The sequence below is a fragment of the Rhodnius prolixus genome, unplaced genomic scaffold (assembly GCF_049639745.1).
Source record: "Rhodnius prolixus isolate KJV_2025 unplaced genomic scaffold, Rpr scaffold_2, whole genome shotgun sequence".
NCBI lineage: Eukaryota > Metazoa > Arthropoda > Insecta > Hemiptera > Reduviidae > Rhodnius > Rhodnius prolixus.
This window is the reverse complement of record NW_027411592.1, coordinates 30,403,801-30,980,516: the sequence shown is the minus strand read 5'-3', so window position 1 is coordinate 30,980,516 and position 576,716 is coordinate 30,403,801. Positions and strand designations below refer to the sequence as shown.

The 576,716-nt window shown below is 34.9% G+C and overlaps 5 protein-coding genes and 1 long non-coding RNA gene across 12 annotated transcripts in view; 2 read left to right on the top strand and 4 right to left on the bottom strand.

Annotated features, from left to right (window-relative positions):
- Positions 1-180,382, top strand: part of Pxn (Peroxidasin) — a 215,810-nt gene extending 35,428 nt beyond the window's left edge. Inside the window, exons 1-28 of one of the 3 annotated variants that reach the window (XM_074118933.1) lie at positions 42,115-42,368; positions 43,216-43,329; positions 43,856-43,964; positions 160,049-160,120; positions 160,759-160,830; positions 160,908-160,979; positions 161,068-161,139; positions 161,230-161,301; positions 161,377-161,540; positions 162,277-162,394; positions 162,465-162,631; positions 164,307-164,582; positions 166,262-166,423; positions 167,215-167,485; positions 173,585-173,709; positions 174,381-174,525; positions 175,288-175,400; positions 175,753-175,983; positions 176,257-176,498; positions 176,712-176,867; positions 176,939-177,139; positions 177,224-177,407; positions 177,979-178,130; positions 178,327-178,672; positions 179,010-179,127; positions 179,220-179,428; positions 179,779-180,014; positions 180,094-180,382. In XM_074118933.1, the coding sequence (XP_073975034.1) occupies positions 43,954-43,964; positions 160,049-160,120; positions 160,759-160,830; positions 160,908-160,979; positions 161,068-161,139; positions 161,230-161,301; positions 161,377-161,540; positions 162,277-162,394; positions 162,465-162,631; positions 164,307-164,582; positions 166,262-166,423; positions 167,215-167,485; positions 173,585-173,709; positions 174,381-174,525; positions 175,288-175,400; positions 175,753-175,983; positions 176,257-176,498; positions 176,712-176,867; positions 176,939-177,139; positions 177,224-177,407; positions 177,979-178,130; positions 178,327-178,672; positions 179,010-179,127; positions 179,220-179,428; positions 179,779-180,014; positions 180,094-180,189 (4,083 nt within the window). In that variant the 5' untranslated portion in view covers positions 42,115-42,368; positions 43,216-43,329; positions 43,856-43,953 and the 3' untranslated portion in view covers positions 180,190-180,382. Of the gene's footprint in view, positions 1-42,114; positions 42,369-43,215; positions 43,330-43,855; positions 43,965-160,048; positions 160,121-160,758; positions 160,831-160,907; positions 160,980-161,067; positions 161,140-161,229; positions 161,302-161,376; positions 161,541-162,276; positions 162,395-162,464; positions 162,632-164,306; positions 164,583-166,261; positions 166,424-167,214; positions 167,486-173,584; positions 173,710-174,380; positions 174,526-175,287; positions 175,401-175,752; positions 175,984-176,256; positions 176,499-176,711; positions 176,868-176,938; positions 177,140-177,223; positions 177,408-177,978; positions 178,131-178,326; positions 178,673-179,009; positions 179,128-179,219; positions 179,429-179,778; positions 180,015-180,093 lie in introns of those variants that run through there. The other 2 variants (XM_074118934.1, XM_074118932.1) reach the window with 2 other exon arrangements.
- Positions 8,657-9,250, bottom strand: LOC141449462 (NADH dehydrogenase [ubiquinone] 1 alpha subcomplex subunit 5-like). Its single transcript, XM_074118942.1, has one exon. The coding sequence runs from the start codon at positions 9,169-9,171 to the stop codon at positions 8,788-8,790; it is 384 nt and encodes a 127-aa protein (XP_073975043.1). The 5' UTR covers positions 9,172-9,250; the 3' UTR covers positions 8,657-8,787.
- Dhc1 (dynein axonemal heavy chain 1) lies at positions 180,179-230,833 on the bottom strand. The gene is made up of 78 exons (XM_074118931.1): positions 230,723-230,833; positions 230,530-230,631; positions 230,268-230,438; positions 229,746-229,935; positions 229,376-229,536; positions 229,178-229,303; positions 228,941-229,105; positions 228,762-228,869; positions 227,618-227,924; positions 227,517-227,534; positions 225,992-226,215; positions 225,397-225,544; positions 224,886-225,067; positions 224,537-224,743; positions 224,240-224,436; positions 223,075-223,219; positions 221,560-221,686; positions 219,127-219,260; positions 218,904-219,027; positions 216,028-216,203; positions 215,448-215,624; positions 214,946-215,144; positions 214,182-214,417; positions 214,049-214,108; positions 213,754-213,975; positions 213,393-213,659; positions 211,873-212,085; positions 211,598-211,797; positions 211,197-211,514; positions 210,911-211,118; positions 210,666-210,827; positions 209,525-209,749; positions 209,264-209,436; positions 208,623-208,801; positions 207,332-207,519; positions 207,061-207,255; positions 206,831-206,969; positions 206,522-206,679; positions 205,999-206,117; positions 205,436-205,563; positions 204,970-205,166; positions 204,713-204,898; positions 204,284-204,384; positions 204,008-204,195; positions 203,634-203,911; positions 203,316-203,556; positions 201,862-202,067; positions 201,388-201,551; positions 201,197-201,319; positions 200,557-200,749; positions 200,349-200,479; positions 200,093-200,241; positions 199,846-200,015; positions 199,086-199,312; positions 198,738-199,014; positions 198,415-198,559; positions 197,373-197,518; positions 197,085-197,300; positions 196,412-196,677; positions 193,947-194,115; positions 193,716-193,871; positions 192,794-192,949; positions 191,598-191,754; positions 191,080-191,210; positions 190,209-190,462; positions 189,925-190,115; positions 189,500-189,621; positions 188,147-188,315; positions 187,776-187,928; positions 187,477-187,703; positions 186,717-186,794; positions 185,719-185,913; positions 185,533-185,634; positions 182,600-182,760; positions 182,382-182,538; positions 182,092-182,304; positions 181,373-181,525; positions 180,179-180,945 (listed from the first exon to the last, which is right to left on the bottom strand). The coding sequence occupies exons 1-78, from the start codon at positions 230,816-230,818 to the stop codon at positions 180,559-180,561; spliced, it is 13,809 nt and encodes a 4,602-aa protein (XP_073975032.1). The 5' UTR covers positions 230,819-230,833; the 3' UTR covers positions 180,179-180,558.
- LOC141449464 (uncharacterized) lies at positions 228,715-249,588 on the top strand. The gene is made up of 4 exons (XR_012455523.1): positions 228,715-229,021; positions 233,010-233,107; positions 238,929-239,058; positions 249,454-249,588. It is a non-coding gene; the product is annotated as an uncharacterized lncRNA (long non-coding RNA).
- LOC141449461 (uncharacterized) lies at positions 243,759-263,767 on the bottom strand. Of its 2 annotated transcripts, XM_074118941.1 has the most exons (7): positions 263,733-263,756; positions 260,582-260,654; positions 259,665-259,757; positions 256,123-256,147; positions 255,622-255,648; positions 254,610-254,756; positions 243,759-249,650 (listed from the first exon to the last, which is right to left on the bottom strand). In XM_074118941.1, exons 3-7 carry the CDS (start codon positions 259,749-259,751, stop codon positions 249,460-249,462), a joined length of 477 nt encoding a protein of 158 aa, XP_073975042.1. In that variant the 5' UTR covers positions 259,752-259,757; positions 260,582-260,654; positions 263,733-263,756; the 3' UTR covers positions 243,759-249,459. The 2 variants fall into 2 exon arrangements, with proteins under 2 accessions (XP_073975042.1, XP_073975041.1); XM_074118940.1 differs by lacking the exon at positions 256,123-256,147 and having other exon boundaries at positions 263,729-263,767.
- Positions 263,768-281,468: 17,701 nt separating this feature from the next.
- Positions 281,469-571,580, bottom strand: LOC141449460 (uncharacterized). Of its 4 annotated transcripts, none has more exons than XM_074118937.1 (10): positions 571,421-571,580; positions 570,389-570,453; positions 562,017-562,300; positions 559,776-560,277; positions 544,081-544,221; positions 511,542-511,580; positions 511,360-511,461; positions 374,829-374,840; positions 282,129-282,218; positions 281,469-281,575 (listed from the first exon to the last, which is right to left on the bottom strand). In XM_074118937.1, the coding sequence occupies exons 1-10, from the start codon at positions 571,545-571,547 to the stop codon at positions 281,504-281,506; spliced, it is 1,434 nt and encodes a 477-aa protein (XP_073975038.1). In that variant the 5' UTR covers positions 571,548-571,580; the 3' UTR covers positions 281,469-281,503. The 4 variants fall into 4 exon arrangements, with proteins under 4 accessions (XP_073975038.1, XP_073975037.1, XP_073975040.1 ...); XM_074118936.1 differs by having other exon boundaries at positions 281,473-281,575; positions 559,776-560,280; positions 571,421-571,579; XM_074118939.1 differs by lacking the exons at positions 281,469-281,575; positions 282,129-282,218; positions 374,829-374,840 and adding an exon at positions 429,648-429,772 and having other exon boundaries at positions 559,776-560,280; positions 571,421-571,579.
- Between the last annotated feature and the right edge of the window lie 5,136 nt (positions 571,581-576,716).

The window sequence follows — 576,716 nt, the reverse complement described above, 5'->3', positions numbered from 1 at the left end:
TTTGATTTGGTCCCACCAGGAGATCGTAACGTAATGATTGGATTTTTCAACTTTTTTGTAAAATGACTACTCAAATTCTACTCGTGGTGGTCTACGACATTTACCATACGATCGTCTCTAAACACCGTTTGTAGTACATTCTCGCAGTTCTTTGTCTTTTATTTGAATCATTTTATTTGGAAAATTTGTTTTAGGACATTCTGAACTGGGAAGAATTACATTTGTTTTAAAATTCAAATTATGAAAATAAAAATGTGTAAGTTAGCATCTCAAGAATCATCGTTGGATCACCATATTTTTTTGTTATGCAAAATTCACGTAAGATGGTCAACTATTGGCGGCTGTTGTAATGTGTGTAATACGCTTGATTCTAGATGTATTTTAGTATTTTGACTGAATGAATTAAGAGTTATTTTGGCCGCAAATTTCCGCATTTAAGGGTGTAGCCTGAGGTGATAAAGAAAGGTATTTAGCGGGCCTGAAGCAGCGTCGAGCGTAAATGTAGGAGCTGTTGTGCCCTAGCGCAGCGTACTGTAGGGCAGTAGCGATGTAAAAAGAATACACACTTACGCTGGTACTTAACGCTGCACGCTCTGCTCCAAACACTTGTTTTCAGGACACTCATATTAATTAGAAAGGAGAAAGGTAATTACGCTCTAGTTCCGTCTCACAAAATGTTTACCACTGCAAGTTGTGTGCATGGGCCTTTGAAAAATTTAAATTTAGTGTTGCACATATATTTTTTTAAATATAGAAAATGTAGGACATTTTTAAGCACAACTTCTTTCATTTTCGCCAAAAATTCGACTTATACATTCACTCATATTTGCCTACTTACATTCCTATTTCTTTCCCTGTAATCTCAAGAAGAATAAAAAATGATTCTATTTCCTGAATTTATAAATAAATGCAATTTCTTCATAATTCAAGGGTACTTATCGTAACTTATTTATTATTAATGCAATAATTATTGCAGTACAACCGACTGAGCGGTGGGCTGGTTGAGTCAGAGACTCCTAAATAGCTCCTTAAATGGCATTATTACGACATTGCGACATTTCTCTCAGAGTCACCTTGGCCTTGTTAACTGTTATATACATTATTTACAAGATCTTTTACAGAAACGTTATATTCGTAGCAGAAATATTTTACTTGTTGATTTACATAGAGCTTTGTCTGTTCATTTAAAAAAAGGCTCAATTATTGAACAGTAATTTTTCTAGAACACTAAGGCGCATCAACATTTTTACAGACATCACCGGCAGTGAGCAGTAAGATAGGAAGAGGGATAAACATGCAAAACTTGCAGTAATATCCGGCACCTCTTATCAGGGATATATTTTAGGCGTAACGTTACAGACTTAAATTAAATTAGGCGAAGAATATTGGTCGTACTTGGAACGCATTAAATCTACCAACCTCCCTTCATGTTGAGAGTTGTGCAACCAAGGTTACCGTACCGTTTTACCATCAAATATAACAAAACAATGTCCATAAAAAGTGTTTTCAATTTATAATTAATGTCACTAGTTTACACACTTTTAAACTTTAAAATTATGAGAAAAATGCAGACAAAAAAAATTAGCAGTTTGTATACATTGGCAATCATCAAATATAAATAAAATAATACAATTGCAAAATGTATTATTTTATTAATGAGTCATCTAAAATATCAAGTAACATTACTTTCAAAATCAATCCCTATTTCGCTAAGTTCAAACTGCTGCCATGACAGCTCGAAAACTAACGAAATTCTTCGACTCCCACCTATTTTCCTTTGCTGTAGCCAATAAGTCATATTCACTAAACTAATAACGTTGAGCGAAAAATTTAATTTTGGATGTGGCTGACCTTCGAGTTTGCCTACACATCCGAGTATGAATTCATTTTTAAGACAAATTAATTCTATTCAGCTGTCTGGAAGATCTCGCTTTGCGTTTATCAGACCAATATCGTAATCAGATGATAAATGTTTAGGATAATTAACTGTTTCCGCGCTCTCTTTTTTAACTTATAATTTATCTGCTTTTTAGCATAATATTGATTTGTTTGTGGCATTAAAATCAAATCGCTCTTTTGAATTACCTTACGATCTTGTTAAATTTTCAAATTTGGTTTTTCCTTTTAGGGAAGATATTTTTTTGTAAATAGCTATATTTTTCGCTGTTTTCAGATTTGTTTTGTAAAACGAAACAAATATTAAATTTAATAACTGTACTTTAAGGCGATCATCATTCCTAAGTGGATGATTGGTGGTTTAGATTTCTATCTGATTTGTGGCGTTTTATCCACTAGTCTACTGATATGTGTTTCCGATGACCTTTATGTCCGACGATGGAATCTACTTTTTTATCAAGTTTTAGTCATATTTCCGGTAGAAATGATTAAATTCGTTTAACACTGTTGCGATTTCTTTTCTTTTTTAAAAAAGCCCCAAATATCTCGCATCATCCGACATTGAGTATTCTCGTAGATCGTATACATTTTTTTTATAGCTTTACTCAGACTTTAGATATACTTGTTTAACAACGTATTTCCAATATTTTTGGGTAGTTTTGTGTTCTGTGTTTTCAAAGATGCACCTCGTGAATAAACTGCGCATCTGAGAAGATGAGAAGCAGAGAATATATCTGCTTTCTTTCACTTTGAGTGAATAAATAGAAATATTTGACTTCCAATTATCTTTTTGAACCAGACGGTTTAATGAGACCAAGATATCTGTTAAGAGGAAACATAAATCTCATTGAAGTACTGCCATTAATGTCTTCATTTGGCAGTTAATTAAACCGACAATAGTAAATAAATTTTGTTTACGATGTTTCAAATATATCTTAGGAAATATTAAGATTGTAGAGAAATAGTTATTTGCATGAATAATTAAAAAATTAAGTAAAGTAATGCCTATTTTTTCAGGCGGGCTTTACGCCCAACTACCAAATAGGTGTCGTTATCGGAGGCGACTAGCAAAACATACTTTTCTGTAAATCTCTTTTATTAACCATTAGATAAAATCCAAAGCCTAGATCGGGAATCGAACCCAGTACCACAATACGTATTAGCTTTATAGGTCTCACCTCTAACCGCTCGGCTACCGTGGCGCCTCGCTAGGATCTTGGCCTTCCTACAGGTAGCCCAGTTTATCTGCAACTACGTATTTGGTTTTTTGCGAACCCACAGGCAAACTTGAGCTTTCCACCACACACATACTCACCTTCAACCTAACATTCTCTCTTTACAGACGATTACACACACTGGACAAGCACTCATTGCGAATCGGGGGTTTGAATATCAATCCCTCGTGCTTGCTCTGGGGCAAGGGTGGAAAAAAGGTACCACAGGTTTTGTTTTGTTTTTTTTGGGGAGGGGGGAAATATAGAAAGAAATTTGGGGTTTGGCCAGGCTAGATTTTTAAAGAAATGATTGGTAATGTGCTATTACTGTTTTAATCCTAAATAATTCCACTCTCAACTTGAGGAAAATAACTGTCTAGGATTGGTTCGTTGTGATTGCTGTGGCTAAATTAGAGATAGTACAATAATTAGTAATTTCTATCATTAATGGAAAGCATATGAACCTAAATATCTCATTAATATTTCATTTTACGAAACTTAATGTGAACAAATATTCCTGTTGATACAATAAAGTTGTATTAATCATTTAATGATTATTTTTCGAAGCTAGCTCTCAGCAGTCTTTGTTTTATACTTAATTTACATATGTGGGTCCATAATTCATTTAGATGTCTTTCAACGCCTAAAGGACTCTTGCATAAGAGCTAAGGATTATTCCTAATGGGGAAGGTGGAACCAGACAAATTTATATATTGGCATTCTGCTAGTGTCTGTAACATAATTGAAACTTTTCTTTGGCTTCAGCCGGGGCTCTTAACTTTGATGTTTACATTCTCTTACTGTTGCTGATCAGGCAAATTTTAGATTTTGAAGGCTCGCCGGAAGTATCAGTTTTGCGGATCTAGGTAAGAGTGTGTGCTAAGTAAAAATTTCAAAATAAATTTCAGCTGAAAAACGCTGTAATATCAAATTTCATATTTCAAATTAATGCTAACATTTGGTACCATAATTAGTTAAGGACAAAATTAGCAAACCAGAAGTGTGCCTCTTTATAGAATCGATGCCTCAGTTTTTGGAGTTTTTATTTGGTATTTTACACTATAAAAATGGGGGATTAAATGTCTTGCTGAAATTCAGAGTTGGTACCAAGACCCAAAGTACCCCTTTACTGAAGCTTTTTTTCACTTTACGTACTTAAGAGCAAAAGGTTTTGGGCATTATGAGCTTCAAGTTAATATGTTTCTGCAAGTCAACAACTTAAAACAGATTCTTTTTTTTTAGTCCTAATTTTTGCGGGGAAAAGGCCTAACTTTTTGTCAGCGCCTTAAGCCTGAACCAACCGCTAATCTGTCTCTACACTATTGTACAAGTAGATAATGCATTTTTGAAATTCTTCAAAAATATATACTGGTTTTGTAATACATTCATCCAATGTTAACTATCTTTATTACTTGCACACTGCTTAGTAGTTTTACTGCTTATCAGATTTGTTAAACTTATCTTTTAAAAAAAAAAATGTAATAGCTAAGTGAGAGTAAATAAAGGAATAAGTATTTAGTAATTTATTATTAACTTTTAGATAGCGCTACTAAAGCTAAACCTATTTTACTATCTAAAACAAATAAAAAATAATACTTCCTTAACGCTGTTGCAGTTATACACCAATATAAAAAATATCTTTTACGTATAAGTATATATGTATTTACTGAGTGTATTTAGATTGTTTCTTTGGTTACGTTAATTTTTTTCTGCCATGCGTTTACTGACAATTGAATATAATTTAGATTTTCTGCATTCCCGCCGTCCTTAGCATCTAAAACATCTGGTAGACTGGGGCACTGTTAAAATGTACAGTTGTTGAGGTAGCCCGGATCTGGCATATTGTGCCGGCGTCCAAGTTTCGGATTTTTCATTTCTCTTTCAGGACTTCTCATTGCTGCTTGCATTCCGCTATTCTCCTCTGTTCCGCAATTAGATTCCTATGTATCGCTGTATTTTATTAGCAGAGGAATATGGAAATCCCACCTGGAAAAGTAGACTTTCTGTACCTCTGTTCACAAAAATTGTAGAAAATCATTCGGACCGTTTTCGTTTAGAATTCTATTGGGTTGTCCGGAAAATAATGCAGGATTTTATATTTTTCTTTAAAATACTACTCCAAATAGTAAACTGTTTATGTTTGTTGTACTTTTGACTTTTATAAATGCAAACACTTATTAATCCTCTTTCAAACAAAAATGTTTGTTCACCTCTGTACCATTTTGCTAACATACTTGGAAATAATTCAGTCTTTACTAAGATGTCAAAGCGTGATTTTCACATAATTTTGTGTTACGAGTTCAAACTCGGACGGAATGGGGCCCAAACGGCCATAAATATCAACGATGTCTGGGGCGAAGGCAGTATAAGTGAGTGCACTGTTCAACGGTGGTTACAGAGATTTCGAGAGGGAGACTTAAGTCTTGAAGACAAAGAAGGCCGTGGAAGAAGTTCTGCCCTTGATGACGATGTTCTTCGAGCTTTGGTGGAAGAATATCCCAGAACAACTGTTCGAGAACTGGCAGGGAAACTCGAATTCAGCAAATCAACCGTCGATGACCATCTCAAGGCATTTGGGAAGGTGAAAAAGCTTGAAAGTTGGGTTCCTCACACATTAAACGACCGCCAAAAAGATCAGCGGTATGAAATTTGTGCTGCACTTCTTTGCCGAAACAGCAGCGATCCTTTTCTGTCCAGAATTGTGACTTGCGATGAAAACTGGATCCTCAACGACAACAGCAGACGCTCTGGATAGTGGCTTGACAAAGGAGTAGCAGCCCGACATTTTCCAAAGCCCCCAAATCATCAAAAAAAAAAAAAAGGTGATGGTTACTGTTTGGTGGGCTTCATTTGGTCAGATTCATTCTTCACAGTTTCTTGAATCCTGGCGAAACCATCAATGCCAAATCGTATTGTAACCAAATTGACGTAATGCATCAGAAATTGGCAATAATGAAACCATCTTTAGTCAATCGAAAGGGGCCCATTTTGTTGCCATATATCTCACGTTTAACTTCCCGAAGATTCTTGGAGCTTGGCTATAAGACTCTGCCATACCCGCCCTACTCACCGGACCTCTCGCCTGCTGATTACCATGTTTTTTAGATACCTGGACCGCTATTTACGTAATAAAAAATTTATTGACCAAAGAACATTAGAAAATGCGTTTTCTGAATTTATAAATTCTAAGGATTCCAAATTCTGTTCAGAGGTTATGGAAAAGTTACCCACACGTTGGCAGAAATGTATACAAAGTAATGGAGACTATTTTGATTAATAAAAACAGTTATAATTAATTAATTTTTATTTGTTTCTTTTAAAACCATAATCCTGCATTATTTTCCGGACAACCCAATAAAATACAAAATTTGTCTCTATGTAGTTTCACTTCCAGGTGCCTTTATGTTTGAATAATGTCTAAAACCTTGATATTGGGAACAACACTATTACAGAAACAAAATATTAAGTTTATGCTTTCTGCGTCTAATGTATATGTGAATATTTTATATTATTATTACTCTTAGTATATATTCGTGAAGGAACAAATAGATACGAAACATTCCAAATATAGTTTGCTATACATATAATACTCGTAGCGCTCGATACCTGCGGCAAATATCCTAACTCGAAGTTAGAGAAACATAATTCACTTTATAAATGTCAATTTTTTTTTATCTAATGGCAGATTTAAATGGTGAAATAACTTGTTTGATTATAGGCATTATGTAAATTTGTTTACAAATTAGAAAACACTCCAGCAGACAAGGCGCTGGTTCTCTGAAAAATGATTATTTTTCTTTCTCTTTTTTGTACAAGCTACATTCTCTGTTCTGGAGGTGACTTGATGTCAACCATTTAGAACGTTTTGTGTTAATACATCGCGTGTTTGTTAGTTATTTTTCATTTTGAAACAAATGATATATTACTTTATCAATAAAACCTAATTTTTGTCGATGAGGGGGCGCAAATTTTTTAGTTAATTGCGCTCTTTATTTATTGAAGTTATTTATTTGATATGGCCGGCCAACTGGAGACTTATTAATATGTATTAGGCTACTTGCTGGGAGCAGCAGTCTTCTATGTGGCCGTCAATCATTACGACAAGAGCCGGATTGAAAATTGATGGTCATTTCGCAAAACAGAAATAGCCCTGCCTCATAAATTATTAGACTCAAATTTTAATATTAATATTTTAAAATATGTAAATATGAATTTTTCGAAGAGGAAGGATTAATTAATTAATTGTAAGACTTCTTAAAGTATTTTAAAAAGTAGTTAATTACGCATAGATTTAAATATTTAATAAACCATCCACCTAAAATATTTCAAATATCTTTGTAAGGGGAATAACATTTTGGAACTACTCAAAACAAGTGACTTATTTAAAGGAAAAATTGTATTGCGCAATGGTGATAATTCCTCTTACACACTCAACTGTCAATTCGCATTATCTCAAATTATTTCAACCAATCAGGATCGTTTTGCTGCTATAATTCAGCTTTAACCAGTACATTTTCTAATCAGCTGGTACCAATAATATTACCAACTGCCATATATACAATATAATTATTGTATTCACGAAATTATACAATTAAGCACTATTCTTTCCGTCGTAATACGCATATTTCTTTTGTCCTAGTTCGGTTTCGGACTTTTGTCACCAACCGGGCAGTATTAACAATACAATGACGCTATTACCTACAAGAAAGAAGGGTAGACTTATGGACATCTTAAAAAACCCATTTATGCCAAAAAAATATGAACGGTCAAACTAACTTTTAACTCGGATTCACTCTTTTAAGTCAGTCATTCCGTAACCAAACACACGAATAGCTGGGCAAACTTCAAGTACACAAAACATTACACATACACTAAACGCACAGAACTCTTAAATAATTATTATATTATATAATTATTATAATAAACTAGGTTTCTTTAATTTTTATTTCGTTATTTTTAAAAAATGTTTTACGATTCATTAACATTTTGAATAACATACTTATAGTTACAAAATGTATCCTCCCTCTTAGTCAGTCAGCTCGTGTAGTGCGAGATGGTAAAGTAACTGAAGTCTAAATCTCTACACCAAACTGATTAAAATACCTCTGATGATGGTTGCAAATCCAAAACCGGTAAGAGATACAATAACATGCGTGCTACAACAGATAAAATCGAAGATATCCAGCACTGCCAACCTAACCAAATTTTCAATAAATACCAATCTTATATGCATTTTTCTTCTGTAATTTTGAGTAGATTTTCCGACTCTTGCCTTGTTTCTAATTGATTATTGCATTCGTGCGTTTCGAGCACTCTGGTAATTATCATAGAATCAATAATTGCGGTTTTTACCTATGGTAAACAATTTCCCCCATGCTCATAAGGCAACTGGTTTCAGTTTTATTTTGTATACTTAAACATTACGTTATTTTTGTTAATGCACTGGGACATATTTTATACATTATTCCAAACCCATTTTCGCAATCACTCTTAAATATTTATATACAGATATACTAGCTGATAGTATAAAATAATATATAAAAAACTTTTATAATAAAAATAAATTATTTATTCACGTTTTGAATTAAATATAATAGATATATGTATTATATGTGCATTAATAATTAAATTTACACCCATTCATTTGCACCTAGTATTTTGTTGAAAGTACAGATTCTTAAGTTTTCATGGGCCACTTCCATTGATCCGGCGGTGCTTCCTCAATTAACGGTTCCCAAGGTTTCCAGTGTAACATCTTTCTTGCTAAAGCCAGTTCATTTTCAGCTTGAATAATTAGCTCCTCTACTTGCCCACAGTCGATTTGTTCTTCCACTTCTTCTGGTGTTTTAGCGTTTTTAACAATATTTAATCTCCAGGTAATAATCTCTTCAGTATGGCATTTGTATGCTGAATCTTCTGGTAACTTATTTAATGCTCTTAAAGTCTTGCCGTATAAAAACGTAAGGATATGCTTTGGCCTTGTACATACCTTAAGTCCTGCTAATCCAGTGGACCTCTTGCAAACTACTTCTTGTAAAAGTGCTCTGCTTAGAAAAACCATGCTCGATTGCGTGCACAAATTAAAATTGCCACGGTTGCTAATTTTATTTGTAACTATCCATTTAAATATCCATATGTTTGTTATTAGAATCACACGGATTTTGGTAAATACATGTGGAATTGTTAGACTGAATTCTACTATATGTACAAAAAATTGATTTTTTTTTAAAGTTTGGAGGAACTTTTGGTTAACAATAATAATAATAATAATAATAATAATTAAAACTAGGTAGGACAGTTGTATAAGGGTTGACCATCAAAAACTGCACGAAAAAGCGTAACGTTGATAAACACCCAACTTTGACAATTTTTTTCTCTTTTTCTATAAAAGATAAAATTCCCTAATTTTCTTTAAATCTTACTCCAAACCCTCCTTTATAACTGTAATTTTTTTGCAACCACCCAGATCTAATAGGTTTCGAGAAAAAAGTTGCCGAAAATGAGCAAAAACGGCTTTTTCAAAAAATGTTCTTGTTCTTGTTCTTCTTGTTGTTGTTGTTGTTCTTGTTGTTACCTTTTTTGTAAACAAGTAGCGCCTAAACGCGTGAACCGATTTTCATGAATGAGGTGTCATTCGATTCAATATTTTATGTAGATGTGCCTTTTGGGGGTCCCGACGCTGTACATCGAATGGGAGAGGAGTTAGCCCCCTTTATGTAAGGCCCCCTCTAAAATTATTATTACTAATTACTCTGTAAATCTTGGCCCGAGTTTGATAAAATTTGGTAGGATGATAGGGTTAGGGCTCCCCTACGTAACATTAAAGCGGCGATCAGCTCTTACACTTGTTAAGGGGAAGTATAGCAATCGTTTCAAATTATCGACACGTGAACCGATTTTTATGAATGAAGTGTCATTCGAATCGAAATTTTATACAGATTTGCACTTTAAAAGTCTCGGCACCGTGCCTCATAAGGAGGGGAGTTTGCCCCCCCCCAAATAAGGCCCTTTCTAAAACTATTATTACCAATATTTCTATAACGCTTAGTCCGATTTTGATAAAATTCAGCTCGAATAAGTGGTTAAAGCTCCTCTACGTTGCTGATTCTCTTGCTCCTACTAAGAGGAAGTACTGCAATCGTTTAAATTATCAATGAGTGAACCGATTTAAATCAATGAATTGTTCGATTAAAAAATCTTTGCCTCTTTGCCTTTTAGGGAGAAGTACTGCAATCCTAGTTTATTTTTCTTACTCCTCTTAAAAGGAAGTACTGAAATCGCAGTTTAATTTTGCTATTTACGTACAAATACCTTCCTATGTTATTCAAAACGCTTTCTCAAAAAAATTGTTATTGAGGATGGTTTGGGAGCCGCAACTACAATCATTCTTTAAAAAGATCTCTCCAGTGGTAGTTAACACCTTATCAGGTTATAATGATAGAATTGCTTATTCCAAATTTTAAAAAAAATCTGTAAAGCAGATATGTAACTTTGTAAAATAGACAAAAAGGAAAATCTATCCAAAAGGTACAAAAATCTCCTTAACAAAAACTTACAGTTTAAAATGTTAAGTATAAGGGTTGATTAAACGCCAAAAGGTACACAAATCAGCGAGTACCTAACATTTCATTAATACTTCATTAATATTTAAGTAATTCTACTGCATTAATTTTCATTAATAAGTTATTTTTTAGAATTTATTAGATATCACAGACCCTTATGCTGGCCACTTCATTTATATTATTTTTTTGTTATAATTATGATTAATCACATATATGTACATGCATGTTAAAGTAAAGATAAAGTCAGAGTCGGCTACTGTCTTGAATTCGTCTTACCGAAATATTCGTGAGCACAATTAACACACAGTTAATAACAAGTAGATTATTAAACAATAATTATTCATTTCTCTATTGTAATTTAATTTAGTCCCCCTAATTTTACTTATAGTAAAATACTGGAATAATTAGCTGTCCTAAATATATGCATATCTTATTTACTTTATATTACATATATACAACATTGTGGGATGAATACCTAGATTGAGAATGTAATTGAAGAAAACTATATTATTTGCGATAAAGCCAGATAATTATTACCTATTACTATAAACGTTTGACTCCTACATAAAATAACAATCACTTTAATCGAAGAATGAACTTAAACCGACGATTTTTATTTAAGAAAGAAAAATAAATAAATAAAATAAACAAAATCATTGATGTATGTTGGTGTAAGCATTTTTTTAAACAAGGTTTTGAATTTGTTAGCCTCATATTTTTATTTTATTTTTTATAACGTTTTTCTTTTTAACCTGTAATTAATAGTTTGATTATTATAAATAACTAGATATTACAGTCAATCTACAGTGCTACTTGAACATATATTTTGTAGACGAAAATGGCCAGCATAAGGGTCTGTGACATCTAATAAATTCTAAAAAATAACTTATTAATGAAAATTAATGCAGTAGAATTACTTAAATATTAATGAAGTATTAATGAAATGTTGGGTACTCGCTGATTTGTGTACCTTTTGGCGTTTAATCAACCCTTATACTTAACATTTTAAACTGTAAGTTTTTGTTAAGGAGTAATAATAATGTTTATTAATGAATTTGTGAATAAACTTACATCCGGCTGGATATTTTCATTGAGAGTAAGGATATCTCTTCGGTCAGTCAGTAGCTCATAGTTCACTTCTTGTCTACTTATGTGCAAATCTGATTACTCGCATCCGCAAAAGGCACATCAGTTAGATGAGGGAGGCTCGGCCATTCTACTTCCGCCTAATTGTTCATAATCACTTTAGGCAGTTAAGAGTTAACTTTGGAGTAGCAAACGCCGCACATCTTTAAGAACTGGTTAAGATTTTACAGTTCGATTCTGCAATCAGAACGAGCGCTTTGCCTACTGTGCAGTACAGGATCTCCACCATGCATTTCTGCCACCTCATCAAAATAATTTTTAGAGCAAGATGAATGTTATTTTCCTAAAAGTTAAATAGTGACTTTAAAGTATTGACACCTATGACATTTAATGAGCTCATAGTGGTAGCAAATAAAGATTAAACAACTGGCTCAGCAGGTTATACGGAATTAAGTTATTTAGATACCTGTTATCTGCCAATAAGATAGATGTGTCCAGAAAATAGACAATCAATTAATGTAGTAATTGCAGCACGCGACTGATCTACAATGTTTGAATTATAATAAAACAAATAGACATCTTTGTAGAGAGTTAAAAGAAACAGAATACTTTACAAACGTACTTTTGCAACAGAGATATATTGAAACATCTTGACTTAATTTTAACATTTCATTCTAGTGCGACCGGCAATAAAACTTGTCAAAGTGAACCTAATTGCGTCTGATTTGATTTTCAGTTATTACAATTCTTTATTGACATTAATTTAACATTGTTCGTTCAATAATTATAGTTTCTATTCTAAAATAATGATAGTGTAGCACACTATTGTGTGTCCATAAATAAGTGAATTCCAAACTTTATTTAACAAGCTGTTCTTCTTGTTTACAATAGATTGTCGCATTTTTCTAACAGTGTTATTTTATTTTATTTTTAATTTTTTTTTTCAATTGCTTTACGTGCGGCTCTCAGAGACTGGATCTGGAGAGAGATAAAAAGAGCTAGGTGACGCTTCCTGGGGTCAAACATGTCAAGAGTATTATGCCTTTGCTGTGTAAACAAAGAACCAGAGAGATTCTGCGCCTGGGCAGAAATCCGATTACTCTGATCTCAGGCCTATTCACAGGGCACGGCAGGTTCAGGAAGCACCTGCTTAACAGCTCGGAACCGTTGTGCAGATTTTTGTCATGAAGAGGAGGAAATGGCCTCTCACTGGCTGTTCGATTGCGTTGCAACCGAGCGGTTCAGCTATGATACCTTCGGAACTTTAAGACCAAAGGAGATTGTAGCGCAAAAGGAACTGGTAGGGAAAGCTCTCAACCTTTTCAGATGGGAAGATTTCGACTACTAGACTCGAAAAGGGGAATGCCTAATCAGCCTCTTTTGGCTGCGGTGCTGTGGGGCGTAGGTCCCGTCCCATTTTTCTATTCTATTCCATCCTAATTTTTTCAAGGTTATAGTGTAATAGTTATTTTAGGATGCTGGAATTATCAGTATCTTCAACATCCTTTGCTTATTTTATGGCCTAATGAGGTAGCTAAAATAATATCTAATAATTTGGTGGCTTGTTTGTACTTGAAAGAAGCTACTTCTGATAACAATGCACCCCTTTCTCCCAGAGAATGCACTTCTAGGTTCAAACCTCTGCCATAAATTATCTCCATAATTTATAATTGATGTTCGACATCAATCTATAGTAGATTCATTTTTGCTGACTTCAATTGATTGTATATAACTATGTGTGAATTAGGACAGCGATTCTCAAATTGAAAAGTAACTGTTGAATTGAGGTAAAGTTGGACAAAATTTAATTATGATTAAGTAGCTCTATGGAGATGCTGCGTCATCTCACCTTAAGCAAATAGACAAACTGCAAATACAAAGCCTTGAGAGCATGTCTGGGTGCCCTGACTTCTACGCCAACTAATGCGCTCCTAGCAAAGACCAAGCAACAACCCTTGGCAGTCAGAAGGAAGTTGTTAGCTTCACGCTTTATCATTGAAAGGTTCTGTATTAAAAGACAACCCTGCATCCAAAAGATAAACAGAATAGCAGCCCGAGTTTTTACCGATAAGTTCTGGCACAAGAAGAAGAGCCCGATATTAGTAAACCAATTCAGCCAACTATCTCACTTCTCCTTAGAAATAAAACGCTATGATTTGCTCCCTGTGTTCAGTTTTGAGCTGTTGGTTTCTATGGAAACTAGTAAGAACATTCATACAAACTTTTTCCAATGCAACGAAAACAATTCAAATTCTTGCAACAATGCGCTGCTTCTTAACAAATTACATCGCTACTTTCCCAAGGGATATCAGTTGGTCACAGATGGCTCTAAGAATCAGGAAGGGGTGGGATGTGCAATGATTGATCTTTCCGCTGACGTCACCTTACAATTCAAATTAAATAAGTTCGCTTCCATATTCACAGCCGAATTATTTGCAGTATATCAATATTTAAAGCAGGTAGATACAGTAGACCAATCCCTTGTTTTAATTCTCACCGACAGCAAAAGTGTTCTCCAAAAACTACAAAATTCCAGAAATAATGCAGCCGCTTTAATCTTAGAAACTTCCCAATTATTAAATAATATTCTAAGAAAAGGCAAAGCGGTACATTTAATCTGGATTAAGGGATTAAGAGCGGTTATACAATTTGTCAAAGGCGAGAAAAGGCCAATTTTATACATCCATCCAAACTAGGGTCCCCAAAAGACCATGGTTTTTCAGATATAATAACTACAGGAGGAAGTTTTTATTAGCACACTTATTAGAATGCGAGTTAATCACAATTATTCACCGCACCATCTAGCCAGGATTGGGGCGGAAACAACACACAAGTGCTCGTGTACTTCTGGAATAATAGCAGATGCCAACCATCTAATAATCCTGGAATGTGCTAATAATAAGAACGATTATGGAAGACTGTTCTAGCAATTGGATGCCCCTTACCTGCCAATCTAAACATTATACTTGCATCTGAAGATGGCAACATTTACATATAACTCTTTGAATTCATAAAACACAAAAGAATAACGCTGTAATTAATCAAATTTCTAAAGACGCTCATCATGTATAGGATTTGTAGACTAGAGAACTAAGAAAGCAAAAACCAAAACTCAAAATAACTTAAACCATGGATGTTAAGAAGACAAAAAAGTGAACATTTATAAGAAGGTAATCATTGATTTTATTTTGGATATATTAACACTCATAATTTAAGTGCAAGAGGCTGTAGGGGTTGTGAACCCCCCACAACTCATCCACTCTAGCGTAGGGGTAGTGAAACCCCACCACTCATCCACTCTAGCCAGAGGGAGAGGTTCAGCCCCCTTGGCACACAGAGAAGGGAGGCTCGACGAAGATATATAAGAACAAGAGGAAATTCAAAGAGGAGATTCAACTGGGATTCAATTCAGTGGTAGATCATATTGATATTGCGTTACATATTCAGTTCGAAGTTTCTGCTCAAAGTCTTAGACTTCAGTTGTACACATCGTTTAGCCACGTCAGTCAGTCTGTTCGGTTCTTGTGTAAAGTATACAGTCCTTGGCAGTCAGTCACATACAAATATAATATCTTATACCGATACTAAAAGTGTTATTTAACAAGCAACATCATCAACCAACATCTCTCTCCTCAACCATTACAAGGCCAAAAACCAAGGAGGGAAAAAATAGCTATTTCTAATGACTAAATTAGTCGTAGGCCGATTATGTATGACGATTAATTTATTGTTTCTGTCGCCGGACGATAGTTGATTAATTTAAATTAATCACAAATCATGATAGACGACTAATTTAGTCGTTAGTCTTAAGTGTTTAATCGCTTGGTCATTTGTCTTAATCATAGATTTTAAAAATCTCATATTATCAGCGTGGTACCTCATTACAAGTAGATTGCATATATAACCCTAATTAAAAATTGTAATAAAAAGTAGAACTTATAACCTCAAGTGAAACGAAATTCTAACTGAGAAATACTTAAAATAGTCATTGGGTTTTCATTAGAAATTGTTACAGATAAAAGTGAATGGGTAGGACATATTGGTTTATCTTTATTAACTAGATACCGATGGTGTTATTTTAGAAATTATGTAAAAAACATTCTGTAAAGACGATCTCCCAGTTAAACAATAAAGCTATCTTGTCCTGGAGTGGCAAATGTTAATTCCAACAAAGTATAAAAAGTTTATATCATTGGAATGTTTTTCATTTTAGATAATAGATTTGTCCAGACAACTAATAAATATTGAAAGCGCACGCAGTTGTTATTTAAGTGTGGTGTTATCTGGAAGGAAACAAATATAAATGGCATCACAATTCATGAGAAGTTAGAAAGTGGATTGGTTTTCTTTTTTTGTAATAATTAGATTCACGATTCTCATTTATTTTGGCAGAGAAAAAGTTTATAGGTGAGATCGTAATTTTTAATAGAATGACAAGGTTGGCTTTTAGTATCCGACCTTCTCAAACAAGTTCGCCTGGTAAGCAACATTTGGTATGTTTTAAAATGTACCTCGTCATTATAAAATGTTTTAGTACATTTCTCTACACTTTTTTATGATGATAAATGTTTTTATTGCTTACCATTTCCTGTTGTTTTTGATTTTTTTTTTGTTGCTTTAATTTTACTTCTATTATTTACGTGCAAGTTCTCTCTACTTAATTCTGTACTTAGTGCTTTCACTATTAAATGCTTAAATTGTCCTAGGATACAGGTCTGAACGTGTATTGTTAAGTGGGAGATCTCCAGTTCAAATCCATTGTGTAGCTACTTTATATTTGTTAAAACAAAACAAAAATATTAGTGTGTTTTCGCCGACATATCTTATGTCTTAGAGCAGCGTTTCCCAACCTTTTATGGCTCGCATACCACTTGGTAATACATCATGCTAAATTGTACCACATCGTAAAAATGATTGTATTTCGTGAAAATTGTTATTCCGAGTGTGTTATTTTACTATTATTATCTTTATTTGTATAGAGATACAATGTATCTGTTACAAAGGAGTTCAAGTTCATGTTCACTTTATAAACTTTGTAAAGTGTAAGATCTTAGTTTTAAAACTTTTTTTAAATTAAATTTAATGTTGCTTGGATAGAGCTTACTCATTACAATCAGTCTCTTTAAGCAGATCTTTACATAGTTATCATTTAAGTTCTGTTACATGATAATTCTGTTAAATTTTCTTTATCTTTTATTGATAATGACGTAGCTTTTCATAAATTTTCTTTATAGAAGGGGTTTGAAATCCAAATATCATTTGTGTTTTCGGGTTTTGGAAAATACTCCATTAAAGACAATTTAAATCTTGTTAAATGTGCTATTATATTTTCTCGTATAACTTGAGATAGACTAATCTTAATCCTGTGCTTATTAACAACTTTACTGTATAATATTTAATTAAAATAATTTTTATGAATTAGGAAAAAACGTATTTATGATACTTTTATGATTTAATTGTTTATGTCCGCCATTATTGATTATTTTTCGCGTAGCACCAACCAGCAACTCGCGTACCAAAGGTTGGGAAACGCTGTCTTAGAAGAAATATTACCGCGTATATTCCTTTAATTGGTTCGCGGAGCAGCTTGTACGGAGAGGTGAATTCTCGCCAAAGTATCATTCTGATCAATAAACGTTCTAATACCTGCGTGATACTGTAAAAATATTATTATGTGTTGCCGCAATCCCAAGTATGAAGAATCAATGTCTCGAAGTACACTTCTCCCAGCTTTTTTTTCAGGTGATTTTCTCGACAAAAGCTCTAATAATTTTCGTTTACTTTGTATAAACACTTCGCATGTAATCAATAATTTGAAAAATTAATTTTAGCTGGTTCTAAGGATGCAGCGAGAGCAAAACGATTGAATAACTCACACCAGATTTTTTGTAGTTATAACTTCATTCTAGATTTCCTATTTTGGTTCCCACCCATCTATTTGGGGAACATAATTATAATTTATTTCTTTATACAGAACCAGATCGTCTAAACTGGTGTGCAAAGGCGTCAACCAAGCTTTATTCTAAATTGAAATAACAATGGACTGGAGTTTCAAGCTTTTTGTTTTTACGATTCTAGTCCTGAACTTGTGTGGCCCGTTGCGTGGGTTCATTCCAGCTTTCTCCCAGTTAGACATTAGTTTCAGTTTAAATTATCTTCTCATCAATATAAAACTTTTATTTAGTAACTTTTTAGTTGTAGCTTTTAAGTCTTAAGAACATTTGTCAAGAAACTTTAAAGTAAAACTATACCTAATAAGAAAACGATATTTAAACTTTATATTTATTTAAAAACAGATTCTCTATCTGCTATAAACATGATGTCTCAGATCACGGCTTGAAGTCACTCTACACCTTGTTTACTTCTGGGCGCCTTATTTTAGTCAGAAGTTGTTTCCACAAAACACTTTGTCTTCTCCTTTCAAACAAAGCATTAGCCTTCTGCCGCCACAAGAACATTAAGTTTAATGTGCTCTTCTTCAGTTATGATTATTTCATTCTTTTCATTTCTTTCTTTTCGCTTTAAAATTGTTTAACATGACCCTGAAGCAGATATTGCTTTTACTGAATTCAGTGTTTACTGTTTGAAGTTCAGCTAAAGTGGTTTAAACCTGTGTTGCACAACTCTAGGGGTCAGAATTTGTACGCAAGTCTTAAATAAGGATTACCTCGTCTTTCAATGACCTAAGAATAAGTAAATTATTAATTCAAAATAATTTATATAATACGTAACTGATGTCGGTTACTGTGAATCTGGTGAGAAATATTTTCTCTTTACTCGGACCTCCACACAACTTTTTCGAACGGTAATTCAAATAGGAAGTACAACTCAAAATGGAAGAATCATAAGTGAGTCGTTTTTCTAGTTTGATTACTGGTGTATTGTTTATTAAATTCAGCTATTAACGCTGTCTTAATCCTTGTTTTAAAAGTAAGAAGTTCAAATCTACGGAACCGCCGCTACTTAATCTGTTTCTCCTGAAGTATATTTAAACCATGTTTCACGTTGTTACCTAATGGGAAAGTAGAAGTTATAAATCTTCATTGGTTTGCAACTCTAAGAGTGTTGTTGGTACAGAATCACCTCTGCGTACTCCCCTTTGTCCATTAATCCTACTTTAGGATTGCTATATAAAGAAAAAGTGTCTCCTGAGCTAAAACTATCCTGATAATTACGTCTATTATTCTTCTTACTTCCTCTTAAGACAAAGTACTAGAACTTAAAAAAGACTTACGTGCCATCTTATTCTTAGTTTGATATAAATCTTAATTTTGCCGAAGTACACAGTTCTACTAGTTCTCAGTGGTTTACATTGCTCTTTTACCTACCGTCACACGAGGCGGGTACCTTTATAGGGCGTGCAGACTACTAGTTGTTTGGTTCTCTCCATCTTTTACATATTCTATTCTTTCTCAAGCACTAATATGATAAAACATATTGATTATGGACGAAATTATCTTTGATGACAAACTTTTGAGATCTTCCTTTACGATCGCTATAATTTCTCCATAATCTTGGCATACATTTCTCCAAAGTACACCATATCCGCTTAACTATTCTCACGACAATGTTGAGTTTAGAAGACTACAGTCTCTTCTTTTACGCGCCCGGGTTCCTTCATACCTTTCCTTTTCGTCTCCTAGCCACGGAAAACTCCATCCAAGCTACCTTCCTATCAGAAACTCCAATTATGTTTTTTCCTGCTTTAGAATATTTTTTTTTATCTTTCTTAAATTGGTCGAGTAATTTAAGTTAGTTAATGTAAATTAATTTTGAATAAAGACGTGTTCAGTCAAATTTAAACTATAAAAAGATTGACCAAAGCCATTTTGGTAAACTAGGGAAAAAACAAGTTGGGCACACAACAACTTGATAATCAGAAGGAATGACTAATTTCTAAAGTTAGTGAATGTAATTCAGTTTCACGGTTACGACCTGTTGATAGGGCGTGCTTCAGTAATTAAAACAAAAACTGTTGAAGTTGTTTCGTTCAGATAATGAGCTCTTGTTGCTGGCATTAACTATCGCATAAATCTTTGATCTGTTAACACGTAGATGTTTGATGCTAACACTTAGTACTTGTTTGTACTTGCTTTTGTTTTGGTCTGTTGAATGTGAAGTCATACTAACTACTCCGCAAATGATTACGGAAGTAAAGGAGTCTACCAAACTGCCCACAGTGCACCCATTATACACGTGAGTCCGTAGGCGGCGCCGAACTCAGGCGCACCTCACCCCGTCTTCCGTCATAACCTTGTTACCTGCCACCAACTCTTTCTCACCGATCTGCAAGTTGCGACTCTCTGAGTAGGTCTCAGTTATACCTTCTACACTTAATTGTCGACTACTTGGAAAGAATTCCATTGTTCATATCAAAATTATGCACCTATGCGCTTAAAGTTTAAATAATTCACAATTTACAGGATATCTTAAATTTATGAATACAGTTTAAATTATGGAATCCTTCAAAACAATCTTTGAAGCGTTTAACTTGGAAAAAAATAATTAATTTACACATCCAGATGCTTGTCAGGGTACGAAGCACAGTTCGCTTAAATGGTGCTCAAGTATTTGGGGATACGCCTTGAATAAATCTCTTCCTAGGAGAAGATCAGGCACATCTCCGGGGAAGCCATTTAGGATAACTGATATGATAGCAAATGTGATGAAGCCTAATGTCGAGTAAACGGCGGCACTGAGAAACGATACACTGTTTGCATGGGTGCCAAATTTGAGGTGACGCTCTCAAAAAAGGAAAGATTTCTGTAATAGACGGCATCATTCTGAAGAAAAGGTGTCCTCAGGATAATATATTTCCCCGCACGGTCTCGGAGCCCGCGGCTACAGTTGCAAGTGTGGCTCTCGCTCTTTTTGAACTATTGCTTTTAGGAAAGAAAACATCTTATCCGAAGAGAAGTTTTATTTGTGGGCGGGAGTTTGTCACGCTCAGGAGTGCCGCCTGAAAGTGCAAGCTTAGTCAGTTAAAAATAAATCATATTTGATTTTTTCCCTATAATTAGAATTATAAAAAGCGCTTCAATCATCAGAAGTGCCCGAAGTTTTTTTCCTTTTACTGCTGGCCTTCCGACAGTCTCTCTCGTCCGGAAGAGAGAGCTTTTAGAGATTCTAATGAAAAGAAAAATTTAAGATCAAGCTGGACTCGAACTCGGGATCTCCGCCAAGAGCTCCGTGAGAGTCCGATGCACTAATCACTCAGCTAACCCCTTCCCTATTATTATATATTATTTTTTAAACCATAAATAAAATCTGCACTGACAAACTGCCTACGGCCACTGATTATGGTGGGAAAATTTTAATTTGAAAATAAATTATTTTATTTTTATTTATTTTGAATAAATTATATTTGAGTTACGATTAAATAAAAACAAAGATATATAATGTAATGATTTGATGTATTTGGTCGAAATTTTGAAATATACATCATTTATTAATTATTATTAAATACGATATATTATTAGGTAAATAATATACAGGGTGTTCATTTTAAGACGGCTCAAATGCATTTCATGCTTAAACGGTTAATCTGAGCGAAAAATGGTAGAGGAAAAATTTGTTGCCCGTCACCTCTAGTTTCAGAATATGCGACTTGATTTTCGATTCCTGCCCGCATACGCGACTGACGCGCGACCAAAAGTGAGGGTTTGCAGTTGACCCCCATTTTCATATACACCGTTTTAAAAAGTATAAAAAGTTATGAAAGAAACCGGAAACCGCAATTCGATATCTTCAAAATTACGAGGGTCGTTTGAAAAGTCCGTGCAAAGTGAGAGAGATAGCACCACTGGCGCGTATCGAGGTTATGTTTAGTTAGTAGCATCTCTTGGAAGAACACACACCAAGTTTCAGCCAGATCGGTCTATTTCTTTGTGTTTGGCATTCGTTTGAATCGAGGAAGTCGAGTGATTTTCAAAAAATGGACGAAAAAGAATTTCGTGTGTTGATTAAACACTACTTTATGAAAGGCAAAACGCCTCAGAAGACTAAAGAGAAGCTTGATAAACATTATGGTGACTCTGCACCTTCGATTAGAACAGTTTATAAGTGGTTTCAAAATTTTCGGTGAGGCCATATGGGCACAAGTGACGCTGAACGTTCTGGACGCCCTGTTGAGGTTACTACTCCAGTAATCATTGATAAAATCCATGATATGGTGATGGATGACAGAAGAGTGAAGGTGCGTGAGATTGCTAGTGCTGTGGGCATCTCGAATGAACGGGTACTAATATTTTGCATCAACATTTGGACATGATAAAGCTATCCGCAAGATGGGTGCCGCGATTGCTCACGCTTGACCAAAAACAAAATCGTGTGAAGTGTTGCAAGGACGGTTTGCAGCTGTTCCAGAAGAATCTGCAGGACTTTAAGCGTCGTTTCGTCACTGTGGATGAAACATGGATACATCACTACACTCCTGAGACCAAAGAACAATGTAAGCACGTAAAGGTGCTAGACCATTTTAAAAACTGATATTTTGAATCATATTTTAATTTTTTAACTTGTTATCAAAGAGAAAGAAGAGCACGCGATAGGTCATTTTTATGTATTTTTTCATCCCCTTTCTACTAAAAATATTGCCAACGCAGTAAAGCTAGTATTTTTCTTAATATCGGGAAATAAGTCGGTTTCCGAGTGATTTTTCTATGAAAAATCAAATGTTAGGAACTTTAGAAGTTCTCAAGCATACACAAAATGGCTAAAAATTAATTTTACATCTGTTACAAACAAGAAGGTTAAATAATTATTTAGTAATTTTGGGAGAGTTGCGTTTAATTACCAAAAAAATTGGAAACCTCCTGCCACATATTTAAGTGATCAATATCTTTCATGTAAAGGATCAAACTTATTCCTTAATTTATCAAGTATTGCACTTTACTTAACTTGTGAAGCATGTACTGTGCCTTCAAAGGTGCCTCCTCAGATACAGAGAACAGTTGATAACCTCCAGGCTAACCTGGCTTGCGAGGCAGTGAAGGCTCCTTTGAAGGCACACTACATGCTTCAGAAGTTGTGTAAAGTGCATTATTTGATAAATTAAGGAATAAGTTTGATCCTTTACATGAAAGATATTGATCACTTAAATATGTGGCAGGAGGTTTCCAATTTTTTTTGGTAATTAAACGCAACTCTCCCAAAATTGCCAAATAATTATTAAACCTTCTTGTTTGTAACAGATGTAAAATTAATTTTTAGCCATTTTGTGTATGCTTGAGAACATTTAAAGCTCTTAACATTTGATTTTTCTTAGAAAAATCACTCGGAAAACGACTTATTTCCCGATATTAAGAAAAATACTAGCTTTACTGCCGTGACAATATTTTTAGTAGAAAGGGGATGAAAAAATACATAAAAATGACCTATCGCGTGCTCTTTTTTCTCTTTAATAACAAGTTAAAAAATTAAAATATGATTAATAAATACCAGATTTTCAAATGGCCTAGCACCTTTAATTTTGAAGATATCGAATTGTGGTTTCCGCTTTCTTTCATAACTTTTTATACTCTTTAAAACGGTGTATATGAAAATGGGGGTCAACTGCAAACCCTCACTTTTGGTCGCGCGTCAGTCGCGTGTGCGGGCAGGAATCAAAAATCAAGTCACATATTCTGAAACTAGAAGTGACGGGCAACAAATTTTTCCTCTACCATTTTTCGCTCAGAACAACCGTTTAAGCATGAAATGCATTTGAGCCGTCTTAAAATGAACACCCTGTATATTATTAAATATACTCGTACATTTATTCATTAATTCATGTGTCCTAAAAGGTTAATTATCTGAGATTTACAAGATTTTTTAGGAAGTGGTTTCCAAGGTCTCAATCAGCGGAGAAAGTGCTACTTTTTTTTTTTTTTAAACAAAAACATCTTTCCGGAAAAAATGTCATTAGAGCGTCATAGACTTTGTGAGAATAGTTTAAGTTGAAGCTTTTGTGGTGTAACATTTTTAAGTTATAATTGTTGTGGTAAACTAAAGACAGTGTCCCATAGTTGTATTCAATTAAAATCAATGCGAATACCCATCTCCAAAGACCAAGAAGTATAGCCTATGAACCAATTTTCTGCTTGCTACTCTAAACAAAATCTTATAATTTGAAAGATTTTCAAAGAAAAATGAACATCGCGGTATGCTATTTTGCGTAAAGAAAGATACCCCAATTCAAGTCAAGCGAAGTTTATACATTTTGTTCAAAGAAAAGTTAATTTATTTATTTATTTAATTTTTTTAAGAGTTTTTTGAATTTATTCAGATTTATTTAATTTTTTCATCACCCGCTAAAAGATATTTGACATTTGCCTAAAAAAAGAAATTCCTCCAAGTGAGATGAGATAAGAGGAATTTACAAAACTGGTAGAACTGGTGACAAAGTGAAATTCTTTATCTAAAAAATAATTTAAGAATTTTAGGCACTTTACTTGATCTTTTGTTGCGCTAAATGTTTAATGTTTGAAATGCTAGAAAATTTAATTAGTTCACCTGCAATTGTCTATTTGTATTTCTCGTTGAAAAAAGAAGTAATAAATTAGCAAAGTAGTATTTTGTTTTAAGTCCACATCATTAAACCCATATTTGACTATTAACTACAAAAATGCTCCGCTTTCCAAGTGTGAAATGAAAAGAAATATAATTTATTTACAATTTAAAAATATAGTTACAAATCGCATAAAAAAAAATGTTTTAGGCTGCAGTGCCTATACACGCTCTACAAGTTTACTGTTTACCTTGATAAATATGACTTACCTTTATGCGGATATATAGATAATAAATTAGTTTTTTATTAAGATAATTGGTGCTAGATTGCGGTTAAAGAGAGAAAATAGACTGCACATAATGGCTATTGCTTTGACTCAGACTGTACGAGATGTGTCTATTAAATAACGAGACTGATGAATTAAGGAACGGATTTTTATGTATTTAAAAATGCCAAATATTTAATTAAAATATGCATTTATTTTCGTCAATTATGTGGAAAATATGTGATTTTCTTAAAATATTTTCTGGAATATTTAAGTAAAATGGACATTTTTTTTATGAAAATGGAATTTTTTTTGGGGGGGGCAAGTTATAATTAGTTATACAAGAAAAGAACATTTTTACAATTTATAATAATTTATTAGGAACAAAATAATTTGTTTTTACAAGTTATAATGATTTATACAACAAAGAACATTTTTACTATTTATAAAAAGATGTGTTAAATTTTCAATTTTGAAAACTTCACTCTTCGAAATTGTTTGCAACCACATGAAATTTCAAATGTTGGAACGTAAAGTGACGACGATCTGGGCGTAAGATGAATTTGTAACGACTAAAATCCTTTGAAATGAGGATTTTTAAGTTTGTGGAAAGGGATATCTGCTCTAACCAAAGCCCGACACAGATCTGTACTCAGTGTAGACTTACTTGATGATGGAGATGTAAGGAAGGCTTGATAGGACGTCCTCTCTTTCTTTCTGTTTTTATTCTCTATGTGCGATCCGGTGGCAATATGTTGGGTGACTTGGGAACGTTGAGAGCAAGAAACGCGCTTGTCACAAGCTATGCAGTACTAAATGTCTCCATCACTTCGAAAAAGTTCTGCCGGAAACTCGCGAAGATATTTAGCAACCAGTTGTTTGTTTGAGGCCGATGTTCGTGGCATTTCACCCAAAAAAGAATACACTAAGTGACCGAACGAAATGAATTGGACACTTCAACGAACGAGCTGAAAGAACAGACAACTTCAAAGAACTAACAAGTGCCCGTCACTGTTTAGCAGCATTCTGTGTAAATTACAATAACCATTGTACCCACTGTGATTTACAGCCCTACAGTCTGTGGTTCACAGTTCCTGTCAACCACCTCCCAATTATGAAAATATGCCCAAAATGGGAAATATGTACATATTTTGATTAAATATGTAGAAATATTTATTTATTTTAATCAAATATGTATAAATATGCGATAACATCCAAATATGTGGAAATATGTGAAATAAAAGTAGACTCAAACGGCTTAAAAAGTGTCAGTATGAATACTTCTAGTTGAAAAACGTCTGTAAATTGCCTAGAAAAAAATATGTAAATACATACGAATCCGTTCCCTACGTGATGATGCTACAGAAGAACTATGCACGCGCCAAATCTTAACGATCGGCAGCTGTGCAGCGTAAAGCCTTCTCTTTCGATTGCAGCGTCTCACGTGTTTGAAGAGAAATCTGTCTGATTGAGACCGTCGTTTGTGTAAGAGGTGTTAGTTTCGTTTTGCCGAAAACATGATACTACATAACGAATTGTCGCGAAATTTCACATGAAACTTGGTAAAACCGCTACTGAAACTTATCTTTTATTAACATAAAGAAGTTTATGGCGATGAATGTTAATCACGTGCGCGAGTTTTTGAGTGGTTCAAGCGTTTCCAAGATGGCCGAGAAGACGTCGAAGATGATGACCGCCCGGGTCGCCCTTCCACGTCCAAAACGGATGAAAATATCGATTATAATTAATCAACATTACTACCGTGAGGTGCTTGCTCAACTTTTTCGTTAGGAAAAAACGACCCGATTTGTGAAAGAAAAAGTCATGGGTTCTCCATCAAGACTACCCGCCAGCTCACACTGCATTCTCTATCAAGACGTTTCTAGCCAAGTACAACATCCCAGTTTTAGGCCATTCGCCTTATTCGCCTGACCTAGTCCCATGTGACTTTTATCTGTTCCCCAAAGTCAAATCTGTATTAAAAGGAGCACGATTTCAGTCCGTTAAAGCTGTGAAAGAAAAAGCGGCACGCGTAGTTTTGAGTCTAACACCAACCCTAGGTATTTAACTTCCTTACTCCACAGAAGGGAGTTAATTTCCAAGTGTTAATGAATACTCACAGTACGTACATTATATTCTGGAAAATCTGTTTCTTATCTAGTGAATTAACAGCTAATCAAAGAGTAGAAAGGAGTTAAACTTATTTTGCAATTAGGACTAAGCTTGGATTAAGTGCCGGTAGCAAGTACTTTGCACGCAGTACTTCCGAACTGAAACGTAACATTTTTTTTTTTAGACGCTAGATTTTAGATCACCTTTCATAATTGTACAAATTTTCTGTAGCAATAACAATTTTACAACTAATAAGTAAATTGATTTAATTATTAATATTGCTGCGTTCTTATATAGAGATAGCCCGAAGTTAAATTCGCCTGTCAATTATTCTGTCGTAAAAAATGAAATACTAAAGGAATTCGTTTCGTATCTGTGTTCATGCGTAGTTCATTTCATTAATCTATTTTCCCCTTCCATTTTTAATTACCCATTCATGCATTTTGCTTTCATTCTATATTTCACTTCATTAACTAAATCAAGATAAATTAGTGATTATATATTATATAAATAGCTGAAGATAAAATCAACTCATTAGCGGTAAAACTTTTTATTCTCGTATTTAATACTCTTATTAATTTCAGCTTCCGATTTTCATTTTGAAGGAAGTTCATACTTTATTGCATGCAACTTATAATCACCGGTTTCAAACCAAGAAGATGCAACATTGGCGCTTAATCAGCTAGTTTTATTTCCTACATTAATCACAGTCGCTGAAATCATAATATTTGAACAGAAGTTTCAAACTGCATCCAAAACTACTTAGCCTGGATTTGATTTACTCACTTATAAGACTCTATTACGACCTATATGGCCATTTAAAGAAGCTGAAGTGTGGTATGCAAGCAAACAATGCAGTTCCGAACCCCTACAAATAACGCAATCTAAGAGATACTATGAAACCTCTGAATGCACCACCATATTACGTTTCAAACCTTGCTATTATTCACTGCTACTTTTACTTCCCTTTTGTCACGGATCTTATAAGATCCCGTTACCACAAGAGTCACAGTCTACTTCTAGCCCTTCATCCAGTTCTCTGGTTGCTCTCTCTTCATATCATCTTCCAGACAATCCGCCTTGTTGCTTGAATGGTTTAGATAACTTTTGATCAAAATAATCATAACTCACTGTGAAGTAGTTTTTCCAGTGCTTGATTTCTCTAACTTGCTAATCAAGTGAAGAAGTACCTCACCCTAGTTCATCGCATTTACTTGTTTCAGCTTTATTATATTAATTGTAAATGTATCCATTAAAGAGACAGGAGGTGACAGAGAATCATACAGCAATATGATATACATCAAATTGAATAATAAATTCACTGTTAACGAATAAAAGTTTAAATTTAAGATTATAAATACAATAAATGTTATTTGCAACTTTTAGTATCCCTGATCAGTAACCTTGGAGAAACCATTCTAGTACAACTTCCCTATTTAGTGATTACTTTTTTTTGAAATTACTCCCCTGAAATTAAATCGATTGGAGGAAACTGTCAGGTATCTTCCTTAATTCTTTGCTAAGTACCAAGGTAATAGTTTCAACAGCAGATTCCAGCCATTCCAGTTCTTGAAGTAATTCTAAACAAAATAAAGAATAATTCTGCCTGCTCTTAGAGGTTTTTTTTCTAAACTTTAGCGCGCATGTCATGAGGCAGGACCGTTCTTTCTCTCGGTTTGCACCCTTCCAACACGTGTGCCACCACCGACTCTCCCTTGACCATCTGTCACACGTGTAAGACCTATCATTATATTTTGCACATTGACAAGATGTCTTTGTTTTTCTTCTACACCTCAACACTCTCCTGGTAACAGGACTTTAATATAGAACTTACTTCCAGAAAACGAACTAAAATGGTCATCTGTTTGTGAATGAGGGACTTGTTGATGTCACATTTCCGATGAGGGACTATGTATAAATATTTCATTAAAAAGTTTAATAATATTTTTATATTTATTCCATTTTTTCGTTAACAATAGCTTGCATTTATTTCCATTTCTGCATTTACGGATAAAAAACTATACTCTTAATATAGTATGTATCATTTGCCCTATTATTAAACGCTACTAAACTAACATATTTTAGTATTTAGTATATCTCAAATTATTTACTGCTGATAAAAGCCAGTTTCGAAAATCAGATCATATCTAACAAACAGTAAGCAAAAATAGAAGTGACAAATTAGGAAGTTGTTATTGAGAAATGCAAATCAGTTATTAATTGAATTTAATATTTAATAATAATGAATTCGCTAGATTTGGACCAGTTAGAAATGAGGAACAATAATGGACGAGAATGTTGTGGTCACCAAGATGCCAGACTGGAGACTCCAGTAGCTACCAAGGTCAAACTGTTGAGATATTTGACATACCTCCACACTTCTCCACAATTAGTTTATCCAGTAATATTTAAAATACTTCTCTAATTTGTAATGCCCGAAATTTCTGCAACTTTACCTCCCTATTTTTCTTATAAATTTTTGAGATCGCTTTTTAAGTAGTTAGTCTCAATGAGTGTGTAATATAATAATTTAAAGGATTAACAATAAATTATATTTCTAATTTGAAAATTAAATAACCTATGTATTTAATTTTGATTAATATTATGCGGTAATGAGGCCGCGTATTATACTTAAAAGACTTTTAGAGGGCAATCTTAATCCACTTCCAGCCGAACTGCCTTTAGAAGCACTTTCTGTGATAATGTTTCAAGTAGAAGTTGGTGATGTTCATGCATTCTTCAGGTCAAATTCGAAAAAAATCCAAAACATAATTTTTAAAACAATTTTTGTAATAAAAAATAAAACATATTCTGTAATTAATTTAATAGTTAATATTTATTCATTGTTACTTACTTATAATTTACAATTGTAGCATGGGGTTGACCTGTGCGTTTACAGGTGTAATACATGAAAAAAAGGAAAAAAAGAGAACAAAGACAAAAATAAATTCACTTTTAGAAATAAAACTAAAAACCTATTAAATTAATGAAAACAAATTTCTAATTTTTATAGAATTAATTACAAAAAAATACATATATTTTACTTTATTTACCGACTCGAAACATAACAGGTTCTCTAACACAATTTCAGGTTGAATACAGGAAGAAAAGTTAATGTTTTGCATAATGTAGATACTTGGATCGTAAGATATCTAAACATTGGGCAGATAACTAAGAAATGAAGTACGAGGGTCGTTTGAAAAGTCCGTGCAAAGTGAGAGAGATAGCACCACTGGCGCGTATCGAGGTTATGTTTAGTTAGTAGCATCTCTTGGAAGAACACACACCAAGTTTCAGACAGATCGGTTTATTTCTTTGTGTTTGGCATTCGTTTGAATCGAGGAAGTCGAGTGATTTTCAAAAAAATGGACGAAAAAAAATTTCGTGTGTTGATTAAACACTACTTTATGAAAGGCAAAACGCCTCAGGAGACTAAAGAGAAGCTTGATAAACATTATGGTGACTCTGCACCTTCAATTAGAACAGTTTATAAGTGGTTTCAAAATTTTCGGAGTGACCATATGGGCACAAGTGACGCTGAACGTTCTGGACGCCCTGTTGAGGTTACTACTCCAGAAATCATTGATAAAATCCATGATATGGTGATGGATGACAGAAGAGTGAAGGTGCGTGAGATTGCTAGTGCTGTGGGCATCTCGAATGAACGGGTACATAATATTTTGCATCAACATTTGGACATGACAAAGCTATCCGCAAATGGGTGCCGCGATTGCTCACGCTTGACCAAAAACGAAATCGTGTGAAGTGTTGCAAGGACGGTTTGCAGCTGTTCCAGAAGAATCCGCAGGACTTTAAGCGTCGTTTCGTCACTGTGGATGAAACATGGATACATCACTACACTCCTGAGACCAAAGAACAATCTAAACAATGGGTTACCAAGGGGGAATCTGCGCCAAAAAAGGCGAAGACCGTTCCTTCGGCCGGCAAGACTATGGCGACTGTCTTTTGTGATTCGCAAGGAATAATCCTCATCGACTATCTGGAAAAGGGTAAAACTATTACAGGTGCATATTATTCATCGTTATTGGACCGTTTGAAAACCGAGCTGCAAGAAAAACGCCCACGATTGGCCCACAAAAAAGTCCTTTTCCATCACGACAACGCACCAGCTCACACCTCAGCAGTTGTGGTCGCAAAATTAATGGAAATAGGGTTCCAACTCGTTTCACATCCCCCCTATTCTCCAGACTTGGCTCCCTCGGACTACTATTTCTTCCCCAATATGAAGAAATGGCTGGCGGGAAAAAGATTTTATTCAAACGAGGAGGTGATTGCAGAAACGAATGGCTATTTTTCAGACTTGGACAAATCCTATTATTCGGAAGGGATCAACAAACTAGAGCAGCGTTGGACGAAGTGTATAAGCCTAAAAGGAGACTATGTTGAAAAATAAAAAAGGTTTACCCCAAAAAATTAAGTAGTTTTTATTTTTGCACGGACTTTCAAACGACCCTCGTAGGCCATCTTTATTGTTCCCACATAGCGGGCAAGGGGAATCAGTATTAAACTTGTAAACCCTACTGAGGATGTAGAGTTGAGGCTTCTTCTCAGACATTAATCTAAGTTGACTGGCAACTCTGATCATATCAATGCGACATTTAAAGTGAATGTAATGTTCATCCAATCCAAAAAAACTGCTAATATTTCTAAGTAAAGTGTTAAATATGGCGTTTAACAGAGATTCAACATCCTTACTAATGAGATTATTGTTAAATCTTGCCATGATATCAGTCAGTTTACCATCGGGTTTGTACTGTTTTTCCCAGACATCATCGGACTTAATAATCTCAAATAGATTTCGCAAATCAGCGGTCCAGTTAAAAGGGATGCTAAGGCTATCAATGTTGTCAAGCAGCGCAGCATAACAGATAAGTGGCAATCTATTTTCAGGCATGGCTAAAATTTTCTGCCATAATGAGACTATTTATTTGAAAAGTTTTGAAATTATATGAGTATCTCCAACCTCCAACCTGACAAATGCATCTGGAGTATTCCTAGATAATAATAAAACATATTCTAATTCGTTTAAATTAGTTCGGTACGAATATTCTGGGCGCAACTTTTCTGCCGAGATAATGGGTTTACATTTTTTGTGTCTCTGTTCGAGATTGTCTCTAAATTGGTTCTACAGGTAAAAGTGAATATCTGTAAGAACAGGTATAAAGGATTTTGAAGGTCGCCTCCAAATAAAAGAGCAAAACTCTTAGTGAAGTTTTACCTTAATTTATTACCCCCTCAAGTGTAAATTAAGGAACTTTTTTTGGACTAATTTATCTACCCAAACTTAAAAAACCAAAGAAAAAATGATAAAAGCAGCAGACATTTCTACCAGTTAAGAATATTTTTTCGAATAGGTTATCTTATATTGAACTTTGAAATTTATAAAAGTTCTACATGTTCTAATCGTGCCCAAAAACACATTTCATTCTCATGGAGATTATCATTCAAATATGTGGCACACATTGTTTGAATCTTGTTGTTATCTTGAATTTATTTGCAACAGTTTTTCATTTCTCTAACGTTTTATAAGATGAAGCTGTATTTTGGTGCACATCTTCGATCTTACTACTTTCGAAATACTCTTTTATTTTCAGATTTGTCTACTTTTTTTTTGTCGAGAACTGTGCTGAAGCTAATTGAATTGAGTATCAAATATTCACTTTGTACTCATACAGTTGCGCATCACACTTATTCATTCATTCACAGCTGAGTCAAAATTCGAAAATTGGTATCCTCTGAGTGCAGATAATGTTAAATAGATTTTCATTTCCGTTTAAATCCTTACTAACATAATAATCCTCATATTGTTTTAATTTATTTATTAAAACTGTCAGTTTTGCAAAAAATAATTGAAGGACTAAGCGGGTCGACCTCAGTAAGCATTAGAAATTCAGTTTTCAAAGCTTTCAGTTGGAAGCCACCCTAAATATATTCGGATACTCCCCATCACAAAATCATAAAGTACATAAAAGCCAAATTTGGTCTGTTTGGTTCGCTTCTGATACCATTTCGCCAAAAAGAAGTGCCATATTATTGAGTGATTTTTCAAAATTGTTTTTCGATTTTATCTCAAAAAGTGGTCTTCCGTTTTTAATTAATTATAACACTAAAAGTCCTCAGACAAGTAACTAAAATTTAATTGAAACATTTAAATTATCTTAAGCGAATTGTAAGGGAGATGTGATTTTAATGGTGCCTCCAAAATAAACATGCAAAATTTTAAGGGTTCATTGTAATTTGGAATGTAGGAAGGTTGGAAATAAATAGTGACGTGCGGTTACTCTCAAATTATATTTTTGTTGATATTAAAGACTGAAATTTAATATAAAATGCTATCAAATCTAGAGAGTTGGCCTAATATTATAATTGGAAATTCAAGTGAACAATCCACACCATTGCGTATGTATATTTGTTTTTAATTTGGTCTACATTTGCTTTCTTTATCTTAGTCTAAAAAAAGTATGTTTAATTTGTACTTATATTTATTTGCAATATAGCCAGCTCTGATTAGATTGTGTTTGTTACAGAATGTTCACTTCCTGCATAAATGCAAATCTCAGCAAACTTACAATGTTTTAATTTTTGTTTATAGAACATTGAATTCACTTGCTGACTGATGCACTCTTGTTGCACAGGCTATCTGAACTCTCTACATACGTAAAGGGAGATTTTTTCTCTTGTGAAAATTTAAATCGAAGATAATCTATGTTCGTTTCAAATTCTTTACTGTTTATTCTCTCAGAAATGAGTTGTTTAGATAGAAGATCGTGATCACATAAATAGTTCGCAGAAATTGTTTTTCCACAACTTCTATGAAGTGCGATTACTTTGATCCAAACTAATGATGGCATTATAGAGAGTAAGACCATCTGTTGTTATTGTGCGGCTATTTTAAGTGTATTCCAGTGTTAGGCGGCTTAACAGTTCGCGTGGTGCTATTGTCCTAACTGACCATACTAGCGCACAGTGTGTATAACTTGAAGATTCGTTTAAATCAAACGAACTAGTGTCTAGAACAAAAACAAGAACGTATTCGGTGTTCGTTTCGTGTAAACGTATCAGTGAAACTTAGAACGTTCTTGCTGCGTTTACTCTTTCGATTGCATCGTGTAAACTTAAATAACGTTTTTATATCTAATTCAGCCTAGTCTCACCCCTGCTTCATAAGCTGGGCGATCACGGAATAACGTTCTTAGAACACCTGTTTGTATTGTAACTATATAGGGAAGGGATTAGCTAAGTGGTTAGCGAATACGTGATTCCAACTCGGAGATCCTTGTTTCGAATCCAGTTGCTGGCCCTTAGATTTTCTCGTCCTAGGAGCTGCTTAAAATTCACTGTCCGATGATGGACAGTGTTGTCTGCATCTATAGAACACTGTCCGGAAGCCGGCTGTGCACTAAAAAAACTCCAATCACCTCAGATGTTGACGTGCCTTAAAAACTGTTTTCATCAACCGAGCGAACAATACAATTCAATTTCACCAAGGTTTGGTGTGAAGGCAGAAGTTCAGACTGTGGTTTTTGGTTGGGTTAGAACTCGCCCGCGCGCTCCGTGTAAACACATACAAATTATCTCTTTATCAGTCCAAACTTCTCCCTCATTTCACTTGATCCCACTGTTCATGGAAAACAACACTCGCGGTTCCTCCAGTAACTGTTCGAGAACCAGGATGAGTGTTCTACAAACCGAAAACATCTCCAAACTGGAGGACTCGGCAACTCAATTGTGACGTTTGGAAGAAACGGTCGTGAAAGAGGTTGTATATATGTTCTTCTCCCGAAAATCGGAGTTCCTCTTCTACAGGGTTCTATTTTAGATGCAGAGCCAAAGAAATAGGATCAACCCCAACACCGAATCCTAATCTTAATCGTAAGGAGTGTATCCAGCTGTTCTGAACATATCTTTTATTTTCCCAGCGTCAGTTTTAAATCCGACGGCTGCCTTAGCAACACCATTTGGTTTAACCTCTGCTTTTAATCCTATGTGTCCAGTAAGGCGGCCCCTCATTCCCTCTAAGCCTCTAATTCCCTGAAATCCCAGGTATCCATTTAGACTAAGAATGAGATGGCATCCTTACTACGTTTGCACATTCCGGTCGAATACGTGTGATGTATAAATGATACTAGTGCAATTACACTTGTAATTGTTTTTCATAGGGTCCTCGACTTTTTGAAGTCCCGTCTTTGGACGTTATTCATAATTTTGATAATTTAGAGGATAAATAAATGAAAAGATAAAAATTCTTTTCAAAAAGCGGAAGCGCTAGAGGATGAATATAATAAGCAAGTCAAAATAGAATAATAAATAGAGATTAAGTAGTAATTTCATTTCTAGGCGAGATAATTTTAGGTTATTAATAAAACAGAATAAACTGGGCACGAATCTTTTTCATCTTTAGTATTTAGTATAATGATAAGGTTTAAAGTTGTTTAGTTGTAATCAAAATGAGAGAATTATAGTAGTTTCTTGAGCAATAAAATGGTTTGCCCTCTTCTTTTTCTGTCTCTCTAGTTCTGTGTTCTAAAACAAACCAGAGTTTTGTTTGAATAAATCAACTGATTTGAATATTCAGTATTCATAATTTATGTTGATTACTAAGATATTTATTAGATCCCTTTACTACTTTTTTAAAATTATCTTTCTAAATTGTACATTGTATAGGACGTTTTAACAATCGTAAATACTACATAGCATGAAAATATATTTACTTTTTTAATGTTTATTAATAATTAATTTCCCAACATATTTATTTATAAAAAAACTAACTATTTAATCCTTGAAAGAGGACTAGGTCACTTCTCCAGAAATCTTGGCGACCCTGTGGGTATCCCAGTCTAATAATATTTATATTTATATTATGCAACACCCAATACTACATACTAAACACTCTCACTTAAACACAATTCCTGCAGAATAGTTGATGTATCTAACTAGTGAGGCTTAGGGTACCCTCAGGCAAACTTTAGCTCATTATCACACACACACCTCTTACTACACGTACACATTTTAAACCCTTTATAGGCAGACGCCCTAATTCTATGGACTTTAGGGAGCCCCAATAGATCTTTTAAGGTACAGCAGATCTAACATACATCTATTTGTTGAATTCCCACAACTTTATTGAAAAATAAAATTTATGTATAGTTTTTAAATGCTATAATTCGCTAAAGAACTCCTCCTTAGTGCTTTTTGGTAATCTTACTTTTTGATTTTTAACAGAAATTGTATAAAATTAGTGAAATTTTGTGAAATGAAAAAGATAGACTGTTCTTTTTTGACAATGTTTATAATATGTACTTAAATGTAGATACATACGTGTCTCAGCTTAAGATTTACCCTTTACCAGGACATTGCACAAAATGTGTATTTTATTGATCTTTGTAGTGTTCTTTGGGCGATTCAAAATGCTGTTTCGATCTTTAGGCAGTGACTGTATCCTTCGCAGGCAGGCATCTTTCAGGTTAGATTACTTGCTGGGCATTGTGGATTCACTACACATCTTTTCGGTACAGCTCATACTCGATCTTTTTTCGTTAAGTTTATGAAGAAAAAGAGGCCAAACGCACAGATCTTTGACTGCTACACACGTGTGAAAATCAAAATTGCAATGGGTACTACTGAAATGTTAAAGCTTTGCAGCTCAAAAATAGTTTTTAACTGTAAGAACTCATTTGTATATATTGTTTGTTTTCCTATTTTTCGAAAATGGTTCCAATAACTGCCATTTGAAACTATTCCGGAAAAATGGATTTCTTGAGTTTTTTGTAATAGATGAGAAGGTGGTAATACGGGACAGTCTTTTTTTACCTAGCATATTTTGAACACTACTGAATTTAAAGTCCACTCTGAAGTAAATTCCAAGACAGTATTTGTCTTTGTAAATTTGGAATCCTAAGTGGATTACAGCAAAGAGTTTGGAGTTACTCTAAAAAAGTCTGTTGTGGTGCCATATTTAGTTTTCAGAAAGTGTGGTGGTAATATGGGACACACATAATAATTATAGTTAATGTTCTCGTTTCTCCATGAATTGTAAAAATAAGGCTTAAGTATGCCTCAAAACTATATTTTACACAATTATCGTACATTAAGGTTAAAAATTAGGGTGTAATCAGTTTTCTTAGAGAAATGTCAAGAAATCTTTGAAATGATCTTTTTAGGCCCTTTATAGCACCCTGTAGAAAAAAAATATTTATAAGACACTAGTTTCGTCCTCAGTGCCACTTTTCACACTTGTTTGACAGACGATTAACAAGGTTGTTATATGGGACAACGCTGTCCCATAATACTACCTTAGACCGCGTACAATATAACCTCATTTTTTTTTCCAATATTCATTCATATTTGAAATCCATAATAGTGGCATTTAAAACTCTTTACTTTCTACATTTTTAATGTCTAAGGAAGATTATTCTAACTTTCCTCGGTATTAACCAAAAGCAGAGGAAAATCAACCTTAAGAAAACTTCTTAGCACTGACAAAATCAACACGGTCCTCTCTTGGACAAAGCTGCCACTCGATTGACATTAAAGGCGCTGCCTTCTACAGCAGACAAAGCCTACCCCCAAAGAGTAGTAAGCTTACCAGCTTACTTAAGTAGCCTACCCCCAAAGAGTAGTAAGCTTACTTACAAAAACTAACTGGTTTCACAAAAACAGGGGTGTCCCAAATTCCAACCCCGATCCATATTACCACTTTCTCCACTACGCAACCTTAAGCTGCTTCTAATGTGACTCTTCTAAACAATTTACTGTAATCGCCTATTTTTCAGGCGAGGCTTAGTGTCCAATTGATGAACAATTAACTGCTGTGCGCCAATAAAATGCTTAAAAATTTCTAAAAAAATATTAAAAGCACTGCCAGAAGTTTGAGAAAAACTGCTGAAAATCGTCTTAAAAACTGTTTTCTTTGATTTTTTTTTTTAAAAACCTGCTCTCTATAGTTTTCCTTCTTTTTTTTTTTATTAATCGGAGCTGGTGGCAGTGCTTTGAAAAAGGCTCCGAGCTCTGATGTTAAAGCAAATAAAAAAATACTGTTGATGATTAAGAGCTCTAATGGCTTTAGATGTCGATGCGTACAAAAGGGAAAAAAAACATGTATTCTTAACCATTTTTTATTATTTGTAAACATTCTTCTTCTTCGCATTCACTCATTTTTAAATTAAAACAAAAATTCAGTTCCAAAACTTCGAAATAAAACTATTTCATTTAAACATTTCTAATTATAGATTTCACATTATTTATTTCTTTAGTTGTAACTATCTCCTTCACCTTGAGAAAAATCGTGATTAGTGATTGCTTAATGCAGTTAACCGAGCTACTATTAAACTCCGCTCGTAGAAACATTTATTGTTATTGTTAGTTTATATCTTTATTTTACCAAGTCAGCTGTTCATCTAATCCCAACAAGTATTCATGTCCAAGCTGACACAGCTGTTTCCTGAAAGAATGTTTTTATTAGTTAAAGCTCACTCATAAATTAAGGTTGATTCTAACTCAGTTTCAGAAGTTAATAAGATCTTTTGATACAGTTTTAATGATCTGAAATATGTATAGTTATGATAGTAACTATTTTTGTTAAGAATCAGTTCAAATTAAAGAAAACTAATTTAAAAAAAAAAATGTCTCCAGTGGTGGGATAATATCGTTGATTTATTCGTCTTAGTCCAGCAGATTCTAAGCTGGGTGGCGCCAAAGCTTAGCAGGAAAGACGCGGTAGCTTTCTCAAGAACATGTTACGATTGAAAATTTATATTCCTCCACTAACTTATTTCTGTTTTAATAAATTTTAGTGGACCCAAGATGACTTGTATCATTAATGAGATACATTAGCTTTAGAAACAAGACCGAAGCTAACACGCAGAAAGCTTTCTACATGCTAAAAAGTATGAATTATATTCTGAGTATTCTAATCAATGTTTAAGGAAGTAAAATTTAAAAAGAAGCACTCGTAAGATGGTGAGCTAATTTTTATGTAGCTAATTTGTCGTTTCGTAATTTTTGTACTGGATAGTTAAAGAATCATATTAACCCTAAAACGACAAGGCTGAGTCGTGAGGCAAATTTAGCAAGTAGGTGTACAATGTATGACAGACATCTACCTCAACTTTTTCATCTTTTCAACACTAATGACTTTATTCATCCATTTATTTGGTTTAGAAGTACATATATCTCATGTGAATAAGTAAATGTGATATAAGTAAATGATATGACAAACCAAAAAGAAGTGTATGAAACAAAAGTTATTTGCCAAAACGCATACAAAAACAAAAGAAAAAAAAGAAAGCAGATAAAAATGTACTACAATCAAAAAGGTATCCAAATTAGAATTAAAAAATGGAATTACTGTAATCAGTCACACAATGATGGAAATGTAGCAATTATTAGCTGGATGAATCCTGATTCTCGAAGCTCTCAGGATAACCGTAGTAACTAATGTGTTTACCGCAGATACTTCTTTGACACTTACAGCAATGTCGGGGTACCTCTTCGATTTTTCTTATAATCACAAAAAATGCACACTTCCCTGGTTTGCCTTACGACACAGGTACTACTGTAGGCTGTTGAAAATCATCCATTTTCTTCCCCAAGACGTTTGCTATTTCAACACGAAGGAATCTGATTTTGATTGAATTGTAAGACCATTACATGGATTAGGAGAAACTGAACTAGAAGTGTAAGGAAAAACCGAAAGAAGTAGGTATTTTAATCAGGAGTTCAGAAGCTATATTCGCATCATGCTTTAATCTAGTCCAGTCTCAAAGGCCTTCCTATATTTTTCAACTCCTTAAGTTTAAATCCTCCATCCATTCCCGTAATACTAGATCTCGCTCATCTGATCTCTATATTCCCTCTCACCGTACCTCATCCTTTGACAAGTCCTTCCTAATACGTGCTACCTCTCTCTGGAACTCCTTGCCATCATCTGTCCGCCATGCTCCTACCCTATCTATCTTTAAATCCATTCTATTCAGTTATCTCCTTTCTATTCAGCTTCCTCCGAAATTCTAATTGTTTTAATTTATTTCCTTAATTTCTGCTGTTACTTTTAATTTTCACTTTTTGTAAATACTTATTTATTTATTTATTTTCTGTTTAATCACAGGCCAAACTATTAAGGCCTCTATTTGTTCCTGTATTTATTTTTAGGGGACAATTGTCCCAGAATAATAAATTTCTTTTCTATTTCTATTTCTAATCTTCTTTTTTCGCTGTTATTCACAGTTCTGGTGCGAATAGTACTGCAGTCTGTAAGTGGGTTATTTCTCAAGCGTACGGACTGACTTTGAAGAGTGTCTTAGTTAATTTGGTCGTTTATTTTGACTTTTTTTTTTTGAATTGCTTAGTGTTTGTATATTTCTATTCTTTCTGCCCATACTTCATCCTCTCCTTCCTGTATGTACACTGGGCCAAAAAAGTCTGTGAACACTAACCTAAATTTTATTACTTTTATTATTATCTTATTAGAAACTTTTTTTATTTTCAAATGAAATATACTATTCGATAGACAGAAACCAGAGTTTTTCATTTTATATTCAATCTTTTATTTTTGTTCAGCAGGAATATCACAATTAAATGTTTAACAAAACAACACCCCAAACGAATGCAAAAAAAGTCTGTGAACAGCTGTATAAATATGTAAAAACATTAAGATAACAAACAGAAAAACGATTGAATAAAGTTTCAAAGTTCTCTATTGTATTGTAGAAACCACTACAGTCAGTTTTGTGAATAAATAATCTACTTAGTACATATTTAACCACTAATATGGAAGTTCCCAGACAAATTCGAGAACTTATTGTGACGTTGCGAAATGAAAGAAAAAGTATTCGAGAAATAGGGAAGATAGTTCAAAAAAACCCTTCAACGGTGCATAATATAATTAAAAAGTACGGAAATGTGATTAGTAGGCCACGCAGTGGACGGCCACCAAAACTTAATTCCTTTCATAAACGGCAAATTCTGAAGTCTGTTCGAGAAGAACCTAGGACAAGCGCTCAAAAAATCAGTCAAGAATTATCAAGTGGTTATGTGTAAGCGTAACACCACAGACAATTAGAAATAAATTACATGAATACGATTATTGCGGTCGAGTCCCGAGGAAAAAACCTTTAATCAATAAAATAAATAGTAACCGCCGATTGGATTTCGCGAAAGAATATGTTTCTAAGCTTTCTAGTTTCTGGGAAACCGTAATCTTTTCAGATGAGTCGAAATTCAATGTATGTGGGTCTGATTGACGACAAAAAGTGTGGCGAAAAAGAAATGAAGCTATGAAAATGAAAAATATGAAGCCTACTTTTAAGCATGGGGGAGGCAACATTCTGGTGTGGGGTGCATGAGTGCTAAAGGAGTGGGCAAGTTAGATCTAATTAATGGTATGATGGACCAATATGTGTATGTGGATATATTAAGACGCAATTTAAAAGAAAATTCAAAAAAATTAGGGTTGGAGGGAACGTTTGTCTTCCAACAAGACAATGACCCGAAACATACCGCACTAAAAACTCGGGAATGGCTTTTAAATAATACACTCTGGCGCCTAAACACCCCTCCACAATTGCCAGACCTTAACCCAATAGAACATTTGTGGGATGAAATCATGCCGCGAAATAAATAAACGAGGAATAAGAAACCGTGAACAACTAAAAAACGCTATTTTAGAAGAGTGGGATAAAATTCCAACATTGACGACCACAAAATTATTAGGATCGATGAAAGCTCGCTTGTTGGAAGTGATTAGGAACATAGGAGGTCCTACAAGTTTTTAAAATTTATAATTCACGTACAATGTGTAAGAATGATTTATTTCTGCAAAGTGTTCACAGACTTTTTTTGCATTCGTTTGGGGTGTTGTTTTGTTAAACATTTAATTGTGATATTCCTGTTGAACAAAAATAAAAGATTGAATATAAAATGAAAAATTCTGGTTTCTCTCTATCGAATAGTATATTTCATTTGAAAATAAAAGAAGTTTCTAATAAGATAATAATAAAAGTAATAAAATTTAGGTTAGTGTTCACAGACTTTTTTGGCCCAGTGTAGCAGCGTCACAGTTAGATGATACGATTAGTGTCTCTGCTCGACACGTTGGTTTGGATAAGTTGCTATCAGTTTTCTTGTCAAGAACAGAGATGTGTTCTTTGTGCATGTCTAAGATTTTTCTTTTTCTCTGGCTGATATAAGTACTATAACATCCTCACAGACTTGTTTGTAAATTCTACTGTTGTTGTAAAGGTTGCTAGTTTCGGTTTGTGCATTTAACCTGTTTTCCAGTCAGATGTTGGCCCTAAACGTCTACTTTTTTTGAACAAGGTAATTAACTTAAAAATACAAAAACATCGAAAAGAAATTAGTAAATTTCTTAAAAGTTATATCTCAGTTAATTTAAATATAAACCCTTTTTATTCGCTAATGCCCGAGCAAAATTTACACAAAAAACCATGTTTTGTTTTAACGCATGCGCATTAAACTTGCAACATCGTAACTATGTATCTACGGCACAATCGATTCCATTATTGAGTGGTTTTGTGATAGAAACACCCTTTTAGAATCATTCGACATCTTAGGTAGTGCTTATTTTACTCGTTTTAATCACTAATAAAAGGTTTAAAGTGAAATAAAGTGCCTCTAATGTCGTGAAAGGAAATCTGAGCCCATTGTCTTACGTCACTTCAGCTCACTTAGTGATTTAGGCAAGGTTATAGAATGGCTCCGACCAATTGGTAAGTTGATTATTAGTTATTTATCTTAATGATTTCATTTAGATATACTTGACTGTTCCAAGTGAATTTAAAAATCCAGCACTGTGGGAACAAACCGAGTAGTTTTGTGTGGGCAAGAACCAGAACAATGAAATTAAAAATTAGTCTTGGGCCAGACTATGAAAAAGGCTTCCAACTGCCTGTTGGTAATCACATACAACTATAATAACAAATCCTCGGGTTTGTTCGGCTTATAAAAATAATAAAATGCTACAAGATTTGTTTTATGCTTGACTACCCGAGTTAATTCTTCTATTAAGATTGTAATCGACTCCAGTTCAAGTAAGGTGCTTATCAGTTTTTATAATTTTTTTTTTTTTAATTCTTACGTTTATTTCCAGTTTCTTTATTGTATTTCAAGTTTTTCAGGGCCTAACTTCATAAATCCGAACATCATTTGTCAACCCTGTAAGCGACTTAAAATAAATCAACTTTCTGATCTAGAAAGTTCTTTATTCTAGAAAATTAATAGCATATGTTAATCCCGGTGTTATCAGACTTCCTTCGAAAGTTCATTAGACAAACTTGAACGAAAATGACATATTGGCCTTTTAACACTTCTATTTGGATTGTATCGACAAATTCTGAGTTGACGACACTACTAAATTTGGCCTTTTAATTTTAAGTTGAGTGTCTAGTATTTTGTTAATTAAGACTATTACTTGTAGGCAATTACTAAATTTTATTTCAAACTACTGATTTATTGTGATTCTCATTCTAGAGGGAAATATTAATATGGAATATTACCAAATTGATATTTTTTTTTCACGTTGATAACTTGATTTCAGATTTTTTGTTTCTGTTTTAGAGGATTTCCAACATTAGAGGTTAATGAAAGCGCCCGGATACTTTTCAGCTACCGAATATTGTCCTTTATTAACACTAACAATGACCTTTATGAGTCTAGATTGAAGAGAAAACGGTATGTAGCTAGATTCGAACCCTGGATATCCTATTTGGGAATCCATATGCCAATTACTTAGCCAATCTTTTCCTTTTAAGATTATTTGATATAAATTTGGGAATTAGTAATTCTATTCTAAAACATACATCATTACTGTTATTAAGGGTTAGTAAAAACCCAAATATGAAAACTAATCAACAAATACTATTTTTAGATTAAACAATCTCTTTTTCATTGCATTGCTTAATAAATTATAAATAACGTAAAATAAAAAAGAACTACGTTAATTATAGCAGGTTTTTTTGGTAATTAACTAATTCTTTGTCAACTATATAATTACCTACTATCATTCATTATTTTCGTTTTTTTTTTATAAATCAGAAGTGGTTGAATTAGTAAACTATAAATTTACATGTCCAAACGTCCTCCATTAATTTTTTTATAAGATAATTTAAAAAATTGTAATAAATTATTAATTGTCAAGATAAGAAAATTATTTTATTTAAAAATAATTTAAATAATAAAGAATATTTATCGTTTTTAGAATGTCCAAATTGGATTTTTATGTGAATAATAATGTCTTTCCCCACGTTGAAAGTGAGGGAAACCGACTTTTGGAAGCGAAGGGCCTTAGTCAAATGAATGAGAAAATTGTAAGTAATTTACCAATAAATACAGTTAGTTATTAACGACGTTTTTTAATTAATATCTCTACAAAATGTCCCCATATTTTTGAAAAACTTCTAAATAATTCTTGTCAACTTTTTTAACAACTTTAATTTGACCTCTTGACGGGATACAAGAAGAAATTATCTTTTTGCAGTTTTTCTAATTAAGTTTTTTTTTTTTGAAAACGAGAACTTTTGAGCGCCCGAACATATAGTACTAGAAAATAGTAAAAATTTGTGAAATTTGGATGTTTTTCAACTTTGCGCCTTTTCATGCAGTTTTTTTTGACGATCAGCCTTTTTTATGCAACTGTCCAAACGGACAGTTTTAATTTGTTATAGAATTTGTAGATGTCTTTGTTTTTGGCGTCTTAAATTATAGACAATTAGAGGTTATTTGCTTCCTTAGATTTTTGAGGGTATGAACTCAGTTATACTTTATAAACGAAAATTTGTAGGAGACGGGAAAAAAGTTATGTGCTAGTTCTAAATCGGATGGTTGTTTTAGGTTACCGTGTTCATATGTGAGAAACAAACGAATTTATGATTTCTAAAAGTAACCTGATTATAGGTACATAAAAGTTTATATTTATTTATTACGATAAAAAAACATGTCTAAATTCAGCGAGAGGTCGAAGTCCCTCAAAATGGCGAAGTCTGTTACAGCTTGTTGAAGCACCTGTTTGTCAAAGAATGCTACCTTCTCCTCCATTAATTATTTATAAGTAAATAACGACCATACAATCACTTATATGGCTGTCTGACTAAAATTACCACTACCTTGTAGAAATCAAATATTTTTTAGCTTATTTGCAACACGCTGCTTTTTTGTAGTTTGTCCAGCCTTTTGCCCTCTCCAATCGACTTGGATTTCTTTATGATGTCATTAGTTTTGTTTTATTAGCATTCTATGAAATTATTGGACATAAATTAATATTCTCTGTGACGTCAGCTTTATTTCCTAGTTAATGGCCTTGTCAGTTGGAAGCTAAGTTGGTCTTTTCACTTTATATACGAGTATTATTTTGTTTGTATTTTTAATAATTAGGAATCAGCCCTCATTGCTTCAATCATTAGATTCTTTGCGAGCAGATCTCCTCTCGCATTGATTAAATCGGTTGATCCTCAGCAGCACCTCTAGTATTGCTATCTAAGGATTCTGTCAGAATTTTATTTTGTCTAAATTATAGACCCTGGATTGCAGACTTTTTTTCCTAATTTTCTTTGTTACGTTTTTATTCGATGTTCTTTCATGTGGAATCCTCTTTCCAATGAATATTTCAAACAGATTCTTAAATATCCTTAGGAGATTTTCCACTTCGTTTCTAAGTAGTTCGGCTGGAATTTTCGCTTGGCCCTGGATTCACTTCTAGCTTCTAGAGAGATGTTTTCGTTGCTCTTCATGAGAAACCTTTTAATTTCCAGCTTCTGAGGATTGAAACCACCAACAAACAAATAATACTGTTCTATTTTGATTAAATTTGATTTAAAGTTGTACATTTATATACAGTAAAAGCTCCTTATTCGCGCTTCCTTCATTCGCGTTTTCACTATTCGCGGATTAAAAAAATGCGACCCAATTCCTATATTCGCGTAAGTACACTATGATAATAAAAGGATTCCAATAGGTATCCAACCCAATATCCTTTGTAAATGCCGTCAAATGGACTAATAAAAAAAGGAAAAATAGATCTTAGTATTACAACTTTGCCTAAAGTATGTTGTTAAATGATATCGCCGAGGACTTTGGCATAAGCCGCCTTCGCCGCGATCGGTGTTTTTGAGAATGTAAACGCACAGAATGAAAGCAATTGTCCGTGATCCAGCAATAGAAAAAATGGAAGTGGCGTTGTCATTATGGATCGAAGATCGCATCCAAAAAAAGGGTGCCCCTGAGTGGTCCAATGGTCCGGGAGAAGGCAAAGTATCTTTACGCTCATTTTAAAGAACCTGATGGTAGTTGTAGTGGCAAGTTCAAACTTTGACTGCAAACAAAAGCTTTTAAAAACTGTCAAGCAAGAGAAAATTACAAAATTCTTCAAACCATTGCCTAAGCCTTAAGATAATTAATCAAAATGTTCAAAAACTTCAATTAAATTGATTTTTTTATATATTAGTTTTTTTTTATTTTGTCACCTAGGAACGTATCCCCTATAATCCCTTATAAATTACCATTCCGTATTCACGGTTTCTGTATTCGCGGCAAAAAAAGCACCATTTTTTAAATAATTTTTTCCCCATTGGCAGGAAAGAGCATGTCTATGCAACTCTAATGGTGGAGGACATTTGGAGCATGATCTGTAATATTAATGAGGAGTAAAATTTATAATAAAATAGTACTTTTCTTCTTATTCAATCAAAAAACTGTTATAATATTATCATTTTGAAATTTCTTATAAGAATCATGTTTTCATTCATAACTTGTAAAATATCGCTCACAGAAAGAAACCGTTAGAGTAAATTTTTCTTAATCTATTTCTGAAATAAAAAACCACACCTCCCCATTTGAAAAAAATGAAGTTGGTGCCTGTATCTCGCTTCTGGAAGCACCGAAAAAAATTTACAAATTAAATTTGAATTTCTAACAAAAAACTAATGGGACACGTATTTTTTAGTTTTTTTCTAACTATCTTAGTTTCCGAGAAAAAGTCGTTATCCATATAGCATGGGACACCCTGTATATAGCATGGGACACCCTGTATATAGTTTGGGACACCCTGTATATAGCTTGGGACACCCTGTATATAGCATGGGACACCCTGTATATAGCATGGGACACCCTGTATATAGTTTGGGACACCCTGTATATAGCTTGGGACACCCTGTATATTAGTTTTTTTTTTTTTTTTTTAATGATTTAAGGCGCGTCAACATCTATGGTTATTGGCGCCCGGAGCTTTTTTCAGTGCACTGCCGGCCTCCGGACAGTGTTCTTTCGTTACAGACAACACTGTCCATCACCGGACAGTGAGCTGTAAGAAGCTCCTAGGAAGAGAAAATCTAAGGGGTCAGCAGCTGGATTCGAACCCGGGACCTCCGCGTGGGAGTCCAGCTCGCTAACCACTCAGCTAATCCCTTCCCTCCCTGTATATTAGTAAAATTAAGTAAAGAAAAAGTATTGCATCATTTAATTTACTAAAGAGAATAACCTCATGAACATAAGTAAGAACAAAATTAGAAAGAGATATAGAAGAACAAATCTTAATTAAAGACAATCAGCTGAATGGTTTATTGCAGTAACGAAATTAATCTGTTTAATATAAAGTAATGTATTCAACAGAATGGTAATTTTATTAGTATTAGAACTACCGGGGTGATGAAGTACATGCTGATGATGTACGAGGGTCGTTTGAAAAGTCCGTGCAAAAAAAAAAACTACTTAATTTTTTGGGGTAAACCTTTTTTATTTTTCAACATAGTCTCCTTTTAGGCTTATACACTTCGTCCAACGCTGCTCTAGTTTGTTGATCCCTTCCGAATAATAGGATTTGTCCAAGTCTGAAAAATAGCCATTCGTTTCTGCAATCACCTCCTCGTTTGAATAAAATCTTTTTCCCGCCAGCCATTTCTTCATATTGGGGAACAAATAGTAGTCCGAGGGAGCCAAGTCTGGAGAATAGGGGGGATGTGAAACGAGTTGGAACCCTATTTCCATTAATTTTGCGACAACAACTGCTGAGGTGTGAGCTGGTGCGTTGTCGTGATGGAAAAGGACTTTTTTGTGGGCCAATCGTGGGCGTTTTTCTTGCAGCTCGGTTTTCAAACGGTCCAATAACGATGAATAATATGCACCTGTAATAGTTTTACCCTTTTCCAGATAGTCGGTGAGGATTATTCCTTGCGAATCCCAAAAGACAGTCGCCATAATCTTTCCGGCCGAAGGAACGGTCTTCGCCTTTTTTGGCGCAGATTCCCCCTTGGTAACCCATTGTTTTGATTGTTCTTTGGTCTCAGGAGTGTAGTGATGTATCCATGTTTCATCCACAGTGACGAAACGACGCTTAAAGTCCTGCGGATTCTTCTGGAACAGCTGCAAACCGTCCTTGCATCACTTCACACGATTTCGTTTTTGGTCAAGCGTGAGCAATCGCGGCACCCATCTTGCGGATAGCTGAAACTTGATGTGTGTTCTTCCAAGAGATGCTACTAACTAAACATAACCTCGATACGCGCCAGTGGTGCTATCTCTCTGACTTTGCACGGACTTTTCAAACGACCCTCGTAGATGTTTCTGTATAGGGTTGAGTACCGGAGAACCTATCGATTTTTATCAGCTACCTCAAATATGTACGTATAGTGTATCTACAGTTTATCACAGCATTTCTGGTTTTTTTTTGCAACTGTGAATTTAAGCTTTCTTTTAAAGTGCAATTTTAAAACATTTTACGTTCGACACGTCGTTGTAAATTATAAGTTCGGAGTTTAAGTAAATGTCTAGTTAAGGTTTTTTTTTTTTTTTCTTTTATCTACGCCACCCGTAAGTCACGGCAGTTCTGCCATCCGACGTCGGGTTTCCCAGTACACAAATGCTTTTTTTTTTGTAGATATCGTCCGATAAAATAGGATTATGTCTTCGATAGAAGGGCACACGTCAAGGTGTTCAGAGGACATGTCCTCTCTTCCACACAGAGTGCAGGTCGGGTCCGCCACCAACCCAACGCGATATAGGTGGGCCTGCAAATAATCATGACTCGTGAGACAGTCTGAAACAGGCCACGCCGTCCTTTCTTTTCAGATTAGGTGGAACTCGTCCACCTGGTTCAACCAATACTTGCAACCGTTTTCCATCCGCTTTTGCTTTTTTGTCTGCACTTCACTTCTGATCGAAGAAAGGCAGCAGTTATCCTTTTAAAAGCATGCATGGAGATTGGTTGCACAGGTTGATCCATTTGCGCACCTCTTTTTGCCAATTCATCGGCCCTCTCGTTTCCCAGCTGCCCACAGTGCCCCGGAATCCATTGGAGTGTTATAGTCTTATTGCTTTCATTGGCAGCCTCAATCGCAGTTGAGGTAGTAAAACTATTGTTTCCGAAACCAAGTTTGAAAGAGTGAGGGTAAACCTAAATTTAAATTGCCATATTTTCCGCAAATTACGACTGGAACATTTGAAAAAATGTTAGTTTTTATAGATGTGCTCGTCTTTCGCGTTCTACTAATATGTAAAATTAAATCATAATGATCAGTACCACTTATAGACGAGTGTTACAATGTTTCCTATTAATATAAAATGATTGAAATAACTGGGAAATACGAAAGTTATACAATAACGCCTTTTTAGTTATCATCTAGATAGACATCCATATCATAAATATAAAAAGACTGAATACCAATACATTAGAACGTGCCGAACTCGCCCTAAACATATTACAGGAATATATGATGTCATTTCCTTACTGTTTTTACTTATTTCAGATGGCAATGTGATCTCACATGTTGTATAGATAATTTTAGTCTTCATATTTGTGTTGCGCAACGCTATTGTATTCCATATTTACCGTCCATATGTTCACTCGTGTTTACAACGAAGTTTTCTATTCGGTTTGCTTGTTCTGACAACCTAATTAATCATTTGCGATCTGATTCATTCATAGCTCCTAGATCTTTATTTATAGATATTAATTCTATTATTTTAATGAAGGTCTTACTATTAATAGATTGCAGAGATATTTATTTAGTAAAGAATAAAGTTCAATAATTACTTTCATCAAGGAAAGACAATTTTTTGTTTGCTTTTAATTTAGGATGATAACTCATTTCCAGACGATAGATAGTTTGTCACCAGATAATTCAGATAATTACCAGTAGAGTAGATGAAATCAGCATTCAGTCGAAGTTCATGTTTGATTAATAGTTGCTAACATTTCTTACATTTACGTCAATTTCTAAAATTTTAATTTGTTTGTGGAATAAACTTAAGCTACGAGGGTCGTTTGAAAAGTCCGTGCAAAGTGAGAGAGATAGCACTACTGGCGCGTATCGAGGTTATGTTTAGTTAGTAGCATCTCTTGGAAGAACACACACGAAGTTTCAGCCAGATCGGTCTATTTCTTTGTGTTTGGCATTCGTTTGAATCGAGGAAGTCGAGTGATTTTCAAAAAATGGACGAAAAAGAATTTCGTGTGTTGATTAAACACTACTTTATGAAAGGCAAAACGCCTCAGGAGACTAAAGAGAAGCTTGATAAACATTATGGTGACTCTGCACCTTCGATTAGAACAGTTTATAAGTGGTTTCAAAATTTTCGGAGTGGCCATATGGCCACAAGTGACGCTGAACGTTCTGGACGCCCTGTTGAGGTTACTACTCCAGAAATCATTGATAAAATCCATGATATGGTGATGGATGACAGAAGAGTGAAGGTGCGTGAGATTGCTAGTGCTGTGTGCATCTCAAATGAACGGGTACATAATATTTTGCATCAACATTTGGACATGACAAAGCTATCCGCAAGATGGGTGCCGCGATTGCTCACGCTTGACCAAAAACGAAATCGTGTGAAGTGTTGCAAGGACGGTTTGCAGCTGTTCCAGAAGAATCCGCAGGACTTTAAGCGTCGTTTCATCACTGTGGATGAAACATGGATACATCATTACACTCCTGAGACCAAAGAAGAATCTAAACAATGGGTTACCAAGGGGGAATCTGCGCCAAAAAAAGCGAAGACCGTTCCTTCGGCCGGAAAGATTATGGCGACTGTCTTTTGGGATTCGCAAGGAATAATCCTCATCGACTATCTAGAAAAGGGTAAAACTATTACAGGTGCATATTATTCATCGTTATTGGACCGTTTGAAAACCGAGCTGCTAGAAAAACGCCCACGATTGGCCCACAAAAATGTCCTTTTCCATCACGACAACGCACCAGCTCACACCTCAGCAGTTGTGGTCGCAAAATTAATGGAAATAGGGTTCCAACTCGTTTCACATCCCCCCTATTCTCCAGACTTGGCTCCCTCGGACTACTATTTGTTCCCCAATATGAAGAAATGGCTGGCGGGAAAAAGATTTTATTCAAACGAGGAGGTGATTGCAGAAACGAATGGCTATTTTTCAGACTTGGACAAATCCTATTATTCGGAAGGGATCAACAAACTAGAGCAGCGTTGGACGAAGTGTATAAGCCTAAAAGGAGACTATGTTGAAAAATAAAAAAGGTTTACCCCAAAAAATTAAGTAGTTTTTATTCTTGCACGGACTTTTCAAACGACCCTCGTATATACTCAAATTAAAACAACTCGGTGCTCAGTCCAATGCTTGAGCAAAATTGTGAGATAAATTTAGAAATATATTTCTTTTTGGAATCACCAAGAAATGGCTCCTTATTTTACATTTAATAATTCCCTATTTAAAATAAAAAATAAACATTCCGTATTCAATCACTACAATGTGAACTATTGTGTGTGCTTAATTAAAAAGTTTCATTTTAACATAATTATAGATAATAATAATCGGAGTGCTAGTTGCTTTAAACAAAAATGCTTATTTTGTAGTGTTTGGTTCGAAAATTGTTCAGATTCAGGTCAAAAATATAAATCACTGGGAGAAACATTAAAAATCTTACTATCGCCATGATGTTCAATTAAATTGTTTTGCCAAATTTGTGTGCGTTATTTTTAATCAGCTATTATGTAATAAAGAGGTTTAATTGGATCAGTGTGGTATCAGAGTTCTATATTGGAGGATAATATAAAAAATAATTAATACATAAATCACTTCTGTAAAATTCAATACTATCTTTGGCAATATTATCGATTTGAAATGTTTACGTAACATGACCAAGGGCGTACACAAGTTTTCAAGTTTTTGTTTTTAGATCAATGTAATTATCAACATAATGAGCAACTAGTATTTTATTGATCTCTTGTGAGGTATAAACCATGGTTCAAAAAAGTAAAAAGTAAATTGTTTTAATTAAGGATAAGATTCCTAAACGCTGAAAATTGAATGTTGAATATAGGATGAAAAAGTTACTGCCAATTTGTCTTATTTTATTGGGTCGGCAACTAAGTGATTGCGGATTTTAAATAAGAAAGAAAATTCAAAATTTTTGCTTAAAAATATAACTTTAATCAATTTGGCATTTTTCATTTTTGTCGATGACCTTTTGCCACCTTTCAGGCAGTGTCCATAATTCCAAGTTCATAAAACGACTGATTATTGCCAGCAAAAAACGAATTAATTGTGATTTTACATCATCAGCATCATTAACAATTTTATGATTTAAGGAGATCTGCATGGAACGAAATAAATGGTAATCTGAAGGCGCAAGGTCAGGGATATATGGTGGATGTGACAACGCATCCCAACCTAGTTCCAATAATTTTTGGTGAGTGACCAAAAATGTGTGAGGCTTTGCGTTATCATGCTGGAAAACAACACCCTTACGATTTGCCGATTCTGGCCGCTTTTCTTGAACTGCATCGCTCAGTTTGGCGAGCTGTTGAACGTAGACGCTTGAATTAATCGTTGGTTCTTTGGTTAAAGTTCAAAGTGCAGAATTCCTTTATAATCCCAACAAACTGACAGCATAATCTTTTTTTTAGTGGATCTCAGCTTTTGGTGACGTCTGTGCTGGTTCATTTTGCATCATGCAAGATCTTTTCCGATTAAACTTGTTGTAAACTAATCACTTTTCGTCGCCAGTTATCAGCCGTTTCAGAAATGGATCAATTTCGTTGCGTTTCAGAAGCGAATCGCAGATGCTAATGAGTCAAATGAATTTCCTTAAGCTTATGAGGGATCCGTAAATCGTGTTTCTTGACATAGCCAAGTGGTTTTATTTTATTTTTTTTTTAACGCATTTACGCGATACATTTAGCTTCTCTGCAATCTCACGAGTTGTGCTATGACGATCTGAATCGATAATTACCTTGATATGGGACTCATCTTCTTCAACTGGACAGCCAGATCGTTGCGCAATTTTCAGTGAAAAATCACCAGAAAGAAATTAGGCAAACCAATTTTGACACTGCCTTTCTTTCAAGGCTTCATGCACATTTATGGCACATAACTTGCGATGCGTTCTAGCCTTTTCGGAAATAATATAATAAAATATGTCTGAAATGCGCGTCTTGTTCTTCCATTTTTAAATTGGATAAAAACGAAACTAAAGGACTTATCGATAAATTTTTTTTTACTAAATTAAAGGCGGAAGTCCTAACAACAAGAAAACAATCTAGCTTAGATGCCTTGCTCACGTAAACAAACAAAAGAGTGTGTTAAAACCATCTATTGACAAAATCCGCAATGACTTAGTTGCCAACCCAATATTATGCCGAGCTTTCGACTTAGGGACTAGGTCAACTTCAGGGCTTTGGAACATAATTACAGTGTGTTAACGCTATTTTTGTTATATATAATATAATTATTGTTAACTTACCGTTAATATGTTCCACAGCCCTGAAGATTTCCTGGTTCCAAACTCGAAAACTCGGCGTAATTATAAAAAAAAATCTAAATGTGACTGAAATTGGCAGTAATTTTTTCATCTTATTGAAACCATGAATCAGTCACCAAAAATAATGAACAGTAATTTAATGTTGAGATTAAACTATAACTAAGGGAAGGGATTAGCTATGAGGTTAGCATACTGGACTCCCACGCGGAGGTCCCGGGTTCGAATCCAGCAGCTGACCCTTAGATTTTCTCTTCCTAGGAGCTTCTTACAGCTCACTGTCCGGTGATGGACAGTGTTGTCTGTAACGAGAGAACACTGTCCGGAGGCCGGCAGTGCACTGGAAAAAGCTCCGGGCGCTAATGACCTCAGCTGTTGATGCGCCAAAAAAAAAAAAAAAAAAAAAAAAAAAAAATAATAATAATAAGGGAAGGGAGGGAAGGGATTAGCTATGAGGTTAGCATACTGGACTCCCACGCGGAGGTCCCGGGTTCGAATCCAGCAGCTGACCCTTAGATTTTCTCTTCCTAGGAGCTTCTTACAGCTCACTGTCCGGTGATGGACAGTGTTGTCTGTAACGAGAGAACACTGTCCGGAGGCCGGCAGTGCACTGGAAAAAGCTCCGGGCGCTAATGACCTCAGCTGTTGATGCGCCAAAAAAAAAAAAAAAAAAAAAAAAAAAAAAAAAAAAAAAAAAAAACTATAACTGGGAGAAAAGGAAGTTAGCCTTTTCTGTTTTTCCATAATTTCGATTAAAAATTTTAGAAAAGTTTGCCTAAATTAATTATCGATTAGCTTGTATTTATCTACTTTAGAATTGCCACAAAAATTGTGAAAAATTATCCGACGATCAACATTCATTTAAGGTACAATATAATCTTTGCAAGTTTATTGATTTAAGCGCGGAATTTAAATTTGTAACACAAATAAGGGTTTTCTGCACCCTTTATAAAGTATTAAAGACAGATTTTCCTTTCTATCTTAGTAAAAAATAAATAAATATTTGGTATGTTTGAAAAAAAAGAAAAAAACGGAAAGAATCGAGCAAATAGTACTGGAAAGAAATGCTCATGGATCGTTCGAAACTCAGAAGCAAATAATAACTCGAGTAATCAGATCTAGTACCTGCTATATTATATGCACCAATTGCGCATTTTACTCAGTTTATCGTTTGGCAATCTTTTCGATAAAGTGAAGGTGTGTGGAACGCTTAAGGCTGGAAACATAGTGGAGCGGCGAGCAAAGCGGCGATGATAGCGAAGAGCAAAGCGGAACACTGTGGAACATAGTATTTGCGAAGCTACAATAGTTTTTAACAATTAATAATTAATAGTTAAAATTAATTAACAAGTAGTTAATGGAGAATTCAGGTAATATTTGCTACATTTAATTGGTTTTCAATCCCTTAATGCTAACTTTCATCTAAATACTAGGCAAAATTAAATTACATTTTCACGTCCTACTACTTCTGATCAGAACGAATTCTCCAATCCTTCTGTAGCGTCGTACTACTCCAGTTTTTCAGATGAACAACATTAATTTACGACAAATCATGGTGTAGTGATTTAATAAAATTATTGTGTTTTTTTAATTGACTAATTTCTTTTTATCTGCATATATTTCTATTTTTTTATTTATTCTTTTCTAACCTTAAAGTAACTGCTAGGATTAATGGAGTTACACAGATTTGTATTTAGTTAATAATTTAGTTAATTTTTCTATATTGTGCCTAACTTTTGTTGTGAGTTGTATTATTCAAAAACAATAAAATTTGATTTTGATTAATGGGGTTACACTGGGCTAGTATGTAATCAAATGTTGATAAGACATTCGAAAATACGAATGAAACTTGCCAGGTTGTTCCCGAAGTTGTTGGTACAAGTGATGAAATTTACCAAGTTCATTTCTAGACTTATTTATGTCATGAACACTGCAGCTCCTACTACTAAGCTGCTGCAAATACCAAAGTTTCAACGAAGAATTTTCATATAAAAATAGTTCCTCCATCTTGTTTTGTCAAAAGGAGAACGCGACTAAGCTCGTCACTATGTGCATGCGAATCTTTGCTCGCTGCTCGTCGCTCTCTTTGATTTGAAGCAGCTATCATCGCCGCTTTGCTCGCCGCTCCACTATGTTTCCAGCCTAAGGGTACGTTTACAACGGAGCTGTGAGTATAGATGATAGCAGAGATGATAACTGATAGAGTAAAATATAATCGCTGATTAGTGTGCACAACGGAGCTGTGATACATGCAACATGTCGAGTAGTGAAGAAGAGTTTTTATGTTCACCAGCAACGAAATGGTATATTTAAAAAAAAAAAGATGTAGAAAATATCATGTACATACCATAAATAAAAAAACGAAGTACTTTGGGCGAATTTCACTATTTATATAAGGAACTTAGAAATTATCCGGATCGTTTTTTTGAATATGTGAGGATGGGTCCAACCACATTTGACTAAATTTTAGAAAAAATAAGGTCAAAATTAAGAAAAAGTAGGAAAAATTGTCATGGAAATCCTATAACTATAGAAGAAAAACTAGTGATAACTCTGAGGTAAGGTTATATTGAGGAAAAACAAATAAATACACATAAAAATAAATGTAAGCACGATTTAAAAAACAAAATATTGTTTAAAAGTAAATAATAAAATAATAACCAAAAATAATGAGTAAAGACAGCACTAATTAATTTTTCTACCTCCATTTTGAAGCTCCGATACTGGAGTTCAGCTAGCAGAAAAATGAAAAATTCAATTCTATCATCTATGCTCGTTTATACCAGCGAGTATGAGTCACTAGTCGAAGCTTCGTTGTGCACGCTCACATAAGAATGTACTAGGTTATTCTATAAGCGCTGATGCATCACTGCTATCATCTCCGCTATCATCTATGCTCACAGCTCCGTTGTGAACGTACCCTAAGGCAGCTCTGAGGATATAAAGTGAAGTTAAGTTTACCTCTAAAATGGCCACCTAAGTGTAATATACAGCCTCGTTGCCCATGTAATAATGACAATTGAATATGAAAATCAAATTCAAAATTTGATGAAAATTGGTTTGCTAGTATGCCACTTCTCTAAATAAATTTTGTTGCATTTTTTTTAAGTAGGATTAAAATACATGACAAGATCATTTATGTATTAATATAATCAGATTTTAACATACTTATATCTTATTGCAACTGATTCGCTTTCAAAAGAAGTACTAAGTTATATCTTAAAATTTTGTAAACTGAAGAAACAAAAAAAATACATTTGGTAATGTTACAAAGATATTTTTTCTTGAGTCAGTATTTTGTTTAGGTAAAAAGTTGCTGCGTGATTATTAAGTCAAAGAAGAAAGATAACTGCTTTCGATCAACATTAATTATTACTTATTAATATTGTAAACTGACAGTGCAGTTTACTTTATTGCAGGGAAAGCCGCACTGGCTAGATAAAGCTGGCGAGATTGTAGAGTAGCCTAATATAAACCGTGCCTATATTTCTATTCCTTTTTTTTAAAAAACATTCATCATAGGCTATCGGCGGCAATCGATCAGTTGGGCTGTTCTTAAACCAGAAATACACACCCAACCCAACGAGTGCTCGATTACAAGCCGCTTGGAGGCGGCTCATTCTTCATCTCCTTTTTCTTAACACGAATCCTTATACCGAGAACTTATCGGCATCACTAGAGAACTAGATGTGAAAGCTCTTAGATGTTGAATAAAAAAATATGAGATGATGGTGTATTTTTTTTAGCGCAATAATATTGTCTTAAAAAAAATTTGTTCTTGATCTCTCAAAGGGAATTGGAAGCTATTTGATTGGAATAATAAGACGAAGCTTCTGGCAGGCATGTTTTACTCTGAACATACAATCATCATTTATCAACAACATTTATGTTATTTGTCGTTGAAAACAATCTGGTGTGAACGATCACACTGTTTTCTCTACATTTTTTTAAACATATTTATTAAAATTACTAAACTAAATTACTACAAAATGACAGAATTTTGATGGAAAAATTAGTCTACATGTTTGTTATGCACCATTGAAGTATATTTATTAGAATTCCTTCAGAGTGATACTATCGGTTGTGGAATATTCTTCATACTCGGTATTTCAGGAACTCATCCCTAGTTTATATGTTCGTAGGATCGTATATTGAAACCTGAAAAGGTTTAGTAAATTGAAAGGATTTGAAAGGATTCATGATTTGTAACAACTAAATGAAGTGTAGTAGAGGAAAGCCTACGAATCTACTCATTAAGAACCTTGGTTCAAATGGTTTTGTTTCAGGTACAGGTTGTTGTTTAACATGACCATAATAATTGTACAGTTATACAGTTTTTTTTTTTTGGCATTGGCTTCCGCCATACAGCCAGCACCGTCTAGGTGCTTATCACTAGAATATCACTCACTCTCCATTCTTACTTATAAATACATTCGCTTCACACATTCATCATTCTACTATATTTTCTGAAAATGCCCTTTTTTGCTCATTTTCAGCAACTTTTTTCTCAAAATCTATTAGATCTGGATTGTTGCAAAAAAAATTACAGTTATAAAAGAGGGTTTGCCCTATATTTTAAAGAAAATTCGGGAATTTTATCTTTTATAGAAAAAGAAAAACAAATTGTCAAAGTTGGGTGTTTTTCAACGTTACGCTTTTTCGTGCACTTTTTGACGATCTCAACCCTTAAACAACTATTTACATAAACAACAACTAATGGATGGATAAGTACTCTGTGCTCCTGCCATCCTTATAGCTTAACCGAAATTAAAATCACGTAATCCTTCTCTAATCATTTTCTTCCATTCATTCTAATCGGCTATAACTTTTAAATACATTCATATTTCATTGCTAGCTCTGCTATAGATTTAAGCACATAGATGTTGGTGGAGAATACTATGTCTTCGTAGCGAAATGGTGCATCTAAATACCTATATATGACGTCAAACATTCGTTTCCTTTCTACTACCTAACGTGGACAGATCATTATTATATGTTTGAAATACTCCTCCTCATTGCTATCTACGCAAAGAGGAGGAGGACCTTTTGTTGATCGTGTGAAGATACGAAGTTAAAAAACAAAGAATCACGAAAACTATGTACTAGAAAATTTCAAAAAGCTGAAAATCTATTCAGTGATACTTCGGATTGTTCAATATCTTTCGAACTCAGAATTATAACACATTGAATATTCATTAATCTGAGAGTTGCTACCTGTCCGCCGACCTGTGCAGACGTATTTGTTTGAGCTCTGTCTTATTTTTCATTTTTAATTAGTAAATGTTAATAGTTTTGAACAGTTTTTTGTTAGTTTGTTCGTTTGTTTTTTGTTCTTTATTTTGACTATTTAGTTTATAAAAGTGCTACTCTGATACTATGGATAATATCGTGAATAAATTATTTTAATTTGCAAAGTTACAGTGAAAGATTGAATTTGTTTGCTGTAGTTGTCAGGGAGGGGATAGTTATCTACTTGGAGAAGAGGAGTGGTGGAGTAAGTAGAGGCCTAAAGTTTATCTGCGTGGATCTGTGTTTACTAAAACTTTATGTTGAATGAAATTTAACTAAACATTGGTCATACTGTTCATGTATATTCCAGCATTTGTCGTTTTGTTACAATAATTTTTCTGTTTGTTTGTTTGCAAGTATAAGGGTTTTATTTGTAAATTTATAAAATTACTGGTTACTTAATGAGCAGGAAGGAAACTAAATTAGAAAGTTATTTTTCACCAACAACAAGTAAAATTGTTAAAAGAAGGCGCTCTAAGAGCTCACCGGAAGAAATAAATACGGAAAAAGTGCGTAAAAAAGAGAATATGGCGTTGAGCTTGGAAAGTTTAAGTGACTTATTAGATAAAAAGTTTGCTACGTTTAGCGCTACTGTCAGAGATGACTTCAAAATGTTAGAGAATAAAATAGATAGTAAAGGAAAATCAGAGTTTGAAAAATGATATTTTAGAAATGAAAATTAGAGAAAATAAGATGGAAGATGCAATTGAACAGCTAGTGAATAGAAATAAGATGAGAAATCTGGTTTTTAGAGGTTTAGGAAAGGATAAGAATCTAAACACAGTAAATTCTGTAAAAGAAATTTGTCAAACTGTACTTGGATTGGAGAACATTCAGGTGAATAAAGCAAGAGATATAAATAAGAATCATCCGAAAAATATAATTATTGCAGAATTTAAAACGGAAGAAATGACTTTCGATATTTTAACGGAAACTAAGAAGTTAAAAGGTAGTGGCATAATTATTCACAGAGATATCTCCGGAAGAACTAGAAGAAGAAAAAGATGTTTACTACAAGCGAGGAAGATATTGCTCGAGTTAGACAATCAAGCTAGAATTCGAATGAGGGACTCTTTCTTCCTTTTCAATGAACACAGATTCACGTGGGACTTTGAGGAGGGCTTAAAATGTGATGGGAAAAATGGCTTAGCAGTACTCAAAAATCTGTATGGAACTGGCGTTACTGAGGAAGTGGAAAGGAGTTTTCAGACAATAGTTAAAACGGATAGGAAATTTGGGACTACTAGAGATGTGCGAGATGTTAGTAAATCATCCTGAAGCAATGTTGTCTGTCGAGGACATAGGGAGAACGACACGGCGAGTAAAAGGAAAGCGGAAACAAGAATTGAAAGCTTATTTAATGAACTGGTTGATAACATTGAAATTTCAATTTTATCGTATAATATTGCGGGTTTAAAAAATAAAGTAGATTCATTTGTGTTTTTTAATTTTATAAAAAAGTTTGATGTTATTTTTTTGCTTGAGACGCATTTAGAACAGAAAGATTTGTATTTATATGAACATTTGTTTAAAGATTTTCATATTTCGTTTGTTGCAGCCTCAAGGTATTTCAAATATGGTAGAGCTGTAGGGGGTTGTATTTATGGTTATAAGAAAAATAAATCCATTGCAAGTATTTGTAGTTTTATCCAAATAAATAATAATTTTTGTATTAGAATTAATCAAAAAGATGATCATATTCTTTTAATACCGACTTATATTAACTGTACTAATTGGGCTAGTGATTTTGAGCAATTAAATTGTCTGTTAAATGAAATTAATGTTAGTAAATGTATAATTATGGGTGATTGCAATGCCAGAATTGGGGATGCTCAAATTATTCAATCCGGAATTGCCTATTTTAATACTAATGTCAGTTTAGAGCGGAAGTCAAAAGATAAATGCATAAATGCTAGAGGTAAGCAATGGCTGGAACTTTGCGACAATAATGACCTCGTGGTTTTGAATGGCAGGGTGGAGGGTGACAGGGAGGGAAACTTTAGTTTCATTTCTTCCTGGGCCTCGTCTGTGCTTGACTTGTGCTGTGTGAATTTCTCATTGTTGTCTGCTATATCTAAGTTTACTGTAATTCCGGAAGTATTCTCAGATCACTGCCCAATAGTTTTAAATATTAAACTGCTAACAAAAGTGGTAAATAATGTTTCTGCGATTCCACTTCTTCCAAAACTTGTCTGGTTAAATGATCGTGAAAAGTATAAAAGTAATTTAGATTACCAGTTATCTGTCCATGGTAATTCAGATGGTGATTCCCAGACGGAGCTAGCAACACTTGTCAATATGATAAAACAAGCAAGTGGGGTGCAAAAGTCACTGCAGAAACCACTAAATAGAAAACAGGAATGGTTTGATTGGCAGTGTGTTAAAGAGAGGAACAAAACATTTCGTTTGTTAAATATTTATAGGAAATCAAATTCTTTAGTCATTAGGAGAAATTACTTAACTTGTAAACAAAAGTATAAGCAGCTTTGTAAAACGAAAAAAGGGGAATTTGCAAATAGTTTAATTGATAAGATAAGTGCTGCCAGGGATTCAAAAGATTTTTGGAATATTATTAAGAAATATAAAAAACAATCGTTTATGTGTAATGATAGCCTAGGTGTATGCCAGTTTAAAGAATACTTCGAAAAATTATATAATCCAAGTGTTGAACAAATAGTAATAATGTATGCAGAACCGTACTTGTGTGATGTTACTTTAGATAATAAGTTTTCCTTGCAAGAATTGAAATTGGTGCTGGATAAGGCTAAATGTGGCAAAGCGCCAGGCTTGAATAGGGTGCCATATGAATTTTTTAAAAATGCTTCAGCAAATTTCCTTTTAAGATTACTGGCACTCTTTAATAAAATTTATGATTCTGGAGTTGTACCTTCTAATTTTAAAGATGCCATTGCATTTCCATTACATAAGAAGGGTGATTTAAATGATGTAAAAAATTATAGAGCTATTTCCTTCATAGATGTTGAAGCAAAGTTATTTTCTGGGCTACTCTTGAACAGACTGTGTTGTTGGCTCGATAACCATAGTATAATTAATGAATTTCAGGCAGGATTCAGAGCAGGATATGGCACAGTGGATAATGTCTTCAATCTTGTCAATATAGTACAGTGGAAACTTAAAATCGATAAGCAGAAAAAAGTCTATCTTTTTTTTGTGGATTTTAAGTCAGCTTTTGACTTGGTGCCAAGAAACTTGTTGTTTTATAAGTTATCGATGTTAGGCTTGTCCAATAAGTTTATTAATATTATCAGAAGGTTGTATGAAGGCAATCGGGTGGCAGTCTGGGGTAGAGATAATATCTCCGAGTTCTTTCCCTCATCGTCAGGGGTAAAACAAGGATGTCTACTTTCACCGACCCTTTTCTCTATTTATCTTAATGATTTGTGTCAGGAAATCGGAGGTGGCATACATTTTGGCAATATAAATGTTCCCGTGCTGAAATATGCCGATGATATTGTGCTGCTGGCTGATGACCCTGTAGTATTACAGAATATGATCAACGCACTAAACAACTACTGCAAAATGTGGGGTCTGGTAGTCAACCTGGACAAATCCAAAATAATGATTTGTAGGGGAAGGGGTGGTAGACATTCCAAGTTGGAAAAGTGGAATTATGAGGGGGTGGATATTGAAATTGTTGGTAGCTATAAATATCTGGGTGTCAACTTAACACCATCCCTGGCGTTTGATTTACATTTAAAAGAAAAATTGAGTACGGCGAAATTTGCGATCAATTGCAACTGGAATAAGTTGTTTAATAACTCAAAAATCTCCTTCCAGCCAAAATTAAAAGTGTTTTATGCGACGGCGCGCACAGTAATGTGCTATGCTGCTCAGATTTGGGGATATAAACGATATGACACGTTGGAGAAGTTACAGAGGTTTTTTTTATAAAAAAGTTATTCAGACTACCTGGTAATACATCAAATTACACCATTAACTTAGAGTCAGGTTTACATACAATGTTTATTTTCACGCTAAAATTACATCTGAAATATATTTTGAAAGTTCTCAAACTCCCGGATCACAGACTTCCCAAAATAATAGCCAAACAAGTGATTGCCAATAAAGTTCTATGGTGGGAAGAATGTGTAAAAATAGGCTCCCAATTGCAGACACCGTACTCCCAAATGGAAAAGTTGCTAACTGGGGAAACCTCGTTGGATACTTTTATTTCGGTAGTACAACAACAAGAGAAAGAGAACATGGTGTCGCGTGCTAGAATGGGACAATTTCATAAACTGTATCCCAGACTGCTATACGAGGTAGATTATGTCCGTACAGGACATTTTCTGAGGCACAACTTCTCATGCAGGCCAGATCTGAATCGCTGTACCTTAACTACAGGCCTTTAAGTACAGAGTCTGGGCAAGAGTGTACCCTATGCAATTTGTCTGAGATGGAAGACATTTTCCACTTTATTGGGATATGCCCCATCCTGGCTCCTTATAGATTACAATATCTGGGAGGGAAGAAGTAACACAGGAAGACGTTATTCTTTTTCTTAATGGAAAAAATTGGGACCACTTAGTTAAATATTTAAAGGCAGCTTTACTGTATAGAAGACTGATTATGGAGGAATTCCAATGAATGGTTAATTTATTTTTTGGTTATGTTTATAAATTACTTTACTGTAACTTAGTACCGAGGATGAATTATTTCGTTGTAGCAACTCGGCAGACGGATTTTTATCCATGCTGAAAAGTGTTATTTCTTTTATTTATTTTTTTTTCACTTCATTTAAATCTTTGTATTATTTGATGTAAATAAATAAAACACTATTATTATTATTATTATTATTATTCATTAATCTTATAGGACACAATACCGAACAGACATTATACTAAAATTGGAATTCAAGAATGGCAAATTTATTTTAAAATGCGTACAATTTAAATTTGTATTATTATTAGTTTAAAAGAATTTTGTGAGCCGCCTTAGACTTTACAAATACATCCAACTAATTGGAAAATGGACGCGTAAATAAAGTAAATTTATTAAAACGTAAATAAATAGTTAGAAAAAATATTATGAATACACATGCAGTAAGCGTATCGTGCGTAAATAATTGGTTATTAACATTCACCGACGTAAACGGATCTAAGCACACATTATTATAAACTTCATTATGAAGGTGAAGTTAATTTCAAGTATGGATTTTTGTGTGGGTGTGTAAGAAAGAGGGGGAATTGAGAGAGTGTGAGTGATTGTGGAAGAGAGAGATTTTTTTTTTTTAGCGCATCATGCTAGTTCTTACCCCCAACTTATTCAACCTCAACTCTGATTATTAATTGCATCTTTAATAGTTACTTATATTGAATACAAATTAGTTACTTATCTACCAAATGTATGCTGTAAAGGATGTATACTGTATTGTCAAATTTGTTCCCAAGCTGTAGATTTAGCAAAAAGTATTAACATTAAATTCTGTTGTAAACCAATCACATTTCTTTCCCGTATTAAAATTCTCGAGTTGTCTTTTAGGAATATTTTATCTTATACATCAAATTGCCCAAAACGAAACTTGACCAAAAATGCACGCGGTACTTCCGTTAGATTTGGAATTTTCTTGGACTAAGAATTTGATCGAGACAATTAACAGCCCTTTATATTGAAAAACATGCAGAGAACATTTCCACAAAGGTTCGTTATCTAGGGCTCTACCTAGACAACCGTCTAACCTGGAACCCTCACACAAGACTTAAAAGACAAGAACTGACCAGACGCTATGGACTAAGGAGACTCCTTGGACCGAAATCCTCCATGAACGTACAAAACAAACTTACACTTTTTCAAAAAACTATTACGACCAATATGGACATATGGAGCAGTATAGTAGGGGCTCCGCCAAACCATCCAACATCCAACCTATCCAATCTTTCCTCCGCCGAATCGTTAACGCGCCATTCTTCGTCTCCGACCGCACCCTTCATCATGATCTCAATATTCCGTATGTAAAGGAGTTAATCCACATACCCGATTCCTAAATTTCCACAGCAAACTCTCTGATCACCCCCAAATCCTCTGGCTTAATCACTATCCACATCGTCCCATCCTGACAATCCTCCACGTCGTCTAAAGCGGCGTTGGGCCACGTGACCTCATTGCTTCCTAAACCCCAATAAGTTCCTAGAGAGTTCCAGCGCTGGCTGGTTTCTCTCATCCTGTCATCCTGGTTGTGGCACTAAGCCAGCTCTGTGGCACAATCAAATGTTTCTTTGTACTACACTTTTGCTAGATGTATATTTAGTACAGTTGCAAATAAATAAATAAAAAATCTAATCGTACTGAACAAATATTTCAAAGGAAGGTTGTAGATCAACACTAGTGGAACTTCCCCAAACAATTTAAAATTCTGAACAGTAATTGGTACTAGCGATTAAGGGATTTAGGCCGCTAAATTGCAGTCAGGAGGTTCTCTAATACATTCCAAACTAAATATTAAGTTTCAGCTTCTTGTGGTTTTTAGTTTTCATATTCTTTATTAATTATGTTTAGATTAGAGGTAGTTAAGAAACAATAAACCACAAAAAGCTCGTAATTTTGGATTTATTATTATTATGTCAGTAATTGTCCTATTTCCTGGAACCCTCACACAAGACTTAAAAGACAAGAACTGACCAGACGCTATGGACTAAGGAGACTCCGTGGACCGAAATCCTCCATGAACGTACAAAACACACTTTTTCAAAAAACTATTACGACCAATATGGACATATGGAGCAGAATAGTATGGGCTCCGCCAAACCATCCAACATCCAGAGTCCTGTTTTTTTATTATTTACAGTTAGAATTGATAATCTACCCTGAATGTTTTGGTTTAAGCATACGAGGGTTGTTTGAAAAGGCCATCGGCGCCTCTGTCTGCGAGGTGGATTTGACGGGAGATTATTGCTGGACAAGTTGCTGATCAAGAGATTATTGTGTAGGTAAAGTATGGAGTCGTTAGTGTTAGCGTCAACAAATATTTATACATGAATAATAATGTAAACTAGTAGTCTGAGCTTTAAACTGACAAAATGAGTAATGAGCTACACAAAACCACTTTATTGGACTCAGGGGATTGCAGAACTGACATTTACGAGGGTCGTTTGAAAAGTCCGTGCAAAGTCACTTGAGATAGCACCACTGGCGCGTATCGAGGTTATGTTTAGTTAGTAGCATCACTTGGAAGAACACACACCAAGTTTCAGCCAGATCGGTCTATTTCTTTGTGTTTGGCATTCGTTTGAATCGAGGAAGTTGAGTGACTTTCAAAAAATGTAAGGAAAAGAATTTCGTGTGTTGATTAAACACTACTTTATGAAAGGCAAAACGCCTCAGGAGACTAAAGAGAAGCTTGATAAACATTATGGTGACTCTGCACCTTCGATTAGAACAGTTTATAAGTGGTTTCAAAATTTTCGGAGTGGCCATATGGGCACAAGTGACGCTGAACGTTCTGGACGCCCTGTTGAGGTTACTACTCCAGAAATCATTGATAAAATCCATGATATGGTGATGGATGACAGAAGAGTGAAGGTGCGTGAGATTGCTAGTGCTGTGGGCATCTCGAATGAACGGGTACATAATATTTTGCATCAACATTTGGACATGACAAAGCTATCCGCAAGATGGGTACCGCGATTGCTCACGCTTGACCAAAAACGAAATCGTGTGAAGTGTTGCAAGGACGGTTTGCAGCTGTTCCAGAAGAATCCGCAGGACTTTAAGCGTCGTTTCGTCACTGTGGATGAAACATGGATACATCACTACACTCCTGAGACCAAAGAACAATCTAAACAATGGGTTACCAAGGGGGAATCTGCGCCAAAAAAGGCGAAGACCGTTCCTTCGGCCGGAAAGATTACGGCGACTGTCTTTTGGGATTCGCAAGGAATAATCCTCATCGACTATCTGGAAAAGGGTAAAACTATTACAGGTGCATATTATTCATCGTTAATGGACCGTTTGAAAACCGAGCTGCAAGAAAAACGCCCACGATTGGCCCACAAAAAAGTCCTTTTCCATCACGACAACGCACCAGCTCACACCTCAGCAGTTGTGGTCGCAAAATTAATGGAAATAGGGTTCCAACTCGTTTCACATTCCCCCTATTCTCCAGACTTGGCTCCCTCGGACTACTATTTGTTCCCCAATATGAAGAAATGGCTGGCGGGAAAAAGATTTTATTCAAACGAGGAGGTGATTGCAGAAACGAATGGCTATTTTTCAGACTTGGACAAATCCTATTATTCGGAAGGGATCAACAAACTAGAGCAGTGTTGGACGAAGTGTATAAGCCTAAAAGGAGACTATGTTGAAAAATAAAAAAGGTTTACCCCAAAAAATTAAATAGTTTTTATTTTTGCACGGACTTTTCAAACGACCCTCGTATTCATTAGGCATTTTGTTATGAATATTCTTTCACTAGATTCTTTCCTGTTCTGTAATCCATCGTATTAATTTGACTTGTTTGAGAAATTGTTTGGGATAGTTCCACTAGTGTTGACCTACAACTTTCCTTTGAAATATCTGTTCAGTACAATTAGATTAAAATTGTAATTAAGAGATTGTGGCTATTCTTTCTTCTCTTTAATTACCATTTCTGCATAAAATGTTCTCTGTGTTACATTGCAATGTATCATAAATGTATAATTAATTGTAGCGCCCCAATACAGGGCACTTCTTCCTCTGGAACCTGTTAGTGGATTGGTGCTTACTGCCGATGACTGTCACTAGTGGGCTAAGGCGGATGGGCCATCGTTAATAGAATTTGGATTTAAATGGAAGGCTTAATGAGTTAGCAAAGACATGCCCTTACACAGGTAAGGGTTGTTTCTCTACTAATATAGTCCGGGAGGTAATCTAGAGCTGTCTCCAGTGCTCTAGATCCAGACAAATGCACACATGTTGCTTGATGTGAATACTCCCGGATTTTCGGTCACTATCGGACAGGTGGACTTGGTTCCTCTGCGAGGGATTCCAATGCACTAAATGTTGAGGTGAACTCTGCTCTACAGAATTTGTATTTTGGATTACAAAAAAAAAAAGATTAATTTAAAAATAATGATTTCTCTCGAAGTTCTTTTTGTTTAACCCCTTAACGTGCACGCTCGAGTTAACTCGCGCGCGCTAAATTGGCCAAACTGTGCACACTCGAGATAATTCGAGCGACGTTGTACTTTATGCTGCTATAATTTTTCACACTCGAATATAATCGAGAATTGAAAATAATGTGAAAGCAAAGAAAAACAATCGTTTTATTGATATTTATCAATTACATGGGATTGCAAGCTGTAACACTTACTTAATCGTATAAAATATAGCGGTTTTTTTCAAAAATACTGTGCATTAAGGGGTTAAAATAAAAATAAATGACAAATAGTGAAGTAAGTAAAAAACAAAGTAAAGTTATTGCCTATTTTTTCAGGCGGGGCTTAACGTCCAACTAGCATTTACTAGGTGACGTGGACGGAGGCGACTAGCAAACGTACTTTACTATTTCTCATTTAACCATTAAATAAAATCCAAGGCCTAAGACCCAGTACCACAATGCATAACTTTGCAGGTCTCGCCTCTTAACCCGCTCGGCTACCGTGGCGCCTAAAAAATGATAAATAGTATCTTGGTAGCAAATCTTAATAGGTACTTTCTGGTTCGGAGATTGTACCAAGTAATAGACACCATCAGAACCGTTATTAAAAAAAAACAATGGGTTTTAAAATGCCTTAATCCAAGCCTTTCAAGACCTCGTTTAACTGGGACGCTGCAACAAAGAGGCTTAGTTGTAGATTGCGATGAAATTTTACATGATGTCAATCTTAACTTACTAATTGAAAGTAGAAAACATTTGAGGCATATTTCTTTAATGTTTCTGACATTTTCTCTTTAAATATTGATTGTTCACTACCTGAATTAGAGTGAGTGGAAGAGAATTAAACATGAAATCATTAATCACTCTAATCAAATCTTAAGTACTCTAATCAAAAATTTCAGATGCAGTATCGAGCAACTAACTATCAACTCAAGAAAGAAATTTTATGACTCAGGGGCAAAAACCTACTTCAGTAGGGATTCAAACAGTGAACGTTCTGTTTAATCAATGTTACTAATGTTACAGTGTTAATCAATGATGTCATAAAAATATAGATTGATTGAGCTCTGACTCAGAAAGAAACACGATTAATTATCAGAGACATAGTTCTAGTTACAGCAATGTTATTTATTTGGTTCACATAATTCATTAAAAGTACATAAAGTACTTTTGAATCGGTAAATAAAGCTCTATACTTATGGCATTTTGTTGTTATATTCAACTGTCGCTTTCAATTTGATACTATTGTGAAGAAGTATGGTAGATATGGCTGTCCGAGGTTTCGAATAATATTTTTATTTACTATCGTCAAAACAAATAATAAATGACCGTTTTGTGAAGCATCTGCTAGGCGAGAGACAATTAATTTAAATATATTTATCATTAATGAACACTTTAAAATGGAGAACAGAATTGATCACGCTGAAAGTATTAAAATGCCATAATTAACAATTTAAATAATTAAGAACATATATTTGTGTGCGCGCGCGTTTGGAGGGCGACATCACGGTTTTGGCTAAATTGATCATCCGGAAGTTGATTTAGGGCGAGGGGATACGGCCGTGCACTGTGGCTCTTAATTATCAATCGATTTGAACTCGCTGTGAAAGAAAAGCCACAAGCAGTGTATCCTAAGCTGTTTAATTAAATAATGGGGAACCCACAAGGTAGTTGTAGGGTCTTTAATCCAGCAAGCATTGGAGATCATTATACTTAATGAATAGACTAATACTTAGCAGAATGAAAGCAGCCTGTCTTCTGCTAGGCGAATCCCTACAGCTCCCCACTAGTCTCAGATGTCGAAGAAATGCTGGGTCTTAGTACTTTCGCAGGTCTGAATTCTTCCTTGACTCAGTCAGTTAGGAGGCGTCTTTGAGCCTCCTTCAACTCGCCACAAAATCTATGAATACCATCCTACAAGATCCAACTTTTTCTGGTGCCCTCGGAGTCGATAAAAGCCCCGTGAGGAAACCAGTCTGGTAACAGAATTCATCTTACTTCAGGCACAGATCTGTAATAGATCTTCGCCTGTCTCAGACCAAGAAGGCCGGTCCACAGCAGACCTCTTTCTCCTTCACCCGACTAAACTGCTCACGGTAATAATTATCGCGTACACCGTACAAGCGTTCAGGTTCCATGAAGCGGGTTCAGGTTTCTTCCCTGACCAGGACGTCAGTTATTGCCCCTCCAAAAATATTACTGAATAAATGAACTTTTTGGTATTTTAAAAGTCTTTCCTAAGAGTCTATGATTGCTGGCTTTAAACATCATACAATTGTGGCACATATCTGTAGATGTTTCTCTTATTTGAAACAGTTCCCTAGAAATAGTCATTTTAGGCAAGAGGGCTCAAATTTCAGGAGAAGAACTGGGAGGTTAAGCTTGGCTCTTAAATGCTATTGTAGTGAATTATAGGTTGCATTATAATAAATTGGGAATCAAATTCTGAGTTAAAGAGATCGCGTGACTTAAAGTGGAATTTCCTGAAGAGTTTTTAAAGTTTCTCGAAAACCATTACAGCTGATTTCTTTAGTATTAGTATTTGCTATACTGGCTATACTATAAGGTGAATCATCAGATTCTTTATCTTCACCAACAGCCATAACTAATGGAGCGGGAAGTTTGTTGGAGGTGTATTTTTTATTTCACGAATCGACTTGTTATAGCAGGCAGATATGTTATTTGGGTCTTTCATTTGGCGCGTTTTTAACATCTTTTTGAAATTATATAAAGATATATAACAGTAATAGTAATATATGATGCATTGAAGTGTAAGTAGTTGTCTTCTTTTACACACATTTTCATTACCAATATATAAATTAAAATAATTATTAGAAAATAATAACATTTTTTGAAAAGATTATTAATAGCAAACCGCTTTAATTACTTAAACAAAAATTCAAAAAACCGAGACCGAGATATTTCGACGAGACCGAGACCGAGACTTGAGCGACCGAGACCGAGATCGAGACTGCTTAAAGTTTCGCCTCGTCTCGGTCTCGTGCAGCACTAGAGATCATTATACTTAATGTATAGACTAATACTTAGCAGAATGAAAGCAGCCTGTCTTCTGCTAGGCGAATCCCTACAGCTCCCCACTAGTCTCAGATGTCGAAGAAATGCTGGGCCTCAGTAGTTTCGCAGGCCTGAATTCTTCCTTGGCTCAGTCAGTTAGGAGGTGTATTTGAGCCTCCTCCAACTCGCCACAAAATCTATGAATACCATCTACAAGATCCAGCTTTTTCTGGTGCCTTCGGAGTCGATAGTGTCCCGTGAGGAAACCAATCTGGTAACAGAATTTATCTGACTCAGACCAAGAAGGCCGGTCCACAGCAGACCATTTCTTCCCTCATCCAACTAAACTGCTCACGGTAATAATTATCGCTTACACTATACAAGCGTTCAGGTTCCATGAAGAGGGTTTTGGTTTCTTCCTTGACTAGGACGTCATTTATTGCATGCCCATCCAAAAATATTACTTAATAAATGAATTTTTTGGTATTTTAAAAGTCTTTCCTAAGAGTCTATGATTGCTGGCTTTAAACATCATACAATTGTGGCACATATCTGTAGATGTTTCTCTTATTTGAAACAGTTCCCTAGAAATAGTCATTTTAGGCAAGAGGGCTCAAATTTCAGGAGAAGAACTGGGAGGTTAAGCTTGGCTCTAAATGCTATTGTAGTGAATTATAGGTTTTGAATTATAGGTTGCATTATAATAAATTGGGAATCAAATTCTGAGTTAAAGAGATCGCATGACTTAAAGTGGAATTTCCTGAAGAGTTTTTAAAGTTTCTCGAAAACCATTACAGCTGATTTCTTTAGTATTAGTATTTGCTATACTGAATAAATGGTCGGTACCACTCCGTTCGAAGTCTGAAATCTTTGTTTAAAATTATTTCTTTGAAAATTTCTTTTCATACCAGGGAATACTTAGAAGTTACCTAAAATGTAATTTCATTGAATTGTTCTACTTTTTTTTTTAATTAATTACTTGTGAATATGAAATATGTGGCAAATATCAGGGATGAAGAGATTCTCAAAGAGGATTAGAGAAACTTAATTTTAAGGGGAGTTCTGGCAAGTTGTAACGTCTCACTTCCATTATAAAGCAAAGGTTTTGTGTAGCGGCCAAATTAAAAAGAACGAATCTATGAAGAAGAACCTGTGGAATTTTGTTGGCATTAAAATATAATATTAATGGTTGAATGAATGACTTATAAAATGTATTTCCTAGCTTTCTTTTTGTTAATAACACACGTATTTATCCAATAATTTTGAATAAAGGCAAAGTGAATTAAATTTCACGTTCGCTTTATTTCGATCACCAGTAGTTTCTAAAAACAGTTTAATTCAAATATAATGCTGTACTTCGAACCACTTACTTTCCTATTCTCTACAAATTCTCTTCTGTAACAATGATCCCCAAACCAAATAAACCTTCTCATATCCCAAGCTCTTACCGACCAATCAGCCTTCTACCCATCCTGGGGAAAGTTCTTGAAAAACTCCTACTATTCCGCCTTCAAACTGAAATAGCACCATTAAATATAATTCCTGACCATCAGTTCGGTTTTCGGAGTTGCCACTCGACTGTTCTCCAAGCACATCGAGTGGTGGATGTAATCGCTACTTCCCTTGAATTAAAGCAGTATTGCCCGGGTGTCTTCCTTGACATATCTCAGGCATTCGACAGGGTATGGCACACGGGACTGCTTTATAAAACTCAAACGCCTACTGTCTTCTACCTTTTACCTCATTCTTAAATCTTATCTCTCCGACCGTTTCTTCCTAGTCAAACAAGGTTCTTCTTCTTCTCTTATCCTTCCAATACTCGCTGGAGTTCCTCAAGGAAGCATTCTAGCCCCCTTACTTTATATTCTCTATACTGCTGACTTACCAACTCACCCGACTACAATTACTTTCACATTCGCTGACGACACTGCAATTCTTTCTCCTCATCTAGATCCTGTTATAGCATGCCGTGCACTCCAAACTCACCTCAATCTACTCGAACCTTGGCTGCAAAAGTGGAGAATCAAAGTGAACGAATTGAAATCTAAATACATAGTATTCACTCTAAACAAGAAAACTCTCCCTCCTCTCTCCTTCCACAATACTTCTATACCAATCACTAACCAAGTACGATATCTCGGACTACATCTTGACAAACGACTAACGTGGTACCCCCACACGAGACTCAAACGAACTGACCTCAATCTGAGGTATAAAATGTTGAAAAGACTACTTGACAAACGATCAAAACTGACCCTGACGAACAAACGAACACTATATACCGCTCTACTTGCCCCAATATGGACGTACGGAATACAGCTCTACGGAAGCGCCAAAAAATCTAACATCTACCGTCTCCAAACCTTACAGTCTAAAATCCTGAGAACAATAGTTAACGCTCCCTTCTACGTCTCCAATCATACTATACACTCTGATCTCAACATTCCTCTCGTTTCTGAAATAGCCCAAACTCGATACACAAAACTCCATTCAAATCTACACGATCACTACAACCCTCTGATCCACAACATGTCTACCACAACACTTCCTTCTAATCCACAGCGCAGACTAAAGCGGCGGTGGCCACGCGACCATCTCAACACAACGTCGACCTCCTAGGATGGTTGCTGTGTAAGCTTGCCAATCTGGCGAACTAACGGCTTCGCCATTGGCGCACATGCATGTGCGCGTATATGTATGGATTGTATGTATGCGTGCATGTGTATTTGTGCTATCCTATCATTCATCTCTTTTGCTTATTGTTCTACCTACAGTTGCAAAATAAATAAACTAATAAAAAAAAAAAAAAAATCAAATTCGACGTTTGAAGCAAGTTTTTAGATTAAAAAAGAAGTAGTTTTACTAAAAGAAATCAATTATTTCCTAAGCATTAATTATAGCTTTTTTATCTTTGAATCTTAAAAATTGTTTAATTGATGTCCATGTTTAATGTAGACAGATAACGGAAGTAATAAACAATAAATAAACAATAGCTGTTGAAATAATTAATTTAAAGGGGAAGTTTAGTAATTAATTGTAAATATTTACATACTGCATCCTGCTTCTTGCTGTAGTGCCCGGAACACATATAAGTTAATGGGATTACAAAGCAGTAGTCTAGTTTTAGAACTAAGGCCATACCGAAGTAATCCACACCTCGCTCTACAGCCAGCCCTATTTCCTGTGAACCGTCTGTACATCGCCATGTAAACTATTTTAATGGTCAATGCGCTTACAGATTTGTTTTTGTTTTCTACTTTCTCTTTTAGTTTTTATGGTTGGTTATCTCATTGTGTACTTCTGCAAAGCAATCTATTTTTAAGAGTACTCCTTCTTAGATTTAATAGTTGATGAAATCACGATTTCAAGATTTGTAATCTTGTAACCTACGTGAATTTTAGATAACTTCCGTTCACAAGTAATTTAAATGGATGTAAGCTTAACTAATTATACATTGCTTGACCAAGATTTTAATGTGACTAACAAGCTTGTGAATATTAACTCTTACGTAACATTATCCAGGTGATTTTTATTTTTATCAGTTCCATCTTCAAAGATTCAGAGATTAAAATTGTGACGTAACGTCGAAAAATAGGCTAATCAGTCAAAAATGGTCACAATAATAATAAATTTAATAATAATGATAATAAGAGTGTTAATAATAATAATAATAACAAAGAAGAGCAAGAAGAGCTTCAAACAAGTGCAGTGGTGGGAATGTGGTAGTGGCGAGAGGGGTAATGCAGTCGGAGAGGGGTGTGGAGCAGTCTGGAGTACGTCAGTGCTGGAGGGAGAGTGAGACAGAGAGCGTCTTAGCTGCGGAAAAGAGCAGAACTAATTGAGCTAATCGGCCGACCCGCTTCTTCTAAACGTTCCACTCTACACCGAGAGACAGAAACCGCTGGCTCGAGCCACGAATTACCAGGAACCATCGGCAGAACCAGGTGACCGTGCCGCCCCACGTTGGGCGCCAATTTGTGACACTACCAATGGTAGGGTCGTCTAGTAGACGCGGTTCCGCTGATGTGGTCAGATTAGGGCAAGGAACTTCCGAGAACACCGAATAATCACAATAACAATAATTACAATGAGGGGAATAAATAACAAGTCTAGGATGTGTACAACCTTATTTTTACTTTACAAACAAAGATTAGAATAATATTAAACAAAAATAAAAGGATCCTTCACCTAATTTACCTAAAATATATATACATTGATCTGTTTTGTTAATAACTGAAATAAAATATTTATTCTTAATATGTAATATACGAAACACAAAATAATCTAGTGCACGGGGGGGGGTTAGGTTAATAATTGTTCGGGTTTGGCGATTAATTTGCCCTGCCAGTCCTGGTGGCTTGACGAGGAGGGAGGAACCACACCACACTCAGTACCTGTTGGGGGCGGCACGGTCACCTGGTTCTGCCGATGGTTCCTGGTAATTCGTGGCTCGAGCCAGCGGTTTCTGTCTCTCGGTGTAGAGTGGAACGTTTAGAAGAAGCGGGTCGGCCGATTGGCTCAATTAGTTCTGCTCTTTTCCGCAGCTAAGACGCTCTCTGTCTCACTCTCCCTCCAGCACTGACGTACTCCAGACTGCTCCACACCCCTCTCCGACTGCATTACCCCTCTCGCCACTACCACATTCCCACCACTGCACTTGTTTGAAGCTCTTCTTGCTCTTCTTTGTTATTATTATTATTATTAACACTCTTATTATCATTATTATTAAATTTATTATTATTGTGACCATTTTTGACTGATTAGCCTATTTTTCGACGTTACGTCACAAAATCACTGAAGATGATGTAATTTTTTTTTTGTGTTCTTTTTAAAGGTGCTCAACATCTAAGGTCCTTCGCACCTGACAATGTTGCTGAATGACACTACACTAGTTCATTCTAAACTAACACAATCATTCTAGTAAAAAACACTCGTGCATATAAATACATTAATCCAAATAAATACAATCACACTCATTAAATCTACCTAAAATGCATTTTCTCGTTTACTAATCGCGATTTGTGATGGAGTACTTGATATTGCTCGCATACATTAATAACCTAATCTAAGATAAATAAAAACTACTTACATAGTTATTTACACCACATTCATACGACCACTCACAATTATGTTGGGGAGCCAATCACGACATATACCCACCCTTCAGAATACAGTGGCTCCTGAAATAAGTGGAGAAGTCTCTCCCCCGAAGACCGGAAGTTTGCCACCCCTGCTCCGGGATTGACTTCATCCGCACCACAATCACACATCCTATCTGCTAACTAATCACTAAACGAACCATAACTATTTACAAAGATGGCTCAGAAACAAGACCAGCATAGTGTCATATTAGATTATATAAATTTAAATCTTTAAGGTATTGGCAAAGCTTTCCTTGCATTGTCTTCATTATCGTCCAGTACCTCTTTCACACTGTTACCCATGTGTAAATACCGCCTAGACGTTATATATTTGGTACATTCCACGAAAATATTATGGGCGGATAGTATTACATTGCAGGTCCCACAAATGGGTTGCCGCTCACCTCTAAAAATATAGCCATGGGCTAGCATCGTATGGCCTATTCCTAATCTTGCAAGTATGACTTCTTCGTGACGGGACTTCCTACTTGAAGTCATCCATTTCATTGGTGTGGATTTAATATTTTTTAACTTATTCGTTAATGGAAGTGTTTCTCAGTCCCGTTTCCATTGCAGAAAGGCTTGAGTGCTCAGATAAGCCCTCCAATCCAGCGGCAGAACATTTTCATCTGAGTTATGTACGAGGGTCGTTTGAAAAGTCCGTGCAAAAATAAAAACTACTTAATTTTTGGGGGTAAACCTTTTTTATTTTTCAACATAGTCTCCTTTTAGGCTTATACACTTCGTCCAACGCTGCTCTAGTTTGTTGATCCCTTCCGAATAATAGGATTTGTCCAAGTCTGAAAAATAGCCATTCGTTTCTGCAATCACCTCCTCGTTTGAATAAAATCTTTTTCCCGCCAGCCATTTCTTCATATTGGGGAAGAAATAGTAGTCCGAGGGAGCCAAGTCTGGAGAATAGGGGGGATGTGAAACGAGTTGGAACCCTATTTCCATTAATTTTGCGACCACAACTGCTGAGGTGTGAGCTGGTGCGTTGTCGTGATGGAAAAGGACTTTTTTGTGGGCCAATCGTGGGCGTTTTTCTTGCAGCTCGGTTTTCAAACGGTCCAATAACGATGAATAATATGCACCTGTAATAGTTTTACCCTTTTCCATATAGTCGATGAGGATTATTCCTTGCGAATCCCAAAGGCAGTCGCCATAATCTTTCCGGCCGAAGGAACGGACTTCGCCTTTTTTGGCGCAGATTCCTCCTTGGTAACCCATTGTTTAGATTGTTCTTTGGTCTCAGGAGTGTAGTGATGTATCCATGTTTCATCTACAGTGACGAAACGACGCTTAAAGTCCTGCGGATTCTTCTGGAACAGCTGCAAACCGTCCTTGCAACACTTCACACGATTTCGTTTTTGGTCAAGCGTGAGCAATCGCGGCACCCATCTTGCGGATAGCTTTGTCATGTCCAAATGTTGATGCAAAATATTATGTACCCGTTCATTCGAGATGCCCACAGCACTAGCAATCTCACGCACCTTCACTCTTCTGTCATCCATCACCATATCATGGATTTTATCAATGATTTCTGGAGTAGTAACCTCAACAGGGCGTCCAGAACGTTCAGCGTCACTTGTGGCCATATGGCCACTCCGAAAATTTTGAAACCACTTATAAACTGTTCTAATCGAAGGTGCAGAGTCACCATAATGTTTATCAAGCTTCTCTTTAGTCTCCTGAGGCGTTTTGCCTTTCATAAAGTAGTGTTTAATCAACACACGAAATTCTTTTTCGTCCATTTTTTGAAAATCACTCGACTTCCTCGATTCAAACGAATGCCAAACACAAAGAAATAGACCGATCTGGCTGAAACTTGGTGTGTGTTCTTCCAAGAGATGCTACTAACTAAACATAACCTCGATACGCGCCAGTGGTGCTATCTCTCTGACTTTGCACGGATTTTTCAAACGACCCTCGTAAATATGAGCTTTATAGAATTATTGAATATAGGCTTTCTATGATTAATACAATGAAGTAAGATCTAATAATATTTTTCTAAATGTTATACATCTCTCGCCTGTTTTGTAAACAAATAATGCCTTTACTCAGCGAAATGCAGTGACGGAAAAGAGTCCTACTTATTTTAAGTTCCAAAAAAGGAAAAGTATTCAACAAAATTATTATTTGTTAAAGTTTGTCAGTTTAAGGTGGTTAAGAAGTTGAGCAGTATACAATCGAAAAGCATTCTTAAAGTTATTCTTGAAAAGAATAACAAATACGTCAAGAAATCATTTAACAATTTGAGACCATAAAAGTAATATGAATAAGAAGGAACACTGATGGCTAGGTTGTAAGAAGATGGAGATGAGTTAGGAGTGGAACGTAGAACTGATGAAGCGTAGGTCCTTTGAGCAAAGCAATGTTATGGAAGAAGAAGATTAATTGAACGGGGAAGATTCCTCGATTTGACAATAAAGAAACCACCTTCTTGACCCAGATATGCCATCTTTCACTAGCCAAATTAAACTGTCGCAAATGCAGACTTTATCATAAATCAGAAACGAAGACTGTAGCAAAAATATCACAGTTTGTTGATGAAGTTTTTGTTCTTCTTTTTCCAAAAGTACTTTAGAAGTCTTGAGTTGCCCCGTTTGATGACATCATAATTAACACATGATGTTAATTTCTTAGATTAAAGAGCTTTCTTGAATCAGAAAGCTGATTTATATTAAGTAGCTCACACGGTTGACAAATAGATGTACGGATTTATGTGGTTAGGTCCTGTAAAGTTTGACAGCCTAATTTAATGATCTCGTTGCTGTGATTAAACTACAGTTTAGTTCCCACAATACTGGTTTTTAAAATTTACTTGGTGTATCTCTAATTTAAGTCATTAAGATAAATAATTACTTATCAATTAACAAATTGTTGGAGCCAAATCATTGTAGTGATGAAATGACGTAAACAAGATGGAGTTGGCTCTTGATAATCAATATTATTATTTATTGAACGCTATTTATCTTTCATCTTTATTGTTAAGAGGTTTCCAAATTTCTCTTGGAAAACAGCCCACCTTAATAAAATGTTTAACACTAGAGATAAGATTAGTGGTTAATGAAGTGGATTTCGATTCAGGGCTTTTGAACAAGCCTTTGTAATAATTTTATTCCATCTAAATAACTTGCACCTGCAATAAATAGGCTACTGGCAGAATGACATGTGAGGATTTACCATCAATGAGTCTGTTATTGATTTCCTCCACCAAGCAATAAGACTTACATTAATTTTGATTCTTTTGCAGAGATTCTAAAAACTCTCTTCTTAATTTATTTTTTTTAAAATGACATTTTGAAGATTAGTTTGAAGAACAAAGTTGATTCGTGACTGGTTTGGCAGCTCAGCTACAAAACTTGTCATATTAATTCAATCCCGTTTCCAATTTTTTTGCATTGTTGAGAGAGTAGGGACAGAATTATAATAAAAATTTTGAATAATCTTTAAAATATTCCAACTAAGAAGAAGGCGCATGAAATTCTGTATTCAGTTTTTTTACAGCTTGACTCTATTTTTGTCACTAGTATTCTTAAATCATCGCCTGTAACAGAATGCAACAATCCAGTATTATTCAAATTGTTACCTTCCAAACAATTATAGGCCTAATTATAGGCTATCCTTTACTAAACCTATGTTATTACTACGTCTTTATTTGTTGAAGAAGTATGTGCATAAACTTTAGAAATAATACACCTTGTAGGAAATCTCTGCTAATTGCTATTCTAACTTCTATCTCTCATTATATTAACAAAATTACAGAAAATTTAGTTTGATGTTGCCCCAAATGGTCATTGTTAGTTCATACATTCTCAACTTTCTTATAAATGTATTGTCAACTTGTGGTAGCGATTACGTCATTACAAACATGTAGAAACATGTTGGCCTTTATTTATTTGCAAAATAAGAAACAATAATCCAGTTTCAAAAAAAAAAAAAATGGAAATTCTTTCATTATTAGTTAATACACGCAAGACAATAATAATAGAAGTGAATTCAAACAATAAATTTTATGTTTGAAAATAAAATTTTTGCATTACAATATAAAATTAAACGATTAATGATAGTTTTTTAACTGCAGAAATCATGCAAAATTTACTGCATAAAATAAGGTTCTGCTCTTACAATTATTCCAGCTTCTAGCCAAGCCTTAGGGAGCAGCTCAATCCTACCAAAGGGTCTGCAAAACCCTGCTCTATTCGACACCGTTTTATTATTATTACCATATTATTCTTATATTAACATAATTTATTTTAGTTTTAATTGTTCGGCTCGATATTGTTATTAAGTGTTGTACAGTCCTGTTCAATTTAAACCAGCCCTACCCATCAACTTTTCCATTCTTAACATCTAGATATTTCTCCATCATTGTTCGCTTCCCTATTTCTAATAGTTCTTTTAGACCTAACTAAGCTCAAACTGGAAAAGTGGCGATCAAGGAGGCACCATTCTGAACACAGGAGTGGGAATTGGTACTGGATGTGTGGGAAAAAAGGATATTTCTAATGCATTAAAGAACATTGAAGACTATCGCTTAGGGATCGAGCAACCTGATGAGAAACGCGAGATCCAGGTGTTTCTTAAGAGCGATAGATCGCGGCATAGATCGTAGAGCAGCTAAATGCATTTGATAAGATAGATCTTCGTTACATTATAACAGATTGTTGTAGAACTGCACATAACACCTAAATGATAATTTTATCTCCCCTCCTGTTTCATGGTGCCTTTAGACAAATATCGCTAGGGAAAATTGTCCAAATAAACTTGTCCTTCTGCGTACACCAGCAGTTTAGGGAAAATCGGAACATTTTTGGAAAATGTTCCCCAGAAAGTTTAAAATTCATTGGTTTTGGATTCTCTTTGGAACCTGCCCTTTTTTTTTTTGAAGAGTTACACTTCAGCTGTAACATGAGTTTATACCGAAGCCTCCCAGCTCTTCCTTCACGCAGAAGTTCTATTAATTGCATTTTCTGGCAAACGTTTCAAACAAGTTGTAGGCCCTAAACTAATGAACGAGGTCTGAAGAGATCGTGGAGTTTTGATCGCAAAGTCACGACGAGTTCGCTTGGAAGAAATAAAATCAAATTATAAAATTGCAATTGACATAATATGTTTCCTATTTTTTGAACTGTTTTGTAAGCACCATCAGAGTATTTTTTTAAATCTATTTTATTACTAAGAGAAACTATTACTTTCATTTTTGGCTCTGTGAGCAAAAAAAGTAGTTGAAGGACAGATGAAAATAATTTTTTTTAAATTAATTATCTATTTTAAAGATGAAAAAAGTTAAGTAATCGCCTATTTTTTCAGGCGAGGTTTAACATCCATCTAAATACCATTTACGTGAACGGGGGGCGGAAGCTCATACTTCACATTAACATTTTTTTCTAACAAAAAAAACGCGGAAATCGAACTGGGGATCTCCCACTTACAAAGCCACGCTCTTGACCACTAGACCAACCGCCACTCTATTTTATACATATTGTTGGGTGTGACAACTAGGAAATGAAAAGTTATTTATTTTCAGTCTGCTACGTGGGCGTATGAATTTCCTAAGTTATTTCAATTTCCTTTTGAGTGACCACAAGTAGTTTGGAGAAGTTGGCAACAATTTCACTTAGAACTGAGCTACAGTTGCCAGCATTATATCATACAGTTTACTACGTTGATGTTATGATATTCTAGAATAGTACATTTATCTCATGTTCTTAACATCTTTAAGTAAAGTTAGTTTGGCGTCGCGACATTTATGTCATTCTACAATCATAAATGCATTTTGCTGTTTTCATTTTTTCATTTACGATTTATATGTTTTCAAAACACAAAGTTGGATATATGTCTCTACTGGTTTACGACCCCGACGTTTTATGCTCTCTTTTGCATTGGTGGTAATCTTTACTTTGACAAGAACTGACACATGTTTGTCCAGTAAAATATGTTTGATCTATTTGTTTCTATTTACAGTTTATTGCTTTACTGCACTATATCGTAATTAAAAACGAATTCTAGATCATCCCTGCATACCCTCAATTATGCATTTACTATAAAAGAGCCGTTTTAGTATACAGTCGAACCTCGCTTAACGAGCATAATTCGTTCCAGAACCTTACTCGTTAAGCGAAACAATTTTTTTCATTTAAATTAAAATAAAAGGGGATAATTGGTTCCATGCAAAAAAAATATTGATAAAAATTTTTTTTATAACATTTATTTCGAAAAAATTATATACATATGTACATATGATGTAATATAATATAAATTACATATATTAATTGAGATAAATATGTACATTCATAATTAATCCTTTTTAATTATAAATTTGTCCAATGTTCCTTGTTTCTGCCGTCGCTTCAAAATGTCTTCAAAATGTGACACAGCATTATCATTAAATAAATTTATAGATCGCATAGCCACAGCCTTATTCGGGTGATAGTTTTCTACGTGTGTTGCAACAGTTTCCCATGCTTTCAACATTTCTCTTATTGCGCTGGAAGATTGTTGTTCCTCTGATATTTTCTCCTCTTTGTCTAATAAATTCTCTTCCACCAATTCTTGTTGTGAAATGTGTTGCAACTCAACAAGTTCCTCTGTGGATAGCTCTTGACTATGATCTGCTACAAGCTCATCAATATCATCTTTATCAACTGTCAATCCCATATCCGTGGCCAAAGACACAATTTCATTATCTAGAGATTCCACAGGTTCGGATTCAATCGCCTCAAAACCAGATTCGACGAGGATTTCAGGCCAGAGCTTCTTCCATGCAGAAATTAGAGTTTTTTTGGTAACCCCGTCCCACGCCTTGTCGATTATCTTGAGGGATGTAACAATATGGAAGTGGTATTTCCAAAATTCTCGCAAAGTAAGGTTTGTCTCTTCAGTCACCTCAAAACAATGTTCGAAGAGACCTTTAGTGTACAGTTTCTTAAAGTTGGAAATTACTTGTTGATCCATAGGCTGAAGTAACGGTGTAGTATTAGGAGGCAGATATTGAATTTTGATAAATTGAAATTCGTCAAGATCATTTTGTAGTCTTGGAGGATGAGCGGGAGCATTGTCCAGTACAAGCAATCTAAGCCTTTCTTCTCTGCCCAGGTCAACTTCGTTACAATATTTAAACACAAATGTCACTATATGGACTTTCCTTATACACCACTCATTCGGTGAAGTTCGGTTTCGACTGTATCAGTGCATTAGATACGTGGAGAATATGAAACGCATATGCGTAAACAGGAATGACTAATCGAAGAATGCGCAGTTTTCGATGAGTCAGCGAAAACTGCGCAGTCAGCGAAATGTCATTAGAAAACTATCGTTATGCGAAACATCGCTCGCTATAAGAATCAATTTGTTTTACTCGTTATGCGAATTACTCGTTAAGCGAGGTGCTCGTTATGCGAGGTTCCACTGTATACGAAATATAAGCAAATATATTTTGTTCCAAATATTGGTAAAATTAAGGCTTTAATATTTTATTTATTTGTTAATCTTCAAGATTTAGCTCATGATTTTGCACAAAATTGCTGTTATTATTATTATTATTTTTTAATGATTTTAGACGTTTCAACATCTAAGGTTATTGGCGCCCGGAGCTTTTTTCAGCGCACTGCCGGCCTCCGGACAGTGTTCTCCCGTTACAGACAACACTGTCCATCACCGGGCAGCGAGCTGTAAGAAGCACCTAGGAAGAGAAAATCTAAGGGTCAGCAGCTGGATTCGAACCCGGGACCTCCAGTGGGAGTCCAGTACGCTAACCGTATAGCTAATCCCTTCCCTTCGCTATATTATTATTTTTTTTTTATTTTTTTTTTAGCGCATCAACAGCTGAGGTTATTAGCGCTCGGAGCTTTTTTCAGTGCACTGCCGGCCTCCGGACAGTGTTCTCTCGTTAGGCTGGAAACATAGTGGAGCGGCGAGCAAAGCGGCGATGATAGCGAAGAGCAAAGCGGCGAAATCAAACACAAGTTAACATATGGGACCGCGCATAGTGGCGAGCGAAGCGAAGATAGAGCAACGCTATCTCTAGAGAGTAGAGCAAAGCAAGCGTTATGACATGTTTGATTTCTTCGCTCTTATTTATTAGTTTAGTTAGTTTTAAGAAACCTCTGTAGGACCATAATATTTGCGAAGTTACAATAGTTTTTAACAATTAATAATTAATAGTTAAAATTATTTAACAATTAGTAATTAATGGAGAATTTAGGTAATTTTTGCTACATTTAATTTGGTTCTCAATACCTTAATGCTAACTTTCACGTCCTACTACTTCTGATCAGAACGAATTCTCCAATCCTTCTTCTGTAGCGTCGTACTACTCCAGTTTTTCAGATGAACAACATTAACCCCTTAATGCACAGTTTTTTTGAAAAAACCGCTATATTTTATATTTGATTAAGTAATTGTTAGAGCTTACAGTCCCATGTAAATGATAAATATCTATAAAACGATTGCTTTTCTTTGCTTTCACATTATTTTCAATTCTCGATTATATTTGAGTGTGAAAAATTATAGTAGCATAAAGTGCAACGCCGCTCGAATTATCTCGAGTGTGAACAGTTTGGCCAGTTTAGCGCGCTCGAGTTAACTCGAGTGTGCACGTTAAGGGGTTAATTTACGACAAATCATGGAGTAGTGATTTAATAAAATTGTTTTTTTTTAATTGACTAATTTCTTTTTATCTGTATATATTTCTATTTTTTTATTTATTCTTTTCTAACCTTAAAGTAACTGCTAGGATTAATGGGGTTACACAGATTTGTATTTAGTTAATAATTTAGTTAATTTTTCTATATTGTGCCTAACTTTTGTTGTGAGGTGTATTATTCAAAAACAATAAAATGTGATTTTTATTAATGGGGTTACACTGGGCTAGTGTGTAATCAAATGTTGATATAGACATTCGAAAATACGCATGAAACTTGCCAGGATGCTCCCGAAGTTGTTGGTACAAGTGATGAAATTCACCAAGTTTATTTCTAAATTTATTTGTCATGAACACTGCAGCTCCTACTACTAAGCTGCTGCAAATACCAAAGTTTCAACGAAGAATTTTCATTTAAAAATAGTTCCTCCATCTTGTTTTGTCAAAAGGAGAACGCGACTAAACTCGTCACTATGTACATGCGAATCGTTGCTCGCTGCTCGTCGCTCTCTTTGATTTGAAGCAGCTATCATCGCCGCTTTGCTCGCCGCTCCACTATGTTTCCAGCCTTACAGACAACACTGTCTATCACCAGACAGTGAGCTGTAAGAAGCTCCTAGGAAGAGAAAATCTAAGGGTCAGCTGCTGGATTCGAACCCGGGACCTTCGCGTGGGAGTCCAGTATGCTAATGTTATTATTATTTTTTTTTTTGGCGCATCAACAGCTGAGGTCATTAGCGCCCGGAGCTTTTTCCAGTGCACTGCCGGCCTCCGGACAGTGTTCTCTCGTTACAGACAACACTGTCCATCACCGGACAGTGAGCTGTAAGAAGCTCCTAGGAAGAGAAAATCTAAGGGTCAGCTGCTGGATTCGAACCCGGGACCTCCGCGTGGGAGTCCAGTATGCTAACCTCATAGCTAATCCCTTCCCTCCCTTCCCTTATTATTATTTTTTTTTTTTTTTTTTTTTTTGGCGCATCAACAGCTGAGGTCATTAGCGCCCGGAGCTTTTTCCAGTGCACTGCCGGCCTCCGGACAGTGTTCTCTCGTTACAGACAACACTGTCCATCACCGGACAGTGAGCTGTAAGAAGCTCCTAGGAAGAGAAAATCTAAGGGTCAGCTGCTGGATTCGAACCCGGGACCTCCGCGTGGGAGTCCAGTATGCTAACCTCATAGCTAATCCCTTCCCTCCCTTCCCTTATTATTATTATTTTTTTTTTTTTTTTTTTTTTTTTTTTTTTTGGCGCATCAACAGCTGAGGTCATTAGCGCCCGGAGCTTTTTCCAGTGCACTGCCGGCCTCCGGACAGTGTTCTCTCGTTACAGACAACACTGTCCATCACCGGACAGTGAGCTGTAAGAAGCTCCTAGGAAGAGAAAATCTAAGGGTCAGCTGCTGGATTCGAACCCGGGACCTCCGCGTGGGAGTCCAGTATGCTAACCTCATAGCTAATCCCTTCCCTCCTTATTATTATTATTATTATTATTATTATTATTATTATTATTATTATTATTATTATTATTTGACCGATAGTGCTTATTGTCTCATATTTTTAACTTTATGAAGGACTCATTTCAAACTCAAATTGTTACAAATACTAAGCATACTATGTGTTACATATTCTTTTTGTTTTGTTTTGCAAAGCAAAGTCCTTGCAGCAGCAATATTGATTAAACTATTTACAATCATATAATATGTTTTTTTGAACTTAATGGAATTTTTTATTTTATTTTTTAATTTTCTAGGTATTAAAAAAAAAGAACCTTCCAAATTTTTGGTTTATTAAAAATCCTCACTATTTGAGCTTACTACTCTCAAATGATGCTCAGTCAACTTAAATCCACGATAACAAATGAACAAGCTCGTGTTACAAGAATCAGGTGATAAGTGTGATGATAAGTGCATTGATAAAAAAAACAAACTTATCTTCAATAAGATCTAATTCGAAGGTCTCAGCAGAAAAACCTCCTCAGTTAAAGCTTCATCCAAAACAATCTACATTTTCTTAATATTATTATATCGCTTCATTGTCTGTGACTTACTTTCCTAAAAATAACTTCAGGAGACTGAGGTCTCACTTTCAATTAGATTTTCATTGTATATTAATTTTTATTTTTATTTTTACAGGTAAGTTGAATGTCCCTCATTGCAATAATCTAGCAGCATTATTTTCATCTGAACAAGTTTTTATTTTCTACTTCACTTGTACACGTAAGTATATTTTTAAAATAACTTCATTTTCAATGTTATATCAAAGTAAAAACAATCCATTGGGCTAAACATTACATCTAAGACAGCTAATCTTTAGTTGAAATCAATAACTGTAGGTTTGATATAACATAACTGTAGGTTTTACAGAACAAAAACTATGAACGTCTAATCACTGTAATTGTATATACTGAGACTATCAACTATTTTTGGCGATCTATTTAAATACTTATCAACATAAATAAATAATTTTCGCTATATTATTAACAGCTGATAGTTTTAACAGACTTCGTTATTATCTTTGATTTTTATTCTGGGTTTAAAGTTAGAAGATTATTTATTACTTTGATGTTATCTGCGATTATTAATGATCTAATAATGGTATTTTAGATAACCTACTTAATATTTTGTCTGCTGATAGATTTGAGAAAGTGATGACATAATTGTTGTGTCACACATAGAGAACCGTCGCTTCTTTCACTCAGTGTGATTATTTTTAACTTAAAAAAATTAATTCCTAGGCTATAGGGCGGTTTGTTATCATCTCATTTTGGCCACTTATTGTGTTAATCGATTTTTTCCCCTAACTGCATTTGTTTTCTTCCTAACAGAGTTGTTCTGTACGTTGTTAAGTTTTTATCTGCATCTCTAACAGATTTGTTCAAAGGCAGGCTGTACTGAAGTTACAGAAGCAGACTTGATCAGATTTTACTCCTTTATTTCAAAACTACCTACCTAATGACGATAAATAATTTTTGGTATTTTTTAAGCAGTACAGTTCACAGGGGCGGCTCTAGCTCGTGTAGCGCCCGTATGCAATGAAACCCTGGCGCCCCCTAGGCCTGACCCCCCCGCGGCTATAACTATTAACTAAGTTATCGCGTTTGATAACTGCCGCCACCGCGCTGGCTGGCCGCTTCTGTCATATCATTGTTGTACCATGATGGTCCAAGACGATGCTCTTAGCTGTCTCAGAGAGCGCCGCGGCGCCCCCTGAGACGGCGGCGCCCGTGTGCATTGCACACCCTGCACTATAGGTTAAGCCGCCCCTGACAGTTCAACTTGTTTGAAATTTGTATTCAAATAATAATAATAATTCTTATGCGCTAGTGTGTTAGCTGAACGGTTAGAATGAGAACTACAAAGCTAAGGCGACTTGTAGTGGTTTGTTTCCTGGTATTAACCTCAGAAAGTGGCTAAGGGTTAGTTACGGCTGCCTGAAATAACAAGACATTAGTTTCATTCCTGAAAAAATAAACTAAAAAAAATTCAAGTGGTTCACTTAAATTAACGGAGGTTTTAGTCCGTACTGAAGTGTGTCCATTGAGAGCGGCCATAGTTTTACTAGCGTTTATGCACTTGTTCTGTTCTAGTAACTCGTTGCAGCTCCATAGTAATAAAATAAAGAAATCTCAGTCTTTGAAAACCGTGATAGACATCGCCAGTGAGTTGGCTATTTGCAAAATTAGTTTAAAGAAGGCAGAAAAGAGCAACAAGCCTTCTTTTTTGTTATTGTTTCAGTTTTGCTACAGCGAGATTATCAAGTTCACGATTTAACAAAAAAGTAAAATAAAAAACACTTAATTTGTGAATATATTATCCTTCCTTAACGAGAAGAGCCAGACTTGTAAGCTCAAATATTTACTAGGGAATTCAGTCTCATTGTGAGTTAAAAGAATATTGACCAAATTGAACAAACGTTTTGTACTTTATCAGGGAAGGGTTTTCTATAACCAAGTATTGAAAACTTACTGCACATTCCAGCAAAGACTCTTCAAATTAGATTTTTTTTTAAAGATCAGAACAGTCAAGAGATAATTTTAGCCTCGAAATGAAGACCACTTTTACAAATTGCCTTATTTTCTTAATGTCTTCTGTAGGTAACTCTCACTGTAACTACGTTCGCTAATTATTTACTTTAGTAATTTAAACATCAACTCGTCAGATTGCCTTGTTCAGTTCAGACACCTAGACTAAATCATTATACATACTAAACTAAAACACTAGCAATTTCCGTGGCTAGTTAATAGGTGTCAGTCTGACTCGTTCAGTCCACTGCAGATCACAACATACAGGCCAGCCTGTCTTCATTAGCTGTCATCCCTCCAGTTTGATACATCCTTTAGCAGACTACTAGTTCGTTTAACCAAGTCTCTTATTAACATATATTTAACATTTACACTGCCACCATGTTGTTTTACTTGTTAACCTGTTCCCATTATTATATATTCTCTTCTAATAAAGTTGATAAATAATATTTATTTAGTTTCTAACCTTAATTAATTTATATTCTTGCCTTACTTGTCTTGTCAATATTTTCCAATCTTTATAGTGGATCGTTTTGTTTTCTTGTCAGTTGTCTTTAAAATTCCATTTTATTAATAGATTCAATCAATGAAACAACAAATTTATGCTTAAAAATTTCTGCTTATGAAAGGATTGCTTCTCACGGTCATGCAGGAAGGCGCTCTTTGCTATACTTCTTTGCCTCATGGACTTATAAAATATTTGGTACCCACTAATTGTGTTGTACTTCTCTTCTCTCTTTAAGTACAGGAGATTATTTCAATGGGATAATTATTTTTAAAATTTACTTATTTAAGACGCGTCAAAATTTGAGATCATTGTCACTTGGGTTTTTTTCAGTGCTCTGCGGGCATCCGGGCAGTATTTTCCGGACAGAAAATACTATCCGTCACCAGACAGTGAGCTGTAAGCAGCTCTCGGGAAGAGAAAATTCAAGGGCCTATAGCTAGATTTGAATCCGGATCTCCGCGTAAGAATCTAGTGCGCTAACCACAGAGGTAATCCCGTCCCTTGCGATTTTATAATATTATGCCAGCTATAACGATATCATTAACAGAAGATAATAAATCTCCTTTTAGTTTTAGAGGGTTTAATCAAAGAACTGCTAAGTAAAGTTTCATTGCAAAGCTGCTTTTTTGCTTTGTCCAATTTATCTATATTTATCTTGTATCCATTTTAACATTAACAAATCAAGCTAGTCTTTTAAATTTAGAGTCTAACAAATTTTAATCATCAGCTACGTAAAGTTTCAAATAAGACTAATCGCGAAACTACAGAATTGGGTGTCTCCGAAAAAAACTAGATGCGGGTCCCAAACTGGATTACCCCCTTAACAGTCCAAGCTCATTACCATTACAACAATCTAACTCTTACTTTTTATCAGTCACCGAGCCATAATTATATTGATCACTGCTCTTTTTGCGATTTGGGCAAGTCTAAGAGTGTTTATAATATTTCGTGAGAATGCTCTATTCTAACCTCTTTTCATTACTTCGACTTGAAACTGTCTCAGGAGACACGTTGAACTATCCTTAATAATGAGAATTGCCACCTCGAGTTCTTATTCTGTCTCACATCTCATAAAAAATCCCTTATCTATTTATTTAAATTTCAGCTAAATAACACTTGATTCATAATTGATCATAATTTAATTTGAATGAATTGATTTTTTTAGTTTTCTTCTTTTTTGCTTGTAGCTTCACTAAGATCAGTTTTCTGTTATCTCCTAATTGGTTTATTTATATTACCTGCAGTTCATCCTCTTCCTCTTACAGGATTCATTTGCTGATTTGATTTTAGAGAATTTTTATAATAATTCCAATTATTTACTATCAAGCTCGGAATCTCATGAAGTCATAGTTTTACTTACCTCTGTTTGAAATATAAATTTTAGATAATTATTATTTGCGACAATGACTCACACATTCAAGTGCCATAAATTATAGAAATATAAAAATTACTAAATTGATGCAGAATGGTTTCCATGAAGGCCAAGCTGTAAACTTTCCAGTCGAAGAGCTAAATTAATAATGCTCTTTAACACAGAAATTTGCATTGAAAGCCTAACGATGAGTTATGATGACTCCTAATGCCTTGGAATGAACATTAAGAAATCTGTGGAGGTTGTAGGCTGTGTTTTGTGCTACGATTGTTCCACACCAGACTTTCTAATAAAAAACAAAACAAAAATAAATAATTAGTAAAGAAATACAATAATAGAAAGGTGAACATTCAGTTTCAAACTCTAAAGCTAATTATAGCACTGATAATCTACCTCTGATTAGGGGTGTAAGTTCGAAACAGGACAGGGATTCAATAAACATGCGTATAAAGATGAATAAAATCTAAGAAATTTTCCTAGCACTGCAGACCTAACCACGTAGGTAATATTTAAAATTACACTAAATTAATTAGAAAATGTTACACAAAATTATTAATTAGAAAGTACGTAGTGACTGGAGCGTAAAATTTGAAAACTTTTGCACCGCGACCCACCAAAATTTTATCTACGTCCTAAACAATGTGTCACAACTATTTACAAGGCGATCCATGCTTGAGGAACCACTTGGTTATTGTACTAAATGTCTTAACCTACCTTTCATATTAGATCATTTTACCTCATCAAATATCGATTACTATCAATGATTTAAAAAACTTCTGTAGCTACAATCTTTTAGAAGTGAGAATGAGGATTGCAATAGGAAGAGAAATCACCTCTGTTCTTATTGGTTTATTTTCTCGTTAATTTCAGAAAAACTTCTGTAAGCCATTGTACTTTTAATGTAAATAATAATGCTTTTGAGTTTTGTTTGACATAAACCAATGGCAACATTTTGGACAGTTGCCATACATTTACAAGGCGTTGTGACAAAAATTCTAACAGACTAACCTTGTACTTTTCTCTCTTATATCATTGAATAATTAATACAAGTATGTACAATTCGTTTAAATAAAAATAACATTCTCAAAATAAGTTTTGTCCGTTAGTAGACGGTTTGGAATAGAGTGTCTACTAATGTATCAGAGGAGATTAATTTTCTAAAGATAGCTTGTGCTGAGGAGCGCTTGTCATAGCAAAGAACCCTCTGTGTAATAATTATGATGTATTGGAAAAGGTAACGTAATACTTGTTTTTCTCGCCACAACTTTACAAACATATTAATGATCATATCTCACAATACCACTTAATGAAACTAATAATCTAAGAAATTATATTAATAGATTATCTAGATCGAGTAGTGTAAATGATCTTTTTCTATATTTTGTTGATTGAAGCTGTAAAAAAAACTTCTAGTAGCTTGTTTTCAGAAAAATGGATTCCAAAATTTGGTTTGGATTTCCATCACACCTCAAAGCAATAATAACTTTTGCACTACTTAAAAATGAGCGATATGAATTTGAAGAAATGTTAAACAATGAACTAATTTAATCGACCCAACTCTATCTAGTAATTGAGATTCAGGAAATAGTCATATCGATAGGTTGGAACCTTCTTCATTAATTTTTTTTTATTTCATTAATTTGGTGATGGACCGAACTGTCCTGGCAGCTTGTTCTTCACAAAGACACGCAAACTTCCAATAAAGGGATGGACAGATAATTGGATGGGTCACTGGCCGAAGCCTTTAATCTAATTATTGGAAACATTTCCTTTCGTTTAATCCCACAATGCTTTTTGTTTTTACTTCTACAGTAACTTTGATTAGGTAATAAATTAGATTATCATGATTTAGATCATTTATATGATGAAATTTAGATTAAATGGAAGAATGTTAATCAATTTTACCACTAGTCAAAATTAGTTTGGCTCTTAACTTCAGGAGTCATTATTTTGGTTTGTAGTACTCTGGACCAGAATCGAGTAAATTCACACAATTTCAGAATTTTTCGGAAAGAGTTTTTGGATAAATAAAACTTGATGTGAAAGTACTAAACTTAGCGAAAAGTGGTGTTTTCTAGTTACTCCAATATCTACACTAAATTAGCCATAAAGTAGTTCATGTTTTGGCATTGAATAAATATTGACCTATTAATCACTAAAAACAACATTCATATGTAGTTCAGTCATTGTATCAATAGATAGCGGAGTAAATAGATAGAGATGGCATGTTGAACAAATGTTTTTATGGTAATAAAAAGGTTTGTATCATTAAACAGCAATCGTTTGTTTTGTAAAGAAAATCCATAATGTAAGTAGTAAGTAACTATTATTTATTAAGTTACAAAGAATATATACAAGTTTAATAATCAAGGTTATGAAATTTTATATCGAAAATATTATACAAGGAACTTGTTAGCACTAAGGACAAATAAATGTTGCACAAATGTATCGTTACTAATTTTTTTGTAAAATCTGGATTACTCGGGTCAGTTCCATGACAAAAATACTTATATTTCTATTAGATCAGTATTTCGTAACTAAAATATCCGCTTATTCGAGTTGGAAATTATAAAATTAACAAATAAAGGAGATTGATAATTAAGTGGATAAAATAGTAGGTGTAAGAAGTACAAAGTAAATCGTTGGAGTTAGAGCCTGGTGAGCACACTAGAGCATGATTCTCTCTCTTACAACATTCTAACTCACAAATTCTCATCTAACTCCGAACGTCATTGATTCATATTTCATACTTATCGCTTTAGAAGTAATCTTACCACCTTTCTCTCAGAAATACCCTAATCGAATGTACGGTAAAAAGTGTTTTGTATAAAGATTGCAGATTTAGGTGTTCCTAATCACTATACTTAAGCTTAAATAAAATGTAAGAGCGAATTTAAATAATCTTAACAATATTAATGAAAATTTAGTTTACAAAATTCTTAAATGGTATCAATTGTTATAAAATTTGAATAAAACTCTAAACAATAAAACAATAAAACTTTTTTGAACGTTTTCTAATGGGTGAAACTACGAAATTACGGGCGGAAGTATGAATGAAATGTTTGGTACTTGCTGATTTCTGTAGCTTTTGGCGTTTATTCAATCCTTATACTTAACTTTTTCAAACTATAAGTTTTTGTTAAGGAGAATAAAACTGTCCGGTAGGACAGTTGTATGAGGGATGTACGACAAAAAGTGCACAAAAAAGCGTAACGTTGAAAAACACCTAACTTGGACAATTTTTGTCTCTTTTCTTTTAAAAGATAAAATTCCCAAATTTTCTTAAAAATGTAGGGCAAATCCTGCTTTACAACTGTCATTTTTTGGAAACAATCCAGATTAATTACTATACAAAGTTTAAATAAAATGTTAGAGAATAATTAAATTAATAGATTTTTGAGAAAAAAGTTGCTGAAAATGAGAAAAAAGGGCATTTTCTGAAAATATTTTTGTTCTTGTTGTTACTGTTACCTTTTGTGTAAACAACGTAGCGCCTACACTCGGGAACCGTTTTTCTTGAATAATGTGTCATTCGATTCAGAATTAAATATAGATGCGTATTTTAGGGGTCTCGGCGCTGTACATCGAATTGGCGAGGAGTTAGCTCCATGAATGTGAATCCCCCTCCAAAATTATTATTACTATTAACTCTGTAAAACTTGAACCGATTTTGATAAAATTTAGCAGGATGAAAGAGATAGGGCTCCCCTAAATAACTTTAGAGCAACGTTCTGCTCTTACTTCTATTATGGGGAAGTATCAATCAACCAATCGTTACAAATGATCGACGAGTGAACCGATTTTCATGAATGAAGGATCATTCGAATCAAAATTTTGTATAGATTTGCATTTTAGAAGTCTCCACGCTGTGCCTCTTAAGGAGGGGAGTTTGCCTACATTAAAATGATTATTACTAATATTTCTACAACGCTTTGTCGGATTTTGACAAAATTTAGCACGAAGAAGTGGTTAAAGCTTACCTACGTGACTCTAAAGCGCCATCACGCTCTTACCCTACTAAAGGGAAAAGAAAAGTTTGCTTTGTAAATGGTATAAATTGCAATGTTCTAGTGATTATAGTTGATGAGAAACTGAAGGTTATAAACTGCTCCACAAAAAAAGTGGCGCACTTTGAAAAAAGCGTTTATTTTTTGTTTTATCACATTTTGGGCAAAGATTATTAGTTTTAATTATTTTCATAAACTGTCAGGGAACAATTAATCGAATCAAGGCCCAAAGTTTCTTGTAAATAGAGAAGCAATTCCTCGTTTAATCCCCTTCGGTCTTTTTGTGTAAACAACAACATGAACTTTACCTCAACAGTAAATAAATTTATTGACCTCTACAGTTGCGTTTCGACTTTTTTCAAGCTGAAAGCATTGCAAACTCTGAATTACAGCAGAGCAAGTGGCCCGTATTATTGCATTAGTTGAGGATGGACAGAGTCAGCGGTACGCAGCTCGAACGTTAGGGTTGCCTGAGACCACCGTCCGTAGAGCCATCCATTGTTACCAGGAGACAGGCCTCTGCACTCGCAGACAAGGTTCGGGTCGACCAAGAGCCACAGAAGCACTTGATGACCGATTTATCAGAATTCACACTCTTAGAAATCGTACATCAACTGCTTCTGAAACAGCTCAAACACTGCTTACTGTTCGTGGAGTTTCACTCAGTGCCGAAACCGTATGAAGAAGGTTTGCTGAAATGAATTTACGCTCTAGGAAGCAAGCCACGGGACCATTGCTCACCGTAGACCATCGGAGAGCCCGTCTAGAGTTCGCTAGGGAACACCGCAACAGGTCTGAGAACGATTGGAGAAACGTTCTCACTTCAGACGAGTCCCGTTTTGCTCTCTATGCACCTGATGGGTTTACCCAGTTTACCGAAGGCCTGGGGAGCGCTACGCTCCGTGCAATATTTCTGGTAGACTACCATTCGGAGGTGGTTCAGTGCTGGTGATGGCTGGGATTTCTATGGAGGCTAAGTCTGAGCTCCACGTGTTCAACAGGGCAATCTTGAATGCAGATTTGTATGTGAGGGAAATTTTGCAGCAATATGTGATACCCTATGCACCATTTATTGGGGAGAATTTTATTTTTATGCGAGATAATGCCCGACCACACACTGCCGCCTGTGTTGTTCAATATCTACAGGACACTAGCATTCGTGTTTTGAGGTGGCCAGCACGCAGCCCGGATTTAAATCCAATTGAACATCTTTGGGATGAGCTGGGTAGGCGATTAAGATGGAGAAATAATCCTCCCAGGAGCTTAGAAGAGTTGCGAGGTGCTCTGGTGGAGATATGGGAGGAATTAACACAAGATTTCGTGAGAAATTTAATAAGGAGTATGCCGAGGAGATTGGATGCAGTAAGCCGAGCAATACACGTTACTAAAATTCTTTTTCTCTTTTTTAATCGGAAGAAATACATTTTTTTTTCAAACTCATTTTTTGCCGAGAAGTACTTTTTTGTTAAATTAAAGGTTTTCATTTCTTTTAGATCATTTTTTATTTTATTTTAGCCCTCCCGTAACTTTATACTTCTTATATTTGCTAACTAAAATAAAATGTAGAACAAAAAAGTTACAGAGAAAAAAAAATAACGCATTTTTAAAGTGCGCCACTTTTTTTGTGGAGCAGTGTATTTCGGAAATTTCAAATACGTCGAAATTTCAAACATTTGTATCTCTCTTCATAATGTTCAGATTTCAATGAATTCTTTACCGAATTGTAGAGACTAGTTGGGCCTATAACTGGTATCAACTGGCAATGATTTAGTGATAATAGTAGCCCGTGAGACCGTTAAAGAATGTTTTTCTGGAAAGATGTGACAGAACCCACTCAACTTACTTCCTTGGCAGAGTGAAAGATGAGCTGAAGTGAAGATTTCTGGACTTGAGGTGGCCAGCACGCAGCCCGGATTTAAATCCAATTGAACATCTTTGGGATGAGCTGGGTAGGCGATTAAGATGGAGAAATAATCCTCCCAGGAGCTTAGAAGAGTTGCGAGGTGCTCTGGTGGAGATATGGGAGGAATTAACACAAGATTTCGTGAGAAATTTAATAAGGAGTATGCCGAGGAGATTGGATGCAGTAATGCGAGCAATACACGTTACTAAAATTCTTTTTCTCTTTTTAATCGGAAGAAATACATTTTTTTTCAAACTAATATTTTGCCGAGAAGATACGGTTTCGGTACTGAGTGAAACTCCACGAACAGTAAGCAGTGTTTGAGCTGTTTCAGAATAGGGCATTCCCTTGAACCATCCACATAGACTGGAACTAGTTTGCTGAACTGCTGTGTGGCCAGAGGGATGAAACTCCATTTCCATCTCCTTGGAGGATGCGTGCGTTATGGTCGCAAACGATTCCTAATGTTGGGTGCCTGTAATTCGGAGCCGAAGAAGTTTTTGCTTGCCTTTGCCCTCGAGTTTTTGATTAATACAGGGCTGATGTAAGATATTTTTTATTGGGACCCAAATGGTCTCAAAGTGCACTTACTTCCTTATGAAGCTCTGATTTTAGATTAGATAAGAAGGTGTTACACCTCTAGGTCACTGTTGTCTGTGGGAAACAAATTACCTCAATCCAAGAACAATGTGTTCGCATTAAAAGCAAAACAAGCTGTTTTATTTTCGAAGCAAAGCAAATAAACTGAACGGAGATTGCTTTGCGAGTGAATACATTGTAGCTGTTTGTAAATAGTAAATTTATGTTAATTCAATAGTTAAGATTGTTGAATCTGTAAACAAATTAACATTACCACACCAAGCTATACATTCAACATATAAACTTTTACGCCACTACTTGTTTTATTCCACAATTACAAAATAACGTAATCATTTCCACTCACCCCTTTTTCTATGTTTTAAAATGCACTTCTATGAATTTCAGTTGTACTTACCATCAAAGAAATTGTTTTTTAGTGATTTCAATGTTATATTTATGTTTTTTTAAACAAACTACATTCCTTGTGTTTTACATTCATTCGTTTGAGTTAAGGAATAAGTTTTTAAAAAATTTTCTTTTTATAGGTCATATTTTTTAGCCAGAAACTCTAAAAAAGAGAGCTTATTTTTTTGGAAGCTCATCAAAATTTTGATTTACATTATATCAGTTAACGTAAATGTAAGCGAATAAATAAATTAAATTGTTTTTGCAATGCGTTAAGTGCGGCTTGCAATAAATTGTACATTTTTCCAGATGGAATTACAAAGTTCATCAAATCTTCTATTTCCTATATTTTTAAAGCCTGATTCACAATTCAGTAATTTTCTGCCGGAAAGAGAGCTTCCAATTAAAGAGTTCAATTTAATTATTGTAATAACAAAGTCTGAGAAGTTGGTCGTTGAGATGAGTGATTACTACGTGAATTGAAGAGACTGAAGATCTTGAACTTCAGGGAAAGCCTCATCATCAGGGAGCTTTAAAGTTAAAAATAATTGGATCTTAATCCAATTCTCAATCCAACTCTTAAGTTGCATTCTAACCTACAGAGACCATAAAGCACTAATTCCGAAAAAACAAAATAAAAAAATAACTAAATAATTGTAATATAATGCAATTTAGGGCAAAACTTAAAGAGGACCCAGTCTCTGAAAGTTCAGAATTGTCTGCAATTTTTCGTTTTTAAGTTACACAGAATACGCACTGACAGTCAGACCAATTTTTTAGAAATCTCAATTTCATATTGACGATCTGCACAATTCTAATTCATACTTCTTATTAGTAGAAAGAGAATGCGGAAAACATTGTGAATAATATAATGCAAAACAAATTATTTGTGTGTAAAGTAGACTTTGTGTTGAAGTTAAGCTTTTAGCACCATTTGTAAAATGTTCAGTAGACACACGTTAACCTTAAAACTCTGATATGGTTGTAAATTAAGAAAAATTGGAGAGTGAAATTGATGGTGACATTCTTTTAACAAATTTGACCTTAATCTTAAAATAAAACTGACCATATAAATACCTACCTACAACATTAGAATAATCCTTGGAAATAAAAATTTTTGCAAATGTTATTTTATTCTTATTTTATTGTTACATAAAGTGTGGAAAAGGAAACTTGTAGTGAATATTTAGAATAACAGGTTGGATATTATAATAAATATATTCATATTAATGTAAAAAAATATTTTTAGCATTCCACATCCACTGATATTAGCTATAAAATTAGTGATTCTGAGGTTCAAGAATATTAGCAACCTAAGTGTGAACTACAGTCTAAGAAGAACATGAAATCCCTCGCAGTCCGTCATAAATTTGATGGAAGTCATCATAAACTCTTCATAGGAAATGTAATCCAAACTAAAAGTGAATTACTTAAGTTAAAAATACATTTTCAAAGGGAAAAGCGAGCTAATTACAATATGCTTAGATTACAAATAATTTCTGACTAAAAGTTCTTGTAATTGTATCGATGCAACACGATTCCTTACTAATTATCGCACACAGTATTTTTCGCACCTTTTTGCTCAAGAAGGCATAAATTTGAAAATTTAAAAACCAAAACACCTCTCTGATTAGATTTTTCCAAAAATACTTTCTAAGATTTTTTCTTCGTGTTTATTTTAACCTTTACCTAAATAATTTGTTTATGATTTGTGATTAATATTATTATTTTGAGGAAGCTTCTGTTTTACAGTCGAATATGGTTAATGGAAAGTGAAAAGTTTTAAAAATTCATAGCTAAAAAAATGTACTTATAAGTTAGAATGTCACCAATTGTAGTTTTAAGAGAATAACGTGTGAGTCTTATTACCAGATTTCTAATTTCCAACAGAAAGGTTACATTTTGAGTTGGCGAAGAAAGATGGTGTCAAGCAGCAATATCATTAAAAATCTTACAAGGAACTTTGTAAAATTCTTTAATGATAATAACGAACAAAATAAAATTATTAAAACTTATAATGTGATAAATTGTAGATTAAGTGGACATGTTTATAAATAACTGTTAACAAAAAAGAAAAAGAAAAAAAAAACTACTTGTACTTGTTACAGAGAAGTGTGCGTGTTCAGTGGAGAAGTAATTACAGAAATGAGTGCTTACGCCGAGGTGGTGTCGATCGGTAATTTTAATTTGTAATGTTACTCTTGTTTCCAACCAACCGGACCGCCTACTTCAGTTTAAACACGCTCTAGTACTAGAAGAACATCTGTGATTTGTTTTAGTTTGCTCTACTATAATATCTTGTATGACTGGTTTTTAATTGTGGAATTACTCGAAGAAGAAAATATCAAAGTGGCAATAAAAGAAAGAATGTGTACAAAAATGATAGCAGACGAAAGAGTGTATTAGTTGTCAATATCAATGAACTTTAAGCGGATTGTCCACTAGCTTATTTAAAAATATCTGAACTCAGGATGAAGAAGACTGATTCCAAACAAGACATATTAACCTTCCAAAGTCCTTATAATGTTGCAGGTCTTTCAAGAGGGCTCCATATATATAATATAGGTAGTAAGGGATTCAAAATCTTTTGGCTCTTGGTGAAATCCCCCAATGAAACCTATATCCCAACTACAAAAAATAGCTCCACTCCATTTGAAGAACTTGAGATATGAAGAAAACCTCGAGTAGGGGATAGAAATGTCTGATCGTGCCAGGTTCTTCAGCAGCAAGTTTTACTTAATACCTTACTTGTATTGCTGAATGGGAGGATTCATTATTCGAAAATCCGAACGCAAATATTTGATAGAAGTTAGGTTTGTAGTACCTAAATCTTTCTTCAGGAGAAGAAATAAGAGAAAAATGTTTTCCTTGATTTAAAATTTGCATTTTATTTGTGTATCTGGCAAACGAAAATTGATGCTTTAGTAAATTGAATAATAGCATTTGCGTTGCTGGATATTTTTATCCGTATTAGCTGCAGCCGGGTAATTTTATATCAGAACTTCTAACGACTGTGACGTGGTTATGAAATACTGGCCAAGGGTACATGTTAGGTGATGCATAATTTTAGAGGAACTCATACAATTTTAATTTAGCAGAACAATTTTTTTTTTATCTGATAACTTAATTGAATATATAATTGCAGATGTCTGCATCAAGTAAATCAGATGACTGGACATGTTACATGAGAGAAGTTTCCGCCCTATCGGTTACATAGTTACACAACTATCAGCTTAAGATTTTGTATTCAGTCAAGAAAGACAAAGGTTCTAACAAAGACAAAGACAAAGTCAAGAAAGACAAAGGTTCACTTGATAAAGTAGTTCATTTGAACCTGGACTAAACCGTAGCCTACCTAACTGTTGGAAATCTTTTTCTCAGGGAATTTATTGTGGTTCTGAAAGTATTTTATTACAAAATATAATTATTTTTTCTGCAACCATGTAGGGAAGTTCTCATTACTCAATTAAAATCAGCTATGTAATGCCCAACTTCCCACACTAGTGGGGGGGAAATTCCCATTAGTGTCACTTTCCTCACTAGTGAGTGGAAAAACTTTATTGTGCTTCCTTGATATAAGAAGTTTTGTTATTAACATAAATATTTTCTGTAAAACTTTAATAAGCTTATTTAACGTAACTAAATAATTAAAAAACGAATATTAAACAATAAAAAAAAAATTGAAAGGAATATAGAAATAAAAATAATACTTTAATAAATGATTAGATATTTTTAATTATAACAGTTAAAAAGGTTATAGTGTTACCTTATAGAAATTTAAAATGGATTCTAGTGATTCCTGTTTAGAAAACACTCCTCCATCAATAAAAGAAACAGCAGAAAATGTAATAAGTAATGTAAATACGTAAGTAATGCCAATAATTGTAATATAACAATAAATGTTTATAATAAATAAATTACTTTTTGTAGACTGTAAAAATGAAATTTTTAATTTTTTTAGTTAATAAATCTAATGGTTGCAGAAAAAATATAGTATTTAACTCGAGTGTCAAGTATTTTCCTCACACTCGGCAATTTGCACTTGCACTCGCCTCGCTTCGCTCGTTCGTGCGTGCAAACCCTGCCTCGCGTGAGGAAAAGTACTACTTTCCACACTTGTTAAATAAATAACTATTACTATATCTTTCTTGGGCGAATTCTAGTTTCAAAAAAATTCAAATAGAATTACAGATACTTTTCCAACATTCAAATTACCAATTACATGGATTATTTTTTTTTATTCTGCACAAATTTTTCTTTTTAGCGAATTCTTTAAAAAGGGAAATTGTTTTCTGTTAATGTCAATGTTTTAATGTTAATGGCTCTTAAGTTTCAGTTCTATATTTATAAAGGAAAAGTAGTCTCTCTGTTTATTTTTGTTTATTTTTTGTTTTTATTTTAAATTTTGGTTATTGGTCAGGATGGAATGGTAATTATTAGTACAAACGTGCAACTCAAGCAGACGGACGAGAAGTCCATGCTTAAATGTTAAAAATGTGAAAATTACTTTTATGTGTATATTTTGAAATGCCAATAAACAATTTATTTTATTTTTTTTTTTTTTTGGCGCATCAACAGCTGAGGTTATTAGCGCCCGGAGCTTTTTCCATGCACTGCCGGCCTCCGGACAGTGTTCTCTCGTTACAGACAACACTGTCCATCACCGGACAGTGAGCTGTAAGAAGCTCCTAGGGGTGCGTTCCACTTGGCGACCACAACGACCACGACCACGACCGCGATTTTGGCCGTTCCACTTGCTTGTGGGCGTTGCGATCGAAAACCCAAGTGGAACGGCCTGTGGGCGTTTTAACCGTTCATGTAAACATTGCATATGGCGGCCTCGAAAATAAGTTAGAAGCTTGAAGAGGTTGTTTTTTAATTTAAACCCCATTTATAAACAGTTATAATAAACTTTATTAATTATATTGGTGAAGTTGACTTATATTAAAGATATGTATATATAATTCAATTTTTTATATTACTTTTTAGTGGTGCATTATAACGTTTACGTTTAAATAAAATTAAAATGTCTTTGGAAGCAACAATTGGATATTTTTTATTGCAACGTAATAATGCTATAGAAAGTTCTACATCTAGTTCCGATGAAGAGTGGGATACAATTTTACAAAATTGCATTAGTGAAAAGCGAAAAATCAGGCCGCGTATTATTAATTATCAAAGTGTAATTGAATTCAGATGAATTCAAAAGCCATTTCAGGTAAATGATTTTGTTATTCACTGATTTAGTATGTAAAGGGGCAAGTAATTTTTTTTTTTTTTAGACTTTCGAGAAACACGTTCAATTACTTACATGAGCTAGTACAAGAAGATTTAGTTCGACGAGTTCCTGGATGCCCTACCATTCCTTCTCATCAACAATTAATGATAGCTCTATGGAAAATGGCTACAACAGATTCTTATAGGTTTCAATTTTATAAAAAAGAACAACTTTTGTGTGATGTAAATGTAATATGATTCAGAAGTATGTACCTAATATATGCAATTTTTTTATTTTAATTTCTGTTGTAGATCAGTTTGTGACAGATTTAACGTAGGGCGTGCTACTGCTGTGAGAGCTGTACGTCGAGTTTGTCATGCTTTATTTATAAGAGCCTCAAAATTTATACAATGGCCCACTGAAGATTACGCTCTTGAAGTGATGCGTGGATTTGAAAGATCAAGTGGCTTTCCTAAAACAATAGGAGCTATTGATGGGACTCACATTCGTATAAATGCTCCAAAACAAAATCCAGCCGATTATATCAATCGAAAAGGATATCATTCCATTCAGTTACAGGTATCCAATAATTGGTATTTATAGGAATAGTTTAAATTGCGATAAGTAATAAAAACTAAGTTACATATCGATAAAATTTCTTTGCAGGTCGTATGTGATCATAGGACTCTAATAACACATTGTTATGTCGGACATCCTGGATCTGTTCATGATCAAAGAGTTTTTCGCATATCAGAAGTTGCAGATTACCTCAACAATGATGATGCATTCCCAGAAAACAGTCATATTCTAGGCGATGCTGCATATGAAATACATCAGCATTTACTCACTCTTTATCGGGATAATGGGCATTTAAGTGAAAAACAAAAAAGATATAATTATCGTCATTCAGCTGCTCGAGTGACTGTTGAAAGATGTATCGGATTGTTAAAAGGACGAATGAGGAGTTTATTGCATTGTCTACCAATGGCCAGGGTAGATTTAATGGCAGAATACATTGTTGCATGCTGCGTAATTCATAATATTTGTATTTTGCGAGAAGATGAAATAATTGTTATCACTATACCAGAATGTAATCGAGAAAATAATGGAAACTGTTCGCGTGACGTAAGGCGAAATGCAGGAATTCTCAAAAGAGACGTTATTATGAACTCCATGTAAAAATGATAAAAAACGACAAATCCTGTTAATCAGAATAGGTTCCTAGCACCTAAAAACGTCGGAATCTGGCGACAACATGATTCTCGAAAATTTCACCGAAAACAATAATTTCACAAATATATGTAAATTTCTAATTTTCCAGAAAAATGTTCAATTATTAATAATTTCGCAAAAAAAAATTGTATTATAAAAATTCTAAATATTCACATAAATTTGATTTTGCATTAATTTTTATTGTATATCATAAAGTGTATTTTTTGACTTCAATAAAAGTAATGGCTCTTGGACCAAGTCCGATGAAGAGAAAACCAACTTATTTGCAACCCACCTTACAAATATATTCTTGCCACATATCGACATACTAGACCAGCGACATGCCGCAGACGTTAACAACAGACTGGACATCCCCCTCCAACTCAGCCTACCACCAAAACCTTTTACACCTGCAGACGTAATGAACGAAATTCGCCGACTACCTAAAAAATCACCTGGCTACGATCTCATAACCTCAACCATCTTAAACGAACTTCCAAAAAAAGCCATACTATTCCTCACACTGCTTTACAACTCTGTCCTCAGAACGACGCACTTTCCTAATCTGTGGAAATTCTCAATCATCAAAATGATACCAAAACCGACGAAACCCATCACTAGTATTACTTCCTACCGACCAATCTGCTTACTACCACTTCTTTCCAAAATCCTCGAAAAGCTACTTCTTAAAAGACTTTATCCTCTAGTGTCAGAACAAAATATGATTCCGGATCATCAATTCGGATTTCGGAGACATCACTCAACTTCTCACCAGGTGCTTCGCTTTGTAGACACTATTGCTACCTCCCTCGAGCGAAAGCAGTATTGCCCGAGTGTTTTCCTTGACGTCGCTCAGGCGTTCGACAGGGTGTGGCACGAGGGACTACTGTTTAAGCTGAGGGAGATTCTTCCTCATACTTACTACCTCATCCTCAAATCTTACCTAAAAGATCGATATTTCAGAGTCAACTGTGGAGCAGCAGACTCTGATATCCGTCTAGCTCGAGCTGGTGTTCCTCAGGGCAGTGTCCTAGGTCCTATTCTTTACTCCTTGTATACAGCAGACATACCTCAACATCCAAATACTATCCTCTCCACCTTTGCTGACGATACTGCTATCTTATCTCCACATTCCGATCCTCTTATCGCTACACGAACTCTACAAACACACATCAACCACTTACAGGACTGGCTTTTCAAATGGAGAATCAAAACCAACGTTACGAAGTCTAAGTTTATAGTATTTACTCTCAGACGGAAAATCCTACCTCCTGTCATCTTGAAGCAAACTCCTATACCAGCTGTGGACAAAGTACGCTACCTTGGACTGCACCTAGACAAACGGTTAACATGGAATCCCCATACTAGACTGAAAAAACAAGAAACTAACCAACGCTACAAACTTCTCGCCAGACTACTTGACAAACGTTCGAAACTTAATCTACGTAACAAAAGACTCTTATATCTAATGTTACTGCGACCCATTTGGTCATACGGCATCGAAGTATGGGGATCGACTAAGCGTTCCAACTCACTACGCCTCCAGACATTACAGTCAAAAATACTTCGAAAACTTCTTAACGCTCCGTTCTATGTATCTAAACCTCACTATCCATAATGACCTCAAAATTCCTTTCATTACAGATCTTGCTAACACTCGTTTCTTCAAATTTCATTCCTCTACAGCAGCTCATCCTAACCCTCTCATAGATCACCTATCTTCCTCCACATTACCAGGTAATCCTCTAAGGAGATTGAAGAGAAGATGGCCTCGTGATCTTCTCTTATCTTAAGCACGTTACTGGAGTGGCACCACTGGGTGCCTTCTCCAATCATGATTTCCCGTTATTTCTTTTCCCTTTCACCGTATTTGCTTGTTGCAATGGTAAATTGCAATAAAAGATTTTAAAAAAAATAAATAAATAAAAGTAATATTTAATTGTTTTAAAACTTGTATTTATTAATACTTAACATTTTGAGATATTGTTTATTATTATTATATTATTATTATATATTATTGTTGTGCCATTATTATTATTATTAATTATATTGTTATTATTAAATTATTTTTCTGTCAGTTTTTGCAAAACTGCTAAAAACTTTTGATCCATTTCCATCCTTTCTTTATGTCTTTTTATTTTTTGTAGTTCATGTTCCTCTCTTTGTTTAATTCTTTTGCCCAGCAAAGAAGTAAGTGATGCCTTAGTACATTCTGAAATGAAAATTAATTTTTCATTATTTTAGTTACAAATAAAACTATCTCACATAATCAACTCACTTGAAGAGCATCCGCTATCAGATTCCTCTACACTGTTGTCACTATTGTCAGTATTCCTCGTTAATAGACCAGTAGATGATGCTACTGCCACTGGTTTACACCAAGCTTTTTTGGCAAAAATTTCCTCCATTATCTAGAGAAAAAAACAATATGATGCATTGAGACTATTATACAAAGTAAAGCTTATAAAGTAGAATATTTAAAAATTGAAACAAACTTCGAAAAATTGCCAGTTTCTCTTGTCATTTCCAGATTTATTATTGTGGTCCTTGACGGATTTGTAGGTTTTTTGTAAGCTGCGAAGTTTAGCAGCGCATTGCGGCCCCGTTACGTTATATCCTTTTTCTGTTACTTTTTTTGCTATTACTTCCCACACTTATTTTTTTTTGTCATTTTTCCGCTTTTAAGGGTTTCTTCCTTCGCCTTATAGGTTTCTAGTAAGAGTAACACACTAGGTGTACTCCATCTATATAAAGAAACTGAAATATGCAAGTATATAACTCACATCCTCGCACACTAAACATTAAAAGAAGGATGATTATGGAATTAATTATTTCTAATGTACCAGCATCTTCTTCAATTTCACGGTTCACACCTACGTCTTCATCAACAGTCGTAAAATTATCATTACTATCTTCATCTTGAAGACTGCATACCTCACAAGTACTACTACTGGCAGTAGTCGGTTGTGATATTTTTTCTACCGCACTGTTTAATAATTCAGTGGCGAAGGTTACGTCTACAAACAAAACAAATTTTCCATTAAAGAAAAAGTATGGTAATGAATACTGGTTAGGCTATGTTATGTTATCTATTGATAACTGTTAGATATATACTAAAAATTAGTTAGTAAATTTGATACAGTTTCCGCCCTTAAGGGCATCAATGTCCTCATCTTGGTATTCTGTGATTACGTTGAATAATACCTTGGTCCTGTTAACAATCCTTTATTCTGTTCAAGTATGGGGTGTACTGTATGCTAATGACTTGGAGCGAATTTATTTGCAGTTTTTTAAACGTTTGTTTCACCTTAATAGGTCTGCCCCTTTTTTTCTACTTCGTTTGGAATTTGGTCTTTTCCATGTTAAGTTAAAAATTCTAAAATTAATTCTTAAATGGTTAGTGAAGGTTATTGAAATGGAGGATCATAGACTTCCCAAAATATGTCTGTTGAAATTAAGAGATTTATAATTCGAAAACAAGTTAAATAATAAAGCCATAAATGACAAATACAATTGGTTTGCTCAATTGGCTGATACATCCAAGGAATTAGTAAATAACATTTCTTCCGTTTTAAACAATTACCAGTTTTATCTAAAAAGCACGGACTTAAATCAATTGTTTACTTATATCTACAATCTATATTATTACTTTGACCTAACTTAATCTAAATAAAAATTTCTACTAAAAATATATACTCGTAATTTATCAGTTTTAGTTTTTTATGATACAATTTTTATTTCTTTTTAATTTCTTTATAAGTCTATTGTTAACAGGAAAGTTATTTTAATTAATTTTAATTTTGTACTATAATTTGGAACTTTAATAATTGTGTTTGCAAATGTAAATATGGGCCAATCCCTTGTCACATATCATATATTTGTATCAAAAGAGTGTTAAATAAATAATAGTAAATTTGATACAGCTATATTTTACCTGTGGTCACACGTTCAGCATCTTCAGGAGAAACATAAACATCTACTACAATACCTCTTTCAGAATCAAAAAGAGTAATTTTTTCCGTCGCCATATTTTGGTTTAAAAATTGCGCCAATTCTGAAAGCCCACTTCGACCCAGCTCTATAGATGGGGCGTTGTGGTCGTTGTGTGGGCGAAAATAGTGACGTCATTAGTGACGTTTTCGCCACGACCACAACGACCGCGGTCGCCAAGTGGAACGCCTGAAAGTATGTTTTGGTCGTTGTGGTCGCCAAGTGGAACGCACCCTAGGAAGAGAAAATCTAAGGGTCAGCTGCTGGATTCGAACCCGGGACCTCCGCGTGGGAGGTCATTCATTCCCCATAAAAGGAACTTTTTCATGCTAATTTGTTTCACTAGCAATTCTTTGAGTTCAGAGACCGACTAAAAGAAAGTCCAATTTTTGTAACAGCACTTAGTAGCACATTCACATTCTGAGCTCCTGCTCTGGTTCATCTTTCCTCATACTTACTTTATTGTTGTCTCCCCTTTTTAAAAGATTATTGGCAAACCTACCACCTTCCTTCGCTGAAGAAATCGCCATTCTGTCTTGATTACTTGTACAAGAAAAGACTCATAATCTTCTTACCATTCCTCCTGCATAAAATTCTTCACTCGACATAAACTCAGCGATTTTCGTTTCCCAAATTTAATCCTCTTATATAAAAGTCGCTTTGTAAGAAGATCGAAAATCTTATTTCTTTCTCTAAAAATGAGTCCACAATCTTACATCATCCCACAAGCAGCCGGCGAATGAAAAGATTCCGATTTTATTTTCGTTTTTTTTTTTTTGTTTCTTCTTTGAAGCACTTCACAAATTTTCTTAATTTTTCGATCATTCTTTCATTTTTTTGATTATTTAACGCAAAAATATTGCTAAGAATTTGGCGCTCTTGGTAAGGAAAATCCAATGAGGACACACTTAACATTTTATTAATTAATATTTTTTATTATTAAGCAATTTTATAAATTTGTAGCATATGATTGTACATCAGCAATACAAAACTTCACCGTTTACCACGCTGATAGTTCGGGGCCTGTAGGTTGAAGAACTTTAAAAGTTGCCTAATTTTGTGATTCACGTTTTAATTAGGATTTTCCTCGACTTATGACTCTCGGGTGCTTCAAACACCTGTTTGCGTGGTTTCGAACTGTTATGTTTGCAAAGCGCTAAAGTTGCCACCGTTTTATTATGTGCTGCCTTCGGCGTGCATAAAATATATCCTTGACCTACCAACTTGAACAAATTACTCTTTAATTTGTAGAAAAGCTGCAGCGGCAATGCAGTTTTAAATTTTAATTATAAATTATTTCAAATTTAGTGATTCTATCAATTTTATAGTTAGAATTCAAATCACAATTAATTACGTTCTCTTTAAGTTAATTTATTTTTTAATTATATTTAAATATGTATTTAAAATAAAAAAATATGAATAAAAGCGGAAAATTTGTTCGTCGACCTCCAAAGTAGACAACTTGTAGGCTATCGACCCTTTTCTAAAACCATCGACCCCCTTGGGGTGCCCGCCCATTGGAAATCCCTGGTTTTATTATACTTTTAAGGGCAGCTCAAGAATTAGCAAGTTATATTTTTCACATGTCAAGACTGTTTTTGTAACTGGCTTTTTATCAATCTATTCTACGAGTATAACATCCGTAGCGTTTAACTAACAAATTCATCATTTATTACCGACTAAACAATAGAAACAAAATACCGATAACAATTTCTTATAGAACTGAACGTTTCGAGGAGAGACCATGAATGAATTTTAACTTAAGTTCGTTGTTACTAACCATTTAAGTACTCTACTTCCGTCTCGGTGCAGCAACTTTTGGAGGACAGAGCTTCTTATTCTTTTATTTATTTTAATGACATAAGAAATTGGTTCGACATCTAATGGTATCAACACTGATTTTAGTCACCACATACACTAACTCTGTACACTACAGGGATGACGCGAACTACAAGGCCGCAGAACTCAACTTCAATTCACCAATTTATTCAAGGGCGTACAAGAGGATGCTTTACTATGCGAAAAGAAAACTTATTTATTTACTTTGAAAACATAGATTTGTTAAATATTCATGCAAAATAAAGAATGTATTAACAATCTTATTTTATTAATAGGAATGTTTGATAATATAATAAAAATTGTTACCTTGTAAATGTTTAGAATGTAAATACAGAATGAACAAGTTTAAGTGACATTCAACTTAATGGGCGATAAAGTATTGTAATTTATAAAGTACATATTCTATTTTATTTTTTAACAGCAGTATACAAAGTAGAAATAGTGGCCGTATGTAGGAGGCGCTTTCTGGGCGTGGGATTGCACTAATCTTGCCCTTACATTCCGACGCTGGTCAAACGGATCTTGCGCTTCGATTTATTATCTCCTGCTTTATCTGTGATGTTGCAACAATTCAACATAATACAAAAATACTAAAGAAATAAAACCTAGTGAGGATGTTTACAGCAGAGACACTCTTATCGCAATTTACATAATTTGATTTTCTTGTATCTTGAAAATTTGGGCGAATAAAATGTTGAAATTCTCAAAATTTACCCAGAAATTTGGCCATTCCTCTCTGCGGCTATTCTTTAAATTCTGAAATTTGCTCGCTTATTCATTTCATTTAGTGAAATTGATACCATTCATTACTCTTGAATGGCCCTGGGATTTTAATAAAACTTATCTCTATCTTATCTTCTTAAAACTAAGATAAGAAAACTTATCTTCCCCTAGATCTGCCTTGAGAAGGATATTCCTAGGAAAATCCTTCAAACAGAAGTTATAGATCGACATACGCAATGGGTTTTAAAGGATCAACATACGTGCAATGGTTTCAAAGTTTAAAGAAAATCATAAGTGCCGTTTTAGACAATGAATTAAAATAAATTACTTCTGGAGATAAGTGTTGCAGTTATTGTGTATCGCAGATGCCTTACTTTTGGGCATAAATGAATAAAAAGTACCACTTTATTTATGAAAATGAAAAATTTCTGTGAATAGTAAATAAATTTATCGAAATATAAATAATATTTTAACCTATTAAGTCACTTATTTGACAAACTGTAAAGATATTTAGATCCGTATCAATTGTGTATTATTATTATTTTGGAAGCTAAAAACCGCATTGTTTTGTCGTTATTAATGAATTGTTTTCTCAAAATATCTTTGCGAGTATAGCGTATTAAGTAAATTGCAGTTAACAGTAGCGCAATGAGTGAATAAAACGGGCCACCCAGCGAGTGTTGCAATAGCGTGGGACTGTTACAGTGTTCACTTCCGACTGGCTGGAACCACATCTGCTTCTTTAATCTGCTGGGTGTCCGTAAAAGTAGCAAGCTCGTTAGCGCCGCTGCCTTCTAAATAACTGCTAGTTAAACATAAATGTCAAACGTTTGGTTTGTTCTATCAGTATTTAAAAAAAAAAATTATCTATGAAGCTTTGGGTAGGTTGGGGACGGAAGCGTAATTTACGAGAATTTGATCATTAGTGATCGCTCATAAGTAACGAAATTCATCAACTTCGTTGTCACTAATCTCAAATATTATAACAAAAATGAGTGTTGTTCAATTGCTATTAATAATTTTCAGGTGAGTAACATATCCATAAACACTCTCACGACCTCATGCAGTATTAGAGGTCATTTTTAAGTCACAATAAACCTTCTTTCAACGACATGTACCTCATTATAGGCAGTAAGACCACTTTTATATCACTTTAAACCTTTAGTTACTTACTTTAGAGCGCTACCGTCCTGTAAGAACCTTGGCCTCCTTCAGCACAGCATCCCACTCGTCCCCGTCCAAAGCACTGAGTCTTCATCGACTGACTCCTAGCCTTCTGATGTCGGTTTCGACATCGTCCAGCCATCTCAAGCGAGGACGTGCTCCTTTTTCATCTTCCTACCTGTTCCATATAACAGTTTTTTTGGGTATATTTGTTTCGGGCATCCTTTCTACGTGCCCTAACCATCTTAATCAGGCGGCTTTAACGATACTGACCAGTTCGGGTTCGCCTTATAAGTCACGAAGCTCATTGTAAGTTCTGATCTTCCAAATATTATTTACCTTTACGGGACCAAATATCCTTCTTAACATCTTACTTCCCAAATATTTAGAAGACGCTCATTACCCTTGGTCAAATCCTTGATCAATACCCTTGCTTTACAGCCATAGGTAACTACCGGGCGGATAATGGTTTTGTAAACTAGCAACTTAGCTCTTCGCGACATCATTTTTGACAAGATGGTTTTCCGTAGAGAGAAACAGCATCTACTTCCTGCAGCAATCCTATCCTTTATATCTTCTTCAATTTCATTTTTTTTTAACCTTTATTTAACGGAAATTAACTTCATTGTAGACAGTATGTCCACTTTTATGTAATAATTTTTATAAGAGGAAGTCATGTGGAAATCAGACGCCATAGTTTCATGTTTTTTCCTGAACAAACTATAAAAAAATAAATTATTTCAACTTAATTTTGACTGGGGAATGTTGCTTACGTTTACTAGAAGACTGCGCTTGCAATTCTCTCGCATTGATATCTGATCTGCTGGTATGTGACGATTAGCAGTCCAAGTGCCATTTGTGGAAACTTGTCTTCATCCTATTCATCTTGACTTCAATTGTTTCAATTGCTGCACGCTTTCGAAGAATGTGATTGGATCGCTGATTGTAAGGAAAATCTTCTGTAAATATGGCTGCTCCAAAGGAGGGGTAATATCCTTTAATTTCTTTTGTCTTCCCTTTTTTTTAAGAAAGCTGCTTTGTCGTTTTTTTCCTTTATTGATTAATCCACAACTGCGTAATACATAGACGCAACAAGAAACAAGAAATGTGACGAACGTAAAATAGATCATAAATTTGAAATAAAACAAAGTAAAAAGTAAAGTAAAAACAAAATAATACAAAATAAAATAAATAATGTAAATAAAATAAATCACAGGAAGGGCCTGAATGAAGGCCAGCTAACGATGACCATCATAAGTCGGTTGATATAAAATACCGAATGAATTGTTGAATACGAAGGATGCCTTGTTTATCTCTCGACCAGGGGATCGCGAGGCCATCGGCGCCTCTGTCTGCGAGGTAGATTTGACGGGAGATTACTGCTGGACAAGTTACTGATCAAGAGATTATTGTGTAGGTGAAGTTTGGAGTCGTTAGTGTTAGTGTCAACAAATATTTATACATGAATAATAATGTAAGCTAGTAGTCTGAGCTTTAAACTGACAAAATGAGTAATGAGCTACAGAAAACCACTTTATTGGACTCAGGGGATTGCAGAACTGACATTTATGGTGAAAAATCTAAATGCCAAAATTAGACATCGAAATATTTTCGTCACCAACTAAGTGAAAGAAGGTTGCAACTACTGAGTAAATGATTGATTCAATTGCCAATGTTAACGGGAGCACCATGTGCTCATTTAAGGAAAAGGGGGAATCATTGAACAAATTTTGTGAAACTGCAAAGATCGGGTGCGACTTCCTTTTAGGCACTAGGTTTATTCAGTGCACTGGGCGATTGAGTCGCCATGCTCCCTAGTGTCCTGTTACTACTTTATTAGTTCATTGTTTTGGCATCTGGCCGCCTTTAGCCGGATTTGTTGTTTTAAAGCCCCGGTATCTCTTATGAAGTGAGGGGTGGGCGGGGAACAATGGGCATTTTGGATTGCCTGCGTTCCTTCCCCTTTATGGTGGAACCGCCCTTCTAATACAATCTACACTACAATCTACAATCCTTTTAGGCACTCTCCACGAGTATTTGTTAATGTTGTATTAGTTTAGGGAATATATAATATTGTAAAGTTTTTCTTATCCTTTTACTAAGAAAACTTTACTTACACAACTAATGCCTGCCACTAGTTAATTTAAATAATATGTGGGTTTGATAAATAATAAAACTCGCTAAATTTGTAAGTAATAACCTGATTTATTAGCACATTAACATTACTCACATTAACATTTACTAACAACTAACGCTATTCATTACAGTTACCAGTTACAACAGTCCCAACAGTTTACTGTTACTTACTCACTACGTAACGCCACAAAACTGTTCCACGACTGACCACTGGTCCGCACTGCCCCGAATTGCACTAGTCTCAGCTGCACTAACACAGCTCTACTCACTAACTGACTAACCGCCTAACTAGCTAACACTGAAGCACTCCGCAACACTGACTCTCTCAAACTGTTCCTTCCAAAGTCTCTCCAAAACTGTCTCTCAAAGACTAACTCAAAACTTGACTAAAAACTCTGTCTAAAAACTGACTTCTCCAGCTGTGTCTGCCTCCCTTTAACTGCGACTGCCCCACTCCGTCTGCTCACGCCCACCGGCCGCTCACTGGCTGAGGAAAACACATGCTGCCACCACCCCAACTAGGGCCGCCTCCTCCAATTCTCGGTCTCTCTCCAACTTCGTCTGTCTCACTCTCACCTGTCAATCACTGGCCGGGGAAAACACATACTGCCACCACTCAACTGGGGGCCTTTCTCTTAGCTGGCTTTTACACAGCGGTGGACCGTTACAGGCTACGGCCAATAAACTCCTTGAACAATCTAGCCCCTTTCTTCTTCGGCTCAGGTAGAGACCGGCCTTTTGTTCACACAGTGGTGGCATGTTACCGACTTTGATCGCTCAACCCCTAGAACAATCTAGGCCTTTCTTTTCTCCCCAGGTCAACTTCGTTACAATATATATAACATATAAGCCGTTCAGAGCACAACTTATTCAATTCTATAAAACAAAAAAAGTGGAGAAATGTGATGAAATAATGTACATTGTTTTTTTATAATATAAATTCAAATAAATTTGTCATTAACATTCAGCGCCTGCTACTGAATTTGAGTTGAATTGTTGCGACGATTTATATTAGAGCGCGGAGTTAATCAAAATGGCTTCTTAAATAAATTATTATTCAGTGGCCTAACAATTTTTGTTGTTTAATGGTGTTAATCTTTATTATTTGTGAGCTTTATTATAAATATAAAAAGCCATGGACTGAATCAAGTGCTTTAGAAACATGAAATTTAAGATACATATTCCAAAAAGTGGAGTTAATCGATTTGTACAGTGAACGGCTCAAATATGTATACTTACTAATTAAACTTTACATATCAATAGAAATGTAACAAAATAAAAGAAATCGATTTAGCATTTACTTGTTATCACTAAACAGGAGAAGACAAAATACTTTTTAAACAATTGATATATTTTTAAAGTGACCCAATTATTCTAGTTTCTTTAACGTCGTTAAGTAATTAAAAAGAGATGTGCATGTTTGTTATTCATGCCGAACATGCAATTCATTTATCTGTCCTTTTTTTCTGATAGTAAATGCAAAGATGGATTCTGTGTCACCACCATCACTAATATGTGAATGAATCATCCCAAACTCCATTATTAGCAGCGGCGGCGGTAACTATTTAAAAACATACTAAAATAAATATGAAAACATAAGGCAAACAAAAAAAAAATTGAACAAGCGAGATGTAATAAAATTTTCTTAATAGCTTTATATTTCATTTAACATTTTTACGACTGCCCTCTATATTTCGAGAATGGATATTGTTACTATTTAGTATGACGCATAACTATATATGTAAAACTTTTGAAGGCTGCCCACAAAGAAGTCTCACGCAGCCCTACAGTTTCTTGAAGAGCTATCAACGTTATTATTGTTAGAAAACATTCTGGTATGAATCAGTATCAATATTTACTTAACTCATACTCACTACTTTTGAGAGAACACTCTCTTATTAGGGTATTTTTTAAAGGTAATTTTAAGTGGCTAGAATACCACTATACCTTTTAAATATACCCTCTAAATAAGGTTTTCGATACGGGTGGTGGTGAATTCAGTCACGAAAATACGAGGTGTGGCTATTAAATAAAGAGACTGATGATGCTATAAAAGAACTATGCATGCGCCAAATCTTAACGATCGACAGTTGTGCAGCGTAAAGCCTTCTCTTTCGATTGCAGCGTCTCACGTGTTTGTAGAGAAATCTGTCTGACCGGAACCGTCGTTTTTGTAAGAGGTGTTGATTTTGTTTTGCCGAAAACATGATACTATACGAGGTGTGTTCAAAAAATAAGGTGAATTTTCATTTTTCTTAAAAAATATTTATTTATTCATCGATTTTTATTTTGTCTCCTTCAAAGTAGTCCCCCTCAGATATAATACATATGTGCCAGCGTTTTTTCCAATCCTCGGAACAGTTCTGATATGCTCTTTTTGGTATGTCCTTGAGCTCTCTCAGCGATTCGGTTTTTATCTCCTCAATCGTCGCAAATCGCCGTCCTTTCATGGGTCTCTTCAATCATGGGAACAGGAAAAAGTCGCAGGGCGCCAAATCTGGTGAATACGGTGGTTGAGACATGATAATGTCATTCAACAATTCCTGAGCGATGCTCATGCGACGGTTTTTTTGATCAAAATTCAGCAATTTTGGAACGAACTTCGCTACTACACGCTTCATGCCCAAAATTTCCGAAAAAAATTGCAGGACATGTGCCAACTGATATGCCGACAACCTCAGCAACTTCTCTAATTGTGATTCGACGATTCTTCTCAACATTTTCATCGGTTGTTGATGTGCTGGGGCGTCCAGGGCGAGCGTCGTCATTCACATCTTCTCGACCTTCTGTGAAAAGCTTGTACCACTTTAAACATTTTTTTGACACAGAGTACTCTCACCGTACGCCACTCTCAACATTTCAAGTGTTTTTTAACACTTAATTCCATTTTTTACACAAAATTTGATGCAAATTCGTAGATCCATTTTTTTCGACAGAAGAAAATCGCCGAACTCGCAAAACACTTGTCTTATTTATGCCTCTAACATACAAACTAAACATGCTATATAGCTACAACTTTGAAAATATGTTCGAGACAAGTGTACCAACATAAAAAAAAAGACAATCGAAATTCGAATGTACGTAGCCCGCGAAATTTGAAAATTCACCTTATTTTTTGAACATACCTCGTACATGTAGTAGAGCAACGAATTGTCGTGAAATTCCACATGAAACTTGGTAAAACCGCTACTGAAACTTATCTTTTATTAAAAGAAGTTTATGGCGATGAATACTAATCACGAGCGCGAGTTTTTGAGTGGTTCAAGCGTTTCCAAGATGGCCAAAAAGACGTCGCAGATGATGACCGCCCGGGTCGCCCTTCCACGTCCAAAACGGATGAAAATATCGATTATAATTAATCAACATTACTACCGGTGAGGTGCTTGCTCAACTTCGTGAAAGAGTAAGGAAAAAACGACCCGTTTTGTAGAAGAACAAGTCATGGGTTCTCCATCAAGACTTCGCGCCAGCTCACACTGCATTGTCTGTCAAGACGTTTCTAGCCAAGTACAACATCCCAGTTTTAGGCCATTCGCCTTATTCGCCTAGCCTGGCCCCATGTGACTTTAATGTGTTCCCCAAAGTCAAATCTGCATTAAAAGAAACACGATTTCAGTCCGTTGAAGCTGTAAAAGAAAAAGCGGCACGCGTCATGCAGGAGCTCACAGAAAAAGACTTCCAACACTGTATCGAACAATGGTAAATTCGCATGGAGCGTTGTAGTGATTGGGGTGTGGCATATATTGAAGGTGATAATAACTAAATATGTATAAATTTAAAATAAAATGTTTTACAGCAATAGTCTCGTTATTTAATAGCCACACCTCGTAGATAGCAGACTGATTTATAATGAGCCTTGCAATGGGTAGAGTATTCATTTTCTTGATTAGTCACAGAAAACTATAGTGAAGACCTTTGTTTAAACAAGAATCTAAAGATAAAGATAAAATTAGAACTGCTTACATTGATGAATCAACAGTCCATGCGACAGTGTATCTTTAGCAACCTTATCCAATTATTAGTAAAGTATGACATTTTTACTGGGAGTAATCATGTTGAAGTGCACCAAGGTGGTTATTTGGATGCAATGAGCGCTTGGAAAACGAAGATGCTTTTTGGTAGCGGACAAGAAATTATAACTTCTCGCCACGCAGATTAATAAGTGATGTAAGTAGCTATTTCTGCAAATAACTTTTAAGTGAATAAACGTGGCAATACAGTTTTGCTATGCAAGCAGTTGGCTTAGAGTCAAAACAGTATACAAGCATTGCCCCACTACCAAGCACCAAACTGCATGCTTGCACACGTACGTAATAGGTATTGTGACAAAACCTTTGGGGTCATTCACAGCAAAAAAGGCTGCAAATTCAATCCTTTTAAATTATTTTTTCTTTTTCAGTTAAATTGAATTTCTTTCTCAACAAAATCAGTTATTGAGTGAGTGCACTACACTGCAGCACTACAGCTATGAATTTTCTGTAAGATAAGATGAATACAAGCAATGGAGCACTGTGGTTATTTTATCTGGGTAGGCCAGGGTGAGTCTTCAATTATACAGGGTGATCCATTTAAAACGCACCAATCGCTAATAACTTTTTAGGAAAGCAGAATTTCGAAAAAATCCACGAAGTAAACTATATGTCTTTTTTTTGTTTAGTTTTCAAATTTTCCACCCCCGATGCTGTATCTTTATTTTTGGCGGGGTTACGGTTAAAAATCCGATCGGGGTTTCATAAGGACCACTGGTTTTGACAATGATTATGAAAACTACATAAAAAAATGTGAAAAATGACGTTGACCCCGTTTCGATATCCCTAATATTAGTCGAGATATTTAAGATCAAATTTACTATTTTATCTATTCGTGAACGGTTTTCAATATTAATTTTACACCAGAGGTTCTCTGACTGCAAAAAATATTATTTGAGACTCAAAGAACAAAAATAATAAGAACTGAAGATTTTAAAACATGTAGTGTAATGTAATGGATATGGGTGAGTCAGAATAAATTTGTATTATCATCAAATAAAAGCAATCATCACATCATTTTAATGCACCCAGTATGCAAGCCTTCTTGACCTATGATTACGGTGAGAATATCTTGCCAGGGTGTTGGTCTAGTGCATGTGTTGGACAAGAGCGTGGCTTTGTAAGTGGGAGATCCCCAGTTCGAATCCCGCGTATGCAGTCATTCTTATTAATTAAAGAATCATAATACTTCTTTTTATAAAGTGTAGTCATACGCAGGATTCGAACTGGGGATCTCCCACTTACAAAGCCACGCTCTTGACCACTAGACAGACATCCGCCCCTCCCTGGCAAGATATTCTTACAGTAATCATAAACCAAGAAGTCTTGCATACTAGGGCATTAAAATGATGTGATGATTGCTTTTATTTGCAGATAAAACAAATTTATCCTGATTCAACCATTACATTACACTACATATTTTAAAATCTTCACTTATTATTATTTTTGTTCTTTGCGTCACAAATAACATTTTTTGTAGTCAGAGGACCTCCCAAAACGTGTAGTTCAGGTGGAAAATTAATATCGAAAACTGTTCACGAATAGATAAAATAGTAACTTTGATCTTAAATATCTCAACTAACATTAGGGATATCGAAACGGGGTCAACGTCATTTTTCACAGTTTTTTATGTAGTTTTCATAATCATTGTCAAAACCAGTGGTCCTTATATAACCTCAATCGGGTTTTTGGCCGTAACTCCGCTAAAAATAAAGATACAGCATCGGGGGTGGAAAATTTGAAAACTAGACCGAAAAAAACATATAGTTTACTTCAAGGGTTTTTTCGAAATTCCGCGTTCTTAAAAAGTTATTAGCGATTGGTGCGTTTTAAGTGGATCACCCTGTATATCAGACAGAACTCTCCTAACCTCCGAATAACGCCTCATCTGTACCGTGTTCATAAACTGTAGGTAATGAGGGCAAGATATCCTGCTTTATTCAGGAACTCGCAGTGAAATGTTCATTTAGCTTCTAAATAACATTTTTCAATTTCCTGTAAAACTTTTTTTTGTGAGGGGAGCGGATAAATGAGGGGTAATTTCCTATCAAAGGGATATTGTAGGAAGATCTTATAATTTTTTCAGATAACCCTTTCCACAGACCGACATTACACTGGGAAAAGCTCTAAATTTTAACCTTCTGTATCTCAATAAATATCATCACTAAAGCATTGCAATTTATACCAGTTATAGAGCAGGTCCCTTGTTTCAAGTATTTGGGAGTACAAATAGATGAGCGAGGAAAGTTGAGAGAGGAAATTAATGCAAGAATGGCCGCTGCAAGAAGATTGTTCTCTGCGATAAACAGAAAATTTTTGAGTAAAAGAGAAGTGGCCAAGGAAACGAAAATGTTTACAAGGAAACAGTTTACCGCTCAACTTAAGTACTAACGCTGAAGTGTGGCAGCGAATCCTGGGCCCTGAAGCAGTCGGACCGAAGCCACCTTCAGGCTATGGAAATGAGATTCCTGAGAAAGATTGAGAGAAAAACAAGGAGAGACAGGATTCGAAATACAACCATACGAACAGTAATTAAAAGTGAACCCTTCGTACAACGAGAGGATAGCTAGGATGGTACGGTCATGTGAATAGATTGGATGACACCAGGAAACCTAAAAGAATTATGGAGGCAAGAGTGGTGGGAAGAAGACCTCGAGGAAGAAGAAGAGTTACCTGGGTGGACAATATCGAAAGTGCCTTGGGAAATAGGGGACTGGAGATGTCTGTGGCCAAAAGAAGCCACTGTGTAAAGCCTCTACACCTGACGGTAGATGATGAGTATGTAAGTAAGTAAGTATAGAGCTAACTATTCTCTACAATTCGGTATAGAATTTATTAAAATCTGAACAATAGGAAGAGAGATACAACGGTTTGAAATTTCAACGAATTTGAAAACCTCCAAAATTTGACCTTTTCTGTCTCAATAACTATTATCACTAAAGCATTGCAATTTATACCAGTTTTAGAGCTTACTATTCTTTACAATTCCTTAGTCGTTAAAGCCCCTTAAATCATTTTTTAAAAAAAATGGAACATAAATGAAAGTATTTAATGGCTCACTCGCTCTTTGCAACCTCACAATTTCTATTGTTTGCACATTCCATGTTTCTATTATTTACCATCATGGACCCCTTGAAATTGATGTCTGAGGACCCATGCTTTAAATATACATCTTCATCACTTTATTGACGCCTCTTTCTAACAAGCACAAACATTTGAAGGAGTTACAATAGGTGTTTGAAGTTACAGTTGATTTGTGATTCACAGCTGTTCCCTTAACAATCTATTCTAATGCTAAGTAATTTGTGTACTGAAGTGTTTTATTGAAATTTATGTTTATTCAATTTGAGTAGAAAATTGTCTGGACAAAGAGTTCGCTGTTTTTTAATGTGGCATATGGAGGACTAGAAAGAAAGTCAACGCTTAGAAATTTAAGAATATAAATAAACAATCTTATTCTTGGCTTGCCAATTCTTCAACAGGACACTTGTATAAGTCAGCAGACTGGTTAATCACGAAGTGCTCCGCCAGACAAGTGACCGTTAATGGACATGAGAAAAATATACAACAGGCTGAATGACACAGAAACATGCAGAGAAAAAAAATCTATTGAATGTTTAAAAAAAGGACACAAAGAGCGAGCATATGTGGACTTGTTTGTATCAAGGATGGATATAAATTAATTTGCTTTATTGGCCTGTCGTTTTTTTTGTTAATAATTTTTTTTATTTATTAAAGGGGCAAGTACATACACTGAAAGATGCCCTCATTTTTATATAGCCTTTTTTTCCACTTCCTAAACTCCGAACTATCTCATGTCAGAAAACAACATTCTTGGCGGAAGAGGCGTGGTTGGTACACATGTTCCACACTCTCCCCAACACCCCACAAATCATGCCGTGAATACAGTGCTTTGCACATTGGTCCACAGAGATTCTGTGCTTAATTCAGTTAGTGTAACATTTGGAAGCTCGCAAATTGTAGTGTTTATAAATAGATTCAGAATTTGGCCATAATATATCTATAAACAATTAAGTTTCATTTGCATTTTATTAGCCTTCTGAAAATGAATCAATGCGCACAAAGCTAACTCGACTCTTAAGTCCTCCAAGAAAACTGCGAGCCAAAATAATTGCCCCGCCCAGGAGTAAAATTATAGTTCGAATCTTCCCGAGCCATGGGAAAAAAACTGAAAAGAAGTTTAATGTTAAGTTAGAGGAATGGTTAATTATGCATTCTCTAACATGACGGGACTACAAAGAAGTTGAACGGTGCCGTCATTTGATATCTCGTCTTAGGCTTGCTGAAAGTTCACCTAAGTTGAGGTAACAGAAACTTGGAAGCTCATCGAAGTAGTTTTCTGAATGAAGGGAAAGGTTGAATGGAAAATCACCTCACTTCAAATCATCACGTATCTAAGAAGAAGAACTAGCTGGTCTACATTAAATTTTCTACTGGTCTTGTAGTACAGAGTTTGTGTGAAAAATGATGTCGAGCATTTCTTGTTGGACAATGGTTGCAAAATACCTAGAGTATCAAAAAACTGGTGCTAAGTGTTTTTGTCGAGTATAAAAACACAATTGATCTGTCTTTTGCATAAAACATCAGTGGTTACCTGAACACAAAGCCTACATTTCATGCCGTAGTAACTGATGATTCTGAACGCTTCTACGTCCTGAAACTTAATCTCCTTACCTTAATCTATGATCATTTTGTCAAAAAAACAAAAACGGAACTCGTTACCAAATATAATCTCAGATATTGTGATCAATTCGTCATAGGTTATGTGGATCCTCTGGTTTACATTCTGATGCCTTTCTTAGAACCGTCGGAGACCCGCTGGTTTTTGAAGTCGTGTTTAATGGTAGCCTTCCAAATGAACGGTAAGAATGAAGAACATACCTGCACACTAAGGAGAACTGTTCACAATGCTTTGGACAAACTTTGTTCAAATCGTTTGTCTAATCCCATCTAATATTCCAGGACATTACTGTTTCTGCTGTTGGGGGAAGACGATGACATCCAGAACGCGACGAAGGATGAAACCTCTTAAAACTCATTTGTTTGAACACGAGGGATTACTTTCTTCTTACTACAACGACCCTGCTTAAAGCCTTTCTCATTCCTAGATCTCCAAGCTCAAAATGCAGGAGAAAGTTACGGTCGAAACGTCGAACAATTTACAAGGCGCATTCATGCTTCTTGCATTTTAACAATTCTTACCTTTCTTCAACGTCGGTTGACTTTTATTAGATATCTTCAAGCGGTACTGGGAACATTGCAACTTTAACGCTCTATTTATGTTTACGTCGGCTTGTATTCTACAGTTGCAGACATAGAATGGAGTTTTTACTACAGTTCTTACAGTTCTTAGAATTCTGGAATGGAGAGTTTGAATTCGAAGGAGATTGGACCATTTAGCTAACCTGTTCAAGTCAATTCGAGTCCGTCTGTTGGATGTTTCTGATGGCTGTGACAGAATTTATTTTGGGGGACAAAATGGCGATGTCATAGGTAACTATGCTAGGATTGATAGGTAGGTCAGCCGTAAAAACAGAGCAACTATGCACCTCTGCGGGACTCCGAAAGAATTAGAAGAGGAAACGGTTTTTACTGAGACTTGGAAGTAGCGATTAGAGAAAGATATGATCTAAGGATAAGTTAATGAGCAGATGATGGTAGGATATCCTTGAGCTTGTGTAGCAGTCCCAGGTGATATACCCTATCATAAGCCTGGCTGATGTCTAGGAATATTCCAGGACATTACTGTTTCTGCTGAAGGGGGAAAACGATGACATCCAGAACGCGATGAGCTTGCTGGATTGTCGAATGGCAACTTCTAAAGGATACTACTTCTAAACAAACAGAATAATTTCTTTCTCAAAACCAGTGAGAAAACTCTACATGATAGTGGTGAACTCCACGAGTGGCGAGAAAGTAAGAAGTCAGTAAGTAGGAACAGCAAGAAAGGAAAGAAGTAGATGCAGAGTTGAGAATCTTTAAAGCTGAAAAGGATACATTTTTTTTGGAATATGGTTATACAGGGTTGTGGGGAAACAGAGTATTCATCAAAGTGCTGCTTAATCCAATGAGTCTACATTTACTTATGTAGGCAGGCGCTCTGCGGTAGCCGAGCGGTTAGAGGCGAGACCTGCTTAGCTAATATGTATTGTGGTATTGGGTTCGATTCCCGGCCTTAGGCCTTTGATTTTATTTAATGGTTAATAAAAGAAATTTATAGTCAAGTATGTTTGCTAGTCGCCTCCGTCCAGGACACCTAATTGGTAGTTGGACGTTCAGCCCTGCCTGAAAAAATAGGCGATTACTTTACTTTTACTTTTACTTGTGTAGGCTGCAAGAATGTATGATCAGTCATCTGGAAGTTGGCCTTCGGTGAATGCATTACTGTTATTTTTGTTTTTTATAAGAAATATTTTACGACCTTTGTTAAGTTAGGTGGTATTCTTTTATTCAAAGATTTTTTAAAAAACATTAATTTTATGGTTAATTTTAACTTGCGCACTATTTGTGGGAATAAAAGAATCTCCAGACTATATATGGTGGGCTTTAGTGGGCTATTCTATTGTGATTCAAGTTGAAAAGGACACCTTGGGAAGGTGTAGGCAGGCAGATCTCTTAATGAGTTGTAAATAGTTGCTCATTGAATTCTGATTACTTCATTAGTCACGGTAGATTCAAAAAGAAAAACTTCTTTTGTGTTTGAATGTTCTACAGATGTCTGGGCCAAATTATTTCAGTTCAAGTGAGTTCAAATATAGGCTGAATAAGTAATAACAAGGCACGTGTTTGTGACAATTAACACTCAACATATAGATATCGCTAATCTCAACAAGGTCAGCAGTTGTAAATATAAAATATCTGCAGTTATTGAGGGCAGTCATATTAATCTGTATTTTATCTTATTTTGAGAATTCACCTAATAATTTTTTCGACAATACTCGCACGTCTTTAAGCTTGCAATGTAACCTAACTTCTGAAACTGCCCTAAAAACGTATTTTTCTTGAAAAATGTTTAAATAAATGTACGCGTATGTAAGTAGTTTAAGTGAAATCATAGAAACCATCTTTGAGAAAATCTAAAACAAATTGTACACCACCCATTGTTTAAAGACCTACTTTAGGTTGAGAAATTTTTTCTCAAACATAGAAACTTAGTTAAACATTTAGTAACCCTTCTAGAACTGCACAGATGGTGGGTCATACTTGATGTACTTCGCGAACATTCAGACTTCGTTTTTTTCGCTAAATTTATGTAACAGAGAGAGCTGTTTTGCGAGAACAAAAAAACTTCTAAAAATACTCGCATTATCCATTTTGTTTTCAAAAAAATACTTTGGGAGAGCTCAGATTTGGAAGCTAAGTCACTTGAAACAACTTATGTTATAGATTCTGTGCCGAAATCTAGTCTTTTAATGTTAGCATTTTCGTACATTTATAAGTTAAGATAATAATTCAGCGAACAAGATAGCATTTACTACAAAAATTGTATGACTAAGTTTTGTTCGTCGTTCTGAGAGTTCATAAACTAGCGTTGAAGGAAGAGGATAGAGAGGAAAGAATTGTACGAGATTATTCAGGTGACTGGTACACATTTTTGAAACAGGATAGAATAATTGTGACAAAGTAAACACAGGTCAAGATGTGTGGAAAACGAGAGATAATGCGATGACGGTTCGCCGAAGATTTAAATATCCTATCCAATATCTCATTGTGTTTCATTTACACTTTTTTAAATAAATTTATTCGAAAGTTAAGATGGGCTGGAAAGGGAACGATTGTAAGTGCATTCGTGGTTTGAATATTAATTTATCTCCGTTTGTGTCCTTGAGGTTATTCTAAGGGAAATAAGGAAATTTGTTTACAATCTGCAAATAGCTTCTTCCCTGAAATAAACGTTTATAGAATTCTTATTATTTACTTATTCAAAAAAGGTTTATGAAGAAAGATTGTAAATGTCCTTAAAGAGCGTGCGATTTATAAAAAATTGTATATAAATTCATCTTTTCTAATATGAATTATTAAGAGAAGTAGAAACTATCTTTATTTAATAAATATTTACACATAATACTTTTCTGGTTTGATGATTGCAAATAAAGTTGCACTTTTCTGCAATAAAGAGATAAAAATAATAATCATGAAGATGCTAATTGAAACTCACGCCATTCTTGATGAACCTTTCTTTAGGAGGGGCCAAAATCCGATCTCTACCTCCTTTTGTTGCCTCCTGGACAACTGCCCCTAGTAGCGGCCAATAGAAACGATATGAGCATCGCTCCACAGCCGGGAATGGGTAATCTTTAATCTAACACCTCCGATAAAGAGAAAGAGAGCTTACTAAGAAGCAAGATATTCCAGACTCCTTCTTTACTGGCACTTCTCTAGGGTATCCTGGGCTTAAGCGTCGAGTAACAAAGAATACCTAGTTATCGCTGGCTTGGGAGCGCATTTGACCTCCCAGAAGACCTTTGTAAATGTCTGAAGAAGGTTTTTCTCCTTTTTAGGGGGTTTGGATTTTAAGGCTTTTTATGATATCTGGGATTTTCCTAGAATGCTTTGACGGTTGGATTCAAGGGATGCTTGTCCTTTTCAGAACGCTTCCTATCATGTAATTTAGGGAAAATTTTTGGAATATCTGCTAGGGTTTTGCGGGAATACCCCCGGAAAACCAGGAAGATTATACCTGAATACCGACTCCCCTGTCTTTTTAGTCCTTTCTCGGAGAGCTTGGTTTCCTTTTCCAGAGAAAAGTCATCATTAGAACATCTGGAAAGCGTCGGGAGCGTGGACATGGGTTGGAAAATTTTCACGCTTCTTGTAAAACATAGAATTTTTTTAGGAGAGTTTTCCCATAAAATATTTAGCTTGGGAAAAGGTGGAGGGTTAGTTGGGCTGAACCAAACGCTGTTTTGGAGAAGCACATTAACTTTGCCAAGAATTACTATCATTAGCTAATAAAAAAAAAAAGTATCTAGATTAGGTAAGAAAAATTACTCAATCATTGCAAACAGACAGGGCTATCCAATTTGCTGCCAAAACTCTTTGCTTCTGGCCGCATTAAAACTTTCCTTAATACCAAACATGAATCATTCACATAAATCGCATTATTCATGTTCTAATTAGATACTCATAACCCGTTGACTGAATCAAAGTGTACTAGTTTGAGGCAGCTATTCAGACAGTTGACCCCTGTCTATGTCCCTTTTACAGAAGTTGATCTTTGATTAAAATTAACGTGAACTATCAACTTATCAGTAAAGATATTGCATAACTCAATAAATAAAAATCTAACATAAGTAAAAGATTAGGATAATAGACTTAAGTGACCAATTTCATTGATATTACGAATATAAATAATATTTCATTTTGAAAATTAGAACAACATTTTAAGTTTCTCAACTATTGAGAGTAAAGGTCATTGATGACGAAAGAGTTACTCTTGTTAGTTCCATGAGTAAACTCGCAGACAATAATTTAAAAGTAATTCAAACATGACATTTAGGTTGTCTGCTCCCCTAAAGAAATATGATGTATAGATTACCAGACTTATTAAAAGTTATTCGAGTTAATAAGAGTTATAATTTAACGTTATTCACATTCTAAATTAATCAATACTAAGATTTGCCAAGTTAATAAAAAATGTGTTCAATCAGATGATGGATCAATGCCAAAACTTCAAAATCATTGAATTCCGAAAGTGTAAATAATTTCTATTTTAGTTTGTCTTTACAGCCGAACTTAGTGCTGTGTTTCCACTTCTGAAGGGACTTGTCCAACATAGTATGATCTGGCGATCGCCCTCCTTCACGATGTCTTCATGTATAGTGAGATATCATGGATTGTGTTTAGCACATCAGAATACACACAGATTGTAATTTTTCTCCCATATCACCCTATTTATCAAGGCATATCAAGATATTTCGAAGTACGGCTAAAAAAAAAATAAATTCTTTGGAATTCTAGAGCCCAATGTTAACGTAGTTCGTATCTTTTGTTTGACTATTTTAATTATTATATTGTTTTCATTAGGCTGGTATAACCGATTGGCAACAGTATCTGCAAGTAGATTTTGGATGGTAGCATAATTAATGCCTAATATCATCCGTCTAATATTACAGAGCTCTATAATAAAAAGCATCATGATGATTAAGTCACGTTTGACGACAAGTAGTCAATAATAAAATGTTGAGGTATTATGTATTATTTTTCATTATTACCAAGGATTGTAATACCCTTGCGTTTCTTTTTGATGATAATAATTGATGATGATAATTTGATGATAAAATAATTATTTGACAAGATGATTCCTTGCATGGCCATTTATGCTCGGGTCACATTCTCGAGAAAATTCTGCATCCAATGGTGCTTATCGCATCAATATCCATCCAGCCGAATTAATTTTCAAGTGTTACAAAAAAAGTTACAAAGTAGTTTACTTTTAGTTAACATACTTTATTAGTTTAGTTTTTGATAAGTATATCTATTTAGAGAACAGATATTTTAATTTCTGTACTTATCTTTCGAATTTTTTTTTTTTTTAATTTATTTTGTAATTTACAATCTGTATAAATATATACAATAAGTAAATAGGTAGACAAGATGGACTGGTGCGGGAAGAGCAGGAGGAGAGAAGCTACCCTACGATAGCACTCTCTACAGGAGAGAGGAGAATGTGAGGAGAAGAGTGTGAGGAGGAGAGAGGAGAGATAGGAGAATAATTACGTTTAGTTCTTAGACAGTAAAGAAGTCGCGGGGCCACTGGCGATTCAGTCGGCGAGGAGTATTGTTAGGGATGTCAGAGGAGGCGAGAGACTGTACAAGAGGATTTGAGCAAGTAGAGAGAGGAGTTTGGAATTTTCGATATTTTGTCTTAGCGTGTTGGTCTATGAAGGGAATGTTGAGGTCGGTGTGAAGGGTGAGGTTAGTCACCGTAGAAAGGAGCGTCACAGCTATCTGTCGGAGTAGTTTTGATTGAAATGTTTGAACCGTCCGTAGGTTGGTTGGTTTGGCTGAACCCCACAGCTCTTGTCCGTAAGTCCACATAGGTTTGAGAATAGTATTGTATAGTAATCGTTTGTAGTCTGTAAAGCAGTTTCGCACGTTTCGTCATTGCTTGTCTTTTAAGTCTAGTATGTGGGTTCCACGTGAGTCTTTTGTCTATGTAGAGCCCAAGGTAGCGCACCAGACAAGGAAGAGGATTGCTGTTGAAGAGGACAGGTGGACAGGAGCCCCGCCGGAGAGTAAACATGGCATTTCTGTGGGTTCATTTTAATCATCCACTTTTTTGCCCAGGATTTCGAAAAAATAATTTTAAATTTTGAACAACATGCTAAAGTTATTCCCTAAAAGAAACTCACCTCATTCCCCGCCAAAACTTCCTTAAGGAGGATTTTCCCGCAAAATAAACAAAAAATTAGAGAACTACACACATGCAATGAGCATGCGGAAATTGGAAATCTGCACTGTTGCAATCCTTCTTTTTACTAATTGTAAGAACTGCTGAAAATTAATTTATGTAATATGTTTATCATTAAAATAGCAATATCTGCAATTGCACAGTAATTGCATTAGCTTATAAATGAGGCGGTAAACATGAAGGGCCTCCATTGACGACACTCCGTGGTTAATTGATACTTAGATACCAAGGTTATACCCTGGACTTCCTTTTCAGTCTTCTTGTAGTGTTGTGCGGTAAATGTCGGTGTGCTTAAATGTGTTTTATGGGTCTTTTATTTTGTTTTTTAACCAGAGTCGGCGACAAATGATGTCCTTCGAACGTCACAACCGTACAGTCAGTCATAAAGGACTTGAACATTATTAAGATGTTTATCAATCAATAGCTATGGATCACTTTGAAGTACCACTTCATTGCAGTTTATGGCATCATCTTTACAATATTAATAAAACGTATTAATCTATGTATTGTAGTTAAAATTACCCTTCGCAAACAATAATGGCTAATGTATAAACACAACCAAAAACCCAATAAATAAATAAAACAGTAAAAATAACAAATTTGAAGTAAATTAGTTGAGGGAAAGGCTCATTTAATGAAAAAATTCTGAGCTTTTAGGCGATTTTGTTTCCAACCAATTCTTAAATATTTAACAAAAGTACTAACTTGAACTTTAAAGCTCAAATGTTGGTGTTATCTTTGCTCTTAAAACTTGAAAAATAAATAATAAAACAGCCTTCAAAAATTACTTTAAAGAAAAAGGGTCTAAAGAGTAAAATTGAAGCGATGTTCAAAACTTGAGTCACAGGTTTAGTTTTAAATTCTGTTCTCTGTTTCTGTTTCAGAATCAGGTATGAGCATTTACAAAACATTCTCTTATTGCAGATTCTCATCTTCTCTTGCTCAGCTCTACAGCCCATCAATGAGCCTTGGTCTCCTCGATCCGCTTCCGCCAGTCCTCTCTGTTTCTGTTTCAGAATCAGGTATGAGCATTTACAAAACAATCTCTTATTGCAGATTCTCATCTTCTCTTGCTCAGCTCTACAGCCCATCAATGAGCCTTGGTCTCCTCGATCCGCTTCCGCCAGTCCTCTCTGTTTCTGTTTCAGAATCAGGTATGAGCATTTACAAAACATTCTCTTATTGCAGATTCTCATCTTCTCTTGCTCAGCTCTACAGCCCATCAATGAGCCTTGGTCTCCTCGATTCGCTTCCGCCAGTCCTCTCTGTTTCTGTTTCAGAATCAGGTATGAGCATTTACAAAACATTCTCTTATTGCAGATTCTCATCTTCTCTTGCTCAGCTCTACAGCCCATCAATGAGCCTTGGTCTCCTCGATTCCCTTCCGCCAGTCCTCTCTGTTTAATGCGGCAGCTTTCCTATTGCGGCTGTTCAACCATCAACCCGACGTAACTAAGGAGCGTCCAACTCTTCTTGTGCGTTGCACATTTTTCTCCATTACCTTTCTGGGCATCTCGTTATCCGCCTTTCTAATTACTTGGCCCAGCCCAACGCAACCTACTTAATTTAACGATGTCCGGGGGCTTGGAATAGGTGTATCAGCTTCGCATTAGAGCGCCTTCTCCAGGTTTTCCCCTCTCTAGTAAGTCCACCGAAGAATCTTTCTTCTAAACTTAATAACAGTTTTTCATCGGCTTTCGTTACTACCCAGGCTTCTGGACCTTATGTGAAGCCGAAAGAGCGTCTTGTAGAGGGTTACTTTCGTATTCCAAGATACAAGTTTCCTCTTTATGTGTGGGCCGATCCCGACAGAACATTTGTTTCCTGGGCCACTCTCTTCTTGACATCATTGGATACATCGTTATCTATTGTAACGATGGTGCCTAAGAAGGAAAAGGAGTTCACTTTTTCAATCCTAAAGAATCCTATATTCAAACGATCAGTAAGCTCTTCTGGTCCTCCTGCATGCTTATATTCTGTTTTGGCCTCATTGACTTCTAACTTAATGCAGATTACATAATTAAATTTTCTAGAATCTTAAATTGTACTAAAAAATAGTTGACTTCAACGCTAAATATAATATGTTCATTTTAGAAGTTACAATTTAAGGGCAAACTCATTTCAGTCAGTGAAAGGCGTTTCATGTCTGCCAACTTTCTTGAACTTTGTAAATTTGTTTACAAATTTCATCTTTATACTAATATCCGATGTTAGTTATTACAAGGAAAAAGCACTTTAGAGGAAAGCCTAACTTTTCGCCAAGTAATCCCTTAATCGAATTACTTCCGGAGATACGAAGCAAATAATAATTATAGATCTACTTGGGGGCAATGAGTGTACGTTTTTGATGCGTCGAAGACGTTTTTAAATTTGAATTTTCTAGGATTTATACGGTCAGCGAGTTATACTGAGTATACACTTTACAGACAGATAGACAGGCGGACAAAAACACCACACTCTCACAGATGCTAATTTGAAAAATTAATTTTTTGGATTCAGGAAACCTCCAAATAGATATTTATGGTTATAACTCGATTTTGAAAATTTGACATGATTGCAGTACATCCCAGTGTAGTAAGTAACCATACCTCATACCAAATATCATTTGTGGAAAGTAAAAATAAACTAAAGCCGTCTTCAATTAGTGAACAACTTCTAAACTTGGATTAATTTGTACAGAGTTCTGTTAGTGAGCAGTTTAAAAATGTGTTCAATTTCGTCACTACTGCACCTACCTATATTTAACGTTGTATGCGAGGTAGATTAGTACGGATGCATTTATATTTCCACTAATTGGTGACAATTGTCCTTTATTATCAATTTACTATACAATTAAGTAGTAATTGTCGTACATGTTATTTTCAGGCTGCAACTAGCTGATGCATTTCCTAGTTTTGTTTTTTGCCATCAACTTTGTTAGTTATAGTTTTATTACTTCGTCTCAAAACTCTTTCATACCTAAATTTATCTGTTTAAGATATGGTTAATATATTAAATATTAGACAGCACTTCTAGTTCAAGATTGCAGAAGGTCAAACCTACGTTAACCAGAGCTTTAAATTCTCCCTGTCTGAAGAAATGTCCCCCCCGTTAAGGAGACCAATGACCCCTGCAAGTCTCCCACGTTATTATGTAAAATTTATAACTGGTTATTTTTATCCTTAGAAATGTTTTAAAAAGTTTTTTTTTAAATGAAATCTAATCTTTAAAATTTAACAATTGAAAAACTAATCCTAAAATATTAAATTTTATTTTCTCTTATCATAGAATTGATGACTATGACAGTTTAGTTAGTTATTATTTTTATAATTCTTGTTATTACTGTTAGTTTTTGTATAACAATGTTCCGATGTGGATCTTTGCTTGATTTTCTGTTGATGCGATGGTGCTCCAATGTGGCAGATTAGTGAGAATCTAGCTACAGGTTATTCGTATGGTACGCCACCTTCTTATTCCTCGATCTGGACCTCGCAATAAGCCTCCGGCGATAACGTTGGCCTGTGATAATAAGATTACTGGTGATAACGTTCTGTTCCATTCAATCTTGATATGTATGGTTAAAGCTGCATTGAACAACGAGCTAACCTTCCAATGGGTGACATTAAAGACAGTAGCGTCCTTTATGGTGTGTAAACGATGATAAAGAAGGTGGGAGACACTTCTAAGGTTCTTGGGAATTGTTTCACCCAAATGAGGGCTTCCACTTAGTTGGAATTAGAATTAGGCAAAAGCTTATTACTTAAAGTCAAGTTCGAGATATCTTGGACTTGGCAGAAATTAGAGGGTGCACCAAGGAAGAGGAGCACAGCCCTCTTTCAGCACTTAGTTGACTAAGATGACTAAACCTTCTGCGGATTGTGGCATCACAGTAAGGTTCTGGAGTGTCCTCCATCCCTTCAAAAAAATCTGTAGGTCTTATGTTAGTTTCAAAATTTTTACATTGAGTCTTTACTTAAAGTAAAAATTTCAAGTTCCAAGACTAATAGTCTTTTAGATAGCATCAATAGCCGACAACGGAAATAAAAAAAAAAACACAGGAAATTGCGGTACAGGCAACTGACTGTAATAGCCTTTTTGAATACTTTTAGCTTTTGTGGTTTTCTTGGGGAAGGTTGTTACGATTTCCTTTAATAAAATGTGACTCGACGTGAATATTCATTATTTCAAAAATCCAACCTTTTGATGATCACCTTCGCTGAGAGGATCTGAATCTGCCCTAGAAAGGAACAGGCGGAAGTGACCCCTTGGGCAATAGAAGAGAGGATACATGATGTGACTTACACCAAAAACGAAATGTATTATCGCACAGGCATTTAAATTGCAAGAATTTCCATTAATAAATTTATCACCGCATGTTACACCATAATAGAGAAGGTTAGCGTATTTAAATAAGTTGCCATGTCTTATGAATATGTAAATAAGGCTATCTATTTATAAAATTGAACGTGCGAAGATGGAAAGTGTAAAATGATAAAACTACTTGAGATAATAAGTGTTTTTTAAAGAATAGAGTGGGGGAAGTGCTATGCTGTGGGTTTACTAGCTGACAGCTAGAGTTGACTGTAATTTATTTAAAAGAAGATTTTATTTGGCTATTTTATTAAATGTACGTTTAAAATCAATTACGTAGTATCATTTGCAGAATAAAGAATTCAATTATTAAAGTAACTACCTACTCTTTATAATTAAGTTTAAATGATTACTAAAAATTTATTCAGTAAATATCAATATTTAGATAATGTATTATACTACATATAACTTTATTTTGAAATAAAGAAAGACTAATCTCGTTGGCCTAAACTAACCATTATTTCTAATTTAGATTGAACATAAATTTAGATTACCCAGGCGTTTCAATGTAAATCCCAATTTAGAAGAATTAATCGCTGGCAGTTTGTTTTCTTTTAATTAAAGACTTCCATTGATGATTAAGGCTAGAGTTAGCAATTCTAAAAGTCTTTATCTTGCGGTATTTAAATAGGATAGATCCTGAAGTTCTAATTAATGTTACCTAAATAAAGAAAATAGTAATTATTTTCACATTAGAGATCTTCACAGTTTCCACCATAATTAAATCTTATCACAAAAAAGAAAAAGATTCTGTATTAACAACGTAATCAACTACTGCCGCCTCCGAATAATAATAATAATAATAATTAGGGAACGGATTCGTATGTATTTACATATTTTTTTCTAGGCAATTTACAGACGTTTTTCAACTAGAAGTATTCATACTGACACTTTTTAAGCCGTTTGAGTCTACTTTTATTTCACATATTTGGATGTTATCGCATATTTACACATATTTGATTAAAATAAATAAATATTTCTACATATTTAATCAAAATATGTACATATTTTTTCATATTTTTCATTTTGGGCATATTTTCATAATTGGGAAGTGGTTGACAGGAACTGTGAACCACAGACTGTAGGGCTGTGAATCACAGTGGGTACAATGGTTATTGTAATTTACACAGAATGCTGCTAAACAGTGACGGGCACTTGTTAGTTCTTTGAAGTTGTCTGTTCTTTCAGCTCGTTCGTTGAAGTGTCCAATTCATTTCGTTCGGTCACTTAGTGTATTCTTTTTTGGGTGAAATGCCACGAACATCGGCCTCAAACAAACAACTGGTTGCTAAATATCTTCGCGAGTTTCCAGCAGAACTTTTTCGAAGTGATGAAGACATTTTGTACTGCACAGCTTGTGACAAGCGCGTTTCTTGCTCTCAACGTTCCCAAGTCACCCAACATATTGCCACCGGATCGCATATTCGCAATTGCGTATTTCTTGCACAAGCCATTACCCAACTTGAGTCCCAAAATGTTCGACTGACAGAAAACGTGTCCAACGTGTCCGAAAAAGTCATCGAAAAGGTGGAAGGAATACCTGGGAGTAAGGGAGATCTGATCAGATCAAAACTGGTAGAAGTACTGAGCAAGAACAAAGGGTGGGAGACCATCTGCCAGATTTCTGTTATTATCAGTGGAACAGAAGTCACCTCAGAACATCGTGTACCCTTTACAACCAACGAGATAACTTCTTTCAGCAAGGCACCTATAACATCTGTAGATGTTGAACGATCTTTTAGTCGTTACAAGTCTATCTTACGCCTAGATCGTCGTCACTTTACGTTCCAACATTTGAAATTTCATGTGGTTGCAAACAATTTCGAAGAGTGAAGTTTTCAAAATTAAAAATTTAACACATTTTTTTATAAATAGTAAAAATGTTCCTTGTTGTATAAATCATTATAACTTGTAAAAACAAATTATTTTGTTCCTAATAAATTATTATAAATTGTAAAAATGTTCTTTTCTTTTATAAATAATTATAACTTGCCCCCCCCAAAATTCCATTTTCATAAAAAAAATGTCCATTTTACTTAAATATTCCAGAAAATATTTTAAGAAAATCACATATTTTCCACATAATTGACGAAAATAAATGCATATTTTAATTAAATATTTGGCATTTTTAAATACATAAAAATCCGTTCCTTAATAATAATAGTGTTTATTCAGGAACTTAAAACATACAAAAAACAAAATATTTATCCTAACTACTATAAGCAAAATAATCTAAAATTTCTTTTTTTCAAAACAAAACACACTTCGAGCATGGACTTAGTCCGTCTGCCGAGTTGACTCTAATTTATTAATAAATAAACCATACTAAATATATGAATAAATATATAATAAAACATTAGCTAAACTTCGCAACTAAACATATTTCAATATTAAAAATTAAAATGATTTATTAAAAATTGTCTATAACTCCAAGCGGATATTGTGTACTTATACGAGGGTCGTTTGAAAAGTCCGGGCAAAAATAAAAACTACTTAATTTTTTGGGGTAAACCTTTTTTATTTTTCAACATAGTCTCCTTTTAGGCTTATACACTTCGTCCAACGCTGCTCTAGTTTGTCGATTCCTTCCGAATAATAGGATTTGTCCAAGTCTGAAAAATTGCCATTCGTTTCTGCAATCACCTCCTCGTTTGAATAAAATCTTTTTCCCGCCAGCCATTTCTTCATATTGGGGAACAAATTGTAGTCCGAGGGAGCCAAGTCTGGAGAATAGGGGGGATGTGAAACGAGTTGGAACCCTATTTCCATTAATTTTGCGACCACAACTGCTGAGGTGTGAGCTGGTGCGTTGTCGTGATGGAAAAGGACTTTTTTGTGGTCCAATCGTGGGCGTTTTTCTTGCAGCTCGGTTTTCAATCGGTCCAATAACGATGAATAATATGCACCTGTAATAGTTTTACCCTGATAGTCGATGAGGACTATTCCTTGCGAATCCCAAAAGACAGTCGCCATAATCTTTCCGGCCGAAGGAACGGTCTTCGCCTTTTTGGGCGCAGATTCCCCATTGTTTAGATTGTTCTTTGGTCTCAGGAGTGTAGTGATGTATCCATGTTTCATCCACAGTGACGAAACGACGCTTAAAGTCCTGCGGATTCTTCTGGAACAGCTGCAAACCGTCCTTGCAACACTTCACACGATTTCGTTTTCGGTCAAGCGTGAGCAATCGCGGCACCCATCTTGCGGATAGCTTTGTCATGTCCAAATGTTGATGCAAAATATTATGTACCCGTTCATTCGAGATGCCCACAGCACTAGCAATCTCACGCACCTTCACTCTTCTGTCATCCATCACCATATCATGGATTTTATCAATGATTTCTGGAGTAGTAAACTCAACAGGGCGTCCAGAACGTTCAGCGTCACTTGTGCCCATATGGCCACTCCGAAAATTTTGAAACCACTTATAAACTGTTCTAATCGAAGGTGCAGAGTCACCATAATGTTTATTAAACTTCTCTTTAGTCTCCTGAGGCGTTTTGCCTTTCATAAAGTAGTGTTTAATCAACACACGAAATTCTTTTTCGTCCATTTTTTGAAAATCACTCGACCCTCTCGATTCAAACGAATGCCAAACACAAAGAAATAGACCGATCTGGCTGAAACTTGGTGTGTGTTCTTCCAAGAGATGTTACTAACTAAACATAACCTCGATACGCGCCAGTGGTGTTATCTCTTTGACTTTGCATGGACTTTTCAAACGACCCTCGTACAGCTTGCACCAATCAAGGCCATTCGAATAAAGAATAATTTCACTTTTCTTGAGTTTTCTATTTCCCAAGTACTGTACCCTGAACTCCTGTAAAATCGGACATTCCCCAATGAAATGGATGATATCTTCTACCGCTCCAAGATTGCACAGAGAACAATAGTGTCTATTTTCATCCCTGTTTACACTAAAATTTAAGTTAAATAGTGTGCCTCCCAGTTTCATTATTACACTAATTAACTTCATACTGTTTTTATCATGAATATATCCGTTTTCCCCTAAATCCAACTCTAATTCTTTGGTATTATTAATACTCTAAATACTAATGGTATTTAGCGCAATTTGCTTTCCGTATCAGACTACCTTTAAATTCTGATTTTATTTTTGACATCAATTCATTATTAGACAATTTGATTTCATTTGCCTCCGAATACTGATCTGTGTTTCAGGAATTCCGATGAAGCTCTCAGGAAGAGGAAAACAAACGGTAGCCTAGCTGGAATCGAATCGGGAGATCCACGTGTCAGTAGGAGTAAGTTTCATCAAGGGCTTACACTTAACAAGTTTTTGTCACATATTTCGCCGAATGGTTCACAATTAGAGAAGAAAAGTACGCATAGAATCACGATATGTCTTATACATTAATTATCTAAGCTAGAGTTTCAGACCCAGGGAGGAAGAAACGGTCTTCCAGATAAGCCCACTGCGCTCTCCTAATTTATCTCTTTCAACTTTGCACCAAACATCACATAATCTCAATGAACACTCGAAATTTTCATCAAAGCACTAAGCTTTTTTTGAACATAATTAGTGAATAGTTAGTTAGCTTTACTTGTACATCTTTAGACATTGTATCTCCTGAATATGACTGCATTTACCATGATGCTATCATTTTAATTCCTAATAACTAATAGAGTTAGAGGCACGACAGATGGCACAGATTCCTAGAAGTGCCCATAAAATGGATTATTTCGAAAAAGATCTAACTGAAAGTGCATCAAAGACATTTTTATTTCAAATAGTGTAAGCTCATATTTGGATTACATGAATATATCGTCGATGATTCTTATTATTTCTGATGTCTATTTATGTTTATGTAGATGAGGATCATTTATGAGAAGATGCCAGAAATTCTTAGTATAAAGGTGATTGAATTCATTGCCTTAGTTCTTCCTGTACCACTTAGTCTTTTTATGCATCTATTATCTAAACGTTTCGTCCTTCTGAAGGTCTTCATCAGTGTAATTAACTTATCTTTATCTCCAGCATGGAATCAACATTATTAGTTTTTGTTTTTCCAAGTGCCTGGAGTCAAATTTATATTTTTAATTCCTATTACTTACTAAGTTATTTAGGCGCCACGGTAGCCGAGCGGTTAGAGACGAGACCTGCAAAGCTAAAATGTATTGTGGTACTGGGTTCGATTCCCGGTCTTTAGGCCTTAGATTTTATTTAATGGTTCATAAAAGAAATTTACAGCAAAGTGCGTTTGCTAGCCTCCTCCGTCCACAACACCTAATTGGTAGTTGGACGTAAAGCCCGCCTGAAAGAATTGGCAATTACTTTACTTTTTTTTTTAATGATTTAATGCGCGTCAACATCTATTGGCGCCCGGAGCTTTTTTCAGTGCACTGCCGGCCTCCGGAGAGTGTTCTCTCGTTACAGACAACATTACCATTACCGGACAGTGAGCTGTAAGAAGCTCCTAGGGAGAGAAAATCTAAGGACTTTACTTTTACTAAGTTATTTGTTTTGTTTTTTTCATGTAAATGTTTTTTTTCATTAACTTTTTTGTTTGAAGATTTGATTTTAAATTCTTTTTTCACATTAATTTTTTATGGTACAATATTTCTTATAAAGTGGTACAGGAAATTCAATTATCATAACGCTTCGTTAAACTTAGCCTAAGACAGAAATACAAATTTCACAGGCTCAATTCTTTACAATGCTAGTTAAAAATTCTTACTTAATTCTCATAATTACGAGGGTCGTTTGAAAAGTATGTGCAAAAATAAAAACTACTTAATTTTTTGGGGTAAACCTTTTTTATTTTTCAACATAGTCTCCTTTTAGGCTTATACACTTCGTCCAACGCTGCTCTAGTTTGTTGATCCCTTCCGAATAATAGGATTTGTCCAAGTCTGAAAAATAGCCATTCGTTTCTGCAATCACCTCCTCGTTTGAATAAAATCTTTTTCCCGCCAGCCATTTCTTCATATTGGGGAACAAATAGTAGTCCGAGGGAGCCAAGTCTGGAGAATAGGGGGGATGTGAAACGAGTTGGAACCCTATTTCCATTAATTTTGCGACCACAACTTCTGAGGTGTGAGCTGGTGCGTTTTCGTGATGGACTTTTTTGTGGGCCAATCGTGGGCGTTTTTCTTGCAGCTCGGTTTTCAAACGGTCCAATAACAATGAATAGTATGCACCTGTAATAGTTTTACCCTTTTCCAGATAGTCGATGAGGATTATTCCTTGCGAATCCCAAAAGACAGTCGCCATAATCTTTCCGGCCGAAGGAACGGTCTTCGCCTTTTTTGGCGCAGATTCCCCCTTGGTAATCCATTGTTTAGATTGTTCTTTGGTCTCAGGAGTGTAGTGATGTATCCATGTTTCATCCACAGTGACGAAACGACGCTTAAAGTCCTGCGGATTCTTCTGGAACAGCTGCAAACCGTCGTTGCAACACTTCACACGATTTCGTTTTTGGTCAAGCGTGAGCAATCGCGGCACCCATCTTGCGGATAGCTTTGTCATGTCCAAATGTTGATGCAAAATATTATGTACCCGTTTATTCGAGATGCCCACAGCACTAGCAATCTCACGCACCTTCACTCTTCTGTCATCCATCACCATATCATGGATTTTATCAATGATTTCTGGAGTAGTAACCTCAACAGGGCGTCCAGAACGTTCAGCGTCCCTTGTGCCCATATGGCCACTCCGAAAATTTTGAAACCACTTATAAACTGTTCTAATCGAAGGTGCAGAGTCACCATAATGTTTATCAAGCTTCTCTTTAGTCTCCTGAGGCGTTTTGCCTTTCATAAAGTAGTGTTTAATCAACACACGAAATTCTTTTTCGTCCATTTTCTGAAAATCACTCGACTTCCTCGATTCAAACGAATGCCAAACACAAAGAAATAGACCGATCTGGCTGAAACGTGGTGTGTGTTCTTCCAAGAGATGCTACTAACTAAACATAACCTCGATACGCGCCAGCAGTGCTATCTCTCTGACTTTGCACGGACTTTTCAAACGACCCTCGTAGTTTCAGTTATTTTATCTTCTTCAACCAACCTTGGTAGCAATCCTTTGTTAGACCTTGGATTCAAAATAGTTAAGTTTCAACTGCTTTGTTCCCTCAAATCCTAAAAATTCAATTTCACAATAGAGTCTTAAATAAGGCTATTGAAAATGTGGTTAGGTCCGCAGTGTTGGATTATATAGTAAGCAGGTTTATTGACCTACATTGGAAATTCATCCATCAGCAGAGATTCAATCTACTCATTAATCTACCTTACTTTTGTTGCTCACTTTAGTTGTAGCAATAACATACAGAAGAGACCTGTCTTGGGCACTGACTGAACCTTTCTCTATAATTGCACTTCCTTGCAGAAATGCAGATATTTTCACTGCAGTTGCACTGCGAATACAAAATTATGGTTATCAAAGAAGAAGAAGGTGTAGGCATTTCTGTAGCGAAAAAGTGGAACAAATAAGAGTTAAAAATAGTTCTTATTCTAGCGTTTATTAATTCAGAGTTACGTAACCCTATTCTTTGTCCAGATGTCATTTGATCATATCTTAATGTCTTTATAATAGCTTTGTTCTTTCTTGGTTTGTGTAAGTTTAAGGAAATTGACTTTTTTTTTAATTGATTCTGTTTCAATTAACTGATATATTTATAATTCAAATTTAAGTTTTACTACTCGTAAATATTTTCAAATAACCAGATCATGAAACTCTGATAGATTGGTTACCAATAATTTACCTTAGTTGGACGGATAAGGCGAGATTCTGAAAATTTCCTGGTGGCAATATATGAGACCGGAAGGGGTTTTTCTTTTTTTAATTTTCCCTTGTTCTAAAGTGAGAGGAAAAATTGCGAATTGGCCAAATTTATGATATCGAGTATTCTCTACAAGAGAATTTTGGAGCCATAGGAGCCTATCAAAGGTGGTTTTTAAAACTGTTTATGCATGTGAACACTCTAAAAAGAGAAACGGCAAAACGCAGTAAGTTCATACACTAACTAGGCCTTCTGGTGTCCATAAAAACATAAAGATAAGAACAGAATTAACAACACCTTTAACTTAAATAATCTGTTAAAGCACACTTTTCTGTAAGCCGCCCTCTGAAATTTGGCATCTGAAGTGGCCGCAGATTTTACGCGAGGAATTTACCCGGCTCTGCTCGCATCCTGCCATTAGGAAACCCTATCAAGCCAGTATTTTACCAGATTGCCGAGTTTATTTTATTCAAGGAGGATAATTAGAAAAGGAATGATGTCCTGAACTACGAGTATGTTTAGGCTAGCAATCTAATTTTGGAAGATCAAACCATTGAGGAATTCGTAGTAGCCCATTTTTGACTTCCTTCAGTAACAGTATGGTACTGATGTTGCACTGAAATAATTTACAGTTTAATTCATTTCAGTTTTCGATACTTGTAAGCTTTGGACAAACTTAAATACCGTTTAACATTTTATTATTCGTCTCACTTATTCGTGCAGCGACAGTAACTGATACCTACAGTTTATTTCGGCAATCAAGTATGCACGGGAAGTTTGTTTAAGAAAAAATATTTTTTAAATAAATTACTATAATATATTATTACGGAGACCAAACCAAGATTGGAGATAAAAACTTGTTGGTATCAGAATAATTTTGTGTTCAAAGCAAGCTTTATTTATTATCTTCCTGATCGAATTTCTTTACTTTTTTAAAGTAACAACTTTTACGTTTGATTAAATTAACAAATATTTTAGTAAAGCAGTATTTTTTGAAGTATGAAATTTTTTCTATCTCGTTTTCACTGTAATACGATCTGTAATTATGAATTAAATTTTTTAGATTTTTTTTAGGGGTAGGGGAGGCATTTATTTTAGTTTATTTTTGAGAAAAAGAAGAAATTAGGGTTTCCTCAATGAATAATTGTTGAGTATTTTTCGGTTTTTCACTCAATCTAATTCTGAGAATGAAATGCTAAATTCGATTCTAAAGAAGTAGATTTTTTGGGGGGAATTCCGAATTTACTAAACTATTCTTAATTTTACCGTGGGTTTTCTCATGTGTTTGGTATTTCTTTTACGTTCAGATCGACAGCTTTGGTCAATAGTGCCTCTCATCCTTTCAACACCAAATAACAGAATCCTCTTGAACTGCGATGGCGGCTCTATGGTGTCCCACCTGATTGGCATGTTACACAACATCTTGTCCAGCAATGTATCGTGGAACGCCAAGTGACTGAAAAGGTGCTACTCATAGGCCATCGCTCCGGTCCACAGGCAGGAGTATAGACGATGTATTATTGTACAACGGTATTAGTGAAAAATTTGCTATCGTAAGGACTCGCTAATTTTTTATTTTCATTTATTACCAGAGGCAATTTGCATACATTAGTATAATATTGCTTCTTCTGCAATCTGTAATAAGCCTAAATCTGTTGTCCTAATTTTCGCTATAATTGAGTTATTTGGTTAATATAACTGCAAGGTATCTCACAGTTAGTTAATATTATATTAAAGGGGATAAATCAAAGCTTTCCCGTTTCTCAGCTTAAGACGAGAATATAAATTAATATATTTAACCACAATAATAGATCTATTATTAAAGTAAGGCTAATACATGTGGACTGACTTGTTGGATACACTCCAGGCGAGACTTGGATTTAACAATGTTCCCTGGATTATACAGTCTACCACATTTGAGAATGTTCCAGTTTGAACAACTATATATAATAATATATTTAAGCAAATCCAGACCCTTGAACTTGTGACACAATAGTAGCGACAGAAACGATCAAGTTAACCGTGATTATGTTAACGATAAATATTATCTTTGATTTTATCTGCCGTAGAGTCATCCCTGGCCGGCCTCGAACTTCCATCCATTGTCAGAGTTAGATTAATGACTTTAATGTAGAGATTTTGACTTCACTCACTTCACCATCTCGCCCCTACACTTGTTGGCCATTTCTGTAGAAGTAAATTTTACTGAATTGATGTTTTACTTAAGTTCTGTGAAAACAGCCCCAATGCTACTTCGTTATTCTTTAATTGCAAACATATTGCATCTATAACTTTTATGTGAAATATTTTTCAATTCAAGAGAATTTAAATTGAAATGAGGTTAAGGAAAGCTTCTTTCTAAAGATCAATTTCAGTGTAACTTTAAAAATACGAATGGGAATTAAATTTTAGCTAAAATTCGAAATTTGGAAAAATAAGTATTGCGGAAGTTGTATCTACAAAAAAAAGATTTGTCTTTAGCCAACTTTTCCAATTTTTGTTTTTCAGATACTAACTAACTAAAAATGTATGTTTGATTTTTCATTGTATACGAAAAATTTTTCTGCGATTTTCAGTGAGGGAGAATTTAAGCTTCTCTATAAATTTCAATGTACTAAAGAAAAGTTTACCCAAAATGACGATTTGGAAGAAGTGCTGTCTGTAACGAAAGAACTTTGTCCGGAGGCCAGCAGTACCCTGAAAAAAGCTCCGCGTGCTAATAGGAGTGCCAATAATCTCAGATGTTATCGCGCCTTAAATCATTTACAAAAAATAAATAATAATAGTAATAAGAAAATAAGGTAACTAACTAATATAATTTAAGATTAATAGAATATAGCTAAACAGTATAACTAGGGAGTTCGACTCGCAATGAAGTGTCGTTCTATGAGTGCTAGAATAGAATGTTAATTGGCGTGCTAGTAGAGTATAATGTCCAGTTCATAGGGAGGCCCTCTTCTTGCAGCGTTAGAATGAGATCTCTCACTAATCTCTTCGATCCTTTCCTAAATTTTGGCCATACCACTATACCAATTAATTCCCCGCTTTTCCTGGCAGTACAGAGCTTAGTTCATCCAATTCCGAGTCATCTCGGAAGTGTGCCAAGATTATAACGAATTGATAAAGGTACATGGAGGTTCATTAAAGTTATTTTGCACACAGCCAGCGTCTGCACCTAACTTCATGATTTCAATGCTGAATCAAATTTCCTCTACGCGTGAAACTTCATTATGAAAGTTCTTTGCATACAAACCTCAACATTCTAAACTTCATGTACAACACTGTACGCTAAATTATCAAACACAATGCTTTCTGGTACAGACAGTGGAAGTATAATTTAGAATTAGATATTTCCCTCGGTCGGGAAAACATACTTTTCCGATTTATATGCTAAAATTAACTCATCTTTCTCGAAGTGAATATGTGTTATCAGCCAAGTCTTGTTCTAGTATTTGTTGTGTAAGGAAGTAGTCTGTAATGTATTCACATTTTAATTTAAATTCTGAGTCACCTGATTCCCTAATATGTTCTCTAAACAACTCTAAAGATAGATGAGTTATTTTCCATTTTGTGGCTCAGTCTTTATTTTAACATTCTGCTTCTCTAACATCATTCCCTTATCAAATCACTTTGTATTTTCTTATTATTATATTGTATTTCATATTATTATTACCTTTTATTTTAAATGTATATCCTCCGTTAGACAAGGGATAGAGAGATATGGCGTGGAATTCTTGAGCAGACCAGGACTCAGCAATCGGTTGTAACGTCAAAGAGTTACTTAGTAGTATTCTTGGTCCGTACAAATATTTTCTCTGCAGTGGGCGCACAAATATTAATTTTCTTAAGAAAAATGTTGTAGAGCAAATGCTTAAAGTGATAACAGTAAAGTCTCCTTTGGCCAAAACCTCTGTCCAATCTCTTAGCCAATAGGATGAAAAAATAATTGCCATTTCAGTCGTGATACATTTATTCTGCCGAGCTTTCGACTTAGGGACTAGGTCAGGGCTGTGGAACATATTTACAGATTGTTAACAATAATTCTATTAAAATGAATATGTATAATGTAACGAAATTTACAAAAATTATTTACCTAGTTTAGAAAGTAATACTTTTACATTACAGGGTTGGTGTGTCTTCTGTCTTGTCTGTTCATGGACTGAGTGTGATCGGTTTGTGTGTGATATGTGTTAGGTTGTGTGAAAGTCAAGTATTTTGCAGTAAGTTTGCGTATATGTTGTTTAAATTGTTCGTGTCTGTTTTGAAATTTAAACTGTTTTCTGTCTTAGATATGTATATCAATTCTAGCACTTTTCTTTTTTGTGTGTTGGTTTCTGATTTAAGTATCTTTGTGTTTGGGCAATCAAAAGTGTGATGATTTTCTGTGCTGTGTTATGAACAGCATCTCTTAGCCAATGTAAGATTAATGTGAACTTGCTGAACATTTCACGGGAATTTGTTTTTCTCTCATTATATTCGGTAGTAAAGTCTTTTGATTGTACATTACCAGTAAACAAAGCTAGTTATGTTAAAAATGAAATAAAATAGTAGAACAATCTAGTCAGTAACTGTTTCGCTAAGCGGCTACATTTGGATTGGAAGAATGCAATTTAATTTTAGAAATATTTAGTATCATAAATAACAAAAATATTACGAGTTTGTATTCAGGAATTTGGTAAATTATGGTTTGTACAATACGTGGGTTTGCCTGAGGGTTGCTCCCATAAATAATCGTTCCACCTAAAAACAAACCAAAACAAAAACAAGTTTGCTTCCTGCAAAGAAGAAAAATATGGTTTACGATTATATGATCACGAAATGCAATAGAGCCAGTAAGAAGTCCTAACTAGTCACGAATCTTTTTAAAAGTAATCAATCAAAATGTGTAAAAGAGTAAATAGTTCAGCTCGAATGAGTTCAATTGCAAAGAAGACTTAAATATTATGTATTATTCTGAGGGAAATACCACTAATATTTTGACAGGTAGTGCTGTTTTTGGTGTTAATGGCGTTTTCTACATTTATCTATTTACATCAAATGGGCATCTTAGTAATTGTGTACAGAACTAGCGTTGGAAATCAGTGTTGGCTCAAATATATGTGCTTGGTTGAAATCTGTTCCTCGGAGAGTTGCTAAAATTAGTTCTTACTGAGATTTATGTACAACAGAGAGCTTGGCTTGAATTGAAAATGAATATTCAACAGATACTTTAATAGAATTTCCGTCTGTCTTCGCTCACTAAAAAAGAATTACCCGTAATCTCTCTTTAAGGATGCTTGATGGACCATTTGCACGTCATTTCCATAAACAGTTTCACAAGTGTTAATACCATGAAACTGAAAAATGTGATTTAGAATTTCTATTATTAAAAACTTAGGAGTTCCTTTATTGAGAGGCTTCTTCCAACATGTTCTGTTGAGCTGTACGAGGTGTGTTCAAAAAGTAACGGGAATTTTCGTTTTTTGAAAAAAATATTTATTTATTCATCTACATTAATATTGTCGCCTTCAAAGTAGTCCCCTTCGCATTCAATACACTTGTGCCAGCGCTTTTTCCAATCCTCGAAACACTTCTGAAACTCGATCTTTGTGATAGCTTTCAGCGATTCGCTTTTAATGTCATCTATGCTTGTAAAACGACGGCCTTTTAATGTTCTCTTTATGTTTGGAAATAGAAAAAAGTCACATGGAGCCATGTCTGGCGAATATGGAGGTTGGGGCATCGTTAAATTTTTGTTTTTGGCCAAAAATTCACGAACAAGCAATGAAGTGTGAGCAGGTGCATTATCGTGGTGCAAAATCCATGAATTGTTTTGCCACAAATCCGGGCGTTTTTTTCGGATTGCTTCACGCAAACGGCGTTGAACTTGTAGGTAGTACTCCTTATTGATTGTTTGACCTTGTGGCAAGAATTCATGATGCACTATGCCATTAAAATCGAAGAACACAGTGAGCATAACCTTCACATTGACCGCACTTGTCGAGCCTTTTTCGGTCTTGGCAATCCAGAATGCCTCCACTGGGACGATTGAGCCTTAGTTTCGACATCATATCCGTAAACCCATGTTTCGTCACCTGTTATAACACGTTTCAGTAGATCCGCATCGTTGTCGACTTCATTGAGTGACTCTTGAGCAACTTCCATTCTCCGCTGTTTTTGTTCGAAATTCAACAATTTTGGAACAAATTTTGCTGCCACACGTTTCATACCCAAAACATCCGAAAAAATTTCATGGCATGAGCCAATTGATATGTTTTTTACAATCAGACTCTCCAAACCCGCGAAATTTAAAAATTCCCGTTACTTTTTGAACACACCTCGTATTTTATGACTACAATCGTTACAGATAATTTCGATGTTCGGAGGAGTTGGTTAGGAGAAGTTTAACTGATATAGAATCGAAGATTCGCTACGCTACTGCCTACCCGGGTAAAAAATAATACTACGCAACGTAAACGAGAGTCGTGTTAGTTGAATGAGGATAAGGTAGGAGGAGGAATTTTAATAATTCATAACCAATCCACGTATAAATCTCCATTGTAGCTTTAATTCAGTAAAATGCATTTTAAGCAGCAACGTCATCTAAAAGATGGCAAATAAACTGTTGATCAGTTCTTTTCTGTAGCATTGTCTGTCTTGCTCTCTTCCCTTTGTGAACCGGTTAGTTTGAAACGGGTTTAAATATAGTGCTTGTAATTTATTTATTCTTCGCAGAAATTATAGAAAAAAAGAAATTTAAGAGGAGAGAGAAATGTTGGCTAATATAATTGAATGTTTGGAAATAGAAGGTAGAGTGGCCAGGTTTTGGGAATGTCTGATAAATGGTGCACTTTAATGGGATATAATGGATTGAACTGCAGCCATGTTAACCCAACACTAGTCTATAATGGATAGCTATATTCATGTGTAAATCATCAAAATAATTCTGCAGTTTCTTCCGCTTCTCCAGGATTGTAAGGCCTGGAGACTGGTCGTATTAACCTTGACTTTTTTGATTAGACATTTTGGTTTTTACAAGTTAAAATATCAGTAACTGTATTTCAACATTTTTTTTTTTAGTAGAAAATTTGACTGGGTTCGCAGCGCATGATAAAATCATGGATATTTTTTAATTTATGCCATTTGCGGTCACTTTTTCGTTTGCCTTTAGATTGTATTTTCGATAAAGTTTGTTTATTTCTGTGCAATATAATAAACAAAAAAAATTATATACAATAATAACTATTTCACTTTTTGTTTTTGTTTTAATTATGCAAACTACTTTTTCTTACCGCAATTTTCTTAATTAAAAGTTTTTAAAACTACTTAGAGTGCAAAATCGCTAAAAACCTACAAAATTTATTCAGATCATAGAACTTCCACTCAACGATTTCCGGAAAATATACAAATTTTATTAGTTTTATAAAGGTAAGGAGTCTTTACTTAAATGAGCATTCCACGTAGTCTTTTTAAGACACTGCTGTTAATATGTTTTATAAAGTAAATATTATTCAATAAAATTATTCTTTTTCTTTTTATTATCGTTTAAATTACAGTCCTTTGTCTTTAACTATTGGTAGCAATTCCTTGAGTTTAGAGGATAAAAATCTCCTGCACTCCAGATTTAAGAAGTAATTAAATTTCCGCAGTTTGCCACAGATCGAAAGAAATGGACATCGGGTGAACGTATGTCTGTCTATATCTAAAGTTTGTTTTAAAAAGTGAAGTAGCGATGCCGTCAAGTTCTTTAACTTGCTCTTCAATCTGACGACAGTCATAAAGTCCAACGTCAACATTGCTGGAACAAAACATTTTGCTTTTTATAAATCGGAATAATGCTAAGCCATTTTAAAAACATTCTATCTTGAAATGAAATGTTGAATTCATGTGAAGTCCAAGGAAAATGAGTTTAATCGATGAATTAAAATTACAAAATATTATTTTCAGTAGATACTTGTTTTTCTGAAATTTGACGATTCGCGATACTTGTTTCTAAAGACACAATAGAAAATAAAAAACAGTTACTCAAATAGAAATCTTTTGTTACACATATAAACCAATTATCTAATTGCAAATACAAATTATAAATATTCATTACTGTCTGTCATCCAATAGTACTTTAAAATAAGAACACATCAAATAAGAACATTATTATTCTCATTGTATGCGACCAACTTGAAAAATATCGAAGGAGAATACAAATTTAAGAATCTAACTAGTGATCGCTGTAAACTAGCCAAAAATTATATCAGTTATTGTCTCGATAACTATCCTTGGCAATAACATAACACCTTGTCTTTGCAATTAGGCAATGCCAGAAGGCTAGGAATCTCATCTACTTGTCCGCGCTGATCAATGGATGTCATTTTCACATTTAACCAAAATAAAAGAAAGTAACTCTGCATGAATATGAAGGTAATTCAGTTTCGAGTAAGTTGTTGGCAACCAAGTTGTCTGGATCAGTTATCTGAGACTCGAAATCACTCTGAGAATATTTCAAAAAAGAAAAATGTTAAAAATAAGAGTGATTACGCTATAAGCATTCCTATTGAAAAAGCGATTTTCCAGCTGTTTTTGAGAAAATTTCAAACAACTCCGAAATTTTAAGGAATCAGAAAAACTCATGAGTAACAATGTGACATTTCCGGATAACCTATTCTGTCTTGCACTCTATCCGTGCTTTACAACTACATAATGAAAGCTTAATACAATATCACATATGATAATAAAACCGTAGGTGGGGCAGGTGTTGGTCCTTTGGTCAAGAACGTGGCTTTGTAAGAGGGAGATCCCCAGTTCGAATCCAGCGTATGACTACCTACCATTTGTTTGTTAGATAAAATTGTTTATAGTAAAGTATGAGCTTCCGTACCCGTCTACGTCACCTAATTGGTAGGTGGACGTTAAGCCCTGTCTGAAAAAATAGGCGATTACTTTACTTTAGAACCATACGCTGTTCTAATACTGTACTGTACAGGAAAGCTAATGGTAAACTCCTCCACCCAAAGTTGCAGAAATGCTACAAAATAAATTCTAAAGCATTAATGTGTAGAAATGGGTTTGAACCTACGTGGAGTAACGAGAGACAGTAGTCAATGAATAGTTCCAGTTAGAAATTACTCCACTTTGAAATTGTTTTTATAACCATTTAAAGAAGTTAAGATTAGCAGCAATGGTGCAGAAGACGTGGAAGTTCCTTCCTGCTCCAATTCATCATTTTAAGAATGTTCTTAGGATTAGCTTGCGGTGTAAATCACTTCGACTGGTCCCAAGAAATCAGTCTACGCCATCCTAACATATTTCCATTTCTTTTAATTCCTCTCTTTGATTCCAATAGCTGCCACCAAAGATGGGCACTTCCTGGGTCTACGAAAAGTTCAGAAGATTGCAATATCAAACATTAAACCTAACACCAAGAAGTTGGAAAAACTAAGGCAGAGTTAATTTTCTCATTAACACTGCCATACTTTGATTGTGCAATGAAAAGTTTTCTTTAGGGACAGTAACAGTGGAATAATTTCAACAGAATTCACGTATGTGTACGAGAACTTGCAGAAAAAGGTTTCTCTTGCAGATAAAGGACAAGAACAGACAATGACCTTCATTAGCGCTAATTAACTCTTCTAATTAGCGCTATCTGATTTCTAATTATCTTTTTTCACTTACAATATTCTTATTAATTATATCCTCGGTACAGCTACTTAGTGGAAACTGTCACCTATTTGCCTCCAGCCAATTGCAGTATCCATCACATTTATGTATTTATATTTCAAGTTCATTTAAGTGAGTGTTCAAAGAAACAAAAACAAAACAAAAACCAAAAAATAGAAGAATTTAGTGGCATTGAACTTCTACACCTACGCCAAGTCTAGACTTGGCTCCATTCGTTTTGATGTATAGGAGACGGCGGAAATAAAAATAATTGAATAAATTCTGAAAACTAAAATAGTTTTCTTATTCCAAACTTCGGGAGTGATATCAACACGGTAACCATTCTGTCAGACGTTAGTCGTAATGCGATAAATTATTAACATTAATTGATACAATTAACAAAAACGGTTACATTTTTTTTAATCGACAAAGTGTCCTTTTTTTCAGCTCACTTTAAAAACGGTTACACTTCCATTTGCCTATAGTAACAGTAAAAAAAAGAACTATGTGGCGCTAATGACCGTATCAATCGATGCGCCTTCCTGTTAAAAAAGAAAACTGGACATCTATATCACCTACAAAACATGTATTCAAACGAGTTTTTTAATATCCTAGAAAATTAATTCCTTGTACTATTGCTAATCCCGTCATGGGGATTTAAAACGGGTTCACGCACATTCGACTGCATAGGTTCCTTTCTGTTTATTAATTAACAATACAATCGAAAACAGTTAACACTTCCTTTGGCTTAGATACTAAATCATCAAGTAATAATTTAGAAGAGGTGTTTTTTAATGTGTTAGATCTGATAGCCGATTCAGGAAAAATTTTTATTTTTTAATCATTTATGGATAATTTTTGTTTTAAAGTTTTAAAAATATAGTTTAACTACTCTAAAAATGATCACTTAAAATGTATAATTGCAAGAGATAATAATTTAGTAATTCTGGCCAAGATTACAATCAAAAATTGGTTTCCGTATTATTTATTATTATTCCGCAGTATAATAAAACTATGATTTATTAATTTTAATTACATTCTCTTGTATAGTGTTACAGAAGTTACATAAAAATCGTGAAGGTTTCAACAGTTGCAAAATTATCTCCTCAATAATAATAATTAATTAATGATAAATAATCATTTCTTCTATTATGATTATAATTCAAGTCAACTGTAAAAATGGTTATTTTTTGTAATTTAATGTTTCCAAGAAATATTTAAAACCGTTAGAAATTTAAATAATGAAGAAATTTAACTTTTTCAGCAGGTCTAACATAAATTTTTACCATCAAAATAATGACATAAGATCATTTAAATTATTACCAATCTGATTAATACATTTTCTTTCTAATGATGAATTTTGTTGAACGAGTTTTAGCTGCAACTTATCTAAGAAAATCTTTGGGCCTACCGTAAATTATTTGCATAGAAATATTTGTGTGCATGTTACCATTACCTACTAGCGCCATCATCAAATTTAGAAGCATAATTTCATTTTGCATCAATCATCCCCTCACTTAGGCTGGAACCATAGTGGAGCGGCGAGCAAAGCGAAGATAGAGCAACGCTATCTCTAGAGAGTAGGGCTGGAAACATAGTGGAGCGGTGAGCAAAGCGGCGATGATAGCTGCTTCAAATCAAAGAGAGCGACGAGCAGCGTGCAAAGAGTCGCATGCACATAGTGACGAGTTTAGTCGCGTTCTCCTTTTGACAAAACAAGATGGAGGAACTATTTTTATATGAAAATTCTTCGTTGAAACTTTGGTATTTGCAGCAGCTTAGTAGTAGGAGCTGCAGTGTACATGACATAAATAAGTTTAGAAATGAACTTGGTGAATTTCATCACTTGTACCAACAACTTCGGGAGCATCCTGGCAAGTTTCATGCGTATTTTCGAATGTCTTTATCAACATTTGATTACATACTAGCCCAATGTAACCCCATTAATCAAAATCAAATTTTATTGTTTTTGTATAATACAACTCACAACAAAAGTTAGGCACAATATAGAAAAATTAACTAAATTATTAACTAAATACAAATCTGTTTAACCCCATTAATCCTAGCAGTTACTTTAAGGTTAGAAAAGAATAAATAAAAACAAAATAGAAAAGTATGCAGATAAAAAGAAATTAGTCAATTAAAAAAAAACAATAATTTTATTAAATCACTTTATTATTACTAATAATTATTAAATCAGTCGTAAATTAATGTTGTTCATCTGAAAAACTGGAGTAGTACGACGCTACAGAAGAAGGATTGGAGAATTCGTTCTGATCAGAAGTAGTAGGACGTGAAAATTTAATTTAATTTTGCCTAGTATTTAGATGAAAGTTAGCATTAAGGAAATGAGAACCAAATTAAATGTAGCAAAAATTACCTGAATTCTCCATTAACTACTAATTGTTAATTAATTTTAACGATTAATTATTAAAAACTATTGTAGCTTCGCAAATATTATGGTCCCACAGAGGTTTCTATAAACAAACTAAACCAATAAATGTATCAATATCCATAACCTTTGAAAAATAACCTTTACAAATTGAGCGCGATGAGAGCGAAGAAATCAAACATGTCATAACGCTTTGCTCCACTCTTTACAGATAGCGTTGCTCTATCTTCGCTTTGCTCGCCACTATGCGCGGTCCCATATGTTTACTTGTGTTTGATTTCGCCGCTTTGCTCTTCGCTATCATCGCCGCTTTGCTCGCCGCTCCACTATGGTTCCAGCCTAGAGCAAAGTGTTATGACATGTTTGATTTCTTCGCTCTCATCGTGCTCAATTTGTAAAGGTTATTTTTCAAAGGTTATGGATATTGATACATTATTGGTTTAGTTTGTTTAAAGAAACCTCTGTGGGGCCATAGTATTTGTGAAGCTACAATAGTTTTTAATAATTAATAGTTTAAATTAATTAACAATTAGTAGTTAATGGAGAATTCAGGTAATTTTTGCTACATTTAATTTGGTTCTCAATCCCTTAATGCTAACTTTCATCTAAATACTAGGCAAAATTAAATTACATTTTCACGTCCTACTACTTCTGATCAGGACGAATTCTCCAATCCTTCTTCTGTAGCGTCGTACTACTCCAGTTTTTCAGATGAACAACAATTTTACGACAAATCATGGTGTAGTGATTTAATAAAATTATTGTGTTTTTTTAATTGACTAATTTCTTTTTATCTGCATATATTTCTATTTTATTTTTATTTATTTTGATTTTCTTATCTTAAAGTAACTGCTAGGATTAATGGGGTTACACAGATTTTTATTCAGTTAATAATTTAGTTAATTTTTCTATATTGTGCCTCTCGTGTTATGAGTTGTATTACTCAAAAACAATAAAATTTGATTTTGATTAATGGGGTTACACTGGGCTAGTATGTAATCAAATGTTGATATAGACATTCGAAAATACGCATGAAACTTGCCAGGATGCTCCCGAAGTTGTTGGTACAAGTGATGAAATTCACCAAGTTCATTTCTAAACTTATTTATGTCATGTACACTGCAGCTCCTACTACTAAACTGCTGCAAATACCAAAGTTTCAACGAAGAATTTTCATATAAAAATAGTTCCTCCATCTTGTTTTGTCAAAAGGAGAACGCGACTAAGCTCGTCACTATGTGCATGCGAATCGTTGCTCGCTGCTCGTCGCTCTCTTTGAACTGAAGCAGCTATCATCGCCGCTTTGCCCGCCGCTCCACTATGTTTCCAGCCTTAGAGAGATTCTGAAATAATATTTTCTGGAGAAAAAAAATTGAAATAAAAGTGATGATAGTTAATGTTCAAGTAGTGGAGATGCAGCCAAAGAAAATTCCAAAAAATTTATTTTGTATCACAATCAATTCTGTTCAATATTGATTTCTTGAGCAATGTTCTTTCGGATAGTATCTCTATTTTTCTATTAAGAAAACTTGAGTGAAGATGATCCTTTGGAATTACTGCGATTAGCCTATTTTGCGCTATTCCATTCAACAATGAGCTACGGAGTAGAGCAATTCTGCAGCAGCTGTAGTTTTCAAACTGTACAAAATAAAATGTCTTCAGATCTTATATACGAAATCTGAAGATACTTAAATCAGAAACCAACACACAAAAAAGAAAAGTGCTAGAAATGATATACATATCTAAGACAGAAAACAGTTTAAATTTCAAAACAGACACGGAACAATTTAAACAACATATACGCAAACTTACTACAAAATACTTGACAATTGGCAACACTGACTTCCACACAACCTAACATATATCACACACAGACCGATCACATGCAGTCCATGAACAGACAAGACAGAAGACACACCAACCCTAAAATGTAAAAGTATTACTTTCTAAACTAGGTAAATAATTTTTGTAAATTTCGTTACATTATACATATTCATTTTAATAGAATCATTGTTAACAATCTGTAAATATGTTCCACAGCCCTGAAGATGACCTATAGTCCCTAGGTCGAAAGCTCGGCAAAATAAATTTTACTAGACTGAAATGGCAATTATTTTTTCATCTTATTGAAACTATAAATCAGTCACCAAAAAGAATGAACAACTATTTAAATAATGTTATTGTCCTGCAATTCTTACAAGCAATAAACATAGAAATAGTTTTTGTGTGACTCCTGGTCTACAAATTATTCTACTTAGTGTTTTAAAAGAGAATAAATCTGCATGGTTTTGAAGAAGAAAGCGGAGAGGAGTGGATTATGAATAAGAGCGCCTTTGACCAGTCATTTAAAGTTCTTAAATTGTTTCTTATCTTAATCTTTGAGCAGTTATTTTGTGCGATGAACTTGATGATTATAAAATTACTATAATAAAACACAAATGGTCTTTTTTTTCAGCATGCTGCAATCCAGCTACCAAATAAACATAACTCTGGCGACAATGTTCCGTCAGTACGTAGACTGGAAGTTAATAAAAATTAAACGGGAGGAAAAAAATCGATTATTATAATAACTGCTTGTATATTGTTTAATTGAAATAAATTGTTAAAAGGCAGGTCATTTTTTTTTTTTTTTTTTTACAATTACTATGTTCTGTTTTGCTATCTATTATTTAGGACCGCTATTACTTTTGGGCTGTAAACCTAGGCTTTTGGCGAGTCAGACAATGGGAAGGTTGTTGTGGTAAAGAACCATAAAGCCTGCAGAGAGTGTCCTCTAGATACAATGTCCATCACAGGACAGTGCTGAAAGAAGTTCTTAGGAAGAGAAACTCTAATGGCGAGCAGCTGAATTCAAACGCCTCGTGAGAATCCTATATACCCTAACTACTGAGCTAGAGTTCTAACATCATTTTAAATTGTTGATCTGCGACTTTTATTTAAATTTCTTTTACACTGAATAAAGTGTTTTCTTTTAAATATGTGAACAAATCTCTATCCGAAACTATTTTATTCCTCGAACCCTTTTTTGGTTTCTTTAAAAAGGTTTCCAAAAAAGGTATCTTTGTATTACATATTAAATTTCTAGTTGGCATATTGCGAAATACTCCATTTTAATTTTAATTAATGAACGAGTGTTATGCCAAGCCGTGCGTTGAAATAGTGAAGTATTTCCTCTCACTTCGCTCCGGATTATCTGGAGGAAATTAGAACGTATTTGAACCAAATATTTATACCGCGTTTTAATCGATGATGAAGAATTCAAAAAATAAGTAACTCTTCATGCAGTCAAAGATCTGTAAAATAAACTTCAGCATTTAAGCTAATAAACATACGTGTACCAATAATAATAATTTAAAAAAAACAATCAACAACAGAAGCGCAATCTCTGGGCAAAGATGATAAACTTTCACCTTGCTCTAGTAGATTATTATATAATAAATAGCATTCCATTCTATTCTATGTAGAAAACTAGAACAGAAACCTACAAATATTGGATTTACCTTCAAAAATTGGCCTGTATTTTTATTTACTAGGCGAATATTTTCAGTTCGGCGAATAAACACGCTTTACACCCATGTGTATATCTATATCCACCAGCACTGGCAAACTTTGGTTTTTTAAAACATTTAAACAAATATTTACATGGCGCTGGCAGTGCGTTTGGCCTACATTGTATACAACGTAAACTACGTTGTTTATTACCATCTGTTTGTCTTTATACTTCTCTGCATTATTAGACAAGTTTTCGTATTCAAGCAAATTTTATCAAATTCGTAACAAACTTTTGTTGATTTTTCTCCTACTAAACAAACTAATATTTGCCACTTTTAGAACAAATTTCGCATTAGCTCAAATTTTATCAAACTTGAACCTTGTAATATACATATATGTTTATTTGCTTTAGGCAACTAAAAATATATATTTGTTTATTTATTACTTTTGTTATTTTAACTGATCTAGGCTGAAGTTATTGTATGTAACAATATGATCGTACGATACATATTTTCAATCTCTTAATTCATTTATTCATTAAAAACGGCTACGGAATTTGAAGAGGTGATTGAGGATTTCAAAAATCCACATTCAGTAAACGGTGAGAAAAAGTGGCGTAAAATAATACTATTGAAGTAAGAAGATGGTTGAAAACAATCTGGAGTGAACCTCACAAGCCTTTCTCTTACGTAATTACATTTTTTGAAACTTACAATTTTTACTAGAAAGATAGTTCTCTTTAATATCGTTCATGATCACTTCGAAGATTCCATTTCAAAAAAATAAAAAATAAAATAAAAACAAAATCTATTTCGTGAATAACACTCCCGGTCAGCCAATTTTTTAAAATTTGAAAATTTTTTCTTATTAATATTTACGTGACAAATCTATTCATTTCCCTTCGCTCTGAATGTCCGTAATAAAAATTTTCCGGTTCAAGTTTTCTGATAAATATATTTCCAAATCAAATGAATGATATCGAAATATACGAAGACCACGATGGCCGAGCGATTAAATTAATTCTAAGGATGTTCTGTTGGTTAGTTGGTTCAATTCTAGGTCTAGGCCTTGGTTTTTTATTTTATAGTTAATATGAGAAATTTATAGTAAAGTATGTTTCCTATCCACTTCCGCCCACGACACCTAATAGGTAGTTGGGCGTAAAAGCCGTCTGAAAAAAAAAGCATTACTTTAAACGAGAAAAACGTTAAAACAATTTTCAAGGAAACCTTAGACAATAGAAAAATTGACTTTGTAAGGGAACCCTTCCGATTGGATGGCATTGTCCAACATTCTCGGCTGCGATGGCCCAACGTAAACCAGATATCGTATTTGAACTTCCTGCGATAGATGTTTGTAAAAAATGAACTCAAGAGACGATAATTTCCGCTGGAAACTTCTTAAATCCTACTCCCCCTTAGAAAATAAAAAAAGAGAAGGTATTCGACTACAACGGGACAAGGAATGAATTGTGTGAGACAATCTTGCTGTAAAAGGTAAGGGGGAAGTAGCCTAATTGATTTAAATGATCCCCTCAAAAAGGAAGCTAACTTAAATTTAAAATAAAATTGCTTAAATAAAAGCAATAAACATAGTCTAAGTGGATCATACGTAGCTTTAAAAGAGAAATTTTAAGGTAACAGTAAGAAATTTACACTGTCAGCAACAACCCTGAGAAGGGGAGGTAATGGTGGTTTTATCCTTCTACAGGAGAAGAGGAAAAAAGAGAAATCAAAAGCACACTTGAGTTTGAGTTGAGGTTACATTTATCACATACAAGGAGCAGTAGCAATTTATACACGACTCCTCAAATTTTATTTTGTACACTATATTCTTATTTGTATAAAACTTAAATCAGCGAATAACTAGCGAGGAAATGTCTGTTTCAGTCAAACTGGAACTCTAAATCAAGTAGAAATGTTAGTGTGTTCTGCAAGTAAGATTATATCTGCTATTTGCTGCGCTTGTTCTAACTTTGTTATGATTACTGAACTGTGACCGCTTCTGGGTTACTAAACAATTTTTTTTTATTCACTGGTTCTGATATTAAAAGACCGAAAGAAGTATTAAGCATTTCTTTACTTCATATACGTAAGTTTATAGTCATCGGGTTCGTTCATCCCTTACTTACATCGGATCTGAAAGAAATAATTAATAGTGGCGACATAGCCTTAGACTATCGCAGGAAGTCCAAAAAGCTTTTAGATATAGTGACTTAATTTATTTCCCATTCTAAATTTTTAAACAGCTGAGATGCAGCGTTTATTTAAGAGTGTTGCAATTGGAACAGTAGGTAAATGATGTCGGTGAAGCACTGGTTTGCAATATTTGATTGGAGTTTATTATAAAATAAAAAATTGTTAAGAGTCAATGACCTTTGTTTGGATACAGTATTACTTAGAAATATCATGTTTGTGTAGAATCAAGGAAAGTTTCGAATGACCTTTGCTAAATAAAGGGAATAGAGGAAGCACTCCACTAACCTAAATGTTATATACCACTAAATATTGTTTGTGGCAAGCCGCAATAGTTCAAAGGAATTATATATAGCGATGATTTAGTGTTAAGTAAAGTTCCTCTACACCAAGGGTCCACAACCTTTTGAAGTCTAAGGGCCAGAATTTGTACACAAGTTTTGATGAAGGGCCACTCTAATCCGACCTCAATGTCACCATACAAGCCTACGTCTCGTAAATCATTTATTACTAGAGAAAACATTATTTGTTTATAAATAATTGAAATAATTTCTTACAAATTAAGGACTGATGTCGGTTTTTTATTCAGGTAGCAATACAATTGAGAGACAGTTATGAGATGTTAAAAGGCAAATCTACCATCCCCTCTTCCAGAAGTGTTGTTCATTGAATTTTCCGGGAGAAATGTTTCAAATAAAATTTATAGAATTACACAAATGCATCTAATTGCCATCTTAAGTCAATGGAACCGTTTTTACGAAAATTCTAAACGAAAAAATGGTGATAGATGATCAATTTCGACCTACTATATAGTGGCATTCCCTTAGTAGAGGGTCAAATTTGAATTTTTTGCAGTTTTAAATTTTTTGAGTCACAAGATTACAGTACTTTCTCTTATTTGTCTTATATAGAGTTGGATAGATTTAAAATATAAGTAAAACGTTTTAACCCAGAGATCTGAGACGACCGAAAGAAGGTAATTTCTTTTGGTGGTCTAGATGTATCTAAATTTAAAAAAAGGAAAGAAAACAAATCAATTAAGACTTTCATACTTTAATTAATAAATTTATATTTAGATTTAATTCAAATTATATAAATATTTATCTTTCAAATTATTTATACAAAATAACTTATGAATTTAATTTTTTTCTTTCAGAGACTTGAGGTTCAATAAAATACGGACAGTTGGTACAGGAGTTTTCAGCAAATTGAAAAATCTGCATACATTGTGAGTACATCTGTTATGTTTTACTTTATTTTTTAAAAATTATGTTTATGGTTAAAATGAAACATTTGGTTTCTGTTGTCGACCTTGACTTGAAAAGAGAGAAGCTTAAAAAAGACTGTTCGCTGAGCAAAAAAGCTTATTTGATATGAGCAATAAGTTCATTTATGTCATATTTTTATCAATATTCAGGGCGTTATCATTACATTTCAATATTAGAACTGAAAAGAGTAAACTTTCTGGAGATTCTCTTCAGATTTCGCGTTGTTCTTTCTTCTTTCACAATATTTTTTAAATATTTTTTATGGCACTAAAAGAAAAGAAGAACTTTGATGTAAAGAACTTTAAATATGAATTATCTAATAAAAAGAAAGCTCGTTGTATCAGATCCTCTAATAATCTTTCTACAGAATTACCCTTTTTAAATATATATTAGCTAACAATTTCTTGAAAAATGAACTGAACTTGTGTATATTATTTCATATTTTGTTTTAAGAGGATTGAAGTGGTATGTGATATGTACCAGCTTTTTCTGAAGACTTGGGTGCTGTGAATGTTTACACAAAGATCTGTACCCCCATAATTATGAAGGCGTTGTGTGATTATACAATTTGTTTATTTGTACAAAATTTATTTTCCAGACTATTGAACGACAATCTAATAAGCTCTGTAAAAGATGGAACATTCAAAGGACTAAACCAGTTAAAGCATTTGTAAGTTATTTTTTGTACATATTCTGAAAAATCTTGGGACTTGTTTCAATAAGATCTTTGGTTTACATTTTCTACAGATATTTATACAAGAACAAAATAAAAGAAATTGAAGAAACAGCATTTGATGGCATGCCAAAACTTGAGCAATTGTAAGATGACCAAAAACAATTTATTTTTGCTTAACTCTGTAAACTTAATTCTATAAATAACGTTACTTGCTTTCATCATTACATTCAGGTACTTGCATTACAATAAGATTGAGAAATTGCATCCCAAAGTTTTTAGTAAATTGCTTAATCTACAGCGGTTGTAAGTAATAAATTTGCTACTTTATTTAAAAAATATTTACTATACGAATTTCTTTCTTCTTAATTTAAAAAAAAAAATAATTTTTTACAGGTTTTTGCATGAAAATAAAATCCAGCATCTTATTCCTGAAACGTTTCGTAATTTGAAATCATTAACAAGACTGTAAGTAGTTAGTTATATTTTATATCCTCTTTTTTCATTACTTTCAAAATATAAATATTCATTTAATGCCTTTAGGAGATTAGATGGTAATGCACTTGTATGCGATTGTGGTATTATGTGGTTTAAAAAGCTAATGAGTGAAGAAATGAAAGATACATATCTAGCTGCAACATGCCAATATCCAGAAAACATGCAAGGAAAATCCATTTCAGAAATGTCCTCGAATGACGTGTCGTGCAGTAAGCATAACTATACCATTTATTTAATTAACAAAATACTTTTAAAACTTAATTAAAGTCAACACATTCACATTATTTATTCAGTAACGAATACAATTAAGTTATTTAATTAAATATTTTAGTACATGTGTCGACACACGGGATTAAATTATAGCAAAAGGTAAATTAAATAGACTTCATCTTTTTGGAAACTAATCTGAATAATTAAATTTTTCTGAGTGCTTTTTGTACATTAACCAGAACTTCTCAAAAACGAATATCACAATTTCAATTGACCGTTCTGCAAACGCCGACTGATTTATTTTATGGTGTTTGTTTCAAGCTTGTTCTCAATATTGTCTTCAAAATTTGCTACTTGAAACTTCAAATACAGTACACTTCTTGTAGTAGTTCTAGAGCTGTGACCTTACTCTTCGTTAAGTATGCGACTTAGGTTAGAACATGTGCCCAAAAATAGTGGTAGGTACTCTTGACGGTTTCTGTTTACTACTATATATTAAGTAATTCTGTATTAATTTTGAATGAAATCTCTATTCTCTGTATGAATGTCATTCATTGAATGAAACATTACAATTTGGAACAATTTCATAAAAGGTACATAAGCACTAGGTATACTGACTTATTACTTAATTTTTTTCTTATTGCTATCATTATCCTAGAGCATGTAATAATTAATCGATTGAAAGTTTGTAACGTATTGCTCTAAGATGTTAAAATGTAAATAATGCTATTTTAGATGAGCCACGCATAATTGAGGGTCCACACGATGTCGAAGTAGATTTTGGAAGTTCAGCTATTTTTACTTGCAAAGTGGATGGTGACCCTCAGCCAAACATTTCTTGGATGTTAAATAGGTAAAAAAGTTGAACATTATATTTTCATAATTATTTATACGAAACAAAAGTGTATTATTATTATTTTTAGCAACGAAATCGACTCTTCTAATCCTAAGTATACAGTTCAAGATGATGGTACGCTGGTTGTTTCATCTACTTCTGAGGCAGATTTGGGAATTTATGAATGTATGGCTAAATCACCATTTGGTATTACAAGATCAAAACCTGCAAAAATCGTCCCTGTTGTGAGAAAAGGTAAGAGGATTTGTTTTTGTTTTTTCCACCCATTTATCAGAAGAACGTTCACTATTTTTTGACTCGATAGTTATTATGACCTCACACAATTCATGGCTTCATATCCTGATGATTTTTGAAATGTATTTTTGTTGGTTTAGTTTGAATTAGTTAAGAAATAAAATTATCTATCATATCGTATTATGGCGTAAAAAACACCGAAGACACAAAGAATAGTCTACAAGATCAAGTCGAACTTCAGAAGTTGTTCTTATCTCAATATTCTCAGTTGAGTAAAGTTATTAAATTTATTAATAAGAAAAGGTGAATCAGGGCAAAATATACAGGGTGTTCATTTTAAGACGGCTCAAATGCATTTCATGCTTAAACGGTTGTTCTGAGCGAAAAATGGTAGAGGAAAAATTTGTTGTCCGTCACCTCTAGTTTCCGAATATGTGACTTGATTTTAGATTCCTGCCCGCATACGCGGCTGACGCGCGACCAAAAGTGAGGGTTCGCAGTTGACCCCCATTTTCATATACACAGTTTTAAAGAGTATCAAAAGTAATGAAAGAAACCGGAAACAGCAATTCGATATTTTCAAAATTAAAGGTGCTAGGCCATTATTTGATAAATTAAGGAATAGGTTTGATCCTTTACATGAAAGATATTGATCACTTAAATATGTGGTAGGAGGTTTCCAATCTTTTTGGTAATTAAACGCAACTCTCCCAAAATTACCAAATAGTTATTAAACCTTCTTGTTTGTAACAGATGTAAAATTAATTTTTAGCCATTTTGTGTATGCTTGAGAACATCTAAAGCTCTTAACATTTGATATTTCTTAGAACAATCACTCGGAAAACTACTTATTTCCCGATATTAAGAAAAATGCTAGCTTTACAGCCTTGGCAATATTTTTAGTAGAAAGGGGATGAAAAAATACATAAAAATGACCTATCGCGTGCTCTTTTTTCTCTTTAATAACAAGTTAAAAAATTGAAATATGATTAATAAATACCAGATTTTGAAAAGGCCTAGCACCTCTAATTTTGAAGATATCAAATTGCGGTTTCCGGTTGCTTTCATAACTTTTTATACTCTTTAAAACGGTGTATATGAAAGTGGGGATCAACTGCGAACCCTCACTTTTAGTCGCGCGTCAGCCGCGTATGCGGGCAGGAATCTAAAATCAAGTCACATATTCTGAAACTAGAGGTGATTGGCAACAAATTTTTCCTCTACCATTTGTTGCTCAGATCCACCGTTTAAGCATGAAATGCATTTGAGCCGTCTTAAAATGAACACCCTGTGATAGAATAATTCTATTTTTAAATAGATGGAGCTTGTTTGGGTGGATAGAATGGATAAAGTGAGGATGCTACTTTTTTTTATTGTCGGCCGAATAGTGTTTGACAATTGTTAGCACTATCGTAGTGGCTAAATGGTGTTCAACATGATCTTTTAGCGATCTCAACTAGATTAGAATTGATTTCTTTACGCGCATTGCTCAACAACCATTTAATCTGGCCTATAGATGGTTTTTATAATTCCAGCTTCAAAGGCAGAAGCATCTTTTCCCCATCATCCAGCTAATTTACAATGAATAAATCTTATTTTCCTGATATTCATACTATTTGTATTTGAGTTTATCTATGAATCTGACTCATAATGTCATGCTTGTTCGGTTTAACAGGCAAACCAGAATTTAGACGTAAACCTAGGGACCAAGTGGCAAGAGAGGGAGACACTGTGCAACTCGAATGTGAAACTTCACTTAACGAACTCCAACCTTTACCAACCATCACTTGGACTAAAGATGATCTCAAACTTCATAGTAATAAAACTAGAATATCACCTGAAGGTACATTAACAATATCTTCTGTAAGTATAGAAGATTCAGCCAAGTATCGATGTATTGTGGAATCGGAAAATGGAAGAATTTCTGCTCAAGCTTATCTAACTGTCAACGGTAAGTTTATGTGTTTGTTTTCTCCTGAAAACTATATTATAAATATTCCTATATTTCACTGTTTTTTTTTTGTTTTTTTTAATTGGATACAAAAATGAATGAATAAATAAATAAACTGTAAGACGTTTCCGAGGTCTATTGTCAGGTATCAGTCCGTTATTGTTTTGTTCTCTTTGAGGTTTCATAATCATGAGAATTTAAGGCGTGTGGTTGATTAGCTTTCAGCGCCCGAGTCTGGTGGAGGGTCTGCCTCCTTGGAACCTCCAGACTTGCTCCCCCATCAGGGGATATTTCCTAGGGAAGGTAGCCCTAGGATGTGTAAGATATGGTTTTCGTATGGGTGTGAATGTAATGTAAGTGTGGTCTGTAAATGTGTTTAGGTGTAGATGCACCTTTTTAGTCGCCTCTAACGACCAGCAGGGAGTACTGAAGATGTATTCTAAATCCCTATCTACAAGGATTTTTTAATTAGATACAATAAATAAATAAAACAGGATAAATAGTTTGAAAAAACACATAGAAAAATCTAATGTCCTTCAACGGCAGCTATTATTATTGTCAGGCAAGGATTAACATCCAATTTTTTTTTTTTTAAATTGCCATAAATTGTTCAAGATTGCAAAACTTTCACTTCAGAAACGGAGGAATTCTTAAATGCTTTTAAGAGGATTTGATAGCCATTGACAACTCAGTCATTACTCATCCAACCTTTGTATTTATTATTATTAAAATGCAACAAAAAGTAGACATGAACATGTATGTAATATAAAATATGTTATTTAATATGAATTTGCATTATCTTTTAGTGACCGTAGAACTGTTAATAATTAGGATTGTACTAGAGAGGATTCGGTCAAAATAAAAGAACAACTCCGTCTTTGTGCCAACGTTTCGACAAATTTATTGTCTTCCTCAGGGCTTGGTTATATGAGTTGGTTGAGTTAAAGGTTTACAAAGTAGATGTTCCAGAGAATTAAAATTATTTGGAAGTGGTAATATTCTGTGATGAAAAAGATTCTACCCTTCTTAATTTAGGTTCCGTGGATTTAGAAATCAATATATTTATTACATCTTTATTTTAAGTGATGAGAGCAGATTCATTAAAGCCACCATATTACTTTGAAGAAAGGCTTAAAAAACGTATTTTAATGGTTTAACTAATTTAAAAATAAGTTTTATCTCAATTAGGAAAAAAGAACATTCAGTAATGCGACAAAGATAAGATACTTTAGATTCTAATAAGGCAGCCTTTAAGGCCTACGCCACTGCGACCCCTTTGGATCTATTGTGGCTCCCCCACTCTACAGCTCGCCCTCCAGACCAGTCCGTTTAATCAGATTCTTAATTCTGGAGAGCTACTCTTGGATAAAGCTCTCAGGCCTTGGTTTTTCCTCCCAAAAATCCTTAGTAATATCCTTAGCCACACAAGCCCCTCAAACTGACACGTGCAGTGCCGTTTCCTCCTCTTCCTGACAGAACCTACAAAGGCTATCATCTGCCAGGCCAATGCGACAAGGACAATAACATCTAAAAAAAAACGAAAAAAAAAACGTTATCCCCAGACTACCATCTGAAATACTATCTTACGTTCCTAAAATTGTCTTTTAATTAATAGTAAAAAGAAGTATAGTATTTTATAACCTTTATTGTTTATCTAATAAACAAATTTTGTTCAACAGCTCCGCCAAGAATTATTATCCCACCTGAAAGGCACTACGCAAAGAGTGGCGATAGAGTGGAGATGAGATGCGAGGCTTATGGGAATCCAACACCAATCATAACTTGGTTTAAGAATGGAAGCAGCATTCAACCAACTAACAAGATTGAGTTACAGTCACAAAGTATGAGACAACCATCATGAATTAAATCAATAAGAAAGTAAAAACAGTCATTACTTTTTCTAACAATTGGCTTAAATGCTATTTCTAATAGCTCATTCATTTCTAATAGCTCTACCCCTAGCAATAATAATTGAAACCAAGAATATGTTTATAAAGAAAGTTAAATCTAATTTTAATCATTTATGTATGTATAAGTTATAATTTAGTACCAAAGAATGTCTGAGTAACATAACTGAATTCAATTTTTTTGTATGTTTGCTGAGAATTTGTTTACATAATTTGAAGCTAAATTTTCTTTAATAATGTTAATAAATAAATAAATAAATAAATATCAATTTTAAATAAATTTTTAGCTAGGATTCTTCCTGTGAAAATTGAAGATATAAAATCTTTCCTGTCGCAGTACCATCTCTTACTAGTAATAAAAGAAAGTAAAATTAGAAGTAATTTCAGCACATCTTAGAATTCCATCTGATCGATCATCCTTTTAAAATTTATGTTGCCGTTAAAACGTGTAAAACGAACGAATGAGTCATGGAGTGATATTCATATACATATAAGACTTAAAAAAAATTAAAATTATATAAATATATGATTTTTAAAAAATTTTAAAAAGTGAAAACATTAATATGGTCGAATTAGTATCGACATTCTTACTTGCACTTCATCCCTTAGTGCAATTTTTTGATTTTCAAAAACCAAAGAGTCGCCCTGTAAAAGAGTTGATTAATATTTTTACTAGCCTAACATTAAAAAAAAAAAAATACTAAAAAAATATTTTTGCATTTCAGACAGCGTGCTAGTAATCAATCCTGTAGACGTAAGCGACATAGGTCTGTACACTTGCCTTGCACAGAGCATTCATGGAACTGCTGAAAGTAATGGAGAAATTAGAGTAAGGCCAGATGGTCCTAGGCCCCCCGCATTTACTAACCGACCTTATCCTGTCATCGCTCCTGTTGGTTCTTCTGTTGAATTTCCCTGTCAAGCACAAGGTGATCCTCATCCTACTCTAGAATGGACTAAAGATGGAGAAGCGCTAGTATATGATTCTAGACACAAGTATGTATTTCTGGCATGAATAATTTATTAAATCAAACTTTATTTTTTTTTGTTTGTGAAATTGACCTAACAAGTCAACCATAAAGAGCTACCTTCGCTTGAAAATCTGCTTCCAGATCATTTGTTTTTTTCTCTGTAGTATAGTTTGAACTTCTTCGTTGATACGTTGGAGGAATTCCCTTAGATTTAGTTTCCTAAATGCTTTTACTTCCAAGCTCTACTTTCAATCTCTAGGGAGTTGGCCTTGGTCAGTTGCAGTGAACAGACGTACTTGTTAGTGCTCTATGTTTTTTGTGTTTTTCCTATGTTTAGTCAATAGTTTTGAACTTAATTTCGGTGAAAAAATAAGTGCTTTGATTTGTTTTTCTTTTTCATTGATTATCTAAAAGTAAATTATTAATTTAAAATAACAAAATAAAGAAAAAACTTTATAATTAAGCTTATATTGGTTTGGTGTGTGTTTACTTGATCTTCGAACTATGAGTTTAGACAAAGATAATGTCTCTGGTGTTAGTGGTAGTGGAATTGATATAAACAACTTGATTCTTGCAAAGTTAGATTCGCTGTCAACAGATATCGCTACTGTTAGAAAAGAGCAAAATGCTCTGTCTGCAGATGTAAAAAAAATTAAAACAGATTTTAAAAAACTAGCAGCTAATTTGGAAAAAGATTTAAAGGTTTGTAAGAACAAAATTTCCTTCTTGATAGAAGAAAATAAATTACTACGGAATGAAATTAATAATTTAAGTAAAGAAGTGTTACATTGTTCTCAGTCCGTTTACCAAAATTATGTTAAAATAGATAATGTTCATATAAATGAAAATGATAGTTTGTTTGATGTTCTCAAACATATCGGCAGTTTGATAGACTTGGAGTTGAGAGAAGATATGATTGATTACATTTATAAACGAAAGTTTGGAAATCAAAATGTTTCATCTATTATATGCAAATTCGTATACACTTCACTGAAAAATAAATTCGTAATAGAGGCAAAGAAAAATAAGGCGAAGCTAAAATCGGGGACGGGGCAGAATATTTATGTTAATGAATATCTTTCATCATTCACTTATAAGCTACTAAAGCAGGCTAGAGATTTGAAAGTGCAAGGAAGGCTAGTCTCAGTTTGGCATAGAAATGGCTCCATACTAGTGAAACAAGGAACGAACGATAAACCGAAAGTCATTCGGAATACTCAAGATTTGCTGTTTTTTACTCAGTCAGAAATACGTCAGTTACCAGGCAATGCTTCTGATGAAGAGGAAAATGGTGCTTACGATTCAGATATTTCATCCGTCTCTAACATCTCCAAAAGGAAACGAAAGGAAAAACTGCAACCGACAACTGCTTCAATTACTGATTTTTTATACAAGAAACCAAAATAACTTCATACAGTAGCGTTTCTGTGATCTCAAGCAGCCAGCCAAACACTGATAAAAAATCCAAAATAGTCAGGTATGTTTGTAATGATCATAATTTTATTAAATTTTTATTGTGGAATGTACACGGTTACAACAATTTTCTTACACACTGTAATGAATTCACTGGTTATGATGTAATATGCTTGAATGAGACATGGCTTACTTCCTCTTTGATCAATCCTCCTGTTTGTTTCAATGGTTTCACTGTATTTTCGTCTCGAGCAATTAAAGAAAAGAGTCGAGGGCGTGCAAGTGGAGGAAACTTGGTTTTAGTTAAAAATAGTTTAGGCCCGGCTGAGATAATTGAAATAACTGAATGGTGGATTTTTTTTAGGGTTGTTTTGACCATGAGCTCACTAGTAATCGGAGTAATATATTGTAAGCCTAATTTGTCAATAAGTGAATGGCTGGTTTGGATTCCACCTTATATGATATAAAAGATAGATTTACTAATTCTATTATTCTAATCTGTGGGGATTTTAATTCAAGAATGGGTTTGTTAGACCAATGTATTCAAGATTTTACTGTATATACAAATTTATCTGAAAATAGATCTAGTTTAGATATAAATTATAATTCGAAAGGAAGTCAGTTAATGAATTTTATGGATGAAAGATCGTTTGTATTATTGAATGGTCGAACGGTATCGGACAATCCTAGTCAGTTTACTTGTGTGACACCTCTCGGTAGGTCAGTCATTGATTTGGTTTGGATGGATGTTTGCAGCCTGTCATGCTTTCGTGACTTAAAGGTTCTTGATTTTGTTTCGCAATCGGACCATTTTCCTCTACAGTTTAGTTTAAATCTGGGGATACAAAAAGAAGTTGAATTGCCTGCAGAAAAAGCAACTTTGATACATGAATCGGTAATCAAATGGAAATCGAATTTGGTTGAGCGCTATATAAATGTCATGATGTTAAGCGGTAATTTAGCTATTAATTTTGGGGATAAAACTGTTGAGGACATCCATTGTAATTTAATTTCTACAATTAGGGAAACAGCAAAAGTGTTGGGAATGGTACGGAATAAAGTATCTAGTTCTACCGGTACTTCGGTTTATAAAATTAAAAGAAAAAATCCCTGGTATGACTATGACTGTGCCAGATCAAAGAAAGAAGTTAAGAAACTACTACTTTTATGTAAGAAAAGAAATTTCAACGATGAAGTAACAAAACGTTATCTTAATGAAAAGAAAGTTTATAGGTCACTTGTAAAATTCAAGAAATCCGAATTTTTTAATACTATTTCTAATCAACTTAGTAATTGTAAAGATATTGCCCAGTTCTGGAAAATTGTAAATAATATGAAAATAAAAAATAAAGATTGTAATAAGAATTCAATAAACGCGAATTCATGGGAGGCGTATTTACTTGCAAAATTAAGTCCAACTAATGTAAATCGTGAAATTTTTTTTGATCCTGCAAATGAAATTTTAGATAGATATATTACATCTGATGATATTTTACGTTCACTTAAAAAATGTAGGGAAAATAAGGCCGCTGGAGTTGATCAATTATCATATGAATTTTTCAAATACTTGCCTGGCAATTGGCTGCTTTATATTGAGGTATTTTTTAATAAAATCTTAGAAGCCGAACAACTGCCAGATGATTGGCAACATACTATTTTATATATGCTATTTAAAAAAGGAGATAGAAATTTGCCGGATAATTATAGATCAATAGGTTTAGTTAATTGTATTACAAAAATTTTCACACAAGTAATTTTATTTAGATTGGAAGAGTTGGATCAAATTTACAATATTATCCCACAGAGCCAAAGTGGCTTTAGGAAAAATAGGGGTTGTATTGACAACATTTTTATATTAAATTCAGTTATACAAATTCACTTTGGAATAAAAAATAAGCAATTCTACTGTCTTTTTATTGATTTTGAAAAGGCTTTTGACTCCATACCTCACGATCTACTTTGGAAAAAATTACGTTCCATAGGCTTATATGGGAAAATGTTTAGAATAATGCAGTGTCTTTATGAAAATATGAGGGTAAGCATAAGGGGCAATACGTTCAGAACTGGAGAGATGGTCCTTTCCAGAGGTGTCATACAGGGCGAGATATTAAGTCCGATGCTTTTCAACTTATATTTGGTGGATATTGAGACTTTTTTCAGAGAAAAGAACGTTGGTGGAATTAGAATAAATAACCAATCGGATGTAATATTGTTATCATACGCAGATGATTTGGTAATTTTTGGTGATAGTTTCACTGACTTACAACAAAAAATTAAGATTTTAGAGGAATATTGTTCTATTAATAGGCTTGTTGTGAATGTAAATAAATCGAAAATATTAAAGTTTGGTAAAGGTAGAAGTCCGGCCAGACATAGACAGTTTTATTATAATAATACTAAAATAGAATTGGTAAATCGGTTTACATATCTTGGTATACCATTTTTTAAATCTGCTTTGTACAATCAAACTTCTCAGGCGTTTATTTGTAAGTGTAACGCAGTAACCAGTGTAGTAATGCAAATATTATGTAGAGGTAAATGCAAATCGTGGGATTCCCAGGTGTATCTGTTTGACTCTCTGGTGAGAAATACATTGATATATTGTTCACCGGTATGGGCACTCAGGCATTTAGAGGACTTGGAAAGGGTGCAATTAAATTTTTATAAAAGACTATTCCAAATTCCTCGTAACACACCAGGTTATCTTGTTCGTTTGGAGACTGGACGGTTAAAGATTCATTATGCTATAGTTAAATCTGCTCTTAATCTGTTGTTAAAAATTGTAAACCTTAATACTCAGAACTATTCTAAATTGTGTCTTTCTCAGTTAGTTTTATTTAACGATAAATCTAATAATAAACTAAAGTATAATTGGTATTCGCAACTGTCAAATTTATTGCTGAATGTACTCGTAAATCTAGAAAATGTAAACGATTTGGTATCCTTTATAAAAGATAAGTCCCATGTTCGCACGCTGTTAGAGAAGTATAAAGAAAGTTTAATTTCCATGGACTATGACAAAATGATAAATTCTAGTTTTCTTACTTTTACTAAAAACTCTTATCTTAATAAACAAATAATACAACCATATCTTAATAACAAATTATCATTTCATATTATTAAATTATTCTTTCAATTCAGAATGTCAGGACCTTATGTACTGAAGTTTACTGTCAAAAATATTATATATACAATAGATTCAAATAAATTTTGTATGGTTTGTAATGGAGGTCAGCGTGAAAATATCGCTCATTTGTTTTTAGAATGTCCTGCATATAGCATTTATAGGCAAAGTTTAAACCTTGATAACAACAATTTAGCGAGAGAAATGGAAATATTAGCGAATGATTATTCTCAATCAAACATTCACAACGTGTACAAATATGTTAAAAATATACTAATGTTACGGTCATTTCTGTTGAATGAGTAAAGTTTGAATTTAGTTGTATGTTAGATTCTTATTATTTCGTTTGTATTTTTTGTACCAAGTTGTATTCATTGTTGTTAAGGATAAAACCAACTCCTTTTGTTACAGGTTTATAACCTATAAAACAAATAAAATGAAATAATAAAATACTTTCAATCTCTATCCAATTTGCAACTCCTTAACACCATTAATTTAAAGAACCATTGATTACAGTTCACCTGCTACTTCCCTTCGTTAAGATTTTTCTAACAAAATGTTTTTTTTAAAATATTATTACAATTATTGTGAAACCACACATTACAATGAAATGTGACCCTTCTGAAAGCTTACGCTAACCCCTCCACGAAACTGTCTTAGAACTATTTTTTGTAGAAAAAAAAAAGAAGAAGTTATAAATCTAGGAGTATGAAATGTATTTCCTGCCTTGCCTGTCATTTTTGAGAAAGGCAACGATTGAGTAAAGAGGTTGTACCGATTGATTTTCTCCAAACTCGATTTAAACATACCATTTAAACAACTCCCTTAAACAGTAAACAAGAAGTAATGACTGTACCTTACACGACAATGGCTCTTTACAGGGAATTAGTCCACATGTTAGCCGAGCGGTTAGTGGGTTCTATTTCCGGTCTAGACCTTGTATTTTATGTAATGTTTAATACAAAAATTCATTGTAAAGTATGTTTGCTTGTCGCCTCCGTCCACGACACTTAATTCGGTAGCCCGACGTAAAGCCTGTCTGAAAAAGATACTTTATTCATTCTTTTTTACTTTTTTACCCCTCTAGAAGTACCCTTCATTAAATGTTTTAAATATCAGTTTCTACGTAAACATTTGTAATCATTATATGGTTTTTAAATAAATCCGTTGGAACCTTCTTCAATGAAATTCAAAATACCGAAAATGCAACAAAGTGTCATTTCCAGGCAGTCAATTTCATTCAAATTATAAACTTAGTTCAGAGTTTGGTTACTAAATAAGTAACAAGGCAATAAAATAAACAATAATTGCACTTTAGAGAAAAGTCTAGCCCTCTCTCTCATAAAAACTCAATAGAATTTTTCTGAAAATGTTTCTAATAAAAGTGATTGATCTAAATTTATAAAATTTTAGACCAAGTTTAAGGCAAATTCCTGAAGCCGTTTTCGAGAACATCATGGTTAATAAAATCAATCAAATGCTGAGCGTTAAACGTTATTTTTTTTATTCACCATGATGCCATTCATGATAAATAACTACATCAATTACAACTTCTACAAAATTATGATTTGGTACTTTTTTTTTCAGAGTCTTTCCTATTGGTAGTTTAAGATTATACAACATATCTCGTTCTGATAAAGGAACTTATCAATGCAAAGCTGCCAATGAATTTGGTGAAGTCATCGCAGCTGCTCCTCTTATTGTAGAAGATGGTAACTAACTTCCATATGTTGTTTAGATGAATTTTTCACTTTCATCTGTCCATCAAGAGAAAAGAAAAATCTCCCATTAGCGTCAATCTTCAAATTTTTCCTATTTTCAGCTTTAGAAACAACAATTTAATATCTAAAAATTTCACTTTCAATTTACTTCCATCTAACTTCCTCGCACATGCCACCATACGATATTTCGTACTTTAAATGGGCAAGTGTTTACATTAGAACTCTTACACGGTTTAAAGATTCTACTTACATGGGTTCTTGACTGGCAAACAAAAGTGATTTAAACAATAAAGTTCTTGTACATAAACGTTACTAAAACCGATTTTGGACTTATAGACTCGTACAGCGCGATTCAGCCAAGCACATCTACTTTTTTCGAGAGTAATGGTACTGAAAAGATGACAGAAACTATGTTGTATAACAAGAAGTCAAAATTCTTTTCACAAAACTGATGCACCATTCTTTAAAGGTGGGTGAAAATCTAAAAGCCGGTCAGAGTTTTCATAGAACTAGTGCGCCAAAACGGGTAAAATCTTTGATACTTCCTTTTTTTTTTTGAGGCTAACCTTTGAAAAACTATGAACTCCCCCTAACAAACTAGAAATCCAACCAAAACTTTACTCATAAATAAAAGGATCTGATAATTGGAATCTAATTCGCAGGTGAATATAACGTAGATGATAATACAATTCTAAGAGCAGTAGAAAGAGCTGAGGCCAACGTTGACAGAGCTATAAACTCAACTATATCAACATTATTCTCTAAAAAGCAGGCTAAGACACCGTCTGCATTAATGAGACTTTTCAGGTGAATTATTGCTTATTATTCGAAAAAATTCTAATCTTTATTCGGTAAGTAATGAAATGAATTTAGTTTACATACGCAAGAAACCTTCACATTCCCATTTAAACGCTTTTCCTACTACCTTCTAAGAGTTACATTTTGAAGAAAGCTATTTTAGAGAGAAGCTCTCTTACCATTAATTGCATATTTCATTTGTAAAATATTTTATTAAGTCATTATTAAAAAAAAAATATTTATATTCATGGTCAGTCAACAAATTAAACATAACTAAAAAATATTTTAGCATAAATTAAATTTATTCTTAGCTGTCTCATTGCTGTGCTCCTAAATCTTCATATGTTTATATTTCAAATCGACCTAGTATGATTCAAACTCCTTCGTACTGATGTCACAGTTACTCTTAGTTAATTTATTCTTTGTATATTGAAGAAGGATTGATTAATTAAGTCATATCCTTTGTGACCTAAAAGATTGTTGTGGTAGGTGTCAATGTACACACAATGTACATTATCTAGATGTGATTGATTGTAAGTTTCATTGTGCCTGTTCAAACTATTTGATTATAGCTGAAAAATTAATTTTCATTGCAAAACACTAGGAATCTGCATAATATATTAAAAGAATATGGAATATAATGAAAAGAATTCCATTTGATAATTTTATTGAAATGATCGTAAAATAATAGTTTCGATACGATTTCAATATATTTATATTGTGATAAATTTTACAAAAACCATAACTTTTTGAATTTTTTGTATTCTTTAGATATCCAGACGAAATTGCTAGATCGGCAGTTAGAGCTGCAGACATTTATGAGAATACCTTACTAAATATAAGGAAACATATTGCGAGTGGAATACAAGTCAATTCGACCGATGGTAAACTTATATACTATTGACTGATTAAAAAAGTTTGATTGTTGCTTCGTTGAAATTATTTATTGATTACAAATTTTAATAATTTCCTTTCTTTTAATTTCTTATTCCGCTCAAAATTGTAAATAATTTTAAGTCTAAACTAGCAAATCTGGAACATTTTAAAGAGTATGCTCAATTAATTTTTTTTCTTTCTCTGCTTCTCATGACTGAGAAGAAGCTAAGAAAACATATCTCGTATAATGGATAGAATTATAGTAAGACAAAGAAGTAAGAGATTTTGTCAAAAACCCAGTTCTCATTTGAAAAGTGAATTGTTGAAAAGTTTAATGTTCTAAATAATTTTTTTTTGCAGATTTCTTTTATGAAGACCTTCTGACACCAGATCAACTACAATTAATTGCTAGATTATCGGGTTGTATGGAACATCAAAGTTTTAATTGTACTGATATGTGTTTCCATACAAAATACCGTACAATAGAAGGTACCTGTAACAACTTAGAACATCCCTATTGGGGAGCTTCTCACATTGGATTTAGAAGAATGTTACGTCCCATTTATGAAAATGGTTTCAGTCAGCCAGTAGGTTTGTGTAAAAATCATCAAAGCTATATTAATTTACTGCATGGCTAATAATAATTGTTGGATAAATTCTTAAAAGAGTGAAATGTCTTCAAATTTGCATTAAAGAAAGAACATATTAATAGAATCAGAAATTCAGTTCATTAATTGTTTCAAAATTCTGTTAAAATTCTCTGAAAGTGTAAAAGAATTTAATTTAAAAGAGTATTTTTTTCGCTTCAGCCAGAAATATTTGCAATACCTAACTCAGAATAATAAATCTTTATTTTATTTTAAGGTTGGAATAAGAACAGAAAATATAACGGATTTTCGCTTCCGTCTGCTCGTTTGGTTTCAACAACTTTAATAAGAACTGAAACTATAACTCAAGATGAAGAAATTACTCATATGGTCATGCAGTGGGGTCAGTTTCTGGACCATGATTTGGATCATGCAATTCCTTCTACTACTGCAGAAAGCTGGGAAGGACTTGATTGCAAAAAGAGCTGTGATTTTTCCCCACCGTGCTTTCCGATGGAGGTTTAATTTATCTGCTTTATTGTAATTTAGTTTTCCGTCACTCATCACGCTTAATTTTTTTCTAACAAAATTGCAAAACTCTTCTGTTTCTGGATTCAAGAATCCGGAAATAATTTTTTATTTTAATTAAAAATTAATTTTAACAATTTTACTTTATCAACCGTGTATCTTTGTTTTATTGTGGGCATTGAAATATTTTTTTATAAAACGTAGGTTCCTCATGGTGATTCACGCGTATGGAACAGGCGATGCATGGATTTTATTAGATCTAGTGCAATTTGTGGATCAGGGGTTACATCAGTATTTTTTAATAAAATTCAACCTAGAGAACAAATAAATCAGTTGACTGCATTTATTGATGGATCTCAAGTTAGTATTAATCAATATTTATAACGGTTGAGTGCTTTATGTATATAGTATATTTAGAATGTGACTTGTAGGTTTATGGCTTTACCACCAACAGAAGTATTTTACTTCGAGATTATTCACTGGATTCAGGACTCCTAAGAACTGGTATTCAACCACCAGGTTCTAAACCTTTATTACCAACTGCAGGTGCACAGGAAGTCGATTGTAGAAGAGATCCATCGGAAAGTGATATTGGCTGTTTTTTGGCTGGTGATATTAGAGTCAATGAACAGGTTTTTAATTTCTAAACAATTATTTTTTTCGATATGCTAAAATTAATTCGAAATAATAATATTTACAATATATTATCTCTGAAGGTGAGCTTAGTGGCTATACATACAATCTGGATGAGAGAACATAATCGAATTGCTGAAAAATTAAAAGAAATAAATCCTCATTGGACTGGGGAAATCATTTTCAACGAGGCTCGTAAAATAGTTGGTGCTCAAATGCAGCATATTACCTACAAACATTGGCTTCCACATATTTTGGGGAAAAAAGGTACTCACATCTCGTAAATTATTTTAAAATCGCTTTAGTCACTTATAAAAAGTTAAATTTTAAAAGTTGTTACGCACCCGATCATTGTTCGTATTCTCACTGTACTCCTAATACTTATAGTATGTGTAAATGTACAACCTTACATATATTCACCTATTGTATAAATATAATGAAATTAAGTATAATTCAAGTAAATTTATTGTAATATTTACATTCTTCTCTTACAACACTTTTATGCCACTTAATAAATATTAAATAATTAACAACACTAAATAATTCTTGAGAAAATGTCATTTAAAAACAGATTGAATCTAAGTACAGGAGTCGCTCTCTAGAATTAAGAGTCTGATTAAATGGACGGGTCTGGAGGGCGAGCTCTAAAGTTGGGGAACCACAATAGATCCAAAGGGGTCCCAAAGGGAATCTAATCTAAGTATTCTTGGGGCTTCAGGAGCTGAGGCATCCCTCCAATATTTAAAATTGTTCTTTCGCTCTTTTCCTTTTCTACGCATTTTCTTGCTAATTGAAAAATAGTTAACAACTTCTATTATCTATTTTAATTATCTTTTAGGAATCGAACTATTAGGTAAATATGATGGGTACAACCCAAATATTGATCCTGGTATATCTAACGAATTCGCCACTGCAGCTCTAAGGTTTGGCCATTCGTTGATAAATCCAACCCTTACACGTTTGGACAGTAATTACGAATCAATTCCGGAGGTAAAGTTGAACATAATGTTTAATTTTCATTGTTGCTTTTCAAACTAATAAATATTGAATATCCGTATTTTTGTTTGTTTACAATTTGTTGTAGGAAATGGAGTATCAGTTTGTAATTTTTTTTTTTTATTGGAAGTGATGTCATTAAATTTTAATTACAGTCAGTGATATTCTCTAACTTGATCTTTTGATACAGGGCGAGCTGCCTTTAGGAAAAGCATTTTTTGCTCCTTGGCGTATTGTTGATGAAGGTGGAGTTGATGCTTTAATGAGAGGAATGATTGCAACTCCAGCAAAAAAGAAAATGCCCCAAGAAAATCTGAATATGGAACTTACTGAACGCCTTTTTACTTCATTTCATGCTGTATCATTAGATCTAGCATCCATGAACATCCAGAGGTCTAGAGACCATGGAATACCATTTTACAATGAATACAGAAAATATTGCAACCTTACTGAAGCTGAAACATTTGATGATCTCAGTAAAGAAATTACCGATCCTGAAGTTAGAGATAAACTGCAACAACTATATGGCCATCCAGGTAGATTATAAGATTGAAGTTATGAATTGTTAATGTTTAACCTTTTTTCTAATGTAGTCATTTAATATTTGATAAATCATGAGGAAAGCTGTTTATTCTAGATAGATAACAGCTATCCTTGGGAGACAATTAATTTTTATTATTACTATAATTTAAAATTATTGATTAAAATTATTTATTAAAATTATTTTTATCTTCATGAAGCAACCTCAAAAAAATTGTAACATGAGGTTCTAGAAATTAGCTGGGACTGCCTTGATTTCGTTTTTTCGCTAGTTTTTACATGTAATTTCTAGTGCTAGTAATTAGTTTTGAAATAAATTTTGTTTTCCATTAGGAAATATCGATATTTGGGTTGGAGGAATATTAGAAGATCAGGTGAAAGGCGCAAGAGTTGGGCCTCTATTTAGATGCATACTTATAGATCAGTTCAAACGAATTCGAGATGGGGATAGGTGAGTAAAACAACTTTTAAGGTTTGGCTGACATTTCAGTTTTTTGCTCACATTGATTCATTAAAATTTAATAATGACACATAATTTCGTAGATTTTGGTATGAATATCCTTCAACTTTCAAACCATCACAGTTGACTCAGATCAAACAGAGTTCATTAGCCAAGGTACTCTGCGATAATGGCGATAATATTACTCATATTTCACGAGATGTTTTCATTTTACCGCGACTCCAGAACCCTTCTCTGGTCAAATGTGAAGATGTTCCTGGTATAGATCTCAGATTTTGGTATGAATGTGAAGGTAATTACACAATTTTATATCATTTAAACGACTAGGTAAGTTATTCTGCTATAAATTACTATATTTATATATTTATTGTAGAAGACATTATATGGTTAGATGTTACACTCGAATGTGAGTGAGATGGCAAGTTCTGGTGAATACCAGATGACAAAAAAGCGTTTAAAAGTTTTTTAATTAGTTTCTTATTACATAAGAGCTCTTCAGACATTCTTTTGAATGTTTCAGTGCTCTTTATTCATATCCTGAGAGTCAAGATAATGCGATTAGTGAATTAAAACTGGAGCAAAAATTATCGTAATAAATCATGGAATTACGTTTACAATATTTTTAGAATTGTTTGTTTTCAGATTGTGAAAATAGTCTCATTCCGAGAGAAAGTAATAATGGACTTCATTTTAATGAAGAAGCCATGGAAGAGAGGGTAGAAGGATTGGAAGGAATAGTGGCGGAATTGCAAAAAACTGTTAAAAATTTAAAAAGGAGAATGAAAATAATGTCTGGTATTTGTAAAGACCACAGAGGGAAACTAAGGAAAGACGGGGATGGCTGGCAACAAGATGATTGTACATACTGTGAATGTCAGGTAAATTTTTATTTTTCTTAAATATTAATCACATCATTATCTTTCAAATTTTATTAGATTATAATTGTTATTATTTTAGGAAACAACTGTTAAATGTACGGTGCTAACTTGTCCTAAATTAACATGCGAGATAAAGCGCTACGAAAAAGGAAAGTGTTGCCCGGTCTGTAAATAAAATACTAAATAACAGAAATGTAAGACTTGTTTTTCATGTTTAATGTTTCAAAGGTTAAAATTTTCAAGTTAGCCGTATCTTTAAGAAACTGCCATTACTTTATACAAATGTAAATATTAAATTAATAAGTGATGTGTGATTTTGTATTTTTTTTTCTATAAGTATTAAGATGTGTTGTTTATTTTGAATGCTTGCTATGTTGTAATATAATTCTACAAATCGGTCTTGTAATGTATTTTTAAATATCTAGTGATTTAAATTTGTATTTATTATTGTGATAATAAAAATATTTCGTTTGAAAAAAAGGAAATTACTATTACAAATGTTTCAGAAAAATAAAATGTTATTAAGTTTTAAATAAAACCTAATTTATTTAATATCACATAACAAAGCAACACCTCTCAGTGTCCAATGCCTTGGATTGTTATCAGTTTCGAAATCTATAGAACCGACGTACTTATTATCGGTTCTCTGTGGTTTTCGATATATTGGACATTCATACAGTTTAGGATCTTTCCCAGCTGTTGTATTAATTGCATACATATATATAACTGGCATCTGTTCATATAATACTTTGGGTTTGCTTTCAATAAGTTTGCTAGTACGCCGATCTAAGCTTGCTCCTTCCAAAAATAGACCATGCACATAAACTCCTTCAGGTGGAGATTCATTCAGTTCTTCCTTGTTATGGCGAGTAATTAGATTTTGTAAAACCACTGAATCCAAAGCCCAACCTTTATGGGCGCGAGTTACTTCCTAAAAGACAAAGTGTACAATATTCAGACTGAAAAGATAAAAGATTCATTAAAAAAATTTTTTACAAATAATATTTCTTTGGTAAAAGAAACAATTGGAAAATATTTTCAGAAAATTCGTTATGCTGAACATTTATCCCTACAGAACCTATTAATCTATACAGAAGCCTTACTTGCAACCTCTAAATCGAGATGGTTTCAGCATGGACCTCCACACAGTTGTGTGATCCACAGATCTAGAAATTTAGTAGGAAATTAAGATTAAACTAATTTGATGAATTGTCAAGTACAATATGTGTTCATCCTTCGTAGGTAACTATTCTATTAAGGAGTAAACAATACCAAATTGTAAGAATAAGCGTAACCACAAATGCACTTGATTACAAGTGAAAGTACCCAGTGGGAATTTCATTAAAAAGCTTGCTTACCTGTCTCATAGCTGTGAGAAATCCTTGTGGGTTAAAGAATCCTGTCATCCAGAAAACATTTGGCCTACCATTCTGCAGCCACTTACGAAACTGAATTTCCCTCTCAAGGAGTTCGGTGTACCAAAAACCTAGTGTTGCAGATTCCCATGATATCTATGAAAAATGGTAAGTCAAAATTTATTTAGATAACCTATAATAACTAAATGATTTCTTAATTTGTTATAATTATGACCTAATCAGATTTAGTATAACAATAGTTTTTTAAGAAAGTTTAGTTTTTGAGAGTTTGATTCTTCTTGAGTAGAGACAGACTGAGTTGGTTGTATTTCTTTGTAATCTTAGCCTAATTATGCGTATACTTTTACATCGCCACTCATAACATTCACTTAAACGGCATTCTGATGGTTGATGTCTAAATTCCATGATCAAATTCTGGCAACCAATAGATCTTTAGATTGCTGATATTTCAACTTTACATTCACTTCCTGTGCACACTCTCATCTAGATTTTTGTAGGGATTGATTACAAATCTAATTCAAGATTTCTTATATCAGTAATCGTACACGATTGTAGGCGTTAGAATAATAAAATGTGAGATGTTGTTCTGATGTCAGACTAGTTTCTTAGCAACCATATGCAGAGATTCTTGAAGATATGGCTAGTTCATTTCCCCCGAAGGGATTTCTTAACATATGTTATTCAGTAAATGAATAAATTACCTTTTGCCAAGACAGGGGTATTCTCGCATCGTACATTGCATCCAATGCTTCACGTAAAGCATGAGACATCACTATCGTTCCATCAATTGCTAACTTTACATTTAATAAAGTTCTACTCACTTCAACTAGAACTTTTTGCAATCGGTCAATTTCTTGTCTCAAAAATATATTCATTGGCAATAACGCACCAAAACGCTGTAACGCATCTTTAACCTTAAACAATTGTACAACTTTAATAACACGAACGGTACCTTTGATTCAGTTTGCTTTCAACCACTAAACAATTTTACCTCAAAACTATTGTATAGGGCTGGAAGTTTTTGAAGCATGTCATTTGCTAATCTGTAAACCACGTTTTCTCTGCTTTCTCCACCTTGACTTCCACCTTCCTTTGGTTGAACGCTCAAAATTGTGTCCAGAATGCAATTTGCAGTATTTATTTGATACCTGTAAATTACTTCATTTACGAAAGACCTAAAAATATTTTTTACATCTAATAAAAACTTACGTAATATCTGCATTAGAATGAAGTCCAAACACTTCAGGAGTATCTGTTAAAGGAAGGCTGTTAATATAATCAAGGTAACCTTGAATATTTCTTGTAATAGGCACTTTGTAACCGTGAAAAAATTCAAACCCAGGTCTCAACAAAACGTCACAAAACCAAACCTAAACAAAATAAAAAAACGCATTACAATCACTTTTATCAATTACAATTATTATTATAAATATTTTTTTCATGACCCAGGGCTTCCTTCCGAAGAAGAAATGTATTTCCTTTCTACATGACGCTAATTGGGGATAACACAATTGGTAATTTGGAAGAGTCCCCAGAAGTTATGGTCAAGCTGCGAAATAAGCAGGTGTTGCTTGTCGAGAAAGTAGTCACGGAATTGGAGTCTTTCAAAAGGGAGAAACTCGAAAGTCTATGTGAAAAATTTTGCAACCAAATAAATTGCGGTAACAAGTTACCATCTCTTTACGCAAAGAATGAAAACCGGCACGACAGAAGAGAGAAAATGTTGTTGGGTTTTAACAAGTTTATATAACGCCTCATCTGCCTATTCACTACTAATTAAATTTATGACTGTAAGTCTTTTTATTTTATTATTTATTTGATTTTTAGCACATTAACACACCTTTTTTCAACCATTAAGACCTTAGAGCAATCAATATAGGCTAAATACAAATCCTTTTGCAACCGCTCGATCTACACGTCACCACCCTATTAATTGTAAGTTGCTCCTAACAACTCAGACAGCCGTACACACAACCTGTTTGCTCAGCGGCCAATAATGCTTGACGTTCAAGCAGTTCACATTGCTTCTTACTAACAGGCAGAAAGGAGCTTGTATACTACAGGAAAGTATGTAATGGGTCGTAACCCTGCAGAAGGATCAAACCAATAAAAAAAATGCATAATTCCAGCATATACATCTTCCGACAAAACAAGAGTTTTGCGGTTTTAACAGGAGTATTGCAAAAGCTCTCTCAAGGGCTTCGGAATTTTCTTAGCTCATAATTCCGTTGTTCATCCGGACCGGGAGTTTTCCAGTTATCGGGAAATTAGTCAGAGGGCTTTTAAAAAAGGTATAGGAGAAGGGTTATTAATATACGAATGATAGTTTAAATTAAAAATCATTTGGAATCTTGTCCCCTCATGCCCTATCACAGGATTAGGATCAAGGAGAACCCTTGATTTCTGCACAACAGTACACCCACTTCTTTCTAGAAATAGTTGTATCATCCAAAGAAATTAGTGTGATAGGAAAATAGCAAGCTCTATTTCAACAAGCTGTAACAAGTCAGATTGGAGTGTTTGGTATTCCTCACATAAAATGCAATTCTTCAGTCACGGAGCCTAGGTCGAACAGCCGTCAAACAAGAATTCACACGTTATCAAGTTTTACAGTCCACACACATTCGTTATGCAATCTGAATATTTAATCAAATGGTTTTTATAAATTCGTTTTTGTTTGTCACATCATCAGCGGGCAATTCACTAGCCTAATCACATCGGTTCAGTTCAGTTCGCGAATTAGCTCATAGCATTGAATAGTAATATTCAATAATCAATTTAATTCATTCATTTCTATACAAGCATTATTTACCATCAATAATTAACATTCAAGAAACTATAGTGTTTTTATTGAAACTAGTGCTCCTTCAAACATACTTTACTACAATGTGCTTACGAGGGTCGTTTGAAAAGTCTGTAATGAATAGTGTTAGTTGTTAGTAAATGTTAATGTGAGTAATGTTAATGTGCTAATACTCGTAAATCAGGTTATACTTACAAATTTAGCGAGTTTTATTATTTATCAAACCCACATATTATTTAAATTAACTAGTGGCAGGCACTAGTTGTGTAAGTAAAGTTTTCTTAGTAAAAGGACAAGAAAAACTTTACAATATTATATATTCCCTAAACTAATACAACATTAACAAATACTCGTGGAGAGTGCCTAAAAGGATTGTAGATTGTAGTGTAGATTGTATTAGAAGGGCGGTTCCACCATAAAGGGGAAGGAACGCAGGCAATCCAAAATGCCCATTGTTCCCCGCCCACCCCTCTCTTCATAAGAGATACCGGGGCTTTAAAACAACAAATCCGGCTAAAGGTTGCCAGATGCCAATACAATAAACTAATAAAGTAGTAACAGGACACTAGGGAGCATGGCGACTCAATCGCCCAGGGCACTGAATAAACCTAGTGCCTAAAAGGAAGTCGCACCCGATCTTTGCAGCTTCACAAAATTTGTTCAATGATTCCCCCTTTTCCTTAAGTGAGCACATGGTGCTCCCGTTACCATTGGCAATTGAATCAATCATTTACTCAGTACTTGCAACCTTCTTCCACTTGGTTGGTGACGAAAATATTTCGATGTCTAATTTTGGCATTTAGATTTTTCACCATACGTAGATAATATGAATGATGTTCTGAAATCGCATAATAAAAGCATTTTACAAAAACTATACATTTAGATAATGAAGAAATTATGAACTGGTTACCAAAGATCGTTAGATCTTAAATCATGAGAAGTTTTTCTTTATGATGATCTGAAGAAAGTCTTTTGTAAGAAACTTTATTGAAGCTCTGCTTATCGTGCCTTATCGGCATCCATCAGAAGCTATGTCCTAACAACTCTTTACTCTAAAGAAGGTTCTGATAAAGGAACTCTCCCGAGAGAAAAGGCTTTCCCGAGCCACTGCCGAAAAAATCTCACGCTAAAAAGTAAAAGTTGAAACTTTGGAGGATGTCCCTTTAATAGAATTTATATTTTAACCAAAATAGATTTTGTCATCGAAGTGCTTCAAAAAATAAAATTTACCACAAAATGATGTGATCCCCCCAAATAATGGTAACATGCAAGTGAAGAAACGTTAGTGCCACGTGTGTTGATCTACATTTTAAGCGAATTAAGTTATAAATAAATGTACTTGGGTAAAAGTTGTTAGAAGACGTTTGTCAAAATCGTCTGTAACTCTGCCACCATATTGAACTTCTCCAAGCATATAACAAACGGTGGCCCAGGATACTCCCTGTAATCAATGCAATCAAGAGCATTGGACAATAAAAATAACAACCTTAACTTACATATAAATTTCTCCATTTAGTTTAGAGACCTTTTTGGGATCTATATCGTCCAAATGATTTTGTACAAATTGTACACTTGCTGCGAAATCAGCGTGATTGAATTCATACGGTATATTCCATCCTAATGGACCAAATTTTCTTCTTTCTTGAACTATGGTGTGAAGAAAAGCTACAGCGTACAAAAGTGGCGGCCATTGAGCTTGAGCTGAATAATCCAAAGTATCCTGCAAAATATACATGTAAAATTAGGAATTATTAAAATGCAACTCGGTAGCTAACATTAGGCAATTCGTAAGAGCTATGTAAGTTTTTTGAACAAAAATTGACCTAAACTTAGTATAATAATCGATAAACAAATCACCTGATACTATAAAAACATTATCTCCGTCACTGAGATTTCCTTAGTCAGCCTGGACTAACCATCAGGTTGGAGAAGGTAAAACTTCCAACATTTTAATTTGGGCCGTTTTTTCAACATCTGGGGGAAGGCAGAAAAAAGGTACAATGGAGCAAGGGAGATAATAACTGACTAATCGCTTCCCTCGCTTCCAGGGTCTTTCCTAAAAATGTTGGCGCCTTGGCTTAGGTGGAGAGCCCCAACGCTTACTGATCCTGGGTAGCCCCAAAGTGGTGGCGGCAAGTATTTCCTTCCTAGTATTTTCCATGTGGAGTTTTCTTAAGAATATTTAGGGCGGCAATAGGAAGGGTGATGGTTCCAGGGAGTGCTCTCTTACTACCGGTACCGAACTGTAGTACTCTTGAACTTCCTAAAAGTGCTGGGTAAGTGGTGTCATCACTGGGAATGTAGGGTACCAGCGGGGCACTAGTGGACAGAAATAATCTATTTGAAGCTGGCAGTGCAGAGCAATCTGACTAAACTAAATAAATAAATAGTTAATATCTAATTCGCCTTTTATTTCTGAAGTTCTATTTTTAATTTTGTATTTACTAGAATATATTTCGAATATATTAATTGATTTTATAATAAATATACATTCCAATACAAGAAGTAGTTTTGTACACTTACCTGAGTAATGTTTTGATACGTCCTCTTCATGCTGGCTCGAATACCTTGAGGCGGTTCATTCGTAAATTTGATTGCCATCTTCGAACAAACGAAAAGAATAAATAAAATAAACACAAGACCAAAACATTTGCTTTGATCATAGAGTTCGCTTTGAGTCAAATATCTCACTCAAAATGTTTAACTTAATGTTTTTTATGGCAGTTACGAGTAAGTCTTGATTTCATGTCAACTTTATTAATGCTAAAAACCAAAAATTTGCCCTTATTGGTTAATGATTTATTTTAAAATAATTGCTTTAATTACTTAAAATGTGAACATGCAGCAAACATATTTTTTATTTCAAAATCCTTAAAGAATTCTTACTGTAACGAAAGTGTATACAAACAAAATGAAAAACTTTTCAGCATTCAAATTTTTCAGGTTTACTTTTTGTGTTACAACATGTAATATTTGTTCAGTCAAACAATCTATTAAAACTGCTCTCTCAGTTTATAAACAGCATTAATTTACTCGTGAATTGGAAAAAAAAATTCGCAGTCAACTTATACCTCAGTTTGAATCTTTATCTAGGTCGGATTTTAATAATAGCTTGAACAATTATTCAAGAATTTTTTACGATAAACATTGCGAAGAGTAAATATAATTAGGCAATTTATATAATTAAATTAAAGTATATAATTAAAGAAAAAGCCGCATATAACCATGTTCAATTCTTTGTTTCTTCTTGGAAGATACGAACGATACTTAATGATTAATTTACCTGCAAAAGACCGATTGGAAATTGTGGATGAACTTCTGTGGTAAGCCATAATCTAAAACTTCTGTCGATAGTATCTGCATCAGCTAGAAAATCCATAACTTCTGAACAAAATGGAAGAGATAAGTGTATATTTTGAAGAAGCACCCATCCACCTCCATTCATTGCATCGTTTATGAGTTGTCTTGCAGTAATTTCTTGCCCTTGGCCCATAGATACAGACCTTAAAACTGAGTACGAAAATTATTTTTAATAAATGGCATATTATTGAGAGTTATATAAATTAATCTAATAACGCTTACAGATATCTCTGGATTTTGCAAGAGCAGATATTTGCGGAGAAGGATCAGAACCAATAGATAATATGCAAATTAAGGGTGTTCTCGGTTCTGATTCTAGCCATGTGGACTCCAAGTCCAATATGGTTGCTTCTCCATACTCCTCTCCCAGCGAATCTAATATTAATCATTAAGAATTTATATTTTTTTACTTAATTAAACAGAAAGGGTAGTTTCAAAAAGAGTGTTAATTTAGATTAGAAGATACCAAATGATAATTGGTATATTCACATACAAAAAAAGGAATTTCTACTCTCGAAAAATAATGTTGAAGAGGATCATAGCTGATAGAGATCTCTTACTAAAAAATAACAGAGCTAAAATGGATTAAGCACCTATAACATATTTCTGGGCTTGAGAGAGCGTGCGATCAGGACTCCATGATCTTATGAGTAACAATTTTCTAAACACATCGAGAGACTTCTGGTAACCACAAGGTATTTCAGCTTCCTCTGGTTTTTCTTTTTCATACCACACTCTCCATTCTTTCTCATTTTGTTTAATCTAAAAACAGATGTAGCTTGTAATACACTTAGTTTCTTATTCAGCAAAGAACAGTCTGCAATGTTTTAAATTTTACAAGTAGTGTTTACAATAGAAATGCTTGGTGAAATGAATTCAAGATAGTTATTGACTACAAGTTCCATTTGTTGTTAAGCCATCTCGCTCAGAATGTATTTACCTATTAATTTGGTCCGCAAGAAGTTCAGATATTTCGAGATCAGATGAAGTGGGTTGTTCAAGGCTTGCATGGAGAATACTATTTTGGGCGCATCGACTACTGGATAGTGTTTTGTCAGATTCTTCTTTGTTTGTGATCAGCTGAAGTATATGTAGTAGAATATGGCCATATATTTGAGATCTTAGGTCAGTGTAAGTTTAGTTTGTTGCTTGTAAATACAAAACATTCAATAGAAGAGTTCATTTGTCCTTCTATTCAGAAATATGGCTCAATTTTGTTGATACTCTTGTATGTGTCTAACTTGTGACGCCTTAAAAGTATCCCAATTAGCTTTAAGAGGGATGATTCCAGCGCAGAATTTTTCCTAAACAAACAGTATCTAGAAAGGGGTGTAGATCTGAGTCAAGTTCTATTAGAGTAGAGAAGTGTGTTGGAGTTTCAAATAAGACATAAGTCAGTGTATGTGAAGAGTAATTACTCCGGCATGGAAATAATGTTGCTTGCGAAATCGGAGGTCACTTCCAAAATACGACTACAAGCGGATTAATCGTCCAACTACCAAATTAGCTACCCACATTTTCGTTTTTCAAGTAGGATATTCACTCAAACAATACAATCAACTTAAAATACCTATTTACTGTGAATGCTTAATTCCTGAAATGTTAATAAAATAATAATATTTTCTATTATTAACAAGAAATAATCAAAATATCTTGCTATATTTAAAAAAAAATCATATTTTATTGATTATTAATAGCGTTACAACAATACATCCTTTAGTCGTAATACACCTATTTACGCTCTTGCAATTTCGGAACACATTCAATTTATGAAATAAATAAAAATATCGCAATAGACTTCAGTAAGTTTCTTAATGAAGTATGTACCTACTTCTCTGTAAGCCGTATCGACCAGATCTGTTTATCCAAGTATATTTTGTAATTTTGTACAAAAAATATTATTTTAGAGTAAGAAAAAAAGACCCTATAACACATAAATTTCTTACCTTTGTCAAAATAGAAGAAAAGACAGGTAACTTGCTGATTTCTACCAAATTCAGCCAGGTGATATCTAATATCCACTTAAATGGTTTTGGAGTAACTGCGTTTAGATCAAGCGATGCGCCACCTAAATGAAAATAAAAATTCACTTATATACCTTAACTATAAACCTTAACGATATTATCCAGTACTGAGGTCCTAATCACAATTTCCTACATAATTCTTTGATCGGAGTTAATTTGATGTACACGATCTATTTTATTTCTATCAATGGTTGACATTTCTTATCTAAGATACTTATTTTCTAGTTCTGTAAAGCTAATTTTGCCATTTGATATCAAATTTTTATGTGGTTTTAATATAGTCATAATAATCTACTCAAGTAACAAAAAGAGGAAATAAATCATCTAGATAAAGAAACATTTAGTACCTTTTATAAATGCTAGAAACTCATCGTGCGCTATTGTTCCTTTATGACAATCTATCTTCATTGCTAGCATCAACGTAAACAACTGCTTGTGTTTCTCATAGAGACTTCTAAGAGTATAAGTCCACACTTGGTAAGTCAAATAGACTAGAATATTATTTATTCTCTCCGCACTGTCTTTACTTTTTGGAGACCTAAATGAGAATAATTTAAATAGATTGTACCTTATATATCTTAAAACAATTAATCAAATAATCAATACAGAAAAATAGCTTTTCATAAATTACTTTGTAATAGAATTATCAAATATATTCAAAAACTGTTTCAGAGAATTTTGATACATGGCGTTAACATTGCTCATTTCTACAATTAAGAAGTACAAAATAGATCCTCTTCCTGCTACAGCGCGGAATTCCTCTCTTGCTTTCATTATCTTTTGTTCTGTTTCTTCAGATACGATTAACTTCGCATTCACCTCTTCAGAAGTGGCTTTGGTTACTTGTAAAACATCTATTAAAGCTTCATCATCAACTAATGAACCCTAAACAATAGTATACCAAACTAATCAAAATCAGAATAATAAAAGAACTAAATAAATTAATGATTAATAATTTATTGTAGGAATCAGAGAAGAGTGGTCAAAATAAAAATTTAAAAAAAAGAGAGAAAAAGTTCCTAATATAAAATTATATCTTTTTTATTTTGCTAACCGATTCAAAATAATAATAATAAGTATAAGATAAACAAAAATAAGAATAAAGTAAATGTGTTAATACTAAATTTTTCTTTGACTAATTGTTAAAATTTTCTTTACTACTTCTACATTTTGTTTTATTTTTGTTTAGAGAATTCCTATTGCTTGGAAAAATTTGTTAATTTAAATTTCAAAGAGATGTACACGTCTACCTTCTTTAAAAAGATGTTTCAGTCATACCGGCTGATTTGAGCTAATTGAGCTTATATTAAATCTGTCCAGTAGGACAGTTGTATAAGGGTTAATCGTCAAAAACTGGGCGAAAAATTTACCATTAATTGTACTGCTTATTTATTTTATTGTAGGCAAAAGATTGCTACTTTAATAAAGAGTACGTTTGTTGGTTTCTCATAAAAAAAAATGTTAACTTTTATCTAAAGGAAGTAAAAAAAAATCTGAAGTACCTCAGACGACGTTAATCTGTGTAGTAGATTACTTTCTAATTCTTTCATTCGTCGTTGATTCTTTATTACTGATTCAAAAAGAGCAACTCGTTCACTTTCGAGTTCTGACTTTTCCATTAATATAACTCTACCTACAAACAAGAATTATTTCCTCATTTATTAAATTAAAATTTACCTTAAGCATGAAATATATTTCCTATTTTCTTTTTGAAAATTACGAAGATTTTAATGTAGTGTGCTGCTATAGACTTAAGACCAATAAACAATAAATAAAATTAATGTGATCTATAAAGGTTGGGAAGGCTTTTCAGCTTACCAACTACCTACTCCATATCAACTATATTCCAACCTACACTTATATTAATGTAGCCTTCATAATAAGTGCAGCTATCAGAATATATTTCACACATGATTTGTAAGCAGGATAAACAGTTCAGGCGCGTCATAAATGAACTCCTTCATTGACATATTAACGCATTTTAGATCAATCTAAACCCCACAAAATGTACAATATTTACCAAGTAGCTGATCTTCCAGGCCTTGCATAGTTACTGTGAAATCAATAATGGCTGTTTTAGCACTAATTTCAGGTGAATACGCCGGATTTGGTAATTTGGTTGTGATGTACAACATAAATCCTGGCATGACATCTGTTTCCTTATCTCCCACAACAACCTAAACGATTAGAAAAAAGGAATACATAGTATGGGATTTAAGTGCTTATACAATAGCGCAATAAAACAATTCTCTGATAGCTAGGTCTTATAAGGAAATGGCCCAGGGCTAACTGTGGGAATTAAACTATAATTGAACGCTGGAATACACTTCCTAAGCTGGTTCTCAATTCACGCGTTCATTTAATCTCTAGTGTGAAAAGCAATTATTATGATTATTAATTACTATAGATCTGGTATTATTACAATAAATAATTGAAAAAAAATCTAAAAATATTACTTATTATTTCAGGAAAAAAGTTGCCAAAAGTATGAAAAAACCGGCATTTTAATTTTTTTTTTTTTTTACTTGTTGCTGCTACCTTTTTTGTAAACAACATAGCACCTAAACGCGTCAATCAATTTTTATGAATGAGGTGTCATTCGATTCAAAATTTGATTTTGGGGTTTCAAAGCTGTCAATGCAAGGAGTTACCCCCATGGATGTAAGGCACCTTCTAAAATAACTCTGTTACTATGTATCTGATTTTGATAAACATTTAGCAGGATGAGAGGGTTAGGGCCCTCCTAAGAAACATTAAAGTACCGTCCTGGTCTTACACCTACTAAGGGAAGTAATGCAGTAGTTTCAAAATATCGACGCGTGAACCGACTTTCATGAATGAAGTATCATTAGAATTGATATTTTATGTAATATGGATATAATATTAATTACCCTTAAATATGTGGGTCAAATTCCGTGTTTGAGAAAAATGAATTACCTGAAGGTTAATTTTCTTAATTTTTTTTTTAGTTTTTTAAAAGATTAACAAGTTAAACTTTTTTTACACATAAATACTCTAATAGTGCTAAGGTTTTGTTAGTTTTGTTAGTAACTTTGTTTGGGGAAATTTATTTTATGAGGGTTTCTGCAGAAAGAATTTTTGAGGATTCCCTAAAAAGTGCCATTTTTGTATATAATTATTTGCAAACTGTAATGTTTTACAGAAGAATTTATAGTTTTTAATATCTGTAAGACAATTAATATTTCAAATACTTACTTTTTCCATAGACCCAGACTTAATAAAATTTTTCTCCAGGACATTATCAATTACCGGATCCAATTCTTCTCCCACATCTTCAATTAGAAGAGGTCTTCCTAATGAAAGACAATCTTCCAAATGTGTACGAAAATATTTGTGATTTAGAGATGTGATCTAGATTTAAAAATGTAACAATTAACACAAAACTGCTTGCAAAGGTATATTGGAACTGTAAAAATTGATTTTTATTGTTAACCAAGTTTATCTAATAATTAAAGAAGTCAAGTAAAATATTTCAATTCAACTAAATTTCCCAAAACCTAAATGAATTAAAAATACTGTTCTTAGATCTAGAGAAAGATACATCAGCATCTGTAATGATTGGAGCTCGGAGTCTTTTAGTGCAATGCCTGCCTCTGGACACTTCTCTTTCGTAAGACAAAACCTCCAAACAAGTATAAAACTTCTAGGAATACTAAAGTAGACTGGACTCGAACACAGAATCTCTGCTTCGCAGTCGAATATAGTAATATCCGTATAAGCGGAGAATCTATTGGAGAATCAGTGGAATCTAGCGAAGTGCTAGTCTGCGTGTATAACAATGAATACACAATCAACATTTGAACAACAATCTTGGAGAAAGAAAGCCATTTAAAACTCATAAAGACTAATAGAATTTTAAGTTAAAAGCACTAAAATGCTCTCAGAATTACTTCATTTAATCATCTAAACTGGTTAAAAAGTAAATAAAATATTTAATGCAAGTAGTAAATAAAAACCAATACAGATAATCTAAAAGAAGAAGAAAAATCGCAAATAAATCGAGCTAAAATATATAAAAATGAAATAACTCCAGCCACAACGTTTTTGCTCAGTAACATGAATAAAAAAATTAATTTTTGCATCATAATGAAATTATTCAAAAGCCATTATCACATACCTGAAGCTCATTGTTATTTTCCTTATTCTTTATCCACATCTTTGCTTGATTTTGAGGATCAATAAGAAGTGGATAGGAACTGGACTTCGTTACAATCAACGCATTTTGGATTGATAACTCATCATTTGGTAATCCTTGCAATGTCCATTCAGATACCTAATTATAATTAAACTCTCCATTAATTCCAGAATAATAGTTAAATAAATGTATTTATAATTTTTAAATTAATACCGTTGAAGATTCAACTAGCATGCTAATGATGTTCAAATTTAAAGTAAACGGGATTTCTCGACTTTTTAATATTTCAATCCATTGATCAATCAAACTGGCACGAAATTCTTGGTTGTAAGGACCACAGTAAGATAAAAATGCAGTTGCTAACAGAATGTCTCCTACTAATCTGTGAATTTTAACGTTGTATTAACATTAATTTATATTTGAGAATTACGCCTTGTCATGATAAAAGATTTATTTTCTATGCCGCATTGGTCTGAGGCATAAAAAGTATAATGCTAAAGGCTAGAAAAAAAAGAAAAAGAAAAATCTTAAAATCACCCCCAAATAATTACAAAATACTCTCAGTAAACTACCAGCATCAGGACAGTTTTCTCTCGTTAAATTCGACAATGCCCATCACTGTTAAGGCTACTAGGGCAGGCTATATAGGATCTCCGCGAGGGAGGCCCAAAAGCGTACTATTAACCGTCAAAAGATTTTAAATCTAACCCCAAACAATCCTCATTGAAATATTGTAAATTGCCTGTTCAACTCATAAATTCTACAAAGGGAATCTGGTATGTTTTATTGTACTACATTTCTAATTAAATCGCCGTGTAAGAGATCCTACCAGATATCTGTGACATACGACAAGCACTACAATTCATACATGGTTTGAATTCTGAGGGTCCTTTAAACAAATCCGATGTTGAAAAGACTATTTGCTGACCTGCAGTTATTTGTTAACGGAAATAAACGATATGCTGCCTTGGAACGTTTCACAGAGAGGAATCATTTTCGGCAAGTCAAACACAAGAGTAATAAAAAGTGGAAACTAGAGTTATTTCATTCCACATATTTCTAAGGACATATTTTGATTTTTTTGTTATTTTCTATAAACGTCCTTCCCCATAAAAAACACTTTCTTTAATCAAAAAACAACCTTAAGGTTTGTTTAGTATGTTTACATTATACAAATATACAAAAACCTATAAAGAAATTTCGTATGCATTTAAACTCAACTTAATAAGTAAAGATATAAATTTTGTTTTGAACTCCACTTTTAATCCCCATTACAGGCTACTGAGTAACTTTCACTGATACAATATATAGCAGTCTGAATTGTTCGATTGATAAATTAAGAGTATTAGCTCAATTAAGAATGGCCTCAAATAAAGTAACTAGAGTTATTATTGGAGCTGAAAGATTTCAATTTAATGCCAGTGATGACTGCAAAATCTGCCACTCTTCCGACAAGGACACTTTAACTCACTTCTTAATTTGTTGTAGTGCCTTGGACCACCTGAGATCTAAATTCATAAATAAATATTTACCTCTTTTAAAACATGAAAATTGTATTATAGAAGCTCTTTTGAGCGATATAAACCAAAATAAACTAAATGACATATACTTTTTTGTTAGAAAAAGCCTAAATTGCAGACAAACCATTCTCAATAAATACACAGCTAGCTTGGTAGTGGGAAGGGAACGAAAATTGGAAAAAGAAAAAAAAAAATGAATAAATAAATGGATAAGACGAAACTATTGTAAAATGCCGTGATTTTATAGTTACTTACCAAAAATTAAGTCTAAAGTTTGTGTTCATTTGTTTATGTTTACCTGCTTATTGTAAAAGTGTCCATTTATCTTTTAGTTCATATTACTCTTTTTATTATTTTAAATAAAACTCAAAAGAAAATTGTTTATTTTGAAATATTCTCTATTTGTCAGTGATGATTAAAGCTAATTTTTTTCATTATGAGAGTTTATAGCACATGTGCATGTATTAATGTTTTTATTATTTCTTTTTCTCTGGTTGTATATCTTTATTTTTTGTTGTTGTCACAGCAGAGTTAATTCTAAGCACGTTATTACCTGGACTCCTTAGCTATGAAATGTATTTTCTATAAGCTAATAAAAAAAAAAAAAAAAAAAAAAAAAAATTATACAAATATACAAACATACAATATTCAAAGATACAAAAGTAAATTTACAATATACAAATTATATATAATTTGTTTAAACGACATTTTTATATTTCCTTCGTTAGCCAGGAGTTTTTATTGTGGGTGAAACATGAGAATCGGCCCAACCAACAGCGCTCGCTGAAATAACATATTCAGTTCACTTCAATTAATGAACTCTTGGAGTTACGGTTTACATAAAAGTAAGTTATGTTATACTCGTAGTTAGAAGGACTGCATCCAGTCTTGACATAACTTTACTTCCGCATTGTGGACGATTATGTGGGTCGAAAATCCTATTATGACATTTAGCTCGAGCCGATGTTTACAAACTTTTTTTTTATAGTATTGATTTTGTTTTATTCGGAGCAGTCATAATTAACCCAGAAATCCCCGATCACTACTCTTTATGTGCAGTTTTAAAAATCATCTCACTAATTCTATACACTGACAAAGTAATCTGCAGAGCTTAGGATTACTAATGGAAAAAACAATAAATTTTTTAAAAAAACCTACCTCCCAAGCTGTTCTTTAAAATCTTTGCTCTGTTCTGTCCATCTAATTTTTTCGCCTCCTAACCCGTTGATAAGTGCAGTAGCAGCAGTCATCTTGCGCAAACAATTGTTAGCTGCATCTGTAAGTCGCTGTTTTTCACCAACAGCATTGTTATATTGAGCTTTCACATCTTCTAGAGCTTGTTCTCTGGAAGCTAATTCTTGCTCTGCGGCAGCTAAATCATCCATAGCTACTTTCAATCTTGCTTCTTGTAGAGCTAAATTGGCCTGAAATAAACTCAATACTATTTTAACAAAATGCATGGAGTACAGCTAGAAAGAATCATAATACAGATTTACTGTAAATTTAAGGAAATATTAAGCCATGAAATTCACAATTGTTACTCAAAAATTTATGTTCGTATAATCATTGGATGTGGTGGTTTTTCTAGTCCACGTGCGATGACCCGCACGACCAGTTAACGCACAGTGAACAAAACCTACAGACAGGGATAATAGCCACTATTTCAAAACACATTCAGGACTTGAGTAATCTTCTAAAAATAGAAGGCCAGTTCATTGTAGAATGGAAACAAAAATCATTAATTTGTTTTACTTGAAAGACTTGAAAAGATTTCCGAAGAACGACATAATACACCATAAACTCCATAGTGGAAAAGAAATAGTTAAAATACCTTGAGAGGAAGAACTTCTTTGTTTACACTGTGAAAGAATGCCATGGCTTTAGTCCAAGAAAGGAGACCAGCTACATCGCCACAAACTCTCTTAGCCGTCTCCATATTATAATCTTCCATGTTGAAATAAGGTTGTAATAAATCAATCATTTCATTAGTGATATTATCCTTTGGATAGTTTTGTAATTGAAGAAGAAATGTAGTACTAGCCATCATCTAAAAATAATTTTTAATTTCATAGTTCTTACGATTTAGTTTAGGTAAAGTTAATACATTAAACATTCGCACCTTTAAGGATTCAGCCCATGAAGGTTTTGGACATGGAGCCGCGCTGTCAGCAATTACTGGGTGAAGTTTTCTTTGAAAAAGTATTAATACACAATCCATAATTCTCATAATTAAATGTGGTGGTCTTCCAAGTTTTCTCACGGTTGCTGGGTAAAAAAAAGAAAAGAGAAATGAATTAAACCATTTAAATCAAAAAATAGAAATAAAAAGTGGGATCCGGTTTTGCATCATCATCGTACATAATTGAATAATATTAACCATATAATCGGAATATTAGATACCCTGGCAAAAAACAATATTTTAAAGGATGACTTAAGAGAAATAGATATTAATTTTTACTTTCTCTAAGTGCTTTCATTGTGTAGCATATCATTGGAAGTATCGCAGAAATGGTGAATGTCACAAATTCACCGAATTACTTGTTTCAATAGTAGATCTCCTAAACCCAGAATTAACATATGTGTTTATATCTTTGTTAACTAAATATTTCAAAACTAAACATTTATGGTTTTAAAGAAGCTTTTCCTTGTATCGCAATTTTCTCAAAAATCGTTCCAACGATGTTCTTTAAACAGCATATTTCTACAGACTAACGTTTTCTTTAGAAAAAACAAAAAACATTAGCAGATTAACACTTTGATAAATTTCTACTATAGAAAGCATCTTTATGCACTAATATGCTCCTTCAATATACTCATTCATCAACCAAATAAAATCAATTAGCAGTAAGGCTGATAAATTATGTTAAGTCTATTATCAGTGATAATTCATACTAACTGAAATTCGATTACAGCATTTGGCAGGAAATTCTATTTTAAAAGAAAAATCTACGTTTTTTGGAATTTTTTTGAAATAGATTCCTTTAACTTCGTGGCCCTCTAAATGCCTGTTCTAATTATTATTTTACCAGCGAGGTGAACCTCTTTACCACCACTTCATGCATACAAAAACGTTAATAATTTTCTTTTTTCCTTTTACAACTGCAAGAGTTGGTGAAAGAGAAACTCGCGTATGTGATTCAAATCAGATTGTTTGTATGTACCGATATGGGCAGGCTTAATAGTGTTTAGTGCTGCCTCAGCCTCTTCAAGAGCGGGTTTTGCTGCATCAAGTTTCCGTTCGGCCATCGCTTTCTCCTTAGCAATCACTTGTACTAAAGCTTCAGCTTTCTCTTTGACCACCATCACCTAGTTATCAAATACATACAGAATTATTTATGTATTAATATTACAGTAGCAAGCTGAAAATTACTTAGGGCTCTAATTCCGTAGAGAAACTAATTTAAAAAATATATACAAATCTGCATCATTTTCAGTAATAATTCACACTGCAAGCAATAAAATTAAGAAAGAAGGAAAATTTAACCTGGTTTTTAACAGTTTCTGCTTGACTAGCTCTTTCGGTGACTTCTAAAAGTACATCTTCAGCCTTTTTTGATGCTAAAGCTAATTCTTTTTCCATGTTTGCCAACTCATTTTTTAAAATTGCAACACAGGCAGAAGCTTCCTCTAGTTTCTTAAGACCAGTATCCATCCTTACAGCACCTTCTCCCAACTCTTTTTGCTTTTCTACATAAATCTTTTTATATGCTCCGATAAAATTAAGGTATGATTTTGGAGTAACATGGGTAGCTCGTCGAAATCTAAAACAATTTTGTCCGTATGTGAAGTTATAGAGTATTATTAATTGATAAGAAAGTGTAAATCTTCTTACCTTTGGAAATATTCCACGGAAGTACTTGAAACAATATCTTGGATGAAACCTAGAGCGTCAACTAGTTCAGTTTTAACTTGATCTGTGCATTCTATCTTGAAATCGGTTAAGAAATGCGAAGAAACAGATACCAGCGCATCTCTTGGCCAAGGCTGGAACCAGTCAATGGTACATCCCGAGACTAACGCTGGAAATCTCATTGCTCGATTCCGAAATTTTTCACCAACCTTCACAATAATTTTATGATTGTTTTGAAACAAATAGCAGAAATATACTATAATAAAGCGCGCATTAGAACTTATCATATTTTTATACTCAGTTTTTTTTTTAACCGAGAATTGAGTTAAAACTTTTCTTAGTAAAATTCCATCAGCATTTTTAACTTAGATGTAGAATACAGCTGTAGGCGCCCACATAATATGCATAAATATATTTTTATAGTATAGTTTTGATATTTTTCTTTTTTACTAGAAACCTAAGGAACCACTAAGCGTTCTAATTAGAACCGAAGCCAAATCAACCTACCGAAATTAATTATTAAGCTCTGTTCTGTGCACCCAACCTCACTCTCATGAATAAAACACTTTCTATACATCAAAGTTTACAACAAAAATCTATACCAATAACAATTTCGAATATTCTCTTTATGTGCTTCGTACAAGATTTTAGTGGGTTATAGTTATTTCATTAAGTTTCCATGTTCAGAACAATAATTTTTTGTTAAATGTTATGTGTTGTTAATGCGCACAAAAATACTTACTGGTGAGAAGCAAAATACAACATGCAGATTTTGGCAAGTCCTTTGTATAAAATATTCCATAACAATTTCCGTATTGAGAGTTCTTTTTTGGTTTTCTCGTTTCATTATGGGACTTAATTCAGAAATGATTTCCTGCTGTTCATCCCGATTGAATAAATTTGATATTACTCCTTTAATTAAAATATAAAAATATGTAAACAATGTATTTTCAAAGACAAAAAATTACCCATAGAAATTTACCACTTACCAGAAGATAATATGTTATTCAAATATTCTAAAAATATTTCTTCTTTAATATCTAAGTCCGTAAATATGAATGTAGTCCCTTTACCCTGGACTCCACAGCTGCGGTACAAAAATTTCAAATCCTCCAAAAAGTTAGCTACATTGTAAGACCTGAATTAATCAATAAACAATTAAGTGTCAGGTGCTAATTTAAATGTATGGTTTAAGGTAGTTATTCACTTTTTAACCTTTTCTTTAGAATAATTTAAAGGTTCTACCTTGAAAGTGAAATTTGAAAAGTTTTATATCCAGCAATAAATGATGCTAATTTAGTGAGTGATTGTTTTCCAGAACCACCAACTCCAATTAACATAACATTTCCTCTAGGATGTCTAATCACTCTAGACACCTAATCAAATTTAAAACATTGAAGTATTCAATAACATAAAACTCTTGTTACTTCAGAAGTAAATTATATTTGTTTACTTTAACTAAATGAAGCATTGCGTCTGGAAAGAAAACTAGATCCATGCCAGCCCCTCGTACCATTTCATTAAACTGCGAAAGAAACATCTCCAATCTTTCTTGAAGTTCGTGAATATCCCAAACAGGTTCATAAACTTTTGGTAATTCCATGTCTGTATCTTCACCTTCTTCACCCGTTGGTTCTGGAGCATCCCTAAGTAAAAGTTGTTCTATCTAAGTATCACATCACGAGAGAAACAATAATTTTGCTTAATTTACTTCGTTTTCACTTATTAGATTTTTATATTTTTGAACATTTTGTACCGTTTTTTAAATTATTGGCCCTACAAATATTATAGATCTTAGAGGAACAGGCTATATTGTGTCTAGACAATGCTGGAATGTTCTACTTTCGCAATATGTTTGTTTGTATTTTTTTCTAGAACGTTCTACAAAGATCTAAATTGTTCCAGAAACTCTATGAACATTAAAGTTTAAAAAATTTAAGACCACCGAAGTCTATAATTTTCTTTTTACAATTCACGTTTTAGACAGACACACTTTACAGAATAACTAGAGACAATAAAAGTAAAACTGCTATAATGTGAAATAAGTTTGTCCCCAAAAACATTTTATTTACCAATAACATAATAAAAAATACCTCATGAAATCAACGAAGGGTGGATTAAGATCTGACATTTCCTTATACTGCACTCCCAGATTTTCTACAATAACTTCCAACAATTTGTTATCAAACCATTCTTTGTCTTTGATAAGAGTAAATCTGATAACAAAATCAACTTTAAATACTTTCAGAAAATATACTTAATTAACATAATTGTAATTTATTACCTATCAGAAAACACTCTTGTACACTCATTTTTCCAAAGTAACATTAAAGCACGTTCTGATTCAATTACATTTGACAATGTTCCTATCATACCTTGCCATATTCGTGAAAGGTCCCGAAGACTAAAAACATAATGGAATTTCGCTGGCGTTGGTAACAGTTGCAACTGAAATTAGAATGAAATCGTCCATTAACTTAGTTTTCAAATTCATTAATTCTACAATACTCATTTTAAAAATAAAATTAAAACTAAACAAACTTATTAAATATACATATCTAATCAAGAAATTAATGTATTTTCAAAAATCATTGACATTTCTTTGTATTATCAATTATAGTTAGAAATGATATTACACAGAACATGTATCAAACTGAATGTATTCTTTCATACAAAAATTTAGAAATCACTGATGAAAATTTTAATTCACATTTTATAACTGTTAAAACAATGAAAATATATATGACTTGTGTATTACCCTTGTTGCTAGCCACAATTTTCTCGTCAGAGGCACCAATTTCTTTACTAATTGTCTAACTTCTAAAGCAAACCCTCGTTTCAGATTATAATGTCCTTCGCCAACTATACGAAATATTTTGTCAATGGAAGTGTCTGAGGGCAAGGTACAGTTGAAAATGCAAAACTGTCGCTTTAATCTGGATGGAATATCATTTCTTCCACCGCCTGTATTTAAAATAATGGAATTATATTTGTGTTCATTATATAATAATAATCGTAAAAATATCTCGTAAAAATTCAAAAATAACATCACAATATGACGAAAAATAATTACATATCCGTCGTAGGAAAAACATTTCCACAAAATACTCTTTCACTCTCAAAATAACTGATGTGACCGATCATTGTATTTACTTAACTTCACTCTCCTAAATACGGCATTAGGCTGTACTTTAAAGGCGATAAAGATATTTTTGAGAATTATGGTATTTACTCATTGTGTAACAGATCATTTTAAAACATTTGGATCATTTTTATTTTAGACGTCCACTTTATACTCATTATATTCATTATTAATTGCATACATAGGAATCCTATACTTACTATCCAACGTTTGTTACAAATATACTCCATTAATGAATTAAATAGTTTTGTCTACTAAACTACTGGTGCTGTAAAATGACTTTTATGGTCTAGAAATGATTTAAAATGTTTAATTTTTTTAAAGATATTTACAACATTAAAAAAGTAATTTCGGTAATTAAAAATGTCAGAACATTTTTTTCATTTGTTTATTTATTTTGCGACTGTAATTCATGTTAGTTAAAAATAATAAAGGAAATTAATAATCTAATGTGTGTAAATTGCAGTAGTATTTATCACTGTTTTGGTAGAACTTTAATATAAAAAGATTATTGCAGATTTTCTAATTCAATTTTGGGTGCCATTTTTAATATACGAGATAAACTTTACGAGGCAATTGTCTCTGTAAAGGTAAATCTTTAATTTGTCTGAAGCAAGAGTATTTCTTTTTCAAAAACCCTTAAAACACGTAACTTAAGGGAAGATTTTATTAATATGTAAAATTATATACACTAGACTCTCTGAAATAAGTTTTAATCTAAATACATGCATGTATAATGAATTGAATTGGAGAGATGACAATCTATCAGTAGAAATATCTCTGGACCATCCTGACAGATGGTCATGTTTAAAGTAAATAAGAAGGTTTTCCTTCTTGCAAACAACAATAAAGTTGTTCTCTAATAGGGAGAATTTGGAGAATATTTGAAGGCAAGAAGCGTGAATAAGCGGAAAAGCGAATGCCTCTTTAAAATTCTGCGCATTTTTCAAAGTTATCAGGACTTTTTCTTCCGAAAACAAGTGAAAGAAAAAAAAAACTTGTAATCATTCCTTCATCCACAGGATCAGGAGCCAAATAGGAAGCTACGCTAATTAAGATTATTGGAATACCAGGTTGCCCCATTGCAGCTACAAACTGCATGTCAGTGATGGTTGTAAATTCTCCGGGCTTTTCGAGACTGTAAAATCCATTCATGTCCATTGTTTGTCTAACAATTTCATTTGTCACTTGGTCACCCCATTCATTTATTTCTGGTAAATTTATATCATCAATAAATACTATCATTTTTTTCCCACCAGCAGGACCAAATGTGCTGCCCAATCTTTTTTCAATGTAACTTTCAATTGTTTTCTGAAAATATTAGGTATAAATATGTATATTAAAATTTGTGTAAACAGTAAGAGCATGAAATAAGAACAGTTTATAACCTGGAACTGATATGGACTAGTAGCAGAAGAAAAATTAAACGCTCTGTTTAAATATCTGCTAGGGCTTAATTTTTTGATGAACGACTTCATCATAACAGTTTTAGCTGATCCTTGTTCTCCTATTAGCAATACAGCTTTTCCTTGTTTTGCTATACAATTTATTAGAAAATCGGTTCTAACATTTTCCAAAATTGGTATTAAAATAGCGTTAAAATCAGGTGTACTGGTGTCAGGATATGAATAATTAGGAACCATTTTACTCCAAGGTTCCCATTTTCCTAAAATAATTAAATTAATAATATAATAATTATTCCTGAATTACATAACTCAAAGCTATATTTATGCCGACTCATATATGAAAACTTTTCACAGACCATCTTTTGATATTCCACAATCAAACGGTGTGTACTCCACATCTAGGTTTGGAGGCGGCAAATTAAGAAATGACAGAGAACTTTTGATAAAATCACTTATCTTCTCCCTATCTTCATTACCAAGAAATGCTCCAAAAGACCACACAATAGAAAATAAATATGTTCGAGATAAAAAGTCATTAGTTAATCTGTATAAAAAAAAAAATTATAAATTCTTGTATTATAAATTTTTATATAACATATTGTTCAAATTAGTTAGTAGGTATAATAAATTACTGAATAGAGGGAGCCGAAGCGATTTCCTCTTTGCCTTCATGTTGTTCCAGGTCTTCCGGCTGTTCATCTGATGACGTTAATCCTTGCATTATATATATCATCTAGAAGATGAGGAATTTCGTGAAATTGATTTTTGTATTTCAATAAAATGTGTAAGAATAGTAAACTTTAAAAAATAACAATTTGCTCTCTTCCTAAAACACAGAAAGTATCTAAGGGAAAATTTAATACGTTTACCAAAGACAATTTTCAAATTTTCATTTTTTGGATGTTGCAGAATTTTTTTAGACCATGAAAACGCCACTTTTTAAGAAAAAAAAATTATATTCACAAAATAATGAAAATGAGAAGGCAAGGCTGTTGTACTACATTTAGCGGATGAACTTATATGTTGTAAAAGACAGTTTTAATACTAGCAAAATGGCAAACCTGCTGAATAATATTGCATTGAAGAACCTTCATTTTGAACTTAAGAGTTTGAGTTGACCAGGTGTATATTAGATTAAAGGTTTGGTCGAATAATCGTCTAAATACTTCCTGTTCTATTGGTGATCTAGTTTTCAGCCAAGCTTCAATTATTGGCTCCCAATCAAGTCCTGATGAGCTCATATATACCTATTTTGAATTCATTTCATGAATAAAATATTTAAAATAATAATAAAAGAACAATGTTGGTGCTTTCTAACCATTCCATTTCGAGAAACTGTAGCGGGAGAGGCATTGTCAATGTTATGTGGTTCAAAAATTATCTTACATGTGGGAGCCATATTCAATCGATCTCCATTAGCTAATGTTAATGTTTTATTATCATCCAACACTGAATTCAGGTTTTCAATCCAAATACTGTCGACAGGTCCATCAAGTACTAACCACACATGTTCGCCTATTAAGGAAATGATTTAATTTGTTTTCTTTTGTTGTTTGTTTAATATTAAATTTTTGCTTAAACTAAAGTAATGCCTATTTTACAGGCGGGCTTTATGTCCAATTACCGATCATTTTTTCGTGGACGGAGGTGGATAGCAAATTATAAATTCCTATGAACCATTAAATAAATTCCAAGGTCTAAACCGGTAATGAAACTCAACTTTGCTGGCCCGCCTCAGACGCTCGGCTATCGTGGGGCCCAAAATTTGTAATTAAATTCATTACCTTTTTTCAGCTTCAAGGTTTTCCTCCATAATGCCGAAAAAATGCCGTCAGTCCAATCATTGGTCGCCACATCCAACCTTCCGAACATTTGGGCAGCTGTTATGGCTTTTGGATTCATGCGCAATTCTCTTTAAAAAGAGAAAGGATTATGAACATTTTTGAAAGAAAAAGTGATTCAAGAATTGTTATTACTACTTTAGAGATTGTGCAAAGTAAAATTAAATGCTTTAACTTTTTAACTATTGTATTTTTCGCACAAGAGGCAAATGAAGTTGTTCATTACGATATGTTTATTATTATTGCTGAAATAATTATTAAGGTTTTATCGTATTTCTGGTAAATAGATTCACATATTCAAGTAAAACTTTTTTGCCCAAAAGAGATATAATCAATTTCACGGGATTCTTAATTTTTTATATTTAGTGATATCTTAAGGGTCCAGATTCGCCAATCTTTTTCAGAACAAATTTATGAAATAAGTGATTAAAAAAATAAATTTCTAACAGTTCGTAAACGAACAATTTAGAATACAAGTCGATTACATTTAAAAACACTTAAAATACCTGTGAAAATCCCCACATTTTGTTAAGGCTGCCATAAGTGTGTGAATGCATGTTGTCTTTCCCGCACCTTCTGGCCCGAGAGTCATTATGCCGTGACGTACTCGTTGGGTCTCATAAAGCTAATAATGATGTACATTTTACAAAGACATATTATGCAGTTTTTACAGACACATCTTAATAGTTCGCCAGAGGGATGTAACTTTATCTAGGATTATTTCTGAGTAAGCATGTTTATTTATTTTTTTGGTTCAGACAAAATACGGGTTTGCAATAATTTTCAAAATGATTAATTAGATCACACTAAATATAATATTATTACGTCATTTAGTATCCTTGTTTGTTTTTATAATTCTACAGAATCTCATTTGACGAAACTCTGAATAGTTCAATGTTCCAAACTGATAACAATCAAGAAAAACAAAAAATATACGACGAAAATAATCTTAGATAAAATTACCAAAATAATTAGGTTCTATAAATTTAACCTACATCTTAACAATTCTAGATTTATCAATAAAGGCACCTGAATGATTTTCAGCACCCAAGGAGGATGGAAAACAAGGCCAGTTTCCATAAGATGTTCGGTAACTGCCTCTTCCAGTTCAACATAAGAAGTTTTTTCCAAAGCTTGATTTGGAAACAAATCTGCTACCAATGATATAAATAATGGTTCATCTTCATCTAAAGATTGTGCAACATATTACTATTAGTTTTGAGGTTTTCTCATTTTAATTATTTGACTTTTTCATTTTTGAATTAAGAAAAATAATTCTAGAAAAAAAAATATGTTATTAAATTTTTTAAGTGGGTTTTATGTAAGCTCATAATATACCTATCAATTTAGACAGATTCATGTCCCTTAAGACTCTCATTACAATAGTACTTTCAGAATCTTTAGAATTAACTTTTTTTGCTGCTCCAAGAGATCTAAGAACTGATAAAATATTTCTCAATCCGAAGTCATAATGCACCTAATGCAAGTAGACAAAAAGTTTTCACTTAGATTGCAACACAATTAACATAATAATTGAGGAGAAAAAAAAATTGAAGAATTAAGATCACCTGTTTCGTAAGCTGTTCTTCACAAAGTTTATATAATGTATAAAATTTTCTGGCAAGAGTAATATTTTCTAGGAATCCACAGCTAGCAAGCTTAACTCTTATAATTATCTGCCGATCTGGTACCATCATAGCAACAGTTCTGAATTGGATCTTTAAGTTTTCAGGAAGTTCTTTTCTACCAGCATAGCCAGGATTCTGCAGGAAACATGCAGGTACAGAAGACTGGTCAACTATATATATATATGTGGAGGAATCAAAACATTAAATTTACCATTGTTATAAAAATTCCAAATTCTGGACAAAGTTCAATCACGTCACCATCAGTAAATGTAAATGTCTTCTTCTTTTCTTTCTTTGCAGCCAGGACGACTGAAATTTGTTGTGCAGCTACTGATAGCACTGGCAATTCAATGCGATTAAATTCATCAAAACATCCCCAAGAACCAGATTGAGCTAGACCTAGAAAGCGATAAAAAATATATATTTCTTATATAAATTTTTGTCCTAGAACACTGATAAATATTGAAATAATTTTCTAGACTCTAACAACGAAAAGTACTAAGTTCCAGTATACATGGTTTCTGAAGTAAGTGTCATAACTAGTTTCGCAGTAGTATATTATTTGGCTGTATAAAGATTTCGTACAAACAAAGAAGAAGAAACTCAGTACAGCCCTTCCTAGGTAAGGCCTCAGAAGGGATCCAAATAATTTTCCAAGTATAACTGTACCGCTGTGTATCTGCAGTTAATAGATTATATTTCACATGTGTACTAAATTGTCGATCTATTAAAATAGTTTTTCCTGACTAGAGTGCTCAGCTTATAACATAAAAAGGTATCCGAGTATTCAGACTCAACTTCTCTCTCACTCCATGATATCGTCTTCTATAAAGTTGACGCAGATGTCAGGTTATGGACTTGTTTAGTATTTTTAATACTCTTAAATAATTGTAAGTCTTATCTAATCAGCCTACAATATTAGATATATAGTTTATTTTGCTTGTGCACTTTTTTTTATAAATAAAAAGGCACGTTAATACAAATTAATAACACTAAAATTAGTAATTTTAGCCGAGAAGTAAACTTTAGTTAAACAGTAAATACTTTATAAATACAAGTTCATTCTAGTTCAATGTGTGATTCTTTCCAGTTTTGATTTAAGAATTCATTTAGATTATAGAAACTGTTTTGTAATAAAAACAATGTTTTTAAAAAGTCTAAGTTTCTAATTCCTAATTACTGCAATTTTATTGTATATTTTACTAGCCATGTGAGGGATAAAATTATTTTTTATTCCATTGGAACTATTGCTATTGGACCATAATTCTCGATTATTAAGATTAAATTAAATTTGAACAATGATCACGATACGCGCTACTTGCAAAGTTACAGGAAGGCATTAGATTAAATTTTTCGGAGTTGCTCTGCAAACATATTGTAGAATACAGACAGAGTTGCTGGAAGCAGTGATTATGCTTGAAGTCGGTATGTTCTGAAAAACTTCCGTGCGATAAATCAAAACACAAATAATGTTTGATCTATATAGAAATAAAGTACTATACCTTTGTAAATTCTTCCTAGTCCTCTGTAGTCCATTTGGTCAGAACAGTTGAAGACAACAACATATTTGCCAAGTGTTTTGCCCATGTCTTTAACAGTTTCAGTTTTACCAGTTCCTGCTGGACCACAAGGTGCACCGCCCATGCTCATGGTAAGTGCTTGAGCCAGAGTAATGTAACACCTAAAAAAAAGAAGCGAATTCTCAAAGTCAAATTGTTGACAAGAAATTTTAAAGAAATATTTTGATGGTAACTAAACCAATTGTCTGAAAAAATCTGCATGAATTGCATAGTCTCTTTCTCATGACAAGTAAGAGCAATTAAAAAACGAGTAATTACATTGGCACTTTTTTGTAACACAAACAGGGCTGTTAATACTTAAGATGTTTAACTAATTTGCACGATGTGGGCAAATCCTAACTTGTTGCTATATTCATTTACTTAGTACATTTTTTTTTTAACATTGCAATGTAAAAATACTGGCCCAAAAACCATAATGGATCTATGAATCAGCTATTTCCTCCGTAATATAAACTTTAATTACTTTGTAGTTCGTCTCTATGGAAGAATGGTGTCAAGAAGGACAATCTTAGAAGTAAAATAACACGTATTAATCAAGAATCCACATCTCTATAATGAAATACCTGTCAGTTAATGGAGTAATGACAAGTCGTTCAGTGCATCCAAGATATTCATTTTGATATGAAAAAGTAACGTCTGTTATTGCAATCCATGTTTTATCTATATCTTCTTTAAAATAAAAGCGACATTGCTTCAACCATTCGAAGTCGTTAACCGATCTAATGTTAAGTCTAACCTACATTAAAAAAATAAAAAATAATAATAATCAAATTAATTTTTAGTAAAGTAACTATTTAAGCTAAAAATAATCATAATTAATTTACCAAATTATCAAATATGTCTCTCTGATGCACATGGATTGTAATCAATGTTTCGAATTTCGTTCGTTCTAATTTAGATAATTCTCTAGTTGTCTGATCAATCAATGTATTTAAAAGTTCTAAAAATTTATTGTTGGTCTCTGGCATTAATTTCTTATCGCTTCTTGCTTGTTGCAGGGCACTTTCCGCATCTCTGGTCCAAATCATTTGGATACCCAAAATTCCCACCTTATAAAAACAATTTTGATTTATTCGTATATTGAACATTCTTTTCTATTTAAGCAATGGTGTTGCAAAAATTATTACTAAAATATTTTTAATTTAACATACACTCCCGAGATCTCGTTACATTAAATTCAATGACCTCACATCCTGATCCGCTATTATCCCAACTTACTGCATTGCCTGGAAATACTCCAAGAAATGCCGGTGGCCACGCGATCTTCTAAATGAAGTGCACAATAGTGAACTGTTCTTCTTTGGGAGTTGCACCAATGGGTGAACGTTCCCCTCACGTTACTCATGTTTATAATAAGTATCTTGTTGTATCAGCTTCACTTATAGCAGAAATATACTGCAGTTGAGAAAATAAGAAAAAATATTCGCTAAGCAGGGCCGACTTTGATATGCAAAAGCACGAAAAATTTATAGACCTACAGTACAGTACTTCAGGATGATTTTTGAACCATTTTTTAAAAAAAAATTCTAATTGGTACGTGTTACCTCTTGTTTTAAACAGTAAGAGCATTTTTGGGTAGGTATAAGGAAAAATAGCGATTAGCATTGAATCTTGGCTTTTCGCTTCATGCATCTAAAAAATACGCATAAAATGAATTATTTGAAATTAAAACGCTGTAAGAAAAGTATTTATGGTACAATACACAAAACGTATTTATGATGATATGCATTATTTACAAAAGATTCAGCCTGCTTAGTTCATTTTCAGCAACTTTTTTTGCGCTGAATTTGATCTCTGTTTCAGCATTCTTGAATGGTACTCAGCAAATGTAAAAAGTTCGAACAGAAGACAGTTAATGAGATAGTAAAATTTTAATTACTAATAATAATGGATACTTTCTTCTAAGTTCAATGAGATTGACATATACCATTAATTCGTTTACACATTATATTTTCAAACAAATACCTGGGCTGGAATTTTGTCCAAGAATGACAATATGTTGAAATTTGCATCATTGGTCATGGTATGAGTATTTCGAATGATGCCATGCAGCGATTGTTGTGACGACTGTAGTAGTGACATAAGCCAAGTTTCTACGCTTCCTTCTGCTCGAACAGGTCTCTCAAGCTTTAAGAAAATAAGTGAATTGCAAAAAAAAAAAAACAAAATGGAGTATATCTCACATTTAATTTTTATAAAACTTAAAATACTGGAATAGATTCCCCTTCTGATGATATTATGGCCATCATTTTGTTGTATTCAATGTCGTGAAATTTAACGTAACGTGTGTTGTCAAAAATAGAGAGTAAATGATTCTGTATAGTATGAGAATCTGAGGCTTGCCCAAGAATTTCTAGCAATGCAGGATCTGATACGAAGAAGAATCTCGGAAACATCATTCTTTTCTTTTCTAAATACCTAAAAATCAAGGATTGATTAAAGTTTATTTTATTGACAGCCATTATACTGATAATTTTAGCTAGTAACTATTTGTACCCGCTGAGAGATTTTTGGCACAACTCTAACTGTTCCTGGAGATGAGGCAATAACTGTTTCAACATATCATCACCAACGCAGCAAGACACAACTCCTGGGGTTTCGTGAGCACGTTGCATAATTTTTTGCCAAGATTTATCAATTTTACTGAAACGTTTGGCCTCTTTTGGAAGTTGTTTCGCGATATCTCCACCAACAAACACCGCTTCTAAGTATACCCATAAATTCTGCACTAATAACCAACGTTCCAGAATTTCATTTGTATTACTGAGATCAGAAACCCACTGTTGAATTTGTTTTCTAAATGGCGCGTTATATCTGTAAATACAATTTGAGATTACTAAACATTATTATGCTAGTAAAAGATTTATAAATTTGATACCAACAGAAGAAACTCATACCTATTGGATAACAATGATCCCAAAACCATAAGACTATCTTCCAGCTGGCCAATGGTTTCTGCAGTGGTATCGCCTCGCAAAAGCAGCTCTCCACGATTGTTAAATGTCATGAAAGTAAGCTCATGTACAGACCACTCATTTGTTACTTGGCGTAATTTGGCTTCTATATCTTTTTCTTTCATAGCGGAGATACATATATCCTAAATTGATTTTTTGTAACAATTTTTTAAAAACTCGAACTATGACAAATACTTATATAAGTAAGTTAAGTATACCTCAATATCTTCTTTATATTTTAAAAGTGGAGCTGCAAGGATATTCTTCAAGCAAAAACCTTCGCTTTCCAAATCGAACGTGTGTTTAGTTACTTCCATAATGCGCTGCCAATGTCTAGGTTTCATAGCTTTATTTGCCATTAACTCAAGTAATGGACACATGTCATTAAAGTCATCAATAGTTCGTTTCAGTGTATAAAATGCAGGCCATTCCTAAGTAAATAACATTTAAAAAAAAGTATTCAAATGCGTTTTAAATACTGTTATTTAAGAGTACGGAAAATTACAATATTATAAGATCTAAAATCGGCCAGAACTAAAGAACATATTTCTCCTTTTAACAGACAAAAATTAACGAAATAAACCACGAAAAATTAAAATAAAATACACTTTTGATATTAAAAATGAAAGCAGAAAAACCCCCGGGGATTTTCCCTTTCTGGTGAACTATCTTCTAGATTAAGAACTTGAAACTTTTGGAGTATTCCAAGATCATATTCCTTACCTGCAACAATTCTGTATGCCATTCTATAAGTTCACTGAAGTGAGTTTATCTTAGATATTTTTCTTTATTTTACTTCCTTCCAAAAGTTTTATTCAGTTTAAACTCTAAATTACGAAAGAATTAATAAACTTAAAAACAACCTTCTCATGGTGTAAACGACCAATTCCCGTTGAGTTTATTGAGTTGGGCAACTCTTTCCCTTTTCTTGTAAATTGTTAAATCACTATCTCTTAGATCTTTTTATCAAGCCGTCGATGCCAAAATATGAGGCAAGAAAACTGAAGTAAGTGAGTGGTTTTGAAAAACTGAGTTGGACACAGTAGGTTCAAACTGTGAAATAGTTCGAATTAGGCCTCATTCGAATTCTTACACGTTTACTTCTTAGCGCGAATTCTTCAAGTTGTGGAGGAAAGAAGTTTTGGTGGTTGAGGGTTCAAATTCCTCTAGAATTGCCTTTTTCTCTTTGAGGATTCAAGTTCCCTCAAAGGTTATTGATCTCTTTTGCTCGCACTCTGCTCTGAACAGGAAGGTCAGAATTGAGAAGAACGGAAATGAATGATAACTCAGACTATAGGCTTCAGACTAATATTATTCTTTGATCAAAAAAGACAGAAGAAAAGCTGGGTATGATACTGATTAACCACTAAGGAACGACTCACTCATCCAAATCAACCTGTATACATTTGAAAATCGTGTGAGCAACTTCAGGTAAATAGGATAGGATACGTCCTAGATGTTTCTTTGATGATGAGGAAGCCTTTGCAGTGCCGTCGGAAATTCTAGAAGATTACTTCGAAAGAAAGGAAAAGGTGTTCTTTAACTGGTGATTGGATAAGTTTCTATTTAAAGAAAGCAGGTGCACAGATTTTTATATACAAACGCGCCATGGCGATACAAACAAGGAGAGGACGCTCTCAAGATGGATTCCTCTACCCTGTGCTGGGTGTACTGATAAAAAAGATGAATTCATCGGGATTTTATATACAAATTTACATATTTTGGGAAATGCATTTACCTTCAGGCCTTTTGGTAATTTACGACATCTGTTTTGGAATTCCATTAGTTCATTGTTTATTTCCTCAATGTTTACTTCTCCCCATGGTATATCATAGTAACTGCTAACTCTGTCAATAACATCGTTATATAACTTGTATAGTTTCTGGAGAAGATTTAGTTCTTTCCTTATTTGAGCCAATTCAGGATAATCTGTAGTAGGCAAGCCGAACAACTCTTCTCCACTCTGGTAAGCCTGTAGTTTTCTCCACATGCCGTCAAATCTATTCTGTTGGTTCAAATTGTGACACAGGAAAATAAAGTTTGAGAAAGTTGAACTTAAAATAATTTGATAAAAATTTAATCTTTAAAGATTTGCTTACTTGAAACATAATCAGTCTGTCACTTGCTTCACGAGGCGATAAGCCTGGGCTCATAGGTCCACAAGTCTTATACTGGCATATATATTCTTCACTATCAACTCTGAATTTCTCAAGATTAGCCTGTAGCTCTTCTTGGAAGTGGGGTTGCATAGCTAAAAGAAGTGTGTTCACTTCCATCGAACGTCCCAACAATTGTTGCCACGTATAACGCAAATTGTCAACCTATTAAAAAATTTAATTATGTTTTGCGATTAAAAAGCTTGTAAAGTTATGCATGATAAATGTAACCGGGTACCTGTTCCAAGATTTCTCTGTCCACCGGAAGCTCAAATCTTGTTAGAATATTGAAAGCCTCCTAAATTTAAAGGAACTATTACCTTACATTTAGTAATAAAGATAATTTTTTTAGTAAATATTATCTTTATAACCTCAATAGGTTCTATACGAAGTTCCATATCGACTTCTTGTTCCCTTATTTTTTTTAGCGTTTCCATAATCATACGGACGTCATCTAAATCTCTTATGGGACGATCTAATTTTCTTTCCATTTCGCTCATTACAGCGTAAACGTAGTCCATTTCACGATGGTATTTTTTACGAACAATCTGGCCAATTTTATGTGTACTTGTTTTTATTTCCATCGTTAAACCTAGTTTCAACTGCCCTACAAAAATTTTAAAGTCAATTCAAATTATAATAAAATAACGTAAAGCACTCTTTCCCTCTCTCCTTTTTTTCTGCGCTTCTATAAACTCAATTAGCAAACTTTTTTCAAACTCAGAACCATGCAAAACACAATTAATTTCCCGTACGGGTGAACAAATTGAACTCAATACTTGGATATGCGAAGTTGGACGTAAATCCCGCCTGAAAAAATAGGTATTTGCAAAAATATTCTTTTATAGATTTAAAAAAATGTAAATACATGTAATTTTAGATTTATGTTAGAATTAAATACAATGAATCATTCCCAAAAATTATCAACAGATCGAAATAAATATACCATTTGGTATTCCACAAGCAAATTCTGATGTGCAAAAATTACTTTATTCTTTTTCGAATTCCTTCAAACGAAACACAAATGGTGAATTTCTTTTTGCTACAGGATTAGAATTTATTATTATTTTGTACAGAACGTTAACTTGAGAAAATATTTTAATAAGCAATAAAATTAAAGTTCTAAGTACTTTACCAGTGTAAATAGCAATAGTATCTGCTAATGTAATTCTGTCTGCTTCTAGCTCTAGATTACTGTCCAGTTCAACATGTCTTAGAAGTGATAGCTCGCAGTCCAAAAGACTGATCTTATTTACATCTTTAATCGTAGCAATGCTATCTGAACTCCACAACATCTTGTATGGTTTCCATTTGTCTATGTAATTTTGTAACTCCTTAAATGAATAAAAATCAATTGCTGTATATGTAACAACCTTTTAAGAGGACAGCTCAAATGAGTGAATAATAAATTATTTAAAATAATATAGATATTTGGAACAAAATAGTTTTCGTCCTATAATTTTACTATAATGTACATCCTATAATGATTCTATCCTATAATGATTAGTGAGTGCTAATCTGCTGAGGTGGAATTGAAATTTTCCTTTTTAATAATTGACAAAGCAAAGCCGAGTAATTTTCAATAAGGATTTATTGTTTTATTTTTTAATTCAGTAAGAGATAATTAAAATTCATACCACTTTTATGGGATGCACGCACGTCGATAATAGTGACAGCGTTTTGACAACTTCTTTGTTTTCCATAATATGTGAATGAAAATTGCGTCCTTGATGTGGAAATGGAGGTTTTGTGTTTGAAGCAAGTCTGTAGAGACGACGACGTCTTGTTTTAGCATCTTCTTTGCTGGGTTCACTCTGATCTAGCCGAGATACAAAGTTAGCCAAAGCTTTGTTTCCACCTGATTTCCCAGGCACACCCAATCGCCTCCAACCTTCTCCTTTCTACTTGGATTTTTTTTTTACAGAGGGTATGGAAGGCGACAAAGGACAAGACAAAGCACAAAAAACAAGCAAAACAGAAAAGAGGCAAGGTGTTTGAGAAGGATGAATATAATAAACGGAAAGTGATTAAACAAATAAGATAACATAAAAATATACAAATCACAAACATTAGACATGACACAAAAGAAGAAACAAAAGAAGCAATTATTAGTAGATTAATGGCGAATTCAAACATTTACTGCAATTTAGCTTAAAGATTCAGTAAAAGAAAATAATAAATTAACAAATGATTTCCACAAAGTAATCCATTACTCACGGTCTGTGGTTTGCCACCTGTCCACTGTGACACACCTCTAGCAACATTGGTTATGGTTTTTCCAATGGTAACCAAGCATTCTTGGACATCCTCTAGGCTTGGTCTTACGACCACATTGGGTATCATTAAAGTGGCATTTATTATAAGTACAGGAAGCTCATCTCCACACACTATCTCTAAAAAAACAATACAATCGTTTTAATTAAAACTGTCCGGTAGGACAGTTGTATAAGGGTTGATCGTCAAAAAGTGCACGAAAAAGCGTAACGCTGAAAAACACCCAACTTTGACAATTTTTTTCTCTTTTTCTACTAAAGATAAAATTCCCAAATTTTCTTTAAAATATGGGGCAAACCCTCCTTTATAGCCGTAATTTTTTTGCAACAACCCAGATCTAATAGGTTTCGAGAAAAAGTTGCCGAAAATGAGCAAAAACGGCTTTTTCAAAAAATGTTCTTGTTGTTGTTGTTGTTGTTGTTGTTGTTGTTGTTGTTGTTGTTCTTGTTACCTTTTTTGTAAACAACGTACAGCCTAAACGCGCGAACCGATTTTCATGAATGAGGTGTCATTCGATTCGGAATTTTATGTAGATGTGCCTTTTGGGGGTCTCGACCCTGTACATCGAATGGGAGAGGAGTTAGCCCCCTTTATGTAAGGCCCCCTCCAAAATTATTATTACTAATTACTCTGTAAATCTTGGCCCGATTTTGATAAAATTTGGTAGGATGATAGGGTTAGGGCTCCCCTACGTAACATTAAAGCGGCGATCAGCTCTTACACTTGTTAAGGGGAAGTATAGGAATCGTTTCAAATTATCGACACGTGAACCGATTTTCATGAATGAAATGTCATTCGAATCGAAATTTTGTACAGATTTGCACTTTAAAAGTCTCGACGCCGTGCCTCATAAGGAGGGGAGTTTGCCCCACCCAAATAAGGCCCTTTCTAAAACTATTATTACCAATATTTCTATAACGCTTAGTCCGATTTTGATAAAATTCAGCTCGAATAAGTGGTTAAAGCTCCTCTACATTGCTGATGCTCTTGCACCTACTAAGAGGAAGTACTGCAATCGTTTAAATTATCAATGAGTGAACCAATTTAAATCAATGAATTGTCGTTCGATTAAAAAATCTTTGCCTCTTTGCCTAGAAGTACTGCAATCGCAGTTTATTTTTCTTACTCCTCTTAAAAGGAAGTAATGAAATCGCAGTTTAATTTTGCTATTTACGCACAAATACCTTCCTATGTTATTCCAAACGCTTTTTCAAAAAAAGTTGTTACTGAGGATGGTTTGGGGGACCTTAACGATAATCATTCTTTAAAAAGATCTCTCTAGTGGTAGTTACGGTTCCGACTTACCATCTTATCAGGTTATAATGATAGAATTGCTTATTCCAAATTTAAAAAAATCTGTAAAGCAGATATGTAACTTTGTAAAATAGACAAAAAGGAAAATCTATCCAAAAGGTACAAAAATCTCTTTAACAAAAACTTACAGTTTAAAATGTTAAGTATAAGGGTTGATTAAACGCCAAAAGGTACACAAATCAGCAAGCACCCAACATTTCATTAATTCTTCATTAATATTTAAGTAATTTTACTGCATTAATATTCATTAATATTTTTTAGAATTTATTAGATGTCACAGACCCTTATGCTGGCCACTTCATTTATAATATTTTTTTGTTATAATTATGATAAATCACACATATGTACATGCATGTTAAAGTAGAAAAAGACAAAGTTAGAGTAGGCTACTGTCTTGAATTCGTCTTACCGAAATATTCGTGAGCATAAATAACACACAGTTAATAACAAGTAGATTATTCAAGAACAATTATTGATTTCTCAATTGTAATTTAATTTAGTCTCCCTAATTTTACTTATAGTAAAATACTGGAATAATTAGCTGTCCTAAAAATATACATATCTTATTTACTTTATATTACATATTACATTTTTTTTTATAAAAAAAAGTTTTGAATTTTTTAGCCTCATAATTTTTTTTTATTTTTTTTATAACGTTTTTCTTTTTAACCTGTATTTAATAGTTTGATTATTATAAATAACTAGATATTACAGTCAATCTACAGTGCTACTTGAACAAATATTTTGTAGACGAAAATGGCCAGCATATCTAATAACATCCAAATCATTGAAATTTTATATTACATATATATAACATTGTGGGAAGAACACCTAGATTGAGAATGTAATTGAAGAAAACTATATTATTTGCGATAAAGCCAGATTATTTATTACTTATTATTACAAACGTTTGACTACAACATAAAATAACAATTACTTTAATCAAAGAATGAACTTAAACCAATGATTTTTATTTAAAAATAAAAATAAATGCATAAAATCATTGATGTAAAAAAAGTTTATGAATTTTTTAGCCTCTTATTTTTTTTATATTTTTTATAACGTTTTCTTTTTCACCTGTGATTAATAGTTTGATTATTATAGATAAATAGATATTACAGTCAATCTAAGTTAAATGGTGTGCTACTAGAGTAAATATTTTGTAGACGAAAATGGCCAGCATAAGGGTCTGTGACATCTAATAAATTCTAAAAAATATTAATGAATATTAATGCAGTAAAATTACTTAAATATTAATGAAGAATTAATGAAATGTTGGGTGCTTGCTGATTTGTGTACCTTTTGGCGTTTAATCAACCCTTATACTTAACATTTTAAACTGTAAGTTTTTGTTAAAGATATTTAATGTAAACTGTTAAATTATTTTATGTAATGCAGAATATTTAAGTATTACTACTACAAAAATTATAATTCAAGAAGTTGCTTTTCGTCTATTGGCAGAAAATGTATTTTTGAAAGCAATTGAAAACTACTTGATCACTCACCCTCGTGTATAACAAATCTTTTTCGTACGGTTTCAAGTGCTTGTCGAGTAATTTTTATGAGAACATCTACAACTTTTCTGCTGTAATATCTTCTCATTTCATTCACTGCATTACGGACCATATCCTTAAAAACAAGTAAATTGAAGTTTATACTTATTTGCTGAAGGACACTATCAGATATTGTGTTGTGCCAAAATTTATTTTAGCTTATAACCAATCTTACTTGCATTGGTTTAGATAATCCGCTTCCACTTTTTAATAATTGTTGGGGAGATTCAAAACATTCACACACCAGCGACCAGTCCTGCTGCTGTTGGGTGGCTTCAGCATCCCTGTCCCGTACATCTTCGTCAGGTCCTTTGAAAAAAAAAAAAAAGGTTTCTTTCATAAAATAGAAAAATTAAATTTTAATCCTTCCTTTCTTTCTCAAGCTTTTCTTTGTTTTTTCATAAATTAAAACCAAAGCAACAATATATAGTAAACTGCATTTAATTTCTAAAATTAATGCCAAATTAATTTAGTTTTTCTATTATTTTACCTAATTAGCACGAAAATAATGGAAACCGCCGAAGGAACAGAGAATTCGGGTTTGAACAATAAACGACTACGTCGCTTCCGTCACGTAAAAAAAAAAGAAAACATGCAACGGTGATGGGTAGGGCAGTTTTTTAGAAAATGAAATAATGAAGTTACATGTAAAAAACGATTGAGTGAGGATCACCTTCACTAATACAAGTACAAAATTAGGGTACGAGAAGATCTGATTCCCTATAAAGCTGTGCTCAGGCAGAGAGAGCTCGTTGTCCCCATCTGCTCAATATGTTGTTTGTAGGAATTGACTACTAGGAAAATCTCCTTTAAAGAGGTCCCACCATAGTACATGTTGTATACGGTTGGCAAATAAGTTCGTTCGGTTTTTGAGGGTGGAATCGTAAATATCAATTTTTTTGATACACATAATAAATTTTAATCAATTATACATTGACCATTCTTATTGATAACTTCTTGCCGTCTTTCCACCAACTTCATTATACCACGTTCGTAGAACGTCTGTGGCTTATCGTCGAAAAACCAATCAAAATGTTTTTTGACAGTCTTTTCTTTATCAAAAGTTTTTCTGTTCATGGAGTTCTGCAACTATCAGAGTAAATGATAATCAGAAGGTGCCAGGTCCGGTGAATACGGAGGATGAGAAAAAACATCCCAGCAGTTTATTCCGAGTGGTCAATGACGCATGCGTTCTGGCGTCGTCGTGGTGGGAGACGACACCTTTGCGATTTGCCAATTCTGGACGTTTTGTGCGGATTGCATGGTCCAGTTTGGTTAACTGCTAGCAGTTAATGCAGTAGAATCAATTGTTTTGCATGACGGTAACAGCTCGTAATAGATGATACCTTTATAATCCCACCATACGAAGAGTATAATCTTCTTCGGATGCAATTCCGCCTTCGAGCTTGTTTGCGGCGGCTCACTGCAGTGCTTCCATGATCTTTTGCGCACTACATTATCGTAGATGATCCATTTTTCATCTCCCGTTACCATCCGCTTTAAAAATGGGTATTTTTTTGACGTTACCGCAACGAATCGCAAATGGATATGCGAGTGGCTAAGTTGGCCTCGGTTAATTCATGCAGTACCCAAACATTGAGCCGAGAAACGTATCCCAGCCGGCGCAAATGATTTTCGGCGCTTGTATGGAATACATTAAGTGCTGTTGCTATCTCTCTCACCGATTGGCATGGATCTTTATCGATTACGCCCTTGTCATCATCTGAATTAATCTCGGTCGGGTGACCGGAGCGGGGCGCATCATTAATGTCAAAAACACCAGGACAGAAATTGACAAACCACTTTTGGCACACGCGTTCTGTTAGGGCATCATCACCAAAAACACAACATATCTTTTTATGAGCCTCTGCAGCTCGTTTGCCCTTTTTAAAATGATAGAGCAAAATATGACGAAAATGCACTTTATTTTCTTCCATCTTTACAGCTACGCAGCAAGCGCAATAGTAATGTTTGTTAAACCGAAATCCATAGAAAGGTTAAGCTTAACATAATCTTTCAAATGAACAATCGAGTTGTGCGCTTGCGCCGAAAATAAAAAAAGAAAATCGAAATGAATCTGTACCAAAATAAAAACTGAACGAACTTATTTGCCAACCCGATACATTACAGGAGGAAGTGGGCTGCTTGAAAGATCCTGCTTAAACTGGCTGAAGAATGCTCGATAATGTTAGGCAATGGCATAGAGTGTGTGATCGAGATGCCTGGATTACTTTGTAGAAGGAATCAAAATTCTTAATGGAATTTAAGGACAACTATCTTAACAAAAATCATTATTGTATCGTTTTTCCACTATCCCGTCCTAGTCAATAAGCTGTGGGCAACTCTGAATATTAGCTTGGAGACTCAAACGCTAAATCTAGACCTTAGAAAAGCTAAATTATGTTTTCACGAACAATTCTTTAAATCAGATAAAATCAAAATACAAAAATTTTAATTTAAATCTTTTTCTACTTCTCTAATTTTATTTATTCATTTTTTTTAGAGCAGGAAGCGACAGTGTAATCTTGATGCGAGATGATGCATTCAATGCCCAATATGGCCTTTTTTTATTTTTTACCTTTCTGTAAGACACTTTTATTTAAATTACCTCCTTCTATCATATATTCCACATCCTCGTTTGCCTGAATAGTCTTAAATTCCTCGGCTGCTTTTCGAACTAGTTCTAATATTTCTTCGACAGCTTCTTCTACCATTAAACTCTTTCTGTTCAACTCCTAAAATTTAATCAATCATTCTTTAAAAATAATGTTTCTTTGTTCAGCTATTAGGAATTGAAATATACAATTAAATGAACCATGAAAATGTGAAACCTGTATTTAAATTCTTAATGTAATATTGAATTTATTTTTTGTGCTGAGTACTGTTCAATAAAACTCTTAGAAATACGATGTGTTTTATTTTAATATTAATTACTAACTAATTTAGTATGAGGACTCTTTTCTTCATGTTCTTCTGTTTGAATATGACTGCTCTTCAGCGAAATAATCCAAGAATTAAAGTTGTTAATTCTAGGATTTTGATTCCGACTAATTTCTAAGAGCTCACAAATGAGAAGCGAGAATCTAGTTTGAAAAAGCAGTCAATGATAAATTAGCTAAATGTCTCTCCATAATAGAGTTTAAATTTTATTCAGAAACGAAAATTCTCTTTTTGAAATATTCTTTAAATAACTTAAATCTGGTGAGGGTGAGGGCAACCGTGCCGAAACGAAGGGCACCTAAAGAAAGACGAGTTTCAAAGAGCTATACCCAACAAGTTATATCTAAAAGTACATTTAAAATTGTTATAGAAATAAGATATGAAGTAAAATTTTGTTGAAATATTAAAACAAATAGCTCCTTCACTTAAGCTTGCACAGCATATAATTGGCTGCAAAAGTGGAAGCTACTTTTATCGCCAATAGAAGTCGCAAAATTGGCTAGAAGCGCTCAGGATACATACTATGACTTTTTAATGTAACATTTTAGTGGTAACTAGGTATTAGTTTGAACGAGGAGGAATAATTATTTAAAATAATACAATGTGCTTCAAGAGTCACTATTTTATTATTTATTCGATCCGCAATACAAGAGGGGCTGAGCCACAAAATTCTCTCCAGGCCACTAAATGTTAAGAAGACTCGCAAATATTCAGATTAGGTAATATATTCTATTTGCTCTTTTAGCAGAGACAATCTTTACCGTTCCATGGCAATATCTGGTCCAAACGGCACGAAGAGGTGGATGTCTTCTACAGGATCATTCCTAATAGCCAATATTTTGAAAGGAAACTTAGACATAATTGGAGTCACTATCATCAGAGATTAGATTGTTTGATACCATGTGAAAAACTTTATATGCAAAAGACCTATTTCCCTAATAGACCTATTAAGACTATTCTAACATCTTTCTTTAACAGGGTATTCCGCACTGCGACAAATAGACCAATTGCACTCCTTTAAGCAATGACGGATAGAACTTATATAGTCCAGCATTTCAAATCCAACAATACGTAAAACGTATTCATTCCTAGAAATTCTGCATTCATTGTGAATGATTAACAACTTCTTAGAAAGATAAGATATTTCAGAGTAAAAAGTTATAAAACTTATTAAAACACTTACTGTTGCAGCTTTTCTGCAGTTCTCATCTGTTTTATCAACAAATTCTTCAATAGTCCATGGCTCTTCAGTTGGTAAAATATGCAAACAGACATTCTGAATACTGTCTAAAACAAACAGTATTCTGTTTTCGTAAACATCATGTACACTGAAAAGAATTACTTTAATTCGGTAAAATTAACTTTGGGAAACAATATTATGTATTCTACACTGCGACCAAATGAATCTATGAGCCAAAGAATTCTACTATAATAAAAAACTAGGATATTGTCCTCAGTTCCATTGCCATGTAAAGTATTGCTACTTTGTAAAGTATTGATATTTTAATTAATTTTCTTTCTTCTTCCATTACCCGACCGCCCTTAAAAGTACTGATGATTCCGCCCTTTTTAAGTTCGTGTAAGTATGGTGCTTAGAAGAACCCAAGATAATATACAATTTGAGTTCAGACCTTAGAAAATAGATGTCCTCTTTCCTTAAAGCGATGCGATTTCTGACTGGTAAATATTCGCTACTGGAAGTTGTTGCAAACTTATCGCGTTAATACTGAAATAATGAGAACAATTCCGTCCGTTTGGTAAGAATCTCGCTTAATCCGATAACATATTCTCAATCGGTAAGTATTTATTATCACTATCAGAAAATAGCTTCTCATATCGGTATCCTTCTCTAAAAACTTCTTGATTTAGAGCCATGTGCTTTGACAACACTTCAAATTCACTAAATCATAATTGTCAGCTTAACTTCTTGGGAATCGCAAACGACCTTATTATGCGTTACCTCAGTCACAGATCCAGGAAGACATACTCGTATTACAGTTAGTTACTCACAATGCTTTCTAGGATTAAATGTGGGGGTATGAAGTGAAGCTTTCTTCTGACGAAACCACTAAACCCGTGGAACTTACTCTTCGCTTAAGAGGACAATTATTCCTCAGTTTAGTATGCCTCCCATAGATCGGGCAATTTACAGCTGCCTACATTTTACAGGCCTATTTTCGTGCCTAAATATCTCGCAAAAGCTGTATACTTTTTCCACCGTTTGTCGCACTTCAGCAGTTCATCTAATGTATTGATAATATTTGAACCTAGGATTTGACTATCTAAACAGATTTTTTTTAAAGTAAATACTTTCGTAAAAAATCATTTTAGTAAATAATTTCAATTACCGAGTAATTAAAATTTCAAAATGTTGAATCGCCTCAAGCGTTCTTGCTACGAATACTTTCCATTCGGAATCTGTCCAGTCCAATTCAGTGAGCGCTGGATTGAGCATAGCCGCTAGACGGACTAACTGCGGTAAAAATAATGGACGAACCTCATGTTTCACAGTTTGAACTGTAGTAGAAAATTTGTCCAGTAAATCCTGTTGTTTAAACAAGCAAAACAAGTGGTCAACGCCAATGATTTTATATTAAATCAACTTAACTTTAATAATAAACTCATGTATTAAAATCCTTTTGTACCCTCAGAGAATCCTGAATTTCCATAAAATAATCGTGTTTGAAAAATAATCCCATGGTGAGTGAAGGAACGGGTAAATTCATTTTAGCCATACATTCTGCTTCTCTTATCATGATTCGTAATCTTTGATCAAAATTTATTTCTAAATCACCCGTTTTTTCATTTAGAGTTAAAAGTTTTTTCTTTAAACATGTCTCTGCTACCCAAACCTGTAAGGGATATTATGAAAGTAGCAAGAATAATGATTAAAAATAGTATTAATGTAAAACATGTTGATCTATATTAAGAAAGACACCTTCTCGAAACCAAATATTATGGAAAGTAAAACTAAAGAAAAATATGGAATATTACGTTATGACTCATCCAAGTGTCCACAATGGCTTCTTCATATTGGTCAATCATTCTAGAAAAATAATTGAATTTCTTTTGTAATTCTGCCGTTTCAGGCAACGGTTTGAGCGAAGGATGAGCAGCTGCAGCTGATATTAATTCTTTAAGGTTTTCTTTTAATGACCTACTCCAACAGATCTTACCTAAAACATTATTTTTATTATTCAGAAGTAAAATAAGTAATTATTCAAGCTGAAGTATTTCATTCTTGTGAAATTTGAGAAGGTGTGTAAGGTTTGATAGAGCAGTGGGAGCTCTTATAAAAACATGAAAACTTTAGTCGCGAGAAACTATAAATTTAGGTGTTAGATTTGTTAGCTCACATTATTCATAAACTAGATTTATGACCAGAGTATAATGATAAAAAAAAAGCTTTACCAAAGAATTTATAGTAAGATGAAGTTTTAAAAGAATACTTTTTCTATATTCGCTCATAATTCTAGAAAAACAGCACAAAAGATAGTGTAATTACCTGATAAAGGGGGAAAATTTCTCGCTATTGGCGGTCTATGTTTCTGCTTTTTGAAAACTTTCATGACTTTGTCTAATTGTCTGTCACAAAACTTTAATATCCTTGTATACTTTTCAGACATTTGGGTTAATGGAATTTTTAAACTAATCTGGAAAATAGATTAAGGTAATTCATAAAACAGAATTCAATAATTTAAAATGAATCATCAATTTATATAGTTATTTTAAAGTATCCAAATCTATTATGAAAGCCACTCGTTAGTTTACATACCTAAACACAAGCACAGTTTACATAAAGCCTTCAAAGGTATGTAGTTAAATGGTACCAAAAAAAAAAAAATACACCTGAGCTCACCTTACTTAATACTTTATGTACTGATAATTTTTCTCGGAGGAAAAATTCTGTTTTATTACTTACGTTGCCATTCCGTGAAAGTGTAACTTTTTTTGAAGAATAAGTTGGTTGTTTGGCCGTCGTTACAATATAAACTTCAATGGTTGAAGAATATTTATTAACTTTGGCTTAAGACAACCATTAAACTTTATATTGAAATATTTTTCATTTTAATTAATTTTTTAAAAAAGTCGCTATTCACCTTTTCAAAACGATTCAGAAATTTAATACCAAGCAACGTCTCCCAGATTCCTTTGTAATTTTCTTCAATTGTTGAAGCTATATTTTCTTTCAGTGTATTTGTATTTTGTATAAACATTTCATAGTCTGTATCAAATTCAGTGTTCCTTTGATCCAAATAATCATAATTTTTAGAAATAATACCATTTTTAATTTCATTAAAATTTTTTATAACATCATCTAGTTCTGGAAAAGATAAAACCTGTTACTATCTGACATTTGCAGGATGATTAAAATTCAAACCTGTGTTACGATTAAAAATAATAAATTGCATTAATTAATTTATATTTACAAAGAATAAGTCCAACTTTTGCTGATTTTTTTCAAAGTAACCAGTATGTTTTTTAAACAAAGGTTTCCTAATTTGATTTTTGAATTATTGTTTTGTCCTGTTTGCTAACATGTTTAGGAATTTGTGGGGTTCATTCTAAGTTTTCCTAAAAATAGCAACTGGAATCCTTATAAATCTTTATGATTTGTTTGTAAGACCCAAGAAGAATCTTATTTATATGAATCTTATTACTTCAATACATGGCGTCTTTAGGAAACGATGTGCTGCCACTCTCAGTGTCAACTGATCCCAATAGCAAAAGTGTTCAAAAGAGCATTCTGGATTGTGATGTTATGAATGTTATGTTACTTATAAAATAAAATTTGTAAATGTGATGTGGCCCACGCGAATCTTGCCTATAGCGTCAAATAGCTCGTGTTTTGATTGAGTTTGACACCGCTGGTATAGATTTCAACTCTTTCTGCCTTTGTCACTAGGTTTTAAGGCCAGGGCTAAAATAAAACTTATTTTAGTGGCCTTCATTTGGAAAATGAAAGGTAAAATACAAAGGAACATCGAATTGGCTTCTAGTTCGTGTAGATTTCTACTTTTTCAGTTTCTGCCATCTGCTTTTATGGCCCAGGGCTAAAAAATACATAATGGGTGGCCTTCATTTGGAAAATGAAAGGTAAAATACAAGGGACAAACACCGTATTGGATTTCAATTATCTAGATTTCTACTTTTTCAGTTTTTGTCACCTTTCCGAGTAAAAATAAGTTAAATAGTTACTTTTTAAGTTTAGTGGAAGTATTTTACTTAAATATAAACTTATGAGGCCGCGTTTTCAAAGTAAGATCATATTGAAAATTTAAACTTTATTAAGCACATAAGTGTTATAATATAAGGTACGATTTATAAGTACCGAAATTAAGAAAGGCTTATATAAGAAATCGTCTTTTCCCTTACGGGCCTGTTAAGATATTCGGGTGATAAAACAGCCGAGGCGGAATCAGTTAAAATATTTAAGTAAAACTCGGAAAAGTACCGACAAAATAACCCCTGGTGATGATGTATTGATGCAATGTACACTCCATTTTAGCACACAACTTCCATAGGCTATAACTTTCCTTTAGCAGCTTCAAAGATAGACTCAACTTTAAAATGCACCTACTTTTAAAATAAGTGAAATTCAGAGCAAGATTTATGACAAATTACCTTCACCCAGTAACAGGCCTGCAAAAAAGTAAATAAACTGATAGATATTTACAAATCCTTTCCCTTTTTGTAAGATTTGAAATATTTTTTGTAGTAATTACCTTCCATTCTGCAGTCAAAGAGGCAATTATAGTCATCCATTAAATCAAACATTTTAATAATTTTTGCAAGTCTGCGACAAAATGTATCAAATTTGCCAAAAACGTAATTTTCGGAAAATTGAAGCGGAGGTTGATCAGGTATATAATTATGTTCCTTTACATGTAAGTAAGAATCATGATAAGCTTTGTTTAAACGAACACAATTAACTAATTTTTCTCGTACAGCATTGCGATCTTGGGACCATATATTTTCTTTCCCATGACACGTTATGTAATCTTTACAGCTTCTAATCATTTGATTTGTTATCTAAAAATAATACCATTTTAATATTTCTTTCGCAAGTTGTAGTACTAGTACACTTGAAATTCCTGTTTTTGTCAGCATTGATATTAATCAAATTCTGCATTATCACGAATCCTTCCAACAGAAAATAAACTACACTTATTACATACCTTAAAGAAGTCATCATGTTTTCTCTAAAATCTAATAATACCAATCCCTCTTATGAAAATGTAATATTCAAAAGTTACAGGGAACTCTTTGATAAGAACATTGAATAAAATTCAATTATTTTTAAGAATTAAATTATTTTAATTTAACCAATTATATTTAAGAACTTGTTAATAATAAAAACTTTTTAGTTCTCATTAATAGACCAAGTATTATTTTACTAGTAGTTTGAAAAACCTTTTAGAAGCATCTCTCGAAAAATTGAAATTTTTATTTATTCAAGTTTGAACAGAATTAATCCTCCAGGCCGCTAGCAAAAGCTGAGTGAGCTTAAAGTAAAAAAAAAACTGAGTTTGAAGAGAAAATTGTGTTGGAGAGCAATATGGATTTGAATATGAATTTTGTGTGAAAAAAATTAGAATTTTGAATATTAAATATTGTCTGATACCAACCGCGCGAGGGCTCAACTCAGATCAAAAAATGCTTTGCGTATTTTCTCAGGATCGATTAAGAATCACCTATCGGATCGATTGTTATAACTCCCAAAAAATTGTGCTCCTTGAGAATCAGTTTCTGAACTACGGAAAACGTCTTACTTTACCAAAAATTGTGTTTGGACAGAGAAAGGCCGTATAATTGCTTACAATAGCAGACCGAGAGATATTATTAACTGTCATAAACATTAGTTCTTACCTTGACCATCAACGAAGATGTCCTCTCTGATGTATTGTAATACTGCGATACACTGTGTATTAGTCTTACTGTTTGTAACAGTCTTAAAATGGATCCTTTCATTCTCACCTGTGAACAAATATATTTTTCAATTAAACATTATAAAAGTAACAATTATTAAACCAATTTTTGCTACTTACAGGGTCGTATAAATAAAGTGCGTGGCAAGATTTTTCTATTGCTTGAACGTATTTAGCATTATCTCTTGCTTCATTATAGCAGTAAGTAATTCTCATATCTGCATCTTTCCACTGTCTCATTAGTTTAGATCTCACCAAAATTAAACATTGTATTGTCGTGATTACCTTTTTTGTGAAAAGAAATTTATTGATGTGATATTGATTTTAAATTTAAAAATGCCATAAATCTATACATACTTCATGTGCCTGCAACTGAGTGACTATCTGCGAAAACTGAGCATCTCTTTTTTTCCAATACTCCAGTTCATCCTGAGGGCCACTTGTATCATTTTCTTTTCTTAATTGTTCACTTTCCATTATAACCTGTCCATTTTTTATTTTATATGCTAGATTCTCTCAAATTTATTAATAACAAAGAACGATCAATCAGGTTACCTCGTGTATCCTTTTTAGCCATAATTTCATCCTTTCTTCAAGGATGCGCAAATTGTCTGGTTGCAATATGTAATCTTTAGCTTCTTCAAAGTTAGTTATATTTTCCATAAGCGTCTGCCCATCATCGAATATATTTTTCTCTTTGCATACTTCTTCGCAAACTAATAAAAATTATTTTAAGAAAATACAATTTTCAAAATTATTTGAAATGGTTTCCTTTGAGAGGAGGAGAGTGCAAGAACAAGTAAGGATCAGTGAACTTCTAGAGAAACACATTTTGGTAGTGGTTGAAGGAAATCAATAAATAAAGAAAACTTCTTAGAAAATAAATCTCATTTCAAGAGATCTGAAAATTAAAAAAAAAAAATACCTTTAAGAGCACTACAAAATGATCTCAAACCAGGCAGAAGCTGATCTCTAACAATTGAACCCCCTACTTCTTCATCGTCATTTTCCTGAGATGGTTGAGACAGCGCTTTCATAAATACATATTCCATCACCCTTTGGACAGTAGTTACTAAACCAACGTTAACTGAATTTATTACTCCACAAAATAAATCCTGGAAAGGAATTGTTATAACTGAACAGTTATTATCCATATGCAATTTATTAATGCTTAAAAATAGATTAATTTTTATAATTTGTCAACAACATAATGTCAAAGACTTAAAGATATTACTAGAATACAAGAAATCTGAATAAAATTGAATCAGAAACTCATTTGACAATATTAGTCCAATCTTATGGTTCAAGTATGACAGATATTTCTGTTACGGAGATAATATTTATATATATATGTCACCAAAGAAAGCTGTTAATTAGTAGCCGACTTTGCAATAGAATACTTCTTATCACTAAAACCGATTTCTGTTCAATTAACAAAAAACATTACTTTTTGAAATCCTTCCTCCGGCAGCTGTTTGGTTGTGTTTAGCCGAAACATATAAATACATATTCCTGTTAAGGATATATCCCATCCATTCGTTAGAAACAGTTTTCGTTTTACAGAAGCGGTTTGAGTTGGTTTCGTAACTTGCAGACCTCTTATGCCGCCAGCTTTTCCCTGACATTTTTGAATTACATAAAATATATATATTAACAATATACAAACTAAAAAGTACAATGATATTAATTACAATCACTAAAATGCTTACACTTTCTTGAACCGGAGGCGGAGAAACTTCTTCTACATCTTGATAAAACCATATCAATTTATTTCTCATGTGTGGAAGAAAAAGTTCGTTAATTTCATCCAACTGAACAGTTGAAAAAGTAAGAAAATTATAGTAGTAAATTTTATACTTTCAGATGATCTATTAAAACAGAAATACATATTGCATTACTGACCATGTTTCCATCAAATACATTGTCCATTATATCTGACCGTGGGAGTCCAGTTGCGTCAATCAAGAGTTGGAATGTGAACTCCAGTCGGGGGTCCATTTCCCCTCGCCTCGCCTTTCTTTCGCATTCTTCGCGCCTTTTCTGTTTTAAAAATGTATATATGTATATATATTTTTTCATTAATATTTAAAAAACATTAACCACAATCTGTAAATTAAATACCCGTTAATACTTCTAATAAAGCGATATTAACATTTTTCATAGTGTCTTTTATGTTCTCATCACAAGCATACAAAACCAGACTTTAATTTAATAGAATAGTCAGGGAAACTTAGCCACATTGCTCAAGAGTATGGCAAGAAACACGGGTTATTAAAAAAGTATTATTAAAACGAGAGATCCAATTTGACACACATTAATATCCTCGAATCATACTCTTTTGAATCGAGTACCTCCCCTTTCACAAATAAATATTAACAATAGTGGCTTTCTATTATTAATTTCCACTATTAATATACAAAAGGAGGTAGAAACTCATAAAAATTAACAACTTTCAGAAGATTGAATCAAATTGCAAATGTCGCTATTGACGATTTTTTTAATAGCCATTTTTATGTAAGAACAAAAGAAAATCAAAGCCGAATGAAGAATTCCTTTAACGTGCATTTCAGTTAAAAATTGAGAGAAGAAAAACGGAAGAAATGAAAGTAAAAGAAATTATTCACTTGAACCATCAACTTCAAGTGTATTCAAGGCCAGGGTTCCTGCTTCTAAACTCACTCTAAAAACTGTTTTAATCTCAAAATCTCGGATCTAATCTCCTCAATGTGGGAGCAATCACACATAATTAGATGGAAGAATGGATAAGAAGAAATAGCGCAGGAAAACTGGCCACAGATATCCTGACATAGCTTTTTATATTACATTTGTGCTGCTGATTAGTAAGAGAAGAATAATCATTTCCAAAGTTATAATTTTCTTAGCCATCCAGGTGGTTCTATTGGCTATAAAGTTCTATGGAGTTAGTTCAAGACAATGTAGGACTTTCTGGATGGACATTCTCTTAACTAAATATTGTTTAGATGCCCGGGCTAATGAGATGGTTGTAGCATGCTTATCCAGGTAAGAATGTCATACTTAGAGAACCAGAGCCAATTTCGGCGCAGTAAAATGCCGCAGTAGAGTAGCGAACAATCTGCCGACGCACATACAGTCAAAGCGATGGTAAAAGTTTATAATTAGCTTAAGTTTACTATGGCATCACTCCAAAAAGTCGGCTGGACATTTGGAAATTGTACGCCTCTTAAAGAGCACAGCAAAGTGAGTGCCGTATTGTCCGGTCAACGGACAGCCTTGTTGGTTTGAGAGAAAGGAATAAGAAACGGCACCACACGGATTGAACATTTCCTGTCTGTGTGAAGGCCTGTTTGACTTTTAGAGTTCGGCCTTTTGAATAACAAAAACTTCAGCCAGGATTCTCTCTCCAGATTCTTAAGTCTGGAATGTGCCAAACGTACACGCCTGGAGGGCCAAAACGAAGCTTTTAATCCATTGCTTTCACCAAATTTTTGAAAAGCCATAGCTATATGAAGAGGAGGTAGAAGAATGTTGTCAGGGTTGGACTTAGACTGCAGACTCGTGGGAGCACAAGTCGCAGGCATGTTGGAGATTCCAGTCAGGAACCGGAGTTCATGGTTAACTTAACATTTAAGTTCATAGTATGTATGCAGGCTAAAAATAATGACTTTTAAACAAAAATTATGTTAGAGTTAGTCCCGCCTAGTAATCATTAAGGACATTCTTATTCAATCTGAGTACAAGTTAGTACAAAAGAGAGTATCAATATTGTTTTATGTTATAGTGTTCTTTAGTTATAATGTTAATGAGTCCATCTAAAAGTGTTCAACAAAAACTAGACCTGCAATAGGCTGACATTGCTCTCGTCTTCACTACTGGAATCATCATCCTTCGCATGGTTTATAGTAGACACGAACATGGTTAGTGTCTGGAACAGACTGAGCGCTCTTTGGTATCTTTTACCACTCACAGATACCTCTTGCCTAGTTGTTTCAATCAGCTCAGTACTGTCCACCGACACGCTAACCAGTCGGATAGATAGTAATTCCGAGAAACATCACACCAACTACTCTATCCAGGGTACCCTTCATACTTAGGTAAATAGTTTTTTTAAATTTATTAGTTTATCACTTATTTTTCATTCTACACTTAAATATTAACTAATTATATATGTATGCATAGATAATTTCAAAATGGAAATTTTCTATTTTAGATTTTATGCTAGAAGAAGTAAAGGAATTTTGAAAAAATGTCAATTTAACTTAATTTTCTCAAATTGACGTCCAGCTGCATTTTTTCACTCTTCTGTTTGTAAGTAAATATTCAGAAATTTTATTTTCAATTTATTTCAACCAAATTATCAATTCATTTCAATAAAATGAAATTTAAACAATACTATTGTTGGAATAAAATATTTTGTTACAAAATACTAAGTAGAAATAATTCTAATATTTAATAGCTTTTTTGAATTTTATAGAAAAGTCTGGTATCAATATTCCACACCAGAATTCCTATTATTTTTAGTTATAGAAGGTTTTAACTTTTTAGATAATATATTTAGCATATTTTGTTTAGTATTAGTATAAGTTAGAAGATTCTAACTTAAAAATTTCTCCACCAAAAGTAGCATTTTACTGTAGTAGTTTTTCACTTGTTTAATACAAAAAAAAAAGTCATTTAATAAAAAACTGCGTCATTTTTCGTTAATAGCTTTTTCTCTAATGATTTTCTTTAAGTTTAAGTTAAAGATTTAAGTTTTCCTGTGGAGTTTTATTTCAGGGTATAATTAATGTTTTACATACATTTGTATGAACAAAGAAAATGTATAAGTTAGAACCGGAGTGTACTTATGAAACGGGAGTCTTTCTCTTACTTTATATAATGAGATGTGAGGTAACCGTGCAGATTTTCTATTTTGAATTTTCACTTGTTTTGATCAAAATTGGCCAACCCTGAAATTTCACTTTTCAGTATCCAAGAATATTTTCAAAAATGGCTTCTACGATTTCCTATAATTTTAAACTGCTAATTGAATATACATAAATCTGTAACTTTGATTTTGAACATTTTTCAATAAAGATTTTTCTTCTGAAAGAGATGTGTGCTTAGACTTGTCTCTAAAGTGCAATTACAGTTGTTTACCACCTGTTTAATATTAATAACAATCAAATATGAGACAGAATTTCCAAATTTGGTGAAAATTAGCTGATCAAAAGGGCCACTTTATCGAACAGAATTGTCCATATTTGTCACAATCAGCTCCTACGAATTTATTTAAACTTTGTAGATGCGATTACACATACATAAATCCATCCACATCTTTTACTGGAAACATTTTTGCCCGAAAAGTCGATTAAGGGTGGATAGATTCCTTCTAAAGCGATAAGAATTAAATATGAGTCAAAAGTTAGCATTTAGAAGTTCGATAATTAATGTAAATGTTCATACCAGATTATTTTCTAATTAAATTGATAAGCACTAAAAATTAATTCTACCCAAAAATAATTTGTAGCAGTTGTTAGTTTACACAAAAATAAATATATTACGTAAAATTTCACTTAAAAGAGGAAATATTAATCATTTACAGCTCAAGATGAATATTGGTTTCAGATTTTTGAAACTGTATTTTGACGAAATAACGAAAAAGAAGTTCTAACAATCTATATTTCCATATAGATATTTTTGCCATGATTTTGATACAAATATTACATTATTTGAACTTTCTTCCAATGGCTGTGATCTTTCTTTACTCTAGAAAAAATTATTAGTACATTTAAGTATACTTTTATCCAGAGTAATCATAACCAAAACACCCTCTTAATTTTTAAAGTGAAATAAAAATTCATGAAGTGCAATAAGAAAGGTCATGACTACATGAGAAAGAGAAATTATTTTCGGAAATTCTGAGAAGTTAGAATGATTTCGTCTTTACTGTTAACGTGAAATAGGGACCTTAAAGTGCTGAATGTGGAGAACTGGAAGAGAAGGGCCATGTGTTGAGAGGTCTGGTGGAGCATTGTTGGGGAAGCCAAGGCTCACTATGGGCTGTACAGCTGCTTAGTTAGTTAGTTAGTTAGTGTTAGCGTGAAATGAACAGTTCCACAATTATATGGGAGCCAATAGTAGAACTAATTATTTACATAATTCATTTTTTCAAAAACATATTTCAATAAAACTCGTGCAAATTACATTAGAAAAGCTGATATTAATTGTTTGAATGTATTGATGTTGTATGTATTGATTTAATTTTTTTTTTTTTTTTTTTAACTAGAACGTTGTTTAAAAATATTCTGTAATTAATTCATTTTTAATAGGAGGAAAAAGAAAAGCAATTATTAAACGAATCTACTGCAAGTCAAAGCTATAAAGAATTACACGCGATAGTCAAAATAGAAAAGATCTAACTCTTAATAAGTTGTGATAGTAGCACGCTATAACAGTCAGATTGTATAGATACATATATGAGATAATGTTACCTAAGTTTATATGATTTATCGATTTAATAAGGGATCATTTTGCCTCAATAATTTCTACCCAACGGGTTTTCTTTTCGTGAATTGCTCCTGAATCTATCGCACATCGTCGTAAAGACTTGTTTTTTGGCTTCAGTTACTCAGAGTAGCAAATATTCAAAATAAATAATTAAAAACAACTTTTTTGATAAAAAAGCTAAATGTAAAAAACGGTTTACAGTTGCCAAATCAAAAAATTGTATATATATTTTAAGAAAAAAAGTTGCAGGATCCGCGAAAAGTCTCAACGTGTACGCTATTTAGTGTTAACTGCAGAAAAGTATTTTTTGACATCAAGTAGACTTCAACTACCAAAAATGGGACACTCAGTGGGTTTATTAATAAATAATACAGCTGCAAACTGTTAATAAAGTTCGCTAATTGAGGAAGAATTGAAGTGTTAATTTTTCTCTTAATTGATAAAAAGAACAAATCCATACAGCTTTTATTACTTTCAATTTTGTTCACTTTTTATTAAAAGTTACAGTCTCATCAGGCAATACTAAGAGCCCTGATAAGGCGGGACATCATGAAATCAGGTTTCGGAATACTCTTGACGGACAGCATTGCTTTTTTTCTTGTAGTACAATGAGGAGCTTTTGCAGAGTGGTTAAAATGAGTAAAATGTTTCTTAAGCTAGCCCCTTGTAGAAATCATGTACAAATCACAAAATTAATTTCCTCTAAGAGGCAAGAGACAATTTTATGTATGTATAGCTGTTCTGGAGTCACCTTACATTAGCGTGACACTGTCCCTTGTTTATGGAGCAAACGGTGTGTCTACCACTTGAAGACCTTCTACGCGACATGTCTATGTCTAGCAGCATTATTGAATTTCCAATAAAATTAACGCGGTACCAGCCACCAAACTTTCTCATCTCACATCTTTTCTTTTTCTTATTCTCAAAAAGTGGAGTCTTCCGCTAGCAGAACGTTAAATGAAGCGGTCTCTCAGCCTCTCTGTATTTGGCGGGATTCTATCTTCATGAGAGAGAAAACAATAAAAGCCCTAAAAGTCCAACGAAGATGCCGACAGGCCGAAACTACCCTGTTCAAAAGATATTTCTTTATTGTACTGGACCTCATAGTGGACTACCAGATAGATATAACATCTACTTCTCGCGATCGTTTCCATACAATTTCAGAGCTCACAGTGACTTCTAAAAACTTATAAAAAGTTATTAAATTCTATAGATGTGTTCAACTGCTTAGAAGTAAACGAAATATGTCTTTTCATCCAGATTTGACATTCCTACGACCACTTCCACTTCTGAATCTTATTAAAACTTCGCTGGTCATCAAAACTAATACGATTCAACGATAAATTGCAGAAAATGACGTCTTAACATTTTGCAACTTATAGTAAATACGCTTTCATCCCCCGCAAGACAGCATTCTCAAAACAAGGCCCTTATCTGTTAATGAATAACGACAGAATGAAACATAAAGAGGATTTTTTTCTTCTTTTTTTTAACTAATACTGTTTATTTTTTAACAACACTATTCAAACAACTTTTTTTTTCAACAAAACTTGTGCCTCTCCCTGACTATAATTAATTACTACTGTTTTTAAATTTTATTCTGAAGAGAATTGAAATTTTCGTGATTGAAGTATTTGTAAAAGTAACACTAAAGCAGAGCTAATACAAAGCTGAGAGTTATGTTTGAAATAGAAAAACATGTGGCCCATTTTTTTGTGGTTCAGTGCCTTTTTTTAAATTAAAGTTGAAGCTCTTTCGTAAAGATAAGTATTGAAACTGTCATACTTTTAATAAAGGATATACCAAATAATTTATTAATAATTATTATTTAAAGAGTAGTTCAGCTGTAGTTTCACGTAGGCGTGGGAAAAGCTACACAAACGCTGCAATCTACTCGTTAGGTGCTGATATGTGCAACTCTAGATTAAACCTAAAACAATCGCAGACCCACTGAGGAAGCCCTTTGTTCATCCTGAATATTTATTTGTCTTTATTAAGTACAACAAGCATTAAGATTCACGTAGATCTCAGTTACTGATGATTTCTTAATTTAGCCATTTCCGCCTAATGAGTTCAATTACTTTGAGCATTATTGTAAACACAGGATAATTCAAATTACTTCTTGCGTGTAGATAAAAAGGCAATTCAATTAAATTTACTTCAATTAGATAAGAATGATTTTTTATGAGAGAAAATAGGAAAATCTCTATAAAAATTCGAATATCGATTCAGTGTCTTTGTATATTGCGGAATTCGGTAAATACCATATTAGATCTTTCCACTAGGTATAAGTAAATTATTAAGTTATCCTAAAATTTGGTTCTGCTTTGATTGTAATTAAAAACATTATAAGAGATACAGTGCACCGACCGATACAGTGCATATCCGGATGTTCGCAGGTATGGATAGAAGACTTGAAGAAATCGTTTAGTAGGAAAGTCAAGTATAGTTGCTTGGCATTTTTTTGCGTTTTTTTAATATTAATTTATTTACTTTATATATTTTTTCTTTTTTCACCTCATGGAAATCGGCTAGAAAAAGAGTGTCGCTGCGTACCTTGATCATGTATTTTTCTCATCACTACCATTATCCTTAACTCTTCTACCGCTTGAGGGCGGTGGTGTATGTTTTTTTTTTAAGGCGGATCAAGACATCTGAGGTCAAGACGCCCAGAAACTCCCAGATCACTGGATGCTCCTAAGAATAAAAATCTAAGGATAGCCAGCTGCACTCAAACCTAAACCTACACAGAGCAATAATTCTTTCCCATAACCTGTTCAAGGATATGAAGATTGCTATTAACTAATAAACTATTTTTTTTTTCTTATGTTTTGATAAGTTTTAATCTTCCGTAGAACGAAATTCAACAAACCATCTAAACAAATAATACGATGGAAAGAGAAATGCTCATTTAAATATGAGAACTCAGAACTGACAGTTGCGATAAACAGACTTTAGCTAATAGCGTGATATGTATACCCTGGATGGCATGCTAACACTGTTAAGGCAATTGACAAGAAACTAAGTGACAGTCACTAGATTATTTTCAAGTAACTACGTCAAATATCTGTTCCTCGTTTCTGTGAAGTCAGTTCATATTGACTAATTTTTTTTTTGTCCTTCGTTATTTAATGTATTTATTGATATAGCAATATATGATAAAAATAATAATTATAATAATCACAATAAAATAATATCTATTGCAAGACGATGAAGAATTAGATATTTATTATTGATAAATCTTTTATAGCAAATATTTTTAAGTATTTTGTAGCGATATTTGACCTAAGAGACCGTACACAGTTTTTGAGAATCACGGTACTTTCTCTTATAAAAGTTAAAGGAAATATACGTTTGAAACAATCATCTTTGTATATAATTTCCTGATTTAAAAATAAGACAACTCATTCATGGAATTAAAAACTACAGACAATGATGACCATTTTTTGGGGTGCGCTTTAAACTCAACGACGAAGGCCAATAATAACCTTTTTTTTTTATTTTACATTAAATACAGTTAAATCTGTGCTTTGATTGATTTTATGATCGATCCAGGATTCTTAATATTTACAAATAATATTTAATTAGATATTTAGTTCCTTTTTTGAAGTTTAAATGCTACCACTGCTTTTTGTTATAGAATATTTAGACTAAATGCAAAAGAAATGCAACATTGAGGGTGAGTATAATGTTACCTTGACTTCACTTAAAGCAGACTCTCTATCACGTGGATGACCTGACCAAATCTGACTAAAGGAAAGGAACATGCTGTGAGTTCAACGAAGTCTCTCAAGGGAGTGCCATTTATAAGCACAACTTGGCTAATTTGCAATAATCTTGCATGTACATTTATTCAAATGCACTTAAGTAGATGTCATTAATTACTCTAACCATATAAACTTTGATTACATGAACATGCAATTATTTATGTAAAATGCTAATTTGTTCTTTATCTATTTCTCTTAATTTTAAATTATTTTCAGTCAACTAAGCAGTATTTTCGAAGAGCTGTCAAATCTAGGTTAGGACAAATCATGCCAATACGTGCCAAAACAAAAATGTATTGGTCTAACTTTTGGCCACCTCCAACCTAGAATTATTGCACTTCTAAACACTCCTAAATAATATTTGAAATGAATGTAAAAGGTATAAACTAGAAAGAGGTAGGTACGATTGTTATTGCAAATCATACATAGTTTGGAGCATAAGGCAAATAGAATAACCTACTAAAACGTTTAAACCTTTCCAGTGATTCGTAATTCTGTCAGCCTTATAATGGCCTAAAGAGCGTGAAACAATATCAAACAGTGTTTTGTTTTCTCAGAAGAAACATCAATGTCTGGTGCAAAAAAAAAAATTAATAAATAAATAAAAATCTAAAGTCCTAATTTTGCAGCTGACGTTCTGTCCTTTAAATATCAAAGTCACGAGCAAGGTGGGAACTGAGAGGCCCAGTTAAATCATTATTTATTAAACAGCAGGTGACTCTTCATTTGGACCGATGGAAGCAAAAGGTTGCTGCCGAACCCGCTGCAAGAGATTTGCAAAAGCCGAGTTGAGAAGGTAGGAAGCAGTCTTAATTAAAAAGAACTGAAAGTTTATCTGGGTGCAGCCTGTCCACACATGACCGAGACGTCAACAGGATAAAGGATGTCGAGAAATGAATGAGACACTTTCAAGGTTATCTCGCGGAACTTGCAACTAGAGTGGCTCTACGTTTGAAATCTTCAGAACTACTGGCTCAAGAATTTAAAGTGTTTATTTACAGTTATTTTTTGTTTACTGAAATGATACGTAATAATGGGCTACCCAACATGAAGGCTTCAGGAAACAATTATTAGATACCTAAAAGAAGAGGGTGAGCTATTAGATTACAGACCAATAACTTCTGTGGTTGCAACTAAAATTAAAAATCACCTGCACTCCAATATGCCATGGTTTTAGAGCAGGGGTGGCCAACCCTAATGATCTTGAGGGCAATTCATTATAAGCCTGTGGGCCGCTTATAAAATTAAATGAATATCTTTTGGATTAGACCCACTACAAAAACTTCTTGCAGTAAAAAATCAAAACAGAATGAATTATTATTGTTAGTATTATTATTCATCAAACATACAAACATAAATTATATAATGACAATTATGAGATGCTTGAATAATATTTAATTTATTCAATTAGTGAGATTTTTGTTTCTCAACTCTTTCCGTTAAATCTAGCAAGTCTATCTCAATGCGCGTATTACTCAATGCACAACTTAATTGATGTTAAGTTCGAGCATTTGTCTATTTTATTTTATTTTAAATAAAGAAACGGATCAATAATCCAATTTTATAATTTACAAAAATAACAATAATACAAATAGTTTAAAAAAATTGTTGACATCTAGCTTTATTTACTAATTTTTGTACATCAGTGCCAAAGAAATCGAAGTCAAAATAATTGGCTGTCCGCTTCATACAAAAGATAGGGGAGTAAAAAACGTAATTATGTTTGTACGGTACATTGAACGGAGAAGAATTTCGTGTAGTATGGGATGAGATATTAAAAGAAAAATGTAAGGACAGTCTATTTGAGAATGAATTGGAGATTGCAGAGAAAAGAGAGGTCGTAATAAATTCTTCTGGTAAGTGGTTCTGGCAAGTGGAGGAATATTGAGAGTGAGCTGTAGATCGGAATAGATAACGTTTTCTTTAGGGATTTTCAAGCGACAAGCCAGCAAACCACCGAAAGAACTTGCTTGCCTCAATAGAACTCCAAATTATTGAACCATATTCAAGTTGGGTCTTACAAGGGTTTATATACTGTGATGTAAGAACGGCTGACAGAGAAATTCCTCGTGTTCCTAAATACAAACCCAAGCATTGGTACAGATTTGCTTCTGATCCTATTCATGTACTCCATAAAATCCATTAGAGTTGAATGTGATGCCCAAATCCTTTACTGACGATACCCTAACCAGCAAAGAATCGTTCAGCGTATAGTCATAAGCTGCCTAATGAAGGAAATTACACAACACTTGGACAAGTTCAGATCTAAACAGTTCTCAAGGCACCACGAAATAAGGAATTCAATGCCTTTTGTAAGTTTCGACATTCATGCGGGGATGAGATTGACAAAAATAGTTTAAGGTCGTCCGCAAATAACAAAAAAGAAGAATCATGGAGATTGTGCTAGATGTCATTAATAAATAAGTTAAACAGAAGTGTTCCCAGATGAGTACCCTGAGAAACCCCAGATAGGACAAGAAAAGGAAGTGATTTAAAAGATTTTAGATTAACTATTTGTGTTCTTCCAATCAAATAACCCGAATCCAAAGAAGAAGTTTGCCATGAATGCCATAAACAGAAGCTTTTTCTGAGATAGAAATCTTCGCGAGCAAAATACAATGATTAACATGATCAAAAGCCTTGGCAAAGTCAGTGTAAACGGAGTCAAAAATGGGCGTTATTAACAAAAGAGTCAAAAGTGTATTTTTGATACGTGAGTAGAATAGTAACAGTAGAACGACCTGACAGAAAGCCATATTGTTCAGATATTAATACAGATTTTACATCAAATGAAAGATAAATATTAACTATAATTTCAAAAATTTTTGGAAAGAATGATTGAATAGAAATAGGTCGGTATTCTTTATATCATGTTTATCACCAGATTTGAAGATTGGAGTAACATGGGATAGTTTCTTCATTACCGGAAAACAACCGATTCTCAGAGACTGGTTGAAAATTATATGGAGAAGTTTCAGAAGGGGATAGACACAATTTTTTTTATATGTATTGGAGGTAGTAATGAGGGTATTTTGGATTATTACATAATCGGCCTTTTTTGTTGGGTAAATTTCATTTTCGAAAAAAGCATTCGCAGGTGAAAGTAGATCCAAAAGCGCTTACATTTTGTGCCAGATTTCTCAAATTATAAAATTTCTCTTTTGTGACGTAGGTATTAAAAAAAAATTTTGATTTTCAAAGAAATACTTCAATTCGAAATATGAAGGAAATGTAAAGCTCCCAAACTTTATCACCTTATACCTGTATTTCATTCAAAAATACAGCTAGAAATTTGCAATTTAAGTATGCAATATGTAAATTATTTTCTTAACTAAAAAGTTACCCTAATTCTACTTCCATTAGTGTTTCTTATGAGCATATCCAATGTTATAAATGTTATAAGCGCGATTGCACATGTCCTAATTACTTTCTCTTACTCTACTAATTAACAGAATGTATTGCCAACGAGCAGATTTTCGATATTTTTTTCATTTGAGATAACTAAACATCTCTTAAATAAGACATTAATTAGGAAATTACTTAATTTAATTAGACTTCCTCATTGTGAACAAAACTAATGGAAAATAGGAGAAGACTGTGATTGAGGAGAACTTGTTTTGTTTTTTTATCATTTTATAAAATACCACTAAAATATTTGGTGCAATAATACGAGTAACTTATTCTTACAACAACATTTGGAGGACTACCGTTAAAAAACTGTTATTGTTAAAATAAAACTTATTTGAAATAGAATAAACTAGTTATACTAGTTTTGACTTTTGGCTGTGATTTACTTGTAAGGTAGGAAAAGAATTATTTGGACTATCCAGTTGCTATTCATGTTTTTTAATAACGACTAAAAATTCATTTCTTAGCATTTGTAATAAAACATTTAGGGCTATTGCTTTATACAAACTTCTTATTTTTATTCTTAAACTACAAATCAAGAAATAGTAAACTTTGTACATAGAAGTCTATAGAAGTACATAGAATGATTTTGCGAAGATAGTAAGTTTTGCCTTTCTCTGAAATATGAATTACAAGGTTTATCCTTCTCTTTTTTATTTTTCTAATATGAAATAATAGTAATAAAAAAAATTAAATTCTTTATGAGCTGATTTTATAAAGCGTTCATATATATAAATATATATAAAACTCTATTAAATATAAATTCAATTACTGAATGTCTGTCACTCAAAATAATCACATGTATATCATAAACATTAAATAATAATTTCACTAGCTTTAATTTAAAGAATTAGTACGAGAAGCAATTTATATTTGTTTTTATTTGCAATATGTCGACAGAAACTGGCACTGAAACTATTGTATTATTATCTTCAATTTGATTGATAGCATTACATTTACGTATAAGTTCAATTGATATTCAAATAACGTATTAGAAAGAATATAAATAGAAAAAGTTTTACCTGACATATTATGTCTGTTTCGACGGACATTTGCGGAAAATAGATCACAAATATAGTTTTTACTAATGGTAATAAAAAAAAAATCATGAGGTAAAGTTGCACCAGTCACGCTGGTATCGACTTTATTATTGTGGGTATAACTTCCATCACGGTACCTCTTATTATCGAACAAACTAACCCACCTGATTTTATAAAATATTTTTTATAGTTCTTTCTATGTGGGTGCATTAATTTGATTTTTTTCATAATTAATTTTGTAAAAATCATGCACTCTTCCTTAATTAAGATAAATCAACAAAATCTGGTGTAAAATATTCAATCAACATTCTCTTACTGTAATAATTACAATTGTATAAGTTTTTTTTTTTTTAACTTTTACTTTAATCTAGGCAACAATCCGATTTCAAAAATGGAATTGTTACTACATTCTCAAGTAATTTAAATATTCTCAGGCCTCAGATTCCCCAAAAAAGTCTTATATTATTTCTGGAAAAAATTTCAAATTATAGATTTGATTTTTTGCAATTAATATTATTAATATCAGCGATTCTGTTTTCGAGGTAATTCCATTAACTTCAAAAACTTTATTATAATTTCACACCAAGAAAGTGATTTTTCTCGAACTTAGAATTCTTGCAATGCTTCTTTTTATTTATAAAGGTTGCTTCATAGCTAAGCTTTAAATTGAATTTTTTTCTAGAATCCTCAAACATAACTTTTTCATGAAAAAATTATTTCATTGCAAATGACTGGCCTTGGTAAGTAAAGTGCAGTTTAAATAAAATGTTGCAGTCAATTTCGAAATATTTGCGAAAACCGATGGTACATTAATATCTACTATATTATGTATAAATAATACACACTTATGTACACGTATACAAAATATTTCTAATTACATATAAATCTATATTACACAAAATAACCGTTTTTTTTTTTTTTGCTTAGAAAGTTTTATGGACTAATGTCTACTGCTTGATGTTTGCAAACACTATGCTGTATTAATCATCCGACTGTATCTTGAGATTTTCTTTTGAGCGAAGATAACAGAAATCTTCGACCTGAGAGGATTTTTCTCTAGGAGCTGATATTATCTTTTTTAGATAATTGTCAGTTTGGATGTCCGACAGAATCTGGCTGAACGTTTAGGTCCAGGTTTAGCTTTTTAGGTGCAGATATCAAGTGCTGTAATGGAGCTTTGTGTTTGAAAGCTTTCGAGTTAAATCACATATAACTGCTTGCCCAACGTATCCTCTAGAGATGTCATTGTCTAAAGCCAATTCTATTCTATTTTAAGGAAAAAGGACGTATTTTGTACTTTCAGTACTTAATTTTATAGTTAAATTGTGGGACATTGGACTCAATTTACGACTTCTTATTCCTTGTTAAAATTAGCAAAATTTTGGATAAAAGGAAAGTGCAAGTTAGAGTCGCAAAGGGAATGGAAAATTATAAGAGGATATTGCATAAAAATGATTATTCAATGCTAAATTTATTTACTTTTATTAGATGTTTATTTTATGCGCATTATTTTTTTAAAAAAAGAACCGTTACCCACGTAATTACAGTATTATCTTGCTCGTTTCTATCATCACAATCACCTGAGCATTTTTTATAAACTGCATAAATTATTTGTAAGCAAAAATAATTGTAAATTTCAACTTTACGAGGGGAGATTCAAATTTTTTGTTATCATTACAATAACTTGTTCGATATTCTGAAATAATTCGGAAGTATCAATATTTTTTTATACTTGTACTTATTCAAACTTGCTAAAGTGCTAATTTGAAATAAAACTACAAAACATTGAATAATATAATGAATGAATTATATTGTGAATTTATTACTAATTACTTAATTATTAATCGTCTGTACTAATAACATTCACGTTTGGACATTTAATCGATATACAAGGTGATCAGGCTCTTAAATGTCTATAAAGTATAAATTGATTGATATTCATCAATCACGACCAAGATTGGCCGTCCAGCGCACATATCGGTCAATCAAATTTGCCAGTTATATCGGCAGAGTGACAATCTTGATTGATTAGTATAGTATTATACTAGTGAGTATTGTAATAATTATTCGCATTTTGTAGCACATTGGACACAATTTATGACTTTTTATTCATTGTTAAAATTAACAAAATTTTGCGTCTAAAAAAAAAAATTGAATTAGTAATTTAAAAACAATTTTCCAAATGTTTTTTTGGACGATTAATTCTCATTTGTACAATTTGTTTTATATATGTATATATTTAAAATTTGCATAACATTCAAACAACTGAAAACTGTAAACCAGTCTATGATATCCTTAATGACAATTTCCACATTATTATTTTTTTCCTCCAGTACAGAATTAAATCAATTTTTGTTAGGTGCACATTTTGTACCTGATAATTAATTACAAATATATTTATTCTACTGTTTCATATGATAAAAACTGAGGTAAATTGATGTTAGTTTATTAATATTAATCATACTTCAAATACTTGTTAGGTTTGATTCCGATAGATCTATGCCTTAGATCTTCTTCTGACGAACATTCCTATCCAAGTGCCTTTTCTTATTTTGCAAACACTTTAGTTGCTCCTATTTTCTTTTCCTTACTCTTCCTTTCTTTTTAGTATTTCTCTCCAACGTGCTTTCACTATTTATTTATTTCTTCTATTTTACTAAACATCCTTTGTTATATGAATAATTTAATTTATTTTCCACTTCAGTATCCTTTTCATTGCTACAGCCTTTCAAAAACAACTTACTGCTAAATTAATTTAATTCTGTTTGAGAAAACTGTATCCCTTTACATTCTTTGCTAGTCCTTTGTCACACTGCTTTCCATACTTTTCTTACAGTTTTAACTTATCCAAATCCATTTTCTTACTTTACATCATACATAAAGTTGTTTAATTTTTAATATCCTCTGTATAAACTAATTAGAACCAAATGTGATCGGAATCATAATCGACAGCTCCTTGCATCTAAAATTTTAGTAGAACTAATTTAGTAGAATTTTAGTATAAATCACCAAGTGATTTATTTGGTATTTGGTCCAGAAATAGTCAGCTTACTTTTAATTTATCACTAGCTGCAGTCATATTCTGGCATGTCGTAAAATCGACTAATCTGATACTACCACTTTCGTTACTTTGTTCATACAAGGTATGTCTACATACGAATGATTTCATTCTTAGTCAACTATTGCGTTTAGATTGTTTAGATATAGGTTTTAAATCATGTGGTGGAAACTGTCTATCTTAAAACTGATACAAAATCTCCACAAAAGGGGCATGAATATATAACTAACGAAACATTTTGATTTCAATCGGATATTGTCTCATAATTATTGTAAAATTTAATATCCTACATATGGCTTTATTCTTACAAACAAATATCATCCAATTTTTTTAAGCAACATGGAAAAAAGGCAATTTCCTATTTAAAAGTACCCTCTCACCATCTAATGTCTTGAAATGATTCTATCCCATACCGTACCTATCTAACTAACTCAACCTTCAAATTGTAAATTATGAATTGTAGCTCTAATTTGTGTACTGATTTTGCCTTGGGTAAAAATGTGTGCTGTGCCTTGTATTTTTATGGAAAGTGCGCATATAATGTACATTACGCCTGTAGAGAGTACAGATCTGCCAAGGTTTCAATATTGAATTTATTTAACTCCTCCACGATGAGAGTATAAGAATTCCATAGGATTTAAAATACAACCCTTAGAAAGTCTGTTTTCTTAAAGTGGAGAATCTCTTTTATTCAAAAGAAGAGACTATTGATGAGCAAACAATACCGTGACGAGAATATCAACATCAAAAAACCATTTTACTTCTTACTTTATTTTCTCTTCTTAATTCATGGATGTGTAAAACATAATTAGTGGAACAAAGCCACTGGCGGTATTCGTTTTTAAAACATGCAGGCAGAACAATATATTTATAGCACTGGCGCTGAACACACCGGTGCAAGAGAAAGAACTCTGGAAGTCTGGACAGCAAAGTTTACATTTCAAAAGAAAAACACCGCAGGAAAATGTTCTTAGAAATAATTAACAACAGTATAAAGAATTCAAGATTATACATGCCATTCAGAACTGCAGCTAATACTGTATTTCATTAAATAATAAACAAAAATGAACTTACAATTGATCCAAAAAGTTTATGCAATTTTTACGATATGAAAGTTAACAAATACAATGAAAATATTATGGTTCATTTGTACAGCTTATCACCCAGTTTTACAGAAATACGTAACAGATTGGTTACAATGTAGATATACTCTCTTAGGGGTCAAATGATTTAATTACGAAAAATGTTTTTATTTTTTATTTTTGGAAGTGAAGATGCTCACGTCCACAAAGTTCAGAATAGAACACCGGTAACATCAATAATCTAGTAAATAGGCCCAAAACTACTAGACCTGACTACCTAAACAAGCGTCTGCACTGTGCTGGATGGCCAAATGGATGAAGTTCACCTCAGCTTATGTGAGGCGCAACAGAATGTAAGAAAGGATCAGCAAGGACATTATTTCAGGCCCAAGCCGCACTTTACTCGGCTGTGAGACGTCGAATAGCCAAAATGGCCAATGATATGGGCTAGTTAGTCAAAATACATAATTATTTTAGTGAACATTATAGAAAAGATCAACTTTATTAACGTATTATTGATTGATTTTTCTATTTTTGCTTAATCGAAGACAATATAATATTTGCTAAGTTAATCATTTAGCTGGAGAGAAATGACTCGCCATTCATTGAACATTCATTTCTGGTTACTAAATTGTCACTTTAAGCTTTATTGTGACTATTTTTTCTTTTTTTTAATTTCATTGCTTCACTATTTGTACATTGTACAAAGACTAATCACAGTTTCATAATTTTTATTTGTTCCAAATTGAAAGAAACTTTAAATTTAGCATCTCAGCTCTTAATGTTTCCCCCATACAATAAAGTAAATATAATTAATTATATTGTTTTACACTTAAAAAAATAACAGGCGATTCAAAGCACCTTAACCCGTCACATTAGTTTTTTTTTGTTAATTTGTTGCCCTAAATTACTTACATTTATTCATAAAAATTTTTGTTTACTTAAATGAATAGTTTTTGTATTTAACATTTTTTAATTTTAATATTTCGTTCCGCCCATTAAATAAGTTTTCTTTCCAATCCAGCCCGGAGACAAAAACTGTTGGCCACGCCTGAGGAAATAAACACATTTCGCATTAATTATTTTTTGCAATTTTGATTTATTTACATGATACGCAGTATAATACTTTTAATTACTAGCGAATTGTTGACACAACTGATCGAAATTTCATTATAATAAACATCAATAATCGTATTAAATATTAATAACAAACAGATTTAATGTGTGTGTGTGAAATATAACCCGCTGTTGATCCTAACTACGTGATTTTTATAAAGCTCTGTCCTCATTAGGATAGCTGAATCTACAATTTAAAAATTATAAACTACCCCATTAACACCAGAAGTAATATTAACAGGAAACCATACTTTTGCCCTTTTTTGGCTAATAAATAATCATTTATAATTTTTTAACAATTCGCTTTACTTTCGTACACACAAACAATTTTGCTTTAAACATATAAATTAACAGAAAATCTTACTGCCATAACTTACAATGTGATGTCTAAAAAAAATATAGGCTTATTCCTAAATTATATAAATAATAAATTAATATTTGGCAATAATACTGAATAGTTTAGAAGTGAATTCTAAAAAATAAAATTTACACTAGTGATGTGAATACTTCTTAAATAAAATTGGTTAGTCATTCATAAAATAATAGCAACCAACCCACCGAAAGCCAAAATTAAAATAAAATGATCTTGAACATGTATATGTATACAAATGTAAACACTTCTTTTTTTTTTTTTATAAAAAATAAATTTGTCATGGAAGTTTTCAATTTACAAAAATTATCTTCCTTGTTTCAGCAACCATCATACAGTGGACTGCCAAGCTGTACCAAATCCTGCTGCCGTGTCCGAATCAGAATCTTGAGGATTTTGTTCTGAAAGAGGTACGGCCGGATGTTGCTCAACAGTTGATGCTTTTAAATTGAAGTCTTGTCCTCTTTTTGATTTGCGTTTTTTTATTGGTGCCAATTTAGGAGGTGGCATCCTTTTGTGATCTCCCTGTAATTTATTTGGTAATCATTTAGTTATTTAAAGAGAGAGAGAAAAAAGTTTTTGTAATAATAAAATAGCATAGACAAACACAAACTGTAATTATCTTAAATAAGATATTTTTTGAAGGAATATTTACTTTCTCGTTGAAAAATAAACTATAACTGACATTAAGAGTTAGCTGAAATGCAGAACTAATATATTTATTTTAAAATATTGTAACGAAGTTGACCTGGGCGGAGAAGAAAGGCCTAGATTGTTCTAGAGGTTGAACGACCAAAGTCAGTAACAGGCCGCCACTGCATAAACAAAAGGGGCGGTATCTACTTGTGGCAAAGAAGAAAGGCCTAGATTGTTCTAGGGGTTAAGCGACCAAAGTCGGTAACAGGCCACCACTGTGTAGACAAAAGGGCCGGTCTATACATGAACTAGAAAGGAAAGGGGCTAGATTGTTCAAGGAGTTAGTGACCTGTGTAAAAGCCAGCTAAGAGAAAGGCCTCAGTTGGGGTGGTGGCATATGTGTTTCCCAGCCAGTGATTGACAGGTGAGAGTGAGACAGCCGGAGTTGGAGAGAGACAGAGAATGGGAGGAGGCGGCTCACAGCTGAGGTGGTGGCAGTATGTTTTCTCCAGCCAATGAACATCAGGAGGGCGTGGAAACTTATGCTCAGAGAGCTGGAGGAGGGCAGTCCCAGTTGGAGGGAGGCACGCAGTTAAAAAGGAAGCAGACACAGCTGGAGAAGTCAGTGTTAATCGAGTTTCAATCAAGTTTTAGAGAGTTTTAGTCAAGTTCGGAGTTAGTGTTGAGAGAGTCAGTGTTGCGGAGTGCTTCAGTGGTAGCTAGTTGGGCAATTAGTCAGTTGATGAGTAGAGCTGTGTTAGTGCAGCTGAGACTAGTGCAATTCGGTGCAGTGCGGACCAGTGGTCAGTCGGGGAACAGTTTTGTGGCGTTACGAAGTGAGTAAGTAACAGTAAACTGTTGTGACTGTTGTAAATGGTGACTGTAATGAATAGCGTTAGTTGCTTGTAAATGTTAATGTGAGTAATGTTAACGTGTTAATAAATCAGGTTATTACTTACAACTTTAGCGAGTTTTATTAGTTAATCAAACCCACATATTTAATAACTAGTGGCAGGCACTAGTTGTGTAAGTAAAGTTTTTTTTTTGGGAAAAACTTTACATTGGTGTCAGAAGTGGGATCTAGTAAAACCGCTAGACGAGTAAGTGTTGATTTTATTAGATCGGGTAAATTGCTGGAAGTTCTAGAAAACCGACGAGTGTTGTATGCCCGTGAGTACTAAGAAGCCCAGCATGGAAGAGTTAATAGCAATGATGAAGGAGATAAAAGAAGATCATAGGAAGTGGAAAGACGGAATGATAGAAGATATGAGAAACTGGCGGAACGAGATGAAAACAGGCCATGACGGAATAAAAGGTGAAAAGGTCCAAGAAGCAGACAACATCCAAGAAGAAGACGAAGGCAGGAAGGATGACGCAGATAGCAGGTCGGAATGTACAGGTGAACTTGACCAGGTTAAAGGAAGAAATAGCCTTGTAGAAGTTCAAGAATCTGCGTGGTCAAAAGAAAGCATAGGAGCGCTGGAAAACTGCAGCGGACAGGAAGAGCAAGACCGAGGTAAGAGTACCATTATTGTTCAACCAGGAGTGGAATGGAGCCCTGAAGCGACCAGGGAGGAACAACTTCTGGGTGAGGACACGGGGCCTGTGCTCAAGTGTCAGAAGGAAGCGGTCCGGAAAGTGGTCCCCAGCAGTCGGGAAGTACCGAGCTACTGTGCCCAGCGGAATTCGCTCGCCATTGAAATGGGCATTTTGTCGCGAGACCGGAAAAGTGTGGACAGGAAAGAAGAGGAGCTGTCGGGAATTCACGAAGGTATCACCGGGAGTCACCTTGGAGTGAAGAGGGCATGGGCCAAGCGGAAGCAGCGGTTCTCTTGGGTAGGCTACCAGGAAGATGGTGCAGACTGGGCTAGTCGGTGCACCGAGTGGGTAGCAAGGAAGGGACCCAGCCGCGAAACCCATGGTGCCCTGAGGCAATACAAGGTTGGAGTTCCGTGCAAGAGGATAGCCATTGATATGGCAGGACCTTCTCCTGATTACAGACGAAGAATGCGCTGTAACCTGTTTGCGATGGACCACGTCAGTAAGTGGGCAGAGGCACACGTCTTGGCAGATCAGGACGCGTCAACGGCAACTGCAGCAACGAAGGGCTACAAGATCCTCGGCGTCAGGAGGACAAGGTCGACGTCGCTACACCCTCACTCTGACGGCATAGTGGAGCGAAGCTACAGGACTCTAGGCGGCCATCAGAGGACTTTGAGGAAAGATCAACAGGAGGACTGGGCTAAGTATACACCTCCCATGACGATGGCGAACCGATCGGCAGTTCAGGAGACCACTGGCCGGACACCTGCTAGCGTTGTGTTCGGTAGGGAGCTTCCACTCCCCTGTGACATTTTATTAGGCAGCCTGGAAGCTGAAGAGTCGGACGTGAGCGGCTACGTTGCGGACCTTTGCCATAAGTGGAGAGCCGCACGTAGACAGGTACACGATAGAATGAAACAGGAGGGTGGCCGGACGAGGACTTTGTATGGCAGGCAGGCCATCGGAAGAACGTTCCAGAGAGGTGGGAAAGTTTGGTCGTACAAGCGTGTCCGCAAAAAGGGAAAACCTCCTAAGTTGCTGGGTAGGATCTTACACCACTGTCTCACGGCTCAACGACCTGGTGTAACGGATTCAACGCACGCCCAGATCCAAGATGAAGGTGGTACACTTGGACCGATTGCTGCCCTACATCACGAAGGAGACTTCTGTTCGGGACGAACAGTTCTAAGAGGGGAGCAGTGTAACGAAGTTGACCTGGGCGGAGAAGAAAGGCCTAGATTGTTCTAGAGGTTGAACGACCAAAGTCAGTAACAGGCCGCCACTGCATAAACAAAAGGGGCGGTATCTACTTGTGGCAAAGAAGAAAGGCCTAGATTGTTCTAGGGGTTAAGCGACCAAAGTCGGTAACAGGCCACCACTGTGTAGACAAAAGGGCCGGTCTATACATGAACTAGAAAGGAAAGGGGCTAGATTGTTCAAGGAGTTAGTGACCTGTGTAAAAGCCAGCTAAGAGAAAGGCCTCAGTTGGGGTGGTGGCATATGTGTTTCCCAGCCAGTGATTGACAGGTGAGAGTGAGACAGCCGGAGTTGGAGAGAGACAGAGAATGGGAGGAGGCGGCTCACAGCTGAGGTGGTGGCAGTATGTTTTCTCCAGCCAATGAACATCAGGAGGGCGTGGAAACTTATGCTCAGAGAGCTGGAGGAGGGCAGTCCCAGTTGGAGGGAGGCACGCAGTTAAAAAGGAAGCAGACACAGCTGGAGAAGTCAGTGTTAATCGAGTTTCAATCAAGTTTTAGAGAGTTTTAGTCAAGTTCGGAGTTAGTGTTGAGAGAGTCAGTGTTGCGGAGTGCTTCAGTGGTAGCTAGTTGGGCAATTAGTCAGTTGATGAGTAGAGCTGTGTTAGTGCAGCTGAGACTAGTGCAATTCGGTGCAGTGCGGACCAGTGGTCAGTCGGGGAACAGTTTTGTGGCGTTACGAAGTGAGTAAGTAACAGTAAACTGTTGTGACTGTTGTAAATGGTGACTGTAATGAATAGCGTTAGTTGCTTGTAAATGTTAATGTGAGTAATGTTAACGTGTTAATAAATCAGGTTATTACTTACAACTTTAGCGAGTTTTATTAGTTAATCAAACCCACATATTTAATAACTAGTGGCAGGCACTAGTTGTGTAAGTAAAGTTTTTTTTTTGGGAAAAACTTTACAATATTGTATATTAACAAAACATATACACGAAATGTATATAATATACAACAGATACAAAAAGGAGAAAAGTGATCTTTGGAAGAAATGAGCACTCTATTTATCAAACTTTCTGCTGAACTTCAAACAGGCCGATTTCATGGAGGAGAGTGACTTCATTAAAATCATATCACAATAAAGTTAAAATGTTTCTCTGCCCTTTTTTCACTATCTCAAATCTAACAAACCCTTGTCAGTAACCTTTCTTTCTCACAGTCAACTTCAAAAATATTTGTAACGAAATTGTGTTAACAGCATACACGCTTCTCTTATTTCTCTACTATAATTTAGAATAAGGTGTGACACAAAAATTTTCCCACACATAATAAAAGTCGATTCTTTAAAGCATGGTTTCAAACTAAACTAGAGGGCCCGAGGTAATTTTTTGTGGCCCACGATGTTCTGAATTAAAATTAACAGTACGAGGAAAGCTCTGGCAAGTTTTGGGGTAAAAAAGAATAATTTTAGCTTTACAAGTACTTTTAATAAAATAATTGTTTAAATAAAGGCAATGATGTAGTGTTTTAATTATCCTATCAACATTCCTGTATCCTCACTTCGGAATATAAATTTAACAAAATTTGTAAAAGTGATGTGGCCCGCGTGAATCTTGCCTACTGCACCAAATGGCCCGTGTTTTAATTGAGTTTGACATCCCTAAATTAAAGAAATGTAGGTGCATATTTGATCTCAGCAGAGTAAAAGTTCTTGAATAAGCTTTCATTATTTGCCAGAATATATGCAGTTTCTTTGTATTTTAATAAACTAGAAATTTTTCAAAATGCAATTCTAAGCATTCGATTTTAATCATACTTGGATTTTAACAATGGTTTTTACCAGTGTTTTAATGGAATTATATTAGAACTGATATATCTAAAAGGACTCAGTAGCACTTTTTAGAGATAAGGTTTAACCTTGCAGTTATAAAATTGCAGCTGCGAAGGTGAATAACTTCCATATATTTTAACTTTGTACAATTTTATTGCCGCACCCAAAAATGCAATAAATTTCTTTCTATAAATTCTTTTTTGCTGCATCTACCACTTTAAGAATATGGTAGTAAACTTCAAGTTTCAATTCTAAGCATTTAATGGTTATTTACTTGCCTGTGGCAGATTGTCTGCGGAACCCCAATGTTTATGCAGTTTATCAGTATTGCCGACACCTAAGAAATTACTAAAGGCTTCAGTTGTCCGTTTCACTCTCACATTCAAAGAGCCAATCCTCAAGAATCGCAGATCCTTCTCGGCTGTAAAAATAGATTATATTAGAAATGCAAATACTTCAATAGAAAGGTGGCACACTACTGGTCTAAGGATCTGCTCTAAGAGGCCTTGATCTTTATTAGACAAAATTCCTATATTTGAGCGAAATTCTATAGTATAAAACATAAATTCTTTTTGATGCGTATTTTGGTGCAGGCACTATTGTTTTTAACACCATTTTCAACAGCTGACATACTTTTTAGACCGAATAGGAATTGGAAGTTAGCTCATAAATGAAAGCACCCGAACAGAAAATTAATCAAAGCTCTCAGTAGGAGTCTAAATTTAATAACACTAAGTAAAAAAAAGTAATCGTCTATTTCTTCAAGGGAGAGCTTGGCGTGCTTAATTAGATGTCGAGGACGGGGGCCGAAGCACATACTTTATTATTAATATTTTTTCTAACAAATAAAAAGTAGCTATTTGATCTAAAGGAGGTTCCATCACCGGACAGTAAGCTGAATGAGGCTCCTAGCAAGTAACAATCTATGGATAGGCAGTGAATTCGAACACAGGGATCTCTTTAAGGCAGTCTACTGCAAGAACCTCTAAGCTTTAAGCTCGTCCCTATAGATAGTATTGTTCTTATTTATTTATTTTGTCTAGTTTCTAACTACTGTCCTTTCTGCTAAATTATTAAAACGTATGAAAAAATATATTTCAATATTAGATGAATATTTAAACATACTATCCAAAACAATACTAATTCATACAATAGAGAAATCTCTATTTTTTGTTTTTTCAGGCGCGCTTTATGTCCTCTACAGTTTAGCAATCAGATAGTGAACAAATTACCATAGAAGAAAGTTTATAATTGAATTATTATATAAATTAAAAAATGGTGGTTACCTGCGTGCTTTTTCCTCGCTTTTATTTCTGAAAATATACAAATATTATTAGATCCTAGATTATTAACGTTGTGTGTAAAAAAAAAAAAAAAAAAAAATCATCAAAATGAAAATCTACTTACTGTACATAGAATTAAGTTTTATCATTCAGTGTAGGTTAAATTTTAAACGAGATTAATTTTGGTTAATCAATAGGTAAAAATATAAAGAAAGTGAAAGAATTCTATTCTTGATTTTGCAATAATATTTAAAATTCAGAATTCAAGAACATACATAATTCTTTGAAGAGACTCCATGCAGTAATGCGTACAATAAACAATATGAAATAAAATTTAAGGAAATTGTAATAAAATTATATTAACTACATAAATAATTTTATTATTTTTTTAAAATTAATAATTATCATGCATCATTATGAGTAAACATGCAAAAATTCAAGATTTTAATAATTTTGTCAGTATATTTTTAACAACAGAATATAGAATATATATCAACTACTTGCCCTGGAATAACCAGCAAGTCAATTCCTAAAAAAAAAATAATTTCAACCTTTTATCATTCAGTCAATAAATAATTTACAGTTTCAAGATTTTATCAAGAGAATATATCTACTACTTGCACTGAATAAACTCGCAAGAGATTTCTAAAAATAAATATTTCAATTATTATCATGGTTATCCGAATAGATATTTTTTTTTTTGTGTACATATAAATAGCAGAGAAGTAATAATGTGCCCCTTTACATGCAAATAACTATTTCTGAAAGTACTTTAACATTGATATGAAATTATTTCACCACAAAAGCAGCAATATTAAAAATAACAGATTGCTGTTTACATCAAAATCTACATAATAAACATACAATAGGTAATAAGACTTCCATCGGCGTTTCAGATTCTAAAAGTAAGAACTGTGAAAATAAGGTATGTAGAATCTAATCTGGTGGTTAATAAAAAATAAAAATACACTTGAATTTATATTATTTTTATCTTGGTATTTTTTTTTTTTAACGAAATGAATTATAGAATAAATTATTCTAATCTACCAATTTTTGGGAGATAGGAGAAAATAATCCGGATTTCATAAAATCATTCACAGAATAAATCCACCCTTGCGCAATCAATAATTAAAATTATAATTTAAACTATTTAAAATTTCTCGAAATAAGAAATTAATTTTTTTTTTTTTTTGGCGCATCAACAGCTGAGGTTATTGGCGCCCGGAGCTTTTTCCAGTGCACTGCCGGCCTCCGGACAGTGTTCTCTCGTTACAGACAACACTGTCCATCACCGGACAGTGAGCTGTAAGAAGCTTCTAGGAAGAGAAAATCTAAGGGTCAGCTGCTGGATTCGAACCCGGGACCTCCGCGTGGGAGTCCAGTATGCCAACCTCATAGCTAATCCCTTCCCTTTAAGAAATTAATATTTATTAATTAATTTTAAATATTCTATAATAAAAATAATAAGACAGATTATTAAAATAATTTCATAACAAGTTTGTAAATAGAGAAAGCATTCATAAATAGAAATATGAAAGCCATTTTCCCAATATTAACAACATGCGTGCTCCTAAGGTGCAAATACAATAATAAAAAATAGCGAGCAATTGCTCATATTTCAAGACTAGCTAACACAATGCAAAAACTCCATCGTTGTAACACAGCAAAGAGCATTTTGTTCTTGGAGTTCCTGACTACCTAGCTATGGGATTATTGGATGTTCTAGCGGAGGTAAGAAGAAAGGATGGTGCCTATATGACGAAGAACACTCACCTGAGGATGTCCAACCATATTACTATCAAGACTGAGCGTTCATTAAAGACGTAGGTATAACCATATTATTACTTCCTCACCAAAACAGGTAGTTTATTCATAAAACAAGGCTTAAAATGGCTATGCACTTATATTCGCTGATTTCTATTTAGCGAGTGAATTTGAGGGGTGTCGTGTAGATTGCAACACTAAATAGCAAATGCATGGGAAGTATTAAGGTATCTACAGTTTTATTTTCGATCTATTTATAGTGATATTGCTTTAAATTTAAAAAATTATATTTAACAAATCCTATTTCTATAATTGTACACGCTAATGGAAACAAATAAATTTCAAATAAACAAAAAGCCAATCTGTTTGAAGTCCATCAGCAATCTCTCCCTCCCGTCTACTTTTCTAGTATTTAAATCTTCTTTAGGACTAATTCTTTAAAAAGCTGAGTCTTTAGAAAACAATCTGGATAATAGATATTTCGTTAAAGGGGCACCTGTCATTTAGCTTAGACATCTGCTTTCATCAATAGCCTGCTTGTCATTGCAAGAATTCATCCATCTTTTTTTTGTTTTTGTTTTGTTTCTTACAGAAATTTTCTTGAGAGAAGCGTACACACGCACTTTCTACTAAATAAAAAAATATATTACAATAGTAGAAACGTCCAAAATGAGTAGATAAGGAATATTTTCCTTCCTCTTGAATTTCGTTTAACTTGAGCCAAAACTACATTATTATACGGGATAGACTAAGTTAACTTAACACAGACCGGAATGCAAAGGGTGTCCCATTCCTGGCGTAACTAGCAGGTCACATTTCTGAAAAAACGTTCAGCAATTAGCGTGCAAGAATACACCATTAATTAAAATTTTTTCGGCATTAGGTGTAGGAATTTGGGAACTCAGCTATTAATTAAAATAGAACAGTTTGTTTGTCCTTAAATTAATACCATCACCAATTTGTGAGATGGCAAAATAAAAAAACCTAGAAGTTGCACTGATCTTGTTTCCTAGATTCTAACACATTTCTATTTTCGGAAATGGAAATTTAAAGGAAACCAAGGGGAAAATTAAAATATAAAGTAGATTTCGAAAACTATGACTGGAGTGAAGCCTGGACAGATATTAACAGAACTCCAGATTCCATTAAGGAACAATAAATTACAAGAAAGCTATTTATTTTCTATACATTTTAATGCCCACAGTTATTGCTACGCCCCAGTAAGAAGCAAACTGGAAATATTTTTAAAATAATTCAAAATGTAGTAAACAGGGGGTACATTGCTGGTTGTGGTTGAATTCCGTGCTTCTACTGTGCGATGTTATTTCAGAAACAACTTCTACTTAACTTTTCTCTCAATTTTACAGCAACAAAATTATACACAGTATTGAGTATTGAAGTCGAAATATTTTTTTACGAAATTTTTAAGTAATTTATTTAAGCATTGAATACCGAATAAACTACTTCGATATTTTAAATGTTGCACTACAATTGCAAAATAGTCATTGAATTTCTTATTACAGCGAAGTATTTGTAGAATTTACTACAATACACATTCTAATCATTTTATTTATTTATTTTTTTAATAAGGAGCAAATAAAAATATTTTCAGGTAAAAAAAAAAATGAATTATGTTACCTGAGCCCCAAAAAGTAATCTTGTGCTTAAGTTTCTTTATGCTCAGAAGACACAAGCTTAGAACGACAAATAGAATCCAAGGATTTGCCCTGCCACGGTTTAGACTCTGACGATGGATGAAAGTGGAAATCACTTAGTATTAAAGGAAAAAAAAAACTTACAGGAACAACTCAGGGATTTATTACGGATTACATCACTTGAAGATGGTCTTTTAATACGTATTTAATGAATCATTACATGCAAAAATCAATAATTTCAATAATAAATAAGCTAATATTTACTAAACATTGAACAACTGCTGTTCATTCGTAAACCAAGACTAGGGTTAACTTTAATAAATTCAATATTATCTACCTACAAATGCTCTTTGAAGTGTTTACAAGGTGGAGAACTTGACTCAGAGAGATCTTGTGTAGAAGTTGCTAAAGATTGTTTAGAATGACTTCTACGCAAAATCTGTCTAGATAATTGTGGACTTTCCTGCACAATAATTTGTTTTTCTGGGTGATAAATTAATAAATTTAGCGTGCTTAGAAAAGAAGGTCTCTTCTTAAGCTTTCTAGGCCCAGGCAAACTTAATGCTGCTCTATTATTTGCGCTTGATCGTTTCTTTCTGGCAGCAGCTCTCATACTGTAGTACTCACTTCTGAATGTGTCTGCTGATATGGATGTACCGCTAGTCTTTTGATACTGCCTCGGCTTTCTACCGCTGTAGTCCCTAATATTCTCATCTGCTTCTGTAAATAACAAATCGTTTACTAAATTTTAATTTTAATGATTGGCTGATTTTATTTTATGGGATGGAATTTTTATGGAAATAAATTCAAGTTCCTTATGAACTCTATCAGCATATAACCGTTTTTCTTTCTGCAACTATTGGTTGATTTCTTTATCAGAATTCTTTCTGAAGAGGCTTTTTGTAGGAGACTGTACTTGGACTTTAAATGAGTTGAAAGATAAACAAGTAAACAGAGGCTCCTGCACTTAGGGGTAAAATCTCCCTTAATGAAACAAAATAAGTTCCTCCAGGTCCACAAAAAGATAAAAAGCTTACAAGGGCCAAAAGAGGCATCGGCGCCCTCCCCACCATCAAAATTATGCAAGCAAATCTCATCTAGCATAACATCAAATGTTGCTCAACAAATCAGTGAGTATATTTTCAGCAATAGGTTAGATTTCAGCATGATTCCAGAGCTTTGTTCCACGGATTTTCTTATCAGAACCGAAGGAAAGAACAAGAGTTGCATCGTCTGTTTAGCGTACTTCCGTACGGTACTGATAGGAAGAAAAGTATACAGCTGGTTGCATCAGTGAGACGCCCATTAGCGAAACAACAAAAAGGCTGTCATTGCTTGACCTTTTCATTGATGAAGTTTTGCAGGTGGCCAACACTGGTCTGGAACCATATGACTGCTACGAGGAGATCTGCTTATGGAAATTCATAATTAACTGGCATCTATCAAAGGAACCGCCACATTCTAGGCATATTAGATTCGACATTCTCATTCCACTTCTACTAAACTTTATTTACGAAATTAAATATAAAATTGAAATTGCTTACTATAAACTTTAATTAGCTGGGTGCAAACTTCTTCGTGTCCAAACTGCGTCGCGAGGTGAAGCGGTGTATAACCCTGAAACATATTTCTTTAATTAATATTCAAATTTATTTATTAGTGGAAATGTGATTTACAAACAAATTTTAAAACAAATTAATAAATCTATATATATAAAAATGAATGTGTGTCTGTTTGTTTGTACTCGATAGATTCAAAAACCATACATCCAATCGCCGTGAAAATTTGGGAAATTATTAGGTATATCCTCGGGTAGGTTTTTGCAATTTTTTTTTAAAATCAGACTTGGGGCTCTAGGTGCTCCCGAACAAATATCCCAAAAATATCAAAATAACATTTAATTAGTAATATTTGTTAAAAGTGTAACCATGAAAACCATGAAAAACAGTTTTTTGCAATTATTAATACGAGAATAAATTATACCGAAAATGGTGGAAAATCCATTAAACTAAAAGAACTCAACAATACTATTGACGTTGATAATCGTTGGGTAGTACCATATTCTCCATTACTACTAAAAACGTATTACGCACACATAAATGTTGGGTACTGCAATTCAGTGAAAGCGATAATATATTTGCAAATATGTGAACAAAGGAAGCGATATGGCAGTGTTTGGAGAGGAAAATACAACTGCATCTAACGATGAAGTCACCCAATATCAATTGGGACGCTACATAAGTAGCAATGAGGCCGTATGGCGTATTTTATCATTTTCCATTCATGAGCGATATCCAGCGGTTGTTCATTTAGCAGAAAATGGACAGCGTGTGTATTTTACATCAGAAAATATACGTGCAAGAGCAATGTCACCACCTCCAACAACATTAACTGAATTTTTCACATTATGTAGAAATGCTACCTTTGCAAGGACACTACTGTACTCTGAAGTAGGGATAATTTTATTGTTAATTTTCATTTCGATGTATTGTATACATTTGATCATTAATAAATTATGTTTGAGGTATCAAAACTGCCTTTTTGTTAAACACAGCAACGTGTGAACGGGTACAGCTAGTTAATTAACAAAATAATAAATTGTAGTAGCAAGTAACCACAGGTTTAGGCAGGATAATGGCCCCTAACATTTGATGATGGTCAAAGTTATTGTTGAAAAACAACAAGGGAGGTTCTTGGGAAATAGATAAACTGATTGAATTAAAAATTTGAGAGTTGAAGCCTCAACTGAAGTATCTGTTAATTGGAATTAAGTATATGCCTCCAAAGAAAGGCCAAATAAAAAACGATTTAATACATTTTGATTGGATCAAAATAAATCCATGGCCAATTGTTTCAGACTTAATAATGGAACTACCGTTAATCACCTAACGTAAAATCAGAATCAGATTGGCCACTACTCTCTCTCTGCAATTAATTTATGTTAACAATCGCTTGGTGTTTTCTAAATCCATGAACCGGTGATATTTTATTTAATGGTTCAAAAACAATCTTCTGGAGCAGCTGTTAGACACGAGATTTCCTGTAATTATCGAAATTTTGACAGACTATTCTACTACTAGATAACCTAAGAAATAGATTCTTATCGCATCAGTACTAATCAAAAGTTGAATGAATGAATTTAAAATTCCACTAACTATAACTTGAAAGTCGAGCCTAACTTCATATGTTTTGCACACCACTTATTACAAATGGGCACTCGAATCACTGTTTTGTATTTTTAAGTTTTCTCATGCTTTAACAAATAGTATTTCATAATATATTAATAAAATATAATATATTACAGCTGTTAACTAATGAATCAATTGGCTAAGAATCATAGCGTCAATTGTGAGGGAGGTTGTGCTGTATTGGAACTTTAGAACGATACTCGAGTTTCTAAGTACTCACCAAAACAAATACATTCTTCGAGGAAAATGTTCAAGTTAAAACCTGTGAAAGTGTAATTATTAAGCATTTTTTTTTTTAATTCGCAACTAAATTTTGCTAATTAACAAGTGAAATGCAACCGGAATGGGGAAAGGGCCATTACCACCCACTGGTGTCACTTCACTGTTTATTTATTTTGAAAGCTTAAAGTAAATCGCGAAGACATCTCCACTTCAGGTGGTTTGTTACTTAGATTAATATACTCGTAGAAATACATCCGATTAAGGAGTAAGGGTGCCTTTCTTTTGTTTGCAGAAATAAAACCAGGCAAACCTGGATCACGGAAGAATAGGATTTGGAGGTCAATATGTTTACAACAGCTAACTTCTGCAGACGGAAATAAGCCATGCACTTCCTACTGAGTAACAATTCTGTATTTTGCATTATTATTAATAAATTAAGAATTGTTATTATTATAGATCAATGTTTATTCATATATTTGGTACAATGGTCCGCATTCTCGGCCCGAGATCTGTAATTAATAACTCTTAACCAGCCAAGTACAGTTTAATCCTCAAGAACAAATTGCCAAAACCAAAAAAAGAATGTAGAAGTCGTAGGTGGTCATGAGATTTTAAAAGACGGAGACAGTGACTAAACTCAACCATAATATTTCCGACATCCATTTGGTTAACACATTTATAAGTAGTGAGAAATATATACGAACGAATGTTGGAAGATGCTTTAGGTTTAGTGTGTTGTCTAACGTCTCACATAGTCTAGTGGATAGGATTAATGGACTGGCTAAATATAAGTTACTCTGCTTAGAAATCTGTGGCTGTCATCGAGGCTATGGCAACTCGTCCTTAATTAATCAACACGACAACTATAGTAGTGAGTTTTCTTGCTCATCGCCTTCATCGTACAACCAGTCCCAGACACCCTAACACAAGGAGAAGATTTGAAAGAAAGAAGTTATTAAAGGAGAAAAACACAGAGAATTCTTAATATTTTGACATGTGTCGCACGTTGTGCCCACTAAATATGGTAACCTACGTATGGAGGTTGCAAGTTTTTTTTACCTATGAAATCATACATGTATCAACAACCTTACATATATGTACATCTGTGTGATTCTCAGCTAGAGGTATTACTAATAACTAACTTGTTCACTTGGTTTTTTTATATTATAAGAATTAAACTAAAGTCACACTGCTTCGACAAGAAATGTATCTAATTTACTGAATCTGATGAAAAACAAACACCAAGCGAACTAACTTACTAATTTAGGAATTATGTTTTACCAACTTCCACTTATTTGTCTTCATCTCAATTCACTGCTTAATAATTCTTAAGAACTTCCCTCTTTCATTGAGCAAGAAGACCTCTAGGGGAATCGAACGCAAAGAAGCTATTCGGAAAAGTTGATGGGCTTCATATTTATGTGAAAGTTCCAGGTTAATCTCCTGAGTGGATTCCTTCTTGCCTTAACGCTTCGTCTTTGGAGATCTATAAACGATGCGAAACAAATAAATGCTCGTTAGCAAGAAATAATACTTTTCATTATCCCTGTCCATCCGCAAACTCATAATTTTTACTACGCCTGCGCAGATTACACAGCTACCCTCTCACCATTCCCGATACAGTCCTAAGCACAAGTAAAAGTCTCTAGACATAAATAAACGTTTGGTGTATAACTCACAAACAAGCGGTACTGCAGAAACTCAAACTAACTAAAGATCCAACCAACTTCTCTACAATCTATTCTTAATCCAATCCATACTTCAAATCTCATTGATCAATGACCTAACCTGAACGCATAGTCACTAATTCCACTCGCACATCATCACTTCTATTAAACCACCATCATACGCGACGACTGAACGACTGTGACCATACAACAGCTTTTAAAGTGTCTACAGTTAATAACTAGTAGAGATTGAGTATTGCACACTGATAGTTTGGATTGTCAACATTGGATATTAGTGTTGTAAATAAAAGTGATAGACCTACATGTTTGCGTATGTTTTAAGCTAAATGAATATCGTTTTGTGAAAACATATAGATTCAGGGAAAACTCAAAAACGAAGGTATGTATGATAAATGTGCTTGTACATTCTAGAGGAAAGTATAAAACTACTTGTCAGGTTTTATGATAAAAAGATAATTTTCTAAATTTAATTTCTTGAGTTTTAATGCGTTTAATTTCATAATAAATGGACCTTACGTATATTAACTTTTGGGCAGGAGTTTTACTTAAGCTCAGATTTAAATTAATGAAGAGCTAGATAAAAAATGAGAACACGAAATGAAGAAACCAAAATTACTAATGTAAAAATAAGATTAAAAAGTGAAAGAAAAATTAAATATAAGGGATATTAGCGAAGTTTTGGATCGAATTAGCTTTGGAAAGTATTCAACATGTAATATACATTAATAACACTGTTTGAATCAATATCAATTCTGTGACAAGCAGAAACAGGCCGCATGTCCGGTGACCACCTTCGCAGTTCTGGATCACTTCCAACTCAAAACGAATATTTTTCTAACTTTCGTTCTCCATTTACAGTCCATCTGCCATCGCCTTACCAGCCTTAATCCGAGTAAGTAATTTTTATTTAAAACAAACCTGTAAACAGACGCGAGTGAAGACTAATTGGTATCCGGTGTCACCGAGGATTTGTTAGTACGAAACGATTAGAGGAATGTTCATCGTATATTTAAAAGGTCCTACAGATCTCTGGAGGAGAGCCCAAGTTGTTAGTGTAACCTTCTTATAAACAGGTTATCTTCTCACAGCTGTTACTACCCACTCTCTTTAACGCCAATTATTCAAATGAACCACCTATATACTTAATACATTCTTTGTTTGTTTGAATTCTATTTCTTTATATTTAGCATTGTCCAACAGGCCAAAAACAGACTAAATATCATGTTTCTTTAACTCAAATATGATCTTAGATTAGAGCAATTTATACTATTCATTTAAGTTTCCCAAGATGTATTGAATATATTCTAAGCAAAAAGAAAAAATAAACTGAAATCAAATATTGGCAAAATATAATTAAATTATGCAGTCATGTCACGATAGTAGTTCAGGGTTCGAATCCAGTTGAGGCGTAGAGATTTTGATAAATTAAGATGTACATAAAGACGATATAGACAATATCGGCAATATTTTTTAACCCTCTGAACCTCATTAAACAAACTTCGTTCCTTAAGTTCAAATAAATTTTGCAAATATCTCATCTAGTTCATTTCTCTGAGAGTAGTGAAATGAATCACTACTTCCAATAAATACTCACTGCACATATCAACTTAGCAGATTCACATACACCAAAACAAGATGCAATGGGAAATGAGTAAAATTAGAGATAGATTTGGTTGATTCCTCTCTCCAGTTTCTAGGAGTCTACTTGTGTTTAAAAGCAAGAATCTCCAAATTCAAAAATGGGCCATACTCAAATTATATACATGGTGTATTAAGGTTTAGAATCTTGCGTCACAAGGGCAACAATCCACTTATAGCTACATTAACAGATCACGTAAAATAAAAATATGGAGAACATACACCTTGATATTTGAGTTAAAAGAACATCTACAAGATAGTAGGGAGAGGGAGGCACCTTTGAACAGCTTTAATTTCTCGCCAAATATTTAAAACATTTATGATCGGTAATTTTCTCCATATTTTGTGGTAGACCTGTTCTATAATTGACAGAGTTACCCTTCGTTATCATTGTTTGTAAAGTCAGAATTGAGCAACGTTATATTTCGTAAGGTGGAAGTAAAATTTGTGTTGCAGCTTTGGAAGTGTATTGTGAAGATTGCAGTGGACAAGGTGTAAGTATTGTTAGTCCATATTACCATTTGAAATTCGCATTTTTAAATCTAGTATTTACAAAAGTCTATATGCTTGCAAAAAGTGTTGGATATTATATTTTCTTTTATGGAAGGAGAGGGAGGCACATTTCAACGTCTCAGTTAAAATGTGCCCTACCGACCTGCAAGTTTGTGACTTTTTTCTGTTTAATCGCAGAGTAGGGGAAAGTGGGTCTGAACCTACATTAAGAAGCGCAACAAACCGAATATTTTGTTCAAACTTCCTAAACCCATCACTTCGGGTACAACATCCCAAACTGAGTCATTCTTGATTTTTGAACTAGATTTCAGTGGTTTAAAAGAGAAAGTAATGTAGTAGTGAGAGAAATAACTGATAGAAGGTAGATTCAGAGTAAAGTAATATCATTTCTTTCTATTTTAAATTGTGTTGAAAGCTACACCACCTGTGGGGCAGATATTAACATTTGGCACAAAATTTTTAATTAAAAAAAATATAGATATGTAAAGTACCAACTGTTTATTGATATAGATCTGTTAAGAAGACTTGAAAGTTGTAGAAAACAAAATAAAAAGGTTCAATAATACGATTCTGTGCACTCTGCAACAGAAAATGTAAATTCTGTTCGAATGTGTCCCCCTCTCCCCTACTTTGTATTCTGCGATTACATCCGTTTACGGTAAAATCGTGCAAGAAAGAAAAACTTTGCTCTTGTTTTTTTCTTACAAATCTGCTGAGAAATTGTGTACGAAGTAACAGGAATGGTGTGACAATCAATATAGATGACCTAAATGAGTCTAAGGAGAAACGTCGCACATTCATATTCCTCAACATCGATACGAACCAAAAGCCGGAATAAAGGAAGAAATGACGCATACAAAAAGCAAACAGAAGTAGTTAACTAGTGGCAACGGGACAAATGACTGTTGTCTTCATGTGCACTTGACAGTAATAAATATTATTAAGTTCTTGGGATTTTACGTTCTGTTAAGAGCGTACAAGAGATAGAAAGAAACGGACCCAATGACGTTGACACCAAACACAAAAGAATGAAGAACGTTCCTCCATTAGTAATTCATTAGTGTCAGTCACCTAATGGACAAACGATTGCAGAAGGGGAGTATTGGTGTCGGCCGGCGCATTCACAGAACCACGACACGTGTGCGATGTATGCACACGCGATATTCACTCTTGTATCATTAGCACCATTCTAAAACTCGGGAAATTAATCAATATTTACTAAAGTGATTTTTTTTTCGCAACACGTGTTTGTTTGGTTAAACATTATTCTCATTCAATAATCAAATATGGCCAAATTTGGCGGATTGCAATACATTCACATCTACGAGTAAGAGATGCTTAAAAAAAAGAGAAGTTTTTCAAAGTTAAGACGATCCAATTGACTTGGAAGCAATTATTTGATTTCCCTGACGAATGTATTCCAATATTGCCAACTATTCTACGTTGGAAAAACGAGTGTTTATCAGCTGCAGAACACTCGACTGTAGAATCGAATGAGACAATCCTTGAACAGCGATGGTTTCCAAAATTTGGTTTCACAAGTTTTAAAAAGAAAGGCCGGCTCAGGACAGCTCTCATTTGAAAATGCTCATTTACAAAAGAATCGTGACATACGTATGCTAAGGAGTAAATTTACTGGCGCAATCTTGAATGGTTGATTGCGATGTGAGATGGCGTTTCTGGTTTTAGCCAGTGGTAACTCCAGATAGTTCGTTTGTGAGGCGCAAGTCTACGAAGATGACAGGATATCCAAGGATCCAATAGCGGAACCATACACTCTAAGTGAAATACGTATTTATGGAATTGGCATAGTTTGATCAAATTTTGAAGGGGTATAAAAATCGAATTTTCCTGAAAAAATGGGCCATAAAAATGTTTTACCTACTCTTATACGACGAGTACATCGAATTTAAACGGAATCGATCGAGCTGTTTTTCAAACAAAATCATTAAAAAGAGAAAAAGAAGTGGAAACAGTACTTCCAGTTGCTAAGCTAAGTGGGTCCTGTGGGGACACTCAAACGAATTAGCGGTTTTACCAAGTATCATGTGAAATTTCACGACAATTCGTTGCTCTACTACATGTGTAGTATCATGTTTTCGGTAAAACGAAACTAACACCTCTTACACAAAACGACGGTTCCGGTCAGACAGATTTCTCTACAAACACGTGAGACGCTGCACTCGAAAGAGAAGGCATTACGCTGCACAGCTGACGGTCGTTAGGATTTGGCGCATGCATAGTTCTTCACTAGAGTATTCAAACACGAAAATTATTTTCTAACTGTGTTTAAACAAATCGTTATTTATAATTACAAATATTTTTTTTTTTTTTACAATGTTTACTGTCAGAGGCAGCGTTGAAACGTAGCTTTAACCTCCGAAGATGTTCAGTTTTACTAACACTGCTATAATTCATAAGGGAAAAAGTACAAAAATCCTTTCGCTTCTAACAACCACTTTTTTGGACTGAAATCAAGTATATTTTGACATGCTGTCAGCGCTTTTTCTCATTTTATAAGGATAATTAAAAATTGGCACTTACAATATTATTACTAAGTTAACAATACTTATTGTTATTTTCATTAGTTTTGTTTATATTCACAGATTCACATTTACAAGATTGTTACAATACAAATGAAATAAAACTGGTTTTAGAATGGTGCCGGAGTATTTATCTTTGAAAGGAAGTCGGGAAATTACTGATTATGAAGGAGGTACTTTTCAAGTTAAGTTCCATCAAGATGTAATATTAATAATAATAGAAACTCGCCCACTTTAGGAGGGGCTGAGCCCGAGATTCCAAATGTGAAAGTGGAGAACTGAAGAAAAAGACGTGCAATTTTTTGGAAAAATGAAAGAGTATTTTATAACGGAAGTTCGCGATGGACTTGACATGAATTCTATCATAACATCAACAATGGTAGTCAAGTTTTGATCAATCATGAACAAGTTTTAAGCCAGCGTGATACTCTAGACCACTGATAAGTTTTAATAGACTAATGAAACAATGAAGAACTTGATGGCCAATACTTTCTTTGCCAAAGAAGAGCAGGAGTTTCCAAATGAAAAAAAAAGTCCAATAGTATACCTTCGTCAAGGACTGGTCACAAGGCTTACTTCAAGAAAAGGACGAGAGTACCTTTTCCAATGGTGTGTGGGTAATGGTGCAGTGTTTGAACGGGTTTGTTTGTGGTTGGGTGGGTATAACTGTGTTAGCAGTGGGAATACTCAAGGGAGGCCCAGAATTACACCGAGAAGCGCATTCTTCGGTATGGGCTTTGTTTTGGATATCAATTAAAAATTCATCAAATAAAATTTAAAAAAAAAATGCATATTAGAAATCAGAGAGGAGAAATTTGGAAAGAGGAAAAAACCGAGGGCGTTTAAAGAATGTTGCTGTGATCACTAACGTCACTTTTAGTGGAGAATAAGTTAGGGTTAGAACAGTAAAAGCTGGTTAGATTTTGTGGGAAACGTCAGGAGACTACTGTGCCGTCTGAATTATGTACAAGGAAGGTGGAAAAGCGGAAGGAGGAGCCAGCAGGAAATAGTGGTGAATACGAGAGAGGAAGAGTATAGCATGTTACCACGTGTGTTACACTGATTTACACACGTGAGCAGTTTACACACATGTGGGGCCCGAACTGAATGGTAGCATTACCCTAACTACAGCCAAGCTCATCCTAAATCCAATATCTTCTTCTATCCCAATATTCCACTTTATCACTTTTCACTCCTTTATTCCTGCATCATCTCCTTACACAAGGATACTGGTGGAAATTGAACAAACATCCTACTTCAGATCACTTCATATTGCCTCTCGCATTCCCATTCTTTTCACATAAACTTTCCCACTTTTCTTTGTGCCTACATTTAAATGTTCATCGGCTCCACTTTATTGAACTTATCCCTGGCATGCTGAATTCACAGATCTCAACTAATCTATACAAAGGCTGAAAAAGTCAGAAGCATCTTAATACGTGTATGGAAACAGAAAGAAATCGTTTTGCTTCGTGTGCCAGAATAGATGGCAGAAATATACTTGTTTTGCTTAGTCTAATTAAAGATTTAAGTTCTAAATGACTTAGTCATATTACTTAGTGTGGAACGGATATGATTATGCCACAGTTATTATATTATGGAATATAACATATCCTAAAACCACTCTGTATGCAGGCAATGTGATGGATTCCATCTATAGCTTCTGTGTCCTTCTTCCTTTAAAGATTAGGAAAGATAGGTTTAAAAACATTTCATTTTAACCAATTTTATATAAAAAAAACTAAAAAGAAACTACAAGGAACACATAAGAGTCTTCTTACATAAACAGTATGTGTGAAATAGGTTTTCTGAATCTAGTTTTAAAGTGGCAAGAAGTGAATAGAAGTGATCGGGTTGGCTGTGATCCTATCCAGATAAGAAGAAATGTTCGCTCTAACTGTTAGTTGGCAGCAAACTGGATGTGTCCAATTCTCTGCCATGCAAGTGGACCAAAGAAATAAACTATGTTGGGGAGTATCAATTTGTGGATAAACTAGCCCCAGTTTGGCGGTTTTGTTAACAGTTTGGAGCGAAAGCGATGACAGTGCAGCCACTCCCACAGTGGCCAGCGCACTTATTTAGTGTGACGTCCATAAAACAGAGCGAGCACCATCCCTCTAAAACCAACAACCTCCCGCTGAGCGGCTTGCTGCCTTTGCCGCAGTAGTCCGCAACAACAACCACACTATTGTCCCAACAGCACAGATTTAACTCACTAGCCAAGAGATTGATGACTCTAGCAGGAGGGTGAGGTCGCCAGCTACAACTCTAATCCCTCTTCCCTCGATTCCCATTCAAACAAATAATCCAATCTAGTCTGTATGCAAAACTCGAAGAATCCCTGTTTCTAAATAAGCACTAAAACTTTTAATGTTTTAATTCGCCACTGTCAACTTGATCATCTTTGCTTATAAATAATTTTGGCAGTATTTGCATTAATAATTGTTAAGAGAGAAATTAATTGGTTTGTCTTAGGTGGGTGTTGCACTTTTTATATTTTGAGGGCATAGAAATCTATAATTCTATTCTACCTTAAGACTTCTGTACACAGGAATATTTTAAGCACAGCATTTTCGCACCATTACTGGCCTCTAGTAGATAGATAGATAAGTCTTTATTAATAATTTTTATAATATTACAAAAACTTAATAAACGAATGCATAAAGACAGACTCAATGACCTAGGCCGTCTGAGGAGTACTGGCCTCTAGTACATCCGTACTGTAACTTATCGGAGAACGAATGCAGAGAAGACGAAGACTTGGGATAAGAAAATGTACTAACTGATGAGAGTGTCATCAATACTTAAAAGATTTCATCGTAATATCCGAACCGAGGTCTCCGGAGTACAAATTGGTCTGAGCGAACAGATTTGTGTGACCAAAGAACGAGGTTTAAGTTAAAATCGGCCAAAACCTTTTGGCGTTTAATCAACCCTTATACTTAACATATTGAACTGTTAAGTTTTTGTTAAGGAGTTATTAAACGCTTTCTCAAAGAAAATCTGTATCGATTTTCTTTAACATGGGAGCCAATTCTATATGAATAGATTCAACAAATTTTTCAAAACAATTTTAAAATTGTTCTCGGAGAAGAGATTGTGAGGCCTACCATTCAGAGTGAGAATAAAAATGAATTAGAATTTTAAAATGTTGAAGTAAACGAAATTTTAACCACATTTTTACCTGCTGCACCCTTTAGGGCTAAATAATTAATAATATTTATACTGATTGAAATTTTACAAAAGGGTAATGTAAAATTCTTGGTCTTTCAAAAAGGCAATTTAAAAATAATAATAAAGATAATTTAAATAAAAAAAAAAGAAGAGATTTGTGAATAGATTAAGAGTAAATAAGTGATGCACAGCACTTGCAGCGAGATAAGGCAGTCAATAATGCAGTGATAGTAGATGAAGCGACATGGTTTCAATGTAGCCGAGCGAACAGCTAAATGAACATGGTTGAGCGTTCACACTTGTTAGATTATTCAGCGTCAAGAATGAAGCCAACGTTGGCGGCCTCCCAAAAACCCTAAACAACCAACTCAATGTAACAACTTTAAATCTCGTATTTGCTCGATGTTTATTACATGATTATAATAATATTTTATTTCATTACTAGCACTTAACTTTTTTAATATAGTCACTATTTTTTTTTTAATGATTGGTAATTTATCACTAATATTATCCTGAAAAGTGAAGAGCATCGAAAGGCTGACGTAGCAGAAGAATATTACGAATACCATCCATGATTCAGTCTTTCTTAAGGGGAATTAAACGGTTTCCATGCTGTTCTTCGAGACAAGTGTTTTCAGAATCAATCATTCGGGTATGGAACTAAAAGATTCATCAGAGACAAGAAACAGTTATTTATTGTACAGTTACTAATTAAGGAAGTGTTCGTTCTTTCAACGCAATGTATACGAGCAATGCCCACACAAGTATCCAAAATTCGGGAAACCATCTCTAAACTTAGAGAAAAAGGCTAACAACAGAAATATATCACATAAGGTTACTGAAATTAAAAATTCGAAACGAGTTTTGGAAATGTAAAAATAATTAGTTGAGAACAATTCTAAGCTTTCACTGGTCTCTCACTGGTTTTCTCAACGTTTTCACTCTATTTTCTTCAAGTTCCGAATGTTTGTGTCCTGTCCCTTCACCCTAAAGCACATTTAATCTGCTTTTCCTGGACTAATGTTTTAAATTAAGATTATAGATCTAGATGTCTGCAACTAGTGCAGCATAAAGAATAATGTCGGAGCCCTTTACAAGAGAATAAATAGAGAGAGAGAACAAGAGAACAAACTAAAAACTCTGTACAGTGATACTTAATGACGACCAATTTGACCAAAACCTTATTGTGGTACCCTCTGGTGGCAACTAAACTAGGTATCAATTTTGAACTTTTTAAGATTTCTCATTTTTGACACTTAAACACTGACAGACAGAAAAATACAGACCAATCTATAAAAACCACTTTTTCAGACCGAGAGACCTCACCGGTTATCCTTTTTAAAAGGCCTTCTCTTGTTCGCTGAGTAGGAGTGAAGAATCAAGATATAAACTAAAATTGCTAAGATGTATTTAATGAGACCACCTCTGCTTTTGGTAAGCTCTTTTGATAAGTAAGTGATCGGTGAAGAATTTTTAAGCAGTGTTTGGGGACTTCTAGTGTACTTCAGAAACTCAAGTCTTTTACAGTTCAATTTATAACTTCCCATTTAGTACTTCTTTTAGAAATTGAAGAGCAGAGGGTGTCATGGTTAGTGTGAATGCCAAAAATACATGCGCAATTTAAAATTCGACATTTTAAGCGATTATTGTCACGAACAAAACTTTGTGATACTCCTTAGCAAGGGGTTGGATTATTCAAAATAGCATTCAGGAACGTTTCGCTTACTGCAATTTCATATAAAAGATTTCAACAATTCACCGAAAGGTGCGTTTTACAACGTTTTACAGCTAAGTTGGGAAGGACTTCTTCTTCTTCTTCTTCTTCCCATGGGGCTACAGTCCTATAGTAGGACCTCCTGGACTTCATTCAAGAGAGAGTGCCACTCTTCCCTGTCCTCGGCTTTTAGGCGCCATCTTCTAACACCCACCTTTCGCAGATCGCTTTCTACGTCATCCAACCATCTTATTCTAGGACGACCTCTACGTATTGCGCCTCCTGGGTGTCCATATAGTACTTTTTTAGGAACTCGGTGATGGGGCATCCGTTAAACATGGCCGAGCCACCTCAGCCTGCCTTTTTTGTGATACAAGAAACTATGTCGGGTTCTTCGTATAGTTTCTTGAGTTCTTCGTTCTTTCGAAGCCTCCATTCCGGGCCGTAGATTTTTCGCAATACTTTTCACGCCCATATCCTCACATTCTTGAGACATTGTCCAAGTCTCGCTACCGTACATCACTGCCGGCCTTATTATTGTTTTATAAATAATAATTTTCGCCGGACGTGACAAATTCTTAAACCGCAAAACAAATACCTGTTTCCTGCAGTTACTCTTCCTTTTATTTCAGCGGTTATGTCACAATTTGCTGTCAGTACGGAGCAAGTTGGGAGAGACTGCTCAGCATTTTACCTCTAAAAGCTCTCAACTATTAAGCCAAATCCGAACTTTACCAATGGAGTGGTCAAAATAGTTTGCACACATCAACCACCTCTAAAAGCAAAGCAAAGTGTATTATGTCACAGTTCTAAGGGTTTAAGCTTCCCGTAGTGACTTCAAAAAAACCCTGAAGAAGAGGCTATTCTGTATCTTCTCTGAAATTAGCTAGTGGTGGAAAAATTCCATCCACAATCTCCTTAATACTTAATATAGTTCCTGGAGAAAGGGTGTTATGGAATTAATTTGGAACAGGAAGCGAACAAGTGCAGTAGAAAGTATGAAATGATCCGAAGGGAGTATCTGAAGGAAATGCACTGAGGGTGAACAATGACAATCGAAAAGCAGGGAGTGCACCATTTGAAAGGGGAGGGCCGCAAACATTCTTCCAGCATCTTGTCAACCATGAAATCTTTCACCCCTTTTCGAACCAAAATCACATACATCATGCAAACAGGAAGTTAAGATCGAAAGACAGGGACAAAAAAAAGAAGAAGGAAATTGAAAATCAGTGAAATAGAGACAATGCTCACCAAATAATAATATTAAGCGTGCAAACAGCAAAATGTACAGCCGGTTTGATTTTAATATAAACCGGTTACAGATGTTAGTACAACTTGGTTTCATTTTAAACTATAACGTATACGAGTGTGTCACACACTTTTATAACATATGTGACCTGTTCCTTTGCCATATAACATTGTTGTATAACTCCCCTATAACAAGTTTTGTCATATAGAAATTACTATACTTCCAATGGGGGATATTGGTCTACACAGGCTCCTCAGTTTTATTAAGTATTTATATAGATAAAGAACTAGAAAAAAAGAAAAACAATACATACAGAAGAAATACAGTAACAAGCTGCATTACAGTTCCAACTACATGTACGTAAAACAGTATTAAATTTAATAAAGCAAACATTTATAAAGCTGGCAAACTCTTTTATATTATTATTCTGCTTGTTAACACCATGTCCCTAACTTGTTTAGTAAACAGATTACATTGACTTGTGAAATTTGAATAGAGAATACATGTGTGTAGATAATATAATGTAATTTAGAATGTAGTGGTTAGGTTAGGTTGCACTGTGACTATAATGAATATAAAGGCCGCCAAACCCCCACCATATACTCGTACAAACCAACGAGGTTGCACTTTTCATTACAAACTAATTAATTGGGCAAAATTTGAATTTTAACGAATTGTAAAGCCAACAGCCAACACTAATGTGTGCATTATTTTGTTGTAAAACATAACTCTATGCGTACATATATGAAGAGAAATGTTATTATTTGTCATCATTAATTAAACTTTACAACTTACACTGTCATCGTTCTTATAGAGAATTTAATTTTAAGCAAAACCTTTAACAGCTTTTTGGATTTTGGTAAGGGAATTGAAATCGATTGATCGATGTTCTCGATAGTGTTATTAATACGTTCTTTTTAATCAAGCTTCTTGCCTTCCGGTAATGCTCCAACTCATTGCTTTCCAAACTTTCTCTCATAGCCCAACTTCTTGTTACAATAAATGAACAGGTCCCCAATGTATTTTTTAAAAAGTTGCAGCAATATCAGGCTTAAACGCAGCATTAATTGCGACTACTGGGCCATTGCTTAGACCAGGGGTCCCCAAACTACAGCCCGCGGGCCACATGCGGCCCCCTGAGGACATTTATCCGGCCCCCGCCGCACTTCCGGAAGGGGCATCTCTTTTATTGGTGGTCAGTGAGAGGAGCACTATATATGTGGCGGTGCCGCAAAGCGCTGCGTCGCTCATGTATAGTACTACTTCCGATGACGCGGGATGCACGCATCACGGCTCCGAAAACAGTGTAAAATAACAGCAGAAGTAGGAAGAAAGGCAAAGCACTATAACTAAACCGGACAATGACCATCTCATTAGCCAAAAGCAGGCCCATAATTCCCACAGAAATACTGGGCATTTTGGTGATTTAAATTTACTTGTTCTTTATTTTAAATATTCTATTTGTTCCAGTTTTTTTTTTTTTTATATATATATTTTAAAATAGTTTGTTTTATAGTCCGGTCCTCCAACAGTCGGAGGAACAGTGAACTGGCCCCCTGTGTAAAATGTTTGGGGACCCCTGGCTTAGATAATCGCGGAGTTTTCAAGATGCTCACACGAGCTTTCTGGTTGTAGATAAACGCTAAGGATAATACAGAGTACAGAGAGAGCTTCAGACACTTCATTAGCAATGACATACTTCAGGAACATTTTTGATTAGCCAAAATGCCCATTTTGCAATGTGGAGAATATCTCAGTAATTGTTATCCGTAACAACAAATTCATCCTGACGACATCCATTCTAGTACGACAGAATGCCTTCAGTAGGAAAATAAAACCAATTTCTAAATTTTGTAAAGATACTAACAGATAAATGTACCTATCAATTATTTATTACTGTATAGTACTGAATTAAATAAGAGTATTTCTCAAAATATTTTCCTTATGTTTCATCTTACCTTGATTACTTTAGTGAGGAATAATTTATAATTTCGTTTGTACTAAATTAACAAGAAATATTTGATAACAGCCCCTGAAACTTTAAATGATTTCGCGCTCGCAAAGTAATGGTTTCACATTAATGGTTCGTTGGGAGTTTTGCCTTCATATTTCGAATAGTTCTATCTCCAGTCCTATTGGGGCAATCTGTGTTCAAATGTGTACAATTATAGTACTCGATTACCCCTACAACTGTACACAATTCCAACCTTCTAGCGGTTTTTTATAGGTATTATAATGGTACCTCTTCTTTGCTCGGATCTCCATCAGCGAAAGCTGCACGCTGAGTGATCGACTGAAGATGCTGCTTTCAGTGTTCGTGCCTGTCGCTCTTCTTAACAAGAAGTTGAGTCTTTATGGAAGCGACCGGGCATGACCAGGTCTTTGCCGGATTGCCGTGACATCAGCATAAGAGAAAAGAAAAGACTAAGGAGGGTAGAAGAATAACTGCGGTGTACATAGTGTAAATTATAGGCCCAGGAATACTCCTTATGGGGAAAACCTGCACAAACTTGGAAAGCAGGATGAGCAGGAATTACCACAAACACATCACTGGAAAAGCGTCCGAAGAGTTATGAGAAATGCGAAGAGATTATGCTCTTAACAAAAAATCCTAGAACTTAAAAGCGATCAAAATCTGAGCTTATAGAGAAAAACTCCTGTCAGTATTGCTTACATTCGAGAGAGGCCGAGATTACGCTATGCAAAGAAGATACGCTGAGATTCTAGGAGAGGATAGATTCGTTTAAGCAACAGTTTTTCGAATTTTGTTTAAGAATGGAAGGAGACCAATTGGATGAAAGGATATTACTAGCTTTACAGGTTCAACAATCAGCATGGTTTAGAAGAATTTCTATTGCCAAAAATCATTTTAAAATATTATAATATTGTACGTACTCGTATATGTATTTGGTATGCATGGAATCAGCTCATAAGGGACGACAGGATTTTGGGAGCTAAACTGAAAGAAGTGGTAGAGCATTTCACCGGGACAAATTCGGACAAGAGCGTCTGTTCGAAGGCTTAAGCATTTGTTAGATATCAGTAAAACCATGAATAGGAGGCTGTGGCAATGTTTCATTTGCAGTTTAGAGGCTTGTTGCGTGGATCGGGCAAGGACGGAAGCGGCTATGATTTCTACGGGTTGTAGAAACTAATTACTAATGGCTCATGCATTATTGCTATTGGTACAGACTAGTTAATGATACCTAAATAAACTTTACATTTAAATATTTATCATATTGCAGCCAACAATAATCATGTCGATTGTCATCTAACTCCACATAGAAGATCTTAATCTATGCAACAATTCTTACGAAATAAAAACCAAAATTAATAATTAAATAAGTCGAACTTACCCCATTCTGTTGCATGATGAAATCCACCAAAACCCAGGAACATGAAACAGAAAAAATAAACGTTATAAATTATAACAACGACATGAAGATAAAGAGACTGTTAATTGGCCAGTTAAAAAGTAATCTTACAACGTCCTCTTTCTTCACACATTGCTCTAATAAAATTAGATCTAACGAATATCATTAAAATAATACAAAAAAATACATAAATAAAAATGAACATACGAGCACGTTAATTAAGTGAATTAAGACTTTTAGCTGTTACTAATAACGTGTAAGTATTTGTAATCGGGATGCACTTGATATAGTAAAGTTTAGAAAATAATTAACGTTTTACCAGACGGTTGGTGATGGAATTGGTTTATTTCCTGTTTATAGTGTACTCTGAAAGCAAAAAAAGGTGGAGGATGGATGAGGCCTGAGATGGAGGTGATACTAGATGAGCATCAATACCATCTCCGGGGATGAACTCTTAGTCTTAGACCAACAAAAAAAAGAGCAAAATTAAGGAAAGGGGCAGAATCAAATTCAGGAAAAGCTTGTACCTATCTTTTCCCCAACAAAAAACAGCCCTCGTAAATAATAGACAAAAAGGGGGGAAAAAATAGAGAAAGTAAGCAAGTAAAAAAAAAGGAATAAAAAATATGGTAAACATGTCGTGGTAGATATTATGATAATAGTTGAGTAGGACGGGAGTTAGCGTGCACCCGCCTGCAGCCTTTAGCAGCGCGACGGCCGCAAGGTTTTAGCATGTATAATGTACGAGTATATACCCTTAGTCCTAAAGCAAGGCGCTGGATAATGTTATATCCAACGATACTTTTGGAAAGATAAGAAAAGTTTTTAGTTTACAATCTTGTTTTTTTAAACCCTTTTCTATCTACAACACTAATAAGAGTGGTCAGACCCTAATTTACACCCTACATACTGGGCAGAGCTGAAGGACGGGGGGTCTATCATGTACTCAGATGTATTATTATCCATCGAGGACATTACATAATTCATTAACTTATTAGTATAAAATTTTGGATTATGTACAATACAATTGTAATTTAAACTTTGAAATAAATATAAATTTTACTATCATAAACATCGTAATTCTAACCTCTGAAGGACGATATTTGAAAAACTTCGAATAAAACGCAAATTTCTTTAAGTGCACCGAGAAATTTTAAATTTTCTATTTAAATAAATATATCCGTCTGATATCCGCCTAGCTCGAGCTGGTGTTCCTCAGGGCAGTGACCTAGGTCCTCTTCTTTACTCCATATAGCAGATATACCTCATCATCCATTATTTCTACCTTTGCTGACGATACTGCAATCTTATCTCCTCATTCCGATCCCCTTATCGCTACACGAACTCTACAAACACACATTAACCACTTACAGGACTGGCTTTTCAAATGGAGAATCAAAACCAACGTTACGAAGTCAAAGTTTATAGTATTTACTCTCAGACGGAAAATCCTACCTCCTTTCATCTTGAACCAAACTCCTGCACCAACTGTGGACAAAGTACGCTACCTTGGACAGTACCTAGACAAACGGTTGACATGGAATCCCCATACTAGACTGAAAAGACAAGAAACTAACCAACGCTACAAACTTCTCGCCAGAATACTTGACAAACGTACGAAACTTAACCTACGAGTACATAACAAAAGACTCATGTATCTACTGTTACTGCGACCTATTTGGTAATACGACATCGATGTATGGGGATCGACTAAGCGTTCCAACTCACTACGCCTCCAGGCATTACAGTCAAAAATACTTCGAAAACTTCTTAACGCTCCGTTCTATGTATCTAACCTCACTATCCATAATGACCTCGAAATCCCTTTCATTACAGATCTTGCTAACACTCGTTTTCTCAAATTTCATTCCTCTACAGCAGCTCCTGCTAACCCTCTCATAGAACACTTATCTTCCTCCACATTACCAGGTAATCCTCTAAGGAGATTGAAGAGAAGATGGCCTCGTGATCTACTCTTATCGTGAGAGCAAAGCACGTTACTGGAGTGGCACCACTGGGTGCCTTCTCCACTCATGATTTTCTTTTATTTCTTTTTTCTTTTACCATATTTGCTTGTTGCAACAACTGTTGCAGTGGTAAATTACAATAAAAGATAAAAATAAAAAAAATAAATGTAAAGGAGCTGTAGTTGAAAATAATTAATTTATTATCTAATAATTGATCATAAGCAAAATATCAATGCCATCTTCAATTTATTCGGTGTATGCAAACTGAGAGCGTTCGCAAACGATGAATAAAACATGTACAAATTGTTTTTAGATGGAACTCGTAATCTTAATCGTTTAATTAAGTTCTCTCAATTTTTAAAACAACTGATTTGCCAAAATAAACTTGGTTCTGTTCTTCTGTATGCAGTTTGTTTTATTTTTTTCTGTCTCTACGTATGTATGTTCATTTTATCTTAGTTTGTTTTTAAAACGATTTTTATGGCACTTCATGAGATAAATGTTACTGTAGAAGTTAAAAAAACAGTTATTTAAAGTTTAACGGCAATGAATTTAGATTATTGCTTCGTATTCCGCAACATCAGTTAATGAATTAACTTTGGATGCTGACCTCTTCGAAAAAGTAATTTAGGCAATTAATCCATGTAAATAGATAAAACAAATTAAAGGTTTCTTGCATAAAGCTTGCAAAAAAACATGGGAATAACTTCAGTAAATACGTAAGCGATGTAACTAACACCCTGAAGGCCATCAATATGAATATTAAATGGCGTGTAATGGCCAAATAATATTGAAATTACTGAGGACATATTATTAATATCTGATAAGGTAAATGATTGGCATGTTCAGAATGGCATGCAATAGTCGTTTATTCAGGAGATCCACCGTAATATCTTGGCCTACAGTCATCACCAGCTTGTAGATATCTTGCCCTACAGACACCAGCTTCCACATAAGGAAATTGTCCTACAGTGCAGCAAAATTTACTAATGAATAAATCTAAATTATTGAATTCGAATCTTTGGTTTTAACAAAAAAAAGCGCTTTAAAGACTAAAATTGTCATAAATTCTATTAATAATTCTGAACAACACGGATTAAAACTATTTAAAGTAGAATAATAAATCGCTAGAAACAAGCAAGAATTACCTCAAGCGAAACATGTCAAGACTTAATAATCACTTCTTCATTCTTTCCCTAACAATGGAGTGCGCAAGGCTGGACAAAATCAAATATTTCATCGTTACAACATGCTTGTTTTCTTTCATTCTGGAAACCGTTCATTAGATTAAAAATGCTGAATCTAATTCTATTAACTTTCTGGGATAGTTTAAACACAAAAAAGGTTTAATTCATTCCTAAATTTATTTTAAACATGATTGAAAAAGCAATCACCACTCTTAAATTAAAGGTTCCTAAATTGCCGTTGAAGGAATTTGCTGCGCTATCAGAAATCACGCGTCACTGATGATATTTCTGTGCAAATACAAATTGAATACACAGCAGTCAGAACCACATAGTGCATTAAGTACCTGAAGAGATGGATGACTCAGGGTACTCACAAATCGGTATAGTCGACTCACGAGGGAGCTTGAAAAAAAATTGGGTCTAGAACGCGATGGCACCTGTAGATTCATTCACCCTGAACTGAAAAGTAGAATTTAAAATGGTGTACATGAACGGAATTAGATTTAAGAGCATTTAGTTCACTCCCTGGAACACATTCACCAACGACGATGTACAAATTCTGGTGCCGAAGGGAGCCACGAAAGGAGCAAACATCAAAAGGAAAATTATAAAAGATAAAAAAGAAAGCGATTACCGTTCTTGAATTCACGTCAGCTTTGTGAGTCCCTGCAATCAACTTGATTAAGTCCAAGTTACCATGTTTGGCTCCCCAGTGTAGCGCAGTCTGAAACAAACAACAAACTTACTTTATTCTTCAAGAAAAACTAATCATTATTTTAGAAGTTTGTGGAACCCAGCACTATATCTTCCTGCCAAACCCTCGCTATTTCCCGATGATAATGCAACAACAATCGTTCAAATGTTTGATGGAGGCACCAATTAATTATTGTACTTGTTAGAACAGAACTTAATTTACCTTCTACTCTTTTCTTTAGTTTATCTTATTAATGTATTCAATTATGAATAAATTATTCATATCAATGTATTGTTAACAATTAATTTAAATCGTCATGAATTTCTTATGGTGGCCAACTGCCTCTATCATCATGCTAATATGTGGCATTCAATTCTTCAGTTCGTAGACAGTAAATTACCACCATCGATTTAGTTTGATTTGTGTTTTATATACCTAAAAGTAAAGCCTATTTTTTCAGGCGAGCTTTACGTCCAACTATCGGTTAGTTGCCGTGAACAAAGGCAACTATTAAACGTACTTTACTACAAACTTCTAATAATAAACCATTAAAAAAAATCCGAGGCCTAGACCGGGAATCGAGCCCAGTATCGTAATACTTCTTAGCTTTGCCTCGCTTCTAACAGTTCGGCTACCGAGGCGCCTGTTATCATTAAATATGTACAGCGCTTTTTACAAGAATTTTCATTTTAAAAACTTGTTTGAAATAGTGGCTTTTCTTTAAAAAGCAAATCACAAATTTAAAAGAAGTTTATAAATACAAATATATCTGCAGGTATACCTGCCTAACAACCAAAAACACTCAGACGTACCCTTAAGAAGTAGCCAGTTCAAGCAACCTAAATGTCACTCTGGGGTAGGCATGTGGCCCTACATAGGCGATAAGATTCTGTTGTGCTGAATATTGCTTCGCTCAGACAAAACAATAATCTTAAACTATCAAACAATAAATTCTGTTCATAACCAATTTTGCATAGTGGCCCTTTAAATTCATGACACCCTCTAAACGGCAATACTGCACTGGTAGGTGCAACCTCTCAGTTCGGTGTGCGATAAGTACCCCTCCTCCCTCATATAGAACAATAAATAACAATTTTTTTTTTGTAAATTATGCTTTTTTGAACAACTTTTTACTTTCTAGAACTTTCAAGTGCCTGGAGATGTCGAAATAAATTTGTAGAATTTAACAATTTGAAAAAGCGTCATCTCTCTAGTAGCGCCTTTAAAAGATTGGATTATCAACGAGGTACATTCTCCTCTAGAACTCGTAATGCAACAGATCATTGCACAAACTCTCTCGTTTCATGTTACCTTAATCTTAAATTGTATTAGTTCCCTTCTTTAGTCATTGTCTCCCAATTTTATGTTAGATTAATGCCAGCCGCTAAACTACTTAATTTTATCTTCTTTCATATTTCAAATTAGTCTTTTATCGTACGTAGAATTGTCCGCTCGGAGAAGCTACATCATGGAGCGGGACAACAACGATAACTCCAAACATCATTATTACTATCCGTTAGCGGGGAGAGAAACCCTGTGCTATCCAAAGCATCGCCACTCTGGGCCATTGATTGTATTTGTCAGACATTAACAATTTTAACAATATGTTTGCCAAAATTTCAATTTTAAATTTCACTTTTGCCAATTCTTTTCATCAATTCCGTAACATTACTTTTAAAGTGAACTTAGATTGGTTATTAGGAACTACCAACACTTATAATTCAACGGATTCAAAGAGAAGATCATCGTCATAGCTTGCAACAGGGAAAGCCCATTTAAAACCTAAAAATGGGAAGCAGAAAGGTGACTCCGAACAGGTTAAGTCAATTAACTAGGAAGGAAAGCAGTCAAACTTGACTGTGGTGACTAAATAATAGGTTTGCTAGTGAAAATGAGAAGGGCACAAAAAGTGACATCACTCAGTGCGCCACCAGTTTATCAACAAGCTAAGACTAAATGTTGTTTGTAGAAATGGCTGGGCCGACACCAAACTGGTGTTATGTATTGCCTACATACTCCATAAGTAAACATATGTTGATCTCTGTCTGTCAACTATGTGTCACTTAATTGCTCCTTTAGGATGGCTCCACCCCATCAGTTTGCCTTCCACAACATTCAGTCTTTAAGATTTATTTCTATTTACAGACTGAAACCGTTTTCTTTTACTTCAAACACACGTTTAAATGATACTTATTTTCTTTGGAGACACAGTTGCTCACTTTCTAGTTGACAGCCATCACTCCCCCACTAGTTCGCTGCCTTCTCAATAGAGCGAACTGTATATTTATCATCAGTTTTATATTTAACGCTCCAACTCACCCCCGCACCCTCTCACCAATATATAAATACAATTTCTAGAGAGAGAGACGAAGAGAGTTCTGAAATTTTACAGCTCCAGTATCCTGTTGTTTCTCACTTGCCGCCAACAGAAATTACTTTCCTTCTAAAAAATGATCAAATAATCAGCCCTGAACAGTTGACAGAAACTGTTATTTACAAGTAATTTTTGGATACAAACCACATAAATGTATAAATAAATATAATATATTGTTATTATTGGGGATATTATCTACTAAGGTTCTTTGTAAATAATTTATCTTCTTTACTGAACCTGGGATAGCTTTTTTTTTGTTTACTTTTTTTAAGAAAACAATATTTAAAACAATAAATTGCGATGATTTAGTTTTAAAATGGTTTTTTTTCGAAAATATTGCCTCAGTATGCATGTATAAATACCTCTGAAGAAAATATAGTTCTACTGCTATCTACTCAACGTGGCTGACTCACTCCTTTCTGTAATGATGAATACTGGACTATGGTTATGAGTGCGGGCTAGTAAAAAGGAGACTCCTCAGGGTATCTACTCTTTATTTTGTTGAAAAAATGTAAATATCAAAGTATGGACTACCGTCTCCCACGTAATTTGGCACTTTAAGTTCCACCAGTAAAAAATATGCAACTACTTTACGGTTATGCTGTTAGCGCCACTACTAGCCATAACTTCTACTTTCTCAAGATAAACTACTTTTTATAACGAACTTTTAGCTAGAATTAATTGAAAATAAATTCACCCTCCCTACTCTTGGGCGTACTATATCCCTTTGGTTGGTAACACTGTAACATTCTTGTTGATGCTATCTGCATTCTGTTTCATCAGCAGTTAGTAGATTCATTATGGTTTTTCCTCTCTCTCTTCTTGCAAATTAAGCAGAATAAAGTGGTGCAACCCAGATGCGCTAGTTTCAGCTGCTAGTGGAAACCAAACTTTTAAAGATTTACATTGAAACATTTCCAATAAAAAGTTAATTGGATTTCAAATTGCTTCTATTAATGTTAATTAAATTAAATAAATCTAGAAATTAGAAAATAAGGAAATTTCGGAAAATATATAATAAATTCAGAGAAAATTGAAGAAGAGTTTCCTTTCTATATTCATCATAGTCTGCTTTCATCATAACTTCCAAATCGATATGCCAAACATTTGTGTATCGAATAAGAATAAATATTTTGAAACAAAGAATACCGTAAGATATAAAATACTGGAAGGTTTGTTTCGGTATTGAACGAAATAGTCAATTAAAAAGAGATTTGCAAAGTTTTAGATACTCCAGAGGTTTGCAGTTTTGGTTTGAGCAGTTTTCTGGTCGAGGTAAATTCAGTTTTTCAGTGATAGTAAAAAGATAAAGAAAGCTGCAAAAATAGTCCTTCGAGTAGTTACGATCACTAGCCACAGTCAAAATTAAAAGGAAATGGAAAATAATAATAGCAAAAATAGGAAACCGATGGTTTTTTCTCTCAACAAAAACAATTCGAAAGGCTAAACTTTTCTATAATAAGCACTTAATGAGACCGGTAGTGACCTACAAATGCCATCAAAAGCGAAGAAGGATTGGTATGAGGAAGTAAACACCGCGATCTTAGAGAATTGTGCAGAGAGGAGAGCTAGCTAGATCTTTACCTAACATGAGCCGGATCTAGTGAAGAGAATGCTTGATTGGTAGAGAGTTGTTGGGAAGTTAGAAGAAGAAGAGAAAGACCGCATGCGATGTAATAGTCAATCGAAAAACTCTCAAGTATTATTGTGGATAGAAAGAAACATAAACTTATTGCAAATAAATTTCACTTACGGCAGTAAGAGACCTTGTAAGGGAAGGCATAAAAATAACATTATAGCAGGGGAAACACACCTCTTCCTCCAAAAGACTGGAAATGTCTCTCTCTCTCTCCATTACCGAGGGTTAAGTGGACGTATCAATCTGTCAGAATGTATCACCATCGGATTCAATCAACTTAACAATCTGCCACCCACGTCAAGCTACAAACTGCTCGTCAAAGCCACACCCTAGTACACTTGCTTTATTCAACTAGCCATTGCTACCACATCGTGTCTTTTTATAAGTAATCATTTAGTTAGCTCCTTAGTATGCCATTGTCAGACAGTAATTGGCAATAGTAATTGTAAGATTATGGTCTAGTGTAAACTCTTGTTTCATTAGCTACCTTAGTTTTCCTTAGCCCAGTGGTTCTTAAACTGGGGCTGTGGTTCATAAGATGGAACAACTAAATATAGGGTCCACAGAGTATGTGCAAAAGAGCTTTATCTAATCCACATTATTTTACCAAACTGATGAATAAATCCTTAGTATCCGTTGTCCTGTGCTAAAGAAGGCTAGACAAGTGACCACACCTCTCAACTTTAACCTTCAATAGTAACTTGTAAGTAAAGTAAAAGCCTAATTTTTTCAGGCGGGCTTTACGTCCAACTACCAATTAGGTGTCGCGGACAGAGGCGGCTAGCAAACCTACTTTACTGTAAATTTCTTTTATTATCCTTTAAATAAAATCAAAGGCCTAAGACCGGGATTCGAACCCAGTACCACACAATGCATATTAGCTTTGCAGGTCTCGTCTCTAACCGCTCGGTTACCGTGGCGCCTCCATAATAACTTGTAATTGTTGTGTTTAAACTCCACACTAATGTGGCGACTAAAAACCTCAGATGGTGCTAGTTTAAATATTATACAGTCTTCCAAAACTGGTCGGCATCTTAAATTTGACTGAATCTTCATTGCAAATATCCGCTCTGAGGTCCCCTGAATCCGAAAATGTAGTACGAATTCGCCTGTTTAATTGTCATTAGCATAACTGAAATATCGCAGAAGTTCAAATATGACCTTTCGTATGGGTGGTGCCATGTCTTCCGGTAACCAGTCTAAATTGTTTAACTGGAAGAATCAATTTACTGAATAGATTTTCCATTTTTTGAAGAATTTTTGTATTTTAGTATCAACGATTTTATTTGAACTTCATCTGCAGCTCGTTACACGTTGATCGATAATTTCTACCTCAAACATTTTTCCCAGATAATTCGATTAAGGGCATTTCTTCCAGTGGAAGTGGTTCGGTTTCCTCTAAAGTGCCTTCACTGTTTATTGCACTGCTTTACCACTTGTACAATATTAATAAGAATCAAATATCAGACAGAATTTCCAAATTTTATGAAAATCGGCTGACCAGAAGAAGCATTTTACCAAATAGAACTCACTGTCCTTTATGTATCTACATAATGTATAAATTGTTCAGGAAATAATTTTAAACTTTTTTTAATGACACTAAAGGAGACCACCAAAATAACCATCAATCAAATGAGAGCCAAGGAAGAAATAGGTTGAGGACCACTGCTCTCATATTCACAAAACACAATTACAAAGTCATGCTCATCACATTCATTACACTACATGGTAAAGGATGTTCCTTCCCAAGAGAGAAATGAATGTTTGAGGCGGCCAAGGTCTGCCAGAGGTGTGTAGCCTATTATGGTTTAATGGAAACTAAGTATATAAATATTTTTAAATTTAGGGCACCTTGGGCTTTACCTTGACAGAAGACTCACATGGAACCCTTATACTCGACTTAAGAGAACAGAACTTAACAGACGCTTCCGACAACTGAAAAGACTACTCGACAACAGATCAAAACTCACTCTGGACAACAAAAGACTTATATATGTAAGTATACTAAAGCCAGTCTGGGCTTGTGGCATCGAACTGTGGGGTTCAACCAAACGCTCAAATCTGTAAAGGATCCAGTCCTTGCAATCTAAAATTCTTCGCTCTATAGTAAACGCTCCTTTCTACGTCACCAATCAAACCATTCACACAGACTTGAACATTCCTTTCGTCACACAAGTTGCAAAAACACGATACAGAAATTTCCACCTTAACATACAAACACATCACAATCCACTGGTACAACATCTATCTTCAAGAACATTTCCAGACAACACTTCCAGACGTCTTAAAAGACAGTGGCCTCGCGATCTCCTCTCTGATGAAGAGAGTCAGTAGAAAGTAAAATGTTTTTGGAGTGTTACCGCTGGGTAACTTCTCCACTCTTTTATTGTTATTTATTGTTATCATTGTTGCTTATAACGCAAAATGCGTTGATTGTAACTAAATAAATGATTAAAAAAAAAAAAAAATTTAGGGCACGTCAACATCTGAGATACGGTACGGCCACGGATATGGCTGGAGCTTTTTTGCAGTGCACTGCCAGTTTCCAGACAGTATTCTCTCGTTACAGACAAGACTATCCATCACCGGATAGTAAGCTGTAAGACGTTTCTAGGTAGAGAAAATCTAATAAATAAGTTATTAAAATGCACAGCTTGCTGGAAATGCGAAGTTGACTTAAAACTAGGAGATCAGTAACTATTGGAATAAATTTCCTGAGCAGCATAAGAAAACTAAATATGTGGCAATGATTGCTAAGTAGAATGAGCATAATAGAAAAACGATGGTCAGGATCTACAGGGCGATGGGTGTGGGATTCATTACAAATAGAAGTGAAATCGATGTGTACATTTGATTCTTAACTATAGTAATTGAAGAAGATTTAATAGCCGGCAAAAGTATCATGGTAAGAGTGTTGATGTTATTCGGCGGGGCAAGTGGAAGTCAGTACAGCTGGCTAAGCCCCTATAGTTCAGTCGGTATCCACGGGTCCATCTAGATGCCTGCAGGCTGCATACTGCCACTTAGTTACAATTATTTAATAATGGCTCTCCGTCTGAACCCACTTTCTCAACTTACCATCATCACCGACACCACGTGCTCCCCGGCTCCTATACCCTAACTTCTGTCTTATCTCTAGACAAAGAAGGCTGAATAGCATCAACATCACATTATCATAATTATCCAAGCTCCACTTTAGGTAAATATTATAATAGCAGCGCAATAAGGAGATAAAATACTACAAAAAAAAACTTAATAATTGACCTTTTCTAGTGAATCTTAATTTCTTCACATAATTTATATATATTTATATAAAATCAAGAAATGGCAAAGCTTGTTACTAACGATTACTTTAAAAAAATGTATTTACAAATTGTGTAAGTACGCGTCTTCTTTCTGGTCGCGCTACATTGATGAAGATCGAATCTAAATAGACATTTCTACCTTCAACCGTTAAACAATTCAAAATTGCAACTTAATTTAAAGTTTTGAAAAATTTAATTTCCGCGATATTTTTTACACTTCACTAATGTACTGATTTCATTTAAATTACGAAGTTTAATTATTTAATTACATTAATACATAGTCTTCACACTCAAAGATCAAACTCCACCACCTGTCTTCTTACATCATACACCTATCCCACCAGCCGACCATGTGAGGTACCTTGGAATGTACCTAGACAAGAGACTTACCTGGAACCCCCATACAAGACTTCGTACCGAACTAAACAAACGATACAAACTTCTACTTGACAAACGCTCAAAACTCTCACTACAGAACAAACGACGACTCTATACAGCTCTTCTCACACCAATATGGACTTACGGACTCGAACTTTACGGGACAGCTAAAAAATCAAACATCAATAGACTGCAAACGCTCCAATCCATAATACTCCGCCGCATAGTACACGCTCCATTCTATGTTAGCAACCACACAATACATAAAGATCTCCAAATTCCACTCATCTCCGAACTTGCCAAAATCCGATATAAAAATTTTCACTAAAAACTCTCACTTCATCCCAACCCTCTAGCTGCAAACTTGTCTTCAGTAGTTATACCCTCCAATCCTCGAAGACGTCTGAGGCGCCGTTGGCCCCGTGTCCAACTAGGTGACTAATGGCGGCCATCACTGGATGACCGTCATTTACGTCTGCCACGATATTTATTTATACACTTATCGCATTTACTTATTGTACTCTGTAGGTACAGGTGTAAATTACATTAAAAGGATAAAAAAATAAAATTATTTAATTAATTCCTATTATTATGACAAATATATTAAGGTCGCTAATTGTTCTTTAAAACTTTAGAAGAAAATCTTCTGACACATCTTTCCTACAGAACTGCCTAAAAAAGCATTTTACGGGAAGTAAGTTTTAAATAAACCTTGTAGACCGACATCTCTGCAATGATAGTACGAAGAGCTAAAGCCATTTTTGAAAGAAAAAACAAAAAATCGATGCAGAAGAATGACATCTGGTTGGCTGATTTTGTAAAGGCGCGGTTCCAGATGGCACAGATTCGAAATTTCAAAATTTGAAACTCTCAGAACCACCTTTATTTGGATCTGAAAACGTTCCAAGCAATAGTACCTTTTTTCTTTTTTTGGATTACTATAAGTTCCAGTTCTTACTAGTAGGATAAGAGAAAGTGAAAATGCATGATTATGGATTTAAAAAATTGAATTTTCCCTTCTAATCAACGATTAATTTTGCAACAATAATTTATTTAAAGGCCAATTTAAGGTTATCTACATTTCTTGTACAGTTCAGTAATGTCCGTAATTTCACTAACAAATTGTCGGAGTTGATAGTCTACGAGTTATCTTCGTATTAAACAAATGAGATGACCATTTTGAGTAAATGCCAAAAAGAAACGCAGATAGAGCCATGTGTCCATGACTAGATATTTAATGAAACCGTATATTATACATTATTAATTAACAAACCTCTTTCTCATACTCAAATGTTATCAATGTGTAAAATTTCTGTAAACACAAATTACTGGAAAACATAAACGATTACATTAATGAAAGTTTTGCACGAAAAAGGAGTGTCGTTTAACCAATAAAATAGCGGGACTTGTAAGTGTTGAAAAGAGCGATTTCTACTAGGGTTGTTTATGAACATGACTTTTGTAGGAACGGTAAAATAATTTAATCTTGTCTTTCTCTAAATTAGTATATTAAAGTAAATAAATATTCAGCAATGACCATGTTTACGTGATTATTAAATATAACTATTTATATGAATATCTAGGAAGAACTTTCTCGTAGATAAATTACTAGTGCCACTCTGTAAATGAGGTGATCCGTTTGCACAAACAGTATTATAGACACATATAATAATCCCTGAAGCAGTGTTGAAAAGTTTTGCCTCAAGGCTAGGAACTGGTAACTTTTTTTATGCAAATTGATTAATAGAAGCAGAAATTGTGCCAAAGAATTCGCAAGACTGGCGCTTTCTTTCACAGTAAGGGAATTATCCACAAAGAATTGAACCATCAGTTTAGCTTATAAACGTTTATCAAGAAAGTTGGACTTGAATCTAATTATTGGGGCAATTTTCTTTAAAGCACCATTCTGAGTATTCTTACAGGTTCGCTACCATTATACGGAATAAGGAAATATGTTTCGAGTTTACTGGAAATCTAAAGAAAATTTCTCACATTTATTTCTCATATTTTATGCAATTGTTTTCCTAACAGATTTCCTCAAACTTCAAGACGTTTCCCTCAAAGGCAGATTGTACCACAGCTGGAATAATTGCATTTATTCATATTTACCATTACTTTATTTTTTCAAATGCAGGGAACCAAGAAATGCAAAGTGCCAATGTTACTTGGACTTTTCTTATTTACTTCTTCGTTATTACCTTAGAGAAATTTTAAATAAAACTACAGATTCCCTTTCTCTAAGAATAAACAAGCGAGGCACTTTATCCATCTACCCATTCTAAAACTGGGACTATTATCTATCACGTAAACAAATGCAAAATGGAAATGTAATAATTGATCACCAATAAATACATTCCAATATTAATATTTCGCTAATATTACGAGTACTGTGTAAAGTCAAAACTAGATCTTTGCACTGTCATCTAATAAGAGAAACATTTCGACGAATTAGTTCTTCAGTGTTCTTTGGGTTACTGCAGTATCCCAGTCTATCAACACGAACAACCCTAAAAACTGAAGGACACCTCAAACCTTCATACCACTTCCTTATGGCCTACAGAGCTGGATGATAAGTAAAACTTTTAGAGTCTAGCGAACCCACAGACAAACTCTTACTCATTATCACACTAATTCACTGCGAGTACACAATATTCTATATACATACTCTTCACCCTTTAGAGACCACACAGACCATGTGGTGCTGTGGATTAGGCCAACAGCCACCTACTTTTACGGTCTACAATCTGCAAAGTAGTAGTAGTTCTAAAGAGAGGACATCAAACTTATTCAGCTTATTCAAATCGGTGGCAATACCAAAACAAAGCTAAACAATCAATTGATTCATTCAACTTAATGCAGTACATTCTCTAGCGCAGTGGTCGGCAAAGTGCGGCTCCAGAGCCGCATGTGGCTCTTTGGCTCCTTAAGTGCGGCTCTGGCACAAATATTTACGGAAGGCGCAATAATATTTTCATTTAAAAAAAAACTTGGTAAGAAAAAAATTACATCTTATTTTGATAAATTAAAATTCTTCTATAAATCGAGAACATGTATAATTTTTTGTTTAAGTTAAAAGATAGATAGGTAATTAAAATTTTATATTGTTGTAAAAATACGTAACGAGCATCGAGTTTAATTTTATTAGTTTTCGTAAACGTAAACACAAACCATGTACAAGCTACCGGCTGAAATTGTTTGTATGTTATAGCAGGTTTCAGGAATTCAAAAACAGCAGAGCAACTTTAGCATTTGTCAAAAATCCTCTTAATGCTACGATAACCGAGTTGAAATTTTCTCCTTTTGAAATTGACATAGGTAGCTTTGAAATACAATTGCTGGATTTAAAAAACAAGGAGATATGGCGCTCTAAATTCGAACGTCTTTGTGTTGAATTGGAAATATTGGAGAAGAAAAAATGTTATCTTAGTTCACAACACAAGTGGTCTGCTTTGAATGACCTGGAGAAGGAAGACATGATCATTTTCAACGTTTGGAATAGTATTCCTGACTCTTACGATCAGCTGAAAAAGCTCGCGTTTGCTGTTCTTTCCCTTTTCAGTTCTACATATAATATGCGAACAATCTTTTTCAAGCATGAACATTATCAAGAGTAAACTGAGAAGTCGTCTTATTGATGAGAACTTGGAATCATGCCTAAAATTAAAAACAACAACATACAAACCTGACTTACTCAAACTTTCCAAGGAGATGCAAGCACATTGTTCGCATTAATAAATATTTATTAAGTATGATATTTAGTATTATTTAGTGTACTACTTATTTAGTGTAATAAAAGTTTACTAAACAAGCAGATTTGGCTCCCAATTTTTTTTTAAATTGTAATTTTCATATTTGGCTCTTTGGCTAATAAGTTTTCCGACCACTGCTCTAGCGCATGGCTTGACTGCATTACAGGATTTTGCATGCAGTAACTTCTTAGTCCATTCTGCAACACCAATGAACAAATATCTTTTCCACAGTACGCTGATAGGTAAATTATAGTTTACAGTTTGAAAATCTTTAAAAAAACAAAAAACGTGTCTCTCTCTGCAATTAAGGCAACATTGAACAGGTGATAGAGAATTAGAATAAAATATAATAAAGAAATAATAGCGGAGATCCAGATTACCTAAGCCATGAGAATCGTGATGAATAGTTACCAGAAGCCAGACTAGAGTGTGAATGGACAAAAATAGAAGATGCAGTAGCCGCTAGGCTTACATCTGCACATTCAAAACACCTAAATATCGTTTGCTAGCTGTTACATCACCTGCCTTTCTTTGATCAATTATTCTCCAAAGATAATGACAAAATAATAAGTAGTATGGTAATGTTATTCATCTTTGGAATAAATTCAACTTCCATGCCAAGGTTTTCAAATGAAACATTAATAATTTTCGATCGAAGTCAATTGTATTGCAATTAGTACACATTTTCAATTCGTTCTTTTTAAGTTTATTGGAAAATAAAGAAAATACGAATATTTTTCTTTTAAAAATTCATTTAATGTTTACCTCTGATAAATTGAAAATGTAATGGAAAAAATGATAGGCATATGGGAAACCATTGTCTACAATCGGAGAATTCTACAACTCGGTTTTGTCAAATGAGTATTTAAGACTTAAACCGAGTTTTCTTATTGTAGATAGTAAAAGATAAAACCATATTTACATTCATTACCATAGTATAAATCTAAATTAAAAAAGCATTCTAGCCAAAAATTATTTTTGCACCAAAATATAATTAAATAATTATCTTATTATTTAGTGTAAAAAAAGAGGAAATATTACCAGTTTCATGAAGAACGGGCTACGTCACGCGAATAACCGAAAACATATAGAAAAGAAGAGGAGGGTAGACACACAAAAACAGATGTAGTGATAACTTTGTATTTATAAAGAAGCTAATAATTATAAAATGTTAATTTCGTATCTACGGCTCCATCATTATATAGTTAGTGGAAATTAAAATATTGTTAAAAAAACAAAAGGAGGTATTATAAGTAGTAATGGGGAACAGAGAAACAAAAAGTTTGATTTTAGTTCTTGTACTTAGAGCAATAAAGTGTTCTGAATGATTAAAATAGGGAAAATAACTCAAAATATATTAATGAGAATGATGTTATGACATTTATGGTATATAATTAACTCTTAACAATAGATGAGCCAATTCTTTTACGGTAATCTTGGACGGTAATCAGAAAGAGTTCCGCTAATTTCAAGAGTAGAATTTGATTGGAATTAATCGCTTGAAATGGTATTAAACGACTTTGCCACTTACAAGAATTAAGTACTTCTGACAAATATCTCGGTCAGTTTCCTAAAATAACTAGAAGATATAGTTTAGGTTTGAGAAAAATATGTGCCCTTAAATACTTCTTCAAGATCCAAGTGAAGCGAAAGGTTAAGCTTTGCAGGAAACTCATGTTGTCCGTAATATGGCTGTGATGCCTGGACTTTAGATACGAGAACAGTGAGCAAACTGAGAATAACTGTACGAGCAATGGAGAGGTATATACTGGGCATAACAAAGGGGCATCGGAAAAGGAATATTTGGGTTAGAATAGAATAGATTAAATTAGGGCGGCCTCAAGGCCTACGCCACTGCAACCCCTTTGGATCTATTGTGGCTCCCCGACTTTAGAGCTCGCCCTCCAGACCTGTTCGTTTAATCAGACTCTTAATTCTGGAGAGTGACTTCTGAGTAAAGCTCTCGGGCCTTGGTTTTTCCTCCCCGAGAAGTAACATCCTTAGCCAGACGAGCCCCTCACACTGACACAACACGTGCAGTGCCGTTTCCTCCTCTTCCTGACAGAACCTACAAAGGCTATCATCTGCCAGGCCCATGGGGGGATGCATGTGTTTTCTGAGCCTGCAATTATCTACATAGCCCCACGGCCTTGACGGATTAATTCTGCGGTCAGCCTCGGCGAATAGCCTCTAATAAACTCCTTCGCCTGTCTCTGCCTAGTGGTGGCTCGCCACCACTCCTGAGACCTGCTCTGCACCCACAAATTAATGGCCCCAGCCTTAACACACTTCGAAACCCCAAAACAGAGCTCCGGGCCAACGAAGTGTCCCGCAGAGCCTTCCCGGTCCAATAAATCTGCCACTTCGTTTCCCTTATATCCTGAATGACCAGGAACCCAAACCAGAAAGACCGTATACACTAATTAATATTTGGGTTAGTAGCATAACAGAAATGATGGACATAATAGTGGCAGAATGAAGTGACACATTATTAGAGGAGAGGTATGGTGGACGATGATATTGATAGAGAGGCACCTAGGCTGTGGAAAAGAGGAAGAGGACGTCCAACTACGAATTGGGATTAAGATATGGTAAAGATTTGCCATGGAGCGACCTGGCCTAGGGTAGCTAAAAACAGAACGAAGTGGAAGCGAATGACGAATGTGTTTTGCGAATTATGAGCAAAACGAATTCCAAAATTAAACTCAAATTAGAAGCGTTATTATTTGATTCTTGTAATTTTGATTTATAGACTGTTTGTTGTGATCAAGGCTCATAAATCTTTTGAATAGCAATTTAATAAAACCTCAGCTAAGACTGATTTTGTGTTAATAATTAAAATTTAATAATTATGAAAAAAATGTTAAATTTTGTATGAAGAACAAGTTTGTGTAATTTTTACTGCATAATTTTGGATTTAGACTCATCAAGTAGTCCCTCTCCACGGAAATCTTTCATAAAAGGCGAAAGAGACCATGGGATGACTGTGGTGGTGGTGGCCAATAGCCACCTACAGTCTACAATCTGCAAAGTAGTAGTAGTTCTAAAGAGAGGACATCAAACTAATTCAACTTATTCAAATCAGTGGTAATACCAAAAAAAGCTAAACAATCAATTGATTCATTCAATTTATTGCAGTACATTCTCTAGCGCTTGGCTTGACTGCATTTCAGGATTTTGCGTGCGAAGTAAAGAAGATTCGAAGCAAAGACTAGAGGATAGGAATGTTAAGATAGGATGCTCTCTCTCAAGAATCTCGTGTCTAAGTATTTTGACTCACTGTCAGAAGAGAATATTCATTTTGGATGGTTAATGGATCCATAAAATTTATATTATGTTATATATAAATAAATAAATTAATTTTGAAGTACACAATCTAAAAGAACAATAAATTATGGTAAAAATAAATAAACACTTGCAATAATTAACAGACGCGACACGTGAGAGATACATCCGCCTCATTATTATCCTAATTTTTTTATTATACATAAAAAAATTGTCGGTTTACGCACTCTTAAGTGTAAATATGGTCACGGGTTATAACAATAGCGCTTTATATATATATTTATATAAATATAAAAGAGTGTAACAATATTTCGTTCGTTTCTTGTTCTTTTATCAGTATCAGGAACTTAGATCTTGAACAACGTTGCTCATGACAAAATAATTATGACGAATTGACGTAATAACATGTTATAATCGTGTAGTGTAACTGTTTCTTATTTTCACAAAAACAAAAAACAGTTGAAATGGATCTAATGTTTTATATTAACGCTACATTAAGCATTAAAGCACGAAGCTTCAAGAAAGGTATTAATGCGTCCCTATTACCTGATTTCCAGATAATAAAAAGAGCAAATCTAAAGAATAATCGCTTTAACACCTCCATGGAGCTGATTGAAACGAATTAAATATGGAAATAACAATCTAACGAGGTAATAAGCGAAATCTAGAAATATATACTTGGGTGTGTATTGTACGAGTACATAGAGTGTTCTTAAGAGAAAAAATATTGCAACCTGAGGAATAACACAAAATATTCCACAATATCTCAAGAAAAAGGGGTTTGTCTCTGTCCCTGATAGTCAGGGTGCGTTGAATTTATGGGTTTTTCACTTCCAGCATGGTGTTAAATATTATCAAAGGTTGGAAGATTTAGCTAATATTAAATATGTTCGTCGAGTGTAGGTGCCAGATCATAAGCTTCCCGGCATCAAGCTGTACAGACTGGCTGAAAATGGAGCCCCTTCATCAACTATTAGCACAGTGGTTTGATACTATCCAGTCGTGGACACGCCTCACAGCATACAACCTTAATAATGAGCTTTGGCAGCTATCTACAATCTTAAAAATTGATTCTGGGCCCATTTACGGTTATTTGCAGCACCTCACCTTGTCGGTTCCCTCACTGTTTAAGGAGATACCTAAACTAAATGGGGCGGCAAACGTTCTGTAATATTTTTGAGAAGAATTAGGAAAGTAAACAAAGTAAAGGAAAGTAATGGCCTATTTTTTCAGGCGAGCTTTAAGTCCAACTACCAATTAGGTGTCGTGGACGGAGGCGACTAGCAAACATACTTTACTGTAAATTTCTTTTTTAACCATTAAATAAAATCCAAGGCCTAAGACCGGGAATCGAACCCAGTAGCAAAATACATATTAACTACGCAGGTCTCGGAGAAGAATTAGGAAACACCATCCATCTTATTACAGATTGTCTAGGTTGTAAGGGGAGAATAGGTTTAAGCTTTAAGTTTAGACGAATAATTGTATGACTGAAAATTAATAACGTGCTTAAAAAGCAAAAATGTCTCTAGAGAGAGGAAAACAAACAATCAAATGGATCACAAAACAATGTTCTAGGTTTTTGTGAAGTTCTTAACGTAAACATTAGTCCTTATTTACGAGGGTCGTTTGAAAAGTCCGTGCAAAGTCAGAGAGATAGCACTACTGGCGCGTATCGAGGTTATGTTTAGTTAGTAGCATCTCTTGGAAGAACACACACCAAGTTTCAGCCAGATCGGTCTATTTCTTTGGGTTTGGCATTCGTTTGAATCGAGGAAGTCGAGTGATTTTCAAAAAATGGACGAAAAAGAATTTCGTGTGTTGATTAAACACTACTTTATGAAAGGCAAAACGCCTCAGGAGACTAAAGAGAAGCTTGATAAACATTATGGTGACTCTGCACCTTCGATTAGAACAGTTTATAAGTGGTTTCAAAATTTTCGGAGTGGCCATATGGGCACAAGTGACGCTGAACGTTCTGGACGCCCTGTTGAGGTTACTACTCCAGAAATCATTGATAAAATCCATGATATGGTAATGGATGACAGAAGAGTGAAGGTGCGTGAGATTGCTAGTGCTGTGGGCATCTCGAATGAACGGGTACATAATATTTTGCATCAACATTTGGACATGACAAAGCTATCCGCAAGATGGGTGCCGCGATTGCTCACGCTTGACCAAAAAGGAAATCGTGTGAAGTGTTGCAAGGACGGTTTGCAGCTGTTCCAGAAGAATCCGCAGGACTTTAAGCGTCGTTTCGTCACTGTGGATGAAACATGGATACATCACTACACTCCTAAGACCAAAGAACAATCTAAACAATGGGTTACCAAGGGGGAATCTGCGCCAAAAAAGGCGAAGACCGTTCCTTTGGCCGGTAAAATTATGGCGACTGCTTTTAGGATTCGCAAGGAATAATCCTCATCGACTATCTGGAAAAGGATAAAACTATTACAGGTGCATATTATTCATCGTTATTGGACCGTTTGAAAACCGAGCTGCAAGAAAAACGCCCATGATTGGCCCACAAAAAAGTCCTTTTCCATCACGACAACGCACCAACTCACACCTCAGCAGTTGTGGTCGCAAAATTAATGGAAATAGGGTTCCAACTCGTTTCACATCCCCCCTATTCTCCAGACTTGGCTCCCTCGGACTACTATTTGTTCCCCAATATGAAGAAATGGCTGGCGGGAAAAAGATTTTATTCAAACGAGGAGGTGATTGCAGAAACGAATGGCTATTTTTCAGACTTGGACAAATCCTATTATTCGGAAGGGATCAACAAACTAGAGCAGTGTTGGACGAAGTGTATAAGCCTAAAAGGAGACTATGTTGAAAAATAAAAAAGGTTTACCCCAAAAAATTAAGTAGTTTTTATTTTTGCACGGACTTTTCAAACGACCCTCGTATTGTGCAATAATAGTCAATTCAACATGCAAATTTCTCAAAATATACCTTCTACTTCTTTTATCTTTCAACTACCTTTACTTATTTGGTGGCCTAATGAGGCACCTACAGGATGTGATCTACTTTTTGGAAAACGCTACTGTCGAAAAATAATGATACATAATATTTTTCTGAAAGAAAGTTCCCACTAGCTCTTTAACGAGAAAACTGCTCTAGCAGTATCGTTTTCTGAATCTAGGAAACCCCTCGCTAAAGAATCTCTTCACGAGAATGGCTGCGTATTTTTTTTTAGACAGGAAATAATTAGTTTAAATTTATTTTATAATATGACGCGAGGCAAAGTTTTTAAAATAGTAAAAAATCTTTAGGGATTAATCATAGTTAAATGTTCATAAAGTTCGGTAAAGTTTAATGACAAATATCAGCTAAATATGGTGAGGAGGGAGTGCGGACAAGCGTGGAGAGAGAGAAGGAAGAAGAGAGGTCATCCTCAACACCGATGTCAAGAGGCGGCAGAACAAAATGTGGGGATATATCTCACTAATTAAAACTCTACAACTGGTTTAATGACCACAGCACTGTGTAAGAGTCTGGTTCCAGAAAGGGACTGTAAGAGCTCAGGTCATTAGATTACACGGAAACGGCTTTAGCGCTAGGTGTACCCGAGAGTATTCGCTGTACGGCTGGGCCTAACATCCTGGAGGTTTGTTGTTTGTATAAGGCGATGATAATATAAGAGTGCAAACTAACTGTAGTAGAGAAGTATTAGGTATGATTATTAAAGGCAAACATTTGTTTTGTTTAAGGGATGTGTCGCCAGGGAAGATTTGTATTAGTTAAGATAAGGGAGCGGAAGAGAACTATAGCGGTGAGAGGACAAGCCTAGGGGTAGAGTAATCTCTCTCTCGGTACGTGGTACGCCATTCTGTTAGTTATCTTGATACACAAGTACGATGTGTTGCAAGGCCCTAATCTCTACCGTTCTTTAACAGGTTTGGATAGATTAGTTCTCGTTAACTTGATTTGTGAAAACATCGACCAACTAGTCAACTATGTAGTGAAAGACTGATAGCGCTAGATTTTTGATAAATTTGGTGTAGGTGGTACAAGTTCATGGCAAGATTCCTGCAGTGGAATTAGGTTAGCCACTTCATCAGGTATTCCGGTCAAAACAGCAGAGATAGCTGAAGTTCCAATCAACAACTCTGCAGCTGACTCAAGCTGATCACAACACTGCAGGAGGAGAGCTAGATTCGCTATTTATCCTGCCAGCAATTTAGGCAGAGATTTGTTGCAAAATCCTGAATAAACAGGTACTCCTTGGACGCATGCGCCCTTTAATAAGACCTCTTGAGTGAAACTTAGACTGTTTAATTAACTAAATTTCATTTAATTTAACGAGCACTTGAAAGTGAAACAAAATAAACGAAGACAAGACAATTAAAGAAGTTTACTAAAAGAAGTAATGTAGCACCATTACTAAAAGAAGAATCGCACTTAAATGAAATAACGACAGAAAGTAATTGATAATCCAATTAACTACTAATTTCAACAGGAATTAGAGAAAGCTAAAAGGAATGCATAGAGACATTGCTTGGTGGGTTTGATCGCGAGTTTATATAGAAGCATTTGAAATGCAAACAGAAGCGGTTCTGTCCCATGTAAAGCAATTGTTAATAACATATATTCCACAAGAGAGTGAGGTAATATATCCTTGATCTTAAGAATAAGGCAAGGATGTTTAATGAATGTACATTACGATGAGGAGAAATGAGGCAAAATATACATATCTAGCGGTCATGCAGCAGTGTTATAATGAATGTACTAGCTGGAAGGCAGACGTCACTTAATACGCGATATCCTGCAGGTGGTTCCAATACCTACTTGCCATCCACATTCTCTTCAGTGAAAACACATACACACACACACACACACACATATATATATATATATATATATATATATATGTATATCTCACTTGTCATCAAAATAGAAAGACATATCCATTGGTATATATGAGAGTGAATCAAATAATTCATAGAATTATAAATTTAACTACATATTTAACTTCACGACACCTAATTAGGTAGTTGGACGTAAAGCACGCCTGAAAAATAGGCATTACTTTCTATTACTGTTACTATTTATTTAACTGCGACAGTAACATAAGATTGTAAGTCTAAGGAAATGAAATGTTACATTAAAACATAATTCATCCGGCATTTTGCATTTAACTGGCATTTCTCTTAATTATTCGGAATGAAACCTCACGGATGTATTCTTTGCCGTCAATTTATGAATTTTTTTTGAATTTTAAAAGTTTATTTATAATTTAAATATACGTCAATTTATGAAAAACAGACCATTGCATAGCACTTCTACGCAACATATAAGATGCCTGGCGCTTTTGAGTAAAATTACGAAATGTCCGAATTATTTTAATATCATATACATGTTCTCCGTTAGCGCTTTTTGGCAAATGCTATTTAGTCGAAGAGTATTAACACAAATCATGAATAAACTTTTGAAAAGAAGTTTGTGCAAATAGAAACCATATTTGAAAGATCTCATAAACTTGAAAATCTATTTAAGTTGCACTACCGGTTATAGAATTTTACCAAACAGTTGCGACCACTGCTAGCCACTGGTCAAAAGGGAGATTTGAACTTTCCACGATTCTACGTTATTGAGTTACGCGGACCACATACAGGCCCTGATTCATTCTGTGACGCTACAACTTGTTCTTCCACTTTTTGTACGCTAGTCTGAACTAGAGAAGCTGTGCATAAGCCCTTCATCAATACTTGTGTACAAAATTCTGGTCCTCAGACTTTAAAAGTTAGGCTACTCTTCAGGGCTAGCGTGTTTCATTGCTTCTGCATTTCAGAGCAAGAAAATTAGATACATCAGAAGCAAGAGAATTTCGATTAACTGATTTTGGTGTGTAAATTATTGGTAGTTTCACGCTTTGACTGAAAACGCAGCCCATTCTATTACTGACAATTCATTACGAAGTCACCTTCCATCTACTATCCCTCAATAACCCAGTTTCTGCAGAAGGATAGCAAAGATGTGGAACATTAAGAACACTTAACTGTTTTGGCCAAATATTGAAGTTTATTTACTAATCATTTACCTATATATTTGTTCAATTTACAGTCATTACAAATTACACAGATGATATGTTTATATTAAAATGATAATCTAGTATTAACAACAGCTGATTAGTGGAAATGATGTACGGCGCTGAATCAATGTAAAACGCATCCTGATTGGCTGAAATAATTGAAGTAGAACTAATTGATTGGCGGTTAAATTTGTGAATGAAATTATCAAATTAACTGTTTCTGGCTTTGAACACTCATGTCTGTCTTCAATTCAATGAACAAATTACGTAATGCGAGTAGCTTAATTCAATAATTAAGGAATTAAGGATAAATACTTCAATAATTTATAATTTCACCAGCAATTTTGACTAGAAAAAGCAAATCATACCTCTGATCAATGTGTACTTCGCTATAAGTTGGACCGCTTATCACAATTAAGTGATTTAACTATTCAAACATCTGCCTAATCTAATCTTTTTTAGGTAAAAGTTTTGAACAATCCTCGAATTGAAGGAAAACTACACTTACTAAACGCTCTCAAGTAGGAATAATTAATAAACAATTTAGATTAAAGGAAATTATAAATTCCATGTTTATTAATTAATTAATTAATTTAAAGAATATAAAATATCTCATTTCTTTACAAACACAACTTCCTGTAGACTTGTCAGGATAAAATTAAAATTCTCTTTTTTTTAACTATTTTATAAAAAAAAAGGAAATGCGTTTGATTGGACAGAAAATTACAAATTAAATTAATGACTTACAAACATTCAAAATTAAAATTCATATGAAGTATTAAAATTTACATTATAATTCTTTTTATGTTAACAAAATATCAAAACGCATTACAAATTAAGCCGCAAAGTTGTAGCCTTTTACGAGGTAATAAAAGTTATCTCCCCCTGCACTCGATATTCCAGGCGAACTTCCAAAATACCTAATACTAAACCTAAACCTCTGCTATCACGAATGCACCTCTAGCAAACAGTAACTGTACGACTGTTTACTAGCAGATCTTTTCTATTTCTTCTTCATGTTTAACCCTGGTTTAGAAAGTGGTGTTGGCTAAACGGAGGCAAAGTAGGCTATAAAGAGAGTAACCACCACGTGAGTCACACTTCTCTTACGTAGCACACTGTTTGGTACCAATATCTGCCACGGATAAAGGTAGATACCCGTGCAGAAAATTTGGCAAATAGAGATAGACGAGTTAAGATCTACGAAACAGTGCTGGAAGCCTTTTTCTGAAAGACGCGTGCCGCTTTTTCTTTCACAGCTTCAACGGACTGAAATCGTGTTCCTTTTAATGCGGATTTGACTTTGGGGAACAGATAAAAGTCACATGGGGCCAGGTCAGGCGAATAAGGCGGATGGCAGTGTGAGCCGGCTAGTTGTCTTGATGGAGAACCCGTGACTTGTTCTTCCACAAATCGGGCCGTTTTTCCTTACTCTTTCACGGAATTGAGCAAGCACCTCACGGTAGTAATGTTGATTAATTATAATCGATATTTTCATCCGTTTTGGACGTGGAAGGGCGACCCGGGCGGTCATCATCTCCGACGTCTTCTCGGCCATCTTAAAAACGATTGAACCACTCAAAAACTTGCGCACGTGATTAACATTCATCGCCATAAACTTCTTTTAATAAAAGATGTTTCAGTAGCGGTTTCACCAAGTATCATGTGAAATTTCACGACAATTCGTTGCTCTACTACATGTGTAGTATCATGTTTTCGGCAAAACGAAACTTAAACCTCTTACACAAAGGACGGTTTCGGTCAGACAGATTTGTCTACAAACACGTGAGACGCTGCGATCGAAAGAGAAGGCTTTACGCTGCACGCTGTCGGTCGTTAGGATTTGGCGCATGCATAGTTCTTCTGTAGCAGCATCAGTCTCGTTATTTAATAGTCACACCTCGTAAATACGATAACCCAGTGTTCCAAACACTTATTACATTCAATTAAGTCATTCCGTTTAATCTAGCCAAATATTTTAATTCTTCTTATTGCAAAAGTTAACTAATTAGTTATTTAGTTAATCTCCATAAAGAGAGCTTTTATTGATCCACATTTGTAACAACTTACATAACAACTGGTAAATAACACTGTTCGCTAGAGACGCGATAACTTATGCATCTCCACAAATGGATTACTTACAAGTGTTTTCTAGTGAGAATGACATTTCGTAATCGATCTTAAGAGCACCTGACCTCAAAAGGAAGGGAGTGAAGCGGTATAGTCAATTGTAATGAAATGCAAATGATATAAGTTCACACGGTAATTTGTAACGACATTGGACCCAGCATTTGAAACGTAGTGCCACCTGAGTGGTGCACCTGCGTCAAAACTTGTGGATGTTTCTATTCTTGACAATAAGAAACTTCGCCTGACCTTGTCATTCTAACGATATTTTGATATACGATATATTACAATTATGGGTGGGTAATTTCTCAATACTTTTTATTTTTTCAAATATTCTCATAATTACGCCAAATTAATTTAGTTATTTTTTTCTCTTTTCTGGCGGTTATAGAGGGCTGCTAGAATCATAATCGGGAAGTAAAAGGTATGGCATGAGATGTCGCCAACTTAACTCTCACGTCTAGTTGAAGAGATTTATACAGAATGTAAACCCTAACGATTTCTCTAAAATTATCAAGAAGAATCTAAACAATCTCGTGGACTGAATACCGTACAACCTCCTATGACTTGACTCTAGTTCAACATGACAGTAATTCGGAAAGTAAAGAGCCAACGTTATGAAATTGAAGTGTGTTCAGAGACAATGGAGTACTACCTCGGGGAGTGCCCAAGTGCAATGCAGATTGAGAGTCATTGGAGCGCAGGTAATCGAGAGAGAAAACTTTATTATCTTATCTCTGGCGGAACGGAGAACGCACTAAAATAAGACTGGTAATTTAAAGGTACCAGTATGAAGACTGAATGTGGAGAGTTGGTTGAGACTTAAGGTTTTGTCTCGAATTACTTTCTAGGTTTGCGGGTCTCAACCCCCAAACCTCGGCCACCTTGGGGCCTTAGTAATCATATTCAATTGCTATTTTTTCTAACTAAATTAAGGTAACCAAACAAATTTGAATTATTTCTAGTTTTTGCCGATATTTTATAATTCGCTGAAACACTTTGTATCCTCTAAATATTTATACGGTTTATCCATATGGAAAGTGGTAACAAAATATGTTCCAGAAAAACGGTCTTTACTTGAACCTGATAATTAAACAGAAGATGGAAAAGATTTTAGTACAAACCAACATTTGCTTCAATGTGAAGATCATTCCCATAATTAATAGGAAAAACTGAGTCGAATAATTGAAATAATCACTCTGAATCCAGCAGATGGACCAGCCTCAATCATCTAGTTTATTCAATACATCAGAATCAACTCCCAAAAATAAGAATTTTCTCAAGATATTTTCTTGATTAACTTTGTTCTACGCAAGAAGCGGCTGTTGCCAACGGCCACGGAAGCTGCTACTCACTACTTCCACAAAATGGATCCATGGATTTATTTGCAGAGTAACCCAAGCAAGAACCTCCTCCATTATTCCCTCTGGCAAGATGAATGCAATAGCTCTAAACTCTTCAAGGAGCCATTTTATTATACTTTACTAATTCCTAATTCTCTTAAACTATGGTAGGCTCCGTTCCAGATTCTAAACGCCTAATATGTTCTTCAGCAACTAAAAAATCGCGAACTCCTCTAGATGGAAGACCATTTTCGGTTCAGCCCACTAACTTCAGCTGATATTTGAAAAAGAAAACGTATAACTACTAAAGCGACTTTTTACTCCAAATATACAGCAGTTTAAATATTTCAGTTTTGTTTTAATAAAATTAATTTAGGGCAAATCTGAGGATGCGAGGAGCTGGTAAAACAGTTTTGACATAGTTATAATGCTAAATTACAGCATCTGTAAATTCATCTTACTGTGATAAGAGTGAATTTTTTACCTATAAACCGCTGCCTCATTAATAAACACCACTGTAAGCCCCTTAAACCTAGTGACGTACATTAGCAACAATTTAAGAATGCAAACGGGGTCAGATGGCGATAAATATTTAAAGGAGCAATTAAACAATAAACGCCATCCATAATCAGTTAGGCGATGGCCGAAACATTAATAAGTTAGAAGATTAAAGGTGGTGGTAATGGTTGGTTGGGAAATTAATCATGAGCCAAGTGCTAACCACTTACACGGCCAATAAGGACCGTGCGTGCACAGGCTGATATGTTGGTACAAGCGTAATGGAACTGTGCCCTGGCGAACTATCCTGGACCCCCAGTATACCGTGCATCCTATCCTACTGAATTAGTCAATGGAGTGTGATGTAAAGCTACACTAATGGATGCCTAAATAGTTATGAATGTTAAATAGTTATAAAATTTGCCATAATTTTCTATCTGGCTTTATTTGGATTCAAGCCGAACCAAGCTAATGAACCCAGTCGGACCTGTTAGTTTATTTACTATCAGCGATGAAATCTACGGCGGGCTTACAGTTTGGTTCTAATTGATAAATATAAAATGACCGTTTTGTAATCTCGTCATTTATTGGTATCTTTCGGCCAGATGTTGTTTTAGTTTATGTCTCATACTGTTCAGAAAGATCATGTCTAGAATAAATCTTGGCTCGCCAGCAGAATCAGAAAAATATTCCAAAATTGAAAAATTATAAAACTTCAGTTAGTCAGAAGTTCAGTGTGGATGGCTGGAAGTGTGATCAAAAGATAAAAGAGATTTAACCAAAAACTTTAAGGTTTTTCCTGGAGGTAGGCTAAACAAAGGAAACGAAAAAAGTCCTTTTCCTCTTGAATATTTTATAAGCTTGCCAGTTAGATAACCACCTCCGTTTTGCCGAAAAGATAACTAAAAACGAATAACCGGAAAACAAAAAATGTCGTTCAATAATTATTTTGTGCAGCATTTGACAGAAGTATACAAAGAAAAAGTTAAAAATTAGGAGAGAATATAGTTCTACTGCTAATCTAGAAGATGATGGCTCAAAAGAAAATTTAGATGAACATTCTACCAAATGACATCACTGTTCGAACAGTTCGAGAGAATTAAACAAACCACTTACAAGAACTGCGGCATACAATGTAATAATGCAGTGTAATTAACGTTCAAAAGTTATCAATAGCTAAATATGGAAACCAAATCTGCTAATGCACTAATCGTATCTTACTAAATTCAAATCAGAGGGCCCCTGGGCCCTCACTTCCTCAACTATTCTCCTGCACCCATTTTTTTGGAACTATCCTACTTCATCTTCTCACAGCATTAATCTTTAAAATATTATTTGAGCATGTTACTTCATTATTTTGCATTGTTACTAGCATATACTCAATTTTTTTTTTTTTTTGTAATTTACAATTTGTATTAAAACTGTCCGGTAGGACAGTTGTATAAGGGTTGATCGTCAAAAACTGCACGAAAAAGCGTAACGTTGAAAAACACCCAACTTTGACAATTTTTTTCTCTTTTTCTATAAAAGATAAAATTCCCAAATTTTCTTTAAATTATAGGGCAAACCCTCCTTTATCACTGTATTTGTTTTGTAACGACCCAGATTTAATAGGTTTCGAGAAAAAAGTTGCCGAAAATGAGCAAAAACGGCTATTTCAAAAAATGTTCTTGTTCTTGTTCTTGTTACCTTTTTTGTAAACAACGTAGCGCCTAAACGCGTGAACCGATTTTCATGAATGAGGTGTCATTCGATTCGGAATTTTATGTAGATGTGCCTTTTGGGGATCTCGATCCTATACATGGAATGGGAGAGGAGTTAGCCCCCTTTATGCAAGGCCCCCTCCAAAATTATTATTTTTTTTTTTTTTTTTTTTTTTTTTTTTTTCTTTGGCGCATCGACGACCAGGCCATTAGCGCCCCTAGAGCTATTTTCTTTTCTCGGACCAGGATGGCACATGTCTCTCTTCCCGATTTGCGTCCAACCAATATCTCATCCAGTGAGGCATGGTGGAGCCCCGGGTAATCCGACCTAGGTCCACACTTCCCTTCATAAGTTATCGGCCCAGCCGACAAGAGGGAGTGCGGGTACCCTGTGGTGCCATCCTCTTCTTACCAAACTCATTCGTCTTATCTCGGTTTTATTCACCACTTAAAGGCTATTTGCATCTATTATTCTTTCCCAAACTATTCTAGCTATCATTTTTGAACTTTGGGGTGTAGTACTCTTTATATATTCCTACACCCCTTAAAATAAACTAAGCCTAGCAATATGTACTACATTTACACTCATTCATACCTACATTCTTCTTAATTAAAACATTCATGCTTATAAATGCGTTCATGCTTATAAATACATTTACACTTATAAATACACTCTTGCTTATAGATACACTCTCGCTGATAAATACACTCTCGCTGATAAATACATTCATGCCTACTGATATATTCATACTTCGTCCATCCAGAGGGGAGAGTACTCGATATTCCTCTCCCCTTTTATTAAACTAACCTATTAGCTACCCTAATCCTAAATTTTATCATAAAATTGAATTTTCTTCAAAAATGCAAATAGCCTTTTTTTGTGAGAAGACCCTATTTCTAGTACTGCACGCAAATCGTCTGGCAAACCTGTTTGAGCTCTTTGTTGACGCAGGGTCTGGCACTCTTCCAACACATGTGCCACAGTCAGCCTTTCATTGCACCATGAGCACCTCGGTCTTCTAGCCCCAGTAAGGAGATGTCCATGGGTCACTCGAGTGTGTCCAATTCTCAGCCTCGTAATTATAACCGACTCTCGCCGCGGGAGATTCTCAGCTGCTGAACGTTGCACCCGTGATTCAATATCTTTAAGTTTTTCGTTGACGCAATCCCACTGATGCTGCCATTTTCTAATTATAATTTCTCTTATTTGAGCTTTTAGATCAGTGGGTCGTACAGGGATGTCACTTCGTATTTGATTAGAGGCGGCACTTTTTGCCGCCTGATCCACTTTTTCATTGCCAGCTATGCCAATGTGGCCTGGTACCCATGTGAACATCACTCGTTGACCGTGAGATTTCAGCTGAACTAGAAGATTATATATTTTCCTAATAAAAGGGTCCAGGGAGAATACATCCGAAAGAGCTGAGAGTGCACTTAATGAGTCCGAAAGGATCATTACTTTATTGTATCCATTATCCAGTGATCTTTGGAGAGCCTGAACGATTGCGTATAGTTCTGCTGTGTATACAGAGCTATATCGGGGTAGTGTCCACGTTTCTGTTATTCCATATGTGAATATGGCACTTCCTACGCCGCTCTCCGTCTTCGACCCATCTGTAAATATGGGTCGATACTCTTCCTTTCTATGTAAAATATCTAATAATTCTTGCCTATAAATAATGGGAGAGGTTTCTTCTTTTCGATAGGCGGCCAGTTTCATGCAGATGTTAGCAGGAGTTATTTGCCAAGGAGGAGAAGTCATACTGTTTTCCTCTACAGGTCCAAATTGCGTACTCTCTCCGTCTAATAGTTCCTTCACTCTGATCCTCAGAGGTCGCGTCCGGGTTCTTTGCTGGCTAAAATCATTATGATTTATGTTTTCAAACAACGTCTTAAATAGAGGGTGCCTAGGTTTTCCCCAAATTCTAGCAGCGTAGCTCAACGTTAATTGTTCCCTCCGTAATTTAGGCGGTGGCATACTGGACTCTACGTACAGGCTATGAAGAGGACTTGTTCGATACGCTCCTGTGATTAGCCTAAGTCCTTCGTTGTACACTCTGTCTATTATTTGCAGCCGTGACTTTCTTGCAGAGTTGAAGACCGGAGCTCCATATTCCAATCTCGAACGAGTCATTGTCATGAATACTCTTTTTAAAATTTCCCTTTCCAACCCCCATTTATAGTTACTTAAAAATTTTAGTAAATCGAGGGTTTTCTTGGCTTTTACAGCAGTGATATTCAGGTGTTGCTGCCATGATAATTTTTCGTCGAAAATAAGGCCGAGAAATCTCACATTTTCTTTATAGCTAAGAGGGGTTCCTTCTAGGAATAGGGTAGGTGGCACGTGTTCATGGCGAAGTCTGCAGAAATGCATGCATACTGTTTTGGAACGTGAGAATTTAAATCCTTTCCCTGTAGCCTTTTCAGCCAACTTATTGATGGCATTTTGCAAGGTAGTTTGGATCTCGCATAGATCTATCCCAGATAGATATATAGCGAGGTCATCGACGTACAATGAAACTTGTACGGGGCGATCTATCACTTCTGCTAGGCAGTTCACCGCTACTGTGAATAGTGTGGCACTGAGGACGGAACCCTGAGGGATTCCATTTTCCAAGGAGCGGAGTTCTGATTGGTTGGATCCTAGTTGTACTCTGAAGGATCGTTCTTCTAAAAAGCTGCGGAGAAAATTTGGTAAATTTCCTCTAAGCCCCCAATCATGACACTGTCGTAGGATTGCGAATCTCCAAGTGGTATCGAAGGCTTTCTCAATATCAAAAAATACCGCCAGCACATGTTCTCGGCATAAGAAAGCAGTTTGTACATAGTCTTCGAGGGTAGCCATCTGATCAAGAGTGGAATGATATTTGCGGAAACCCGCCTGATATTGGCTATAAAGTCCCCTTGTTTCTAAGTAATGCACTAGTCTGTAGTTCACAATGGATTCGAGGACTTTACTCAGGCAGGAAGTTAGCGATATCGGTCTGTAACTTGTTGGGTCGTTCGGATTCTTGCCTTCTTTTAGAATAGGTATTACGATCGCTTCCCGCCAACTCTTTGGGTATTGACTTGACTCCCAGATTTGGTTGTAGAGGCAAAGTAGTTGCTCTTTCGCAGCTCTATTCAGGTTTTTGATCATTCCGTAAGAGATATCATCACCCCCAGGAGTAGATTCTCTAGTTTTTTTCAGAGCATTCTCTAGTTCCGTGATGGTTAATGGAGAATTATAGACTTCCTGTATATCGGTGTCAAAATCTAGTGGATTTTGTTCGGCATCTTCCTTCTTCCTATGAAACTCGTCACTAAAGGCTTGCGTTCCAGAAACCAGAGCATAGTGTTCAGCAAGACATTTGATCACTTCTTCTGTTTCGGTGATGACTACTCCATTGATTTCAAATGTTGGTATTTGTGGAAATCTTCTTGCTCCAGAAAAGGTCTTTATTTTGTTCCACACTTCTCTAAGAGGGGATGATGTTGTGATGGTAGAAACGTAAGAAGTGAGGGTTTCTTTTTTTGAGGTTCTTATTAATTTCCTTTCTTTCGCTCTACAAATTTTAAAAGTGATCAGGTTTTCTTCGGTTGGATATCTCTTTAGTCGGTTGAAAGCTTTCTTTTTCGCTTTGTTGGCCATCTTGCACTCGGCAGTCCACCATGGGACGGGTGGTCTGGATATTTTCCCTCCGATCAATGGGATTGTATTCTGGGTGGCTCTAATGATAGCGTCCGCAAAATTTTTGGAGTCAGTGTTAACGTTGCCTGTTATAGGGGGTGTTACAACTGCGGCAGCGTAGGCAGGCCAGTCAGCTCTTCTCGTGTCGTACCTTTTCCGCATTCTGTAACTAGAGCGGGTTATGGGGGTTGTTAGAAGAATGGGATAATGGTCACTATGGTAGAGTTCTTCAAGTGTGGACCACTCTAAGATAGAAGCAACCGAAGGAGTCGCTAGGCTTAAATCTAATGCACTGAATACGCCGGAATGTTCGTTTAAATGTGTAGGTGAGCCATTGTTAAGAATCATCAAGTTCGCATTATCGATGATTTCCTCTAGGGCTCTACCTCGTGCATCATCAGTGGTAGATCCCCACAGGGAATTGTGAGAGTTGAAGTCACCAAGCAATACTAGGGGTGCGGGCAGTTGGGAAAGCAGATTCTCTAGTTCGCTCTTTCGCCAATAAATGTCGGGTAAGTAGATGCTCACTATGGTGACTTGCAATGGCACATGCAGCCTTACAGCCACAGCTTGTAAATTCGTGTTGAGTGATATCTGCTTACATTGGATGTTATTCCGAATGCAGACAGCAACACCACCATGTGCCCTTCCTCCATGGGCTGGGTGTACTTCTTGGCTGTAAACATTAAACCCTGGGATCCTTGGCGGATTTCCTGGGCGTAATTTTGTTTCTTGTAAACACAAACACATTGGACGATATTCCGCTATAATTCTACGCAGTCCTTCTAAGTGACCCACAAACCCACGCATATTCCACTGTATTATAGATTCATTCATGGTTAGTAATTGTGATTACGTTTCTGTCACTGCCGTTATTTACATTACTATTTACATATAATACATGTTTATGTACAAGGGTATGTAATTTACAAATAAGAAATATTAATTTATATTTACAATAATGATTTATACGAACACTTCCACAAACATAAGAGTGGTGGTGTGAATGCATATGATACTCTTTCGTTTTTGTTTATATTTACTCTGATCCTTTATTACGGTTCTTTCCTTTAGGTCTTGTGCGATCTCTTCGTGTGTTAGGGCGATCGGAGGGGAATTCCTCTTCTGACTCAGAGAGATCAGTCATTAGTGCTGCTGTTTTAGGCCGAGGGGATCGTCTATTTGGAGCAATAGAGTTCTGGTTAACTCCAGTTTTCCTTTTACTTCTTCTTGGGGATCTGCGTGATGGGCCAACCACCAACCACGGATTTTCGGGTTGCGAGGATGTGGACGGACCCATCTGTGTCACACCCCGCACTTGTATGGGGGGTGTGGATTTTGGCAGCCGTGAGGCTACCTGCGCTCTAATGTGAGCGCTTGTTTTGGGAGGTGAGTTTTCTCTCACCTCCGTTATTTGGTCTTTTAAACCTGGATCTTGAGCTTGGATGACTTTTTGAGGGGCCCTTTTATCTTCTCCAGCTTTAAAAGTAAAGATATGAGATTTCGCTTTTTCTGCGAAAGAGGTTTGTGGCGTGACATATGCTTTAGATTCTACGATTTTTCTGGCTTCGTTATAAGGTAGCTGCTGCAAAGTTTTCAGTTTCTGAATTTCCTTTTCTTTTACAAGGATGGGGCATTCCGCTGCTTTTGCATTGTGTTCCCCGCCGCAGTTTGGACATCTGATCGGTGGGGTGCATTCTCCTTCATGTTTCTTTTGACCGCAGACACAGACTGGTTCTGTTGACTTGCATCTCTGAGAAGTGTGTCCATATCTTTGGCAGTTGAAACATCGCATCGGTGATGGGATGTAGGGTCGTACTTTCAAGTTATAGAAAGCTGCTTCTAGATATGTTGGAGGTCTCGGTCTGTCAAAAGTTAAAACGAGGGATGCTGTGTCCACTAAATTCTCTCCCTGCCGTCTTTTAATTCTTCTTACTTCTATGACTCCTTGTTCGGCCAGTCCTTCCTTAATGTCTTCTAAAGAACTATTTAAGAAATCTCTACATGTTATTACGCCTTGGGAGCTATTAAGACGATTATGTGGTGCAACTTCTACTTCTATGTCATCAAGTGTTTTTAAACTTTTTATTATCTCCGCTTGAGAGCGCGTTTCTGCCTGCAGGCAAATCGATCCATCTAACATTTTTTTGATACTTTTTGTTTTACCTACGATATTTCTAATGCATTTACTAAGTTTAAAGGAGCAGCTGGTGGTGAAGTTGCCCTCCTTCTTTCTGATTACAAAGAAACTTGCCCAATTATCTTCTTCTAAATCGATAAACAATCTGTTTTGCTTAACTGTGACTTTGTTGCCCCTGACTTTCTTCCGTGGAGGAGATTGTGGAGCAAACGGTTCCATTGTGGTGGCGAACTGTTTAGTCGCCGTAGTTTTATCCGAAATCGTAACGTCCGTGTCCATGCCTTGGTCTTCAGCCGAATTGGTTCCTGTAAAAGAGATTTGGGATGGGAGAGCAGGTAAGGATGTGGGGAGAGGAGAGGAAGATACAGGTGGGATTACATTAGGGTTGGTAGGATATTGGGATTGGGAGTCTGGGTTAGTATTTGGGCCTTGCCCAGAAGTGTTTTTAATATCCATATTCAGGTATTAAAAATTTCTTCGAGATCTGTGGTCCCGCCTCCTCGGACGCTCAAAGTGGACCCGGTTACTGTCCGGGTAGATCATCAAATCTCGATATAGACCGGTGTCGCGGAAGACAACGTTCCGTTGCTAGAGCACCGATCCGTGCCCCCGCGACCCCCTTCCTACCCCTAGGAACCTGTCTAAGACAGTGTTCCCTAGCCGGTTTCCCGAAGTAGGGGTATCCTCCAGGTGGGGCTCTCGGGTGAAGCCGAGGCCAAAGACATGTGTTGGGATAAGCTGCCCGCAGGTCAACGTCTCCCTCAATGTCCAGGACCCTCTTTTCCACCCTAGCCCCAAAGCCTCGCCACGGCACGCGAGGGAGAGATATTTATTCTCCGTCTCTCGACGAGTGCGTGTCCTTGTTTGTGCAGTGTGTGTAGTCGTCTGTATAGTGTGAATGTTAAGGTGTGAGTGTGGTGTGTGGTGGGGAGCTCGAGTTTACCTGTGGGTTCGCTAAATCCCAAGTAGCTGCACACATCAACTACCTCTGCAGGTCCTATGTGTAGTGTGTGAGTGTTAAGGGGTGTCAGTGTAAGTGTTGAAGTGTTGTTAGACTGGGATACCCGCAGGGACGCCGAGCTCCCTGAAGAAGTGGCTAGTCCACTTCCCCCTACGGGGTCAAAATTATTATTACTAATTACTCTGTAAATCTTGGCCCGATTTTAATAAAATTTGGTAGGATGATAGGGTTAGGGCTCCCCTACGTAACATTAAAGCGGCGATCAGCTCTTACACTTGTTAAGGGGAAGTATAGCAATCGTTTCAAATTATCGACACGTGTACCGATTTACATGAATGAAGTGTCATTCGAATCGAAATTTTGTACAGATTTGAAGTCTCGACGCTATGTCTCATCAGGAGGGGAGTTCGCCCCACCCAAGTAAGGCCCTTTCTAAAACTATTATTACCAATATTTCTATAACGCTTAGTCCGATTTTGATAAAATTCAGCTCGAATAAGTGGTTAAAGTTCCTCAACGTTGCTGTGAAGTGCTGTCATGCTCTTGCACCTACTAAGAGGAAGTACTGCAATCGTTTAAATTATCAATGAGTGAACCGATTTAAATCAATGAATTGTCGTTCGATTAAAAAATCTTTGCCTCTTTTCCTTTTAGGGAGAAGTACTGCAATCGCAGTTTATTTTTCTTACTCCTCTTAAAAGGAAGTACTGAAATCGCAGTTTAATTTTGCTATTTACGTACAAATAACTTCCTATGTTATTCAAAACGCTTTTTCAAAACAATTGTTATTGCGGATGGTTTGGGGGACCGCAACTATAATCATTCTTTAAAAAGATCTCTCCAGAGGTAGTTACGGTTTCGACTTAACACCTTATCAGGTTATAATGATAGAATTGCTTATTCCAAATTTTAAAAAAATCTGTAAAGCAGATATGTAATTTTGCAAAATAGACAAAAAGGAAAATCTATCCAAAAGGTACAAAAATCTCCTTAACAAAAACTTACAGTTTAAAATGTTAAGTATAAGGGTTGATTAAACGCCAAAAGGTACACAAATCAGCAAGTACCCAACATTTCATTAATACTTCATTAATATTTAAGTAATTCTACTGCATTAATTTTCATTAATAAGTTATTTTTTAGAATTTATTAGATGTCACAGACCCTTATGCTGGCCACTTCATTTATAATATTTTTTTGTTATAATTATGATAAATCACACATACGTACATGCATGTTAAAGTAGAAAAAGACAAAGTTAGAGTAGGCTACTGTCTTGAATTCGTCTTACCGAAATATTCGAGAGCACAAATAACACACAGTTATAACAAGTAGATTATTCAACAACAATTATTGATTTCTCGATTGTAATTTAATTTAGTCCCCCTAATTTTACTTATAGTAAAATACTGGAATAATTAGCTGTCCTAAAAATATGCATATCTTATTTACTTTATATTACATATATACAACATTGTGGGATGAATACCTACATTGAGAATGTAATTGAAGAAAACTATGTTACTTGCGATAAAGCCAGATAATTATTATAAACGTTTGACTACTTCATAAAATAACAACTACTTTAATCAAAGAATGAACTTAAACCGACGATTTTTATTTAAAAAGAAGCTTCTTTTAAAAGAAAGTTTTGAATTTTTTAGCCTCATAATTTTTTTTTATTTTTTGTAACGTTTTTCTTTTTAACCTGTAATTAATAGTTTCATTATTATAGATAACTAGATATTACAGTCAATCTACAGTGCTACTTGAACATATATTTTGTAGACGAAAATGGCCAGCATAAGGGTCTGTGACATCTAATAAATTCTAAAAAATAACTTATTAATGAAAATTAATGCAGTAGAATTACTTAAATATTAATGAAGTATTAATGAAATGTTGGGTGCTTGCTGATTTGTGTACCTTTTGGCGTTTAATCAACCCTTATACTTAACATTTTAAACTGTAAGTTTTTGTTAAGGTACATGTATATATACAATCAGTAAATATGATGAGTATGATGAACTGGTGCGGGATGAGAGCAGGAAGAGAGAAACTACCCAGCGGTAGCACTCTCTACAGGAGAAGGATGACGTTTAGGTCTTCAGGATGACTGAGGAAGTCGCGGGACCATTGGCGATTCAGAGGATTGTTAGGAATGTAAGAGGAAGCGAGAGACAGTACAAGAGGATTAGAACTAGTCGAGAGAGTAGTATGGAACTTTTGGTATTTAGTCTTGGCGAGTTGGTGAACGAAGGGAATGTTGAGGTCGTATTGAAGAGTGAGGTTAGTCACCGTAGAAAGGAGCCTCAGCTATCTGTCGGAGGAGTTTTGATTGAAATGTTTGTACTGTCCTATAGGTACTCAAACTTAAAACTGAAAACCGAAAAAGCAATAAACTTCACGAACTGCAAAGAAGGATATCGTCGATGTAGTAAATTAATAGAGAAAGTAAATCAGAAGGACTTGTATTAAAGGAGATAATGAACAAGTAATTCTGCTTGCTATTAATTCAGTGATAATACATGTATTTAATATAAAAATTAAAAAAACCAGGTGTTATGGAACAAAAAGGTAGAACTTCTGTTCAGATAAATCCTTTTTGAAACACGCTGTCGCGAATAAGATCGAATAATTCGACTTCCCTAATTACCCTGTCTATGCCCTGCATGCCATCCATATAATTCAATTATTATCATTTTTTGTTTTTGTAGCATTTCAGAAAAAGTTTACTTAAAAACGAATATGAGATATTAATTTAATTGAAAAGATGTCATAAACAAATTTAATACCAACACAAACTTTTAAGCTTTTTAAAAAGATTCATTAGATTTGGTGTCGGGTCATATGGGAGTTTCAAGAAACGAGAAGGTAAGCAAAGCAGGCTAACAAAATTCGGGAGTCTTACCGTCTCTGCTCATCCCGAGTTTTTTTTGGGTATGGACAGCACAGTAGCATTTACCCTTAGGGATGAACTCTGTGGGTGAACGATAGACCAAAATGTTTATTCTTGGCCCGTATGAATGGTACGTGGTGGTTAATAAGATCTGCGTGGAACTTTTCTCGTTGTTTAAGAAGACACCTCTACAAAATAGGTCTCATGCTCCATCTTTTTTAAAAAGTTAGTGAAATAGAGGAGAAAACATTCATTCGTTTTATGACAGATTGTTTAGGGACTTGAGGAGGCTTGTTTTAGGATCTTTGGTCGGTGCTCGTTGGAGGAACTTAAGCTGTTTCCCCTCAAAGTTGTTGGTTGCTTTGATCGGGCAGCTTTAAATAATAAATGACTCAGGATCGAGAAGGGTTTTCGAACTATTCGGTAGGTAGCTACGTACTAGAGGGACTTGGATAGTGAAGGGTTCCATCCCCTGGCGAAGAATGGGTATTATTTTTTACTTTCTGAATGGTCCCACTTCAAACCTCGGAAACTAGAAGCTTTATCTTGTACAATTACGAAAGGCTAGCGGGGTTTACTGCTTAAAAACTTAGTAAAACTGACAAGATCTGAATGATCAGCTCATCTGAGAAAGATCTAGATTGATCTAAACGTATAATTTTTGTTCTGAACACATTGGTTACAGGATGAGGAAGCTAAATAAATCACTTTAGACATAATAGATGTGTGCATTTCAATTTTATCAATTTGTAAACAACTTAACCAAAACCAAAACGTGCCCAAGTGTGAGTTCCGGCTTGAACAGACGCTTACAAAAGGTTTATTGTTAACAGAGCAATGCTTGAACCAATGAACCGATTACCACCACAAAAATGATACCAACTTCTTCTTTCTCAAGCCGAATTAATTCTGGTTACTCTATCTGTAAAGGAATTACTTCAAAGGAGCCGCCTGGTTGCCACCTTTACATAACATGCAGTTCTCTTTAAAAAGAAATGCACTCCTCTCAAGACGGAGATTTCCCCCCTCTTCAATAACCAATTGCTGAATTCATGCTAAAACTTATTTATTCTAGTTTCTTTCATTCGGATCGGTAGCGTTCTTTTTTCTCTATACTTAAGTCGGAGATTACTATCTTCACAACAGAGCCGTCTTTATTTGCAAACCACCGTACACAATGCTCTTTGTGTATCTAAGAACCTAAACCGGATTTGTAACCAGAATAAATACCGTCGATAGTTATTATTCTGCTTCTGTTCACTAATTGAGTTGTTTTTCAAGAGAAAAGTTATGTTAGAATAAAGGGCAAGTCTACTCGTTCACAATCTACTTCACAGTCTCAATTATAGATTGCATTCAGAGCTAATAAAGAAGAAAATCAAAGAATAGTTTCAAAATACTATTCAGAGAAACCCCAAAATGTAAAAATTTATCCTTTGAGAATTCTTAAAACAGCTTAATAAATCTCGAGTCGTGTGTAATGGTCGAGAATGTAAACACTGAAAGAAAAAAACTCATCTTTCCAGTACAGTGACGGCTGACTAGATGTGATTAGTAGAGTGCATTACATGCATAGTAAGCTATGGATTAGAGCAGTGATTCTCAACCACTTTGCCTCGAAAGTTTTGAAGTGGGCCGCCAAATTTTAGAAATGCAGACAATAAAAATTATATATTAAATGTAGAAGACGATATGAGAGTAGCATTATCATTTATACGACCAAATATAAACTAAATTATCAAAAAACATCAAGCTCAAATTTCTCATTAAAAGTGTTCTTATTATTTAACTTTTAATTAATCCCTTAATAAACATATAGGTACTGTTGTTTTTGTAGTACATATTATTTTATTTTATATTGAAAATAAACATAAACTAATATTTTGCACAGTATATTATGGATACGTAAAATACTTTTTTCTGCAACCATGTAGGAATGTTTTCATTACTCAATTAAAATCAGCTGTGTAATGCCCAACTTCCCTCACTAGTGGGGGGAAATTCCCATTAGTGTCACTTTCCTCACAAGTGAGTGGAAAAACTTTTATTGTGCTTCCTTGATATAAGAAGTTTTGTTATTAACATAAATATTTTCTGTAAAACTTTAATAAGCTTATTTAACGTAACTAAATAATTAAATAACGAATATTAAAACATAAAATAAAAGTTGAAAGGAATATAGAAATAAAAATAATACTTTAATAAATAATTAGATATTTTTAATTATAACAGTTAAAAAGGTTATAGTGTTACCTTATAGAAATTTAAAATGGATTCTAGTGATTCCTGATTCGAAAACACTCCTCCATCAATAAAAGAAACAGCAGAAAATGTAATAAGTAATGTAAATACGTAAGTAATGTAAATAATTGTAATATAACAATAAATGTTTATAATAAATAAATTACTTTGTGTAGACTGTAAAAATGAAATTTTTAATTTTTTTGGTTAATAAATCTAATGGTTGCAGAAAAAATATAATATTTAACTCGAGTATAAAGTATTTTTCTCACACTCGGCAATTTGCACTTGCACTCGCCTCGCTTCGCTCGCTCGTGCGTGCAAACCCTGCCTCGCGTGAGGAAAAGTACTGCTTTCCACACTTGTTAAATAAATAACTATTAAACTTACTGTTAGTGCACCGCCAAATTTTGAAATTGTTAAAAGTGTGCCGCGCCAAAAAAAAAGGTTAAGAATCGGATTAAATTATGGATTGCCATTTTTTTTCAGTGGTAGTCATATTTATTTTGATTTCACTCTTCGTGATTTGGTTAACTACAAGTGATTTATTACTTATGGTAATAAGCACATGGTTTTGTTTTGCGTTATTCTGTTTTACAGAGTACAGTTTTCTTTTTTTTAGGAATTATGTTTCATTAGAGCTAAAGTAAAACTCTTTGTTAAAAAAATTCAACAATTTAAAATAATCTTTAAATAATAAAATAAATTTTAAAATTCGAGGAAATGGAATAACGTAAATTATAATCAAAAATCTTCCATGTTTTTAATTAAATACAGAAAAGCAAAACAGGCTGTGGAACTTTGAACTGTTGGAGTTGTTATCAATGAGGTTATAAAAAGTAATTAATAAAGTTAGTTGAGAGTTTAGTTTAACACAGAAATCAGAACTCTATTGTAGAGGGTTGAATTTATTTTTTTTGCTAAAAGGAATTCATAAATAAGGAAAGATGTAGCAGTGTTGTGAATGTCAAGGAAGACGATGAGGAATGAATAGCTAGCGTAAGGAGAACCCTGGGTGTCTGACACTAAGATTGTATTACTAAGGATGGCACTCACCTCTAACTGCGATAACAACTGGGCTTTAAGTGCAGAGTGTGGGCGGATCAAATGCCACTTACACCCAGTCTTATAGCGTTTAACCTTTTTATGATGCTCCAACGCACATAGTTTCGCATGGTTTGTTTAAGGTGAAAGGTGGATACAGTCAGTAGATCTTCTGCCACAGATTAGTAAACATGGTTAAAACTTTTGTTTTCTATTTATTTCTCTAAACTATAGATTAAATATAGAAAAGAAGCACTTTGTCCTCTTCAATAACCACATTATTTATGAAAAAACCCACATCCACAGAATCTCTCAAGTAGCAGTCATATCTGCCAACAGAGGTGACTGGCCAAGAATACAAGTAATAAAGTACTAAAAATCATTTATCGAAGGCAAAGAACAATTCTGTATCTTTGTTTCTTGATCCAATAACAAAGCATTGAAATTTAAGAGCAGTGAACTCAAATAGACGGTCTTTAATATCGTATTTAGTAATTTATCGTTGTATCATAGCGTCTCGGTCTTTAGTTTTAATTGTTGGTGCAGCTAACACGTTAAGTTTGAGCTTTGCTGGTTGTTTAAGTTGCAAGGTGAGCTGCTATACCTGAACTATATTCCGTGGTTTGACAGAGATACAGATATCTGTTCATTGTGCGAACTCTGGAGCCAAGAGAGGTCATTTTCCACTTTGTGGCTGAATGTTCGATTCTCAAGGAGATACGTCTCCTTTGGCTTGGTCATCGCTTCTTATCAGGATCTCAGTTTTATTTTTATCTCCAAATTGAGACTGGTAAACTCCTTATATCTTTTGCTCATCTTGCAAGGCAATACCGCTATCAATTTGTTCAACTCTTCAATCATAACAATAGTTATTTATTTAACAAGTGTGGAAAGTAGTACTTTTCCTCACGCGAGGCAGGGTTTCACGCACGAGCGAGCGAAGCGATGCGAGTGCAAGTGCAAATTGCCAAGTGTGAGGAAAATACTTTACACTAGAGTTAAATATTATATTTTTTCTGCAACCATTTATTAACTAATAAAATTAAAAATTTCATTTTTACAGTCTACAAAAAGTAATTTATTTATTATAAACATTTATTGTTATATTACAATTATTTACATTACTTACGTATTTACATTACTTATTACATTTTCTGCTGTTTCTTTTATTGATGGAGGAGTGTTTTCTAAACAGGAATCACTAGAATCCATTTTAAATTTCTATAAGGTAACACTATAACCTTTTTAACTGTTATAATTAAAAATATCTAATTATTTATTAAAGTATTATTTTTATTTCTATATTCCTTTCAATTTTTATTTTATTTTTTAATATTCGTTTTTTAATTATTTAGTTACGTTAAATAAGCTTATTAAAGTTTTACAGAAAATATTTATGTTAATAACAAAACTTCTTATATCAAGGAAGCACAATAAAGTTTTTCCACACCCTAGTGCGGAAAGTGACACTAATGGGAATTTTTCCCCACTAGTGTGGGAAGTTGGGCATTACACAGCTGATTTTAATTGAGTAATGAGAACTTCCCTACATGGTTGCAGAAAAAAATTAATTTTTTTCATTTTACTTTTAGCTTTAGCTATTGTTTTTCTGGTTCCTCTTCATTTAGGTATTTACTTTTTCTTTTCACTTAATAGCTTATTTAAATTTTTCTTTTTTATATAATTCATTTAAAATCAAAGGAATGTATTTTATTTTTCGCACCTTTTTGTATCTGTTTACATTTTTATGGCAAGTGCATGTCTACTTCCCGCAGGCGGATTTATTCATGCCTTAAAATACTTATTTATACATTTATTTTTTATTTTTCTACAATCTTGTAAATAAAATGTTACTATTATTAATTTATCGTTGCATTTATTTTTTTTAAAAAATGTGTACAATTATAATTATTATAAGCGCGTAAAGTGAATTTTTGTGTGTGTGTGTTGCAAGACGAATTTTGCCTCCGGTTTGCGTCATGGATAAGTGGCTAATTCACTTTCACTAAAGGGGAGCAACAAGAGAGAAAGTGGTTCTTAGCAATCGCATTAGATTAGCACCGATCCATGGATAAGCAGCAGTTCGTGTGAGTCAAATCGAACTGATTTACACCTATAGCGAATTGAATGCTCGGTGGTTCTCCATTTCTGATTTGGGTATTGTGTTAGGATATCACAAAGGATTTTAATTTCTCCCTAAAATGCAAGTAATTGTTATGCTGGATGTAACCTATTTAAGTCATGATTGATTCCTTCTAGGGCATGTGTAATCTTGTTTGAGTATTTACACTTAATGTGACGCCATTTGTGTGTTTACTTCTCTTCTGTTCAGTTCTTGTAACCTGCTCACTCCAAACTAATAGTACTGATTAATATTGCATTTTTTTTGTATTTGTATTTGTGTATTTATTACCAATACGATTAAAAAAAGTTGGCTTTCAGTTGTCAGTTTAAAAAGAATAATTTAAAAGAAAAAATAGAAATATAATAATAAAAAAAAGACAAAATACAATAAACAGGCATGTATCATGCATTATTTACAAGTTGGACTGGCCAACTATAGAGCTCTGGCTGCAGCTTAAAGAGGCTGCACTTGATTGCACTTCTCCTCTTCTTCACCATAGTTATTCTTTTCTTTCATGCTCAACTCTTGTTTTACTATACTTCTTTTTATCTCTACTCTTATTTATGTCCATTTATTTTTATTTCATCTCTATCCCCGATCCAACTTCGCTTTTATAATACACAAACACATAAATCAATGGAATACCCGATATTAATTATACAGTTAAAAGAGTTTGAAAACAACTGTCACTCAGCAGGCCACTTAGAATAAAAAAAATATAAGTGAATTTTACTTTAAACATCCATAGAGATGCAATTAAAAATTTCTGTAAATAAACTTTGTAACGCAAATATCTTATTTTACATGCTGGTTAAACAGAACTATCCTTTACACACAAACTGTTTGCTATTTATCATTTAACTGTCTTAAAGAAACTAACAAAATAACAAGAAATGCTACTGTTATACGAACAAATAATGTTACTGAAGGGATGGGCAACCTTAGCGGCAGACAGAAATTATTAAAACTGTCCGGTAGGACAGTTGTATAAGGGTTGACCGTCAAAAAGTGCACGAAAAAGCGTAACGTTCAAAAACACCCAAATTTTCTTTATCATATACGAGGGTGGTTTGAAAAGTCCGTGCAAAAATAAAAACTACTTAATTTTTTGGGGTAAACCTTTTTTATTTTTCAACATAGTCTCCTTTTAGGCTTATACACTTCGTCCAACGCTGCTCTAGTTTGTTGATCCCTTCCGAATAATAGGATTTGTCCAAGTCTGAAAAATAGCCATTCGTTTCTGCAATCACCTCCTCGTTTGAATAAAATCTTTTTCCCGCCAGCCATTTCTTCATATTGGGGAACAAATAGTAGTCCGAGGTAGCCAAGTCTAGAGAATAGGGGGGATGTGAAACGAGTTGGAACCCTATTTCCATTAATTTTGCGACCACAACTGCTGAGCTGTGAGCTGGTGCGTTGTCGTGATGGAAAAGGACTTTTTTGTGGGCCAATCGTGGGCGTTTTTCTTGCAGCTCGGTTTTCAAACGGTCCAATAACGATGAATAATATGCACCTGTAATAGTTTTATCCTTTTCCAGATAGTCGATGAGGATTATTCCTTGCGAATCCCAAAAGACAGTCGCCATAATCTTTCCGGCCGAAGGAACGGTCTTCGCCTTTTTTGGCGCAGATTCCCCCTTGGTAACCCATTGTTTAGATTGTTCTTTGGTCTCAGGAATGTAGTGATGTATCCATGTTTCATCCACAGTGACGAAACGACGCTTAAAGTCCTGCGGATTCTTCTGGAACAGCTGCAAACCGTCCTTGCAACACTTCACACGATTTCGTTTTTGGTCAAGCGTGAGCAATCGCGGCACCCATTTTGCGGATAGCTTTGTCATGTCCAAATGTTGATGCAAAATATTATGTACCCGTTCATTCGAGATGCCCACAGCACTAGCAATCTCACGCATCTTCACTCTTCTGTCATCCATCACCATATCATGGATTTTATCAATGATTTCTGGAGTAGTAACCTCAACAGGGCGTCCAGAACGTTCAGCGTCACTTGTGCCCATATGGCCACTCCGAAAATTTTGAAACCACTTATAAACTGTTCTAATCGAAGGTGCAGAGTCACCATAATGTTTATCAAGCTTCTCTTTAGTCTCCTGAGGCGTTTTGCCTTTCATAAAGTAGTGTTTAATCAACACACGAAATTCTTTTTCGTCCATTTTTTGAAAATCACTCGACTTCCTCGATTCAAACGAATGCCAAACACAAAGAAATAGACCGATCTGGCTGAAACTTGGTGTGTGTTCTTCCAAGAGATGCTACTAACTAAACATAACCTCGATACGCGCCAGTGGTGCTATCTCTCTGACTTTGCACGGACTTTTCAAACGACCCTCGTAGGGCAAATCCTCCTTTATAACTGTATTTTTTTTTGCAACAACCCAGATCTAATAGGTTTCGAGAAAAAAGTTGATGAAAATGAGCAAAAACGGCATTTTCAAAAATTGTTCTTGTTCTTGTTACCTTTTTTTTTTTTTGTAAACAACGTAGCGTCTAAACATGCAAACCGATTTTCATGAATGTGCTGCTCACCACAGAGACCTATTGGTAAAAAGCACTTTTACGGACTCAGGAGGTCACAAAACGAGATCTCAGAATACTTAAGGGGAATACTCAATATCTAGAACTGGCACCTTCTTTTACTAGTGGAGCAAGAGAAGGTAAAAACTGGAAAAATAAGAAATATCTGTAAAAATAATGTTGGAATTCTCTTTCTAGCTACCGTATGTGTGTCCTCGCTTCTTTGCAATACTGCTTTAGACTTGCACAATGTTTACCTTTCAAATAATAAACTCTTCGATGTTTAGTGTATTTTTTTTAAAAAAATACCCAACCCATTGGTTCAATGAAGTTAACTCAAGACAGTGCAAGTTTGCTGGATGGATATTCAACATTGATATTTACTGCAAGAGAGCCCAAACATTCGAAATAAAAGCTGATGAGGCGGAGGATGCCCTTCAAACGCCATCGTCTTATAGCGAAATGCTGCAAAAGTTCTTCTACAACGAGAAAACTTCTTGTTTTTGGCCGATGGTTGATATTAAGTAAAGAAAAGAATTAATAATTTTTTTGATATAAAATTTTGGTGGGAGGGAAAAAGAGGAGAAGAAAAAAAAGATTAATGGAAAAGGAAGTAAGTAATTTATGAAGTAATAATTGATGGAATAGATAGCAGCAAGGATAGCACCAGTCCATCAGATCATCCTTATCACAGGATAATGGTGCCTTCAAGTATCTATAGCTGTAGGGGACAAGTTAAATAAGAAGGCAACTGGGTATATCCTTTCTTTTGTTCGCAAAACCACCCACAATTCTTTTATAATACTACTTTTTTTCACGGCGGAACTAGTATTTATTCTACCATGCAACTTATATACCCTATCTTTACACAATGGCAATTATTCTTTTTCAGTCCTTTACTTTGTTAAACGAAAAAATGTAGAAAAAAAGAAATAAATAAAAAAAAAAAACAGAAAGAATATTAAGAAGATAAAGTCAGATACTTGATAATATTTACATCCTCTTTGGGGCCCCTCATCACATTTAAAGAGTGTGGGTACGTTTCCTTTTGCCTATACTTAGCATGAAGTAGTATTGTGTAGAAAACTACGGCTATGATAGCTATGCTTTAGATAAAGCAGCTAGGTGTCAATTAAGACCTGTTATTCTTTTCGATAATTTACTAATGCTAATTGACAACGTAATTTATTCATTTTGGTTTTATTATAATGTATACATTGCCACCACAGTAATTAAAAAAAGAACTACTGCAGACAGAAATATAGAAATCTATATCTAAATCTTTAGAAAAAAACGTAATTATAAAATACATTTTTCTACACTAACTGCGATAACCTTCTTGGAAGAAATCTATACATTCTATTGGTGCAGGTCATTGTCTGCTAGCATTATGTGAAGGAGTGAAACCACAGTGTTTTGGCGACTAAGGATTCGATAAGGACATTCACTTTTGGTAGTTTCATTCACAAATGCCAACAATTCGTACCGTTTCAACGATATGAACCTAAACAGGTGCGCATTACCGCGTAATAAATAGCCGTCCAGTTTTCCTACTAATACGCTGATACTAGTATTAGCTTTTAATACTAGTATATTAGCTGTAATTTATAATAATAACAGTACATTTAATTGTAAATCTTTTAATTACACAAAATAAATAAAGAATTTAAAAGCAGAAAATAATTTCCGTTGTGAAAAAATCAATATGTATAACATTACCAATTTACGTATTGGAGAGGGGGCACATTTGAACAGAATTTACAATTTCTGTTACACAGAATCGTATTATTGAACCTTTTTATTTTGTTTTCTACAACTTTCAAGTCTCCTTAACAGATCTATATCAATAAACAGTCGGTACTTTACATACACATCTATATTTTTTTAATTTAAAAACCTTAGGTCCAATGTTAATATCTGCCCCATTGGTCAAAAACCTTTGAGCACAATATAAAATAGAAAGAAATGATATTACTTTACTCTGAATCTACCTTCTATCAGTTATGTCTCTCACTACTACATTACTTTCTCTTTTAAACCACTGAAATCTAGTTCAAAAATCAAGAATTACTCAGTTCGGGATGTTGTACCCGTAGTGGTGGGTTTAGGAAGTTTGAACAAAATATTCGGTTTGTTGCGCTTCTTAATGTAGGTTCGGACCACTTTCCCCTTCTCTGCGATTAAACAGAAAAAAAATTCACCTACTTGCAGGTCGGTAGGGCACATTTTAACTGTGATGTTGAAATGTGCCCCCCTCTCCTTCCATAAAAGGAAATATAATAATCCAACACTTTATGCGAGCAAATAGACTTTTGTAAATACTAGGTTTAAAAATACGAATTCCAAATGTTAATATGGACTAACAATACTTACACCTTGTCCACTACAATCTTCACAATACACTTCCAAAGCTGCAACAAACATTTTACTTCCACCTTTACAAAATATAACATTCCTCAATTCTGACTTTACAAACAATGAACACGAAGGGAAACTCTGTCAGTTCTACAACAGGTCTACCAAAATTAGGGAGAAAATTACCAATCATAAATGTTTTAAATATTTGGCGAGAAATTAAAACTGTTCAAAGGTACCCCCCTCTCAACTACTAAGTAATCTAACTCCTTTAACCATTGAGTTTTTGTAAATTAAACGATTAAGTACCATTCCAGCAATAATAATTTATTCTTCGATAATTTTGAGTAGTTTATTAACAATTATTAGCATTTTTTGATAACTGAAGAAGTAGTGTTTTTTAGTATTCGATGCCAACAGTTCGAAAATATAAAAAGTTTAGAGTTTAAATTAAAAAAAAATCCTGGATTTAATAATGAAAAGAAACAACGCTTATTTTTGCAAAAGGTTTCTGCTTTGAACTTCAAAGTATTTCCTTCTCGCCCAGCTTTTCATACACATCGCTTTGCCCAGAACGAACGGAAGCGAGGTTGTCTCTTCAACAGCACTAATACGATAGCTCTAATTAAATCCTAGATGTAGATGGGATGTGGTGACAGAGCCTCCAAGGACGCAGTCCGCTGAAGAAAGCCGCCGAGTGCTCTCATGCAAAGTTTTCGTCCACCAAAACCATCCCTACAGAGCACCGCTCCCACACAAAGGAGTTATTTAACCCGTAACCTCTCGGTTCGAGAAACTCAATTCTCTTCCTGCTACCAGAAGATCCTGGACTCTCTAAAGAGAGGAGGATTTACTGTAAGGGGATGCTACAGTAGTAAGCCTCTGGCTGCGGCGCCTTGGTCAACGAGACCAATAATCATAGTCTCAATAATAATAGCATTTAAAACTTCAAACACACCCGCATACAAATATATAGGAGGAAGAAAGAAATAGTAAAACAGAAAGCAGTGGAGGAGGAAATTAGAGGTTAGGTTGAGTTCCCACGTAGAAGAGTGAAGTGTTACCATATACAGTAAATTTTGCTAAGTGGTTCATATAGTCTGTCGGTTATAAAGGCGCACCAGCAGCTGTCTGTCAGAAAGCAGAGCAATTAAAGTGTACGGGAAATGGGTGACACTTCCTTTCCTGGACGGAACCTATCTCCTTCGTTTCTCCACATTCTTGGACATTAGTCCACTAAAACGTGATAAATATCATTTATATTGATACAATACTTTCCTTCCCTTTATTAAGATCTAAAAACAAACCACACGACTATCTATTACTCCTATTCTCGAGCGTCTAAGTTTTGTACTCGTAGTTTTGCCAACTTTGAATTTCAGAAACATGTTCCAATCTTTCTAAAATTAACCAGATTGTAAAACTACTAATTATGCCGCAATTACACCATTAACCGCCCCCTGCACTTCTTAAAATGCTCTGAAACGAATTTCCACAGACAACTATAGACCTACAAGTTGGTAGTGCGTACGAATTTCAAAGAAAGTCGTAGGATACATTTTCGAATAAGTTCCCAAAAATGAGGAATATCCATACAGTAAAGTTACACATCCGGTTGCAGAAATTTCTTGAAACTCAACTTCAGTTTCAATATTAGCAAGGCATTCAACCCACGTTTATAACATAAGATACAAGACCGACTTTATACTAAGAAGAGAGATAAATAATCTTTATTATTATATGTACGAATTATTTCCAAACATGAAGTGCCAATGAATTATTGCAACCTTCATTACATTGGTATACGGAAAGCTTAGGAAGATCAAAAGAAATATTAGATCACACCTTCCTTCCTTCACGGGAAAATATCTCAGACAAAAGTTTTAAGACTATCCGCAATAGTAAGTATACCTACTTGCAAGAAAATCTCAAAAACGGAAAGTCCACTCAGTCAAGAGAGCTAGTTAGGTGGTTTAAAATTATAAAATACAATTTTCTCTTTAACTTTTTTAACTCAGCATTGTCGTGAAAATTAGCCTTTGCCTGTTTGTACTTTAGTAAAGTAGTGTGTCCCTCCCAAGAGGGGTTAGTACAATTTCCATTCCTTCAATACTTGCATTTTTGGCGTTTCATCTGTCTTATTGATTCTTTTGACAGAAAATATGCCTAAATTTTTAACCACATTTCTTATAAAAATAACCTTAAGTAGTGAAAAGAACTTTCACTAGCGGCCACCTCCATTTACGGACAGTTTTTGGATTTCCCCGTTTTACCCCTATACACTTTCTATATAAAAGAACCTCCGTCTAACGGTCACTCTACATAGCGGGCATTGATTTTGGGAAACGGATTAAATGTTTCACCTCCCACCAACGACCACCTTATTACTAAAAGTTCGTTTGACGCGGTGATAAAAATAATTATCCCCTCTCAAGTTTTTCTTTTTTTCTGTTTTTTTCCCCTAAAGTTTCCTATTTAAGCTCATACATCTTGTACCATTTTAATCATTTTTCAATATTACTTTGGACGAACAATATTATTTTTTCCGATATGTCTCTCAGACGAAAGTGGTTAACTCTAGAAGAGAAAATAAATGTTTTAGAAGATTTTTATTTAAAATTTATTTTGCTATTTGTTTTTATAATTTTTATACAATTATCAGAGAAATGTTTTAAATAAAATATTATTTTTTAGTATGATTATAATTTTACCATAAATTATTATTGTTATGAAAAATGTGATGATTATTATAAAAATTGTTATAATAATTATTAAATAAGTCAATAATATGTAGTTTTTTGATAAATTTTTTGGATAATTAAGAAAAATTTGATGCATATCACATAGCTAAATAATTATGCACAATTAAATCTATTAATAATAAACAATTTTTAAATATAAGTTTGGAAAAAACCCCATATTTTTTCATTATGAAACTTGCCTACCTCCTTCTAACAGCCACCTCCAAACAGCGACCGCTTTGCTTTCCCCCGCCAGTGTCTGTTATTGAGAAATTCGACTGTAGTAGAAACAAATGAAAACGCTTTTAGAAAATGAAAACATAACATCGGCCCCCAAGTGGAAAGCTCGATGATTTATTGAGCAAATACTAGATCGACTAAACAAGAAATGTTTTTTGAAAGGTAATAAACGTGATAGACGCAATCAATTCATTGCGGACGATAAATTAAAACGTTTAAGCCTGGCATATCATTAGAACGGATGCAATGAAATAATTGTATGCATTATCTAGCTAACTTCGCACGTCCAAATAATTCAAATGTATCTAACAGATGATCGACAGCCATTTGCCGCGAATTAAACTTTACATAAAATGATGTAGGGAGTTGGGCTTGAGCCTTTGACCAGTAAACATCTCGTACTGTTCGTTCTTATTAAGATAGGTTTTTCTAGTGATTCTCAAAGTATTTTTATTTTTAAAAAACCACGTGAAGTGTTCTTAAGTTGCTCTTTTTTTTCTCTGTTATTTTTTTATTTTTTTTTTCATCGAGTAGTTTTCGAGAAAATAGTAATTTTTGTGTGAAAAAATTAAATAAGTTTGTTTCCTAATGTTATTTTGAACTTTTGGAATTTTTGCTATGGATAAACAAGATACAATAGAACAGCGCTCGGCAGTGGGGACTGTTGGAGGTGAGTGTGCCGGTGGAGGGGGAATTGATGCTACTGCCTTAATTTTGTCCAGATTGGAACAAGGGTTCAATAATATAGTTTCTGAATTGAGCTCTGTCAAATCAGAATTAAAGTGTGTGAAAAGCGAAAGTCAAAATGTCTCTTCCTCGCTCAATGCTTTCAAAAATGAAATTAAAGCGTCTGTAGAAAGCCTTAAAAATAATTTGCATAAAACGAATAAAAAACTATTATCTCTACATAAAGAGTTAAATGAATTAAAAGCCCAGCTGATGAAGCTTCAGACTTCTTTTAATTACACTCAGCAATTCGTGCATTATGATGGTCTGAGAATTCTTAATGTTCCCTACAAACCTGACGAAAATATTCTTGAAATTATTAAACAAATTGCAGGTTTGATTGATTACAACTTGGATGTTAGTTCAATTAAATCCGTATTTCGTATTAAAGGCAGGGCCAGTGAATATTCTTCTCCGATTATTTTAAAATTTTTTAATGCTTTACTGAAGACACAATTTATAAATTTTTTTAAGAAGAAAGGTTCAGTTAATCTAGGTACTCAAGAAAATCCAATATTAATTAAGATTTTTGAAGAGATGTCACCTTCTAATTATTTTCTCTATAAAAAAGCTAGAGAACTTAAAGTGCAAAATCTCGTAAAGTATGTTTGGTTCAGAGGAGGTAGAGTTCTAATTAGAAAAGAGGAAAATACACCAGCTATAACTCTTTTTCGGACATTGTCAGTTTGAAGGGGCTCCCTGGACAGGCTGAGGAGGTTCTTTTTTCTGATGAATTGGAAGATGTAGAGACTGATGTTTCATCTCAAACCTCAAAAATGTCTCTGGATGGCAGAAAGAAGAGAAGGCGCCGTCAGGTCGATAATAAAGCTGGACCAATTGATGTTTTTTTAAGACCCTGCTCCCCCTCCCTAGATCGGCTGAAATAACTACCAATTCTACGGCAAATGACATCTCATTTAGTATCCTGTGCTGGTTTATTTAGATTATTTTCTTGTAATATTATTATTATTATTATTACTAAGTATTGGTTTTATTTTATCTAAGTTATTATACTGATAAAGATGTTACTTTCTGTTTCTTTTTTATGTAATTTCATTTTTTGTTTTGTTTTATGTTCTTCAATTTTGTAAATACTTATGTAAATACTTTACCCAACTCCCTACAATAAGCCTCAGGCTTTAATGTAGTATAAATAAATAAATAAATAAAATGATGTATGAGCCGAAACTGCCAGCTGATTTCATACCTAATACATTATGTTATCCACAGTTGTTTACGTATGTCGACTAGTTTGCCAGGAAAATTATGTACGTATAACAAGTTGAGAAACTGAGGTAAAAATGATTTGATTCAAATTTGAATTCTTCATAGATTTCAAGGCCCCCCATCAGGGGGAGACCATAATCGAGATTTATCAGTTCCCCTTACAATACTCCCTAAATCTTATTTCTTGTAAACAGTTTTAGGAGGCTCCTAGTTACGTATTGTACGCAAAATCAATTTAGCAAACAAATTACGTGGCCAACTTATGATTTGACCTCACAATGAAAGCAATTGCCTACACAGTTGTGAGCGCACCTAAAACTGTCTTGTAATGACTCTCACTTTGAAGCGAGGATTTATTCGTGCGTAAACGTAACGAGCGTAAGTTTCTTGTTGTGTATCTGTACTCAAGCGTGAAATAAATTAGTATATTGCTGAAATTTGCGGCCTTCTTAAAGTATAAGTCAAAGGGGCCGGGCCACATTTTAAAAGCCCGTTTAATGATGGCTGGACAATTAGTGAAAAATGATTTTTCGTACTCAAGGGACTTTAAAAAAAGAGTCTTCTGATTAAAACTCAAAATTGAAAATATGCACGACTAAACATTTTCTTTTACCAAAAATAAGAGAAGTCAAAAGAAGGATTTAAGAAACTCAAAGATATATATTGAATTAAAACATATACACATTATCGTTATAAATAGTTAGCATTATATACAGTCCTGTAAAAAAGTCTAAACTCACTAGATAAAATTGAAATATTTTTAAATCTGTACAACAATACTATTATTTAAACAGTATTTCATATTAATACTATGTCAGAAAGCACTCAAAGGTCATTATTCCAGTTGATAATCTAACAATAAGAAAACCGTATCATGTAAACATATCTTATGCACGCTGAAGCTGTGAATAAATATAAACTCAATGTTTGGATCAAGGATTATTTTTAACTTAATTTTATATTTTTGAAAGAATATCAATTCAGTTCACCTTTTTGTATAAAAGAGTAAGCATTCGTGCTGATTTTCTTAATTTAAAATATGCCACGCGGGATTCAATTAAGTGAAACTGAGCAACAAAGAATAATCGACTTAAAAAGAGTCGCCATGACACAAAGGCAAATCGCTAGTGATCTAAACCGCTCCCAAGGTGTGATTAAAAACTTTTTAAAGTTAGGCTAAGAAAATTATGGAAAAAATAAAAGAACTGGAAGGCCTCCAAGATTTTCCAGTTGTGAAACGCGCCTTTTTAAGAGAAATTTCAAAAACTGGTACTTCTTCTGCTCAGATTGGGAAGCGATTCAACCTAGGGTGTGATGCCAGCTTAATACGGAAGTGGATAGCTGAAACCAGGTATTTAAAATATCGTAAAATTACAAGAATACTGCATCTCAAAAAACATCATTTACAACGGTGCTTGCAGTTTGCTGAAAAACACATCCAGGAAAGCGAAATTTGGTCCAGGGTGATTTTCATTGACGAATAAAAGTCAGCCTAACTTTAAAAAGTTTTTAATCACACCTTGGGAGCGGTTTAGATAACTAGCGATTTGCCTTTGTGTCATGGCGACTCTTTTTAAGTCGATTATTCTTTGTTGCTCAGTTTCACTTAATTGAATCCCGCGTGGCATATTTTAAATTAAGAAAATCAGCACGAATGCTTACTCTTTGATACAAAAAGGTGAACTGAATTGATATTCTTTCAAAAATATAATCTTGATGGCCCCAACGGTTTCAACTATTACTGGCTCGACATAAGAAAGGAGAAAAGAATGTTCTCTCTCGGTCTCATTGGGGTGGTGGAGTAATGGTTTGGGCTGCTTTCAATGAAAAGGGCAAGTCTCAAATTGCATTCATCACTGGCAAAATGAATGCAGTTGGTTATCAAAAAGTGTTGGAAGAATTTCTTTTGCCTTTTATTACATTACTAGAAGAAGAGGTGATCATTTTCCAACAAGATAATGCACCGATACACAAAGCAAGGTCCACAAAACAGTGGTTTGAGGATTTCGAGCCCAATATTTTGAATTGGTCGGCTGTCAGTCCAGATCTTAACCCTATTGAAAAGTTGAGGGGGCTCATGGTAAAGGATGTCTATCACATTCAGAAGCTAGAGATCCGAACTCAAAGAAAGGGTTACACAAGCTTGGGAAACATCCCTGAGGACATTTTGATAAACTAGTAAAAAGTGTTCCCAGAAGGCGGTTGGAGGTAATTAAAAAACGTGGAGGAAGATCTAATTATCAAAAGGTATTCTCACTTAAAACATTTTGAGTTTATAATTTTCACATCTGTTTTTACTATTTTGTTACATTTTCTAGCTAATCCAGGCAATGTAATCTGACTAACAATAAAATTGTCACAAATCATGCAAACTATACTATCAAGGTATTATATTTTGTTGAATAAATTCAGAACAGAAGCTTAAAAACAGTTTTTCATGTTGAGTTTATACATTTTCACAGGACTGTAGTATCACTGCAACATTCGATTAACTCATCAAACCAAAAATGTAGATACGCTATGAAATAATGCACATTGTTTTTTTCATAATTCTGTTTATAATATAAATTCAAATAAATTGGTCGTTATCAATCAGCGCTTGCTACTGAATTAGTTGAATTATAGCAATGATTCACATTATAGCCCGGAGTTAATGGCTTCTAAAATAATTTATTTATCATTTAATGGCCAAAATTGTTTTATCTTTTAATGGAGTTAATGTTTATCATTTTTAAATTTATAATAAATATAAAAAAAACTGTGAACCAAGTGCTTTGACACTTAAAATTGATATTATTTCAAAAAGTGGAGTAAATCAATTTGTGCAGTGAACGGCTCATATGTATCAACACTACTTGGCAACTCTTTCTAACAGGAAATTGGATTTAAAAACGAATTCAAAAGTCTCATTTTAATTTCTCAATAAATATAATATTACTCGTATATAAGAGAACTGTTACTTTTATTGGATAAACTGCTACTTTATGAAGGCGTTAAAGTCTCCAAAATGAAACTCTACTCGATAACTTAATCGAGAATGTTTTACAGAGCAATCATTTGATTAATTTTGTTTTTAAAATGTAATGTTTTAGCAATTATTTTATTGAAAGTGTGCAAACAACAGAGGGAGCTCTAACTGACTAATTATAGTCAGAAGTGATCCCACAATTTTGTAACATTTGACTTCTAAGAGAAGTCTTATGCAGATATTCGATTAGGGGTTGATTGCATCTCCCTACCCACTTTGCCTTAGGGAAATAAAATGTATGTTAAAATTCTTGGTGGACGGTTCTAAACGCAGGTTACCTTCCAATTCCAACGGTGTCCTACAGAGAAGTTTCTCTATAAGATAATTTGCGCCGTATTATAAACAAAGGAGGACAGGTATCCATGATAAATTAAGAGAAAGAAATTTGGGAATAGAATGAAGCGGTGAGGAAAGATAATATACAGAGAAGTCTAATTGAAAACTATTAAAGCTCTCTGTGTATATATAATGTATAATTACATATATATGTTATTAGAAGTAGCCATGCAGAGAGAATAGGGACAATTGAAACATGAAGATACTTTTAACAGCCGGGTAAGTACATTGGGTCACACAATGCAATGGACAGGACGTAAGCGATTCTTTTACTTAGCTAGCTGACTAATCGCTACCATGAATAATAATGTCTAATGAGTGTTTGATGTAGTAGGACAGTCATACTCTTAGCTGCTTCTACTTCGCCATTGTTGGGCTGTCATTAGCGCAATATTATTCTCTACCTTTCTAACCGACTGCTATCACAATGTTACGCAACCGTTTAATGCTACTCTTTCAGTAAAACGTTTAGTTATTCGAAATACATGTCTTTAAGAAAGCACATATGATACTCCTTAACAAAAACTTACAGTTTTAAAAGTTAAGTATAAGGGTTGATTAAACGCCAAAAGGTACACAAATCAGCAGTTCCCAACATTTCATTAATACTTCATTGATATAATTTAAGTAATTTTACTGCATTAACTTTTCCTTCACATTTTTTAGAATTTATTAGATGTCACAGACCCTTATGCTGGCCATTTTCGTCTACAAAATATTTACTCAAGTAGCACACCATTTAACTTAGATTGACTGTAATATCTATTTATCTATAATAATCAAACTATTAATCACAGGTGAAAAAGAAAACGTTATAAAAAATATAAAAAAAATAAGAGGCTAAAAAATTCATAAACTTTTTTTACATCAATAATTTTATGCATTTATTTTTATTTTTAAATAAAAATCATTGGTTTAAGTTCATTCTTCGATTAAAGTAATTGTTATTTTATGTTGTAGTCAAACGTTTGTAATAATAAGTAATAAATAATCTGGCTTTATCGCAAATAATATAGTTTTCTTCAATTACATTCTCAATCTAGGTGTTCTTCCCACAATGTTATATATATGTAATATAAAATAAAGAAAATAAAGATATGCATATTTTTAGGACAGCTAATTATTCCAGTATTTTACCATAAGTAAAATTAGGGGGACTAAATTAAATTACAATTGAGAAATGAGTAAATATTGTTGAATAATCTACTTGTTATTAAATGTATGTTATTTGTGCTCACGAATATTTCGGTAAGACGAATTTAAGACTGAAATATTGTTTTGAATCCTCCGTGATTGAAATTTAAAAAGTGGCCGACTCTAACTTTGTTTTTTTCTACTTTAACATGCATGTATATGTGACTACTCAGAATAATTCATCACTCATTTTATCATAATTATAATAAAAAAATATTATGAATGAACTGGCCAGCATAAGGGTCTGTGACATCTAATAAATTCTAAAAAATGTGAAGGAAAAGTTAATGCAGTAAAATTACTTAAATTATATCAATGAAGTATTAATGAAATGTTGGGAACTGCTGATTTGTGTACCTTTTGGCGTTTAATCAACCCTTATACTTAACTTTTAAAACTGTAAGTTTTTGTTAAGGAGATTTTTGTACCTTTTGGATAGATTTTCCTTTTTGTCTATTTGCAAAGTTACGTCTGCTTTACAGATTTTTTAAAATTTGGAATAAGGTATTCTATCATTATAACCTGATAAGGTGTTAAATCGGAACCGTAACTACCACTGGAGAGATCTTTTTAAAGAATGATTATAGTTACGGTCCCCAAACCATCCTCAATAACCATTTTTTTGAGAAAGCGTTTTGAATAAAATAGGAAGGTATTTGTACGTAAATAGCAAAATTAAACTGCGATTTCAGTACTTCCTTTTAAGAGGAGCAAGAAAAATAAACTGCGATTACAGTACTTCTCCCTAAAAGGCAAAGATTTTGAATCGAACGACAATTCATTGATGTAAATCGGTTCACTCATTGATAATTTTAACGATTGCAGTACTTCCTCTTAGTAGGTGTAAGAGCATGATGGCACTTCACAGCCACATAGAGGAGCTTTAATCACTTCTTCGTGCTAAATTTTATCAAAATCGGACTAAGCTTTGTAGAAATATTGGTAATAATAGTTTCAGAAAGGGCCTTATTTGGGTGGGGCGAACTCCCCTCCTTATGAGGCATAGCGTCGAGACTTTTAAAGTACAAATCTGTACAAAATTTCGATTCGAATGACACTTCATTCATGAAAATCGGTTCACGTGTCGATAATTTGAAACGATTGCTATACTTCCCCTTAACAAGTGTAAGAGCAGATCGTCGCTTTATTGTTAGGTAGGGGAGCCCTAACCCTATCATCCTACCAAATTTTATCAAAATCGGGCCAAGATTTACAGAGTAATTAGTAATAATAATTTTGGAGGGGGCCTTACATAAAGGGGGCTAACTCCTCTCCCATTCAATGTACAGGGCCGAGACCCCCAAAAGGCACATCTACATAAAATTCCGAATCGAATGACACCTCATTCATGAAAATCGGTTCACGCGTTTAGGCGCTACGTTGTTTACAAAAAAGGTAACAACAACAAGAAGAAGAAGAAGAACAACAAGAACAAGAACAACAACAATTTTTGAAAAAGCCGTTTTTGCTCATTTTCAGCAACTTTTTTCTCAAAACCTATTAGATCTGGGTTGTTGCAAAAAATTACAGTCATAAAGGAGGATTTGCCCTTTATTTTAAAGAAAATTTGGGAATTTTATCTTTTATAGAAAAAGAGAAAAAAATTGTCAAAGTTGGGTGTTTTTCAACGTTACGCTTTTTCGTGCAGTTTTTGACCATCAACCCTTATACAACTGTCCTACCGGACAGTTTTAATTACGGGACTGGGTTCACTAGTTTACAATAACAATATCTTTAGAAATAGATTGTTACGCAAACGGTTTGCCCTTAGAATCTGGTTTGAACACTCCAAGACTTCTCATATTAACCATTAAATAAAAGCCTAGGCCAATTCGACAGGAAATTGAACCTACTAACCAACAATACATCTTAGCTAGGCGCCACGGTAGCCGAACGGTTAGAGGTGAGACCTGTAAAGCTAATATGTATTACGGTACTGGGTTCGATTCCCGGTCTGAGGCCTTGGGTTTTATTTGATGTTTAATATGAGAAATTTGTAGTAAAGTATATTTGCTAGTCGCCTCTGTCCATGATACCTAATTGGTAGTTGGACGTTAAGCTCCGCCTGAAAAAATAGGCAATTACTTTACTTTTACTCTCATAGGCTTTCTTTTACGATTATTTACTTATTAATATTTCTCGAAAAATGTCAATTTCGAATTTGTTCTAAAAAGTTGAGTTAACTTCAAAATCTTAATGTTAATTGCAAGATGATGTCACAGCTCCCCCTCAACAACCACACTATCGTTTCCGAGATAGTTTCTTACTTAACTGATAGGTGGACGATCTCTTTAGTATTTTAGATTTTATAAAAATAAAAATAAATGAAATAATGGAACCAAAAGTTGATCAAAAAATCAAATGTTTAGATAAGGTGTTTTTTTTTTTATATACAAATACACATATATACGCATCAAAACTAACCATTCGAGCTGCAGCAGTAATAAAATAATAGGTAATTCTAAAGAATCATGTAAAAGGCTTTCTGTTATTGCAGTTTTGAAGAATCAAACAAATAAATTGCATTTAATTTTTAAATTTTTACGTTGAATTTATACAGGCAGTATCAATACAGTTCACTATAATAAAACGGCACGCTTAATAACACTTGAGTTACCTTAATATGAGCAGAGGTGGATGAAACTTTTAAAATAAATCATTTTACTGTTCAAGAGATTTTGGTGAATCAACTTTCTTTAAACTTCTCACTTCAGCTAGTGTTAATAGTGTTCTCTATTATTACACAAACAGATAAAAACCATACACTGAAATATCTACCTCGAATCTAAATTGACATCCTTAAACAAAAAACTGTACGGAAAATAGTTTTAATGAAATGTTATACATATTGCCTAGGCTAAATACAAGCTCCGTTTTCAAGGAATAGTCCCAATGAATCATTTAGGTTATTTGATAAAAATCGAAAAGTACCAAACGTATACGCAGAACTGATAAAAAAATAAATTATAGAATACATTATCATCCTGACAGACAAATTACAGTGGTTGAAAGGATATTCCCCAATAATGAATAACAAGTAGTCTGAATAATGGGGTAGTTTAGATTGAATCAACAGTAAAAGCTTTACTGCACTGCAAAACGTTCTCACTAAGTTGTGCAGAATTTTTGGACCCCATTAAAGATAAATAATTTAAATTTAATAAGTTCATGCTAAAATCGAATACATATTTATTTATTATATTTATAATTTTAATAGAATATTTAAATGGCTTTTATGCTACAAAAGGCCATTGCTAGAAGCGCGACAATACTGTACAATAAATTCATAATATTAAATGAAATTAACTTAGCAAATAAACTAATACATTAGAGAACAGCTCTTTTATTACAGTTGATCGCAACAAAATAATCGATACAGTTTAATTTGTCAATATTTTTTAGGTCTAGAAAGTGCTAGTAACAAATAACCAATAAAACACAATATCATGGCCAGTTCAGAGTAACTTTTTTTTAAAGAATAGAAATGCCTTCAATTTCCACGCAGTTTTCAGTATAATGTACGAGGGTCGTTTGAAAAGTCCGTGCAAAAATAAAAACTACTTAATTTTTTGGGGTAAACCTTTTTTATTTTTCAACATACTCTCCTTTTAGGCTTATACACTACGTCCAACGCTGCTCTAGTTTGTTGATCCCTTCCGAATAATAGGATTTGTCCAAGACTGATAAATAGCCATTCGTTTCTGCAATCACCTCCTCGTTTGAATAAAATCTTTTTCCCGCCAGCCATTTCTTCATATTGGGGAACAAATAGTAGTCCGAGGGAGCCAAGTCTGGAGAATAGGGGGGATGTGAAACGAGTTGGAACCCTATTTCCATTAATTTTGCGACCACAACTGCTGAGGTGTGAGCTGGTGCGTTGTCGTGATGGAAAAGGACATTTTGTGGGACAATCGTGGGCGTTTTTCTTGCAGCTCGGTTTTCAAACGGTCCAATAACGATGAATAATATGCACCTGTAATAGTCCCTTTTCCAGATAGTCGATGAGGATTATTCCTTGCGAATCCCAAAAGACAGTAGCCATAATCTTTCCGGCCGAAGGAACGGTCTTCGCCTTTTTTGGCGCAGATTCCCCCTTGGTAACCCATTGTTTAGATTGTTCTTTGGTCTCAGGAGTGTAGTGATGTATCCATGTTTCATCCACAGTGACGAAACGACGCTTAAAGTCCTGCGGATTCTTCTGGAACAGCTGCAAACCGTCCTTGCAACACTTCACACGATTTCGTTTTTGTTCAAGCGTGAGCAATTGCGGCACCCATCTTGCGGATAGCTTTGTCATGTCCAAATGTTGATGCAAAATATTATGTACCCGTTCATTCGAGATGCCCACAGCACTAGCAATCTCACGCACCTTCACTCTTCTGTCATCCATCACCATATCATGGATTTTATCAATGATTTCTGGAGTAGTAAACTCAACAGGGCGTCCAGAACGTTCAGCGTCACTTGTGCCCATATGGCCACTCCGAAAATTTTGAAACCACTTATAAACTGTTCTAATCGAAGGTGCAGAGTCACCGTAATGTTTATCAAGCTTCTCTTTAGTCTCCTGAGGCGTTTTGCCTTTCATAAAGTAGTGTTTAATCAACACAGGAAATTCTTTTTCGTCCATTTTTTGAAAATCACTCGACTTCCTCGATTCAAACGAATGCCAAACACAAAGAAATAGTCCGATCTGGCTGAAACTTGGTGTGTGTTCTTCCAAGAGATGTTACTAACTAAACATAACCTCGATACGCGCCAGTGATGCTATCTCTCTCACTTTGCACGGACTTTTCAAACGACCCTCGTATAGCGTAAAAATGTATGATACACCTAAAACATTGCCTGCGAATATCTTTCTTCAAGAAACAGCTGCAATTAGTGATCTGCAGTTTTAAATTGGGGTTCCTCCAATGGCAGCTATCTCCCCTAAAGACTTAATTTTATGTTTCACTTAGCAACAGTTTCACTTAAAATACTTTATTGTGAAGTTGAGGAAAACATCTTTGTTTATTTATTTAATTCTTTTGCATCCCCTGCAACGTTCATTTGAGCCCAATGTCTAGTTTCCTTCTTGTTCTAGTGCTACTCGATATGGATAGCATTGGCTATATGATATTCTGTTTAGTACTAAAACTCTAAAATGGCTTTTAATATTTTCGTGAAATAAGAAATTAAACGTTTGGTTTGTAAACGTATCTACAAAATTAAATGTTTTCATTATATTGGCTCAAACTCTTAATAGAAACATAAATTTTAATAAATAAATTGATTAAAAACTTATAAACAATCAAGTACAGGTTTAATGTCCAAAAAATTTCCTTTTCGCCTAACTATTGGGCACAAGAATTAAAAAAGAAGAATAATTAATCTTAATTTGCTGATAAAACAAGAGAATTACGTGCTCCTTTCCCGCCCTAGGAATGCGGCGCCCCCGCCTGAAGAACGTCTAGATAAAAAATACACAATAATAAATAATAGTAGTTATGTATCAAGTTAGACACTCAAGACGAATTTGTGAACACCACCTTTTTTTGCGATCTGGGAACCTCGAAACGCATACCTTTCTTGGAAAGAAATAATTTAATGCAGAACTGTAACAATTTTCATTGGTGAAAACAAGTAAAAAAGAAGAGTTCAGCAGTTATCAAGCAAGTAGGATCTAATCTACTGATAACAGAAACTTGGTTGGTTTTAACAAACAGAATATTTGCGATTTAATGGGGAAGATTGTAGAGTCGAGAGTGCGGACACGACAGGAATACCATAAGAAAAAATTGCCGGACCATCTTTTATATGTCCTTACATGCTAAAGATATTAGTTAGTTACGCAAAAGTATTAAAACAGAATTTTTATTTATTCAGAGCTCATTCTTATTATTATTTCTTTTATTCAGCCATAGCTCTAGTTTAAAAGAGCAACTATATATTAATTTGTTTCTACTTTTTAGAGAAAATTAGGCCAACTGGGTTAATCGAATGTCTTCTAGGGCAGATATCGAGGCTAAAGCGCTCAATTTAAAGTTCAAACGATATATTGTTGGGGGAAATTACAACTGCTCGATGTGTGGCCTTAGGGAAGCCGAGGATGTTTTCCACTTCTTAGGACGTTGTAGAATTCTTAAAAAGATAAGATTGAGGTTCTTTAATGCACAGTTCTTATCGGAAGAGGAAATGTTGAGTTGTATGAATGGCGCAAATTGGGCGGTGTTGGCTAGCTTTATAAGAGACGCTCTAGCCTATCGTTCCTTTTTGGTTAACCAATTCAATTACTAATTGGTGGATGGATTAATGATGGTGTAAAATAAAAATATAATTTTAAAGGGAAAAATTCTGTTTTATTTTTTTTTATTTCTTTAATTTTGTTGTTTATTATTTACATTTTGTTATTGTACAGTTTTCAGTTGAATGTAAAAGATATACTTCCATACTTGCAATTAGCACTCCTGACAGACAGCCAATGGCTATGTCAGCTATTACTTTTGTACAATTTGTTCTTTGTAAATTAACTATGGTTTAAATAAAAGTTTATCTATCTACGTATCTATCTATCTGATTATCGAGGACGATAATGTTACTTTAAATGGTGAAATACCTGAACAGCTTACTTAATCTACAACTCAATGTGCTCTTAAAAGAAAGACTGAAATTGGAACTCATAATTACTAATAATAATATTTTGAAAGGAAACAGTTCTACAGTAAAAGTGAAAGAATTAACAAAAATAAAAGATAGGGCGAACCGGGAAGGCCGAAATTGAACAAACCAGTTTGCGAGCTCCGTGATGGAGGAGATTAGCCATGTAAATACCATGAATGGGGACTAAGAGGGAATCGAGGATAACGCAGAAGAATGTCGGCAATGTGAAGAAATCAAGTTTGAATCTTGAAGGATTTATTGTGTATATGACTTCATATACTAAATAAATGGAATAACCCGTTTAGTTTTAAATAGTTTTTATAAAAAATTATGTAAAGAGTCTTCGCGGAACTGGGTCGACAATCAACGTCAGAAGTTCTAATTCACAACAAACTTCTCTAAAAGAACCGTTTTACTACAAGCTTCCTTCAGAAGAATCGTTTGTTGTGTAGAACTTTAACTGAAGCCTAATCAATTCTAGTGGAAATTCGAAGTTATAACTTGGAAGAAATAACTTAGGCACTTCTTCGCGCGAGCAGATTTAGAAATATTTGCTGTTCCCAGTATTTGGTTTAAATCCGATTGGGAAATTTTACACTTATGAAAATATTTGAAAGTTCGATTACTTGTTTGAAGCAATGCTTCCAAGTCCAGAGCTTAAATTTTAACCCGACTAGGTTACATTCTGATTAGAATTTTAAAGTGCTTGATTCGACAAACATGTCGAATACTTTTTTTTTTGTCGTGATGCGCAGAATCTTCAATGAAGGAATGATATTGCTTAAAATGAAACATCATAACGCCTTAAGAAAGAGATTATTTCCTCTTGTGGACCCCAATAATTTAGTATGAAATAAAATGGCAGTCTAACCTGCTAAAATATCATCTCACTCTTAAACTAAATGAATTTTGCAAAACTTACTCAAAACTCAAATTATAAAAAAATTGTTTCAGTTCTCCTTTATGGTTACCAATAATATTTAACTCTGACTCACTTTAAAGCTAATGTAAATAATAAGTTAGTTTAGGTACTTACATACTGTTCAGCAGCATCCAACACAGCCCATGTAACAGACAAAAATTACGTATAAGTTTAAATTATTTTATTTTCTCTAATTTTAAATCCCTAAATTACATAATTATTTAAATTAATATAAATTTCAATTTCAACTCATTTTAATTATACTTGCGAACTTACTTTAATTACATTTTCTCTTTGTATCTTTATTTCTTCAGCGAATAGAAGACATTAATATTTATATACTTTGCCTTTATTTATTTTAATTTGTTTATGAAGGCACAATATTTGAGATCATTGGCGCCTTCTCAGTGCACCATCACCGGACAGTGAGCTCTGAAGCAACCTATGAAGAGAGGATCTCCTTTCCTGACCCCAGTCCACTGCTGAGCTGTCTCTTACCTTAATAATATTGAGCAGAGAAAACAAAATACATGAGGCTACGAAGCGAACTGAGTATTGTTATTCGTTTTATTTTTATTAGTAGTAGAAGTAGTGAACTCAGTAAGTCTTGTATGTAATAAAAACAAAACTATAAAAAAAAAGACTAAAAAAATGATGGAAACAAATGGCAGAGTAGTATTTCGCACGTGCTTATCAAATCTTGTGATCCTTACACGTCTGAGGTGCGCCTCTGGTTTAAATGAGAGTTAGAAAGTCTAAGTAGAATATAAAGTAGGTAGGCGGACTTGGTGCACAGCGGTGGCTTATGACAAGCCATCTCCCAGGCTGAGTTACAACATTTGATCTGTATACAGATAAGGAAGGAAGTCTGGTGGTTAGGAGGCAGAAGAGATGATATTTCGGTGGTAGCCGGCGACAGTAGCCGCCTCACAGTCTGTACCCTGCACAGAGTAGAAAGGTGGATATAGCTTGGAGACCGACCACGCTTCATTGTCGTTTTCTTTATTACCCCGAGATGGCTAGATAGCAGTGACCCCCACCTATCTTGGACGTGATGTATAACATCCTCTCAGGCTGCTCTCTAAGAGAACTGGAATCACAGCCTCCCTCCTACATACTCTTGGATTCTGTACTAAACTGATCTTCATCTCTTGCTCTCCTTAACCAGCTAGCTTGTCACTGAAAGAAAACTACTAGCTAATATTAACCCAGCAATTCTTACTAACTAATACATCCGAAGAAGGTTCATTCATTAACGTCCTGAAAAGAGGGTCTCATGAAAAGAATGATTTTATAGGGAAAATGTTTGTCGTGCCAGCCCAAATTACTTACTCTTCCGGCTATAACGGTCCAGGAAGGATTCATGTCTGAGCCACTGCAGGTATTCCTATCTCCTCTGATTGTAGACAACATTTCCCACCTCTGCTGACCAAATTATACCAAACCTTTTTCCATACAATGCATCCGTTACAATCCAGGACGGCTCCGTAGACCCAATCTCTCCAGAATCTCTAGAAACATTTAATCTCATCTGCTCCGTACAAGTATTCCAGCCAACGCAATCTACATGTCTTAATCATGGCCACTTTCATCTGGCTCCCCGGACTGTTCCGCATTTAATCTCTTCATCATCATTATAGACTAGAACTGTCTGCGTGCTTGCAGGTTCGCTAAAACGCGAAAATAAAGTATGCTCTTTAAAATGTGCCACATTTTTAAATATCTAACGAAGTCATACATTTACATCTGTATGTTGTGTGACATCTGTGTCAAATCCTTCACATCCGTTTGTGAGGTATGTTTCTGCAAATATTATATTTACTCATTTTTCTGCAGGTTAACGTTATATACAAACCACAAAACTAAATCTGCATACAACTGCAGGTTATTAGTGCCTAAAATATGGAAATGATTAGATTTCAGATACAAACTAGTCCTCCCTGTTGCAAAATAATCAATATTATGTATATGATTCTAAGATTTTTACGCTCATTATGCCCAACGTCTACTCGGTGTAATATTCAAATGAAACGAAAATGAAAACATACATTTATGAATTTAGTGCATATGCTTTCTAGTCCTGAGTTAGCTGAGTTCAAAAAAAAGATGGCTCAGGCAGAGAAAGCTAACTGAACCAATAACACGTTATTATTGCTGTTATTTATTGTTATTTACCATTAATTCCGGTTTGGCAGAGAGCCCGCGGACGGATGACAAGCAAGTAACTCTGTACTTCCGGACGAGGATCTTGGAAAACTTCGCTGACAAATAGATGCTGTGATGAACAGGCTCTCACCACTGCCTGCTGTATCTCGAATGTACTCGGTACCAACTTTCTTAGCTTCTCAAGTAGGGTATGGGATGTTAGTGGAGAGATTATCTTCACATTGGAGACTTATCTTCCTATTGCCAACGCTCAGTATTTAGTCGCTTTTTCAACATACGCACGAGCTAGAAATACTCGTCCCTGCTCTTTCGGGTGCCATAGTATATCTGGCAGTGTATGGTTGACGGATTGACGAAACAGCAAATGTTTCATGGTTTACGAAGCCGTATAATACATTCTGCACTTTCAATCGAGAACTGTTATGACTTTTACGATTTTGAGCCTGTTACATTTGCGGAAGCACCACCTAGGGTTCCTTCCATCTCCAGAAACAGGTGCTATTACAGCGCTGATTAATGCTGATCCTTGTTCTGTCCATTATTCGATCAACTTAGTCTTCATTTACTTTAAAGCGAAGTCTGTGAAGCCTCTGCCACCCTCCGTGACGACCTTCCGACCGTGGGAGAACTAACAGTTATATCATCCCTCTTGAATGATGCATTTTGTATGCGAATGTGATGGTAGTCAAAAACTTTATTTTTAACATGAATCAGTGTCAGTAGCGCCCCTAGCCTCCTTTTTTCAGTGCACTGTCCGCTTCCGGACAGTTTCTCTCGTGCAGTCAACAATGTCCATCACCGTGCAGTACGTTGAAGAGACTGCTTCGTAGGAGGCAGAAACTATCGGCAGGCATCTGGATCCCGAGATCTCATCAGGCACTAATCCATTCCATTTTATTTTCCCTTAATTATCCCTTACAATATTTAACTATATTATTGTGACATTTGGATTAAAAACTTACAAATCTTCGAAATGAAATATTTATCTAGAAAATATAACGCTAATCTTGAAGTTACATCGCGGTGACCTCAACTCATTTAAATCCACGCGTGCTGCCCTTAGCTTTTCCTTAACCTGGGAATCTCTCCAGCTCACTTCTCACTAATCTAAACAACGAAATTCCTTATATAATTAAGTTTCAAAATATAAACATGAATGCAGTATTACTGAAGTGGCCAAAAAATGAGTAAGAAACTGACTGTAAATTATTTAAAAAAATAATAAGCTAACACCTGTCCTAAATGAATAATAATGGCTGCTTTGTGATAGTAATACTAAAATAAATGTGATAAAATGGAAATTCTACGATGTATGCTTTTATTTTAATTAATTATTCATGTATTTTCCCGCCGACTATAAATGTAACTGCTGTTAATAGCCAGTGTTATACAAATATATTAATTGTTTATTAATTTTTTACAGATTTCACATGAAATTAATTTTACCTGGTTTAACTCAAATTATATAATTAATTAATTTTAATTATTTAAAAATTGCACAGAATTTTATTATTAGAAAAAATTATATATCAATACAAGAAATAATTACTATGTAACCATCATGCTTGAAAATTAAAAAAAACTAGTTCTTTCTTAAAACAGTTTAAAGTCAAAATACCAATTGCTTGTATGAAGAGTGGTATCATACATTAGAGTCTAACATCTGTTTTTTTGGGGAACTGCAAGAAAGAGAAGAACATTGGAAATGACTTACACTCGTTCATTTTACGTCAGGGAAGTCACCAAAATTCTAAGACATATTTGCATCAATACAGATAAGCTCAAAGTCGTCGATGACATTTCTGAATACAAAGAGGAGCCTTAGAGGATAAAAAGTTCTGTTCGGGTATCTTCCTGGACATCGCCCAGGCCTTTGATAAGCTATGGCACTTAGGTCTCCTCTACAAACTTATTCCTACCAAGCACTTCTTTTTTTTATTCTGCGTTCCTTTTCAGCTGATCGACATTTTAAGGTACAAATGGACTCTGAATATTCCCCAGTTAAACCAATCTCCACAGGAGTTCCTCAAGGCCTGGGCGATAGTACTTGATTCCATCCTTTATCAGCATAAACTGCTAATATTCCTACTCACCCAAACACCTTAATTGCTGCCTAACTGATGACAAAGCCATCCTCTCTATCCACTCAGTATCGGAAATCTCCATATTCCTTCAAGAGCACCTCAATTTAATAAAAAGCTGGTGAACCCATTGACGCATAAAAATTAATGAAAACAAAAGTGACCACATAACTTTCACGTGCCCAAATGGCTTTTTACTTAACAATCCGATCATACCATGAACGCAGTGCGCTACATGGGTTTCCATTTGGTCAGTAGACTCAATGGAACCCACACATTAGACTTAAAAAACTACTAAACAAACGGTAAGGGCAACTAAGACGCACGATCGGACCTAAATCTAAACTAACCACACCTAACAAACTGGCCCTCAACAAGACGTTACTTAAATTTATAGATCACAGCTGTGGGGCTCACTTACACCCTCCAATATCTACCGCATCCAATCCTTCCAATCAAAAGTCCTCCGCCGTATTGTTAGTGCTCCTTATTATGTCACTAACCTCATCCTTCACAAAGACCTAAATATCACTTTTGTTACCGTTTCTATCAATTCACCATTACTCAATTTCCACAGTAGCCTATTATGCCATCCCAATTCAACAGCTCTCTATAATACAACTTGGTAATCCACAGCGACTTCTAAAACGACGTTGGCCTCGTGATCTCCTATCCTCATTCTCGCCAGCACTGGCTGATTTCTCTTTTCCTGTGTCCCTGAGCAGAACAATGTAACTGTTTACTCACTAGTTACACTTGTCTGATGTAGTTATATATTATTATGCAGGTAGCAATAAATAATATTAAAAAAAATCATCAAGGTATAATTGTTCTCCATCTATGTTCTGCCAGTATTAAGGTGCTTTCACACCAAGCGAGCGAACTAATGTTCTAACCCCAACAGAAGGTGAAGCCCCCAATTTTTCTCCTCCCCCCTACGAGCATTCGTGAAAACGTTCTGGGATGCTCGCTCGGTTAGTATAAAAGTTGTAAATCCGATCTTTGAGATGATTGGTAATTAAAGTGGTTTAGTGCCCGACATATTTTTTGTTTTAATGCAGGCGATAAAAAAGTTGTTGATTATAATAAAAAAACAATAACCTACATGAGTTAAATTTGTATTCATCGTTTATTGTGTATGTGCAGTAAGTGATAGAAAATGTGAACATAACAATTTCTCTTCATTATATTTAGCCATTATATTCATTAACGAGGTAATTACATAAAAATATTCACAGCACGCATGATTACAACGGTTGTTGTTGAATATAATTAGGGACAAAATGTTATGTTCCGGTACGCTGTTAATAAAAATAAGAGGCAATATGGTGATAAATGAATTTCATTACAGGGATTTTGGAAATTATATATAATTTTCATTGTAATATTAGTAAAACTTCCATTAATATCTATTAAATTAGTTGGGAAAAAAAGGCTATCATTTTTCATGTTGTTTTAGGAAGGGTCTAGAATTTGTAACATAATACGAGTATCTTACAAATAGTCTAAATTAAAAATGAAATTAATACGAAATTCGAGTCATTAAGGTTATTGGAAGTGATGGTAAATGATTTATTGGCAATTAAAACAGGTGATTAGTATTTTTAGTAGAACATTATGCGTGTGTAATTATTAGAATGTAAATTATGCAAAACAAAAGTATAGAATTGAAATTACTATAAAATTACTGAGGAAGAATCTTGTAACAGAAAGGCTTACAAATCCTTAAGGGTAATTGGGTATTTACTGGATATCCTAGCCTCAAGTAAATCATTCCAAAAATGGTTGATAGCTGCAAATCCATGGATTTGGCAAGTCCTCTAATTTTGATCAAAAAGGCATAAGGAAACTTTATTAAAACAATTAAGAAGTACATCAGATTGACGACTACAGAGACTGTGTAACATTTTTGGCCAGATGCCTTTCAAGGCAAACTGGAAAGCTCCTTACTTAAAGCATACTTAATGCAAATGGCGCCGCAAAGTAGAAACAACTTTACGATAGGCAATACGAGGATCTAAAGTGGTAGAAATCACTTTGGTTGAGTAAAGAACCCTCGAGAAATTTGACAAATGGAAACATCCCCCAAAAAAAGAAGAGGTTTTACTTTTGCAATAAATCAAATCAGAAGTGGTCATTTTTATTAAAAAATTAATTTAAAACAATTTATATTTCAAATTTTTATATAAAAATATAGTTTTAGATAAAGTATGTAATAAAAATGTACCAAGTTACTAAATAAGTTAGGCAGAACAAGAAGAGGAGAGGAGCATGGAGAGCGAATATATATATATATATATATATACATAAAGTATGCTGAAGTAAATATACACGATACATATAATTATATACTGTGTTCTGAAGGAGGTAGAGGGGAGAAGTTTGGAGTAGGCCCGAGGCTGGATCATATCATTAGCCTAGGTTTATGCACAGTATGCCTGAAGGCATCATTACACCCTTAGCTCCATTATTAGGACTACTGTACCTTTCTTCCTATCGAGAATAACAACCTATCTTCAGTGTAGCATACTTTAGTAAGACAGCGCGTTATGCTACTAGTGATGTACATACTTTAGAAAGAGCTACTGCCTACAAGATACCAGCAACAGACAACAACACTTGTACATATATTCCTTTAATATATAATACACCTATCTTATTATAAATGCTAGAACATATAAACAATACCGACAGCTAACAATATATACAAATCAAACTGACTGTTAAAGTTACGGTTAAAAACAAATTTATACCCAAAGCAGGCAGACAAATTTAGTAAATTGCAAGACGGCTATAAAATGTGGTTGTTTCTAGATGAGCTCCAACTTATTATGGCCTCCATAAGTGGATTTCCAGTTTTATTGCTGCATAAAAAGTACTAAGTCATTACCAATTTTTAATCACCTGTCTACCTCTCTAGAGGATTAACTGTTATGAATAAATTGATTGCGGAAGGACAATAAATATCTGCAACGAGTATCTGCTTAATGAGTTACGAAAACGGATCAGTACTGGGAGGTAAAATCGGACATTCACGTGATGCCTAGGAATCAGCTGGCACTTTGGAGACTTCCTGAGTCTTGCGTGGTGCGCAGAAATGTGTTGGTAGGGAAAGATAAAGTCTGATCTCCTCGTCAAGCTCAGAAATGTGTCCTGACTTCACAGATACTGATTCTGATTGAAATTTATTCGTTGCTGGTGTTAGGATATGCTTGCACAAAGGCTTGCTGCTGGGACTAGTGGCAGGAGTGAGATTGTGCACCCTGGGACGCCCTCGACGTTGAGTTACACCAAGGCGCCTGCCTTGAGCATTTCTTTGAATTTTTCTCCTAATTGTCAATCAAGAGTATGATATAATACTAAAACTCTGAATTAATTACATTAATGAGTAGGTAGATCCCTAAAAGCTCGTTCAAAGTTCTCTTTACGTTGGTATGAGTCGTGTGAAAATCCATATAGTAACTTGAACTCATGGGTTCTTTCAATGGAGGAATGGCCTAATTTAGGAGGTCTTATTTGCCATCATTTCTCTAATTTAAGAATTGTTATTGAATAACGTATTATTCGCCAAACAGGACCGTTGTAGCCCTGATCAGCAACCGCTAGAATCAGAAGTGTAGCGATTACATACGGAGTTGGTTAGACTGATTCTGGCTCCAGCATGGAAAATCATTTTCCTTACATGCCAGACTTCATGACTTGATTTCCAAATAAAAAAATAGTAACTATTAGAAGAGTTCAGTGAATTTCACTGACCTTATGACCCTGTCCTTCTTTAAGGTATACCTATATCGTACTAGCAGAAAAAATACCAAAAATAAAAATCAATGAATTTTTGACGAGAATCCTTTTACAGTAGAAAAAGACTTACCTGGAAAACATATGGTTATTTTATAATGCGAATCAGAAGTCTGAATGTTCATATAGCATGGGATTCCCTTTATTTTTGTATTTTTTTGGGGAGACAGAGGGTTGGTAGCAAAAGAAAATAAAAGTTTGCTGTTTATTTATGATAATATCGGTGACATGTCAAATATACAGAGATCCGAGAATAAATTAGCTAACGAAATTTAAGGCGCTATGAGGATGCCCGTTGTATCGGGACATAAATATAAATTCAAATGCATTATCCATTTATGTGACATTACACTTTTTCAAATAGAAAGATGGAGAGGGGTGGAGGAAGCGTGGCAGAGCATGTTTACCTCAAATCTCATTATTAAAATTCTCTCTTTTACAGTGCTCTGGATGAGAGACATTTAGAAATGAAAAGTACATATATTTTCGCTCGGGTCGCATGGAATTGTAAATGAGGTGTAAGTGTATGAATAGGCGGGGGTGGATCTACGTAGAGACGAGCCCAGTTTTAGAATGTAACAAAGCTACTACAGCATGGTGGTACATGGATAAAAAAGTGGGAATCATGAAAAAACAAGGGTCGGTACTTGTCGCCGTTATGTCAACCTCGCACACATGGAAACTGCTACCCGGACGAGTGCGTATGTGTTTTGCGATTTTTTTGCTGCCTAATTTCCCAACAGCATGCCAACCGAACACCCGTCCTCCGGCCAAAACCAAGGCTCGTCTGCTATATCCCCTAATACTGAAACGGCAAAAGTGTTTTCCATTAATGAATAAACAATCAACAAACAGATACGTCATTTTTTTTTTTCTGCAAGAAAAACTATAAAAATAAGAAAAACAGCCAAAAATTCCTAGAATATTCATTTGTTTGCAGGAGACATGTCCCTGTCTCTTCCAGAAGTAATTACAAGGATCAACACGAGCATTCAGCTGGCAGTTTTCTAGTTTAACTGACATTCTTTCTATTGAAACGCGGAGGACAAAGTACAAACTCAGAATATGTTTCAGTTTTTAGCGAGGGTTTTCATTGAAGACAGTAAGAGCTTGCTAGCACGGGGAAACTATACCCTGAAGCCGAAACTGGGACATCCAGCGCGTTTACTATGAACCATTCTCTAAGTTCTACTAATTAAAATAAATCGATCGTTAAGATCTGAGTATATCTTTCTTACAATCGAGTACTTTTACCAAATCTTACTTCTCAGTAATTATCTCAACCCTCAATATCTTTCAAAACAAGAACCATAAGTTTTCAGACCCTGCCCCTTAAAACGAACACTTTGGTCGTTTGTATGCGTGTATTAACAAGTTGCGAATGAGGGCGTGTAAGTGAGAGTAAAAACAGAATATCACAAAAAAATAAAAAAAATGCACAGAAAACAATATCGTGGTATTAAATTAAGATTTTGTCCTACTGATGTTTCCAACAATAAGATTTTTGACAGTAAGTGCGACTTTTTTAAATACATAATTAAAAGTACTAATGCCTTGGACCTGCCCAACAAATTCCGAAGCGGAAGCACAAGAATTGTCCGGAACTGATATGTACTTCTTCTTCTTTGTCTAGCTCTTATGCCTTTCAGCGTCGAGCAATTAGATAGCTTAGGCCTTTGACCATCGGACGATCTCTTCTCTATTATTTGCCGATTTTCGGATAGATGACCTTGTTTGACCTCGCTTTTGTGCCAATCGTTCGTTGTAATTCAAATAGCCAAATCTTGGTCTGCGGCCTTCAGATTTGGCCTCCATCAAGCACCTCATTTTCTCCTCTCCGCTTCTCCTGCAGATATGGCCAAACCATCCCAGCTGCCGATTCTCCTAATTTGACTACTGACGTTTCCATCAATAAGATTTTTGACATTCGGTGCTACTTTTTTTAATACATAGTTAAAAGTACTAATGCCTTGGATCTGCCCAATAAATTCCGAAGCGGAAGCACAAGAATTGACCGGAACTGATGTGTGACTGTACAGAATGGTTTTTCTTTTTTAATTTTCTTTAATTTTCGAGCCACTCGCCATTGAGAGTGATTTGAACTCTGCCAGGCCTAACCTACACCTTCGTGAGTAACTTTTTCGTAGGAATGATTGATTATATTAGCATTTTGGCGGAGCTGTGACGTTACGCTTTTTTAAGCAGTATCATTGTTTTATACATGACATTTTAAAAACTGAAGTCAGTATAAATTCTATGTTTCAAGAGAATTTGATTACGTAATACGGTAAGAGAAGATCGTGTGAGTTCTTATAAAATATTTTTCACTAATTGGGAGTTTTTCCTTTTACAGTGATGAAGACATTACACAGTTGAAGCAAAATGGTGGAAGTGAAGAATACAAACTTTACTACTTTATGGAAGTCCAGGTCCAACAACTAACTGTTTATTTACAAAGAAAAAGAGTGGCACTTTATGGGCGGCCATTTTGAATGAGAGAAAACTTTATTAAAAGGATGTGGTACTTTCCAGAAATCTTCAGTTGGATGTAGGTGTAAAAATGGCTACCGAGACTTATCTATTTACAACAATCTCTCACGATCTTGCGTCCACCTTGAGGGTATACTTGGTTGTTCTATGACGGGGTTCTCAATTAAGTTTGAAGAGCCGTCGTGAGAGATACCCGGGCCAGATAGGCAAAACTCTTGCTTGTATTAGAGTTCCCTTTCCATAACACAGAAGACTTACAACAGAATCTCTTCCCGGCTACTGGTACAACGATTCTATCTACACACCGACTTGGAGCATTAGACTATCGTTACACACATGTTAAGATTAAACTACTACTGGTTTACAACGGACCGCGCCTACATGTTAATTCTTTTTCTTCTATTTATTTCCTTTACACTCTAACTTGGTAACAGATAGATGAAATTGCGTAGGCTGCGGTGGAAACCTGGCCCAATGTTTTACACCAAAACTTACAATTATAGTGAGTTTGAATAATAAACGAGAAAAATCATTATTTTAAAAAATAAGTTGATAGTACCGACTCACGATAAGTGAAACATTGATAGCTGCCCCGAATAACTAAATAAACAGCACTGTTTCCATAGCAGCCCCAAAACCAACACTACAACCTCCATTAAACTTCTTGGACAATTTCTTGGGCTTGAAGCCACATCATCCATCTAGCTCATCAACCATCACTCTCTCTCATAAAGCAGAAAAATGCCGGTGAACAACTGGGTTGCAAGGGTACTAATATGTAACTGAATAGTCCAACGCATCCGTAAATATCTTGGCCATAATTATGTATTTTATTAACTTGATTACAATGAATGAAGTGTTTAGGAAATATAAAATTCATTGAGTAGGAGACATAACATAAGCTAACTTTAGGATGTAAAAGTCGCAGGCTGATTATTTTAGGATTAAGCCCTTGAACCCCACATCTCTGGCTGTTTGGTGTATATAAGCAGGATATCATGCCTAGTAGAGGCATGCAATTCTAGTCAATTAGTATTAGGCTATGGTGTGATCATTAACATAAGAAGCAATGGAGTTCCTACACGTTTTATATTTATAAGAGAATCTGCTTCAGGCTATACCACCTAAGACGACGGAAGTCCACTTGGAAATTCACTACACTAATTGGCGTGAAAATAGTGAAGAGGCTTTCCAGATCAGACTTGGAATATGCAAATATCTTCTTTCTTTTTTTTTTTTTTTTTAAAGAGGATTGCTCTTTTACTTAAGAACGTGTTCGTCTAATGTTACATTTAATAATATCTTCATTCTGTTTGTATGTCCAATTTATTTAATTAAACAAATAATGTTTAATATCCTGAATGAATCTAGCACTGATGGCGTAGTATTCGCCCAAATAATAAAACATTTACTAACACCTGAATACTAAACGAAGTTTCGCTGCAATGAAAACTCAGCGTACACGTCATTGCTCCAGATTGGGAACTATTTACAGAGAACCATTTGTTTCTGCTTAACTTACAATTTTCTTTCCAAAAACTGCGTAATAATTACGAGGTGTGGCTATTAAATAACGAACCTGATGCTGCTACAGAAGAAATATGCAAGCGCCAAATCCTAACGACCGACAGCTGTGCAGCGTAAAGCATTCTGTTTCGATTTCAGCGTCTCACGTGTTTGTAGAGAAATCTGTCTGACCATAACCGTCGTCTGTGTAAGAGGTGTTAGTTTCGTTTTGCCGAAAACATGATACTACACATGTAGTAGAGCAACGAATTGACGTGAAATTTCACATGAAACTGGGTAAAACCGCTACTGAAACTTATCTTTTATTAAAAGAAGTTTATGGCGATGAATGTTAATCACGAGCGCGAGTTTTTGAGTGGTTCAAGTGTTTCCAGGATGGCCGAGAAGACGTCAGAGATAATGACCTCCCTTTCACGTCCAAAACGGATGAAAATATCGATTATAATTAATCAACATTACTACCGTGAGGTGCTTGCTCAACGCCGTGAAAGAGTAAGGAAAAAACGGCCCGATTTGTGGAAGAACAAGTCATGAGTTCTCTATCAAGACAACGCGCCGGCTCACACTGCATTGTCTGTCAAGACATTTCCAGCCAAGTACAACATTCTAGTTTTGGGCAATCCACCTTATTCGCCTGACCTGGTCTCATGTGACTTTTATCTGTTCCCCAAAATCAAGTGTGCATTAAAAGGGATACGAAGCTGTCCGTTGAAGCTGAGAAAGAAAAAGCGGCACGCGTCATGCAGGAGCTCACAGAAAAAGACTTTCAGCACTGTTTCGAACAATGGTAAATTCGCATGGAGCGTTGTAGGGATAGGGGAGGGGTGTACTAAATATGTATAAATTTAAAATAAAATGTTTTTTAGCAATAGTCTCGTTATTTAATAGCCACACCTCGTATTTATTTGTAAGATTGCATCAAAGTCTTACAAACCAAAATAAATAGCTCATATTTATGTGTTTTAGACGTCATCAACTTAACCCGTTTTACTATTGTCTATTACTTCCCTAATAGCTAATTGAATCTGCTCAAATTACAAGCAGCAATTGATTTCAAAAAGGAGGAGAAAAAGGGACGCTCTAGTGAAATTAATGAATAGAACAGTAGCTCCCATTGCAGCACTAATTAATAAGACAACAACAGAAGGTAATTTAGTAGAGAGCACTGCTCAGTCGGATAGGCAGGTGAATTTCCGTAACATTCAGGATACCGTTCACAGATCCTTTCAAGACGACCGCACCTTTTTAATTTTTTTTTTATTTCCGCCTTTTTCATTTAATCCTTAGCAGTTAATTATTGGCCCAGTTTATTAACTAGTTATTTTCTATGTAATTAATCTTAGTGGCTAGTTCAATTATCAAATGTAATTCTGTGGATAAGTAATTTTGTAGTTACAATAACCAAATGGATAAATAATCATCCTATTTTCTAAAATCAATCCAACAGCTTACAGTTAGCATCATTATGATTATGTGTTCCCTAAATAAATAGTATTTACTCATTGCGTCAAATTTGAGCAATTAAATTTTCATATTAACGGTTATTTTAACGATTTATTTATATTTGTAATCCTACAAATATAAATAAATTTAAATATAATAAATTAAATGAATATCGCCCGTAAATAAAGACTCTAATTGCTTGAGTCCATTGAATGAACCATCTCGCAGGGTACGTTTGAGATTTGGAGACCCTCTACAGACTCTATGGATTGCTTGATTGTTCGTGGCCGACAATGGAAGTGATTTTTGGTTTTAGTTTTCAATTTTTTTTGTTAATCTTAAGGAAAATGCCTTGAGTCTTAGGATCCGACAAAGGCCCCTTCTTATCCGATGGAAAACTCTCTTACTCTCATCCAAATCTTATATTCAGTCTTTACACTGGTAGTCTCTAAGCTTTCCAGTCAGTCTCATCTCAATACCTTTTTAAGTCCGTTAAGGACAAGTTAATAAATTTGACTCTCTGAATTACATCTACTTTAAAGACTTTCAAAATGAATTGCACGAAGCATGGGTAATCAATAAAGACAATATGCCTATCGAGTCCCTTCCTTTGGTCAAGTGGCGAGCTGCTGCATGTGAGTTAATCAGCACCTCTAGGATCCCTAAATCATCCAATTCAGCAATTATGCTAGGCTTAATCTCCTGTATAAATCTCTTTGACTGGGAGCAGAAGTTAATGTCCATTTTTTAAATCAGCTATATGGATTCCTCTGAATATAATAGACTTAACAACCCCTATATCAAAGAGAGTTTAAATTTAACATTCCTCTAGCGTGAAAAAGATTCCGTTTATAAAATCCATCATCGCAACTGATATGTTAACTCCTTAACAAAAACTTACAGTTTAAAATGTTAAGTATAAGGGTTGATTAAACGCCAAAAGGTACACAAATCAGCGAGTACCCAACATTTCATTCATACTTCATTAATATTTAAGTAATTATACTGCATTAATTTTCATAAATATTTTTTAGAATTTATTAGATGTCACAGACCCTTATGCTGGCCATTTTCCTCTACAAAATATATGTTCAAGTAGCACTGCAGATTGACTGTAATATCTAGTTATTTATAATAATCAAACTGTTAATTACAGGTTAAAAAGAAAAACGTTATAAAAAAAAAAAATTATGAGGCTAAAAAATGCAAAACCTTTTTTAAAAAATGCTTACACCAACATACATCAATGATTTTATTTATTTATTTTTATTTTTAAATAAAAATCGTCGGTTTAAGTTCATTTTTCAATTACGTAATTGTTATTTTATGTAGTAGTCAAACGTTTATAATAATAGGTAATAATTATCTGGCTTTATCGCAAATAATATAGTTTTCTTCAATTACATTCTCAATCTAGGTATTCATCCCACAAAGTTGTAATAAAAAATAAATGAGATAGGCATATTTTTAGGACAGCTAATTATTCCAGTATTTTACTATAAGTAAAATTTGGGGGACTAAATTAAATTACAATTGAGAAATCAATAATTGTTGTTGAATAATCTACTTGTTATTAACTGTGTGTTATTTGTGCTCACGAATATTTCGGTAAGACGAATTCAAGACAGTAGCCTACTCTAACTTTGTCTTTTTCTACTTTAACATGCATGTACATATGTTATAAAAGTGATTTATCATAATTATAACAAAAAAATATTATAAATGAAGTGGCCAGAATAAGGGTCTGTGACATCTAATAAATTCTAAAAAATATTAATGAAAATTAATGCAGTAAAATTACTTAAATATTAATGAAGTGTGGGCGAATATTTTAATTGGTTAAAATCATATTAATTATTAAATAATTATAATAATACGGACAGATGATAAAACATATGTGTGATATATTGAATGTAAAAAAATATTGAAGCTAGAGGTTTTTGTTTTATATTCATATAGCGTTGTGTTCGTTTGACTGCCTTAACCCATGTTGTTGAGAATAAAATAAAATAATAAGAATTCATCATCATAGTGGTTGTTCTTATTTCTCTTAGTGGATCAACTCCTTCAGCTTCAGGTGTGGGGTTCGAGGCAGATCAAATTGGTTCGAGGCAGATCAAATTGGTACGAGGCAGATAAAGTTGATCAGAGGCAGATAAAGTTATATTGCAAAGAAAAGGAAACGAATTGAACATAGAAAAATAGTGAAGAGTTGTCGTATAAACTAATTGATTTGCGAGGAAGTAATAGCAATTCAGATTGTTCATCGGCCGTAAGTAAAACTCAGTTATATACTACATTGGTTTAATTTATTTGCAAATATGACGTCGTTAGGAGAAATTGATAGAATTAACAAAAATATTAGCAATTCTACCATTAACGCTATTCGAGCACTCCACTTATTAATTTTTGAGTGCGAAGGAAATCGTCAGAAAAGAGCTAGACTCAGAAAATTTGAAGGATTTAGTTTCTTGTTGGATTCAGAAGAATATAAGGCCAAACTTAAATTCATACATGAAAATTTAACTGATGGTGACCTTACACTAATCTGCAATATTCTTAACATTGACCATGACGGAAATGCGGACGAACTATCCAAACGTATTTGTACAAGTCTAATGAATTTAGAAAATTTAAAAATATTAAATGAAGAGGTTAATGAGCAAGAAGATGAAGATACTGAAGAGCAAGATGTAAAAGAAGAAGAAAATAAAGAAGATGAAGAAAGAAGTAATTCAGAGTTGTGTTACCATCCCAAATTTTTATTAAGAGATATAGAAGATTCTATTCGTCCTTTCACCGGTAGTGACAATTACACCGCTAATCGGTGGATTAAAGAATTTGAAGATATGAGGAAATTATTGAAATGGAACGATTTGGAAACTTTTATATATGCCAAGAAATCGATAAAAGGATTTGCAAAAACAGTAATTAATTGTGAGCCGAATGTAAACAGTTGGGTTAATTTGAAGAGGGTCTTAAGAGCTGAATTTCCAACTACGATAAATAGTGCTACTCTACATCAGATGCTAGTTAACAGAAAAATGAAAAAAGAAGAGACACTTAAAGAATACTTTTGTCACATGCGCGAACTGGCAGGAAGGGGTAGTATCGAAGATGATGCATTAATTAAATATACAATCGACGGCATCAATGATGACATTAGAAACAAAGTTGTTCTTTTTGGCTGTTCTACGGTTGCAGAATTTAAGAAAAGAATTGATATTTATGAAGAAATAAAGTTAAGCAGTAAAGTACATCAAGAGAAATGTCAATCGTTAGCATTCAAGAAATTTCCAGAGTCAGTGCAGGAAAGAAGAGTGAAAAATGCAGGTACTACGAGTGTGGCGAATGTAGTTCGATGTTACAACTGCGGGAAAATGGGTCATGTTTCTTCAGCATGCACGGCTCCGAAACGAGAACCTAATTCCTGTTTCAAATGCGGATCTCAAGGACATCAAAGAAAGGACTGTCCACGATTACGTCCCACATCGAGACAACTCACGGAAGGTACTACGCATAAGGAGATTGGCTGGATTGCAGAGAGCTCATCGTTAGCACCAACCTACGAAGTAAAAATTAAGCTAGAGGTAAACGACGTAGAAATTAGCGCTACTTTAGACAGTGGTAGCCCAATTTCTCTAATTTCTGAACATATTTTGCCTGTCAATGTTATTATAAGTCCGTATACGCGTAAATTTCAATTTGATGGAGTCAATCAAAGTAAATTAAATATATTAGGAGAGCTTAAACAAAATGTATCTGTTAATTCAATTAAAATTCCAATTACTTTCTATGTTGTTCCGGAAAATACTATAAATTCTATCTGTTTATTAGGTCGAGATTTCCTGTCATATGATGGAATACAGGTTAAGTTTCAGGGTAATAATGTTTATATTGACGTTAAAAGTACATTAGTTGAAGAACCGATAGGTGAATGTATTTCTGATATTTTAAATATTGATATTTCCAATAACGTAAAACTTAATGAACCTGATTTGGATATAAATAATGAATTATCATGGGAAATTCAAAGTAAAGTCAAAAATATTATTAAAGAAAATTATAATGATGTTGAAAAACCTAAAGAGCCCGTAACAAATTTAGAGTTAGCACTCACAGTTAAACCCGATTGTCACTTGGGGTATTTAGTGGATGATGAAGGGATTTGTCCCTCCACAGCAAATGTTGCTGCAGTTGCAAATTACCCAATACCCAAAAATTTTCGCGAATTGCATAGCTTCTTAGGATTAATTTCTTATTTCCGAAAATTTATTCATAACTTTGCTATTGTCGCCCAGCCACTATATAAGTTGTTGAAATCTAAAATCAATTTCGTATGGTCCGAAGAAGAATCAAATTGTTTTGAGCGACTTAAGAATTTCCTAATATCAGAGCCGCTGATAGCTATTTATTCACCCACTGCACTTACTGAGTTGCACTGTGATGCAAGTGCACAAGGCTATGGTTCGATCCTTGTGCAGAAACAGTTCGACAATGAAAGTTATCCAATGCGTACTGCTAACGCTTATGAAGTTATTAAATGGCAAGCATGCTACTCGTTTTTTTCCCAATACCACAAGCCAGTTAAGTTAGTTTTCGATGGGGGTTCTGGCTTCAATCCCAATGGATTTACTAAATTCCATAAAAGTTCACCTGTGAACATGAAACCGTGGTTACCTAATAGTTAGCCAATTGCAGACTATTGAACTCATTTGTTTTAAGTTTGCTTAATTTTTCAAACTTAATGTTTTGTACTTTTCTAATTTCTGTTTTGGATTCTAATGTTATTGTTATTTATTTTCATAATTTTAATTTTAATTTTGCTAAGAATTACTGTTTGATTGTGAGACCAATCAAGGTCAGGTTGGACGAGCTGTGGGCGAATATTTTAATTGGTTAAAATCATATTAATTATTAAATAATTATAATAATACGGACAGATGATAAAACATATGTGTGATATATTGAATGTAAAAAAATATTGAAGCTAGAGGTTTTTGTTTTATATTCATATAGCGTTGTGTTCGTTTGACTGCCTTAACCCATGTTGTTGAGAATAAAATAAAATAATAAGAATTCATCATCATAGTGGTTGTTCTTATTTCTCTTAGTGGATCAACTCCTTCAGAAGAATTAATGAAATGTTGGGTGCTTGCTGATTTGTGTACCTTTTGGCGTTTAATCAACCCTTATACTTAACATTTTAAACTGTAAGTTTTTGTTAAGGAGATTTTTGTACCTTTTGGATAGACTTTCCTTTTTGTCTATTTTGCAAAGTTACATAACTGCTTTACGGATTTTTTTAAATTTGGAATAAGCAATTCTATCATTATAACGTGTTAAGGTGTTAAGTCGGAACCGTAACTACCACTGGAGAGATCTTTTTAAAGAATGATTATAGTTGCGGTCCCCCAAACCATCCTTAATAATAATTTTTTTGAAAAAGCGTTTTGAATAACATAGGAATGTATTTGTACGTAAATAGCAAAATTAAACTGCGATTTCAGTACTTCCTTTTAAGAGGAGTAAGAAAAATAAACTGCGATTGCAGTACTTCTAGGCAAAGAGGCAAAGATGTTTTAATCGAACAACAATTTAATGATTTAAATCGGTTCACTCATTGATAATTTTAACGATTGCAGTACTACCTTTTAGTAGGTGCAAGAGCTTGATGTCACTTCACAGCCAAGTAGAGGAGCTTTAACCACTTATTCGAGCTGAATTTTATCAAATTCGGACTAAGCGTTATGGAAATATTGGTAATAATAGTTTTAGATAGGGCCTTACTTGGGTGGGGCAAACTCCCCTCCTTATGAGGCACAGCGTCGAGACTTTAAAAGTGCAAAACTGTACAAAATTTCGATTCGAATGACACTTCATTCATGAAAATCGGTTCACGTGTCGATAATTTGAAACGATCGCTATACTTTTCCTTAACAAGTGTAAGAGCTGATTGCCGCTTTAATGTTACGTAGGGGAGCCCTAACCCTATCATCCTACCAAATTTTATTAAAATCGGGCCAAGATTTACAGAGTAATTAGTAATAATAATTTTGTAGAGGGCCTTACATAAAGGGGGCTAACTCCTCTCCCATTCGATGTACTGCGTCGAGACCCCCAAAAGGCACAAACTACATAAAATTCCGAAACGAATGACACCTCATTCATGAAAATCGGTTCGCGCCTTTAGGCGCTACGTTGTTTACAAAAAAGGTAACAACAACAACAACAACAAGAAGAAGAAGAAGAAGAAGAAGATTTTTTGAAAATGCCGTTTTTGCTCATTTTCGGCAACTTTTTTCTCGAAACCTATTAGATCTGGGTTTTTGCAAAAAAATTACAGTTATAAAGGAGGGTTTGCCCTTTATTTTAAAGAAAAATTGGGAATTTTATCTTTTATAGAAAAAGAGAAAAAAATTGTCAAATTTGGATGTTTTTCAACGTTACGCTTTTTCGTGCAGTTTTTGACGATCAACCCTTATACGTACAACTGTCCTACCGGACAGTTTTAATAATATCTTTCAGCTTTCGCAAAAATCTTGAAATTGAAATTGTTTCAAATAGAAATCACTTTTCAAGTTCGGAATTTTTTGCTTCTTTTTCTTTGTTAAATATTTAAGTAAAAGTGTTCTTCATAAAGTTAATGTTAATAATGACTTGATATCCCGGCTGACAACAAAGATATTTCTGCCTTCAAAGAAGATAAAACCGTACATTCTAGCTTCTGATTGGTGATTTCTTTGAAAGATATAAGACAATTTGAACACCCACTCACAAATGTATTCCAGTAAGAGAAGTACAGTAGTCCCTATCCGGTGTTCTAAGGCTTTAATAAAAAATAGCATTAATTCTCTAATTATCCATTTAATTTATGTAAATGTTTAATACGAACATTTTCTTTGCCCGAGGAGTTCCCATGTAAAACAGCCAAGTTTATTATTATTCTAAAAGTTATGGTGAATTGTTTATCTTCGCTTTATTGAAATTATGTAATAGTGTTAATCGATCTTACAAGAATATCTAGATAATATCTAGAATTTATACTTTTATTAATAAAATATGTTAGTTGAAATAACAAAGTTTGTTAATTTTATAAAAACTTTTTTTTTGTTATTTTTGCTTCTACAAGGTAAGCTATTCTTAAATCTAAAACTTAAAAGCCAGTAAACGATAACGTACAGGGGAGAGAAATAAGTAAAACTACGACCGTAGTACGGACCAGTCATTAAATCTAATTCCGAAACTCAATTGGAAATTCAAAACAAATCAGATCACCAATTTAAACTTGAATTAAATACCGAACAATTTCATTATAAATATAATACTATGAACTTAGAGTCAACTGTGAGCTAACATTTTTCTCTCCTCTTTTTTGCATACAAACAATAAGATTCAATACCACTGGAAGAACAAACCTGGTTTGATATAGAATGCTTTCAAGCTCGCAGGATTTCTTATAGTTCACTCAGATTGTACAGAAAGGCAAATAATATTAATGAAAAAATAATAATTATTATCCAGGGTGAACCAGTAAGTATTGTCCATAGGCCTACTGTGTGTAGTACATCTAAAGTGGGAGTTCAATGACGTATTGGCCAACTTCATATTTTCCTCTGTTCTTGAGTGACGTCACTTTAAAGTTTTTTTCTAAAATCATTACTTTTTTTCAATAAAAATGTTATTACTCATAAAGTTTTAGTCCGAATTCGATTCTGATGACACGGTTAGAAAGACAGATAAATTTCCTAAAAATTGATACCATTTCGAAGCATAAGTTATTCTCCAATCAGCCTCAATCTTCCTCCGATTGCTGGAAAAATAAAAGTTATCGAAAATTTTAAGAAAACTCATTCGGCTCTTATGTGATCATTATCAGACCTAGGTGCTGGCACTTTTTTTATAAAAGTTTCCTTGTTTAATGGGCTTTCAAACGGTGTATCATTTCCCAGGATTCCTTTTATCTTCGTATGAGAAATTACGTTTGTTTTACAAGAAAACGTGTTCACGAGCACTCAAGAGTGTTAGTTATCAAGCTGTTTAATTCATTGAAAACTCTTTTAGATGGACCAGTAGTCAATTTTAAAGTAGGCTGTCTTTAAATAAGGAAGTCAAAGGTTACAAATTGCATTAAAAAACTTTCTGAGTAATAACATTTTTATTGAAAAAAAGTAATGATTTTAGAAAAAAACTTTAAAGTGACGTCACTCAAGAACAGAGGAAAATATGAAGTTGGCTAATACGTCATTGAACTCCACTTTAGATGTACTTCACACAGTAGGCCTATGGACAATACTTACTGGTTCACCCTGTATAAATGTAATATAAGAGATTATAGATTTTAAGTAGTGTCTATAATTTGTATAGAGAATTTTAATTGATTTATATTGATGCCAGCTCGCTCTGATGGTGTATAGCCTAGAGTATTATCTTTTTATTGATATTGATTTTCATCTTTTGTTTTCTTTTAAAATTTGGCCTAATAAATATACCTGTATTATTATTATTAATAAATAAAACTAGACTGATTTTTTAATTTGTGTATTTATTTTGTAAGTGTATCCAATACATCAAGCAAAAGAGTTGAGAGATAAGGATAGCGCAAATACACATGCACGTATATATATATATATATATATATATGTGTGTGTGTGTGTGTGTGTGTGTGTGTGTGTGTGTGTACGTACACGCGCACATGCATGCGCGCAAAGTGCGTAAGTAGAGTGAACGACGACCATTCATTGATGGAAGCCGTTAGTTCGCCCAGGTTAGCAAGCTTATACAGCAACCATCCTAGGAGGTCGGCGTTATATGTTGAGATGATCGCGTGGACACCGCCGCTTTAATCTGCGCTGTGGATTTGAAGGAAGTGTGGTAGACATGTTGTAGATCAGAGGGTTGTAATGACTGTGTAGATTTGAGTGGAGTTTTGTGTATCGAGATTGGGCTATTTCAGAGACGAGAGGAATATTTAGATCAGAGTGTATTGTGTGATTGGAGACGTAGAAGGGAGCGCATCAAATGCCTGAGCGTTTTTAGAATTTTAGATTGCAAGGTTTGAAGTCGGTTGATTTTTTGGCGCTTCCGTAGAGCTGTATTCCGTACGTCCATATTGGGGCAAGTAGGGCGGTGTATAGTGTTCGTTTGTTTGTCAGGGTTAGTTTTGAACATTTGTCGAGTAGTCTTATCAACATTTTATACCTCAGATTGAGGCCAATTCGTTTGAGTCTGGTGTGGGGTTCCAAGTTAGTCGTTTGACAAGATGTAGTCCGAGATATCGTACTTGGTTAGTAATTGGTACAGAAGTATTGTGGAAGGAGAGAAAAGGGAGAGTTTTCTTATTTAGAGTGAATACTATGTATTTAGATTCCAGTTCCTTCACTTTGATTCTCCACTTTTGCAGCCAAGGCTCGAGAAGATTTAGGTGTGATTGGAGTGCACGGCATGCTATTACAGGATCTAGATGAGAAGAAAGAATTGCAGTGTGGTCGGCGAAGGTGAAAGTAATTATAGTCGGATGAGTTGGTAAGTCGGCAGTACAGAGAATATAATATAAGGGGGCTAGAATGCTTCCTTGAGGAACTCCAGCGAGTATTGGAAGGATAAGAGAAGAAGAAGAACCTTATTTGACTTGGAAGAAACGGTCGGAGAGATAAGATGAGATTAAAGGTAGAAGACAGTAGGCGTTTGAGTTTATAAAGCAGTCCTTCGTGCCATACCCTGTCAAATGCCTGAGATATGTCTAGGAAGACTCCCGGGCAGTACTGATTTAATTCAAGGGAAGTAGCGATTACACCCATTGCTCGATGTGCCTGGAGAACAGTCGAGTAGCAAACCCGAAAACCGAAGTGATGGTCAGGATCGATTGTTTTAAAATTATTTATTTATAATAATAATGGTCATTGAAGTTATTATTGCTGTGACTACAGTTCTCTTTTCGACTTTTGTAGAAGTGTGAAATTCGAGCTGCATCCATTCGAAGTGATTTTTAGAAAAACATACTGTCACTTAACTTGTGTCTCTAATCATGCATTCCGAATTCAGCTAGTAATAATATAATTTCTAAACTACAATATCTTGTATGCCTTGAATCGCAAAGAGATCATACTGTTACTAAGAGTGCGATATTGGTACAGTATGATAGTATGCGCTGATAAAGTGTTAGGAAATAAGAATAAATGTGCGAAATATGGGAGGAATTTCAATAAAGCTATTACAGTTCCACACCTCTGTCTTTGCACCTACTGATATTACAGCCACAGGTGAAATTAAAAATAAGAGATTAAACTGAAAATGTCAGTTTAATATCAAACGTCATTTGCGCAAAGATAGCATCTTACATTTTTGTTATTTATTACAGAAACGGAAGTATTTAGTCATTTACGCCAAGGCTTTAAAAAGTTTTGACGTTTTGAAAAGTTGTTCCTCTAGTTTTTTAGGATAAAGCAGAAAGAGAGAACTCTATATTTATATACATATATAAAAAGAAAAAACAGATATACATAAGAAATGGATCACCGTTTTATACTGATAACTCTTGGCTTCACCTTTAAACATGACTGCATGTTGCCATAATAATAATAATAATATGGGAGGATGAGGACACGAAGGCGGACAATATATTTATAATGCTCGAACGGTAATTAAAGGACATTGTCTGAAGGTTGTAATAAAGTGAGATCAAGATAACGCCATCTGCATGTGAACACACATATTACATATCGTATATAAAAATAGAAAACAGGTGGAGAGACAAAACCTACTTTTGTTTTAATGTTGAACCAACGTGCTTCAGGACACCATCAACTGCCATCATACTTCATCTTCAGTACTTGATGCACTCCATGATATAATTAGAGGCATAATGTCATAGTTGCAATGTTTCTGGAAGAATTATGACTGTCTTAATTTACACTGTCCCCCCCCCTCTGTTGGGAATTGGGGCGAACGTGACAGTTTCCTCTTACAACCTCTAATATCGCGACAAGCAGTAATTAAATAAAACACATAAAAGATAAGCGATACCGTTTATAGGAAAAAGTAATAATGCTGGGCTAAGTAAAGCAGTTGGAAGTTGAGAAACTACAAAGGAATAGAAGTGGGAGAACTAGGTGAGTCCTTGGTGGGCTTTCCTGCAGAAGCTTCCTGGGTGAAATCGCCTGTAATAACTTAACTGGCTGCAGTCACTTAATTTCCAGCGACCGCTAGCGGTGAAGCGCCGATCAAGAATTAGAAAATACTTGGAAGAAATGTATAAATTCTCCTTCAGGGTTGAATGCAGCTGCCAAAGCAGGTCTACTGCGGCTGTATATTCGCATAAAGGAGACCAGCTGATCCTCTGACGGTTTCCAAAAGTAAATAATCACTGATCTTGACCCTAAAGAAGGAAAATACCTCTACATGCCTTAGAAACACCCTTAGATCCCTACAGACTCATCCACAGTGTTTATGACAAGATGAGTCATGAACCGTGGCTTTGGATCTGTAATAAATTATAGACCAGCACACGAGTTGGAACCCTATTTCCATTAATTTTGCGACCACAACTGCTGAGGTGTGAGCTGGTGCGTTGTCGTGATGGAAAAGGACTTTTTTGTGGGCCAATCGTGGGCGTTTTTCTTGCAGCTCGGTTTTCAAACGGTCCAATAACGATGAATAATATGCACCTGTAATAGTTTTACCCATTTCCAGATAGTCGATGAGGATTATTCCTTGCGAATCCCAAAAGACAGTCGCCATAATCTTTCCGGCCGAAGGAACGGTCTTCGCCTTTTTTGGCGCAGATTCCCCCTTGGTAACCCATGGTTTAGATTGTTCTTTGGTCTCAGGAGTGTAGCGATGTATCCATGTTTCAGCCACAGTGACGAAACGACGCTTAAAGTCCTGCGGATTCTTCTGGAACAGCTGCAAACCGTCCTTGCAACACTTCACACGATTTCGTTTTTGGTCAAGCGTGAGCAATCGCGGCACCCATCTTGCGGATAGCTTTGTCATGTCCAAATGTTGATGCAAAATATTATGTACCCGTTCATTCGAGATGCCCACAGCACTAGCAATCTCACGCACCTTCACTCTTCTGTCATCCATCACCATATCATGGATTTTATCAATGATTTCTGGAGTAGTAACCTCAACAGGGCGTCCAGAACGTTCAGCGTCACTTGTGCCCATATGGCCACTCCGAAAATTTTGAAACCACTTATAAACTTTTTTAATCGAAGGTGCAGAGTCACCATAATGTTTATCAAGCTTCTCTTTAGTCTTCTGAGGCGTTTTGCCTTTCATAAAGTAGTGTTTAATCAACACACGAAATTCTTTTTCGTCCATTTTTTGAAAATCACTCGACTTCCTCGATTCAAACGAATGCCAAACACAAAGAAATAGACCGATCTGGCTGAAACTTGGTGTGTGTTCTTCCAAGAGATGCTACTAACTAAACATAACCTCGATACGCGCCAGTGGTGCTATCCCTCTGACTTGGCACGGACTTTTCAAACGACCCTCGTACTTTGGACGCCATCAAGCAAGCTCTGAAACGGTAACTTTGCTGAGATTTACGTGCAAAAATCCACCAACGCGTAGAAAACACGTGATCTCTTATATTTTCTCTTCCTAAGAGTCACACAGTTCTGTGAGAAACTATGAACTGTAATCTGTAATGAGAGAATGCTATTCTCGTGGCGAGTAGTGCTCTAAAAAAAAGACATCTGCGTTAATAAACTAGATGCTGACAACGCGAAGAAATATAAAAATAAAATTCTGCAATAATTTGCTAACAAGATGAAATATTTTGGTGCAATACCAAAATAACTAGCCTAAATAAAATATAAATAAAAGCAAAATAAAAATCTCAACACGCAATATTGACAAAAAAAAAAAAAACCTTTAAAGCAAAACAAAAAAGCCAATAACTAGTTAAATAAATAAATGTTATTAAATAACAAGAATGAAAAATATAACAAGAAGGTTGAAAATGATAAGATACTTACACCCTGTGTAGGTAGGAAGAATGGAGTTGATGCCAAGTTGAGATAACCAGAACAGCATGAGCAGATAGTTGGAAGATCCCATCCAGTAGTAGAGCACGGCAGGGGGCGCATGAAACAAACGTACATTGTTCTACATTGTCTCTTGGTGCGCAAGCATTCACAACTATGTATATTGCACAATATATAATCTAGTTGAATAACTCAATGCAAAGATACATTATTAAAAGAAATAACGATTTGTAAAAACTTGTTTTATAGGAATTTTTAAGTATGTTAAAAGATTTCAATTAATATACTCATAGACGCACCCAGACTTTCTTCAGAGAGGCAGAGAGGGAGTGTTTGGTTTGAGAAGTAAATCAATTATAATTTCATTTAGGATACATTCTTAATGGTGACTGTTTCTCAGAACAGGTTTACAAAATTTTATTCAGGCAACACGATCTCTTTAAGCTATAAAATAAACATTAGTAACTGATAGTCATTATGATTGAATAATTATAGTAACGTTTACGAGGTTAGCCAGGATGCAGGACGGTAATTCGAGATCTGATATCCCTTCTAACAAGCTAGTTGCCATACATTACTTCTACTAAAAGAAAGATAATCAATTACTGAGTCGAAATTTTCTCAGCCATTCAGGCGACTCTACATGCCAACAGGAAGATAGTCAAGGCAGTGAGAATCTGGCTTGATGGACACTTGTGTTATATACTGTCTGGATTCGCGTGTATTTAGGACTTAAGCGTGTAATGAGATAACAATCTGTCTTGCACGATAACCTTCCCGGGCCATTGGCGAAGTAGTAATTGTAGATTCGACAGACAATAGAAGGAATAGATTAAAATGCAGACACCACAGGCATTCGTTTTTCTATTCAGATGTAGGAGAGTTAAGCATTTATACTTATCTAAGAGCTGTTATCTATTACTATCTAAGTCATGATAACTATTATTATCTAAGTCATGTTACAATTACATTTATTTATTGTATATTATTGGAAAGCTAGTATTTTTCCATACCTCTGTAGTCTTCTGGATGCGCCTATGAAAATACTAATAGAAGTAAGCATAACCAAGTCTCGATTGCAAACTATTATATCCTTATGATAGTTTTGGTTTTCTACCGTTGTTAAATTGGTGATTTTGGGGAATATTGAGGTGCGGCTAATCAATAAATTCAAACACAAATTTTGTTTCATCTCACCAACGTTTCGGTAAATCATTACCTTCTTCAGGGTCTGTATAGAAGAAATATTACACTAATATAGATACAGATTGAGTATCATAAAAGTTATATAAAAATTTTTTTACGATTTTTTGAAATTATCTAGAAATATATAAAAATATTTGAAAAACTTACCGTGAACAAAGTTTTGTATAAATTTTTATGATACTCAATCTGTATCTATATTAGTGTAATATTTCTTCTGTACAGACCCTGAAGAAGGTAATAGATTTACCGAAACGTTTGTGAGCTGAAACAAAATTTGTGTTTGAATTTATTGATTGGCCGCACCTCAATATTCCCAAAATCATCAATTATATCCTTACATCAAAAGCAATAAAAAATCCTTAAATTTGAGCAAGCATATGCTTATTACTTCATCAACTCCCTTTTGAAATTTTTTATTGACAGATGTTTTTTCCGTAACATTACCCGCTTAAATCAACATGACGAATTGAACGAAAATTCTGAGTCATAATAGACGTTTATAAAAGCCGTTCACTGCACAAATCGATAAACTCTATTTTTTGACAAATCTTAAATTTAAGTAACAAAAGTACTTGGTTCTTCACAGCTTTTTATGTTTATAATATATTTCCCAAATAATAAAGAGTAACACCATTAGACGACGAAATATTTTTGGCCACTGAATAATAAATAATTTATTCAGAAGCCATTTTGATTAACTCTGATTAATGTTGCAATAATTCAACTCAAATTCAGTAGCAGTCGCTGAATGATAACGGTAAATTTATTTGAATTTATATTAAAAAGGGAATTTCAAAGAACAATGTACATTAATTCGTCGAATTTCTCCAATTTTTGTTTTATGAAGTTAATCGCTTTGTGCAGTGAAAGGCTCATAAAATTAAACTGCTGGGGCCTAAATTTAGCTTCGAACTGGAACTTGTTTAAATATTACAATTCCTAAAATAGCCGCAATGGTCTTTTATCGAAAGAATGTTTTCTTGAAAATTATATCTTTCCAATAATTCAGAAGATTTATCTCGAAAGTGAGGCTTACAACCGATTTCAAGTTTTTAGAAGCAACACTACATGTGTATGTATAATGCAGATTATACAATTCAGGCATTTGATATAATACTTAATTACTTGATAAAAATTGCTCACCAAGTTATGCTGTTTGAAACATTTCATAAGGAACAGCGGCATTACAAATAAAGCCTAAATAATAAACCCGCTTTATGTTTAATATTAAACGTAAAGAAGTAAAAAATTGAAAAATTAAAAATAAACAAAATTTCGCCATTTCGTTAAATTCGTGAAAGTACAAAAGTGAAATAACTAAGTATAAATGCCAGTTTTGAAAGATGCAAAATTCACAATATTTTAATAAAGGCGCGAAACGCAGTGAAGGGATGAAGTAATTTTTTCTTAATCCACCAATCAATTTTCTCCAACTAGAACTGAATTTGCGTAAGAAACTGATGTACTTACGCTTGTCGGATCCTGAAGCAGCACATGAAACAATGAGAAAAATAAATCAATTAGAATAAACTCTAAAGAAATGCAGAGTTAAATAAGGCTAAAAATACAAAATGCAAGATAAATGCAATAAGTAAAACATATGACCTGCCATAATCCATAAATACGTAAGTGTGCTGATAGGCTAAAGGCCAACGAGCATACCTGACATGATTGGCGTGAACGTCAGCCATCCAGCGATAGTAGACGTAATATGCCATTATAGCACAAGAGATTCACGAGTGTCACACTAGATAGCTGATGCTACATTCGCAGTTGGTCGCGAAGCTACCAAACTACGGTCGTGGAGGGTGGAGATTAAGAGGGTTTGGACTAAAGCGTTCGTGTAAGAAGACCGTTGGGTATGGAAGTTTAGGCAACGGGATTGAGCGATGTCCGAGACGAAGGGAATTTTAAAGGGCATTGTGGATAATGTGGTTAGAGAACTAGAAAGGAGCACTGACTGGGGTGTGTATGATTTCGGCACGTCGTTTTTTATCTTGCAAGATATAACATCAAAAGATTTATTAATAAAATAATATTTTATACTGTTTAAAGCTTTAAGGTGGAGCTGTAAGAAGGTTTTAGCAAGAAAAACTCTAAAGGTCAGCAGCTGGATTCAAACCCAGGATCTACGTGTTAAGTCCAGCTAATTCCTACCCTTTAATTTCACATATTATACGACGTAAGTTCAATAGTTCATGAGGATGGGAGGTATATACCATGGGCACAGACAAACCGATTTCCAACATATTGAAAATTAGCTGTTGACTAACTTTAATCTGTATTAATTTACATCCAAACCGCTGTCATATTATAGTGCTATTAATAACACTCTTCTGTTTAGAAATAGAAAAATGGAAGGCAAAGAAAGAACAAAAAAATTGAAGAAACAGGTTGCTATAGAGTAACAGGTTGCGGTCGTCAATTATCTTTATGAAGAGATAAATCAAAATGGTTCATCTTTGGGCGCACGAATTGGGAGTTAATCGCACCATCGCTCCATATCTAATAGTAATAATAGCGGCGAGACTACCTCTTGGCTGCAAATTGCACCAATTTGTTCTTGAGAATCCAATCTAGAATTTTTTTTTTTTAAAGTAGAAGATACATTTAAGTGGTTGTTGAACCGATTAGTGATGAAAGGAAGAAGAGCTGGACCGCGCGGAGATTTACACCGGCAAACCAATCAAAACACGTGTTATACGGCGTCTTACCATACTTATTACGCGAGAACGCATGTTTGCACACTGGTTAACTTTGATTAAATAACAAGACCAACTCTTACAGTAAGTGTGGTGGCCAGCGGTACACGAAAAGCACTCGTGAGGAATTCATTTTCAAAATTAAATTACACATATTCACACCTACCAACGGACAGATCAGCTATTTTGCCGTCACAAAAAATATTTAACTAGAAAAATATCTTTTAAAAAACCTTCAATTCAGGACCACAATCCACAACGGCACAGCCTACATACAATCTATTTTTCTTATATTCTGATTGTACTAATTAATATTAAGTCAACCTTCAAGGTTACGGTCCTCGACAGGTGTATCGGTGGCTGGATACTCACCTGGTAAAGTACAAGGAGTGATAATTTGTGGGCCAGCACAATTCAAGGACGAAATTATCAAATTAGGCATTCGGTTTTGGATTCAAGTGGACCCGTGAGGAAAGATTCCATCTCATGACAACTAAATAATACATTTTTCAGGTTCAGAAATTTTATCTAAAAAAGTCTGGATGATTTGGATAAATTTTGGAAAATTGATTGTAGACTGGTGTCAGGATTGATGAATCTTGCACCTATTTATTCGTAATGAAAATAAATGGAAAACCAAACTTCTGAATTTAAAAATACTAGGATAGTATAGATTATAATTTGACATATGTACGAGGGTCGTTTGAAAAGTCCGTGCAAAAATAAAAACTACTTAATTTTTTGGGGTAAACCTTTTTTATTTTTCAACATAGTCTCCTTTTAGGCTTATACACTTCGTCCAACGCTGCTCTAGTTTGTTGATCCCTTCCGAATAATAGGATTTGTCCAAGTCTGAAAAATAGCCATTCGTTTCTGCAATCACCTCCTCGTTTGAATAAAATCTTTTTCCCGCCAGCCATTTCTTCATATTGGGGAACAAATAGTAGTCCGAGGGAACCAAGTCTGGAGAATAGGGGGGATGTGAAACCCTATTTCCATTAATTTTGCGACCACAACTGCTGAGGTGTGAGCTGGTGCGTTGTCGTGATGGAAAAGGACTTTTTTGTGGGCCAATCGTGGGCGTTTTTCTTGCAGCTCGGTTTTCAAACGGTCCAATAACGATGAATAATATGCACCTGTAATAGTTTTACCCTTTTCCAGATAGTCGATGAGGATTATTCCTTGCGAATCCCAAAAGACAATTGCCATAATCTTTCCGGCCGAAGGAACGGTCTTCGCCTTTTTTGGCGCAGATTCCCCCTTGGTAACCCATTGTTTAGATTGTTCTTTGGTCTCAGGAGTGTAGTGATGTATCCATGTTTCATCCACAGTGACGAAACGACGCTTAAATTCCTGCGGATTCTTCTGGAACAGCTGCAAACCGTCCTTGCAACACTTCACACGATTTCCTTTTTGGTCAAGCGTGAGCAATCGCGGCACCCATCTTGCGGATAGCTTTGTCATGTCCAAATGTTGATGCAAAATATTATGTACCCGTTCATTCGAGATGCCCACAGCACTAGCAATCTCACGCACCTTCACTCTACTGTCAGCCATCACCATATCATGGATTTTATCAATGATTTCTGGAGTAGTAACCTCAACAGGGCGTCCAGAACGTTCAGCGTCACTTGTGCCCATATGGCCACTCCGAAAATTTTGAAACCACTTATAAACTGTTCTAATCGAAGGTGCAGAGTCACCATAATGTTTATCAAGCTTCTCTTTAGTCTCCTGAGGCGTTTTGCCTTTCATAAAGTAGTGTTTAATCAATACACGAAATTATTTTTCGTCCATTTTTTGAAAATCACTCGACTTCCTCGATTCAAACGAATGCCAAACACAAAGAAATAGACCAATCTGGCTGAAACTTGGTGTGTGTTCTTCCTAGAGATACTACTAACTAAACATAACCTCGATACGCGCCAGTAGTGCTATCTCTCTGACTTTGCACGGACTTTTCAAACGACCCTCGTATATTAAATATACTTATTAAAATATTTTCTATTTTCTAGGGAAAAGCCGCAGATATATTTAGACTAGAAATCCTAACACCTCTAAATGTGTATAATATGTTGATATTTCTAGGGTTCTGGAAAGCTAGGCTTAATGCAGCGCTTAAATTCAAAATACACCACTTCTCTTACTGGCATACCATTAAGGAACTAAACATTCGACTACAAATATTGTTTACAGTCTTGCAGAAAATAGGTCTTTCGGTTAAGGGTTTGAAAAGTACATTTTTGCCCCATGAATTGACATTAATCACTGAAACCAAACAAACATGAGGAAAATAGTCACTATGATATATACTCGTACATTAAATTAGATTGACAAAGTTATAATTTATAATTCGAATCCAACTGCTGGTCCTTAGACTTTCTCTTCCTAGGAGCTTCTTACAGCTCACTGATGGACATTGCTGTCTGTAACGAGAGAACAATGTCCGGAGGCCGGCAGTGCACCGAAAGAAGCTCCGGGCGCCAATAACCTCTGATGATGACGCGCCTTAAATCATCATAAAAACTATAGTTTACAAAAATCTACTTAGCTTCGTTCGACAGTGCAAAGAAGTTTTAGCTAAACTAACCTTTACAGAAGTTTAAATTTATAATTATAACAATTTGAGCAATTTAGTTATGAACACTTAGTGCATAATGTATTCCTGTCTTATTTTAATGAGATATTGCAATTTGAAAGTACCAGTTTGTAATTATAATAGTTTGCCAGAGTCAAAATCACTTACCGCGGTAGTAACTACATTAGTTTCGATAAACGATCGCTCCGAGTTTGTTTAGTCTACAATATGGAAGGTTCAAAATTCGCGGCACTTACTTTAAAGATTAATATAATTTAGGTCTATAGGTTTTGGAATGACAAATCAAAAATATCCAGAGAGGAGCGACAGATTTTAGGGGACTGTACGCTTACATTATCCTAGAATCTTCCTAAAATATGCATAAAATAAAAATATGAAATGAAAAATTAGAAAATTGACCTTATTGGAGATTAAAGATACAAAATCGGTCAAATAGTTTTCAATTTTGAATCCTTAATTTAATAATTTACGGTCACAAAACCAATATATATTCTTATTGGAGAAAGCCCTGTACTGACTTGGAAGGTTCCTTTAACGCTTTTTGAAGAACAAAATATAAAACAGCGTTTAAATGTAACAGCAATTTTTTGAATGGCTGATAAAAGTGCATCTTCCATCAGCTGTTTATCAAGGAAAATGGATTCATCACTTGATCAAGAAATGAAAGAAAACAATATTAGTAGCACAGTTTAGAAGTAATGTGACGAGACTATCCGATCCGAACTATACCTTGCATGAAAATACTTGTTTGCGAATGTACAAAAACTTGATAGATGTTCGCCCTTTCTAATTATTGTTCAAACTTCATGAAGCCCATCGGAAATAGATTCCGGATGAAATTCGCGTCCTGAAAACCAGAAAGTTCACAATAGAGTTAATCGAATTCGCCTTTTACGTCAACCGAAAGTGTTGATTGTCCCACAATCCAATAATTGGCCCAGGAGTTCGACTGTAAATGTAAATCCACTTCTCAATATGAGACTCTTCTAGTACGTATTCAATGGTTTTTTTAAAGGGAACTTGACTCATGCCCGTTCTCATCGCAAGCATTTGCGGCAATGTCCTACATATTTTTTTTTTTCATGTTCATGAAACTTCTGTCATTTTCCAGGCTATTTTTTATACGCCCTTTTAATGGCTGGACCAATATCTAGACGATGGTAACATAAAAAAAAACACTATATTTGATTTTCAAGCGGCGAAGAATAGAATGCAAATAGAACACTCTCATAGGACCCTCCTTTAAATGATACATCTTGTATTGGAAGAGCGGAAATGTTACAGCCGTTACCGCATTATCCGATACTGGAGAGAGCCTAGGGCACGGTTACCAACAAGCTCCCCAACAGTTGTCCAGATACATGAGGGACAATCTTTTGACAATGAAGGAATAAAATTCACAGGAAATGGTTTTCTCACTTAAGGTAAACAGCGAATGCACTGTCCCATATATGTTGGGGTACCTACGGACGAGAAATTGAGTATGCTACGTTGATGAGACGACTGACGAACCTACAGCTTATTGAAGGACCAAAATAAACCAATTTTGAGCTCTTCCACGTAGCTAAGACGTATGGACTGATACAATGACGAAGTTGCATCTCTGGTCGCAAAGACCTTCAAGCAGCAAAGGAGAGTAATCAGGGTGTAGTATGAGAGGTAGGAGTTGCACGAACTATTGCCGCGCAAGGGTATTCACACTTTGTCCTACTGCTATTTTCTGGCAAGTTCGAGTTTTGAGAATCTAAGCAAGTTTAAGCGCCACGGGCTTTGTGCGTGATAAGTCGACAATTCAAGAGTATTTGCAGGAGGTGCGCTTACATTGTAGGACACAATTTGGAAAAAAAACCCTCGTACGGACCATGATAATTTCTACAATTGTCTGCCTGAATCTCTGGTTAAATTAGAATTGACAAAAAAGAGCAAAGAATAATATGAAATAATAGAAACATTATCTATAATAGTCACTATATCTTGGATGAGTATCTCAAAAGAGTCTGAATTAATTGTAGTAAGAATAAAATGTACTGTTTTAGGAGCAGGGACTAAGAAAATCTCTGTTAACCTTATAAGAGGTTTTCTAAATGTACCTAAAAATAAATAAAGAAGTAATAAAACATAAAAATGTAAATTATTTTGTAATTAAATAATAATAACTCCGAATACTAAAAGTAAGCGAAAACTAAGTTTTCAAAGTAATATTAGGTTAAAAAAAAGTATTTATGGAGAGAGAAAAAAATAACATATAAAAGAGATCCACTTCATTTCAACAGCACTGAGAAAAATGTATCAAAAAAATTATTACATTAAAAAATACAAAATTATCTTAAAGATGGAATTTGCAATTCTGGATATATATAGATGGCGCTTAGAAAGGAGAATGTAGAGACTGTAGGCCCTAATTAGGAACTTGTAGTTGTGTTTGGTACAAGGGCCAGCCTCAGGGTCCGTGTACTCTCTCTTACATTCTTTATAACAAGCCGAGGGCGGTACATGTACCAAGCGTACACAACAGCCCTTTACCTCACTGCTTGTCCTATAGGACCTCTCCCAGCCTACCCTCTACAGTCAGATATTCCTGTACTTCGCTGTTACCTCCACAACCACAGAACCTGGAGTAAGCGAACTGAAAGCTCAGAATACGAGGAAAACCTTTGTTACAGAATATTATATTAATAAACCCTGCGCGATTGTTTACAGGGAGAATTTTAAAATGATTTTTTCTTTTTTTTTTACAGAAATATCCTGGACATCTATTGCCACAGCCACATTAATAGAATAAAACAAAATATTACTTTCAAATATAGTAATTTACACTCACTATCTAAATAAAAAAGATGAATGGTCTTCCTATTTTAAACGAAAAATTTTGAACTGTAGTGAGCCAAATGAAAATTGTTCACCTTACTAAATGATTGGCCCGTGAATTTGGCTGATCTTGAGCAATTTCAGTCGTCCAGTAATTACCTTCTTGCTTACATCCAACTCTTGCAACTTCATTTCACGAATTTTACAGAACTCTAAATTCAGTTATTATATTCGTAAAAAAAGTAATGAGTAAAATGAGTAAAATTCCGAGTTAAAATTAGAAAAAATCCATTTCTTAATAATAAAAATTTTATACATAAATTTCCGAAAAATGGCTGCTAATATTGGCATTACTTTTGGTATAGGGTCACAGGTTAATCTTTAATCAAAGCCACCAATGTTTGATAGCGATTATTGGATATTAATTTTTATTATTATACAAATCGAAGAGGTACAAATGAGAGAACAATTATTTCATTTAAAAGATACACAACTTCTAACTTCGTAGTCACAATTACCATTACACTTTAATAGCGAATAATTATCAACAAAAACTGGTAGGTTATCTCTCTTGCTAGAGTTTCAAAGAAAATTACCGCACATGATCAAGTTAAGCTCCGGGGCTAGAGTAACTTCAAAATGAAAGGTTAGAGGGGCGTTGAGATACACTAGGAAAGGTTAAACTTAAATATAACCACATCTATCCCTTTCCAGTTTGTCCGCTTAACGTTAACTTTATCCTCACTCTTTAAAAATGTTTAACTGCAGACAATTAATTTAGCCGTAAAGAATTATTACAAGATAAAGTTATGAATGGCTTCTAATATTTTTATACCAAGAAAAGGAAGTTCCATGCAGATTAAAACATTCCAAATGCTAACAAGTATAAAATATTTGTTTGGCGGTGGCGCAACTTAATACTAAATAAGAATATGGAAATTGTTCTGCTGATAATTGTCTACTTGATCCAAGACTAATATTACCACTTTTTATGTACTGATTATTGGTATTGATTATAATTATAACATAATAACCGTATTTAGTTGAGGGCTAGAACAACATAAATAAAGAAATATGGAAAACAGTGGCTTTCATCATGGCGTAAACTTTCCGGATTAAGAGGAAGGATTACAGAAGGATTTCCAAATAAGATCATCTAATCGGTGAATTGAATGGGGCAGGCACCATCAATAAAGTTGCAATCCAAGGAAATATTTCCCGAACGTTTGTACCTGATAACCGTTGAAGGAAACTTGCCAATCCCTATCATTTTGGCGTTGGATATGGTAGTTCGCAAGAGTCCAGTTTGCCAAAAAAGGAAACAAATATGCCCGCCTGAACTTCATCTGATCTTCGCAAATCTCATCTCACCGCCAGTTCTGAATAGCAGATTGTGAGCTGCAAAAATGGAATGCAGGAGTATGGTGTATGAAATTTGAAAATAAAATCAGATATAACGCAGGATTTTTTATTTTATTCAGTCTTCATGTCCTCTACTATTGAAATCGGACTATTGCCCTATTGCCTAACATGAAAGCTAGATAGGAACTAGGCTATCTCTGCTTTAGAGGAACCCTACTCTAGGACCTCTCATTTAACCCTAGATACTCAACTGAAGAAACATTAACTCATGGTAAACATATAACCGACGTCAAAGTTGTTACATGGAGACTTATTACTAAGCCGTGATTGAAAGATAAAAAGAATTCATTAAAATCGCCCATTCTTTATCATTCAACGTAAAATAGAGCCACCTATACTTTAGAAAAAGATGTCTTATTTACGCCAATAATTAACCAAATGGGATAATTTTTTTTTAGTAACGCTTATTTTTTCAGGCGGGATTTTATTTAATGGTTAATAAAAGAAATTTACAGTAAAGTATGTTTGCTAGTCGCCTCCGTCCACGACACCTAATTGGTAGCTGGACGTTAAGCCCGAAGTAGGCGATTACTACTAACTTTAATTTATTCCAAATTATGTCAAGTGGATTGTGAAATGTAGCTATTAAAATGAAAACTGAGTCGCCTACTTCTAAAAGACATTTAATTAAAACTGCCAGTATTTATAAATAATGAAAACCTCGTTTTGCTAATCTCAGTTTGTGAGCTTTCGGTCAAAGTTAACAAACTGCTCTTGTGAACATTCAATACGATCAACTGAACAGTAAGACTTATTGCTGCTGAATCCGTTGATGTAGAGATATAATATTCCCCAATTTCCTGAAGATAGACGAAATCCTCAAAAGGACTATGATGTCAACAGGATGCAGGCTACCGAAAAACGCTGAATGCTTTTCTAGCAGTTTTTCAAGATTACATTCAAAATTAGTAAATAAAAAAACAAAAAAAAAATTGTTTCCAGAAATACTTCGCCCGTACAATAACACATTCAATCGTTTATATGTAAATTTTATTTTTCACTTTAATTTATTTCATTTTTGAATAAAAACGATATCAAAAACGCGTACGACTATCGTAATACGAGTATAATTACTTTGTTTACAACTTCCTCTATAAATAAGTTATAAAAGTCCCCTACGAACACATGCTATTATCTTCCATTTCCTTTACAAGTATTGTATATTCTTATTTTATATTTGTATCTGCTTGATTATCTATCCATTGATCTTGTTAAGCTATTTTATAAATCATCTTAAACATATTATTTAGTAGCGTTTGTTTACTACTTTTTAAGGTAGAATAGAGTCCAAACGGCTCAAGTTAACGAGTCACCAAAGTATCATTCACGAAATAAAAGAAATCACAAAAAACAAATCGATAATCTTGGTTGCAGATGAATTCCCTTAATTTCAATGATTTCATAAAAATCTCTGGATGATTCATAGAGAGATGATTTTGTTATTTCATCTCAGGTTTTTCGTTTTTGGGTATTCGCAGTTAGAAAAAAGAAAAACGCTCAGCTAGGGAGCATTATCTTATCAGTTATATCTAAAGAACAGCGAGGAGGTTAGAGGTTTTAGCCCTGGAGGCTTGTATTTTAGTCATAATCTTTGAAGAAGCTCTTCGTCTGCTGTCAAACTTCCATAAATAAGCTTTGGTAAAATGAAAAAAATATTATCTAGTATAAATTAGTTGTTGAAGAGCAAAAATATTAATAAATCACACTTAAGTCATTCGAAAAATAACTTTCATTTAGTTAAACGAAATTAAGTTGATAGTGGAAAAAAATTAGTAAAAAAATAAATAGAAATAGCTTTATTACAAATACACATCCTTTATCCTACATTATCTACAAAGAATTAAGCTAAAGCGAGTGATCCGGCGGTTGGGAGATCGAAATTATGGCATACATAAAAGAAGACAGTTGCAAGAAATACCTCTTTAATTGCCCCCAGTCTGCAATATAACCTGTCCTTCTTATATCATAGGATCTACTTCATCAGCAGACCCGATCTTTATCATTGACTTTAATTGAAATTTAAAGCACATTCTTTGCTTGACATTGTTAAATGGTATTATTACCGGTTTAAACTACGATAAACTTCATGACATATTCTTTTGCTTGTTTCCTCTTACACCTCGCATTGTTTCCTGCGGATTATTATTTTTTTTTTCTAAACTTTTTACAATTTTCTTATCGGAAATCCTTACTTTGTCGTAATTTGTGTCTAATTAGAGGCTTCAGAAATTGAGTCTGGGTGGGTGGTCAGCAATAAAACGTTTCTTTTTAATTTACGCTGGCAATAATGCGTCTTAAGAAAATACTATGCTAGTAACAAACATCGTACCTAGTGGTAATAAAAAAAAGATCTAGCAGAAAATCAACCCAATGGTAGCACTCATAACCAAATTGTCACAATCGCCAGCTCTAGCTCTAGGGAGGAAATGACGAGGCGGCCGAAGAAAGGGTTTAGGTAACATCGTGAAGTTGCCACTGAATCCATAGAACAGAGCTTTGACGATTGTTCTATGGATTGTTCACATATGCGTTGTGGAGTAGGAAGGGATTCTTGTGAAATCCCACAGTTCGAAGTAGTGTTGTTCAGTTGAGGTTCGAGCTTAAGGCTCGAAGCTCGAGCCGTGAAGTTCAAGTTGGAGGCTCATAAACCTGGAGTTGAAGGCTCACAAAGTGCAAGCCTTTTTAAATTCTTAAGGAATGACGAGTAATCAATGAGTAACGAACATTTTAAAAATGATTGTATTCATTTATACAAAAATATGTTTGAAAAATTCATTAGCTGGTATAAGTCCATTTTATTTTAAGAAATGAATTTATTAATAGTATAAATAAAATGCTTCATATAAAAAACAAAAAAAAAAAGCTCGAGCCTTTTGCGCCGAGCCTTGGAGGCTTACCGAGCTCTCTGTGAGGCTTCAGCTCGAGCTCTGACTCGAACCACCCGCTGAGCCTTGAGAGCTCGAGCGCTCAAGGCTCGAACCTTATAGCCTTATAGCTCAGCTCTTGAACAACACTAGTTCGAAGTCCTTAGCGGTTTAATAAGTGCTGTGTACATGAGGTGTAATGGTAGTTTAGATCTCTTAACAAAGAGTTTTATTTACAAATCTGTAGCGTGGGTGATAGCTCGGCTTTTAGTCGTGTATGAGGGGCGCATGTTAATTCTATTGTCGATGTATAATCCAAGGTAGCGGACGACATTAGAGGTTGCAAGGAAAGGCTGGGGATAATACAGAGGAAGAAATAATATAGTACGAGTATTATAGAGCAATTTGTTATAAACTGAAAAACGCATAAAGCCCAACTTTAATATTTGGAGATGCCAGCAAATGAAGGTCTTTGGATTCCATCAGCCGAAAATACCAAATAACAGGACACAAAGAAAAATAGAATAATAATTTTTTTTTTTCCTAATTTCTCTAATTGCTCTTTGATGATTTTTCTTAACTTACGTATATAACACTCAAGTTTTTAAATAGGATGCTTTAAATTAGAGGGTAGCGTAGATTTAATATTTCACCAGAACTGACCTAAACTAAATTCGGAATTTTAAGTACTCACTTCATCATCGCTGTTATTACGGAATGGACGGATCATGATGCATTACGCTACATCGCACAGTAGAGCGCAGTTAATCATTCGTTCACTCAGAAGTGTACGGAATCAAATAGTCCAGGGGAAATGGTTAAATAATAATTATGGATCTACAAGTTCCCAATTTTGGAGAAAATCGCAGAAGCTTGAAAAATTCCTGCAGCAAAGTGGCCTCCCGGTTGACCGAGTCAGGCCAAAACCTTAACGCTTCGTTCGTAGCGGTTATGAGTTCATGAATTTTGAATTTTACAGGCGTTTTCCCCGTTTTTGAGTTGAGCTGAAACCCCCCAAAAAAACAATTAAGAAAAACCTCAAAACGTTTATTTCCTGTAAATATTCCTAAAGATGTAAAATTTGCAAGATCGCGGAGGTGTGAGAAAATAAGGCTAGTTACCCATTGAAAAGGAATAGAATAGAACGTATGATAAATCTCAGGGAGCACAGAAAGATGATTTGTAGTGACAAGTGTGGAATTATGGAGATAAGTTTGTGGTTAGCTGGGAGCTGGGTGCCTGGCAACTGTTGACATAACTACCACCTAAATGCTGCCAAATAGTGGTCTAGGATGCCCGCCTCATATTTATAACTCTCCATCTTCCCCAAACATCAACATGCCCTATTAATTAATGTATACTATTCGGCATAGTACACAGACTGTCATATGGTTGGTTCAACAGGTAATGATCCGTGTGATTGGCTCTTTATACTGAACACATCTTGGCACTATAATCTAATATAGTTTTGTTACTAAATAAACGTGACTAAAAGTTAAACAATTCTAATCTTATGATTTGTATTGTAAAAAAGTTTGTGCAGTTACCAGTTATGATGATAGAGTTCAACATTAAACTATACAAACTTTTTTACAATACCCTGATGAAGGTAATAAATTTACCGAAACGTTGGTATAAAATAACGAAATTTGTTTTTTGTATTGATGACCGCACCTCGAAATTCCCCAAAATCATCAATCAACAACGGTTGAAAAAACCAAAACTATTATTCTAATCTTATGTTTAAACCTACATCGATCATTATTGGTAAATTCGGCTAAAATACAAAAACAAAACTATATTTAAAATAAATTATAATTAGATTAAATTAGTACATCAGGAGGGTAGCTCTTCCACAGGTACTATAGCTTCAAGAAGCCTTAGTAAGGGGCCGTCATTTTGGAGTTCCTGCTGCAGGATCCTGTAACTATGTCACGCGATCTCGTCCACCTATTTTAGGCGTGGGTAATGCGGAATTAGATGAAAAGGTAGATGTATGCTTTAAGAAGAGAAGTAACACTGACATTAATAAGACAGAAATAAAAATTCGAGTAGCCTGTATCGTTAACTGGTCATCCACTGTGACAGTTGAAATTGGGATTAACAGAAACAGAAAAGATATAGTTAAGCGCAGAAGGAGGAAAACTCCCATACTAATAATTAAGGGTAAAGTGGAATTAAGCTGGATTGAAAAATGGCCAGAATTAGTGAAGTCTGTCAATAGAGAATGAGAATAGCTCCATAAAACAACCGCGAACAGATCACATTAGATATTGACTATACTGGCCAATGTATCTATCAGTCAGTCGGGCGGAATAGACTTCATTTCGAATATTCATCCAATTAGGATGATAACCCCACCGCCTGCACTACAAGCGTCAAATCGTCTTTTATTTAATCACTTTTCACCCAAAATCTGTTTATGTCACCACTGTTATTGGGCATCTAATTCAATTTTCCTATTTTCCCTATAAGCAAAGGTTAAATTCATTGAAATGATTAACTCCACTTCTTATCGGGATCAAATGATAAATTTCCCTGGTTGCGTCCATTACACACACACCCAAATGACGAACGATTAGAACGTAATAAACGTTGTCTGCAGTGTGAATATAATCTTTAATCTTAACATTATATTAAATTGGATTCCGTGGAGGTTGGCCAATCAACCAATCTCCTGAGAGATCTGTTGTTGTACCCACTAGTTGTAACATCTCTTCAAACCCGTCTGTCTGTTAGACCAAAGTGTCTGGAGAGGCTATCCTGAACCCACGAGTTTCTCTTTTCCAAAATGCCAAACTTTCAGCCAAAAACCGCCTTCATTCCGACAAGGAAACATTTAATACTTGTCCTGCCGTTTCTTTATCTTTTTTGTCAAATCTAGATATAGAGTGCTGTCTGGCCAATGCGAAGCATGTAGTGGCTGACCTTAGTTTGTTGCCTTGGTAAACTTACGCCAGTGGCGACAAATGAATTGTAACATCTGCCTTTGTCCTGAGATTTTCCCCAGTGCTTGCTGCGATTATTTCTACGTCCCGCTTTACAGTACCACGGCAATAAACACAGAGCCTCTGCTTGTCAAGAAATGGTAGATATTGACTTCCTACTTCAATCGTTAACTTGATGAGAACTCTAGAGTGATCCAATGCCAGAATGTAATGTCAGCCGTATCACCACAAAGATACACTTTCTACAAAAAAAACTGTAGCAGAGATTAATAACCAAATTGGCCCTCGTGTAATGTGATCTAGCTAAACCTCCACTCAAATATTTCTCATTTCGTCTAACTAGAAATACACAACTAATTACTAAAACTAATTATAAATGTAACAATGCGCCCCATGCCAAAAGTTTTTCTCAGAAAACTACAATAAGAGATCAACAAATTGGTTGTTCGCTGATCTTTGTTTTAGACCGTCTTTTTTTTGGAGGCCGGCCAATGCCCGAATAAACAAATGGCAAACATAATTAATACACTGACACTTGCTATATAAAAACAAAAGTTGTATTTTTTAATTTCCGGATTAAATGTATTTGCCGAGTTACGATTTCGTATAGAAAAATATTTAGTCTATTTCTAACAGCAGGGGGGAAAAATAGAAATTTATTTCCAAAACCATATTTATTTTAGTCAAATCATTCATTTTTAGTTATTTTAAGAGACGTTTCGGACATCTATGCGTCAAACTTCAGTCATGTCTAAAACTATCATGTCTTCACATGATCTTTTAAATAAATAAATTATACATAGGTGGTCTGAAATTGATGTTTCTCGACAGATTTTTACGAAAATAATTATATAAAATATTTACTAAATAAATTTTTGGTAGTTATTTTGTGACTATGGCGGAAAGTGTGTCTTCCAAGTGCGGAATATTCCGACACGAGCCGAAGTAGACGGCCGGGTACCGAATGAATAAGAAAACACTTCCGCACTAGTTAATATTTTTCCTACGATAAAAAAAAAAAAATTATTTGAAATGAAATTTGATAGTTTAATGTGTATTACCCATTAATTAGAAAAATTGCTAAATACTTTCTACAATATCGTTACTATAATACTAATTCACCCATTTAGACAGGTAGTTTTAGTAAAAATAAACGAACTAATATTTCCTTTTTCGTTTGTATTTCAGTTAGAATAAATGAGCTGAACTGAGCTAAACAATTAAATGTAAAATGTAACTTGGTGATATAATTTAAAAGTTAATAACAATAAGCATCAAAAAACGAGATAAGCACGCGAATTGATATCAGCCCAGAAAGCAAGTCTTTTGATTCTGAACTTACACTTCTTACAATTTCGAGTATTTCTCTAAAATTAATTTTTCCAGTAATTCGATTTCTTATAATGAGTAGTCCATTTGGATCGTAAGGAAGTATGAAAACGAAGGAACTTCTTACTAAAAATTATTTCATTATATTATTAAGTACAAAAGTTACAAGTAAAAGAACTTCATATTTCTATGCAGAAATGCTCTGCAGTTAGGATCAAGGGCTTTTGGCATCCCTTTTCTGTTTATTCTCACTGTGCATTGCTTTTCAGTTTGTACAATTTATTATATAAATCTGGCGAACTATACTACTTATCTATTATACAGACAATCACCCTTTCGGGTCCATTAACCTGGCGGCACTTTGGTTGAATTTTGAGACAAAACTTTTGCACCGAGCTCGAAACACATTGCACTCTTATGCACCACCAAAAAAAAATCTAAATTCGCCAAGGAAAAGCCACAATAAGCAATTAAAGTTTTTTTCCCGCCAAAAAAAATTTGGCCGGATTTGATTGAAACTTACTTCATTATGTTAAGTACACTTTGCACTCCATTGCACCACTTAAAAAAATTCATTAACTTTAATAATTATGGAGATATGGCCATTCAAAAGATCAAAGGAATTTGCCGCAAACACTGAATTTCGAACCGCGACTTAGTATACAGGTAGAGGAGAGCTAGCACCAGCTAGAACCACAAAAAAAATCTAATAAAATATGCACACATTCAGAAATATAAGGAATTAAAGTGCTAAAAAAAGCATTAACTTGGCGGCACTTTGGTGGAATTTTGGGTAAAAAATTATTGCACCCTGCTCAGAACACTTTGCACTCCTATGCACCACCAATAAAAAAGCTAGCACCACCAAGGAAAAGCCTCAATTTTCCATTTAAAGTTCCGCGCGAAATTTAAATTAAAAAAAAATGAGTCTTATTTGCGGGAAAATTGGAGCGCTTTTTTCCAAAATAGCAAGTACTAGTATTAGAACAACTAGCCCCACACAGGAAATGCCAAAAATTAGCATATTTTCAAAGTAATTTGCAAATTATTCAACCGATTTTCCCGCCAACTTACCTTTAACCGGAAGTGCTCTAAATTGAATTGAAACTCATCCTATTTTGTTCATGGTAGCTAGCACCAATATGCACCACAAAAAGAAATTTTGAATTTACACTAAAAGCTGATATATTGATAATAAAAGATGCACTGACAGACGTGACCATTAACTTTGCGGCACTTTGGTGGAATTTTGAGAAAAAAATTATTGCACCCAGCTCGGAACACTTTGCAATGCCAATAATAAGCCAGCAACACAACGGAAACTGTAAAAATTCACCAATTGTACGCCAAATATAACTTTAACCGGAAGTGCCCTAAATTGAATTGAAACTCATTCCATTTTGTTCGTGATAGCTAGCACCAATGTGCACCACAAAAAGAAATTTTGAATTTACACTAAAAGCTGAGATATTGATAATAAAAGATGCACTGACAGACGTGACCATTAACTTGGCGGCACTTTGGTGGAATTTTGGGTAAAAAATTATTGCACCCTGCTCAGAACACTTTGCACTCCTATGCACCATCAATAAAAAAGCTAGCACCACCAAGGAAAAGCCTCAATTTTCCATTTAAAGTTACGCGCGAAATTTAAATTCAAAAAAATGGAGTTTTATTTGCGGGAAAATTGGAGCGCTTTTTTCCAAAATAGCAAGTACTAGTATTAGAACCACTAGCCCCACACAGGAAATACCAAAAATTAGCATATTTTCAAAGTAATTTACAAATTACTCAACCGATTTTCCCGCCAACTTACCATTAACTTGGCGGCACTTTGGTGGAATTTTGAGAAAAAAATTATTGCACCCAGCTCGGAACACTTTGCACTCCTATGAACCACCAATAAAAAAGCTAGCACCACCAAGGAAAAGCCTCAATTTTCCATTTAAAGTTACGCGCGAAATTTAAATTAAAAAAAAAATGAGTTTAATTTGTGGGAAAATTGGAGCGCTTTTTTCCAAAATAGCAAGTACTAGTATTAGAACCATTAGCCCCACACAGGAAATGCCAAAAATTAGCATATTTTCAAAGTAATTTACAAATTACTCAACCGATTTTCCCGCCAACATAGCATTAACTTGGCGGCACTTTGGTGGAATTTTGAGAAAAAAATTATTGCACCCAGCTCGGAACACTTTGCAATGCCAATAATAAGCCAGCAACACAACGGAAACTGTAAAAATTCACCAATTGTACGCCAAATATAACTTTAACCGGAAGTGCCCTAAATTGAATTTAAACTCATTCCATTTTGTTCGTGATAGCTAGCACCAATGTGCACCACAAAAAGAAATTTTGAATTTACACTAAAAGCTGAGATATTGATAATAAAAGATGCACTGACAGACGTGACCATTAACTTGGCGGCACTTTGGTGGAATTTTGGGTAAAAAATTATTGCACCCTGCTCAGAACACTTTGCACTCCTATGCACCATCAATAAAAAAGCTAGCACCACCAAGGAAAAGCCTCAATTTTCCATTTAAAGTTACGCGCGAAATTTAAATTCAAAAAAATGGAGTTTTATTTGCGGGAAAATTGGAGCGCTTTTTTCCAAAATAGCAAGTACTAGTATTAGAACCACTAGCCCCACACAGGAAATACCAAAAATTAGCATATTTTCAAAGTAATTTACAAATTACTCAACCGATTTTCCCGCCAACTTACCATTAACTTGGCGGCACTTTGGTGGAATTTTGAGAAAAAAATTATTGCACCCAGCTCGGAACACTTTGCACTCCTATGCACCACCAATAAAAAAGCTAGCACCACCAAGGAAAAGCCTCAATTTTCCATTTAAAGTTACGCGCGAAATTTAAATTAAAAAAAAAATGAGTTTAATTTGTGGGAAAATTGGAGCGCTTTTTTCCAAAATAGCAAGTACTAGTATTAGAACCATTAGCCCCACACAGGAAATGCCCAAAATTAGCATATTTTCAAAGTAATTTAAAAATTATTCAACCGATTTTCCCGCCAACTTACCTTTAACTTGGCGGCACTTTGGTGGAAGTTTGAGAAAAAAAATTATTGCACCCAGCTCGGAACACTTTGCACTCCTATGCACCACCAATAAAAAAGCTAGCACCACCAAGGAAAAGCCTCAATTTTCCATTTAAAGTTACGCGCGAAATTTAAATTTAAAAAAAAATGAGTTTTATTTGTGGGAAAATTGGAGCGCTTTTTTCCAAAATAGCAAGTACTAGTATTAGAACCACTAGCCCCACACAGGAAATGCCAAAAATTAGCATATTTTCAAAGTAATTTACAAATTATTCAACCGATTTTCCCGCCAACTTACCATTAACTTGGCGACACTTTGGTGGAATTTTGAGAAAAAAAATTATTGCACCCAGCTCGGAACACTTTGCACTCCTATGCACCACCAATAAAAAAGCTAGCTAGAATTTTTACCATTTGCGTTGCGTTGCTGGCTTATTATTGGCATTGCAAAGTGTTCCGAGCTGGGTGCAATAATTTTTTTCTCAAAATTCCACCAAAGTGCCGCAAAGTTAATGGTCACGTCTGTCAGTGCATCTTTTATTATCAATATATCAGCTTTTAGTGTAAATTCAAAATTTCTTTTTGTGGTGCATATTGGTCTAGCCACCATGAACAAAATAGGATGAGTTTCAATTCAATTTAGAGCACATCCGGTTAAAGGTAAGTTGGCGGGAAAATCGGTTGAATAATTTGTAAATTACTTTGAAAATATGCTAATTTTTGGCATTTCCTGTGTGGGGCTAGTGGTTCTAATACTAGTACTTGCTATTTTGGAAAAAAGCGCTCCAATTTTCCCGCAAATAAAACTCCATTTTTTTTTAATTTAAATTTCGCGCGTAACTTTAAATGGAAAATCGAGGCTTTTCCTTGGTGGTGCTAGCTTTTTTATTGGTGGTGCATAGGAGTGCAAAGTGTTCCGAGCTGGGTGCAATAATTTTTTTTCTCAAACTTCCACCAAAGTGCCGCCAAGTTAAAGGTAAGTTGGCGGGAAAATCGGTTGAATAATTTTTAAATTACTTTGAAAATATGCTAATTTTTGGTATTTCCTGTGTGGGGCTAGTGGTTCTAATACTAGTACTTGCTATTTTGGAAAAAAGCGCTCCAATTTTCCCGCAAATAAAACTCCATTTTTTTGAATTTAAATTTCGCGCGTAACTTTAAATGGAAAATTGAGGCTTTTCCTTGGTGGTGCTAGCTTTTTTATTGATGGTGCATAGGAGTGCAAAGTGTTCCGAGCTGGGTGCAATAATTTTTTACCCAAATTTCCACCAAAGTGCCGCCAAGTTAATGGTCACGTCTGTCAGTGCATCTTTTATTATCAATATCTCAGCTTTTAGTGTAAATTCAAAATTTCTTTTTGTGGTGCACATTGGTGCTAGCTATCACGAACAAAATGGAATGAGTTTCAATTCAATTTAGGGCACTTCCGGTTAAAGTTATATTTGGCGTACAATTGGTGAATTTTTACAGTTTCCGTTGTGTTGCTGGCTTATTATTGGCATTGCAAAGTGTTCCGAGCTGGGTGCAATAATTTTTTTCTCAAAATTCCACCAAAGTGCCGCAAAGTTAATGGTCACGTCTGTCAGTGCATCTTTTATTATCAATATCTCAGCTTTTAGTGTAAATTCAAAATTTCTTTTTGTGGTGCACATTGGTGCTAGCTACCACGAACAAAATGGAATGAGTTTCAATTCAATTTAGGACACTTCCGGTTAAAGTTATATTTGGCGTACAATTGGTGAATTTTTACAGTTTCCGTTGTGTTGCTGGCTTATTATTGGCATTGCAAAGTGTTCCGAGCTGGGTGCAATAATTTTTTTCTCAAAATTCCACCAAAGTGCCGCAAAGTTAATGGTCACGTCTGTCAGTGCATCTTTTATTATCAATATCTCAGCTTTTAGTGTAAATTCAAAATTTCTTTTTGTGGTGCACATTGGTGCTAGCTACCACGAACAAAATGGAATGAGTTTCAATTCAATTTAGGGCACTTCCGGTTAAAGTTATATTTGGCGTACAATTGGTGAATTTTTACAGTTTCCGTTGTGTTGCTGGCTTATTATTGGCATTGCAAAGTGTTCCGAGCTGGGTGCAATAATTTTTTTCTCAAAATTCCACCAAAGTGCCGCAAAGTTAATGGTCACGTCTGTCAGTGCATCTTTTATTATCAATATATCAGCTTTTAGTGTAAATTCAAAATTTCTTTTTGTGGTGCATATTGGTCTAGCTACCATGAACAAAATAGGATGAGTTTCAATTCAATTTAGAGCACATCCGGTTAAAGGTAAGTTGGCGGGAAAATCGGTTGAGTAATTTGTAAATTACTTTGAAAATATGCTAATTTTTGGCATTTTCTGTGTGGGGCTAGTGGTTCTAATACTAGTACTTGCTATTTTGGAAAAAAGCGCTCCAATTTTCCCACAAATTAAACTCATTTTTTTTTTAATTTAAATTTCGCGCGTAACTTTAAATGGAAAATTGAGGCTTTTCCTTGGTGGTGCTAGCTTTTTTATTGGTGGTGCATAGGAGTGCAAAGTGTTCCGAGCTGGGTGCAATAATTTTTTACCCAAAATTCCACCAAAGTGCCGCCAAGTTAATGATCACGTCTGTCAGTGCATCTTTTATTATCAATATCTCAGCTTTTAGTGTAAATTCAAAATTTCTTTTTGTGGTGCACATTGGTGCTAGCTATCACGAACAAAATGGAATGAGTTTCAATTCAATTTAGGGCACTTCCGGTTAAAGTTATATTTGGCGTACAATTGGTGAATTTTTACAGTTTCCGTTGTGTTGCTGGCTTATTATTGGCATTGCAAAGTGTTCCGAGCTGGGTGCAATAATTTTTTTCTCAAAATTCCACCAAAGTGCCGCAAAGTTAATGGTCACGTCTGTCAGTGCATCTTTTATTATCAATATCTCAGCTTTTAGTGTAAATTCAAAATTTCTTTTTGTGGTGCACATTGGTGCTAGCTACCACGAACAAAATGGAATGAGTTTCAATTCAATTTAGGGCACTTCCGGTTAAAGTTATATTTGGCGTACAATTGGTGAATTTTTACAGTTTCCGTTGTGTTGCTGGCTTATTATTGGCATTGCAAAGTGTTCCGAGCTGGGTGCAATAATTTTTTTCTCAAAATTCCACCAAAGTGCCGCAAAGTTAATGGTCACGTCTGTCAGTGCATCTTTTATTATCAATATATCAGCTTTTAGTGTAAATTCAAAATTTCTTTTTGTGGTGCATATTGGTCTAGCTACCATGAACAAAATAGGATGAGTTTCAATTCAATTTAGAGCACATCCGGTTAAAGGTAAGTTGGCGGGAAAATCGGTTGAGTAATTTGTAAATTACTTTGAAAATATGCTAATTTTTGGCATTTTCTGTGTGGGGCTAGTGGTTCTAATACTAGTACTTGCTATTTTGGAAAAAAGCGCTCCAATTTTCCCACAAATTAAACTCATTTTTTTTTTTAATTTAAATTTCGCGCGTAACTTTAAATGGAAAATTGAGGCTTTTCCTTGGTGGTGCTAGCTTTTTTATTGGTGGTGCATAGGAGTGCAAAGTGTTCCGAGCTGGGTGCAATAATTTTTTACCCAAAATTCCACCAAAGTGCCGCCAAGTTAATGCTTTTTTTAGCACTTTAATTCCTTATATTTCTGAATGTGTGCATATTTTATTAGATTTTTTTTGTGGTTCTAGCTGGTGCTAGCTCTCCTCTACCTGTATACTAAGTCGCGGTTCGAAATTCAGTGTTTGCGGCAAATTCCTTTGATCTTTTGAATGGCCATATCTCCATAATTATTAAAGTTAATGAATTTTTTTAAGTAGTGCAATGGAGTGCAAAGTGTACTTAACATAATGAAGTAAGTTTCAATCAAATCCGGCCAAATTTTTTTTGGCGGGAAAAAAACTTTAATTGCTTATTGTGGCTTTTCCTTGGCGAATTTAGATTTTTTTTTGGTGGTGCATAAGAGTGCAATGTGTTTCGAGCTCGGTGCAAAAGTTTTGTCTCAAAATTCAACCAAAGTGCCGCCAGGTTAATGGACCCCACCCTTTCCTAACTAACAACTATCTCTCATTAGATCTAGTACAATATAATCCTGCTTGCTCGCCCTATCTCAGTTTCATCTTTTCCTACAAATATTCTAAAATTGTACATATATTTGGTTTTTGAATCACAAACTTTATAAAATTTCATCCCAAATCTGGCCTACTTCGTTTTATTGAACTGAACATAATGCAATCTATTTCTGCACTTCAAAGGAATATCACGTCTTGGTGCACATACTTCTTTGAATGCTTTTGTAATCTTTTCAAGTACTGGTCTTATTTGTTTCAATTAAGGTCATGACAAATATAATCAGAATTACTACTTTTATCTATAAACCCCTAAAATTTCAGTTTTCTAGCTAACGGATAATGATAGTGACCAGGAAAACGTAGTGCAGATAAACGCCAATGGGATGTGATTTGTGTAGTTTTATGAAGACTAAAAATAACAAGTAGACCTGATGTCTACATCAGCTAATTGTAAAATAGAATTACCATGGGATGGCCCTAACTCTGACATTATCCATGTAGATAAAAAATATGAGATTTAGAGGGCTTAGATTCCAAACGTTCAATTTAAGAATCTCCATTGAACTGCTTCACCAAACGACAGCAGTTAAAAGTGAACAGACAAGAGTATCCGAAACAAGTACTATTGCTTCACTAAATCCCATCTTAACACATTCCTGGCTCAAAAGTGTTGAAGTTGGATTAAGTGCGTGCTGTTATTACAGGGAGTTCATGTGCTTTCGTCATTATCTCCTCCTAACGTTACTAGTACATTCTTCGCCATTTTGAAATAGAGAGAATAACTTTTATTTTTAAAATACTTAAACCTGATTTCTGCCAAGGCACCAATGTATGCCGCCAAATTTAATTACGTTCCATAAATTTATTGATCAAAATTTGGAAAATTCCGCTACGGCTCAGTTCATCTAAGTTTGTGATCGTCACCGTTAAATATCGTAATATCCTTAAATTCAAGGTGAATATTTAATTTTTCCAGTTCCCATCATTTCTTCAGTGAAGTGATAAATAGCCAGGAGTATGGTGGTGACCTTTGGTGGTGGTACTGCAAGAGGTCACCTGCTGTGTCTGGTCTAACTTTACACTCTATTCTCTACGGATTTACCCTCGGTCATACAGCCACTAATATCAAATATCTCAGTAAATCCACATGAAGCTTATATATCACCAAGATCTTCCTTAGTTTTCAACGTCTTCTCTAACGTTATTTATTATTATACTTCTTTTACATTGAATATACACTCTGAATTAAAAATTGCATTTATTTATTTTGCCTGCAAATGTTGGCCGTGTAATATTTCTAAAATAAGAAATTTGCAAAATGCATCATTATTAGGATTTTGAACTGTTTTGAACCAGATCGCTTAATTTGAACAATTTTATAACGTAAAAACAACATTTGCTGATACATGAATACATTACTCGCATAAGTATTAAAAGTGTACCATTTATTTATTTACTGCACCATAATGGTCGTTATACGAGTAATAGTCTTGTTATAATATTGAAAACTAACAAACAAGAATTTAAAAAATAAATAACAGATAAGAATTCTTGTTTTTTATAGGTTTAACTCAATCAGTTATCGTATTGACGACCTAAATTCGCTTTCTTTTAGGTGCCCTGCTTCAAAGTTGTAGATCTGCACCTGAGCAATTATTGTTGCAATTTAATAAAATTATAAGTACCACTTTAGGGGAAAATTCAAAAAGAAAATAAATAAGTAAAATGAATTTTCAATATTGCCAGTTAGAATAATTTTATATAAAATTGGAATTTCAAGCAAACATTCCCCTCAAACCCTCCCATCCTTAATAGTACACAAGTCGAGAAACAGTACTTTGACTCAAAGGATACATTGAACAATCAATATTCCTTTTACTGAACCGAACATGTTTCTTAATACCGTTTCAGGCTCCACGGTAGCCGAGTGGTGAAGCCAAGATTCATTGTACTATGGGTTCGATTCCTCAACAGGGAGCTAATGCATGGTTAATTAAAGCACTCTTGAAATCCGTTAAATTGAACACTGGAGTATGTTCCCCTAACAAAATCGCTCTTTTTGCTAGCACGTCGACTTTCTCGTTATCAACTATCCCAGTATGCCCTTTCAGCCACACCAGATGCAAACTACCCATTTCATTAATCAAACGACTTACAATTTCTATAATTATGGAATCTAAAACATCGCCTGGACGTTTTATTTTTTGTAGTGCACTTTTAGAATCACTGAGAATTACTATTGTGGCATTACTGTTCCGCCAGGATTACCGCCTTCCAAATCACTACATTTTCTGCGGTAAATATTGAGGCATTATTAGGGAGCTTGTATGGGCGAAAATTTCCCGTTTGCAGGTCAAGCACAGCACAACCTACTCCCTGCTCTGATTTTGATCAGTCTGTAAAAAGTAAGTAAGGGTTGATTATGATTTCCCTCATACGAGCTATAAAAGTTATGCATGGTTATTGATTTTTTTTTTTTTTTTTTTTTTTTTTTTTTTTTTTTTTTTTCTTTTAATAAAGAGATTTAATAAAGTGCTATTCGTCTCCGTACTGGCACCTGATGAAGCCTGTCTGAAAAAGTAGGAATAATTGGACTTTCACTATTTCAAAATCTCCTTTCATAATCAATTATAACTATGCCCTCATAAGTTTCGGAGATTGTTCAGGCAACAAGAGGGACAATGAACACATTTAAACTCCTGTACAGTTAGGTTTTTAAAGTACTATAGTGTTTGAAATGAAAGTGGGAAGCTTTAATATTCAATTTTGAGAATAAAAGATTAAAAAAGCCAATGGAGCGATTCTGAAAATTGAGAAACACCATCTCGCTAAATACACAATACCAGCTGATGATTTTTGCAGAACCATGGTTATCGGAAACGAAAAAGTATTTACTGTAATTTTGGGCTTTTACTAACTTTTCCTTTCTTGAAATTCTCATTCTTTTCAAACTCACACAAACGCTGAAACCTTTTTTTGTACACGAGAACTAAATTTCGATCAAACGACTCTTCACTTACTTTTACTAGTGACTAAGGGTACGTTTACAACGGAGCTGTGAGCATAGATGATAGCGGAGATGATAGCAGTGATGCATCAGCGCTTATAGAATAACCTAGTACATTCTTATGTGAGCGTGCACAACGAAGCTTCGACTAGTGACTCATACGCGCTGCTATAAACGAGCATAGATGATAGAATTGAATTTTTCATTTTTCTGCTAGCTGAACTCCAGTATCGGAGCTTCAAAATGGACGTCGAAAAATTATTTAGTGCTGTCTTTACTCATTATTTTTGGTTATTATTTTATTATTTACTTTTAAACAATATTTCGTTTTTAAAATCGTGCTTACATTTATTTTCATGTGTATTTATTTGTTTTTTTTCAATAAAATCATTACTTACCTAAGAGTAATCACTAGTTTTTCTTCTATGGTTATAGGATTTCCATGACAATTTTTCCAAAGTTTTCTTAATTTTGACCTTATTTTTTCTAAAATATAGTCGAATGTGGGTGGACCCATCCTCACATATTCAAAAAAACGATCCGGATAATTTCTAAGTTCCTTATATAAATAGTGAAATTCACCCAAAGTACTTCGTTTTTTATTTATGGGATGTACATGATATTTTCTAAAGTGTTTTTTCTTTAAAATATTCCATTTTGTTGCTGGTGAACATAAAAACTCTTCTTCACTACTCCACATGTTGCATGTATCACAGCTCCGTTGTGCACACTAATCAGCGATTATATTTTACTCTATCAGTTATCATCTCTGTTATCATCTATACTCACAGCTCCGTTGTAAACGTTTACTTTTACAAGTAGAAGAGACCATTATTGTACAGGCCGTAAAAGGCGCAATTCGAACGACAAATTAATTTTTTTTACTTATTTTAATGGAGTTAAATACAAAAAATAAATGATAGCCTCAGGAATACAAAATTTATTTATCAGAATCTTTAGAAATATATTCATGCCTGTGTACAGGTGAAAGAGAAAGAAACTACCTTAATAATGTAGTGCAAAATTCATTTCAGGTAGCTAAGATATGAAGTTGTTACTATCTGCTAGTATTAAGAACCAATTCCATTACATAAACATTAAATTAATGAGATATTGGACCAATAAAAACGCAGTTTTACCAAAAAGTGGAAGCAATTTTAGAAAAAGAGGGCCATCAATGTAAGTGAGATAAAGTGATACATGAAGAAAGAGTGGAACCAGTAGAAAGTGTTCATGAGAAGACAAATGAGTGAACATAGTTCATCAAGGCGCGAACCAACCTTAGACCCAAATAAAAATAAAAATGAATCCAACAGAAGTTCTCTATTTAAATATAGATTGAAGTAAGAAGGAGCGTAAGGGGACCCGGACTGGTGTAATATATCGTCATTTGAATGACACCCACGGCGGACACCAAGATAACCTGATCGTAGTAGAGGAATTGGAGTAGATGTTCTACCCCGCAATGCCCACCATTAAATCGTCAAAACCTGCCAGCGATACTCACGATAAATTTAAAGAGAAAGAAGGGGGGCTCTGCTAGAAAGGGATAATGTAGGTAGAGAAAAGGACAGAAAATAAATCATACTGAACATTAGTCACGTGATACAGCTATGAAGCTGTAAATTATTAGATAAAGAATTATGGGCCAGAGCACGCGAGATGAGATATGTTTGTACACTGATGACTTCAAAATATTTCAGCTCCTGTTTCCTGAACTGGCAATGTATTTTCTTCCTGTACTGTCCAACATGATTAGGTCTTCTTGCTGAAAATGGTGTCTTAAAAAAAAGAAGAGGCACGCAATATTCATTTTTTTCTTCGCTTTTCTTGCTTTGCTGACCGTAATTTAAATTTGAACTCCCACTTTACGTTCAAATACCCAACAAACCCAATCTCTTCAGTTGAATGTACTTTGTACAATTGATATCACTCAATATTTTGTTTAATACCTGTATATCCAAAGTGAACCTACACTAAGAAGCTGTTCAAGATAAGCGACAGCTTATCATAATACCAATACTCTTTCGTCCCACTGGATTAATGGATCAGTCGCCATAAAAGACGAGCAGTAATCTGACCTTTAACGTTATATCAATGATTAATATTGGAGCCATTCGAGCCATCTTGTATGATACATTCAGTACTAAACTGTTTGATAATTTATAAAGTCTAACTGAATTTTTTAATTTAATTTTAAGTAGACGAGGTGAACCCACAGAAATGCCAGCACGCCACGTTTACTATCCGGCGGGGCTCCTGTCCACCTGACCTCTTCAACAGCAATCCTCTTCCTTGTACAGATCTGGTGCGCTACCTTGGGCTCTTTATAGACAAAAGACTCACATGGAACCCACATAGACTTAAAAGACATGCAATGACGAAACGTGCAAAACTGCTTTCCAGACTTCTTGGACGACGCTCCAAATTACCCATTGATCTAAACGCTTAATATACAGTACTATCCTCAAATCTATGTGGACTTACAGGACTAGAGCTGTGCGGTTTCAGCCAAACCTACAAACATACGGACTGTACAGACATTTCAATCAAAACTACTTTGACAGATAGGTGACGCATCTTTCTACGTGACTAACCTCACTTTTCACAACGACCTCAACATCCCCTTCATACACTAACTAGTCAAGACTAAATATCAAAAATTCCATACTGCTCTCTCCACTTGCTCCAATCCTCTAGTACAGTCTCTTGCCTCCTCTGTCATTCCTAACAATAAGCGCCGACTGAATCGCCAGTGGCCCCGCGACTTCCTCGCAGTCTGAAGACCTAAAAAACATTATATCCTGTAGAGAGTGCTACCGCTGGGCAGTTTCTTTCCTCCTGCCTTTCACGCATCCATTTATCCTTCATTCTCCCTATTTACTCATTGTATATATTATACAAATTGTAAATAACGACATTTTTTTTAAAAAAAAGTAGACGAGAAATTTTGATTATAACATATCGGTTTGATATTGCAAATGCTTACCCGTTTTGCAACTTTTTTTTATTTTTAAATTGAGGAACGTTAACAATTAAGGTTATTAGCGCTCGGAAGCTAACTTTAGTGTACTGTCAGCTAAAAACACTCCATTGCTGGAAAGTGAGCTGCAAGATACTCTTAGAAAGAGAAAATATAAGGGCTAGCAGCTGGATTCATATTCCGGATCTCCGCATGGGAATCGAGTATGGTAATCACTGAGGTAATCCCCTCACTGTTGTTTTTTCCTGTACTTCAGAAATATGTATTGGAAATAAGTGTACTTTTTAATTCGCTTTATTTTTTTTTGACTGCAGGAATAATGTTGTGTACGAATAGTGCGTGTTTTATATTCGTGAGTTTACTTCCGTAATAGTGACGTAAATATTGTTCTATAAACGTAGTCTCGAAGTAAACACTGATTTTCTATGAATAGTTAGAAAGCAGGGCCTATGGGACATTTCTGATAATCTTGCATTGCCCTGCATTTTATTAATCTAAATCTAAATTTCAATCGTAAGATGGACTTCAATTATTGAAAATACAAAGTAAAATTGTTAAGTTAAAGTAAGTTGTAGCGTAAGCAGCAGCAAGAGTAGCGATTCAGAATAATGGAATATTTAGATATAAGATAACATCTAGCAAAGTATTTTAGATTTATTTCGCATACATTATAATGTATAATTAAATTCAATAGAAATATTATTATTAGTAAATCAAATAAAGTTGAAATCGTTTAACAGCCAGTCCAACAGAGAAGGCAGAACACAATGTGTAGAACAAAGAGTTATATAGTCCATAAAATAGAAATTCTGGTCAGCATGAAACAGCAGTTGGGATACACCCACTGGGAGTCCCCGCACCTACCTACACCGCACACTGGAGCAAGCACAAAAAAGCTAAGAGAATGCAGGAGACTATCGCTAGAGGATCGCTACTGTTGTCGTTGTAGTGAATATATATATAGAAACCAGAAATATGAAATAGAGTATAAAAGTTGTTATATAAATCACAACTAGTGGAACATATATATAAGCACTAGAATGAGAAGAGCATTCCTTCCCCGCGGGGATTCTTATGACAAATATTCTTAACTGGGACTCACCACCACAATCATGCGCACATACGGACCAACAGGAGTAATACCATACACAAACCTACTGATCAGAACCTACAGATTTATAACCTTCGCAAAGTCCAGCTACTCACTTTCTGCTTGGAAATTCTGATTAGATAAGACTCGTATATGTGTTAATAATTAATATGTTTCTCATCATAAAAGATATTTTATTCAATGAAAAAAACTATTATAGTTGAATACTATAATACAGTGGAACTTATTGTGGAATTATATCTTTCAGTCGTTTCTTTAACATGATTTAAATTTTACTAACAGAATAACAATTCCTATATGATTCATCCTTAATTTGTATTAAGAATATCGTCAATGATTGTCAGCGGTGATAATTGAATACATTTTTCGCTATTCAAGAAGGTCTAAATGGAACACTAACTTATAAGGTACTTACGTTGCACTTACGTTAAACATACTGTTTGGAAAATGTTTAATACAAACAACTCCCTTTAGGAATACAACACCAGAGTAATACAATAATAGGAATAATGTAAGAAAGGGATTATATAAATAGGGCGCATTGATTGGCATTTAGAAGTGCCGTCTAGTAATGTTTCCTGTATACTAATAAACACACCATCTACCTAAATCCATGCCAAAAGCACCGCAACTCAGTGTAAGGCGAAGAGCAGTTTGTCTATAAGAAACAACGCTGTATGAAGGACCATCACAGTGACGATGTCCTTACAAACTGACTCACTTACAAAGAGATATTTCTGACAAAATCTGCACGTACTGCTACAATCATCTCAAAGCGGAAAAGGTGACTTTAAGTCATATTAAAGAAATACGTTTTGAGTCCTTATGAGCAAGCATAATCCGCTCATACCAAAGAGAGGCATAGAAACTATGGTAGGCCAATCAAATAATACATAAAGCGAAAAAGCAAAACGATTGGCTAAACATAGTTTCAGGAAAACTAATAAACTATCGAAGGAGGCATTGTGCATGCCTTGTCTTCTGCTACGATTGGTCCCAATTTCTGTTGTAGAATTATTTGAGGTTTATTCTTAGTCGACTTAATAGAATTATCCATTGAGAACCTATGTAAAGATTATATAATTCAACGCAGGAAATTTTACAATCTCTGAAGACGTGCAGAGTAGTTAAAGAAGAGTGTCAAACAGCAATGTACAAGAGAAAGATATTTCGTAGCAAAGTGTCGTCGGAGAGAAACCAATAAATAGTTCAATAGAAGTAAGGAGACAACTTGAGTGAAGCAAGTGTCTTCAGCAGACACTTCATTGTGGTGGACGGAGAAGAACCAGGGTTGGTGTTAGTAAATCTATTATCTCCATTAATAACTCACTCTGCTCCACTCCTGTGGTCGACCCTTTGTATTTATTATTTCAGTAAACTACATCAACAAAGTAAACAATTTTATTTACAAATAAAGCCAAGAATTAGTCACTTTCTGTATCTAACGTACAAACGGCCAATCTTACACAATACACTCAGGAGATTAGGGTCCTTCTTCTCCCACAACATTCACTGACAGCTAAAGACAATGATTCAGATTTAATCGAGCTTATCCTGTGCTCTATTAAATAAAGAGACTATTGCTTTAAAACATTTTATTTTAAATTTATTCATATTTAGTTATTATCACCTTCAATATACACCCTTCCCCTATCCCAACAACGCTCCATGCGAATTTACCATCGTTCGAAACAGTGCTGGAAGTCTTTTTCTGTGAGCTCCTGCATGACGCGTGCCGCTTTTTCTTTCACAGTTTCAACGCACTGAAATCGTGTTCTTTTTAATGCAGATTTAACTTTAGGGAACAGATAAAAATCACATGGGGCCAGGTCAGGTGAATAAGGCAGATGGCCTAAAACTGGGATGTTGTACTTGGCTAGAAACGTCTTGACAGATAATGCAGTGTGAGCTGGAGCGTTGTCATGATGGAGAACTGGTTCTTCCAAAAATCGGGTCGTATTTTCCTCACTCTTTCACGGCGTTGAGCAGCACCTTACGGTAGTAATGTTGATTAATTGTAATCGATATTTTCATCCGTTTTGGACGTGGAAGGGCAACCCGGCTGGCATTATCTCCGACGTTTTCTCGGCCATCTTGGAAACCTTGAACCACTCAAAAACTCGCGCACGTAATTAACATTCATCGCTATAAACTTCCTTTAATAAAGATAAGTTTCAGTAGCGGTTTTACCAAGTTTCATGTGAAATTTCACAATTCATTGCTCTACTACATGTGCAGTATCATGTTTTCGGCAAAACGAAACTAACACCTCTTATACAAACGACGGTTCCGGTCAGACAGATTTCTCTACAAACACGTGAGACGCTGCAATCGAAAGAGAAGGCTTTACGCTGCACACCTGTCGGTCGTTAGGATTTGGTGCTTGCATAGTTCTTCTGTAGCAGCATCAGTCTCGTTATTTAATAGCCACATCTCGTATTTCATCTCCAAAAATTATTTACATTATTTTTTTTACACCCATTTGAGCCTATTTCTATTTATTTTACGCAGCTATTTTTATTATCTTTAAGGATTAATGTGGTTAGTCGTGACCAATTTTTCTGTAGTTCGCCTCTACCCCCCTCCAAAAATAACTTTAAGCAAAAACCAAATACCTTAATCACTTTAGATTGTGATTTAGGCCAGTTTGGCGCCTTATGCATCCACTAAGAACTTCTTGCCCAGCAACATCCCGGTCATTTAATGATATTCGAAAAAAATTCTAAAAATTCTTTTGCCTTTTAGATAATTAGATCTAAATTAGGATAGAGTGATTAGTATCGATTGGGTAAATATGATTAATTTAATTAGTAATTTACCCCACTCCGATTATTCGTGTGTTAGTGAAATTCCCCAATTATGCTTCGGTAATTTTGAGTAGATTACTAACTCTTTGTCTTCGCACCATTAAAGTTTAGTTAACTCAAAATCTGAAGAAAAATTATCCAGCACTCATAATATCACCGTTGAAAATTTATTTTCCGAACTCATATAAGATAAAATTGTTAGCAGACGTCCGCTCTTAACATAAATCAATAAAAATAAAAATTATACTTCATACAATTCTGAAGACGAGGTAAAAAAAAATAAAAATCGCAGAAGGTTAGTTTGTCTTTGTTCTGTTTGTCTAAATATGGGAAAATTGTAAATTTATTTCTAACGTTGGATCGTATATAATGGAACTAAAGGACAGATATACTCTCGGGTGATGTAATTCGAAAGCCTTCTGTTCATCTTAAGAAATGATCACTGTAAGCAGAGTCTCTCTCTATCTCTATCTTTGTTTAATTTATTATCATTTTAAATAGAGAATACTTTACAATCTTAACTTGGCTAGAAAGACAACAACAGCCAGCAAAACAAGTTCATTAAATTCTCCGAAGAAACATACATTTCAACAAGTAAACCATAAAGCTAGCTGGAGGAAATAAAAGGACGCCCACTTCCTGACAGGTTCCTACAGTTCGAACGGCCGATTGGCCATTCAGAGATACCTGACTAACAGTCTTCTTCACACCAGTGCAAGAGAAAAGTAAAAAAATACCATTTACTTCCTTAAATACGAGGGTCGTTTGAAAAGTCCGTGCAAAAATAAAAACTACTTAATTTTTTGGGGTAAACCTTTTTTATTTTTCAACATAGTCTCCTTTTAGGCTTATACACTTCGTCCAACGCTGCTCTAGTTTGTTGATCCCTTCCGAATAATAGGATTTGTCCAAGTCTGAAAAATAGCCATTCGTTTCTGCAATCACCTCCTCGTTTGAATAAAATCTTTTTCCCGCCAGCCATTTCTTCATATTGGGGAACAAATAGTAGTCCGAGGGAGCCAAGTCTGGAGAATAGGGGGGATGTGAAACGAGTTGGAACCCTATTTCCAATAATTTTGCGACCACAACTGCTGAGGTGTGAGCTGGTGCGTTGTCGTGATGGAAAAGGACTTTTTTGTGGGCCAATCGTGGGCGTTTTTCTTGCAGCTCGGTTTTCAAACGGTCCAATAACGATGAATAATATGCACCTGTAATAGTTTTACCCTTTTCCAGATAATCGATGAGGATTATTCCTTGCGAATCCCAAAAGACAGTCGCCATAATCTTTCCGGCCGAAGGAACGGTCTTCGCCTTTTTTTGGCGCAGATTCCCCCTTGGTAACCCATTGTTTAGATTGTTCTTTGGTCTCAGGAGTGTAGTGATGTATCCATGTTTCATCCACAGTGACGAAACGACGCTTAAAGTCCTGCGGATTCTTCTGGAACAGCTGCAAACCGTCCTTGCAACACTTCACACGATTTCCTTTTTGGTCAAGCGTGAGCAATCGCGGCACCCATCTTGCGGATAGCTTTGTCATGTCCAAATGTTGATGCAAAATATTATGTACCCGTTCATTCGAGATGCCCACAGCACTAGCAATCTCACGCACCTTCACTCTTCTGTCATCCATCACCATATCATGGATTTTATCAATGATTTCTGGAGTAGTAACCTCAACAGGGCGTCCAGAACGTTCAGCGTCACTTGTGCCCATATGGCCACTCCGAAAATTTTGAAACCACTTATAAACTGTTCTAATCGAAGGTGCAGAGTCACCATAATGTTTATCAAGCTTCTCTTTAGTCTCCTGAGGCCTTTCATAAAGTAGTGTTTAATCAACACACGAAATTCTTTTTCGTCCATTTTTTGAAAATCACTCGACTTCCTCGATTCAAACGAATGCCAAACACAAAGAAATAGACCGATCTGGCTGAAACTTGGTGTGTGTTCTTCCAAGAGATGCTACTAACTAAACATAACCTCGATACGCGCCAGTGGTGCTATCTCTCTGACTTTGCACGGACTTTTCAAACGACCCTCGTATATGAATTCTTGCTGGTATTTCTGGTGCAGATACAACTGATAGTATTGAGAAAGAAAAACATGATTTTCCAAACATGTTTGAAGTTATAAATTATCAAGGCAAAAAAAAACAAAACTAAAAAAACAAAATCGGAAATGCAAATGAAGAATGGAACAAAATGGTTGGACTTTGTGGATGTGAAAGCAATTAAGGGCTGGGGCTACGTGTTGTTACACTTAGTGCTAATTGTATTGTGATCTCACCATTTATGCACACTGCTAATGAGACATAATATACAACCTGATCGTTCCAACTAAACAGATTAGTGTATGGGACATGCGCAATTCGTTACATGAAACTTTACCACTACGTAACTATGAGTAATTAGTCCAGATGTTCCTCACACTAGACTTTTTCTATTTGTTTATTTTTATAACATCCATCACCAGCCCACTAACCGTGAGAACTATTCCTCATTAAGTGAACAATTAAATACACAAAATAATACTCTCGAGGAAAATACGAGTAGAAATCCCACTTTCAAGAGAGACAAGAACGGTCCGTGAAACATATGCCCGTGATGGGTATGTGAGGCGATTAAAATTCTCGCTACTTTAAAGAAACTTATATTATCTGAGCGTGAAAGATGGCTCGTAAGATATTCATTTTCTGTGAAGCGATTTTTGGCTGATTACAATCGACAGTAGGCGATTTCAACATGCAAACGCAAAGCAACTTTGAAGAGGGGAATCGATTAGTCTGGCTCTAATACTGTTCGTATTTTTACTGGTTATTCTAGTGATAAGTTAGATCGGTAATAAGTAGACAGGTACTAGGCTGTTCGACTGAATGGGCCGAAAAAAGAAGAATGTCGAAAAATGACTAAAAGTAGCTGTTACAAAAGAATAGAGCTCCAACGCCGTTCAAAGAGCTTCCGCCGCAAAAGTGAAATGTTTGTAAAAGGGTATTAAAAAAAAAAAAAAGTAATTAGTAAAAGTAAAGTAAAGTAATCGCCTATTTTTTCAGGCGGGGCTTAACGTTCAACTACCAATTAGATGTCGTGGACGGAGGCGACTAGCAAACGTACTTTACTAATTCTCATTTAACCATTAAATAAAACCCAAGGCCAAGACCTGGAATCGAACCCAGTACCACAATGCATATTAGCTTTGCAGGTCTCGCCTCTTAACCCGCTCGGCTACCGAGGCGCCTAAAAAAAAGTAATTATATTTTAAATTATCAAATAAATCTTTGCAATCTTATTTCTAAACTCTACAGCTTTTTAAACACCACAACCTCTATCTATCTCTACATCACTTGAATGAATCTTTCTCATGAATCATATCCTTCACAAATTCTACTAGTTCTGATTAACAATACTTTTTTTGTTTTTTTTTTAATGATTTAAGGCGCATCATCATCTGAGGTTATTAGCGCCCGTAGCTTTTTTTTCAGTGCACTGCCGGCCTCCGAACTTGTTCTCTCGTTACTGATAACACTGTCCATCACCGGACAGTGAGCTGTAAGAAGCTCCTAGGAAGAGAAAATCTAAGGGCCAGCAGCTGGATTCGAACCCGTGTTCTCCGTGTGGGAATCCATTACGCTAAACCGGATAAGCTAATCCCTCCCCTAACAGTACTTATTATGAGCTTTTAACATCTTCTTTGATTAATGAAAACATTGTTCAAAGGCGAAGTTAAAGTACCAAGAAAGCCTCAAAAAATTTTAAAAAAAATGGCTAAAAGTAGAAAAAAACATTTTATAAAACAGAAGCTTTTTCGAAAAGGCTGAAATATGGATGAAACGTTGATTACTTCAGTGATTCCCAAAGTGTGCACCGCGGCTCCCGCGAAATATTCAATTAAACAATTCGGCAATTTTCTAGGAATTTCCAATTCTCGAATTTTTGCGCCAACAATCGTGTACGCTGACAAAATTCCAAGAATTTAGCAACTTTCGAGTTATTTCATTGTTTTCTTTCCAATCCACATCTTTTGAAACGGCTAGTGCGCAAGCACGGCTTCCCCAACCCAAGGTTTTCGGCGGTCGCGGTAATAAAAAGTATATATCGCTCGAAAATTAACGTTGAACAAGAAATGAGGGTAGCCATATCCAATTTTATTCCGAGATTTGAGAAGTTGTGTAGTGAACATCAAGCCCATCAATCCCATTAATAATTTTAATAATGTTAATCATCAATGGATGTTCAATAAATTGTCTGTGAATTTAAAATTCGCGTTTAATTTATTTTTCAACTAACCTAACCACATGGTGGTTGTCCCGTCTCGTTATGGATATTACCGAAACAGTTGAAATTAGATATTTTATATTATCCCAAGGAAAATAGTAAGTATCTGTTTTTGATTTTTCGCCGTTAAATGGGAAATCGCTTTTGAAAAGGAATGTTTTCCAATTTTTCAAGAAAGTCAAAAATTTAGAAAAAATCTTATGTCGTAAGGGCGCCGCGAAAAAAATCCGATTATTTAGGAAACCGCAAACCGAAAAAGATTGGAAACCTCTGGATTACTTTCTGATTTGTGTACATCTTGTCGTTAATCCACCCTTACTTAACTTTCCAAACTGTTAAGGAGATAAATGCTGCAGATGGACCCGAGGTAGTCCCGTTCGGGTTTATAAATAAATAAAAATAAAGGAATTTAGATTAAAATGTTAGATTTTATATAATTATAGATTATAATAAAAACAAGGTTACAAGTGGGAGTTAAAAGAGAAGAGTCTCCCAAGCTAATGTTGGGAAGTATGCCCAATGTTAATCGGAAGTACGACTTTACAAAACAGTTTTTTTGCAGTTTTCGTAAATCTATAGAAAAAGGTTCCAAGTTTTCTAGTTATTTGGTACGACTGTTCCTAAAGCTATCACTTTGATGAGTGAAATTACTTCTAGAAAAATTGATTTGTCAGGAAAATAGACTAAAAATAATCAAGAAATCAAAATATATACTGAAAAAAAACCTGTCAAATAGAAAGAAAACATTACGTAGATAAAATGAAAATGACGGCGTAGAAATAAAAACAAATTTCCTGAAGCATAAAATTTAGAAAAGTAAACATTTAGAGATAAAAATAAATACAAGAAAGAGAAGAGGGTCCTTCTAGTTCATTAGAGGCGACAGGAGAAAGGAAGAGGCCAGGCCAGCCTGAAGTGTCAGTCGGTCACAAAGATATTTAGTGCAGACTTATATTAATCGGGACTCAATTAGGGAGTAACACGTCCGAGTCTGACTGAGCTATGGCCTCCGGGGACCCACTCTAGATGAAACTAATTTACAAAAATAATAAAACAGATGTGTGTCACCGCGCCACAAACTACAGGTTATTTTAGAATTACACGGCCACATTATTCTATCAATGCACTGCCAACAATTACTCAACTCTAGAATAAACATTTCATTTAATTATTTCAAAATAAATTACATTTATCTTTTAGTAATTTATGCGCTTATTTTTTTTCATTATGTAACTGATCTGACAAATGATGTTTTAGTCAGCAAGAATAGTTTAAACAATTAATTCTCCTTTTCAAATTTGGATTACCCAATAGCAATAGTGGAAAATCTAGCCAGCACAGTCAGATCCAAAAAGCTCATTTCAATTCAATTTAGACACTTTCCAGTAGAATATTTTATTAAATAAATATTTATATGTTTTACATTCTCTCACAAAGTTAAAAATTAAGTATTGCGTCACGCCAAATTCTTTATTTTCGTCGAAAACGTAAGTTTTCAGTTTCGAAAAAGGGTTAAAGCCCCTTTTTAAAAGAGAGATTGTGTTTTGCCCCTGGTGATAGGATCTCAAAACACCAGAGAATTTATTGATACCTGTTCATTTATTAATAACGAGCATTAAATAACAATTAATGGATTACATAACGCGAAATTTAAAACAAGCTGACTAAAATCTGTGTCTAAACTTTGGTTTTTAAGCTAAGAATTGTTCAACCAAACATTCCAATTTACAAAGAATACAGTCCATCCAATCACGAATTCTCCATTTTATGTCTCTAACTCTACTCTCCATAACGATCTCAAAATCTCATACATAACTGACGAATCTAAATGTAAGTATAGAAAATTCTTTGACTCTCTTCCATTCTGTACAAATCCTCTTGTACAAAATCTTGCCTCCACAACAATTCCAGATCGTCCTCCACAACGATTGAAACGCTGTTGGCCTCGCGACCAGCTTCAATAGTACAAGAAACACCAGCGAGAGTGTTGCCGGTGGGCAGTTTCTCTCCTCAAGTTGATCCAGTCATGAAGTGTTCTTTCATCATATTCACTTATTACGAATTTTATTCTTTGTAGATTGAGAATATCAAATAAATTAAAAAAAAAAAAAGCTAAGAATTTATAAAATAATAAGACAAGATTTTTGTAATAATGACAATAATTTAGTTTTACCCACTCGCCAGTGTAAAGGATGACTTCTCCAGGCTCGAATCTTTGCAGCTAAGAGTAGGTGTGACCCAATAAGTAAGTAAAGTAAAGTAATCGCCTATTTTTTCAGGCGGGGCTTAACGTCCAACTACCAATTAGGTGTCGCGGACGGATGCGACTAGCAAACATACTTTACTGTAAATTTCTTTTATTTATAAAATCCAAGGCTTAAGACCGGGAATCGAACCCAGTACCACAATACATATCAGCAGGTCTCGCCTCTAACCTCTCGGCTACCATGGCACCCAATAACTTAAAAACTAAAAATTGTAGGAAACTGAAACCATATTTTTAGTTTAGCCCACCACCACCAGAGGAGCTGCTTGCAACGTTGCGACCAGAAGTCCTCAGCCGGAAGTAGTATCACTTAATTTACTATTCGTGACTTTCTCAAAAAATATCAAGTTTCATTAAACTATTAACACCCATTGTTAACATGGTGGTCTATAACTTTTATTTAAAACATTGTCCAAGGAAGTTTCTGTTTACAGGGCGAGTAGGTTTTCCTCTAAAGGAGCATTCTATCCTGTAAAGTAAGGTCTCTTATCTCACATGTAACAAAAGGAAGGTAAAACTTGCAGCTAAAACTCGAGTTAGATGGAAATTCCACAACAGAAAATACTTTTAAGATGGCGTGAAAGATTTTCTTTTAACTTGGTATTATAATTGCACTAGTATTGATCTACCAATTTTATTTCTCCCCAAAAATATCTTTACAAGATATACGGGTTTGTATGTTTAAATATATAAACGGGCCGGAGTAAAGTCTTGCTTAAATTCCGAGTTGTTTGGAAATACCCAAAGCGAGGATGTTCTTTGATGAAAGTATTTTTTCATTTTTATGAGATTTTATTGAAAAGGATCCTAAATTTTCTCCTTAACTTTATGTACAAATCCAATTTTATTTATTTCAAATTTTTTTCTGAGAAAATTCGTTAGGGACATTTTGAAATGTAAGTTAAAATGTTCGAATCAGTTAGGAGCTCGAGAATTGCAGTTTATCTCGTATACATTTGGAAGGGAGGAGTTATTCTGCAGTGCAACCTTTATTAGATCTATTGTGCCTCCACAAGTGACAGGTGAGTCCCTGCAGCAATCTCAGGTCATCTAGGAGTTCTGAGGGATGTCCTGGAAGAAGTGTGAGTGGGCAGTAACGGAACCAACTCAGCACCCCTGTATTGCCCTTTCTAAATATTCTGTAGAGAGCTCCTCCTAGAGGTTGCTTGGACACACTCTTGCTAAATGTCTAGGAAAATTTCGTTTTATTTATTGTTTTAAATGCCCCAATATATAACACACTTGTCCTAAACTGCTTTACTCGTAAATATATATTTTTTAATTACTGTAATAATTACAATTCAAATAGATAATATAAAGTTATTATAATCAAATTAGTAATAATAAAGTGGGCTGGTATATATTTTGAAAGACGGGTTCAAGTTTCAAAACTAGTTGTTCCACAAATTTTGATTTCATTAATTTGATGTGGGACACGCTGGCGACAATGTCAAAAAAATTGTAAAACATTTATAAAAACTAACTGAGCCAAGTGTTAGAAGAAAAATATTTTCTTGTTGATTGTATTCGTAGTTTAACTCAAACACTAGGGTTGGAAATGGGAAGAAAGATTGTGAACAGCAATAGTTTACAAGAGTTTTGCGTTGCAGCAAGTCTACTACAAAGCTACATCCACTCAGACGAGCCAATTAATGCTTTCGTCTTGTCACACACTTGTAATATTTATCTTGTAAGAAAGAACAACTAATTTAGGTGATTGTGGCTTTCACAGAGCACTATGTTATACATTCCAGTGTGCTGACAGTGCACTCTTGCTCATACCACTAACTTGTGTTCGCTATTTCTGTCTACATATTGTACGAGTACATCCAATTTGTGTCCAAAGATGTTTTAATTTACTTTGTGGTATCATATCAAGATGAACTTAATGTAAAATTATTTTGGAAATATTAAAAACTTAATGGCAATGCAGATGAGCTAAATTTTACTTTCATTTCTTTGAATCAAATTGTTCTTAATATAACAGAGTCAGTGCGTTGTTAACACTGTCCAGTTGATGACTGAGTTTGATTAGGATGTTTGCGTAAGTTGTGGTTGTACGAGCGGATGTGTTCTTTGTATCTGTCTTGGATTTTTTTCCTGCTCTGGTCAATATAGATACACTCTGGAAAAACTAAAAATACCGCGGTTGACATATGGGTTTTTTCGATTTGTGTTCTGTTTCCCAGTGTACTAAGCGCCGTTTTAAAATCTAGTTTCGTGGAAATGTTATATAGTTTGTATGTCTCTTGTAAGTAAAAGTGGCGAATAATATCCCTGCCACTTCTTCCTGCCAAATTTATTAAAATAAGGCGAAGATATACAGAGTTATAATTTAATAATAAGTAGTTTAAAAGGAGGCCTTCATACAAGGGAGCAAACTCCTAAGGTATATACCATCGAGACCCCAAAAAGCAATACTTCCCCCAGTAGGAGTAAGAGCAGGTTGGCAGTTTAATGTCAAGTAGAGAAGCTAGTACCACTTCTTCGTGCCAAACTTTATCAAAATCGAGCTAAGATTTACAGAGTTTGGAATAGTTTTTGAAGGGGGTCTTACTTGCGTGTGGCAAACTCCCCTTCTAAAGATGCGCAGCGTCAGACCTCTAAAATGTGAATCTACACGAAGTCCCGAATCGAATAACATCTTATTTATGAAAATCGTTTCACGCGATTAAGCGCTATATTGTTTATATATTAAAGGTAACAAGAAGAAGTATTTTTGAAAATGCCATTTCTGGCCAGTTTTGGATCGTTTTTCCCCATAACAAATTATTCAGCATAGTTGCTAAAAATATAAAGGAGGATTTGCCCTAATTTATAAAGAAAATTTGGGAATCTGATCTTTTTTAGAAAAAGAGAAAAAAAAATGTTAAAGTTGGATGTTTTTTAACGTTACGCTTTTTCGTGCAATTTTGACAATCAACCCTTATACAACTGTCCTACCGGACAGTTTTAATCCAACTTCTAAGCAATATAAATAATTATTCCAAAAGGAAGATCTTTCTTTGTCAATATTCTTATATTGCCAATTTCAGTCATTATGTATTTACAATTTGTGTATTTCTATTCTTTCTAAGACGTCCATACGTCTTCCCTTCCTTCCTGCATGTAACAGAGTCATTGTGCTTTTGATACCGTCCTGTTGGTTACTGCGTTTGATAAGGTGGTTTGCGTAAGTAGAATCTATTTGAAGTATTTGTATGAACGGATGTGTTATTGGTATCAGTCTTTGATTTTTCTCCCGCTTTAACCAATTAAATTGCTACCTTATGTAGGACAGACTAGTTTTTAAAGTTATAAGAGTATTTTAGTTTTAGTTTTATCACTTATTCTATTTCCTAAACCCTACACAAATTGAGGCCCAGATACTGAACACCTAATGATCGACGCAGAATTAACAGGAACATTAGTATCGCATGTTGAAGAAGTATATACGCAAGGACACTTAGAGACTGACATTATCAAAAAGATACATAAAAAACTGAAGTCACAGAACAAAACAGATATTCAGGAACTATGCACAGCCAATAACCTAAAACAGAAACTAAAAAGAATAATCTCATATTAACTTAAAGCGGACAAAGGCAACTCTACGGTAACTTTAACACACTCAGATTATGTTAACAAAACGACTTCATCAACAAAAACGGACAAATCCAATTTAAGTACGACCCGACAACATGAGTCCAACAGACTGCTATACAACAGCCACCTTTATCGTACCTAAAATGGAGTACTCAAATACGTATCCATTTATCCCTCAGCATCTACCTGTCAACAGTTCCCAAAGTTTGCATACGCAATGTTTTTTAACACGTTATCCTCTTATTGAAAGACACAGGACTAACATTCTCATCACGTATCATATCCCTTATTATTACAAACCTTTACCCATCTACCCTGTCATAGACTCTTTAGTTATTATAAAGACGGAAGTCAACCATCCTACTTTCCATTTTACCTGCCACCCCCTAACTCAAAATCTTCCTTAAAAATAAATTGATTTTGAACAAAGAAATCTCCGTCCAAATATAAATTATAATTGGATATAACAAATAGTTCGTTATATTTGCAATATAAAATTCTAAATTTTGAAAAATCAGTGGTCCCACCACATATTAGAGGCATCACCACTAATGTGTGGTTAGCTGTAGATGAGGTTGATATCAATGAGGAAAGCCACGAAAAAAGATTAGGTAGCTACTTATTTCTAAGCACGAATATTGTGGATTGATTAGGAAGATTGAAGGGCTAAATAGAAAAAAAAATGAAGTTACTGACTAAGAGTAGAATGGCTAGCATTAACACTAATTTAAGAACGAGCGTAAATTAAGTAACTAACTGGAGTAAACTAACTATAAACGGTTCCTAAAAGAATTGGCTAAACTGAATGACGAATAGAGTAAGGTAAAAGAGAGTGTAAGAATGAATCCTCAGTGAGTGAAAGCAATTCCTGTATTCGATTGAATGTCCCGAGCGGTGGTCTGGCGACCTTATCTACTCAGATACTTCGGCAGCTACTATTGTTCTGAGCCTACTTGGCTTTAACCCTATAAGCCTTACATAGCCACTTTTTCAGTCTTTAGAATTTCCTTCAAAAAATAAATTTTGTGTTTCCAGCAATTTTTTCAGAATTCAATAGTTGAAAGTTTTATCAGGTGAATTGCGGTCAAAGGAAGCTATTTGACTGTTTCAAGCCCGACAACTACATTTTTTTTACTTACTTGATTAAATTAAATTTTCTGCTAATTTTTGCTAACAGAAGGACTTTTCCAGTCGAAAGAACAGAGTGTAAAGCCCTTGGTTATTGCAGATTTGGGTAAAAACTTATACAACACGACCACTTCACCTACACGCCTGAATGTCTTTCTACTGTGCAACAGGTGATTCCAGCGCAGTGAAGTTGCTCGAAGTAGAACAATGAACAAAATCCATCATTACCTCCCAGCTTTATTAAAATCTGAGAATCAGAATTAATCTTTATCCCACAGTTTACCTCTCCAATCCCCAATATTCGTCTTACTTCTCTTTTGCCATTAATTTTAGTGTAAAGGAGGATGAGGAGAGGTTTGGAATTGAAATTTATGTGTCCCCTTGTCTTTTAATAGAAACCCTCTAAAACAGAAACACAAATTGACTCTTATTCCGTGCGTAGGCGTCCCAGCAAGATGGAGTTAGTTGTATCAGAGAGCGAACCTGTAAGTATATATATAGTTTGGAGCACGCATACTGAACACTCTGTTCAGATTTATTTTGGAATTCTTTCCCTGGTATTTTATATTATGGAGCTGCGTCAATATATAAATATATATATATATATATATATACATATATATTTCTAAAAATTAGAGTCTCCATAAGTAACTTGTAAGACATATTCTTGACTTTTAATGCAGTCTACGTGAATAACTTGTAAATAAGTTTTTATTTAATTTGTTTACCGAACAGTACGGAATAAACCTAAAGTCCTTGATGTTTTTCTTTATGGCAACTAATAAACAACCGTATACGACACAATTACGTCATTATCATCCAAAATTAATGTTTGCCTAAAATATAAAAATATTGCTAAAGAAAAATCATATATATTTTAGTTTTATTTCAATTCCTTATTATTTTTACTTAAACTAAATATTACTGATTTTAAGTGTCGTATCACGCATGCAACCCTGGACCCATATATTAATAGTCAACCTCCTTTCTTCAAAATTTTTTAATTTAAATTAAATTGGGTAGATTTTCAACCACAACAAAATCAATAAAGTAATAAAATAATTTGTAGGGAAGAGGTTAGCTAAATAATTACAGTATTAGATTTCCAAAAAACTCACGTGGAACCCACATACTAGACTTAAAAGACAAGCAAAGACAAAACGTGCGAAACTGCTTTACAGACTACTTGGACGACGCTCCAAAATAACCCATTGATCTCAAACGCTTAATATACAGTACTATCCTCAAACCTATGTGGACTAACGGACTAGAGCTATAGGGTTCAGCCAAACCTACAAACATAAGAACTGTACAGACATTTCAGTCATAACTGCTTCGACAGATAGCTGACGCTCCTTTCTACGGTGACTAACCTCAACTCTTCACAACGACCTCAACATCCCCTTCATAGACCAACTCGCCAAGACTAAATACCATAAATTCCATACTGCTCTCTTCACTTGCTCCAATCCTCTGGTACAGTCTTTCGCCTCCTCTGACATTCCTAACAATACGCGCCGACTGAATTGCCAGTGGCACCGCGACTTCCTCGCAGTCTGAAGGCCTAAAAATCTTGTCTTGCAGAGAGTGCTACCGCTGGGCAGTTTCTTTCCTCCTGCCTTTCACGCATCCATTTATACTTCATTCTCCCTATTTACTCATTGTATATTATATTATACAGATTGTAAATAACGAAACAAATTAAAAGAAAAAATATTTCCACCCAAAAATCTGGGGTTTTAATATTGCCTCTTACAGTTCTCAATCAATAATACAGACAAGAATACTGGGCGCCAAGAACCTCTGATGTTGATGCGCCTTAACTTCAAAGAAATAAATGTATTCGATTCTTGTGATACAATGACAACGTAGACACTACACCGCTTCTTAAATCCCAACGAAGTTTCTAATGAAGTAGGAAAAGAAAGATGGGTATTTATAGTGCCCCAAAAAAATTGCAGCATCAAAATGAGTTTTAAGAAAAACAGATGGTTTTTGAGAGAGAAAAAAGGCACATAAGTTTTCACGCAAGGTTCGCTTGCAGATAATGTATGCCGGCGATCCAATGAAAGCTACAAATCAAACAATACTAGAAATGTTGACTATAAAAAACTATTAAAAAGCTCTGTTTACGGCGCGGTAATAAAATTGAAGACATGAAATCGTACAACTAGCTGAGGTGTGTTTTATTTCTTAACTATTATCACGACCATTATATAGCGGTCTCCTTCTATTACCGCAATAAAATATCTAATAATGCATTCACATAGCCGTAATTAATTGTCCGTAAACCATTTACAGATAACTATGACGACATTCTTTCTTATAAACGTTATAACGTTTGCTAAAACAAATCTAAATTTACTGCACATTTAGAACATTTTCAAAAATGTTGTTTTAGTTTTTCCATTGCAAAGAATACTCTCTGCAATAAAAGTGCAATAAAATAAATCATTTCAATTTAACTATTTATTTTCATTTTGCAAGAGAAAGTAAACATTAGTTAGAGAGGGCAGATCCAATTTTTGATAAGAAGAAATCATTACGTCAACTTGTTAAGATCATTTTGCTAAGTTCGATACAGTAATTAATAGTTCTAGGTCCAAAATAGAAATTAGTGAACCTGATCAAAAAGAAAAAACAAAAATCTTTGTGGTAGGTGTGAATAAGTAAAAGGCCGTTAGAGGTCTATGACTTCACTAAGGTTGCATTCTCCGCAACCACTGCAATGCATATTCACACATTCACATAGAGCAGATATGCAAACTTTACAAGAAGGAATGTAGAGATGATCATATCTCCGAGAGCAACAACAGGATAGTGGTATTGTAGCATACTCTCTACGCTAACTTCTAATCTAAAAGCATGCAGCAAGAAGTTCACCTGATATATAGCTTAATTATCACTGGCTGCACCACCAATTAGGAGATACAGGCCAATCTACCTTCATCCAACCAATGATTATATCCCTCTGCCGCAACTTAGCTCGGCTCAGTTTCACATTATATTCATTTGATCGCCAAAGATAATTGCAAGAGGCGAGTGCACATAATTAGAGAAGTGCAATCGTTCTAACTGATTCTAAGTTACTCATTAAATACTTGAATCGTACAGAAAATTTCATCAAAATTTGGAAATGATAGAGTGCAAAACTGGAACAGTGTAATGACAAATTTATTACAAGATCGAGAAATAGAATTTTCTTTGTAGATAACCCAATCTGGTTGAAACCAGACTCTCTCTCACTCTTCAGGTTCTAACAGATTCTCAACAAAACAACCATATTTCTATTTAATTCTTACCAATGATATTAAGTTTGCAATACATTACCAGAACCGTATTGGGGCGTTTAAATCTCTGCAATTTTTCGTTTTTGAGATAAATTGGATTTGTACTCATTCAGCGGACCACTTTTAGGGACTCAGGATGTCTTAAAGCGGACATTTCTGGTAAAAACTACAAATAAAAAATCCTCGCGATTACAATAAGAAAAAGAAACAAATCAGAAGGGATAAATTTGGTGTGGTGAATGAAGCAGTGGGAATGCAGAAGGGCTCTTTTTGTTCGATAATCTTAAGGGCAACAAGTTCACTATTTCTGAGTTGGTTTTTTTCTTTAAGTTAATAGAGTTGCGACTGTTGTGAATGAGTTGTGTGCACTAAGCCAACGATCCTCTAAATAAATTAATGGCAAAGATTTTAATAAATTTTGTACTATAACCCTTAATTCAGCATAGAATTCAGAAATCTGTTTCTCTAGCCATTAATGTTGTTAAATGGATTTAAAATTAAATTTAGTTCCTCAATTGCTGCTAATTCACAATCAATTCCTAGTTTACAAAATTCGATTCCTTAAAAGAAATAAAAAAAAATGCTGTTTTTAAGTCGAAATCGGCCCAAGACCTTAATGGACGCGAGCTTTCATACATTTGAAGGGGCGGTGTTGATATAACGGTTAAAAGAGCGCCAACCAATAAGGATATCCAAGTATTTAATATTCTACTTCTGTGACTCAGTTTAGTTCATTCGATTCGAGTTTTAGGATTCCATGTTTATTGTTTCTCAAGATGAAGTCCAACATAACGCACTGCAATGTCTGTTGGGAATCACTTCCAAATGAATGAATGGCTGGTTTTATTCATAAGCTTATCGTCAGACCCGCTACTAGAACCTAACCTAAATATGAAATTGGAGTTCCTGCTATTTTCTGTGGTAGAGTTGTGCTGACCACATATCCACTGACACAGTATTTTCTAAAACCTCCTTTACAACGACGACTAATAAGGAATTTTTCCAGTGATTACTTTTTTATAAAATTTAAAGCGATTTGTCTACTTTCCTGACGTAGCATAAATAAAAGAATGTAAAAAAATAACCCGCTAGTTGCCACTGTAATTTATTGTTTGTAATTTTCAATTAAACAATGCTACATTTACATTTACATGCAAAATACATTATTGTTTATTAACAATACATGCTAATGAAACAATGCTTGTGTAAAAATAATTATGAAGCGTTACTTCCATTTTATAGTGTTTAATTTTAACTATAAAATTATGTTGATATATTGCAACCGACTAAGCTGCATACTCGTATACTTACTCAAATCTGGAACTGAGCAATTAACGCAGGCCAAACTGTAACCATATGGATTGTTTTATTTATATATCAAAGAAAATATGGAGCTACCACATCAGCTTAGTGTACAAGATCCTGGCATAATCTGGTGTCAACCTACTTGAAGAAGTCGGATAGCTTTCTCGACGGCTGAGGAAAGTGTACATAGGAAAAAAGAAGAAGACATCGCTTAGTTTGTTCGTCAGTATGTCCCACACTCGGCGAATTAGTATGTTACTGGTTTATGGTATGCGCATTATTTCTTTTGGAAGGTCTGCCGATGTTTTTCTTCAATGAGCTGTAATCAAAGCTGGGCAGTCAGACTATCTCGAAGCAGTGTCTTGCTCGAATGTTTGAGCAGTGTTTTAATACGTGGTTGTTTATATAGTCTAACAGTCTAGTATAATATTTAGTCTTATGCCGAGGAGGACGCTCCTCATAGTCTTTCTGTTTCTAAACAATCTTTAACTTTAATAACTTCTGTTTTTGATGTCTACAATTAATTTTTTTACTCTCCTATTCTCATCTTGTTTTTCCATTCCTCTGTTTTTCTTATTTATTTAGGTATTTATTTGTTTCTTTTGGTTTTTATTTATTTATTTACTTTTTGATTTGTTTTCTCTGGAATATAATGCATATTAAAGAAGTTTATTTGCAAGACAACTCTCAGACGGTAGTCATGACCATGAGTAAGTCTGTCGCTAGAAAAATTGTATTTTGTTTAAACTTTGTAATACTTTAATAAAGACGTTATTATTATTATTATTATTAATGAATCTAACAAATCAAAACGAGACTGTGTTCTAATACTAATTCCCTCTTCCCGAGCTAACTAAATTAAGGGCTAAATTATAATTATTAAACTAATCATAAATTACCACATACTTAAGGAGTGGTAGAGTGGCGTCTATTAGTGGTGCTACTCGCGCCGTGGGTCATCAAGTGACGTCGGGCCAAGACTCTTCCTTAAGGGGTAGTAGATGACTGTAAGTGATATCACTACCACTATTTTGGAGAGCTGATTGTACCACAATATACTGATAATCTATAGTTTAACATATTGTACACACATTCACATTTGGTAAATGCTATTTTACAATAATTATTTACAATATTGACATAAGTATTTAGGCTAATAACAATAATTTGTTAAAAAGTGGAAACAAAAATAGAATTCACAGACATTCCAATAATGGCAACAATGAAAATGTTAACAAGTTAAAAGATTTAAATCGCGTGTACAATATGACAGCTATTTATTTTCACTTGTCAAAATGTAAAACTGCACGTTATATTTCACGTCCAGCAATTAGTTTCAACTTTTGTATTCAATTTTACAACCTATAACATGTTACATACTGCCTAAAGTAAATATATATATAAAAGGTGTTTGCTGTGATTTGGTTGGTATATATTATTTATTTATAAACAAAACTGGGAAATCTCTTTAAATTGATGAACTGTTCTCAAATAAAGTTTAAACTACAAATGATGTAGCTATAAACTCGCACACGTTCATGCTTATCGCAGTGTTGTGCTGTGGTGGAAATAACCGATTTAGTCGGCATTATTATGCTATACTCGTTTTTAACTGACTAAAACACTTACACAGTGTAAACAGCTAATGTGTATTTGTGCAATAGTAATAGTAGTGACGTGTTTTAAAAGTTGACAGCACCAGATCCCTTCCAAAATATTTTACAAAACTGTATGAAATCTAAAACAGCATATATACATATAAATTCTTCTCATAATACAAATTGAATTGAAACATTTTAAACATGACACACAGTTTTTGACATATATCAACCAAAAATGCTAACTGATAATAATTGGATAAGTGGAAACTTTAAATGATTCGAACGAATATTAGTTATGTTTCAATTATAATGTTATAAAATATGCCATGGCTTGTGACCAATCGGATTGTTTTAGGACAGACAGACTGTACCAAACTGCAGAACCCAATTGTATGTAGGTTTTTCGTCCAAGTACAGATCACGTATCAAAAATTGAGGTGGATACCCATTACTTTCCACCAAATTTCTCGAATTCAATCAATTTAATAAATTAATTAAATAAAATCCGAGGCTATTGGAGAGAATCGAATCCGGTTCCCAATAAATTTTAAATTAATGGTCCAAGTCTCTAACCGTTGCCTCTTTGTCGACCTGAATATTGCTACCTTTCCCTATTCCTACGATTTCTCTAAGCTATATGGGGGAGAAAAATCAAAGACAATAGGTTTAAAAGTAACCAAAAATATAATATCAGAAATGATGTGTTTAAAGTATCTTTATTTACATGTTAAACGTTTCGAATAGTTTGAAAAACAGAATAGAAATAAGGCACAGTAGTGTTGACAAGTTCGAAAAATTTCAAACCCAAATGATAGGCAAAACAAATATTATATCAACTTCAAATAAAACCCTTAGGAAAAAGAAAGAAAAACCAAAATTGCTTATGTATTGATAAGGAAAAGTAAGATTGTTTCGTTATTACGTTAAAATAGAGGATTGCCTTTTAATGAAAATTGATTTTCCAAATATTATTGAATACACATGTAGTTGAAGAGGTCACTGAGGTAGTTTAAAGCTGAAAAATATCCTTCAATCCTTCAATACAATTATCTGATCAGAGACCTTAAACCTGATCTTCTCATGTCAAGAGATCAATACGGAATAATCCGATAAAAAAGAGTAAAAGAATCACGTGGTCTGTGTACAACGTGAGGGATGCCTCAACATTGCGAACATTGAGATCACCGGTGTGATACTAACTGCTTTTCTTGGAAGTACAAGGCGATATAGCTCAACAAGGCGGAGGTAGGAGTAAAGGTAATGCCAAGAAAAGAGAAACGCACGTATGCTACAGTGATGATGAACAGAGAGCCTCGTTTAAGGCTAGTAATTAAAGGATCTCATAGGGGAGACGACTTGTATGCCACTCACTTCTTAAGAGGCCATGGGTACTTTCGGGGCCTATAAGAATGGAACAAGCAGTCACGGAATAACGTCTCTCCTACCCTGGCATAAAGGTTAACACTGTTTACACCTTTTCTTTCGCATTAAAAGAGACTGTTGTGGAGTTCGGCCGGCAGAAACCCAGTGTTGTCGACGAGACTACGCTGAATTCTGAGCGTAATGGAATCCGGGTTGCGCTCTACGATATGGATATCGCAAGAAGCTCTTCTTGTAATTTACCAAGACATACTTTTTATTCTTGGACAGGATAGGGAAAGACCAAGCGCTGGTAGCCAGTGACATATCCTGCACCAAGATCAAAATGTAATACCGAAGAAGACATGGCCAATTTTTGTTTCACCGAAATTTTACAAATTTTTTCTCTAAATTCAAATAATCGGTTTTAATTGTGGATGCGAGACACGTCTTTTAACACCAATTTCTCTTCTGAAAATACTACTTCTAAAGCCGAATTACTCATCTCTATAGAAGCACAAATGGAAGTCTCAGAACGAATGAATAAAACCCTCAATAATATCAATATAACTGTATAGTTTGTGAAAAAGTAACCAGAAACCTGCTGCATTGAGAACTGTTATTGCACTGAAAAACACCGACCTGCGTGCGGTTATCAAATTGCATGCATTCAGCCTTTTTCCGCGACCTTGCTTTCGATTAATAGACTCATTCTTACAAATCGACTTAAATAAATCTTCGGTGGCGAAGATCTGCCTTTCTATGAACTATTGATTCTAATCGAATGATCTAGGCCATATTTAACAAATAGTGAATAATGAAGTATCTTGCATTAATGAAGAATACTGTGGGTAGCATCAGTGGATACCAACCTAGAAGGCACTACTATGTGTACACGCATTTCACGAGAGAATCAAATGTTATTGCACTATTTGTGATCTCTCTTACGGAACGAAAAAGACATAAATTGCTTGATCGTTACAAAGCAATAAATAAAATATAAATAATTTACATAAATGTGGATTGTAGCCATTGAACTATCTAGTCCAATAAGTCAAACTGGAAGCAACCACAAAATCGTTATTTGTAGAACATATCGGCGCAGATAAATAGGTAGGAATTAATTCTGCTTGGTCGAGTCCGATATGTATAAAATGTAGTACATGTGGAGAATGATTTACTACCAACAGTATGGACACAGTGGTCTGTGTGCAGTAGAGGCCGCGCGATAGCACCGCGTCATTGCTGCACTGTGTGTGAGACAATATCTGTGACCAGTGCAAGCACTTCTAATATATCAGACACTTCGTAATGCCATACCTAATAGATACATCTCAGTGTAGTTACTACCGGCCCAAATATCTATTTAAATGAACACCTTCCTTTCTCTTCCAATATCATATTTCTAGTTCACACAAACACCGTAATAAAGCTCACGTATTTAACAAACATAAATAATTACCTGTGACTTGAATTCATAAAGAGAAGCATTTGAGATTTTAAAAAAATCTGAAGATAACACACGACTTTTAAAGTAAGTTAATCGCCTATTTTTTTAGGTAGAGCTCAACGTCTAACTACTAAATAGATATCGTGGACCGGGTCAGAAGCTGATACGAAAATATCGAATAATAAAGTTATCCATACTAAACAAGGCTTCAGGAAATCGTTAAAAAACATTTTCTATGAAATCGCTAAGAACTGTAAAAATCTTCGGTAAAACTGAAGATAATTATAGAATTACTGGAATATCAGTAACACCTTACTGTTAATTGTCACTCTTGATCATCCGGCAAGAGCAATAGAACGTTGCAAGAGAAAACGTTTTAGTGCTGATTTCCTGTGAGTTTATTCACTGTACAGTTCAAGGTACCCTGGGCAAGGAAGAGCACACTTTAAGAGGGCCGATGCAGCTTAAGACAATATATTGTGAAATTTTAAACATTTACTTAATTTACCGTTATAAAAATCACTGCTAAATCAAGAGTCTTAATAAAGTATTCGTTTTTAGTTTAAAATTTTGTAGAGCTAGATGCAGTTAGTTGGTTCAGCTCAAGTATGAAGAATGGCTGTATTGATTGCTTAAAAGAAAATACAATCTGAGGGTCAATGGACAAGTCAGCTTACGATGAAAAGTACGCTCTGAACAACCTGAAGATACTTAGAATAATATACTGAAGATACCTACAGGAACGGCAAAGAATACTCATGCTAAGTATGAAAAATAAAATTTATTGATGCATCCACAAAAGTCCCCGAGGTAAAACATTCTATGAACCCACAGAAATACCAGCACTCTTCGGCGGGGCACCTATCCACCTGTCCTCTTCAACAGCAATCCTCTTTCTTGTACAGATCTGGTGCGTTACCGTGGGCTCTACATAGACAAACGACTCACGTGGAACCCACACACTAGATTTAAAATACAAGCAATGACGAAACGTGCGAAACTGCTTTACAGACTTCTTGGACGGCGCTCCAAATTACCCATTGAACTCAAACGCTTAATGTACAACACTATTCTCAAACCTATGTGGACTTACGGACTAGAGCTACAAGATTCAGCCAAGCCTACAAACATACGTACTGTACAGACATTTCAATCAAAACTACTCCGACAGATAGCTGACGCTCCTTTCTATGTGACTAACCTCACTCTTCACAACGACCTCAACATATACACCAACTGGCTCAAGACTAAATATCAAAAATTCCATACTGCTTCCTCCACTTGCTCCAATCCTCTAGTACAGTCGCTCGCCACCTCTGACATTCCTAACAATACGGGCAGACTGAATCGCCAGTGGCCCCGTGACTTCCTCGCAGTCTGAAGGCCTAAAAATCATATCCTGTAGAAAGTGCTACCGCTGGGCAGTTTCTTTCCTCCTGCCTTTATTAACTCATCCATTTACTCGTAATGAGAAACAAGACCTGGTAGGGCTCCTGAGGTTCCAGAATAATGTTCCTCTTAACTCAGACCAGAACATGATTTACTTGGAGCCAACATGCAAACTGAAACTTGATCTAGTCAAGAAAATTTTTTATTTTTAGTTTACACAACTAGAACGTGAAATTAAGAAAAATAGGCCACCGTTAAGATCTTCATTCACATAATAAGATAAATTCTTCCTAATCGATTTGAAACTACATATTTCACGAACAATGAATCAGGACTTTACTAATTACTCACGGAACTATTTTAATCCCATCTAATCCTAAAATTATGCACTTAAAAATAACGTTGAGTTGAATAAGTATTTTACTTTATGAGCATAAATTACCAACAATATGTCTTCATAGACTTGTGACCATAAACTCACTAATTTATTGGCTATAAATTATTCTTGGCTCCCCTCTTGAAGCCCACCGAAGAGGTAAACATGTATATATATTATACATATATGTATTTATATATAAACTTTCTTCAAAGATTTATATTTTAATTAGGCTTGAACAAAGCATCAATCAAATTTATTTTGAACCAAATTTTTATTTTTATCAAATAAATAGATGTTAATAAAAATCCAAAAGTGCAATTTAGGACAATTTCAAATTAATTTAATTAGTTTACTATAAAAAAATTAATAAATTTAATAAAAAATTAATAAATTTAATAATTTAATAACTTAGCCACTTTAATATTTCAAAAAAAAAAAAAAAATACTCAACAGCTGTTCTTTATTGAAATACGAGGGTCGTTTGAAAAGTCCGTGCAAAAATAAAAACTACTTAATTTTTTGGGGTAAACCTTTTTTATTTTTCAACATAGTCTCCTTTTAGGCTTATACACTTATAAACTAATTCTCCACAGTAAAATCAATTATTTTTACAGGATAATTTAATATTGAACTTAAATATCATTGATTACTTACTATAAAAGAAGACTCCTCTTACCTGCAACAGAAAATAACAAGCATGTTAAATTACTTCAAAAACCACCTGCTTCAAAATTATTTACCCAAAAATTAGAGTTCTATCTACTACCAATAAGAACTAGTAACAGAAGACATTACGATGCTGCTGATTTTTACAATCAGTTTTCATCATAAACTTCCGTTTCGAGTCCACCTGAATTCGAAACAGTATTAGCCAAAAATTGAGATCTGTATGGTCAGTATAACTCAAAAAAGAAATACCACATGAACTTAAAAAATCGATATTTTAAGTGAATGCTATCATGGACCTCAGCTTCTTGGCAACGTCAGACGAACCGATATTTTAGTTAATATTTTTATACTAACTAAAACCTAATTATTCAAACTGAACCTCTTCGTACATTACACAGACTACTTTAACGTGACCGCTCCTCAAATCGCCCGAAACAATATCACCATTAAGCGACATTTAATATTTGTTGGTGGTCAAAAAGATATCTGCGATAAAAGTTGCGGCATCATTGCGAGTTTCGAAAAAACATTAAATTCCAAGATCTTGCTTGCTAATTTCAACCAATTGAATTTTAAAGTAAGAAGGATTATTTGCAATTCAGTTGACATTTTGTTCCTAGTAGCGGGATTTTCATTTCGCCATTTTGAGATCTCTGCAATAACTAGAATTGTTTATTGGCCAACCTGATACATCATCGCTAAATCTGAAACCAAATGCTTACTATTGCAGTGATTGGAGTTCATTACCCACAAATCAGTGTGCAGAACTATAAGTGCGGGTGGACGCGTAGAACGTATTGGCCAGTTCTGTTCCACTTTTGGTACATCAGCTTTTGGCCTGTTGACAACACTCAAATACATAAAATAGATAATGGTATTGGCACAAAGCTTGGGACTGAGTGGTTTTATTGTAATGGTAATTACCCAAGCCGGTGAAGGCGCGCGCGCGCGCGTGTGGCCGGCTGGCGAGGAGAGAGGGTGAATTGATAATTAATTATTGGCGAACAGGAGGTAATAAATAAAGGAGTGATTAGCATAGCTGAGGGGATGAGCATTGTATGGCGGCGAACGGCCGACATTCTGGCTCCAATCTCGCTCTTTTCACCCCCGCCCACTACCTGACCTTTCACCACACTATCTCCTCTTCGGCCTTCTTCTCTCTTCTTTGTCTGCACGGTCTGATTTCATTTTATGCAAATTCATTGCCTATTTTTCAAACCTGATTACTTAAACTTTAATACATTCATTTGATTATTTGTATTTCTTTGTCATTTCAATAAAATCATTACTATGAATGACGTGATAGTAAATTAGCCTTTTTATATTTTCGTGTCCATATTGGCCAAGAATGTTGGCAGCGTGCCAAATGAATGAAATTGAAATCTTTTACTGTTAAATATAAAACTTTTTTCTCTGCACCATTAAATTGGTTAAACAGGAAGAAGCTTGCAGAAACATGTCTCTTGGTTGGCAACATTTTTAACCTTCTTTTGCAGAAAAACATCAGCGGTTTGTTCAATTTTGTTTATGGCCGACCGGCCGACTTGATTACACCTTTACATCGCACCCACTTGTATCACTCAAATGATACCCCTTTTGAAAGTAAAAATAGCTTCGTTCTGTATCGATTATGATTTTCCAATGCATCAAAGAAATGATAAAAAACATCGTTTGTAGTTGGGACGGGTTTCTTTAATTTTTACCAAGAGGTTATGATCAACGTTTTTTCCTTACACCTTAAGACTTTGTACACCTGTATCACCTCCTACTGCATCATACTAGTCCAGAATACAAGGCAAACCAAACAAATCAAGATTCAGTTTTGAATCCATGTGATAAGGAGATACAATTTTCCCACTTGCTACAATTGGATACAAGGCTTCAACTTCATTACATTCTTACAACCTGCAAATCGTAGATACTTAATACTCTAGATAATTTAGTATTTCCCATAAGTACCAAACATCTATGAACCCTCAAACGACTGATAAGAGAATATAAAAAAATAAATCAAACTCCTTAAAAAAATTTAAAACACTTAACAATTCATAGCAGTTTATATATTCAAGATTGCATGTACACAATTAAAAAAGTAAACAAATTATTTCTAGTTAAGGTACAAGATGTCCATCTGAAATAAAGTAAAGGTGTATATATTTATGAGATGGTATTAAGGTGTGCGTAAATAATGTTAGGCTTTAATGCAGCACAGAAGTGCAAGTGCACCGTATGCGATATCAGTTTAATGCCAAGGCGTTAGTATGCGTTAGTACAGCTGGCCAGTAGAGTGTTAAATAACCTATGCATGCCCATAAGTCACCATGCGGGCAAGATCGCAATTAGCCAAGCACTCTCTTCACACCACCACCACCACCACCACCACCACAACAACAACACACACATTCACAAAGTTTCCAATTGCAAGAAATTAGAAGAACCTATAGTGATGGCTGCAATCTACGCTAGATATTAACTATGCAATTTAGCGAATAAATTGCATACTTTCTTGCAAGAAAAGCAAAAAAAAAAAAAATTAATTCGGCAAATAAAACAACAATTATGTATTTTCACGTCTGTTAACTAGAATCGTAAACATCATACGATCAGAGAATAACTTCAAAATTTATTGCCCAGAAAATAAAGCAATTATTTTCTAAAATTTAGAACGATGTGTACATATTTAATCATTATTATTATTATTATTATATATTATTATTATTATTATTATATATTATTATTATTATTATTATATATTATTATTTATTATTATTATATAGATTTTTAACTTCAAATTAAAGTTTTTTTATTTCAAATTAAATTTTTTTAATTTCAAATTAAAGTTTATGAAATATGATATGATAATTAATTATTATTTTCCAAATATGTTTATATAAGGTTATATGTTTAAATAAGGTTAAACACTTGTTTAAAGTTTAGCAATTGCAGTAATCACAAAATAAAACTTTTTTTTGCAATCGCAGTAAACGCAGAATAAAACTTTTCTTTTCTTGTTGTGTAATTATTATTTATTTTAAAATAAATATTTGAAATTCAAAATCCTTAAAACCCTTAAATAAGTTTATGATAATGAACACCAATACATCACCTGAAGAAGTAACTGTTGAAGATAATACAGGAAGTCCGGTAAATAAACGTCATTATCGGCGAATAATGCAGGTCACAGAAGTTTCTGATGATAGCAATTTAGAAAATGAAGAGAACTTACCTATTCCTCGTTGCAGAAACCGCAGGGGAAATTATGTTAAAACGAGTATTGACAAAAAGGAGATTTTGATAAAATGCTATGAAGAAGGTAAAGCTATTGCAGAGTCAGCAGAATTAGCTGGAATTAATAAAAACACAGCCACTTCTATAATTAGAAGGTATAAGAAGGATGGATGTGATATTATTAAACGAAATCGTGGTGGAAAAAGAAATGTTAAACTAAGTGATGAGATTTTAAACTATGTGGAGAAATTAATTGAAGAAAATCCATCAATTACTTTAAAAAATATTAAAAAAAATTTTTTTTGAAAATAAAAACGTCAATATGACCACAACAACGGTATTTAATGCATTAAAAGCTTTAAAAATAACATTAAAAACCGCCACAGTTTAACCTGGACCGTTTAAACTACAACAACGCAAAAATTATGCACTAAATTTTTCACAAAATGCTCCACAAACACATGAGAAAATAATTTTTATTGATGAATCCGGTTTCAACTATCATCTTCGCAGAAATAAAGCTCGATGGAGGATAAATACTTCAGCCCATGTAACAGTTCCAACAACAAGAGGAAGAAATGTTTCATTAATTTTATCCATGAATTTAAATGGTATTATACATTCTCAAGTAATTTCTAACTCAACAGTAAATTCAAATGTTTTTATTACATTTCTTGATGGATTATTTAATAAACTTGCTGAAAGTAACATCGTAGAAGCATGGTTGGTTCTGGACAATGCCAGAATCCATAAAACTCGGGAAGTGCGCGAAAAGATTAGTGAGACTAATCATACGTTAATTTTTCTATCACCATATTCCCCCATGTTAAATCCTATAGAAAAGGTATTTTCAAAAATAAAATTGTCTGCACGAAATTTGCTGGCCGATCCACAAAATAATCAAAATTTGGTACAGATTATTGAAGAATCAGTTCTACTGATTGCAACAATTATTACGTTGACATGTCTAGGAAACTACCGCTGGCTGTAGCAGAACAACCGTTGCATTAAATACTTTGTCCAAATTGCTTTATTTAACTTTTTTTGATTCTTATTCTTGTTAGTATTCATTTTTTATTGTAAATATTCAATATTACATTAATAAACTTTAATTTGAAATTAAAAATCTTTAATTTGAATTTAAAAACCTATATAATATATTAACTACACTGAAGTAGCAGTTCAGAAGAATGCCTCACTTCTGAGGTGATGCTCCGCCCGATGGTGCCCTCATTCGAATTTCCGCGAGTAAATGCTACATCTTGGCAAGTTCAAAGGAAATTGATTTCCTAAATATCGGCATATCTAGGGCATATTTTTCCAATTTTTCGAAAAGCTTTTTAAGAGTTACTATTCTTTATAAAGATCAAGTATTCCACAGATCTATTCGTAAGTCCATTCGACAGGTTTCATGACATGAGCCTAAAAATCTGATAGACTATTCTTCTTTGACATTTCGTTGAAGTTATATTATTATTAATAATGTATTTCCAATTGTCGTCATATTAGAAAAAAAAACACCCACGATTGTGACGTAGATTTATGAAGGCATATGGCTATACGACAAGCCGTCAGAACATCATGGTTGCTATGTGCAGCTGATTATAATGCCCCACATTGTTGTTGTTACTGCTAGTCTGATTACTTGGGCGTTGTGATCGACGAGAATACGTAGCATGTTTATGTATACAGAACTCTATGCATAGCGGGTTAATTGAGATGGAATAGCTTCTGACTGATCGATAGTCGATACATCCATGTGCAGGTTACATGTTAAATACCTGAACTACACAACCAATTAACCTTCGCTTTAATTGATTTAACTAAACTGTAAAGTCCTTACAGTGACCTAATACCTCGCAGCTAACATCCCTTCATCCCTGATTACTTGGACAATCAATACCATCAGTGAGGTATATTCACTAATAATATTGATTAACGCAATTAACCATTTATATTCAACTAATGGCTATTCCAAATAGTTGATACAGGGCCATTCTAATAACGCATTTCTCAGATCGATGACTAGAATTTAAATTTGAGGCTTCAGGAAATATGCAACTGAAGTTATTTTGTTTACCACCAAATTTCGTGCCAACTTTGAAGAAAGTTATAATCAGTACTGCAACTACTCTAAAACTGCATTTAAACAATATTATAAATTTATTTAATATATCAGATTGTAGATTGCCTGGATCGACAACCAAGTGGTCACTAAATACTTGAAGGCAAAATGGGCACAGTTTCAGGTTCTTGTAGCACAACTTATAATCATTAGCGGTTCTGAAGTGATGTAAATACGATTTAGAAAAGAAGGATGAGATACCTGCTGAAGGTCAAACTAGAAAATGAATTACGCCACAGAATATATTGTGAGCTGAGATGCAAACCAATTATATTCTGCATTAACTATTTTGGAAATTCGCTGAGAAGTTCTAAATCTAAATTATAAATTTCCTAAAAGGTAAGAAAATCAACTTCACCCACTATGCGATACATTAAAGGTGAGGCACACTCTGTGACAGTATTGACAGAGGTGGGACTCTAAGAGTACCTACATAGTAAAACTGTTCTTCATTGTATCAGTTCCAGTATGTAATTTAAAATTGTATTTGATTACAAAAATTGAATCAGAGATGATTTCTCTAAATAATAATGAATCGTATCTTAGTACCTACTTCGGATTTATTAAGATAGAAAACATGTTTTGTGTTTACCTCCTGTAAGCACAAGAAGCTTTTTCAGTTATATTTATTGAATCAATGGCCACTCGTGCTACGGTCAGTTTTCACTTGTTGCAGACAAAACTGCCTTTCACCAGACGGTCAGCTGTAAGAAATTCGTAAGAAGAATGAATTATTTTTTACAGTTTTGTTGTTCATGCTCGTCAGAAGGAAATCCCTAGGAAAACCTCACGACAAAAATTAGCCAATAAAAGGTAAATTTATTAAACGGAAGTTTCCATTTAGAATAAAATTCTGTTATCTTCTAGAGTAATGCGTTATTGCATCTTGGTGGTGATGATAATGGTCGCACAATTAGGAGCTCATTAAATAATTTATGTTTTTGTGTCCCATCAGATATATAACTAAAATGGCGTAATTACTACATTCCATTCCAAACCAATTGCGAATTTAAAAGTTTACAGTATTTACTTCTCGCCAACAAAACTGCGTTGACTGACAAACTCGATGCAATTTAAAAGCTATTTTATGAAGAACAATTTTCGAGGCAAATATGCGATTTGAACTTAATTATACTTGCGGCAATTTGCAGCCAATAGAAGTAAAAAGATATAAAACTCATGTTCTGTGATCAGATGGAATATTTCTTATTGTCACCTTATCAAAAAAACTTACAGTTTAAAAAGTTAAGTATAAGGGTTGATTAAACGCTAAAAGGTACACAAATCAGCAAGTACCCAACATTTCATTAATACTTCAGCTCGTAACTACACCCGTAAGAAAAGTTTGAAAAAGCTTATGTGTTTTATAACAATATAATTCAATTAATTTTACTGCATTAAATTTTCATTAATATTGCTTAGAATTTATTAGATGCTGGCCAGTTCATTCATAATAATTTTTTCGTTATAATTATGAATGAACTGTATATTACATCTTCATAAATAAAGATCGCAAAATTTTAAAACTTCGTTTTTTGAAAGTACAGATTTTACCAACTCAATAAAATAATTAGTACTATAATCCGATTTGTTGAGAGACTTTAAATTATCCAATTTATTATTATTTGTTAGAAATTATTCGCGCAATAATTACGATTAGATTTTTAACTCTTGCATTATTTCCATTAGAAATGAAAATTTGTTTAATCTACGCCATATTAATCAGCTCGTGGTATAATTGTTGAATATTCCTATTATTAGTTATTGAATATTTGTGAGCGTGGTCAGTTAGTAGCCACAACGCCACTTTGCATAAATGATTAATACTAAAAATGATGGAATGATAATATGAATGATGAGGTATTTTAATCCTTTCTAAATTGACATTCCAGATCTGTCTAAACATCATATGTACAAATGTCAGCTGCAAACTAGCTGCAGCCTTCTAAATACATTCAAACTCATTAATCAAAAAGGTCGGCTATCACATTAGAAATGTGGTAAAGATGGAATACATATCACAAAACTAATATAATGTCCATCAAAGATAAGATTACGTATTGTAAGTTTAGTTAGACCTTACTTATTAGCATAAAGCGAGGAGAATCTAATTTAAAACCACAGTATTCAGATTATAAAAAGAGCAGATGAAGAAATGAACAGCCATATTTAAGTAATGATATTTTAGACAAGATGTAGAAGAAGTTAATAAATTTCAGAAACAATATCGATAATTTTCCTATCGATAAACTTTATTGAGACCCCAGAAATCTACTATTGAAAAGACGGCTTCTCTCCGATACTGTCCAAACAATTCTATTGTTTGAAGGAATATTTAAATAAACTGTAGAACAATTCAACATGAGTAATGATAAAGTGTACAAGTAATGGTTCATACAGGATTTCAGAACCAACCTCATCTTGAAATGTTATAGCACAGGGACACTATCCAGCGTTCTTCTCTTCTTCGAAGTCGAAGAGTTTTCAAATTGAGTTTACCCAGAAATATCTCTGTATGTATTATATTACAAACTCTAAACGACAGATAGCCACGAGACCCCAAAAGCCACATGAACATGAACTCCTATTTGTGCCAGTTTTTCTTGAAATATATTGAAATATGTTTGCCCAAAAATTTATAGAAAATTTGACAATCATCTTTTACAGGACAGGAGGAAGAAATGGTAAGTTGGGTGTTTTCAAAAGTTACATTTTTTTCTTGCATTTTTTGACTATCAAGCCTTAAACAAATGTCCTGCATGTAGTGGGTTTTTTAGCAAACTTTCAGACAACCTAACCCTAGCTCAGCCCAACTCTGTTATCGTGTTTCATGAGCGTCCGAGGCACCAGGTGCTCTTTTAATAAGAAAATCATCAAAATCTGAACGCTTTTTGTTTCATAAATCGAAAAGATCAAACGATAACAAGGAAATAGTGATCGATTAATAGTACGAAATAATACTTAAAAGAAAATAATAATAAATTCGAGAGGTAGTGAATGGCTCTGTTGAAATAAGTATAGAGAAGAGAGATAGTAAATTTGATAAATCACCATCAATAAGATTGAAACGAGTACAAATCTTCTTTAATGGAACTTAGAGGTAGGTTGAGTAAAAGTGATCAGTAGGATACTGGAGCCATCAATATCAGTTGCAAGCAACAACTGCAGGAGAGGCAGCTTTTGTTTTCAAAGTTGAATCCATTAAGTAGTATAAGGTAGGTTCGCTCTTTTATTTCTGTTTATCTCTCTTTTCTTTAATACAAGAGGATCATCCTGAGACGATAACAAAAAGAAGAAAGAGGAAACGAGATGTGTAGATAAAGGTGAGTACAAGTTAAAAAACAAAAAACTAGACACATGTCTTGACCGCTTAACTCTCACAATGCAAATAATTTTAAATTATAAATTTCTTAAAATGTGTCCAAAAATTAAATGTTCGAATTTTACAACTCTTACAAATAAATAAACGACTACAGCTAGGCCCTGATATTTTCTATTTTCTAATCCCTTAATCGTAGAACTGAGGCTCTTTTCTTATATTGCATATATTGCAGCTTAGTGTCATACAATATTAAGATGATTCATCTTCTGCCTTTAATGATCCAAAGAGGTTTGGTGAGTTCTGTGTTACACTTCATATAAATGAACACATAATTTAAAGGGATATCTAATAAAAAAAATATAGTAATTTTGCCGGTAAATAATAACTAATAATTATCCTATTTGAGAGTACTTATTTCCATGTAAAATACTAAAATTTGTAGATGAAGGTTGGGCTAATGGTCAGTTCTGACTGCAGAATTAATCCGTCAAGGCCGTAGGGCTATAAGGATGATTGTAGGCCTATTAACTGGCCACTCTGCAGGCTCAGGAAGCACATGCATAGCTTGGGCCTGGCAGATGATACCCTCTGCAGGTTCTTCCAGGAAGAGGAGGAAACGGCACTGCACGTGTTGTTTCAGTGTGAAGGGCTTGTATGGCTAAGGATGTTACTTCTCGGGGAGGAAAAACCAAGGCCTGTGAACTTTACCCAGGAGTCACTTTCCAACATTAAGAGTCTGATCAAAAGGACAGGTCTGGAGAGGGAGCTTTTTAGTGAGGGGAGCCACAATAGATCTAAAGGGGTCGCAGTGGCGTAGGCCTTGAGGCCACCCTGGTTTAATCTATATCTATCTAATCGTCAGTTAGAAGAGTAACACTTCACGTAGTCACAACCTGCAAGTCAGCAAGTTGCGTTTACTGCTGTACAATACTTAAATTTGACCTCATTTTGGGCAGCATAACTCTTTTCTACAATTAATAACTTCGTCTATCTTCGGCCAGCATAACTCCGCTATCATATTTCAACTTTTGTCTTCCATAGAAATCCTAACAGTTATATATAATAATAAACTATGTAACTATTGTTTTCACCCTTACTCGGGAGGTCACAGAATTTGGCCACCACCTAACGGAATATTAAATCTTATAAGCAAAAGCAAATAAAGTAATTGTCTATTTTTTTCAGGCGAAGCTTAACGTTCAACTTCTAATTAGATGTCGTTTACGGGGGCGGAAACTCATACTTCACTATAAACAATTTTTCCTAATAAATAAAAAGTAGTCATACGCTAGATTCGAACTAGGGATCTCCCACTTACAAAGCCACGCTCTTGACCACTAGACTAACACCCGTTCCTGTATGCTTTTAAGATTTGATGCTATTAGACTACTAATCGTACCAAAAACTAGTTTTAAATTTCGAACAAATCACTTGCAAAATCTTCGCTCCGTGGAAGTGTATACAAAAATATTTACCCAAGCTTTAAATAAACAGCTGGGAGATTCCTTAGAAACAGAGAGACTATGAGGGCGTTCTCCTCGACATTAGACTAAATATTATACTAGACTATATAAACGACCACGTATTAAAACACTACTCAAACCGAGTAAGACACTGCTTCGAGATAGTCTGACTGCCCAGCTTGGATTACAGCAAGTAATTCGAATTCCACAGTACGAATCCCGCGTACTGTGGATCTCCCACTAGACCAATACCCGCCCCTAATTCAATCTTATAACTTAAATTTTAAAAGCACAATTAAAAATTTATTGATTATAGTTCTTAAAATGAAATGACTACTTGAAATTAATTAATAACTCACACTACACATGTAATCACAACATTGGAACAGATCAGTTGCTGGGTTCAAAGCGGAGTTCTTGGGTTCCAGCCCAGTTGTCTGCCTCCAATAGTTCGGTGACTTGGCCAATAACCGACAGTGAAGGCTCAGGTTTAATGATTCTTTAGCTGAGGTCAAGAAATGCAACTTTTTTTATCAAGTATGAAGTACAGTATTCTAGGAAATCTGATTGAATGTGTCAATCCAAGAGTTCAGCATGTAAAGAATCGTAACCGAACCGGTGATTGAGTTTCTGGAATCCTTTCTGAATTTAGACTTTATTCAAATGAACTTTTTTTACGCTAAGGAGTTTTATTTTCATTTTGTGTAGAAATATTTTGAGCAATGAAGTTCAAAATTTTCTTAGGATTCATCAAAGGAGCTAATCATTTGTTGAAAATTCCCAACTTCTAGGAAGTATCATCAGAGTTGTGAGAACTGCTCGATTAGGTTGATGAACAGTTGTTCGATTTACCTTAGGAAATGTAAACAAGTGTATGCGAGAGATTGGTGCACATGCTAGTTAGATTAATCAAGATATTTTCTTTAAAGAATAAATTCTATATAATATATTATACACATAAATATAAGAAACGAAAAAAGATGTGAGTCAGAACAGTTTGATAAATGTTTGTATTAAGGTAGCCGTGACTTCTTCCAGTTGCCCCCCTTCCCGTGCCTCGCCTCTTGATTCCTTTTTATTTGCAAATAAATAAATAAAAAGCGAACCGAACAGATTCTAACAGATAGTATCTATACAATTCTCAATACACCACTTTATTATCTCTACAGAGGAGGAGTAACTACGTACCTACGGTCAGAGAAGAAAAGACCATTGTCTTTAACATAGTATACACGCCATTCCTGCCAGCATAACCAGTTATTTACCTTAAAAGGCGCGGGTGTTATTTAGAAAATGTTTGTGTGATAGATAGTACATTGTCCATCTGCTTGCTAAAAGCTTATCTGCTTAATTAGATTTGATAAAATCGCGATAATCGTCCAGTTCGTACTGTGTAAATATTTATAAAATTATCAAACTATGGGCGGTTCCATAAACTAAGTGAAAGATGACTGAAGTTTTTTCTTTATGCAAATTTTATTGGATTTGCGATCTTTAAACTTCACAAAATAATACGGTAGACGAGAGGTTAGAAGCGGGTCCGCAAAGCTAAGGTACATATTGTGGTGCTGGGTTCGATTCCCCCGGTATATTTCTTAAGTTTTATTTAATGGATAATAACAGGAACTTAAATAGTAAATATTGAAAACGTTAAAAGGTCCGCAATAGGACGCATGTTTATTGTATCTCTGATCGGTTTCGTACTTGTCCTCCCAATTTAACCTCACTCATTCAGTCAGCAAGTGTAGAGCGAGACGGTGACGTAACTGAAGTGGAAATCTCTACACCAAACTGATCTACCACTGGTGATGGAAGAAGGTCCGAACCCGGTCAGAGATACACTGAACATGCGTCCTACGACGTATAAAATCAAAATTATAGTATGTTCGCTATCTGCCTTCGTCCACTGCTCTAAGGGATACAGATTTTTTTCTGTACGATCATGGTTGGGTGCTCTTCTTTTCTGTCATTCCACACAGTAGGTAGACAATGCGCGGCTACTTTGGATCTCTTTTTGAACACTGTTACATTAACGAACCTTGTTGATCTCTCAGTGTTTGCATCGACGGCGGGAAGTCATTTTTTCCCACTTTCTAACACAGTCTGCGCAGAGTTCTATGTTAATTAACCCTATTCTGTGAAGACAAGGTGCTTACTAGAACAACCTCTTCTAATTCCATTTGGAAAAACTTCGCCTTATTAGAAGGTCCCAGCTTCCAGGCCAGTTGTTTTTGCTGTTCATTGTCTCTGTAGCAACCAGCTTTCACAATCTAAAGAGGGATTGGAGCTATCGTCATTCTTTACCCTTCAGGAAGACTTGAGAAACAGAAAGAACTGAGACCCTGACGTGCTTGGCTTGTAACATCTCCAATCGCTTTACGCTCGTTAATCCATTATTCATATAGTAATTTATGATTATAAGCTCTCATATCGCATACTCGCGTTTTCAGTGTAATTCTTAAGATTTAAGCGACGTTTCCACAGTGATAATAAGGGTTGGACTCACCTAAGGTAGGACACTGTGCGAAGATTGATACTTAGCTTAGACAGAGTCAAGCACCGCGAGCAATAACCAACGGGAACACTAGATGTGCAGTGATCAACAGAGACTAGTTGGAATGAATTTGAATGAGGCATGCTGGTGCTAACTACTTTTTAAAAAAAAATAATTTAAGGCGCGTCAAACATCTGAGGTTACTGGTTACCCGGAGCATTTTTCAGTGAACTGCCAGCCTCCGGACAGTGTTCTCTCGTTACAAACAACACGTAACTAGAAGCTGTAAGAAGCTCCTAGGAAGAGAAAATCTAAGGGCCAGCAGCTGGATTCGAACCCTGGATCTCCGCGTGGGAATCCAATACGCTAACCCTTCCCTACTAAGTACTTCTGCTAGAGATCTATTTCGAAGGTCCTAACACACAAATTTACTTTAAATTCCAAAAATACCAGAGAAAGTTTCCTGAATACTAAGGGAGTGTTTCTTTAAAGAGAATAATCGGATGTTTCACCTTGAGGAATTTTCTTTAAAATAATATTTTGGTTAAAATTCAACCAAATTTATTTACAAAATTAATGCATAAAGTCTAAAAAAACAAAAACTATACTTTTCGTTAATATTCCGATTATGACTAAAACCTTAATATAACGTTTATGTATAGGGTGTATACGGAGGAGTGGTCGAAACTTCGGGAGATGATTCAATTTGAGTAAATTAGTAGTGAAAAGTCGGTTACGCAAAATCCCAGTTTTCTGCATTTACACCCCTCTGTTCGGGGTAGGGTTTTATTAAAAACCAAAAATATCCATATGATTTTGTAGTTCAATAAATGCGCAACTTTTTTTGAAATTATGTGATTCCTTGATTCATTAACCATTGAAAAAACGCAGTTGAAAATTTTAACATTCAAGTAAAAATTTCATTGTTATAAAAAACGTTTTGAGGCTCGGTATTGAGCAGATTTACAGGAAATTTAATGCTCTTTCGTTTGGAATAAGCAGATTTGTTGTAGGATAAAGAATAGAAAAGTTACGGCCGTTTTTATGGCAAAAAACGCGAATATCGACAGAAAAGTTAAAATGCAAATATCTTGGACACTATTGAGAATCGGGCCAAAGTGAATAGAATATTTTTTGTTGAATTTGAGCTGTTGAATCACTTCCCGAAGTTTCGAACACTCCTCCGTATACACCCTGTATAAGAGAAATTTTAAAATTTGGACTTCATGCAATTTTTCGTTCTAGAGTTTTTGAGAAAAGTTGAAAGCTAAAATGTGACATGTCGCAATAATTTCCAAACCCAGTGAGAGAAATAAAGAAATGGTTGTTTCAACACTTCGGCACAGTAGCAACCATGTGTTAGTAACTAAAATAAATAGAATGATTTATGTGGAGTTGGACAGAATATTTAGTAAATGTAAAAATACCTAAACAAAAGGTGCTAAAGAGAAGGGCATAAAGCGAGGGAGTGCAGTGATGATGAGCGGGAGTTCATGCACAAGTTTGGACAGAGGTAAGGGACTTTCAACAGTAACACGGAGATGGTAGAATAACATGAACGGATGTACATAAGTACAGTATTCAATTAATAGCAAGGAGAAGTACGGTGAGTAGGTGCGTGGAGTGGTATAGCGAAGTACATGGCCAACTTTACCACTTCACTTCAACATACTGTGTGGCTTCTCTGGCTAAAGAAGGCTTAACTTCCTAACAACATATCGCAAATCCTGGTTATACAGTTTCATGCTCACCAAATATCTGGATAAAGTGTACACCCAGTTCTTCTATACCTAACATCTCTATCTGTTACTTAAATACTCAGTTTTACACATAGATAACTAAATATTCTTGAGTACGAGGTCCGTTGTAATGCTGGCCTTATTTGATTTAGTATAAACCTTTATGAAAAAGCTTCTACGTAATCACCGAGATGGATAACTGCAGAAGGGTAACACGAACATCAATGCTTGTAAGCGTAAGAGTAAAATGAGAAAGAAAATGCACTGAAGTTGGAGGAAAAAAAACTTAGACGTACGGCCATACAGAAAAAATGGAAGATGGAAGAATGGGTAAGGAAACCCTAGACTGGAAGGCCGAAGGAAGAAGAAGAAAGGGCAGACACAAGGAAGAGTGGCTAGAAGGCGTTCGAAAAAGCCTCCACGGTTACAGACTGAGAGGAGAGGATATCTGCTATAGATCCAGTTGGGAACTGAAATTAAAAGAAATCTCTGGCCGAGCGAAACCTCAGTATTGAGGAACTCCTAAATAAAAAAAATAATGCTGGGTCCACCATTACTGAACAATTCTGGAAAAATACTATACATCAGGGGTGGCCAACGTTTTTGTATATAGATCTACTTTTGTCCTTAAAAGTATGTCGCGATCGACTTGTTATCATTGGCGTAGTCTAAGGGGGAAGAAGGGGTGTGAAATGCATACTCGTATATTTTTTCAAAAATCACTTATTAAGTTTTCGAGATATAGGCTCATGAAGAAAATAAATTTCCAGACCCAACTTTTGATAGCAGCATTCCGTACATGCGGTACCTAAAAAATTCGATTTTCCGACACTTTTTCCAAGATAGATTTTTACTAACTTAAAATGCAATTTAATTTTTTTATCAACTGCAATGTATAAGTTGTACTATTTGTTAGTAAATATGAAAAAGTTATTATAAAAATGCTAATAATTTGATTTCAATATTTCACTTTCGCGTTTTTTTTGGGCCAAGAAAATTTATCATGAAAGAATAATATGACTTACTTTTTGCTAATCTATCAATAGCTCGCTGAGTACACATCGTACTGTAAATATAGATACAAGGCTTATCTACCTACGTAATAAACTACAACAATAATTATTTAAAGGGCCAAAAAACTCACAACCAGGGGAATTAAAAGAACATGGATAATTATTAACAATATTTATTAATTCAAAGTACCAACAGATAAAGACAGATTTAGAGCTTAGATTGTTGCCTTAACATTAATGGGAATACTGAATTGGCATGTCTCTAACCAAGGAATCATAATTAGGTGCATATTCTGACAAAGATAATAATAATAATGAGTCTTCAGTATGGGAATCAGTCAGGACAGAACGTTGTTTAGTCTTCGTTAGCTTCAAGTATGAAAATGCCAATTCGCATAGGTATGTAGATCCGAAACGAGAGTAGATATATTCGCTACATTTGGTGATACAATACGACGATCGACCAAAACTGGCCTCGCGATCGACTTGTTGGCCACCCCTGCTATACATGAATGGAGATGAAATTAATTGCTTGGAGAAGAAAGTCTTCAAACTTATCCAGAATTAATCAGCTGAGTTCTCTGTTCGGTGAAGCTGCTATACTTTGCAGTTACAGTTCACCTGCAGGGCACATAAGTATCTAAAATTTAAACAATATAATAATGTTGAACAGACTCAGAAAGCGGACCGTAGTGTGACCAAGAGGAAGGTATTTATGGAGAAATAAATTAAAGTGTCCCTTGTTACTGAATAAGGAAGCTTTGATCTTAAGGGAATCAGAGTGCTAGCTTACACAGTGTACTATACTGGGAGAACAGAGGCTTATTAGAGCAGCAGTTCTGTGTATAGGACAAGTAACGTCATCAATATGTAGGGCAGGGTCTTAGTGGCAGACTGTCATACTGTTCACGACAAGCAACATGCTGCTTCTCAAATGGTAATCTTCGCCATTAAAGAGGCCTTGCCAATATCTCCTCACATCTTAATGTAACTACAACTACAATATAACGCTTCGCTGCTCTCTTAATATACAAATTCTAACTGATTACTAAGCACTGGAATTGAGCTAGTGTATTCAACTAACTTTTCTTTAAAACATCCAATATTACCGCTAATTAAGCATCGAGTTGAAATTTTAATTACTACATAAAAACAAAAATCTGGGGCGAACTCTCTCCGACCTTCTCTTACTCTTAGTAATAATAATAATAATAATAATAATACCCGTCGAATAGTTTCGGTGGTCAAGTGAATGAGACAGACGGCTGACGCTACCATTCTCGAGCTCCACCGACTTCGTAAAGAAGTAATGGATGTTCGCGAAAGATATTGATGCCATCCTATCCGCGGAGGAGACTATCGTCAACATGGCGCTATGACCAAAGCAGTCGATGCGCCTATATACAGGGTGAACCAGTAAGTAATGTCCATAGGCCTACTGTTCAATGACTTATTGGCCAACTTCATATTTTCCATTGTTCTTGAGTGACGTCCCTTAACATTTTTTCTCTAAAATCATTACTTTTTTCCAATAAAAATGTTATTACTCAGAAAGTTTTACACGGTTAGAAAGACAGATAAATTTTTCCAAAAACTGACACCATTTCGAAGCATAAGCCATTCTCCAAACAGCCTCAATCTTCCTCCGAATTCTGGAAAAATAAAAGTAATCGAAATTTTTAAGAAAACTCATTAGGCCCTTACGTGATCATTATCAGACCTAGGTGCTGGCACTTTTTATAAAAGTTTCCTTGTTTAATGGGCTTTCAAACGGTATATCATTTTCCAGGATTCCTTTTATCTTCGTACGAGAAATTACGTTAGTTTTGCAAGAAAACATGTTCACGAGCACACAACAGTGTTAGTTTATCTCGCTGTTTAATTCATTGAAAACTCTTTTAGATGGGCCAGTAGTCAACTTTTAGAGAAGATTGTCTTAAAATAAGGAAGTCAAAGGTTATAAATTGCACTTCTAATATTTAATATTCTCTGAAATATTTGAGAAAATGTTAGGAAATATTTTAAACAAGTGCTATATTTATAATCGAAGGTTAATTTGCTTAGTTTCAAATAGGGTACCGTAGAAAATTTTGAAAGAACGAGTCTTACAGATAAGGGAATTTTATTTATAATAAATAAATGGGTTCCCACGCGGAGTTACTGGGTTCGAATTCAGCTGCTGGCTGTTAGATTTTCTCTTCCTAGGAGCTTCTTACAGCTCACTGTCCAGTGATGGACAGTGTTGTCTATAACGAGAGAAAACTATCCGGAGGCCGGCAGTGCGCTAGGAAAAGCTCTGGGTGCCAATAACCTCAGATGTTGTCGCGTCTTAAAAAAATAATAATACAATTCATTTAACAAATCTAATATCAAACGTTCAACTTTACGTACTAGCAAATGGCTTTTATGATATAGATTATGTTTTCAATTTCTCTTCATATAGTTTTTTACAATTTTTTTAAGGTCCTCAAAATAAAAATTAAAAAAAAAAATTTAGCAGTATTCCGCACTGGCAGGAAAAGTACCACTTTCCGCACTCAAAAAACTTATGTTACTTAACGAACTGTTTAATAGTGTTTTGTACTCCAAGGCTATCAGAAATTGTCTTTACACAATCCAAAGTTCTCACAAATCTGGATACTACATCTTATTACTTCAACACCACGCACCATCACGAGCACACACTGGAGATCCTCGTTGAACCATTAATTCCAGAAATAATAGGGCGATTCGTCAACAGTTTTTTATTTTTTAGTCTCCTCGCTTGTTGTTGGACATTGGTTTAGCAAGTTAACCGGCTAGATTTATGATAAGTTGAGGAGTGTTTTTGATATGTCGGGTTTGCCCAGCTTCTCATTGTTGTCCAGCTAGAGTGCGCGAGTGTAAGTGAGCTCTTTATGCTTTAAGAGCGGGTGTGCGGGGGGTATTTACGTGATAAAATGCTGGGACTGACCCGTTGTGACTGGAGCCCCTTGTAGTGGAATATCAGTGCTCCAGCGAGCGTTGCTGTTCCGAGTCCCTGCCAAGTTCTTAGTGGTGCTCCGGAACTGTTCATCTGCTTTAGTGCTGGTACAGAGGACTGTCCGTTTCGCTTGCCAACCCCTCTTGGCATTATTCAGTAAATAAAGGGCAGTCACCAGGCTGAGAGATTGTGCAGGCCAGAAGGCCACTTGTAAATCTGTCCTCAACACACTTTGCTCTACTTCCATACATTCTTCCCGGCTCTCCTCGCAAACCACTTCCCCCCGCATGTACATAATATACACAACACTTATTAACCTCTTCTACATAAATACTTTTATAAACACTGTTTACACTCGTTCCTTTCAACTGTAAAATTATTGCCACTTCTTCCTTTTCGCATAAACATGAAACAATTCTATCTAACACATTCTCTTATCTCTTCCTATAAATTCCTTTATTTTTTTGTTTGTTTTCTTTTCGTTTTTTAACTTCCTCGCATTGTATTAAAAGGAAGTACTACTACGATTAAAAAAAAACTTGCTGTTCAGGTCGGTGAATAAGCGTAGCACGTTAGAAGATTTTTAGACTGGATTTATAAGCCTTATTCAGCCTCTAAATTTTGTTACTATTTAAATTGCAACGTTTCTGGCTACTCTGCGCCATCTTCAGTTTTTAAAAAAATGTATATTCATGGTCCTTGGACCATGGCTACCTTGGACTGCACATAGACGAATGGTTGATTTGAATCCCCATATTAGACTGAAAAGACAAGAAACTAACCAACGCTACAAACTTCTCGCCAGACTTGACTAACGTTCGAAACTTAACCAACATAACAAAAGCTACACCTTCTGCTACTGCGACCTATTTGGTCATACGGCATCGAAGTATTGGGATCGACTAAGCGTTCCAACTCACTACGCCTCCAGACATTACAGCCAAAAATACTTCGAAAACTTCTTAACGCTCCGCTCTATGTATCTAACCTCACTATCCATAATGACCTCAAAATCTCTTTCATTATAGATCTTGCTAACACTCGTTTTCTCAAATTTCATTCCTCTACAGCAGCTCATCCTAACCCTCTCATAGAACACCTATCTTCCTCCGCATTACCAGGTAATCCTCTAAGGAGATTGAAGAGAAGATGACCTCGTGATCTACTCTTACCGTGAGAGCAGTATAGCAAAGCACGTTACTGGAGTGACACCACTGGGTGCCTTCTCCACTCATGATTTTCTTTTATTTTATTTTTTATCAGGTACCATATCTGCTGGTTGCAACAACCGTTGCAGTGGCAAATTCCAATAAAACATTAAAAAAAAAATTCATGGTCAAAATTTTACAACTATCTTTACTAGCCTAGCCCAAACTCTTGTACCACTTAAGTACAATAGTTTTAGACATTAATATCAACAAGCGATGTCTTTTATATTTCAGATCTGCCCATGCATACATTACCGTAATTAGGGTTCAGTTTCCCTAAGAAAACTCTCATTTAATTTCATCTCAGGAAAACTCATTTAAGAATTTTCTACGCACGTTAGGAACTACGTATTCTTTTCAATTGTCTACGTAATTTTCCTCTTCGTGTCACTGTTTGCTGAAATGGGAGACGATAATCAATAGCTGCTTTCGTAAGTTTAGCTTAAATAAATTCTCTTACTTACGTAAGTTCTGATGTGAGTTTCTGCCAATAATTCGTCACTTATAAATACGTTAACATGTTTATTTTATTTTATTGAAGATTGGTAGAGTTATTTATGGATTCAGTAAAACAACTAAATGAAATTTAAGTGCTAACAAACTGGTGTTTGGAGGCCATGTTAATGTGAGACTGCAAGTCTGTGCGCCACATTTCGTACAAATAAAACGCAACCCATCTATAAATCGAGACTGTCAGGTAGGAACTGACTCTCTGAACCTCTAAATTCTTCTGTAACACAAGTGACTGGTCGCTCGCTATCTGCGAACTGTCGATAACAATAATTATTGGCACGCACGCCCAGCCAACTACAGAGTGAACTGTTTATTCATGCATATTGTATTGGCGAAACAGAGTGTGAATGCACTCTAGGACATGTTTATAAAGAACCCAGCCAGATCTTCCCCGGGTGAGATTTCTACTTTCTACTGATAAGCCATTCCTTTACAGTCTTAACCTAATCTTCCTCTAAAATTTATGGCACAACAGGTTATGGCAGTTCCAAAAACTGGATATCAGTTGTTTGTTTCCTTTATCTCTAAGAGTTCTTCCCCAACATCCTTTAAAACCCACCCACCAATGCACCCACAATGTATGAGGTGAAAAAAAAACCTTTATTTATTATTTTCTCAATTGCAGTGCATTTCTGCAACAAGTAAAGTTGATGCACAATCCATGAATCCGTGAAGGAAGAATTCACTCCCAAAAAAGTGCACCAACTCTCTCACTAAGTGCTGGCACCGGCGATTTACTAGTCTATACCGTCGTATCAAGCGTCCTCGAGGATTTACTAGTCTATACCGTCGTAAATACGCACTTGGTCCTTGAAGTCCAGTTAAATTGTCGTAGGGGTTAACCGTGATCAGTAAATTCAAATTTATAGTGTTTAAATTGGCAAAGAGTATTGACGGAGAGCTGTGCAGGCCACGCCCACAGCTAACCCCCGATTACCACCACTACTAGGAGCTCCTCTTACGAAACTAGTTTAGTAAATGTTAACACTAACCACGTAATGTTCTTTATCTCCCATTGCTACAATTTTCAGAACAAATCATTCCATCTAGAAATTCCTCTGTGAATTTACTGCTAGTCCTTGACTGTTCTAACAGCTCAACTAATGCGGCCCTTATACTTACTGCAACATAAATAAATTTGTATGCAACTACAGCGAGGAGGGGTTTTCGCCCCAAAATGACCAACTGACTCTTATACATGGATAGTCATTCCAATTATCACCTACGGTACGGTAGTGTGGAGGAAGAAGACTGACAATAGAGAGCCATCTAGGCTGTAGTCAGGTTGCCTGTTGATTTTGGGCGCCTCTAGCAGTGCCCCTACTAAGGCTCTCACAGACTGGATCTGGAGAGAACAAGAAAAGAACTGGGTGTGATGTGTCTTGGGGTTAAACACAGCAAGACTGTGATGCCGTGGCTGTGTAAACAAAGAACCGAGACTCTGTGCTTGGGCAGAAATCAGATTAGGTACTCTGAACAACAGGCTTATTCAAGGGGCATGGTAGGCTCAGGAAGCATCTGGGGCTTATTAGCTCGGATCCGTTGTACAGATTGTATCAGGAAGAGGAGGAAACGTTAATATTTAAAGGATTCCAACAAATTTAACTAGTTGGAATTGATAAGCAGAAACTTATGAAAAGCTGAGAAATTGGAATTGTAATTTAAAACTTTTTTTTTTTTTAAATCTTTTGTTGCAATTTACCACTGCAACAGTTGTTGCAACAAGCAAATATGGTATAAGAAAAAAGAAATAAAAGAAAATCATGAGTGGAGAAGGCACCCAGTGGTGCCACTCCAGTAACGTGCTTAAGATAAGAGAAGATCACGAGGCCATCTTCTCTTCAATCTCCTTAGAGGATTACCTGGTAATGTGGAGGAAGATAGGTGTTCTATGAGAGGGTTAGGATGAGCTGCTGTAGAGGAATGAAATTTGAGAAAACGAGTGTTAGCAAGATCTTTAATGAAAGAGATTTTGAGGTCATTATGGATAGTGAGGTTAGATATATAGAACGGAGCGTTAAGAAGTTTTCGAAGTATTTTTGACTGTAATGCCTGGATGCGTAGTGAGTTGGAACGCTTAGTCGATCCCAATACTTCGATGCCGTATGACTAAATAGGTCGCAGTAGCAGAAGGTATAGGAGTCTTTTGATATGTAGGTTGAGTTTAGATCGTTTGTCAAGTCTGGCGTGAAGTTTGTAGCGTTGGTTAGTTTTTTGTCTTTTCAGTCTAGTATGGGGATTCCATGTCAACCGTTTGTCTAGGTGTTTAGGTGTCTAGGTGTCAGTTAGGTCTAGGTTTGTCAATTTAGAAATTGAAATTAAGTTAATAATTAATAATAAATAACAAATACTTCATTTAGGCGGAGAGTTTTGGTGCGGTATTAAATCTCGGAGAAGTCATTCAATGTTATAAAAACCAACCATTCTACAAAGTTAAACGTCTAATTTCAACTGTTAACCACACAGTAACTACGCCAGTTAGGCTAATTTTATAATTATCCACTAACTCTAAGGCCAGATCGGGCTCGCGTAATGAATTTATGCGGCCTATATTTATCTTGACAATATTAGCTATTTGACTTTCAATAATTGGACAAATGGATTCCCGATACTCCTTTATTTAGATATTGAAAAAAAAAAAAAATCCACTTTAGAAAATTTCAAATTTTGTACTCGTCTTTTGAAATTTTAATATTTCGTTCGACACGTTTCTTTCCAATTCGTCCCGGAGTCAAAAACTGTTGGCCACGCCTGGTCTAACTTCTAGATTTTATAGATGTAGTAATTTCTGTTTTAACCAGGATTGTTTAATTCAAAAACTATTGTATGAAACAATAGTATAGTTACAACTATTTATTTCACTATGAGAATGCTAACACACGAAACAGTATAGCAACTGATCAGCGTTGTTAAGATTGATAACTTTTAAAATAATTCCAAAATGTTCTTGAAGTCCACATTCCCAAGACCTTAGTAATACAAGTCTATTTTGTTCAATAATTTCAGGTCGTTCCTAACTACACGGCTATTTTACAAAATATGTTACATGAAGCAACCAGATGCCCATCACACAATGAAACAATGGATCAAACCTGCAGAAGGGATTGATACGCCAAATTCTAATTCTTTGATAACAAGGGGGGGGTCTATCTGTCATCCGAAGGAAGGGAGTAAAGGAATACCGCTATTCGTTGCGAATCCTTCACCGTGAGTGAGACCATTTCCATGATTAGGATTGAACGCACGAAAAATGCGCCAAAGAAAATGTATAATAATAAAAAAAGTCATCCAATTAAAAGCAACAAAATTAAAGCAAACTGAAATAAATGTGTTGAATTTCAGTAATTCCAATTACAAAGAACGCTGAACCCACTACTGCTGTGTATGAGGCAGTTAATGACGTGTACTTGTGAAGTATGGAGTGAGGGGGTGATGAAGAACGCAGGATGTGCAATGATTCAATCAGGTTGGCAGCCCAAAATACTTCCAACTCCTCACATCATCATCACCATCATCATCACAAGCAGGATGGCCAGTAGCTGCTGTAATTTGTCTCCTCCAGCACAACTCTTGATCTCTTAATTCTTTTCTTACTCTAACCACCACACAGCACACGGCCTGTGGGTAATACAGTAATTATCGCCTACTGAGTGTACGCTGGACTTTTTCTTTTTTTAAATAAATTGTACATCATTTATCTCATTCCTAGAATGATCTATTCCCTTATATTTACAAACATCTGCTTTCGTGCTCTATATGCCATTAGTTTTACCTGCTGAAGGCTTTAATTGAAGAAGAATTTGAACAAGAGAAACAGTGCTAATGGCACTCCATATTTACACAATTCCACAGCATCTATGTTATCTTGTGACTACCAATTATCTTGATAAATGTTAGTAGAAACAATTTAAAATTTTAGAACTGAAAATTGAGGTACTGTCACTTGTGATACGTATTTTTTCCCTTTACACCGGCCAGGTATCTGGTTGAAATAATTAAAATCTAGCTAATTGATTGGCGATTGAATTTATAAGTGAAATTATTAAAATTACATTATTTGAAATTTTTAATTTTGTTAGTCGAGTTTAATTGATTTTTTTTTCTTTTTTTTTCAATTTATTTTGTAATTTACAATCTGTATACATTGTATACAATGAGTAAATTTGGAGAGAGTGATGAACTGGTGCGGGAGGAGAGAAACTACCCAGCGGTAGCACTCTCTATAGGAGAGAGGAGAATTGGAGGAGGAGAGTTTAGGTCTTCAGCCTACAAGGAAGTCGCAGGGCCATTGGCGATTCAGTCAGCGAGGAGTATTAGGGAGAGGAAGTCAGAGGAAGCGAGAGACACTACAAGAGGAGAGCCAGTCTAGAGATTTGTATGGAATTTATGGTATTTAGACTTGGCGAGTTGGTCAATGAAGGGAATGTTGAGGTCGTTGTGAAGAGTGAGGTTTTAGTCACGTAGAAAGGAGCGTCAGCTTTCATCTGTCGGAGGAGTTTTGACTGAAATGTTTGTACAGTCCGTATGTTGGTAGGTTTGGCTGAACCCCACAGCTCTAGTCCGTAAGTCCATATAGGTTTGAGAATAGTACTGTATATTAAGCGTTTAAGTTCTATGGGCAATTTGGAGCGTCGTCGAAGAAGTCTGTAGAGCAGTTTTGCACGTTTTGTCATTGCTTGTCTTTTAAGTCTATTGATTTCTTAGATTTCAATTTAGTTCTTAACAGAAAATTTAATGAAGTTTTTTTTGCGCACGTTATATCGTCATTACAGTGTATAAGGGACGAGCGAAATAAAGCGATAAGCAATAATAACAATAATTTCTGCTCGTGTAAAACTGAGCGAAATGGTTAAATTAGTGGAACATTATTGCAACAATAACTTGAAGCAAAATTTAAGTTGCCTACAGTTTAGTGCATACAAGAAAACTATACTCCAATAACAACCACCACCATTCGGTAACCGTAAGAAAACGTCTGCGATATAGAAATATATTTGAAACATTATTCAGGCGATATTTAGAGAGAGGGAGAACGATAGAAGCAGAAATGACAGGTGGAGTGTTTGGGGCACGTCAGTAGAAATTAAACACCAAGCTAGCCTTAATTGTTGAGTGGGCCTTCAATTTTTACGAGCTCTCACAATTTTCACTTCCGGCAGTACAATTAAAACAATGATTTATGAGTGACTGCATACTTCATCATGGCAAGGATAACAAGCAAACTTTTTACCACATTCACATTTATGACAAGCCTTTTAACTAGAAGTGCAAAATGTAACCTGTGTAACGTGTAATTTGTTTTTAATGTTTTTACAAGAATTTAATTTCTCACCTGTTTATACTTTGACTTTTCCGAAAGGTGTTAAAAATAACGTACTGTATATAAAATAGAGGTTCATTTTTATTTGCCTTGTTCATATATTATGGCAAACGAAAGCAATAATAACTCAAAATTCATGGTTTATTTAACAAACATGAGATTCTTGGTAATGTCAGCACTTTATGGATTTCTTTAGTTAACAGTCAGTTTTTAATGTCTGTTTATAATGACCTTAAATAAATGTACTACAATACAATTAGATACATATAGAGATATATTTGTTTTCAAGCTCCATTGTCACACGATTGCAGCAGGAGTCTGCAAAAAATACTCAGGGGTTCAATATAAAATTAGTATTAGCAATTTCTAAATAATATCTCGAAACCAATTAGATCTGGGTCGGTGCAAAAAATTACAGTTACAAAGGAGGATTTTCCCTGAATATTAAAGAAAATTTGGGAATTTTATCTTTTATAGAAAAAGAGAAAAAAATTGTCAAAGTTGGGTGTTTCTTGACGTTACGCTTTTTTTCGTGCAGTTTTTGACGATCAACCCTTAGGCTGGAAACATAGTGGAGCGGCGGGCAAAGCGGCGATGATAGCTACTTCAGATCAAAGAGAGCGACGAGCAGCGAGCAAAGATTCGCATACACATAGTGACGAGTTTAGACGCGTTTCTCCTTTCGACGAAACAAGATGGAGGAACTATTTTTATATGAAAATTCTTCGTTGAAACTTTGGAATTTGCAGCAGCTTAGTAGTAGGAGCTGCAGTGTACATGACATATGTAAATAAGTCTAGAAATGAACTTGGTGAATTTCATCACTTGTACCAACAACTTCGGGAGCATCCTGGCAAGTTTCATGCGTATTTTCGAAAGTCTATATCAACATTTAATTACATACTAGCCCAGTGTAACCCCATTAATCAAAATCAAATTTTATTGTTTTTGAGTAATACAGCTCATAACATGAGTTAGGCACAATATAGAAAAATTAACTATGTAGGTTATTAACTAAATTACAAATCTGTGTAACCCCATTAATCCTAGCAGTTACTTTAAGATAAGAAAATCAAAATAAATAAAAATAAAATAGAAATATATGCAGATAAAAAGAAATTAGTCAATTAAAAAAACAATAATTTTATTAAATCACTACACCATGATTTGTCGTAAATTAATGTTGTTCATCTGAAAAACTGGAGTAGTACGACGCTACAGAAGAAGGATTGGAGAATTCGTTCTGATCAGAAGTAGTAAGACGTGAAAATGTAATTTAATTTTGCCTAGTATTTAGATGAAAGTTAGCATTAAGGGATTGAGAACCAAATTAAATGTAGCAAAAATTACCTGAATTCTCCATTTACTACTAATTGTTAATTAATTTAAACTATTAATTATTAAAAACTATTGTAGCTTCACAAATACTATGGCCCCACAGAGGTTTCTTTAAACAAACTAAACCAATAAATGTATCAATATCCATAACCTTTGAAAAATAACCTTTACAAATTGAGCGCGATGAAAGCGAAGAAATCAAACATGTCATAACGCTTCGCTCTACTCTCTATCTTCGCTTTGCTCGCCCCTATGCGCGGTCCCATATGTTAACTTGTGTTAGATTTCGCCGTTTTGCTCTTCGCTATCATCGCCGCTTTGCTCGCCGCTCCACTATGTTTCCAGCCTTATACAGCCTGTCCGGTAGGACAGTTTTAATAGAACAACTTAACACATGAAATTTGTATTTAATTAATAGGTCATGACTTGTTCAATGTTTTTGTAATTTTTAGAGCAGAAAAAAGTCAAACAAAAAAAAAAAGAAGTATGTTTCTTCTTATATATCTTAGAGAAAGTGTCGCCAGCTAAAAAGAATTCTTGAAGGAAATCACGATAATCTGGGCTTTTTAAGTATAATCCAAGGGGTCGTTTTAGTTAGCTAGTTGTAAAGGCTGCGTATCTATTGGCTATAATTTTAACTTTAAAGGATTGAAGAATAGGAAATTTACTATTTATCTAGTTATTCGGCTTTTCTACTAGAAACATTACTGAAATTCAGGCGTTAAATAAATGAACAGCTGATAATATTCTGCACTTTACGTACTTAGTTTTTGCTCAATAATCTGACAATTATCGGACTATACGTGTTTCTTTATAAAAAGTTTACTTCTTCTTCTTTTTTTTTTTTTTAAACTGTTTACTAACTGACGGCTGTAATAGATATTTACACCTAAGGGTTTTGTTTAAATTTACGAGGTGTGGCTATTTAAATAACGAGACTGATGTTGCTACAGAAGAACTATGCATGCGCCAAATCCTAACGACCGACAGCTTGCAGCGTAAAGCCTTCTCTTTCGATTGCAGCGACACAAGCGTTTGTAGAGAAATCTGTCTAACCAGAACCGTCGTTTGTGTAAGAAGTGTTAGTTTCGTTTTGCCGAAAACATGATACTACACATGTAGTAGAGCAACGAATTGTCGTGAAATTTCATATGAAACTGGGTAAAACTGCTACTGAAACGTACTTTTGGGAAGATCGGTATGTTTTGGAACAAGTTCCAGGAGAAGGATAAGCAGGGACTTCAATATCTCCCTCCAAACATAAATCTTAGCCACTAATTCTAACCCTGACATAGCTTCCCATTATGGCTTCTACACTGAGTCTAATTAAAATTTCACTAACCAAGAAAAATACGGCTTTTCTTCATACGTTTTATAACCACCTAAATAATTCAGCGCATAAATGGAGATTTGAAAAGAAATTATTAAAAAAGGCGCTCTACGAACGAAGCCAGAACATTCAAGAACATTTTACCAAACACTGAACGAAAATAATTCTTTATATAACCTGCGTGAGATGATATGTGGCCATAATTGAAAACCAAAATTTAACGGTTACATAAATAAGTCTTTCTTCCTTTGACTGATTATAAAACTAAAACTAACATGGTTCCTAATCTCTCTATAAATGAAGCATGATGGAAATTTTACCTATCATTTCTAAAAAAATTAATAAATGTTATCGAAATTTTTTAAAATTTTACAAAAGATTCTTCAACAGAATAGTGAAGCATCTTTCAGCAAGTAAGATTTATTAATATTTTATTTATTTTTTAATTAAAGTTAAGATACCCAAATAAACTAACCACACTATTGTGCAGTGTTCACTTTTATTTCTTTTTTTAGAATAGAATACAATAAATATGTACAAAAAAGAAATAAATAAATATTCGAAGTACGAGGGTCGTTTGAAAAGTCCGTGCAAAGTCAGAGAGATAGCACCACTGGCGCGTATCGAGGTTATGTTTAGTTAGTAGCATCTCTTAGAAGAACACACACCAAGTTTCAGCCAGATCGGTCTATTTCTTTGTGTTTGGCATTCGTTTGAATCGAGGAAGTCGAGTGATTTTCGAAAAATGGACGAAAAAGAATTTCGTGTGTTGATTAAACACTACTTTATGAAAGGCAAAACGCCTCAGGAGACTAAAGAGAAGCTTGATAAACATTATGGTGACTCTGCACCTTCGATTAGAACAGTTTATAAGTGGTTTCAAAATTTTCGGAGTGGCCATATGGGCACAAGTGACGCTGAACGTTCTGGACGCCCTGTTGAGGTTACTACTCCAGAAATCATTGATAAAATCCATGATATGGTGACGGATGACAGAAGAGTGAAGGTGCGTGAGATTGCTAGTGCTGTGGGCATCTCGAATGAACGGGTACATAATATTTTGCATCAATATTTGGACATGACAAAGCTATCCGCAAGATGGGTGCCGCGATTGCTCACGCTTGACCAAAAACGAAATCGTGTGAAGTGACGGTTTGCAGCTGTTCCAGAAGAATCCGCAGGACTTTAAGCGTCGTTTCGTCACTGTGGATGAAACATGGATACATCACTACACTCCTGAGACCAAAGAACAATCTAAACAATGGGTTACCAAGGGGGAATCTGCGCCAAAAAAGGCGAAGACCGTTCCTTCGGCCGGAAAGATTATGGCAACTGTCTTTTGGGATTCGCAAGGAATAATCCTCATCGACTATCTGGAAAAGGGTAAAACTATTACAGGTGCATATTATTCATCGTTATTGGACCGTTTGAAAACCGAGCTGCAAGAAAAACGCCCACGATTGGCCCACAAAAAAGTCCTTTTTCCATCACGACAACGCACCAGCTCACACCTCAGCAGTTGTGGTCGCAATATTAATGGAAATAGGGTTCGAACTCGTTTCACATCCCCCCTATTCTCCAGACTTGGCTCCCTCGGACTACTATTCGTACCCCAATATGAAGAAATGGCTGGCGGGAAAAAGATTTTATTCAAACGAGGAGGTGATTGCAGAAACGAATGGCTATTTTTCAGACTTGCACAAATCCTATTATTCGGAAGGGATCAACAAACTAGAGCAGCGTTGGACGAAGTGTATAAGCCTAAAAGGAGACTATGTTGAAAAATAAAAAAGGTTTACCCCAAAAAATTAAGTAGTTTTTATTTTTGCACGAACTTTTCAAACGACCCTCGTATTAATGTACTACATATCAAGTGAGGATAACATGTAAAGTATTCCGGACCGTCAAAACATTGCTGACTAAAATCTTCACTTTTATTTCTAGTTTTAAGAAAAGTAGTTTCTCTTAGTTTGATCTGTCTTGCTGAAGTGAAAGATAGTCTGTGACACTGCCAAATGTTTTTTTATTAAAATAATATTTCAGGAGCTTAACTAAATTTGGTAAAAAAAGTGTTTGTTTATCCATAGAATTTCGACTTCATAAAGAACATGCCATCCTATCTAGATCCTACAAAAAGGCTTCTAAAAAATACTAACAAATCGCTTCAAATATTTCTAAATTCGAATGAAACTGTAGTAAGCAGAGAATAAGGAGCGTGTGAAAATGATAAGATTATGAGAATAGCTGCGAGATATTGTATCAAGAGATTTATTTAGTGAACAGATTATCTCCCGGACTCTCGTCCTGCTTACTCTGAAACAAATTTGTAACAGTCATTCTAGGCATTAAGTAGAATTAACTCCAGGACTAACATATAAAGCCAGTTTTTATTTGTAATTATCAATTTCTGCATCTCTCTCTTATAAGATGAGAATACTTAACAGTAAAAAATCGCAGACATTTAATAATCATTATTAGGCTGTAGGAATGGTCGCTTGACAGTGTTTATGGCGCTTTTGTGAAATGAGGAGAAAGGAATCGAACACATGGTATTTCTTGAGTACTTATTTCTTTGGCAAGAGCAAGACTGAATGGGCTACTTGTGGGCGAAATACGAGATTCTGTAAAATTCTTTCGCAATATCATTATTTAGCTGATTTTGTAAGTGCTAATGACCATGGATTAGCGTCCGGGAGATAATCTGTTCACTAAATAAATCTCTTGATACAATATCTCGCAGCTCTCCCCATAATCTTATATAACACAAAACTTACGACAACCGGATGTAAAACACTAAGCATAAAAAAAACCTGCGACAAAAACGGCTTCCAATAACATTCTCAAACTCATAAATTTTTTTTAAACGCTCAACGTTGGAGTTGTACTTAAATTTTACCGCTTTGAAAGGAATCCATCTCACTGTCTGCATCAGAAGTTCCTTTAATTGACTTCCGGGAAAATGAGACAAACGATGTAGATTTAAGTGAGTAGTTTGAATACAATTTTTTTTTTTTTCTCACTCGAAAGGGATTGAAAACTCGGCATGGATAATTTGAAGCGTTCCCAAAATTCATCCAACATTAGTAGAAAGGAAATACGATTAAAAATGTCCAAATTTAGTTTTTGGGTTCCTGAGTATCTATCTCTTCCAAGGAGATATTTTCTCAAGGAGCTCGAGAAAGCTGTCAAGGAAGGCTGGGCATTTTCAACGTTGGAACATCTTTTCAAAATCCTAAATCAAGTTCCATAGAGATTGTCAATGACAGCTAGTTAGAAAAGTAATCTGGATATGAGTTGTACACTAAATCTCTGTCTTCAAAAACGTAGTTGTAAGATTTTCATAAGTAACCTAAGAGAACAGTGTAGCATGTAATGAGAGAACACTGTTCGGGGGCTGGTGGTGCAAGGAAAAAAGCTACAGGCGCCAATGCTCTCGGATGTTGTCGCGCCTTAACCAGACACACTATATGACTGCCTTAAGTGATATTTGACACAAAATTGGGAACCAAAATGGAGGTAGAGCTGCAGAGTATGCTTGGAGAAGTTAGAACACAAAGGCAGTCACTCACAAACAATTGAAGGGTGGAATGCTTGGGGGCAGATCACAGTTAATCAAATGGAAAAGTACTGTCCAAGAAGCCAGATTGAATTGACCAATGGCAGACCAAAATCGGCTATTAATGGAGGCCTAGTGATAGAACTGAAAGGAAGAATTCAGGCAGCAAGCTGCACGGTGGAGTGGCAAGGTGATGTATGCGCTAGCGGCCTGAGTTTAAGAGAAATGCAGCAAATATAATCTAATTAAGTAATTTACTTGTACAACAGAGGAAGATTAGAGAGGAGGTTGAAACGACACAGTAAATGTTTTTGTTAAAATATTGGAAGTTTTAAGGGGCATAAAACTTTTAATTAGGCTCATTAACTTGTATAAAACAGAAATGCAAAATGTAACTGTATAAAATGACATTCATTACACAACAATGTATCGTCGTCGGAGAGGCTTTTCTGCATAAAATGAGCGCTAATCATGTGTTTTTACAGTTATTATAGGTACGGGGTAGGATGCTGACATGTGTACTTTGCAATGTGTTATTCTAAAAGAAATATTTACTAGAAATGATACTAATTTATTAAGCATTCTTTATTAAGTGATAAAGATCACAGGTTTATAAATATTTATTTTAACGCTAATTTTGTACCAGTAGAAATCAACTAAGCAATTCAGTGTTGCCTATTTTGGTGACTGATTCATTAATTCAATAGGAAGAAAGAATAATGCCAATTTCAGTCATGATTTTTATTATTTTGCCGCGAGCTTTCGACCTAGGGACTAGGTCACCTTCAGGGGCTTTTGACAATATAATATTTTTACATTATTATTCTTAAGTTGTGTATCATCTGTCCTATTTGCTTAGGAACTCAAAAAAACAGCCGATATTGGACAACATACACTGGACATCCTATTGCATGACCAATATATTCACAAATTACTGTCTATTATTATCAAAAAACTGTGGATCATTAAGAGATACAAGTTCTACCTCACCTAGCGTCTTCCACCTGATTATTATCTTTTCAAGCATCTGCCAACCTTCTCGCCGGTAGAAACATATTCTACAGAGAATCAGATAAAAACAACTTCCCCTGGAACAAATCCCTTAAATCATGGACTCCATTTCTACAGAGATGGAATAAATAGACTTATTTCTTGTTAGCAAGGTGTGTTAATAGTTATTATTTCGATTAAATTGTGACAAGCATAAGTTAGGTAACATAATTTTGAAACCCACCTTCTGAAACTCGCCAAATACTCCTTTTAACCGAACAGTAACTATAACTGAAGAAATCTAGCGGTAATACTGGAAAACGGCAACAGTATTGTTACTTATAATAATGGGATCGTTGTGTTTAGACAGTTAGGGATGCACATCATCTCTGAAGTGGATATCCTTGCGGGAAGCACAATGAAAACATGTAAATACAGTTAGGAATGTAAGACATCATCGTGCCAATGGCTTCCACTAAGGTGCAGAGTACATTCAAACAAGCTGGACGCCCATTAATGACATCATTGTTGGAACTGTCATGGCTGAAGCGTCCCTCTCCCCTTAGACTGACCACATTCTTTCTGAGAGCAGTTTCACTTCTTTTATACATTAACGGTTATGTTTGAGGTCATCTAGATATATTAGTGATTGAAGGAAATGTCTATATTCGTGTAAGCTGCCGCTAAGAAAGTCACTATCAAGGAATCTAGATGATGATGACTCTCCATAATGAGCGGTTTAATACTTTTTATTTATGGAAGGAAATGATTTCTTTCATTCTATTTCGCTGATGGCCATCTCAATTCATTGAGGAAACCTTTACGATCAGCTGACTCCGTACAAATAGCTTCGTATCATTAGATTCAAAGCTGCAGCTAAAGAGACAAAAAGGTGAAACAAGTGACAGGTTAAGTTAAAGTCGTGAGGGCTCACAACAGATGTTTCTACAAGTATGTATTTTTGAAAGAATTTTATCTAATAAAAGAGTTCCATTCACGACCTTCACGATTGCACTGATCATCCGCCTCAACATAGACCCATAGCAACAGATATCCCATCTATTCTGCAGCCATCCCATTAAGGCTGAGGTAAACATTAGCTACGTCAATACATACTGATCCATCATTGACCACTCCTTTCTAAAAGACAATTCTACGCTTAGTTATTGCATAAAAGCCTTTGTCTTACTTTTGATGAATTTGAAAAACCTAACTTTTAGGCTTTTGAAGCGCAAAAAGAAGCTGAGTATTTGTAATATGCTATTTAAGAAGGAGGCAGAAAATCTACCGTCCTTTAGTAAGAAATTTAAATAATCAATAATAAATTTGAAAGACAAAACACTGGATTTTTAAAACTTTTGTCAGCTGATGCTCATCGAGAGTTTCGACGAATTAAGTGATTATTGGAATAATTAATGGACATAACATCAATTTAGAAACAAGAAAAGCGATTATTAATATGCGTGAGATGTCCAGACGTCCAAGAACGGAATTAGAAGAATGGATTTAGAAGGGACATTTATTAAAATAGCGGTCGCTATTGAAATACCATTGCGAGCAATAATGGTATTTCATATGACCTCCTAGAAATATCACAGCAGCAAACAGTCTCACTACCAACCTCCTTTCTAGACTACATTATCCAGTTTACTGAACTAAATCATCTATCAACTATCTCGCAGCTTCCTATAAATTCGGCACATAAAATTATATCCTCTTCTACAATCACAGAACTCTGTTTCCGTTTACAAGTAGCTATGTCCAATTAACTAACTCGTGCAGCTTGGAATTCTAACGATTTGTATTATTTTGAAACGACTTCGAGATTCTAAATTCAAAGAATCTTTTTTTATTTTCCCATGAGTATGAGTTTACCATCAAGTCACTCTCTCTACAAACCTCCCCCTCTGCAGCCAGTCACCATCTCAGCGCTCTCTTTGCGCCCTGATTTCCTCTCTTCTGGCTTCTCTGAGAGATCCATTTCACCATTTCTGGCTGCCTTCCATCTACTGAGATGTACCCACCACGTCAGATTCTTCTCTTTAAACCTCTCCTCCATTGTTTTCTATAGATTTAAATGTACAACTATTTGTAAGTGTTGTACAAACTGAGAGGATTAAATATGGCTCAATGTTCGAATTTATTAATACTAAGAGGAAGTCACATGAGTATTCAACCGGATCTTTTCCTAGTTAGCTCTACATCCAACTGATTAATTTACCTCTGACGATGGCTGAACGTCTGAAACTAAGGCGGGATGCAAACATGCGCGCTACGCGAATGAAGTCAAAGATGCTATCCAGCACTGATAGACTTAAACTTTATTTTCAAATAATGACTCCTTTGACCCGTAGGGGGGAGTGGACTAGCCACTTCTTCAGGGAGCTTGGCGTCCCTGCGGGTATCCCAGTCTAACAACACTTCAACACTTACACTGACACCCCTTAACACTTGCACACTACACTTAGGACCTGCAGAGGTAGTTGCTGTGTGCAGCTACTTGGGTTTAGCGAACCCACAGGTAAACTCGAGCTCCCCACCACACACACTCATTTACACCTTAACATTCACACTATACAGACGACTACACACACTGCACGAACAAGGACACGCACTCGTCGAGAGTCAGAGTATAAATATCTCTCCCTCGCGTGCCGTGGCGAGGCTTTGGGGCTAGGGTGGAAAAGAGGATCCTGGGCATTGAGGGAGACGTTGACCTGCGGGCTTCTTATCCCAACACATGTCTTTGGCCTCGGCTTCACCCGAGAGCTCCACCTGGAGGATACCCCTACTTCAGGAAATCGGCTAGGGAACACTGTCTCAGACAGGTTCCTAGGGGTAGGAAGGGGGTCACGGGGGCACGGGTCGGTACCTGGTACCGGAACGTTGTCTTCCGTGGCACCTGACTATATCAAGGTTTGATGGTCCACCCGGACAGTAACCGGGTCCATTTGAGCGTCCGTGGAGGCGGGCCCACGAACCTTGATGAACCCCCTTTTGATTATTATGGATAATCAAATTAACCCATTAGGGCCTAGCCCACTCATTCTCCCTATCCAAATCCCCAATCCCTTACCTCTTCCAAATAATCCTCTCCCTATACCTCTCTCAGCTCCTAACCAGCAATTTCCTGACCATACGCTCCCCACTTCCCATTCTTCTAATCTCCCAACAACGACCGTTAATACAAGGCAACGACAAGGCGAGGACATGGACATCTCTAATGGAAAAACGGAATCTGGTTTGCAATTCACCTTGCAACCATTCGGCCCTTCTTCCCCGCCAAGGAAGAAAGCCAAGGGCGGCAACAAGAATCAGGTTAGTTATAAATTTTTAGATCTCGAAGAGGACAACTGGGGAAGATTTTTCGTGGTTAAAAAGAAGGAGGGTACTTTTTTAAATGAGTGTTCGTTTAAGTTAAATAAATTTATAAAGGGTATCATAGGCAAGACCAAGAGTGTTAAGAAACTCAACGATGGCTCTATCTGTATAGAAGCTGAAAACCGTATGCAAGCTGCAGCAATTTTAAAATTGCAAAAATACATGGATGCTGAACTTGAGGCTGGTCCCCATAAGCGGTTGAATAGTTCACAGGGAGTAATTACTTGCAGGGACTTTTTAAATAGTACAATTGAAGATATAAAAGAGGGTTTGGCAGATCAAGGAGTAATAGAGGTGAGGAGGATCAAGAGAAGGCAAGACGGGTCCTTAGTGGACACCGCTTCTCTTGTTCTCACCTTCGATCGACCAAAACCGCCACAGTCAATAAATGCAGCATTCTATAAACTGAAGGTGCGCCCGTACATACCATCTCCAATGAGATGTTATAAGTGTCAAAGATTCGGGCACACCTCAACGCGTTGCAAGGCTCCAGAAGCGGTGTGCACATGTGGAAAGCCCATGCATGATGGTGAGTGCACACCTCCAATAATCTGTGTAAACTGTGGTGGGGAACACTCTGCCAGATCCTCTGGGTGTCCCACATTAATCAAGGAAAAAGAAATACAAAAAGTAAAGACACTGCAGCAGTTGCCCTACCACGAGGCGAGGGCAATAGTAGAAAGCAATGCTTATGCTTCAAGTACAATATCTTTCGCACAAAAGTTGAGGACACCCATACCAGTGGCACACTTAACAACCGCCCAAATTCAAGGGCACTTAATAAAAGGCCCCTCCCCTGCCTTAAAGGGGACAATTGTCAAAGTGGGAGAAATCCCACCATTAACCACCTCCCCTGCTTTAAGGGGAGTAGACCCAAAGGTGGGTTCAACCCCACCATCAAAACTAAGCTCCCCTCAGGGGGAGACAGTAGCCTCAGGGCTACTATCAACTGCTCCCACAACTAGTGGGGGCGCTATAAAGGTGGGGTCAAACCCGCCTCAAAATGCAACCGCCTCCAAAGGGGAGTGGAAAGTGGTAAGTCCACCTAAACGCTCTCTGAGGCGGAAAATAAAACCGATTCTGTCTCCCCCCTACCCTACTAGGACTAGGGGGAAACAATCTTTAACTGAAGGACAAACGTCCTCCAAATCCAATGTTCGCTCCCCCAGGAAGCAGTGGCTTCTTATGGGGACGGACATTGAAGCCTCAGAATCGGAGGGGGGAAATACATCCGACAACCCTCCTAGACGAAGAAAAAAGGGTTGGCCTAAAGGCAAACCCAAGGATAAGTGTGCCACTGAGTAAATGCATTGTATAGTTAAACCAAATCACAGCATCCATGTATTTTAGCAGCTATTTCCATACTTTAAATTTATTTTATAATATAATGAATAGTAGCTTACATTTATTAAATATTTTAAATGCAATAGATATTAAAAAGATCCTGCCAGGTTTAATGATTGGGAAAAATCACGATGTTTGAGTCCATTATACAATGGAACATGCGGGGCTATACTAGTAATAAAGAAGGACTACGCCGAATGGTGGCGGAATATCGTCCTTTTGGGTTGTGCCTCCAGGAAACGAAGATACGCCCAGGTCATATCATTCACATACCTGGATACAAAATATACAGTCATGAGGTACAACCTGCCCTAGGTGGGAGGGCGCACGGTGGTGTAGTCGTCTGTGTACGGGATAATATCCCTAGCAGGCGGCTCAACCTACAAACTAATATACAAGCTGTTGCCGTGCGTCTAACTACACCACTACAGATCACGTTAGCTAGCATATATCTGCCAGACATCTATTGGCGTAGAAGTGATCTGGAGAATCTGCTCTCGCAGCTCCCTGCGCCGGTGTTGTTGATGGGAGATTTCAACTGTCACAACGCCTGGTGGGGGTCAGCTAGGACTGATGCTCGAGGCAGAGCTCTTGAGGAGATTATAGATAATAGTAACTTGATGCTCCTCAATAGTGGTGAAGCAACACACTTTAATGCACACTCAGGAGGCTTTAGTGCAATTGACCTGAGTGTTGCAACACCCACCATTGCAGTACGTTTGGAATGGACTACATTAGACCATCTATATAATAGCGACCATTTCCCAATCTTAGTATCGAGCTCCATCTCCAGATCCGACTTTGTAATTCCACGGAGATACGACATCAACAAGGCGAATTGGCCTGCTTATACCGCCAGAGTGGTTATACCAACCCCTACGGGAAATACCACTATTGACAGCGAGCTGTTTGTCAAGGCCCTGGAGGAGGCATCTGGTGGTTCTATTCCGAGAGCTGGCGGGAGAGCCTCACGAACCCCCGTCCCATGGTGGAACCCAGAATGTAAAAGCGCCATAGCAGCTACAAAGCAGGCCTTAAATAGATTTAAGAGGTATCCGACGGATGAAAACCTAATAAACTTCAAAAGACTGAGAGCCAGGGAGAGGCGTATAATTAATGAATCAAAAAGGACAAGTCTCACCTCCTACGTGTCGAAGATTTCCACATCAACGACTTTAAAGGAGGTGTGGAGTAAAATAAAGACTCTCTCTGGCGGACGCAAAACCCCGTCGATACCAATATTAAAAGTCAATGATGTCGTCGTTACCGAGCCGCGAGAAGTAGCTGAGTCCTTAGCTGGTTACTTTGCACAAGTTTCCAGTTCACAAAATTACTCGGCAGAATTCCTCCGGCGAAAAGGTAACGTGGAGCAACAGCCACTCGACTTTGAAACCGCTATCAGTGAAACTTATAATGAACCGCTAACCATACATGAATTAGAAAATACTTTAAAGAAATGTAGAGATTCTGCTCCAGGTGTGGACGGAATCCCATATACAATGATCCGAAATTTGAATGCAATTGCGAAAGAAGGCCTTCTCCGGTTATACAATACCATATGGGAGACCGGCCAATATCCTGATGGTTGGCGGGAAGCAATTGTCATACCGATCCCTAAAGAAGGAAAAGACCCCAGCGATCCCTCCAGTTACAGACCTATTTCGTTGACCACTTGCTTGAGTAAGGTCCTCGAATCTATAATCAATTATAGATTAGTCTATGTATTAGAAACTAGAGGACTTTATAGCCAGCATCAAGCGGGATTTCGCAGATATCGTTCCACGTTGGATCAAGTGAGCCACCTAGAGGTCTATGTGCAAAACGCATTTATGCGTAGAGAGCACGTGCTGGCCGTGTTTTTTGACCTCGAGAAGGCTTATGATACAACGTGGAGGTATGCGATTCTGCGGAAGTGTCACGAATGGGGTCTGAGAGGGAAATTGCCAAAATTCCTGCGTGGATTTCTGGAGTCAAGAAGGTTTCGAGTGCGTCTGGGGTCGATACTCTCAGACCAGTATCATCTGGAAAATGGAATACCACAGGGATCGGTTCTAAGTGTTACACTATTCACGATAGCGGTCAACTGTTTAGCCGAAGTTGTAGGAGAGCCCCTAAAAGCATCACTGTATGTTGATGACCTAGCCATTTATTTAGCAGGCAAGGACTTACACGAAGTCAATGTACTCCTACAACAGGCGATAGATAGAGTGGCTGATGAGGCCAAAAGGAACGGGTTTAAGTTTTCAAGAACTAAAACGGTGTGCCTACACTTTTGTCGATTAAGACATGAGCATAATGCTCCAATGTTATACTTGGAAGGCACACCCATCCAATACAAACCCAACGTTCGTTTCCTGGGCCTCATTTTCGATACTAAGTTATCCTGGCAGGATCACATCGACTACACTAGCAAAAAATCAAGGAGAACCCTCGACATAATAAAATTTTTAGGAAGCTATAAGTGGGGGACGGAGCGGGAAATTTTAAAACGTATTTTTATTACGCTCACCCATTCAAAATTAGAATATGGAGCCCCGGTTTATAGCTCTGCGCGCAAGTCACGCCTGAAACTACTAGATAGAATTTATAACGAAGTAATTAGATTATTTACAGGCGCCTTCCGAACCAGTCCATTACAAAGCCTCTACGTAGAGTCAGGGATGTTGCCGCCCCAGCTCAGGAGAGAACAACTCACCCTGGCCTACGCAACCGGAATATGGGGGAAACGGTCTCATACCTTGTACCCCGCCATATTCGAGAGCCCACATGATGTGGAATTTCGACACCAACGCACGCGGACGAGGCCCCTCGGGGTCCGGACAAAGGAAATTTTAGCAGCGGAGGGCATCGAGTTAGGAGAGGTTATGAATTGGGGTTTTGCTCCTCACCCTCCCTGGCTATTGCCCTCGGCAAATGTCCGCATGGACCTGGCAATCCACAAAAAAGAAGAAACTCCCCCCGTTGTCTATAGACAAAAGTTATTAGAAATGATGAATTTTTACTACGATTCCCGACCTGTCTTTACGGACGGGTCGAAGATGGGCAACGGTGTGGGTAGCGCTGTGTACACAGAGGGAGTTACCCTTAGTTGGACACTCCCTCATTATGCATCGGTGTACACGGCCGAGTTGTATGCTATATGCCAGGCCCTAAAGCTAATAATAGACAAAAATTACAATAAAGCGTTGGTGTTAACTGACTCACTAAGTGCAGTCATGGCTCTCCGGGATAAGTTCTCGATGGACCCGTTGGTATCCAAAATATTTTATTATTTATCTGAGTTGCGTTCACGTGGTCAAAGGGTGACGTTCGCTTGGGTCCCGGGCCACATTGGTGTGTCCGGCAATGAACGAGCGGACGAGGCGGCCAAACGCGCCGCCTCTACAACTACTGAGGAAGTCATCCCTGTGCGCCCCACTGACCTAAAAGTATATATGAAACTTCTAATAAGAACTAAATGGCAAGGGCAGTGGGACCGCACGAACGAAAAATTAAGGGAAATAAAACCACGTGTTTTGAATGCTACAGTCGAGAACTACCCGCGGCACGAATCTGTGATCTTGACAAGGCTAAGGATTGGACATACACGTGTGACACATGGGTACCTCCTCATTGCCGAAAGAAGGCCGAGGTGCCCACGATGCCGAGAAAGGCTGACAGTGTCGCACGTGTTGGAAGGGTGTCAGGCACTGCGTAGCCAAAGAGAAAGAGCAGGCCTGCCACATGACAAGCGCGCTACTCTTGAAGAGGGTTCTCCTTACATAAGGAGGCTATTTACATATTTAAAGGATATTAATTTATATTGTAAAATCTAGGTTAAGAATTAGGTTAGTTTATAGTTTAGTTCTTTTAAAGGGGAAAGGAATATCGAGTACTTTCCCCTTGTGTGAAATGTGGTGTGAATGTATTTATTAGCGTGAATGTATTTATTAGCGTGAATGTATTTATTGGCGTGAATGTATTTATTAGCGTGAGTGTATTTATTGGCGTGAATGTATTTATTAGCGTGAATGTATTTATTGGCGTGAATGTATTTATTGGCGCGAATGTAGTTATTGGCGCGAATGTATTTATCGGCAAGAAAGTTGTATGAATGTTTAGGATAGATCACAGTCCGGGGTTGAAAGAAATTTTATAAAAGTATTTCAACCCCTCTAGGTTAATTTTTAGACTAAGTTTATTTTAGAATGTGCAGGAAAATTTGTTCAAAGTACTGCACATTATCATAGTTCTAAGGAAAATAGCCTCCTTATGGTAGATTAGGTTTAGTACTTAGTTATATTCGGTAATGATAACACTTTTGGTCTTGCTTTGATATCTTTAGTTGATGTAGATAGGGGAAGGCACGGATGTATTCCACTCTCCCCCTCGTCGACTGGATCGATGAGATAAGAGGGGATGAGTGGGATACATACTCCAACATACCTGGGCTCCACCCTACCTTGCTGGGCAAGGTGCAGTATGTGGAAGCCCGAAGGAATCGCGTGCCGACCCAGCTCGAGTGGTTAAAAGAAGAGAGAAAGTTAAAATGATGAGGGGCGCTAATGACCTCAGCAGTCGATGCGCCAAAAAAAAAAAAAAAAAAAAAAAAAAAAAAAAAAAAAAAAAAAAAAAAATGACTCCTTTGCTTATTGTATGAGTTAACAAGTCTTCTGATAAGTGCTTACAAGTTATTATTTGTTTATTCGCCATCTTGTAAACTATTCATTGATTTTGAATAAAATTTCTCAAGTCTCAATGAGAATTTATTCTTGCGAACTGTAATTTTTGTGTTGCTGAAAGTGTACACCATCCCTTTAAGTGATGTAGAGGAAGTAATTACAGAGCTAACTCTGAGTAGACCATAATGACTTCCTTGGGGAATTAGTGTATCCTAGTTTGAAAAGCGAAAAGCTTAGTCCTTTTTTTCTGTTTTGAGAGAAAGGTAAATTTACAGTGCCTCCAAAGACCCCAGACATATAGTGGTCAAAAAAAGTATTCATAAACTAAGTTTTTTTACTTTATCCACTGAACTTTTGTTTCTAGGATGACTATTTCTTCAGCACTGAAATCGAAGATAGTAACAATGAATTTAATGCTCTCATTTTCTTTTATAAACATAAAGAATTGATTAAAAAGCAGAAAAATAATTTATTGTATGCAAAATAAGTATTCATACACTCAGTCTGAATGTTATAATTAACGCAAAACTAAAGATCTAATATTTTGTAAGCAATCCCTTTGCATTTGTTATTGCCTGAAGCCTCCTTGGCATAGATTCCACCTGGTTTAGTGTCTCTTGAGATATGATTTCTGCCCATGATTTAAATTTAAACTTAGTGCATGAATACTTTTTTTAACCACTGTATATGAAATCGAAAGACCTGTCAGGCTGAAAAATACATAAAATGATACAAGGGGCAGTCACTTTGTAAGCTCGTAAGAAGATTTACGCTAAACTTCACTTGATCCTAAGATAGAACCCAGAAGATATCAGAGGAAAGTGTTGGAAAAGCAATTATGCAGAAACGGAAGTCTTAGTTGGAGTTGGTCAAATAGTATAGATGTCAGATTTCAAGTTGGACCGCAACTTTAAAATGTGCACATTCACTAGAACTAGGTAAAGAAGGAGATTATGTGCGTATACCACATTTTCCGGTGAATCTATCTCTCAACTTATATTTGACGTAACTTGAAGAAAACAAATGCTTCAAATCGTTTAAAAAAAAACTTCCTTTACAGCACTTAAGAGCAAACATATAAAATGAAAACATAATTCACTATGTGACATGACATTTGAAGAGAAAAAACAACTTTTGGGATTAAGTTTACTTCCCCAAAAATATTACGAGGGTTTAGTTGTAATTTGTTGCAAGTCTGTTTGCTATATATGTCACTTACCAAGGCGACACTCTTCAGTAATTATACCAATTAAGGCTGGCCAGTTAGTGGAGCCAACAACCTGTCAGAATTGTTGGTGGGACGACCAAAACTCCATTTAGAGCAAATCTAAGGCCGTGTGTGTGTGACATGTTTAGGTGTCTGGCTTGGGCGTCACGTGAGACATGTTAAGTATCCCGTACAACTATGCCCAATGTGCAATCCGTAACCGCACTAATGAGCACACAAAGAACGGCTACACATTCTCCAAAAGATAAATTTGAAACATACATCTTACAGCTTACACCTATACACTAACAACAAATAATTAGCCTCTTCTAAATTGACAAGAATATTATTTAACCAGAATATATATACATGCATGTACGTCTGTTTGTAAATAGTAAAAGTAAAAAAGTAAAGTAATGCCTATTTTTTCAGGCGGGTTTTACGTCCAACCACCAATTAGGTGTCATGGACGGAGGCGACTAGCAAACGTACTTTTCTGTAAATTTCTTTTATTAACCTTTAAATAAAATCCAAGGCCTAAGACCTGGAATCGAACCCAGTACCACAATACATATTAGCTTTACAGGTCTCGCCTCTGACCGCTCGGCTACCGTGATGCCTCTGTTTGTAAATATGTATACGTGTATTGTAGTGATTAGTACATTTTAATTTATCAAATTTCGGTTATTTGATTTTTTAAAAATACTCATTTTTAAATCTGTTTAGTAGTTTACAATCTGTATTTAAATATATACAATAAGTAAATAAGAGAAACTACCCAGCAGTAGCACTCAATACAGGAAATCGATGGTGACGATCATCTTCAGACCTCAATGAAGTCCCGGGACTTAGAAGATTGACAAGAAAGCATTTGAGACAGAGATTGTATAAATGAAGTAGAGCTAGTAGAGAGAGTAGTATGGAATTTTTGATATTTCATCTTGGCGAGTTGGTCAATGAAGGGTATGTTGAGGTCGTTGTGAGGAGTGAAGTTAGTCACGTAAAAGGGAGCGAACTCCTTTCTGTTACTAAAACGTTCTCAATTTGAATTTTTATTTCCTCCAATATAAATTATTTCAAAATTCATTAAATTAGAAGTAACCAACAAATTGATCTCTCATCTCTCAGGAAAGTTAGATGAATACGTTCCTGGTGAAGCTAAAAGTGGTAATAACACAAAGATTTTAGGGAAGAGATTAGCTGAGTGGTTAGTGTAAACTGGATTCCAACGTAGCCCTTAGATTTTCTCTTCCTAGGAGCTTCTTACAGTTCACTGTCTGGTAATGGACAACGTCGTCTGCAACAAGAGAACAGAACACTGTCCAGAGGTCCAATTTGGAAATTTTGTTTCTCATAGAATATTAATTATTACGCAGCTAAGATAGTACAATAAACTGTAATGGCACGTTTAGAGAAGTGCCCATGATTTAATTTTCTAGGAAAACTGTTACAAATAAAAGCTATAGATTTTTTAGGACACCAAGTTCAAAGGAAATCAGAAAGGAAGGCGTTTTTCGGAAAATCTTCAAATATTGAAAAATTTATTTAGTAAAGAAGCACTTCCAAATAACTAATTCTGCCCAAAACTTTACTGTGGCTCCACATTTAAGCAAAAGAGCAAATTTCAATTTCTTGAGCTTTTCAGTTTTGGGTGGACACAGACAAAAACACCAATTCAAAGAGAAGGGGAAAGACCAATTTGTAAAAAAAAAAAACACTTTTCCGGACTCAGTGGCTCACAAGACAGAAATTTCTTGTGAAAACTCAAAGAAAAACCAAAAGAAAACATCAAAATTTGCACAATTCCAATATCTCCTCTAACTGCAGTAGAATAAGAGATAACAAACAGCGATATTAGTTCATTTAAATAGGAATCTGTTGAACACCATTACTGATGTTGTTTGCTACTCAATGTAGCCAACTACCATAAAAAATAAACATAAATAAGGTGACAAGAAATATAGGGTTATTTCTCAAGGACAACAAAAGTACGGAACTGAGGTGTTCGATTGTGATATTATAAATTTAAATATAATAATAAAAATATTATTAGAAAGGGCTGAACACAGTTTGGAAATAAATGTAGGAGGCAATTACAAGGAAACAAGATGGTTAACTGTTATCAATTAGTGGCCGACATTATCTTAATGTGAGCACTGTTTTAAATTATTTAACTTACCTCTTTTTCTTTTTGAAGTAAAATAAATTCCGACCGGATTAGAAGGTAACAACGAACAAGACATAGATGCAAACCGGTTTAGTTCTACAAGTCACCAATGATTGGCTACTTTGCATTCTTCTTATATTAGCTATATTTACAAATTATTTATTGGGAAATTAATGTTGCCACAACTTACTAAAAACATTATCTAATAGATAGAAAAATGTAAACAACAAATTCGCAAGACTCAGAATTCCCAAGAGTTTCCTGTGCTCCATTGCATCCTTAATTGCAGCAATCATACATGATCGCTGAACTTCCCTTTTGGATTATCGAGGGGAAGTCAAAAAGTAAGAAATGGGGTATGAACATTCGAATGATTCTTCTGCTGGCAATTCTATTTGCAAATTTTTGAAGTTTAATCTGATTCTGGCAACAGTAGGTAAGTGTTGCCTACAAGAATTGTTCCCAAGCAAATTGGGACTCCAGTAAATGAGGAAAATAGTGTTGTTAATAGACTAAAATAACAAAGCCTCCTTCTGCAGTGGACTGTAATGAAAATTTTAACACTTTCACTTAATTCACTAAAAAACCGCATAAAATCGGCTTTTGACGTGAATACGTCTTTAAATTTGAATCATATGGTGGCAATCCAAAAAATCTAATGATAACAAAATCGGGGGATACAGTTTGGCATTATAGTTTCGAATCTATCGTCTACATCCAAAATTAAATTAGACCACTGGATAGCTAAAGGATCAAACATTTCATTACGATTAGCGAGGAGTGTGACGCATTGCGAGCGGGAAGCGCCGCCATTTTGAGATAATTTTGCTGCGTATCGAGATTTGTAATGAGTATAACTTTTGACTCGGAGAAGGTACGATGTTCGTTTAAGTTTTAATCGTCAGCTGTCGTCACAATCTATCGATTGTATATAAAACATTAGTGTAAAATAGTGACAGTGAAAAAAATAAAGGTGTTAGAATGAAAAAATATTATCAAAAATATATAATGTCGGCCTTTACGCGTCGAAAAGCCAAAACCAAATACAGAGATCGTATACGGTTGGAAAGGGCTTCTCAAGAACAATCGAATGGTAATAATAAAACACCATATGACCGAGTCAAGCTGTGCCGGGAACGTAAAAGAATGAATGCGGCCGAGCGGATCAACGACGGTGTCAGTACATCTGCAGCTGGGGCGGTTGAAATTATAGAAGTGGATGATGAAATCGCTTCTACATCGACAACGGACTGTATAGGCATAGATTGTGTTCGATCGTCGATTTGTTTCCTTGATTTCATCCTAAATACATAAATAAAAATATTTTATATAAAAAATATAACCCGTTACGTAAACGTATTCACGTACAACACATGGCCGTGTCCATAACACAGCCACACGTTAATTTTTTCGTAAAAATGTTTTTTTAATATTAAAGCAGCTTTTCAAATTTAATGAAATTATGATTGCGATAAATTAGGAATCAATAAATCTCGGATGATTTTTTAAAACAAATTTTGTGTATTAAAGGCCGTGGCAACATCTAAGGTTATTGACGGACAGGTGCTTTTTCCAAAATTTGCTTTCTTTGTGAGTTTAAATACAATCATTCTCATCTTCAAGACAAAACGCACTTAAAAAAGACTCATTTTGGCTAAACTTAATGTCAGGAGCTACAATAGTTCAAAATGAAAAACCGTAAGTTTCAATAGGATGAAAAAATAATTGCCATTTCAGTCGTGATACATTTATTCTGCTGAGCTTTCGACCTAGGGACTAGGTCATCTTCAGGGCTAGTTTACAAAGTAATATTTTACATTACAGGGTTGGTGTGTCTTCTATCTTGTCTGTTCATGGACTTTTTCTTCGTGAATCAGTCACCAAAAAAAAATTAACAATCGTAAGTTTAAACTTAATACTACGTGATATTAGTGATATTTTCAATACCACTTCATAGACTCAATTTATTTGTCATTTTCATTTTGATCGTATTTAAAGAATTTCAAATTACGTATTTTCAATAAAAACTTAATTTGAATATTTAATAAGATTTTGCAATACTTCTCTCTCAATGAATAATTTAAAAATAAATCTGCCCGTATAAATTGCTCTTGTAGAATCGTTGTTCCTAATTATTTCCTTCGTTGTACCTAATCTTACAACGATTAAGAAAGAAAACAGAGTGCCACCACCCTAATACACTGCTTCTTAAAACAACTGACAGAAAATAAAAATAATAATAATTTATATCAAGTATGAGGAGCTGTTTTAGGTTTACATAACACATTGTGTAGATAATTAATTGGATTTTGAAAAAATGAAGGCTCTAGGAATACATAAAACACTTGTCTACCAGTACGCGAGACTAAACAGCTATATATCAACAAATATGTACATGATGAATGTGTACTTACTTGAGTACAGAAGTAAATGAGTGAAGATGTATGGCATTATCATTACACAAGCAATTAGTTATATAACATGTGTTGTTAGTAAACAGTAAAAGAAACTATTGGAAATAGTTAATTGGTGTTTTTTGAGTGTGTGGAGCAGTTTGGTGTTTGTTATTTAATTAAAGGAAGTTGGAAGTGAAATGATAAATGGGCATGGGGCTAGGTATGATGTGTGGCGCCACAGGCTAACTTCACACCCTCAGGGTCTCTCTGGGAGGTGGCAAAGGCTCGGCTACGGGGGTACTTAGGAAAATACCACCATTAACTCCCTCAGCACACCATGCTCCTTTATGCACATCTTATTCCTACGCCTTCCCAAAGATGAGATGCTGTTACACTTCCAAATATCTCGCTTAAGACTCAATTTACTTCCATAAAAAGTACTTACAAAAAACATTTAACTACAGGGAAAAATAGTAACATATTTTAGATAACTTTAGTCCACTATTGAGGCGCCACAGTAGCGGTTAGGGGCGAGGCCCTCAAGCTAAGATGTATTGTTGGTAAGTAGGTTCGATTCCTGATCTAGGCGTAGGATTTAATTTAATGGTTAGTGTGAGAAATTTATAGTATAAGGTATGTTTGCTAATCGGCTCCGTCCATGACACCTAAGTTGGTAGTTAGACAGACGTAAAGCCCGCCGCAAAAAATAAGCATTACTTTACTTAAATATAATAACAGTTCTGTTATAAACGTTTCTTAAGAATTAGAGCCTGCAGTTTATTGTAAACCGAACTCAATTTCTAAGTATCAGAGTAAAAAGTATAATAACAGCAACACCTCTTAAAATGGGGACATTTAAATAAGAGTTTGATTGATTGAATTGTTGCTTTAAAAAGGACCATCTTTAGTTTCTTATTTATAACTAATAATAAGTCTATAAATGGAAAATTGAATATTTTATAAAATAAGGCGTCTAAACATGCGAATGCGAATATCAACTTCACATACCGCAAACCGGCGAGAACTAACGAAATTGTCAGTGAATTTGCTGACAAAGGAAACATCAATCGGGGTGAAACTACCACGATAGCTAAAGAAAAGGATGCTGCCTACATGAAGTGACCTCGCATATATGTTAAGAATATGAAAAAATGGGGATTCAACGGTAACAGTGAAAGCCAGGTTACAACTAACCTACAAGGAATATTAGAAGTCATTTCGATAAGAATTACACTGAATCAGCGAAAAATGAAGACAATATCAAAGATCAGACTTGGATGAAAGCAAAGAGAAAAAAGTGGACGACGAAGATGAGAACGGGGGATGAAAACGAATTTACTGAAGACACAAATCTTGGGAAAACAGGAAATGCAGATTGAATAGATGAAAAAGCAGTGAAAAGAAGACATCGTGGCAAGAACTACTGGAAGCGCCAGAGACGGAAGAATGCGTTGAGTTTTAAGCTGGAGGTACTGCGCTTAAGAATTGGGCTTGAGGAAACCAGGTCTATCCATAAAGGCTGTTGCCTCATACTTAAGAATAGCTGAGGCTCGGAGGAATGTGAACAAAATATTATTACAGATTATTTTAATAGCAGAGTCTTTTATTTTGGATTTATTTAAAATCAGAAGAAAAATATATCACACAGAGCAACAGATCATACTTATAAGGTATAATAACGGTCTATCAAAGGAATGTTGCATACTCGTATATTCGAAAATATGCTCATAAAAAAATGTTTAGCTTCTGTAAATTAAAGTGCAGTTGCAACGAAATATTATACTGATATAAGAATTTTGACGACCTCAATGCTACAGATCATTTCATGGAAACATATCCCTTAAAACATCCTAGACTAGAAGAAAATATATTGTACAGGTAACAGCAAATTAAAGAAAACCGCAACACATTCTAGAAAATTGGAAAAGTGAAGAAAAAAATCAATTTCAAAAATAGCCAAACGTTAAAGTTGCACTAGAGGGAGACGTAAAGCATTAATACGAAAAAGTTTTTTTAAAAATGGTTATTGAAACTAAAGGAAATGAAATCGTCTGTAGAGAAGACAGTTTCAAGGCAATGAAGGGTGCCAATGATCTTAGATTTTGAAGCACGTTTAAAAAAATACTATATTAATAGTTTGGCCGGAATATTCTCTCAATTTTTTTTTAATGCAAAGTTCCTCGTAGGTTTATCAAACATTATACTGGAAAGGTTACAAGAAATCTACCTCAATGTTCAACTAATGAATCTACATGTACATAGATTGTTTGCAGAAAATCCTAGGGGCCATTTTTTGAGGAAATCTCAAAAAGTGGAAATCTATTGAGTAAAGCGTGATTCAGATTGAGAAATTTTCCTCAAACACAAATTTATAATAAGAAAAAAATATTAGCCACTTAGAGTTAAAGACCGTATATGTTACAAAATGACTCTTTAGAGCAGTGTTTCTCAACCTTTCTAATGCCGTGACCCCGCAATACAGTTTCTCATGTTGCGGTGACTCCAAACCAAAAAATAATTTTGGTGGCTACTTCATAACTGTAATTTTGCTACAGTTATGATTCGGAATGTAAATACCTGATATTTATTATGTATTCTCATTGCTACAAATCAAACATAATTTAAACATAGTGATTAATCACAAAAACAATATTTAATTATATATTGAGAAATATTTATTACTAATTCCAATAAATAACATTAACGGTCATAACGGCGTGCGTTCCAGCTGAATAGCGCTGCTGCAGACGGTAGCGCGGCTTCTCAGCGGCTAAAGCCATCGGAAATATGTATTTTCCGATGGCTTTAGGCGACCCCTGTGTTTTGGTCGTTCGACCCCCGCCGGGGTCGCGACCCACAGGTTGAGAACCCCTGACCTAGAGGGAATCTATTCATCCCTATGCCACATTTATAAATGGGATTTACATAATACAATTTGCAGACCAAGTTAAAGACAAATGGAGCAGCTTTCAAAAAAATTTGAAAATCTCCTCTGTAAAATAGACACTTCTAGCCAGCCTTTGGACATTTAGTAATAATTTGATTCTAATTATCGTACAGATAGTAAGACCGCACAATAAGCGGTACTGGCACTCTAGAGGAATGCCTAATCAACCGCCCTCTTTTTTAGAAGAGTATACTTGTTCTGGAAATGCCTTCTCTTACTTGAAGATAAAATAAAATAAAAGTAAACACGCAATTTCAGAAGTTATTTTAGTGGATACTTCATATCAACAAAGATTTTCCAAAATGAGACATAGAGGCAGAAAGGAGAGACATCTTTTAATTTTAGTGTCTAATTTTATTACCGGAAAACCTGCCACTCAGATGCAGGCAAGGTGGAACATCAGTTCTGTTTACAAGGTGAAGTTTCCTGTGGTGAAGTAGCTAGGGGATGTAGTTCTCTGGGAGGGAAGACAAAAAAAAAAAGTTGAGAGAAAAAGTAAGAAGGAGTTTGTCACCAGGCCTTCTCTGATGCGCCCAAGGGCTAAGTAATGTTCGGCCGGCCTAATTTACGAGTTTACGAGTGTGCGTCCATTTTCTAGTTAACAGGATTGCCCGGCAAGCCTCTTACTGATCACATCCTCTCCGCACTGCTTTCCGGCCAACAAAAACATACTACACAGAAACTTTCAACACTTTAAATACTAGGACAACAATGGCGGAGCTGCTCAACTATATTGAGATTCACGAAACATGGCTTCATAATCAATCAACAACGACCATTGCAGCCGTTCACTGCACAACTCGATTAACTCAATGAAACAAAAAGTTGGAGAAACGCAAAGAAATAATGTTCAGTTTTTTAAAATTCCGTTTATAATATAAATTCAATCAGTGCCTGCTACTGTATTTGAGACGAATTATTGTAACGATTTACATTAGAGCACGGAGTTAATCAAAATGGCTTCTGAAGTAAATTATTTATTATTTAATGGCCAGAAAAATGTTTAATGCTGTTAAACTTTATTATTTGGGAAATTTATTATAAATACAAAAAGCTATGACAGAACCAAGTGCTTTGACACTTAAATTTAAGAAATTTTTAAAAAAAATGGAACTATCAGTTTTGTGCAATGAACGGCTCTATCCCCAGTATAATTACGCGTACAATAATGCGTTAACTAGTTAGTCTGTCAAATTTAAAACGATAAAATCGCATAATTATCCGGAAATATGTAATCACATGTAAAAAAAAAAAAAAAAAAACAGAACAATATTAGATCTGAACCGTATGTAGGATTATAGAGTATTTCGAGGGAAACCACAATAATTTGGTCCGCAGTGTCAGGTATTTCCTGTCGATAGCTATTATTTCGAAAAAAAAAACACCAAGTACCAAAAGGAATCCTAAAAGGGATTGTTCCTTGGGAACAGAACCCACAGACAATGAATTGAAAATCTCTGCATCTCAACTCTTCGAGAAACTTTCTCGTAAAGACACATAATTTTCGTAGAAGTTCCTTTTGATCAATAACGTTTCTCTCATCACTATAGATCAACGAATCCATCGAATCCAAGATCAACGCGGTTTTCACTATGACCACATAATTAGTCAATCCATCTGGACCTACATAGTATAATTGGAATACTAGTCCTCTTAGCGATATGGTACCACTGGGGATGTCACAAGCAGCTTACTTTCGAGGCAGCGCACAGCTTATGGCTACAATTTCGTTCTCTTCCCTGTATCTGCGGCAAAAAAAAAAAAAAAAACACGCGTTTCCTAACTGCCTACTCTGGCAAAACCGCGAAGTGGAGCACAATTACAATCTAAACACATTGCAATCTAGATCAAACAAGAGATTTAATCATCAACTGGCTTTAGAGACAGAAAGCAATCTTCTACTTAAGCCCCAAAATTGTTTTCAACCCCAAACCAAGTATAACAGAAATAGGCTGCATAAAAGAAACTCATGGTTGCCGAGCGGTTAGAGGACTGCAAAGCTAAGATGAATTGTAGTACTAGATAATTGAGTTTGATTCCCGTTCTTGGTATCAATAATAATACGCAGAAATACACAACTAAGACCAAGTCCTTAAAAGAACCGAGGATTTGGTGAAAAAAATCCATAAGAATTCATAAGAAAAAGGATGGTGGCCATAAGAAGCTAACAACTAAAAGTTAAACAACTAAGGAACATTTTCAGAACTGGATAGAGACATTTTACTCATCGAGTCTTGGTGAGCATACCTGCATAATTCTATGGGGCAATCAAGGAAGATTTGGGATTGGGGATTTTAATGCCGAGAGAGTGGTAGTTCTTTCCTCTATGGTGAATGCTCAGTTTCTTACAGAAGTCTGACTGAATCCGGAAGGCCCTCCTTGAACGGCTGAAGAGTCTTGGCTCCTGATGTTATCAACCGTTCTGGAAAGTTATCCTTCAGCTGTTTAATTTTCGATTTTTAGTTTTTTGTCTCCTTCGACTAATGACTTTTCTAATCAAAATCTTTATTTTATTCTTTATTTTTGCTTCCTGTAAGATGTCCAATAAAATTTTTCCATCGAGAGACAGAAATATTGATAAAAACACCAATGAAAAACTGAAGGCGAAAAAGTTGTTTCGGCTGTAGAGATAAATATGTTGACAAGTTTGAACAGGCACACTTTAATACTCTTATTCAGTACTCAAAAAGTTAGTTCAAAATAGTTCAGATCGGGGCCAAAATCTATTTCCAGACATGAAAGAAAACGGAGGAAAGGAGCTCATTGGTTATCTCTACTAAACTTTCGCCAACCTGAGCGAATCCTCATGAATTCTTACCAACATTATAATTAGCAAAACGTTACATTAAACTGAAAAGTAATCTTCCAAAGAAAACCTAGTACAACCTTCGAATATTGTTTTATACAAAAACAAAAAATTTCCTGTAGTAAATTAAAGAATGGAGTCGTATCAGCAGAGGAAATAAAATTTTAGGCAATTACAAGCATACCTAAAAATGGAGGCATTTGTTTAAACATAATTAGTAAGGTAATGTAAAAATTATTACCAAACTATAATAATTTTTAGGCCAAAATTTAAACTGGTTGGACAGGTAAACCTGTGTGTGGTTGGCAAGCGATAATAATGTAAAACAAGAATAACCATTCCGGTGACATCATGATAACAAGATGTATCATAAAGAAATAAAATAAAAAATAAGATTAGCTGGATATTACCATTATGTCTTCATTAGGCAGGAAACGGCGGCTGAGAGCTTGTAAAAAAGATAAGATAAGAATAAAAACATGAGAAATAAAGTAGAAGCAAAAAAATAAACAAATCAAATCAGAGAATCTTGGGCGGATCTGATGTGAGGCAGACAATCATACTAGATTTAACGAGAGATGCTGAACAGGAGAAGAAAGAAATAAACTAAACGACACATAACGATTGGGCGGACGGAAGAGTAGATTTGGTGGGCCATGGCGATGAGAATAGAGCAGCTCTCGGCTGGTTTGATTAATACAATCTGTGGCACGGAGAGGAGGGTGTCTTGTTTAAAAGAGATTTGTGTGGCAGTGAGGTAGTGGCTGAGTTCCGATCTTAATGCTGGAGCACATTATAAGACACTCTAAACCTGGCCAAGCAGTTACGCTCTCACTGTATATACGTGAAGACGTACATAATCAGAACTGAGTCCGATATTTCTCCCTTAATAGCCCACTTGATCTTTAAAAGCCACACACATGCGCACAAAATAAAACGTAATTTAGATCTGACGAGCATTTCCAATAGCCTTGTTTCAACTGAAACTGAAACTAGCTCTTCAATCTTATTCACCGTCTGTCATTAGCTGCAAGGTTCAACGGCAGGATTCAAATCCCACCTTCAAACAGCCTCCAGTAAACTAAGTTTCTCAGTTTGGGTCTAATAATATTTAGGGTTCCACTTGTACTGGACAGATAAGGCAGTAAAATCCATTTAAGGCAAAAAATGATTAAATTATGTACTGCTTTTGAAGCAATTTACTTCTCTGGTCCGGATTTTGGGTACTACCAAAGTTCAAATTGTTAGTTAATCCAGCCCTTTTAATCCAAAATATTTTGTTTCTTTTTCCGGGTGCGACATTGCACTGCGATCTTAAGATCTATTTTGCGTTCCACAGTACACCTAAATCACCTCTCCCAGTCTATAATATTGGAAAAAAACCCAGAATCTAAGAGGAATCCAGGAAGGGCATATCCTTCTCCAGCACCTGATGGCATTTTCAGACTTGTGATCTTCCTTGGGTTATGAACATTCATCAGAATCATCAAGAAATCCTATGTTATGGCTGATTTTCTCCAGCGATGCGGATCTAAAAATATTTTCAACAAATCCAGTTTTACTTGGCCTTATTATTCTATGCCAGTCTACCTAATCCATTTATCGAACGTGTTTACTCCAAAATTATTCCAGATATCCCACCAAGACGGTGAAGCGAAGATCGCCGAGTGATCTTCCTTAAGGTTTCAAAATAACATGGAGTAGTGATACTGGAAACTCCTCCAATCCACTAATTCAGATGCGTTTTACTATCTTAGTCTAAAAATGTAATGACTGTCAAAATTTGAGTGGAGTTTTATGTAGCGACATTGGGGATATTTCAGAAACGAGAGGAATATTTAGGCCAGAGTGTAATGGTGTGATTGGAGGCGTAGAAGGGAGCGTTAACTATTGTTCTTAGGATTATAGACTATAATGGTTTGAAGTCGGTTGACGTAGGATTGTTGTTGACCGTTTCTGTAGAGCTATTGCAGCTGTAAGGACAGTATATATACTAACTATAGTTCTTGTTTGTTCGTTAGAGTCAGTTTTGGAAGTTTGTCGACTTGTCTTAAACATTTTGTATCAAAGGTTGACGTCAATTAGATCGAGTTTCGGGTAGTAGTTCTGTGTTAATTGTTTGTCGAGATGTAGTTCGAGGTATTGTATATGGTTTTTACTACGGGATGGTAATGTTGTGGTAGAAAAAGCGGTGGAAGAAATTTCATGATAAGATTGAATACTAAATGAATTTTAGATTTCAATTATTTTACTCTAATTCTCTACTTCTGGGCAAGACAAGGCTCAAGAATTTTTAAATGAGATTAAAGTGCACGGCTTGCCTTCACGGAATCTAGTTCGGTTGATGGAATTGCAGCGTCGTCGGCAAAAGTGAAGCTGTGGACTCCAGTAAGAGAAGAAGTAGAAGAACCTTGTTTGACTTGGAAGAAATGGTCGGACAGATAAGATTTAAAGATGAGATGAGGTAGAAGATAGTTTGCGTTTGTTTATAAAGCAGTCCACTGTAGCTGGTCGAATGTTTCGAGATAAGACAAGAAAGACCCGGGGCAATACTGCTTTAGTTGCCGAAATAAAGAAATAAAATTGCCTCTTTTGGCAACATGTACCGTTATCCAGATTTAAACTCAAGTAAATTTATTCAACGTCTTTTTATTGCAACGTTTTAGCTTAAGTAAAAAAAAAAATTAAAACGATACAAAAAACTTTGAAAGTAATAAAAAAGATAAGAGAATGTTAGTACAAAGATATTTTACGATGTCTGATTGGATTTGTAACAGGAAATGAATACATAAAGTGCCGACATACATAATTAAGGTAAAACCACACACAAATACATGCAGAGTTTATATGGAAGAAATGGAACGAGTGTTTGTAGACAAAGAGATCGTCCCTTTATTGAGACCATTTATTACGAGTCCCTTATCTAGACGAGCGGTCCCATTAGGGTGCTGAGTTATTTTAATTAATTTGAAACCTGTCCCGTATATTTATTCTTAGTTAATGGAACAAATAGGCTGTGGAAACACAAAGACAAAACTAAAGGAGAAATCACATCAGACAATTCTCAAAGGAAAGACTCAAAGGAAGCCGGGAAAATGTTTCGAATGCAAATAAAAATGAAACGCCCACAGTTTTGGCCGATACAAACTGAAATATTTACTTGTGACTAGACGAAGAGAAGTACCGCTTTAAGTAAGAGGGTGAACGAAGCCTAAAAGGTATCTTTATTTATTTGACATTTAGTTTAACATTTACCACATAAATAGCGGAAATAAATATCGCTGAAGCCTGGCAGAAATAAGGCATTGAAGTAACAAAACAAATAAGCCTCAATAAACTATAGCCTGTAATTTAGGCATAGATATACGATAGAGATACTCGAATTTGGAATGAAACAAACGAGAACAGAAAAAAAATGTTTACATAAGTTTTAAGTAATACATGTTCGGAGGCCTGCAACCAGTAGTCGAACTGGGATCGAAGTTTTCGGAGCAGACCTCGGTTTAATGGAGGCACAAGGGCTCACAAGTGGTTTAATATGTACTCACTTAAAAAAAAAAAAAACAGAGTAAAGTAATCGCCTATTTTTTCAGGCGGGGCTTAACGTCCAACAACCATTTACTAGGTGTCGTGGACGGAGGCGAATAGCAAACATACTTTACTATTTCTCATTTAACCATTAAATAAAATCCAAGGCCAAGACCGGGAATCGAACCCAGTACCACAATGCATCTTAGCTTTGCAAGTCTCGCCTCTTAATCCGCTCGGCCTATATGTACTCACTTATTAAGGTTCTATTTTCTAATTAGAAAAGAACATCCAAAATTCATCATGAGGCAGAAGTGTTCATGATTTCAAACACTTCTTTCGCAGTTGTTCTTACAAATAAAGCGCTTCAATGAATTCGAGATATTAGATTTGTAATGGAAGCAGAATAAAATGTAAATCTGAGAATCCGAAATGGGATATCGAAACTATAAAAACTCAAATGACACAGAGTTTTGGTGAGTGGCAGGAACTTAAGGACAAAGAATAAAGGTGATTTAATCCTAAACAATGTTAGGAATTTTGTCTCTAAGGGGAAGACTCAAAGTAGACAAAATCTGAATAAATCGACAATAATATCCGCATAAATATTACCATTTAGCCAGCACAGAGTCTAATAGGGGCCTCAAAATAGGCGAAACACCCAAGTTGAATATCTGCACGATTAACATGTGCCTTCTCTTTTTTCAAATAGAGCAAATAGAAGTAAAAAAAAAAAAAGTTTCGAAGGAATTCCATTAAATTTTGGAATTACACCGTAAATATGAAAATTCAAATTTTCTGTACCTCTTAGGTTTAGAAGGTATTTCGAAACATTCATGAGGTGGAGCAGTGGATACTAAAAGAACACCGGAAGAGATGGAGAGCCCACAATGATGGTTGTAAAGTCAAAGGAAGCTCTTGGACAGTCTAGGAGTCTGCTCCATCAAGTAGTCAAGGAGTTGAGCGGACAAGGAACACTAACATTTATTCAATTGCGCGTATATTTGTAGAAGGATGTTGCACTTGTTTTAGAACCAGATTTCTGGTCTCCAGGAAGATCCTGTTTCTCAGATTGTTTAGACCGGTAAGTTAAACGTACCGCTCGGGTTATATAAGTATATGGAGTCTCGGTTATCCGTCTATTCCAATTAACCGTCACTGTCCTCAGTATTTAAAAATTAAGAAAAAAAACCAAAAAATTATTTTAAAAAGAAAACCGTTCAACGCAGAGTGTGGATATTTTCTTTTGAGATGTTTTCCTTTGCCTTTTAGGTACATACCCGTGTCCATCATTCGACAGTTTAAATCTAAAAAGATCAACCACAAACAAAACCGCCCACAAAACCGATTAGATGTCGCAGACATTGTATTCATTAATTTTAATACACAATAGAATGAATTGAATAAAGAAAGATAGCTGACCTTTAAGGCTTAAGCGTATAAACGTATAAAATATGTATACCAGTTAATACAAAGTTTTATACACGTTAAACAAAAGAATCTGGAAATCTTCCTGTTTTTTTCCATTATCCGTCTATTTGACTATCCGTCACGTGTCCAGTCCCGGTCAACACTGGGAGACTGGACCGTCATGTCACCTAATCTGCTGCTAATAATATTACCATCTAACATTTTGCAGTTGCATAATACTTCTAGATCTCCGATATCTCCTTTGGGGAAGAGGATTGGACGGGAAACAACGGGCATTCTTTGCCTGCATTCCTTCTCTTACGAAAGATATCTAACCTGATGAATCATTCATAACGAAAAAAGAATTACGATCAATCAATTAAAGTTATTATGCATATTTGATGAACAGAATAATGTCTTAATAAAATGATATAAAATTTTGCATCCCATTTTCAGTCGGGGGTTTTGTAATCATAGATCCTACCAATGTTATAAACTTGAAAAACCGTATTAAACAATACATTCCTAGGTCGAGGTTAATTAGAATTACATGACAAAATGTAAATTGATATAGTAATCAAGTTTGAACAATAATTGGAAGGAAGTGGATATGTAAAGACAACAGGATAGTCGAGTATGGTAAAAACAAAGAGACGGTTAGAAGAAGAAGAAATAAAGGACTAAAGAAAGTGAATGAGCGGTGAGGGGGGTTTGTTCTTGGAGGAGGGACACTCTCATTAATTGTGAGTTTAACGAGAGTGTCATTACAGGGTAGAAAAAGAGGATACACGTGGAGTGTACATATATCGAGAGTCTGTGAGTAGGTGGCGCCGTAAGGACCAGAGGGTCCGCAGGAGAGATTTACAACGTTGGGTCACAGCGTGCTGCATGTGTTAGTGCGGCTGAGGTGATTTTTTGTAAGCGAACAACACTTGGATATATAGTGCTCGGACAGGCCAGTGGAGACTTAGAAACTGTTCGCTCTTCTATACAGCACTGTAACGGCCTCCATGTCTAAACTCTCCTGCCAGGTATACCACAGAGTGGTGGGGTTTTGTGACAAATTTCAATCTGTGCCACAGTCCAATACCACTCACACTTGAATACTATTAATTTTCTACTCCAGTGGACCGTCGGACACGTATATTTACTATCTGGTAACCATCAACTTGTCCCCCTTTTCGCCTAAAAGGTTCTGTATCGTAAATTCTACACAACTGTTTCATCATTATTGAGTGATGCTCTGGCCAGCTAGAGAACTCTACTAAACTAAGTAGAAAACATTCCAGCATGATGAGAAAACATCTACACATTGCCATTACAAACCCGCAAGCAAGCAACATTCAAGTTAGAAAGCAAGGAACAAACTAAGAAGCTTTAAATTTAAAGTTTTTGTTTAAAGTTAGAAATTTTCTATCCGTACAAAGTTGCTATTCAAAGTAATGAAATGTGAGGAGAATAAGGCGAGGAATACAGGAGGAGAGAAAAATAAACCAATAGTAGAAGTCTCTGCGAGAATGAGTGACACTGATATAAAGGAAGGGCCACTGGAGGTTCAGTCGGCAAAGAGGATTGTCAGAACTGTTAGGAGAGGCGAAAGATTGAGCGAAGAACCCTTAAGCTGTGAGAGGAGATGCAAGGTGGTATCCAAAATATTCTGTCTTAGCGAGGGACTTCTACGTCAAGAATGTTGAAGCAGTTTTAATTATTATCAAAATCAGTGGAGACTGTTTCATAGGTTTGCAAAGTCCTGCAACCACTAACAAAAAATTAAATGCAAAATTTTTTTATCATTTTATCAAAACATTATTCGCTTCACCTGACGTGTTCTGTGAAACGGCCTCTTGTGTTTCGCTAAAAAAAGAAAAAGAAGTTAATTAATTATAAAAAATGGCGTTAAAATGCAATGCAATTGTTATTTTATTCAAACACGTCTAAAAACAATAACTACAGAGGGGTTAAGAGGAGTTATCGATCGTTAATTGAATTCATTCATGATCGGTGGTAATATTGCAACATAGGTTCCTAGCAAAACTGCATAAACGTATGTGCATACAATGAATGCAAAAAGTAGGAGAGAACAAATGCCAACAAATACTGTTAGTCTATAAATCGAATGAATAAAGCATTCATTCAACTAAAATCGAACATAAAAATGACATTCAAAGTATTGAAATATTTTGCAATTTCAAAAATTTAAAATGTTTATCCGCTCTAGAATTAGATTTTTCGATAAAGAGAAATAAAATAAATGAACGACAATAATTCGAAAACTTAAAGCAGAAAATGGAAGAACAGTTCGTTTGGCGAGGTTTTCTAAAAATTTGTGAGAAAAACATCTAGCCCATGTCTCACATAAGTTATTAATTTGTTTATTACAGGTATAACGTTGTTTTAAATGAATATTTAATTATTAGAATAAAAATAAAATAAAACTTATAGTGCAACTCGATTTGTTTCCTTATTATTTATTCACTAATCCAAGTAGATTCAAATTTAGAATTATCAGGATTCTGCAAGAAAAACACCAAGTTAATCTTGTTCTGAAATTTTAAAATGATTGAGCTCCACTGGCTCTACTACACTAAGGGCTACCGCAACTTTAATGTAATTGATCATCACTTTCTCATTGAGATTAACTATTAAACAGATGATTCTGAGTTTTTTAATTAAGCTGCTAGTTCACAGAGCTGGTGTTTAAAGCAATTCCTGAACCTGAAATAGCGATTCGTTGAATTATTTTTTACTTTTTTTTTTTAATTTTCACGACTCAATTCATTCAAACAGTTCGTATCTTTTATTTCGAATCGAGGGACACAGTTCTGGGGCAGGGGTGAAGTTACAGTGTCCTTGAAAATGTCATTTAGCGTAATTACTAAAAGCTGAATTACTTTCAGTAATTATGTTCTAAAAATTCAGCCTTTTGAAGAAAGTATCCAATACCTCAAGCCTTGAGAATTGTAGTAAAAGGAAGACATGTGAGTGGCAACAGTTCTTTTTTTTTGGCCAATGATCATACCTAGGCTTTTTTGTCTTAACTAAAAAAGCTTGCTATCTAAACGAAGGGGGAACCTGGAATACCTTGATGATTTTTAGAGATACTTAATGGATTTTCACCACTCACCTGTGACTAATGGATCAGGTACTGGGGGCCATGCAATAGTATCTCCTGAAAGCGATCATTGAATCGGATACTTTACAGGATCAGGACAATCAGGATGACAGTCAGAATGGGGTGTTAAGAAAACGTTCACTCCGGCTAAAAGTTGCCTAATATATTTTGGTTATGTATTTTAAAATGGAAATAGCTTGGGCTTGGAAAACGTTGTTAGTGTGCACAAGAAAGCATTAAAAAGATAACCACAATGTAAGGCAGTGTAGCCAACTCAAATTATTAAATTCCAATAAAAACTTATTCCAATTTCTGAAAATGTGATTAGGTTGACAGTGCTGGATAATATCTTCGATTTCGCATGTTATTGTACTCCTGACTGGTTTCAAGACCTTTAACCATCATCAGAGGTATTTTAATCAGTTTAGTGTAGAGATTTTGACTTCAGTTACTTTACCGTCTCGCACTACACTTGCTGAATGAAAGAGATTACGAGATATGTTTATGAAAAGAAAGTCAAACTGATATATCGTGCTACCAAGATGGATAAAATCAAAGATAAAAATATTTAATCATTACTAACATTATCCAGGAGTCCCTTACTTATAGTTGCTCGGGGAAATGCTTTAAGTAAAAGTTGTATAACTATGTGTGATCAGTAAGTATGCTAAGTTTAAAGAGGATCATAGCACCCATTTTCGAAAAAATAAAAAAGTAAATAAAGGGCATATCGACTGAGTATGATGTGAAATGATGCTGGTCGGCTAATTTTTTTCAGAAAACTTATTGTCAGATCCAAAGTTGGCCCTAAACCAGATATCGTACTAGAACTGCTTGCGATTTTTCATTTTGCAGTCCCAATTTCAAAAAAACAACTAATTCTTTGGACTCAAAGGACCTCAAATACAGATATTTCAGTAAAAAAAAAAAAAACAAGATATTGAAAAGCTGGCAATACAGCAATAATTCCTCTAGCCTAGATTAGTGAGGGCAAGAAAATTTTGCTCTGGTGGGAAGTGTGGGTAGTTAGGTGGACAGTTAGAGAATGAAGTCGCTTCCTGATAACCGGAGTAGATCAGTGAGTAGAAGACCCAAAAAATAATGGATTTGGAACAGGCTAGACCAAGAATTACTAAACAGATCACAAACGGAGAGCTTTATACGGTCATTTCCACCCAATTTACACACAACTATCATTCCAGGTTATCTAAAATACCATTTCAAACATAAATAGTATAGCTTTATAAATAACATTAATAGTTGAAGAACTATGTAGATTTGAATTTTAAGCGTTACATTCAAAAGAGAATAGATTTTTGATCAATTTGCAATTTGCAACTTGAAGGCGGCATCTTACCGACCAATGGGTCGGTATCTATTTTCGCCTCCTTTCCTATTTTAATTGAGAATTAATATCAGATGTGATTATGAAAGCTTTGCTCATAAACAGGCTTTAAATACAGAACATTTCTTGTCTTTCGATTTAATTATTAATTATATACTTCCAGTTTATTATTAATTTTTTTATGTTTAGTTTGATGTATTAATTTTCAACACATCTTGTTTTGATATTATGTTAATATTTAGGTTAGGAAATTTTTTAATTTCTAATTAGCATGTCCACACAATTTTTGTTTTTTTGGATCAGCTTCTATAATACTTTTACATTATATTTTACCTTAATACAAAGAGTGGTAAAATTTAAATTTATAAATCCGTTCTCACGGCAGCCGGCCCTTTGCCGATTCTCATCGATTTACTTTTATTAAAGAATAATTCTAAATTACCTTATTGCCAATATAAGCTTCTATTTATATCCACCTAGGTATCACTCTCCTGTCTTGAAGAATCCACAAACATTTCCGGTAGTATTGAAGGTACTTCCGGACCGTTTACTACTAACCATGTTTCGACCGTCAGAACGAATTTTAATGAGAAAAGTTAATTCACAGATATCATTTACAACAGTTATCCTCAGAGCATTACATTAACACTTCCAAAATATCAACAGCATTCCAGTTGATCTTTCTATTAACTCTTTGAGGACCAGGAAGCGCGATCGCGCTCCTTCATGCATATCCAAAAACCTGGAAACGCTATCGCCCTCCTGCGAGATTTTTCTCAATAAATAGCGAAAATAAACATTTTTGTGCAGTTAAAGTAATTCGAAATACTAGTACAGAGGTTAAGGCCTACGCCACTGCGACCCCTTTGGATCTATTGTGGCTCCCCTCACTCTAAAGCTCGCCCTCCAGACCCGTCCATTTAATCAGACTCTTAATTCTGGAGAGCGACTCTTGGGTAAAGCTCACAGGCCTTGGTTTTTCCTCGCCGAGAAGTAACATCCTTAGCCAGACAAGCCCTTCGCACTGACACTACACATGCAGTGCCGTTTTCTTCTCCTCCTGACAGAACCTGCAGAGGCTATCATCTGCCAGGCCCACACGATGCATCTGTTTTCTGAGCCTGCAGTGGCCAGTTAATAGGCCTACCATTATCCTTATAACCCCACGACCCTGACGGATTAATTCTGCAGTCAGCCTTGGCGAATAGCCCGTTATGAACTCCTTCGCCTGTCTATGCCCTGGCAAGTCACCACTCCTGAGACCTAGTCTTCACCCATAGTTTATTAATGGCCGCAGTTTTAAGACACTTGGAGACCCCAAAATAAGGCTCCGGGCCAACGAAGTGTCCCGCAGAGCCTTCCCTGGCCAATAAATCGTGCAGCGGTATACGAGGGGGTACCCAAAAATAACCGGAATTGCGTTGCCGCGCATGGAGCTTATGTAGTACGCATTTCTGCCGCTAGACGTGTATAGCGCAATTCCTTGCCAGTTCAGTCCTGCCTGTGTTGTCTGCCTGGCTTGTTCTGTTCATCTGCAGTGATTGTTTTTACCAGCGCTGTTTTGTTCTTTTTTCGTTTTTTATGATGGCAAGTTTAAGTGAACAACGTGCAGCTCTGAAATTTTGTTTTCTACTCGGCAAAAATGCTGCTGAAAGTGTTTTAATGTTGAAAACAGCTTACAAAGATGACGCTATGGGAAAAACTCAAGTATACGAGTGGTTTACTCGGTTTAAAAATGGCGACATGTCGATTGATGACAAACCTCGTTCTGGACGTCCATCAACTGCCCGAATCGACGAAAATGTTGAAAAAATTCGAGAGCTGGTGTTCACAGACCGTCGACAGACAATTGATCAACTGTCAGAGAGTAGTGGGTTATCTTGGAGCTCGGTTCAGCGAATTTTAACGGAAGATTTGGGGATGAAAAGGGTTGCTGCCAAGTTTGTTCCTCGAGTTCTGACTGACAATCAAAAAGAACATCGAGTTGAAACATGTCGTGCTTTGAAACAACAGCTTGAAACTGATCCAGACTTTCTGTCAAAGGTCATTGGTGATGAGTCATGGTGCTATGGTTATGACCCAGAAACAAAGCAACAGTCGAGCCAATGGAAGACGTCATCTTCACCCCGACCAAAAAAATGTCGTCAAGTCAAGTCAAACATCAAAACAATGCTGATTTGCTTTTTTGATGCCAAAGGCGTAGTCCATTCAGAGTTTGTCCCCCCAGGTTAGACCGTCAATCAAACCTTGTATTTGGAAGTTTTGAAAAGATTGCGCAATAGTGTTCGCCAAAAAAGACCCGATTTGTGGCAAACAGGAGACTGGTTCTTCCACCACGGCAATGCACCTGCACACACAGCCATCTCTGTTACACAGTTTTTGGCTAAAAATGGCATGGTTCCGCTGCCCCACGCACCTTACTCGCCTGACCTGGCTCCGTGCGACTTTTTCTTATTTCCACGCATGAAAAAGGGTCACCGATTTGACAACATTGAAGAGGTCAAGAAAAAAACGAAGAAGGAGCTGTCAGCCATTTCTAAAGATGACTACAAAAAATGTTTCGAACAGTGGAAGCACCGGTGGGATAAATGTATTAGTTGTAATGGAGAGTATTTTGAAGGGGATAAGGTTGTTCTGTAAAAAATTTGTAAATAAATAGCTTTTAAAAAATAATTCCGGTTTTTTTTGGGTACCCCCTCGTATTGTTCTATATAACAAATAACTGTTTAGAGTAACAATAGTGCCTACTTAGGTTTCTTTATTGGTAGTTAATTACTTGCACTAGTTTCTGAGTTATCTCCACGACGTTCACAACCTATTTCTTGTGTTTTTATAAAAAAAAAAAGTTTTCAATTAGTAGTAGCGATAGTGCAATAATCTGGAGGAAACTATGTTGTACTTAACGTTTGATAATTACAGCGATAACAGTAGTATGAGGGGGTCTGATAATGTTATCAGTGATAAGTGATAACAGTAAAGCAAAAGAATGAGGAAAATAGTGAAATTATAGTTAAAAAGCGGTTCCGAGTTGGTGAAGCACACCGCACAGGCGCAATACAGATCTGAAGCGACTGAATCCGAAATTCGTTTCGAATGCAGTACCGACTTCAAAGAAATTGAGTGGATGGATGATATTTCAAACCGCCGGTACACAAATGGTTAATGTATGGAAATATAAATAACTTACAATTGAATGCAGCACTTACTGACACACTTTGACTCACCTGAAACAAGAAAAAGGAAAAACAATAATAAAAAGAGCCCAAATTATAATTTACAATATTAGTCCATGTAACAATAATAACTTATGCATCTCTTACAATATTGCACTATGCAATTGAACCTCGAAAATAGGTTTTTATTGTAGTTATTCGACTTTATAAAGTGGTTATTAGTGCAAGAGTCAATTATTTGGTCGCAACTTAAAGGTAAATTAGGAAAAGTAAAAATTAATAACAATTATTAAACGCAATAAATAATATTTAAAAAAATTAACAGGTAAAGTTTAAGAAAAGTATGTTAGAACCCGTAGCAGCTTTGTACAGCTCCATTAATTCTGAATACTATTTGAAAATGAGGTTTCATATGAAAAGTTGAAAAATGACAAGCAGACTGTGAGTATGGGGTAACAGAAGTTTATTTTGTGGAAGTAAATACTTAACAACGAATAGATGGATCAACCTGTCCAAATTGGGAATTAATTGGATCTAAAGCAAAGAGACATACAATCAACGATAATTCTGAAATAATATAAATAATTTGAGTGAACACTCAGACAACATTTTTTCTTACGAGTTTCTAATGGTAAGCATCTTCGAACTACGAATTTGGAAAATAATTCTTCCCGCCCAAAATTTGGAGAATTTTGAAAATTAGAGAAAATTTCAAAAAGATTCATTCAATAAAGTGATTTTTTCGCTACATTCTCTCCAAACTCGGTATTTTAGCAACACATATCATTTCTCTTTTATAAAATTTAAGACAACGCCCTAGATTTCCCAGAAATTGTTCTATAAAGAAAAGCTACTTAAAAAAACTAAAAAACGAACCTTCCTAGAAAGTTTTTTTCAAAATTAAGATTTTACACTATTTTGAGAGCAATGCATTGGCGACCATTTCCCAGCAAAAGTGGAAAAATCGATGCAGAAAGTGCTACTTCGATTTGGGAAATTTAGATCGCTTTGGCGGGGCAAAATCAAAATATAAAGTCAAACTTTCCATCAATTCCATCTTTTTGAGATACGACACATACAGGCTTTATTCTAAAAACAAAAACATTTTTTTGTAACTGTGGAGACCGCAAGATGAGGATTCTGGCGACAATTCAACTTAGAAAACTTGAAATTCCCTCCCTACCTACTTCCTTTTCTTTGAACGAGATAATACAAATCATTAATAAATAATTATTTCCACCAACATATGCAGATAAAAACAAACAAGATTTCGAAAAAGTTGCATAAGATAATAATTATATAAAAACTATATAAATTCCATTTTAATTAAAAATAAAGTAATAAGTTGGTTAAGCCCTAATTAAAAACCCAAAGTTGATTATGAAATAAACTTTATACAACAAATCATATAATCAAACCAAATCAGAACTAGCAATTAAAGAAAGGATGCTGTCATATATTTAGTTATATTGGATTGGATAGAGTAAAGAAATTGGAGATCGGAGAAGATTGTTTGGATAAGTGATTAATTCCAAGTCTGAGTGTGTAGAGGAGATGAACAGACTCAGTCTACAAGTGTAGGTAGGACGGGAGCTTAGTTAGCAAAGCATAGATGGTCAAATTCTCCACAACGAGCTGGTAAATCAAGCTTATAAGACGGAATGAAATCAAACACCGGTCAGTTGCATGCTGTGACGATGACTCTTAAAATAATATGCCGATTATTGCATTAGATTTAGTAATGGAAGCTCTAATTTCAAATAAATTAATTCTCATTTTTTACATTAACTGTACAAACAAATTAATGTAATTTTACAAATTTAATATATTCTTAAATTCAGTGTTATAAATACAACTTTAAATTTTAGATTACAAGTTAGCCAGCCAAATCTTTTAAGCTTTATATAAAATTTTAGACACGCTTGATCTGTCACCTATTCCTAACATTCTGGTCTGACATTACGATGATGTTGACTAATTTCTGGCAACAATGATGAATATTTTGCTGAAAATACTCTTGAAAGTAAATCAATTGCAGAGAACTATTAGATAACTGTTTACTAATAGTATAATAGCAACAACAAGATTGCCTACTACGCAAAAGTATATAAACAATTTGATCTGGGCTATCGGAACAAATTATGCAGTTATAAACGAGGAAATGTCCTTCATTTTAAAGAAAACTTTATCGTGAAAGAGAGAGAAAAACAAAATGGTCGGGAGTTCTTCAACATTACGCCATTACCTAACAACCTTCAGCGTAATGACTTTTCGTCATGTAGCATGTATTTTGAATTTTTGAAATGATTGCCGAATAAAGTTAATATTGAACTCTTGAGGTTTTTCACAACCTCGTTCAAGATGTTGAGTGTAAAATCCGCTTCAACTACAGGGTGCGGCGCCAAAAAACAACGGGGAAAATGTCACAAAAGAAGTTTAATTTGCGTGTTCCGACAAATGTGTCGTCTGGAAAGCCGTATGACGCCCAGACAAGTCATTTGGTGGAAAATTGGTTGTCGGACAATGTCGACATGTTTTGTTCGAAAAAATACTGGCCTACCAACAGCCCAGATTTGAATCCTATGGACTTCTACGTATGAAGCGTAATTGAAAGGGTCACTAACAAGTCTAGACATCCAAACGTCGCATCATTGAGAGCCGCTATTGAAGCACATGCTTCAGACTGAGAATAGAGGCGGTCATTCAAGGTAGCGGAGGATCTATTGAGTAAACGTGTTCTTTATGACCTTGTGGATAATGTAGGTAAAAAATTTTTTGTAAACCTTTTGTTTTTGCAGTAAAAAATATGTTTAGAAAAAAAAATATATATTGTCCGGATTTTGGCGACGCACCCTGTAGATCTATCTATCTTCATTATTCTACCATTCTGATTGAATCAGTTATGATAAAGTTTCAGAGGCAATACCAAAAACTAAGAAAATAACAAATAAATATTATTTATTATTAAAAAGATTATGCCCCAGTGGATAATAGACTTGAAATCATTTCCTCTAACGAACAAATTGAGGAATATAAAGTCAACACTAATGAAGTGGTTAACATCATGTCCGAAACACTCGCCGTGAGGAGGTGTTAGCCAGGTTGAGGATTGACCACACGTTATTTACCCATAGTCACATCTTCAGAAGAGAAGAACCACCTATTTGCTCTAGGTGTAACGTTCCTTTAACTGTACGCCACATCCTGCTTGAATGTCCCAGGTATTCCAGAGCTAGGCAAAAGTTTAAAATTCCCTCACAACTGGAAGAAGTATTGAACGACAACCGAAAACAGCGTACAAAACACTCTGCAATTCCTTAAAGATATTAAGGTTTTTAATTCAATATAATAATGTATATATATTTATCAGGATGAATGTATTTATTAGGATGTATGTATTTATTAGGATGAACGTATTTATTAGGACGAATGTACTAATTAGGATGAGTGTATAAGTGTGTATATAAATTTTATGTAAATAGGTGATTTTAAAATTTAGGCTAGATCTCTATGGGGTGCGAGGAATATCGGGTACTTCACCCCCAATATTAGGTTAAAAGGAAAGAATTAGGGCAACCAATAGGTTGGTTTCGACAAAATTAGATGTTAAAGTAAATCAAGTAATATAGTAAAGTGTCCATTTTTCGGTATAGTTCAGATGCAGAGGTTGTGCACCTTTCAAAACAAATACTGCAATAATAATAAATATTATTATTGCAGTATTTGTTGAAGAACTGCTATATACTAATTACATGATCTTGAAAATATAAAAGAAACTACCATCTACTAGATTATCACTCAGTAGGTATAATTATTTGTTATAACATTTAAGTAAGATAAATCAGTTAACCGTTTAATAGACCCGGAATGGAAAATCAGTTACCACTATCTTCGAGCATTCAAATATTACAGGACTCAAATATTACAGGACTATACATATATAATTTGTGTAGAACTGGTTTTTAATTGAATTTCTGGCCATTATAGGTACGAGTATAACATTAAAATTGAATGAAAGAATTGGATAGTATAATTTATATCTTTATTTGATTCAATAATTCAATTAACACAAAACAAATTTAAGATTTGATTTGATTAAACCTAAAAGATTTATGGCAAATAATAGAATGAGTCATTGATTAACCAAACTATTATGGCTGAAGTAATTTAAAGAGGAGAAACCTTTATGGTTTAATGGAAATCTGAACTTTCTTTTTCAATAGCAAGTAATCAAACTACTGGAGCTATTAAATACTGCCAATATTATTTAATTTATAGATTTAATTATTAAAATAAAATATGAAGATTATTTTAGTTTTTTTAATTAACTTGATAATTATATTTTGGTGGCGAGGATCCGTTTTTATTTACTCAGGATTGCCTGATTCATCTGGTCGCCTGCAATGGAGAAGGTTGATGCGCCTTAAATTAAAAAATAATCAGCGATAAGAGAAACTTAATTTCTTTTTCGTAAACGTTGAGATTACTAAATGTGAATCTGCGTTAGATACAGAATACAGAATTGTAATTTATTTTATTACAGATGGGTCCTCTAAGATATGGATAATTCAGTAAGCAGGTTGATTGAGTAAATAAGGAATGATATTCCAAGTGGTTGGATTACTTCAATTGACTAGCACTAACCGTTAGAAGGTTCTTTGCCGGAGGCTGTTCACCAGTCAATTTGTAGGCAATCAAGAATACTGAGGGGAGCTGATCAACAGCTACTCCATTCTTCCAATTAATACTCAGGTATTTCTCATTACAATGGTACATCTGAGATAAGGGGAAGAAAAACCAACAGACGTCAAAAAGGAATTGAATCAAACTATCTAATAGGAATGATTAAGTGCTCTCTAGTCCCTCCCACTTGTACCCCAGCCTCATGGGCAGTTCGTGTTGAAAGTACACTCAGATAAGAATATCCATTACCTCAATAGACATCTCGTTAATAGTGCCATGCCAATATAAACGTGTCTTCCTTTATTGATTTATATTAGTTCGAGTTTTATTGGAATTGTAAACCAGGTGCTTCACGCTCGGTTTCAGCTCTCTAAATCGCTGTACGCTACTAAAAAGTCTGACCTCCCAGATTCTACTACTGTTGTCAATTTCAAGGAATACAACGGCAAAGTAAGAACCATTTTTAACGATGTGTACCGAATGAGGCTTCGGTTGATGACGGGCTTTAATGAAAGATCCAGAAATAAATACGAAATTGATTTCTTGCCGTCTTTTTCGTAGCATCATTTGAGCCGTTCACTTCACAAATAGATAAAGTCCACTTTTTAAAATATCTTAAATTTAACTATCAAAGCACTTGGTTCAGTCGTAGCTTTTTATATTATTAATGCTTCAATAATAATAAAGGTTAACACCAATAAATGATAAAATATTTTTAGCCATTGAACAACAATTAACTTATTTCAGAAGCCATTTTGATTAACTCCGTGCTCTAGTGTAAATCGTTGTAATAATTCAACTCAAATTCAGTAGTAGGCGCTGAATGATAACGGTAAATTTATTTGAATTTATATTATAACGGACATACACTATACTTAAAAGACAAACAATGACAAAACGTGCGAAACTGCTTTACCGACTACTTGGACGACGCTCCAAATTACCCATTGAACTTAAACACTTAATATACAAGACTTTTCTCAAACCAATGTGCACTTACAGACTAGAGCTGTAGGGTTCATCCAAACCTACAAACATACGGACAGTACAAACATTTCAGTTAAAACTCCTCCGACAGATAACTGACGCTCCTTTCTACGGTGACTAACCTCACTCCTCACAACGACCTCAACATACCCTTCATAGACCAACTTGCCAAGACTAAATACCAAAAATTCCATACTACTCTCTCTACTAGCTCTAATCGTCTTGTAGTGTCTCTCGCTTCCTCTGACATCCCTAATACTCCTCCTCGCCGACTGAATTGCCAGTGGCCCCGCGACTTAATTGTAGTCTGAAGGCCTAAACGCCATTTTTCTCCTATCTCTCCTCTCTCCTCCGCACACTCTCCTGCTCCAATTCTCCTCTCTCCTATAGAGAGTGCTACCGCTGGGTAGTTTCTCTCCTCCCGCACAAGTGCATCGCTCTCTCCATATTTACTGATTGTATACAATGTATACAGATTGTAAATTACAAAATAAATTAAAAAAAAAAAAAAATATTATAAACGGAATTTTAAAAAATAATGCACATTACTTTACTTTTTTTTTATGGAATTAATCGAGTTGTGTAATGAACTGATCATTTGATGCGGTAGTTGGTATTTTCGGAAGTGTAGTGGTGGAGTTCGAGTATTTTTGTGTTTTTAAGCCTCTTTGATTCTAGAGTAATACTGATGAGAGTTTAGTTTCAGATTTCGTGAAATGAAAACAACTTAATTATGTTAAATTCAAATGTAATAATTACTGATATCCGTTTCACAGTAATGAAAATGAACTAATCCGTGGGCCACAAATAATAATAACAAATCGACTTTAATTTCTCTTCGTTCTCGATTACTGATTTAGTTTATTTCAACTTAGAAATGTTTATCACCCAAAAAATGCTTTTAAAAGAATATGCCACTGAAAATGTGTGTTCAAAATAAATAATGCAAAATAAACTTAGCATTTTAAATGAATACTTCTTCCAAGCAGTAGAAGCATATTAAAAAGTGACACAAAATTCAAGAAATAGAGAAGCTACTTCTTAATTTCTTTAATAAAAAAATATTTATTAACACAGGCCACAAAGAGCGTTAGAAAGAAATTGTATTTATTTATTTACAACCTGTACATATACTTATACATCAAGTAAATGTGATCTTCATTTAGTTATGCACAGATTGTAGGCTGAACCCGAGGATCCAACGCCACAATCGGGAAGGCATGCTGAGAGGGGCCAGCCAATGCTGGAACTCTCTAGAGGTTGGAAGGAAGTTTAGGAAATAGGTAAAAAGTCGCGGGGCCAACGTCTTTTCAGGCGTCGTGGGGGACTGTCAGGATAGGTTGCTGTGGATAAGGCTTGTGTTGTGGGATTAGAATGTATGGTTAGGCAATAGCCTAATATTGGAAATTAAGGAAGCGAGAATGGATTAGGTCATTGACAAAAGGGATATTGAGGTCTATGTGGAGGGTTAAATTGGATACATAATAAGGAGCGTTGACGATTTGCCGAAGGACTTTGGATTGAAAGGATTGGATTCTTTGGATGTTGGAAGGTTTCGCAGAGCCCCACAGCTCAGCTCCGTAGGTCCAGATGGGTCTTATTAGTGTCTTGCATAGAGTCAGTTTGTTCTATACGTTCATGGCTGATCTTCGCCCTAGCAGTCTTCGTAGATGACCGTATCGTCTATTGAGTTCTTGTCTTTTCAGTATAGTGTGTGGGTTCCATGTAAGTCGACTGTCTAAATACAGTCCTAGGTAGCGTACTTGTGTGGAGAGAAAGAAAATTAAATAAAATAAAGAGATGGAGCAGAGACAATTATCGCAGAGAAATCAAGTTTGGAGTTCAAAGTCTGCAAGATACAAACAAAGCTGGAGATTCATTAAAATAGATTAAAACTTTTCTGTTCCAACATGAGATTTATACTCAATGTATTCTTGTACACCAATCACCAAATATATTCAATTAATAATGTCGTCACTGGTATTTTCACTAACTTGTAATTTACAATAGAGGTCAGACTTTGTCTAGTTACATATTTAACTATAGTAGGGAATGAACAATATAAACACAGGTGAAACTATGCCGCAGATTTTGATAGTAGAATTTAGAATAGGAGGCTAGTTTTGTTAAATGTGTAAGTCGACAACACTAACAACACAACTAGTGCGCACATATCGAGTAAATTACCCAAATATTCACTGGGCATTCAGAGGGTGAATGAGTAAACAGTGTTGCACCTTACAAATATTTGATGCAAGCCCTTCTTGCCTAGTGTGTACAGCACTGCTGAGAATGGCCAATTAGCGAGTTTTACTGGCCACTCTAAACCAACGTTACATTACCTTCTAATAAAAAATTAACAATATTCCAGTAGCTGACCTCAGCAAAAGATAGAATGTACAAATGAACGAGACTAGCGCTTAATTTTGAACTCAATTATGATAAGGGACAATTGTTATAATTACTCACATTTTATGTCACTCCATTATTTAATAAAATTTTTAAAAAGAAAAACTAAAGATAACTTTGTTAAAACTTCTCTCTCAGCTGACATCATTTCAAATTTGAAAGGATTACTGAATCAGAAAGGATGGAGGCAGAATTCAATTTCTACTTCCTGGACCATTGCTCCTAGGGGCAGGCCAAAAGACCGGCTTGAAAACTTCCTCCAAAGATAAGACTGAGGTATTCATCAATCTCTTGCCTCTCAACATCATCCCGTTAAGATGTGGATCCCAAGAACATCTGGGGATGTTAGTAATTGCCTTCGTTAATGACGGGTGATAGAGCAGAAGAATATTCCTTGGTGTTCAGGCTTGTTGCTGACTATGCTGGCTTCCTTCTCTTTTAACAGAAGTAGTTATCCCAGAGAATTTGGTGGTCGCCAAGTATTTGGGCAAGATATGTCGTACTTGGCGGAATTGGGTATAGGTGTCTGAAGCCACAGCACTATTATTCCAAACTGAACGCTGCCCAAACCCTTGGGATTTACTAAGAGACTCTGGCGAGCGTTAGAAGGGTGATCTTTTCCTTTAGCACTTTCCCAGCCACTGATTTGGGGCCAATCTCGGATGAGGGCTTTGCGGAGGGAGAGGGAGAGATGGATGGATGATATCGCGAAAATTGCAGCTGTCTACCGGTTCTCCTCTCTACCTAGAGTTTTGAGTTTGGGGTTGCCATCCTTAGAATAACTAGGGAGCGGTGGGGCGTGGCTAGGGTGCCCTAGGCTTCCTGGAGTGTCTGGACAGTTAACAAATTAGAAGGAAATACACATAATCTTCTTGGGGAAGTTTTATACAGTATATTTAGGAAGGGTAATGAGGAGATGAGAGATGGCACCGACTTCTTCTACTCCTCAGAGCTCTTGTAGCTTAGTTTCATCATCGAGGCTGCTGCAAGGTCTCGCCTGGCACTTGTGGAGTGTAAAATAAGTCTAATTAAAGGTCACAGTGCGAAATTCCTCTTTATGGAATGCAGTTTCGAGGAAACCAACGCCAAAGTGCAGCCAATGCTCGAAAGTCAATAATCTGAAGCCCAGACTCCAATAAAACAACTACTTATTACTGTGCCTAGGCAGGGCTCGCGTTACTCCTTTCTAGGCCCACCGATACACTTACATCCTGGATCCTAATTTAGATCCTTCCTTTCGACTCTACTTTAGATACTTTCATAAACGTTTCATTAAAAAAACTTAATTTCCTGCAAGGAAATTTTAGATTCATTAAAAAGTGTATGGAAAAATCAGAACACCAAAATAATTCCTTCTTAGAAAAAAAAAAAAATATATATTCGTCAACTAGACACAAAGATATAACATTAGAGCAAAATTTATGGAACTTGTGTTTCTTATTTCTTCGGTATTCCAATTCTCGAAACTCGAACTAAGTTTTCAAAGCACATGAATAATTTGAGCTCAAAGCAGTATAATTCAACTTGCTTCTCACATAATTTTGAATAAAACAACCAAAATTCTCTCCCTCTGTAAAAACAAAATGCAAGCGTATGTTGGAGAGTCATCCATTTATTTTATACCCACTTAAATGTTAGAAGCAATTAAACCTGCCAAACTTCTACAATATAATAAATTTTTAGGGAAATTAAATAAAATAAAGTCAATTTATTATGCCACTGGGTCACATTAAAAGTAGAAAGTTAGTAACAAAATTGTAAACAGTAAAAGTGTGGTTGCACTCAGTATAACACAAAGGATGAATATAATAGAGGATGTTGAAGGTACGAGTGTTCTAAACAGCAGGCCCCTCAGGAATACAGTATAACTTTGGGAAGGGAAAATTGAAATGAGGTGGGAGATTTAGCGACTCATTTAGCGATTTGGGGGGATTCTTTAGTTTAATTATAAAATATACAGCAAATCAAAAACAGTTTTTATTATTAATAGTTTCTGAAAGGGTCCTACGTATAGGGCTATAAAAAATAGGCGTGTATTTAAAAAATTGAATTTATTTCGTAGAACTGCATTAGGTGCTTCTGAATTATTAACACAAAAGCATGTTCCTGAGAGTTGATTTAAAAAGTTTTTGGAAAAAGCAAAATAGAAAAGGTTTGGATAATGATGCCACCGATAAAGGTAAGAGTTAAGCGAAAACAGGGTATAAAACAATTTCATGTACGTTGCAAGAAACAGTTAATAGAAAGACAAAAGGCCAAATGCAATCTAATAAAATGCATAATTCATGTAACAAAGATGATGATTACATCAGACTTTCTGCATGATAACATATTCTGCACAAACGCATTGTGAATTAAGGCAATTAAATATGAAACTTTAAAACATTAAGCAATTGTTTTAATTTGTTTATTTTGGAAAATTAAAGTGCTGGTTTTACTTTGTTACAGAAAAGAAAACCCCTTGATTTTCTTCCAGAACAGCGAGTCTACAAAATAAATACTAGGAAGCCCTTAAACTGTAAATTAGTGCAGTTGCCAGCCCGGGCAAATATACAGTTCGGTGCATCTAAAATGTTAGTAGTACTACTTCTACTCGTATTGTGCAAGCTAGAAATCTTCACACACAAAGAATGGAAAAGGGGTTTTTATAATATGACCTACCCAATACTAACACACTGTGCAAAGGTTTTGTGCATCTCAGACATGCACTAAAAAGGCGTAAAAGTTTTCCGATAATATATAATAAACAAATACAAAAATTGCACAGACTATACGGATAATTTAGGGAACTCCAGTCTCATGTATTCACTCTGCAGGGATGGAATCAGATAATTGGGGAAACATGCCTTGAACTAAAAAGAGACTATCATGGAAAATATTATGTAAGCTTAGTATCGCAAGCGGTTGCCCAAAAAGGGATGGCTCTCTATTCTTCAAGTAAGAAAATCTACTCTCCATTCAGCTCTTAAATTCAATCTTCACACTGGTTATCCTTAAACCTAACCGAACAGAATTCATTCATCCTTCACAGGATTGAAAAATCGTCCTTCCGAGGCAACATTCACTCCAAGATTCTGATATACTTTAAGCAAAGTGCTTTCTTTTCCCTAGGCCTGAGACTCTGGACCAAGAAAAGACTGCCTCTCAATCACTCCAGATGCATTCCAGTTTGCACCAAGAGTTAACGGATGAATTAGATTTATACCACTTGTTTCCTTGACTTCGTACCAAAGCCACTGTATCGCGTGAGAGATAAATCATTTCTTAATGCTTCCAAATTTCATTATTATCCTTTCGAAGTAATTAGGAAGATGAAGCTATCCAAAAATTTGGTTTTTTTGCTTCATTTTGTAATTATTATTAGTGCATATCTTTAAGTAGGTGTGCTAGACTTGGGGCAGACTTGAAAATTTTTAATTTCAAGACTGTCTTATAAGATGAAATTCCGCGGCAGATATATTTAACCAATCATTGCCGTCCTAAATATTTAATGTGTTCTACAACGCATGTTCCGTATCATCTGTTTTATGCATACAGTACCAAGTGAAATTTCTCTTGGCCGTATTTTGAAGAGATACTGTTTTGCCAACCAAATGACTAGTGCTCAGCATGTTAATGATTGAGATGAGAAATTCTACTCGGTAATTCCAATTACCAAAAGACTCATACTCGGTCCATGACATCAAATCGGTAATCGAACGTTGAGCACCGCCAGAAATAATAAGAGAGTAATTTATTTATTTATGTCTATTTAGTTCAGCAATTTTTAAAATAAAATAGTCCCCGTTTCCTTGTTCGCATCCTCCTCCACATCAATAATGTATCACGGAATTCTTTCTCGTTATCCACTTACCCAGCCACCCTTACCCTCAATATAATTGTGTAATAATTAATACCAATGTAATTCCAGTTCCATGAACTTTTGCGTTTGTAGTTTCGAATTAGTTTCGAATCAGTCACGTATAAAAAAAAACGACGGAATTTCTAAGAATCATTTTCAGAGAAAATCAAAACTAGAACTTCAGTTGCAGTAGATCTGACTCCACGCAACGATTCCCAACGTAGTTCTTCAAGAATGTATACGAGGGTCGTTTGAAAAGTCCGTGCAAAAATAAAAACTACTTAATTTTTTGGGGTAAACCTTTTTTATTTTTCAACATAGTCTCCTTTTAGGCTTATACACTTCGTCCAACGCTGCTCTAGTTTGTTGATCCCTTCCGAATAATAGGATTTGTCCAAGTCTGAAAAATAGCCATTCGTTTCTGCAATCACCTCCTCGTTTGAATAAAATCTTTTTCCCGCCAGCCATTTCTTCATATTGGGGAACAAATAGCAGTCCGAGGGAGCCAAGTCTGGAGAATAGGGGGGATGTGAAACGAGTTGGAACCCTATTTCCATTAATTTTGCGACCACAACTGCTGAGGTGTGAGCTGGTGCGTTGTCGTGATGGAAAAGGACTTTTTTGTGAGCCAATCGTGGGCGTTTTTCTTGCAGCTCGGTTTTCAAACGGTCCAATAACGATGAATAATATGCACCTGTAATAGTTTTACCCTTTTCCAGATAGTCGATGAGGATTATTCCTTGCGAATCCCAAAAGACAGTCGCCATAATCTTTCCGGCCGAAGGAACGGTCTTCGCCTTTTTTGGCGCAGATTCCCCCTTGGTAACCCTTTGTTTAGATTGTTCTTTGGTCTCAGGAGTGTAGTGATGTATCCATGTTTCATCCACAGTGACGAAACGACGCTTAAAGTCCTGCGGATTCTTCTGGAACAGCTGCAAACCGTCCTTGCAACACTTCACACGATTTCGTTTTTGGTCAAGCGTGAGCAATCGCGGCACCCATCTTACGGATAGCTTTGTCATGTCCAAATGTTGATGCAAAATATTATGTACACGTTCATTCGAGATGCCCACAGCACCAGCAATCTCACGCACCTTCACTCTTCTGTCATCCATCACCATATCATGGATTTTATCAATGATTTCTGGAGTAGTAACCTCAACAGGGCGCCCAGAACGTTCAGCGTCACTTGTGCCCATATGGCCACTCCCAAAATTTTGGAACCACTTATAAACTGTTTTAATCGAAGGTGCAGAGTCACCATAATGTTTATCAAGCTTCTCTTTAGTCTCCTGAGGCGTTTTGCCTTTCATAAAGTAGTGTTTAATCAACACACGAAATTCTTTTTCGTCCATTTTTTGCAAATCACTCGACTTCCTCGATTCAAACGAATGCCAAGCACAAAGAAATAGACCGATCTGGCTGAAACTTGGCGTGTGTTCTTCCAAGAGATGCTACTAACTAAACATAACCTCGATACGCGCCAGTAGTGCTATCTCTCTGACTTTGCACGGACTTTTCAAACGACCCTCGTAAATGTCTGATTTAACGAACGCCAACATACAATTTGAAAAAAATAAAAAATAAAAAACCTTTTCACTTGTGCTTCCGGAGAGAATAACATAAATATTCCTATAAACCAACGGTCAGAACGCAGGTCAACTTACTAAATTCTATTTTAAGCGTTAAAACGCAATTAGAGAGAGAATATATCGGTTAAAAAATTAAATACAAATACAATCTCATATAGATAATAAATAATAAATGTGCGCTGTTTGGAATAAAAAGGAGAATCCGACGGCTGTTAGTTTCAGAGTCAGAAATTTGGTCGGCTACATTCTGGCTCAGGCTAAAAATAGAAAACAAAAAAACCTACAAACAAAGAAGTACCAACAAAAATATTCAATTTGATGCCTATTGATTCAAGCGAGAAAAAAGGAACATGGGTTACTGTCGGGGGAAAAAATGACAGTCCCATGGAAGCAATTCGTCCGATGTTTGGTAACGCAGAGCCGGTTGGCCAATTAATACGAGGACTAAATATAACAGGAGAAACTCCCTCCCTATAAACTGTTGGTGCTGCACAATGCTGCCCCGGCTACTGTAGGGCCAATTTGAATTTGGGTTTAAATTCTGTGGTCGAGGAGGAGAAGCGCAGAGAGAGAGAGAGGGTGGATGATACATAGTGCGTGGAGAGGTAGCGAAGAAGAGACGGCGGTAATAATAGCGATGGGAGGCGGTAGGTCCGTTTGCCTGAAGGGTAACGGCGGGGGAACAGTTGATGAATATGCAGGTCTGATGCCAATTGGCAGCCGGCCGTAGGGCTAATGAAATCAACACAGTCGTTGCCACCGCCGCTGTACTCTTGCTCCCCAAAGGATAATCAACTTACCACGTCATGTGGATTTTAATTAATGCCGCAGAATCCACCACGACCCCAAGATACACCATCCCCTGGCTTCATCCTTAACAAACTAAGCACGGCCAAATGCAAAAAAACACACAACCTCTGGCCGTCTGCTCTAAATGCCGTATAGAGAGGTACACTGCATTTTCAAAAATGGTGCGGTATAAAGTAACTTTGTATCTGCTACTAAGTTCTAATCGCTCAATCTAGAGGAACAAATTTTATGTAAAATCTATAAGTTCTAACTCATAAATTTTCGAATGCTTCCGAATCCAAATATTTTAGACATTTTAAGTTTTTACAAGTAAGTTAAACCTTTCATAACACTAAAATGTAAGCCATACAGGGAAACCTTACCGTACAAAACACCCTAAAATTGAGCTAAAACAATTTTTGCTTGAAAAATTATAAAAGAAAGAATTGAAAATCCACGAGTACATTATTTATATTCGATAATTACACAATAATCTAGGAGCCATTTTCCAGGAAGAGAAAATCTATTAATGAAAGAGGCACTTGTGGTAGAGGAAAAAATCATGGAACTTAATTTGAACAACAGATTTCTGCAGAAGACAACAGAAGATAGGACCGTTACCTTACACAAAAATAGCACTCTAGAGGCAATCTACCCAACACTCTTTCCCCAGAAGTTTCAAAAAAATCAAATTACAAATAAAATCAAAATTAATCTTAATCTCAATAAAAATTTAATCAAATTTCAAGAGGAAAATTTGTGATTCTTATTGATGTATTAATTCTTTTAAATCAATGGACTATAAGTTCAAAATTTGCATTTTTGTTTCCCCAAGCGGTATTTCGGCATTGACTTTTAAACCTTATTTTTGCATTCTTCAATCTCTTTTTTATAATCAACTTAAAGTATAAAACTATCTTTTCTTTGGTTCTCCTAATTGTTTTCTAAGATTTTTTAATGTATTCTTTGATCTTCACTATTTAATGGGCTGTAAGTTCCAAATTAACATCTTTAATCCTTCCTTACGTTGTTTTTGGAACTACTTGGTAAACTTTTTTTATGTAATCTTTAAACTATTCCATTTAATCTAAGTTAAAAATTAGCGTTCTTGGATTCACTGAAAAAAGCTCCGAACGCAAATAACTTCAGATGTTGACGCGCCTTAAAAAAAATAAAACAAAATAAAAAAGCAATACTAATCAATAAATGACTGACCTTAAACTTGACGAGCTTAGGATTTTCAGCAGCCAATTTAACAATCGCTTGATAATCTCCTTGTGCGCATCTCACCAACCATTCTCGAGTTTTTCCATCCATCTAAATTAAAGTAAATCATTATAAATTCAAAACACAACTCCTGAATTGAAGAGCAGGATATTAACAATGGGAAAACTTACCAAATGAACCGAACCGCTATCTTCATCGTCTTTGTCCGTCTGGAACAGAAAATTAAAATTATATATTATACATTAATACAAATGGAAGAAAGTTGCTCATGACATTAGCTCAAATTAGGTGAAATAATAAATTGCTCCAAAGTGTTTCATTTGGGATAAATGATGTTCAGAAATTTTAAGATATAATTCAAACATTTTGAAGATAAAGTGATTCAATCAAATTGCTTAAAATTAGTTAATTAATTGGATCTAGGAATCAATTGAAAGTATTGTTTAAATCGAGGTAGACCCAGGTTCTACTTTAAGCTTGACTGGAGATACAGCTTTTTATGTACTTTTCAGTCGCATAGATCTATGTGAACTGACTGGGTCATTTATAAACCAAAAGATTTCTATAAAATAGTTCCAAGATGCTTGTGACTCTGAAGCTGATACTCGTATTTTAGCATGAGATTTAACAGACAGAGATCTCTGGGTAGTTCCTTCAAAGTTTTCCTAGCTAAAGATGATGCAATAAGCCTTCCTGGCTGCGGAGCAAGGACCTGTCCCTTGACTAAATAATAATAAAGTAATGGTACTAGTAATAAAGTTTATTTAAATTAAAAATTCAAGATACAAGATTTATTTTTTGAAACAGAACAAAACAACTTTAAACGGCATGGTTTCTACCGTCTGCCGGAGTTTGAAACATATTATTTACACAATTAGGAAAAAAAAAAGTTGAAATTAATAATTTTACCTAGGTAGAAACATTTTAAATGCAGATTTGACTAAGAAAAACAGGAAAAGAGAGAAAATACATGAATTTTCAAAAGTTCATTCACTTTCATGAATGTACTGAGCTCCTCTCAGATGATTACAAAATCAAGAAACAGGTTCATTGAGGAATTTTCCTGTAAACTTCCAAGAATGAGTTGCGTAATGGATCAGTTGAGGCCAATCTATACCATTCATCACGTTTAAAAATCTTACTAGAGATATCTTTCTGCCAAACGAATAGGTGACAGGGCAAGGCAATAAAGTAATGGTTCAAATTCAATTTAAAATATTGAAGTAAAAAAAAAAGTTAAATTTACCTTTCTTTTAAAAGAGGAAAAAGATTACATAATGAGAAAAACATATGCAAAAGATCCAAAATAGGCCTATAAAAACCAAAATGTTTTCACATTATTTCCACTTTTTACGATCAAATCTCTTACGGTGTATCCAAAAATTCGTTTCTATCTCTTCATTCATTCCAATTAATTTCCTAACCACGTGGAGCCCACGTAGTCTGTTCTTCAAGAACTTCGACAATAATCACTTATTTCATCTTCCTCACTTTCTTCGTGAGCTTGGCTTGTAGTCAATCATGTCTGTCGGCCAATGCTCATAACTACTATCCTTACAAGTTTTTGCCATAACTAGCAGACTTCTTCTCTCGACAAAAATGTTTCTTTTTCTGACTACGGACATTTAATACCTTGAAGAACAGCAGTTTCCAGAAATCTCTACTAGAGCCAACAGCTTTCAAGCGTCTTTTTATTCGCAAACCTAAAGGGTTATACTCCATAGAAACAAGCAGATGATCCTATCTTTTTGGACCAGGACAAGAAGGTTTTACTCCATAAAACCATGTTTTATGAAGAAAACTGATTTACACTCATAGATTACTCAAAAAAGAGAGAACATTTATTAACTGTTAATCTCGGACCATGAGCTCAGGGAGGCTTTTAGTCGCAAAGAAAACAATGGCCACCTAGAGGAAGGAAATGTCAGGATTAAACTTCTAATCCTACAGGTTGAAGATTTTGAGATGAAGACTTGCACTCCATCACAAATGAAGACTGCTTCCAAATCAAAAGAAGAAAACAGAAATACGGATCTATGCAAACTTTGTTTACTATTAAAACATTCTCTAGCAAATCTATTGCTGAAAACATTAAACTTCAACACCATTGTGCAGACATGTCTTTCAAGAAAACTAACAGCAAGAACTTTCAGAAACAAAGAACTTCCAAGCAGTCGAGCAATAAGGTCAGAGAGTTGAAGAAGATTCATTGGTAAATATGATAATAATTAAATAATTTAGAAAATAAACTCTGATCTTAGACGAAAAGGTACATGCTGCAGGTTAGGCAGGATACTGAATTCAGATTATTGGGGTCAATTTGAGCTAAAGAAGTTAAAAATTAAAATTGCAATAAACTATATTTTATACGTTGTTTATTGTAATTTTAAGTATTTTTAAACTGGAAGTGGTATGTAATCTTGATGTTGATTGGTTAAGTTTAAGTGAGTTATCAATCAGTTTTCTGCAATTGATTTAATTTTTTATTTTTATTATTATATTTATTATTTATCCTTTTAATGTAATTTACACCTGTACCTGCAGGGTATAATAGGTAAATGAGATAAGTGTGTATAAATAAATGACGTGTCAGAAGTGAATGACGGTCATCCAGTGATGGCCGCCATTAGTCACCCAGTTGGTCACGGGGCCAACGGCGCCTCAGCCGTCTTCGAGGATTGGAGGGTAGCGTAGTTGTAGACAAATTTGCAGCTAAAGGGTTGGGATGAAGTGAGAGTTTTTGGTAAAAATTTTTATATCGAATGGCAAGTTCGGAGATGAGTGGAATTTGGAGATCTGTATGGATTGTGTGGTTGCTAACATAGAATGGAGCTTCTACTATGAGGCGGAGAATTTTGGATTGTAGGGTTTGCAGTCTATTGATGTTGGATTTTTTAGCTGTTTCGTAAAGTTCGAGTCCGTAAGTCCATATTGGTGTGAGAAGAGCTGTATAGAGTCGTCGTTTGTTCTGTAGTGAGAGTTTTGAGCGTTTGTCGAGTAGTCTGGCTAGAAGTTTGTATCGTTTGTTTAGTTCGGTACGTTTAAGTCTCGTATGGGGTTCCAGGTAAGTCTTTTGTCTAGTTACATTCCAAGGTACCGCACATAGTCGGCTGGTGGGATAGGTGTGTGATGTAAGAAGACAGGTGGTGGAGTTTGACGTTTGAGTGTGAAGACTATGTATTTAGACTTAGTTGGGTTAATTTTTATACGCCAGTTTTCTAACCAAGGTTCTATTGAGTGAAGGTGGGACTGCAGTGAGCGTACTGCGAGGATAGGGTCAGAGTGTGTGGAGAGAATGGCAGTGTCGTCAGCGAAGGTGTAAATAGAGTTATTAAGGTTAGAAGGTAAGTCGGCAGTGTAGATTGTGTAAAGAAGAGGAGCTAAGGCACTTCCCTGTGGCACACCAGCAAGGACAGGATAGATGGAAGAGTGAGTAGTGCCTTGAAGAACTTGAAAGAATCTGTCAGAGAGATAAGAGCTGAGTATGAGGTAATATGTGCTAGGAAGGATGCGTTTGAATTTCCACGGTAGACCTTCGAGCCAGACTCGGTCAAAGGCTTGAGATACATCGAGGAATACTCCACCGCAGTATTGTTTTCGCTCGAGTGAAGAAGCGATGGTGTCCACAATTTTAGGGACATTAACAGAAAAATATTTTATTAGCATCGCTTGAAATTAGTCATATCGTGAGGTTTAGACCCGAATGTAAGAATGTTTCTTTCAGGTTATAGAACAGGGGCCTCTACAATTTTATTTAGTATTTAAAAGGTATTGTTGAGTTTAATTTTAAATTGGAGTTATTACTGATTTTACCTATCTATTAAATTTAAAGTACTATATTATTCTGTTTATATTCTAAAGGTAAAATTGTTTAACGAATGCAAAAGTATTGATTAAGTTTACACCGAAAAGTAAATTAGCAGGCTAGCCAACACTGAGCGATATCCACTGCAGGAAGTAATAATAATACATGTGTACCGAGTATATAAGCTACGACCGCCCGCTACCAATGTATTGTTGATGTTTTCATCATAACGACATTCTCCTGGAGAAGTAGCTAGTTGTTGCGGCCAGCATCAGTGATTGATGGTTAGCTCACCAACATTGGCTTGTTGAGCAGATGGAGCTCACACGCTGGCTGGCTGATTGAAAACTGATCTGACCATCCAGCCGAGCGCCCATATTCAGAATCGCTGTCTACATCCAGGCAGTCATGCCTCACCAGAGTACTGCAGTAACATGACTGATCATCATTCTCTAATCTTGTCCACTCACATTCCACACGCCCCACCTCGTTCTTTCTCTCTATGATCACCTAAATGTAGTGTTTATTTATTTTCTATTTTTTAAATATTTTATTCTTTTAACAAAATTTAACTTCTGCATTGAAATAATCCGTAGTATCTGTACTTTCAGGCATTTGCCTCAATCAAGTTTCTTATCTTCACCTTCAAAAAAAATATACATTTTTGGCGCATCGACTGCCAGGGTCATTAGCGCCCCTGATCATATGATAGGTTGTCTGAAAAAAATGGTATTTTTAAAGCAAAGTGAGGCTAGGTAAGTGATTTGTTTTCACTCTTAAAATAATGAATCGGTTCCTAGATATAACTTGACTTTATGGAACCGATTCCTAAGAATTTAGGATGCCATCCTATATATGTAGCTGATTTTATCCGGCATAGCAAAAGCATTTTTATTGTACTTAAAATGCATTATAAATTTCAAATCCATTGATAGCCAAAGGGTACTGAATAAACTGGCAATTCTTCATAAATCCACCTACTTGGACCATTTATATATGAATAAGGTAAGTGGGGGGAAGATGCCACACTTAACACTTATTTCCGTTTTGTAGCAAACTGGGTTATCGAAAAACAACACCAAATGTATCAACATCCAGGTTGTTTTTTACTCTTTAATTAAATATATATATTAGTATATTAGATTAATTGCGAAACCGATAAAAATGCATTTGAATGAAATTTGTCAAAACTGGCATCTTCCCCCATCATATGGGGAAGATGCCAGTTGATGCGGGGGAAGATGCAACAATATCTTAAGATATAAATTGAGAAAGAAAAAATTACAAATTTAATGTTAGGTAAACAGCAAAATATTCTTATTAAACACTGAGGGGAAGGAACACCGAGCAAAAGACATTTTTTGTTTAATTTTTAACAATTTTTGCAATGCAAATTGTCTTTGCTGCAAATTTCATGTAGCCATCTCTTGCATGTTATGCATTGAAGCATTTTGGGCCCTTCCTATCATAAAAATATCCTTTACACTCAATACAAAAATCATCGTCCTCCTCTTCAATGTCACTCTCACCACTGGTCATTACCAAATTATCAGGAGCGGAGGATGCTGAAGATGAACGGTCCTTCCTTTCCTTTTTCTGCAGTACTTTTCCCCTTTTTTTTTTGTCGGCAGAGTAGCCTTTCTTCTCAATGCCTCCCGTTTCTCCACCGTCGTAAGGACTTCAGCAGTTTGTTTCTTTCTTCGAGTTTGCTTGGGTTTCTGAAATCTGGGGATAGGACAAATTTCTTCAAAAGAAGTGATGGCAGACGCCACATAGGTTTATTTTTGTACTAAGGCTTCAGTCATGTTGTTTCAAGCTAACATATACTCACCAAGATGTACACGACACAAATATCACGGAATTATTACGTTTAATCTAGTCAATCCATCACCAAACCTTAAGTATCGACGACGAAATATTATAACATGGGTACTCACCAAGTTCAAAGAGTTGAATTTTCAGTTTAACGACGATTAAACTAGATATAAATAGAAATACTCACAAGCACGGTATTCACAGTTGTTTACTACACACTTTAACGTGGGAATTGCTGTCATCCAGTTGTAGATATGCAAAATATGACGATACTTGCATCTTCCCCCCACTTACCTTATAATTCATTTACTGGCTCTTTTAACGGAAAGTGGACATTGCGGCGTTAAAGATAATGAAATAGTTGACATGTTAGCTAAGCTAAAGAAGCGAAGAAAACTGGAGAGGTTGCAAATATAAAATTATTACCCCCCCCCCCGAATTTAAAAATAATTAATAAGAGCGTTTGAATCCTGGAGTGTAAAAGTAATCAGAAAGGGATATTTTGCAGATTGATGATGCTCAAATTACCCAGACAACCATGGTTTAAAGGCCTGGAGATGAATAAGCAGCCAATCATGGCGATTAATAGACTTGAGGTCGAACCATGTTGTCTATGGGGCATATCTATACAAAATTAATGCCAAACAGATGCCAAACTGCAATCAATGTAGTAAGGAAGATGATTTTAGATACATAGTGATGGGATGCCCGAAATATTAAGAAAGAAACAAACTTTACAGCGCAGTGAACAAACAAATGGAGCCCCGTTTCCGTTATGAGGCCCTAGTATTCCCGAATAATGCTAACGGTATGCTGACGATTGGTATGAAAGGTGAGAAATTGAGACAGGGTTAGGAGCTTCAGATTGCTTGGAGTGCAGGGGTGGGCCAACCCATCTTGTATAGTCAGTTTTTATGCTCTTTATATATTCTCTTTGTATATTCTGTATTCATAGTGTAGATGCATTCTTGGTACATTCTTGACGCATAGAAATTTGATTGTATTGTGGCTGTATAATAAAATGTCAATGCCGAAACAAAACTTGAAAAGGTTTCAAGTTTGCCCAACAAATGGGCCCTAGACCGTAACTAGGTTGGTTGAACTTATTAAAGCTTACTATCCGAGCCGTTCATTGCAAAAATCGATTAATTCCATAAAACAAATCATGGAGAAATGCGATGAAATAAAGCACAAGGTTCTTTAAAATTCCGTTTATAATATAAATTCAAATAAATTTACCGTTATCATTCAGCTCCTGCTTCTGAATTTGAGTGGAATTTTAATAAATTATTTATTATTCAATGGCCAAAAAACTTTTGTCGTTTGATGGAGTTAAGGCTTGGGCACACAGAAAGCGGTCCGTCGCGGTCAGGCGCGGCAACGATCTCCGACCGCGGTCAGGCGGTCTAATTGTATTACACAATGTTGCATCTTCTCTGTCAAACAGAACGCTGTCTACCGCCGCGGGCTAGTCTTTGTGGCGAAGACAAGCGATCTGGTAGTACAAAATTACAGATTTCAACGTGACCGCCTTGCCACCTTTGATCAAAAATGAGTCAAGAAATTGAAATTTTTGTAGAAAATGTGCGCAAATACAGATTTTTGTTTGACAAGTCACTCTGACACTATACAAATGTTTTAAAAAAACCTCCTAATATGACTCTAGTTCGATACACAAGCGGTGGTATTCCCCTAATTGTTCTCTCTTCTTATCGATTTCGTGCACCCAACTTTGTCAGGTCTTCTTTTTGGTTTGCAAAGCTAATTAGCAGAAGCAGTTGCTCTTCGTCCGAGCTCATACTCAAAATATAAAAATTAAAACAAAAAACAAATAAACGCACTACTACTTAAGAAAAAAGCGACCAAACTGGACCTCTCAAAATAAGATATCGCGTCCTGTGTGACGTCCTCATATCGCTACCCGCCGTGACAACCGCTTTCTGTGTGCCCAAGGCTTTAATCATGATTGTTTGGGATGTTTATTATAAATATAAAAAGCTATGGACTGAACCGAGTGCTTTGACACTTAAATTTAAGATATTTCAAAAAGTGGAGTCAATCGATTTGTGTAGTGAACAGCGCTTGCAATAAAGTCGCATTCTCGCGAAATATGTAACTCAGTCAGTGACAGGAATTGTTGCAGACGAAGGATCAGCCAAGAATTATAAAATTTTTTGGAACAGCCGTCTTATTGTGGTCGGGAGATTAAGTTGGCCATTTCACGCAGTTAAGAGAAGCTCGCGGAAACTTCTTACAAAATGCTGCATGAACTGCGGTGCGCCGAAATGAGGAGAGCAGAAAGAACCAATAAAAGCAGATAAATCGAGCAGATCTCCATTCTCATCTCTGGATTAGACAGAGGGTAGGAGAGCCAGAGCAGTAAAAGCGAAAATCTTTTCAATTCATTAATATCTACATTATATTACACAAAAATAAATAAATTAATTAAAATAAAGTGAAGGCAGGTCAACTACATTACATTAACTTTCTATACATCTCAACCCTAATTTGCATTTTAAATTAAAATTAGTTCACCATTTGCTACATTAAGTAAAATACACCTAATTAATATTTTATGCAAGTAAGAATATTTATTAAATTCCCATGGGTTTTACGAAATTACTTAATAGATAATTAGATGAACAACATCAAATATGCATTAATTTTGTGTTAAATTTACATATTCACTCACCTACACACAGACAGGCATAAATCCGTATCAGGAAATTACAAAATTGAAATCAGCAAATATTACAAGTATAATGAATGACCTTGCTGGGAAAAATGTATTAAATTAATTAAGGAGAATAAAAATATACTAATGGTAATAATTATAGGGAAGGGATTCCCACTTGGAATCCCGGGTTCGAATCCAATTGCTGGCTTTTAGACTTTCTCTAATTCAATGATTATTGAAGATTGTACTTCCCTCAATAAATGGAGTATAATGACTCATTGTTTGCTGATTAATTTGCAGAAAAAATAATTTAACTTCAGATTACTCTTCCTCCAGTCTTCTATAACCTAACACCTCTACCAGTGAACGTTGCCCGCTACCTTGGGCTTTACATAGACCGAAGACTTTCTTGGAACCCCCATACTAGACTTAAAAAAACAGAACTAAACAGACGCTATCGACTACTTAAAAGACTCTTAGACGATAGATCTAAACTCTCTCTGCACAACAAAAGTCTGATTTATACTTCTATTTTGAAACCCATCTGGGCGTATGGAATAGAGCTGTGGGGTTCAACCAAACGCTTCTAACTCTGAAGGATTTTTTGTTTTTGTTTTTTGTATCAGTGTTTACACTATTAACCAATCAACAACTTGTATTTGTTTTTAGCAATAACTGGCTGGTAGGTTTTTAAATATTGTAATTCTTAATAAATTCTACCAAAGAAGAATACACGTAGATATTATTTGAGAAAATTATCTCTTTAAAATGGAGGGTAACAGTGCAATATCTTGTGATCTCATTAAAAAACTTTTCCCTTTATTTTTTGTAATTAGGGCAAACCATAACTACTTGCTCAAAATCCTCCGTCTCATTACATCTCCTACAAAGAGGAGAGACCAATTTACCTATTCTAAACAAATATGATTTACATATACCATGGTTTGCTCGCATTCTATTTATTATGGTAACAATTCTTTTGCCAATATAACCATCTTGGTACCATCTTAACCTGCGGTACCATGGTTTTGTAAAATAAGCCCTTATCCGAATTTTCGAATTTCCACTGCCATTTTTCCATGATTTTTCTTTTTACCCAGCCCTTTAAATCTGATGGTGGAAGAGGGACCGCTACAATCTAAAATACTTCGTACTATTGTAAACGCTCCATTTTATGTCTCCAACCTGAATATACACACTGACCTAAACATCCTTTTATAAACGAAGTTGCTAAAACACGATACAGAAAACTCCACTTCAGCCTGCAATCTCATATAAATCCTCTAGCTCAAAATATTTCTTCTAGAACTCTTCCTGACTACTCGACAAGACGTCTTAAAAGACAGTGGCCTCGTGATCTCCTCTCAAGTGAAGAGAGTGACTAACCGTCTAATGTTTTGGAGTGTTACCACAGGGTAACCTTCCACTCGTTTGATTCATTGTATGTGTTATCACTAGGGAACGGATTCGTATGTATTTACATATTTTTTTCTAGGCAATTTACAGACGTTTTTCAACTAGAAGTATTCATACTGTCACTTTTTAAGCCGTTTGAGTCTACTTTTATTTCACATATTTCCACATATTTGGATGTTATCGCATATTTATACATATTTGATTAAAATAAATAAATATTTCTACATATTTAATCAAAATACGTACATATTTTTCATTTTGGGCATATTTTCATAATTGGGAGGTGGTTGACAGGAACTGTGAACCACAGACTGTAGGGCTGTGAATCACAGCGGGTACAATGGTTATTGTAATATACCTTGCCAATGCAGTTATTGGAAAACTTGACAGTGATGCTGATGTGGATTCAAAGCCATTCCTTTTGAACTGTGAGGTTCTCGAAAAATGCAATCATTCCACCATTTCACGATTCTTCGATGCCTCAATGATTATCCTATGGCCCAGTGGAGTTTTGAACGAAAAAGTTCTTTTGTTTCTCTCTGATGCTGCCCCCAACATGGTCAAGGCTGGGCAATCTATTCAGGTATTTTATCCTAAGATAATTCATGTGACGTGTATTGCTCATGCCTTGCATCGAGTAGCAGAAACTGTCCGATCTTTGTTCAGTGACGTAGATTCCTTAAACTCCTCGGTTAAAAAAGTGTTCTTAAAAGCACCAAGTCGCATTAAAATGCTAAAAGATCTCTATCCAGACTTGTGCCTTCCACCAGAACCAATATTGACAAGATGGGGTACTTGGCTGGAAGCAGCTCAGTATTACTATGAAAACTACAATAAAATCAAGAATGTCCTTTCACATCTCGAAGACGAAGCAGTAGCGATAAATACAGCCAAGTCTTTATTCGAGAAACCTAATTTAAGGAACGACCTTGCATTCATTTCTGACAATTGCGTATTTCTTGCACAAGCCATTACCCAACTTGAGTCCCAAAATGTTCGACTGACAGAAAACGTGTCCAACGTTAAAAAAGTCATCGAAAAGGTGGAAGGAATACCTGGGAGTAAGGGAGATCTGATCAGATCAAAACTGGCAAAAGTACTGAGGGTGGGAGACCATCTGTCAGATTTCTGATATTATCAGTGGAACAGAAGTCACCTCAGAACATCGTGTACCCTTTACAACCAACGAGATAACTTCTTTCAGCAAGGCACCTATAACATCTGTAGATGTTGAACGATCTTTTAGTCGTTACAAGTCCATCTTACGCCCAGATCGTCGTCACATTACGTTTCAACATTTGAAATTTCATGTGGTTGCAAACAATTTCGAAGAGTGAAGTTTTCAAAATTGAAAATTTAACACATCTTTTTATAAATAGTAAAAATGTTCTTTGTTGTATAAATCATTATAACTTGTAAAAACAAATTATTTTGTTCCTAAAAAATTATTATAAATTGTAAAAATGATCTTTTCTTGTATAAATAATTATAACTTCCCCCCCCCAAAAAATCCATTTTCATAAAAAAAAAGTCCATTTTACTTAAATATTCCAGAAAATATTTTAAGAAAATCACATATTTTCCACATAATTGACGAAAATAATTGCATATTTTAATTAAATATTTGGCATTTTTAAATACATAAAAATCTGTTCCTTAGTTATCACTGTTACTTACAGCGCCAACGCGCTGATTGGAGCAAAAAAAACAGTTCAGGTACTTTTCTTAACACAAGTCTAAACAAATTTCTAGTTAACAAGTAAAAAGATTAGGCAAAGAACAGTAATGAATAAAAATCAGACTACTGGAATGCTGGTTGTAACAGTTTTTAACTAGTGATTCATGATTGACTAAGGGGACGTCTCCTGGCAATGTTCTCTCTCACTGCGGAAAATTTAAAATTCAATTAAGAAGATTGAAAGTTAGAAATGTTAAGTCGTACCAGAGAAAATAAATATAAAACACTGTTGGAAGTTCATTTATTTAACATGTTTATAGCGTATAGATGTTTGGGAGTTTAAGGAACAAGGAGTACGAGATGCGCAAGATAAGAGCGCGAGGTTCTAAAAGTTGGCGAAGATTAAACCAACAAGAACTACTTCTTAAGTATTATTACTGGGGTTGGATCTTTGTTACTCGTCTGCCTTTATTCTCTGTACAAAGAGCTACAGCAGCAAGAAGGACCCGCCCAACGAAAAACTCATATGCTACTATGAATATTAAATAACTTGCAGTACATGTGAAGGGTAAGGTTAAAACATAAGAGAAAAGGTAGAAGATAGGTCGATGGGGGGGATGGAAGCAGGTAAGAAGAGGTGGATACGGCGTCCTGCATCTAGGATAACCAACAGCAGGAAAATTAAACTCCCAACACCCAGGGTTTTATCAAAGTGAACCTAGCAGAATGTAAAAGGGGTTTGGAGAATATGTGTGTTCACTAACACATTCTCGCTTGCGCACATAATTTATATATACAGACACGCTCGAGTTACTGAGGGCTACACACACACACACACACACACACACACACACACACACACACACACACACACACACACACACAAATAGAATACATGCATAGAAGAAGGCGGGCAGAAGGGTGTGATGTAGGAAACACAGGGGGCTGTATGGTGCAATGCAAACTCCACTGCGGGAGCTGGAGGCCGAGCGATGGCTGCGGACGGGGAGCTGCGAACCTGCAGCACCACTCTGCTAAGTATACATTCCCCGCATGTGTAATGTACAGCGCACGGTCCCCGGGGGAGCACTAGCCTAAGCGCACTTGTTCACAATGAAATATCTAATTGTTGCGACCCATTGCTTTCTATCTCATCCCCCATTAAAACCGCTCGGCTAGACTAACTATCGGCAAAAACATGCAACGCTAAAACCTCCAATCAAAATTGATACCTTCCAAATAAAAATTCCTATAAGCTACTATATCTATTTAATTTCTAACAAGCTTATTCATTATCTTGAACGAATACTAATCTTCCTCCACAAAGAGGAGACGAAACCATCAGCTGTCACCATCTCTTACAACTATTCTCAAGGTTCTAATCACAAATGTTCCTCAAACTCAAGATATTGAGTCGGGAATCGCCACTCTGTTTTCAGTAAAAATCGAATATTTATGGGTTTGTAATACTATACTAATTTCTAATAAAATCCTAGAAGCAGTTTATGAGAAAATTTTAAAATACGGGCTAATTTCATGAAATTTGGAAGTTCACAGTTCATTCTTATTAATATTGTTGTAGAGGCGATCAGTCAATCTAGGCGGGAATTTGTACACTAGGATGGTACAGGTGTTAGCCTAAGCTGATGTGGTAGCCTTGTTGGCAAGATCTTAAGGTGAGCTAAAGGCGACATTCTTGGAAATGGAGGCAGCGGCCAGAGAGTTTGGATTGGAGGTTAACTGCCAGAAAACCAAGTATATGGTTGTAGCAAGGAAGAGGATATTTCGGACCCTACGAGTGGGGTAATATATCGGTGAAGGAGTCAATGATTTCAAATATTTGGGCTCAGTGTTAACCTCCAAAAACAATGCAACAGCAGATACGAATGGCTCCTGGAAATAGTTGTTTATGGGCTCTTCAAGCAGAAAATAAGGCTTCTTAAGACAGTGCTGAAGCCGGTTGTCACCTATGGCTCAGAAACGAGGGTTTTGATACGAGCAGATGAGCAAAGATTACGCAGGAGGGAAAGGAAAATATTAAGGAGAACCGCTACGATAGCCGAGCGGTTAAGAGTCGAGACCTGCAAAGCTAATATGTATTGTGGTACTAGGTTCGATTCCCGGTCTTAGGCCTTGGATTTTATTTAATGGTTAATAAAAGAAATTTACAGTAAAGTATGTTTGCTAGTCGCCTCCGATCCACGACACCTAATTGGTAGTTGGACGTAAAGCCCACCTGAAAAAATAGGCAATTACTTTACTTATTTTATTTTACTTAAGGAGAATATTTGGACTTGTGAGGACAGAGGTAGGCTTCAGAATCAGGACGAACCAAGAAGTGGCTGAACTGTTTGGGGAGTCTGATATTGTGTCTTGTATACTCGTAAAAGCAGGAAGACTGCGATGGTTGGGACACATTCACTGGATGGAGGATATAAGGGCCTCAAAGAGAGCACTGTATGGGCACCCTGGTGAGAGAAGGCCCCGACGCAGACTATTTGAGAATATTTGGACAAACCCAAAATAAAAAACGGCACGACCACAATAGTTTCTCTAACTTTTGTAGAGTAAAGAGATAGCAAAAAAGTAGATAGTTGTTGGTTTAGCATTTTTTTTTAAACAATTCTTATCCCTGATAACCTCAGTCTGTAGAGGTGTCCGACTACAAAAAGAGAGGCCATAATGTTTTTTTGAAGGTTTTATTTCTACGCGTAGTAGACTCCTCTCAACCTTCTATCTGAGCCGATCCTTCCATTTCTGCTTTTTCGTGGCATCGGCCTCCGTCAAACCGTATCCTACCAGGGATTCTAATACGGAGTCTTTCCATCTGGTCTAGGTCTTGCCCTTCTTCTTCTTCCCTCAACCGTCATTTCATTCACTGCCTTTGGCATTCTGTCCCATCCTTAATAAATGCCCAAACCATTTTAGCTGCTTAAGCTCTATAGATTCAAGGATATTTTGTTGGACATTCAAATCTGTTCTAATGACCGCATTTCTTATTTTTCTCCTTCTGGATCTACCTGCTGGATCTCCTCGAGTAGTCCATTTCGGTGGATAGCAATCTATTTCTTTCTTTCTTATTTAGAGTCCAAGTTTCTGCTTAGTATAGAAGATACTTTCAAATATTGCTTTATAGATTAGATGCTTTATGCTTTGAGAAATATTCTTCTTCGATCATAATACTTTCTTTACTAAAAATTTTAATCCTGCAGCTCATAGGTGGCAATAAATATGAGCAACCCCTAGTTGCCATCAACATCAATTGCTCGTAGATAAAAGGCTCCGAGAAGAAAGTTTTTCAAATTCAAATTATTTATTTGCTTCAAAAATTTCACTTTTTAAAGCGAGTTCCCCCTACACTAGACTTAAAAGAACAGAACTGAACAGACGCTATCGACTACTTAAAAGACTCTTAGACGACAGATCAAAACTCTCTCTGGGCAACAAAAGACCAATTTATACATCAATTTTAAAACCCATCTGGGCGTATGTAATAGAGCTGTGGAGTTCAACCTAACGCTCCAATCTCCAAAGGATTCAATCTCTACAATCTAAAATTCTTCGAACTATTGTAAACGCTCCTTTTTATGTCTCCAACTTGACTACACACACTGACCTAAACATTCCTTTTGTCACGCAAGTTGCTAAAACAAGAAACAGAAAACTCCACTACAACCTGCAATCTCATATAAATCCTCTAGCTCAAAATCTTTCTTCTAGAACTCTTCCTGATAACCCGGACAAGACGCCTTAAGAGACAGTGGCCTCGTGATCTCCTCTCAAGTGAAGAGAACGACTAATAGCCTATTTTGCAGTGTTACCGCTGGGTAACTTCTCCACTCGTATTCTTCTGTTATTTGTTGTTACTGTTATCAATGTTACTTACACCGCCAACGCGCTGATTGTAGCAAAAATAAACGCAAAAAAAAAAAGAAAAAAAAGCGAGTTCAGCTATTTCGCATATTCATCAGTTTAAATACGCTTGAGAGAAAATACAACAAAATAAAGTTAGCAGAATTTATAGAAAGTTACAGACTGTTGATTTAAATTTAAACATTAATATAAAGTCCTTTTATAATAACAAAGCATTTCTACCAATTTACTTACTTAATTTTTATTTATTAATTATTATTATTATTAATGCCAACGACATAACACGTTGAATAGACCGGGTTCTCGTCCCAGAAGTAAATACTCAACATTTTTAATAACTTAAACGTTTACCAAAATAATAATAAAGAAGTAAATGAATCAATAAAAATTAACATAATAAAGAGAGTGTGCTACAGGTAATTTACTTGGAGAAGACTCACTTAAGTAGGCTTAGGGTGTTGGCACAAATCAACAGGTAGCTGACTCACTAACTGAGAAAGTCTGCGAGAGTTGAGCCATATAAATAATTCAGATTAGGTGACTTCGCAGGCAAATTGAGCTTTATAAACCATCCCAGAATTATGGGATTATAATAAATCAGATTACAAAATGAGCGCCCAAGTAGACAAAATGGCTGAATTACTTCCTAATAACATCCTTACATGTGGCTACCAAACTATAAACGATAAAACGAAATTTGGGGAGATAAACTGATAAACGATGATGGGTTTTTTGAAACCTCTGACATCAATACCCGAAGCTTTTTTTCGCTCATTACAGATAACACTGTACGAAGCTCTAGGAAGAGAAAATCTAAGGGCCAGCAGCTGGATCCCCAAATCTGTTTGAGGGAATTCAGCACGCTAACCACTTGATTTTACTGTATACAGTCGAACCTCTCAACAACGGACACTGGCGGGGGAAAGCAAAGTGGCCGCTGTTTGGAGGTGGTCGTTAGAAGGAGGTAGGCAAGTTTCATAATGAAAAAATATGGGTTTTTTTTCCAAACATCTATTTAAAAATTGTTTATTATTAATAGATTAATAATTGCATAATTATTGCAGCTATATGATATGCATCAAATTGTTCTTAATTATCCGATTTGGTTTTTGCAAAATCTTCCAACACATTTATTTTCTCTTCTAGAGCTAACCACTTTCGTTTGAGAGACATATCGGAAAAAATAATATTGTTCGTCCAAAGTAATATTGAAAAATGATTAAAATGGTACAAGATGTATGAGCTTATATAGGAAACTTTAGGTAAAACCAGAAAAAAGAAAAACTTGAGAGGGGATAATTATTTTTATCACCGCGTCAAACGAACTTTTAATAATAAGGTGGTCGTTGGTGGGAGGTGAAACATATAATCCGTACCCCAAAATCAATGTCCGCGGTCGCTATGTAGTGTGATCATTAGACGGAGGGTCTTTTATACAGGTTGTTCAGCATAAGACTACCGTAACTTCGAGAGGCGATTCTAGGCATCATTTGCAACATAAAATTCCATATAAACTATGGCTCGATTCGGCTCCGTTTTGTAGATATTTTTAATTTTATGTTTTTTTCAAGGTATCACTACTTTTTAGCAAATAGTTGCCTATATTTCTCAAACTATTAAAGCTACAGCAATTTCAATAAGCTCATTAGAAAGAAGATTAAATTTCGTTTTAAATATAATTTATGTTTGTTTCAAAATAATAATATCAAGTGTTTCATTTTGTGGCCCAAACATAGGAAATAGCAAGTTTCTAATTTTTTCCAAAAACTTTGACTTCATTTTTCTCAAAAACTTTTTATATGACAAAACCGTGCACTATTCAGGAAAAACATCTACATACAATCACCTTTCGAAAGGTATACAATGCACATGGGTTATTTTAAAAATTGATGCAGAAATCTCAGATTAATTGCAAAAACGTGGACCTCAAAGCAGCGTCGGCATATGGTGGATGGAATAGTCATTTGGATACCACCCAGATCAGAAATGTAAAATATTTTTCATGTATTTTGTTACTAGAAACTTGTAATTTCATCACAATATTTGCAATTTATTATAAAAAAACCAGATAATTAAATTGAATTTTATTTCATTAAAAGTTAATTTAATTGATTTACCTAACTCAAAGTAATTGTTCAAAGTGTCCTCCCTCTTGTCTCAGACACAGTGCCGACCTTCTTCTGACTGCATCCACTGCCAGACGAAGTCATGGTGATTATGCCGCATCATATTGCAGCACGCATAAATACGGTTCTACCAAATCCTCACGGGTTTCCGATCTCACTTCATACACTTTTTGCTTCAGTGTTCCCCACAAGTAGAAGTCCAGTGGCGTAAGATCAGGACTTCTAGCTGGCCACCTTGTTGGCCCATATCGGCCTATCCACCTTCCTCTAAAATGATGGTTCATCCACTCGGATATCGTTCTTCCATTATGGACCGGACATCCGCCCATCTGGAACCACATTAATACCCTCCTAACTAGTGGCACACATTCTATTAAATCAAATATTTCGTTGTCTAATATTTGACGGAATGCCTCAGAGTTCAGTCGATTTGGAAGCATTACTGGACCGTGAAGTTCACCTCTCATAAGTCCTAGCCAAACATTCACACTGAATTCATGCTGGAAATGGGAAATAACGGAACCGTGCGTATTAGCTTCCATCCAGAAATGTGTAGTGTGCATGTTTACCATGGCTGCACGAGTAAAGGAGCCCTCATCAGTCCATATTATTCTGTCTCTCCCCCACTCAGTCACTCGATTGTGGTACCAATTGCAGAACTGTATTCTAGCGTGATATTCAGGTGCCATAAGATACTGAACTCTCGTGAGATGGTACGGGTATAAATCATTTTGTTGTAAAATGCTATGGGCGGTCCTAGGATATTACTCAATCTTGAACCGATTCGACGTGTACTTGTTGTTGGATCACGTCTAACTGTCTGTAGCACAGCTACTGTACTGGGGTTTAAGATTGCGTTTTTGCCTCCTTCTCCCTGCGGGGATCCCTGAAATGATCCTGTTTCACCGGTCAGCCTGTACACTTCCACAAACGTCTTAGCGTTTGGAACAAGCCTATCAGGAAAACGCCTAGCATACTCCCGCCTAGCTTTTTCACTATTCCCATCAACGAAACCGTAGATGTACAGCATATCTCGATATTCAATATTTGAATATGTTGGCATGATAATAGTCAAAAGACAACTAAATGATAATGCAAACTTTAAACTACCTTTACTTCTTGTTGTATTTATTGTTTATTTATAACTTGTATTAGGATCAAAACATGCCAGTTTTTGACTTGATGATTAGAGCGATAAGTAAGTTCTAGGCTTATTCATTAGCTCTTCACAACCTGTTAATTCCAAAAGTTTATTGAGTAGTTCAAGAAAATCTGTGTTTTGTTCGCTTATATTTTTAATTAACTAAAGAATAGAACACAGTTCTAAACTCGTTAAACGAAAATCCTTTCTTTCGAAATTGGTACCTAACTCTCATTTAACATCATACACCATTTTCTTCTTTTTATTTATTATTATTTATATTGTAAATTTTATATTTTTGAATATAGTTCTTAAATAAATTAATTATTAAATTACACGTTTGCAAAAAATCGAATTGGATTTGATGTATCTGATCAATTATGTTCTTATGGTAGTAAATTCCTTTCATAATGCCAACGCTGTTTTGAGACCTACTTTTTTTTGCAATTAATCAGAGATTTCTGCATCAATTTTTAAAATAACCCATGTGCATTGTATACCTTTCGAAAGGTGATTGTGGGTAGATGTTTTTTCTGAATAGTGCACATTTATTACATATAATAAGGTTTTGAGAAAAATGAAGTCAAAGTTTTTGGAAAAAATTAGAAACTTGCTATTTCTTATGTTTGGGCCACAAAGTGAAATACTTGATATTATTATTTTGAAACATACATTAGCTTATTTAAAAGGAAATTTAACCTTCTTTCTAATGAGCTTATTGAAATTGCTGTAGCTTTAATAGTTTGAGAAATATAGGCAACTGTTTGCTAAAAAGTAGTGATACCTTGGAAAAACATAAAATTAAAAATATCTACAAAACTGAGCCAAATCGAGCCATAGTTTATATGGAATTTTTTGTTGCAAATAATGCCCAGAATCGCCTCCCGAAGTTACGGTAGTCTTACGCTGAACACCCTGTATAGAAAGCGTATTAAGGTAAAACGGGTAAATCCAAAAACTGTCCGTAAATTGAGCTGACCGCTAGTGAGAGTGTCCTTTATGGGAGGCTCGACTGTACATATATGGACGACACTGTCCACTATGGGGGTCACAGATTTCTAACTTTTTTTGGGGGGGGGGGCAATTCTAGAAGTAAAAATGTTAGACCTGTGTCCAGTTATTCCGCCTTATTGGTTCGTCATTTCTATCGCTTTGGTATAAATCTTATGTTTTTTTTCCCCAACAGATTTAGCAGGATAGTTGGGGGTAAGTCACACTTTTTCCAATCATTTTATCACAAAGAATATGATCAATAATGCGAGCTAATTTATTTTCATTAAAATTCATGAATACGAACTTGATTTATTTATTTTACTTTTTTTCCGTTAAATTATAAAAGACGGTACGAGGAAGTCACTGAGTTTTCTAATAAACACTTTAACTTTCCCTTTACTTATTTAAGTTACAGCTCTTCAGTTCGCACAATTTTTGGTTATTTACCGTAACAATATTTTCTCAGTGGCACAACAATAAACAATAATAACAGTATGCGTAAAAACATAAGTGGGGCTAACTGAATGAATTGACGGAGTGCGCTTGAGGCATGATGATGGGAGAAGGGTGTGATAAAGGGCGATGACGGACGTTGGCCCATTTGGTCGCGTGTTCCTGTGGATCATCATCATAAATAATTGGACTCCATTGTGTAAGAAGTTTGGGAGTCGCTCTAAGTTACCATCACGTACTGTTCTCCAAATGGAGCCACGGTCATCATCCCTCCACTAACTGTTCTGCATCAGTGAACTTCCCTTTTGATATGTGCTTGCGGTTTTCAACGGTTCTCCATCAATATGTTGCTATAATTCTTTTATTTTTTTTATTTTTTTTTAGTTTTTAATTTATTAGATTTTCAACTTCTGAATCGCGGCCACAAATTGGTTTGCGCTAAATTTTTATTGGGTCACTATGGGATTGGAAGGGATTAGCTATGCGGATAGCGTATTGGATTCCCACGCGGAGGTCCCGGGTTCGAATCCAGCGGCTGATCCTTATATTTTCTCTTCCTAGGAGCTTCTTGCAGCTCACTGCTCGGTGATGGACAATGTTATCTGCAACGAGAGAACGTGCACCGAAAAAATCCCCGTGCGCCAATAAACTCAGTTGTTGATACGCCTTAAATCAAGAGTTTCAAGCTTGCAACATCTAAGTGTAGTAGTTTCGTGAAACATTGACTTTGTAGTAAAATTCTAAAAATCGAATTGAAGGAAGGTCCACTGGATGTTTCGTCGTACCCTTTTTTGTAACTTCAGGATAAAAGCACCAATTTTAATGAGCCTTGAACGCTTGGCGAATGCAAGTGTTGGAGGGGTCGAAAGGCCGCGCATGTCACCATTATCATAAAGATAGATTGCTACATTGTGGTGTGATGATCAAACCAAAAAGGCTGCCGCAGTTGTTTTCAAGCATTTCTATGACCTTTATTGTTCCAAACCCTTTGCCACAATAATAATTATGTTGATGTACACAAGCGTGTACCATACTTCCCACGGCAGTACATCTGTGGGGTGAGGGGGGAATGCACACTAATTGGATACGTTGCCTACTTGACAGCGTATAAAATACTTCAAGTGTACAATGTTGGTAATGGTTGTGAATTCATGCGCGGTAACAAAGATGTTTAACTGATAACAGTGGTTACATCTATTGATTGATTTATGATAATTTTGTTTGAAGGATTTTCAGGAAAATTGTTTTCCTTTAAAGGAGAGGTAGCCATCTTGATGTGGTGACTCGGCAATTGAACTCGCAAATTTGAAATGCCATTTTAACACTAAACCTACCACGACCGGTCAATTGACCGTTTTTTAAATTTGGTTTAAATTTTTCAATTACAGCGTTTTCGTACCGCCATTAAACTTTTCCTAAAAGATAAATACAATTGTTTTTTAATATTCACTTCTTTTCCTAATATTTGATTTTTGAGAAAAATTTGTAGTCCGTCTAAACTTCAGCGACCGGTCCTTTGACCGGCTGAATATTTTCATTTTATTTACTTATTTTATTATTTTATTTTATTTAATTATTTTTTTGTAACAGAATTCTCTCGAAAACTCAATTTGATAATGCATTTATCAGATTATTGTTTGCACGTGGTGTATATGACGCCCAAAATGTAAGATACTGCCCTTTTCTATGGAACAAAAAATAGGGACGAGCATTCTTCTCAAACACTGTATAGAAGGAAATTATGAGGTTTATTTGAGTGGATCAAAGAAATAATCGTTTACAAATCGATAAATTTGCTTTGATTTCTAAATTTTGGAACAAATTCGTAGAGAACAGTCAAAACTGTTCTAACCAAGAGCATACTCGTATATCTCTTCCAAGGACATATGTTCCCAACAAAGTCTAGATGCAGATTTACTCAGTACACGCCAAATAAACCGGAGAAATTTGGTATCAAATCTTGGCTAGCTTTCGATACAATAAAAGGCTTTCCATTTTTGGGAAAACTTGAAAGCAGAGAACCTATAGTTCCGCTTGGGGAGTTGGTAGCTCTGAAATTAGCAGAAATGTATACAGCTCATGGAAGAAATATAACCGTGGAAAATCTAGGAGTTGGCCTCAACCAATAGTTTTCAATATCCTAGACTTAGCAGGGATAAATGCATGAATTTTGTATAAAAAACTACCGGAAGTGAAATTTTAAGGTAAAATTTGTGTTACCATTGAAAAAGCATGACAAATATTAGTACACGAACAAATGGTCGGAAAATAGCCAAATAAGACTAAAAAATGCTGCCTAACATGTAAAAAATACGTATGCGTGAAATTTGCAATTGAGAAGCCTATAATTATAAAAAATGATGCAAAAAAGAGTAAAATCTACGAGATTTATTTTTAAACAAAAGAAACTACGCTTTTTCATTGTTAAATAATTATTACCTTCATTCTAAAATAAGAAATTTAAGTGATTTTAAGTTTAAAGGTCGCGGTAGGAATAGTTATGCATAAAGGTCGATAGGTTTAATGTTAAAAGTCGACTACCATCCTTCTCTTAAAGAAATAACAAATTCTCTAGATACTGATCTTCTTAATTATACTCAGCGCTCAAGTATTCCGCCGTGCAGCGTCACTAAAACTGTACAAACAGCAATAAAGCGACCAAAAGAAAAATCTGTAAAGAAATTAGTCATCAGTGTTTTAAACTGGACCATTGTACAGCATGTGCCCATGTTGTAGCTGAAATCATAAATATTCTTCTACGCAAGCAGTGCTTAAATAAACAATTTTTTTTTTAAACTACAGACAAACGAGGAAATATCTGAGGAATGGTCAGTATAAAAATTTACAAGCTGAGCATCACCAAGCAATTCAAATAAGTTAACAAAAGACCGTCTGTTTTCGTCACTCGGTATCACTAATTTAAATCTGTACTCAAGTACGTTCCACTTTTTTTCCCACTTTTTGTTAGGCAGCTAGAGCCCACTTCTCGAAAAATTCACTGCCAGCGAGTACAACATAGTAAAGTGTCAGAAAGGGCGATTTAGGATTGATGCTGGCCAGGCAGTGAGAGATGGGAGATATGTATCCACGAGATCCACTGGGATGATACATTTAGGATGAGTGCTGAGTGAGGCTGTAGCCAATGAAAAAACACCACCCTTTTATGCAACGCGCTGGAGTGAGTGGAAACAAGCGAGCCCGAGCCCACAGGGGGTGAGCAACTTGTATAATTGAAGTATAACGTGTTGCCGCCAGGCCGCTTTAAATGCGATCCCGCCACTCTATCAATACTCTGGCGGGCGAGCAGCATTTGACACTTTTATCGCCTTCATTCTTCAATATTAAAGTGCACAAAATCGATGTTTTTTTAAATAAAAAATGATCATTTAATTATAAGGCTGAGATATAATTCACAGTTTTAGAATATTTCTAACTTAGTTGATTAACTAAAGCGCAAGGTATAGCCTAAGGCAAGAACGGGCCACGCTTGGCACGCTTGGCAATGTGGCACGCCGCTGACCGTTTTTTGCCGGGCGGACACGCCATATTTTTTCCCCAATATTTGGGGGGCACCTTTCAAGCGGTGCGACAGAGATTGAGCGTGTGTATGTGCAAGAATACCTACTTCTGGAAAAATAAAATCGATTTCTCATCTTGCTCATAAACTTATAAGCTCAAGATTTAGATACGTACTAATCCGAAAGAGTTACATCAATAATCCCATAAAAAAAAAAAAAAAATGGCATAACCGACTTGCCGATAGCTTCAAAATTAAAATCTAATCAATATAAAATGAACTGATAATCACTTCGGTGCAAACAATACTACATTAAGTAAAAGAAATGGCATAATTCATTATCAGGCAGTGACAAACTGAATGAACCAAATTTTTTAAAAATATTTTCATGGATAAGATGGATCGTTTTGAAATGCAAATGAGTCTGGTAGATAGTAGAGTGGCAGGTCCAAAATGGTGGTCCTAGACAATGTTTGGCGAAGACAGGGCGGTTTCAAGTAGGATCAACAGCAGCTAATCAAGTACTCCCGAAGGTTGGCAGGAGTGGAATCATCATTAACTGGAAGACTTTCATTTCACATGATGAGTCAACATAACCTTCCTTTTAACTACTTCTTCAGTAAGGATGAAAGATAAGGGACGGAGGACATTTTCAGCAGGACGTTAAAGTGCCCTCATATAGTTACAGGTATCTGTCATCTAAATGCATTTTTGAGAGGGCGAAAACAGATAAAGTAAAATACATTCTGAATTTCTCCAATTTTTCGCTAAAAATATTGTAACAAATGGTTACATAAATGTTCAAAAACAGAACAATAACCAAAAAAAATCCTATCTTTATACTAATACGATTAGTATAAATGGATTTTTGAATAAAGCTGGTAACATAAACGAAAGCATAAAATGTTTGCAATATTCACTTTAGCGTATAGAATTAAATAAAACAACACTGTTCAGCTATGGAGAGTGACCCACGTCATCAGTGTGTGAAAAAAGTGGCCGAAAATCGTAATGTAGTATCTACATAATTTAATGAGGGTTAAAAAAGATAAAACATTCAATATTTAATTAATGTATTCATTAAAACATTACTGAAAAATTAAAATGTCCACAACGAATCCTTTTAAAGTAGAGTGAAAAACAAAAATAAATACAACCGACCATTAAAAGCTTTACGGCCCAAACTGTATCAGAGAATAAATTAAAAAAGGAGAGTGAGCAAGAGGTGGGTGGGTGGGTCAGGTAGAATTATATTTGGTGGTGGTGGTTGGAGTGGAAGACGAAGAGAAGGCCCGTCCGCCGTCCCGTCCATAACATGAAACCGCGCGTTCAAAATTATGGCAATCGAGTTTTAGCATGTTTATGAGGCTGGACGAGCTGGCAGGGTTTTTTAGATGGCCAGCGGCCTGATTTGGGTGCCAGATAAAAGTGAAATAAACGTGATATACAGATTTGTCTTTTAAACAGTTCACGAAGAGTTGGCCCAGCTCTGGTATGATGCACATGAGTAATATTAAAGTACCAAGTATGTATTGCTTGCTCTGAATAACCCCGAATGCAGTATAATCGTTATTCAAAAATAATAACCTCACAAAGTTATTCCAAAATAAGCTAATTTCTTGGGGCTATAGAGTCTTTGGACCAATCTTCAAGTACCTCGCCTTAACTTTCGACAACAAACTGATCTTCTTTACTCACGTTCAGGACAAAGACAATTCCTGTAAACTGACGATCAGACTACTCTCCTTCCTTTATTCTCTCGTAAATCGAAGATAACTGAATAGAACCAACTCCTCCACTACCAAGTGGTCATCAGGCCGTTCTTACTCTACGCCTGCTCCGCATGGAGCCTGACCTGTAGCAGTAACATTAAGAAACTCCAGGCGACCCAGAACGAATTCCTCAGGCTACGAACTCTGCTCGACGTACTAAAATCGTCTCTCTCCATGAGATTGCTTCCAAAATCCCCTAGCCCATCTCCTTTTCAGTCTAGACTGTCATCCTAACGTACTCTACCGCGTAATAGCCACATATGTTCCTTCTATTCTATTCCCAATGGACCCAAAAAAATTCAACATGTCGTTCTCTGAAATTCTCCACTAGCTGCAGGTTTTTCTCTAGTTTCCCCTCATCTAATCTTCTTGTTCTCTCCTAAACGTCTTTAAATAATTTAAGGTTACGAAGTTTAAATATTAGAACTCCATTATTTTTTTTTATTTTTTTTTTTTCACTTTATTTTTATATTTACAACTGCAACAATTGTTGCACCAAGTAAATCTGATCTTATTGGTTCAGTTCTCTTGAAAAGTCATGGTTGGAGCAATCACCCACTGGCGAAACTCCTTCACAATGATTTAATCACAACAGATCTCTAGGCCATTTTCGCTTCAGTCGACGAGGAGGATTGTCTGGAAGGTTTAGAGAGGAGAGTTGTTGGACAAGAGGATTAGGATGGAGAGCTAGGAGGCTGTGAAATTTACGGTAGCGAGACTTTATTAGGTCAGTGACGAAAGGGATGTGAAGGTCGGTGTGTATTGTAAGGTTAGAAATGTAGTAAGGAGCATTCAGGATTTTCCGTAGGATTTTTGACTGTAGTGTCTGCAGGCGTTTGGAGTTAGAAGGTTTGGTTGAGCCCCACACTTCAGCTCCGTATGTCCATATGGGTCTTAACAGTGTTTTGTAAATTGTCAGTTTGTGGTTCAAGTCGAGTTTGGATCTGCGGTCAAGTAGTCTAGTAAGTAGCTTGTAGCGTCTGTTCACGTCTTGTCGTTTCAGTCGAGTATGTGGGTTCCAGGTGAGTCTCTTGTCAATGTACAGTCCTAAGTATCGTACTACGTCAGCTGGAGGAATCGTTACACCGTTCAGTAGAACTGGTGGACTTGCAGATTTTCGTAATGTAAAAGTAATGTGCACTGATTTTTGTTCATTAATTTTTATTTTCCATTTTCGGAACCAGGTTTCAAGAAGATTTAAATGGATTTGACTGTTCTGACTGGCTTGTATCGGATCGGAGTGGGAAGAAAGTATGGCAGTATCGTCAGCGAATGTTGAAGCTACTGTATTTTGAGATAGAGGTAAGTCAGCAGTGTATATTAGAAAAAGAAAAGGGCCTAGAACGCTTCCTTGAGGGACTCCAGCTTTTATGGGTATAAAGGATGAGAGGGCCTGCCCTTGACGAACGCGGCAGTAGCGATCGGTTAAATAAGATTTTAAGATCAAGTAGTAGGTGAAAGGAAGATGATTTTTAAGTTTGTGCAGTAAGCCCGAGTGCCAGACTCGATCAAAGGCCTCCATTATTTAAGTATAAAATATATTTTTTAAATAACGTTTAAATCTATCTCTATTTTTTTTTTTTTTTTTTTTTTTAGAACAATTTGGTATAAATGGCTCTTTTTTTGGCACTGCCATTTTATCATACAGCCCACATTTGGGGCTAGCAATTTTTAATACATTGTCTTTAAAAATGCTTGTAACCAACAAGTATTATAAATGCATTTCAGGAAGACATAATCGCAATAATTGTGACCTCATTTTCCTAAATTTGCCTCTTTTGCCGAAGAAGTCAAGGCGACTCCCAGAAATGTGTAAGTACGTAGCTATTGAATCTATTTATTATTGATTGCTATAAGAAAAGTCGTTCATTTTTCTTACTTTATTAAAAATTAAGACTTGTACACTTGAAACTTGCAGGTCATTTATATCACAAAAGCATAGGGCTTAATTTAAACTGGTCATCTAACTGAGTGTCGGCTAATATGGCCTGATCATCAATTAATTTCTTTAATCTTTGGCACTATTCATTAACGTATTACACTAGGTCTTTATCAAAATAATTACAAAGTTGAGGATATCTGAAAGAGATGTTCAATATCTGTTACCAATAATTTTAGAGCAAATCAGGCACCAGTTGCTACTCATTTATGACACACGTTTCTGTAATTATTTTGTATAATACGAGTATTACAAAAATGATGTAAAAACTTATAAAAACTCACTTTGTTAGCAGTAACAATATTATGGTCCATAATAATAGACGGGAACGCACTGGTTACAATCGTGTCTTCAGTCATAATGATTTAATGGAAGCAGATAAACGATTCTACAATCAAAGGAAGTTCGTCACTCAAAACAACGAGGAGATACATACACAGCACAAAACGGACACACAAAATGAGAACATATCTGTGTGTATTGTAAGGACTATAGTGGTCGACTTTCTATGATACATAGTTAAATTAGTTAGCAAAAAAATTACAGCCATAAAGGAGGGTTTGCCCTACATTATAAAGAAAATTTGGGAATTTTATCTTTTATAGAAAAAGAGAAAAAAATTGTCAAAGTTGGGTGTTTTTCAACGTTACGCTTTTTCGTGCACTTTTTGTCGATAACCCTTATACAACTGTCCTACCGGACGATTATACCACTTAGCCGGTGTCTCTTAATACGGGCGACCTAGGAAGCAAGAGTTAACGGATTTTTTGTTTTTACATTATGTTCAATGTTTTTTTACATTTAAATTTTTTAAACTTTAGATCAAATATTAGTTTAAATCTTTGCAATAAATGTTGGCTGCACTGATATATCCAGGAACATCAAGAAAGAAGAAATATAAATGCACTTGCGACGCAAACATCGGATGTTTTTAATTGGATATTTGAAATATTTTTAATTCTTACAAACACCATCCAACTTGGGCAGCCATAGATAAAAGAGATGGAAACGATACAGAAGAATGTACGAAAATGAAATTAAATACTCACGAATAAATAATAGACCTTTATTTTTGGTGTAGAAAAAAGTATGACTATTAACTGATTCGTAATGGCCAAAGAGCTAAGGCCAAAAAATAACAAATATTTCCTATATGTATGTTCAAAAGTAAAGTAAGCGCCTGTTATTTCAGGCGGGCTTAATGTCCAACTACCAAGTGTCGTGGATAGAGCGGAAGCACATAAAGTGGTACCTCGGTTCTCGACCACAATTCGTTCCGGAAGAGCGGTCGAGAACCGAAACAATTTATCCCATAAGAAATAATGTAAACTGTGTAGTTTATTTCGTTTCTAAGCCCCAGAAATAGCTGTTTTACTGATCTAATTTTTATATTTTATGTAAAAACAAGAAATCTAAACAAGAAATAAGATCTAAAAGTGTAAATATAAAAACAACTCGGCTCATCTCGAGTGTTCGAGTTCCAAATGTTTGTTCGGATTTCAGGACCATATTTTCTCGAATTTCTTGGTCGAATACCGATTTGTTCGAAAGTCAAGTCGTTCGGAAACCGAGGTACCACTGTACTTTTACTTTTAACCCAGAAGGAAGGAAGAATATTGCCAATTTCAGTCATTATTTTTTTATTTTTGCTAAGCTTTCGATCTAGGGAGTAGGTCATCTTCAGGGCTTATGCTATTGACAATTGTAATACTTTTTCGGCTCTCTTTTTGTCCTGACTGCTTTTGAACCTTCTGTCCTATCGGCTTATGACAGGACAGAAGACCCACCAATTTTAGCATATCAATATAAACTTGTTATATTGTCAATAGCCCCTGAAGATGACCTAATCCCTAGGTCGAAAGCTCGGCAAAATAATTAAAAATAATTACTGAAATTGGTAATATTCTTTCTTCCTTTTAGATTTATGATGTAGTCACAAAAGCAATGGAGGATACTTTACTATTTCTTCTAACACATAAAAAGTAGTAATGCGCGGTAGCAAGTAAATTTGGGTAGCAATCGACTGCATCAGTTCTCTATTTAAATCAGCATGTTCCAAGAGACTATGGACCTCTATTGTGTCTTATTGAAACTTTAATTTCATACAAGGAAAAAGTTAAATATTTAAAGGAACAGTGTAGGTAATTATATCTAGAAAGTGGCAAGATGCTAGAATGCTGTGAAGGCAGAACATCAGCTATGTAAATGCTGTTTTAGAGTATGATGGATCATGGCCTGCCAGTTATCTGACAATTTAGACCCCCCGCAGCGAGTTGGCGCGGCCGCCGTATTAAGACAACCGGCCGTTACGATTGTCTATTGTTCTCTTGCTCGAGTATCCAGCTCCTTGGGGGGGCCACCGTCTCATGCTCCCTGCTTCCCCACCTATTGTACTAATATCTCCGTCAACTAGCGCCAACCAATAATATAAACAAATCAAATGTGATCAATTATTATCACTGAACTGGAAGGCACGTAACTTCTCGCTACCATCTTTACTAAATGCTTAAAATACTTAATTCGGCTATTTTAAAAATATGTTACGTTGGACCAAAGGTCTGTTGGGTTCTTTGTAACCAAATTATTATTATTTTTTTTAATTTATTTTGTTATTTACAATCTGTTTAATACACTATACAATAAGTAAATAGGGAGATTGAAGTGAGAGGCGTGAAAGGCAGGAGGAAAGAAACTGCCCAGCGGCAGCACTTTCTACAGGGTATTAATTTTAGGCCTTCAGACTGCGAGGAAGTCGCGGGGCCAATGGCGATTCAGTCGGCGAGGAGGATTGTCAGAAATGTCGGAGGAGCACTATGGAATTTTTGATATTTAGTCCTGGCTAATTGGTGAACGAAGGGGATGTTGAGGTCGTTGTGTAGAGTGAGGTTAGTCACGTAAAAAGGAGCGTCAGTTATCTGTCGGAGGAGTTTTGACTGAAATGTTTGTACAGTCCGTATATTTGTAGATTTGGCTGAACCCCACAGCTCTAGTCCGTAAGTCCACATAGGTTTGAGGATAGTACTGTATATTAATCGTTTGAGTTCAATGGGTAATTTGGAGAGTCGTCCAAGTAGTCTGTAAAATAGTTTCGCACGTTTTGTCATTGCTTGTATTTTAAGTCTAGTGTGTGGGTTCCACGTGAGTCGTTTGTCTATGTAGAGCCCAAGGTAGCGCACCAGATCTGTATAAGGAAGAGGTAAATTATTTAAACCTTTAAATAATCTTGCACGAATTATTTGATTAACAAAAATTAACACCTTAACGTGAATAACATAAAATTGCAGTAAGATTTCCTCGCAAAAACTGCTTTGTTCCTCCCCAATACTACCACGGTTCGAAAGAAAGAAATCTGGTGAAAATGTTCATATCGCCTTCTTTTACCGAAAAGTAGTATTTAAATTTTCTTGAAAGTGAGAAACTGTGCTAGAAAGCTGATTGACTTCAATATTATAAATACTGAAGGATGCGTGGCATCTCAGCTTATCCAAAACCTCACCAAAATATTAGCTTCTAAAAAAATTTGAAACTAAAGTGTTAGGCTCATATATTATGTCCAAGTACAAATTAACTTGAAAACTTTCTAGACAATAACAGAAAACTTAAAAAAGCTGTACTTGATAGGAATTCCCACGAAAATGGAGTTTTAACTTATTTACTTTAATAAAAACTGCAACGAAATTCAAGTTAACCTAACCTTCACGATTATATTTATTAATAATTACATGTACGAGGGTCGTTTGAAAAGTCCGTGCAAAGTCAGAGAGATAGCACCACTGGCGCGTATCGAGGTTATGTTTAGTTAGTAGCATCTCTTGGAAGAACACACACCAAGTTTCAGCCAGATCGGTCTATTTCTTTGTGTTTGGCATTCGTTTGAATCGAGGAAGTCGAGTGATTTTCAAAAAATGGACGAAAAAGAATTTCGTGTGTTGATTAAACACTACTTTATGAAAGGCAAAACGCCTCAGGAGACTAAAGAGAAGCTTGATAAACATTATGGTGACTCTGCACCTTCGATTAGAACAGTTTATAAGTGGTTTCAAAATTTTCGGAGTGGCCATATGGGCACAAGTGACGCTGAACGTTCTGGACGCCCTGTTGAGGTTACTACTCCAGAAATCATTGATAAAATCTATGATATGGTGATGGATGACAGAAGAGTGAAGGTGCGTGAGATTGCTAGTGCTGTGGGCATCTCGAATGAACGGGTACATAATATTTTGCATCAACATTTGGACATGACAAAGCTATCCGCAAGATGGATGCCGCGATTGCTCACGCTTGACCAAAAACGAAATCGTGTGAAGTGTTGCAAGGACGGTTTGCAGCTGTTCCAGAAGAATCCGCAGGACTTTAAGCGTCGTTTCGTCACTGTGGATGAAACATGGATACATCACTACACTCCTGAGACCAAAGAACAATCTAACAAGGGGGAATCTGCGCCAAAAAAGGCGAAGACCGTTCCTTCGGCCGGAAAGATTATGGCGACTGTCTTTTGGGATTCGCAAGGAATAATCCTCATCGACTATCTGGAAAAGGGTAAAACTATTACAGGTGCGTATTATTCATCGTTATTGGACCGTTTGAAAACCGAGCTGCAAGAAAAACGCCCACGATTGGACCACAAAAAAGTCCTTTTCCATCAGGACAACGCACCAGCTCACACCTCAGCAGTTGTGGTCGCAAAATTAATGGAAATAGGGTTCCAACTCGTTTCACATCCCCCCTATTCTCCAGACGTGGCTCCCTCGAACTACTATTTGTTCCCCAATATGAAGAAATGGCTGGCGGGAAAAAGATTTTATTCAAACGAGGAGGTGATTGCAGAAACGAATGGCTATTTTTCAGACTTGGACAAATCCTAATATTCGGAAGGGATCAACAAACTAGAGCAGCGTTGGACGAAGTGTATAAGCCTAAAAGGAGACTATGTTGAAAAATAAAAAAGGTTTACCCCAAAAAATTAAGTAGTTTTTATTTTTGCACGGACTTTTCAAACGACCCTCGTACATGTACTAAAATTGGATCGATACAGTTTTAGTATATTTACTACAGACCTCGTACCTAATTTGCATTAGCACAAAAGGCATTAGCCTTTTAGACTAAATACATATTAAAAAAGAAGAAAAACAAATTATTATAATTTTGTATTTTATTATTTGGGAGCTGAATTTTGTTTGCGGCCTTATTAAGTGTATGATTTTCTGTTATTTCTTAGTCAAGATATGGAATTCAATTTGAAAGTAGCAGATTGCTATAGTTCAGGTGAGCTTTGCATTTCAAATATTTGTATTTATTTATTTTATGTTTTTGTTTTACAACAGGAAAAATATTGTGCGTAACTCGCGCCAGAGTTTCTTACTCGAGCTAGTCTTTGGCTCATGTCCCAATATTTCGGACTAGCCACATAATCACCTATTAGAATCTTTCTATTTAGCGACCATATTAACAGCTTCAAAATAATCCAATAGAGGGGCGCCAATACTAAAACTTGCAGCACTAACCTTATCATGCTTCTTCTTGTTACTGTTGCCATTGGCATTGTTTGGAAGAGAGACTTTGTTCAAGGCGCTCTCGGAAGCCATTCTGTCGAACTTCTGGCTCCTCTCTTTCACACTAATCTTACTCACGTTCGCAACATTTTCCTGCAAAACAAAACAAATTTCTCATAATATATCGGAAAGAAAATCTATAATCCTCTTAATAAACATTCATTGCCATCAATCAATGTCCATAGTGTTTAGAAATTAAATCTTAATATTATCAAAATTAAAGCAATTTGTCACAATTAATACTATATATATATATAAAACTATAAATAATTAACTTTTAATCTATATTTAAAGAACGTCAGAGTAGGATTTATGATACTGTGCCAGCTATCACACGATATCTCCTAATATCTCACAGTACTATCCCCTCTGCATCTTGCATTGCACTGACTAAACTATGTCACCATCTAGTGTACTGTATGATCCGGTAGCTGATAATTTAGCTCTAACATACGATAAATTACGATATGTATACTATATGTTCCATTTAACTCGGATAGATTTGAGATTTTTATCATAAATATCTATAAATATTACTAATTCATGAGTAGTAAAAATTGTTTAATTTATATGTGAAGATTAATATAAGATGGATTTCCTTTTAGTCTGAGGTTCTCGACGCAAGAGCATTCTCCACACACTGAAGTCTGTGGACCGATAGTCTCTGCCAACACTGTTATATGGATTAAGAGGGTGTTTACCTTTACTTTCAAAATTAATAAAACCCCTGTTAGAGGATTTAAAGAAGGCTGAGAAATTTCCGGAAAAATACTCATCATTTTCCAGTCCTTGGGCCTAAATTGAAGCAATTTCACGACTCTTTTGGCATAGACAACGATATGAGTTATTTTTCTATTCTTCGTACCATCACAGATTTTCTTTCAGATAGAGTAGTAAAGACGTTTGGTTTTAATAAATCTTACAGCACCATCAAGGCACCTTTTTTGGTTTTGTTGTCACAGCTCTGGCTACTCCTTGGATGTAGATGCGAAGTGGTGATAGATTGAGAACAACCTCTAAGGTCACAGTGGATGTGGTCTTCTTGCTCAGGTAAGCAAGCCTTTGAACGCCGCTGAGAACTTACAACTCCCATGCGAAATCTTCGTCCCCCAAACCATCGCCTCACTTTGATACCACATTAGCCTTTCCCACACCGGTATAAATCCCAAAGATCATCCTGAGGTACACAGCCTTCTGCACCCACCATGGGCAACCTAGCCCTTCGCACTTGGTCGAGAAGCCTCGCACAGATTCCTAAGATTAGTCAAACCGACAGACTAGAGGGAATGTTCTAATTAGCAAATGCCACAGTAGACCCTCTGGACTGCGGCGGCGTCGACTTACTGGCCAACCTTCGTAGAATCCAATCAACCTTAACCCATCGAACACCAGGCTCCTTTTTAAAGTTGTTTTTAAGATTTCTTTCAGGATCTTCTAGCAATTTATTTCCAAAGACATAATCTTAAAAATAATTACGAATATGAAAAAAATAATAATTAAATATTTCTTCAGAAGCACTAAAAACTTGAGTGGAGTTCTGCTAACACCCTTTAGGTCGGAGATCTACAAGCTTACTCCTCCTTCCCGTAAAAGGATCAAAACCTCACTTTTCTGTTCGTCTCGATCTTTTTTGAATAAAATTTAAATGTTATTTTGACGTTAAATTATGAATTTATACATATATACAGGGTGTTCATTTTAAGACGGCTCAAATGCATTTCATGCTTAAACGGGTGTTCTGAGCGAAAAATGGTAGAGGAAAAATTTGTTGCCTGTCACCTCTAGTTTCAGAATATGTGACTTGATTTTAGATTCCTGCCCGCATACGCGGCTGACGCGCGACCAAAAGTGAGGGTTCGCAGTTGACCCCCATTTTATATACACAGTTTTAAAGAGTATAAATAGTTATGAAAGAAACCGGAAACCGCAATTCGATATTTTCAAAATTAAAGGTGCTAGGCCATTTCAAAGTCTGTTATTTTTAATCATATTTCAATTTTTTTAACTTGTTATCAAGCAGCTTTTGCAGCATGAACTGTGTCTTGAAAGGTGCCTCCTCAGACTCGCAAGCCAGGTTAGCCAGGAGGTTATCAACTGCTCTCTGTATCTGAAGAGGCACCTTTGAAGGCACAGTACATGCTTCACAAGTTGAGTAAAGTGCATTATTTGATAAATTAAGGAATAAGTTTGATCGTATACATGAAAGATATTGATCACTTAAATATGTGGCAAGAGGTTTCCAATTTTTTTGGTATTTAAACGCAACTCTCCCAAAATTACCAAATAATTATTAAACCTTCTTGTTTTTAACAGATGTAAAATTATCCATTTTGGGTATGTTTGTTAACATCTAAAGCTCTTAACATTTGATTTTTCTTAGAAGAATCACTCGGAAAACGACTTCCCGATATTAAGAAAAATACTAGCTTTACTGCCTTGGCAATATTTTTAGTAGAAAGCCTATCGCGTGATCTTCTTTCTCTTTGATAACAAGTTAAAAAAATTGAAATATGATTAAAAATACCAGATTTTGAAATGGCCTAGCACCTTTAATTTTGAAAATATCGAATTGCGGTTTCCGGTTTCTTTCATAACTATTTATACTCTTTATAACTGTGTATATGAAAATGGGGGTCAACTGCGAACCCTCACTTTTGGTCGCGCGTCAGCCGCGTATGCGGGCAGGAATCTAAAATCAAGTCACATATTCTGAAACTAGAGGTGACGGACAACAAATTTTTCCTCTACCATTTTTCGCTCAGAACAACCGTTTAAGCATGAAATGCATTTGAGCCGTCTTAAAATGAACACCCTGTATATATGTAACCCAAGCCTGGGCGCAATTCCTAGCCAAGTTTAAGCCCGTAATATAACTGTATTTCTATAATTGGTAGCCATCGTTGGACTGAACCACTTCTTTAATTAAAAACCTATCTTAGCAAATCATTAATTAATAAACGTTCATATCCAATAAAGAAGTTAAGTTTCTATAAATTAAATATTGAATTTGCCATATTTATACTGACTAATTACATTTAATAGTAAAAAACGAGACACTAGAACTAAGTGCAGGTGCCGCAAAAGGAAAGGCCTGCATGCTCAGAGACATGCATAGATGCATAAGCATACAAACATATGAAAGGTTCGTCAAGCAGAAGGGATTCAATATTCTATGAGTTAGAATAAATATTAGAATAAAAATCTAAATTAGAGAAAAAGAAGAAACTGAAGAAATTTTCGATGGAGCAAGCTAATTAGAACAATTTTATTTTATTTTTTTACACTGCTACAACGTATAATTAAATTGTGTATTTGTCTATGATAGTAACGTTAGTTTCTATGAAATTATCGAATATTGTTTAAGAGTGGGGTGCCGAAGAGTACGCCGTCGGTGGATGGGATTTTTTTGTCTTAATACTTCTATTTGTAGGGTCTCATAGAGTATCTAGAGTTAAATACTCGTAGACAATTAGGAAATTAATAATAGGTCTCCCACGCGGAGATTCGGTTCGAATCCTGCTGCAAGCCCATAATTTTCCTCTTCTTAGCAGTTCTTTAAAGATCACTGGCCAGTGATGGATAGAGTTTGTCAGTACCGAGAAAACACTGTCCGGAGACCGGCAGTTCACTGGAAAAAAGCTCTGTGTGCCAATAATCACAGATATTGACGCATCTTAAATCATAAAAAAAAAAAAATAATAATAATAATAATAGACCAAATTTCGTGGATATTTGAAGAATTTTCGCAAGAGTAAAAGGAGATAATAAGTAGCTTGCTGGTTGGTGAAATGTTGAAGAGAGAACAGTTTAAGTTCCGAGTTCCGATTATTTCACTATTTAGAAGCGAAATTACACGTAGTTGGTAGTTTCTAATGTTGACTGGCAACGGTCTTTCTGATGTTCTTTATTTCACTTTGGAAAAACATTTGTCCAATATTAGACTGTTAAATGGATTTGCAAGTGATCGGATAGTCAGGCAGTGTTTTCTTTCTCGCTTAAAATTTATGGCGCCTGCATCGCCCGGCAACCTTTGCACCTACGTCAGCGCGCTGCAGGATCTAGGCTAATCTAACGCGCAAAGGTTGGCCTTCAACTAAATACTTTCTTCATGACGAATGAACAACAAAAGATAGAAATTCACCTTTTTATAAGAGATATCCCAAATAACTAAAAGTTCAATGCAAGATAAAACGATTTTGACCTTTTTTTATTATTATTATTATTATTATTATTCACTTAGCTATATAACCGTAACAAAGGCTTAAATTTAAAAATGTCACTAGTTGAAAGGTAGAAGTTGACACAAAAAAGCTTTTCATATTGTAAAAGCGAATACTTCACCAGGTTACTGTGCATACAGGAGAAATCCTTTATTAAACCAGAGTGGAATTCTATAATTCAATTTGGAGGTTTAGCAAGGCTATACTTTAACTTCCCCCATCAAAACAGATCAAAACTTTCCGCAGTCAATCACCGTAAATTTCGAAGTACTCTTCATATAGAAAATAAAAAAAAAAGTGTACAGATACTGTTTTTCCAAAGCTGCCAAATACTACTTTTAAAAGCTTCATATAGAATTACTTCATCTCTACATGAAAGCTCGCTTAGAATTTGCTCTAGTTCAGAATATGGGTGTAGTAAATACATTGATACTCAGTATCTACTGTGTTAGAAATCAGTAATCCTCTCCACCTTTTCTCACAGCAAGTTAGGGGAAGGACTGAGATCCCACTAACTATCCTGTTTGGCTGAACAGTCGCCTCATCAAAGATCTGCTGACACTACGCACGTGATTTTCTCTAACTGTAATGCCGAAACTTCTAGCTTACAACTAAGGGAAGGCTCAGCGGTTAGCCAATACTGAATTACAACGCGGAGATCAAGGGTTCGAAACCAGCTGCAGGCTTTTAGATTTTCTTTTTCTACAGATTTTTTTTCTTAAAGCTCACTAGCCGGTGATCGGCAGTGTTAATTGTAACGAGAGAACACTGTACGGTGGCCGGTAGTTTACTTGGAAAAGTTCTATGAGCCAAAGTTCTATGATCTCAGATGTTGGCGCGCCTTAAAAGAAATAAAATACACAATAAACTCTTACATTATACAGTTTGCTGTAAATTACAATAAATGTTACTTTGTGACTATAATGAGGAATCTGTTCCAAAGATTAACTGAAATGGAATTGGAACTAATACAAGTTACAGATTAACCCGCAATCGTGCATTAAACATAAATACAAAATTTAGTGCAAAATTTAAATGCCATTTAAGAGAAAATTTCAAAAAAAGATGCAAAATTCACTAAGTGGTATTCTCACTGAGTGAGCGGTATACTCACTGAGTAAGTGGTATACTCACTGAGTAAGTGGTGTACTCACAGTACGTGGAAAATCCTTCAAGCAGAGACCGGGAATTTGGAATATTACTTACATATAAAACAAAGTAAAATGGTGCCTATTGTTTTTCAGACTAGCTTTAACTACTAAATTAGGTGTCGTGGACTAAGATGGGTACAGACTAAATAAAATCCATGAACTTGACCGGAAATTTAACATCGTAGCTTAGTTTTAGCGAGGCCCTTACATTCCACACTAAATTTTATTCGAGTGTGAGGCAGTACATTACAGTGAAATGTTACTTTAGGGCAAAGCATCCCACACTTCGTTCTTTAAAATCCTCTGCATGAATTTTTCTGTGGAAGAAAGTATAAACTAAAAGATGCAGATCTACACAAAAGCAGTTCATGGAATGCCATGGAAGGAATCAACATAAAGCATATCATAGAAGCTGTTTTCATTAGAAACAACAAAATAACCGGACAATTTAATCAGATATTACTTAAAAATGGGTTGATATATAATGAAATATATAGGAAAGCTCCAACTCTGGAGCTAGTGCCAAATTTGGTCTTGTTGCAATTTTTCGATATTGAGATATGCTCATTCTACAGGGAGCCAAACACATTCGGATCAATTGGTAAAAACGCCTTTTTTTGGACTCGAAGTTTCCTTAAAAAGGACACTGACGGTGAAAACTAAGTTAAGGAAATTTGCAATAATAATAGTAATAATAATTTATTACGGCGCTAATGACCAAAGCTGTCATTGCGCCGGAAAAAAATAAAAATAGAAAATAAACAAATAATAATAATAATAATTTATAATCATTAAAGCTGTTCGGTAGGATAGTTGATCGTCAAAAAGTGCACGAAAAAGCTTAACGATGAAAAACACCCGACTTTGACAATTTTTATCTATTTATCTATACAATTTTTCCATATATGAATGCAGTGATTAACTATAATCGGTTTCTTTCTCTTTCTTCTAAAACGTTAATTAAAACATGTGTCCTGAGAACGATTATCATCGCCTATTTGTTCAGTAAGACAAAAACTCTGGTGCCAATGAACGATGCATCTTACCTAGTTAGAAGTAAGACAGTATCAAACTAAAAGAACACCAAATAAATACACGTGATTATGTTTTAAAAAGGCCATTGCCTTAAACTAATGTTAATTAGACAACCAATGACTAATTAAAATACAAAAAATAAATAAACAACCTGCACAGAAGTTGTGAGAGAATATGGAAGCTGGTGCACTCACTAGTGTAATGAGACCAATCAATCCAACACTATGGTAGTTCACTATGAACTCGTGAATCAATGCAAACACTATGGCAGTTCACTCTGAATTCTCAATCAATCTACTGAGCAATCAATGAATATATAACAACCTTCATGACACGACACATGTTCAACCTTTTTCCCAATAGCTAGTCATAAAAGGTTATGTAATCGACGTGATAACAAATTTTATGACCTACTTTTGCTTACAATCATTACCATATATAAATGCAATGATTAGACTATAATCGGGTTTTCCCTCTTTGTTCAGTACAACATTAAATCTGGTGTGGACACTTATAAGACTACCTCTTACTAGCGGAAGTTCTAACTTACGACTTTTCTCCAAGCTCCGGACATATTTAATTCTTATAACTTGAAAAGGAATCTATTAAGTCTATTTGGAATCTACTGATTAGGATTACCAAAAGAGCAAAAGTTATCAGTTATTTTTGAGTAATTATTACTGAGCAAAAACGTTCAAGATGAACAAATAAAGTTAAAACAATGAAATATACAGAAAATCTTAAAATAAACATCACACTATAAAACATGAATGAACAAGAGAATATTACGGACATAAAGTACACCTGACGTGACAGTTACAATATTTAAATGTTATAATGCTTTCTTATGTATCATTTGCATAACACTGCATTACATATATAATGAGAATGAAGTTATTAAAACGTAAAGTGAATCTAAATAGTGAAATAAACTGAGTTTACATTTTTAAGTACACTTAAAATAGAGTTGTAAACATTATTTTGAGATGGTCTTGTTTTTATTAGCTTAAATCACCAGTACTAACTTCTGCAGATTTTCAATTTGAAGGAATCGATCTGGGTGTGCAAGAACACATCTATTTATTCCTAAAATCCCCATAGGGGGAAGTGGATTAGCCACTTCTTCAGGGTACTTGGCATCCCTGCGGGTATCCCAGCCTAACAACATGAACATGAGCAACATATACTGTTACACTCCAATACATTTACACAGTGCACACAGGGCATAGTCATCTGTACAAGGTGGGGGCTTATTAGCTCGGAACCATTGTGCAGATTGTGTCAGTATGAGGAGGAAACGGCCTCTCACTGGCTGTTCGATTGCGTTGCAATCGAGTAATTGCGCTATGAAACCTTTGCATCTTTGAGACCAAAGGAGATAGAAGGGCAAAAAGAACTAGTAGGGAAAGTCCTCCACCTCTTTAGTAGGGTAAGTTACATCAACTACGTAGATCCAAAGGGGATGGCACAATAAGTCACTTTTGGCAGCGGTACCGTGGGGCATAGGTCCCACTCCGATAGTCTAACCTAATCTATTCCTAAATTGCTGCTATTACTCCAAGATGGCCTGGAATGATCTAAATAAGATAATAGGGCGGCCCTTAAGGCCTACGCCACTGCAACCCCTTTGGATCTATTGTGGCTCCCCTCACTTTAAAGCTCACCCTCCAGACCTGTCCTTTTAATCAGACTCTTAATGCTGGAGAGCGACTCCTGGGTAAAGCTCACAGGCTTTGGTTTTCCCTCCCTGAGAAGTAACCTCCTTAGCCACACGAGCACCTCACACTGACACAACACGTGTAGTGCCGTTTCCTCCTCTTCCTGACAGAACCTACAAAGACTATCATCAGCCTATGTGTTTTCTGAGCCTGCACTGGCCGGTTAATAGGCCTACAATTATCCTTATAGCCCCACGGCCTTGACGGATTAATTCTGCAGTCAGCATGGAATGATCTAATTGGGCACGGTAATAAGACAAAATTAAGGTTGGAGAAATGGCACATTTTAAGATGTACATTGACTTGGTAAAGCTTCTGTGCCAGAAAAGTAATGTAACTGCCTATTTTTTTCAGGCGGGCTTTATTTCCAACTACCAATTAGGTGTCGTGGACGGAGGCGACTAGCAAACATACTTTACTGTAAACTTCTTTTATTAACCATTAAATAAAATCCAAGACCTACGACCGGGAATCGAACCCAGTACCACAATACTTATTAGCTTAACAGGTCTCGCCTTTAACCGCTCGGATTCTGGCCTATCTTCTGTGCCAGTAAAAATATATCAAAAGAAAATTACCGGTTATCTTAAGAAGTGTATACCAATAACCAAGAAAATATAGTCAAACCGGAATCAAAACATTGTCTAACTCGCATGCGCAGGAAAGAAAAAAAAAAACTGTTATTCTCTCTTAAGAAAAATGGATGAATTCTGAATACGTACGTATGTATTCACGTATATATACATACGAATGTATGTAGTTGGACGATAAGGCCCGCCTGAAAAAAAAGGCGATTACTTGACTCGGTAACAGGAATTTACTCTGATATTTTCAAAATTTGTATTTCACCAGAAATATCCTTTTTGGGGTTTCCTGGATACGCGTGAGATCTATTCACAAATTGGTCTCTATTTGTGTATTTAGTGTATCCCCAGTAACAGCAAAACGAAAAATTCGCTTTAAGTTGAAATTTAACACTGAGCTCACAGCAAATTTTTCATATTCGGGATACCGCAAAAACTTTTTGAATTTCTATGCATTTGAAGAGCAGCACATTACCACGAAATGTGTGAATTTATAGGCAAGACTAATCTAACTTTTCTTCAAAAACTGTCTCTAAACGAATGTTATTTTTTCTAGAAAGATGTGAAATGTGAAAGCTGTAATGCCACAATATCATACAGGAAGTTAACAGACAGTCCTAGGAGCCATTTCCGTGCAAAAACCAAAAACTTGAACAATCCTTTGAGCAGCGAAGTACTTTTATAGTAGAGAAATTTTCTGTAAAATAGATTTTTTAAACACTGTTAACTACTTAAAAAGCACAAAATAGCACCGTACATTTTATTAGAATGTCCCTTTAGAGGGAATCTAAATAAATGTACCTGCAAGAAGGGTCCTTAACCGAAGTTTTCTGGAAAAATAAAAAATGGTATATAAACAAACAAAAGAAAAGCGATGGAGCCGTTTTCGAGTAAATCTTCAAAAAAAAATTTATAAAGTGGGGCCCTTCTTGTTGAATGAATTATGGCGAAACACATTATCGTCACGTCCCCTTAAGGCGAAATATCAAATTAAAACTTTCTGCAACATTTTCTTTTTTAAAAATACAGGCGCACACACAATCATACACGGAGACCTTTTTGTAAAACCCTAGTTCGTATTCAAAGGACCTCAAAACTTCGGTATTTCCGAAGAAAACTAAGAACAGAAAATCTGAATTACAAAACTAGAACAAAATTATCGAAGTTTATTTAGAGAATTATATTAATTTTAAATATGTAAACTTTTTTACTGTCAACAGCTGATTGTAGATTTTACTTTGATATTAACACAATAAAAAAATATGGCGCTGAAGCCATTAATGAAGCAGTATGGCATGCAATGCTTGCCAAACAAAAGAGTAACTAGTATTTTGAATAAAAATGCATGCAGTTACATAGCAATTGATAAAATAGTTCACCTTGATGAAAATAATAAAATTAAATAGAATAAAACAAGTAGAAAGTAAACCATGCAGAAATACCCTCAATTATAAACTAAAGTAGAAAAAACTGCATCAAGCAACCAACTTGGACTTACCGTGTATAGAACAATCCAAACTAAGATTAGCGGCAGGAAAAAACAGAATGAGATGGTATTAGTTTAAAATAGAATAAGATGAGATCCATGTTTGTGAGTCTGTTGCTAATTTTAGATAAACGGTCAATCTGATGGCTGACGCTGTCAAAACTAAGACGTCACGGGTCAAGCCAACCTTGTTCGCAATATTACATTTCTATTTTTCGAATTCTCTTTGTTTATCTGCTTTATTGGGGAGTGACAGGCTCAGGTTAAATTTGAGGCTGTTCTATAAAAAAAAAAGTAAGTACTTGTTTAAAATATTTTTAAACATTTTCTCAAATATTTCAGAGAGATCAGAAGTGAAATGTTAGAAGTGCAATTTATAACCTATGACTTCCTTATTTTTAAGACAATCTACTTTAAAAATTGACTATTGGTCCATCTAAAAGAGTTTTTTCAATGAATTAAACAACTTGATAACTAACACTCTTGAGTGCCCGTGAACACGTTTTCTTGCATAATAAACGAAATTTCTCATACGAAGATAAGAGGAATCCTGGAAAATGATATACTGTTTGAAAGCCCATTAGGCCAGGAAACGTTTATAAAAAGTGCCAGCACCTAGGTCTGATAATGATCACATAAGGGTCGAATGAGTTTTCTTCAAAAATTTCGATTACTTTTATTTTTCCAGTATTCGGAGGAAGATTGAAGCTGTTTGGAGAATAATTTATGCTTCAAAATGGTGCCAATTTTTGGAAAATTAAACTGTCTCTAAACTTGTCATCAGAATCGAATTCGGACTAAAACTTTCTGAGTAATAACATTTTTTATTGCAAAAAAGTAATGGTTTTAGAAAAAAACTTTAAAGTGACGTCACTCAAGAACAGTTGAAAATATGAAGTTGGCTAATACGTCTTTGAAGTCCACTTTAGTTGTACTTCACACAGTAGGCCTATGGACAATACTTACTGGTTCACCCTGTATATTTATGTGTATCATGGTATCAGCAAAAATCTTCTGCATTTGTGAAGATGAAGTTTTTTAAAAAAAAATGGTTCTTTAGAGAAGACGGCAGAAAAGGGCAGTTTTGCTTTTTGTTTCATTTTTAAATGTTTCACATAAAAATTGCAGACCTCCATGAGTGCGTAGTTGGACGACATAAGGAAATCGTTAACGCCATTTTCGAGAAAAATTAAAAAAATGAAAAATCCATACAGTAAAGATGTGGTAGTTCCGGTAAAGGATTTTGATCTCTAGGTATTGGAGTCAGATCCAATCTGGATATTCAGTTACAGCTTCCGGTGAATTTAGTTTTAGAGATACACCCACACACAACACCTTTTTCCTGTTTCCGGGGGCCTCAAATCGGATACCTCCTGTGAAAACGAGATATCCAAAATTTGACAAGGTCGCAATACTCTCTCCTTACCTTACCCAGTAAGAGTAGGGGAAAAAAGAAACCAAACACTAAGGTCAGGAAGAGTATCAGCTGCAGCTAGATCTAGTTAAGTGTAAGGAAGCTGCGAATATCGTCTTCAAAGGATTAGGGATCTCGGAACTTCCCTGCTGCAGATGTAAGAAGTAAGAGAAAGTTTGAACGAATGTTTCCAAAGAAACGAACAAAAAATAAATATAGTAAATTAATCACTTAAATTTAACAGTATTTTAAGCAAAATTTAATTAAAAAGTTTGTGTATATATTATTCAAATCTAACAATGTGTAATATTAAAACAAAAAATTTACATTTAATGGTTGAGAATGTCATATTCCCTAGGAAAGCATCAACAATGTTTCGTACACAATGGATGAACACAAATTATCCAGTCTGGGCTAAAGAAATATTTTTAGAAAGATTCACAAGGGAGAAAGTGCCGAAGTATCTGAGCTCTTGGTACATCACAGATGATATAGTTATGGGCGTAATAGCCAATTTATTAGACATGTCCGGCTTCAGGCCAATCACCGGCAGAAGTATATACAGTATGAGGACTACCTCAGGTAAGTACAAGTCTATATGGAAGCTAAATGATGTTAACAAGAAGTCTAATATGATGAGTGTCATCGTTGATGGGAGACATCTGGACCATAATAAACTGCAATGTAACGCCTACATTGCAACAAATAGTAATTGCTACCAAGTGTCCTCGATAACTATCAACACTTTGCAGTATCTGCCAGCGTTCTACGAGAGAAAATTTACTAAAAAGAACAAGAGAAACAGAAAAGGGTTCCATCTAAGTTTGCTATCGAAATACATCCAATATTATCTATTGGAACCAATAAAATGTGAATTAGACGCAGTAGGTGTTAAATTGCTAACATTGTCTTCATTGCTTAGCAGACCGAAAATACTGAACGAAGCTAAGATTTTAAGAATTAATAACAATGAAACTGATATGAAATTAACATGCGGACGGAATGCCTCGAAGTTTTGGAAAGAAGTCATAAATGTTAAGAAACACTTGTCGATTGGTTGTCCCAATTGTTTTGACGTTAAAAACCAATTATCTGAAGAAACAATTTAAACATCAGTAAGAATAACACTAAGATAATTCGATTAGAAAAAAGAATGCGGACTCGATTAATTAGTTGCGTACAAAATAATGTAAACTAACAAAGGTTTTCATTATACTGTTTTCAATAAAAAAAAAAACAGCAGAGTTTTATTTAGTTGTTTTCGAAATGGGTGGAAAAGCAATGCGGCGGCCATTGTTCTCTAGAGCAGCATGTCTCAACCTATGAACCAAATTCACAATGGGTCGCCAAAACCTCAGTGAGATAAAACAAAATTACCTGTATACGGTGTGCCCACTAACATGACTTCCTTGTAACCACGTTTCAACTCACTTACTTCAAACCTTGAACGTTTGAGTCATATCTAATTCTTATCACTTTAGAATGAGTCTATCTAATCACCATTCCTCACAGAAGTACTCACAATCTCATTTCCGGGAACAGTGTTGCATTGTAGAAGATGCAGATTTGTGTGTTTGTACCAGAAAGTAAACACTATTGTTTTTACTAGTACTTCGTGTTGGCTGTTTGAAATTGATTATAACTAATGCTAGTTAGCAAAAAACTGAGTCTTTTGTGCATATTTAGTGGTAAATGGTGAATCTCTACACACCAAACTAAAGCCCTACTTCAAAGCTAACGTGAGTTCCTAATTAAAATATGTTTTTTAAATAAATATTTTTTCGTTATTACATATTTAATTTTTAAAATTATTTTTTGAGTTTTTCGACGATAAGCCACAGATGTTCTACGAACGCGATATAATGAAGTTGGTTGGTGATGGCAAGAGGTCATCAGTAAGAATGGTCAATGTATGTTTTAAGGAACGGATTTTTATGTATTTAAAAATGCCAAATATTTAATTAAAATATGCATTTATTTTCGTCAATTATGTGGAAAATATGAATTTTTCTTAAAATATTTTCTGGAATATTTAAGTAAAATGGACTTTTTTTTTATGAAAATGGAATTTTTTTTTGGGGGGGGGGCAAGTTATAATTATTTATAAAAGAAAAGAACATTTTTACAATTTATAATAATTTATTAGAAACAAAATAATTTGTTTTTACAAGTTATAATGATTTATACAACAAAGAACATTTTTACTATTTATAAAAAGATGTGTTAAATTTTCAATTTTGAAAACTTCACTCTTCGAAATTGTTTGCAACCACATGAAATTTCAAATGTTGGAACGTAAAGTGACGACGATCTGGGCGTAAGATGGACTTGTAACGACTAAAAGATCGTTCAACATCTACAGATGTTATAGATGCCTTGCTGGAAGAAGTTATCTCGTTGGTTGTAAAGGGTACACGATGTTCTGAGGTGACTTCTGTTCCACTGATAATATCAGAAATCTGGCAGATGGTCTCCCAACCTTTGTTCTTGCTCAGTACTTCTACCAGTTTTGATCTGATCAGATCTCCCTTACTCCCAGGTATTCCTTCCACCTTTTCGATGACTTTTTTAACGTTGTACACGTTTTCTGTCAATCGAACATTTTGGGACTCAAGTTGGGTAATGGCTTGTGCAAGGAATACGCAATTGTCAGAAATGAATGCAAGGTCGTTCCTTAAATTAGGTTTCTCGAATAAAGACTTGGCTGTATTTATCGCTACTGCTTCGTCTTCGAGATGTGAACGGACATTCTTGATTTTATTGTTGTTTTCATAGTAATACTGAGCTGCTTCCAGCCAAGTACCCCATCTTGTCAATATTGGTTCTGGTGGAAGGCACAAGTCTGGATAGAGATCTTTTAGCATTTTAATGCGACTTGGTGCTTTTAAGAACACTTTTTTAACCGAGGAGATGAAGGAATCTACGTCACTGAACAAAGATCGGACAGTTTCTGCTACTCGATGCAAGGCATGAGCAATACACGTCACATGAATTATCTTAGGATAAAATACCTGAATAGATTGCCCAGCCTTGACCATGTTGGGGGCAGCATCAGAGAGAAACAAAAGAACTATTTCGTTCAAAACTCCACTGGACCATAGGATATGCATTGAGGCATCGAAGAATCGTGAAATGGTGGAATGATTGCATTTTTCGAGAACCTCACAGTTCAAAAGGAATGGCTTTGAATCCACATCAGCATCACTGTCAAGTTTTCCAATAACTGCATTGGCAATATACCTGCCCTCAACGTCAGTGGTTTCATCAATTGACACCCAAATCGGTCCATCTTTGATAAGTTCTCGAATTTTGGTTAGTGTATCTTTATAGATATCTTCCAGGTAGTTTTTCCGCAGAGTGCTCTCGTCAGGCATTTTTTTTCCAAAATAGGTATCTAAGAATCCTTTGAAATGAGGATTTTTAAGTTTGTGGAAAGGGATATCTGCTCTAACCAAAGCCCGACACAGATCTGAACTCAGAGTAGACTTACTTGATGATGGAGATGTAAGGAAGGCTTGATAGGACGTTATTTATTTATTTTAATCAAATATGTATAAATATGCGATAACATCCAAATATGTGGAAATATGTGAAATAAAAGTAGACTCAAACGGCTTAAAAAGTGTCAGTCAGTATGAATACTTCTAGTTGAAAAACGTCTGTAAATTGCCTAGAAAAAAATATGTAAATACATACGAATCCGTTCCCTAGTTATAACTGATTAAAATTTATTGTTGTTATCAAAAAAACTGTTATTTATTCCACCCTCAAAAACCTTACGAACTTATTTGACAACCCAAAAATTCAAATTAATTTGCTTTTCGAAACAACCAAATTTCTTTGTTTCTTTGATCTCGGGATATTAGAAGCAAATCCAATCGATGTATGAATGTATATTGTACGAGTACTGTACATTTGAATTCTAATCTCACTTGACAAATACCCTTAATCTATTTAATACATACGTAACGTATTAAATAGATGTGAATAAATAAATACAAATATTTAAAAAAGAGAATGTATAAGAGTATTCACTCACCTTATTATCTACGTCCGCTGACGGGGCAGGAGTAATCGAGGATGTTCCCTCGGAAGTAATTCCGACTAGCGAACCCATGGACGGCGGCTTAATTTCTTCGTTACTCTCCCTAAGTTCCAGTCGTATCTTGTCGCTACTTTTCCTTCTTGGTGGTACCGGTGGAGGAGGAGAATCTGCTGTATCTTTAATGGAATGTGCCGAACTAGACGAACGACAGCTTATTTCTGAGACAGCTGAATACATAGATTCATCGGACAATTGCCTGTGGATAATTGATGACGAAGATGTTGGTGCTTTCGATGATCTGTCTGAGCTGGTATATGAAGAGGAAGTGGTGGAAGTGGCAGATGAAGAAGTATTGGAGGGTGTACTGGAAGTAGTATGTCCACTGTTTATTGAAGGCGCTGAAGAAGACACAGAGTACATGGATGTAGGAGAAGTGACGGCGGACAGTGCAGATTTCAACGATAGTTGAGACCGAAGGGACTCCTGCGAGGCTCGTCTGCTGAAATCAAGATTTTTTTTAATCAGACATAAGTTATAATTTTATAGGATAAAGGACGCAGTTTTGAATTTGAATGCTATTTGGGAGGTCGGAGGCCTACAGGTTACATGAGGGGAGGCTTCAGAAAGGAAACAGTGATCTTCGAACTCCTTGCGAATAGAGATTGTCCCCTCCCAGGGCGTTGGAAGGTGGGTGTTTGAAACCAGTCATTGGTTATCCCTAAATACAATTTCCTTATTCTCCCTAGGATTTCTTAGGAAACCTGGGAAAAAACCAGAGTTTGGGGATAGTAAAAAAAAAAGTAAAGTAATCGCCTATTTTTTCAGGCGGAGCTTAACGTCCAGCTACCAATTAGGTGTCGTGGATCGAAGGCGACTAGAAAACATACTTTACTGTAAATTTCTTTTATTAACCATTAAATAAAATCCAAGGCCTAAGACCGGGAATCGAACCCAATACCACAATACATATTAGCTTCGCAGGTCTCGCCTCTAACCGCTCGGCTACCGTGGTGCCTAAGAGTTTGGGGATAGTTGGAGATAATTTACCTTATCCAGCATCCTCCACTTAACCACTTGCGCAATTTTGGCGTGTAATTTACGTCTTTGATAATTTTCTCCTATACTGAAAATAACATGCATCGCACGTCAACTAAGTTTTCTGAGATACTGTACTACTTGCTACAATTTATTATTTTTCGTGTTGGTAATATTGTACTTAACTCTTATCTAAACACCGTTATTCAAATGTGAATTTAGTGCAATTACACAGAACTGCCTTTTTTATTTAGTCGTACATATTAGATTTATAACGGTATAATAAATTAAAACCCTGGTCAGTATAATAATAGTTTAATTGTAAGTATTATCCTTATTCAGATCCCTAAAATGGATAATGATAATGAAGGTAGTGATATAATTCGACCACTCTCAAAAAGAAAGAGCAATGATAAGCGAGGATGAGGAGACTGGTAGTGAATCTAGCGATATTGTTTGTTCATTTCGGGAAAAACTCTAGAATTTCAGACGAAGAAGATGGAACTGTTTGGGTGTGGAAAAATGAACCAAATAATAGTTAAGTATGGCATTTCTCGAGAATTTCTGGTATAGGGAAATCAACGCTTGAAGTTATGGGACAAAATGTTACACCGTTACAAGTAGTCAATGCTACATTGAAAGCACATTTTGCTTTTTTCCCGGTGGAATGGGCACACATTTTTGCTGATTAATTAATAGCGCAAGAGGTTAATTCTTTCAATATTACCATGTTCTTTTTACTAGACACTAAAGTGGTACTTAAAGGATAACCGGGCCGACCCTACTCATCCAAAAGTGTCCTTTACCGAACATTCCCAGCAAAATGACTGAAAATTATTAATTGGAAATAAGTAAGTAAATCGAAGGGTCCGTTTTTTTTAAGAATATCTCGTAAAAGTGAAAAATCGATTCACCAATGTGGCAATCGATTCCAGGGGGAGGGTTTGATTTTGTCCAAAAGCTCATTGCCAGGTCTGATAGCCGCACTTAAACTTTTGGATATCAACTTGCAACTCTCATTCTTTTTTGGGTTAGACTAGCACACACTCCTGCACTATCAAGATGTACCGACAGACACACCGACAAGTACACACATAAAAACAAGCTCTCTCTTATCTTTATCAAATTGGAAATTGTATTTTTTCAAGTGAAAAGTGAAGCTAATGTAACGCAAACAAAAAAAAAAGTGTTAACATTTACCTGCTGTTTAGAGAAGACGAAATTGGCGAATCTGAAGTGAACGGAGCTCCCTTTAATGCCAGGGGTGATCCTAAAGTATCGCCGATAGGAGAGGTATCGTGCGTAGTCTGATACACAGGAGTGTAATGCAGATTAAATGGCACTTCCGGCGACAAGGACAACGCTGGCAGCACCATACTCGAGGTATATCCTTGATTACCGGACGCACTAGATTTTGTTGGTGTCGCCTTTGAAGGAGTTTCCGGTGTTCTGTATTTTTTTTTAAGAACCAACTGTTTATTTCCCTGAAACACAAAATAAAAAGCAATAATCTTTAATAATGTTATAGTTATTTTTAAACAAAGTTTCAGCTAGAATAGTGAGAATAGGTAATATTTTGACAGCAACTGAATAGTATACTTCGTCAAAGGTCAATCTGCAAGATCAAGAAAGCTTTAGCAAGTATTTCCAAGCTCCTAATTGGACTGAGAGGGACGTAGAAGCCAGATAGACAGACTGATACACCAACATGCAGAAAAAATGTGGCAATTTTTTTGGGAGTTAAAATAAATTACGTAAAGTGTGGTAACAGAAGCTCGTGAGAGGGTTTCTCACCAGTTCTTTTTTTAAATTTAAGGCGCTTCTGGGGTTTTGGGCGCTCGGATCCTCTTTCTGTGCACTACTGGCAACTTGTTCTAGACAATACTGTCCACGGAGAAGGCCGCATGTGTATTGAAAAAAGCTGAGGGCGCCAATAACTTCAGATGTTCATAAGCCTTAAGTAAAAATAAAATTAAAATATTGCTAACCACTAGTGAGCTAAAAGAAGCGCCAAGAAAAATAATATTTATGAAACGGCAGCTCATTTCCAACCCAAGATCTCCACATAATCCAGTACATCAACTATTGAGTTAATTTCCTTCCTCTAGGTCTTCATTAATTACAAATCCAATAATATCTAATAATCTAACGATATCTAATAATATTTCTAATTCATAACAGCAGTGAAGCCGACTCCTCCATAATAAATTTATAAGATAATATAAAATAAAAATACATCTTTGAGAAAACCATCATTAATAACTAAATAAGCAGCGGTTATGTTTTATTCCTTTTTTTTTAAAGTCAAAAACTATCGAAAACTAATTATGTAACACACAATAAAATGTCTCAATAGTAAAATGTTAATAAATCAATGTCAGGTTACCATTTATCTTAAGAGGCTTGATGGCTAGACATGGAGACTGAAGCAAGTTGGAGGAATGGCGGTGTTCGCCGTTCAGAGTAAGGGGCATTCTATCATATACAAGTTAATAATTGGTAAGCAAGTAAGTAGATATGCTAATAGCCAGGCGCCAGGATGAAACTACCTCTTCAACTAGCTGCACTATCAAGAGGTAACCAGTACAACAGCGGACTAGATGTACTCTGATCGAGAAAGAAACAGGGACAAAAAGAGAGAACTCACAAATAGATCCATGTGTAGAAAGGGGAGCTGAGGAGTTGGGAAGTCGAGATTGCATAGAGGTATTGTATGCAAATTGCATTAATTACATTGTTTGTTTTATATGCAGGGTTCGCTATGGGGGAGGTCTCCACACTGTATATTTGTAGTACAGATTAGCGAAGCATACAACCAAACTGCAAGAGCAGTATATTATAATGTAATACCAGATATAACCATAAACACAAATGGCAAACAATATTCAACTTTATAACAATTGAACAGAATAGAAGGTAAGTGATCAATTGAGAGTGTTTTCAGAGATATAAAACTGTAAATGACATAAAGAAGCGAGTGCAAGTACGCCGTAGGCTAACACTTGTAGCCAGATTGGACAACGAATTAAACATCTGGAGCAATACCACCAACTTTACCTTGCGACAGACAATCCTTCAATTTATACACTTCATCGAACTCTTTCCAAGTGAGTGGAAGCGTTCAATATTAACTGTTTTTCCCTCCCATTATCCCTGTATCCTATCGACATTGTAGAACAGAGGTGGAGCAGTGGATTTTGAAGGAACATCGGAAACGGTGCGGGATCCCGAGCTGACTGCCGTCAGGCAAAAGAAATTCTTGGCCTGTCAAAAACGGCTATAGTTGGTTTTAGCAGGTCCCGGATCCGCCAGTTGGTTCAGGTATTGAATGGACATGCGAATTTAGCGTACCATCTTTTCAAATGCAGCCTTACCCAGTCGCCAATCCGATGTGGTGAATCCGATGAGACTGTGCGGCACTTTGTAGAGGTGTGCCCCGTTTATTCTAAAACTAGATTTCTCGTCTTCGGAAGGTCAAGTGTCTCCCTACCGGAGATTGTAGCATCTGGTAATCTTAACAAACTCCCTAGGTTTATTCAGTGCATTGGGCGATTGAGTCGCCATGCTACCTAGTGTCCTGTTGCTACTTTATTAGTTTACTGTATTGGCATCTGGCAAACTTTAGCCGGATTTGTTGTTTTAAAGCCCCGGTATCTCTCATGAGATGAGTGGTGGACGGGGAACAATGGACATTTTGGATTGCCTGCGTTCCTTCCCCTTTTTGGTGGAACCGCCCTTCTAATACAATCTACAACTGTTTTTTCCAGCAATCGTTTCAGTAATTCTGAAGGGAACTTAGATGAAACAAAACTACCCACTAAAGTTTAAGTAAATTATTGAACCAAAAATTTTGAATCAGTCTGGTGTGAACGTTCATACCAATTTCTCTAAACTACTCACAAATTTTCAAAAAAAACTTCCAACATTTGAGTGCTTCATACTTCTTACAAACATAATAGAGACTGTTTCCTTAATATCATGTCTCTATCGTACCAAATAAGCCGTTCACTGCACAACTTGATTAACTCCATAAAAGTGGAGAAATGCGATTAAATAATGTACATTGTTTTTTATTATTCCGTTTATAATATAGATTCAAATAAATTTACCGTTATCATTTATCGGCTGCTACTGTATTCGAGGTGAATTATTGCAACGATTTACATTAGAGCACGGTGTAAACCAAAATGACTTCTGAAATAAATTATTTATTACAGTACAACCTCGATTAACCGGGATTCGGATTAATCGGGATCATGTTGAGTCATCGTAAGAGCACCTAGATCGGCGCCGAGTTATTTTTCGGTGGCGACAGGAAACGTTTTTGTAACATAATTGTAGGCGAGGCAGCAACTCTTTTATACCTTGAAGGATCATTATGTATGTATGTAAAAACCAAAAAAATATGGTGCAATTAGTACTGAATTTCTTAGGATTTACTACGGTAAATCAACACATTTCCAGTAAAGACCTGTTTCGTCGGCGTTGTAGACCTGCTCGGGAGTGAGATTTTCTGCCTATAAGAATTACAAGAATTTGTCCTTGAATGAAATCGACGAAGAAGAGAATGAACACCCAGGAATGCAGCATCGAATTCAGTTGCTGAATTGATTGAATTTTCTCACTATAAGGACATTCCAACCAGTGACAAAGTTGTGCTTTTTAAATTGCGTTCACTCATCAGAGAGTGGTCGTTTGATAGAAAAAAGCAAACAACACTTGAAAAGTATTTTTCAAAAAGTTGAACGGCACAAAAAGGAAAAATTCTCTGGGACGAGACAGTAATGTATTATATAGTAATACTGTGTATTCGGTTTAACCGGGATTTCAGTTTTCCGGGGTGGGTATAGCCGGAGGTCAGCCCGGTTAATCGAGGCTGTACTGTAATTAAAGGCCTAAAAATTTCTTGCCGTTTAATGGTGTTAATCTTTATTATTTGGGAAATTTATTATAAATATAAAAAGCCATGGACTGAATCAAGTGCTTTGACACTTAAATTTAAGATATGTCACAAAGTGGAGTTAACCGATTTGTGCAGTGAACAGCTAAAAAACTAAAAACTAACCTTATAGGTAAGCTACCCACCCAAAACCCGCCACAGAGCTGTCCTCAAGTAGATTTTCCTAGAATAAAAGATAAAAAAACACGGAAGCGATCAGCATAGTTATTGTTAGCAGTTTCCCAAGGAAAAGAAACCATAGCGCAAGCTGGTTTCCAACGCGGAGATTCCAGGTTCGAATCTAGCTGCTGGCCCTTAGATTTCTCCTAGGACTTCTTGCAGCTCACTGACCGGTGATGGACCGGTTTTGTCTGTTACGAGAGATCACTGTCCAGAGGACGAAAGTGCGCTATGGTTTGCGCAGGGGTATAGAGGTGAGGGTCCCTCTGGTTAGAGCCATACGAGTATCGGTGACTGATATGTCTGACGATTATCGGGTGTGGTTAAGGGAAAGAATGTATGGTGAGGTGGAAGAGGAGGTGAACCGAGAATGGAGGAATAGATGGCGAGCTTCATCGAAGGGCAGAACCACATTCAGCTTCGTCCCTGATGCTGTCGGAGGTAGAAGACTGGTTCCTACGGATATGCCGTATGCGGTAGCGCGACTGGTCACGGGGCATGGCATATTGCGCGCTAAAATGTTTGAAATTGGCATGGAAACAGATCCATATTGCGCGTGCGGAGAGCCGGAGCACGTTATTTTGCGATGTGACCTATACGATGATTTGCGCTCTGTTATGTGGCGAAAGTTGGGGTTCCCGTTCACCGTGGACGTTTTCCCCCTGTTATTAGAGAACGCTTCTGCGTATTCGGCCTTCTGCGATTTTGCGCGGACAGCCTTTGATAGGCGGATGGCCTGGGTAGTGGGCGGATGATGTTGATGTTTTTGAAGGATTGTTGTCGTGTGTGTGGGGTGTCTATGAGTGTGTGGTTGTATTTTATTTGTTTATTTATTTATATTTGTTAATTGTTGATATTTTATTCTTTTTATCTTGTTTTTGGCGATTGTTTGGTTTTATTTGTTGTTTTGATGGGATTTGGGTGTTCCACAGTGGGTCATTAAATTTTTGAACCTTGTAACGGTTGAAGTGTGAGCGTGGGGCGGGTATGAGCTAGCGCTCAGGGACCGCCCTAAAAAACTTCAGATGTGTTGCGCCTATCTCCTTTCACAGACGTACCCTTAAGATATTTTTAAGAAAAGTTATAAAGCTATAGGATAAACAATTAATGCACTAAAATTCTTAAAAAATTAGGCAATCGATTCTGTGTAACGGTACATTAAGTTGATCGTATTTGAATAAACATTCACAGATGGCACCTAAGCAAATGATGGCATTTTAACATCTGCCAATTTTTCGATTTTGAGTAGCGGGAATAAATACACACAACAATTTGTAAAAACCACTCTACGTTCGGTTGGAATCTCAAAACTCAAAAATCTACACCATTGCAATACATTTTCTTTCAATAAATATATATATTAATAATAATTTTCAAAATTGTTACCAAAACTATGCTCCCATGATAATGTTAAGTCTACGTTACTCCGAATTGGAGTCCTTAAATAAATTTTCAAAACTTTCAAACGAAATATGAAGATTTAAAAAATGGTGAACTATCATTGAATTTAAATTAAAGGTAACCCTCAATAATAATTTTTAGTTAGTAATCTTATTGAATGTGTCTATTTTTATTATACTTGCAGCATGAGTAGCCACATTATAAACAATGCATATTACTAAAATAATTAATTTTGAGAGATGCAATAACTGTTTACAGTTTAGCATAATATTAGGAATTAATCTAAGCCAAGTATCAAATGGAAAATTTTAAAGAAACATCTGTTGGAATTAGTCACGAATAAAAAGTCATGATTTAAACAAAACTTTTCGAAATTTTAAGTGAAAATAATTTATTTTTTTCTTAAATAAAAAGAAGCAAACAAATAATAATGTTAGGTAAATCGCAGTCGTGCTCACTTTCAAAGAAACCACCCAGACAAATAAAATCGGATCTTCCAATTATAAGATCTTCGTACGCTATCGGATTGAGGGGAAAGACAGCTGAGAATGGCAATGAAGATGAAGATTTAGAAATGGATTCTGCAACAACAACCACCAGCGATACGGACAGCACGTGTGACTTTAACTTTGGATCTGGTGACGATACAGAGTATAAAATGAACGAGCGTGCTGCAATGTTTGGAAAAAGCAACAATCACTCAGACATCAATGGTAATGTTAATGTTGCAGGTAGTAATTGTGACCCTAACAGAATATTATTCGGCGAATCTATACTCTTGTCGCAAATGCTAAAACAGACAGATAAACTAAACTTTTATCAAGGTTCGCCGCTATCCTTTCAAATCACCAAATCGAATGCTAGAAGGGAAGACATAGATGCGAATGACATCTCCAACGTGTGTACACAAACGCTAGCGGAGAAAACTGACAGCAGCTTCAGCATAACCAATGCTAAAATTTTCGATGTCAATGTATACGCGACAAGTATCACTATACTTTTCATTGCCTTACTCATCTTCTATCTTTATCCGCTGTTGGTAACGCATAAACCACCTCCCTTACCAATAAAGAAAAACCATTCCTTACTCCGAGCTGCTACAAATTTACTGCTCAAGAGTATCAAAGAGATATCCAGAGCAGCACGTGTATCCAGATCAAGGTGATATATTGGATAAAAAGTAAAACTGGTGACTCTGGTGCAAACGGGGAAGACATACCAATCTGCTAGGCTTAGAGGAAGGGTAAGTCTTAACCAACACAAATGCTTGTTTGTCTTTGTCATCTTTACATATTGAAATAAAGTTTGTCCCATCTATATTTTAAATGTCAATCATTTATTCTATATCAATTATTGGAAAAATACGCTTAGAAATTCCCAGTGATACAGACTTACGCTGTCGTAAATGCGGTGCGTGCAATGTACTGGCTAGATGCTAAACTTAACGAAGAAACTATCGTATGCTGAGTGCTAAACACGGGTGGGTCAACACCGAACCGCACGCAGTAATCTTGCGGGTCCCAATATAGAAATACAGAAAAGAAGAGTTTTATAATTGTAATAAAAATGTCTTCGCTATAAAAATACTTTTATTATTAATAAAAAAATGATACCTCAGTTCCTGACAGTACGCGATTTATAAGTATGAATAAATTTATTAAAAATACTAACTGCAACAGTTGGATGGGACTCAAAATAATAAATTTTCGGCAAAGTTCGACGTTTCGGACACTTCTCTAACCTTCCATCTTTCCTACCTCCACATACTATACGAGTTCACGAAGAAGGTCACACAATAAGTACTAAACATCGAACATTTCTGGTTCCAGCCAACAAGGTAATGGTCAAATTTCCCCATAATGTTCCATTACTGTAAAATGTACTGCCTTACCACCCGTATAATGTTAATAAGAAACAAATTTGAGACTAAATTCCCAAATCTAATGACAACTGGCTGACCGGAAATGATTTTTCAGTATTGTGAAATTTTCTCAAAAATAAATCCTAAAATAAAAAAAGTACCGGACAATTCGATCAGTGGTAACACTAAGAGGAAGATCTGAATAGAATCCGTCTAAAGTATCCTCTTAGTACCACAGCCCTAGGTACTAATGACGGTTATATTTGTTATCAAAATATCAAGTTCGAGGGAAATTTCTCAAACTAAACTAATTTTTTCTCATGGATTTTTCACTTTTTGAGATTTTTTCGAAAAATACCTCCTAAGTTTATCTTCCATTTTTTGAATTTAAAGTACATATATACACATATTCTTATAATAACTAATTTTATCTAGCACACAACAAGCTTAACAACGTTTCAATAAAAGTTTTACAAACTTCTGCAAGAATTAAATACAAATATGATTGTTTGAAAAATACCCCTGAGACTAACAGAGAGTCGTTTTAAGAGAATATATTTATATTTTCTAATTTTCTGCACTCAGGTGGTTGGTAAGAAGCACAAATAAATTAGTATAGTTGGTAGATTTTAATGAGGAATTCGTCGTGAGAATTTTTGTCAGAACACCTACAGAAATTTTTAACATAATTTAATATATTTTTAAATACTTTTTTTTTTTAACCTCAGAAATTGACGCGTCTTAAATCGTCCTTAGAAAAAAAAACTAGAGATATTAAAGAAAATAAATGGGCTTAATCTAAATATCAACTGTAAATTGTCACTGTTGGAACCCGAGCATGTAAACCAGCTTCGCCTTCAAAAGTGTTTTTCATAAAAAATTACTGGGAAATTCTAACCACAATTATTACGTTCTCAATTAACTTAAAATGAAGATTTTTAGCAATAATCTATAATTCCTTTGAAGAATCAACTCTGATCACGTTGAAAGAAAAATATACAAATATTTATTGGTAAATACATACTAAATGTAAAATTACTCACATCGTTGGATGATTTGGAATTCTTGGTGCCCATTATTGGAAACTACTAATTCTAAACTTATCTCTCAGCAATAATACTGATTAGATATGAGGTAACTCAAGATAGATATTAACTGTAATGATTATTTCATATGTATTTATGGACTTACATCATTATCCTTTGTGATGGTTGCCACAGTGTTAATAAGTTCTTTAAACAATATTCTGGCTTCATCTGGAACATTAATAAAAAATAATATTTATTAAAATCAAATTAATAATGGGAAACACCAGCATTAAAAATCAGAAGGTAAGGTTTCTCTTGTAACTCTAAACTTCTAGCAGTTTAAAAAAAATAAAAAATAAAATCCTTTTAAGATTATAGCATACACAAATAAAAATAATGAATAAAAAAAGGATGCGAATAAAATGAATCAGTTCAAAAGATTCACATTTTATTAGAGCTACTTTTAACAGTACTAGGAGGTTATAAAGTAAGACCTAATGCACCAATTTCAACAATTTGATACTATAAATCACAAATCAGTATTAATTTTAGAATTCCAATGACCAATACTGTGAAGCAATCATAACACCTTCTAGTTTATGCTTACTTTTGCTTATATATTGTAACTAAATCTATGTAGGAAAATAAATAGTTCCAGCCTGAACGTTTGCAATGATCTTATACACAAATGAAACAAAAATTTAAGGTCCTCTAAGTGTTAAGTACTAGAAAATGATACAAATAGTGAGCGTATGAAAGATATCACTAATTTCAAGTAACATAATCTTAGAATTTCAACTATAAATTTCCACAAATTAAAACCTAAAAGAAAAGATTTATTTTCCTTAGCACAATAGTTTATTAGGAAAGGTGGAAGAAAATGTTCCTTATATTCGATAATCATAGCATTTTTAACTTCAAAAACAATAAATGAAAGAATTAAAACCAAGTTAAAACTAACCGTGAAGTGCTTCAAAACAAAACCGTCGTTTCTTTCAAATTTTGGTGGCCTATATTTCATGGGATTGCGAACAATTAAAAATATAGTTACATATATATAATATTAAATAATAATAAATCAATTGGGAGTTTTAGTTACAATGAAATTAAAAAGAACACTTGGAATATAGAAGGTAACCTTAGTGTTTTGAAACGAAACTTTAAAATTACTAACTAAATGTAGGTTATTTCTTACCTCTTGTGTTGTGGTTAGTAAGAGCCTCCTTAAAATGTTTCACTAATTCATGATTTGTCACTTTTCCACCTCTAGATAAAATAAAATCACGAATTTCTTCCAAGCTAATACCTACTGGGTCAGTCATTGTACACAAACCATTGTCAACATGGTTGAATCGATTAGTTCTGTGCTTCGATGTTCGATTTTACTCTGTTAAGAAAATCAACTTAAATGTATTAAAATAGAAATTATACAAAAAAACAATTACATAATTTCTCTATCTTCAATTCTCTCTGCGTTGGCCTTTGAATTTTAACTGGAATTTTAAAATTCAAACTGGAATTTTTACTAAAGTGATAGTGGCTGATGGAATTATAGCTGGTAAAATCTTACTCTAAAAATTGTCACAATAATAAGTGGAATCCTTTAGAACACCTAGTTCAAAATTTTTCCTTGAAAAATAAGCTTCAATTGAAACTAACAGTTCGTAGTTTGTACCAAAGAAAGTTGAAGGGTACAAGTCTACTATAGGTGGCCCGTTTGATTAAGTGGCCAGAAGTCAACTGAGGTAAATAACCTGAGGCAACATTTCTGTTATTTATTTTGATATTATTTTCTAAAAAGAAAAAGTCTTACTTGTTTTTACAAGTAACTGTGATTTAAGGATGATTTCTCGCAACTTTAATGAAAAAGTTTTAATGATTTTCTTCAAATTTTATTCAATATTTAATTTCCTTTCACATTATTTACCGCTTAATATTCTTAAATTTTTTTCTAAGTCTATTTCGCTGTAAGTGATCCATTCCTGTTATTTTTCCTCGTTAAGTAGGAACTCATTTTGGTTTCATCAAAACCAGATATATCTGAGCCAAAGTTCCATGAACACGCCCACACAATAAATATGAGATCCACTAATGAGTTTCCCTTGCTGTTTCAAAATCACTTAATTATTTATTTATTTATTTATTTTTATGGGCAGAGCTGTTTGGTCATCGCAATCATAATTACACCGGTTGACATACTTTTCATAAAGCAAAGATTCGATTGATGAAACTCTCAGCCACTGGAATTTCAAGAATTGAACGTTGCCGATCCACGTTAACTGGAGTTATCTAAATTAATCTCCGCGAGAAAATATGAGTCGATAGGAATCGACTTCAGTTAACAATATTCTACTTCCTACGGCTGACTAGGTAGGATATCTTGGATATACATTGTCAGGAGGCTCACCTGGAACCCTCACATGCCACGCAAACGCCAGGAAATGATGAAACGGAATCCTCTCTCCAGGCAAGTAGACAATCGTTCAAACCTATCCTTCTCAAACAATACTATACAATTCAATGCTGAAACCTGCACGAACTTACCGACTGTGGTTCAATATTTAATTGGTCAACCACCTGCGTGTCCAAACTGTCTAACCCAAGATCCTCAGAAAAATAAAAGTGAAATAAATAGAATATTTACTATAAGTTATTATTACACATCATTAGAATATTTGAAATGACAAAATTAACTTTAACTAAAGTCACATGTGCTCAAGCTAAGAGGAGAGTAAAACTTAGTATCAGATTGCATGCACGAATTGATGAAGCCAACGTATATTCTATAAAGTAAAGTAATCGCCTATTTTTTCAGGCGGGGGTTAACGTCCAACTACCAATTAGGAGTCGTGGACGGAGGCGACTAGCAAACATACTTTTCTTTGAGTAAATTTCTTTGATTAACCATTAAATAAAATACAAGGCTTAAGACCGGGAATCGAACCCAGTACCACAATACATATTAGCTTCGCAGGTCTCGCCTCTAACCGCTCGGCTACCGTGGCAAGAGAAATTGGTCTAAATCCTAGCGGTAAGAGAGTGTAAACCGTACGGCGCTGACTAGGGTCGCGTAACAAATATCAGCCATTTCATTATTTTGATACTTTACAGAAAAGAGTACTGAACTTTGACATGCCTACACGCGACATTCGTCTATCCTTGAAGTATTGATATCTGGGTCACGTGTCGACACTTATGCAAACCCTATGTTTTATGTTACATGTTTCCTACGCTGGAAGAACAATAAGCGAACGACTAACTTGGAAGCCTCTGGAAAAAAACAAATGTAAATCAACTTTTCATCATCCTTCGAAACTTTTTGATGATAAACTATCTATTTTATAGAATCAATTAGCACCGCACCACAAACTTTTCTGCGCCAAAATAAATCTCGAAGTGGGTGTAAGTTTACTGGCCTCTCAGAAAGTTCTATTATATTACACCCAAGCTTCGAGTCAGAGTGAGCAGATTCGAATAAAATAAAGTACAAAGAATGAAAATGTAAATTATAAAAAGATATTTGTATTGCTTTTTCGTAATTAAAACTGTCCAGTAGGACAGTTGTATAAGGGTTGACCATCAAAAACTGCACGAAAAAGCGTAACGTTGAAAAACACCCAACTTTGACAATTTTTTTCTATTTTTCTATAAAAGATAAAATTCCCAAATTAAAACTGTCCGGTAGGACAGTTGTATAAGGGTTGACCATCAAAAACTGCACGAAAAAGTGTAACGTTGAAAAACACCCAACTTTGACAATTTTTTTCTATTTTTCTATAAAAGATAAAATTCCCAAATTTTCTTTAAATCTTACTCCAAATTCTCCTTTATAACTATAATTTTTTTGCAACCACCCAGATCTAATAGGTTTCGAGAAAAAAATTGCCGAAAATGAGCAAAAACGGCTTTTTCAAAAAATGTTCTTGTTCTTGTTCTTCTTCTTCTTGTTGTTCTTGTTGTTACCTTTTTTGTAAACAACGTAGCGCCTAAACGCGTGAACCGATTTTCATGAATGAGGTGTCATTCGATTCGGAACTTTATGTAGATGTGCCTTTTGGGGGTCTCGGCCCTGTACATCGAATGGGAGAGGAGTTAGCCCCCTTTATGTAAGGCCCCCTCCAAAATTATTATTACTAATTACTCTGTAAATCTTGGCCCTATTTTGATAAAATTTGGTAGGATGATAGGGTTAGGGCTCCCCTACGTAACAATAAAGCGACGATCTGCTCTTACACTTGTTAAGGGGAAGTATAGCAATCGTTTCAAATTATCGACACGTGAACCGATTTTCATGAATGGAGTGTCAATCGAATCGAAATTTTGTACAGATTTGTACTTTAAAAGTCTCGACGCTATGCCTCATAAGGAGGGGAGTTTGCCCCACCCAAATAAGGCCCTTTCTAAAACTATTATTACCAATATTTCTACAAAGCTTAACCCGATTTTGATAAAATTTAGCACGAAGAAGTGATTAAAGCTCCTCTACGTGGCTGTGAAGTGCCATCATGCTCTTACACCTACTAAGAGGAAGTACTGCAATCGTTAAAATTATCAATGAGTGAACCGATTTACATCAATGAATTGTCGTTCGATTCAAAATCTTTGCCTTTTAGAAAGAAGTACTGTAATCGCAGTTTATTTTTCTTGCTCCTCTTAAAAGGAAGTACTGAAATCGCAGTTTAATTTTGCTATTTACGTACAAATACCTTCCTATTTTATATAAAAAGGCTTTCTCAAAAAAATTGTTATTGAGGATGGTTTGGGGACCGCAACTATAACCATTCTTTAAAAAGATCTCTCCAGTGGTAGTTACGGTTCCGATTTAACACCTTATCAGGTTATAATGATAGAATAGCTTATTCCAAATTTTAAAAAAATCCAATCTGTAAAGCAGATATGTAACTTTGCTAATAGACAAAAAGGAAAATCTGTCCAAAAGGTACAAAAATCTCCTTAACAAAAACTTACAGTTTAAAAAGTTAAGTATTAGGGTTGATTAAACGCCAAAAGGTACACAAATCAGCAAGTACCCAACATTTCATTAATACTTCATTGATATTATTTAAGTAATTTTACCGCATTAATTTTTATTAATATTTTTTAAGAATTTATTAGATGTCACATACCCTTATGCTGGCCAGTTCATTCATAATAGTTATAATTGTGATAAAATGTATATTATATCTTCGTATAAATAGGTACTTTATTTTAACTCTATTCCAAATTATTCTTCTGATTCTGAAGTTGTCACATATACATGCATGTTAAATTAGAAAAAGACAAATTTAGAGTCGGCTACTGTTTAAATTTGAATCACGGAGGATTTAAAGCAATATTTCAGTCTTGAATTCGTCTTACCGAAATATTCGTGAGGACAAATAACACACAGTTAATAACAAGTAGATTATTCAACATTATTTATTCATTTCTCAATTGTAATTTAATTTAGTTCCCCTAATTTTACTTATGGTAAAATACTGGAATAATTAGCTGTCCTAAAAATATGCATATCTTATTTATTTTATATTACATATACACAACATTGTGGGAAGAACACCTAGATGGAGAATGTAATTGAAGAAAACTATATTATTTACGATAAAGCCAGATTGACTACTTCATAAAATAACAATTACTTTAATCGAAGAATGAACTTAAACCGACGATTTTTATTTAAAAATAAAAATAAATAAATAAAATCATTGATGTATGTTGGTGTGAGCAATTTTTAAAAAAGTTTATGAATTTTTTAGCCTCATATGTTTTTATTTTTTATAACGTTTTCTTTTTCACCTGTAATCAATAGTTTGATTATTATAGATAAATAGATATTACAGTCAATCTACAGTGCTACTTGAACAAATATTTTGTAGATGAAAATGGCCAGCATAAGGGTATGTGACATCTAATAAATTCTTAAAAAATATTAATGAAAATTAATGCGGTAAAATTACTTAAATAATATCAATGAAGTATTAATGAAATGTTGGGTACTTGCTGATTTGTGTACCTTTTGGCGTTTAATCAACCCTTATACTTAACTTTTTAAACTGTAAGTTTTTGTTAAGGATTTTCTTTAAATCTTACTCCAAACCCTCCTTTATAACTGTAATTTTTTTGCAACCACCCAGATCTAATAGGTTTCGAGAAAAAAGTTGCCGAAAATGAGCAAAAACGGCTTTTTCAAAAAATGTTCTTGTTCTTGTTCTTCTTGTTGTTCTTCTTGTTCTTGTTGTTACCTTTTTTGTAAACAACGTAGCGCCTAAACGCGTGAACCGATTTTCATGAATGAGGTGTCATTCGATTTGGAATTTTATGTAGATGTGCCTTTTGGGGGTCTCGGCGCTGTACATCGAATGGGAGAGGAGTTAGCCCCTTTTATGTAAGGCCCCCTCCAAAATTATTATTACTCTGTAAATCTTGGCCCGATTTTGATAGAATTTGGTAGGATGATAGAGTTAGGGCTCCCCTACGTAACAATAAAGCGACGA

Bases quoted from the DNA above. Each gene is read 5' to 3' on its own strand.
- Dhc1 (XM_074118931.1), bottom strand. From the start codon at position 230,818: ATGGACCCCCGACTGGAGTTCACATTCCAACTCTTGATTGACGCAACT. The intron at 229,537-229,745 runs GTATTTTTTTTT...AATTTTTATTAG, and splicing joins ATTTTGTAGTGCTCTTAAAG to TTTGCGAAGAAGTATGCAAA. The intron at 188,316-189,499 runs GTAAGAAATTTA...ATCTGTTTTTAG, and splicing joins TTTCTTCTATTTTGACAAAG to ATTAAACAAAATGAGAAAGA.
- LOC141449462 (XM_074118942.1), bottom strand. From the start codon at position 9,171: ATGGTTTTTCTAAGCAGAGCACTTTTACAAGAAGTAGTTTGCAAGAGG.
- LOC141449460 (XM_074118936.1), bottom strand. From the start codon at position 571,547: ATGACTGACCCAGTAGGTATTAGCTTGGAAGAAATTCGTGATTTTATT. The intron at 562,301-570,388 runs GTAAGTCCATAA...TTTGTGTTTCAG, and splicing joins CCATCACAAAGGATAATGAT to GGAAATAAACAGTTGGTTCT. The intron at 511,462-511,541 runs GTAAGTTTTCCC...ACTTTAATTTAG, and splicing joins ATAGCGGTTCGGTTCATTTG to ATGGATGGAAAAACTCGAGA.
- LOC141449461 (XM_074118940.1), bottom strand. From the start codon at position 263,752: ATGAAGACAAATAAGTGGAAGTTG. The intron at 260,655-263,728 runs GTAAAACATAAT...AATATGTTTCAG, and splicing joins AGACAAATAAGTGGAAGTTG to GGTTATACACCGCTTCACCT. The intron at 259,758-260,581 runs GTAAGCAATTTC...TGTTATTTACAG, and splicing joins CCAGCTAATTAAAGTTTATA to AAGCAGATGAGAATATTAGG.